The 576,716-nt window shown below is 40.6% G+C and overlaps 5 protein-coding genes, 1 non-coding gene and 1 pseudogene across 13 annotated transcripts; 4 read left to right on the forward strand and 3 right to left on the reverse strand.

Moving 5' to 3' along the window:
- The first annotated feature begins 38,979 nt into the window (after window positions 1-38,979).
- Window positions 38,980-94,463, forward strand: LARP1 (La ribonucleoprotein 1, translational regulator). 4 transcript variants are annotated; one of them, XM_036748469.1, is made up of 19 exons: window positions 38,980-39,894; window positions 70,610-70,671; window positions 71,039-71,104; window positions 72,297-72,471; window positions 72,622-72,753; window positions 72,896-73,078; window positions 73,437-73,599; window positions 74,645-74,789; window positions 74,999-75,173; window positions 75,363-75,532; window positions 82,467-82,844; window positions 83,310-83,433; window positions 83,652-83,857; window positions 84,590-84,696; window positions 85,857-86,008; window positions 86,615-86,759; window positions 88,246-88,355; window positions 88,543-88,670; window positions 90,085-94,463. In XM_036748469.1, the coding sequence occupies exons 1-19, from the start codon at window positions 39,483-39,485 to the stop codon at window positions 90,277-90,279; spliced, it is 3,228 nt and encodes a 1,075-aa protein (XP_036604364.1). In that variant the 5' UTR covers window positions 38,980-39,482; the 3' UTR covers window positions 90,280-94,463. The 4 variants fall into 4 exon arrangements, with proteins under 4 accessions (XP_036604364.1, XP_036604365.1, XP_036604366.1 ...); XM_036748470.1 differs by having other exon boundaries at window positions 72,622-72,741; XM_036748471.1 differs by having other exon boundaries at window positions 72,655-72,753.
- Window positions 94,464-98,005: 3,542 nt separating this feature from the next.
- FAXDC2 (fatty acid hydroxylase domain containing 2) lies at window positions 98,006-156,639 on the reverse strand. Of its 3 annotated transcripts, none has more exons than XM_036750310.1 (10): window positions 156,447-156,639; window positions 111,212-111,259; window positions 107,466-107,557; window positions 107,138-107,241; window positions 105,252-105,373; window positions 102,807-103,012; window positions 102,136-102,241; window positions 101,511-101,677; window positions 100,138-100,295; window positions 98,006-98,387 (listed from the first exon to the last, which is right to left on the reverse strand). In XM_036750310.1, exons 2-9 carry the CDS (start codon window positions 111,257-111,259, stop codon window positions 100,139-100,141), a joined length of 1,002 nt encoding a protein of 333 aa, XP_036606205.1. In that variant the 5' UTR covers window positions 156,447-156,639; the 3' UTR covers window positions 98,006-98,387; window position 100,138. The 3 variants fall into 3 exon arrangements, with proteins under 3 accessions (XP_036606205.1, XP_036606206.1, XP_036606207.1); XM_036750311.1 differs by having other exon boundaries at window positions 98,348-98,387; window positions 100,143-100,295; window positions 156,447-156,624; XM_036750312.1 differs by lacking the exon at window positions 156,447-156,639 and adding an exon at window positions 121,488-121,622 and having other exon boundaries at window positions 98,348-98,387.
- A 13,754-nt stretch (window positions 156,640-170,393) lies between these two features.
- CNOT8 (CCR4-NOT transcription complex subunit 8) lies at window positions 170,394-189,534 on the forward strand. Of its 3 annotated transcripts, XM_036752436.1 has the most exons (7): window positions 170,394-171,049; window positions 175,663-175,780; window positions 177,991-178,184; window positions 180,212-180,373; window positions 180,935-181,079; window positions 185,740-185,850; window positions 188,087-189,534. In XM_036752436.1, the coding sequence occupies exons 2-7, from the start codon at window positions 175,664-175,666 to the stop codon at window positions 188,234-188,236; spliced, it is 879 nt and encodes a 292-aa protein (XP_036608331.1). In that variant the 5' UTR covers window positions 170,394-171,049; window position 175,663; the 3' UTR covers window positions 188,237-189,534. The 3 variants fall into 3 exon arrangements, with proteins under 3 accessions (XP_036608331.1, XP_036608332.1, XP_036608333.1); XM_036752437.1 differs by lacking the exon at window positions 180,212-180,373 and having other exon boundaries at window positions 170,445-171,049; XM_036752438.1 differs by lacking the exon at window positions 175,663-175,780 and having other exon boundaries at window positions 170,855-171,049; window positions 188,087-188,602.
- A 3,081-nt stretch (window positions 189,535-192,615) lies between these two features.
- On the reverse strand, window positions 192,616-237,324 carry GEMIN5 (gem nuclear organelle associated protein 5). Its single transcript, XM_036750626.1, is given in 29 exon segments — window positions 192,616-193,196; window positions 193,925-194,021; window positions 195,612-196,143; window positions 196,976-197,138; window positions 197,891-198,148; window positions 198,942-199,152; window positions 199,849-199,968; window positions 202,196-202,343; window positions 203,238-203,375; window positions 203,514-203,609; window positions 206,406-206,528; window positions 206,923-207,036; window positions 211,370-211,600; window positions 213,629-213,800; window positions 214,610-214,749; window positions 217,004-217,185; window positions 218,168-218,241; window positions 222,102-222,238; window positions 225,402-225,484; window positions 226,211-226,296; window positions 226,609-226,821; window positions 227,696-227,858; window positions 228,172-228,304; window positions 232,037-232,156; window positions 232,322-232,473; window positions 234,222-234,403; window positions 235,389-235,549; window positions 237,085-237,160; window positions 237,162-237,324. Coding segments are annotated over 29 exon segments (4,566 nt in total). The 5' UTR covers window positions 237,234-237,324; the 3' UTR covers window positions 192,616-193,007.
- A 2,317-nt stretch (window positions 237,325-239,641) lies between these two features.
- MRPL22 (mitochondrial ribosomal protein L22) lies at window positions 239,642-285,013 on the forward strand. Its single transcript, XM_036751404.1, has 7 exons — window positions 239,642-239,686; window positions 239,773-239,821; window positions 252,033-252,168; window positions 265,564-265,629; window positions 267,847-267,924; window positions 275,058-275,127; window positions 284,728-285,013. Exons 1-7 carry the CDS (start codon window positions 239,659-239,661, stop codon window positions 284,937-284,939), a joined length of 639 nt encoding a protein of 212 aa, XP_036607299.1. The 5' UTR covers window positions 239,642-239,658; the 3' UTR covers window positions 284,940-285,013.
- Window positions 285,014-294,605: 9,592 nt separating this feature from the next.
- On the forward strand, window positions 294,606-317,543 carry LOC118842078 (annotated as a pseudogene).
- Window positions 317,544-575,583: 258,040 nt separating this feature from the next.
- Window positions 575,584-575,686, reverse strand: LOC118845111. The gene has a single exon (XR_005009995.1). It is a non-coding gene; the product is annotated as a U6 spliceosomal RNA (small nuclear RNA).
- Between the last annotated feature and the right edge of the window lie 1,030 nt (window positions 575,687-576,716).

Raw genomic sequence — 576,716 nt, forward strand, 5'->3', positions numbered from 1 at the left:
TCTGCTCCTGTAGTCTACCACCTCTATCAGGAAGCTTTGCCTCATCTTTGACATCTACAGTCAAGACAGGTCAAGGCTTCGATACGAGTTCTGATGTCTTTCAGTGTTGTTTTTCCTTTACATTACTGTGGTCATTCTAAATATTAATCTCTTAGTTCAACAATTCTTTCTTCAACAGTCCCTAAGTTTCTCCAGATTCCCCTTATTTGTCATTTCTTAGGCATATTATTTTCATATGCCACAATCTATTCAATCATTTTCCCAATTAATGTCGACCTACCTTGTTTCCAATTTCTTTCTACCACAAAAGGACTGCTTTAAATATTTTATATTTATCTATAAGACCTTTCCTTATTCCCTGATCTCCTTGTCTAAAATGCCCAGCAATTTTATTGCTGGGGATAGCATCAACTTCAAAGGAAAAAGTCTTGGTGAAAGGAGAAAAAGAATGAATGGTCTTCCTGGTAGTAAGGATCTGCAGGATCCCCTTGGCCAATTCACTCAGGCTCATAAGAGCATAAGAAAATATTTTAATGCTTATAACTGAATAAATATTTTTTTAATGTTCATGAAAAAGAAAAGACATCCATTCTGGGGACACAATGTACTCTTGCAAAGCAGAGACCTCAAAGGCATTCAACTGACTATTGGCTCCCCATTGGTCTTGGCAGATTTGGTTCCCTCGCTGTGCTCCTATCTGATTTGCATTCCTTTCTGGAAAACCTAGGAGGGAGCTCTAAAAATCTTTTATATTAATACAGAGCTTTTCAGTTACAAAGTACTTCCCCAAAGACTTACATGAACTGATGATAAGTGAAGCCAGCAGAACCAGGAGAACACTGTACACAGTAACAGCAACATTGTACGATGACCAACTTTGATAGACTTAGCTCTTCTCAGCAATACAATGATCTAAGACAATTCCAAAAGACTCATGATGGGAAATGCTCTCCGCATCCAGAGAAAGAACTATGGATGCAGATTGAAGCATGCTATTTTCACCCTTTTTTTCCTCACTCTCTCTCTCGTGGTTTTCCCCTTTCGTTCTAATTCTTTTTTCACAACATGACTAATATGGAAATATGTTTAATATGATTGTTCATGTATAGCCTATATTAGATTGCTTGACACCTTGGGAAAGGTGGGGGGGGAGGGAGGGAGAGAGGGAGAAAAAAATTCAGAACTCAAAATCTTATAAAAGTGAATGTTGAAAACTATCTTTACATGTAATTGGAAAAAAATAAAATATTATTAAGTGGAAAAAAAAAACCACAAGGTACTTTCCCAAACTGTTTTATTTGAATCTCCTAAGATCCTCCTACACAGTGTGAAAGGCAGAATAGCCCTGAGAATTAGGAAGACCTGAGGTCAGATCCAGCTTCAGACACATACTGGCCATGTCACCCTGAGTAAATCTTTTTAACCTCTCAGTGAATCCAGCTGACCTATGATCCTATGACCTGTATGAGTTGGGGGAGTTCCTTCACTGGGAGTTCCTTATGCCAATGAAATCATAAGTATGTTCCCTATCCCCTCAAAATGCTGCTATAAATATTCAAGGATATATAGAATTTTTCTCTCTATCTTTGACCTCCACAGGGGTACATGGCATGGTGTGCTGGAAAAAGTTTAACAACTGGCCTCTCCAGGAAAAAAAAATGTAAGTGTCCCCCTCCCCCCAAAAAACCCCTATTTATCCAGATAGCTGCTGTGCATGAAATCCCCACCCCAACCTGGTAAGACAGTTTGGCATAGTATATAGAGACTTTATCTCAAAATCTGGATTCATGTCCTACCAGCAACACATACTAGCTTTGTGACCTTTCAGTGACCAAGGTAATATTCTGTAAGATGACTGTAAAATGTAGAACACTTGCTAATCTGTGTTAGTGGGGGAGTTTCCTACAATAATGAAATCACAAGGCAAAAGCCAAGGCAAAAAGAAAACCCTTTAAGATAGATGTAATTATTATTGTCCCCATTTTACAGAGGAGGAAACAGAGATCACCTGATCCAACCCTTTCATGGCCAGTTAAGGAAACCAAGGCCAGGGAGGAGAAGCAACCCTGGCCAAGGCCCCACACTGAGGCCAGTGCAGAGGTAGGACTAATGAGTATTGGGGACAAGATTGTTATGGCTCCAGCATTCCTATGTTGTGATTGCAACAACATTGGAATAATGACAATGTGCCTGGCATTTTAATATGGTTTTCTTCTCCCCTCCTACTCATCACAGATCTGGATATGATTCTGAGCTCCCTATGGGAAAACCTCCAGATGGTTGTATATTATGATGCTTTGAGGCCAGGAGCTGAAAACTGGAGATTTTCACTGATCATGAAAAAGCATGGGACAGGGGGAAGGTGTTCTCTGGGGCTTATTTATGTATATAAAGGAAGAAGAGTTCAAGACTGTATTCATGTAGCCCCATGATTCTATCCCCACAATCATATCACTTACTTAGAGATTATCCTAAGGTACCTAGAATCTGCCTGCGCTCTGGGTGAATTAAATGAGGGAGTTTGGCTAGATGGTTTCTAAGGTCCATTCTATCTCAGACTTCCTTTTTATGTTCTAAGCTCCCTCCTACGTTTAATGATTTATTTATTATTTTTTATTAATTATTTTTATTTATTTATTTATTTATTAATTAATTATTTAACGAAGTTTGTTGATTGATTGATTCTAAGGTCTTTTCCAACTCTAACATGCTCTATTCTATCTTCAACAGTCTTCCAGCTTTGACACTCTATTTCCTTTGTTCTGGGGTCCCTCCTAACTCTCACATTTTAAGTCCTTTGTTCCAAGGAAGCTTCCAGCTCTAACATCAGGTATTCTTGGTACTAAGGGGTCTATTCCAATTCAATTTCAATTCCATTCCATTCAATAAGCACTTTATATAACATCTAATATGTTCAAGGTACTGAGCTAGGCACAGAAATACAAGACAAAAATAAGGCAGATTCTGCTTTCAGGAAACTTACATTCTACTATAGGATACAGCAAGTACACAGATAACAACTGGAGGAAATGAGGAAAGGAGTCACTGAGGAGGTGACACCTGAACTGAGACTTAAAGAAAGTAAGATGGGGCAGGAGGGGTAGTAGTACTCCAGTCATTGGAATGATTGGCTGCCTAGTTTAGGAAACGGCTATTTAGGCTATGTTCCAAGACTAAAATGTAGAGTGTGCAGCAGAGTCATATGAAATGAGACTAGAAAGGCAGGCTGGAAGCCAAATCACTGAGGGCCTTAAATGCCAGGCTCTAACATCCTAGATTATATGTTCCAGCACTGACAGTCTGTGCTTGGCAATCCCTTCCAGCTCTGACATCCTGTGACTGATTTTCAGCTCCATGGTTGTGAGTCTCACCAGTTTCTTGTTTCTTAGAGGGACTCAGACTGACGAAGCTCAAGCTCTCAGCCTCCTCATTTGTGGGTTGCAGCAAAAAACACTCAGACCTGCTTCTGTTCTTATTGCTGGCCTTTGGTTTGCCAGACAGGGTGGCTCTCCAGCCTGCTGAAGAATTCTGAAAGTGGAAGTGGCCTGTGAAGAGGAATTTTTATAACATGAATTCATAGCAATGTTCAGAGACATTGGAGTTATTAATATTGGATAATAGTTTGAGCCCTCATAAGCATTAAATACTTACTTAGAGGCACAGGCCTAAGGAACCTGCATCTGACAAGGCTGCTTACAATGGTTTCCCTTCAGAGATAGACAGAAGGCTAGCAGACTTAAATTCCTTGATAGGATAATAGCATGTCAAATTAGAAGGGATTTTAGGACATAGAATATTAGAGATGGAAAAGAGTAACTCAGAGAAAGTCCCTATTTGAAATGTTTTTGGGAATGTTCAATCAAAAATGATCTCTCCCACATCTGAATACCTAGAAACAGGTATTATGAACCCTCTACTAGGAATTGCAAGACCTGGGTTCTAGTTTCAGCTCTTGCACTAACTAGGTGTGTGACCATGGACAAGCTTACTATTGAGCCTCAGTTTCCTCATATGTAAAATGGGGATAGTATTTGTACTAACCAACTCATGGGAATATTGTGAGGATAAGATGGGAAAAATGGGTGTGCAACAAATTTTTTGGTTCAGGGAGTTGGGGCACCCTTTCCAAAGAGAGACTTTAGGGTAACTTTCAGTTCAGAGGAACCTGTCCTCCAAGAACAGAGGAATGAGGCTTTTTTCATACTCTCTGATTTTTTTATATGTCCCAAAACCCCAGGGAAAATCACTTAATATTTAAGCATTGCTTATGTCTAGGATCTCCTCAAAAAGAACTTACAAGATGCTTTCTAAAAAGGTATTAATGTACAAAGTAGATTAGGTATAGGACAGCTATTTATTTCTTCCACCACAAAAGAAAGCTTAAACACAAAAGACTCATAAACACATACTGACAAAGCCAAAACATGAAACAGTAACCCTTGTTTCCTATTGAGCTCTTCCTGGAGTTTAATAATTAAAACATAAAACATTCTGTGGGATTTCTGGACATCACTCCTGAAAGCAAGGCAGAACTGTGTGAAAGAAAAGAACTCAGTGCTTGACCTTGTGTAAAAATGATTCCATTCCTTCTTGTCCTGGGCTTTAGTTGCTTGATCTGTATATACGCAATAACAATTTAGATTTGAAGATTTTTCCCACCCATTAACAGGTCATGTGACCTGCTTACATCATAGGGAGCCTAAGTCACATGTGGTAGGAGGAGCTTGCTGAGAGGAAAAGGAAAGTGTGTCACAGGAAATTGTATTGGCAACCAAAAATGGGCTCCTTAGCACTTAGTCAACAAGTGCCCTTGACTAGTTTGGCTTTTTCCCCTGAACTGAATGCTGTTTGTATCTTGGACTGGAGTAAGCTTGTCGGCCCCTTCACCTTGCTTCCCTTGCTTAAGCTGATGGAAAGAGCCTGTGCTTTTCTGGTTGACCCCTTCGCCTTGCTTGGGCAGATTGGGGGGGGGGGGGGGCCTGTGCTTTCCCCGGCGTGCCTTGCACCCCCGCAGAAGCTGGATGGTTAAAAGCAGCTCCCGTTGGAGCCAGAGGCAGTTACAGCTACAGTTACAGCTACAGTTACAGCTACAGTTACAGCTACAGTTACGGCTACAGTTACAGTTACAGTTACAGTTACAGCTACAGTTGCAGTCACAGCCACAGCCACAGCCACAGCTGAAGCAGGAGCTGCCAGTAGCAGAGCTGACCTACGGGAGGAAGCTGAACAAAGACTTCAGGCCAGTGGGTAATCTTATTACCATAGAGGGGGAAGCATGATTTTGCTTTACGCAATCATGCTTCTCTGTAGCCTCCTGGTTACTCTTTCAAGGCGTACTTATTGGGCCTGGAAGCCTTTGATCAATATATCAAAATGGGGTTGCTGGTTCATGGGTTGGTTACTGTGGAGCCTAAATATATGTTTTGATTCTTTTGCCTTCTACTTTGAGAGTTTCTTATATCCGGCGGTTCCGAACGTTTCAGACATGTTTATGATCCTCTTTGAGATTATAAACTCTGCCCTCCTAATACAGAAATACTCAGAGAGAGAGCAGTTAGAGCTGATGGAAAGAGCAAATACATGGTGTGCTGTGAGTCATTGTTGGTGGGAAGGCCCCAGAAGGGGGCAGAAGGCTAATAAGATGGCAAGGTTCCATGCCCTGATATTGTGTTTTAAGTTCCTTGATGTTATGATAAAGTGGGCTTACTGGTTTTGGGAGTTGGTTGCTGCTTGGATGGGCTGGACTTATTAGTTATGGGATTTGGTCCTCTGGTATCTGAATAAATGTTTTACTTCTTCTACCTTCTATGTGGACAGTCTCTCATATTTTGTGATACAGAATTACATGGGCATATTCATAATTATCATCAATGTTGTGTTTATTCCCTTGCTAATACAATATAGTGTTGGACTAGAACAGTAATGTTAAACATATTGACTTAGAAAACCACAAATTAACATTATCTAGCTTGTACTGTATTTTTATTTTGTTAAAAATTTCCCAATTACATTATAATCTAGGTGCCCTGAATGCAAGTTTGGATCTCTGGTCTAGAATAGTGCTTCTTAAACTTTTTCCACTCATGACCCCTTTTCACCTGAGAAATTTTATGTGACCCTGGGTACAAAGGTCTATAAAATGAGTATACAAATAAAATATTTACTGATAATAAATCATAAAGAAATTTATCTTAAAACAATTCTTTGGTATACATATAATTTTACCATTTACTAAAGATGAAAGAAAATTTATATACTAACGAGATGGATGTGCTTGTTTTATTTTTACATAAAGAATTAAATCTTGGCCAGAATATTTGATCCTGTAGGACACAGAGCATCTTTAAAATTTTTCAGAGTTGATTGATATTTTTATTTTGCAATCATCAATGCTGAGAACACCTTTTCACATATATATGTAGTATAAAATGGTAGAAGTATGTTTAGAGCTATTTCAGAAATTGTTGGAAATTCTGTCATAATCCCAAGCCAAAATTCATTCAACGATTTTTTAGGAAACTCAAGTTTTAAACCTCTGTCGCTTGATAACTCAGCAAATTTTTCTTTAATTTTTAATAGTAGATCACTGTTTGATTTCAGTTGAGTATGATTTATGAACCCACCTTAGTTTTTTAGAATCAAAATTTGAAGGGAAGTATTTCTGAAACTGTGTCTTCAAGGCACTTCAGATGATCCATTATAACTCTTATAATTAAATCTTTGGGAAGGTTATTTTCAATTATTAAATCATCTGTAGCTGTAAACATTTCTAAAAAACAATTTTCCACTCCGTTCTTCCACATGCCAATTTTTTTAGTAAAACTTCCAATTTTATCTTTTAACATAAATGTTACAATTTTTTTCCCTTGAAGTGACATATTTAAATCATTGAGTTTTTTGAAAATATCCAAAAAATAACAGTTTTGAAAGTCATAAGTCATTATGAAAAAAATTAACAAAATATGACTTCTGCTTTGTCAAAAACATGACAACTTCACCTTTCAATTTCAATAACCTGTTTAAACTTCACCCTCTTAAGAGCCACATGATTCAACATATTTTATTTTTTCTTGTCAATTTAGGTGTACTACAACCTGGTAGCAAAGACTCTGCCAATTGTCATCAGTATTTTTACCTATTCTGTCTAAGTGTAGCCACTTATCCATAACTGAAAAATATTTTATCATAAAATATAAATAAATATTGCTAACAATTTCTCAAATAAATACTAGTTTTAATTTATGAAATTACATTTGTTTGTGCTTAATTTTTAAAAAAAATCAATGTTCACATTAGCATACACATACAGCAGTGATGACAGAGAAATATTATTGAAGTGCTTTTGTCTTTACTTGCCACAATTAAACACATTTCTGTAAAAGAAGGAATTAACAATTTTGAAAATAAAACGTTCTAACACAATCCAATCCAAAGATATAATAATTTGATACTTACATGCTAAGGAATGATGATAGGAAAATATTAAAAGTCTTTCTTTTCTGCAATTGAACTATTATGCTTCTGTGAGAGCAGAAAACCTTGCATTACAGTAAAAACACTGCAATTCATAACATATGATAGTCTCAAATCTGAACTGAGGTGTTTCTGGCAGTGTTTGTTGGCATTGCATGGCATGAGGGCATGTGCAATGCAAAGTATGCATGTTGTTGTGTGTTCAGAACCAAGCCACGGGATGCAAGATGGGCAAGTGCTGCCAGAAACACCTCGAATTCATTATGAGTTTGATTTTGAGTTAATTTTTGGTTTTTGCATGTTCGAATGACCCTTCCAGCTCAAACAAAATTAAACACTGGACTCAGAAGGTATGAGTTCATTCTTAATTCTGCTGTTGAGTAGCTGTGTAACCTTGAACAAGTGACTGAACTGTTCTGAGATTTCATCAATATAGTAAGTGTATTCAGCATTACTCTGGGCCCCTGTTGTTCCGCTGATGAGACTGAGCCCACTGCTGAATATTAATGTGTCCCTATATCATAGCAGAGATAGAGTGCTCATCATCCCCATTGATGAGACCTTTGATTTTCACTTAACAAGGTATCAGCTTCCTTTGATACTTTAAACTCTTTCAACAATTTTGTCTTGTCCTAGATACTTATAGCTTCTTTGATACTACATTGATAACTGATGATTCGCTCATGTCCAGTTCACACACCTGAATGACACTCTTAGGACGAGACTAGTCAAAAGTTGAGAGACTAGAGAAGGGAGAGGTCAGAGAGAAGCCAGGTGGACGTATAAGAACTTGTCTTCTTGGAGGGATGTCTGTGCAGACCATTAGACTGTGAATTCCTTAAGAGCAGAAACGTTTTTTTACCTTTCTTTGTATCCTCAGACCTTTGCAGAGAGTAGGTATTTAATAAATGCTAGTTGATTGACTGACTGACCCAACACCCCTTCTGGGAACCATATCCTCTTGGGAACTATGCTGCCCAGACATGGCAATAGATGAAGGCAGTCGTTAAGGGAGGAGGAATTCCTTGGCAAAGTCAAGAGCTAAAGAAATATAAGCTGGCTGTGGTAGAATAAAAATGGGGAAACAATGGGGGATTTCGTAAACCAACAGAGACATTCCTAGACAAAGTCTCCTGGACCCAGTAGAGAGGTCCTTGATCAACCAGAAGTTGGAGCTCAGTCTGGCAAGGAGAAGAGTCACAACGTGGAGGAGCTCAGACCTTCATTGACCCTGAGAGTTATGTGGGCCATGGAGGCTTAGGGAAGGAGCCTGGCTCAAACTATTAGAACTTTCCTTATCTTATAATATCACTTTGGCCCCGAGAAAGTGCCTGCTACTTGACCTCAGAAGAAAGAAAACACTCTGTGGGAGAAATACCACCTGGACTGGACTAAACTCAAGCCAAGTCTTTGTCTAGAGACTCTATTTAACCCACTGTATAGGTCAGGGCAGGTCACCTGTGGCCTCGAGGCCACGTGTGGTTTTCTAGGTTCTTGGGTACAACCTTTTGACTGAGTCCAAGTTTTACAGAACAAATCCTTTTATTAAGGGGATTTGTTCTGTGAAGTTTAGATTCGGTCAAAGGGCTGCACTTGAGGACCTAGAGGGCCACGTGTAGCCTCGAGGCCGAAGGTTCCCCACCCCTGGTATAGGCTGTATGGGCCCCTGTAGGGTAGGGTTCATGGGAAGGATGAGTTACTTACAGCAGTCTCAAGTGCTTTCTTCTTGGAGAGATGGAGGGCCTACTCAAGCTAGTCCTATAGGTCTAGAGGCCTGTATTTATCCCTGGAAAGTGGGGCTCACCCAAGTGACAGCTGGCTTGACTTTTCTCTAGCAACCCTAAGTTTTTCGTCCATGGTAAAGTTGAGGAGGGAGTTCCCAAGGCGAGTCTAGAGAGGATAGAACAGTTCCCTCTGGAGATGGGACACCGGAGAGGGGACTTTAGGTGTTTTGACAACTTATGAATTCAAATATGAGTCCTTTGCATTTTTGTCAGGTGAACTAAAGCTTGCCTTATATTCGATACTTCATTAGCCTAAGTGCTTGCCTGAGAGCAGAGGGCTCTCATTCTTTTGCTGCAGACACTTAGACATGAGCCAAATTCAGCTATTCCCAGGGGAAATCCTGGATGAAAGCAAAAAAAGCCAAATTCTAATGCTCCCAGGGAAAACTCTGGATGAGAATGTGAGTCAAAGAGAATTGTTACTAAAAAGTCCCCAAGATTGAACCTGGTACCTGTAATCCCAGAGCTTCATTCAGTTCTGTACTATAGGTTATAGTTATAAAATGCAGAAAATAATTCTTATGTTACCTGCCTCACAGTGTTGTGAAAATCAAATAAGATAATGTACATAAGTAATAATCATAAGGCACCATAAAAATGTGAATAATTATTATCATTCCTGCTCTGATATTTTATGTCTTTGGGAGGCACTATGATATAGTAAATAGAATGCTGGACCCAGAATCAGAAGGATCTGAATTCAAATACCAGTTCAGATACAAACTAGTTGTGTCAGTCAAGAAGCATTTGTTAAGAGCCTACTATGTACTAAGCACTGGGGAATTAAAAGTAAGGCTAAAGAAAATCTCTATTTTCAAACTCAGTCTAATAGAGAGACAACATGCACACAATTACATACAAACAAGATATACACAGATAACCTGGAGATGAGCAATGGGCAGTGGGGAGAGATGAGGTAGGGAGACTAACCAGCACACTATAGCAATAGTCCAGGTATAAGGTGACAAAGGCCTGTACCAGTGTGAACAGTGTCAGAAGAGACAGAAGAAGGCAAATATAAGAGGTGCTTCAAAGGTAGAGTCTACAGGACATGGCATCAGATTGGATATGGTCACAAGTGCAGAGTCAAAGATGACACTCAGATTTGAGCCTGGGTGACAGGGAGGATAGCCACTCCCTCAACAGTAATAGGGAAATTAGGAAGAAGGGAGGGTTTTCAGGGAACCATGGGTTCAGTTTTGTGTGACTCTGAGCACTTAATCTTACCCTCTCTAGACCTTAGTTTCTTCATCTGGAAAATGAGGGGGTTGGACCAGATTGTCTCTTAAGATTTTTTTGAGATCAAAATCCATAATCCTATGATTCTACAGCTTTTATCAACTCTACCACTCACCTTTCCAAGTTTTAGGGCTTTGTAGGTGGTGCAGTGGATAGAGCACCGGGCCTGAAGTCAGGAAGACTCATCTTCCTGAGTTCAAATCTGACCTCAGACACTTCCTACCTGTGTAACCCTGGGCAAGTCACTTAACCCTGTTTGCCTCAGTTTCCTCATCTGTAAAATGAGATGGAAAAGGAAATGGCAAACCCACTCCAGTATCTTTGCCAAGAAGATCCCAAATGGGGTCACAAAGAGTCAGACACGACTGGAAAGAAAGAGCAATAAATTCCATGTGAAGATGTCTCTCTACGCTTCTGCTAGGTAGGGTCCTCCCAAAGTCCCTACTCTGGGACGTTACACAGATGTCAAAAAACTGTTGAATAAATGAAAGAATGAATGCAGTAAGTAAAGAAAAGTCCATTGGCCTAATTACTCTCAATGTTGCCCAGACCCTGGCCAGAGAATTATTCTGACTACTCTCAGGAATCTCCTGGAGAGAGGATTTAGGAAAGAGAACCTAAACCTAAACGTTCCAAGTTTCCAGAGGTCTTTTAGAGAAGGGGGCCTCAGCCCACAAAATTATACAGCAAGTGAGGTAGGACTTTTTTTTATATTTTTGAATAAAATTTTCTTGTATTCAAAAATGTAAAAACCTTCTTAGATCTCAAGCCAAACAAAAACAGGTAGTGGGCTGGATTTGACCCTCTGACTATAGTTTGCTGAATCCTTCCCTGAGAGTGAGTTTTTCAGTTTCACTAAGCCCCACTTTGTGTAAGGGAAGGCAAGAACCCAGGGTCACAGGCAGCCTGAGAGAAGAACAAGGATGTGTTGGCAGTAGCAGGTTGCTAGGTGCTCTGTTTACTAACTTGAGTCTCTGGCTTGCTCAGATCTCTACCTGAGCCATCTGTAGCCAATAGGATCCTACCACTGTCTTAAAGGCACACAGAAGGTAGAGGAGAGACCAACTTAGCAACCCAAGATGCTTCAGAGATGCAGGGGATAAATGTAAGTGAACCTACCCCAATCATAACCCTGGGCCCTGTTCACTCATTGTTTCATCTGATTTCCACCAGGGACGACCAATTTGGAGTCCAGAGAGACCTTCTGGCTTCCTCTACCGTGGCTGGTTCCCAGTGAGGAAACCACCTGGTATCTGGGAAGAGTCCATGTCCACCATGTAGCTGGAACTACTTTTTTCCAGATGTGACCCTCTTCAGCAGCTCTGGGAAATGGAAGCCTGCCTGGGTCTTTCCAAAAGGTCATGGACACTCTGCCAACCCTAGCCTTGGCTTTTAGGAATTGATGTGGTGCTGGTATGCTCTGGACACATTAGCTAAAGTCCTTACTCAAAAAGCCAATAAGTATGAACACTTTTTCAGATTTCTCTGGACTGTTCCTTCCTCACCAGATTTTGATGGAGTAGGCCAATTCCACTGCTGAAAAATCCCCATTTCTCAGACTTGTCCCCAGTGTATTCTTAGGGAAGCTGAGTTTGAAGGCTAAGTGTCAGCCTTGAGGTTTGGTGCATGTATTTCTGGATTAGAATACAGTCTAATGTAGCATAAACATCATTCTAAGGGTCCAAAGTCCTGGGTTCCTCAAGTTTCCCACTCTGCCATTTGCTGGTTTCATGGCCTAGGACAAATCACTTGACCTTACAAAGTATCAGTTTCCAAACTGGTAAAATAATCTCTGTTTCAACATTTTCTGAGGATAGAATGAGGTAGTGAATGTGAAAAATTTGGAAACAAGGATTATAAATGACTCGGCCCATTAGATTGTGAGCTCCTTGAGGGCAGAGACCATCTGGTGCCTTTCTCAGTATTCCCAGGGCTCAGAACAGTGCCTGGCATATCATGGGTGCTTAACAAATGCTTACTGACTGATTAACTTGACACGTCGAGGCTGTTATGATAGATGGGGTAGACTAGAATTGGAGCTGAAGTCAGAAAGACCTGAGTTTGACTTTAGCATCAGATAGCTTACTAGCTGTGTGACCCTGTGCCACAATGAACTTCTCCAAGCCTCAGTTTCCTCATTTGTAAAATGGGTATTACAGGGTGGTTGGAGGATTGAAAGAGATGGTGTATATAAAGTACTTTGCAAAACTTGGAGTGCTATGTAAATGTGAGCTATTATTATTATTTCAAAGGTTCCATTGGGGAAATTTCCTAGGGTTGGCAGAAACTAGAAGCCAAGGTGATAAGCACTGGAAGTGGGAATCCAAGTGCTGGCCTGAGGAAGAGGGTACAAGAAGGCTCAGGGAATGCTTAGGTCTAAGCAGAGACTCTGCCAGACACTGTATCATCTTACAACCCGAGGAGTCTAGTGGAATGTCATAGAAATAGGAGGCCTAGGTTTGAAGTACTGGTTCTGCCACTAGCTTGCTGTGTGACCTTGGGCAAATCACTTGCCCTCTCTGGGTCTCAATTTCCTCAGTAAAATGAAGGAGTTTGAGCTAGATAACCTCTCAGGTCTTTTCTAGCTCTAAAACCTATGACCCTATGGTTCGTTTGAGCTCTCTTCTCCTATGATTGCAACAGGCACAGGGGAAAGGTCCAAGGCAGTAGAAGAGACAGCAAAGAGAATCTGCCCAGGAAGACTTGCCCAGGGAAAGAAATCTGACTCCTTCCAACCTGTGTCTAGGACCTGTCGGCCCCTTGGAGCGTTTTTCCCCAGAACTTGTTTCTCCCACCTTTCTCTTCTTTCCCTGCAGTCCCATGATTAACTTATAGTTGCTAAGGGAGAAACCAGCTGAGTCAGAAATCTTCCAGAATCCTGGCTTCTAATGGATATGAAAACAGACTCTTTTGTGGAGCCTGGGGCTGCCATTTGTTTCACTATAGACTTTAAAGAGAATAAGAAGCTGAGTCTGGAGCATGGGAGCAGAAGCACCATCAGTGAAAGACACGCAGGAATGATCCCTCTCACTCTCTGGGCCATAGCTCAGTGGAACAAGCTTGGACTTGGAGTGAGAAGACCTGGGTTTGAGAGACCTCTGTGCAGCACTGATTACCCATATGTCTGTTTGCCTCTTGGAACATTTGTTTCCACAGCTATAAAATAGGGATAGTAATATTGACTGACCTCCCTCCCTCCTGGGGTTGTTGTGAGGACCACAGAATGAGGTAATGGGTCTGTAATCATACTCTGTGGCATGTAAGGAGCCTTTACCATTGTATGGGGCCCCTGGAATCCCTACCTCTGTTCAAGGCTCAAGACACGTGCCAGCCCCTACATGAGGAGGCAATCCTCAGAGTCCTGATCCCCTCAGTTGTCAGGGCTGCCCCACCCCTGCAATTATTTTGTATTTCAGTAAGGCTGGCAACTAGGACTTATTAAGCACCAAATACAGTTATTTGCCAGGCATTGTGTTAAATGCTGCTGTTACAAAGAAAGGCAAATAACAGTTCTCATTCTCAAGGAGCTTATGACCCAGGGCACCTATGTGTTGTGCTGTTTCCCTACAGCAGAGTACAAACTCCCTAAGGGTGGAGACTGTTTTAATTTTTGTCTTTGTATGCCTTGCACCTAGCACAGTGCCTAGAACATAGTAGGTACTTAATAAATGTTTGTGGAATTAAAAACTGAATCAGAATCTTAAAAAAAAAAACACAGCAATGGACGGAAAGGGAGAAGATGGAGGGAAACGGAATCTTGAATCCCCTTCCTCCAGACTGGCCTGTCCTATAACCCTAAATGTCCAAAGATTTCTTAGCTGGCCCTGTGAAGAAACTTCCACAATATGCCTTGATTGGCATCTTGAGAGCCTTCTGGGTGAACCTCCCTTCCTGTATTGTGTATCCAGGGTGTGGCTAGGTATTCATATCTTTGGTTCAGTATTGAGCTAAAAGATACCTGGTGAACAATAAGCACTCAGTTATTCCAAGAATGGGTTCAAGCTAGCTAGGTGAGTGGATGGGTATACACCTGCTGTCCAGAGGAAGTGGTGACATCCTTCAATTTAACCAGGTTCTGTGTGATCTCAACGAGAGGTTAAAAGGCATATGAGAGAGAAACGGAGATAGAGACAGAGACAGAGACAAGCAGAGACAGAGACAGACACAGAGAAAGAGAGCATTTCAAGATGGAGATGGAGAGAGAGGGAGAGAGGGAGGATGACAGAAAGAGACAGAGAGTGGTTCTGCGCATTGTACTCCCTAGGTCACTGGACTCTTAAGTCTTCCTGTGCCTTTTCAGTGTCTCAGTAACAAGGCAAGGGGCATGGACACCAGGTGTCTATCTACTTAAATTCCGAATGCTAGAGTGGGTATTGACTTTAGAACACAGACTGCTTGAGCTGGAACATAGAATTTAGACTGTCCAAGTTGGATGCTAATATAGTTCCAGAGATGTTGAGCTAGAAAAAACATTGGAAGTCATCTAATTCAACTCCTTCATTCTTGGAACTCATAAGAGTCCCCAAAAACTTCCATATTGTATAGATAGAAAGCCTGCTTCTGAGTTGGAAGGAAGGTTTTGGAACCAAGCCCCACCCTTAATCCATAACATACACTGCCTTCCCCCCCCACCCCAACACACACACATCACCTCCATATAGTCTTCAGTCCAGTGACACTGTTCTTGCAGTCCTCCAAAACACCACTCCATCTCTTAGCTCCCAGTGTTTCCATTGGCTATCTCCTCTGCCTAGAATGTTCTCTCTTCTCATCTCTGCTTCCTAGCTTCCCTGGCATCTTCCTTCAAGTCGTAGCTGAAATCTCCCCTTCTCTAGGAAGTCTTTCCCAATCCCCCTGAATTCTAGTGCCTTCCCTCTGTTGCTTACGTCCTATTTATCCTGTATACAACTTGCTTGTACATAGCTGTTTGCGTGTTGTCTTCCCCACGAGATTGTGAGCTCCTTGAGGGTAGGGGCTGTCTTTTGCCTTTCTTTGTATTCCCAATGCTTAGTACAGTGCCTGGCACAGAGAAGATTCTGCTTACTCTGAGCCAAGTACTGTGCTAAACATCTAGCATACGAATATTCAAGAAAAGATTTATTGTTGTTCAGTCACACTCCTCATAACCTTGTGGACCACAGCATGCCAACACTGTCTATGGGGTTTTCTTGGCAAAGATACTAGAGTGGTTTGCCATTTCCTTCTCTAGTGGATTAACACAAACAGAGAATCACACAGCTAGTAAGCGTCTGAGGTCACATTTGAACTCGGGTCTTCCTGACTCCAGGTCCAGTGCTCTCTGCATTGAACCATCTAGTTGCCTCTTCTGCCTTTAAAGAACTTATAATAGGAAGAGACAATAGACATTATAGCAGTAGTTAGGGGATAGTATTTTAGTCCAAAAAGTTATTGCGTTGGTGAGTGGGGAAATAGAAAGCAGACTGATCAAGCCCTTCCAGGAACAAGGGTGGAGTTGATCTGACCATGACGTCTGGACTGGAGGAGGCGTGTGAAAGAAAACAACTGAGAAGTAGCAGTAAGGTGGCTGGTGGTTGGAGGTGTCCAGGGAATAAAGAGCAAAGTAAAGAATGTCTGAGCCAAGTGAGGCAGTCACTGCTGGGACAGTAGAGACCAGGGACAGAAGTTATAGAGATGAAATGGTTAAATGATGAAACGGCCCAGGCAATCAGGGGGCTTGAAAGTCCTTTGTGAAGATGACTGGAATCGAGGTCCTTCCTATGCTATAAAGGACACATATGCACCCTTCAAAGGTCCAAAGGTTCAGGTCACCAAAGGTGTTAGAAGGGATTTCTGGGGATTTCTGGGGATGTTTCTAGGGATTGGAATTCTGGATTTTTGCACCACTTATATCCACTCATAGATAGACTTCATTCCCCACCATCTTGGGATGAAGCTATAGGGCTGTCACTGAATGTGAGTTTTGTCCCACCTGGAAATGCTAAGCACTACTTCTTTACTGACCAATACCTGGACAGAGCTTCTTGCCATCTCTACCTACTGCTTATATCCCCAATAGCCCTGAATTCAAGATGACCAACTATGAACACTGAACCCGCTCCCCTTCCCCAACCTATGCCATAATTAGTCATCACAAGGCCCAGGAGGGTGGGGACCCCATTCAACTGGTTATTTCCCCATCCTCTGGTGGGCAAACTTGTAGCTCTTGTTCCTCTTATCCCTATGAGTCAGCATCCACAGAGGTGAAAAATCCCTTCCTCGTGCTATCTCTTCGCATAATATCCTCCCTGTCTACCTCAGCTTTCACAGACCATTTCCTTCTCTGTTATCCTGCTCCATTATACCCTCTGGTACTCATCTTCTATCGTTAATAAATTCCCCTTCATCTTTAATCTTTCCAACTAACACTCTTTTCATCTTTTGATCAGTAGGTCAGTAAACATTCAGTAAGCTCCTACTATGTGCCAGGCACAGTGCTAAGCATCGTGGATACAAATACAAAAAAAGAAAGACAATTTCTGCTCTCAAGAAGCTTATAGTGTAATAGGGGAAGAAAAGGTTGGTACCTGGTACACAGGAATTATGGAGAAATCCAAAGGGGTGCAACCAGGTGGGGAATGAAGCAGTGTTAATGGATCAGCCACAACTGTGCCACTTCCAAGACTTTGAACTCAGTAATTCCTCTCTCTGGTCAAAACCTCCTGTCTTTCTCTCTCTCCTGTTATAATCTCCTTCCTAAACCTTTTCTTCATCCTAACTGAGACTACTAAGTTCCATTGTTAGAATGTACATTTTTTGTAAGTAAGGATTGTTTCATCTGTGGCATTTGTATACCCAGTATCCAGTAGGTGCTTAATAAATGCTTGTTGATTGATGGCCAATTCCTATAACTCTACCTGTTTCTTCATCCATCACCCCAACTCTGGCCCCTCTTTTTTTCACAGTCTTGATCCTACAGTTTGACCAGTTTAACTGCATACTACATACTATCCTTCACCCTTGAATTCCTTGCCTCCCTCTTCTGTCACCACTTACATCTTGCCAAATCCTAACCCTGGGCTACTGCCACCATATCCCTACTCTGGTCTGCTCACATGCTGCTGAACTGCTCAACAATTTACCTACATACACTAGACTGTCACCGCAATATTATGTGGGTCCTCACTGCTACATGGCAACTCTCGCATTCTCCTTGATTAAGCCTCTGACACCCCTCCTCCTAAAACGGCCATTCCAAACCTTTTCTTCTCACCTCAAGTCCCTTACCTCACTCATCCTGTGGTCCTTTACTCTCAATAGAATGCATTACTTCCTATGTTATTGAGAAAAATAAAAGCCATGTACTCCAAGATCCTTCTTTTCTCCACTCCACACTTCAAAACAACTTTCTATCAATCTCTCTTTCTTTGCTTCAGTCTCTAAGGGATAGGTAACTTTTCTCCCTTCCCAGGCTAATCTCTTTACTTATAATCTTAATCAAGATTATGCCCTTGATCACTCCCTTTTTTTATCTTTAATATGTATTTTTCCCCTAGTTCCTTCCCAGCTAGCTGCAAACATTTCCAGTTCTTCCCCATCTTTAAAAAACCTTCACTTGACTCTGTCATCCCCTTAAACTATGGCCCTATATCTTTTCTCCTTTTCCCAGAGAAATATTTAGATTTGTCTAACCTCATTGCCTATATTTCCTCAAACCTCCTCCCCCTCATTCTTAACTTCTTGCAGTACGGCTTTTTTTAATTAATTTTTTTATTTTTAGTTTACAACACTCAGTTCCACAAGTTTTTGAGTTCCAAATTTTCTCCCCCTCCTTCTCCTCCTCCCTTCCCCACAAGACAGCATGTAATCCGATATAGGTTCTACATATACCTTCCCATTAAACTTACTTTCACAGTAGTCAAGTTGTAAAGGGTTATAACCAACGGAATGAACCATGAGAAAGAAGAAACAAAACCAAAAAACAGAAGAATAAAAAAGAGATCAAATAGTTTGCCTCGATCTGCATTCAGACTCTGTAATTCTTTCTTTGGATGTGGATAGCCTTTTCCATTATGAGGCTTTTGGAGCTGTCTTAGAACCTTGCATTGCTGAGAAGAGCCAAGTCTATCAAAGTTAGTCATCACAGATACCGTGTGTCTGTAATTGTGTACAGTGTTCTCCTGGTCCTGCTCCCCTCACTCAGCATCAGATCACATAAGTCTTTCCAGGTTATTATGAAGTCCTTATGTTCCCCATTTCTTATAGCACAATAGTATTCCATTACATTCATATACCATAATTCATTTAGCCATTCCCCAATTGATGGGCATCCCCTTGATTTCCAGTTCTTTGCCACCACAAAAAGAGCTGCTATAAATATTTTTGTAGATACAGGTCCATTTCCCACTTGTATGATGTCTTTGGGATACAGCCCTAGAAGTGGTATTGCTGGGTCAAAGGGTATGTACATTTTTATAGCCCTTTGGGCATAGTTCCAAATTGCTCTCCAGAATGGCTGGATCAGTTCACAACTCCACCAACAATGTAACAGTGTTCCTGTTTTCCCATATCTTCTCCATCATTTATCATTTTCCTCTTTTGTTGTATTGGCCAATCTGACAGGAGAGATGTGGTACAGTACAGCTTTTGATCTCACCACCTGAGTGAAATTGCTCTCTCTGAGGTTATGATCAATCTTCTAATCTCTGAACCATTAAATCCCCTTGGATTTAACCTTTCCTCAGTTCTCATTCTCCTTGATGGCTCTGCAACTTTGGTCACTACTGGTCATTCTTTCTTTCTAGACACTTTCTCCTCCCTTCCCTTCAGTGATACTGTTCTGTATTGGTTCTCCTACTGTTCCCTTTCATCACTGGCCATCTCCTTCTGAGGAACCCCTCCCCCCACCAAGGCTCTTGTTGTAGTCCCATTTCTCTGTCGGCACCCTCTTTTGATGATCTTAGCTCCTCAGAGCTAAATCATTGTCGCTATGTAGGTGACTCCAAAATCCACAGACTAGCTATAATCTCTTTAACTCCAGGCCCATGTTCAAAACCACCTGTTGGATGTCACCATCAACATGGCCCTTCAGCAACTACAATTCAATAAATCCAAGATGAAAAGCACTGTCATTCCCCCAAAATCTATCCCTCCTCCAAACATCTTTATTTTGGGTAAGGGTGCCATCCTCTTTCCAATCACTCGGGTCTGCAACCTCAGAGTAGTCCTAGACTCTTAGCTCTCCCTCGCCCTCCATATTTGATTGGTTGCCAAGTTTTATCATCTCTATCTCCATCTGTCTATCTCATTTTGAATCTCAGACTCTACTTCTTAGTACCTGTTTGAACCTGGGTAAGATATTTAACCTCGGGGCAGCTAGGTGGCACACTGAATAGAGCACAGGCCCTGAAGTCAGGAGGACCTGAGTTCAAATCCGACCCCAGACGCTTGACACACTTACTAGCTGTGTGACCTGGGGCAAGTCACTTAACCCTAATTGCCCTGCCTTCCCCCCTCCAAAAAAAAATAAAAATTAAGATATTTAACCTCTCTGGGTCTTAGTTTCCTCACCTGTAGAGTTTAGGGGTAGAATTACATGACCTCTCTTTCCCTTTCAGCTTTAAATTATGATCCTATTATTTCTTCTGTCCACTTACCCAACCTCTGGACTAGTTCAAGGCCTCATTATCTCTTGCCTAGTAATGGCCTCTCTCTACATTCTAACTAATCCTGCACATAGTTACCAAATTCATATGTCTAAAGTACAGATATAATCTTATCCCTCCACTGCTGTAAAATCTTCAGTAGTATCATATTGATTCTAGGATAAAAAACAAATTGTTCAACCTGACATTTAAAGCCCTCCGCAGGCTAATTAGGGCAGCTAGGTGGCACAGCGTATAGAGTACCAGGCTTGGAGCCAAGAAAACTCATCTTCATGAGTGCAAATCTGGCTTCAGACACTTACTAGCTGTGTGACCCTGGGAAAGTCATTTACCCCTGTTTGTCTCAGTCTCACCATCTGTAAAATAACGTAGAGAAGGAAATGGTAAACTACTCCAGTATCTCTGTCAAGAAAATCCCAAATGGGGTCACAAAGAAACTGGAATAACATCAACAAACAGTCTAGCTATGACCCACTTTTTCAGATTTATTTCATATTACTCCCCTTCATGCAGTCTGTGTCCCAGCCAAACTAACAGCTGTTCTCTCAAGTTGGCATTCCATCTCCCACCTCCAGACTTTTGCATAGGTTGTTTCCCATGCCTGGAATGCCTTCTCTCCTTACCTCTTCCTCTTATGCTCTGGAGCTTCCTTTAAGGCTCAGCTCATGTTGCTTCCTATTTTAAGCCTTTCTTGATCCCCTCAGTTGTTAGTATTCTCTACCTCCTGAAATTACTTGTATTTACTTATCATATTATATCTTAATATAATATGTTAATCTGTTATAATATATACCTATCCTATCATACTACTTATTGTAATTTATTATTATTGGTATTTACTTACATATTGTTTCACCCACAAGAACTATTTCATTTTTGTATGTGTATCCCTAGCAATCTTACATAGCGCTTAATAAGTGTTTGTTGAATTGATTTTAACATTTAGATGAAGAAACTGAGGCCCAGAGATTCAGTAGTTTGCCCATGGACACACAGCTAGTATGTGGCAGAAAGAGTATTTGACCAAGATCCTTCAACTTCAAATCAATTGATTATGCCTAGGCCTTATACCATCAGAACACATTATAGTTTAGAAGGGACCTTAAAACACAGAACATTACAACACAGAGCCCCAACATAAAACCTAGCCCACCTCCTACCTTTATAGTATTCTTATACCTTATTGTTCCTTCTCCATTCTTGAAGAGGAGCAGTGACATCATGAGGGTGACGTGTTGACTTGCTCACGAATTGGATTTAAGTGAGGCAGTTGAGCAAAGTTGTCAGCCTCACTCACTCCTCCAGAATTACCAAAATCCAGTGGCAAGACAAGGGTCAAGACAACTGGTGATAGCTCAGGACGCAGTGGCTGACCTTGGCTTTTCTAGACGAAGGTCTTTCCCAGGCAGGTCTCAGTTTGTTGGACTTTACCATTCGATGGCTGATTCTTCCTCTATCCTCCACCCTAGGGCCAACAAGCCCCGTTTCTTGGGTATTTTTAATTGTGCATCCCCAGCACCCAACACAGTGCTATGTGCCTTGCCCACAGTAAGCACTTAACAAATATCTGTCACTCGGGAAAGGGTGTGGGAACATTAAGGGGAATGAACTTTAGTGACTAAACCCCCTATAGGCAACAAAGAAAGAGATCCATTGGCACCTACCCCTACGGCTGTGCAGGGCTCAAGGGACCTATCCATTCCATATCTTCCCCTACAGATCTACATGAATGTGCTGGGGAGGAAAAATGTGTACCCCATGGCAAGTGTCTCAACACTCAGGAGACCTTCTTCTGCCTCTGTGCCCCTAGCCTCTCTAGTGAGTCTGGGGACATCAGCTGCCAGGTTAAGTGACTGTGAGGACAGATGATCAGTCTTTCAGCTGAGACTATGGCCCTGCTGAAGGTGTGACTAGTTCTGGATGTTAGGAGTTGGGCATTAGGAGCCATGCCCAGGTGCTTTTGGCACATATCGATGACTACTGGCGGGTTGCTAGGACTGAAATAGAGGAGTCCCTTATCAGGCCTCAGTTGAGATGGGTTCTCTGCTTTCATGGGAAACCTACCCCCAAATTACAGAAGACACAAGGCTCTTGACTTTCTGCCTTCTTTGCCTTTATCCATCCCATCACATGTCCAGGTACTGGCTACTGCTGTTCTCTCCTTCTTCCACTTCTGCTTACACCTTTCACCTCCTCCCAACTCCCATGTACTCTTTGATTCCATGACATTGACCTCCTTGCTGCTCCTACAAGACAGTCCAACTCTCAACTCTGTACATTTTCTTTGGCCATCCCCCATGCCAGGAATGCTCTCCCTCCTCATCTCTACCTCCTGACTTCTCTGGCTTCCTTTAAGTGCCAATTAAAATCCTACCTTCTACAGGAAATCTTTCCTAATGCCTCTTAATTTTAGTGCCTTCCCTCTGTTAAGTATTGTCGATTTATTTTCTTGTTGACTCCCTCCCATTAGATTGTGAGCTCCTTGAGGGCAAGGATTATCTTTTTTGCCTTTCTTTGGATCCCCAGTGCTTACCACAGTGCCTGATAAATGCTTGTTGACTGACTCACAGAATAATGCAACTGGGAGGGATTTGATTCAGAATATAAAATGTTAGTTTAAAGAGACCTTAGAGACCTAGTTGACTCTCTTCAGTTTACTGATAAAGAGACTGCAACCTAGAGACTGCATATGACTTGCCCAAGGTCACTCCAGTACATAGTATATATTTAGTTTTTTGTTTGTTTGTTTTTGGAGGGGCGAAGGCAGGGCAATTGGGGTTAAGTGACTTGCCCAAGATCACACAGCTCATAAGTGTGTCAAGTGTCGAGGTCACGCAGGTCCTCCTGACTCAAGGGCTGGTGCTCTACTCACTGCACCACCTAGCTGCCCCCCATAGTACATATTTGCTGATGGAAAAATAATACCTGAGGACCAATTCTGACCTGCTTCCTGTTTTTTTAGAGCCAGCAGCTAAGAATGATTTTTACATTTTAAAATAAAGTTTTATTATATTTAAAAATGTGGAGGGAAAGCATTCTTAACTCACAAGGCACAAAAATGGAGGGTAGGGGTCATACAGGATGCAGATTTGGCTCTTGGGCTGAAGTTTGCCAAACCCTGAAGAATATGGGAAGCAACCGGTTGGGGTCAGTGTCTTGAATCCCTTGCTTGGTTACTGACTCTATACAACTTTCACCAAGCTTTATGGCCTTTGTTAATTCACCTACACAAATTCTGAACTTTAAGTGTGACTTTGGCCATTAGCATTCCCTCATAGCACAAAAGAATCAGACTCTAGGGTCTCTGAGCTCCCTTCTAGCTCTAACATTCTAGGCTTCCATCTTCTTGTTCAACAGCAGGGGACTCTCTTGGGACCTCAGAGTATAGGTGGTACAACTTCTTCAATTGCCAGGGAACCAGAAGGAAACTCCACAGCCCATCTGTGAACTTACACACACACACACACACACACACACACACACACTCTCTCTCTCTCTCTCTCTCTCTCTCTCTCTCTCTCTCACACACACACACACACTGAAGCCTGTGGGCCTGAAACAGCAATACTTTCTGCCCTCATCATAAATTCAGAAGTTTTCCTTTTTCTTCCCTTAAGCTTCTGATATCAGCAAAGCAAAGCACTTTCAACCAAAGAGGGAAGCACCTGGGTTTAGGATTGTTAACTCTCTCAGAAACTCAGACAAGGTTGTTCTCATACCCAGAGAAACAACCCATCTTTTGCCCTCCCACACTGAGAATCCAGTACCTCCCTAGCTGGCATGCATCAATTCCAAGGTGACAAGTAACTAAGAAAGGGGGAACAAGGACTAGGGAGCCTGACTTCCATCCGGTGTCTAGTAGAGGATGGCATTATGATGTCGTGGAAAAGACACTGGACTGAGAACCAGAAGGCCTAGGTTCAAGTGCTGTTTTCTGCCATTTTGGAGGTACACGATTGCAAGCCAAGTCCCCTCTGAGTTTCGGTTTCCCCTTGTTTCAAGTGGGGCCAATAATAACCAACCACATTGAGCTGTTGTGAGGATCAAAAGACATAATGAACATAAGGGGCTTTTTAACAATGAGAATCACAGTTCTGTTTTACAATGATCCTTGCAATAAATCTATGTGGGTGTGGCCGCAAAGATATAACAATCGTTCATTAGGCTTATTTAAAATCATTGAACTGTAAATGAATTATCAATAAAGGAAGATAAATTTATAAAATTTATTATCAGTAATCAATAAAGCGGGCATAAAACAAGACAGCACAGAGATTGATAAAGAGAAGGCATCAAGATATATGAGGTACAGGGGGTCTTTAATTAACTTTTTTTGATGTCATAGACTCCTGTGGCAGTCTAGTGAAATCTGTGTACCCCTTCTCAGAATAATGGTTTAAAATAATTGAAGGAAATGCTAAAGTTAGTGAAAATAAAGACATATTTTTTTTTCCCCATCCAAATCCACATAGCCTCTGAAAGCTATTCATAGACCACTTGGCAACAGACCCAGGTTAAGCAGCCTTAGCTGTCTTTCTCTGGGGCTCAGAGGGAAAAGGTAGAGTCATAGCTTTCTGATAATTTCATTCACTGCTCTAAGAGGGGTAGGCCTTTGTGACACCATGGTTTGAGGATCTGGACTGTGAAGGTGTGATCAAAATAGCATCCACCATAGTTTGGTTGCTTGGGGTTCTAAACCAAGACTCGGTTCTGCCTAGGTCCTAGTGCCCTCAGGCCTAGTTCTAGCATGACAGTTTCTGCTCCATTTCCTGGGCTCCTTTTCATGCTGATCCATTTTTATCAGCCTAAGAGAGCAAGCTTTGGAGCTAAGGAGCTCTCTCCAGGGATCAAAGACCTACATCCTCTCTTCCCTACTACCCAGGCCTGTGTGACTTCCCCAGCCCCTTTCAAGTTCTTTTGAATGGTCACAGAATATCAGAGCTGGAAGGAACCTTAGAATCCAGCTCTTCTCATTGAGGCCTAGAGACTCTAGAGGACTTACCCAAGGACACACACTGAGTACATGGCAGAGCCAGTAGTCACATTTAGATCATCCAATTCCAAGTCCAGGGCTCTTTGCACTATGCCACAATTCTCCAAGGAAGGAATGTTTGCCAATGGAAAGACTTAGTTTCCATTTGTTGGTATCCTAGTGATTATTCCTAGGAGAGAGACTGGCGAGATAGTGGAACAGGTACTGGTCCTTGAGCCAGGACAATTGGGTTTTAATTCCAGCTCTGCTACTAATTAGTTGTATGTGTCACTTCATCTCTCTGGGCCTCAGTTTACCTATTTCTAAACTAGAAATAATAAACCCTTTCTCTACTACCAATTTCCTATATAATCTTATACCACTGAAGGTCTCTCTCTGGGTCTGTTTCCTCACCTGTCAAATGGAGAGCATAGGATCATATATTTAGAGATTAAAAAAAACCTTAGAGGCCATTGATCCCAACCCCTTAATGTTACCAATCAGGTACCTGAGGCACAAATCCATTAAATAACTTTTCCAGGGTCATTACAGAATTAATAAATGTCTGAAGTAGGACTTGAACCAGGTGTTCCTGACTCTTAAGTCTAGCACCCATCCTGCCCTTGCCTCTCTCAGGGGATTGTGGGTCAAAGAAAGACTCTACTACAGTAGTTCAAGGACTTAATTGCACAATAGTCTCCCTCCAGTGACTCATGGTGCTGTGAAGGTGATCCTGGGATTCTGAGGGCTATGCTAGCAGGGTTCAAGATCTCTGGCGTAAAACAGAAAAAAGCTTTGATATCAAGACTAGTGAGGGACTTCTGAGGACCCAGTGAGCTAATCTGGGAGAAAATTCTTATCAGAAATGATATTTCAGGCAAAGGAAAGAAGAGAAGAAAAGTTATTGGCTCTTCCTCCAATTCTTCCATTAGCTAGCTTCAGTCAGCAAATTTCTTACTAAAGTTCAAAGTCTGAATACCCCATCAACCAGGTCTTCTCTAGTTCATTTCCTCAGACTTTTTTCAAAGAGGTAAAATCAGAGAAGTGACGATTGTATGATTAAAAAAAAAGATAAACCAAGATTATAGAAATTATCCAAACCATCTCTCTTCCTTCTGTCCCTCCATTCCCCCTCACCTCCACCCTACCATTATTCCTATTTGTCTAGAATTGTAATCAAACACTTTAAAATTTTTTGCTTAGATGTTTAAAGAAGAACAACAAACATCTGAAAGGCATGATTTGGCAAATAGACTGAGTTCATTGTTCAAGTCCAGACAATCACAATCCCTTTACGAGTCTCAGTTTCTTCTCCTATAATACAGGGACAGCAAAGCAAACAGTAGCTAGGAATTCCTGAGCCTGGAGCAAATTCATTTCAAATGGAGGAGGGGGAGAAGAGGAAGGGAAGTGTCAATGGTACAGATAACAGCCATGAACAGTCATGTTGGGAGGGACGGTGGCCTGTCCCCCAGAAAGTCAGGCCTATGCCTTAGGGGTTGGGCAGGTGGGCCCTAGGGCGGTTGTGCTTCACGTATGCAGAGGCCTGGAACAGTGGTCACTGTAGAGAAGTATGGTGCCCTGGGTGTCAGCATCCTGGGGTAAAGTCCCATTTGTCTCAGGCAGGTTATATCCCTGGGAGATAATTATATTTTCACTACCTACCTTACAGGTTGTGATGATTACAGGATTTGGAGTAGGAAAGGGTCTTAACAGATCATTTAGTTTAACTCCCTCACTTTATAAATGAGGAAACCGAGACCCAGAGAAGTGACTTGCCTTACAGATAGTAGGTGGCAGATCTAGGATTTCTAAACTCCAAATCCACTACTCTTTTCCAACCAGCCACTCATACATTATCTCAAAAAACATGGGAAAGTATTTTGTAAATTGTAAAGTATTATACAAATGATCCTAAGATCTAAAATACGAGAGGTTAATGTTATTTGACTAGGATTCTTCTAACATGGTAACAGAACTCTCTTACATTTAGATAACCATTTATGTAAATCAAAGTGGTTTAGTATTTGTTATCTTAAATCTATTCCACCCTTAATATTCTATAATTCTATGATTTAATTGGATCTTCACCATATACATGTTCAGGGATTGGTATCTTCCCAATTTTGCAGTGGAAGAGGAAACAGGCCCAGAAAGGTGAACTGATTTGTTTATAGTCACATTCAATTAAATTGAACAAATATTTATTGTAATTTTAAAAAATATTTTAAAATTATAACTTTGACAGTCATAAAAAAAAACTGAACATTGCTATGATCATGGTCACAATAAGCAAATAAGGCCACCTTCCCTTCCGGCATGACAATGAGCATTTATTAAGTGCTTACTGTGTGCTGGACGTTGTGCTAAGCCTCAGCGATACAAAGAAAGGTAAAAACACATTCCCTGTCCTCAAGGAGCTCCCATTCTAATAGAGAAGATACTATAAAACCAACTATGTAAATACAAGATATTATAGAGTGTAAACAGGCAATAATCTCAGAGGGAATGTACTAGCAGTAGGAGGGATTGGGAAAGATCTCCTGCAGAAGGTGGAATTTGAGCCGAGTCTTGAAGGAAAGCCAAAGTGAAGGTGAAGAGAGGGCATTCTGGGCATGGGAAACAGAGAAGTGAAGGTCCAGAGTCAGGAGAGTGAGGGATTTTTTTTTCAAGGAAGAGCAAGAAGGCAGGTGTTGTTGGATTGTAAAGTACACAGAGAGGAGTAAAATTTAAGAAGGCTAGAAAGGTAGGAAGGGCCTTCAAAGCCAAATAGAGGATTTTAAAATATTTGATCCTGGGAGTAACAAAGAGACCCTGGAGTTTATTGAATGGGGGATGGGGGCAGGTTGGGGTGTGTGACACGGGCAGACTTATGCTTTAGGAAAATCAATGGTGAATGAACTGGATTGGAGAAAGAGGTTTGAGACAGGGAGACCAACTGGCTGGTTACGAAATAGTCCATGTGTGAAGGGATGAGAGTCTGCCCCAGAGTGGTGGCTGTATGAGTGGAAAGAAGGGGCAGTAAAGGAGAGATCAAGGTAGAAACCACAAGATTTGGCAACAGATTGGATATGTAGGGTGAATGCAAATGAGGAATTAAGGATAACCTTGAGGTTGGGAGCCAGTGGCTGGGAGGATGGCAGTGCCTTCGACACCAATGGGGCATGTGTGAAAGGCAAAGAAAGAGGCTTGCATGTGCAAATATGAATTTACCATGTACAGCTTCACGGATTTAACATGGAAGCACCGACACTGACCTTCTTTCATATTATGCCCTATAAACTTCCTTCCACTCTCTTTTGTGTATTTTTAAGCGTTTCATTGATACTTTTTCCTTTCTTGCATCTTTATCTCTGCCCTACTACCCTTCCCTACTGCTCCCCTCTCTTCCAATAAAATCCAGTGACAAACATTAAGCATCTACTATATGCAGGACAATATGTTAGGAGCTAAGGACCCAAAATTAAAAAATAAACCAGTCTCTGTCCTTAAGGAGCTTACAACTTACTGAAGGAGAACAGTAGGAAAATACAGAAGTAATAAGTTATTTTAAGAGGGGGAATAAACTAAAAATGGAAGGTTGGGGGTGGGGAGGGTAAAGAAAAACCATCTGCAGGAGGTGACCCCCTAAGCTGCTCTAGTTAAGGTAGTTTGTTGTAGAAATAAACTCATATTTCCAAAGGGCTTTGAGACAGATGGATAAAAGAGTGAAATCAGAAGATTTCTTCATCTGTAAAGGGTTTAATTAATTAAGATTAGACAAGATGACCTCAGTGATTCTCTCCAGATGTGATAGTCTATCTCTCTTCTTTCTTCTAACTAAAATATGTTCTGGGATTGGCTTCATTGGTCTCTTCAATTTTGACTTTCTGTGTTACAAGGCCTCCTCCAGCTCTGACCCCATAGAGTATCAGAGCATTTAAAGCTGGTCCTTTGTTATGGAGTCCTTTTTCAATTGTGTCCAACTCTTTGTGACCCCATTTGGGGTTTTCTGGGCAAAGTTACTAGATTGGTCTGCTATTTCTTTCTCCAGCTATTTTTACAGATGAGAAAACTGAGGTGGTGTTGTAAAGACATGCACTGGCTAACAGAAAAGACATGGTCATTTATTGAAGGTATAGGGATCTCTTCACTTTCCAACACAAGACTCATAAAATCAAAAATATCAGAATTGGAAGGAACCTTAGAATATAGCACATAGTGACCTTTGAGAGAGTCAGTTAACCTCTGTAAGCCTAGTTTTCTTATCTCTACAATGAGGAGATTGGAATACTGGCTGCCAAGTCTTCCAGCTTCAAATCTATAATTCTATGATTCCATGCTAAAACTGACAGGGGCCATAAAACCCCAGTTTTCCCAAACCATTCTTTTTCAGAGAAGATTAAGGCCCAGGGAGAAGGGGCTTTCCCAACATGATGTCTTCTGATCCCTAGTCTAGGGTTCTTTCCACTGCACCAAACTTCTTGGATACTGTCCCTTCCTTCCTTGAAGTCTGTTCTCCAGTGGTTTTTTTTTTTTTGGAAGATATGCCAATGTTCCATTGGATCTGTGATCTCACCGACATGGGCACTTTCACAAACAATGAAAAGCAGTTCATCCATACCTACCCATCCTATGTAATCCTTATCCATGTCCTCCCATAAATCTGCCACTGGAGGGGTCTGTAAATGGGCCAAGGGCTTTACTCTAGATCTCTTGATATTGTACAGATAACAATGTGACAACTGGGCTAGCTTTCAGTTGTCCCTTTCTCTTGCTATATGACTGGTTCATTTTTTCTTTCTATACCCGTCTCTTTTCTTCTTTAAATTATATTTGATTTTTTTCAATCAGCAAAAGTCCACCTTCTCTTTCTCCTCTTCGCCAACCCCACCCTGGTTAAGAACAAAAGAAAAACAAAATCCCTGTTACTGATGTATAGAGTTGGGCAAAAAAAAAAAATTCCCACGTTGGCCATGTTCAAAAAGATTTGTTCCACTCTTCACTCTGAGTCTTCCATCTCTCTATTAGGAGGCAGATGACATGTTTTATCGTGAGTCTTCTGGAATTGTGGTTCGTCATTACGCTCATCAATTGTTGAATCATATCTGACTCTTCATGACCTCATGGACCAAAGCATGCTAATACTATCCATGAGGTTTCCTTGGCAAAGATACCAGAGTAGTTTGCCCTTTCCTTCTCCAACATTGATCAGAATTCCTAATTATTTCAAAGCTGTTTGTCTTTATCATATTACTGTCTACAAATTATTCTCCCCATTCTGTTCATCTCACTCTGTCAGTTCATATATGATATCCTTTACTAATTATTCCTCATTCTTAATGTGTTGGAACCCTGCTTACCCCTTTGGGCGATCCTTGACTTCAGCACTTTGGAGACTTTGGTCTTTGGTATTCTACAACTTATAGCCATACTACTTCATCAGAAGAATAAGGATATTTTTAAAATGGCCTTAGTTTCAGGGAAAACTGGGGTCTCTAAAAGCAGTAGATAATTTTCCAGTGATGGTCTATCCCATTCTCCTCCTCTTGTTCAATTCTGGGCCCAGCTCATTGTCCATTTGCCATTTCTGTCCAAGATATATATGTATAGATGGCAAGTTTTAGAGATTGTCTATCCAAATTTATATTATAATCTAGACAACAGTCAGTCTTTATAGAAGGTAGTAATGATTTTCATCTTTGTGTGTCCAGTGCCTAGTATAGAGCCTGGCGTGTAATAAGTACTTAATAAATGCTCATTGCTTGATTCAATCAATTCAATTAGTATCTTCATTATGTGGTTTTATTAAAATACTTTTATTGAGGTTTCATTTTTCTATCACCTAAATTTTCCCCTGAATCCCTCCTCTTCAATTTCCTAGAGAGCAATCACTTTTTTTTTGTTAATTCAATAAAAAAGCATGTATTAAGTACCAGATATTATGCTAAGCCTAGGGATAAAAAGACAGAGAAAAACATGGTCCCCTCTTTAAGGAGCTGCCATTTTAATAGAGAAGATAATATAAAAACAACTATGTACATACAAGATATTATAGAGTGTAAATGGGAAGTAATCTCAGAGGGAATGTACCAGTAGTATGGAAGGGGATCAGGAAAAGCCTCATACAGAAGGTGAGCCTTCAACAAAGCCAAGGAAACTAGAAGGAAGAAGTGAGGAAAGGGCATTCCAAGCATGGGGGCCAGAGAGTAAAAATGTAGAGTCAGGAGAGGAGGGTTTTGTGTAAGAAGACCAAGGTTGCCAGATTATAGAGTACACTGAGGAGAGAAAAGTGTAAGAAGACTGGAAAGGCAGGAAGGAGCCAGGCTGTAAAGGGGTTTAAAAAAGCCAAACAGATTTTATCTTTGTGCTGGAGGAAGTAGGGAGTCACTGGAGTTTATTGACTGGGTGCTTGTGTGTGGTTGTGTGTGTGTGTGACAAAGTTGGACCTCTACTTTAGAGAGATCACTGGTAGCTGAGTGGAGAATGGACTGGAGTGGACAGGGACTTGAGACAGGAAAACCAACCAGCAGGTTATTGCAATAGTCCATGCTCAGGGTGGTGAGGGCTAGTACCAGGGTGGTGGGTGTGTGCGAAAAGAGAGAGAGAGGAGAGATATTGTAAAGGTAGATACCACAAGATCTGGCAACAGATTACATATTTGGAATGAGTGGGAGTGAAGAGTGACTGGGAAGATAGGATGGTGGTGCCCTGGACAGGTGAGTTTGGAAGAAAGAAGACTTAAGAGGGGAAAGATAATGAGTTTTGTTTTAGACACGTTGAATTTGAGATAATTCATGGCTGACTGGTTGATTTCCTTACTATGGGGTTTATGTTCTTCAACTCAGCTGATCATAAAAAGTCCAAGTCTTTTGGCAGAAGGGATCAGCCCTTTAAAAACAGGATATGCAACAGAATGTCAAAACTGGAAGGGACTTTAGAACCCAGACTATACAGCTAGAAATGACCTTAGAACAGGGCTGTCTAACCTTAGGTTATCTTAGGGCTGCACTAAAATAAGATAATTATTCAAGGGCCACACCCAGAATAAAAAATACAATACACTAATAGAAAGCAGGAGAACGTGTGTCATCAATACGACAGGCAAAGGCGCAAAGCGCAAAAGCAAACACCAAACAACAAAGCGACAACACAACAGTATAAAAGTAGGTGCATACTGACTAGTCTGCATCACATAGACCTAACGCATCCCACAGATTGCTTGAAAATTCCCTGAGATATGTTCCGTCTATAATACTGCTTAAAAACATCAAAGAAAACTAACATCAACGAGATTATTAATTAGTGATGGAATTAAAAAATCTAACATGCATTCCCTGAAAATTTTATTTTATTTTTTCCCTCGTCAAAATTAAAACCACATTGCGGGCGGCATGCAGCACCACGGGCCGTATTTTGGACAGCTCTGCCTTAAAATATAGATTATTGAATAAGTGAAGTACTTGTTAAGTATAGAGAATGAAACCAAAAAAGGGGTGATAAGACAGGTCCCAGCCCTCAGAGAACTTGTTTGTCTAGTTGTCTTGCTTCATCTACTAGGTTTTTCCTAGTGTGGCTAGTGAAGTTGAAGTGATTATATTTATTAATTAATATAATTACAACTTGATTAATATAAATTATTAAATTGATTATTAAATTCATTTGAAGGGCAGCTAGGTGGGGCAGTAGATACAGCACTGTGCTTGGAGTCAGGAAGACTCATCTTCATGAGTTCAAGTCTGTCCTCAGACACTTACTAGCTGTGTGACCCTGGGCAAGTTATTTAACCGTGTTTGTCTCAGTTCCTCACCTGTAAAATGAGCTGGAGAAGGAAATGGCAAACTACCCCAGTATCTTTGCCCAGAAAACCCCAAATGGGGTCATGAACAGTTTGGCACAAGTAAAAAATGACACAACAACAATCTCATTTAGGAAGCTTTGCAAAATTCCAAAGTTTTATTTAATTAGCACAATGAAGAACTTAATTTAATTAGCACCTGGGGAACTTCATCATCTATAGGGTCTCCCTCTTCAATGTGGACTCTGCAATGGAAGTCTTCTGTGATAATGGCAAATGCCTCTGCTGGGAAGATCTCACCTTGTTTCGTTTCACTTGATACTAATAGTCAGAGGATCCCTGGACAAAGTTATTTCTGTTTGAACATACAGTATCCATAAAACCAAACATTATTCTGGTAGTATTTGTGTTTGCTGACCAATTGCTAGATTCCCAAAGGTGTTCTAATTAGGCATTTGCCCTCCTTTGTACCATCGTAGACCATTACAGCTATAAGGGATCCTGGAGATTATCCAGCCCAACCCATTGTCTTGTTTGCCCAACTAAATGTTGAGCTTCTGGTAGATAAGGCCTTCACTGTATTTTGGGTTAGTGCCTAGCCCACACAGTACTGCATATGGTAGGCAAACAGCCAATAGCATTGGTATGAGAGAAAGAGCAATGGCCTAGGACTCAAGAGACCCAGGTTCTAGTTTTAATTTGGTGTGATCCTGACCAAATCACTTAGCCTCTCTAAGACACAGTTTATCTAGTCACATAGTACACACATCAGTCCTTCATTCAACAAAAATTTGTGGAATGTCCACACAATAAGCCCTTAATAAAGATTTGTTCAACAAATCTAAGGTACTGTGACATATATTTTGGGAGCTACAAAGTTGTATTGGAGATAATTCTTATTTTTAGAGGGATTTAGAATCTAGTTGGAAGAAACAAGCACACAGATACACATAATTATGATACAAGGCATACATTTATTATGATACTAATAAATGCTATATATTTTTACAAAGTGCTATACATTTCAGAGGAAGAAAAGATGACTTACATCTGGATTAGGGAAATCTTCACCGAGAATTTGGCATCTGATCTGGGATTCTTTGAATGATGGGTAAAATTTTATAGGTTTTATTATACACAAATGGAGGGGAAGACATTTATTGGCTACAGCTGGGCATCATTGTTGTAAGGATCCAACGAGGACCCGATGAGATAATAGATATTAAAACTGTTAGAAAGGTATATAACGTGCTATGGAAATTGATTATTCGTCTATAGATAATACGAAGTGGTAGGAATTGTGCGTTCCATTGTTTTTAGTCATGTCCAACTCTCTGTGGCCCCATTTGGGGTTTTCTTGGCAAAGATACTGGAGTGGTTTTCCATTTTCTTCTCCAGTTCATTTTATAGATGAGGAAACTGAAGTAACCAGAATTAAGTGACTTGCCCAGGATCACAGTTAGTAAGTGTCTGAGGATGGATTTGAACACAGGTCCTCTGGACTCCAGGCCCAGCACTCTATCCACTGTGCCACCTAGCTGCCCTTGAATTGGTAGAAAAGCTATAGCTTAAAAGTCTATTATTATAAGTACAGGAAACTTGCCCAGGATCCCTGAATTTCTTCATTAGTAGAATAACAAGGCTGGTCTACATGAGCTCTAAGGCCCTGACCAACTCTAACATTCTGTGTTCTCTTTCACCCTCATTCCAGACATCCTATGTTTTAATGCCTCCCCCAGGCCCAAGTCTCTGACCTGGAGAACAAAAGGTTTCTATGATGAGCTAATGAGGATGCTACACATAGGAAGCATACATAGGTTCTGAGTACTCCTGCAGACCAGGGCCTGCACATACACATGCAGTCGTTCCCCCAATTCAGTTTTCAGGGAACCTGTCTGTCCGCCTTTGGCCCCGGGCTAGCACCAAGGAAAGGTAATATTGGGTCTGTTTTTGACTTTCTTTTTATCCTGCTATGTGACCTTGAACTAACTAACCACTTTACATCTCTCTTGTCCCTAAGTACCCTCTTCTGCAAAATAGGACATTTTTCTTCTTTTGAAGAGCAGAAAGAATAACCATCAATTAGGACTAAAAATCTCTGGGTCAATGGTTCCATGCAATTTTGCCAGGGGTTTGTGGCTTTGAGAGAGAGCATTTCAGTTTAATTCAATTCAAAAGGCATTTATTGAGCACCTCTAAGACATGGTGGCTTCCCTCAGAAGGCGTTTATAATCTAGTAGGGGAAATAAGATACATACACAGTATGTATAGTACAAATTAGAATAGAATTGTTTAAGAGGAGTACGAACTGCTATGAGATCATAAAGTTTTAGTATTGGACACTAGGACACAGAACATGGATGACAGAATACCAGAGCTAGAAGGGAGCTTAGAACGTTAAAAAAAAAAAACCAACAAGCAAAAACCCAAAAACAAAAGCCAGAACATTATAGGAGAAAGAGATCTTTGATATTTATTATCTAGCCAACTCAATGAACATAAAATTAATAAGTGGCAGATCCTGAACTCAAACTCATATCTACCAACTCCAACTCTTTCTGCTATACAAGAGGGCCTCTAAGACCGTATGGCCTCTTTGAGGTCACTCTTTCTGGTACTGTTGTTCAGTCACGTCCAACTCTTCTCCACTCTACTTCGGGTTTTCTGGGCAAAGAGACTGGAGTGGTTTGCCATTTCTTTTTCCTGGCTCATTTTACAGAGGAGGAAACTGAGGCAAACAGGGTGAAGTGACTTGACCAGGGTCACTGGATTTGAACTCACAAAGATGAGTCTTCCTAACTCCAGGCCCAGTGCTCTATCCATTGCAGCGCCACCTAGTTGCCTGTTTCTGGGGCTCCTGAAACATTTTACAGATCTGGCAGTATGTATATATATATATCACATGAGATCGGTAGAGCCAACATATATACATCTCTATATCTACTTAGATATATATTTATATATACACATATACATACACAAACACAACCATGTATACGTGCACCTTACCTAATACAGCAGAAATACCACTCGACATGGATTCATGAGACCTGCAATCTCTAATCTGGCCTTGGTGTCTCTCTAGTTTTGTGACCTTGGACAAAATCCCTCCTCTCTGAGCTTGTTTCTTCATCTGTAAAATGGGGGTGGCAGTACTCACATTACATACCCTGGACGGTTGTAAAAAACAAATGAGATAACATACGCAGTGTTTTGGAAATGTAGGCTTTTATTATTAATGAAATCAAAGCCGTGTGGTGCCTTATTACACAGAAAGATGACACTACAGAAATGTTGCTGAGTGATTCTGAGCAAATAATTTAGGTCCTTCCTATTATGGAATGGGGTATCAAGAAGGACAGAGTGCTGGGCCCGAAGTCAGGAAGACTCATCTTTGTGGGTTCAAATCTGATCTAGGACTAGTGGTGTGACCCTGGGTAAGTCACTTAACCCTCTTTGCCTTGAAAAGAAGGAAATAGCAAAGTACTCCAGTAGCTTTGCCAAGAAAATCCTAAAAGGGTCACAGAGAGTAGGGCATGACTGAAACGACTCAACAACAGCAAATAAATTAGACGGCATCATGGGTTTCTCTTACAAACTGAACACCATTAATTTCATATCAAGATCCCTGGATTTGGAGTCAAAACACCTGCATTCAAGTGCCAGTTTTGCTATTTAGTAGCTGTGTGGGCAATATAGACACAGACACACACATAAACACAAATATAAGTATGATACAATATAATATAATATGATATAATATAATATATAAGATAATAATACGATATAATAAAAGATACAATATATAATACATGCAAATATAGTGCAAAAACATATATTCACTAGAATTCATAAATGTTCACTAATGCTATGTGACATCTGTGGGGGGAAAGTTGTTACAGACTAGAGGAGTCCTTAAAGGCTCTGAGGAAGGAACCAATGTTTGCTTTCAACTATCTCAGAAGGGTGGGTAGAAATGCAGCTGGAGAAAGAGGTGATAGAATGGACTTCCAGACATATGGAACATCAGTAGGAAAACTCAGGCTGTTTGGAAAAGACAAAGAGAAGTCCATTTTGGTTGAAGCAAAGTGTTAAGGTAAATATCCTGAAAAATGAGGTGAGCCCAGAACATAGAATAATAATAGCAAGCATTTAAAGTGATCACTTTAAGGTTTGCAAAGCATTTTACCAATCATATGTCATTTGATCCTCACAATAACCCTGGGAGGAAGGTGCTATTATTAGCCCCATTCTGCAGACGAGGAAGCTAAAGCATAGGTAAGTGACTAGTCCAGAGTCACACAATGAATAAGTGCATGAGGTCTAATTTGAGCTAGGGTCTTCCTGCCTTCAGGTCCTTTACATCACCAAATGCCTCAAAGAAGGTTTTTAATGCCAGGCAAAGGTATATGAACTGTACTTAGAGGGCAATAGTAGCCACTGGACATTTTATACTGGCGACAGAATTATTTTGCTTGTGGGTAGGTGTGGCTGAATCATTCTGCTGACCAAAATTTTTCCAAAGGCCCCTGACTGCTCCCCGCGTACACTTTTGCCTGGCATTCAAGGCTCTCAGCAACCTGGCACCACAAACCTTTTCCTGACCGTGTAACTTCCACTGCTTACCCTGTATTTTTCCACTTGCTTGTCTGCTCATTCTGGTTTCCCCATGCCTAGCGTATCCTTCCTCCCTTCCCCGACAAAATTCCTAGCTGTCCTTTAGAGCACAGCTCAGTTATTCTCTGCATGAAGCCTTCCTTGATCCCAGCAACTATCTCCCCCAGATCTCCAAAGCGCACGGCTTTGCCCGTTTCTCTTGTATCTATCTTATTGTTATCTGTGCTTTTATCTCTCGATTTCCTATTCAACAGCAAATTGCACAGAGGGCTATACTCTTGGCGCCCTCAGTGCCTAGCTCAGTGCTCCACAAGTAAGAAGATGCTTGGCTTATTCAACATTCTATATTGAAAGGCTGCTTTCTAGCTGTGCAGTCTGCGTTCTAAGGTCTCTCTTTCAGTTATGACCCTCTGCTGCATGCTCTGCTTTTAAAGTGCATGTCCCTTCCTCCCCCCCACCCCCCCCCCGCCCAAGATTAGGATTTCCTGTAGTCAGCTGAACTGATGATCAAGAATTAGTCTATAGAAAATGAAAATCTTGTCATTCACTTAGCTTAGATGATTAGAACCAGAGTGCTTTCGTGTTAGCCAGCGTTTGTTAGCATTCAAATCTGCTTGCCAAAGGGCACAGGAAGGGACTTCCCTCTCCATTGCCTGTTCCCCGCCCCCGCAGGGTAAGGTCCGTGACACCAGCAGCTAAGTGGCTGACCTCCGTCGGATCCCCAAGCGCTTTAACTTAATTCCCCCTCCTCCCTTCTCCGGGTCTACTGCGCATAAAGTTGCCTAGGGGTTAAGGCACGTGGGGGTGAAAGTGGCTCGCCAAGGTCACCCAGGCTGGGTGGGGAAGGCCGGGAGCACTGGGTTTGGGAACGGAGAGAACCCTGCCAGGCCCAAGCAAATTAACCCACCCGAGTTTTTGTGAGCCCGAGTGTGCGTTAATCAGCACTTTTCCTTCCCTGTTCCAAATGCAATTTCATCTTCCACCAACTAGTCTACCGTCCTCAGCCTAAGAAGCGAAAGCAAGCCGGCACTGCCGCCGCATGGCCCTAAGTCCATGTGCTCCACCTGCGGCCTTGCTTCCCCAGGCGGGTCCTTTAAGAGATCCCCGCCCCTCCCCGGCTTCCCCCGCACCCTCCTCCCTTCTGCGCTCCCCCTCTCTATCCACCTTTCCGAATTGCATCAGGCACGTGCTCGCCCCCGTCCCGTCGGAGCCCTCCCCTTCCCCCCCACCCCCCCACTGGGGAACAGGAGCAGAAAGACAGGGGGGAGGGAGGAGAGAAAAGGGGGTGGGGACCGAGTCGGGAGTGAGGGGAAGGGAAGCCGTGCGCGCGCGCGCTCCTCTCCCCCCGGTCCCAGGGGCCGGGCCACGGCGCGCGCGCCCCCGCCACCCCGTCCCCGTCCCCGACCGCATCCCCTCCCCTCCCGTCCCAGAGACGCCGCGTTGCGAAGCGCGCCCCCGCCGATCGCGTGGTCTGCTCCGCTCGGCTCTCCCCTTCCATATTGCTGCAGCCTAGAGCAGGGAGCCCGGGCTGCCCCCGGGGGGGAAGAGGAGAGGGAGAGGAGTGGGAGAGGCAGAGAGAAGAGCCGCCAGGCCCCAGGGCTTCAGGGGTGGGGGGTGGCGGGGGGAGCCTACGGCCCCAGGCGAGGAGGCAACAGAGGGGTCTCCCCCCCCCCGCCCCGGCACCGCCGCCGCCGCCGCCACTCAGGGCCTGGGCTTCTCCGCGGCTCCCTCCGACGGGGAGAGAGGGAGGGAGGAAAGGGAGGGGGCCGCGCCCGGCTGCTCGGCTCGAGTCCCCCCCCCGGCACTCCCCTCCTGCTCCGGCCCCCGGGGACGGTGAGGGGGGCAGCCCCTTGAGACAGCCTTCCCGGAGGGGAGAGCGGTAAGGCCGGGCAGCTTCAGGAAAGTTTGAGGCGGCAGCGGCGGCGGCGAGCGAGAGGGGTGGGGGCGAGGCTGCCGCGGCGCCGGCGGGGGCTTCGGTTCGGGGGGCGGGTGCTCCCATGGCCACCGAGGTGGAGTCGCTCCCGCCCGGCAACCCCCTCCTTCAGGCCGAGGAGCACGGCGGGCTGGTGATGAAGCAGCTGCCGCCGGCGCCGCCGCAGCAGCAGACGCCGCAGCCCGAGGGGAAGGGAGAGCCTCTGGACGGCGGCGACGAAGGCGCCCGGCTCCCGCGGCCGCCCGGCTCGGCCAGGCTGCCCCGGGACGACGGCCCCCCTCCCGAGAGGGAGAGCCTGCAGCTGCCGCCGCCGCCGCCGCCGCCCCGGGGCGAGAGTGACGGCGGCAGCGGCAGCGAGGAGGGCGGCGAGCCGGGCCGCCGCGAGTTCGTCGAGGCCCCCCCGCCCAAGGTGAATCCGTGGACGAAAAACGCGGGACCGACGGCCTTGGTCACCGTGAACGGACAGTCCCCGCCAGGTGGGTGCTAGCTGCCTTCCTTCCTTTCTCGGGTAGTGCTTCCTCGCCGCGCGGGGCCGCAGCGTGAGGGTGGGGGGGGGGGAGGGCGGCGGGAGCCGGGACTCCATCATGATTTTCTCCCTTCCCCACCTCCTTCCCGGAGTGCCTTTGCAGCCGCCAGCCCCTGGGGTCCTCTCGGGTAGGTGACGCAGGCTCCGGGCGGCTGCCTGGGCTTTGTAGTGGTCGGGGTCCGGGCGGGGGCAGGACAGAGCGGCCTTGCCCGGGCCGTAGCAGCTGGCGCGGGCAGCGGCGAGGAGGAGAAGGCCTCGAGCCCCCGAGAAAACTACTTTTTGGGTGCAAATGGCTCTTTTCCTCTCCTCGTTCACCGTCGCCCTCCAGAACACTCCCAGCCTGCGGGGTGAGGGGAAAGAAGAGATTCTCCTAAACCCCGCACCCCGCTTTTGGAGCGTTGCAGCATTTCTCGTATTGTAAGCGCTCTACCAGAGTGTCCTGCTGAACGAGATGAGTTCATAGCGACAAATATGGATTCTGGATTTCAAAGTTCTATAGTGTTTGGTCTCTGGGTTGGTGGATTAGACGACCCCCTCCCTCCCCGCACCCCGTTGGGGAGGGGGTGGAAAAAGGAAGCTAAAGGTGTCATTGAGATTATGTTGAGGCACTTGTGTTTTGTGTGTGTGTGTGTGCGTTTTTCCTTCGGAGACCCAGATACGTAATTTTTATAGGTTCGTCTTGGGGTTGGGTCGTGTCCTACAGAAATACCCAGCCGGGGAGCCGCACAGGAGGGGCGTGGAAATATGGAGGGGTGGGGTGTATGTTCGGTGGGGGGGAGGGGGAGGTGGCGTTGGGCAGTGAAAGTGGGGGCCCTGCCGGGCGTTGCCGGCTTGAGTGACAGGTCTGCGACTGCGGGGCGGCCACGCGGGGGGTCGGAGGGATTCGAGGCCCAGTTGCAGGGTTCGATTTTAGAGCGCCGGGCCCGGGCGAGGGTGTGTGCGTGTGCGCGTGTGCTTGTGTGTGCGTGTATGTGTGTGTGTGTGTGTGTCTCACCGAGCTTCCTCCCCTTCCCAGCATTCCACTGCAGTAAAGACAACGTGGTTTCTCTCCCCTCGCTGCCTGCCTGCCGAAAGCGGCATGTGATCCGGGCCAACGTCCCCTCCGCTCAGCCCGAACCCCGTACCCTCCCCTCCCCCCCAGCCTTTGGGTTGGCGTCTCTTCTCCCCTCAAGACAGTGGTCAGGAGCTGAATTCCATGAGCCGGGCTGCTGTGCCCCAGGAGGCAAGGAAGAGGGAGGATTAGGCCTGTGCTGGACGGGGAGCCTCGTGGCCTTGATTTTCACCCTTCCCCCGGGGGCCTGAGCCAGCCCATTTCGTTTTGGGGTTTTTTTCCCTCCTGGCTTCCAAACTATTTAAACAGAGCAGGTTCGCCCGGTCTTGATCCTGAAATGGTGACTGGAAGTGCAGGACCTTCCCCTTGGCTTAGTCTTTCTGGTCCTCTCCCATCCAAGATGATGATGATTCTCCTCTGTTCATAAGTCTAGAATAAAAAGTTGAGGGGGAGACCTTAGGGCCTCAGGGAAGTCAAATGGGAGACGCAAAAGCATGCCCTCCTTCAGCTGGCATGAGGCCTTGGCCTGGAGGAAAGTGAAAAGCTAGCCCTTAGATCAGAATGTTGCAATGGCATTTCTCTTAAGGTTGCTTCATTGGAGGAGGGTTCATTTGGGATTTACTAACAGTACCTCAAACTGTGTTTAACCCCCTCCCTTTCCAGAGCTTGCTCTTTTGCAAAAGATTATTTGGAAATCTCCATTTTCTTTAAGATCATCTCTGCCCAGGGGATAAGGGAGAGGGAACTTGAAAGAGATTTGGACACATTAAGCTGAAAAGAGATCTAAACGGACTCTCAGAAAGATCACTGAAGGAAAGGGGAATGGTTGGTAGCCATGTGCATCAGACTCCAGGCTGTTTAATGGTGAGCCTGCTTTCTGGATTTTGAATCCCACTGTGTAACGTCAGATGGCCTACAGGTGCATGTGCTGGCATTTTGTGAAAGCTGATGCCCGATGAAATGGTGCGTCATCACCATTGTTGACATATGGGAAATGTTGGGCCTGGCTCTGGCTTCTCCCCTTTTTTCTTCTAACAAGAGGGGAAGTAGACATTCCTTTCAGGTGCTTCAAACCAAATCTTGGCCAGATAGGTTTCTGTGCTGTTACCTGTGTCATTGGAATCCCAGTTGTTGTACTGTAGCACTAGTGGAAGCAGTGGCACCACTGCAAAATCCTGTCTTTTACACAGAGACAGTTGACTCAGCTTAAAACGTTTTAGTTGGATGCAAAGCCCCTCCTGGAACCTGGGATTTAGTGGTTTTAAAAAATTCTATATTTTGTAGGAGATTGAAAATAATAAGATTTGGTAGGTAGTAGGTACCTTTTTTTTGGCATACATGATGTGGTAGACACAGAATAAGAAGATCTGAGTTCAAGCCCTGGCTTTTCTGTGATGGCTGCGGTACTAGAATCAAATAAAACCCTCTAACCTGAGTTTTATCTGTAAATGTGGATAATAATATTTGCCCTTCTTGGGGCATGGAGTAGTTGTGAAGAAAGTAAACTGCACATATAGGTTGCTCTCAGCATATACTGCGTTGCCTCTCTTTGGGCACATGGGCAATAAGCAGCATATTTTAAAGGAAAAGACAGAAGGAGTTCTGGGGTTCTAACTCTGTTGTGTTTCTGACCCACTTTGTCCTTGGGCAAGTCACTGGATGCCTCTAGGCTCCAGTTTTCTTAGGATTGGATTAGATTAATTTCTGAGGTCTCCTTCAGACCTAACACTGATAGAATTTAAATGCAGATTCATAGATTTTTGGGTAAGTTACTGCATTAATATCATTTTCATGTTCTAGCTTTTTGGAAGTTACAGAACAGAATGTAAACTTCCAAGCTGCAATATTTCCAAAGCTTTCTGTAGAAGCCTATTTTTATTCACTGGTTTGGCTCTGGTAGTATTTTTGAGGGGACATGCACAGTAAGGAGTAATGAAAGATGCTTTAAGGTCAAACACTTTCCTATGTAGCTGTATGCAGGCTCATTTAAATGTGGAAACTTACCATTATTCACTTTATCTTCTAAGGAGTTATATTTCTACATCATTTCTTTTACTTGAAAAGAAGAAAACCTAAGTTTGAGTTTCTGATCTCTTACTGCCATATGACCTTGGGTCAGTCACTTCTCTTCTGGAATCTTTCCTCATCTGTGAAATGAAAATGGACTATCTAGATAAACCTTAAAAATCTTTTCTAACACTTAGTTCTGTGAATATTCATTTAAATATGCAGTGAATTTAAAAGATTATACCCTTGAAAATACAGTCTGGTCTTGGTTTAGCCATTCAAATGGAGGACATGCTTCATATAACCCAGAGAATTAATTATTTGGCCTTTGAATCTGTAAAAATAAAGGAATTGCAGTAAATTATTTCTAACATCCTCAACTCTTAGATCTTCTGTTCTGTTTTCATTAGTTCTGACATTTTAAGGACCTTTCCAGTTTTAATGATCTATTAATATATTGTGTTCTTAAAGCTGATTTATCTCATGCTTAGTAGCCTAGTATCAAAATTAGGTTTTGTTCCCCGTCCAAGTGCCAGGTTGGAGAGTCAGAGGGTACTTTTGGGGAGTAGGAGAAAGCCAGGCTGTGCATATGTCACAATGACTCCCTATTTAGTTAATTTTTGAGAATCCAGTACAAATGCATCTAGAGACCTTACCTCCATTCCTCATAATCTTTTACAATGTGTATGATAACACGTTTTCCTAAGGCGGAGTGATGTAGTAAAATTGACTAGTACTATTCTTTTTCTGTGGTTTACCATACTATATCCTAAATGGAACATGAATCTAGACTGGATTATAGCCTCAATTAAAACTTTTACTCCAGCCTAACTTCCCCCCCAAACCTGGACAGCTCCTCTTTTCCCATTTTCCAGAGGTAGGAAATACAATTTTTAATCTAACCTCCAATTGTGGTTTAGAAGACATCAACTGAACTGATCTGCTATGGGTTTTAATGGTAGTCCTTAGTCCAAGGATCCATTTAATAATACCTAGAAACGTTTTGTGTGCTTTAGGTGGGTTTTGGTGACTTGACAACATTGTGGGGTGTGTTTGTAATTTTTTCTTTTTTTGGTCAGGAATCTTGTCAGTGCTCTGTTCTGGGTTGTCTTTTCATCTTTTTTCTTGCCCTTTCCTCCCCTACCCCCAATAAAGCAAGAAGCAGTTGGGCCATAAGATGGTTCAGAAGGCTTCAGCCCCATGACAGTGTTCTCTCTCTGAAGCTCATTTCACATCACCTTGCTAAGGTAGTACAGTATTGGAAAATATTAGAACTGGGAGTTTGAAGATCTGGGTTCTAGTTCTGACTCTCCTGTAACTCATTGGTGTGACCCTGGACAAGTCACTTATCAGATCTTTGGCCCTGCCTGCCTACCTTTTCAAGTCAAGCTGGACTACTCAAAATCCCCTGAAGATACCTTGTGTTTTCCTGCCTCCCAACCTTACAATATTTTCTACCTGTTTGAAATCCTAACCATTCTTTACCTAGCTCACATGCACCTTCGATGACTAGAGAAAGCTCTAGTCACAGGCTTATAGATTTATAACTAGAAGGATTTATGATAGGCTTTACCCTGAGGCCATCTAGTCCATCCCTCTGATTTTACGCATAATGGAACTGAGGCCTGGATATTCTAAGTGACTAGCCCAAGGTTACCCAGGTAAAATAAGTTGTAGAGTCAGGATTTAAGCTCAAGTCTTCTGAATTCAAACCTAGTTTTTTCTATACAGCACCATCTGGCTCTGATATGAACTGATGCAGAGCGAAGTAAGCCAAAACAGAAGGACAATGTGAATGAATCCCACAATAATATAAGGGAAGACAACATTGAAAGACTTTAGAATTATGATCATTGTAGAAAGCAGTCATAAGTTCAGAGGACTGAAAGTGAGGCAGGCTTCCTGCCTTTTGGTAGAGAGGTGGTGACTTCATGTATGGAGTGAAGCATACATTTTCAGGCATGTCTATTTTACTTGTTTTGATTTATACTTATTGGTTGCAAAGGAAGCATTAGGAACTGATAGGTGTAAAAAATAAAAGCAAAAATTAAACATTTAAAAAGGAGGTAGAAAGCCTTCCCTCATCCCTCCCCTGCCCACCCCAGGTAGCACTTTGTACCTCTCATAATTTTGTGTTTAATATATTTTATCTGATCTTTGACTCTCCCCCAAAATACAGTACTTCCTCTGCACATAGTAGGTACTTAATATAATGTTTGAATTGAAGAGGTTGGGTTCATCTTACAACATCTCTTTATTCTAAAAATTTGTGATTTACAACTTTCTAACCCATGAAGAGATTGTGTAGTTAGAATTACTTTGAAGTTGGGTATTAGGAAAGTAATGTCAGAATCAGGGCTGTAACACCGCTAAATGTGAGCTTAGTTCAGTTGTAGGAAGCCTTTGGCCGATATTAACATGTGTGAGTTCTGACCAGTCAGTAAATCTGCGTACCAACGAGTTCTTAGTTATGTTGGGGTTGGGGGGCGGAGATTGGGAGAGGCACTTGTTAGGAATACGTCACTTCATCTCTGAGGATGGGCTGTAGTCGCTGGAGTTTTTTCTTCTTTATCCCTATCCCCGATAGGACATATTTGTGGTATTTTAGGTAGGAGTAAACATTTTATTGTCACTGTCCTTTAATGTTATATTTTTTATCTCTGGGAAATGGGTGAAAAATGGCTGACCAGAAACTGTGAAGAACAGATTGATAAGAAGAGTGCCTGCAGTGTTTAAGATATTAGGCTCTGGGAAGAAGCTGACAGCCCCCCGGGTCCCTCCTCTGGGCAGCGCCTGGAATGAGCCAGAGAGGAAGCCGGTGCATGGTGCAGTTAAGCTAAATGTAAATGGTGAATCTGAACAGCAGTGGGGTGTAATGAAAGAACTATGGATTGGATTAGGGACTGGTTCTACTTCTCAGCTCTGTCACCTATTGCTTCTGATACCTTGGACAAGTCAAGTCCTATTTTGGTGTCTTCTTAACCTGTAAAATGGAGTTGGATTCTGACCTGCTAAAGTCTCTGCCAGTTTGGAGAGTGAGTGTGATTTTGTGCTCTTTAAAAAGCCAAGTAAGTAATTTTGGGGATTTTCTACTATTTAAAGAATCATTTTATTAAAACCTCAAAACCAGTGTGTATGGGGGGGGGGGCCAGGGTTAACAGTTAACACTGTGGCAGATTGAACACACAAGCATGGCACATAGAACTTGGTTTGGAAAGCAAGTCCAAATCTCTCATTTTACAGAGCAGGAAATCAAAGCCCAGAGATTACTTCTAAGTGATCCACTCCCCTTTTCAGAGGAGATGCCCCATCCAGACCCTTACAAGTTTGTGGCTAAACCAGGGGTGGGGAACCTGCCCCCTCAAGGCCGTGTGGGTGCGGCCTTTTGAGGGAGTCCAAGTTTTACAAAACAAATCCTTTTATTAAGGAGATTTGTTCTGTGTAGTTTGGATTCAGTCAGACCATATTTGAGGGCCACATGTGGCCTCAAGGCTGCAGATTCCCTACCCCTGAGACTCTAAACCTTTCATTTTACAGATGAGGAAACTGAGACCTGGAGGAGAAAAGTATTTTCTCACACTCAGCCATTACGTGGTAGATTTTCTTCGATCCCTTTTCTTATTAGGACACTGTCCCATTACCAGAATTGTTCTCTATTTTTAGCGCCTTGCTGAGCTGAGGGTGTCTTGTCCTTAAATTTGTGCTAGGGATTCTTTTGAGATCAGCTTTGAAAAACCCAATTTTTAGTTCATTACTATGACCTTAGGGCTCCAGTGTGGAAATTTGGATCTGATCTCTCAAAAGTTCTCACTTAATGACCTGGGTGTTGAGGTTGTACTTTTTGGTCCCAGAGAGCAAATTTTAGTCTTCCGTTTCCTCCCTAGGTCTTGGTCCCATGTTCCCCACTGTGAAATTTGAAGAGCTCAAGAAACATAGGGAGTTTTGCTATTCGTGCCAGATGTTCACTATCTTTTTCTGAGCCAGGAGAGTAACTCTGATCACTTTGGAAAAAGGAAAACTTAAGAGATCTCAAAAGTCTTTTCTATAAAGAAACATCCACCATGTATGTATGTCCTAGGGGGTCCCTAAGGCATGAAGTTCGGGTAAGCAGGACTGAAAACCTTGCTCTTTAAGAAGTAGTATTTTATGTGGATAGAGCACGTACCATGGATCAAAAAGATCTGGGTTCATGCACTATCTCTGGTACTTGCTGTGCATCCATGGACAAGTAACTTTTCCTCCCTGAGCCTTGGTTCGTTCTGTAAAAATAAGGACAGTAATAGCTTTAGTACTTACCTGAAAAGATTGTTGTTAGACTTAAATGAAAGAATATAGAGGGGTGGAATTTTTGGTTGTTGATAATTTTCAAAGATGGTGCATCTTGCACGCCTTGTGGTAGGAAGTCCAGTGGAGATTCCCTCACTTTCCTGAGGCTCTGGGAAGTGGCTTGGAAAGTACGGGGGAGTTAGGGATTACCAAATCCAGGAGGGAAGGCTGGATCATGGTATTAGAAAGAAGAAAGAGTATGAATGTGCCTTTGGTACGTGGTGCTGGTTTATCTGGTGCTAGGAACAGTTATTATGATTAGAAAGGCAGTCTTTACAGGGCTAAAAAAGCAAGACTTCGTACCCATCCAGAGGATATGCTGGTGTGAAGTCTGTGCTCAGGTGTCAGAAATGGGGACTACCAAACATATATTAAGATCCCTGTGGGCCTCATATTGTAGTTTTAAAAAGTAACATTCTTACTGTATATTTATTTTGTTAATTATTTTCCCACAACGCTTTAATCTGGTTCAAGAAGCACTTGGGATTGTGGGCCTCTATGCATTTAATACCTCTGATTTAGAGGATTTCTAGTCCAAATCCATTTTACAAATGAGGAAACTGAAGCCCAGGTTAAATGACTTGGCCAGTCACAGCAATTTTTCCATAACACAAATTGCCTTCCTCTTGGACCATGTGGTTTGAGAGTATGGCCTTAGGGCTGGGAATGGTCAGCTGTTTTGGGTTTCTTCTAGCTCTGGTTAACTGAAATGATTGTCAGAGTTGTAAGGGGGCCATAGAACACAGAATGTTAGAATTAGAAGGGACCTTATAAATAATTTTGGCCAGCTCTCTCATTTTATGAAAAGGGAAACTGAGGCCTAGAGAGGGGGAAATGGCTTAGCCAAAGTTATATAGGAAGTTGATGCCAGGGCTAAAACCAAAACCAAACTCTTAACCCCCAGTCTAGTGTTTTGGCATTGTATTCCACTTAATGTAGTGGTTAATTGCTTTTATTAAGGCCCATTGCCACTCTTTAGCTCCCTGTCTCTTTCTTTTCCTCCCCCATGGTTAAAGGGTCTAAAAGGATGAAGGTGACTTCCCTTTTGAAGTAGGGAGTTCTGGGTTTTAAAATTGTCCCCATTCAGGCCATGATTACCCATTGGATAGAGCTGAGAACCAGGAAGAACCAGCCATTTGGGTGCATGGTATTGACCCTATGATGTAATCCTGTAGGTGAGAGAAGACTGGACTGGAGCTCACCTTTGGGGCTATCTTCCCATTTTAAAGTGGTACAGGCTTAGGAGTAGATGCTTGTTCACTGATTAATACAGCTTGGGGGTGGAGGTATTTCTTTTTCCATCCTTCTCCCCAACCTTTGGGGGGAAGGAGTATCTGAAAGCTGACCTTATTGTGGAATGTGGGTCACTGGTGTAGGAACATGTGTTATTCTTAAAGCAAGGATGTGCCAGTGGAGGAAACCTTTCTCCTAAGCCGATTCCCCCATTCAATGGCAAAACCTTAAATTTGTGTACAAGGCTGGGAACCAGGAACCCCTGGGTCATTTTTAAGCCAAATCGTTTCTTCTCTCCTTTCTACCTCCTTTGTAGGAACATAAATTTAGAGCCAGTAGGAACTTGAGAGGTAATCAAGTCTATATGGTCATGTTTGGGGTGCCATGATATGATCCCTGTTTCCAAATCCAGCACTCTTCCCACTGTGCTGTGTACTGCTTTCCCTTACTATTTCATGGTTAATTTTTTCTTTCTGTAAAATGGTATTACCTTTTATCAGGGCTGTCTACAAGTGTAGAAATTTACATTGAAGCGGAGCTACCGCAGAGCTCTCACTAACATGGCAAATTGAAATATATTGTTTGTTGTTTAAGTAAAAACCTACAGTTGGACAGCCCTGCCTTATATCATTTACTGTTCCACCATGTAGGGCTTCTGTGAGTTGTGATGAGTGAACCTTCTGAGTCCCCTCAAATGAAAGAGGTTCTATTAATTCAAACAATAATTAGGGTTTTGAAGGCCAGGTGGGACCTAGAGAAGATGCTGTTTTGTCCCAGTCACCCTGGTATTCATTCCTACTTCCACCCCTTAAGCTTGAAACATGTTTGGGGAACAGTATCCCTGTGCAAGTCCTGGCAAGTTATTGGGCCTCAAGGTTATGGGATACTGCTATATGACAAGGTGGCTTGGTGATCACTCCCTGGGAGTTGAGTTTAAGTCCACAGTTCTTGGTTGACAAGGAAATCCAAGATGGTGCCTGCCAAAAGAAGGAGAATTCTGAATTACCCTAGCATCAGCTGTACAATGGGAACCACCCCATGAATCTTAGGGACTTAGACGGGGTCAGGATCCATAGAGTATAGATGCCTTGGTGTTCAGTGTAGGTTGAAGATGTATGTAAATGATACTTCCTTTCCATGGCTGTAGTTATAGCCAGCTCCTGGGGGTTCTTTGGAGGATTTGGCGCTTCTGCCTAATTCAGTTTTTGTTCCCACCCCCTTCTCATTTCATTCCAGCTCCTTGCTTCACCTGCTTTTCAGACTCAACTGATTTTAAAAATAACAAGAAGAGGGATGGGTCAGTAGCTGCTTTTGGCAGCTTCTCAGTTGCACCCTGGATGCCTTCTCCAGCCTGGGGTGGTGGTCTGGCAACTTGAGGACCCTTAGAGAGCTAAGGAGAAAGTAGAGATCAGGGAACATGCTGAAGGGATATGAGGAATGTCTTCTGGGAAGGGGGGGCGTGCTGCAATTTGGAAAAGGGACAGAACTAGCAACTAAAGGAAACTTTGATTGGAAACAGACTCCTGGCTCAGTGGCTGCCTTTAAGATGGGCCACAGCAGGTCTCCCTCGGCTCAGGCTCATCATGTTCTGGATCCCAGAGATGGGAGTTACCAGACCCAAATATTATGTCCTTGGACATAAGCAGTGTGTTTCCAGAGGGAAAAGTTCCTCCTTTGCCCATATTCATTCACATCTGAGCGTGGTAGAAGTAGGTGTGTACTTTTAGAAGTCTTGCAGGTCAACAGCCACTCATCTTGGTGCACATACACAATAGCTAACATTTCTATTGTATTTTAAGGCTGGTAAACAACTTTACACACCCCTTTTCTTATTTGATTCCTAATTGTACCTACTTCCTATGCTCTGAGGTAGGAGGTACAAGTATTTCTGGCCCTTTTTGCAAATGAGGAAAAAGAGACTGACAAGGGAAATGGTTTTCTTAAGGTCACACAGTTTTACATAGTAGAGCCAGAGGGCAGACCTAGTCCTCCTGACTCAGGAGAAAACCTCATGGAGCATTCTGTCCATATCTCTCTACCTCCTGGAATTTGTAGCCTCTTTCAAAGGTGAGCATAGGTTACTACTTTCTTCCAGGATACTAGTCACCCCCAAGGTGTCATGCTCTCTCTCTTCTTAAATTTTACTGTATTTATTTAATCTATTTATATGTATCCGCGTGGTGAAATATAAGTTCCCTAAGAGCTGGTTAGGAATCTCTGCTTTTGGCCTAGTTGTAGATCAGACTTTCACTTTCCTTACACTTAGTACAGTGCCAAGAACAGAAAATGCACTTGATAGATGCTGGTGGAATTGAATTTCTGCTGTGCCAAATCTGGCCTTGGAGGAGAGATGACCTAGGAGAGTATATTGCCTGGGTTTGGTTCTTCTGGGAACTTTTTCTCTGCTAAGTCATTTGGGGCTTTGCACCCAGGAAGGAGAAACACTGCCCAGAAATTCTCACATTCTTACTGGCTGCATTCCTTTCCTCTCCCTCTCTACTCTCCTGGTGTCTTGAGGAAGGATCAAATGTCTTTGGGTTTAAAAGCAAATCACATCACGTCTCTGGGGTCTCAGTTTCCTCATTCTGTAAAATGAGGGGGTTGGTGAAGTTAACCTTTAAAAAGGATTCTGTAATAACCCATTTTTGTAGTACTTTAAGGTTTACAAACAGCCCTTTTGTTGGTACTTTAAGATTCACAAGTAGCCAGTGCAAATATTATCACCATTTTCCAGTTGAGGAAATCAAGGCTCAAACAGATAAAGTGATTTGCCTGGGTTCATTCAGCTGGTTAAGTGTCAGAAGTCAGCCAGAGACCATCTATCTAATGCTTCATTTTATAGAATAGGAACCCTGCCATTATTTCCAAGCATAATAAGTCTGACTTTTGGGGTGGTTAGCTTGCTTATAGGCTTGGGTTTTCCGTCCAACACCTGTACCTTTAACTTCCCCTTTTATATCTAGTCTGTTGGTTCTTACTCAGAATTGTTAGTAGCCTTTAGGGCTAAAGGTTACCCATCCCCTACCCTAGGTCTTAATTCTTCTGTTAGCATCCTTGGGCCAGTAGGAACCATCATCATTGCAGTGCTACAAAAAATCGGGCAGCTCCTATACCATTTTCCTTGACCAAGTCTGGTACCCTGAGCAGGATAGGGAGAGTGCACACTTGTCAGATCCTCTACTCAGCTTGTAATATCTGGTCTTCAACTGGTCTTAGAGTAGGGTTCTTAACTTGTTTATGTCCTGGACCCCTTTGGCAATCTGGTGAAGCCTTCTCAGAATGACACATTTTTGTATAAGATAAAATACATAGAATTACATTATAGTGAAATATAACTCCAGCTTAAGACCATCCCATCCCGTCCCGTCCGTCCCCCCCCCCTCCGGCCTAGAGGAAAGGGGCCACTCTTTAGGCATTAGGTATTTCCCTGGCATTTTAGGACTCGGGGAAATTGCTGTTGCTTGAGTTGATAAATTGGGCTTTGAGAGAGTGAGGGTGAACCCTCCCCCCCCCACTACCAGTCCCCTTCTTCCTTCAAAGGGAACCTTAGACACCTAGGATTTAGGCCTGCAAGATATTGTTGCTGAAGGTGAGCTAGGTGATACTTTTTTACAAAAGGGAGAAACTGAAATCTAGAGCACAGTGCATTGCATATAGTTGTTGAGTTGAATTAAGTGACTTCACTAGTTAGTAAATAGCTGTTAGTAAATAACTGGGATTCTAACCCATTGCCTCTGACTCCAAAGATAGTAAACAGCTTAATGAGCCTTCTGAGCACCATATCTGGAATCAGAATCCCAGAACTGTGGCTATTATTTACCTGTGAGGCTGGGACTGGATCTGCGATTGCATTGGTATAGGGAATTTTCCCACTTTACGAGTGGGCATAGGGACTTTCTGAAACTTCCATTCCTGGGGTCATATACCAAGTGTGGCAGAGGTGAAATTTGAATTCAGGTCTTCCTGATGGAGACCAACTTTCTATTCACTACTGCTATTCTGCTTCTGTTACCTGTGTGACCATTGGTATATAATTTCACTACTCTTCTACAAAATGAGGGGGTTAGATTAGAAGACCTACCTATTAGATTAGAAGGGTATTTCTAGCCCTCTATCTGTGATCTATAATTGCTTCTGCCCTAGAGGGGCCTACCTTTTCTAATTAGACCAGCTTAGAGTGTTTCTGGCCTTTGGAAAGTATTTGACCTTCCTAGTCCTACCCGTAGGGCAGGAGAGCATTGGAGAAGGTGACCTTAAAGGAAGGTGGAGGATTGTAGTTAGACCTTGTGGGCTTGGTTCAGGAGCTCTGACCCCCTGGTGGCATAGACTGATTCTACAACTTCCTGAGGCCTAATTGGGCTGTGTGAGGATAAATGCTTCCCTTAGTACCTGAGGATGTTGCTAAGAAGTTGGAATGATTGCCAAAGGAGATTGTTTCCCTTTTAGAGAGTCCAGGGGCATCTGATGCCTCCATTCTGATGGATGTAGACTTTATTAGGTAGACACAAGATTCCCTAGCCAATAAAGAGCTCTTAGTCTGGTTCTTCTGGCCATCATCTTCAGGGGCCAGGAGTTCAACGCTTCTGATCTAGAATCATGACTATTGTGGGGATCTTGAAGAATTATGTCATTAGACTCCTAGGGTTTGGTGTCATAACAGTTTTTGAATTCTGCCTCTAATCCTTGTTAGCTATATGACCATAGATAAATCACTTAATCTCTCTGAGTCTTATTTAACCTCTCCGAGCCTTGATTTCATCGTCTGTAAAATGGGGATAACGGATAATACTTGTAGTAGTGATCAAGTGAGGTTCAAGTTTGTGAATTTTAATTTATGCTGTATGTTTTTAAGGGTGATCCAGACCTGTGATTTCACTGATACAAAGAACTCCTGGATGAAGAAACTGTCTCTACTGGTGCCTTCTCTGTGACTTAAAGTCTTAGAGAATTGTCTAAAACACTGAGATGTTAAAGTGATTTGCCTAGGGTTTCCTAGTAAGTATGTATTAGAAGGGTAGGATTTGAAACTAAGTCTTCTTGACTCTAAAGTAGGATATATAACATACCTATTATATTTACCATGTGAAGGGAGGAGGGCCATGATGACCTCAGGGCAGTTGCTATTCTGCTTAGTCGAGGTTGCCCATCCCCATCATGAATTGGAGCTCCTTCACCTGTCACTGCTTTTGAACTAAAAGACCTTGAAAGGGACTAGCTTTTAGTCAAGAAAGATCTAGTCTTACATCTCACTAACACGTGAGACTGAAGGACTTGCTGAAGTCCATGCTCCTGGTTAACAGCATATCTGGGAGTGGTGCTTATGTGAGCCCAAGGCCTGTGTGCAGGAAGGAGCCTAGCTTAGCTTGTGCTTTCTTGGAGTAATCCATACTTGTATTTGGGGGGTGTGAGCAGGGGGGGAATAGAGGGAGTAGCCCAGAGCTCTGGGGCTTCTACCATATTGTCTTTGTATGCAATGACATTCTACCACTACAACCCATTTTTATACCCAGCAACAATCATCCCTTTGGTATTTTCTCCATATGATCAGACTTCCCGGAGGGGTCACCTACCTGTTGAGGCCTGGCTCTCACTTCCCACAAAGTGGTCTGCTACCGTGGTCTTATACATGAGGCATTCTTGTCTTTTTTTTTTTCTTTTTTCTTGCTTTCATCTTTATTTATTCTGAGATTAAACACCAACTGTACTGGAAATTTCCTTATACATGGTAAAACAGAAAATTAGGATTGGACATAAAACTGCAGCTGTTAGGTACAGCTTGCTTTTTAAGTATAGAACGAGTTCATTCTATAGCTTTCAAAAGTGTCCTGCTTGTCAGTGCTCCTTTCTGGTGGCCTTTCTGTTCTCTCCTCTCAGATAGTGTGGTGTGGTAGGCTAGGCCTCAGGGGATAGGCCTGGGGTCAGATCCCAGCTCTGCCATTACCTAATTCTGACCTGGGGAGAAGTCACTTCTTTCATTTTCCTTGCCTGTAAAGGAAAAGGTTTTTATTGGGTGATTTCTAAGGTTCCTTCTAGGTTGTTGCTGTTCAGTTGTGTCTGACTCTTTATGACCCCATTTGGGGTTTGCTTGGCAAAGATACTGGAGTGGTTTGCCATTTCCTACTGAAGCTCATTTTACAGATGAGGAAGCTAAGGCAAATGGTTAAGTGACTTGGCTAAGTCACACACCACTAAGTGTCTGAGGCCAGATTGGAACTCTGGAAGATGAATCTTCCTGACTCCGGGCCTGGCCCTCTATCACTATTCCAGTGCTTCTTAAACTGGGTTTCAAGTGGAAACAATTTAAGAAGCCCTGCACTATTCTGCCTAGGCCCAGTACTTCTGGGTATTGTTTGTTACGGGATCCCTTCCTGCTCCTCATGTTCTTTGATACTTGGAACCAGATGCGGATGCTCACCTGCCTACTAACTCTGGTATGATCTGTGTGTTTGCTGTGGGGTCATTCCTTCTTACCCAATCACCACCTACTCCTTGGTCCTGAGCAGAATAGAGGCTTCACCCAACACTGAGAGCTATAGAGAGGGGGTAGAGTTGGGGGAGGAGGGAGTAGGAATGAAATACCATAACAATCTCTGCCTTTGTGGGATAGACCCCAGAATAATCACCAAAAAATAGATGAGCACAGAATGAGTAGTGACAGTGTAGGCAGAACACTCAGGGTCTGGTGTCATGAGGTTATTTTCAAGTATTAACTCACTAACTCATTATGTGACTGAGCAGGACACTGACCCTTTCCAGGCCTCAGTTTCTTCCCTTGCAAAATGAGAAGTGTTCCTCAGGCAGTAAGCAAGCATTTGTTGACTATTTAAAAGTCCAAAAACCAGTTCTTGTCTTGACTTGTATATAGGTCCTTACTCTTGTGTAGCAAGTGAGTTTGGCATGGCCATTTTCAGTTAACTTGATTTAACTGATGGCTGTTTGAGTAAATGAAAGGGGGGAATGTTGGACAAAATGATCTGTTCCACTTGCATTTACTTCTTGGTTCATGAGGTTAATTTACCCCTCTGGTGTGCCAATTAGGCCCCAGTGAAGTAAATTATCAGGTCACAAATGAGTAATATCTAAGATATAGAATTGGAACGGACCTTAGAAATAATCTAGTTCAACAACTTCATTTTACAGAGGAGGAAACAAAGACCGGGGAGGTGAAATAGCTTTGCTAGGTCAACCAGGTAAGGAGTAGCAGAGCTGCGATTGGAGTCCCATCCTTCGGATTCCATGGTGGCTCTTTTTACTATTGAATCTATGTAGGGGTTTACAGATTAGCACTTATATGAATCTGTTGGGGAGGGGACCGCTAGATTGGAAACAAGACTAGTTTTGAGTCCTAGATTTGAGCCATGACTCTGCTTCTACTTTGCTTCATGACTTTGGGCACACTTCTCGCTGGCCTCAGTTTCCCCATCTGTAAAATAGTTGTGGGGAGTAGTTAGAACAGACAAGTTCTCAGGGTCCCTTCTGGCTTTAACTTTATATAGTTCTGTGATATTCAGGCATTGGTAGGTCTTGACACCTATTTGCTTGAGGGAAGGGGGACAGCCTAACAGCTACTTGTTAGTCTGTAGGAGGCCCTCCTATCCCCACCCACTTCTGTGTTGTTAGCCTTTGCATCCCTCTTCATTTATTGGGGGTTGAGGGAAACAGAAGCTCTGAGAGCGGAGGGGCCTGTCCGTTTCTCAGGCTGCTGAGTCATGCACTGCCATCTTCCTGCCCCAGAAAGCAAGGATACCACAGTGAACTTGGTTAGTTAAAGAGACAGGATTCCTAACCTTTTTGGGGGCACAAGTCCCTCTGGAAATCTGGTGGAGCCAATGGCCTCCTTCTCAAAATTAGTGTTTAAAATACATAGGATTACAATACAAGCTAATTATAAAGTTCAGGGACCCCAGGTAAAGAACCCATGGTGTTGGGGAAACGGACTTTTCTGCTGTAAGCAGATACAGGTAAAAGTGTACCTGCAACCAGATGCTCACCTGCCTAGTAACCCTGGTATGATCTGTGTGTTTGACTGTGGGGTCATTCCCTTCTTACCCCAATGACAGCATACTCTGGTCCTGAGCAGAATAGAGGCTTCCGATGTAGGACAGCGTCAGACCCTGAGAGCTATAGAATGGGGATAGAGAGTGGATAAAAGACCAAAAGGAAACTGCTCAAGAAGCTCCTGTACTGACGACCCAGGGGACACAATTATGTGCATAGCAGTCTACACGCAGCTAGGTGGCGCCATAGTATACAGAGGACTGGGCCTGGACCCTAGGCAAATCGCTTAACCTCCCTATCTCAGCGTCCTCATCTGTAAAATAGGGATAAGAATGCACCCGCCTCTCAGAAATGAGATAATATTTATAGAGAGCTTTGTAAACCTTAAGGAATTATATAAATACCAGCTACTATTATTGTTGTTATTATTAATTATTAAAAGGTAATTTGTGACGGGAAGCACTGAATTGGGGAAATAAGAAAGGCTTCATGCAGGACGCAGCGCTTGATCTGAGCTTGAGAAGGAAGGCGGGTGTTTGCATAGGCTGGGGTCAGGAAGGGAGGGGGAGGGTAGAGAGTGGGGAGCTATTAAGCTAGTTTAGCTGGCTCCATAGATTGAGGCCGAGTGATGATGGATTTTTAAATGCAAACAGGGACAATAATTGGGGCTACTTAGTAACACCTTCTTTCCTCAATATTAGAGGGAAGCACGTTGAGAATCATAAGGTTCATCTTACACCTGTCAAATTGGCTAATATATGACAAGTGTTGGAGGAGATGTAGAAAGATTGAAACACACTTGCATTGTTGAAGTTGTGAACTGATCCAACCGTTCTGGAGAACAACTGTGTCTATACTCTTTGACCCAGCAATACCACTACTAGTTCTGTTTCCCAAAGATATTAAAGAAAAGGGAAAGGACTCATTTGTGCAAAATACTTATAGCAGCTCTTTTCGTGGTGGCAAAGAGCTGGAAATTGAAGGGATGCCCATCGGTTGGGGAATGTCTGAACAAGTTGTGGCGTATGATTATGATGGAATGCTATTGTGCTACAAGAAATAATGAGTAGGCAGACTAAACCTGGACTTACATGAACTGATGCAAAGTGAAGTGAGCAGAACCAAGAGAACGTTGTACACAGTAACAGCAATATTGTATTGTGAATGACTCAGCTATTCTCGGTAATACAGTGATCTAAGACAATCTCAAAGGAATTTTGATGATGAAAATCACGATGAAAAATGCCATTCGCCTCCAGAGAATGAACTAATAAGAGTTTCAATATAGATTGAAGTAGACTTTTTAAATTTTGTTTTCCTTGAGTTTTTTGTTTATTAGTCTATGTTTTCTTTTGCAACATGACTAATATGGAAATATATTTTGCATAGCTACACATATATAATCTGTGTCTAATTGCTTGCTGTCTCAGGGAGAGAAGGTTAGGGGAGAAAGGGAGAGAATTTGGAACTCTAAATTTTTCTAAAACCAAAAGTGAAAAATTGTTTTTACATGTAATTCAAAAAAAATATAAATTTTGATCCCCCCAAAAGAAAATCATATGGTTCTATAGCTATCTTTTCTTTGATCTTCACAAATACTGTGAAGTACAGAGGGTCAGTGGTGTGAAGCCAGGTGCCCCAGGCCACAATGGAATTTTGCATACAGTTTAGTTCAGATTAATGCTAACCTTCTGATTAGGTACTTTTTCTACTGTATTGTGGGCTACAAAGTCTTTGTCCTGTGCCCAGCCACTAATTTACCAAGTGTGACCAACCATGGGCAAGCTATCTGTCCTCTCTAGGCCGTAGTGTCTTGTCTTTGAAGTGTACTCAGTTGATCTTGAAGGTCTCTTCCAGTTCTAACATTGTATTCCCAATTAGACCCCAAATTCTTAGGGCAGAGTATAGGCCATGTGGTGGATTTTTTTTAAGTCCAAGGCTCGGAATCAGAAGCTCTAGTTTAAGTCCTAAGTTCTGCTGCTGCCTGTATGACCTTGTGCAAAAAACTTGTTTTTGCTTCAGTTTTCTTTCCTGTGAAGTGATTTCCATGGTCTTTTCTAGGGCTAGCATTCTATTTTCTGAGGGTCTTCTATCTCCAAAATTCTGTTTCCTACATGGGAGGATCATATCCTACTCCATTGATGCATAAAGTTACCTTCGTGTATATGGTTTTTAAGACCCCAACAAATATTGACATTGTTTTTTTACAGCCTGATAAAGGGAGTGGAATGAGGAATGAAGCTCTGGGTTAAATTGCAGATCATCTTACTAGCAGTGCAAGTGACCTTGAACAAGTCCTCTCTCTGAACCTCAAAGAGTCTCTTGCTGTGGCTTCCTCATAGAGTTTATTTTTATTGTGAGGAATATATGAGATAACAGATGAAAAAAACACTGGAAATGTGAGATGTTGTTTTCACCATAGTCTCTAAAGAGAAAATGAGATAATAGCTGTGAACAGTTAAGAATTAGAAAGGGGCACCTACAATTAAATGGAATTAGGTGCTAGAGACCATGGTATTCAAAATTCTCATCTTAATCAGCTAGCTAGTGCAACTTTGTCAGTGGCCATCATAGGCTTTTCAATTTTGACACATGTAAATCATAGAATGGGGGGGGGGTCAAAGGAGACATTAGAATATAAAATAGTAAAGCCAGAAAGGACCTTAGTTTGGGATTAGGAAATATAAGACTCAAGGTTTATAAATCACTCAGGATGGCATTTAACCTTAATTTTTTAAATGAAAAGGATGAAAACAGAGAGCCAACTTCCCTCAGGGAAATGAGGGATAGGCTCGGACTATAAAATAGATTTGACTCCTTCCTTACCCTGGCTTAGAAGCATATTATAATCAGATCAGACCTTTAGACAAGACTATAGTCCAGTATCCTTATGAACAGAGGAAGAAATTGATGCTCAGAAAGGGAAAATGTCTTGTCTAGGTCACATAGCAAATTAGTAGCAGAGCTGGAACTTGAACATGTATCTCCCAACTTCTAAGATATCTCACAAGACTATATGTTATTCTACCTCTTTCTTTTTTAATAGTATTTTATTTCTTCCAATTACATGTGAAGACAATTTTTAACATTCATATTTTATAAAATTTTGAGTTCCAAATTTTCTCCCTCCCTTTCCCTCTTCCCTAAGACAGTAAACAATTTGATATAGGTTATATTTGTACAATCATGGAAAACATATTTCCATATTAGTCATGTTATGAAAGAAGAAACAGTATGCAAAAAAAGTGAAAATCCTACATGTTGATCAGCATTCAGACTTCCATAGCCCTTTCTCTGGGTGTGAATAGCATTTTTCATCATGAGTTTTTTGGAATTGTCTTAGATTATTGTACTACTGAGAAGAGCTAAGTCAGGCATAGTTAATCACTGTACAATGTGGCTGTCACTGTACAGTGTTCTCTTGGTTCTGCTCACGTCACTTTGTATCAGTTCATGTCTTCCAGGTTTTTTTGAAATTGGCCTGCTCATCATTTCTCACAGCACAGTAGTATTTCATTACACTCTTACACCATAACTTGTTCAGCCATTCCCCAGTTGATGGGCATCCCTTCAATTTCCAATTCTTTGCCACCACAAAAAGAGCTGCTACAAATATTTTTCTAGGTCCTTTTCCTTTTTAGACCTAGTAGTGTCTACCTCTTTAAAAAAAAAGTTTTTGTAGATGACCTTTTTCACACATATTGCAGTTATTTTTGGATATAACCACTACCTAGTGAACTTTATCTCTTTCTTATGTTATGGACGATAACTTGAGTCACAAAGAGGTAAGTGACTTGCCCAGGGTCATATGGCTAGTAAGTGTCAAAGTAGGATTTCTGTAGTTTGTGAACACTTGTATGATTTATAGAGTGTTTCACATTTCATGGCACCCCTTCGAGGAGGTAGAGGCTGTTACATATGTTTTATAAATGGGAACATCGGAGCTAAGAGAGGTTGGTAGACTTGATGAAGGTCACACAGCTAGTATTGATTGAGGCAGGATTTGAACCCTTGTCCCCTGACTCCGGACTATTATGCTATGCTATCTCCTTCACTTAAAACAAAAGAGAACTGACAAGCACTCAGTCTCACCACTTTTTCAGTGGAAGGAGGGAAATACATTTCCTCCTCTCTTCTTTAGAGCCAACACTGGACCTTACAGTCTACATGCCCTTTTCTTTACAATCAGACCTTTCCTGTGCAGTAACAGTAGCTGTGATCTAGAATATGGAGAAACCTGATTTGCCCAGCTTTCTACTTGTATCCCTTCTTATGTCACTGAAAGGTGCACCCTAGGTTCAGTGAAACCTTGGAAAGGTGGGGGAATCTGGACAACAGGAATAATACTGCCTGGACACCCCTCTCTGTCTCTGTCTCTCTCTCTCTCTCTCTCTCTCTCTCTCACACACACACACACACACCCACACACACCCTACCTTTTTCAGAGCTGTCCAGACAGAGAGGTGGAGCAGGAGATCCTTAGAAGGAAGCATTGGCTGGTTTCCTTCCCAGGCAGGCCACAGAAACAGTGGTGGGTGGTCTGTGGTAGTTCACCATTATATGGCTAAATTTAGCTGGATGTGCTTTTGGGGAGGCTGGGGTTGGGAGTCATGTGACTCCTACCACATTCCTTTTTTTCCTCTGCCCACCCCATCACTGAAGGAGGATCAGGAGGGCATCAGGATTGGCATGACCACTGTGGTAGTGATTAAAGCTAACATTCGTTAGTTTTACTCAGGCTAGGCTCGGGGTAGGTGGGTGAATCTGAGAGGCTTTAGGATTGGGGATTGGAATACATTCATCTCTGAGACGGGGGTCTGAGCCATCCAGGTCACTGTGAACTAAATATAGTTGGCTGGGGTTCTCAAATGGCTGGCCTAGGGTCACATGATTGTTTGTCAGGGGCTCCTCCACCCAGAGGCTGCCTTGATGAGGGAGGGACACACACAGCCCAGCCGTCCACCCTGGTTTCCAGTGGACTTGAAGAAAATGGTTTGACATTCCTAGGTGTGTTCTCTTTCTCTCATTCCTTTTCTCCCCCCCTTTCATTTTTCACTCTTTTTTATTGGTTCTTTGGGGAAGGGGAGGAAGGGGGAGGTTCTGAAGGCCAAGCAGAGAAAGGGGTCCCAGAGAGTAGCCAGCATTTGGAATACAAAGTGAGAGGAGGTTATGAGATCAATCCATTGCTTGTCCCTTTGCTTTGCATCTGGGGGTGGGGGGTGTGTGAGAAGGGGGAGTCTGTCCTTCTTATCCTATGCTCTACTCTCACAGCTGAAAAAACACTTAGCTTTTCACAAGTTCTGCCACCACTCAATCCCCAGGCCATGATAGATGATCACAGGTGGGGTCATGGAATATGCATCCCCATGTTTTCTCTCCCTCCTTCTTTGCCTTACTCCTTTAGGCAGTTCTTTGCTTTTTGAAACTTCTGAAGAGCTAGTGGACCCTGGCCAAGGGTCACTGGAGAAAAGTTCACCTGGAGAGGCTTTTGCATCTCCTGAGCCTGGAAGGGTCAAATACCTGGTAATCCCAGGGTGCCTCTTCCAATTTACACCTGACCTCATGGAGAGGACAGACAGCTAGAATCTTCTGGGTTAGCACACGGGTAGTGTGCATCTCTTCAGATGCTGCTAGAGTTTAGTCAGCTCAAGAGAAGTGAGCTCCCTGACAAGCTTGGGGTTTCTGTGAAGAGAATTAATCTTTTTGGCGGTCCATATGAAGTCTATGAAGTCTTTCTCAGAATGTTTTTAAATGCATAAAATGAAAATACAGTATTGAAGAGGATACCAGTTATATTGACCTCTTCCATTTCACCCACCTCCAGGTTTTCTTACAGACTGGTTTGTGAACCCTAGGTCCACTATGCTAATACATGTTGACATAATGGGAGGAGAGCTCAGTGCAGTCTGAAGTTGCACAGGGAGCTTTGCTGTAGTCTTGGACTTCTTAACCTGTTGTGAGATGGATAGAGTAGTTTGGTGCTTTGGGAGCATAAAGCGTACTCTCTTAAGTGATCTAGAAGTCCAGCCCCGGCAGTGGCTTGAAAGCCATGCTCACTATACTCACTGTGCAGATAAGCATAGGATGGTGCGTTTTTTTCATATTATACCAGGCTGTTTGGTTCTGACTGCTCTGGCTTTTACGGGGGCTTGTCAGTGTTTGCTGGGGTTCCTTTTTGGGATAGTGTTACCTTTTGGGGAAAGTGATGGTACTATGGTTCTACCTTATAATCTAGTCTGGGCCACCCTGAGCTCTGCTATCCTGTTCCCTCTTGTTCTTTGGCAGGGGGTGGGTGGATGGAGTCCTCTCCTTGTGCTAGTCTTGCCTGTCTACTTCCCCTACTCACTTGATCCAGGCCAAGGTGCTTTGTACCCATGAGTAGGGGATAGGAGTTGTTGGATGCGGTTTTATCATATAACCTTAGCTCCTTTCCCTAAGTTCTGTGTTGATTCCCTATTGCTTGTCTTCTAGGGGAAGGCACCTCTGTCTGGGGTTATGCCTGCTTAATTGGTAAGACCCAAGGTGGTGGTTAGCTAGAAAGGGCACTGGAGATCTATTCCCGTATTCTTAAGCTGGGATCCATAACATTTTGATCACTATTTCAATTCAATTGATTTTTTTCATTTGAATTCTATATGTTAGTCATTTCATGTACTTCAAACCATTCTGAGAAGGGGTCCGTATAATTCACCAGACCGCCTGTGGGCCTTTGCGGTCTGTGACACAAGTAAAGTTAAGAAGCGCTGATCTAATCCAGTCTCATTTTACAATAAGGAACCCTGAAGTGTAGAGGTTGTGTGACTCATCCAAGGTCATTAGGTAATAAATTGCAAAACCACAGTTCAGACCCTGGATCCTCTCAGTACTATGTCCAGTGTTCTTTTCAGTGAAACATGCTCTGCTCTCTCTTTTGTGTTGCCTTGAGTGGGGTGAGGGTCTGTGATTTCTCTCTGGAGGTCTATGTTCTCTAGTGAGAGAGACCCTACTAGGGAGGAGAGGCCTGGAATTACCAGGCCCTTCACCAATATGACCCAAGGCACCCAAAGCTATTGTGAGGTAGGGCTGAGCCCCAGGAAAAAGGGAGGTGGCTTCCCTGTCCTAAAAAATCAAGCCTTTTGAGACTCAAATCCAGAGCTGAGTAGGAAATACTGTTCACCTAAGGGCCCTAGGAGCAAAAGCTAATTAATTAATGTGGGTAATGGGGCCAGTGACTGGGTTTTTGTCAAGCTGGGAATACTTTGTGGCCAAAATGGATCATTGAATTGTAGATTGAGAATTGGGAGGGGTCCTCTGAGGTTATTTATTTAGCCCGACCCTTTAATTTTACTGATGAGGAAACTACAGCTCAGACCTGGATGGCTAAATGACTTGCCTGAGTTCACCAGGGGTTCTCTAACTTCAGAGCCAAGGGCTCTTTTCACCCTAACAGGGAACAACTGAGAAGTAGAAAGGGGCTTTGATTCCATTCTTGGTATAAGTAATAGAGACTTTATTTGGGAAACAGGAACTTGAGTGCACATGGAAGGGGGTTATAGAATCTTTAACTTTTTTAAGCTGGAAAGGAGAAGTGGTCGGTGGTTCGGCCCTCTCCTTTTACACACGTGCAAAATGAATCTCACAGAAGGGAAGGGTTTTCTTTAAGCTGGATTTGGGGAGATCATAACTTGTTCCCTACCCTACAAAAGCTGATTTGGTTGTGGAGACGTTTTCCCCTCCCAGATCTCTTGGATGAGGGAAGAACATTAGTGATGGAATGCTCCTGACAGTCTCTCTAACTGTCCCCCATACCTGGAATGCTCTCCCTCCTCCACTCCCAACTGCCCATCTCCCTGGCTTCCTTTAAATTGCAACCTAAATCCACCTTCTACAGGAAGCCTTTCTGCAGCCTCTTTTAGTTCTAGTGCCTTCCCTCTGTTAATTATTTTCTATTTGTCCTGTGTGTGGCTTGCTTTGTATAAATCTGTTTGCATGTTTTCTCTCCCATTAGATTGTTTTGTGTACCCTGTGCTTAGCAATAGTGCCTGGCACGTGGTAGGTGCTTTATAAATGTTGATTGATTGATTGAACTGAGGTAATCGGAAAACTCAGCCCTCTGGCTTCTTTTAGAACCCTGCTACGAGTTTCTTCCTTCTCCCCTAACCCCAAGCCCCTGAAGCTGCTCTGGAAGACCCACTGGTGTAATGGACTGGGCGGGGTTCCCTCCTTCACTTTCACTGCTCTAAATCCATTCTCTATGGATTTCCCCCTTTCTCTCCCCTAGAGATTAATAACACCATTACTTAGCTCTGTATAGCAACCTGTTAAGGGTTGTGGAATTGCTTGTTATCTTAGAGGCTCTTTGCTGCAGTTTGACTGGGTGGGGCTTCCCTAAAAGGTGGGAGGAAGAGGGTGGTTGCTACTCTGGGCACTCCCTCTCTTTTTCCCTCTCTCTGACACTTGTATTGGAGTAAGCTAGGGAGTGTGGTTTATGCTCAGGCATTTCCTTATAGTTCATAATTTTTCATTCATTAAGCAGTCCTTTATTTTGAGCTATTCAGAGCTCTGTTCATAGAATATACACTGTTTAACATACACTGCTATCAAAATCCCTTACCTTATGCCTGGTCCAGGAACAGGGCAAGTCTCCTCCCCTTTGGGGGCCTAGATTGCTGAGTCAGCTCAGAGGGGGCCCTGAGAGGGCCCTGGGTTTGGCTTGGCCTAGCTTGGCCTCATTCAGCCTCTTCTTTTGCATCAAATGCAAATGAAACCAAGTCAGACACCAAGCCCCTTCCCTCCTGGCTAATTCATGAAACTCTGAAATCTCTTCTTGAGATTTTCAAGTTTCCCTTGTTTCTCTCCATCCCACCCTCACCCCTGTGAACCCTGGAGGTTTTAATAGATGAATGGTTTCTGTTGAAAGACAGAAATGATCCTGAATACATTCACCATTTCTTATCGCCCATATTTTCTTTTTATTGGTAGTAGGAAATCAGGCTCTGGGTATAGAACTCAATTTGCAGGCCCTGACTCTGAAAGCTACCTTGATGTATCACCTTGGCTGAGTCATTGCCTTTTCTCTAGGTTTTAGTTCTTCCTTTGTGGGCTTGAGTTGGATGATTGCTTCTAGCTCTGCAATTTTGTATGTCTATTCTCTTAAATATAAAGTAGATTTGAAAGGCATTTATGCTGTTATCATTGAAGTCAACTTTTCATTTATCCATACAAATTGAGGGTTTGGATAACCCAGGGAGTTAGTTTTACTGTCTTTGAAATCTATAAAATGAGAGGTTTGGAGTCTAATGAAATATTCTACAAAGCAAAACCTACCTTCTTTGGGAGCCTAACCAGTCTGTCTTCCCTCCTCCCCCTTCCCTCAGATTGTCTTCCCTATACCTCATATACTTGTTAGTATGTAACTGTTTACTTGTTGTCTCTTCCATTTAAATTTAAGCTCCTTGAGGGCAAGGACTTTGTTTTTATCATCTGTCCCAGCCCCCACTCCTTATGTTTTCCCAGCACTCATCACAGTTCCTGCACATAATAAGCATTTGTTTATTGACAGATTTTGCACCAGAGGCTACCTTTAATTTTAAAAAGTCCACTCCTCACATGTGCTGTTATTACAGTTTTAGGGAAGGGAGGGTTATGACAGAAAGATTAGGAAAGCGAAGGGATAAATGGGAAATCTTGGCCACGTGGAGATCCCCCGGTACTGACACAACATGATGTTTTAAACTGGCCCCTTGGTATTCCCGTTGACTGGCACTCTGAGCTGTATGGACCATGAGTCTGGCCCAGTCTATTCACTGCTAGAAAAGGAAGGTTTGTAAAAATCTTCACCGAAAAAAGAGTAGGTCTAGGCAAAGAATTTAAGTGTGGTAGGAGTGACCTGAATTTGGAAGAGTAGTTTTATTGATCTCTTTTATTATTACATCATAATAATTTCCTGTTCTATCCCCCAATGAACCCTTCCTTATAATAAAAAATAGTAAGTAAAACCAGCACACTGCTTATGCAATATTCCCCATCCCTGGCCCCCTACCTCTGTATGAAGGATAAAAGAAGTGTTTCATCATCTATTCCCAGGGCCAACATTGATTGGTCATTATAATTAGCTACCTTTTCAGTATTTTTTATTTATATTGTTGTAGTCATCATGTATATTTTTTCTGGCTCTGTTTACTTGACTGTGTCATCTTATGCAGTTCTTTCAATGTTTCTCTGAATCCTTTGTTATTTTTATTGCACAGTAATTCATTTAAAATCTGTATTTCCACCATTTCTTGGTCAGTAAGCATCCAATTTATTTCCACTTGTTGTCCCCACAGAAAGTGCATTTATGAGTAATAATTATTATATATGTCTTTCATCTTGTGGTGGCATATGCCCAGTACTAAGATATCTAGATAAAAAGAAATTAGTAATTTAGTGACTTTTCTAGTATAAACCCAAATAGTTTTTCAGAATGGTTGGACCATTTCACACCTTCACTAGTAGAGTATTGTGCCAGTTTTTCCATAGTTTCTCTAACACTGTTTCTTACCAGTCTGATGGGTAGAAAGGTAGAAGCTCAGAGTTGTTTTCATTTATATTTATATAGTAGTGATTTGAATCATTTTTGACATGGCTGCTCTCTTTGTATAGTTTCTGTGATAATTTGTTCTTAACCTTTGACCACTTATCTATTACAGAATGGTTCTTGGTGTTCTCTCAATTCCTTGTACATCTTGGATATCAGACTTATCAGAGAAGTTTATTTATTCGTCTGAAAATTAAGGATAGTAACAATTCCGCTACTTTTTCCTCACAGGATCATTCTAAAGAAGCTTATAAGCTGTTGTGGCACTATGGAAATGTGAATTACTGATATTTAATTTTTTTAAATAGCACGTTCTAACCTAGGAGGAAGGCCCTCAGTCTGCTCTACCTCCCAGACTTGTTCCCCAGCCGGTTATAAAACACTCCCAGTGCTTTGACCCTCTCACTCCATTGAGTGTAAAGGGATACCGAAAGTGGGAAGAATGGGAGACCACAGGGCGTGGTGAGGAGGGTAAATTTTGTTTCAGAAGTTTGTATAGATTAGAATCATAGGATTTAAGTGCTAGAACAAGCCTTAATTATATTCCAGCATACCTTCACCCTGGCTTTATAAGTGAAGAAAATGAGGCTCAGAGAAGAAGGGAAGTGACTTTGGCCTAAAGTCATACAGGTATACTGTAAGTATCAGAGCCAGGATTTGAACCCAGGTTCACTCCATATCTAATGCTCTTGATGCTCTGCCATATAACCAGCCAAGCACACTCCTTACTTTGGCATCTTGTACCTAAAGGTACTATGACATCAGGGGCAGGGTGGAGTTCACTTGGAAAACTGTGGGGTCGGGAGAGGTGTAACAGCTGTGTTTCGGGCTACAGCAGCTACCCTGGCCTAGTTATTGTAACAGGTCACAGCTGTATAGCCACGCAAAAAGGCTTCTCCCACAGACCTAATTCTGACGTGCAGTTGTTAATTTGAGAGTAAGCTAGGCGGTAAAATGGGTAAAGTAAGGGGCTTGGAATCAGGAAGATCTGGGTTCAAATTCTGTCTCTGATTCTTAGAATAACTGTGACTTTGGGAAGGGTTAATTCACTTAACCTCTGCACCCCAGTTTCCTCATCCGAAAAATGAAGGTGGCCTTATCTGATCCTATATTAAGGTTTACAAAGTGCTTTCCTTGTAACAACGTTGTGAGGTAGCCCATGTAAGTAATTCATTTCTGGATCGGTGGTTGGTTTGGGGGGGGGGTGTTTCATTTTTTGTTTTTGCCAATGAGGAAACTAAATTAGAGCAGTCCAGTTGCTCAGAATCACAGATACTTGAATATTCAACAATTAAGACTCAAACCTAGACCTTTGACCCCAATCTAAGTGCTCTTTCCACTACACTGCAGTAGCTACTAGGGGTTGGAGCAGTGCCAGCCTGGTTGGAAATACCGGGCGAGTGGGTGAAAATTACTGTGTGCCCAGAAGGAGAGCTTGGGAGGCGGGGGTGAGGAACGTGACTAGTATGGCAGTTCCAGGCTTGATTTGTAGACTACCTTTGTGGGGTGTCTCTAAAGGCAACAGTGTCTTCTCTGGGGGCTGGTGTCAGGAATGTGGTGGTATAGAGCTGGGTGGGGACACTTTCTGCCCATTAAGGGAACATTGGTCAGACCAAAGGGTAGGACATTCCCTTCGTAATCGGCTCAGTGAGTTCCCCCCTCTTAGGGTCTGGGAGATGTCATCTTCCCCAGCTGGTAGGTAGTTGATAAGCCAGCTAGGCAGGGTTGGGGGTAAGTGGGAGGAAAAACCTCAGGGTATTGAGTCTTAAAGGGCCTGCTGGCTTCAAGGTCATTGATCTCTCTCTGGCTATGTTGGGAACTTAGTGGCTAGAGGCCTGGTAAGAGGGTGTGGCTTGGTGGTGGAAGTCACTTCCTCTTTAAAATCTCTGAAGATTCCCTGTCTATGACCTAGAATAGTCTTAGAATGTTAGCACCTGAGCCACCTCAGATACCATATAGTGCCAACCCTCCTGATTTTGTAAGAGGAGGAAGCTGAGGTTCAGCCAGGTAGTGACAGCAGTGGGACTCCCACCCAGCCTTGATTCTCATTATGCCATATTACTACCTACATATTTACGTATCTTGGCTCCTTCATTCCTCACTACCTCTTTCCATGTTTATCCTTAGGCAAGGGTCTCCTATATGGTTGGGAGAATTGTCCCTCAGTAATAATCTCTAAACCTCAAGGATAGTGATGTGGGCCCTATATTACCAGGCTTGGAAAGACACCCAGACTGGCTTCACGCTTGATTGAATTCTTGGAAGCCCATTCCACTTTTCCTGGGCAACACAGTATATCATTTTCCCATCCCTACCTTCAATGCTCTTGCTTGATACCCTGTTCTCACAATCTCTTACCTATGGCATCATTGGATTTAAAGTGAGAAGGAACCCTAAGTTGAGAGACTTGGCCTACATTCATAGTAGATAGAGGTAGTAAAACAGAAGAGCTAAAAATTAGGAAAATTCCTAGTAGAGGTGATGTTGGGTCTCTTAGTCCCAAATTGGTCCTTTCTCTAGGTTGACTGTCCCTTTGGTATCCTTGTGAATTTTTCTGTTCTCCAAGCTAGCATCCCTTTCCACAGTGGTGTAGGCAAGCTTAGACTTGGCCTGATGATCCTCAGATTTCAAGACCTTCATGCCCAATGCAGGAGCTAGTGGCCTGGATTTAACTTTTTAATTCAGCATCACCCTAGCACTCTTGTACATGGTTGAGTTAATAAATGTTTCAGTGATGGATGTGTGTTCATCATCTTGTGTCATGAGAAAACTCACAAAAAAGTGGAATTTGGCTTAGCCTCATCCCCAACCTCGGACCCAGAAACTGTGAGAAAGTTGCGGCAGAAAGTTAAAGGGCCAGATTCTAAGCCCCTGAGCTTGAGTTTTCCCACCTGCCTTATGTTAGAGGGAATTGGTTCAGGGATTATAGGATCATAGGCTTTAGAAAGCTACAAGGAGTCCTTAGTGATCATCTGAGGCTTATTTCTTTTGGGTGGGGAGTTGAGGCCACTGAGAGAATCTTGGTTGTCTACCGCTTTTGAGAATTCATTCTCTGAGACAGAGTTGTCCTTCCTCTCTCTGGCAGACCTCTCTATGGGGGTCATTTACCCTGTACCTGAAATACCCCAGAGCTTCTGAGATGAAGACACTCATGTACACACAGACATTGAACCTCATTCCACTTTGTGCTCTTTTAGTTGGTTCTCTTCTCCATATCTGTTTCCAACCCCTGCTTTTAAAGTCTGAGCAGAGCCATAGGATTGAGAAGAAGCTGTTTTCTTTTGAGTGTGGGTCACCTGAGCCTTTGTCTGTCCCCTACTCTCCCCCAGCATTGGCTTTACTGATCTTGGGGAGGTTCATATTTGAGGCCTATTTGTGCAGTGGAGGGAGAAGGGGGACAGGAAGTAGCGACTCATTTGGGAGAGGGCAGGATTGTGCTTTCTCTTGCCTGCCTCTCATTCAGCCAATGTCTTTTTCATATTATCCCTACAGAGCACTCGGCTCCGGCCAAAGTGGTGAGGGCAGCCAACCCCAAACCTCGGAAAGGTAGCAAGGTATGTTGATGGTATCGACTGCAGGTTCTTCCCAGGGAAGTCTTCCTTTCACCCAGGGGGCCTAGGCGATTGGGTTTTTCAGCCAGGAGCCCTCTCCATCTGTGGTACCAGTTGTCATCTCCCCCTCAGGCTCTGCCTGAACAGCAGCTGTTCAGTGTTAGGGATGAGGGTAGCTATTGGAAGAGGGGGGGAGATGATCCTGAGTCTGTCCATCCTCACCTCACTCCTCAGTCCCCACCACTTTGATGGCCAATATTGGGTTGGGGAGAGTGTTTAAGACTATCCTTAATAAGGTATTGAGAAATGAGGGGAGGAAAGGTGATAAGGGCATATCACTGTTGAGAGAATGACTAATTTTGTGTTGCAGGTTAGTGATTTTGGAGATGCTACCAACTGGCCCACACCTGGGGAGATAGCCCACAAGAGTGTTCAGGTAAGAGGCTAGGTTGGCACTGTTGAACTCAGCTTATATGTATACCCTCCCCCATCAAATCAGTTTCTTAGCCTTTCACTTCAAGAAGTTCAGGACCAGAAGAAAGGTAGGGGTGGGGTGAGAAATGGATGGTATAAAAGTGAAGTTGTGCTGGAGTGCTACCCTAGCTACTTCCATGATCTGGACTAAGCACATTCCCCAGTCTCTGGCCAGAATGTTTTTGGGGACCTGAATTCCAGGTCAGGAGGGACCAAGAATAGCTTCCCCATAGACTGTGGACCTTAGATTGCCTTGTTAGGCCTTCGCCGTTCACCAGTTTCTTTATTCCATCCTGCTATTCTGGGACTGCAGGCTGGATAATCTCCCTGGCCGGGCCTCTAGGCTTTGACTGCCAGTGTGCTCAAGTCTCCCTCAAAAGCTCTTGGCGGGTGGGTAATGTGACCCTGGGTCTGGCTTCTCTCCAGCTTTCCCACAGAGGGGAGATCTCAGGCCCTGACTTGCCCAGGGCTCCACCTCTCAGATTAAGTAGCCAGCATGCCTGTGTATAGACTGCTAGTAATAATAAGGTGATAGTAATAGCTCATTTCTGCAATGCTTCAAGATTTACAGAGTATTTCAGGAAGTCTGGGAGGTAGACAAGGGATTTATCCCTATTTTTACAAATGAGGAAGCTGAGGAGACCAGGAGACTTGCCATAGATCACACAGTAAATGTCAGGGCTTGGATTCAAATACTGGTCTTCTGACTAATTTAACGAGGAATTATTATCTCCCATTTAAAGAAATCATAATAATAATAGCTAGAAATTTTTTAGCGTTTTAGGGTTTGTGAAGCATTTGCATGTATGATGTCATTTGATCCACACAGCATCCCTTTAAGGTAGGCACTGTTCCCTTTTACAGATAAACTGAGACGTGAGAGATGTTAAGTGACTTGGCTAGGGTCACGCAGCCAGTCAATGTCTGAGGAAGGATTGGAGCCCCAGGTCTAGCACCATATACCCTACCTAGCTATAGAAGAAGCTCCCTGAGGTTAAGGTCTCTTAAACTACTCCATTTTTCCCCTTCAGCATACTCTACTCTGGGGTGCTGTTTAGGGAAACGTGGTGGGTCAGGGAGGTTGCCTCTACCCGTGACTGACGGACACTCTCATCTCCTGGATCATTGTGAAGAGCCTTTTATTTCTCCTCCAGCCCCAGCCCCATAAGCCAGCTCCACTTCGAAAACCACCCCTGAAAAAGGACATGAAGGAACAGGAAAAAGGAGACGGCAGCGACAATAAGGAAAGCCCAAAGGCCAAGTCAGATGAATCTGGAGAAGAAAAGAATGGGGATGATGATAGCCAGAAAGCTGGACAGAAGAAGAAAGGTAAGTGGCCTCACTCCTGGGAAGGACCTGACCTATGAGTGGGGCACTGTGTCTGTGGGAGGCATTGGTCTTGAAGGGGCTGGGAAGGGGTGTCACTGAAGAGCCCCCCTCTCCCCTAACGGTGTTTCACATACTCACGATGTCCCCCAGGGAGCAAACACAAGTGGGTTCCATTGCAAATAGACATGAAGTCAGATGTGGCCCGGGACAAAACTGCTTTACGTACCAACCGCCAGAACGAGCAGCTTCGCCACCCATCTGCCAGCCGCGGTGAGGTCAAAGGTACCTGAGAGCGGTGCTGGGTGGGGAGGACTTCTTGGTGGTGGGCTAGGGAGTGGGAAGCTATCAGGGATAGATAGGAAACTGGGAAAGAAAGCAGCTATCCCTCAGGTGGATGAACCCCACCCCTCCCCCTTCTCTCCAGGACTGAGCCAAGGCCCTCCCTCTTCCCCGGGGTGGCATCTGGACAACAAACAGGAAAGGGCCTGGCCCGACCATGATGAGACGTCAAGCGTGAAGAGTGAGGGGGGAGCCATTCGGGGCGCGTTCCGGGGCCGAGGCCGGGGGCGAGGCAGAGGCCGGGGCCGAGGCCGGGGCAACACTCGATGTACGTGAGAGCTGAGAATGGGGTGAGGGGAGCAGGACTGAGTGCGTAGGCTTTGGGTAGAGAGTGTTGAACCACTCCCCTTCTTTCCCCAGCCAAGCAACTACAAAGAGGTTGTCACTTGGCCTAAGGTAGCAGGGCCAAGTCTGGAATCTAAATCTTGGGGCTCCCCAAATGGTGGTCTTTTTACTCTTCTGTGTTTTCACGTTTGTCATCCATCTTGGCAGAACACTGACACCAGCTTGATTTTGTTCCCTCAGCAGCATCTGTCTATCCTTGCCAGGAACATTCCCTAACAGGGAAAGTGCCTGTCCTCCAGTTGCTCGATAACATCCTTCTCTTCCTTTCTCCCAATCCACAGCCCACTTTGATTACCAGTATGGCTATCGAAAGTATGACTGCTCCGATGGCTCTCGCACCCCCAAGTACCAAAGTAACATCACCTATTACTTTGACAACGTGAGCAGCAATGATCTGTATAATGTGGACCAGGAGCTGCTGAAAGACTACATTAAGCGACAGATGTGAGTTGGGGTTGATCTGGGGATGGTGGCAGGGAGTTCAGAGGTCTCAGGAGGTCAGGTTTCTGGTGGGACAATGAGATGGTCTGTGGTAGTGGAGAGGACATTCTGTATTTGGAGTCCTAAGACCTGAGTTCAAATATGGGTTCTTATGCTGATTTTCTGTGTGACCCAGGACAAGTCACCTTCTCTGAGTGTCAGTCTTCCTGTCCACAGATGAGGAGGTTGGAACAGATCTCAGAAATTTCTTCTAAACCTGTGATTCTGTATTTTAACCTGCCCCCTTTTACCTTGTCAGGCTGTGTCTATTCAAGTCAACAATGTGGAGCATCTACTTTGTGCCTAGCTCTGTGCTAGGCACTGAGAGGGGAGGGTGGGTACCAGTTAAGAAGATACTCTTTGCTTTCAGAGCATAAAGGGTAGTATGTCCAAAGGTTATGTAACAAACAGTATGAAAGCGTGTGATTAATCATAACTAGCATTTAAGGTTCATAAAACAGTTTACATGGATTATCATTTATTTGATCCTTACACCAATCTTCTGCAGTAGGTGATATTGTTCATTGAGACTGAGCGAGGTTAAATAGCTAGCTCAGTCACCTGGTTAGTAAATGTTCTAGGCAGGATTAGCACTCTTATCCATGACACCACCTAGCTCCTTCATTGCACATGTGTAGGTTAGTCTAGGATCATAGAGAGCTAGGGAAACAGGCACAGGGGTTCAGTGACTTGGTAAGGCCACTCAACTAATACCTGAGATGATAGTTGAACTCAGAGTTCCCTTACTCCAAGAGTACTATACGTACTGGTACAGTCTGTTATATCTCCACTACGCGCACACACTGCTGCTCATTGTATTAGGTGGTCACTCTCTCTTTTCTGGGAAGTGAAAGATTTAAGTGCAGAAAAGGGCTGCTAAAGTGCTATGAGAAGGAATGTTTCAGTACATGTTAGTGATCTGTGGAGAATTGTGTGCAGAAAAGGCACTGTGGGGTCCTTTGCCCACTCTCCCCTCTTACCTACTTCTTCTTCCTTCCTGGGTGAGTAGTGAATACTACTTCAGTGTGGACAATTTGGAGCGAGACTTCTTCCTGCGGCGTAAAATGGACAATGATGGTTTCCTTCCTATCACCCTCATTGCCTCCTTCCACAGAGTGAAGGCCCTCACCACTGAAGTGGGCCTCATCATCCAGGTGCCAGGGAGGAGGGGGACTGCAGGGAATGGATAAAACAGGGTTGAGGACCTGGAGGGAGGAGGGCTCCTGGCCTTGGGAGTAGGGGAGAGCCTGCCTCAGTCTGTATCGGTGATTGCCTCAGAAACGTGCCCATTTTCTAGAATTCTGGTGGGGTCTGACCAAGTCTAGTGGGAGTCTTGTCACCATTACCCACATTCCTCCCTTAGGCCCTGAAGGATAGCAAGGTGGTTGAGATTGTAGAGCAGAAAATCCGGAGGAAGGAGCAGCCTGAGAAGTGGCCACTGCCAGGACCCACAATGACAGATTATTCCCAGACTGACTTCTCTCAGCTCATCAATTGCCCTGAGTTTGTGCCCCGGCAGAGTTTCCAGAAGGAGACAGGTTGGTGGGGGGAGGTTGGAGGAGAGCTGGGGAGTCCGCCTACGGGCAGCTGTTACATACTACCTGAGAGGGAGGGCTGCAGGGCTTAGGCAGCAGTTCATAAATGTTCTTTGTGGTGTCCATGGAAGAGGAATGGGAGCAGTTCAAGACTTATGCCCAAGTGTGTTCTAATCCCAGCATTCCCTCCAGAATCAGCACCAGGTTCTCCCCGCTCGGCCACTCCGGTGCCAACTAAGACAGAGGAGGTCAGCAACCTAAAGACCCTACCCAAGGGCCTCTCAGCCAGTCTCCCTGACCTAGATTCAGAGAATTGGATAGAGGTGAAAAAGAGACCTCGGCCTTCTCCAGCAAGACCCAAGGTTGGTATTGACTCCATTACCAGCAGTGTGGGCGGGGAATTGGACAGGTTGTAAAGACCTTTGTTCTTTTTGCTTTGCCATATCCATTCATCAGGGAAGTTTCTGTAATCAGATTTATATTCTACAAAAGGTTGGAGGGCCTTGAGGGCAGTGTGTTCTAACCCTGGCTTGCCCTGCTCATCCTCATTCACTCCCTGCTCCCTTTGCTCCTAGTGTCTTAGTCCTAACCTGTCTCACTCCAGCATGGAATGACCCTGATGTACCAGCACGTACACACGTATATCCAGGTGTGACAGAGAACAATGAGGCTCCGAAGTCCCCGTATTAGAGGCGGAACCACGTTCCAGAAATCCTACACCCTCAAGGGTTCCTTGAGGACCTGGGCCTTCTTAGATGGTTGCAGACCCTCCTTTCGTCTCTTGCCATAGTCCTCAGTCACTCTTCTCAAATTTAAACCCCCACAGGGCTGGAGTTGAAACCACTCTCTTCTTGCTTTGTCATCAGAAAAAAACACCATTACCCATTAAACGCCTTTCTAATATACCTGAAGGGAAGTTGTTTCATCACCTTTGAAAAGGTGTCAAGAAGATTTGTTTCACTCTCCATTTTGCCCTTCCCTAAACCACTTTGTGGCTTTGGGCAAATGACTTCTTAGTTCCCTCTTCTATAAAATGAGAGGGTTGGACTTATTTTTAATTTTTTTGTTGTTTGTTTTTCTGAACTTAACAAATATTTACAAACAGGATCATTTCTATATACAAAGAAGAACAGAAAAAGAGGATTGCCTATGAAACCACCAGTCTCGCCTTACAGCTTACATTTCTTTTCAGAGTTATTTAATAAATTGAATAATTCGTTTCAAAGCTGTCTTGCTTGTCTGTGCCTTCCACTAAACCCCCTTCTGTTCATTTTTCTGCATTAAAAAAAAAAGGCAGTGACCTGCCTACACCCCCCCCCCCCTTTGGCATCACTATTGTTAGTCCTCTCTTCTTGTTCCGTATCTTACCATCCCTTCTTTTCTCGCTCCCACCCCCAGAGCACCTTGTAACAAATAAGCAGAATTAAGCAAAACATTCATACGTTGCCCATGTCTGAAAAGATCTCAGCCTGTACCTCCAGTCTCCTATGTCTCTGTATCTGCACCCACCCACTGTTAGTAAAGGGGAAGGTACCAGTTGCATTTTCTTATCTTATTCTCTTGGTCATTATAAGTACACAGCCATCAGTTTTGATTTTTTTTTTCCTCTTTTTATTTCATTTGTTTTAGTCTTACCATTTTCCTGGTTGTGCTTGTTTTACTCTCTCAGGTCTTCTAAGTCTTCTCATGCTTCTCTGAAATCTTCACATTTCTTTTTTCTTATGGCAAAGTAATATTCCACTACATTTGTGGACCACAGTTGTTTAGCCCTTCTCCAGTCATTGGACTTCAACTTTGTTTCTGGTTCCTTGTAAGCATGTGTGCACATGTGTGCTTGGGCACGTGCACACACACACAGGATTTTGTGAGTATTTTGGTATGTGTGCAACCTTTCCATTTTTGACATTCTTGGGGTTACTTAGCAGTGGGACATCTGGATCAGAGAGTATAAGCATAGTTACATTTTGTAATAGAATTCTAGATTGCTTTCCACATTGGTTAGACCAACCCACAGTTCACCAGTGCTGCATTTAGTGTTTTGTCTTTCTGTGGTCCCGCCAGCATTGCCTGTTTTCCTTTCATTTTCTTGGATTTAATGGTTTTTAAATCAGAAATTTTGAATTAATTCTGAAATGGATTTGGCTACCTCTTTTGTAGACTTTTCTTGTGGCCTGTTTGCCCTCCGCTCTCATATCTCTCTCTGAACTTGCATGTCTGGAATCCAGAAAGAAATTTTAGGAACCCCAATGAGGTGTCTTTAAAATGAACTTTGACCCCATGACTGACAATTTGGATCAGACTGGCTCATTTACCCTTTTACCACAGTGTTTCTTAGCACATCCATAGCTACAGTGGTTGGCAGTTACTATTGCCCATTCAATAGCATAAAGAAATTGGGGTCAGATATCCCAAATGATCCCACAAATTTGGTGCAGTGCTGAGTTCAGACTCAAGACACAAGCAGAAGAGTGAAGAAGGAAATGGAATTAGAGCTTGTGCTGTCATGAAGGGGATGGAGGAAGCAGACATGTTTGATAATCTGCTTGTGCTACATGAGCATTTATTAAGGGGCCTGTTGCGGACGCTAATCTAGGCACTGGAGATACAAAAACGGAAGTGATATATTACGTGCCCTTAAGGTGGTTTCCATTCTAATGGAAGACAGATAACATGTACATATATTTGTGTGTGTGTATGTATCTACAGACTCACAAAGTGAGTATTAGGTAGTAAACAGGGAAGGTGAGGGTACTAACAGCTGGGAGGATAAACGAAGGCCTGATAGAGAAGGGTGGTGCTTGTGCTCAGTCTTGAAGTGAGAAAGGAAGTGCATTCTAGGCATGAGGGACACCAATGCAGAAGCTGTCATTGGAGAACAACAGAAATGCCAATTTTACTGGACTGGGGGTCCGTGAAGAGAAATAATGTATAGTAAGGGTAGTTTCAGTGCCAAACAAAGGAGTGTGTATTTTTATCCTAGTTACAGTAGAGAACTGCTTTTTAAATAGAGAAGTGACATAGACCTATTCTTTAGAAAAATCACTGACAGAATAATTAGCGGATGGACTGGACTGTTGGGAGACTTGAGGGAAGGAGATCAGAAGATTGTTGCTATAGCCTAGTTGAGAGGTGATAAGGGCTTAGAACTAGGGTGATTGCTATGTGAGAGGATGCTCTTTAACTCTAGAAAGAGCTGAGTTTAGTATAAAGGAGGAGCATTAGTACCAAAAGAGCCTCTGATACGTACTGACTGTGTAGCCCTGGACATGTCACTGAACTTTGGCATCACTCCCAAAGAGAATGAGTCATCTGAGAGTGGTTAGATGGATTACATCCTACTCTCCCTGTGGTAGCCATTTGTGAGGCTTCTCCAACACAAGCACACCTACCTTTATTCCCAAGCTCACCTCTTCCCCTTTAGGGAAGTTATAACCTAACCTCTTAACTGAACACCGTCAGCAACAACTGAGCTGGTGCCACTGGGGAAATTGACCCCTTTCCCCTCATGTCACCTCATCACTGCAGCAGAAATCTCTCAGAGGGCAGGCTTTGCACTCTGAAACATTGACAGGTAAGAGCCTCACTCTTCTACCCCCTTTTTCATTTTGGGTGGAAATATCAGATGAATAGCGGTCTCAGAAACCCAGACCTCTCAACCCTTTCTTCCTCCAAATTATATCTTCTAATTCTCTTTTTGTTTTCAAGGGCACCACTGTCTTTCCAACCAACCAGGTCTTGATCATCTTCAGTTCTTCATTCTCCCTCACTCAACATACCAGTTGTCATATCTTGTCATTTTCCCTTCTACCACATTTCCTCCACTTCTCTCCTTCTCTTACAATGACTACACCTTAATTCGGAATTGCATTTTCTTTTGGACTGTTGCAATAGCTTCCTACTTGGACTCCTATAGATCTCTCATATCTATCTTCCATCCAGTGACCCTAGAAAAGTCAAATGGCTTGTTGACTCTGAGATCAAATGTTATTTCATACTTTTTAAATGTTTTTTTTTCTGTATGTTTTTAACATCAATATAATAGCGTGTGTCTATAGTTTAAAATATTACAGATACATGCTCAAAATGTTTTGTTTACGATGCATGGTCAAAAAAGTTTGGATGACGCTGCTGTAAGTAATTCTGAGATTGTATATTTCAGATAAGGTACTGATTCTGCATTAGTAGAGGGAGTTTCCTCACCAAGGAGTTCCTTATACCAATTAAATCAGTTATTCACCCTATAATGGAATTTTTTATCTCAAGGTATGGAACAGCCTAAGCATACAGATGGAATTTTAATCCTTTCTGTAGTGATCAGTTGGTGAATACTTATTAAGTGCCTACTATATGCTAGTCATTATAAAAATGGTATATCATGGGGGAAAGAATATTGTATCAGACACCATGCAAGAGCCAAGCTCTTTCCCACATCCACTCAACAGTAATCTAGAAACGCCAGCTTCATGTGTTTGGAAAATCCAAGAAAAAAGCCATAGTCATTTTTCCAGCCCGTATTGGCATAATAGAGATCTGCTAACGCACTAAAATGCATAGCATTCTAGCACAGAGTCTGTATAAGAGCTTTTCTTGCCTGTGCATCCAGGCAGGAAGAGGTCCCAAAGCTGGCATAGGGGCCTGACCCTATGCAGGCACCAGAAAGGATGCTGACAGCTCTGCCTCTCACTATCCAGTGTGCTGAGTCACAGATCCAGTGTAGACTGAGGAGAGGAGACTTAGAGTGGTGGTGCAGAGTAAGGGAGTATTATAGATCCCTGGGCTGTACACAGCACGTTTCAAGTCTAGAAAGTAAGTAGCTGTGTGGCGTAAAACTGGGAGCAGAAGAAGGTCTCAGTTCAACTTGGCCTAGTCTGAAGCCTGCACCAGAATAACCAGGGCAGGAATCCCAGAGTAAAGGGGAACCTGCAGTTCTGTCACTGAACCTAGAGGGCTTCTCACCTAGCTAATAAGTGACTGAGTCCAGCAACATCTACTGTAACTCCAACTAGGGACAAGCCCACATGTCTGTTCAGCAGCTCAGACCCAAATTAGCGTAAGCCATTTTTACAGAGATTAGACCAGGAGAGCAGCACCCTGACTTCCCTCTGATCGGACTACTTTGGGAACCCTGAAAGCTTGCAGGTCTCCGGCTCATTCCTGAGTTCTAGAATAAAGAAAGCAGCAGAGGACCAACCCACACATTCCTTCCAGAAGCATACAGAACCTATCCCCAACAGAAAGTCTGATATCAAGAAGTAGGCTACTAGAAGAAACAAACAAAAAAATTCCACCGTAAAATTTTTTGTGAGGGAAGCCCCGGACACAAACCTAGAAGAAAGTGACTCCAAATGATCTACAAACAAGCCCCACCTCCCACCCCACCCCCCACCCCACCCCCCCAAAAAATATAGGTTGGGTACAAGTAAGTAGAACTGGGAAGAAACTATCAAGTTTTTTTAAAAAGGTAGAAGATACTTTTAGAAATGAATGAAATTATTAAAGGGAAAAATTGGAAGAGAAGTGAGAACTGCAGAAGAAAGAATAACATGGCACAAGAGAGAAAAAACCATGCCCAAGTGACAGACTCCCTAAAAATTAGAATGGATACAAGCTAATGACTCCACGAGATAACAAGAAATGGTAAAAATAATTAAAAGAATGAAAAAGAAGAAAATGTAAACTATTTTGGGGGGGAGAAACTGATCTGGAAAATAGATCAGGGAGAGATAATTTAAGAATCATTGGATTGGATTACCTGAAAACGATGACCAAAAAAGAATTAGACGTATTTTAATGAGTCATAAAACTGCCCAGATCTCATAACCAGAGGGCAAAGTAGAAATAGATCTAGTCACCTCCTGAAAGAAACCCCCAAATGAAAACTCCCAGGAAGATTATAGTCAAAATCTAGAGCTTCAAGGTCAAAGAAAAAAGGATATGAAAGAATTCAAGTTCTGACAAGCCACAGTCAGGATCACACATGACTGATATAAAGGAATAGGGAGCTTGGAATACTCTATTCCAGAAGCAAGATACACAAGCTTATGCATCAAGATTGAGTACAGTCCTACAGGGGAGTATTGAATCTGGGAGCCACGCAAGTAGCATTTACTAGTTGTATGACTAGGAGTGAATCATTTTTACCTTACTGAGCTTCAGTTGCCAGATGGGGATATAGTATAGTACCTATTTAAATCTACCTCCTAGGACTCTCATGAAGAATAGGGGGCAACTTTTTATGAAAGGGTTTTATGACGTGTTAAATGCCATGTTTAATAGAAGGTGATGTTAGTATTATCATTAAAGATATGGTCCCTGCCTTCAACAAACTGAGAGTATGTCCCTGGATTCATAATTCTATATAGGTGAACCAGAGTAGCAGGGGATATCCTTTATCATTTAGGTTGATAACAGCTAATAAACCTACTCTTCCATGTAGTATCCTAATTGGTCTCTCAACCTCTAGTCCCTTTTCCAGTCAAATCTGTATGACTCCCCAAATACTCTTCTTAAAGCACAGCTCTAACCATGTCACTGCCTTAATCAAAAACCAGCTGTGGCTGCCTATGGCTTCTTGAGATACAATCAAAACTCCTCACTCTGGCATTCATAGCCTTTCAGCCCGTCTTCCTAGACATATTTTACATTTCATTCATGTTCACTTTATTCCAACCAAACTGGCAGATCTGCTCCCCGAATTTAACATTCCCTTTGCTACCTTGACCCCTGCCTTGGAATCTTTATTCGCAGCTTGCGTAAAATGCCATCCCCTCTGTACACCTTTTCCTAATTCTCCTGATTTTTCTCATTCCTCATATTATGTGTAGTTGTCTGTTTACATGTTATATCTAATAATACAGCAATTCTTAACCTTTTTTGGTGTCATGGACCTCTTCAGCACTGTGCTGTGCAGTCAGAATTAAGTTAATAGACCCTAGGTAAGGAATCGCTGAGCTTTGTAGACTATGATCTCTTTGAGAGATTTCCTTTTTGTCTTTTACCAGCAACCAGACCAACGTTTTACATGTTAAATACAGTTATTGTTTATTAAATAAGTGAATGAAATGTCCCCTAGGTTAGAGACAAAATTTGAGGATGATAGATGGATTTATAGATCTTTGAAGTCAATGAAAGTTTGGGTTGTGCCTCTAAGGTGAGGTCCTTCAAAGGTTAAAAATAAATAGGGAAGGTTGGTTTATGCTGGTAGATGTCATCTGGTTGGTCAGTTTAGGAAGCTGTTTCCAAGAGCCCCGTATAACCACATATGCTTTTGCCTTCCTACTCTGCTATGTCTTTTAGAAAGCAGAGGAGCCCAAATTCCTGCAGCAAACGGCTCCACTTCAGCAACTGAAATCCAAGGACCAAGATGAGCCGGAAGAATTGGACTTCCTGTTTGATGAGGAGATGGAACAGATGGATGGTAGGAAGAACACCTTCACTGACTGGTCTGATGAGGACTCAGACTATGAGATTGATGACCGGGACGTCAACAAGATCCTCATTGTCACACAGACTCCACCTTACTTACGGCGCCACCCTGGGGGTGACCGTACTGGTAACCATACTTCCCGGGCCAAGATGAGTTCGGAACTGGCCAAAGTTATAAATGATGGGCTCTTCTATTATGAGCAGGATCTGTGGACAGAGAAATTTGAGCCCGAGTACTCCCAGATCAAGGTAAGGGCCTGGGGCCACCTAGGGGGCAGGGAAGAAAGTGAGGTTTAGCCAGGGATTGAGTCTCATGTCAGTGGGGCTGTACAGAAACATTTATCAGAGGGATTATATATTATGTGGCAAGACCAAGGGATGATATATGGGTCACTCCAAGGTTCATGAAGAAGGAGTTAAGAATTATCTGAGGTATAGAGAGATGGCCTGAATTTGGAAAGGCTTCCCAGGAAGAACAGCTTTCATCCTACTTTGGACCACACTATATTGAGGAGTAGGTACTAACTAGTCTAGTTGGATGGCTACTCCTTCTAGTATAGCCCTGGGGCAAAAAGATCTTATTCTCAGATGGAGAATTAACCCCATACTAATAGTTTCTAGAAGATCCTTAATCGGGGGTCATGCTAGTGTTGCCAGACTGGCTCTTGACGCTTGTTTCTCTTTTCTTTGCACTTTCTGCTGTTCTGTTTACAGCAAGAAGTTGAGAACTTCAAGAAAGTCAACATGATTAGCCGGGAACAGTTTGATACATTGACCCCTGAGCCCCCTGTTGACCCCAATCAAGAAGTCCCACCTGGGCCTCCACGATTCCAGCAAGGTAAGTCAAAAAGAGGGTGAGAAGTAGGGCTTATTCCAGTTCTAACAAAATGAATTTAGAAGTTTACTTTGTGACTTCAGGAAAATTATTTAACCTATCTGGGTCTCAGTTCCCTGGTCTGTAGTGAGAGTGTACTAAATGACCTCCAAGGCCCCTTCTTTGAATCTTACTCCTGTTCATAACCTCCTTTGATGAGTCCTTACTACCGTATCCCACAGTTCCCACAGACGCCTTAGCCAACAAGCTGTTTGGTGCCCCTGAGCCCTCAACCATTGCCCGATCTCTGCCAACCACCGTCCCCGAATCGCCGAATTACCGCAACACCAGGACTCCTCGGACCCCCCGGACCCCCCAGCTCAAAGATGCAAGCCAGACATCGCGATTTTACCCAGTGGTGAAAGAAGGACGAACGATAGATGCCAAGGTGAGAGGCTTCGATCCGATTGAACTTCAGTTTTAAGTGAAATTGGTTTAAAAACATTCATTAATCATTTATCTTGTGCTAAATGTTGAGGATACAAATACAGAAGCAAAGCCAGTCCCTTAAAGAGCTTACATTCTAACAGGGAGAGGCTCAGTACAAGGGAGTGGGGGTGGAGCAAGGGAGTTACAAGGATAGCGAATGGAGCTATAAGAGATAAGATGGGTCTGCACTTTACAAGAGCAGTGGCAATATTAATTGGACTTAACTTGAAAGAGTGGGGCGAGCACAGACAGAGGGGAAAAACTGGGTTCAAATCCTGCCTCTGGCACTTAGTAGCTATGTGGCCTTGGGCAGGTCACTTAATTTCTTTGGAAACTTTCCTCAGTTTTCCTCTGTAAAATGAATACAGTAGTAGGTAATAGTACTTGTCTCAGGGTAGCTGTGAGACTTAAGTAGCGTGTGTATGGTATTTTGTAAACTTCGTAACGTTCTATAAAATGTTTAGTTATTTCCCCCTCCCCCCACCCCAATTCAGCCTGTGGCTACTCATTTCTGAAGTGTAACAGAAAGTGGTTTGGATTATAATCTTTGGGCTCCAGTTTCTCCATTTAAAATGGAGGTGTTATGAGGACCAAAATTATCTTTATAGCATATAGTTTAAGGTCCTCAGAAGACTCATAACCTTTAGTAGCCAAATTAATTAATAACAAATCCTGGAATAACCTCTTACAGATGCCCCGAAAAAGGAAGACACGGCATAGTTCGAACCCACCCATGGAGTGTCACGTGGGATGGGTCATGGATTCCCGTGAGCACAGGCCCCGGACAGCTTCCATCAGGTATTTTGAAGTTAGAGGCAGGGCTGTGGGAGACATATTCTCTGACATAGATGCAGAGGCATCTGGGATGTTAGAATAGCCATGTAGATGAAGAGAGATTGCAGTGAGGTGGCCTCTTTTATATGGAAGGAAGGATAAATACTGGTAAGGGAGTTGATAAAAGTCTGAAATCAGGAAGGGACTAAAAGGATGGGCAAGAAACTGTTGATCAGATCTTAGATACTAGGAATAGGGAACTGCCCTTTGAATTCTGAAAGAAGTGGCTTTATTTCAGATGAGAAAAAGCAGTGCTGTGGAGAGAGAGGTTGGGGGGCTCTTGTATTCTATGTGATGGTACGGGTTAGAAATATAAATAGCTTCATGAAGAGTTTTAAATTTATTTATCAGATATACTCTGTTACTAAGGGTGTTGTATGTTTGACAGAGCTCCTATCTCTCTGAAAGCATGCCAGGGAGGATAAGGTAGTCCTTCCTTCCATGCCTCCATCATCCAGGCTAGATCAGAATGTTGACCCAGAAGGACCATGCCATGCCTCTGAGCTAAGAAGGGGCCACATCAAGTTCTGGTGATTTACAGTGCTCTTTGCTTGGTACTGAGGTGCATAAGGCATTGTCTTTGTACTTAGCTCATATTCTAGTAGGGAAGAGAAGACATGAAGAATATGAAGTTGTTTGGGGTGAGTTTAGGAGGGGGAGATAACTTACATCTGGGGACTGACTGGTGGGGATCCATGAGAACGTCATAGTTGAGGTCGTGTTGGTGTTGGGGCCACAGTGCATGTAGTAGGCATTTCAGAAATACTGTGTTGTATTGTAACTTTGACTTTGTGTAATGGAAAGAGCCTTGGACTTAACTCTCTCAATAGTTAACTTGACTTTTCTGAACCTGTGTCTAAAATTTGGAAGTTGGAATAGATAGGAATAGTCCTGAGTCTGGATATGAAGGTTAAGTGTGTTTGGGCCTGGAGAGAGAGGCATGCCTTCCAGGTGCATAGAACAGCATGAACAAAGGTGAAAAAATGGGGAAACGTAATTTGCTATTGGTAATTTCTGGAGCAAGCACAGCCTCAGGTTCTCCCCTAGGAGGAGAGAGAACATTTTAAGAGGCTAAAGAGAAAATGAGATAATAAGGCAAGTCATGTGTGTGTTGGTTCCCACAGCTCCAGCCCCTCTGAGGGCACGCCAGCTGTTGGCAGCTATGGCTGCACCCCACAGTCACTACCCAAGTTCCAGCATCCTTCCCATGAGCTGCTCAAAGAGAATGGCTTCACACAACATGTCTACCACAAGTATCGTCGGCGCTGCCTTAACGGTAGGAGACTAGAACTGTACTTGAGGAAGAGAGCAGCGTCAGTGAGTCCACCGGGTGCTGGGCCCCGTGCTAAGTGCCAAAAATATAAAGGAAGGCAAAGGACAGGCCTTGAGCTAACCTTGAGGAGGGAGAGTGACAACATGCAAAACTGTACAGACAAGATTAATTGGAGATAATCAACAGAGGAAGGCACTAGTATTAAGGGGAATTGGGAAAGGCTTCTTATAGAAGGTAGGATTTTAACTGGGCCGTGAAGGAAAACGGGTGGTAGAGGTGAGGGTTGTGCTTTAGCTGATAGGGAATAGAAAGATGATGCTGGCCATCTTCATGTGGCAGAGAACCAGGACAATTGCATTGCAACAAGAGAGGTGCAGGTCAACCTGGGTCCAGAAGGAGAGTGAACCTTGGTGTGCTGGGGACATTCCTCTTTTCCTTGATTGTTCAAGGCTAGGTGGGGTGTGGTTAAAAGGACCTTAGAGATCTCTTCCAACTTAGGCTAGGGTGGGAGGCATGGGCTTTCAAGATGGTAGTTGGATATAGGCTCTCTCCTCATGCTGTACTCCAGCAAAACCCTTATCCTAATCTCTTGTGCTCTTCTGCTCACAGAGCGGAAACGGCTAGGCATTGGCCAATCCCAGGAGATGAATACCCTTTTCCGCTTCTGGTCCTTCTTCCTCCGGGATCACTTCAACAAGAAAATGTATGAAGAGTTTAAGCAGCTGGCCGTGGAAGATGGCAAGGAGGGTTACCGGTGAGAAGACAAGCAGAAATTTAGCTGGGGATCAGGCAAAAAGGAAGGAAGTTGGGACAGGAGGATTTGGGAGTTGCTCAAGCCCTTCGCATTTATATAGTGATTTAATTCAGCAACTCTTGATGAAATATGTGCTTGCTCTACTGTATAAAAAGCCCCTTGGTTGTAGAAACAATCCCTGCCCTCATGGTGCTTACAGCCCTGGACAATGCACAAATAACTATAATACAGCGTTAATTTTCATAAAAAAATTCTGCTTCACCACAACATTTTGTTCCATGCCTGTTGAATAATTGAATTTTAGATTTGGAAGGGACCAACCTAATCCAGACCTTTCCCACCAAAAAGGTCCTTCTGCAACATACCTAACAATGGGTCACCATCCAACTTTTAAATTTCTTCCAAAAATTGAACCTAAATTTGCCTCTTTGCAACTTTTGCCCCTTATTTCTGCCTTCTGAAACTAAATAGAGTAAGTCTTAATTCTTCCACCCAGTATCCCTATTATGACTTGAAGATAACTCTCATGACTTGAAGGTTTAATTACAGTTCTTTCAAGTTATACTCATGCCACATTAACTTGAGGCCCTTTCATTTGTTGGTTGCCCTTCCTGTATCAGAGACTTATAACTTTAGAGCTGAAAGTTTAACTCTACACTACCAACTCTAGCTTTAGACCTCCTTAGAGGTCATCAAATTTAACCGCCTCGTTTACACATGAGGATACAGTGAAATGCCTAAAGTTACATGGAGCCAGTCATGGGTTCATCCAAAGTATCTGTCTATATACATAAGGGATTTTCTTGTATCCCATCAGAAAGACCGAAGTGTACTATTGTGGGAAGAGCCTTGGGACTTTTAAAGTTAGGGGACGTGTTCAAGTTATGTCTCTGCTACTTAATTACTTGTATATTAGTTGACTTAACCTGGGCCTGGATTCCTTTTAATAAAGTGGAAGTTTTGAATTAGATGACCTTCAAAGTCCTTTCCTGCTTTTTATCTGTGCTATTCTGACTGGGTTCAGACTCTGTCTCTGACATTCACTTTATCATCAGGTCAGCCTCTCTGAGCCTCACTTTTCTTAATCTTGTCAAAATTGAAGTAATATCTGTATCAGGTTTATTCCCTCTCCCATTTCCACCTTTTGAAGTAGCACTTGTCTTTCAGAGTCCTAGGTCCAATATTTTTTGCCTTGAGCTCTCCTTCCCTCTCCCTCCACCAACAAGAAGTGATTCTGCCCTTTAGGAGCTCATCATATAGCTTTGTAATTCTCATGTTCTTGCATACTTTTACTCTAATGTATTTTATTTCTTCCCTGAAAACTCTGTTAAGTTATAGGCCTTATTAGCTTTCTTTGTCTTCCACTATACGTAACACAAGGCTTTGCTCATATTTGCTGATTTGAGTCTCATATGGGAAAATGATACTGTCCCATTTCACAGCTGAAAAAACTGAGGCCTAATTTTTGTCTTCTGTTCTTTTACAGGTATGGTTTGGAGTGCCTTTTTCGATATTACAGTTATGGTCTGGAAAAGAAGTTCCGACCAGATATATTCAAGGATTTCCAGGATGAGACTGTGAAGGACTATGAAGCAGGTAGAGAACTCAGAATAGACCCTCAGGTTGGTGGGTTGGGGGGAAAAAGATGGATTAAGAACCCAGGTCTTTAGAGTTCCTGAGGCCTTGATCAAAGGTCTAGGCTAGCATACGGCTGGATTCCCCTGGAGTCAAGCCTGCAAGCTCTCTAGGCCTGGCTGGTTCTGAACCTTGTGTCTTCCCATAGGGCAGCTGTACGGACTGGAAAAGTTCTGGGCCTTCTTAAAATATTCCAAAGCCAAAAACTTGGATATTGACCCCAAACTTCAAGAATACCTCGGCAAATTCCGACGTCTAGAAGACTTCCGAGTGGATGTGAGTCAATCTGGCCACTTATGCCCCCCCGTGGGGTTACTGTGTGTGTGGCTGCCCTCTTGGTTACTGGATTGTAACTTGGAACATGAAAGGATTCTTAGAGGCCTTGTAGACCAACCTCTCATTTTTAACTTGAGGGTAGAGAGCCCCAAAAAGTTAAATGATATACATGCCCAAGGTTGCCAGGTGGCAGGGCCAGGATTCAAGCCCATGTCCTGTGACTGAAAATTTAGTGCCCTTTTTACTGTACAGCTTATCATCAATATCCTCTCTAAAATATGGTGCTTAGAACTAAGCTCTGTGCTCCAGAGGTTGTCAGTTTGAGAGCAGTCTCTTGGCCTTCGGCCTTAGTTTCCTTGCCTAGAGGTTGGATGGAATGATTTCTAAGTCTCCTTCAACACAGAACATTCTATATTCTCCTAAGGTCCATCCTTTCTGAGTCATCTCCTTGGTGAAAATGTCCCAAGAGTGACACCCAGTGGTTGGTCTTGGTTATTGTAATTCAGTCTGTCTAGGGAACCCAGATTCTCAGTCCCTTTGAGGGCTGTTAGCAAAGTTGAGTGATAGCGCCACCTGTGGCATTGCAATGAGAGTTCATAGTATCAGGAAGGGGGAGAGTGCTTTCAGGAATTGTATAGTCTATGGGGCATCTAGGTGGCGCAGTGAGTAGAGCACCAGCCCTGGAGTCAGGAGGACCTGAGTTCAAATCCGGCCTCAGACACTTGACACACTTACTAGCTGTGTGACCTTGGGCAAGTCACTTAACCCTAATTGTCCTGCCTTCCCCCCTGCAAAAAAAAAAAAAAAATCCAAGGAATTGTATAGTCTAGTTAAGAGAAGAGAACATTCAGATGTTGAAAAGTACAAATAAATTACCTTTCAAAGATGTCGGCTGAGAGAGATGCACTTGGAGGCAACCCTTGGGGTTTCATGGGAAAATGAAAGTGTGGGCTGGATTTAGAGCTCAGAGAAACGTAAATATAGAGCTGAGAGGGACTTCGATACCATCTTCTGGTCCAACCCTGTACACATAAGAAACAGACCCAGAGAGGTTAAGGAACTTAGCCAACATCAGATACTTGAATGATAGTGCTTGGATTTGACCCCAGGTCCTATGACGCCAAATTCGGGGCTCTCTGTACTATATATGTATAGCTTCTCATTGGATCTGGAGCTAGAAGGGACCTCAGAAGTCATCTAATCCAAACTCTTTCACAATTTGCCCAAGGTCTCACAGGTAAGAGGTGTCCAGTCTGCGATTTGAACGTATGTTCTCTGATTATAGAACCAGTGCTTTCTCTTGTACTGTACGTGTCTCCATTGTGGGTAACGTGCCCTGGATGAGGAAAGAATGGAAAAGGAGGTATTAGCTCTACCCCAATCTCATGTTGGGCTTGTGTCCTTTCTGTTTCAGCCCCCCATGGGTGAGGAAGGCAGCCACAAGAGGTACGCAGCGCCGGCAGAAGTCAGGAAACGGTATCCGTCCCAGTCTTCCAGCAAACCGGCCACAGCGCCCAGCCAAGCCCACGTCCCACCTGCCAGCCAGTCTGCAAGGGAAGATGCCAAAATATCAAGCCAGCCCTCAGACACACAGACTTTGGGAAAGTGAAGGGCTGTTTCCCACTTGGACTTGGGGAAGGAAGGGGACAGAGAAGGTCATGAGAATGGAGAGGTTGGAATGAAGGTGGACAATCCAAGAACAGGCCACTGCAGTGCACACAACTTGACAACAAGAGACTGGCTTCTGGCCACTGTGATGACCCATCAAAAGGAGACTCCCATCCGCACCCCTCTCTTTCCCTCCCTTTCCCTCACAAGTCTTCTTGTCTTAGCTTATTCGGCCCGGGGTGGGAAGGGGAGAGTTTGAGAGAGAGATATAGATATATATATATAGATATATATATGTGTGTGTGTGTGTATATGAGTCTGTGTGTATATCTATATGAGAGATACAGATATACACACACACGCATATATGTTGTTTTAAATTATTGACAGAATTTCGTCCATATTACCAAAATCACTCTTCAACCCTACAGCTGGCAGCCCACAGCCCCTGCTGCCTGGTCCCAGAGACTTTTTCCTCTCTTCTACCCCATCAGTTCTACTATGCAGCCTGCACAGAGCCCTAGAGTGCCATCCCACCAACCCATCCCCAGGCTGGCATTATCCTGTGGAAACTGCCAATCTCACAGTCAAGTGGAGACTTCTCCCATTCAGGAGCCATGGACCTGCCTGACTCCTAGGAGAATGATCTACACCTTCATCTGGTGGCCTTCACCACCATTCTTAGTCCTCCCTATTCCCCACCCTCTTCCCTTATCTCCCATCCCTGCTTTGCCCTTTGAACTTGCAGACCTTGGAGGAGGAAACCAAAGGATCCGGCCTGGGGCTGGCCCAGTGAGTGGCTGCTTGGGGAGGGAAGGCAGGGCCCTCCCCCTCTCTCACATACACTTTCCAGTCCCTACCCCCTCCCCAAGCCCGGAGAGACGCTGCTCACTGAAGAAGAGACCCTGTTAAAAGATGATTTATTTTATTTTACTTTTCTGTCCCTTGACAAATGACAAAAAAAAGGACAAAACTTACCACAAAAGACCAAAAAAAAACCCCGCCCCAACCCCAAGCCACAAAAAGCGACTTCTTGCCCTTTGTTTTTTGTCCTTAAAAATAATATTTAAAAAAGTTGCCTTATTGTGGAGTGGGGATTTGACACACACATGCCTGTTTTCCTCTATGGAGTCAGAAACCTGGCCTGGGATCACAGACTAAAACTGACTTGACATCAGGAGTTGTTGCTCTGGTCCTTGGCTGGCTGGATGTAACTGAGTTTCAACAGGCTGGAGGTCATCCTTGGGACTGAGATACCACCTGCACAGCATCCTTCTCCCCCCACCTCCCACCCCCTGTGGCTGGAAAGGAAAGCCGCAGCTGTGGAGGGGGTGGTCCCCCTGGATACCTGCCATTGCATAGTTTGAAGCTGACATTCTGTGTATGTACTGTGCTGTTGTCGTGCCGCCGCCCCCCCACCCCCCTACACCCTGCCTTTTTTTCATATGCCTCCCCCCAGGGTCCTGAACATCAGTTGAGAGGAGATGTGGGCCCCAGAGTGATACCTCCATTCCACCCCACACACACCCCCACCCCCCATCCTCTTGATTTCCATCAAGGAAAGTGGCATCATGGGTGTTGGAGAATCAGTAAGCTCTGGTCTTAGGTCAGCTTCTGCCTTTTGAACTCCATGTGCTTCCTATGGCAGTAGGGGGAAGCAGAGCATATTCTCCCAGGTTGCTGGGTTGGCTAGAGGGGTGGGTTGAGCTGTCCATAGGGGCCATTGAAGACAAAGTTTTCTTTGTCCTTGTCCCCAGTTCCCATCTCCTGGAATTAGTCCAGTCTGTTGAAGTCTGGAGCCATGGAGTCGGCTTTGGCCTCCACTAGAGGCCAAGAGATTTCTTCTCTACTGTGTTTCTCATGGTACATATGTATTTTGGCCTCTGCTTTTCATCCTCTACCTAGTTCCTAACTCCACATGTCCTTGGCCCTTGGCTACCCCATGCCTCAAGGGAAAAATGTGGCTACATTTGTGGGGAGTGGGAGGGGTGGTGTTATAAAGGTCAGAAATGGGAGGGAATCTCCCAGGACAGACCACCCCAGCCATGTGGTAAAGGCTACACGTGGACCTGATGCTCTGGCAGCCACTTAGCTGCTAACCACTGGTCAGGTCTCTGGGTGGTAATGGAACTAAAGGAATGAGTGAAGCAGCCCTCTACCATCATGAGCAAAGGTGGGTGATGGGTAGCAGTTAGGTCCCTCCATAATCAGAGAAGGAAGGCACAAAGGGAAGTGAATGTCTTCAGCACTTTCAGTCTTACTGTTAAGTTGCCATCCCCCACTCTCACTTCTTTTCCCAAGCTCTAGAGTTTGGTCTTCTTTTCTAGGTCCAAATCAATATTTGGAGGGTAGGAGACCACTTAGCAGTAAGAGCCGTTGATAGAATTAGTCTCTATAGCCCATTGTTGGACTGGAGCTAGCTTCTCTGCTAAAGGGGCCTAAAATAGCACCCCACCTTTTATTTTGTTCTTAGCTGCTCCCCCATCCTAAAAGCATCTTAGGTTTTGTCCTTTCTGTTATGTGTGGCCCAGGAGCTGGTCAATAAGCTCCTCCAGCCCTCTGGGGACCCAATCACATCTGAGGCAACAGAGTTGGCAATGGAGGGGAGTTTGCCTAGCCTTCACCAGGGCAAGGGTTTCTGAGGCCCCGTTGCCCTGGTCTGGTGCTTGCCTTGGCAATGGACTCCACTGGGCATTTCCCCCCACCTCCATTCTTCTCTCCCTTCAGACTGACCAGCTCTGGTACTGTATCTCTGACACCACAGTAACCTCAAAGCTCAGTCCTCTGCCATACTTGGGGTTGGAAAGCAGGGAGGGCCAGGATGAGCTAGAGGCAGGGCAGCTTCCCACCTCAGCCATCCTACAGTGGCTGGATACCCGGATTGCCTGCTGGGATTTCTCTGTGACTCCCCCACAATCTGTACTTGGCTCAAGCCTCAGTTCTCTGGATTCTGCTCTTGGGCCCATGGCAGGAGTCTTGTGAGACTGCCCTCTTTGGTCTCCCTGACTCCTGACAAGGAAACTCCCTAAAAGAATGTTCTCTGGATGGGTATGTCAGCACTACATCTCAGCTCACAGGTGGGAGGGTAGGGGGAAATTTTTTTTTTTAACGTTTCAAAGAGTAGTTTACATCTAAACTTTCTGAAGACACTTGAATCTAGGACCGACTTATCTGTGACAAGCATGCCGGGGGGGCTAGGACCTCCAGGCCTGCCCTTCCATCTCCCCCCAAGGACCCCAAGACCTGAGTCACAAAGCAGCTCTACGTTTCCTCCACAGCCCCCACCTACCCATCCTCTACTCCCATAAAACAAAAAGTCGTTCCATGTCCTGGATGGTTTCACTTACTTTCCCTAGGTTGGCTTGTTCCAGTAAGACCTTTGGCATTAGCCTCTGAGTAGTGCCTCTTGTCCACTCCCACCCTCTGCTCTAGTTTGGCGACTGCTAACCTTCCCTCCTGGTTTGCCTTTGCAAGAAGATGCACTACCAATTCAGATACTCCCCCATCCCTAGCCTGGGCAACTGTGACTCAGACATGGATTGGTGCTGAGCCCTCTTGGGAAAATTTTCTTTCATTACATTATAACTTTTTCCCTTTCTTGAAATTTTGCTTTTGCAACAGGACAAACAAAAACGAAACCCTGGCTGCTCAGAGGAGGGGAAGCCAGCCCACCTGGGGCCAGGGATGTAGGGGTAGAGGGGACAAGCAGGGGCCAATGACTGAGCTACACATGTATGACTTCACCAAAACTCGGGCCAAGAGCTTCGGTAGTCTGGCTCCTCCCAAATTGGAACCCATTGTTGTCCCAGGTCAGAAGGGGATTTCCCCCTAAAAAAAAAAAACTGCACCCCTCTTCAGCCATGTTGATGGTAAAGGCAAAACTTAGCCTGTTTCCCCACCAGAGAGGAAAACGTCGTCCAGCTTTGCTGTAAAGGACCCACCTTTCCCTGATAGGACATAATCTTACCATGTGCTAGAACATCACATTTAAAAGGACAAAAAAAAATGTAAGATACTTGAATGAGCTTGTATTATAACATTAATATTATTCAGAGTATCTGCTTTCCAGGCTGATGTGATTCATTCATTATTCTAGTAACGCTTTAGTCCTTTGTAATTTGTGGTAATTATGCTTTTTCCTTTTTAATACAAAAAAAATGTATAAAAATAAAAATTTCAAAAGACCATCATGGTGGCTGCTTTCTCCCACCCCAGAACGGGAGCAGGGATTGGATTGGGGGCGACAGAAGGATGGAGAGCTGTTCCTGAGTTGGAGGAAGCCAACCACAGAGCAAGAGCTAGGAAAACTTAAAGAAGACATTTAATACAAAAGGTGATTTTTGCAGGCAGGAGTCGCCCATTGACAGCAAGCGTCAGGGAATTGTCTCGATGTTTTTAATGGTTACATAAGATGTTCTATAATGTGCAGTGGCTGAGTTGGGGGAGTGAAACATGGTGGGGAAAAGGGCATTTGTCTCCTCATCCACTTTTCCTCTGTACCCTTCAGTTCTGAACTTTTATCTTGTGGGAAGTATGAAGTGGAGAACTTACAAATAACATCCAAGAATCTTAAGCCTGCCTGTGCTTTTATTCCTGTGCCATGAGTGTTGAGGTGGCTAATGTGTACCTGTTAGAGTAACAGGAGCCCCAGAAGGGATGTTCATGATGATTCGTTCTATAGTCAGTTTCAATTCAGAGTTAGCATAGTTGGAACGGATATACTTTTTTAATAACAACATGGACCTGTTGACTTCTCAAAGGCCCCAGTGATAGTCTTATGGCAGAAATCCAGGAGCTAGAAGGACATTAAGACATTCCATCCAGCCTCCCTACCTTCCGACTGATTAGTGCCGAAACCACAGGTAAGCAATTTCACTAGTGTTACTGCCAGCCTTGGGTGAGGGCAGAGAAGGATCAAGCCTGGCACTGTTTCATCCTTGTTTAGAAGGTGGGAAAAGGTGAGCAAGATGGCAGTACAGTTATGAGTTAGTGACTGGGTAATTGACAAAGTGTCAAATTAATAGGTTTTATTTCAACTCGTAGGATATCTTAGAAGAGTGCCCCGGGGCTCTTTCCTTTGGTGCTTGTCTGTTTAATATTATTGACCAATGACACGAATGAAATATAGTTGTATATCAAATGAGGATGATGGAAGGATGGCTACAGTGTTGGATAACAGAATCAAGATCCAAAGTAGTCTTGACAGGTTAGACAGGTAGGCAAAATCTGATACAGGGACAGGTAAATGTAAAGTTAGGTTAAAGTTCATGTGACCCCTGGTAGCATGTAAGCTCCTTGAGGGCAAGGATGGTTTTATTTTTGTCCAAGCCCCCACCCCGCTATATACTATGGTGCCTTCCTTAATACTTTTTTGTTGAATGTGGGGGGTGGGGGGGAAAGACCACCGAGTCTCAGTGGACTGGAGTATTGTATTCAGTTCAGAGTGCCATGTTTTAGGAAAGGCATTGATTGATACGAGGGATCCAGAACAGTGAAGGCTTAAAATCGAGCTATTCAAATATTAGTTGAATGAACTGGGGTGGTTTAGCTTGGAGAAATAAAAGACTTAGGCTTATAGCTATCTTCACATATTGAAGAGACTGGGGATGAAACTTACTTTACTTGGGCTCGTAGAGTAACACTAAGAACAACAGTTGAAAATTACTTGAAGTGCCTAACCACTATGGTTGTTCAAAAGGGTCCTTCCAACAGGCAAGGCTGCCTGTTAAGTTGAAATTCTCAAAAAGAGGCTAGGTGACCATTCTGGGAGAGGATATGATAGAGGGGAAGCAACCAGGTGGCTCACTGAGCTTGGAATCAGGAAGACATCCTCATGAGTTCAAATCCAGCCTCAGACACTGATTAGCTATATAACCTTGTTTGCCTCAGTTTCCTCATCTGTAAAATGAGCCAGAGAAGGAAATGGCAAATCGCTCCTGTATCTTTGCCTGGAAAACCCCAATTAGGGTCACCAAGAGTTGGATACAACTGAACAATAACAGAGAGAAGATTCCTGTAATTCAGTTTTGGAATGGATTTAGGAGGGGCAAGAAGAGATACAAGGTCCAAAAAAGAATCTGCTAAGGTCATAGTTTGCTTGCTCCTTGATGGTCTACGTCACTGGTGTCAAATAGAAATGGGGGCCTCTAAGCTACATGAAGATCCCTGCCAATGTGTGTTGACTTAGAAAATCACGTATTAATATTATCTGTTCTTTTGTTAAAACATTTCCCAATTAAATTTTAATCTGGTTCTAGCAACATTCAGTGTTGTCCACAATATATTTAACAAACTGATCCACATCAGTCTTTTTCCTAGCATGGTTCACAAGGGAATTAAAAAGTGGGGTGAATAACATATGACACCTGAACTTTGGTTTCTAGCATGAACAATGGCTACCCCTAACTATGGGCCTCACTCCTTATGCCAGATAAGTATTGCAAAAAAATATTTTAAGACATTACTTTGAAAGTATTTTTAGTTGAAAGAAGATTTATATCCTGATCACTTTTTGATATGAATGAAGCATGATTGCAGGTACCTCTCAAGTTTTACTAAAAGCAGATTTTAGGAATGGGGAGCATAGCTTATGGTAGGATTAATGTAGCAGTTAAAATTTAACAGTTCAGATTTAAGTGTATTTTCTTGGAAAGTTAGGCATGGCATACTGGAAAACAGAACAGTTGGGGTCAGAAGACCTGGATCTTAGTTCCATCTCTCCACTTCTTAAATGTATGACTTTGAGCAAGTTCCTTCCACCACTTACCTGGGGGCTAGGGCCTGTTGTGGGGAAAACTTATCTGCCATCTAAAATTAGGTCAGTCTTGCTGTTCATCCTAGAATTAGAAGCTGAGTGCTCTATTCAGAGTAATCAATGGGGGAAAAAAAGTTTGCCAACTGTTAGTTGAAACCACTGCAAGCTAAATTGAACTTTGGGGATGCTTTGGTATGGTGTATTGTGAAGACCCCTGAAGCACATCTGGGTGGCCTGGATTTCCTTTCTCCCCATGCCAGTTTGTAGCCTTGATAATGGAGGATAATTTCAGGGGCCTGTAGTGGAGAGGACAGAAGGGATGGAAGATGTGGGCTAGGGCTAGGAGATTTTCTTGTTTTTCTCCCCCATCTAACTCAGTGGTCTCCTGAGCTTATTGGTCTGTTATGTGGAGTGAGGACAGCACTTTATAAACCAAAACCTATATAGGCAGTAGTTGCTGGCATAACTCCTTCTTCTGCAGGTCATTAACACCACACTGAGATCTTCTGGGGAAGGGTCAGCAGGGGAAGTAAAAAGAAGCCTCCATAGTACCTCCTCCCCATTTTTCATAAGGTATTGAGGTTTACCTTAGAACTTCAAGAAACTGGGTTGGGCTAGGGGGTGGGGGTAGGGGTGGAAATCCTCTGTACCAACCCCCATACATTCCCTTTCCTTCCCACTTCAACCATCACCTCTATTATGTGTTTGAAGACCAGGGTTGGTGTAATTAAAAAAAAAATACTGGTCTCAAGAATCAGAAGACATAGCTTTCAGTCATAGCTTTTATATTTTGTGACCCTGGGCAAGTTGCTTTTTACCCCTGAGCCTCAGTTTCTCCAGTTGTAAAAAGGGCAAAATTCTTGTACTGCAACTCAAAGGTTTGTTGTGAGGAAGGAAGGCACTTTGTAAACATTAATGCACTATTTAAATGTGAACTTTTTTGCACATAGGTGCTGAATAAATGTTGGTTGAATTCTTGAACTGAAGCTTTTTTTAATTGTTTTTATTTGCAGGCATAGATGACAGGGGATAGAAAGGCCGCAGCCCCAAACTCAGAGTGGTACCCTGGGACTAAATGCAGGCAGCCCAGCTTTTATCTGGGGGTACTTTGAGATATTCTTGAAAGGATCCTTGGGAGACAGCTGAAGAGAACCTCTCTGGCCACGATAAGGAAAGAACTTATCATGTCCTGGGGAGTGGGAGGGTAGAAAAGGCGATGAAATTTGAGACAGCATGGTACAGTGGAAAGAGCCCTTAATGTGAAGTAGAGGACCTGGATTCAAATCCCAGCTCTGCCAATTGCCACTCTTATGACGTTGGGCAAGTCATTTTTTTCTGGGTCTCAGCTTCTTTATCTGTAAAATGAGAGAATTGGGCTCAATAATCTCGAAGGGCCCTTCCAACTCAATCTTAACATTCCATAGGCTCACCCTACTAAGGACCCACCTATAGGGTGAGAGGCAAGTGGGGGGGGGCAGGGTCAAGCTGGTTCCTATCTTAAGTTCACTTCAGCAGCTGCAGGGTGTTCTAGAGCTGATGCAGGGCCCCTTTTTGGATTCTTTCGGACCTCTAGGGAAGGTGATAGGGGTTTCTGCCTAGGATTTCAGCTGCTTCCTTTTTGTCCTAGGTGTTCAGTGAAATGCCTCCAGGAACTGAGGGGAAACTGAGAACATACCATTTAGGGCCCTGGCTGACTGTGCACCAAGGACTAAAATCTTTGGATACTATCTCCTTGACCTTGAAAGTATCATGTTAGGGGCACTATGACCAGGGCATCTTTGGGGATGTCTTCTGTTACTCAGCTGGGCAGCCAGGGCTTCTTGGGTCATGAACCCAGGGGGCGCTCTTTGGGTCAGAGTTTTGAGGATTGCTCAGGACCTGAACTAGAGGCCTTGTTCTCCTAAATGGGAGAATATCTTAGCCATCAGGTTGGGGGAAAATTGGAACATCTTTGGCAGGAACCTTGATGTAGTGGCTCTCCTGTTTACTTAACCTGTGGGACCTTGACCAAGTACCTCTCTCTGGGCTTTAGTTTCTTTATCTATACAATGTAGTGGTTGGACTAATATCCTTTCTCTAAATCCCATGTTCCTGTGATTGAGTCTGTTCAGGGCTGAGAGAGAAGTGCTAAAATCAGCCACTTCCCTGACTTAGAACCTAGAGAACAAGAAGGCATGATGGCCATCTCTTTTTCCACTTTTCTTTCCTTCCAACTTTCCTGTCTTCCACCATACCACTGGAAAGGCTTCCCATGGCAGCTTCTGGCAGCTGAGTAACTGTTAGGTTAACAAGATTTCCCCATAAATTGGAGTTTAGGGGCATACCTTCCTTTCTCCCTCCCCAGCTCTGCTCTTAGAATCTGAAGGGAACTCAAGAGGACATCTAGGCCATATGTAAGCAAGAGCTGTTCCCCAAGTAGTTATCCAACCTACACTTGAAGACTTTAGGGCTTAGGGCAGTTCATTCCACTTTTGGATAGCTCTAATTGTTAGGAAGCATTTGCTTCTGTTAAGCCTGAATCGCCTCTTTGCATATTCCATGGCTCCTGAGTCTAGCATGACAAACCTAATCTAATCACTCTTCCACATGATAGCCCTTAAAATATAATTAGGACATCTTTCCTCATCTTCTCTCCTCTGGACTCAACATCCCTTGTTCCTTCAACCAGTTCTCATCTAACATGGCCTATAGTCCTCTTAATAATCCACTCCAGTCAATCCATAAGTGAACCCCATCAATGGGGTTGGAAGCCCAACCCATTGCCTTTTTGCTCTCCAGATTTTAGTGTTTCTCTTAAGTGACAGTACTTCATGAACCCCACCCCACCATATTATGGCTGATATAAGGATGTTCATTATGGCATAGCTCTAGGAAGAGAATTGGGGTTGGTACTGTCTCTGGCTCCTTTCTCCTGCTTCTCTAGGATGCCATGTTCCTTTGCCCCACTCTGTCACAATCAGGCAGTCATCAGGGAATCTACCTGTCTCATTAGAAAGTCATTTGGCAGAATTATCAGCTCGGGTTTATCAAGGGAGACATCCTAGGTCTAATGGGGATAGCCCACTGCCAGGAGCAGTGGGGATGGGGGCCAGTAGCCCATGCCACCTCACTCTATCTTCTTGGGTGGGTCGGGGATGCTCTCAGAGAGAGGAGTAAGGTTCAGCAGCAGCACATGTCTTTCATAGGCCTTCGTTTGCTTGAATGTGGTATCAGTCCCATGAAGATGGTCAAGTACCCCCAGCACTCCATAGCACTGGTTGAATCTGGCAAGGGAACAGAAACAGGGCTGCAGTTTGTATACCGAAACAGTAACAGCTCTCATTCTATAGCATTTTATGGCTTACAAAGTACTTTCCTCAAACTAACTCAAGATGATAGGGAACACAAATATTTTTGTCCTCATTTTACAGAAGAGGCTCAAAGAATGAAGTGACCTCCCCGAAGTCACCAAGCTGGTAAGTCACAGAATTCAAGAACTGAAAGGGTTTCCAGCAGGCATCTCATACAGTCTCGTGCAATCTTCATAGGAGTTCCTTCTGCATAGAATATTTGTGTTGGAAGAGACCTCAGAGAGTATCTAGTCCAGTGCGTGCCCAAAGCATGACTCTCTTCTGCTAAAAACCTCCAGGAAATTAGGGGACTCATTCATTCACTCCCAAAGCAGTGCCATTTTTGGACAGGCTTGCATCGTGAGAATTGCATGAGATAACAGGTGTAAGTTATCACTCATTATTTGCCTTAATGCTTCTCTGAAGAATCAAAATTATGGGTGACCCATGATGGGAGAGGGAGATGCATGGTAAATAGGGAGATAACTACGAATAGGATATTGTATAGCATCAATAATGACTTGCACCAAAGGAGTGTCCTCTAAGATGTTAGCTCATAGAGACATGACTGGGATAGAAGTGAGCCCATTATGTAGCCAGAGTAAGGCTGGACAGTTCAGGTTTTGCATTGACATCTATGAAATGTTTGAAAGACCTTGAAGAAGGACTCTGGCCTGTTGGTGGATCTTGCTATGAGTGAAGTACTTAAGGAAACACAAATGTGAGTGGTTGATATCCAATTCAACCATTGGTAACCAGAGAACCTTGTGATCCATATGGCTTTCCCAGCTCTGATTGTTTGCCACTTGGATGGTAAACAGCATGATTTAGTGGAATCAGTAATAGGGTGCTAGTCCTGGCTCTGACACATGATAATTTTCTGTCTTTGGGCAAATTAATTGATCTCTCTAGGTTTCAATTTCCACAAGTTGTGGGTTAGATTAGATGGCATCTAAGGTCTCTCTCTCCTCTAAATAAATCACATAATCTCTACTTCTTTTCCTGTTTCAAATCAAGGACAAAAGCCCCATTTTGTGATCCCATGTTCAACCATTCGGGCTGGCTGCAGAAGGCAAGGGAGTAGAAATTTCATATAGTTCAGATCTGGGCTAATCCATAGAGTCAGGGAGCTCTTGAGGAGGGCCTTACCTGAGGTGATGGTAGTCATGGAATTCCGGTGAAGGCAGAAAAGGCAGGTGGTAACCACAGTGAGAAATGGTGGTGATGATGAGAGCCAAGGAAAACCACATGGTGATGGAAGACAGGTGAGAGCCCATTACCATGGGACCCACCATGGCTGGCAGCATGTTGGAGACCTGCAGTCAGGAAACAGCTTTATTTTGAGGAGCAAGAAAGGAGATGTGGAGGGCTGCTATTATGAGAAGGGGCAATGGAGGCTAAAAGAAGGGATTTAAAGAGATCTGTGTGAGAAATATTTGAAGGAAATGGTGTGGAGGGTGTACGCTGGGGAAACTAGGCATTGACTCTTTCCTCTCTTCAATCAGCCCCTTAAGACTAATTCCACCTGGTGGGGCCATGTTTTTCCTAAGAGGATCCTAGGACACCAGTGGGTCTTCAGAGACTTAGAGTCTGCTTGGATGATAATCTTGAGAATGGAGGAGGAGGGAGGGTAGCTTAGAAATGAAGTGGCTTTTTGATGCATCCTAGACTAAAGAACTAGAGAAGAATAAATCCAGTCTGCCTGAGAAGTAAGTAAAGGTCTCTGTTTCTGTCCCTAGGTAGGTGGGGAGTAACAGCCTGAGTCTCTGCTTACCACATGCTCTACAGGGTGAGCATAGAGAGAGACCACACCGATGGGGGCCGTCCACTCATGATGTTTCTTATGGAATCGCTTATAGAACATGGGGTGATGAAGAAGCCTGTATTGAAAAGGAAATAATCATCATTCCCCTGCTTGATAAATAGCATGGAAGGACAGTAACAAGCCAAAGGACAGGAACTGCTTCTGGAGGTGCGTCCCATACTTTACAACTGAGGGACTCAAGAATGTTCCTGAAGCCATCCCAGGTCTGTGAGTTGGAGGTGAGGGCCTCATCTTATTTAGCATATAAGAATCACCTGTACCTCTTGATTCTTTTAAGGTTTACAAAGTACTTTCCTAAACAATACTCCTGGTTTAGTAACCCCATTTTTATAGATAGGAAAACAGACTCAGATAGGTGAAGTCACTTTGCCAGGGTCAATAATAAGTGTTAGGGATGAGATTCAAATCTAGATCCTTCTTGGTTCAAATTCCAAAACTCCTTCTAGTCACAGTGGTCCCATGATGCTTAGATCAGAGAGAGGCTGTTCCTAGACCAAGGACTTGGGCTTTGGTCTCCTGAGTTTTGGCCTCGAGCTCTGAATTTTAGTTTCTTAATGTGTGAAATGTGACCCAGACCATGATGAAGAAGTCTGCTCTTGTCCCTTCCCAACCCAGCTCACCGGTGTGAATAGTAGAACATGACTTCTTCTATCAGTATGAAGACAGACAGCTCCAAGAGGAACCAGTGAAAGGTGGGCAGCTCAGGGCGGCAGGGATCTTCTCGCCACTTGAGGAAGGTATAGAAGAGCCCCAGCATGGGGAAGGAGATGATGTACTGGTTGCAGAGGACGATAACAAGGGTCTGGCGGAGTTTTATGGGGTCTACCTGCACCAGGAAAGGAACGCTAGTGAACCAAAGGAGGTTGTGACCTTTGGGTTGGGCCAGTCCAATCTGGCATAGGGCAGTGGGACCGGGGTAGGGACCTTCCCTTGTTTCCTTGGTAGGAGTCCCATCCAGCTGACATAGCACAATACCCTACAGATACTAAACATCTGTTGATACTAATAATAATAGTAGTTCATGTATGTATATATATATGTATATATATATATGTATCTTTATAGTCTGAGGATTACAAAATGCTTTCTTCATAACAACTCTGTGACATAAAGAGTAAGCATTCCTATCCCTTTCTGAGGGCAGAGAAGCAGATAGGCAGAGTGACTTGCCCAGATCAATCACAAGGTTCATCTGTAAGTGCTAGAGCCGGGACTCAAAACCTTATCTTCTTTGCAATGAAAATCATGAATACCCAAAAAATGTCACTTCTAGTTCCATAGTTTTATGATGGTTCCACCTAGGAATGTGCTGGTAAATATTTAACAACTGGCTCTCCAGGGGGAAAAAAGGTAGGTGTGAAACAGTTTTAAGTTTAATCTGTATTACTGATCTTCTTTCCATTACTTTCTTAAGTCTAGACCGGCGGTGTCAAACTCAAATAGAAAGGGATTCTTAGAGGCCACTTATTGAATTAGAAAATCACAAATTAACATCATCTATTGCTGTACTGCATTTTTATTTTGCTAAACATTTCTCAATTACATTTTAGGCAGGGAATTTTGCTGGGTCCTTGCTGTCTGTAGGGCACAAGTTTGAAACCTTTGGGACTCTAGACCATCAACAAAGCAATAAACTGAGCCCTGTTTTGTAGCAGTGTAAATGCTCACACTGAAAATTTAACAGTTTGCCTACACATATACAAAACCTATATCAAATTGCTTGCCTTCTCAATGGGGGTGAGGGTGGGGAGGGTGAAAGGGAGAGAATTTGGAACTCACAGTTTTAAAAATAAATGTTAAAATTGTTTTTACATGTAACTGGAGAAAAATAAAATACTAAATTAATATAAAAATTAACAGTTGCTTTCAAAAGCAGTTCCAACTGTCTCCAGCACACCCTTGATTTCACCCATGGACATACGTAATTGATAGGCTCCTCACAGCCTCAGCCTGCTTTCCCCTACCAATGCCACCAAGACTGAAGTAGTTGGCAGTGTACTGCCGGGATGGTTTACTGGTAAGACCCCTTTCCCTGACTGGAAGCCTGTATACTCAGAAGTCTTCTAATACCTCTAGTTCCTGTGCAAACCTAGTTTTCCCCAAGGCAGATCTTTTTTGGTCTGAGAACTCTCTGGATTTCAGACTATATCTTTGTCAAAGAGGAGCAGAAACCTAGCACCACACCTAGTAGGGAAGATAGATCTGGGGAGGTCCCCAGCTATATCCCTCCTGCCAGCAATTCTCATAACATGCTACTGGAAAAGGTCCAAGGTCCCAGAGTAATGTTTCTTGTTTAATTCTGTGAGCCTCACTCTGCTCTTGAGCTATAGAAAGTAAAAGTTGCCTTTGGTAGCCCAGTAGGGCGTCTGGCCTCTATACATGGGGGCCGTGTTCTTGGCTGAATCCAAAATGGGTTAAAAAGAAAGCCATGGCATGTCTTGTCCAAATGGGGATGAATCACTCTATAAACTGGATTCTTATCACAGCTGTAGTATCAGGCAAAAGGCACTGGACTTTTCTGTTTCTTAGAGCCTCATATCTGTTTTATTTGTCTGATATCACCCCTCCACCTCTGTGCTCTTGCTCTTCCCCTGGTACCAGGGCATTGAGTAACAATGGAATTCGCTCAGAGTCCAGAGGGCATGATCTCTTCAACCCCCAACCAGTAAATATTGTTTGTTCTGATACCTATGTCCTACCGGGGGATGAGAGTCAGGAGGGCTGAAGCATCGTGGAGTCAGTGGACCTAAAGCCTCAAATCCTACCTCTCCTGTTTTCTGCCTGTGTGACCTTGGGCAAGTCCCTTCTTTCTCATCCTCAGTTTCCTCATCTATAAAGTGAGGAGGTGAGAGTTGTATTAAATGACCTTTGACGTCTCTTCTAACTCTAAATCTTATGATCCAATCCTATTTTGAAACCAAAGGCCTAGTCACTAACAATTTATGGTAGTTGTCTATGTGTGGGGCTTACCTTTTTTTTGCAGTTCCACCAGTCTTCTACCCTGTCCTGCCTCTCCCCACCCCCAAAATGCCATGAAGACTTCAAAAAATCAAAGAAAGACTTACAGGATCATTCTTGCCATCTTGAATTCGGTAGCGGGAGATAAAATGTGGCTTCCCAGTTGTGTCCACCACCAGAAAAAGGGCATTAAAACTCCAAAATAATATGGTAGGAATAAGAACTATACCTATGGTGAGGGAGACAAAGTAAATGCTAGTCAAAGCCAGCCCTACCTTATCTATTTCTCCACCCCCCAACTTTGGCCCTTATAGGGTTGGAATATCTTTGAAGAAACGGGCCTGATTTTCTGATTTAACCAAGAGGGCAAGAGGCCCTTTAAGCCTGCAGGGTCTGCAATGATTGAAGTGGCTGTACTTTAGTTCCTTTGGGAAATATACCATTAAAGAGCTCTCCAGAGAGATTCTGAAATGAAGGAATGAAATGCCCCCTTTCTTGGAAAATGTTTTCATCTGTAAACTAGACTGCTGAACTCAATGCTTCCTTTTTCAGTCCACATCAAGGGATGTCGCATAGAGAAAAAGAATACTTGGTGAGGAAAATTTGGACGAGTCATTCTACATCTGGGCCTTTTTTTCTATCTGTTAAATGAGGACCAACTAAACTCCATAAGGTTTTTGCGGATCATACTGGATAATATATCACATGTGAAAGTTATTTAATTCAACTCAACAATCATTTATTGAGTCATATGTACAAGGATTGAAAGTGTAAAGCATCATGTGACTATAATGGGTTATCAAATGGCTTTTTAAAGATGCAGTCTGCAAATCCTATGTCCATTGTCCAAGAGTACCTCCAAGGTCATACCAATAATTAGTAGCAGAGCTGGATTTGAAATAATTTGCCTCTCTAACGATCACCTGTTACCTCTTCTAGAAAGCCATCCTATTCTACCCAAAGACACAATGATTTCTCCTTTCTCTGAATCTGGGCCTGCAGGGTATGAGAGAGGCACAGGAGAAGTATTGTCTTCCTCCCGCCCAATTGGCAGTGATCCTAGTGCTATGCAGTATGGTCCAGCAGAAAAACTCTTAGGAAACTTGGGTTCTAATCCACTCTGCTCCATTTCCTTTGTATTACCATGGAAAAGTCACTTGAATCTCTGGAAGTATGGCTTCCTCATCTGTAAAATGCATTTGTAAAATGAGGAAAGTAATCTGTTACATGACCTACTCCAACCAAACCTTTGTATGAAAAATGTTTTCTAAACAAAAGCACTTAGAAATGTGAGCTGTAAACCTCAGTTTCCCCTTTTGTCAAATGGGGATAATCCCTCACTGTGCCCTTAAGTTTCACTGACATAATAAGTGTGAGTACGCTTTAGCACTATATTTTTGAGTGGCTATGAAGTACAGTTCGTATCGTCATGCAATTTCCATTCGAAATTTCCTAATTTGTTGAGGCCTTTACATGTATCTACCTGATAATTATAAGAGTTCACAAGGCTTTTATCTCACGACAGTCCCAGAAAGTAGGTAGTGAATATCTTGTTATCATCCTTTTTCAGATAAGGAAATTGAGACTCAATACTTGCCCCAAAGTCACATAGCTGATAAGTGAAGGAGTCTGAAGCTCAAACCTAGGCATCTTGGGTTTGATACCAGTAGTTTTTCCACTCCAACAAATGATCCCTCACTCTAGTGATCTCTGTATTCCTCTAAGCTCAGGGCCTTGAACATAAGAGATGTTCGATAAACATTTGTTAGGCAGACAGTTGAAACCTAATGGGATTTTATTTCCCTCCTTTGAGCCATTCATTTCTCCACATTCCTTATCTTTCCCTGTTCAATATATCAGCTTCCTCCTGAGTATCAATATATTTTTTAAGTTGCTGAGCATTTAAGACACAAAGTGGAAGGAAAAACCAAGGTCCTATCCCCACACCCAGGAGACTGCCCTGTGGAATGGGACCATTGGGTAGGGACTATACCTAGAAAGAAGAGGATCCACTCCTTTCCTGCAAAAGTAGAAAGTATCTTCTCCCACTGGGCTTGCCAGAAGTAGCCTGAGGCACCCCAAAATTTCTGCAGATGCCTTCAAAGAGAGAACCCCCCAAGAAAGAGAACTTGAGCTATGGAGGAAGGTTTCATTTTACCTCTCCACTCCCCCATACACACACACACACACACACACACACACACACACACACACACACGCACACACAATCACATTCTGTCTCTCTCCCCTCTCTCCCCACCCCATCCCCCCCCTCTCTCTCTCACACACACACACCCCTGGTTAAATTCAAGCTGACTTACCAGGTGACAGAGTTCCAAAAAGCCACAGACAAAAGCAGACCAGAGCCTAGAATGAAGGCAGTCCTCTTCATAGAGCCCCAGATATGCCCCTCCTGCAGACAGGATAGGAAAATCAGGCAGAGAAAGGATGGGGTCCCACTTAGCTCAGTTTCTTAGTCATTACTGAGGGTGTATGATGGTAGGGGTAGGTAGTGATTAGCCTGACACCACACACTCCCTGTCCTCTTGTTCTTTCCCCAGGCACCAGGGCACTGAGTTCCAGTAGAATTTGCTCAGGAATCCAGAGGCCACCAGCTTTTCAACCCAGCTGGCTCTGCGGCCTGAACGTTAGACAACTACGAAATAATGTGTGTTCTGACACTTTTGATGATCTTTTCTAAACTTGATGGGAACCTCCTCATTGGGGTTTCTCTGAAAAGTCTTGATGTTAGAAGGAATCCCAAGGCCATGTAGAGTTTTTAGAGAGCATGGATTCTGGGGTGAGGGGTGGGAAAGACCTTAATCCCAGAAAAGAGGGCAGGTAGGTTTACCTAGGGATTTCAGAGTATCCTAGCTTTGTGTTGTTAGGGGAATGAGCACATGGAAGTGGATTGTACCACCAGCCATTCAGGGCTTGGGGTCCATGTGGTAAAAGAAAAATTACTGGTGATTGCAGTTTATTTCCAGAGTAAAGGAAATATTTGTGAAATGCCCCCCCCCTTTCTCCAGCCTAGGAGATCCAGTGAAAGATGCTGCGGCATCCCCCACTTCGCCCCTCCTGGTTTCCTGTCAATTCAACCTTGCTCTTCAGCCTATCTTTCTCAACATCAAAAAAAGCTGAAGGAATAAATATAGTATACATGTTTTATTATCTATCTATCCTTTCTCTGGAGCAGTAAGCCTGAGTAAAAAGAACAAGATGATTCAAGAGATTCAAGTACAGAGTACAGAGTGTTAGAGGAGGAAAGTCCCAGGATATTCAAAGTTGTAAGTTGAAGTAATTTCCAAACAAAGTCTATCAGGGTGGAAAGAGTTCTATTGAGTTCAGAGTTGTGTTATTTTCCTGAGGTGTAAACTAAGGCCCAAAGATGTGAAATGAGTTGTCACTGTGGCAGATGAGGGACTCATACCCAGGTTTCCCAGGCTGATGCTATTCTCACTATACTTCACTGCCTTTTACTGGGTATGGTTTTAGTTTTTGTACAGGAAAGATGGGGTGGGGAATTAAAGATCCCATCCAGGAAACAGCCTGATTAAGGGGGAGCTGACCAAAAGCTGGCAGTCATGTCACTGAAGCCCAGCAAGTAAGAGATTTTAAATATTCTCTCATCCAGTTGGCACAAGTTCAAATAAGTCTGTGTTGTTTTATATGCTTTGATTCTTTGAGATCTAAAGCCAGTGTCCACTGTAGTTTTATGATTCCAAAGCTATGTTTGTCATCGCCATTAAGCTAAAGAGGTATGTGACTGATTACTAACTGTCTTATAGAGCCACTGGTTGCCTAAGAAAAAGCTCTGTGCCATGGCCCAAGTATTGATCACAGATCTCCACATCATTTCAGTCTTAAGCTGCCCTTGCACTCAACTCTGTGGCATCCTCCACTCCACAATCACTCCGTTATTGATAGAGATGGGTTTTGTTGTATGTGGGTCTCTTTGTCTTTTTCTGTATCTGCCTGCCTGCCTGCTTGTCCATCTCTGTGTCTCTCAATGGACTACAATATGAGTTGACAAGGGGATGTTGTAACCAAAAGGCCTAATATCATCTGAGGCTACATTAACAAGAGTCGAGTGTCTAGAGCAAGGGGTGTGATGTTTCCACTGTGCTCTTCCCTAGTCATCCCCACACCTAGAGGTATAGAATACACTAGCATACATATGGAAAAGATGGTCAGGATGGCTAAGGGACAATATAAGATTACATTGGAAGTTTTCACCTTGAGAGGAAAAAACTTAAGGGACACATGATCACTGCCTGCAAAATATGTGGGAAAAGTTGTGATGTAGAAGGGAGAATATACTTGTTCTGCTTGTCCCTAGAGGGCAGAACCAGAAGAAATGGGAGAAAGTTTAAGAAAGTTTTGTTTTGATGTAAGGAAAAACTTCCAAATAGGCCATACCAAGTGAAATGGGCTGGCTCATGAGGTAAAATGCCCCCAAAGGTAACTTATATGTCATTTAGGCTTTGGCTCCTGACATGACAGACTTGGCTCCAATTTTGGAGTTCTCTTACAAAATCTCATTCATGCCAACACCTAGGTAATTGGGAGCTGGTGCAAAATCTTGCTGGTGGCTGCCTTAGCCAACAGGAGGCTAGGAAGGGGGTGAGAACTTCCATCGACGGTCTGCTTGTCTCTCGAGCAGTAGGCTCTCAGCTCTCTTGGGAGCACATGGGTTAAAAGAAACCAGTCAAGAGTTTATTTTCACTACAAAAATATAGAAAGTGTCCGTCACAGGAAGGGTTCGTGCATGTGCTGATTGCCTGCTGGGAACACTGCAGCACTACTTCAGGTGTGGAATGCCCTAGGTGAATCCTCAAGTCCTTTCTGAGTCTAAGATTGTATCCTCAGCTTTGGGAGCACATGTTGCTTCTTGTTTTCATTAACAGGGTGGTACAATGGTTGGAGCTTATGTTTTAAATGGGCCAGTTAAAAGGCAGCCCTAAGCTTGCTGAACTGGTTGGTTTGGGCTTTAATAATTATGCATTTTTCAGGGATTATGAAACAGAGGCAGGCCGCTCTTTTCAAATTGTTTCTTCTTGACTACTGACCTCACCTTGAATTCATAACCTTCTAGCTTTCAATCCGGGGGCGGTTAATGAAATAGTCATGGGCTGATGTTTCTCAATGTGCTTTAGGGACTCGGTAAAGAGGATATTTGAATTGGCAGGGGAGGGTGTTTTGTGGAGGTGGCATCATTTGAAGCTGAGGTAAAATCTTGCTGGTGGCTGCCTTAGCCAAGTGGAAGCTAAGGAGAAGGTGAGAACTTCCATCCCCAGTCTATTTGTCCCAAGAGGCCTATGAAAGTAGGAGAAGAGTATAGGGGATGGAGTTTGACACTTGGTTACTGAAAAGACAGAGCAGCTGCTTTATCACATAAAAGTCACATGGCCTATTGTCAGCCAGCCAATAAACATTTATTAAGCACCTACTATGTTCTAGGCACTGTGCTAAGCATTGGTGATTCAAAGGAAGGCAAAAGACAGTCCCTGTCCTCAAAGAGCTCACGATTGAATGTTGGGTTGGGGATGCTCAATTGCTATGAACAGTTGAAAAGGGTGGTAACATAGCTGTCCCGCTTTCCAAGTACAAATTTGGTTTTGCAAACTCACGTTATTAAGTGTACTGGTGGATGACGTGTTATTTCATCTTTATGCTGGGTGTCCTGAGTGAATGAAGCTATTATAACAGGTTACATCAACATGTGTTGTCCATATCCCTAAACTAAATGCCCCGTCTTGAAGGAGAAGTTACTGTTGTCTGAATTCTTACTAGGTGTACCTCTTTTTATATCTTCAGTCAGACTGGAGATACAGGGTAGTGTAGGAGAGAAAAAACAACAGGTTGAGAGTCAAGGAGATCTAAGTTCCAGGCCCAGTTCTGCCACTTCCTAGCTGGGCAACTATGGCTCTGAGTCTATTCCTTTAAAATTAAAATGATTTTAAAACTACCTACCTAACAAGGTTATCATCAAAAAAAGCAATTTGTAATCTGTAAAGTGCTATGAAAATATGAGCAGCTACTACATCTGCCGAGATCTTGTTCTTACCTGCTTTGGCCTCTCACTTGGTAGCGGGTCCCTGACTTTTCCCTTCATCTAGAAGAAGAAAACACAAATGAATGTCTCTTGTAATTATTCTCTCAGGTAATACATAGAATGGAAGAAGGCAAGAGCAGAGCTAAATGATAATCACAGAACACAGAAATTTGGAGCTGGCAAGGGAGCTTCAAATATAAAATGTTAGAAGGAGGAGGTGCTTTAAAATACAACATAGACTGTCAGAGCTAGAAGAGATCAGAGAAGCAAAGTGACCTACTTGCTCAAGGTCACATGACTAGTCTAGTCTGTGGCAGAACTGGAACTCTAACTCAAGTTTACCGGCCCAGTCTTCTTTTGACAATATAGATCCTACAATAAATTGGACTTTTTGTCCCCAAAGGAACTGATTACCTAAGAAGGCCTGTGGTCCTGTGATCACGGTGGACTAACTGAATAAGCAGCCAAAAGGACTTTTTTTTAAAAGTTTTTTTGATAAGATTATTTAGTATTTTATTTTTCCCCAGTTACATGTAAAAAGAATTAACATTCGTTTTTAAAACTTTGAGTTCCAAATTCTCTCTCTTCCTCCCTTCTTCTCCCCTCTCTTGACTCATTTCCTCTCACTTTCCCCCTCTTCCCCTCCCCCCCACTGAGAAGGCAAACAATTCGATATAGGTTATACATGTGTAGTCACCCATAGTAGTCATGTTGTGAAAGAAAACATAGACAAAAAAACCTCAGGAAAGATAAAGTAAAAAAGTATGCTTCAATCTGTATTCAGAAACCATCGGTACTTTCTCTGGGGATGGATAGCATTTTTTTCAGAGTTGTCTTGGATCATTGTATTGCTGAGGATAGCTAAGGCATTCACAGCTGATCATCTTACAATATCGCTGTTATTTTGTACATTTTACTTTACGCTGGCCCGTGCAAATCTTTCCAGGTTTTTCTGAGAGCATCCTGCTCATCATTTCTTATAGTACAATAGTATTCCATTATAATCACACACCACAACTTGTTCAGCCATTCCCCAACTAATGGGCATCCTTTCAATTTCTAATTCTTTACCCTCAGAAAAGTGCTGCTATAAATATTTTTGCATATACAGGTCCTTCTCCTTTTTGTGGTTTATGTCTTTTAGGATACAGACCTAGCAGTGGTATTGCTAGGTCAAGTGCAAGGCACATGGGGCAGCTAGGTGGCACAGTGAGTAGAGCACTGGCCTTGGAGTCAGGAGGACCTGAGTTCAAATCGGGCCTCAGAAATGTGACATACTTACTAGCTGTGTGACCTTGGGCAAGTCACTTAACCCCGATTGCCCTGCCTTCCCCCCCTCCAAAAACAAACAAACAAAAAACCAAATGCAAGTGCAAGGCACAGTTCCAAACTGCTTTACAGAATGGTTGAATCAGTTCACAACTCCACCAACAGTGCATTAAATTCTCATTTTTCCCATATCCCATCCAACTTTTGTCATTTACCTTTTCTGTCCTATTAGCCAATCTAATAGGCATGAGGTAGTACCTCAGAATTGTTTTAATTTGCATTTCTCCACTCAATAGTGAGTTAGAGTGTTTTTTCATATAGCTATAGATAGTTTTGATTACTTTATCTGCGGAGTGATCATATCTTTTCATCATTTATCAACTGGGAAATGGCTCTTAGTTTTCTAAATTTGACTCAATTCTCTGTTTTTGAGAAATAAGGCCTTTATCAGAGAAACTTGCTTCAAAATTTTTTTTCACAGTTACTATTGCTAGCTGTATCCCCCCCCCCATCCTATCCCCTCCACTTGTTTATTCTCTCTCTCCTTTCACTCTATACCTCCTCAAGCGTTTTGCTTCTGACTACCCCCTCCCCCATCTGTCCTCTCTTTTACCACTCCCCTTCTCTTATCCCCTCCCCCTCCTACTTTCCTATAGGATAAGACAGATTTCTATACCCAATTGAGTGTGTATGTTATTCCCTCTTTGAGCCAATTCTGATGAAAGTAAAGTTGACTCATTCCCCCTCACCTTCCCCCTCTTCCCCTCCACTATAAAAGCTTTTTCTTGCCTCTTTTATGTGAGAAAACTTACCCCATTCTACCTCTCCTTTTCTCTTTCTCCCAGTACATTTCTCTCTCCCTTAATTTCATTTTTTTAAGATATCCCTTCATATTCAACTCACACCTGTGCGCTCTGTCCATGTATATTCCTTCCAACTACCCTAATAATGAGAAAAGTTGAGTTCCAAATATCATCTTCCCATGTAGGGATGAATATAAACAGTTTAACCTTGTTAACTCCCTTATGATTTCCCTTTCCTATTTACCTTTTTATGCCTCCCTTGAGTACTGTATTTGAAAGTCACATTTTCTATTCAGCTCTTTTCATCAAGAATGCTTGAAAGTCGTCTATCTCACTAAATATCTATTTTTTCCCCACTGAAGGACTATACTCAGTTTTTCTGGTTAGGTAATTCTTGGTTGTAATCCTAGCTCCTCTGCCCTCTGGAATATCTCATATTCCAACCCCCTCCTCTGATCCTTTAATATAGAAGTTGTTACATCTTGTGTTATTCTGACTATGGCTCCACCATACTTGAATTGTTTCTTTCTGGCTGCTTGCAATATTTTCTCCTTGACCTAGGAACTCTGCAGTTTGGCTATCGTATTCCTTGCAGTTTTCATTTTGAGATCTCTTTCAGGCGGTGACTGGTGAATTCTTTCAATTTCTATTTTACTGTCTGATTCTAGAATATTGGGACAGTTTTCCTTGATAATTTCTTGAAAGATGATGTCTAGGCTCTTTTTTTGATTGTGGCTTTCAGGTGGTCCAATAATTTTAAAATTATTTCTCCTGGATCTATTTTCCAGATCAATTGTTTTTCCAATGAGATATTTTACATTGTCTTCTATTTTTTTGTTCTTTTGGTTTTATTTTGTTGTTTCTTGATTTCTCATAAAGTCATTAGGTTCCATTTGCTCCATTCTAATTTTTAAGGAATTATTTTATTCAGTGAGCTTATGGACCTCCTTTTACATTTGGCCAATTCTGCTTTTTAAGGCATTCTACTCCTCATTGGCTTTTTGGGCCTCTTTTGCCATTTGACCTAGTCTGTTTTTTAAGGTGTTATATTCTTCAGTATTTTTTGTGTGTCTCCTTTAACAAGCTGTGAACTTGTTTTTCATGATTTTCTTGTGTCACTCTCATCTCTTACCGATTTTTCCTCTACCTCTCTTATTTGATTTTCAAAATACTTTTTGAGCTCTTCCATGGCCTAAGACCAATTCATATTTTTTTTGGAGACTTTGGATGTAGGAGCTTTGACTTTGTTGTTTTCTTCTGAGTGTGTTTTGATCTTCCCTGTCACCATAGTAATTTTCAATAGTCAGAATTTTTTCTGTTGTTTGCTCATTTTCCCAACCTATTAGTTGATCTTCCCTGTCACCATAGTAATTTTCAATAGTCAGAATTTTTTCTGTTGTTTGCTCATTTTCCCAAGCTATTAGTTGACTTTTAACTCTTTGCTAAAGTAGGGCTCTGCATCCAGGATGGAGGGTGCACTGTCCCAAGCTTCAGGGGTTTTATGCAGCTGTTTTCAGAGATACTTCTAATGACCTGTAAGTTTTTAGTTCTTCCAGGTTGTTAGGATTTAAGGAGAGGTGTTTATTACTCTCCTGACCTGTACTCTTGTCTGTGAGTGACCACAAACACTCTTTTCTGCCCCGGAACAGTAAGGAAGGTTCCCCCTCCATTGCTGCCACAAGCTCTGCTATGCTAGTGCTCCTCTTTGCCCCAGGACCGCAACCCAAATCCGAGCATGGGCAAAGCAACAGTCTTGCCTCAGTGCTAGCAAAAAGGCTCCTGTAATCTCCTTCTGACCAGTTGTTTGACTCCCTTACCATCTGTGGGCTGGAAGCTCCAGAAACAGCCACTGCCGCTGCCCTGCCATTATCCATTCAGTCACTCCAAAGCCTGCTCCTGGTTTGCTGGAGTTGGGGCTGTAATGGTGTAGCCTGCGCTGGATTGTGCTCCACTCTCACCCAGGTATGACAGACCTTTCAAGTTGTCTTTGGTGTCTGTGGGCTGAGAGATCTGGAAACCACCTCTGATGCCAGTGATTTATTTGCCCTAAGGCCTGCTCCGGGTATCCTGGGGCCAGTCTGGCCTGGCTTGGCCTGCACTGAGATGAGCTGCACTCCTCCCTCATCCTGGTGCAAAAGACCTTTCCTGCCGACCTTCTAAGTTGTCTTGGGCTAGAGATCTGTTTCACTCAGTCTTTTTGTGGGTTCTGCTACTCTGGAATTTGTTTAGAGTCATTTTTAAAAGGTTTCTAGAGGGGTTTGGGGGAGAGCTCAGGGGAATCCCTGCCTTTACTCAGCCATCTTGGCTCCACCTCTCCCCAAAAGGATTATATACATCTGAAGCAAAAGTTTTAGTTTGTAGTCTTCTGATTACAAACAACAGAGAGGTTTTGGTAGGAAAGAAACAGCACTGGGTAAGTAGGACTGTGACAAGCCTAGGCTGATTTGTGAGGTGGTGGGAGATAGAGGAATAAAAATATAGATTGGCCAAAGTGAACACAGGAGAAGAGAGTATCATCTAAAATATAAAATGCTTGTATTTTCATCCTCTATTCTCCCCGTGCCAAACCTCAATGAGAACGTTGAATTTAAGAGATCAGTTCATAGGAAGGCAGGGTCTTTCCATGGTTTCCAAGTCTGGCAAGGACAACATGGAACCTTCACCAGGATGGAATCTAACTTAGACAACTCAACTTAATCTTCATTATTTGTTGAATGCCAACTATGTACTAGATGCTATACAGAGATATAAGAGCCATATAACATATGGCACCTCCTTTCAAGAAGCTTTGCTTTTAATTAGGAAATGATACAACAATAGAAGGCATTTATTAAGCACCTACTATGTACCATGTATTGGGAATACAAAGAGAAGCAAAAGACAGCCCCTGCCCTCAAGGAACTTAGTCTAGTGGGGGAGACAACATGCAAACAAATATAAATGAAGTGAAGAAAGGAATGATGATAAATGCCAAACCTGTGAGAGAGAAAGCGAGTGCCAGAGAAGAGAGAGGCCACTGGAGGTAAGGGTGGTTAGGGGAGACTTCACAGAGGAGGTGGTCTGGGCTTACTTTTGAAGTATGTAAGGGTGAGAATACCATTCCCTTCTCTAAGCTGCATTTGCATCACTCAGTTATGATTGAAAATTACATCATTTCAGAGCCCTAGATAACTCAGTTGCTAAGGCTAGTAAAGGGAATAAGAAGAGTTATCACTACAGATAATAATCAATAAATTTTTATTAAGAACCTACTATGTGCCAGCCATCAGGGATACAAAAAGAGGCAAAAGACAGCCTCTTCCTCCAAGGAGCTTACAATCTAATGGGACATGATGCTTTTAGAGTTGCAACCAGGCAGAGCAGCCAATGGAAGATGAGCAGTTTAGCAGGAAAGATTTGAGCCTTCTACAAAGGAAGGCTTTGGGAAAAGTTTATGGCTCTGCCTTCCAACGTACTAATATAGAATAGAGGCAACCAAAGGCTCTGAAAAAGTTTAGGGGGGTATCAAAGCTGTATTGATCTCCATGATTATGAGATTTCTAGTGATTGAGTTTATCCTGTGAGAGGCCTATGTCTGTAGAGTCAAAACCAAGGGGAGCAACTGATGGAAAATGAAGAGTTCTCGATTTACTCAGATACTCTGTATTCTCATTTCCAATGAGCAACAGCATTTCTCGTGAGGGATAGCATTCTAATGGGAGGGAAGGGAGAGTCATAGCTCTAGAGTTGGACAGAATGTCAAAGGCCATTTGCACAGACCCCTGATTTTAGAGTTTAGAAATGAGGAACCTGAGGCCCAGATAGGTTGTGAGTTCTCCAAGGTCAAACAGGTAGTAAGTGGCAAAGCCAGTATTTGAACCCATGTCTTCTAACTCTAAATCCAGATCTCTTTCCACTTTACCCTATTACATCTTCTTAAATGATTGTAAGGTCCTTTAGAGCAGAGACCATGCCATTTTTCATCTGTGTGTATGTATGTGCATGTATATATATATATGTGTGTGTGTGTATGTGTGCATGTATATACGTATGTGTGTATATATACATATACATACACGTATACACACATGTATGTTTGTGTGTGTGTGTGTGTGTATGCATATATCAACTATACTACTTCCTAGCTATATGACTTTGGGCAAGTCACTTCCCTGATCTGGGTCCGACTTTCTTCAACCTGGAAAACTGGGATGATACTACTTGTTTTATCCCCTTCCTACAGTTATTGTGAAGATCAGAGGCACTTTTAAGACCCTTGGGAATATCTAAGTCTCTTAGAAAAATACATTTCTCTGAGTAAGTGGATTTTTTTTCTATTTTGTTTTTCCACTTCAAAAAAAATTTAAACTTAACAAATACCAAATAAAACAGTCAATTTCATATATATGTTGTTGCTGTTGAGTCGTTTTCAGTTGTGTCTCTTTGTGACCTCATTTGGGGTTTTCTTGACAAAGATACTGGAGTAGTTTGTCATTTTCTTCTCTAGCTCATTTTACAGATGAAGAAACTGAAGCAAACAGGGTTAAATGACTTGCCCAGAGTCATACTGCTAGTATCTGAGGCCAGATTTGGAGTCAGGGAGATGAGTCTTCCTGACTTCAAGACTGGCCTTCTCTCCACTGTGCCACCTAGCTGCCTATTTTATATATGTATGAATATGTATGTATATGTGTATATATAAATATATACTATAAAGTTTTATAAATGTGTATTTGAATATATATACACATAGATAGGCATACACATATACACATATGTACACACATATAACAGCATTATACATGAAACCAGAAATCTCTATTATGCAGAGTTTACTTTTTTTTTTAAAGGATATCATTAATTTAGCATGGAAGTTTCAAAGTTTTCCTGCTTCCCTGTCATTCCTTATGACCTTCCTATTCTCATTTTGGGGGAGAGAGAAGGTGGGACCATTATCCCTAGCCCACTTTTCTCTCCTTCTCACTTCTTCCATCAGTTGAAAAAATAACAGAAAACCAAAACTTTTGAAATATCCAAGTCTTCAAAACAAAGTCGTACATTGGCCATGTCCAAGTGTGTATCTCATGTTGTGTTTCAAGTCTATTGCCTTTGTCAAGAGATGGGTGACACACTTTATCTCTGGTACTAAGGAATTATGGCCAGTCATTGCTTTGGTCAGCGTTTTTAAGACTCTTGCAGCTGTTGTTTTTCTTTAGAATATTGTCCATGTATAAATTATCCCCCTGGATCACACTTTACTCCGTATTAAGCTCGTACGAGTCTTCCCAACGTTCTCCAAAACCATCCCATCATTTCTTACGGTTCAATAACACTTTACTACATCCACGTGCCATAATTTGTTCACCTGTTTTCCAGTTGATGGGCACCCCTTTCATTTCCATTTCTTCACCACTACAAAAAATCACTAAAAATGTTTTTGTAATTATTGGCCCCTTTTCTCTCTGGCCTCTCAAGTACAGGTCTAGTAGCGGCATTTCTGGGTCAAAGCATAGGATTTCTGGGTCAAAGTGTATGAGCTGTATAATGACCTCTATGGGAAAGCTCCAAATTGCTTTCTAAAAAGGCTGGAGCAATTTCACAACTCCATCAACAGCATATTGATGGGCCGGTTTTCCTGCAACCCATCGAGCACTTGCCATTTTCTCTTTTGGTCATCTTCAACAATTTTACTGGTGTACAGTAGAACCTCAGAGGTTGCTTCAATTTCTCTTTCTCTAAGGAGTCAAGATTTTGAGGCTTCTTGCATATAGTTATTGAAAACTTGGATTTCTTCCTTTGAAAACTGCTCATTTATGCCCTTTCATGGATCTTACAAATCTGAATCCCTATATATTCAAAATGAGACTTTTGGCAGAGAAATTTGCTACAAAAATTTTTTTTCAATGAATGCATTTTACCTGGTACAATCAGGTGTGGAAAACCTACACTTCCCTACGCAAGCTCTAGTGATGAAGGGGGACTTCAAAGTTGCCTTGAGAGCTAAAAAGTGCAGGCAGAGAAATACAGAAGTTAGAGCTGGAGGTGATAGAGGCCTTGATTTGGGGTGCCCTTCTGTTCTGTGGGGTCACTGGGCTGGTGTGCACTTCTTGGCTGGCTTTGTAGCTCTAGGATGAGGGCACTGCCTGGTTGGACAAAAGTCCAAGTACTTTCCAAGTACCTTTGGAAAAGAGGATTAGTTGGAGGCTTTATATGAGGAGCAGTTTTAACCCAACCTCTTTAGTCCAGAAGAGAACAGCATTTGGTGCAGCACTGCCCCCTTTCCTTTCTCCCACTCCCAACTAGCTGCAGGGTACATTGTTGTTCAGTCATTTTGCAGTCATGTCTGACTCTCTGTGACCCCATTTGGGTTTTCTTGGCAGAGATACTGGAGTGTTTGCCATTTCCTTCCCCAGCTCATTTTACAGATGAGGAAACTGAGGCAAACAGAGTTAAGTGATTTTTCCAGGGTCACACAGCTAGTGTCTGAGGCCACATTTGAACTCAGATCTTCCCCAGACCCAGCACTCTATCCATTGCCCTTAAAGAACAGCTTTCCCTATATGGAAATAAAATTGTAAAACAGACCTGATTGGTCTTAGTTTCAGGGCATAATAAATCCCAGGAGACTTTTTGCCCTGAACTTGAATTTCTGAAGACCACACAAATCGCCATGGCCTTGAGTGAAATGCTGAAATAGTGAAACCCCCTCAGTATGGTATTGAATAGAATACTGAAATAGTGAAGCCCCACCTCAGCATGGGAAAAGACTTTACCTCTCTTACCATCCACCCCACCCCCTCCAACCCTGCACCCCTCCTATATTTTTAGAAACTGCTTTGCTGAGAAAGTAGAGATAAGAAATTACATCAGTAGACAGACACCTGCAAGGTCCTTTCTATCTAGCTTTTACTCCCTTTTCCCTGGTCTCACGCCTGTCTTTTTATTCTTTGTTCTCTGTTGCTGGGAAAAGATTCTGAGTTTAGAATGTGAGCTCCAAATCCAGTCAATGGGAAGAGGAGCCAGTAGGGGGTGGGGGAACTCTGTGTTAGTGTTTATATAAGTTGCTTTGAGCTGTATGTAAGACACACACACACACACACACACACACACACACACGTACTGGCATCATCTTGGGCCATGCTGGGGTATGTCCTTTCTCACGAGAAAGTAATAAACTCCTTTTTGCCTTTTCTCAAGAATTTTAACGTGAATAGTGGTCTCTGACCCACACAGTTTTAGTGCATTGGCCGAGAAGTCCCTTTCTGGGAGGGGTCTTTGCATGCTGAATCCCAGGGCAGGTGCCTGCTGGCCATTGCTGGTGGCTCAGAGACTTTGGTTTGTGAAAACCTCCCTCCTGATTAGATAAGCACCCGAAGACAGACAATCTCAGGAGGCAAAAACAAAAGTGGAAAGGAGCTCCTGATAGTGTTAGCGAAGCCTACTCGGAGGAATTGATTGTTGCAACAATTTGGCTAGCAGCTGGTGTGGGGGTGAAAGACCAACACAAGCCCAACAACAAGAACACTGCAAGCCCAAGTTCTTTTGATCTGCTTTACTAAGGAAAGCAACATTTAGGGGTTAACAATCTTACTTTAATCCAACATACAAATATCATTCACTCAGCTCAGGGATAAAGCCAGCACCCTGAGCTTCAGAGCAAATACAAACAGAGCAAATAAACACGAATCAACAGACAGATTTCTGTCTGACAAAATCACAATATACAGTTACAAGAGAAGCATCAACATCAAAGTCCGGGAGCTCATAACAACAGCTGGCCTAGAGTTGTACTCCTGCTGAGGCTCAGCGCTCCAAAAGAGAAAGCCAACCTCTGGGAATTATATATCTCGTTCAGGGTCAAAGGTGAGTCCACACATGCGATTCACCCACATGACCTAAAATTCACAAAAAATGCAACTTAAACCCACGTGGTCTAAAAGCCTCTGATGTCACAAACATGTCACTCAAACCCATGTAAACTAGGCTTTCCCTTGAGGCAAAGAGGTCATCATGGACTCCTAATTTAACCAAGGAAACAAAGGCCAAACTCTTCAAGGGCACTTGGTTGAATAAGTGCTAAGAGCCCATCCTGATTCCCAATATAGTCCACCCCTTCCAGGTTCCATGGCCTAACAAAAATCTAAATTAAATGGCCATGGGTCCTGGAACAAAGAGAAGCATTATACATTGTGATCCACCTCACCAAAGTCGGCTGGAAGGCAGCTCACCACTCTCACCTTTCCAAAGTTCTCATGCAGGCAGTCTTCTGCTCTGTCTCGGTCAATATGTCTGCAGCCACTGTCTGCTTCTGCTGCTTCTGCTGCTGCTGCTGCTTCCACCTCTTCTGCCACTTCTTCTTTCTCCTCACCAGCCGCTCCTGCCAAATATGCACGAAGGCCATTCTCTAATGTTTCTTTCAAGTCTGTATGCAGGCAGTTCTCTGCTCCTGTTCCAAAACTCCGTATACAATAATGATCTCAAAACATTCACCCTTTCAGCACAGTCCTCCGGAGCCAGCATTATCAGCTCAAGTCCTTGCTCTGGCCATCCAACCCTCCCCCATGCCTGGGCTTTTTCTCCCACAGCCTTTGTTCCGGCCTGTCTCTTCCAGAGTGCTAGTACCATGGGGAGAGGGAAGGAGGGATTATCTCCCAGGGCCCCTGCTCTGGACCCCCAGGAAACCACTCCCATGACTTCCACCAGGGGTGGATCATGTTTGTATTGTAAACAAGTATTTGGGAATGACACTGAATATGTTTTGTTTAGTTGTGAATGATATGTTTTAGTTTCTTGTTTGATTGGATCACAGTGTATAATGCTTCTATTTGTTCCAGGACCCATGGCCATTTAATTTGGATTTTTGTTAGGCCATGGAGCCTGGAAGAGGTGGAGTGTATTGGGAATCAGGATGGGCTCTTAGCACTTATTCAACCAAGTGCCCTTGAAGAGTTTGGCCTTTGTTTCCTTGGTTAAATTAGGAGTCCATGATGACCTCTTTGCCTCAAGGGAAAGCCTAGTTTACATGGGTTTGAGTGACATGTTTGTGACATCAGAGGCTTTTAGACCACGTGGGTTTAAGTTGCATTTTTGTGACAATTTTAGGTCATGTGGGTGAGTCACATGTGTGGACTCACCTTTGACCCTGAACAAGATATATAATTCCCAGAGGTTGGCTTTCTCTTTTGGAACTCTGAGCTACAGCAGGAGTGGTGCGTGACTCTGGGCCAGCCATTGTCAAGCTCCCGGCTGAACTTAGATGTTGATGGTTCCTAGGTAACTATGAATTGTATTTGGTCTGTTTATAAATATATGTTTGTAATTTGTTTGTATTTGCTCTGAAGTTCAGGGTGCTGGCTTTTTCCCCTGAACTAAGTGAATGATATTTGTATATTGGATTAAAGTAAGATTGTTACCCCTAAATGTTGCTTTCCTTAGTAAAGCAGATCAAAAGAACCTGGGCTTGCAGTGTTCTTGTTGTTGGGCTTGTGTTGGTTTTTCACCCCCACGGCAGCTGCTAGCAGATTGTTGCAACATTTATCTAGTCATGTAAGTTGTGCTCACCATCCCAGGTGAGTAAGATCCGTGAGTCCTCTAGAGGGCAAGACTAGTGAGAAATTCCTGGGTGACTTGGGGTTGGGGCAATATCAGTGAGCTTTTATCTAGGCTCTGTTTTTTTGACCATGACTTCAGGTAGTCCATTAATTTTTAAATTCTCTCTCCTGGATCTATTTTCCAGGTCAGTGGTTTTTCCAATGAGATATTTCACATAGTCTTCCATTTTTTGATTCCTTTGGTTCTGTTTTATAATATCTTGATTTCTCATAAAGTCACTAGCTTCCACTTGCTCCAGTCTAATTTTTAAGGTAGTATTTTCTTCAATGGTCTTTCGGACCTCCTTTTCCATTTGGCTAATTCTGCCTTTCAAGGCATTTTTCTCCTCACTGGCTTTTTGGAGCTCTTTTGCCATTTGAGTTAGTCTATTTTTTAAGGTGTTATTTTCTTCAGTATTTTTGGGGGGTCTCCTTTAGCAAGTCATTGACATGTTTTTCATGGTTTTCTCGCATCACTCTCATTTCTCTTCCCAATTTTTCCTCTACTTCTCTAACTTGCTTTTCCAAATCCTTTTTGAGCTCTCCATGGCCTGAGGTTAGTTCATGTTTTTCTTGGAGGCTTTTGATGTAGGCTCTTTGACTTTGTTGACTTCTTCTGGCTGTATGTTTTGGTCTTCTTCGTCACCAAAGAAAGATTCCAAAGTCTGAGTCTGAATCTGAGTCCATTTTAGCTGCCTGGCCATGTTCCCAGCCAACTACTTGACCCTTGAATTTTTCATCGGGGTATGACTGCTTGTAGAGAGTACTTTGTCCCAAGCTTGAGGGGTTGCACTGTTGTTTTCAGAGCTATTTCTACATAGCAAGCTCTGCCACACCAGCACTTTTCCTCTCCCAAGAACCACCAACCCAGACCTGACTCAGATGTTAAGTAGGCTCTGCACTCCTGTTCTGATCCGCCACTTAATTCCTCCCACCAGGTGGGCCTGGGGCCAGAAGCAATTGCAGCTGTAGTTCTGTCCTCAGAGCTGCACCGCCTCTTGCTTCCCCCGGGGCGGTGGCCAAACCCTAAAACTCCTTCCGTTCTGTCCCCTGCAGCTTTTCCCACTAACCTTCTCTGTTGTCTTTAGTGTTTGTGGGTTGAGAAGTCTGGTAACTGCCACAGCTCACTGATTCAGGGTGCTAGGGCCTGTTCCCCCCAAGTCCTGGTCTGGTTGGTCTTCGAGACCCATGCTGGGCTCTGCTCCCCTCCCTTCTACTCCCAGCTCCATGCAAGATAGACCTCACCTAGCGACCATCCAGGCTGTCCTGGGCTGGAGCCCTGCTTCCCTCTGCTATTTTGTGGGTTCTGCAGTTCTAGAATTTGTTCAGAGTCATTTTTTATAGGTTTTTGGAGGGACCTGGTCATGCAAGTCCCTGCTTTCCAGCCGCCATCTTGGCTCTGCCCCCCATCAGTGTGCTTTTAGAAAGCAAGAACTCATAAGCCTCAGCCCACTCCCCTTGATGAGATTGGTGAGCCTCCACTTTTAGAAAAGGGAGGGGGTGAAAACCTGGGGAACAACTCAGTCTAAGATGGATAGGGCATGATCAGCGAACGTTCCCTTTTTTTAGAAAGGGAGAGCAAGAACTCATGAGCCTCAGCCGACGGGTGGAAATAACCCACTAGGGGGCAGACTGCCTAATTGGGAGTTAGCAAACTAGAAAGGGAAAGACAAGAGAAAAGAAAAATGCTGACGATGTCTAATTTGTGCAGTGGATTTCTAAGAATTCTTTCTGAGGTCTCTGTCATTTTCTGTCCATATCTGTTCTGTGTCTCCGTGCGGAGCAAGTGTGTAATCTGACACCCTATAAGGTCCACTATCTCTGTCCTTCTCTCCCTGACTCCAGGTGGGTGGGAGAGAGAAGGAGAAAGAAAAGCATTTTATTGTTTAGATTATATGATGGGAAAAGGCAAATTGAAGAGGGAAATAAGGTATGTGCCATTTTAAAGGGGCTTTAATCAAAGTCCACCAGAAGGGATGAATAAAAGCAAGAAAGTTTAAGCATGTAGGAGAAGAGCATGTGTAAAAAAGTGTAAGGAAGTTATAATCTATTTTAGTAGAGGTTTTAAAAGTAAAAAAGGTTTGAAAACTCTTGAAGAGTTGTTGGAAAATATTCTCTTCCTCTCTCCCACATTCCAACTTTGGCCAAGTTGTTGAATGTAGAAGAGAGAAAGATAAGGAGAAAAGGAGGGTGAATCTTTTCCCCTCAGATCAAAGGGATGCAAGCTAAATAAGCCTTTAACCATTCCCTGCCTCACCTAAAAGAGAAAATTGCTTGTATAATAGGACCCAACTGGAAAGAACTTGAATCCGTTCTGGTCGTGTTTAAAAATATGAAAAGTGTAATGTGTCACTCCTAATTTAATGCTTAAGATAGGTTAGAATTTGTTTTACTATTTGGCACTAAACTAAGATTAGTAAACAAAAATCTTAAGCAGGCAGCTTAGAGTGAAAGGCTGATAGCCTAATTTAAAAACCAGTAGATAAAGATCTGGAGAGATAAAAGGAATTATGTCCACCCACCTTTCAGGGTAGATCCCTAGGTGGGTTCTATTAAATCTAATATGAATATTGGCTATGGTAAAGATATTGGTTATTGTGAGTTATTATTATTATTACTGTTCAATTAATTATCACACTCCTCTGCCTGGAGGGGAAACTGGCTATACCTTGTCAGCAATGATTCAAATTCCTTAGGTTTTCTTTTTACCTGGGCCAAAAGAAGTAGTTAGAATACTGGCCCAGCACATTTTAAACTGACCTGATTATAACAGGTGATTCCAAACTGTTTGTAAAACTTTCCCAAGAAAAATGTGAATGTGAATGGGGAACTGAAATGTTGAAGAAATATGTGAATTTGTGGATGATATTCCTTTATAAAGGGCCAAGGGTATTGAACTTAGAAATGTATATTTGTATAATTTTAAAAATACATATTATTATTTGGCATTAAGAAATTTATTAACTATATAGCCCCAAGAAAGTTCTGTTTACTTTAGTTTACTGTTCGGTAAGGGGATGATGTTGGAATTCATTCCCAGGGATATTACAAAGATCACATGATTGTAAAGGTGCTTGGCATAAAACAAATGCTATTTGAATGTCAACTGTTTTAAGTTGAATATAACTGCCTCATATTCATTATCTTTATGTGGATTTTCTTAGATGTGAAATTTATGTCAATGGTGATGAGATGAATCTGGAAATACATCCAATCCAAATTGGTAATTAAATGGTTTTAGTTTTAAAGTTTAAATAGATGATAACTGTTTATGGTATTATCGTATTTAAAATTTTTCCTTTATTGCATAATTTGGTAAACGTATCATCTGTGCTGTCAGAAAAGCAATTTCTCTTATAATCTAAATGTTGTTAGGTTAGGAATTTTACTGTAAAAAAATGGTAAATGAGTTAGGAAACTTTTAAGTCATTCTATTTGACCATGTACTATAATATTTTGAAGTACTGTAATTTAAGAAATCATAAATTACCAAATTTTGTCTTTGTTAAAGGGGATTTTCAGTTAAAATTGTTTTGCTATCATTTAGGAATTTGTGAGATTGTTAATTAAGCTATTGGGGTTATTGCTTAAATCAAGTATTTACAAAAGTATGTTTAGTTTCCTTTTTTTCTCTTCAATTAAGTGAAAAATGTTTGATGATAGAATTGTTTAGTACTTAGGAATTAATAATAATAATATCAGGATACATTGTAAGCTGTTTCCGAGAAAGGGAAATATTTTTATGAAGAAATGTTTTGTAAAATCCTTTGCATGATTTTTAGAAGGCCTACTATATTTCTATTTGTAAGCTAATCTGTTGCAGCCATTTGCTATTGATGACAATTATGTCCAAACCTGCTGTGAATTTTTTTGAGTTTCATTCCTAGGTTTGTTGTGTCTTTGGATCGACCTTGAATAAGAGTGCTCAGAGAAACAGCAAAGGATAGCAAACAGGCCCAAGGTTTTTCTTTTAACCCTTCCCATTCCAGATCAGATTAGAGCAAGAGAGTTATTTTCCTTCCCCTGGCAGAAGGATGAAATTTTTAAAAAAAGGAATAAAGGGGATGGTGGTGATGTAAACCAGTGGTGTTCCTTCCCAAAGTATTAGACTCAATGTCACATGGGGCTGGCCAGAATGTGTACAGGCAGTAGCAGCTAGTGCCATTCTGGTAGAAGAAAGTAGGAAGTAGAGGAAGAGTCCAAAGGTAGAAAAGCCTGCCAGTCAGTGTCTATACTTAGGGTAAGACAGCCCATCCTTTTATAAATAATAATTATTATTTTTTAATGATCTAGAAATGTATTTGATGTCATTGAAATTTATTGTTTTTATTACAGTTAAGAGCATTTGGTTATTTTGTTGATTATTGTTTTAATGCTAAAACCAAAAATGGTTAATTGATTACTGTATGTGGAAAGAAGGGGATTATGTAAAGCCTTATCGATTTGGTTCTGCCCATTCAGAACAGTCTTCCTGTATGCATGGGAGTCAGCAGACAAAGGGCACCTGCATTAACCCCTTCCTGGGGTCCATGTTAATTCTCCTTATTTTGTGAAATTGCCAAGGCCCCTGGAAACTATCTGCATGGGCAAGGTCATCAGCCCCAGGAAAAGAAGTTGTTTGATTTATGTAGGTCCTAAACAATGAACTTAGCTTGCTGAGAAGTTGCAAGTTTATGTATGACAGAAGGGATTCTAACAATTGGCTTTCACACCATGACGAGTTTAAATTTAAGAAGAGTAAGATGTTTAATGGAATCTCTTATATATGTGAGTCCTAGTAAATCGTTATTGCTTATTGCAACTCCATGAAAGTAAAAGGAACTATTTCTGGCTCTAAGCTGTGACTAGTGAGACTTGCTGTTTAAGGTGAAAGGTGCTTGGGAGCATAACTAATTGGTTTTGAGTTTGAATTTGGGTATAGTTGTCTGCATTAAATCAGTATCTGAAAAAAAAATGCCACAAGATAAGCTACTCAGAGGGAATGTGATCTTGTACCGTTAACAGGCAGCGGTCTGCATTTGGAAAAAAGCCAAGGGGACAATCTTAACCTCAATCTAGGTTGGGATTCTCCTGGCTCAGTTTCCCCATTGTGTTCCTTTGGAAAGGAATGTTTCTCACCTGACTATTCCTGAGTCTGGCTATGAGGAGAAACAGATACTGCATGATTGGAAAACTGGGACTCTATCTGAATTTAAACAAAGCTAAGGATGTTTTATCCTGTCATATTTGGTATGTCACATGTCCCTGATCTTTTTCCTTCTACAGTAAGTTTCTATAATCAAAGCAAGTAGTCAGTATAAGATATGAGCTCTTTTGTGTTATCTTACTGGGAAATCTAATAATATTTTTATCTAGAACTAGAACATGTGCAGAAATTTATGCAAACTACTTAAGATTCACCTTAAGATGTTCCCTTTGTTTGAAAGGATTCTATGAGATATTTAGGGATTCTGTGATAACTGGGAATTTAATTTCTTGATAATACTCTGGAATTTGTGTTACTTATGGACTTTTGCACCAACTTAGTAAGGCCTTGTGAACAAGGGTGGAAATGCATGTGAGCTAGTCAGGGCTTGCTTTGGAGATGTTCCTTAAGCAATGTGAGACTATAGTTATATCTTAAACTGATTATTGGAATTTGCTATTCAAAGACCTAATGGGACTGATAACTGATAAGTCTCTAATGCCTTGGGTGGCAAATTTCTATAATCGGAAGGTTTTATAGGTACAGTAACAAATTTACTCAAATAATTGATTATGGAATATCTTAGGTTACTATAGGACTGGGACTAGTGTTCCTGTATGTGTTCTTGCATGAGTTAGGGTCCTTTAATTCTTGGTAATGGTATGGAGACAATTAGGTCAAGGGCTTGTGAGAATGTTATTTTGTTATTTGATTAATATCATGCTTGTCTAAAGTTTTGTTACAATTAATAATGCTAAAAAAGAACAATGACTTCTGGTTTATTTTGTAAATGCCATCAAAAGAAACATAGCATGACTAAAAGTTTAAGATTTTATGTGTATTGTGTTAAAAATTGGTTATTTAATATATTTATGTATGTTTTGGAGCCTGTTATTAATTCCTCAAGTGAAATCTCATCCTCCTGGTGAGGAAATTAATAATGGATTAATATAAAGTGTAAGACACTGGGTTCTGATGTGAATTTCTTAAACATGACAATTGGCCATGGTTCCAATTTTGAGTTTGTAAAAATGATCAGGGTTATGAGGATTAGAAATGGTAGTTTAAAATTGTGCTAAGGTCACTTTTGTAGGAGAATGGACAGAAAGCTGGTTCCCACAAGAAGACAAGAAGAAGATGCTGAGATGCTGTGCTGGAGAGGGCTGGAACAAATACCAAGGACCACAGGACTTCATTGACAGTGTTCCCTGCCAGACAGCTGTATAGGAAAAGACTTTTTGAATTTAAAGGGACACTTGCATTATTGTTTTCTTTTGGTTTGTCAGTGCGTAGATCAATCCTTCCCATATTTACTTAAAGAGGTGATGGTTAAGGGGAAGAATTCAGATGTATCAATAATGGTGAGGGGTCTTCAGAAAGTTGAAGAGAAGAGGAAGGATTGAGTGGAGTGCTGAAATAGTGAATAGGGGGCCTCGGTATGCTATTGAATAGAATACTGAAATAGTGAAGCCCCCCTCCCCTCCTCAGCACAGGAAAAGACCTTACTCTCCTAACATCCACCCCCCCACACCCTGTACCCCTCCTATATTTTTAGAAATTGCTTTGCTGAGAAAGTAGAGATAAGAAATTACATCAGTAGACAGACACCTGCAAAGTCCTGTTTATCTAGCTTTTACTCCCTTTTCCCTGGTCTCACACCTAAATTGAGCCTTTTCTTATAAGAAAGAATAAGTTAAGTGGCACCTTTCCCCAGTGAATGCTCAAAGGATATGAACAAATAGTTATCAAAAGAACAGTTAGCAACTATTATCAACCAAATGAAAAAATGATCCAAATCACAAATATTAGAAGATGCAGTATGGCATATGGTCAGAAAGCCTCAAAGTTATGAAGAACTGGGTTAGAGTTCCGCCTCTAACACATCCCAGATTTGTAATTTTGGGTAAATCACAAGGCAAGGAAATGCCTGCACAACTCTAAGATTCTAATTTGCAGAGTAGGTACAGATCCAATAGATAATTCTTCTGTTTTTTAATCACAGGTCCCATCCAAAATAAAAAGAGAAATAAAAATCAAAAGATATAATATTTAGCAAATTGGCAAAGATAACAGAAAATAGACCCTGGAGGAGCTCTAGGAAGAAAGCCATGCTAATACAACTTTGGTGGAGCTGTGAGTTATGGAACCAGTCATTTCTGGACCACAATTTGGAGTTATGTTTTTAAAAAGAAAAGACAACTAAAATGTCCCAAATGTTCAGAACAGCATTTTGTGTGTGTATATATGTGTATATAGCAAAGAACTGGAAACAAAATTAGTGCCTATTGATTGGAGGATGACTAAAAAATTGTGGTATAGGAACGGAATATTACTGTTTCATAAGAAGCCAAAATCTGAAGAATTCAGAGAAGCATGGAAAGAAAGTCTTTCATGAAATAATACTGAATTAAGTGGAAGCAGGGAAACAATTTACACAGTGATGCCAATAATGTAAACAGAACAATAAGCCAAAACCAAAACTACAATTAGTGTTTTAATTATTAATTAAATTAATTAATTCTAATTAGGCCCAGAAAAGAGATGAGAAAATGTACCACCTTCCCTTTCTTTGCAGAGTGTGTGATTATGGGAGTGGAATTTTACATATACTGTTAGATGTGGTCCATACGTTGGTTGGTTTTGCTGAACTGTTTTGTTTTTCCTCTTTTAAAATTTTTGTTATAAAAGACAGTTGGCTGGGTAGGTAAGGGGAAAGGATTTATTTGGAAATAATATGACATAACAAAAGGTATCTTAAAGGCAAAAGATGAACAATATAGTTGGTAAATGTATGATAATGTTACAACATTCTACACTCAAAATCCCCTGATGAGAAGAAAGAGGTAAGTTTCATTATTCATTCTTTGAGACTGTTATTGACTTTTCAATTATTAATTTCTTTATGACAATGTAGGTAAGAAGATCACTAAAAGGAAGTCATTGTGGATATTACTCTTATAGTTCTGCTTATTTTACTCTGGATTAGTTCATATAAATCTTTCTATGTTTCTTTGAATTCCTCATATTTATCATTTCTTTTTTGTATCTGTACTTGTGATTTCATTGGTGTGGGGATCTCCCAGCAAGGAGACTCCCTCTTGAAACTGGGAAAATTTTTTTTAAAAGTTTCTCTGATAAAGGCCTCATTTCTCAAATATATATGGAGCTGAAATTTATAAAAATATGAGCATTCCCTAATTGATAAATGGTCAAAGGATACTAACCACAGGAGGTATACAGAAGAAAAAATCAATGCTATCAGTAGTTACATGGAAAAAAGCTCTAAATCACTACTCATTAAAGAAATGCAAACTAAAACAACTATGAGATACCACCTCACACCTATCAGATTAGCTAACATAACAGAAAAGGAACATAGCGAATGCTGTAGAGGATGTGGAAAAATTGGAACACCAATGCACTGAAGATAGAGTTGTAAATTAGTCCAGCCACTTTGAAGAACAATTTGGAACTATGCCCAAAGAGCTATAAAATCATGCATACCCTTTGACCTAGCACTACCACTACTAGGTCTGTATCCCAAAGAGATCAAAGAAAAGAGAAAAGGACATTTGTACAAAATATTTATAGCAGCTCTTTTTGTGGTGGTGAAAAATTGGAAATTGAGGAGATGCCCATCAACTGCGGAATGGCTGAACAAGTTGTAGCATATGACTGTGATGGAATACTATTATTCTATAAGAAATGATAAGCAGAACTGTTTCAGAAAAGCTTGGGAAATACTGTATGAACTGATGCAAAGTGAAGTGAGAAGAACCAGGAGAACACTGTACACAGTAACATCAGTATTGTAATAATGATCAACTGCGAATGACTTGGATAGTTTAGTCAAAACAACGATCCAAGACAATTCCAAAGGACCCAAGATGAAATGCTACACACTTGTAGAGAGAGAGAGAACTAATGAACACTGAAGCATACTTTTTTCACTTTATTTATTTATTTTTTGCTTTTTTGGGGAGAATGTTTTCTTTTGCAACATGGAAATACATTTCACATGACTTCATATGTATAACCAGTATCCTATTGTTTGCCTTCTCTATGGGTAGGAGAGGGGAGGAAAGGAGGGAAAGAATTTTTTTTTAATTCATTAATTTAATTTATTTAATATATTTAGTTTTCAGCATTGATTTTCACAAGAGTTTGAATTATGAATTTTCTCCCCATTTCTACCCTCCCGCCCACTCCAAGATGGCATAGATTCTGGTTGCCCTGTTCCCCAGTCAGCCCTCCCTTCTGTCACCCCACTCCCCTCCCATTCCCTTTTCCCTTCCTTTCCTGTAGGGCAAGATAAATTTCTATGCCCCATTGCCTGTGTATCTTATTTCCTAGTTGCATGCAAAAACTTTTTTTTTTTTTTGAACATCTGTTTTTAAAACTTTGAGTTCCAAATTCTCTCCCCTCTTTCCTTCCCACCCACCCTCCCTAAGAAGGCAAGCAATTCAGCATAGGCCACATGCGTATCATTATGTAAAACCCTTCCACAATACTCATGTTGTGAAAGACTAACTATATTTTGCTCCTTCCTAACCTATCCCCCTTTACTGAATTTTCTCCCTTGACCCTGTCCCTTTTTGAAAGTGTTTCTTTTTGATTACCTCCTCCCCCTATCTGTCCTCCCTTCTATCATCCCCCTTTTTTATCTTCTTCCTCCTTCTTTCCTGTGGGATAATATACCCAATTGAGTGTTTATGGTATTCCCTCCTCAGGTCAAATCTGATGACAGCAAGATTCACTCATTCCCCCTCACCTGCCCCCTCTTCCCTTCCTACAGAACTGCTTTTTCTTGCCACTTTTATGCGAGATAATTTACCCCATTCTATCTCTTCCTTTCTTCCTCTCTCAATATATTCCTCTCTCATCCCTTAATTTGATTTTATTTTTTAAGATATCATCCCTTCATATTCAACTCACCCTGTGCCCTCTGTCTATACATATATATGTATATATATACATATATATATACACACACACACATACACACACACACACACACACACATATATATATATGTGTGTGTGTGTGTGTATACATATATATATATATATATATATATATATATATATATATATATATATATATATATATATATATATATATATATATATATATATATATATATATACACATTCCAAGAGGGAAAGAATTTTTAAAATATGAATGCTAAAATTTTTTAAAAATGTAACTGGGAAATATTTAACAAAATTTTTTAAAAAGGGGAGGGTGGAACTCCCTATACTAATGCAGCTTGGCAACAATTCTTCAGTTTAGTCTTAAAAAGTTGCTTAAAGGTAACAACAAATTAAGTGACTTGCCTAGGGTCAAACTGCCAGTATGCATCAGAACTTGAAACCAGGTCTTCCTTACTTTGAGCCTGGCTCATTTTTTTACTGTACAATAATATTTCATTACATTTATGTGTCACAATCTGTTTATCTTTTTCTCAATCCATGGGCACTTACTTTGTTTCCAGTTCTTCACTACCACAGGAAGTACTGCTATGAAAATTTTTATATTTATTATATCTTTTTAAAACAAACAAACCTCCTGAGGGTTATATGCTTGGTAGCGGAATCATTGGATCATCAAGTGTAAGCAGTTTAGTCATTTTTCTCACATAATTCCGAACTGTTTTCCATGCATTTGACCAATTCACAGTTCCACCAACAATCTTATTAGCGGACTAGTTTTCCCATAGTCCCTCCAACATTATGTCTACATTTTTTCAGTCATCTTTATTGATTTTCTGGGTATAAGGTAAAACTTCAAAGTTGTTTTGATTTGCATTTTTGTTCTTGTTAGTGATTTGGAGCATGTTTTCATATGCCACTCATTACGTTTCTGTATCAGAAATCTAAGTAAAAATTAATGAACTAAGGCAAATTTGACCTTGGAGTAGGATTTCTGAAATTGAAAAGAGCCAAGGATATGATATAAGATTAGGGGTGTGGCATAAGGGTTAGATAGGCAGAAATAAAGTTTACAGCCTCTCAGGTTCAGATCAGTGGGACCAACTCCCATGTTGTCAATTGACTTGGCATCTTGTCCATCACTCCTCTATAGTCCTATGGGATCACAACAGATGTTCCCATAGATGAGAAGGAACATGGCAGATGTTGGCCATGGCATTTGAATACTATGTAATTGAAATACTAGGAATATAAGCACGCATTCCTAGTATAAATCCAACCTGGTTATAGTATATAATCTTTGTAATATATTATATTTGCCTCTTTGCTAATGTTTTATTTAAAATTTTGCATCTATGTTCATTAGGGAGGCTGGTCTACAGTTTTTTTTTCTGCTTTGACTCCCTCTGGTGTGTATATCCAGACTATATGTCACAGAAGGAATTTGGTAGGCACCTTTCTTTTGTTATTTTTGCAAATAATTTACATAATATTGGAATTAACTTTTCTTTGAATGTTTGATAGAATTCACTTGTGAATCCATCAGGTCCTGGAAATTTTTTCTTTTACTTTCTCTGAAATTGAGTTACTTAAATTTTCTATTTCTTATTCTGTTAATTTGTATTTTTATAAATACTTATTTGTTACAAGAAACCTCACACGGAATGGGGGGGATTTATAAATATTTGTGATGTAAAAATAACACGTCACTAAAACTTTTTTATAAAGGAATACTAAGATGGAGTAAAAAGAGTCCAAGAATTGTGGGATAGTGTGGTTATTGTTCATCACTCTCAGAAAACTGCAGAAAGCACAGGACCATATGGGAAGAAACAGAGGAACATAACTTTGCAAGAATCTTTGGGAGGATTCCAAAAACAGCAGATAACAAAACACACAAAAATGAATCAGGCTCATCTCTTAACTTATAAGTATAGATATGCCACAAAAGAAATCAAAGCCATATTAGCTCTCTATTTTCAAGGTAGAGACCCTAATTGGAATACACCATGATCCTGAATTAGGAATAGAGACATACAGGACTTTTAAAGGGCCAGGCAAGTTGGGGATGCCTGACTTCCCAAACTGCTTCAACTTAATCCCTGCTGACCTACCACTAACTAGCTACCTGCTTGTAGCCATAATGGCTTTTGTTTTCTTTGAATGGCTCAGCTTGCCTCATTGAGCCTCTGGACACTGTGGCTTGCTCTTCCGGGGCAGGAGGCCCGGGGAGCATGCCGGGAAGCAGACAGCTTCCTGTGTGAGGAGTCATGGGGCTGGCTGAGGGGAGGTGTTGATGTCTATGCTAGGGGGAGGGGCCAACTCAAGAACCAATCGGCCCTGGTCATTTGGGCGGAGCTTGATGATGTCAGAAACCCTATAAGAGGGGAGAGGACAGCTTGAAGATTCTTCCTCTCTTTCCTTTTCCGGTTGGAGCCAGAGGCAGTTACAACGACCGTTACAGAGGCAGTTACGACCGTTACATCGTCAGTTTCAGTTGCAGCTTCAGTTTCAGAAACAGACACAGCTGAGGCAGGAGCTGCCAGCAGCAGAGCTGATCTACGGGAGGAAGCTGAACAAAGACTTCAGTCCAGTGGGTAATCTTATTACCATCAAGGGGGAAACATGATTTTGCTTTACGCAATCATGTTTCTCTGTAGCCTCCTGGTTACTCTTTCAAGGCGTACCTATTGGGCCTGGAAGATTATGACCAACATATCAAAATGGGGCTTCTGGTTCATGGGTTGGTTACTGTGGAGCCTAAATAAATGTTTTGATTCTTCTGCCTTCTACTTTGAGAGTTTCTTCTATCCGGCGATTCCGAACCTTTCAGACATGTTTATGATCTTCTTTGAGATTATAAACTCTGCCCTCCTGATACATTTGGCGTCACGAACAGGATCGCTAGGTATAAGATCTCTATTTAGAAGCAGAACAATTCCAGAGGAAGAGATAATATCCCAGGATGGGAGGATCCATTTTATTCCTCCCTAGCAAAAGAATTGGCTAAAAAAGCTGGACCCTGTGAAAACTGGGAACCAAGGCTACGGAGAGGAGATCCTAGGGATTTAGAAAAGTGTTTACGAGAAGTTGGGATTCAGTCAGGGGCATCACTATCTAGGCAAAGCTGGATAGTGTTATCAGCCTACCGGCTAGTATACGAAAGATTGAGATTAAGTGAAAGACATGGGGGCACTCCTACCCCACAGGAAGAAGGGAAATCTCAGATAGCAGAAGACCAAACTGACTCAAATGAGAACTTTTCTATTAATGTGGCTAAGAGCAACAGGAGACCAAAAAAGCCCAGAGTGCATTTCAACCCAGCCCAGAAAGAGCCGGCTGAGGCACAAAACACTACTGGGGTTCAGGATGTGCCTCACACAGAGAATAGGAGATGGTTAAATGATCAGACAAGGGCTCGACCCATACAAAGGAGGAAGACAGAAACCCGAGGTGAAGATTCAGTTACAAGGGAAATTCAGGAAGATTTCTCACCGCAAGAGGTCACAGATATTTTGAGTAGATTCAGCCAAAGAATAGGAGAACCATTGATATCTTGGATGGTAAGACTCAGTGATCAAGGGGCCGGTGGAATATCAGTAGATGGGACAGACTGCATGAGATTCATAGGTATCAGCCATGATCCTCTAGTTCAACAAGCTTTTAGGGAACATCATCAGCAAGGAGATGGTGATAGCAAGACTACTCTGTTGGCATTAGCCGCTGTGGGATGCAATAAGAGATATGATACTGATTCTATGTGGCCCACTGAGCACAGACCCTGGTATTCACTTAGAGATTGTATCATGAGACTAAAGGAGGAGGTAATGAAGACTGCCATTATGATAGGAACTGCAGACAAATATTACAATGATCCAATGGGACTGTCTCATAGGAATTTAATAATTAGGACAGCTCCCCCTGCTTATAAACAACTAATTTTGAATTTATTGCTTGGAGAAGTAGGGAGCCGTCTTACAACAGTGATAAATAAGATTTTACAGTTATATGACTTAGGTGACTGGGGAAGGGATAGATCTCCTCGAGAGAGAAGAGTGTATAACCAGCAAACTTGGCGCCAAAGGAGAGTAACAAGGAAAGAAATGTTTACTACTTTATTGAGAGCAGGGGTAGGTTTTGAAATGATAGATGGAATTCCAACCAATGAATTATACAGAATGTATAGAGGACTTGATAACACGAGAGATAGGGAAATCAGAACTGCTCCTGCAAATGCTACAGATGTTGAACCTTCAAACCCAAGTGAATCATATGAAAGGGAATACTAGGGAATAGGCCGAGCCCCAGTCCAAATTAAGGAAATACACAGGCTGGATTGTAGACCTCACATTAACTTGACCATATATTGGAAAAATGGGTCAAGTACGGTAACTGAGGCATTAATAGATACTGGGGCCGAGGCCACCCTTATTTATGGAAATCCAGACAAGTTCAGCCATGGAACTCCTATTACCATCACAGGACTAGGAGGGACTGAAATATCAGCCAGACAAGTTAAATTGATGATGAAAATTGGACAGTTGCCCAAGAAAGAATATAGTGTGGTTATTGTGCCTATTCCTGAATACATCATTGGAATAGACATTTTGAAGGGTATGACCTTAAATTTACCTGAAGGGAAATACCAATTTGCTGTGAGGAAAATAGGCATTAATGCAGTCTTAGTGGGGAAAATCAAGATGGATCCAATCACTTTGCCCGAACCTTCTGAAGTAATTACTTTGAGGCAATATCGTGTGCCAGGTGGGCAAGATGAAATTGCCAACACTATAAGAGAATGTGTTGAGGCAGGAGTGTTAGTCCCTACAACTACTCAATGGAACAACCCTGTCTGGCCAGTCCGAAAGTCAGATGGAACATGGAGGATGACAGTAGATTATAGACAGCTGAACAAAGTGACTCCTCCCTTGTATGCTGCTGTCCCAGACACAGTTACTTTAATAGAGAGAATACAAAAACGTGAAGGGACTTGGTATGCAGTTATTGATTTGGCCAATGCCTTCTTTACAATCCCAATAGACCCCAAGCAATGGAATCAGTTTGCTTTTACTTGGCAAGGCCGACAGTATACATTTACACGCCTGCCGCAAGGATATATTCATAGCCCAACTATTTGCCACAGGATTGTAGCTGAACATTTGGATGAATTAAAGTTACCTGGTGTACAGCTTACACATTACATAGATGACATCATGATACAAGGAAAGAATATAAAGGAGGTGGAGGAGAGTTTAGTATTATTAATTGACCATATGAAAAGCAAAGGATGGGAAATCAACCCCGCAAAGGTTCAAGGGCCAGCTCAAACTGTAAAATTCTTGGGGATACAGTGGAATAGAGGACTGCGAGAAATTCTCCCACAAGCTCGACAAAAAATCCAGGATTTTCCCACCCCTACCAATAAGAAAGAGGCCCAAAAGTTCATAGGGCTGTTTGGTTATTGGAGACACCACATCCCACATTTGGGACAGATTTTAAAACCCTTGTATAAAGTCACCAGAAAGAAATATGAATTTGACTGGGGACTTGAACAAAGTAGAGCTTTTGAGGAAGCAAAGGCTGCTATTCAATTAGCTCTAGACTTATGGCCTATGCAAAATGGGCCAGTGGAGTTACAAGTGACTGTACAAGATGACTATGCAAATTGGAGTCTGTGGCAAAAACAACAAAGCCGAAGTGTACCTTTAGGCTTTTGGTCAAGGAAACTACCCTCATCTGGAGTGCAATATACACCTTTTGAGAAGCAGCTGTTAGCTGCATATTGGGCTTTAGTAGAAACTGAGCAACTAACTCTGGGTCATGAAGTGGTATTAAGGCCTGGAATTCCAATTATGACTTGGGTAATGAGTACCCCAGCTTCTCACAGAATTGGACATGCACAAGAGGCAAGCATAATCAAATGGAAGTGGTATATTCAGAATAGGTCCAGAGCAGGCAAAAATGGAGTTTCTGCTCTACATGAATCTGTGGCGAACATTGATACTGAGAGCAATGAAAAGCCCCTTGAATCTAAGCAACAGATGGTACCATCCTTAGTGAAATGGAATAATGGATATGACGGACTAAATGAAGAACAGAAGAAACATGCTTGGTTTACTGATGGGACAGCAAAATATTTAGGACAGAAGAGACATTGGAAAGCAGTAGCCTATAACCCCTGTACAAGGAGAACTCTGGAAAGTTCTGGGATAGGTGGAAGTAGCCAATATGCTGAACTGATGGCAGTGCATCAGGCCATCAGAGCAGAGAAAGGAGGACAGTGTCATATATTTACTGACTCGTGGGCGGTAGCTAATGGATTAGCTACGTGGATGCCTATATGGAAGAATCAGAATTGGGAGATTCATGGCAAACAAGTTTGGGGTAAAGAGTTATGGGAAAATATATGGGACATGTCTTTGGTTACAGATCTGTCAGTTTTTCATGTTGATGCTCATGCAACCCTGACCACACCAGAACGTGAGTACAATGCACATGTGGATCGACTAGCAAAGATTGCTACTGAATGTATTGTCCCTACTCCGACTCCAACTGATGACCCAGCCTTAGCAAGATGGGTCCACCAGACTGCTGGCCATTTAGGGGTCCAGGCCACCCATCGATGGGCACAGGATCGAGGTATCAGTATTTCTCATGCGTTGTTAAAACAAATAACAGAGGAGTGTTGTATATGCCAATTAGAAAAAGAACGAACTCTTCCTAGGATAGTTACTGGAGAAATAGCAAGGGGAAAAGTTCCAGCCCAAATTTGGCAGATAGATTATATTGGCCCACTACCCCAGGATAAAGGATGTAAATATGTATGTACGTGTGTTGACACCTATTCAGGTGTACTAGTGGCTTGTCCTTATAAAGACGCAACTCAGAAAAACACCTGTAAAACTTTAGATATTGTAAGTTTATATTATGGAACCCCAATGCAGATTCAAAGTGACAATGGGTCACATTTCAAGGGCAAAGAAGTGAAAAGATATTGTGTGTTGAATAATATAGAATGGATATATCATATTCCATATTACCCACAAGCATCTGGGCTAATTGAAAGAATGAATGGATTGTTGAAAGAACAGCTGAGAAAATTAAGCTCAAATAATTCATATCGACATTGGAAGGATAATTTGTCTATTGCCTTACGTAATTTGAATAATAGACCCTTAGGGGGGAGTACACCTCTAGCCAGAATGATGACCCCAAATCTGCAGATCAGAGAACAGCAAACATGTGAGATTCAAAACATTGAATTTTGGACTGTGAGGGAAGATGTCCCACTACCAAGTCCAGGAACACCTGGTTCAGCAGGATATGATTTACATTGTATAGAGAATTTTAGGTTAAATAGGAAAGAGATAAGAAAAACCCCTACTGGAGTATGTATGAGAATCCCCAAGAATCATCTTGGATGGATATTACCTAAACCAGGATTAGCGGCTCAAGGAATACATGTATTGGCTGGAGTGATAGATTCTAATTATCAAAAAGAAATTGTTGTGACACTCCAGAATATGGGTAAAAAACCTGTACAATTTTGTAGAAATGATAGGATGGTTCAAGTCATTATTATCCCCTGTGAAAAAATACCCTTTGTGAAAACTGACCCTCCTCCCAAAATAACTACTAGAGGGGCAAAAGGGTCTTGCTCCATTGATAGAATAAAGTCAGGAGCTAAGGTATGGGTAAAACGGAAGCCAGATGATATTCCAAAGGCTGCAGAAGTTATAGCCCATGGGAAGGACAACACTGTAACAGTTGTCTATTCAGGGGAAAATAATTACCAAATCGTACCCCTGAACCATATATTTTACCGTGAATAGGTTATAATAATAGATTCACAGACTATTCTTTTTGTCCTTTGTTTTGGCTAACCTTGTTGCTAGTTTTGTTTCCTTCAGGCTTAAGCACCCTGCACTTTCCGGTGACTGCCTAAGCATGTAGCATTCTTGGAATTCCTGCCAGCTTGTTAAAGAAATGACTTCTGGAATGGGACTTTTTGGGGGCAGGGCCATCTCTACATCCAATTTCAGCATGAAGAAGCTATGGAAAATGAGACCTTCACCCCTCACCCCAAGATTTTGAGCCCCAATCGTTCAAGGGGGGTGGAAATGATGATAGTGTTCTGTTTACTTATTTTGTGTTATCCTTGCTGTGTTGTTTTATTGTTATGATATTATTGATCCTATGTAATGGATACAAGGATTTAGGGGTGGACATTTGAATTATTAATAATTATTTTGGGGATGATTGATTGAAGAGATTATCTTGCTGGGACCTAGGGGTGGATCGCATTTGAATCGTTAAACCAATGTTTAGGAATGTCACCAAATGATATGTTTTGCTTTATAATGAATGATATGTTTTAGTTTCCTTTGTAATTGAATCACAATGTATGTTCTAGGATACATGGCTGATTAGATTATGTATCCTATAACAAGGGGTGGAATGTAGCCATAATGGCTTTTGTTTTCTTTGAATGGCTCAGCTTGCCTCATTGAGCCTCTGGACACTGTGGCTTGCTCTTCCGGGGCAGGAGGCCCGGGGAGCATGCCGGGAAGCAGACAGCTTCCTGTGTGAGGAGTCATGGGGCTGGCTGAGGGGAGGTGTTGATGTCTATGCTAGGGGGAGGGGCCAACTCAAGAACCAATCGGCCCTGGTCATTTGGGCGGAGCTTGATGATGTCAGAAACCCTATAAGAGGGGAGAGGACAGCTTGAAGATTCTTCCTCTCTTTCCTTTTCCGGTTGGAGCCAGAGGCAGTTACAACGACCGTTACAGAGGCAGTTACGACCGTTACATCGTCAGTTTCAGTTGCAGCTTCAGTTTCAGAAACAGACACAGCTGAGGCAGGAGCTGCCAGCAGCAGAGCTGATCTACGGGAGGAAGCTGAACAAAGACTTCAGTCCAGTGGGTAATCTTATTACCATCAAGGGGGAAACATGATTTTGCTTTACGCAATCATGTTTCTCTGTAGCCTCCTGGTTACTCTTTCAAGGCGTACCTATTGGGCCTGGAAGATTATGACCAACATATCAAAATGGGGCTTCTGGTTCATGGGTTGGTTACTGTGGAGCCTAAATAAATGTTTTGATTCTTCTGCCTTCTACTTTGAGAGTTTCTTCTATCCGGCGATTCCGAACCTTTCAGACATGTTTATGATCTTCTTTGAGATTATAAACTCTGCCCTCCTGATACACTGCTCTGTCACCCAAGTGCAAACACAAACAGGACAGGGTGTCTGCCAGTCAGTGCAAATTCAATTTGACTGGACAAACATTTATTAAGTGCCTATTCTATTTAAAGGAATTTTGTCCAGCATTGCAGCTAAAAATAAATAAATAAACAAATTTCCTGCCCTCAAGTAGCTTATATTCTACTGGGAATACAAACATGTGATGAGAGAAATTATACCTGGAACGAAATCTCTAAAGACAACAATTCACAAGAGTACTTCTCCTAGATCTGGAAGGACAGAAAGTCATATAGAAGTATTAAGGTCCCCACCAATAGGACAAAAAAGCTAGACTCGCTGGCTGCATGGTCTCTACAACTTGCCGCTAGTCTAATAGTCAATTGAAGAATGTAGAACTACTTGGCCAAAAGTGGCCAGGACCTGTACCCACATCACTGGGACTTTTAAGGAAAATAATCAGATGTTTTAAGAGGCACTGAATCACTGATTCAGAAGTGATACCAAAAGACCCAAATTGTCATTATGGTTCCTTTGTCAGACCTTTGGGAGACAAGTTAGCTAAGGGAGTAATGGTGAAGTTCCTACCTTACCATCTGACCACTGGGCCCCAGGTAGTAGTACTTTGTAGCGCTCTCATTCATTTCTGAATATATGATAGAAACTAATACATTGGATAGTTAGCACAACTCTTGTATTAGTGTATTAGTTTTCTAATCCAGAGTATTAGAGCTAACGAGATTGACTAGGCAGAATGGTGCTTCCATTGTCCTCTACTACCATAAACCAAAAACATCACCGCTTACTCAGGGAAACAAAAGCAAGACCAGCAGTCACTGAGAAATAGAGAGCAAAGGCTTTTTATTCAATGACCAGTTTGGTAATATGAAATGAAAAGGAAGCTAATCAATCCAAGGGGCTAAACTTGGAGTATTTTGCCATATGGTAATAAAGTACATGACCTTGGAGATGGCACACATTTATCCTAATTCATGTAGTTAACAGCATCGCCAAATGGTGAGTACGGAAGTAGGAGATCGGAAATAAAGAGATGTGGGGCAGGAACCTTTAGAGGAGTCTTGCTGAATGGTGGTAGTCATACAAGTATTTATTTGTTCCGTGTTAATGCCCACCATCGAAGAGCAGCACAACAACAAGGTCAATTGACCTATATAACGTATAACAGAAGCTTCTGAAATAGGCTGTCCAGACTTGCAGTTCCATGAGCAGAGTAGACACAGAGGATGTGCTTGGGCACATCATGGGACGCCATTAACCACATCTGATCTCTCCATTGTGGCAGCTAACTGTATCACCTAATAGCACATACAATCTGCCTATAATCTGCCTTGAACTTTAGGAATGACAAAATACCTCAAAAATGGCACCCTGCTGCATGGTGGCAGACTGACGACATGGAATCTCTTCCACTGGGAGGCAGGGTGGAGGTTTGCTCTAAGTTGTATTGACACTCAGAAATTTGCCTTTGCATTCCCAAGCTGCTGAGTAACAGCAAATGAACAACCATCATGTGCCTAAACAGACTACCTCCTCCAAGACTGCTGTGGAATTCATACTCTACAGCTTGTAGTCAAAGACCCCATATTTGACCACTAAGAAAATCTAACAATGGGCCCAAGAACATGGACTTTTCCCCATTTTATATCATTTTGAAGTAGCTGACATTGCAGAATGCTAGAACAGGCTAACTAAATAAAATAGCTTTTAGGGGGCCAAGACCTGCGGGTCTGAGAAGGCACGATAGCCTCTGCAGATAATAATGTGTCCTTAATCAGCAACCATTATTTGGCTTAGTCACTCCTTTCAGTAGGACAAAAAGAATCAACAAATGGATAATAGAATAATTTTCACTATCATAAGTATTAAAGTGAGAAGTCATGGATTCCTCAGTTCACACCCATGATTTTCAGAGCCCTTGGCCCATCTATTCTTGAACCTTTACAGGTGGTTCCTGAGCTAAGACCTCTTTCCACACCATCCATCTGGGGTGACTGATACAGTCCAGTGGCTCTATAGCACTCAATATTTCTCACCCTAAAGAAGCAGAAAAAAAGCTGGGAGTATGGGATGCCGGCCCTCAGCCATAATGGTACTTACACTATATGGTAGTTATTATTGGGAGTGATGGTCAGGAGGAAATTATTTCCTCATGAACTATGTCTGCCAACATAGTTTTATTTTAAATTAAACCAGGATTTTGATGCACCTACTCATCTACTCAGGATTAACTACCATATGCCACTATATCATTATAAAATGTATCTGTTCCTTCCCAATGAATTATCTTTCAAGGTACAATACCTGAAATAAATCTGTTGTTCTTATTCAGTCATTTCTGACTCTTCATGACCCCATTTGGGGTTTTCTTGGCAAAGATACTGGAGTGGTTTGTCATTTCCTTCTCCAGTTCATTTTACATATGAGGAAGCTGAGGCAATCAGAGTTAAGTGAATTGCCCAGGGTTTCACAGCTACTAAGTGTCCGAGGCCATATTGAAACCCAGGTCTTCCTAACTCCAGGCCCAATGGATGGAGTAGCAGGCCACACAATATGTAGATAGAATGTAATCTCCTTGAAAGCAGCACCTACTACAGTCCCTGGAAGATAGTAGGATAAATGTTTGTTGACTGATTAATATGATACCTAATTAGGGGGAGGCAGCTGGGTGGCACAGTGGACAGAGGGCCAGGACTGAAGTCAAGAAGACCTGAATTCAAATCCAGCCTCAGACACTTACTATTTGTGTAACCCTGGGCAAGTCACTTAACCCTGTCTGCCTCCATTTCCTCATCTGTAAAATGAGCCAGAGAAGGAAATGGCAAAACATTTCAGTATCCTTGCCAAGAAAACTCCAAACAAGGTCACGAAGAATTGGACACAACTGAAACAACTAAAACAAGTTAGGGGGAGAAAAGGAGAATATCTTTGTCAACAGCAGGAGTTCTTAATCTGGGGTACACGAATTTATTTTTTAAAAATATTCTGATAACTATATTTCACTGTAATTGGTTCCAGTTGCACTTTATTCTCTGTATTTAAAAACATTATTTTGAGAAGGGGCCCACCAGAGGGGTCCATTACAGCAAACAACTTAAGAACTTCTAGTCTTACAATAATTAGGTATTATTGATGGGGTGCTTGGGTGCTTGTGCTTGGACCCCAATTCCAAGATCACATTTTTCCCTAGCTTCAAAACACTATCCCTGATAGTATTCTCCTCAGCCCAAGGACACTGCCTAGCAATAGCTCATGAGTGGGCCCCAGTAAGTCAAACTACCTTTCCCCATAATTACTCATGAGTGGGCCTCAGTAAAACAAACTATTTTTTCCCATCATAAGAGCAAGCTGACCTCTGAAAAAATTCTCTTGTAAAAACAGGATTATCTTGTAACTACAGAATTATCATGTATTGATTCCCAAAGTTATCATATGTGGCCAGAGTGGCCTTTGTTTTCTTTGAGTGACTCAGTTTATCTCATTGAGCCTTGCTGGGTGCTGGCTGTGGGGGGATCTTACACCCCCACAGAAGCTGCTAGCCGGATTGTTAAAACATATGGCGTAGTCGGTAGGATTCCGCCTTTAACAAGAAAGCATGGCGTTTTGGGGTGCTGGGTTGGTTGAATGTTTCCCTGTTTTTGGACTGCTCTTTGTACTTGAGGTGGCTATGGTTCTTTGGAGCCTCAGAAGCAAGGAAGGCCCAAAGGAAAACAGGCGGGTGGAAGTGCTGGGCGAGGTTTCCCAGGGGCCCAGAAGCAGAAGATAATCCCTTCCTCCCAGGGCTTAAGCTGATAAGCCTGGCCCTGGAGGACTGTGCTGAAAGGGCCAATGTCTTGAGATTATATTGTACATGGAGTTTTGAAACAGGAGCAAAAGGGTCTTGCTCCATTGATAGAATAAAGTTGGGAGCTAAGGTATGGGTAAAACAGAAGCCAGATGAAGTCATACTCGGAGGGAAAGTGACCTCGTGTGATTAACAGAGGAAAGATTGTACATCTGGGGAAAGGCTGGGAGGACCATCCTAGTCTCCATCTCGGGTGGGATCCTCTTGGCTTCCTCATCATGTTCCTTTTGAAAAGAAACATTTCCCATCTGAGTTTGGCTCTGATATTGGATCTTTGCATAACTGAAATCTCAACCAAACTGGAGATGATTTTATTTAAAGGATAATAGCCCATACTTGCCTACTCTTTTTGTTCTTTGTTTTGGTTAACCTTGTTGCTAGTTCTGTCTCCTTTGGGTTTAAGCACCCTGCACTTTCCGATGACTGCCTAAGCATGTGGCATTCTTGGAATTCCTGCCAGCTTGCTAAAGAACTGACCTCTGGAATGGGACTCTTTGGGGCAGGCACAGCTCTACGTCCAATTTCAGCAAGAAGAAGCTATGAAAAATGAGACCTTCACCCCTTACCCCAAGATTTTGAGCCCCAATTGTTCGAGGAGCGGGGGGAATGATGATAGTGTTCTGTGTACTTATTTTGTATTATCCTTGCTATATTGTTTTATTGTTATGATATTATTGATCCTATGTAATGGATACAAAGATCTAGGGGTGGACATTTGAATTATTAATAATTATTTTGGGGATGATTGATTGAAGAGATTATCTTGCTGGGACCTAGGGGTGGATCACATTTGAATCGTAAACCAATATTTGGGAATGTCACTGAATGATATGTTTTGCTTTATTGTGAATGACATGTTTTAGTTTCCTGCGTAATTGGATCACAATGTTCTAGGATATATAATTTAATTTAAACTATGATTGGATTGTGCATCTTAGAACATTGTGAGGGGTGTAGTGTGACCAGAATGGCCTTTGTTTTCTTTGGGTGGCTCAGTTTATTTCATTGGGCCTTGCTGGGTGCTTGGCCTGCCGCACCTCTTCCGGGGCAGGAAGCCCAGAGACCCATGCCTGGGTGCAGAGAACTTCCTGTGTGATGATTCATGGGGCTGGCTGAGGGGAGGTGTTGACTCCAGAGCCACGCCCTATTGGGTATTAACCTAGGTGAACCTCCCAGGGTCCTGGGGTGGACGTTTGAATTATTAATAATTATTTTGAGGATGACTGATTGAAGAGATTATCTTGCTGGGACCTAGGGGTAGATCACATTTGAATCGTAAACCAATATTTGGCAATGTCACTGAATGATATGTTTTGCTTTATTGTGAATGATATGTTTTAGTTTCCTATGGAATTGGATCACAATGTTCTAGGATATATAATTTAATTTAAATTATGATTGGATTGTGCATCCTAGAACATTGTGAGGGGTGGAGTATGGCCAGAGTGGCCTTTGTTTTCTTTAAGTGACTCAGTTTATCTCATTGAGCCTTGCTGGGTGCTGGCTGTGGGGGGATCTTACGCCCCCACAGAAGCTGCTAGCTGGATTGTTAAAACATAATATTCAATCCAGAGGCGAAGCTGTAGACATCAACTCTCAAAGCTATGTTATAGATATAATGACCAAAAATAAACCCCTGAGAGACTCCTTCCCCTGGTTTCCAGTAGGAAATGACACCTGTGACCAAGTTTGTAAGTTATCACCTAATTAGTAAATCTGCCAGATAATCCACCACTTTTCCTATATAAGTTTTAGCATCATTCCTGTTAAGTGGCAAGTTCCTTAAGGAGCTCTGGCCACCATACTTGCATTACAATAAACCTTTGCCACCCTGACTTAAAGAATGCTTGAGTCCTCGAATTCATTCCAGACGACCCTGTCCAGTACTTCAGTCCCTGAGGGGTCTCTAAGCCTGTCAAACCGCATCATTATCACGATATTTTGTTACATGAGTAATCTCTAGATAGAACTGACAATGCTGAATTTATGAAGTAATGTTTTGATAATGTTCTTTATCACGTGTAAGGTCTGATGTATGTGACAAGTGAAGAGAGGAATGTATTAGGTAAACTAAATGGGTTCACACTACACTCAATACTTATCACATGCATTCTGCTGTATTTTGAGCTAGAGTCTTGTGACATTGATATATTCATTTTTATGATTGCAGAATATCATCTGGGCATTCCTCAACCTCCACCCCCGAACACATACAACCATTTGACCCTCTGGGGTCTACACTAGTTCACTCAGCTGACTCATTAGCATTGCCCTGGTAAGGGCATAATGTGAACTGTGGTAACAGATGGGTAAAATTCAAGGTTTAAAAGTACAAATTGTATGTTGCAATGGCCTCCAGGAGGATTTTAAGAATTAGGTCTTCCACAGTCCAGTGAAGTACTCATTGGGCCATAATGTGTGACACCTGGCTTTGAATTCCAATTTACCCAAGGTTGACTGGGCCTCCAGAAGCGAGCAGACTGGTGTCCAGTGACACACACAGACATATATCTTTTTGAGTCCCTGGTATGCACTTTTGGTACTCAAAGACAATGTAAAAAGGCTAAATAAGAGTTAATAAATCAAGATCCAGGAATTTACACTTCTCAGGAGGAGGTAACTTATATACAGCTAAGCATATATACGATAATTTAAGAAGAGTGAACTAGTAACTTGGAGTAAAGCAGGAAGGGCTTCATGGAGTAAGTGGCACTTGATCTTTGCCTTGAAGAAGGATGAAAATTTTGAGAGGTGGAGATGAGGTGGTAGCACATTAATCAATAAACATTTATTAAGCACCTAGTATGTGCCAGATGCTAAGTGGTGGGGATAAAAAAAGAGGCAAAAGATAATCCCTGCCCTCAAGGGGCTCACAATTTAATGGTGAAGACAAAATACAAACAGATATGTACAAACAAGCTATGTATAGGATAAGGTGGAGAAAGTTAGCAGAATAAAGGCACTGGAATTAAAAGGGATTAGGGAAGGCTTTCTGCAGAAGGTGGAATTTTAGTTGGGATTTCAAGGAAGCCAGAGAGGTCACTAGTCTGAGCAGAGAGGGAGAGTATCCCCAGGCAAGGGTAATAGCCAGAGAAAATGCCTGGCATGAAAGATGAAGTGTCTTGTTTGTGGAACAGCCAGGAAGCCAGTGCCACTGAACTGAAGAGAACACATGGGGGAGTAAAGTATAAGAATACTGGAAAGGTAGGCTAGGTTATGAAGGGCTCTGAATGCCAAACAGGCTTTTGTATTTGTTCCTAGAAGCAAAAGGAAATCACTGGAGTTTATAGTGAGTGCAAGTGTGTGCGTGTGACTGAATGGAGGACGGATTAGAGCGGGGAGAGGCTTGAGGGAGGTAGACCCATCAGCAGCCTATCGTAAGAGTCCAGGAATTAGGTAATGAGGGTCTGAACCAGAGTAGTGGCAGTGTCAGAGGAAAGAAGGGGGAGTGTTTTAGAGATGTTGTAAAGGTGAAATCAAGAGGCCTTGGGACCAGTTTGGGTCTGGGGGGTAAGAGATGGTAAGGAATCCAGGATGACTCCTAAACTGTGAGCCTGAGGAACTGGGGAAATGATGTTGCCCTCTACAGTAATAGAGAAGGTCAGGGTAGGATTTAGTAGGGAAGATAATGAATTCTATTTTGGACATATTGAGTTTAAGATGGCTACTGGACATCTAGTTCAAGATGTCTGAAAGGCAGTTGGAGATGTGAGGAATTGGAGCAGGATAGGTAGATTTGAAAATCAGCATAGAGATGGTACTTTAAATCTGCAGAAGCTGATGAGATCACTAATTAAAGTAGTATATATAGAGAAGACAAGAGGGCCCAGGATAGAATGTTGAGGGACACTTACAATTAGAGGGTGTGATCTAGAAGATGATGCATCAAAGGAGACTGAGATGGAGCAGTCAGATAAGTAGGAGGAAAACCAGGAGAGAATGGGGTCCTGAAAACCTGGAGAGAAGATAGTATCAAGGAGGAAAGAGTGCTCAACAGTGTCAAAGGCTACAGAGAGATCAAGGAGATCAAGGTCTGAGGAAAGGCCGTTGAATTCGGCAACTAAGAGATCATTGACAACTTTGGAGAGCAGTTTTAGTGGAATGATGAGGTCAGAATCCAGACTGTAAGCGATTAAGAAGAGAGTGAGAGGAGGAGAAAGTAGATCCACTGAGTTCAGCTACAAAGGGTAAAAGAGATATAGATGAGAGTGAGGATGGAAAGATCAAGTGAAGAGTTTGTGAAATCCTCAAATACATCCTTCACCACTGTGCCAAGTGCTGAGTTTGTCTCCATGGTGGAACTTTTCCCCTCCCCCAAGAGGACAGAATCCTAGGCTAAGGCAGGCTCTTTTTTCCAACTGGCAGGTAAGCTACCAGCTGAGGGCTGAAAAACATAAATCATTAAGGGCTGAGGTGTGGGTTACTTTGTAGGAGTTAATAGTACTGTCTTTGGCCTCACAGACAAGTAACCAAGTGTCAAAAGAGATACTGGCCCACTGGGAAATACTTCAAGGTTTAGAAGAGCTGTAAGACTTTAGCAAATAGGCATAGTCTCCACGTCAGTGTTTAATGGGGAGTCTATCTCTTTAGGGATGATAGAGATGGACCTTAGAAATCTTCTGATTGTAGTCTAATTTCTCATTTTTTAATTAAGAAAACCAAAGCCCAGAGAAGGAATATGATTGTTTAGGGGTGGCACACAGAGAGATACTGACAAAAGCTGGAATTAGAATGCAGGCCTGCTGGCCTCCAAGAGTTCATCACACTATATTGAGTGGTAACTTTTCCTATCAGGAAAGCTAAGACTAGATTTATTTTTTGCTTATTTGTTAAATCTTCTGTGACTCTTCTGTCCTATCAGGCCCAAGGGGCTGAGAGTTCAGTCTTGTCCCTTTCTCCTGCCATTACTCTCTTCATTAAATAATTCCATATTTGTTCAAATATATATGTCCAACCTTAGCCAAGTCACTTAATCTCTCAGTGTTCTAGGCATCTCTTTAAAACTATTTAAATTGCACAGAAAGTGCTGAATTGCATTGGTCAAGGGAATTTCCTCACTATCACAGGTCCATTCCTATCCCTATCCTATTCTAATTCATTAAGTATTCATCTATGTTCAAACTATTCTGGGTTACACAGGGCACTAACTGCCATAATTAAATTCAAAATACATATACCCAATCCATGAAGGAACATTTAGGTAACAGATTTCTGTTGACGGCCAAGAGATTGTCAAGATTTCTTTAAAGAGAAAGAGTTGGACGGTCATTTTGGGCCCAGATGCATCTGCAGAGCTAAATCTTTCCTTCTGAATTGTTTTGGTACACTAAGGCCTCAGGTTTTTCTTCAGAATTAAAAAAAATAAGATGAACTTGATAGATGATCAACTTTATAACTCTTTGTCCATGAGAGGCAATGCTAAGAAAAATCCCTGGACTTGGACTCAAAAGACATGGGTTCTAGAACCGGCTCTAACATGTCCTAGTGATGTGGGCAGGCCATTTTACATCTCTAAGTCTTTTTTTATTGTCTGCAAAATGGGGTTAGTAATGTTATTACTACTTATCTCAGAGGGTTGTTGTGAAAAAAATGCTCTGTAGATTGTAAAGCACTATATCCTCTTTGTTATTATTATTAATCTCTAGTTATTATTATTATTAATCTCCTGGCTGTTTCCTTATTTGTAAAATGGGAATCATAGTGCTACTCGCCCTACTTGCCCCCCAGAGATAAGGAAAACTTGGATTTGTAGATTACAAAGTGCATTCTCCTTCCATATCTGTCACTATATATACACACAATCTTTCCATCCATGTATTTAAAATGTGTTTCCATATTCAGTGGTAAAGCCTCTTCCTTTGGGCTCCTCAAGGTCAGAGCCAGCCACTTAGGCTATGAGGCCAATCTGAAGTCCACCACAATTGTTTTCATAAAGGTAATGGGCAAGCATAGGAGATTAGACATTAAATCTACAATCCAGTCGACTTTAGATAGACAGGGCCAATTCTGTTCCACTTAATCTTTCTGACCATAGGGAAAATATTTATCTTTAATTCCTTTGGAAAGTGGCCATTTGACTTCTGCACCAGCAACATCTGTCTTCACTGAAAGAAACAAAGCCTTTCATAAGGTGCTGTTTAGGCTCCTGTAATACCAATACCTCCATATGCCAATTACTGAGATATTTATCTCATCAGCTGCCTTCTATGAGCTAAGAAACCTGTCTACTGAATACACTATGCCCAAACATGTTTATTTTGGCACTTTCCCTCCCCGAATACAGATGCAGCTGAACCAAAGCTCTGTTTAGTGGTAGCTGGGATCAGAGAGAATTTAGGCCTTGAGTCCTGGCTCTGCCCCTAACTAGCTGGTGTAACTTGGCCAAGTTACTATTTCCTCTCCCTGGGACTCAGTATCCTCATGTGAAAAATGAGATGTTTGAATTAAACGATGTTCAGAGACTTTCTAGTTTTAACATTCTGTAATTCTGTGACCTCAAATTAGGGAGGGACCAGATATATCTTCACCCAAAGAGGATCTTTGAGGCTCAATCTACAGTGCAGATCAGGCTAAGGATCTTGACAAATCAAATTAGCAAATATTTATTGAGCCCAATGTACAAGACAGTAACTTATTTGTATAAAAGTGTTTATGTACATAACATGAATCATTATATTATAAAGTGTGTATGTTTTGTTCTTTCCAACTAGATAACCATTAAAGAAAGAAAATGTTTTTCATATCTTTTGAAATTCTCCCATGTCACAGAACCATAGAATGTTACAGAATGAAGGGAGCTCAGAACATCAAATATTCTACCTCTTGTAGTCATAAGTTCTTTGAGGGCAGGGACTGTCTTGTCTTTATCTTTATAAACATAGCACCTCGAATATACATGTCTAATAGTTTGTTGAATCTTGACTTTTAAATAGAATGTTAGAGTTGTAAGGAACTTTAGAAGAAAAAAATATGTTAATGCCTAGAAAATAGCATATTAAATGTGGGAGAAACTTGAGAGAGATCACCTAGTACAGTGTCATTTTACAAAGAAGACGACCCAGGCCTAGATTGAGAATGTGCCTATTTAAGGACACCATGCTGGCAGTCCCAAGACTACTACCAAGATTTCAGGTCTCCTTTAACTGTACCAGGGTATCTTTCTGTTAAATCCACAAGTACCACATTCTCAAATTCTCTGTCCAACCTTACCATCTCCAACCCCTCAGGCCTGATTCATCTCCTCCTGTTCAGATAAAGCCCTGAAGTCTATTCTTTGATACTACCACCACTGAATTTCTTTGTGACCTGAAGAAAATGGATTTTTTAAAATTTCTTTAATTTATTTTGATATCAGATTTCTTCCCTCATATTTCTAACCCCTGAATCCCTAGCAAGTTATTAACATTAATGTTAGGATTTGGACTCTTAGCTCTTCCGTATCTTGTTCCTGGAGATTAGCCCCTGACTCATGCTGTTTGAATTTTAGAGGTCTTTAATTTTGCCAAATTCATCTTGAAACTGATCCATTCAATTGATGTATCACCAGGAAGACCAGCAAAATCCAAAAGACATAGTTGACCCACTGACTTAGGAATTCAAGTGACCTACTTGGGATGATTGAGATCCAAATTGGCAACAAAGAGAAAACAGGGGTAGTAAAGTAATAAAGGCTTGCAAGAACTTGGAGCATAAAAACAGGAAGGATGGAAAAGTTATTAACCCTGTCTCAAGTCAATTATATTACAAAAAGTGACAAAAAAAACTCAGCACCTTTTCTTTACCCTGAAATGTTTTTGTGATCCCACCCCTAAAGACAGAATAATATAGCACTTTCTTGTACCTTGACTTATTTGTACTTCACAAAACTCCTATGACATAAGTAATACAGGTATGACCCCTATTTTATGGATGAGGTAACTGAGGCCCAAAGAAGGAAAGAGCCATAGAAGTCATAAATTATTATTCCTGGAAGAAAATAATTAAATTCCTGGAAGAAAAGTTAGAGAGATCACTACATTACAGAATAGAGAAATGTTACAAGTAGAAGGGACCTAACAACACATTAAATTCAGAGCCGGAAATAGTCTTAAGTCCTCAAGTCCAACACCCTTATTTTATGGTGGGGCCAACTGAAGCTCAGAAAGAGGCAGTGACTTGGTCAAGGTCACACAGATAAGTAAAATTCTCAGACTCTGAGTCTGGGTTTTTTTCTACTGTGCCATGTTGCCTTATGTAAAAAATGAGACTGGGTTTTGGACAGCTTCCTTTCCCTTCTCTTTTACTGGTAATTTTCACCTTAAAATCTCCTATCAAGAAATTCCCTAAAACATGGATTCTTTCTGAACCTTCAATGTTACCACATTCAATTGCCACAGTATCCCCAGTAAATGTGCAAGCTCCTTCATAGCAGGAATTAGTTCTAGTATCAATGTTTTCCAAGGTGTAGCACATGCTTTTTTGAATTGAATTATTCAGTATTTTTCCTGTAATTCTCTTTTGCAAATAGTAGCAGCTCATATTGATATAGTCCACTAAGAGTTACAAAGTACTTTTCTCACTATAACTCTACGTAGTCATTTGGTTTTCCAGATGTGGAAACAGGCTCAGAAAATTAGAAGTAATTTGCCTCAACTGACCCAGCTGGTCAGTGGAAGAGCCAGTGGCTTTTGATCTACTTCTTCCACTACGTTCTGCTTCCCCATAGGGCATTCTGTCCCTGGAGAGGGAATCTTCAGCCCCCTTCTCTTAGATCAAAATGGAACACCAGGTACTTGGAAACAAATTGGAATGATAGGAGAAGTCACTTAATTGCTCATATATCCTCTGACTGAGAGGACGCACCATGGGGCATATACATGCTACATGAAAGTCAACAACAGAGAGAAACAACCCATATACACTTAAATATTCACAGAAGCCTGTTTACGACAGCAAAACAGAATTAGGAACAAAGTGGGTACCTATTGATTAGAGGAATGGCTGAACAAATTGTGGTATATAATCTTAATGGAACTGTACTGCATTATAAGAAATGACAACTATGAGGAATTTAGAGAAACTTGGGAATACTTAATATGAATCGATGCCATAAAATGTGCAGAACTAAGAGAACAATAATTAGTAAAGGAAATTTGCATTAAAGGCAACCCAACTCTGATTAATTTTAATAACCTATCTTGGGTGTCACATATATAAAGAACAGATAATAAAATATACCTTTCCTATCTAGGTAGAGAGATGGGGATTACCAGTGGAGAACTATATATGCCGTCATGGTGGTTATGTCATTTGGTTTTGTTTAACTATTATTTGTTACTAGGTAGAGTTAAATTGTGTGTGTGTGTGTGTGTGTGTGTGTGTGTGTGTGTGTTTGTGCGCGCGCGCGCATGTATCTGGGAGCAGATATATATAAAACAAAGGGCATTGATACGACTTGTAAAAAAAGAAAAGGAGAGAGTTGTAGTCTCCATTTTCCCAACAGGGAAGCTGAGGCCACAGAACTGAGGCCACTTTCATTCCCTCGGCAGTCTCCCCTTATCCATAGGCTCTCTGAAAAAGTGACTCACCACTATTTCGGTCTCAACAGCACCCTCCAACACCAATAATACCTGATAGACTAACAGCTTCCAGATATGATCAGTCCAGTTAAGATTCCGATATTTCTCCAAAACAGGCTTTACTATCAAGCTTATACCCAAAGCTGACTACCTCATTCCTCAAATCTTATGGTTAAAAACATTGTTATTGTAATTTTAATTAGTGCGAAGAACTTTGGATTCAGAGGACCTGGCTTCAGGTTCTTACTCGTGGCCCTAAGTGAATCACTTCTCTGAGTTTCAGTTTTCTCATCTGCAAATGGGGCAAATCATACTTTTACTGCCTACCTCTCTCAGGATTGTTGGGAGGAAGGTGCTTTGTAAATCATTAGGCACAATAGATAAGGGAGCGTCTCTAAGTTCCTCCCCAACACTGAATCCCTAAAAACTTGGGTTTTCTCTTCCTTGTTTTGTCTGATTCCGGTCCTGGAGTTGCTGGCTAACGTCCTAACTTCAGAAGCAATCAGCAACAACGGGTCAGTTAGGAAAACAAAATGAAGGAGACTCTCAAGCTGCTAAAGGACACAGGATGCAGACAATAATGAAAGGAGATGGGGATGTACTGAAAGAATATGCCGTAGGGGGTGTCTCAGAAGTGCACTCCATTTGTGTTGTACCTGGAGAATACGTGTGAATATGTATTTTCCTTTTATATCTATATGTTTTAATACAATATATAATATAGTAATATATTTTTGTTGTTGCTGGCGGGGGAGTGCACTTAGATAATTAAACAAAGTCTGAGCTGAAACTTTCTAGCCAGGATTCCTAACTAAATCCCCCTCCCTCGCCCTCTCTTCTCCCTTTGCCTCCCGTCCCCCATCTGCTCACCTCTGCTCCCTGCTGAAATGTCAGGCTTCCAAAAAATCCCCTGGGCTACCCCCAGCCACAGTTCGATCTTCCCTTTCCTAGCCCCGACCTGTTGCTGCTGCTGTTGCTGCTTCTGCCGCTGCTTAACGCTGCTGCTAACGCTAACCTCAGGTCTGGAGGCTGGCTGGTATATTGCTCATGTTTCTGAGAAGTCATCTGGCTCTCAGCAGGCACGTGACACAAGTGAGTTGGGTCATTCACTCATGACTGCAGACAAAAATTCTCTTCTTCTAGTAGGGCAAAGGGGCTGTAGGGTTGATATTCTCAGAGCCCAGGAGAAAGTGGGTCATTCTGGTGGGTGCTTACAAACCTTTGGACTGAGTTGTGGAGTTTTGTTTCCCTCCTTGAAAGGATACTAAAGTAAGGTAGCAACTGAAGCCATTAATTTCTAGTTAGATCATTGATGAGATTTTAAAGTATTTTCTTGAAAATAGCCCTGGAAGAGGGAGGTAGTACAAAGATTATCATCCCCATTTTACAGATAAGAAAACTGAGCTCAAAAAGAGGTAGTGTCTGGCTTACCCAATGTCACACATCTAAGAAGTAGCAAAGCCAGAATTTGGTTCTCCTAAGTCAGGTTTTCTCACTCCTAGAGTCCAATGTTCTTTCTGCTACACTGGATTGTCCTCAGCTGTGTTAAAGAAAGAGTGACAGGCAGTCCAGGAGAGATTAAATGAACTGGGACCAGATACGCTCTACGATTTTAAACTACCTGCTGCTGTTTGAAAAGCACTGAAATGAAGGTTATTTAGGTAAAAGCTTAGAGAGTCAGGATAGCTACCGGGCAATCAATAATGCAGTAAGTTCCTAGGGTAAATGAGTTAACAATCAACTGTGCCTTTTAAGTATTGGCTTTTTTTTTTCACCCAAGAAGGCTTTCTCTGTTTTCATAGCGTCTAACACCAATTACAAGTCTGACGGTCTATAGACAAGTATTTCTTTTTGGAGGAGAAATGGGAAAATAGTAGAAAGAACACTGGCCTTGGGATCAAGACATGTGGATTTGAAACTCAATAATCCGTGGGAATTCAAGCAAGTCCTCTAACTTTTGTGGCCCTCCAATTTCCTCATCGGTAAAATGGGCACCAGGATACACTTTGCACTTCCTTCCCCATGAGGTTGTGAAATGGAATGGCAAAGTAGTGATTGCTCACTATGTGCTTATGGCACTGAGTACTATAGCACTTACAAGGCCAAGCACTGTGCTGAGTGCACATTCTAATGGGGGCAGGTGGGTGGGCGAAGAAACAATACATGGAGGAGAGTTCTGCTCAGGGTGAATAGCTAGGCCTCAGGGATCCTTAGGGCATTTTCTTATGTGGAAATCACTTTGTAAACTGCTAAGGGCCATAGAAATGGTTATTTTTTGAGGCAGGGTGGGTAGGAAATAGAAGTTACTACTCCATTCTCCCGAAAATTAATGATATATGCTCACACATATGTTATGTGAATAATTATTTTTTATAAGTTAAAAACTGAACTTCTTCCCCTCGCCACCCAAGCTGGTTCCCTCCTAGACTATTCCTTCTCCCCCGCCAATGGTGCCCTTCCCTCTCCTCCATCTCCCCCGTGCACTAGAGATGGCCTTTGAAATGTGCCAGATTCACCTCTTCTTCATTCCCACAGCCACCTATTAAATAAGCTTAATACTAACATGGATCTATGATCTTACTGATACGGGTATTCTCTCCATTCGTGATAATTATGGCCCATCTACATCTTCTTATAAGTGTGACTCTTGTCCCCAAGTTGCATAAATCCTCCATGGGAAGACTATTCCATGTGCCAGCGACATCTCTTACTCTTGGTACATTTCTGGCCAGATGTCATACTTTTGACATACTTCTGGTAATTGTTATTATACTCTTGGTTAGTAATATGTTTTTTAAAAGTTAAAAACACTACTGCAACAAAGGTGGGCCTTTTTTTCAAATCAGTCCTCTTCACAGTGTGGCGGCGACCCTGGGTCCTCAAGGCTAGGCTGGAAGAATGAAAGCTCCAGCAGTTCTCACCAAAATAAAAGGTATTTTTTAACTTTTAAAAAATTAAGATTGAAACCAATCCAAGGACAACGGGGAAAACACGGTAGATATGAATAGGCTACAACATATTGCTAACAAAGAGTATAATAACAATTACCTCAGACTCACATCTCAAGCTACTAACAGGATATCTCTGTCCCATAACAAACTCATCATATCAAAAACTGAGCTTACTACTTCCCTCAAAATCACATCTTTCTTCTGACTAGTTTTGCCAGTGGTACTATATTAACTCAATAGGCCAAGTTGAAAACCTTGGTATTATCTACTCCCTCTCATTCATCTTTGGTCCTGTAAGTTCTACCTCTGCAAAATTCCTGGCTGGGGCCTGTCCACCCCACCTCACCACCTCCCTCCACCCTTTTCCACAACCATTTTGATATAGGGCTTCATTATGAATAGTCCAGACATTTGCAATAACCTCCTAACAGGCTTTCGTGCTTCCATGCTCTCCCTACTTCATAATCCTTCTTTTGCCAGACTAATATTACTAATACATAGATTTGGTCATGTGATCCCCTTATTCAAAAAATTTACGAGTAGTTCCTACCTCTCATAGTTAAACTCCTTTGCTTTGGCATTGAACTTTCCCTCCTTGGACCTGATATAGTACTTTGGACCTCTCTGATGCATTTTTTCATGTATTATTTTGTATTGTAATTACCTGTCAGTTCCTATCTCAAAAATCTTCAGTGGTTTCTTATTGCCTCAAGTATAAAATACAAACTTCTCAGTTTGTCATTTAAAATCTTCCATAATCCGACCCTCATTTAACTTCCAGATTTATTTTATATTACTCCCTACTGCGTTCTAACCAAGTTGTTTTGTGAACTCACTGTTCTATCTCTCACCTTCACACCTTTGCACGGATTGTTGCCCAGCTCTATCTCTCACAATCTTTATCTTCATTTAAGGCTCAGCCCAGGTCCTACCTCCTATGAGGTCTTCTTTGATCTACTTCCCTGTATCGCCCCACCCCCATTGCCCCAAGGCTTTCTCTCTCCTCAGATTTCCTTCCTTTTACTTATCTAGGTACCTGTTATGTCTCCTTGATGGAAGCATTGTCTCATTTTTGGCTTTGGGTCTTCAGTGACTAGAATAGTACTTTGTACATAGTAAATGCTTAATGACTGCTGAATTGAAATGAATTGTGTATTTGTCATATTCCTCCAATTAATCTGTAAGCTACCTGAGAAAAGGGTATCTTATATAAACTTCATATCTACCCTCCCCTATTCCTTAAAAGCACAGTGTTGTCAGCACACAGTTGACACAAAATCAATCTTTAATTAGATGATATTCAAAATTCATCAAAACAATCATACTATTCATAGCTTTTAATGATAGCTGACATTTATATAGCACTTAAAGATGTACAGAACACTTTCCTTACAACAACCCTATGGGCAAAGGAATGCAAAGCATTATTTATCCCCACTTTATGGATGAGGAAGTTGATTCCTGTCCTAGTCTACACAGTATGGACTAAGATCTTAAGTAACTTTTCCATAGGGTCACACAGTTTAGCATGTGTCTGAGGGAGGATTCAAACCCAGGGCTCTGTAACCAGAATGGACTTTGTTTTCTTTGAATGACTCAGCTTACCTCATTGAGCTTCCCTGGACACTGGGGCTTGCTTTTCCAGGGCAGGAAGCCCAGCGACCATGCCAGGAATCAGAGAACTTCCTTTGTGATGAGTCATGGGGCTGGCTGAGGGGAGGTGTGTTAACCTGGTCTACGCTAGGGGGAGGGGCCGAGTCAAGAACCAATCGGCCCTGGTCATTCAGGCAGCGCTTGATGATGTCAAAAACTCTATAAGAGGGGAGAGGACAGCTTGAAGATCCTCTCTTCCTTTTCCAGTTGGAGCCAGAGACGCCTACAGCCAAAGCTGAGCTGCAGGTAGCAGAGCTGACTGGAGGCTAGTGGGTAATCTTACCGTAGAGGGGAAGCATGTATACGATTTTGCCTTATACCGTCTCGCTTCTTTGTGGCCTCCTGGTTACCCTTGTGAGGCGGACTTTTTGGGCCTGGAAGCTTTTGATGAAAATATCAAAATGGGGATGCTGGTTTGTGGGCTTGTTACTGTGGAGCGTAAATACATGCTTTAGTTCTCCTGCCTTCTGCCTAGAGAATTCCTTATATCCTGCGGTTCCGGACCTTTTAGGCACATATGAGATTCTCTTTGAAATCATAAATTCTGCCTTCCTAATATATTTGGCGACGAGGTGGATGGGATCGCTAGATAGAAGATCTCTATTCAGAAGCAGAAGAACTTCAGAGGAAGAGATGAATATCCCAGGGTGGGAGGATCCATTTTATTCCTCCTTAGCAAAGGAATTGGCTAAAAAAGCTGGACCCTGTGAAAACTGGGAACCAAGGCTACAGAGAGGAGATCCTAAGGATTTGGAAAGGTGTTTACAAGAGGTTGGGATTCAGTCAGAGACATCACTATCCAGGCAAAGCTGGATAGTGTTATCAGCCTACCGGCTAGTATATGAAAGATTGAGATTAAGTGAAAGAGATGGGGGCACTGCTACCCCACAACAAGAAGGGGAATCTCAGATAGCAGGAGAACAAATTGCTGCTCAAGAATCCACTGACTCAGATGAGAACTTTTCTATTAATGTGGCTAGGAGCAACAGGAGGCCAAATAAGCCAAGAGTGCATCCCAACTCAGCCCAGACCAAGCCTGACTGCCTGCTTTGTCCTTGCCATGGTGGCAGGGGAAGCGAGTGGGGGGAAAATGAGACAATGTTAGGAGCTGAGACAGAAAACGCTACTAGGGTTCAGGACATCCCTCGCACAGAGAATGGGAGATGGTTAAATACTCAGACAAGCGTTCGTCCCATAGAGAGGAGGAGGACAGAAACCCGAGGTGGCAATTTAGTTACGAGGGAATTTCAGGAAGATTTCTCACCACAAGAGGTCACAGATATTTTGAGTAGATTCAGCCAAAGAGTAGGAGAACCATTAATATCTTAGATGGTAAGGCTCAGTGATCAAGGAGCCGGTGGAATATTAGTAGATAAGAGGGAATGTATGAGATTCATAGGTATCAGCCACGATCCTCTAGTTCAGCAAGCTTTTAGGGAACATCATCAGTGAGGAGATGATGCTAGCAGGACTACTCTGTTGGCATTAGCTGCTGCAGGATGCAATAAGAGATATACTAATGATTCTATGCGGCCCACTGAGCACAGACCCTGGTATTCACTTAAAGATTGTATCATGAGACTAAAGGAGGAGGTAATGAAGACTGCTATTATGACAGGAACTGCAGATAAATATTACAATGATCCCATAGGAATCCCTCATAGGAATTTAATAATTAGGACAGCTCCCCCTGCTTATAAACAACTAATTTTGAATCTGTTACTTGGGGAAGTAGGGAGCCATCTTACAGAGGTGATAAATAAGATTTTACAGTTACATGACTTAGGAGACTGGGGAAGGGATAGATCTCCTCGAGAGAGAAGGGTGAATATCCAGCAAACTTGGCGCCAAAATGGAGTGACAAGAAAAGAAATGTTCACTGCTCTATTGAGAGCACGGGTAGGTTTTGAAATGATAGATGGCATTCCAACCAATGAATTGTACAGGATGTACCAAGATAAAGGACTCGATAACAGGAGAGACAGGGAAATAAGAACTGCTCCTGCAAATGCTACAGATGTTGAACCTTCATACTCAAGTGAATCACATGCTAGGGAATACTAGGAAACAGGCCAGGCCCCAGCCCAAATTAAGGAAATACGTAAGCTGGATTGCAGACCTCACATTAACTTGACCATATATTGGAAAAATGGGTCAAGTACAGTAACTAGGGCATTAATAGACACTGGGGCCGAGGCCACCATTATCTATGGGAATCCAGACAAATTCAGCCATGGAACTCCTATTACCATCACAGGACTAGGAGGGACTGAAATATCAGCCAGACAAGTTAAATTGATGATGAAAATTGGACAGTTGCCCAAGAAAGAATATAGTGTGGTTATTGTGCCTATTTCTGAATACATTATTGGAATAGACATTTTGAAGGGTATGACCTTAAATTTACCTGAAGGGAAATACCAATTTGCTGTGAGGAAAATAGGCATTAATGCAGTCTTAGTGGGGAAAATCAAGATGGATCCAATCACTTTGCCCGAACCTTCTGAAGTAATTACTTTGAGGCAATATCATGTGCCAGGTGGGCAAGATGAAATTGCCAACACTATAAGAGAATGTGTTGAGGCAGGAGTGTTAGTCCCTACAACTACTCAATGGAACAACCCTGTCTGGCCAGTCCAAAAGTCAGATGGGACATGGAGGATGACAGTAGATTATAGACAGCTGAACAAAGTGACTCCTCCCTTGTATGCTGCTGTTCCAGACACGGTTACTTTAATAGAGAGAATACAAAAACATGAAGGGACTTGGTATGCAGTTATTGATTTGGCCAATGCCTTCTTGACAATCCCAATAGACCCCAAGCAATGGAACCAGTTAGCTTTTACTTGGCAAGGCTGACAGTATACATTTACATGCCTGCCACAAGGATATATTCATAGCCCAACTATTTGCCACAGGATTGTAGCTGAGCATTTGGATGAATTAAAGCTACCTGGTGTACAGCTTACACATTACATAGATGACATCATAATACAGGGAAAGAATATAAAAGAAGTGGAGGAGACTTTAGCATTATTAATTGACCATATGAAAAGCAAAGGATGGGAAATCAACCCCACAAAGGTTCAAGGGCCAGCTCAAACTGTAAAATTCTTGGGGATACAGTGGAATAGAGGACTGCGAGAAATTCTCCCACAAGCTCAACAAAAAATTCAGGATTTTCCCACCCCTACTAATAAGAAAGAGGCCCAAAAGGTCATAGGGCTATTTGGTTATTGGAGACACCACATCCCACATTTGGGACAAATTTTAAAACCCTTGTATAAAGCCACCAGAAAGAAATATGAATTCGATTGGGGCCTTGAACAAAGTAGAGCTTTTGAGGAAGCAAAGGCTGCTATACAATTAGCTCTGGACTTATGGCCTATGCAAAATGGGCCAGTGGAGTTACAAGTGACTGTACAAGATGACTATGCAAATTGGAGTCTGTGGCAAAAACAACAGAGCCGAAGTGTACCTTTAGGCTTTTGGTCAAGGAAACTGCCCTCATCTGGAGTGCAGTATACACCTTTTGAGAAGCAGCTGTTAGCTGCATATTGGGCTTTAGTAGAAATTGAGCAACTAACCCTGGGTCACGAAGTGATATTAAGGCCTGGAATTCCAATTATGACTTGGGTAATGAGTACCCCAGCTTCTCACAGAATTGGACATGCACAAGAGGCAAGCATAATCAAATGGAAGTGGTATATTCAGAATAGGTCCAGAGCAGGCAAAAGTGGAGTTTCTGCTTTACATGAATCGGTGGCGAACATTGGCACTGAGAGAAATGAAAAACCCCTTGAATCTAAGCAACAGATGGTACCATCCTTAGTGAAATGGAATAATGGGTATGATGGACTAAATGTAGAACAGAAGAAACACGCTTGGTTTACTGACGGGACAGTAAAATATTTAGGACAGAAGAGACATTGGAAAGCAGTAGCCTATAACCCCTGTACTAGACGAACTCTGGAAAGTTCTGGGATAGGGGGAAGTAGCCAATACGCTGAACTGATGGCAGTACATCAGGCCATCAGAATGGAGAAGGGAGGACAGTGTCATATATTTACTGATTCATGGGTGGTAGCTAATGGATTAGCTACTTGGATGCCTATATGGAGGAATCAGAATTGGGAGATTCATGGCAAACAAGTTTGGGGTAAAGAGTTATGGGAAAATATATGGGACATGTCTTTGGTTACGGATTTGTCAGTTTTTCATGTTGATGCTCACGCGACCCTGACCACACCAGAGCGTGAGTACAATGCACACGCGGATCGACTAGCAAAGATTGCCACTGAATGTATTGTCCCTACTCCAACTCCAACTGATGACTCAGCCTTAGCAAGATGGGTCCACCAGACCACCAGCCATTTAGGGGTCCAGGCCACCCACCGATGGGCACAGGATCGAGGTGTCAGTATCTCTCATGCGTTGTTGAAACAAATAACAGAGGGATGTTGTATGTGTCAATTAGAAAAAGAACGAACTCTTCCTAGGATAGTAACTGGAGAAATAGCTAGGGGAAAAGTTCCAGCCCAAATTTGGCAGATAGATTATATTGGCCCACTACCCCAGGATAAAGGATGTAAATATGTATGTACGTGTGTTGACACCTATTCAGGTGTACTAGTGGCTTGTCCTTATAAGGACGCAACTCAAAAAAACACCTGTAAAACCCTAGATATTGTAAGTTTATACTATGGAACCCCAATGCAGATTCAAAGTGACAATGGGTCACATTTCAAGGGCAAAGAAGTGAAAAGATATTGTGTGTTGAATAATATAGAATGGATATATCATATTCCATATTACCCACAAGCATCTGGGCTGATTGAAAGAATGAATGGATTGTTGAAAGAACAGCTGAGAAAATTAAGCTCTAATAATTCATATTGACATTGGAAGGATAATTTGTCTATTGCCTTATGTAATTTGAATTACCAAATCGTGCCCCTGAACCATATATTTTACCATGAATAGGGCTATAATATTAGATTCACGGACCCCACAGGTATGGCTGATGCTGGTAATTGACACAAGCCACTCAGAGGGAAGGTGACTTTGTGTGATTAACGGATGAAAACTTGTACATCTGGGGAAAGGCTGGGAGGACAATCCTAGTCTATCTAGGATGGGATCCTCCTGGTTTCCCTTGTACATCTGGGGAAAGGCTGGGAGGACAATCCTGGTCTCCATCTAGGGTGGGCTCCTCTTGGCTTAGTTTCCTCATTGTGTTCCGTTTAAAAAGAAACATTTCCCATCTGAGTTTGGCTCTGATATTGGATCTCTGCATAACTGAAATTTCAACTAAACTGGAGATGATTTTATTTGAAGGATAATAGCCCAAGTTGAACTGTAGCTCTCTCTTGGTTAGAATAGAATAAGGGCATGATGGCAATATTTTATGGTCAAATTGCTTTGACATTACAGTCGTATGGTGTAAGTAAGGTGGATTTTCATGTAAGTATGGTAGATTTTGGTGTGTGTAAAGTGGATTTTTGTTATTATTTCTTAGAGTTCAGTTTCCCAGCATCTATGGCCATAACAACCTCAGTTTCCCAGTGTAAGAAATGGGAGGAGGAGTTTTGTTTCCACAGAACTAAAGGTGTGCTTCCCTGCCCTCCCCCACCCCAGCTTTAGCAGAGACCAGGCCTCAAGGTTGGTCAGGTGAGAGGTCAGAGGCTTGTACGAATGTGCATACTTTTTGAGAAGGCAGTCTGTGGAATTAGAGAGGCCAAACCCACTTGAACCTGTTCAAGCTTGTCTAGGGTCTGGTCTTGGTCAAGAAACCAGGCCTACTGATTTGCATCATTTGCATATGTTAAAGAGGGAAAGTAGGGGAAGTAAAAGAATATAGTTTAATCCTAAACTAAGACAAGGAAAATCTAATTAACTTCACTTTTGCTTCTGTATCCTTATTATCCTATTTATATAAACTGTATAACCTAGGAAAACTATGTAAAAAACAAAGACTGTAAACTAACCATGACTCTAGCAGGAGTGGAGGGAGTGTTTACCCCTGCTCCTGCAGCTGTATCAGTGTGTGAGTGTTCCCGTGAGCACTACACCGGCTCTTTTGGGGAGTGTAATAAAATGCCTTCCTCTGCCCACTCTGGTCCTGAGTTCTTTGGGCGTGAATGGGCAAATCACATGGATTTTCCCAAGGTCAAGTGAAGGGAAGCAACAGGCAGCGGAAGCTTGCCAGGCTTACTCCTGGATCTTGTCTTGGGGTGTCCTGTGATTCCCCACTGCGGTGTTAAGAGGGCTACCACTCTGGATTCCCTTGGGGAACCCTGTGGTCTGCACAGCCTTCTTAAGGGGACATCACATGGGACTTCCGGCCCTGTCTCGGGAGCCTTGTGATCTTACTGCCATCCTAAGGGGCCATCACTTGGGTCTTCCTTAGGGTCTGACCCCTAGGAGGCCCTGTGATCCCCACAGATTAAGGGAGGGCTACCACTTGGTCTTCCTCTGGGAGTCCTGTGGTCTGTACAGCCTTCCCTAGGGATTATCACAGGGTTCTTCTCCAGGACTTTGGCCCTGCCTAGGAAGTCCAGTGATCCCCCAAACCATGTTTCTCACACCAGGATCCATGGCCATAACAATCTCTGTTTCCCAGGTATTAGATATGAGTTCCCAGGCTCATGGTTCAAAACATCTCCACCATGCTTGTGCAGCATTATATAAAGATAAATAATATAAACATGTGTGCTGAAATTGTAAACATCCACTGCGCAGAGAGATATAGGGATAAGGTGATGTAAACTTGCGAGGCTATTGCTGGCAATATGTCTTCTTTGTCTGTTGCCCTATAGAACAGGTGGTCAGTGGTCAGTGAGTTGGGGAACCTTTATGGTTGAATGCACAAGCTGGAATGCTGTGTGCTTTGATCGGCTCCCATCAAGGTTTGGGAGAGAGGAATCTGTGTTTGCCTCAACCAGCCTGCAGTGAGGCTTGAGGGGATTTAGGGGAACCCTTTAGGGTTGAATGCCTAAGTTATGCCCCTCTCGACTGGCCCCATCGAGATGTAGGGGTAGTTGCCCCCCCCCCTTCTCACCAGCCCCTTCGACAAGGGTGATTAGGGAATGCTAAAGGAGTTTGTAGTGCTTCCGTTATCAGTGTTAGAGAAGACTAGACTAGAATAAAGGTTATCATTAACCCCTTTGAAGCTGTATTTCCTGTGTGACCAGATCAAGAGTGAACCTGTTAGAGGCTGGAGTCCAAAACTCCAGTGCCTCCAGTGTATTATCTGTCTAACATATGGGCTTTTATATTAGCAAACCTATATGGCACTTATGTTCCTGGGCTTTAAGATCAGAAATGCTGCCATTTGCAGTCTACCTTCCACCACCTGCATACTGTGTACATATGTTCATATGTGTGCAAAAAAGTCCATACATATTACATATATGTAGACTGCTTTCTTGTGATTTTATATATTTTGCAACTGACTTTTTTTCATTATAATGTTTACTTGATTTATTCAGTTACTAATTGCTGAAATATTGAGATTTTTCAGCAATGGTTGATGGGGGAAGAATACTTGAAATCAAGACTAACCTGGAAGATCTGAGGTGGATGATCACTTTTGGCAGGAGGAAAAGATGTGCGAGGAATTGATGTGCATTTTGATGGCCCACAGCTCTAATTAAAATACGGATGATCCAGGTCTAGTGGATTGTTCCAACTGTTGTGGAGGCTGTTGGGGATCTGCTGCATGTGCTGTGGTCTGAGACCTGTTTAGGAAGTTTGATTTGGAGACCTTCAGCGGCTTTTTGGGGTGGTCCAAGCTGGAATTTTTATAGAGAACATGTCTAAGAGATCAAAACCAGCCAGGAAAGGCACTTTGGCTCAATGATTGATTGGTTCAGAATTTCTTTGCTCTTCACTGCATAAGGGCCTGGGGTGGGATGGAGAACAGAGAAAGTGGACAAATAGCTGGCAACATGACTCTTGGACTGATTCCAGATTTTCAGTGGTAGGGGATGACCCTTTTGCCATTGTTTTTCAATGGCCCAGTCTTCAAGTGACTCAATCTTATAAGCATTGCTAGTGTTGCCAGCTGTTCACCAAGCTGAAATTTGAAAACCCTAGCTAAGGGCTGCTAGAGGGCTAAGGGTCTAGAACAGGACTGCACAATATATGGCTGAGGGCCACTTGCAGCCCCACGAAGGATTTCAGGTGGCTCAGAAAAATGTAGAGGATGTAAAAGAAAGTTAAGATGTAGTAAGTACTTTTTCATTGCCCCACTTAACCCGCCTTCCACTAGCCACTATTATGCCCCTTATGTAACTTGGAGGGTAGGTTGCCACTGCACATGTTTTCCTATTTGTCATGTGACCCAGGGCAACCAACCATCATCAGTCTGTCTCTAGTCTGAGAGGAACGAGAGTCAGAGTTGTATCTTCTGTGTTTTCAGTCATTACTGGTGATGAGCAGGGACAAAAGTGCAGCCACCGGCAAATGCAGCTAACACCCGCTATGTGGTGAGCGGCCCCAATACCTTCTTCCCCTCCCTCACTGTACAACCACCCTGCAAGTCACATGAGTGCCTGGAGCTCTCTCCAAGGTCAGACACTCAGTTTGGTATTTCTTTATATGTGAGCAGTTGCTGTGATTTTTTGGCTCTAACATTAAAATTATTGGGGTAACTTTATAAGATGGGTGATAAGAAGAAATGGAAGGTCCAATCAGAACATAGTGTGTTAATCCAGAATGGACAAATAGATACTTGTTTACTTACACGAGATAAAATATTGTGCCTTGTTTGCCAAGAAGTAATAGCTGTTCCAAAGGGATACAATCTTCATCACCATTTCGAATCAAAACATCCTGACTCAAGCAAATTGGACACCAATAAAAAACAAATCAAAGCATCCAAATTGTTGAAAAATCTCAGTGGGGAACATTGGTTTTTCAAGGAAGTAAACTCAGAAAGTGAGGTGGCTACTAAGGGTAGTTTCCAGATTTCTAAAGAAATTGCTGCTGCTAGGAAGTCTTTTACCGAAGCTGACTTCATAAAGAAGTGTTTGCTGACTACGGTTTCTTGATTATGTCCCGATTAAAAAAAAGTTTTTGAGAAATAATCATTAATTATGCCTTTACTTGGAAAGTGAGCCGCTGAAAACCTATTTGTGGCCTGAAGAAGTTTAGCCTATTTTAATTTTAGCCCCTACCCACTGCCAAGTTGTGCAGGTCTGGTCTAGTACTCTAGTGCCTAGAAGGAGGGAGAATGAGAGTCTTATTACCCTAATTTACTTCCAGCTTTGTTTTCAGTTTGAGGGCCCACAGTAAGCTGACAAGCTGGAGTCACTCCAGAGAAGGATGCCCAGGCTGATGGACCTGGACCTCAAAATCATGCCCTAGCAGGGTTGAGTGAAGGAGTTGAGGACATTTGGCTAAGATAGAAGAAGCCTTAAGAGGGGACACGACGACTGTCTTCAGGTCTCTGAAGGGGCTATCAGGGGTAAGGGAAATGAAATTTATTCAGCTACAATCTGCCCTGGGGGACATAACTAAGTCCAAGTGGTGGAAGCCACAGAGAAGCAAATGTTGGCTCACTAGGACAACAAACGTCCTAGAAACTGGCGCTTTCCACCAGACAGGGCTGCCTCAGGACAGGAGTGAATTGTCCCTGCTCTCCAAGTCTGCACGTAGAGCCAGAATCCCCCCCATGAACGAGGTTGTTGAGATCTGTGCTTTGGGTTGGGCTGGATGAGGTGACGTCAGGTCTGACCCAAGCCTGTGGTTTTGAGAGCTCTCATCACAAGGCCCTCTATTCACTTGTCTGAGCCTGTAATTTTCTTTGATCCAAAAGGGGACAATGGCGGGGTGGGGGAATGTTCCCATTTCTGTTGCCAAGGTAACGCTGCTTCTGGGTCGCGGTTGGAAAGGTGCGCCCCATGGCGGGCCCGGACCCTTCTCTCCGGAAGTGTTAACTGAGGGCCACAGGAACGGCAGGAGGGTAATGGGTTTTCTGTTGTCCATTTTTTGCCTTTTTTTTTCTGGGGCGGGGCACGGGGCTGAGCCCTGGAATCTGTCTTCCAGGATAACTAGGGCGTTAGTGGACGGAGGTGTCCATTCCTTAGCATTTCAACGGCAACAGCAGTCATTGAAGACCAGTAAGGCCGGGTGGTGAAAACGGTAAAGTGACACTCCCGCCGCCTGACTAGAGGTTCGAGGCCACGCCCCATCCCAGCGTGATTGGCTCAGAGCCACGCCCCTTTCTGTCCTCGAGCCGGACGCCAACGCCGGCAGGGAAGAGCTCCGTTGGGGTGTGGAGGGGATTATGACGTATCTCCGGCCCTCGCCGCGCTTCTTCCCTGAAGAGGCGTAGGGCCGCGTCGTCCGCCGGCGTGCTCAAATGCTTACCCCTCCCACTCCACGCCCCCTCTCCTTACTCGCCATAAGTCCCGCGCGCCGGCTTCGTGGCCCTGCGCCTGCGCACGCCTCCCTCGGAAAGCAGGGGCTCTGCGACCCCGCTAGAGGTCGCTGGGGCGCGCAAGGGGGCGGAGCTGGCATGACTGATCAGGCGCTCTGGCGTCCAGGTGACGCAGAAGGGAGCTGGGAGTAGGCGAGGTCGGACGACTGGGCTGGCTAGAGTTGCCCGGTCGAGGAAGGGTGTGTGGGTGGTGCATAAGGTCCCGGGCCTCTCTGGGCCGAGGGCCCTCTCTCGCTGTTGCGCTCGGCGCTAGGAGCAGATCCGGGGCAACGGCTGTGGGCGGGAGGAAGGAGCCGGTTCCGGGGCAGCCTCCTCCTCCTCCTCCGCCTCCGCCTCCGCCTCCTCCTTCGCCGCCGCCCCCCGGAGAATCTGTCCGCCTGCCTGGCCACCCGTACGCCCGCCCGCTGCGGGCCCAGCAGGCCCAGGTGAGCGGGGACTGACGGAGGAATCTGGAAGGGAGAGCGTAAACTTAAAGCCGGAGAGTTGGGGGAGAATTGACCATTGTCCGGAGGAGGGCCCAGGGGCAGGACCTGGAAGGAGGAGGAATGAGGGATGACAGTTTGAGGTGTAGACCCCTCGGGAAGGGACGTGGGGAGGGAGAGCCGCTGTGCTTACGCTCCTCTCCCCTTTCATTCTTGCTCTCAATACCCCCGTCTCCCCGCGGCGCACCAAGGTTGGCCAAACGTGGACTTGGCCATGGAGAAGCAGCAGGTGTGAAGCAGGTTAGGTGCCCATTGATGCTCAGAAAGGGACAGAATTGGGGCTGCAGGACAAGCGAGTGTCTCTAGAAACTTTGAGCGGCGGAGAGGATACAGTTGGGGCTATTCTCCTCTCGCTTCCTTTTCTGCCTCAAACAGATGCGGCATTGCTTATCCATCCCGCTCAAATTCGATTCCTTGTTTTTTTAAAAAAAATATTTAACTGGCAGACCTTGTTTCTTTATTTCTTTCCCCCTTCCCCATTTCTTATTTAATGTCTGTGTCTTGGCTATATAGCCTTATCTGTCAGTGGACGATTTCGGAGGTTATGGAAACTTGTTTGCGGTGTTCCACAAGTACCCATAGGTAGGTTGATAGGTGTGAATATTCATTCCTTTCCTTCTAGAGAAGATGTGGATGGGTTACAATTTGCCCTGATAAAAGTACACAAGTTGATCTTGCATCCATTTAAGTACCTACTTACATATTTAAGTAATCTGTTTGATTTGTGTTTTCTGTTTGTTTATTTTTAGGTACTGGAAGCCTTTTGAAGAATGAATTCAGTTTTTAGTAGACTTAGGGTAGAATCTCCGAATAGCTTAATCCTTGATGTCTTTGTTTTAAGGAGCCTTTTAAAACTCACATAACACTGCATTTCATAGATGTTGGTATAGTAATTTATTTTCTTGGGTAAGATGCAGGAAACATTAAATGTAGTTAATGACTAGATATAACATTGAAAACCTCAGAACTTTTTTCCTTAGCTGGAGTAGCCATCCACTATTCCTCAATGAGCCGACTTTTCATTTGACCTTTTACAGCAAGTAGGTTTGTAAGGCAGAAAGAGAGCCTGGTGATTTAGGTTCAGACTGAATGCTTTCTAATCATCCATTCTTAAGCTTCCTCCTAGATTTGAGTGTGATATCAAGGCATTTTTAGTTTGGCTCTCTTGTGTTGCCTTTGTCATTGAGTGAACTAGTCGTTCCAGGCTGCTTCAGCTTGCCCAGAAGATAGTTTAATTGTGATCTTTGAAGTGGAGTGGTTGTATACTGTTTCAGTTACTCTTGAGACATAAGGCAGTGGAGTAGTTTCTGGAAAGGTGAAACTTTAACGTTAACATAGCCCTAATATAGAGTTGGATGATTATGATGGTGAACTCCATAAACTTCAGCTATTATCAGCTTTTATCCTCAAACAGTTCCGTAAAATCAGGGAAGGTATTGCTACTTTATTTTTATAGTTTGGGAAACTTAAGTCTGAGAGATTGTTGATTTGCCCAAGATACAGCTGGTATGTAGCAAAGCTAGAATTCTAACCCAGGTCTCATCTCCAAATCCAGTGTTCTTTCCATTATGCCATAAATTATTTGTTTCATCACAAGCACTAGTTAGAATCTGAACCTCTATGTTAACTGACCTTTTTGATTCTGGCAATTTGGTGCATCTCTTAGCAAATCAGGCTGACTCTCTTTATCTCACTCCATTTGTTCATTCAAGCTGTGTTTATTGAGTGCGTGCTTTGGTGGGTACTGTGTGGTACTAGTGATACTATTGTGCTGAAGGAAGGAGAAATGTCACCACCTTTAAGGAAGAATACAGCTAAATGGAAGTCGACAGATTTGCTGACCAGGGAATGATTTAAGAGTTCCTTAAGAACATACAAGTATATGGTGTTGGATAGTTTGTGTATGTAAGTGTTAGAGGGTTTTGTGTGGTAAAGGGAAGGAGCTAATTAGAGTCCACTGGGGTTAATCCTTGTGTTGTTGAAGATGAGTCTTGAATATCCATCTGTGGTGCTTCACAATGTAAACTTTTATTCTGTTTCAGATCTCTACTGGAACACTTATCTAATTTGAATTTATAGAGTGGCCTTATTTTGGGTTAGCACTAATGTAAATTTGGATGTTACTAGGCTACGGACTTTGCCTATACACTGAAAGTTCATAATAATGTTGCACTTGGAACTGTGCAAATCAGCTTTACCATAAAATATTTTTAATACTTATAATAATTTCTTGAATTCTATTGTGGACCTACTTTCAAATGAATATTGCAATATAACGAATAGTGTGTTAAGTGAGTTTTTTTAAAGGTTTATTTGTGTGCTTTTACATTATAAATATTTACAGATTATCCCACTCTATTATGGTCTCTTGTAAGAAAATAAAACAAGTAAATTAAATAAATTGTGACCTCATCTTGAAATAAATGTAACATTCTGAAATTTTGTTATCTCCACCCCCCCCCACCATTTTTATGTTATTTTTCAATGAACAGAAATCTATTTTCCCTTCCTTCTATCCCCTACCCCATTGGAAAAAATAGAGTAAAGAAAAATCCCTTTTAACAAATACCCACAAACAAAAATAAATTCCCTCATCTCTATACTCTGTGTATGTGTGTGTGTAAATAGATATATGTATAGAGACAAAATCAATTTTTTTGCACTCTAAACCTGTGTCAGGAGGTAAATAGTATGTTTTATCGTTGATGCTCTGGTATCATGGATGGGCATTGTGTTGATCATAGTTTTTAAAGCTTTCAAAGTTTTGTTACAATGTATAAGTTCTCATTTTGCTCATTTCATTCTTCATCAGTGTATAATATTTATAATATAAATTGTTATTCTGGTTCTTTACTCTGTAACAGTTTACAGAAGTCTTTCCATCTGATTGAAGTTATCTATTTTCCCATTTCTTTTAGCATAGTGGTATTCTATCACATTCATGACCATGACTTCTTAAGCCATTCTGTAATTTATAAGGCATCTCTTTAGTTTCCAATTCTTTTTCTGCAATAAGTGGAGCTGCTGTAAGTAGTTTTATATATGTGGGTCTTTTCTTTCTTTCTTTGATATCTCTGGGGTAGAGGCCTAAGAGTAGTATTGTTGAGTCAAAAGGTATGAACAGATTAGTGAGTTTTGGGGCATAATTCCAAATTGCTTTCCATAAATGCTGGGCCAATCACAGTTCCACTAAACAACAGTGCATTAGTGTGCCTGTTTTCCCAACTTATACGTTGAATTCTATAGTTTAAAATTCTTTTTCCCCCCACTAAGAAATCTGGTTCCACAAACCCTTCTAGTTTTGGTTTTATTATTTTTGCCTTTAAACTTTTGTATTTTTATTTTTGGGTCACTTTTTTATGCTTTGTAGTGATATATGTGTGTATACATGCATATATATGTAAATGATAATATCTCAAATAGATGATATTTGTAAAGTGCTTAGCACAGTGCCTGGTACATAGTAGGTGCTATGTAAAATGTTTATTCCCTCTCTTGATGTGTTTAGAAATGAAATGTTAGTTATATATTACTAGGCTTCAGTTTGGTTGAAGGAAGGTTCAAATGAGCAGTGGAAAATTTTGGTGCTAAATATTTCATCCTTTGCTGCTAGCTCTCCTTATAAGAGAGGGTGTTTTAAGTTGTCAGGTAGTTCTAATATTAGTTCACATTTGGAAAGCGGAGGGATATCTTTTCTTGGCTTGTCTTCATATTCCTATTATTTGACACATGGTTATAAAAACCATTAATTTTTTGCTCCTTTGGTGCAGCCTCTTCTGGGTTTGAATTCCTGTGCCTCAATCATTTCTGGATCTATGCTAAAGTGTATGAAACAATCTCTTTGTAAAAGATTTTTATGTTTGGTTCCCATGGTTTAATCATATAGAATGATGTGAGAATTGTATACAGGTTTGCTGTCGTGAGGTGAGTTTTAGCCATTGGTTTATGGCAAGTCAGAGAGGACTAGAGAACTGGTTTAAGGACATGGCGTGTCTTTTCTGAAAGCAGGGGGCCCATAAAGTTGGTTTAAGGAACCAGTTCAGTTTAGAAAACTTTATGTGGTATTTTTCTTGACAACAGTGATCAACATCCTTGTTTTTATCAGATTGAGGACCAGTGTAATCTTATGTTTTGGCTTAAATCAGTTAAAGCACAGAGAAAACATGTCTTATTTTAACATTTTCTGTATGCTATAAATGATAACTGATAAATGAACTAATATTTTGGACTGTCTGATGCTGGACCATATATCTGTTTTCTTGGGACTAGCTTAGCTAAATTTGGCAAGGCTTATAACTAAGTTGATAATAGGGGTGATGAGTATTTTAGTCATAGCAGCTCTTGAAGACCATCTACTAAAAACGTAAGGGGGCTGTGATTTGACATTGTTAGAGGAGTTGTAGCCACAAAATGAAATCATAGGTCCTTGAAGCAGTGAAGTATATATAAACTTGCCATTTCAAAGCATATGTTTTTGTATTTAGATTAGAACTACAGCTCTCTGGCTTGTCCTGTCATTCAGTCTTAACTGAAGGTGTCTTCTCGGGTTTCTTCAGGATGCCTGCAGCACTTGCGGAGAACAGCCAGGTTATCTGTGAAGTCTGGGCCAGCAACCTAGAAGAAGAGATGAGGAAGATCCGAGAAATTGTGCTCAGTTACAGTTACATTGCTATGGTAAATGTGATGCACTGTACTTGAATTACCTTTAGTTATGGAAATAAGGAAAATCAGTAAATTTGACTGACCAGGGATTGATAAACTACAGCCTTGGTAGTTCATTGCCTGTTTTTATACAGTCCGCTGAGAATGGTTTTTGTGTTTTTAAATACAGTAAACTTTATTTTAAAATGTAAAAACCATTCTTAGCTGGCTATACAAAAACAGGCAGTGAGCCCATTTGGCCGGAGAGCTATAGTTTGCTGACCCCTGCACAATATAATCAACGTATATGAAACTGGATGGAAAATTGTGCTGCTTTTTGAAACACCATCAGTGTGGCAGCCAAGACATAGAGTGCAGCAGGTTATGGCAAGCATAGCCTCATGTATTGCCTCCTGCTTGCACTGCTTGTAATAACTCCCTGACTGACATTACTTTCTCTAGGGTCCCCTCCTCATTGTGTCCTACACAGGCTGTCAGATTAAATTTTCTAAACACTGCTTTCATTCCCCAGTTTACAACCCTCAGTAACAATAGCTCCCATTTCTATAGTTATTTCTTTACAGTTTACAAAGTGCTTTCCTTACGACTCTGTGACACAAGTATTGCCAGTATTATTATCCCCATTTTACTGAGGAGGAAACAGGCTTTTGATCAAATCATGACTTGCCCAGGATCACAAAACTAATTAAGAGGCAGAGGTAAGACTTGAAATTCAGGTCTTATATATCCATTGTTGTTTCCGCTGCACAATGCTGCTTCTCCTTTAGGGACTACCAATAGGAATTAAAGTCAGACTCCTTTGGTTGCTATCAAAAACCACTTCATAGGTTGGCACCAATTTACTTCTGGTCTTATTCCCCATGACTCTGTGTAAATTTTCACCTGGCTAAATTGATTCTATTTACTGCCCCCATGAAAACACCTTGTTATTTTCCTGTTTCCATTCCTTTTCTCATGCAGCTCTCCTGACCTGCTTTGTTGTTCACTGGTGGTATTGATCTATATCCATTCCTGAGTGATAGCCTTATATTTCCCCTTGCCCTTTCAGCTAAATGTAAATTCAGCATGTTCAAAACTGAATTCATCATCTTTTCTACAAAGTCTATTTCTCCTTTGCCACTTGGTACCACCATCCACCTAGTCCTTCAAGCTCTGACATTTTCTTCCTTTGGTCATTCCCCCACATCCACTCAGATGTCAAGTTAAAAAAAAAGTTTTCTGTAATATTTCTTGCATCTATCACTTCCTTTCAACTTTTCCTGCCAGCACCCTAGTTCTGATCCTTTATACTTCTCATCTGAATTATAGTTGTGGCTTCTTGCCTTCTGCCTCTTCTTTCTCCATCCATCCTTCATATAGCTACATGAAATAATCTCTCACAATAGTCTTCCTAAAGCAGAAATTTGACCAAGTCACTCCTGTGCTCCAAAGCATTCAGGGGTTTTATATTACCTATAGGTAAGGTACAAACACCTCTTCTTGTCATTTTGTCCTGTACTGTTCTGCCTCTTTGTGTTCAAGCTGACCAACAATCTCTTCTTCCCCTTTTTAATCTGAAATTTCCTCCCCAATATATTTTAAAAAATAGTATCTTTGATTTTTCCCTCCCCTTCCTGTCCTTGCATCTTCCCTCCCACCCTCCTCCCAGGGTTCCTTTATCACATTTTATCCTTGATGAACCTAAGCAATCTCATTTTTCATCTTTGTATCCCCAATGCCATGTAACAACATGCCTTAGCAGGCACTTAGTAAGTATTTGTGTTTGAATTTGTTGTTAAATGGCATAGATTTAGAACTTGCAGGGGCCTTTATAAGTTTCTAGTCCAGTTCCGTTATTTTTCAGATGAATATGAGGCACAGAGAACTTAAGTAACTTGCCCAGGGTTATAACTAGATTGAACACAGGTTCTGAGTCCATGTCCAGCACTGTTCTCCTTCTGACCAGACACCGAAATTCTGTGCATGTATAGTGAGTGTGTCTAGTCATTTCTGCCCACTTCCTTTTAGTGTCAGAACTATTTCACAGTTTCTTGGGATCCCATAATAGACAAATACTTCTAGATTTGTTGCTGCTGCTGCTTTATTTTAAGTGGTATTAGGTTGTCTAGTTGAAAGATTTCTTTATAAACTGAGGTCAGTTGGGGAGATGGATGAGTTATCAGTTTAGTAGCCATTCGTTCACAGAACTTTTCGCTAAGAAATGCATTTCCAATCTTCTCTAGGACACAGAATTTCCAGGTGTTGTAGTGAGACCAATTGGGGAATTTCGAAGCTCCATAGACTACCAGTATCAGCTTCTTCGGTGTAATGTTGACCTCCTTAAAATTATACAGCTGGGCCTTACATTCACAAATGAGAAAGGAGAATATCCTTCCGGAATCAACACCTGGCAGTTCAACTTCAAATTCAACCTTACGTAAGTTGTCTGTGCTTTTTTTTTCCTCACCTGCTAAATTGGTATATTTTTGATTACTAGTGATTTTATTAGGTTCTTTTCTTGTTTTTTAACCATTTTTTCATTTTAAACTTTATATAATTTACTGAACGTGACATTCGAACTTAAGATATACTTGGCCCTACAGGGATCAGTATTAAAATCTCAGTACTTCAGAAACCATGAATTTGTTGGTGTTCTCTCCACAAGTACCAGATTATAATCCTTGTATACTTTAGTGTAAATGATCTTCACGAGTTGCTTGGTCACAAAATTCATTACCTTGCAACCAACCTGATGATGTATTTCTCTGGATTTAGGATAATACTTGAATGTCACATATACTGTATGTTGTTGGGCTGATACTTGAAACCTCTCCAGAGAGGTAGAACATGCTAGAACTTGTGCTCTGCTAACATATCCTTGGAAGTCCCACATTTACCTATATGCCAGGATAGAGCACTAGAGTAGGCCTTCATAGAGGAACTTTTTTTCCATCATATTTTCTATTCTTGATGGTTCTTAGCATTTAATTACAATATATTCCATAGTTTGAACCATTCCTGAACCATGAGAGATAAAGGTGTATAGACCCTCAGAAAATAAAGATCTCAGCAGAAAAGGCTGAAATTATGACTTCTTTGCTGGAAAATTTATGATGCAGCTTTTAAAAGTAGACAGCCTGACAGATTATTGTAATAGTCTGGCTTATTTTAGAGGGACATTAAGACCATAGTCTTATTCAAATTTGTATTATTTAAATGGGGAAAAGGACTTCAGGAATAAGTTCTTAAAAACACTTGGGGTTCCTTGAAGATAAAGAGGGCTTTGAATAACTTAGGGGTAAAAAGCTTATTTTATTTTCTGACAAGATGAAAATAATACAGAGAAAAGGAGAGTAGAGTTTTGTGTTTTAACAATTTCTTACATAAGATTGTAGGGTTCAGAGCTGGAAGGGAGCTTAGAGGTGTGGAAATGGAAGAAACTTCAGAGGTTATCTCGTCCACAGTTGTCAAACTCTTGCAAAATCCCCTAGCATAGCCAGAACCAGATTTGAAATGTAATTGGGAAATGTCAAACAAAATGAATGAAAATACAATACAACATAGATAATCTAATTTGTGGTTGTCTAAGTCAATATGCAGCTGCAGGGATCTGTTTCTATTTAGGTTTGATACCTCTCATCTAGTCTAGTGCCCTCATTTTACAGATGTAGGCACTAAAATCCACTTGGGGTAAATGACTTTTGTCCAATGTTGTATAGGTACTGATAGAGCTAGGATATGAACCCAATCCAATGCTTTTTCCATTACATCACAGCTACACAGGTGGAACAATAGATTGCAGTGCAGTACTAATTTTAGGTAGGCGAGGGGAAAACTGCAAATCATTTTTGTAGTATCCACAGTTAATCTAGTGACTTTATTTTGTTAGTCTAATCTGAGTTTTAAAGGCAGTTTGACATAATAGATAGAGAGCCTACCAAACCCTGGGAAGATCTTGATTCTGGTCTCCTTTCTAACCCATATACTGTGACCTTGGGCCAATTAACCTCTGCTATGCCATAGCTATTCTCCAAGAATATAAATTGAAGAACAGGTGCTGATTCATATAGAGGGAATTTTCTGCTAGGAGTCCCCTGTAACCAATGTATTCTAAGGTCCAATCCAAATCTGAGTATAAGTATACAAACCTACTAAAAGGAAGAGGGCAGTGTGTCTTGGAATGAGAGTCAGAAACTTGATTCTATTGCTTATTTCATGACTGCTCTGATATCTAGATTAACAAATTATTTGTGAATGTATCTTTTGTCCCAGAGAATTATTGTTATGTACTTCAGGACTGTTGGGGAAGTTGATTTCACCTTTAAAAAAAACATAGGTACCTCAAAGTAGCCTTCCAAAAATCATTTTAGAAAAAAATTTCTTCTGTCTCTATGATACTGTTGATGTTTTAAAATGACAGCTGTAATTTGACATCACTTATAAGTGAATGCCTTACTTTTTTAGAGAGGACATGTATTCCCAGGACTCCATAGATCTCCTTGCTAACTCAGGGTTACAGTTCCAGAAGCATGAAGAGGAAGGTATTGACACTTTGCACTTTGCGGAACTGCTCATGACCTCAGGAGTAGTTCTCTGCGACAACGTCAAATGGCTTTCATTTCATAGGTCAGTCCTAGAAAGAGCCTAAATAAGTAACAAGCTCACTAGGTCTTAGCATAATAATGAATTCGACTTGTGTTGTTCTCTATTTCAGTCATCAGTAACAATGATTAGAATTTGATATTTACTTGTTGTATATCCTTAGCTTTTGTCAGTTTAAGGAAAAAACCGGGCCTGTGATAGTTGATTTCCTGAGACATTTGATAATCATCAGTTTGTGTAATTCTAGGGGAGTGAGAAAGTCAGGGCATTGCCTTTCTAAGGCAGCACATTATGTCTTGTTTGCCCTTATTCTAATTGAACTGTGAAGTCATTTGTCCATTAGAGAGAGGGTATTTTCTGTTATATAAAGTCTAGACTTATGACATGTTTTAGTATTTTTTTCTATAACTTTATCTAATGATCTATTATGTGATTATTCACTTCTGAGTTCAGTTAAACTGAAAAAATTGGAAAATTTTGGAAAAGTAGGCCTTAGTCTTTTATATTATATATTGTGAGAGGCAGAGTAGTAGGTTCTAATCTCTGCCATTTGTTTAACTGCAGTGATTGATTCCTTCCATACAGTGGTTATGATTTTGGCTACATGGTAAAGCTGCTAACTGACTCCCGATTACCAGAAGAAGAGCATGAATTCTTCCATATTTTGAACCTCTTCTTCCCATCTATCTATGATGTGAAATACTTGATGAAGAGTTGCAAAAACCTTAAGGTAAAAATGATTTTTCATAGTATCACTGGTAGCTGAGTAAGACCAGCTACTGTTTAGTCACTAAAGTATATCATGACCCTGAAGGTAGCTAATAGCTATAATAGGGAAGGACAGTTAACAAATTTGTAAACTAGCGTTTACTTGGCACTTAAATCAGAAAACTAATTAATAATAACTCATTTTTGTAGTAGTTTATAAAGCATCTTTCCTTAGAACACTCTTTGAGGTACATAGTACAAGTTACTATCTTCATTTGGCAAATAAAAAAAGTGATTCTCAGAGGAGAACACAGAATTGTTCTCATGGTCAGAAGTCTAGAAAGCATCAAGAGCTGGAATAAGAACCCAAGTCTTTCAGACCATTGCTTCTCTAATTATTAGTTTAAGTCTTTAAAATGCTCAGAAAACATAACATTGTCATTAGGTAAATTAACATTATAGGGGATGGTTCCATAGGAATAATGTTATAAACGAGCTGTGGCCAAATGATTACCCCCCAGTGGAGTTTCCTGGATTGCTGTAGGGTATGGTTATAACTTGTGGCCCTCATAACTGTTTTGCAGTCCTACTCTAATTTATTGCTTTCATTTTATATAGTAGCTGTTCCAAACTTTTTCTTTCTTCAGATCCCCATTTCCCCATTCCCTGCACACATAAAGCACATGCTTGCTTTATCCTTCTATTTTTCCAGTAGGATTGAAGTCATCCCACTTGAGCTCCTTCAGCCCTTATAACACTTCCTAGCATAATTTCCCATTCTTTTCTTTCTTCTGTCTCAAAGGAGGTATCCTTACTCCTTATTAGGTCAATTACTTTATGTATATGCTTGAACTTGTCCCCTTCCTCCTTCTCCAAGTATCTGCTCAAGCAATAATGTCTCTTTTGCATCTTTAATTTTTCCCTCATCACTGACTTCTGTTTGTTTGTAAAAATGCTCTTCTCAATCCTTAAAAAAAATTATCTTAGTTTTCCTGCATAACTCATATTCAGTAGCTATCTTCTTCACTTTGACAGCTAAACTTACAACAAACAAACCAACCCAAGTTTTCTATTCCTGATCACCAAATATTCATCAGCTCCTTGTAGTCTCACTCCTCCCATCACTTTACTGAAATTATTTGGCAGCCACTGTTGACCTTTAATGATCAAATCTAGTGACTTTTCAGTCTTATAGAAGAAAACAATTCATACTTTTAGCCACAATCTTTCAGAGACAATTTTTTAAAATGCAATCATGTCTGCTTGGAGAGAGGTTAGATGAATTTCCTTGCTAATCAGAGTGCCCTCTCTTCCCCAAGCAACTTCCAACTTACAAATTGCATTTTTACATTACATGATACATTTTATAGTTACAAATTACATATTACAGATTGTGAAACAAGAGATGAAACTCCACAGCAAAGTAAAACAAAGATACATATTTTACACTTAGGAGTTTTGATTGACTAAATGGAACAATATTGGCACACAACCTTGGAAGAAATATCTTCCTGAAATAATTACTCTCCCTTCAACCATTCCTACTAAAGTTTCCCCTTTCATTCTGCTCAAAGGAAAACAAAAAGATTAACGCTCTTAGTTGGATTAAGCAAAAAAGACATTAAACACCAGAATAAAATTTAGTTTGGTTATCATAAACAAGACTGATTTTTCTGATGATCTTAGTTTCAGGGAATTAAGATCTTTCCCCCAAAATTGATTCAGTGTTGTAGTCACATGACACCAAGAGCTTCAGATTAAGACATTGTCAAAATATTATTTAATATTTCTCTTAAATTTTAAAAATCTTGAATTTAAGTACTAAAGAAGATAATTTCTGTACATACAGCAATGCACAGAGAGAAGATTCTACATGAAATTTAATCTTCATTTCATACTGCTTGCTCTAAAAAAAGTATACAATCACATTACCTTAAAAACTGTCCTGTTTGTATGCGCTTCCTTCTGAACTTTCTTCTGTTTTGTTTTGTGCATTTTTAAAAAAAAGTCACAATGACTCTCTTCTTTTTGGCATCTCTGTTCCCACATCTTCTTCCCCCATTAGTCTAGAGGAAGAAAGAGGGAAAACTCTCTACTCCCTTTTTTAAACAAATAAGCATTTTTAAGCAAAATGAACCCACACAGAGGCTATGTCCGAAAATCTGTCTCTGCACCTTGTGTCTGTCACTTCTCTGTTTGAAGGTGGGTAACATGCTTCAGTATAGGTTCTTTGGAAACATGGTTGGTGGACACATGGAATTTTTTCAGATTGATTTTTTTTTTCAGTCTTGTTCTTGTATAAATTGTTCTCCTGGTTTTGCTCACTTCTCTCTGTGTCAGTTTATTAAACTACTCAGTATTCTTCGAAATAATTTCTTTTGTTTGTACATTTATTTTGTTCATGTGCCTCCAGGATGAGGAAGTCTTGTTTTGCTTGCTCTCCTCTCCAATATTATCTTTCCTCTTCTCCCCCTTCCTGTTCACCTGTTGAGTTTGAAGTATTACTACCCCAAACTCTTTGTGTGTTCAGCCCTTCTTTGTTCGTTTTAGATAAGAGTGAGATTCATCCAATGTTGACTTCCTCACCCCTTTTTAAAGTTTGTATACTCTTCTCCTATACCCCAGTTATGAATATTAGTAGTTTCACTCCCTTCTTCCTCCTTTCTATACCAATATACTCCTTTTATTTTCCCTTCTCTTTCCTCTCTTAAAATTCTCAAAACAGAACCATTCTAGGGGCAGCTAGTCCCTGGAGTCAGGAGGACCTGAGTTCAAATCCGGCCTCAGACACTTGACACATTTACTAGCTGTGTGACCTTGGCAAGTCACTTAACCCCAATTGCCCTGCCTTCCCCCCTCCAAAAAAAAAAAACCAGAACCATTCTTTCCCTAAGACTTCTGTTTTTCTTATTCAACTCAGTATCATTTGAAGACAAAAGCTGCTAAAGGATGATTGTTTCTTCTATTAGAATATTAGCATTTGATTATTGTACAGCCTTTTCCAATTGCTCAGATAAATTTACTTTTCTAAGTTTATCTTGACTCTATGTTTGTTTGTATTTCAAGCTTTCTATTCCATTGTGGTCCTTTCATCAGAAATACTATCCTGTTTATTTTCCTGTAGGATTAGGCCCAGCCTTACAGGATAATTTTTTTTTGACACTTGCTAGCTACTTTCACTTTTTCATTTGCCTATATTTATTTATTTAATATGTTTTTATCGGTTTTCTTACATCAGAAGTGTCAATCTTGAGGCCCCCAGCTCAGAACTTCACAGTGTGTCCCAACCAGATTAAAATTGGGAAATGTTTACAAAATAAATAAAAATACAACATAACCTAGTCTATGATCTTCTGAGTCAGTAGGTGGCCTGCAGAGATCCCCTTCTATTTGATATCACTGTCTTACATTGGTCATAGTTGCCTAAGTATTCCTCCACCCTCCCTGGGAGGTATTCCATATAACAAATAGTAATATTTAAAGAGGAAAAAAACCTAGCACAACTACTTGATAACATTGAAAAAAGTATAAAACCATGTGCAATGTGTAGAACATCTGGGCCTCCCCCCTCTGCAAAGGGGTGGGCTGAGAGTGTCTTCTCAGGCTCTTTATTTGAGTCCTCTTTGATCTTGATGATTTTGTTACATTCACTTTTGATCTTTTAGTGTGTAAGTGTTTTTTCCATTTACATTGTTGCACAGGATAATTTCTGTTCTTGGTTGCAAGTCTCTTGCCACAGTCCAGGGGGTCTCCTCTTATGTATAGTGAAAGCTGTCAGGTCTCCTGTTATCCTGACTGGTTTCTTGCTACTTGAATTGCTTCTTTCTAGGTGCTTGCACTATCTTTCTTTGATGGGAGAACTCTGGATTTTGGATACGATATTCCTGGGATTTTTCCTTTTTTTTTCCCAGGAGGGCATCAGTATGTTCTCTCCATCTTTACTTTGCTCTCTGATGCTAACTAGATCTGGACAGGTCTTTATGTATGATTTCTTAAAATATGGTGTCCTGACTTTTATTGTCATCTGTGCCAGTTTGATGGGTGTTAGGTGAACCTCAGAGTTGAGTTGTTTTTGCATTTCTCTAATTAGTGATTGGGAACATTTATTTTTCATATTGCTGTGATTTGACTATTTCTTTATTGGAGTGTTTTTTGCTTTATACCTTGGTGTCATCATTTGTACAGGTAGTAGACATCTGTCCATTTAAATTTTTGTTAGAGCATTCTTTCTTTTTATATGATGCATTAAAGCCTGGAGCAGTAAAATTAAGGGTAGGGGGAGTGGTGAGATGTATTGACATTACCTTCAACCTGGCAGTCTTTGGAACCACTTGCTTCTTTCATCCCAATCTCTACATTCCATAAGTTTTGATGTTCAGATACTGATTAGTTGTCATTCTTTTTATGCTAGTATTTTATAGCAGTCTGAATCTTAGGGTAAGACAGGGCTCCACCAGACAAGCAAAGAGAGGAGACATGGAACAAGAGAGGAGACATGGAACATAAGACTATTTTGGGAGAAAAGAGCTTTAATAACTATAGGAAGGAGAGGCCCATTGGGGTGAAGCCAAGGGCAGATCAAGGGTTAGGCAAGTTCCAAATCTGCATTTTTCAAAGAATAGAATTAGTTTATTCGATAAAAGATTTGATTCTGTAATTTTTTTTTCTCCTTCCAACCACAGGGAGGTCTTCAGGAAGTTGCTGATCAGCTGGATTTGCAACGAATTGGCAGGCAACATCAGGCAGGCTCAGACTCACTGCTCACTGGAATGGCATTCTTCAGGATGAAAGAGGTGACAAATGCTGCCTTCAGAAACAGGGGCCAACATGATGATGAGTATTTTGTTGAGTTGTTTCAGTTGTGTCCAACTCCTTGTGACCCCATTTGGGGTTTTCTTGGCAAGGGTACTGGAGTAGTTTGCCATTTCCTTCTCTGGTTCATTTTTACAGATGAAGAAATGGGTCTCACAGCTAGTATGTCTGAGGCCAGATTTGAACTTGAAAAGAAGAGTCTTCTTGACTCTAGGCCTGGCAGTCTTATCTACTCCATCTATATTTGTCTAGCTGCCCTGATGATGATTATAAAAGTCAACAAAAACAGTCAGATGCAAAAAAATAAGACAGAACCATAAGAATTAACAGACAACAAGCAAATGATACCCTTTTGTATTTCCTTCTAGGCCTATTTGAAGCTTAAAGGGGTCATGATTATTGACATTCATGGTTTCCATTAGAACTTGAAGGCAGTTTGGGAATAATAGTAATAGTAATAACATTTCACACATCACCTAATTTTCCACATTTCACATTGCTATAGTCTTTTATAGCTTTATAAAGCGCTTTTCCCAACAGTCATGTGAGGTTGATGGTTCGAATATATATTCCCATTTTACAGGGGTAGAAACTAAATTTCAGAGAAGGGTATCAACCTCAGTTTTAGGAATGGGAAGTGAGAGTGATGTGATTTTTTTGATTTCCAAGTCTTTTTCTCCTTCCATAACAACATATTCTGGAGCTCGAATGGTTTAATTCAGTCTGAGGGACAAATGAAACATAAAAAACTGTGATAGCAGCCCAGTGTCTTTTAATGTGAAAATATTGTAGATAGTTAGACAAGTTGTAATCCATTCAGTGTTTTGCTTCCCTTCCTAAGACTGCCAAAAGAAACTAATTGCTGTGATTTAAAAAAAAATTGTTAAATCACTAGCTTATTTTATTTATGCAGAAGCCTTTTAATTGCAAAATGTATTGAGAGTCCTCTGCAACCACCTAATTAAGAATCTGAAAAAAGCTTGGAACCCCCAGTTTAGGCTCCTTATTTACTTACCCTCTTCAATTATTTTTTGAAGTAGGATCTAAGAATGTTAGAGCTGGAGAAGACTAGACATAATCTAGTCCAACCTCATTTTACAAATGGAGAGACTGTGGTAAAATGCTTTTTCCAATATCACACAATCTGAGTTGGTCTAGAGCAGGGCTATGCAACCTTTGGTTTTTATTGAAATAATTGATGATATATTTTGATTTGCCATTTTAGTGAGAGCTCTGCCGTAGCTGGGCTTCATTTACTAAAGCATTTATGTAAATTTCTATGCTTGTAGGTGGGCCGCATAAATCATACTGCGGGCCGCATTTTGGACAGCCTGGTCTAGAATATACAAGTCTTGATTCCCCGGCAAAATATTCTTTCCTCTACACCACATTGCTTTCTGCAGTGTTGGTATTTACCTTGAAAATTGAAATGTTAATGATGTTGATGTTTTTAAGGCACTGACTTTATGACCTGTTAGCAGGCAGTGCATCATGTGTCACATTAAGTCAGGAGAATACTGAGCTATACTATCTGAGCTACAAGTATGACAAAGGGAGGTGGAAAAAGTCTGGTGGGAATAAGTAACATTTATTTGCAAAGTTTGCAGAAGTTTTTTACATTATTATCTTGTTTGAGCTTTACAACAATGCTGTGAGTAGTATACTCACTTTACTACATATCATTTTTAGATAGAAAGGTACCACCCCCTTTCTTCAGATGAAGCACTTGCAGCTCAGAGATTGTGACTTGCTAGCATTTGGAAGCAGCATTTGAAGTCATGTCTTTCTGAGCTTCTCCCAGTGCTGAGACATTCTAGTTATGAAGGTGTACTGGAAAGAGCACTGGAGATAAGATGTGAAGCTCTGGTATCAAGCTTACCACATCATTTCTCTAAAATGGTGATTATATGTCCACCCCCTTCTTTAGAGTTATTTTGTGCAGATGTTTTGAAAACAAAATATTTTCAAATTATGCAAAGTCCTTTTCTAGTTAGGAAGCAGTTGTTACTCAGTGAAGTGAATATTAAAGGAATGGACATTTGAAGCCAGTAGGGACTGAAATTATTCAGTGTTGTGGGCCCTTGTGCTTTAGCCTTCTGCTGACATCAAGTTTGCAATTTGCGGGATATGAGAATGGTGGGTGGTAGAGTGCTTTATTCTTTTAAAAGGCTTCATCTTACTGTTATTCTCACAGTGGTCTTTTTGTCCTTTCTCCAGTTATTTTTTGAGGACAGTATTGATGATGCGAAGTACTGTGGACGGCTCTACGGCCTTGGCACAGGAGTGGCACAGAAACAGAATGAGGACGTGGACTCCGCTCAGGAAAAAATGAGCATACTGGCTATCGTTAATAACATGCAACAGTGATAAGAGGGACAGGGTACGGCTCTGCAGGATGGGCCTAATTCAGTACTGGTGCTTGCTGTCCTGACTGGTCTCTGTATGTGTATATCTCTCTCCTTTCCCAACAGAAAGACCTTCTATTGAGTGAACTGTTCCTACAGTCTGAATTGAGCAGAAAGACTTTTGTTTTACTGAAGACAAGTGATGTCTTCATTTTAGATCAGATGAAAGAAGTTCACTCTGAATTTGTAAACAAGTCTTCCCCCAATCCTCATCCCCAATCCTTTCCTTTCCAGTTGCCATCTACCATCGGCACATATGGCTCACTGGACACCTTTTTAATATCAGGGACAAGTCAGAAACAAACAAGTAAAATGTGTATAACTCTTACCTGTTGTCACTCTTTTCATTTTAAAATTTGTTGCTAATCTCTGAGAATGAAGACCTGTAGATACTCTGACGCTCAGCTGAGTTGGGAGCTGCCAATGAAAACAGGACAAAACGGTGTACTTGTGGACTGGCTTGTAAATGTGTAGTTTTTAAAATTCCGCTTTCTCACTGCTAGAATGGAAAGTTTCTCTTCTTAAAAGTAAAAAATTCAACTACTGGTCTACCCTTCAGTTATAGCACTCTCCAGAGCTCAGGATCTGGCCATTCAGATGTCTTAAGTGCATTGTTCCATCATGATACAGATTTGCTGTATCTGATGTGCTGCTTCTGAATTCTTTTTCGGTATTAACTTTGATAAAACATCTGGGACTTAGATGGAGAGAAAAGCCTCCCAATTTCTATTTCCTAAACAGTAACTTTGTACCAGCAGTTTTCCAATTCAGGAAAATAATGTCAGATGGGCATTTGGGATTCTACCACTTCTCTTCCTCTTCGTTCTCCCTTATTTTTCCTTTCAGCGAGTCTGAGGATAAGGTGAGGAAGTAGATTAATGTGAGTAGTAAGAAGGGCAGCAAAGGATTCAGTTTTTGTTGATAGAATTCTCTTGAAAGTAGTATTCCCACATCTGGGATATAAAGCTCAGGACAATTATTTTTCTTTTTGTTTTAAAATCTAGTCATTCAAGAATTGTTTTCTCTTTCTTGAATGACTACAGTGTGGACTCTTTTTTGAAGATCAAAATTCCTGTTGTACTGGAAAGAAGGAAACTGGTTACTCACTGAAGTAGATAGATAAGCCTTGAATTTTAACAAGCTTATGTTAGATTCAATTTGTGGTCCTTTAAGCATGTCTCAGGTATTATAAGCTGGTATTTAAAATGATTGTAAATATTTGTTTTTAATTTTGTAAAATAAAGCCTTTTTTAACCACTAGTATGAAGGTTTTGTCTTTTTCAGCTGTAAGTTTCTGGCTGTGGAACATTACACCCCAGCCTCTGTTGATGTGGGAACAATCCCAATGCCCTTTGCCAGTGCCCACATATCCGCTTTCATAAACTGTGATTGTATACACATCTGCTTGTTTACATTTGGACCTTCTGCCAATTGTGAGGCCTTTGTTTCCTTGGCGAATTGTTGATATACTTGGTACAAGGAATTATGGTGATACTCTTTAAGACTGGCTGTGAATTCTTGTTTATTGCATTCTGGCCTTGATTCTGAGGCAGGCCTGCACAACCTGTGGCCTGCCAAAGGATTTCAGGCAGCCTGTGAAAAATGTAGAGGAAAATATCCTCTGTATGTAGAGGAAATCCTTTGGCATGCTGTAAGTGGCCCATGGGCCGCAGATTGTGCAGGCCTGTTCTAGTGTTATAGTTTTCCTCACTTTTAGCCTGTTTCGGGGCAGACCTTCAGAGACAGAAGGGACCCTCTTATCCTCATTTTGTAAATAGAGAAACTGAGTAAGTACTCTGAGATAGGGAGTATTGACAGAGGATAGGAGGAAAAACATTCTGAAATCTTCTCTAAAGTGCTGTGGTCAAAGTCACATAGTTGTTACAACTGGCTGAATGGGGACTGGGATACAGATTTTCCTATTTAATCCCCTTAAGTAGCTCCTAAAAAACAAAGCAAGTGTAATTAAGGGGCATTTAGTTCCATAGGAATAATGGCAGAAAAGGGCAGGATTTTACTTTAAAGATTAGTTTTGGTTATGTTTTTGTCAGTATTGATAAGGAGGATTTTATTATGCAGGGCATACTTATGTTGGCAAAGTAGAGGGCCATGAGATCAGATAATTATTTCTAGGACTCAGTCTCTTGGTGACTAGAGAAAGGAAGATGGGTAATCCCAAAAACCTGCGTTCCCACAGGTATGCTAGTGGTCAAGCCTCTGGTACCTGTATGTAATTACATTAGTTAAGCTTAGAGCTCTTCACTCTTGTGTCTGTGCAAACGTACCCCTGTGTGTGCGTGTGTGTGTTTGTAGCGTTTTCTTAAAATTCAATTTGCTATTTTCTGTAATTATGCTGAACTGTGCTTTGATATAGTACCACACTGCAGTTACATGAAAGGATCCATTTATACATAGAACTGAATTAGTCAAAATTTAAAGCAACAAAAGCAACTGATTATTCTTAAGAATTGTGCTACTGGCAACCTGAGTAACCTTAGTTAAGTCACTTCTCACTGAACCAAAATGAGGACTAGACTAGATAACTGAAGAATTCTCCAACTCTAAATCTTTGATGTTTTGTGAATTATTCTCATTCACTGGTCTGGCATGAAAACCCCTGACTGACCAAACTGGTTTTTGATAACTAGCCAACCAGCTAAGGGGCTAAAGAAGCACATGACAACTGATCTTTTAGATTAGAATACCAATTGTTCACCAAGTATGCAGCAAGGAACTGGAGTTGCTCTCCTATTACGGTATCCCGAATCTTGTTAGAATTTGGCTTACTGTAGTTTCACTACAGTACATGATTCCTTTATCCCCAGGCAAAATACTAAGACATTAGGACAATCACTGAAGACTTATTAGAAATGTAATTTTAAAATGTTTAAGTAAGAGTAGCCTTCACTGGAATCTTAGAATATAACTGGCTTAAGTTGTGGGTCAGGACTCAATTCCCTTGTAGCTCAGCAACAGTCCTTTTGAACCCACAGCTGTGAAAGGGGCTTGCTTTCTATATGAGCATTCTTAATTTTAACAAGGTTTGCTAACCTTGCTGTGTAATTTATTGCAAGTCCTCGGACCTTCGAGTCTTTTTAACAGCTATTGTAAAGATGTCTCCTTAGGTTCCACCACAAAACTTTCCAATTTGGAAACAATTCCAGTAGCAATATTCCAGCTGTGGATATCTTGCTGCAACTTAAGATCGTCCTTTCTTTTCGCAGGAGTATGGTGTCACTTAAGTTCATGGTAAAACTCATGAAATAGTTTTAAGACACCCTCTGTACCCAATTGGCCATTTATTTTAACACAGAAAACTAAGTCCTACTCTTAACCTTAAGAATACACCTGGTCAAAATAGTTATCTTTGTTCTCTTTCCTCCTATATCCTGTCATTGATAGAAAGTGTTACCTGATTGTATCCCTCTGTGCCTAGGTGATTTTTATTTTTGAAAAGGACTAATGACAAAAAAGAAAATCTCAGCAGGAAGACACCTCACCTCAGCAAGGATTCATGTGCAGCTTAAACTATCTACAAAGCCTGCAGTGATGGAAAACTCCCTCCCTTCTAAGGTGGTCCATTTCTTTGTTGGACAATTCTCATTTGGGGGATTTTTTTTCTTTTTGTTGAGCTGAAATCTGCCTCTATAACTCCAATTCATTAAGGGCTTCTAGTTCTTCCCTCAAGTATCAAAGGAATGGAATTCGAATGGCTGAATGACAAACTTTAGCACTGGCATCCTTATACATTGGGTTCTTCTAATAACCAATTTAGATGGCTGACCTTGTTTAACCTAAATTTTAAAACCATTTTTAGACTGCAACCAAAACAAATATTTTGTAGAATGACTATAGTTTATAAAAAGCATGAGCAAAAACAGAAATGCTATTACAAATGTAAACTATATAGACATTGAGGTGCCTTTCCTCGGGTTGGTTGCCATCATGGTCATGAGGCATTTGGTACCTTTAACAACTAAATTGTTCAAACTAACTTGGGCTATATTGGTCTGAATAGAGGCCATTTCTAAAATTATCTTTGAAAGGGGAAAAAAAAAAACCTATCTACGATCATATGAGTTGCTTTTCGATGTCATGAGACTTTAGCCTTCCATAATGAGATGCCAAATGCCAGTTCTTTGCAATCAGAAATGTGATTTTACACTTTTTTTGGGGGGAGGGATGGAGGGGAGGTTATGTGAGAAGCACTTATATTGAGAGCATTTAGGAGTAGTCAGTATTTTGACTTTCCTTGTCAAACCCTGATGCTGAGAAAGAGAAGAGAACAGATAACACTATGGATGATGCAGGATGGCAATAACTCCCATTTTCACAGAAGCATATGGTTTAAAATTTTACTTAAAGGCAGCCTGTGTATTTAAGAATGTAACACATTTATCACAATAGAAAAAAATACAAGTGTCTCCTATTTGGGTAAAATCTACAAGGTCAAAGGTTACTGAGATGGCTATGCTGGGTAATTTCTGAGCAACAACTGCTGGCTTGCCATCATTCTTTCCTCAACAGAAAATGATAGTTGAGGTGGAAGTCCTTTTTAATTTCACAAGCAGAGTTGGGGTCCATTATGGACCAGTTAGTCTGAGCACATCTGGCCCCTTATTTTAAGGACCATCTTTCGGAAGTGTCCACAGCTCAGGGACAGAAAGGCCAGGGAATAGCAATCTGCAGAAGTGAAAAGATGTCCTGTGTCTCAGCCTAGGTGTGATCAGTCTTCAGTTGAAGGGCTTCAAATTCACGTGCAGAAAATCTGAGAACTTTTTTTGTAAACTCTGCTTTTTGCCATATTTCTGAAGGAGTTCTAAGGCTTGTTGCTGCATGTCCACACTCAAATACCCGGAACACTGGGATCCAATATGAAGCATTACAAGACAACATTCTAAAACATCAGGAAAGGGAAAGGTCTGAAAGAAAAGAGGTCAATATAAATCAGGATGACCACTGGATATGGAATACTTCTTTCTCAAAGGATAAAACTCAAAACATGGATAAAAAAAATAGTTAAGACTACTGCTCTTAAAGGGGTAATTTAAAATTTAGAATACTGTTCAGATTCAAGTTTTATAATTTACAGGAACTGAGCTTTATATTAGTAATTTATAGTTACAAAATACTTTACATAAAGTCTCTCATTTGATATTTATAATAACCTTGTGAGTCTGGTAATGCAAGAACCTTTGTTGTCATTCAGAGTTGGGGAAATAAAGTTTTAGTGAGAATGACTTGTTCAAGGTCTTATGGGAAATAAATTGTTGATAGACCTGAGCCTCTTAATACAAATCCAGGGTTTTTCCCTAATAAATAATCTTACTTGTATCTGGCCTTTCCCATCTTGATTTGTGACCATTATGTCTATCCACAATTGTCAAATTACCCTGGCCATTCACCAATATGTAGGTTCAGAATGACGCAATTTTTACACGTAGTTAAATGTTCATAGAGTAAAATTTTATCCAGAATAATGACATTTGAGACTATGTAATAATGAATTATTAATGATAATAATAATGACACTATAGAATATTGAAAAAGCTCAGAAAATGAATGGGGCTATACAATACATGAGTCTTAACCTGGTAGAGTGGACTGAAAAGATGTAGTTTTTAGCAAAGAAAACAGTTATAGATTTTACCTTAATATTCTCAGGAAATCCAGCCATTTTCTTATTTGCTTCTGAAAGTCGTTTTGTCAATTCAGCCAGAGAAACTGGTTCATTTAGTTGTTCTTTACTGTTAACAGAATACAGAACCCCTCTCATATTTTGCTCAAGTAACTGCATACTTTTGCCATTATCCTAAAAGTAAGATTTCTCTGAAATTCCACTGCTTATCTCTTGTGCATATAAAGATCAAGGAGAAATATTTAATATAAAACAATTTACAAAACCAAATAGTGAACACAATTCTTTAAGATAAAAAAAATTGACTAGATCAATAATTTTCAACACTTTGGACATTTAACTATGATTTCAGACTCCTATGCCACTTCTAATGTCTATTTTTAAAATAAGAATTTTATTTCCCCTTCTGGACAAATTCTAGTTCCCATTCCATTTTCCTTAGCCTTGATGTATATAATGATCCCTTACATGACATAAAAACTATAATCAATTTCCAGATATCTCTTAAAATGGGACTGCTTACTCCCTTGTGACTATTCAAGAGAGGCAGCTTAAATTTTTTTTAAAATAAAGGACATACGCAAAGAGTCGAACACAATCGATGTTCAAGAAAATATTTCATTAAATGTTTTTGAACTTAAACATTAATAAATCAAACACACTTTACAACTATTTGTATAATGACTACAGATTTAGAGTTGTAAGGAACCTAGTCATTTAGTAAAACCTCATTTTACAGATGAGGAAAGTGAAGCCCCAGAGAGGAAAAAAGCCAAGTGTCAAGCAGCAGGAGTAGAGCTAAAAGTTTCAAGACACAAAACATTCCTGAAAAATTATCAGTCACTCTGTGTTCCTTTAAAAAGCTTTCCAATTCATCTCTCCATGCAGATGTTCTAAAAAATAAAAAAAGCCATGGTCTATGCAGACTTGTTTTTTATTCTGCTGCTGCTTTTTCCTCTATTTCACATAAGCTGTTCTGGATTTCCTCAAGTTCCCCATACACACACACACACACACATCAACCCAAAGCATAACATTCTGTGTTATACACATACAAAACATATAAAATTAAATATTAAACACAAAAGTACATGAGTAATGTATATGATACAAAATATAAATATGATAATTTATCTGAAATGTTTATAATATTTCTCTCTTGGATTTGGTTTCATCGATGTAAGGGAACAGGGAAGAAATTCTGTCCTTTACTATTCTGCAGGTCATCATCTTTAAGGAGTTGCCCACAACACAGATGAAGTGACCTGCCTAGGGTCACATGACCAGTTTGTCTCAGAGGTGGCATTTGAATACAGGGTTTATTTTGACTCAAGGCTGGTCCTCTACATCTACCATGCCATGCTGTGCTTTTTTATATTGACTCACAATTTAGCCATTCCCTGTCTGTGGAAAATTTCAGGTATTTGCACTTCTGTGTATGTGTGACAATGTATCCTGTTATAAGTTATCTCTGACCATTTGGTGGCCAAATCCCCCCTCTCCTACCCTTAGGGATTGACTGGCTTCAGGGAGGAGTCTACAGCTAGCAGGGTAAGTTAGTTATAAATGGCTTCCTGTAGGAATTTTAAACTTCAAAATTTAAAAATGTCAGTATGTAAGAATTAAATTTTAAAATTAATGAAGAAAGCCCTTGGCCTCTATCTACCACTCTTCCACCTTGTTTTAGATGATTTCATACCTTTGGATGTCAGGATTTTCAGAATGCAACTGAGACTTCATGGAAGGATCTTCTTCTTCAGCACTGTTCGTTGTAGCTTTGCAGAGCTGATTTCTCTGATGCTGGCGGATCATTTCTGCTAACGTTTCCTGGACCTCTGTGATAGCTTTCTGGGTACTCTGGAGATCTGCATGCATTTGAGAAATGAGAACCTCACATGCACTTAGTGTAGGTTGTTTTTCTTCTGTGCTCCTTTGGTCCTGGTCTTGTTCCAAAGCTGTATTTAGTATGGCTACTTGGGGAAGAACATCGCTCAGCTGGGTAGGGGCTTCAGGGTCAGTTACTTCTGGACTGGAGGTATCAGATAGACCATTCTGCTCATCACTAGAGGTAGTGCCAATAAAAGGCACTGGATCTGCCACACACTGTATCTGAATGAGGGGAGTCCTGGGCAGGTTCCACCAGAGGTCATAGAGCTGTCCATATGAGAAAAAGGCCTCTAAACTTTTAAAAGCTGGCTCTTCACCCAGTTTTTCTCTTAAATGATCACAGCCTAAGGGAGAGAAAGTAGATGTAACTTTTCCCAACTGCTTATTTGTCTGAAATGTCCCATTGCCCCTGAGGGCTTGTTTCCCATGTATAATTTTTATTATTTTGATCTCTCGTTTTGACCCTTGAGATCCTACAAAGGAGACAACACAGTTTCTGATGGGACCGTAAGGAAATTATTCCAAGTAAAGACAGACTGTTAATTCTGGAGGCTTAAGATTAAGCCTGAAGGGAATAGCAGGATGTTATCTACCAAAATGAACACCGAAAGCATGTGGCCATAGAAAGCCAAGCATTTCCTAGTCCTAGGAAAGAGCTGGTCTACTTTAGATGGGGGCATGCATGTTAAAAAGAGGAGAAAAGAAGCATTCTACAACTCTGTAGGGATTTCCATCTTTCCTCTGAAGTGATGGCACTAGGCCACACTCAAGCAAGCAATTTCTACACAGTGTATCTGCAGAACCATGGCACTATGGTCAGATCTCCATTCTTCAGTAGCTAATTATGAAGCCTGGAGACTATCCAAAACATTTCTTTTTTGAGTGGATTTTCTTCTGGTTCTGTGGAATTGTTCCCTTTATGGAACATATAAGAAGAAAAACACTCAAGTCAGTCCTTTTTGGTATCTTTCAATCCTGGTGGAGAATCTGACATTATTGATGAAAATGAAATATTTAGATTATTTATGGTTCTCAATGACTTAGGTCCCTCCCTGGCTCCCGTCATCAATTATTAACTACTAAGAAGGCTCTTCTGGATTGTGAAGAAAAAGCAAGGAAAGTGAAACTGTGAAACTAATTGCTCATAATTTGGCCCTGAATAGAGGAGTTACTTGCCTTTGGGAAGAAAGACAGTACAGATTTCTTGCATTAGAGTGAAGTTCCCTGAGTCATAGCTCCGTGTCACAGCTGCAAGGAGAGCTCTGACAGCTTCAGGCCAGGAGGCGGTCTGCTGGCTCAGCACTGCTAAGGTCAGATCATGGGAGATGTGGAACAGGAGCTAGAGCAAGAAGCCAAAGTCTCAGTTAATTATCTTTCTACTTCAGGGACAAAGAATGGCATCGACAACATTTAGCTGGAACATCCTGCCAACAGGGCCTGTGGACAGTTTGGGACCAGGAATTTCCCAACACATAATGCTTATCGACAAGGGCCCATCTTGGTTTCAAGAGAAACTTTCATGGTTGCATGGCAGTTCACTCACATAGAGACTGGAAGCAAAGGGGTCTAAGGAGAACACTTTGATATTTTAACTGACTAGAATTTCTGAAACAAAAAGTCAGAGCTTCTAAGTCTTGCTCCACCTACTTAACAGATCACTTCTGATCCCCCCAAATTTATTACCTCTTTACAAATGAATGGGAGCACAAACTGATTTGAAAGTGACTTGGCCTTAACGATCTACTGGTACTGGCTGGTCTGTCTGTTTTAAATCCCACTCTGAAAATTCCAAGTGAACCACTGATTTTTTGGTCAAGAACTGCAGAACATTAGCACATTAGAACTGGAAAGGACAATAGAGACTGTTTAATTCAACCTACTCAGAGGACACATAACTAAGTGGCAGAACTGGAATCCAGGTCGTCTGATACCAACCTCAGAGTTCTTTAAAGAAAATACATGTTTCCACTTAAGAGAAATGAATTGTGGAACTCAGAAGAAGATAAACCGCTATTCTACTAGTTTACATGTAGAATAGAGAGATTCTTATTCCTGAGTGGGAACAGTAGCTATGAATTAAACATTTGTTACCTGTTTGGAAAGGGTATGGCCTGTGGCAGATGGGTACTCGATACCACATAGCTGCTGAAATGCTGCCTGGTACTGTTCAGGTGTCTCCAAGCCAAACGTGCTCTTCCATACTGTAATCACCCTTTCCATGAAGGAATTCTCAGTCCCAATGGCCCAGCTATGGTAGGAAGGGAAGGAGGAACTTTTCCATTCTGATGGCTGTTTTTCCTCCAGGTGTTTGGACAGCAATTCATGAAGGCAAAACACCAAACGCTGACCCTAGAACACAACCAACCAGAAAGGAACTTTTGTTCAAGAGCCAAGGGGAAAAGAAGCCAATAAAAGAACCTGCCTCAATGGCTGGAGATCATCCCCTAGAAACTGTATCCCCATGTCTTCCCACTTTCACTTGTAGCAGATTAATCTAGGGTCTGTACTGGGAATTCCCTCCTGATGTCTCTAGAGGTATCACTGGCCATGTGATGAAGGAGAGGAGAAGGCGGCTTTTAACGATTATAGCCTATAGGTGATGGTGTTGGGGGCTTCTTGCTCACTAAGAATGAATGAACTTCTAAAAGATACTTCAGAAGGTTGAAACTAGCTGTGACCCTGTTTCCAAAAAGGGGGAAAGAGGAACAGATAAGGTTCCAAGTAAATCACAATTCATCATCAGTGGAATAAAATGGACCAGAAATGGTAACAATTATAAAATAGAATGGGTAGAATTCTAACATAGGTGTTCCTTTAGCAGCAAAAGGCCTGGGCTAGAGGGGTGGGTCCTGGACTCCACGGTATGGACAAACCGTGAGGCACTTTCATAAATTAAAATTTTAATTATAAAAATTCACAAAACAGCTCATTCTACTTCATAAACTTGTCTACACTAGGAATAATGGGGAAGAACATGGTGTAGTTCATCAAGAACTAGGATGAGCTTAGTGAAACTTGGATATTTGTTTGCATTAGGCACAAGCACCTTATTTTCGATTTCAGTGAGATTTCACTAGGAAAGAATTCCAGGTCTAGGGTTTGGTCTTCTCTACATTTTGCTAAGAGTGAAGTGTAGACTCACTAGCAAGCATTCTTGTTGCTGGAGGACTTCCTGAGCTCCCACCCAGTTCCTGACTGACAGCAGCTCTTGGGCACATCTGAAAGAGAACGATGAAGACAGCTCCTTCTCTTCGGCGATAAGTGCCAATTCTGCAGCTGTTCTAAGAGAAGCCACATCCCCCTTTTTGGCGAGTACTTTAGCTGCATCGTAGGCAGAGGTAGCCCCTAAGTAGCTACAACATATGAACAGAAAAAGAGTATTGACATAGAAATGATAAAACCAGTGAACTCTCAGGTTGGATATATTCTAGAACAGATCTCTATATTCCTAACTCTGCCTCCCAATAACTTATTTTTCCTTCATGGTATTCTCAAGTACACTGATTTTTTCTTCAATTGTTTCCTTCGTGGCCAGATTCAGTACAGCTTAGTAAATTGAAAATAAGAGCATAGAAGAAAAGCTCAATAAATATCATCAATATAGACCTGTACTCAAAACAGACTTATCCCTTTCTTCCCAAATCTACCTTGTATAAAACCTTAGTGTCAGAATAGGTGTCTTTCCCTCCATTCTATGCTTATGTTGGGTTTCCTCCCCCTTTCCAAGGAGATCTCATTTTAGGGGTTCTAAACAGCCTATTTTTTAGCCAATATGATTGTTCAGCTGAATTTTAAACAGGGAATTCCCTCCCATTTTGCCCACTTGCTGGCACAATGTCACAAGCATGTCCTTGGCTGCACTTGCTAACTGGCTCCAACAGTATAAATGCCATAAGGAGAGAGGCCAGTTTTGTCATCAAGCCTGAATGGACAATTCTAGGAAGACATCTCCTTATGGCTGCTCTTCTTTCCTTATGAAATGCTCCCCTTCATTGGTGCTTAGAGAAGACTTTGGACTCTGAATTCTCTCTAGTGTCCCCGGTGCCTACCATTTGGCTGCCATGGCGTAATGGCCATCTCTTTCTAGGATTGCTCCCCAACTGCTGTACAGGTCTTTCAGTACTGGGTCCTCCGGTCGTAGCCGGGCTTTGGCAATTGCGATGGCTTCCCTAAGGCAGGAAGAGAAAAACAAAAATATCTACTATGTTTAACAGACCGTAGGAAGAAAAAAACAGTCCCCTCAAGTTAAACCTAGCTAAAGACAATACAGATACACATAATGAAATATCACACACTGCCTTATACTTATGAAGAGAAGGCAATGTGGCATATTCTTTCAAATGATGTTCATTCATGGTATTGATGAGTAACAAAAAGGCCTCTGGATGTGGTGTCAGAAAACCTGGATCTGAGTGTCCTACTCTGTTTAGGAGTCATCTCGGTTCCTCCTCCCTCCACCCTCTCAGCTAAGGACCTTGCTTTATATTCCACTGAAAAAATTGAGGCCATTTGCACCCTCATACAACTTCTGTCAATTTCTCCTCCTTCACCCTTGTCTTAAATGAAGAGGCAGTCCTTCTTGTCAAGGCAAACTCCTCTACGTGTACAAGCGATCCCTGCCATCCTTCTTCTCCAGCTGAATGCTCTCTCCATCATTCCTACCCTTTCACTTAACTTCATTCTCTGTCTACTGGCTGCTTCCCAACTGCCTACAAACATCCATGTCTCTTCACCCTCAAAAAGGCTCACTCAATCCAACTATCCCTGCTAGTTATGATCCCATAACTCCTCCCTTTCGTGGCTGAACTCCTTGAGAAGGCTGTCAATAGCTGGTAAATCTTTGTTCTGTGCACTTCTGGAGGGAATGTTTGGGCAAGTCCTGCTGCTGTTTTCTTGGGGTATTGAAAGTTGTGCTATTCCAGGATCTCAGAGACACCTCGGGCTGGGGACCTGCAAGTTTTCATTGATCCCAAAGTATTCCAATTCAGGGCAAGATCTGATTATTGCCCACCCTCCCTGGCTGGAGCCCTGCAAGTTCCTGATCTGGGTTTGGTTGGGTCTGAGCAGTAGACCTGTGAGCTTGCCTCTTGTGTGGTTTAAGTCAATTGTTGCCAGTCTCAGTCTTTGACAGCCAGCTGGGAGGCTCTGCTGGTTTGGAGCGCTACACTGCAGGTTTCCCTTTGGCTTGGGATTTCTGCTCTGGTTATACTTCTACAGGCCTCAGACTGGGTTAGAAGCTGGAACTGAGCTCCTGTTCTCCTCCTGGGGATATCACATTCACAATACTGTTGTTTGATTCTGAACTTGTTTCACTCTCAGTACACAGCTTTGGGTCTGTGGCCACTCTTCACCCTGGAATGCCACCTCTGGGTACAGGTCATCTCCTTCATCTACCTGGGATCTCTCTCAACTAGACAGTGATAGCTGCCAGGTGGCACATATTCCTTCCTGTATTCTACCAAGTTTAGAATCTTCTTTGCTGGATCTGGGCCCTCTTCTGGCCCTGGTACATACCCTTTCCCTATGCTAGAATGCTCTGTTCACATACTCCTCTAACTAGGTGCAGTCCTCAGGGTCTGAAGACCACTTTGCCCCTCATAATCTGTAACCCCCCCCACTTAACTCAATAATTTCAGTGGTGCTGGCCACCTTGCTCTTCCTTACACAAGACGCTCCACCTCCTAAATCTGAGCATTTCATTGGCTGTCCTCCAGGACTGGCATTCTTTCCTTCCCTCATTTCTACCTCCTGGCTTCCTTCAAGTTCCAGCTACAATCTCACCTTCTTAAGAAGCCTTTCCCAATCCCCCTTAATGCTAGTGCCTTTCACCTTCATACAAGTTGACCCCTTGTGCCTGGAATGCATTCCCTCCTCATCCCTGCCTCTTAGAACCCTGGATGAACTTCCATCAAAATAACTCTGGCACCAATTTCTGTGTGTATCCCCCGCTTTTCCTGATCCACTTGGTTGTTATGCTTCCTCCCCTTCTCCTCAAATAACCTTATGTAAATGCCATCTGCTCCCTCCTGCCCCATATGAACTCATTGAGGGCAGGGGGCTCTTGTTTTGCCTTTGCATCCCCCATGGCTAATACAGCTGACATCAGAGAAATAATAGATACTTATACTGATTTGATTTGGATGTATGTGAGTAGATCTGTGCCCAGAAACAGTGTTCTGGAGCACTGGACCTGGAATTGTGCCACCAGATTCCAAATTCTGGTGCTGTCATTTATTAGCTGTTTGACCTTGAACAAGGGATTTACTTCACTTTCCTCATCTGCATCATGAAAATGCTGGAACAGGTGACCCATAAGGTTCCTTCCAGCTCTGAATCTTATGACACTATGGCCAGGAGCTCTACCATGAGAAAGTTAACAAAAGTCTCTTTGCTAACCTATAGAAGTGGTTTGACTTGAGCAGCTCCACAGCTTCATACACCTTATGGATAGAGAGGAGATGAGAGGCAGCTTTAACATATTGGTCCTGGAAACACAGCTGTTTGGCAAAGGCTTCTACTGTCCACAGCCACATCTGGTAGCCAGCTAGAAAGCAAAAATGGTAAGGTTAGCAAGCATGTAAGTACGCATTTAGGAATCTGCTCAGATTTTCCTTTTTACTGTATTATGAAGATCCACTATACCATTAACCTAAGGATTCCCAGAAAAGAAAAATACTATAGTGAGACCTTGAGGAATCATTTTTGACTCTCCCATATCTGTCAAATCCAATTGACTAAGTCAGGTCTGTTGCTTCTACTCCTACATCTCTCCTACCTAGTTCCTTTCCACCCACACTAAAATTCAGTTCAATAAACATTTATTAAGTGACTTATGTGCAAGGTATTATGTTTGACTCTGGTGATACAAAGACAGATGGACACCATTCCTTGTTCTCAAGGAATTTATCAAATAAGGGAGAAAATAATAAGCATGATGGGCAAGGCAAATTGTTATGAGAAAGCTGAAGAGGGAAAGACACATAAATCTCCTTAATTTATAGAAGAGAAAGGTATAGAGGACAAGTAATTTGTCCAAGTCACACAGATGTACCCAAGCTGAGATTTGAAACCAGGCCCACTGATCATAAATTTACAATTTTTACTACGTCATGTTGCTGTTTCAGCAAAGGGAGGAAGAAGAGAGGGACTCAAGGAAGGCTTTAAGGAGAAGACAACTAATTATAGGCTGCACTCAGATTTTATACAGACCTATTTGGGGGAAGGCCCGGATTGGGAACAATAAGTTAGGTGTGGGCCTTTGATGCCTCCTTTTCAGCTGTCTTATTTCTTTTATGTTCTATTTATGAGAAAGTCTAACACTAAAGAATGATATTAAACTTTGCTTTTTAAACTGATTTTGAGATCAGCTGGTATTACAAATAGCTGATGTTTACAGATGGTATCCCAGACAGGATAAGCATTTTCTTAATGTACATACCTACTGGTGCCATAGCTACCAGCTGATCAGTCAGTTCTCCCCTTTCTGCAGCAGCCTGGAGAACTCCCTTTAGATCTCCTTTCCACAGCATCAACTGGTGGAATAAATCAGGGTGTCCATTTTCCAAATGACTTTTTCCTATTTGAAAGAGTATAAGAGAGTGGGAAATTGAATATTATTGAGAGAAATGGAGAGGAACCACCTCTCAGATATACTTAGCTATTTCTACCAGAGCAATCACAATGGAAGCTGAAATCAGGGTTTGTGAAATCTCACCTTCTACCTCAATCATCCTGTATAGGGCTGTCCTGTCTGTGAAGAGTCCCAAGTGAATCCGCTCATTTAGACTAGCAGCTAAGTCCTCATTTAATTCTGTGAGTAGGAGGGAAAAAAAAGATCACATGATGATTTGCTATGTAGGTCATACTGATTTATACACTTGGTAGTGTATAAGGATGCTAGAACAGACTATTATCAGCTTCTCATTCTAGTGTCCCAGCTGCTTCTAAACAGGCACTCTCAAGTCTTGCTTCAAAATTCTCAGAGAGCTCTGTACTGACTGAAACAGTCATTACCAGCTGTTTGTGTTAATAGAGGTAAGATTTGAAAATCTGATATTAGGAGTGAGGCTTAGTTCTTGTAAAAATTTGCTCCCCTCCCCCACCCCATCCCTTGCCATTTTTGGTTTTGGCAACCTTGAATGTGATAATTACGGTACTTATGAGTTCAAAGTTGTATTTGGGAAAAAATGAAATTTATTTTACATGTGATAAGGACTTAAAAAAGGTTTGTTGAGTCGAAAATTAAATTTTTAAAAGCTCAATAACTATTTGCTAATGAAATACCTAAAATTTAATTTTCAGCTAACCCATGCCATATAATGATTTGAATGTAGGTTGTGCTTTCCCTTAAATTAAGAGATTTATAAAAACTGAAAACAGCCTATAACTGGTGTTAGTTTTCTGAGCATGTGTGTGTGTACACAGAAAATGCTCCTGTCGAGAACATTTCATTTTAGGGGCATGTCATATGTTTAGGGGTCACTTATATTTTGACCAATACTCTGTTAAAAGACAAGAATCTAACATTAATTCAGATCCATTCATCCCGACTCATTTGAAAGGGTTCCATATAGTCATTTCAAAGTAAAGAAAAAGCAAATATGTTCTACAGTTTCCCTATCCCCCAACCAAATACATATGACTCAAAACCATAGGTGCTAGCTACCACAGATAGGCACATATCAAAATTTAGCTTCTACTGCTGGTATGTTTGGTGGTGTCTTGGCATACGTCAAAAAACTGTCAAGGGTTTGACAAAAGAAACCTTGATTCATATATTGTACACATATATAATGACTGATTTAAAAGTGCTATATAGCAGTATGAAAAACAATAGCCAGGTACTTCTTAAAGAGAAACTTGTGAATGGAGAACCAAATTATTTAAAGCCAATCCAACTCAACAGGTTTTGGGTCAATACATCAGCAGGAGTAAAAAAACAAAAAACAAAACAGCAGTTATTGAGTCAGAAGAACTGAGTCTGAATCCTATACCTGCTACTATTATACACGTGATATGGGGCAGTGGACAGAACACACTGGGTCTGGAGTCATGAAAAGCCGAGTTCAAATCCAGCCTCAGATACTTACTACCTGTGTTTGTCACTTAACTCAGTTTCTCCAACTGTAAAATGGGGATAATAATGGCACCTACCTCACAGGATTGTTGTGAAGAACGTAAGATAACAACTGTAACGCACTTAGCACAGTGGCTGGCTCATAAATGTTAGTTATTCTATCACTCTGCTTCTGTGGGCCTTTGTTTTCTCATCTATAAAATGAGAACGTTGGAAGAGACAACCCCCGAGATTCCTCCCAGCTCTAATATGTCTCTAAGAACTCAAACCTGGGCAACCCCATCCTCCCAGTCCCTCAGGCTCAAAATCTAAGAGTCATCCTTGATTCCCACGCTGTTAATTTCATCCTTGCAGCATCTCTGAAGTATGCCCTCTTCTCTCCTGACACCACCACCACTCTAGTGCAGGCCCTAATCACCTCATGCCTGGGCTACTTCAATACCCTGCTGGTGGGTGTGCCTGACTCAAGTCTCTCCCCATTCCAATCCATCCTCCATTCAGCCACTAAAATACAGGTCTGACTACATCACCCTCCTACTCAATTAACCTCCGTGGTTTCCTATGGCCTCAAGGATCAAATACAAAAGCCTGTTTAGCTTTCAGAGACCTTTATAACCTAGTTCCTTGCTACCTTTCCAGTCTTCTTATACCTTAGTCCCTGACATGTACTCTTTGATCCAGCGACACTGGCCTCCTGGGTGTTGCATAAACAAGATTCTTCATCTCTCAGAGCATTTTCTCTATCACTTATGCCTGGGATGCTCTTCCTCCTCTGCTCAGAATACTGACTTCCCTTGCTTCCTTTATATCCCGACTAAAATAATGCCGGGGTTTTTAAGGCAATGACCGGATCATGAGAATGAGAACTGGCCCACAAATCAAACAAGAACTGTATAATTAAAATCCCTTTGGAAAAATGAAAACAAATAAAACTTTTACTGAAAGTCTTCTCCAACTCTTAATTCTAGTGCCTGCCCTGTATATACAGCTTGCTTTGTATGTATTTGTTTGCATGTTGTCTTCCCCATTAGACTGAGGGCAGGGACTATCTTTTACCTCTTTTTGTATCCCCAATGCTTAGCACAGTGCCTGGCACATAGTAGGTGCTTAATAAATGTTTTCTGATTGACTGAACCATGGCTAGTGGTTAGCTGGTTATCTACTCACCATACTTTTATCTCTCCTCTAGCAGGAATGATGAAGCCTAGCACTTTCATCATGGATTCCTTGCTCAAAAATTTTCAAAACTGTGCATAGTCTATACTAGAGTCCAAAACCTAATATGGTACTAAAGACCCTTTATACCACACACTATCTTTTCTCCATGGAATGCCTTCCTATTCCTCTCTGTCCATTTAATTCCTACCTATCTCACAGGCCTCAGTTGAGTTCCATCATTTGGATATTCCAAGACAGAAGTGGGAACTTAGAGGCATGGAGAAGGACAGACAAGCTCTAGATGAGAGTAAATAGTTCCCTGATGACTGTGAGTAGAGAAGATCTAAGAGGTTAGGAGGTCCTTTCTTATACCTTTGGAATGTTTCACAGTTGCTAGCACCAAACAGTCCTGGTGGAGCTCCTCTTTGGACCTGTGGTCCAAGGCTGTGCTGACAGGTAGAATAGAACGTGCCTTTTTCTTCTTTGCAAGGGCTTCTGAAATAGAATGAAAACAGTTTTGCCTTGGCAGTGCTGCTGAGTTATTTAGCAAGCAGTTACTGTGTGCTCTGGCACATCCTCCACTCTGCTGGGGAGGCTCCTTGTGTGGCCTACTGACCCACCCCATGTGTACTGGTTGACAATTAGTCCAGGAGTTCCGAGAAGTTCACTGTCAAAAGGATGGCTGAAGGATGATTAATTTCTTTTGGCCATGGCAACTCAAGAAAAGGATATATTCTATACTGTTCCTTGGTCACATACTCATAAAGACCAAAATGCTACTAAGGCTGTTTTTTAAAAGCATAGCCACTCGACCCTAATTTGCAAGAAAATACACAATTTGGTCCTTTTAGAAACAAAATACATTTTGCTTTGTTTTTTTGACACAAACCTGACTTCTCTTTAGGTAGATCCTTTTTGGGTACAATCACTTTGGGATTAATTGGAATTTTTGGTTTTTCAAATCCAGAGGAAATGGGTGAGTATGAAGGTAGGTCTTTGGAAACTGCAACATGAAAAAAGAAGCACATAATAATGGACCAATCTGGGATGGAAAATAATGCCAGCTTTTTTAAGTCAATGACCAGATCATGAGAAATGAGAACCGGCCCACAAATCAAACAAGAACTGTATAATTAAAATCTCTTTGGAAAAATGAAAACAAATAAAACAAGCAGTCTATATCTGTTAATATTTGGATGTTTAGAATGTAGAATACATTTCCCCATAGCAACAGTATTATAAATGGTAGGCTAATTTACAATAGCTATAATAATTCATATTTAAGCACCTTTTTAAGGTTTACAAAGCATTTTCTTTAAGATAACCCTAAGTATTATGTGTGTGTGTACTAACATGCATGCGCGCGCGTGCGCCCCCGCGCGCACACACACGCGCGCGCACACACACACACTATAAAAATGATATAATATTGAACCCATCTAGCCCCCGTTTAATATAATTTTTTCTAAGGGAAGATGAAATGCCAAGAACACTTTTTCTTCTTCACATTCCTGGACATGAGACTTTCTCTGGTTTTCACAACAGTAGCTCCAGTGGCAGGGGAAAGGCCTGAAGTCTGGGGCTCTGACAATTGGGTAATGGAGTCTGCTATGCTGATATGGAGGAATTAGGTCAGTCAGTAACTAGAATTTTAATAATTTTCCCCTCCATTTTCTAATACCCACCTCCATTACCCTGGGGTATCGTTATCCATTATTTTATTGAGAAAAATGAAAGCTTTCAGCCTGAAATTCTTTCATTTTTCCTATTCCACACTTTGAAACCTTTCTATGCTTTTTAAATATCCTCCCTTTCTTTACTTTGGTTTTTGAGGAAGTAGGCCTTTTCCATACCTAAATCAAGCTCTCTTTCTGTGTCCTTGATTCCCTCCCCTTCTATCTCCCTCAAAAGCTTTAATCCCACTGATCATTCCCTCTCTCATCTTCGATTTCTTTCTAACCACTGGTTCTTTCTCTACCACCTACAAATGGAATCAGGTCAATCCTTATCCTTTAAAATTCTTCTCTTGCCCCTGCCACCCCTTCAAGCTACCCCTCTCCTTTTACTGCCCAATTCCTTGGAAAGAAATCCTTATACTCACTGCCTCTATTGCCTTACCACTCATTCCCAAATCCTTGCAAGCTTGCTTCCCACCCTACTACTTGAACAGAAACTATACTTTCCAATGCTAAATGGGATGGCCTTTTTTAGGCCTTAAGCAGCTCGACTGCTAAGAAGCATGGGATCCTTTTGAGTAGCCTTTCATCCTAAATAAACTTTTCTCCCTCAGCTTCAGAGACATGCATCTCTCCTACTTCTTCTCTTAACTGACACCTGGATCACCATCCAGCTTCTGCCTTCTTCTCTGACTCCTCTCCCAGAGCTTTGTTCTGGGCCCTATTTTCTCTTTACCTTTTCTCCCTTGGATACTGGTCCTGCAATGACAACTGCTGGCTAGATACATCCCCCTAGATGTCCTTAGACATCTCAACCTCATGTGTCATGCCTGATACATAACTCATTATCTTCTCCCTTCTCACCCTCCAAAATCTAACCCTTTCCCTTCTGTTAAAGGTGCCACCACCTTTAGGATTACACAAGTTTGAAGCCACAGAGTCATCCTAGACTCTTTCCTTTTACCCTCATATTCAATTAGTTCTCAAATCTCAACATCTTATATCTGTCTTTATCTCTCAATGTATATAATCACCATTCTACCTGTGCCACCTAATTGGTCTTCCTGCATCTAGTCTCTCCTCTCTCCAATCCAAAGGATCACAGATTTAGAGCTAGAATGGGCCTTAGAATTCATCAAGTTAAGACCCCTCATTTTCAGATGAGGAAACTGAAGCAAAGAGAAGTTAAGCTACTTGCTCAGGGTCATATCACTGGCAAATGTTTGAGGTGAGATTTGAACCCAGGTATTCCTAACTCCAAGCCCAGCACTCTACCAACTACTACATGCTGCGATCCTTCATGAAGCTGTCAAAATAATCTAAGACACAGGTGTGGCTCCCCAGTGTCTATAGGATAAAATAAAAAAATGTCTCAGTTTGGTACATAAGGCCCTTTCTACACGTATTTGCCTTTCTAGTCATACTACTTTCTCCTTCATAAACTTTATACTTTAGAAATAAATACTCTATTAACTGCCTATATGTATTTATACATGCCAACTTATCTCCCCCCACCTTCCAAAATGCACTCCTTTCTCATTCTTCCTTCTAATCTTAATCTCCCTTCAGCCCTCAGTTCAGGCAGCATCACTTCCTTAATGCCTTCCCTACTACTTCTCCCAATTATTTGTGTGGTCTTGTCTTCCACAATTTTTGTCATTCTATGCTTATTTGTGTGCATGTAGACCTCTTTCTCACAGATATAAGTGTAAGGTCTTTGAGGGCAAGCACTGTTTCTTTGTATCCCCAGTGTCTTGAATATAGTAGATACTTAACAAATGTTTGTTGAATTGAATTTATGTAGACTGGTTATTTGTAAACTTTCAAGTGCTTTAGAAATGTATATGCATTAAAATAAAATCAAAATGGATAGATGACCGAAACATGAAAAGAGCATACCATCAACAAATGAGAGAGAATGCCATGATCTGCCTTTCATAGCTATGCTGGGCTAGGCTGGGCTGAACTGCCAGGTAGGGTGTGGGGTGCTCAGGAATTTCTCAACCAAACAAGGGAGTAGAGACAATTCACAAAGACAAAAATGAGAAGCTTCAGCACGAACAAAATCAATGCAAATATGCTAAGAAGTGGAGCCTTTTACTGGGAAAAAAATATTCACATTATCTATCTCTTATAGGGTCTGACATCAATTAATGAATAAATACTTATTAAAAGCCTTCTACATGTCTGCACTGTACTAGGTGCTGGAGAAACAAGGACAAAGATTAAAACCCTCTACTTCCAAGGAGCTTATGCGCAGAGTTAGCACAAAGATTCAAGAGCCATTCTCCAAAGGAAAGGGTTCATTCTCAAAGAACGATATACTAAAAGTGACTGTATGAAAGACTGTTTCAAATTACTAATAAGAGGAATACAAATTAAAATACATCACACCCAGCAAATTGGTAAAGATGAGCACAATCAATGTTGGAAGCGTTTGTGGAAAGACACAAATCATTACTGGGGGAGCTGGGAATTGATTCAAACTTTCCAGAGAGCAGTTTGGAATTCTTCTGAAAAGAAAGGAACTGTCTTTGACACTGAGATCTCACCACTAGGCAGGTATATATATAATGAAAGGAGGTTGATGACAGACAGGTCCCATTTATACCAAAATAATCATAGCAGTGCTTTCTCGCAATAGCAAAGAATTGAAAAAAAAAAAGCAGGTGCGCATCATATTATGAAACAAATTGTGGCACATGAGAGTAATGGAATATTACTATGCTCTAAGAAACAATGACTACAAAAAATCCAGAGGCTGAATATATACATGTGGGAGTCATCTCTGCAGAGAGGATAATTTAACCCACTGCACTGATTAGTAAAGTAAGAACCCTTTATTTTAAGGCCTAGGAAAATGCACCAGTACCCTTGTCTTCTTGGCTTTTGGATGCAGTGGAGAAGACAGCTGGGTTGGGGAGGGAATATCCATATCAATGAAATAACTGATTCATTTACATATCAAGGTATAAAACTTAAACACTATCATGTTCTTATAAAACTCCCCAAAAGGGCTAAGTATTTCTGCACCCAGTGCTGTTCCTTCTTACCAATCTGATTATAGTATATACCCTGCTACACATCTATACTAATACAGTATCAAATGTTTAAATAGATACTTCCCAAATCAAGATATCAACTAATGAAGATTAGAATTATTGCTTTAGAGGAGTAAATGGTCCCCTGAAAGAGATGATGTTATCTTCCAAAAGTACCTAAGGTACAGCTAAGACTGAGGCACTGGGGAAATCAAGGTCAGGTTGTGGGAGTTAAAACAACTTCTAGAACATGGGTTTTTTACCTTTTTTGTATCATGGACTCTCCTTTGGCAAGCTGGTCGAGCCTATAGGTCTCTTTTCAGAACAATGTTTTCAAAAACATAAAATAAAACATGTAGGATCACAAAGAAAAACAATTATATTGAAATATAGTTTTCAAAGTACTGAAAAAACAAGCTTTGGAGCCCCTCAACTCCATATTCAGAAGAACTCTTATTCTAGAAGGCACATGGAAAATTAAGCCTCTTGTATATTAATTTTTATGACTGCCTGCTGTTTGAGAGATATGAATTAAAATTTATCATAGTTTATGTTTATGTTCCCTTTCACCATAACCTCATCTGTCATGTCCAAGGAATCGAAGATGAATGTTATTTACCATTTGAAGAGATGCCATTGGGAATCTCTGGCTCTTGTACTTCTTCTTCACCTTCCTGGTCTGACACCCCATTTTCAATGGGTAGAGAACTCTCCTTAGTGCAGTCCTCTCCATCAACCACATCAATCATCGCCTGTTTCGTTGCCACTTTCCCTGCCAGTTTTTTCTTCTTCTTGATCTTGGGTTTAGGCTGAGAGAGCCTTTTCTTCTCTAACTCAATACTTTTTTTGCCTGAAGGAAATCATAAATCAGAAAAAAAAATGAACTAAAAAGTTGTTTGCACGTAGGACTGAGGTAGGCAGTCTCTCAACATGGGACACTGATTTTGTAGGCAAAATCAAAGATGTTTCTCCCTGGTGTAGCTTGAATTACAATAGTATCCTCAGAAACTGAGTTAAGATTCCCATGTGAAAAAAAAATGGAAAAAAAAAAGATGCCCATGTGAGAGGATCCTCACACATTCCACAGAAAACAAAGAGAAATATCAAACAAAAGGAAAACAGCCAAACATGTATGCACATAAGAAAAAAAAAGCAACAATTAAAAAACCCAGAACTAAAGAAGCTGAAAACCTGAGAATAATAAAAGTGAAAAAAAGAAGCCATAAAAAATAGACTAAAATCCTTAGAGTGGGGGGCGGAGCCAAGATGGCAGCTGGAAAGCAGGGACTAGCATGAGCTCTGTACCGAGTCCCTCCAAAAACCTATAAAAAATGGCTCTGAACCAATTCTAGAACTGCAGAACCCACAAAACAGCAGAGGGAAGCAGGGCTCCAGCCCAGGACAGCCTGGATGGTCTCTGGGCGAGGTCTATCCCACATGGAGCTGGGAACGGAGTGGAGCAGAACCCAGCCTGAGCGGCGTGGACCATCTAGACCAGAAGCTGGGCGGAGGGGGTCCTAGTGCCCTGAATCAGTGAGCTGTGGCAGTTACCAGACTCCTCAACCCACAAACACCAAAGACTGAGGAGAAGGTTAGTGGGAAAAGCTGCGGGAGTGGAAGGAGTTCGCTTCCAGCCCCGGGGGCAGCAGAGGTGGGGCACCTACAGCTGCTGCTGCTTCTGGCCCCAGGCCCACCTGGTGGGAGGAATTAAGTGGCGGATCAGAGCAGGAGTGCACAGCCTGCTGAAGATCTAAGCCCAGTCCCGGTTGGGGGTTCTTGGGGAAGGAGGAGTGCTGGTGTGACAGAGCTGGCACCCCCCTCCCCCAAACGTGGAACATAGAACTCGTTAGTCTACAAGCAGTCATACCCCACTGAAAAACTCAAGGGTCAAGTTAGTTGATTGGGAATATGGCCAGGCAGCGAAAACACACCCAGATTCAGATTCAGTCTCAGACTTTGGATTCTTTCTTTGGTGACAAAGAACACCAAAACATACAGCCTAAAGAAGACAACAAAGTCATAGAGCCTACAACAAAAGCCTCCAAGAAAAACATGAACTGGTCCCAGGCCATGGAAGAGCTCAAAAAGGATTTGGAAAAGCAAGTGAGAGAAGTAGAGGAAAAATTGGGAAGAGAAATGAGAAGGATGCGAGAAAACCATGAAAAACAAGTCAATGACTTGCTAAAGGAGACCCAAAAAAATACTGAAAAATACACTGAAGAAAACAACACCTTAAAAAATAGATTAACTCAAATGGCAAAAGAGCTCCAAAAAGCCAATGAGAAGAAGAATGCCTTGAAAGGCAGAATTAGCCAAATGGAAAAGGAGGTCCGAAAGACCACTGAAGAAAATACTACTTTAAAATCCTTAGGGTGAAGAATGACAGTCAAATACATTAAACAAGAATTGGCAAAGCTAAGAAAATCATAAGATCAGATAAGTAAGAGATGTAAAAAGAAGATGAGAGGAACTAAGGAAGAAAATTACTAATATGGAAAGTGTAATCCAAAGTATTTCCTACAATCCATAAGAGCAACAAACAGCAGACTCAGTACAGTGCAAAGTGGAACAGCATCTGGTATGGAACAGCTGGAAATACAGGCTCAACAAAAACCCACTGAATTATCCCAACAATTGGAAAACAGTGGTAATCTTATCCACCAGTAAGCAAAGGTTCAAGCTCAAAAAAAGACATTGGAAATGGGAGAAAACACCCGGGAATGTTAGGCTTGTTATATATGTCCACAGAGTGAAAGGTTAAAGGAATATTTTAAAGTACACATACACACGTGCGCCCACACACACACATCTATAACAATTTTCTAACAGACATTTGCTTTGCATCACCCATACACACCCCAGGTTTTTTACTACTCACCTTGAGGTGGCCGGGTGTGATCCTGCATTGATATCAGCCATTTGTGTACACAGAAATCATCTGCCCCTGAAAAGACTGAATCTGGATCCAACGGAGACCACTGAACACAAAGTAATCTTCCCCGGTGTCCTCGGTAATTGCAGAGAGGCTCTTCCCTGAGAACATCCCATACCTGAATGAAACCAATAGTAACTCACAAGCAGAATCTTAGATGAGATATTTTTTTTTACTTCCTTCATCATATTCATTGTTCCTTCAACACTTTCTTCCCTTCACTTGAAAGGTGAGTCAGGGGAATCAAACTGAAGTGTCACCAAGACTCTCATACAATATATAAACATTTTGCCTTCCAGGGCCTATACGAGCCATCTACTGACACAGGGAAGAATATTTTCTCCTAACAATTAGTGACATTTATAAAGTGCTTTGTTGTTGTTCACTTGTTTCAGTCACGTCTTCATGACCCCATGTGGGATTTTCTTGGTAAAGACCCTGGAGTGTTTTGCCATCTTCCTCTCCAGCTCATTTTATAGATGAGGAAACTGAAGCAAGCAGGATTAGAGTCACACAGCTAGTTAAGTGTTTGAGGCTGGACCTGAACTCAGGTATTCCCAACTCCAGGCCTGGTGCTCTAACCACTGTGCCACCTAGAAGCCCTGTATAGTGCTTCAGGATTCGAGAAGCACTTCTACATTACCTCACAATTGATTCTTACAACACCCTGTAAAGTAGGCACTACAGGTATTATTATTTCCATAGTAGAGATGAGGAAACCAAGACACAAAGTGGTTAAGTGACTTACCTACACACACAAACCAATACATTTCTAAGAGCTAATTCTAGGTCCTACGTGACTCCAAACTCAGGGCTTTCTTTTAAACCATGATGCTCAAGGGCAATACTGTGAAGAACAGAGCAAGGCCAAGGACTATTATTATAGGACTTCATTAAGCAGGCATAGAAATAAGACATTTTAAATACCTGGGCTGTGCCATCGTAGCAAGCGGATACTAATTTTCCATCATGATGAGGGCTCCAAGCCAGACTAGTGATTTTAGCTGTGTGTCCAGAGAGGGTTCGAAAGGGTTCTGTAATTGTCACTGGCGATTCTGGGGCGCTCTCTGTAAGACAAACCACAGATGACACCATTATCATAAAAAGTAACGCAATGCACATAGTACGATCAAAACGCAATATTCTGAAAGCTACTGCAAACCTTTAATAAACACTTTTGGAATTCCAAAATAATAAACACTGTACTTTGTCATTTATAGTGTTATGAAAGATATGATCTCAAATGACTCTATGTTCACAACAAGCTACAGCAGGAAACAGGCTCAGAATGGTTTAGACAGTTATTCAATGTCATAAAGTTAGTAAACTGGCATATCTGGGACTCAAACTTAGGTTTTCTGACTACAAATCAAGTTCTAGTTAGTTTTGCACAAACAAATCTAACACAGATAAAATTATAAGGTAAACACAAAGTGAAAAACATCTTTGCATCAAGTTTCTTTGATAAAAATCTCATTTTAAAGATACACAAATAAATGATTCAAATTCCTAAGAGCTATTTCCCAAATGATAAGTGGTTTAAGGGTATGAACACAGTTCTCAATATATGAAAAAAAAGTTCAAAATCACTAACAATTAAAGAAATGCAAATTAAAGCTATTCTGAGGTTCTATTTCACATTCATTGGATTGGCACAGATGATAAAAAGAGAAAATGACAAATGTTGGAAGGGCTATGGGAAAACAGGCACATTGGTACACTGTTGGTGAAGCTGTGAATGAATCGAACCATTCTGGAAAGCAATTTGAAAATTGCACAAAAAGTTACTAAACATGGATATCTTTTGATCCAGATGTGCCAATGCTGGGTCTATACCCCCAAAGAGACAGAGGAAAGAAGAACAGGTCTTTTACATATAAAAATAATCATGTCAGCTCTTTTTGTGGTGGCAAAAACTTGGAAACTAAGGAGATACTCCCAAATTGGGGAATAGTTGAACCAACTGTGGTATATGATGGAATACTACTGTAGTGTAAGAAATGTGTTAAAAGGTAATTTTGGAGACATGGAAAGTCTTGTATGAATTGAACAGTGAAATGAACAGAGCCAGAATTATTATAAAAATAAAAAATTCTGAAAGGCTTAAGAACTCTGACCAATTTACAGAGTACCAATAAAGCCTGTACTTCCCACCACATACCAGTGAGATAGACAATGAATATGAAGAATAAGAAATTCATTTTTGCATGTGATCAATATGAAAATGTTTTGTTGGGCTGTACTCATGTAATACAGGGGTCCTGGTGTTTCTTTGTGTCTTCCTTCAGTGGGAAGATGGGAGGGAAAAATCCGAATGCTTCATAACTAAAAAGTTCTAGTTCTACTCCATTTCTTAAGTGATATAGTTGGAGAACAGTGTATTAAACACAAAGATATAATCTACAAGCAAAATAAATTCACTTCACTTACCAATTTATTCATGGGTCAATTTAAATGCTTTTAAAAAATCATCCCCAAGATCAGAAATTAGAATTGTTGGGACACAGACGTAACCTTTCAAAATATTGTTTCTTATATGCCAAATCCAAAGCTTATCTACAGGTTGCTTTAGTGAGAAAGTTTCAGATCTACTTTTGGTTCTTCTTCTTTAAATACTGATAGATCTGGCTAGGAACACCACTTGGAAACATGTGGGAAGGACTGTTCTGTGCAACAAAATACATAACACCTGTTTCTACCACAGCTATGGACAAAGCCAATCAGTCAGGTATTTACTGCATATTCACTAGGTATGCTTAGCACTGGGCCATTTGGAGAGTGGAATACAAATATAAGAAACATAATTTCAATGGGAAAATATTTAATGATACCATTCAGTAAATAAGTGCCAAATATAAGTGGTACGAACTCTAAGTACTGTAGGAATTCAGAGGAACGATGGATTATTTCCTGAAGGGGTGATAAAGGAACTTCACAGTAAAGGTGGAACACGAGTTGGACTTTGAAGGTAGGCAGTGAAAGTGAAGATGGCATGTCTTGGGAACAGTAAATAGATCAGTTTAGTTGTGGTCAATCTTCGATGTAGGTGAGAAATGGAAAATCAAGCTACAGGTAGGGTGCCTGATCTTATAATGCAACTGGTAAGCACAGAGAGTTTCTGAGCACAGGAGAGACATGACCAATGTGAGGTTTCAGGGAAATGCATATGATATCTGATTTACCTCTCAAGGGGTAAACTGATGCAGTTTGTTTTATAAAACCAAAAAGAAGTTAAAATGGTACAAAGCCTGGTGTGGAAAATTACTTAACTATCAATGGCTCATCCCTGTTAGGCTGGTAACAGAAGCTGAAATCCATTACCTATCACACTCTTCAAGTTATGCACATAAATGACAGCATTGTTGGATCCGGAGGCTATCAGATAGCTTAATTCTGGGTTGGTCCCATGTTCATGGTGCCATCGAATGGCATTCACTAGCTTGTGGTGCTGCTGAATTGTACAGATCAATTTTAAGTTAGGAGCCTGAAATACTTCTATGGATCTGAAATGAGAAACACACCAAGACCAGAAAAATGAGTGACATTCAGATCCTACTCAAACAGTATTTCTCCTGTTTTACCAAATTGAGAAAAGAAGAGATAAGTAGTCTCACAATTGATTCTACAGGTTGCCCCCCCCCCACCCCCCCACAAAAGTTGAGACTAACAACTAAGATTCTCAAACAAGTAATTGAAACGTTCTTAAATAACACCTAACATTTAGAGAGTTTTAAGGTTTACAAAAACCTTTATATACATTATCTTTACAATTTTTTTGTTTAAGCCACAAAATCTGGAAAGCTTTGCTAACTTTCATAATAAAAAAGGGAGGGCCAAGTGATTGTTACGTAGCTTATACTACATTCTTAATAACTAATGTATCAAGTGCTTTATAACTGTCAGGACTTGCCTAACAAATCTCACATGCTCCTCAAAACAACTGTGAGGTAGGTCAACCAAGTAGAGCCCTATGACAGAGGAGGCTTAGCCTTGTTCTCTGCAACTAGGGCTTGTAACTATGGCCAGATCCTCTTTGTATCATAACATGCTGCATCTGTTGCTTTTAGCTGAAGACTAACCTTTTTTTTTTTAAATAAAAAGACATCAAATACTATTTTCCTGAAAGATAACATAGAAAGAAAGCTTATTGAACTACAGAACAATTCTGTTTAACTTCTCTTTCTTTAAAGGTGTAGAGAGATTTGTTCTTAATATCAGGTTCAAAGCAGGAAACATAATTACTATTGTGGTACAACATGTCATGTGCTATGGAAGGGCGGGCAATACAGCAGCACACTTTTCTTTTATTACCATGGAAGATGCCCAAATTATTCCTTGTAGTTTCCCCCACATCAGATGCCTCTCGCAGCAACAGCAGATCCAAAGTAACACTGGGTTTCCCCAAACAACATTACAGATGGCATTCTCCAACTGGTAATGAAATATATATGAAAATGACAATTAACGAAAAACAAACACACATACCCATCTTCATTGCCAAGAGCCATGATTGTGCCATCTGCTTTCCAGCTGATCTCTGTGCGTGCTGGCAGTTTGTGCTAGAAAACAAAACAAAACAAAACCGTCTTTACCCTGAAACTCTTAAAAAAAACTCTTTTAAAAATTCTGATTATGTGATGGCTGTATTTGTAATTAATTGAGAGTGAAAGGCTAAATGATTAATACCAAGTTTTCTGGGATATGCTTTCTCCTAGTACAAACAAGGAGAAACATGACCTTATAAGAAAATTATGAGATTTCAGGCATCTTCCCTCTCTAAACCCAACGTAATAGTTAGCCCCCTTGTCCTATTTGTTTCTTGCAAAACCTCAGCCCCACATTACTGCCACTATCCTCTGATTCTACATATGAGCTGTGAAAAACAACTGGATGAGATCTCACAACCACGTAGTGTGGGTATAGTACAAATTCACGTTACTGGACCTCAACTAGGCCCTTAGGACAAACAAGGCAGTCCTTTTATTCCTCTACTGATTCCCCAGTTCACCCCAACAGAAGTTATTCTAAAACTCCTACTCCACCCTCAAGTCTCCCACACTTCCTGCCTCTTCTCACTCTCTCAACTCTTGCCTCTTATTTTACTGAGAAAACTGAGCCAACTTCTCCCTGTCTTTTATTTTCAAAACCTCCTGATATCACTTTGCATTCATCCTCCACTTTTTCTCTAGTCTTTGCCAAGGCTAACCCCGCCCTTCATATGTCCTCAATCCCACCCTGTTCCATCTTCTCCAGCAGATTGTGCACCCCCCATCCCCAATCTTCATTCACTTACTGGCTGCTGGTTTCTTCACTATTGTCAACTTTTTGCAATCTAGTTTTTGACTCTATCACTGGAATGAAACTGTTTGTTACCAATGATCTCTTCTTAAGTACCAAAATCAATCTTTTCTCAGGCTTCATTCTTCTTGGCCTATAAATTACATCTGACACTGGTGACCACTCTCTCCTCCAGGGTAACTCTTCTCTTTGACCTTTCATGACACCATTTACTACTTTTCTCCTGGTTCTCCTTCAACTTCTCTGAACCCTCTCCAGTCTCCTTTGCTGGGTTATCATTCATATCCCAACCCCAACTTAGGATAGACCCTAAGGTTTTATCCTAGGATCCTCTTCTCTTTTCCCTCTATTTTTTCTCCCTTGGTAATCTCATCAATTCCCATGGGTTTAACTATTTCCTCTCCAGAGATATCTATATTTCTGGTCCAATGATAGGAATCTACAGAGATCAGCCATCTTCCTGTCATGGCCTCTTTCTCTTATCTTCAATTGCTCCTTAACCACTGGCTTCTTATCTGATGCTCAGTTTTGTCCCATCTTTAAAAAACAAACAAAAAAAAATAGACAGCTTCTGTCCTTACCCAACAAAAGGACCCCAACCTTCATTTTTTTGTTTTACTCTGTCATGCTCTGAAGCTACCAAATTGCTCTTCTCCTTTTAACAGCTAAACCTGCAGACAAAAACAACCTACCCTTGTCTCCATTTTCTCACCTCTTACTCATTTCTCAACCCCTTGCAATCTGGTTTCTGAAGCAATCACTCCAATTGCTCCTTCCAAGGTTACCAACAATCTCTAAACTACTAAATCTGGCTACCTTTTCTCAGTCCTCATCCTCCCTTGGCTTCCATCATGACACTCTCAGTTTTTCTCCTACATCTGGATGTTCCCTTTTGGCTTCCTTTTTATTTTTCACTCCTCCCTTATCCCCCACATTGTATCAGATGCCAAGTTTCATCAGCTCCCCTACAATTCTCGTATTTACTGCTTTCACTGCACACACACTCCTATCAGCCTCCACAAAGGCCTTCTTTACCTCTCACCCCGACCACTGCAGTAGCCTCTCAATTTGCTTCTTTGTTTCCAATCTCTCCCCTCTTTAATCCCTCCACACTGCTAGCCTTCCTAAGGCACAGGCTTCAATATATCATTCTTGGGCTTCAAATGGGTCCCTTCAGCTTTTAGGATAACATACCAACTAGTCACCAAAGTATTTAATGCTTCCCACGATCTTGCTTCCACTTACTTTTAGATTTTTCACATGCTATATTTTTGCCAAACTGTATTGCTAGCTGATCCAAACTCCTTATTCCATCTACTGTCTGTGTCTTCACACAGACTACACTGTGACTGCAACATTTCATTTCTATCAGAATCCTTGTCTTCAGGGTTTAGTTGAGGGTCTACTTCCCATAATAAAGCCTTTGCTTATCTTCCCTTCCTTCGAACTGTTAGTTTCTCTTTTACATAAAATATCTTTTATTCACTTAACCTGTTATCTTTGCTGGTAGAATGTAAGCAGAGGCAGCTAGGTGGCACAGTAGATACAGTGTAAGGCCTGGAATCAGGAAGTTCTGAGTTCAAATCTGGTCTCAAATACTTACTAGCTATACGACCTTGGACAAGTCACTTAACCCTGTTTGCCTTGGTTTCCTCCTCGGTAAAAAGAGTTGGAGAAGGAAATGGCAAACCACTCCAGCATCTTTGCCAAGAAAACCCCAAATGGGGTCACCAAGAGTAGGACATGACTGAACAACCTGCAGATAATGGGAACCTAATAAATGTGTGTATCAGTAAGGCAATGAACACAACATCAATGATAATCGTGAATATGCCTATGTAGTTCTGTATTGCAAAGTATGAGAGACTTTCCATATAGAAGGTAGAAGTGAAACATTTGTTCAGATACCAGATACCCAGATCCCATAACCAGGTAATCTGTTCCCACAACCAGTCAGCCCACTTTATCAAAACAGCAAGGAACTTTAAACACAATATCACAACATGGAGCCTTGCCATCCCAAAACCTCTCTGACCCTCTGCTGGGGCCTTCCCTGAAACTCACTGTACAGCTATCACAGATGGACTTTCTTTACTTCAGCTCTAACTATCATGGTGGCCATTAACAGCCATAACTGCTCTCTCTCAGCATTCCTGTGACACAACTTCCTTTTCCTCTCAGTAAGTTCCTCCCACCACATGTCTCTTAGGCTTCCTATGATGTAAGCAGGTCACACGGCCTATTAATGGGTGGGAAAGATCTTCAAATCTAAATTGCTATTACAATGTGTTGAATGAAAAGGTATTACCATTTAACAAATCACATGTTCTAACATTTATGTTGACCACATAAAAGTTACATTTAAGCAAAGCTGAAAGAAATTCTTTTGGAAGAATAAAGAATTTAAAGCTTAACTTTCAGAGGGAGAGAACTCCTTGTCTAACACAGCACATAGCAAACAGTAAGTGTTTAATAAATGTTTACTGACTGTCTAGTAAACTGCTTTCAGGTGACATAAAAGCAATGATTGTTGCATTCTTTTCCCTTTGTGTTTCCAGTGCCCAGGACAGTATCTAGTAAAGAGTAGGTGCCTGTTGATTGACTGAATTGGCTGTGACCTTGGGTGAAAAATATTTTGACCTTTCTTGGCCTCATTTGTAAAATGGAGTGACCTTGAATTCTTACCTAGCTCTAAGAACTGTGATTTATGAAATGTTTCTAGAAATGAGTCAATAAAGCTACTTTAAAAACAGCATAATGTAAGATGGACTTGCAAAAGAAACAAATTTTAAAAAATTGTCCTAATAATATGAGTAGCATTTACCTCAAAGGGCTTTTGTAAAGCTCAAATTGGATAATGCTTGTAAGCACTTTGCAAACTTTAAAGCATTATAAAATATCAATTGTTATTAAAATTCTAGTTAAACAGAACTGAGACCAACCGACTTTGGAACAATTTAGTGCCCATTAGAAAATAAAGAATTATTTTAAATGTGATTTCCCTTAGGACATCTGAATAAATGAATATAACTTTCAATAGTCTCAGCCATGGTCCAGGGTCAGAAACCCAAGAAAAATCTGTATTATTAGTAATAAGGAAGTTTTGGCTTACAAGACTCACTTTTATTGCATTGGTGTCTCTGATAACTTTATTGATGTCGTAGGCGTCCCCGCTGAGTTTCCAAGGATTGTGTTGCAAGATGATCCCTTCTCCTGCACAACTATATAATGTTACAGCAGGCTTGTCACCATCTCTGCCTAGGTAAGAAAGATGAAAGGGGTCTCACTGAACATAATTCTACTGCACAAAAACAATCACAACAGAACTATATGTTTCAAAAGGCCTAAGTACTGCGTATTAAAAAAACCCCATAAAAACAACTTTCTTCTTGGGGGCGATATTGTTTTTATAAGATTGTTGCAACTGTGAATCTCTATTACATATAGCTTCCTTTTAAAAAGTCTATAATAAATTCAAGAGATGATTTTCAGAAGTGCCTGTTTGTTTCCTTCTGAACTTGGCACTATGCCTGGCACACAGTAGGTGCTTAATACATTTTTATTGATTGCTTTACTTAATCAATTTCCTGCAATGACCCTCTTTCCATTTGTTTTTTTTAGCAACACTATCATAGTTTCCTTCTTTGTCCCTCAGCTGAAAAAAAGTAAAAGTAAAACTCTTATAACCAGAAAGAATAGTAAAGTAAAAGAAGTCCGTAAATTGACCATCACTGAAAATGTACTTCTCATTCTGTACTATCAGTAGAGGCTTCCAGTGCACTTTCAAAGTCAATCTAAGGACAATAAGCTATTAAAAGTAAGACATCAAAATTTAGACCCTAAAATGGATCTTAATATCCTTCTCTAAAATCTCTCCCTGGGTCCCACGCAAGACACTGTGGTAAAGAATCTGAACAAAATACAATACTTGTCCTTCTGGAGTTTAAAGGCAATTGACTACATACAAACAACTATGGGGAGAGTGTAAAAAAACAGAGTATTTGAACAACGGGCAGGAATTGGACAGGTAAAATATGACTGGAAGAGAAGTGCATTCCAAGTAGGAAAAATGGGGGAGAGAAGAATGTAATTAGGAAAGTCAGGGTATTTGTGGAGAATTTTATTTAAGTAGTCCAATTTGACTGGAAAATGAGTAACTGGCAATTAACAGTAGTAGATAAAACTAGAAAGCTTGGAGGAGGCTGCTGAATGTTTGACTGTGGAATATGGACTTAAACTGTAATGTAAACTTCAGGCCACTGAAGGTTTCTAGACAAGGACGAGAGGGACAACACGACCGAAAAATTTACTGCAGTAAGACTAATCTGGTAGCATTCTGAACTGCTAATGCCATCCCTACCAAACCACTTTGTATTTAATTATTTTGTGGGTATGTATGGACATGCATTTATTAACTTTCTATTATCTATGTTGTTATATATACTTGTCTTTCCTATTAGACGTAAGTTCACTGTGACTACAGGGACTGTTTCACTCTTAATATTTGTATCTCCAGTGCCTAGAATGCTGTCTGGCACATAGTAGGTACTTTAAAAATACTTGGGAGATTGACTTAAGAGAGTGGTTTGCCATTTCCTTCTCCAGCTCATTTTACAGATGAGGAAACTGAGGCAAGTAGGGTTAAGTGACATGCCCAGGGTCACACAGCTAGTAAGTGACCGAGGCCACATTTGAACTTGGGAACAGTAAGTTTTCCTGACTCCAGGTCCTGAACTCAATCCACTTCGCCCCCTAGCTGCAATAGCTTCTTTGCTAACTCTCTCCTTTTTCTAATTAGTTCATTTACCTCTCACTCTCCCAAACTGAAACAGAACTTAATTGAAATGCTCTAGTCTTAAGTACCCTGGGCAAAAGAAGTTATTGTGACAGAGAAGTAATGAAAGAGGTAGCAAGAGAAATGAAATAAGAGATTTGGGGAATATGATTTTTAAAAATTTATTTATATCTTAATTAACAAACACTTATGTTCTTTCCCTTCCATTCTCCTCTCCCTGAGGGGAGGAAGTAGAACAAAACAAAACTCTTGCAATCAACATGCAGTCAAACAGAATAAATCTCTGCACTGGCTATGTCCAGAATATATGTATTATTCTGTATCTTGAGCTGGGAGATAAGACTGACAAGATTTGGCACTAACTGGATGTAGATTTAAAGATGACTGAAATTTTGAGTCTGAGTAGCAATTAAGATAATGGCACCATTAACAGAAACAGGGAAATGTAAGGAGTAGGTTCAATAGGGAAAATGACACTTTCCGTTTTAGACAAGTAATAGGGAGATATTAGAGATGTCTAGTAAACAGTTGGAAATATGAGCCGGAACAAAGGAAAGCAGTGAGGAGGAATGCATGAATCGTTTGCACAGAGACAGTAGGTGAAATATTCAAAGTGCATTATGACAGATGGAGGGCACATAGTGAGTATTAGTTATCAAAGACATGATTTCCTCAGTAGTTTGTAGTAGTAGTTTTTTGTTGTTAATTTAAACATTAAAAAAAGGGTTTTGCTGAATTTTTTTTACACGTACAGCTTTATGTTGTTTGAATACTGTTACATTGCATTATTCATTCTTCCCAGATACAGTAACTGAATTCCTGACCAAGGTAGTGCTAATGGAATATACTGATGCAAGCCAATACTTTGTCGAACATTACTATTCAACACATTACTTTCTCAGCATATGAATATAAATACAAGCAGCCACTACTAGGTAGTTAAAAAAATATCAACACACAACTCCTGTCTCTTAGCTACTTCCCCAACCCCAAAGAAATCACATCTGCATTGTTTAGCATTTAATTTAGCCTCTCTAATTGAAGGTTATATCTGCGTATATTTTGACAAGAGAAAAAAAAAACAAGTTTTCAATGAATCCCATAATTTCAAGAAATTATGACTACTGGGGATGAAGTGTTTAGCTACAGGTACTTTAGAGTCAAACACCAGTGGAAATTCCTTAGGTTCAATTTATTAAAGGTAAAACAGATTTGGGATTATTAGGAGCAAACCAAAACTGGACAGATGTTTTTCAAGTAGCATAGTGAAATAGTTTTAAATATCTAAACGTCCAGTATATTGTTACAGAGAAGACAGGCAGCATGGAAGAGCTAGAATCAGATGACCTACCTCCAACCCTGCCACTAGCCAGCTACTTGAGCAGCTTATAAACCACTAAGACAGTACAAAACTAAGACTAGCAGTCTCAGTTTAGCTTTGCCTTCAAAGTGTTGAGTTACTAAATCAGTTTGATATACAGTTCCATACCTTAACACATTTATATTTGAGTAAATCACCTCCTTTTTGTACTTCTCTCTCAAACGACAGGGTTAAACTAGATGATGTACAACATTCTAGGTTTCCTGAAAATGAGCCACTTTTTGTAGAATGCCTCCCAAACTTACCAAGTGAAATTGGGAGCACAGGAGGTCCCCAGGCCAAAGAGTACACTGTCTTCTTATGATAAGTACTAGAAATCTGTGGTGGTCTAGAAAATAAGAATCAAAAGGGTTACAATACAAACAGCTTCCCTTAAATGCTCTTCCTGTCTGAAACAGAGGAGCTCATAATCATTATGACTATAATTATTACCAAAATCACTAAGTGCCAAAAATACAACATGCAGATATAAACAATCATTCTTATGAAATTCATGAAAAACAATTTATAGAATCACTTCTCTCAAATTTTTCTTTATTTTATTCCTTCTCAATTGGTTGCTAGAGCCAAATAAGTGTTAGTAGTCATGAGGCAAACACAGTGACACTACTGTAGCTATCCAGGAGAATGACTGAAAAAGACAAATCTGTTCTGTCTGTTAAGAAAAAATAATTCCAACTGCTGAGCTCAGGAGTCATAGGAAAGAAACATCTGGTTTTTTTTTGCTAAATATTGACCATTAGTACACTGATAAGTTTTTTCCTTGAAAATAAGACAGACATTCTATTCTATAAAAGCAGGATTTTTAAGCATCATTAATAAGGGTAACTCAAAATAAATGGATTGGTTAAGTTTGGGATCTAGTGGTCACAAAAATGATCCACTGGTCAAAGTGAGGAGAGATGGGTTAGATAATCTTCAAGTTCTTTCTGGATCTAACAAAACAGCAGTCTCTAGGAAGTGACCAAGTTGTTCTACATCTGACACTTGGTCCCAAATCACTTCCTCTGATAGCAGCTAATCAAAAATTGCTCAAATGACACTCATGTCTTACTTGTTGGAGTAGGTGTCATACATTCCCACTTTTCCATCATCAGTTCCAAAGGCCAAACAACCCTCCTTAGTTGGATGCCAAGATAGCTGCAAAAGAGCCCCCAAATGAGGACAAGTGAGATGCAATTATACAAATCCTAAAACATTCTCATCTGATCTTTCCATCTTAAGTATAATGCTGGATTATCAAACTTTTGAATTTAACAGATGACAGGTCTCACATAGGGTACTTTGATCTATTCTACTTACAATTTTTCTACAGGAAAAAATTCTTAGAATGATACCTAGACCAGTTCACCTTAGGGTGTTCAGAGGAAAAATGCCTTTTTGTTTTTTAAAGTTTGATCAAACAATACGGCCAGGATAAAATGGTAAAAAGTAAGCTACAAGCCCGCTTACCGATGTAACCTTGGATTTGATGCCCTGCCAAAAGGTTTTCACATCATGGCTGTTTTTTATGGACAGTGTGTTCCACACCCGTATCATGCCATCTCCAACACCTATGGCTAAACAGCCCATGTCCACAGGGGAGAAAGCCAGACTATAGACAAACCCCCCAAGGGAAGGCAGTGTCCAACAGCATTCCAAGGTTGTCATGTCCCAACATTTCACCTGCAAAGGTTGAAGGAAAGGGGCACAGGTACCAATTAAGGAAGTAAAATAGATAAGCAAAATTAAGAAACTGAAAGTTCAAGGTTGAGGGGAAGGGAGAGGAAATGGTAGGAAAAAAACATATCTGAGGGAACTGAGTAAAGTTAATACATCAAAAATTGGTTAAACTCTTCTATTAAGACTGTGGGAAGGGAGGGGAGAAATCCTTAAAATAATATAACTCCAAATTAAATAACCTTTTGGTTATAGGGGACCTTAGAGCCCGCCAAGTCCAACCCTTTTGTGTTTTGGATAAGTAAACGGGAGGCCCAAAGATATCAAATAATAAGTAAAATTTACATCTCCTTGACTCCCCAAATATAGTATTCTTTTCACTTTACAGAACTGTAGCATTTTCTATATTCTACATTTTCTATTAAATAACAAGAAATCCCTCAAGGAAAAATGCATTTCATCTAGTAAATATAGCATAAAAGCAAGCCAAGAGGAAGGCCACAAAGACAGGGTCTTCTAATACAGCCAGTTTGCTCCTAGAGCAATTTCATATTAAGCAGATTGCTCCATTAAAACTTGGAAACAAAGAACACTTTGAAGTTAAGTGATGAGAGGTTCCTGTGAAGAGATGTGCCAAGAAAACTGAAACAAGCTTTTTAATCACTAAAAAACTCAAAAGCCTTTCCCCCCAAAGTTCCTCTACAACTGCTGGTAGCAATAGTACAGGGAAGGTAGAAACCCTTTAAAGAAGCTTTTGGAGTTCAGTTGTAAAAGCTATTCCTAGCTTCAAGATCCTTACAAACATCTTCCTCTTAGGATGAATGCTATGTTCACCACCTGTTTTTCTTTACTATATATTTATTCAACAAATGCAACTTACATCCCTATCCATAGAAATGGAAAGCAGAAGTTCTTTATCTTCAGTCTGGACTGAACATAAATTAAACACAATCCTTGAGTGATTCTGCCCCTCTGATGAGGTGCTAAAGAGGGTGCATTTTCGTTTCCCAGAGTGGGTGAGATCCCAGAGCAGCAATTCACCTCTGTAAAGGGAAAGATTGATTTAGTTCATTATTCATGAGGCAAACAGTGCTTCGGTTACATAGTCAGGGTTATAGAGTCCAAAAGGCAATAGTTCCTCTTTCCCCTTTATGTCAAAGTAATTAAAATATTTGTACACAAATAACTTGCTAGAAGATTTGCTACATTCTATCACTCCTAAAGTGACCAGAGACTCTTGAAGTTTAGTTCAATCCTTTCTCTTCTTAACCTCCCCTAGAAACAGAACCCCAGGAAGTGACTCAGAAGACAAATAAGAAAGTGAAAGAATAGTAAAGTCTGATAAAGCCTACTCACCCAAAACAACTGGATACCAGCTGGGTGGGTTGGCCAGTGGGCCAGAAGACTGTCAACCAGAGCCGCTCTTTAACTGTGGGATCCACACCCCCTCCTCGTCTCTTCAGAAAGGGTAATTTCAAAGTCATCACTCCTACAGATAAGAGGTCATTCACGGTTGAGCACTAAAATGTGATTATTGAATACTTAACTGAATCAGGTCAGTAAACACTTACTAAGTGCTATATGACAGACATTATACTAAGCGCTGGTAAAGACAAGTCACCACTCTCAAGAAGCTCATGTTCCAAATAACGAAATAAAAAACAAGACACAGGGTAAATGGAAATCTACCTCAGAGGAAAGGCAATAGAAGTGGGGGTGGGGGGTGTGGAGAAAGGACTTCTATGACAAGTGGAATTTTAGCTGAATCTTAAAGGGAGCCAGGGGAACTAAGAGTCAGAGGTGAGAATAGAGAGCCAGAGCAAAAGGCACGGAGTAGAGAGATGGAATGTATGGATTAGGAACAGAGCAGGCAGGCCAGTGCTGCTGAATCTCAGAGTATGTAGACGAGATTAATAAGGGGCCAGGTTTGAAGAGTTTTAAATGCCAAAGGACTTTTTATTTGATTCTGGAGTAACAAGAAGGTAACAGTGGGGGAAAACTTGAGTTTTAGAAAAATTGCTTTGGCAGTTGAGTGAAGTAGATTGGAAGAGAGAAAGGGAGAGACTTGTAGCAGGGAGACTAATTACAGGGTATTCCTAAATTCCGGACACATGGGCAAAAATGCGTATTTTCAAGAAATGAAATGACTGAAATTTTCAACATTTTATTCAACTGGAATATTAACAAATAACATCTTCAATATGATTTCCATCATTTGTGATGCAAAGGTTGATGCGCTTTGCAAGATTCATGTGAATTCGATGCAATAATTCAATAATCCACATTGCGTCAATTTTTAGCACATTCAGGTTTGGAATATAAATGTGAAACCATATGATGTTATTTGAAGTTGAAGATTTTATTTGTTAGCACTCCAATTAAATCAAATGTTGAAAATTTCAATCATTTCATTTCTTGAAAACATGCATTTTGTCTATGTGTCCAGACTTTAGGAACAGCCTATAGAAGGTGAAAGCACTAGTCCAAGAGGAGGAGGTCCGGTATGACATCAAGGTTACAAGCCTGGGTGACTGGGAGGATAGTAAATACATTTACTATTAACGAACACTGTGATATAGAGTTCAACAAGTAAAATCAGTCATTTAGAACTTGAAACTTCTCCCCATAGAAATGAATGTCATAAAATATAGATAGTATCATTTTAACTACATTATAGGCTAATTAGGATTTTTGTGGCTTAGTCTGGGAATTTCTAACACTGCTTCTGGGGGGAAGAGGGAAAGGCAGGAATGCATTTGGAGCAACATTGGAAGCAGATCTCCCACTGGAGGACAGTTAAGCCTGAAGAAGGAAGGGTGGGAACTCTCTCTTTCAGTAGACTTTTAGCCAATATTGAAGAAAACATTCACACTTAAGGGAGGAGTACATTTCTTCTGGTTCTAGGATTCCACAGGAGATCAGAAAGCGACAGCCCAGAAGAGGCAGCATTATAGTTAGGAAATAAAAGTATCTCTAACCAGAGAATAAGATACACTCATTTGCTTCTGTTTTCTCTGCCAAAAGGCATCCTGGGACTGGAAAGGAAAAGACAAAATTGCACCACTCTAAGACACAGATTGAGAACAATGTGCTGCCCTTCAACAGCCTCTGCTGAGCTATACTCCAGGTTATGGAAATACCTGGCAGCTGTTATATCCAAATCCTGTCATGACAGATTGTGGTAAATGGGTGAGCTACACCCACTATACTTGTTGGAAGCCAAATATTGCCCTGATTTTTAAAAATGGAAGACTGGAGTTTGTAAATACAGGCCAGTGAAATTTACTTGAATTCACTGAAAAAAACCTAGTATATGTTATTAAAGGGATTACTTATTAGTGAACATTTAGAAATAGAAGCATCAACTGTAAAGAACTGGTGTGACTTCATCAATAGGTCACTACAGAACAGTTTCCTCTCCTTTCTTTGGGGAGAGCTTCTAGATGTGTAGATAAGGGAGTGATGTACCCAAATTTTATTTTTCTGTTATTTACAACAATACTTTCTTGATGCCTTTTCTACACCAGTCCTATCTTGACTTACTCACTACTCCTCTGCAATTGACCCCAAAACAACCAATCCTGAGGACCTACCTAGGCAAAACACTGTATCTGACATTTTATATACATAGTCCCTTCACCTGCCATTGGGATGAGGAAAGTGTGTTTCTATAATCTGTTCTCTTAGACTAAGTTTAATTTAACCTAGATATTAATTTAAGACAAAATCACTCTATAATTCTAACAGACAAGATGGTATGGACTAGAAAAGAGTAGTTGTGAATTTGGTAGAGAGAATTCACTAATGGTTCAATTGTCAATTTCAAAGGTTTCCAGTGGAGTGCCCTAGAGATCCGTACTTGGCCTTGTGCTACTTTAAATGCTTTCAATGTCTTGGATAAAGGCATAGATGAAATACTTATCAAATCTGCAGGTAAAAAGAAAAGCTAAGGAAGAAAGCTAAAGGTTGAATAACAGGGTCTAGATCCAAAAAAGATCCTGACAGGCAAAATGTACTAATATGCTAAAATTTAATAGTATCAATGTAGTCTTAAACTTGAGTTTAAAAAAATCAACACCATAAATATCAGATGGGAAAGGTATGGTTAAAGAACAGTTTGTCTGTAGCAACACTTTGGCTAGCAGCTGTTGTAGGGGTGTAAGATCCAAAAAACTGACCCCACCCCCAAGAGAACTTTGTTGGCACTTTTTTTGGTTTGCTTTGGGAATTTACTAATTAAAGCATGCTGATACCTGAGGGTACCAGAAGGAAGCCTGCAATGGCAGTGTGGGGAGAAGGACACATCCTCAAGAGAACTTTCTTTGGACTTTTTTGTTTGGGACTTTGCTAATTAAAACATACAAGTACTTGAGGGTACCAGGAGGAAGCCTGCAATGGCCTTGTGGGAAGAAGGACACACCCTCAAGAAGGACTTTACTTGGACATTCTGTATTGACTAAAGAGATTGACTTGCTTTGACCTTGGGTGGATGGTGTTTGTAATTTATACTTGCTCTGAAGTTCAGGTTGCTGGCTTTTCCTCCTGAACTAAGTGAGTTATATTTGTATGTGTGATTAAAGTGAGATTGTTAACCCCTTAAAGTTATTTTCTTTAGAAAAGTAGATCAAAAGAACCTGTGTTAGCAGTCTTCTGTGTGCTGGTTGTTGTTGGTTTTACATAGCCACAGTAGCGGGTACCAAGATAATTGCTACATTGTCTCAAAAAGTTCTAGAAGTTTCAGTGGACTACAAGGTCAATATTCATGCACTGCATGACATGAAATCCAAAGCTCAAGTGATTATTAGAGAGGCAGATTAGTGAGATGATAGTCCTGCACAACTCTGCTGTTCAGAAGACATCTGATGTAGTTAAAGACTAAGAATTTGAAGGCACCTCAAGGAACATTTAGTTCTAGGTTTAAAAAAGGGCACTGATACAGGAAGAGTATATAGAAGAGTGTGCCCAGGAGGCCAATGGGCATTGAGATTATATTGCATAAAAATCAGGTGAAGCTACTGGATGCTTATCATGGAGAAGGGATGAACTGGGGTAAAAGTGGGGTTGTCTAAAAGTCTTTGAAGGTCTATAATTTGGGAGGGTGATTAGCTTTATTTTTTCTAGGTCACAGAGGGCAGAATGAGGAGAAAAAGAAGGTAGTAAGAGGCAGATGTTAGCTTAATTGATAAAAACAGACTATTTCACAAACACACTGCTGTGTTACCTCGGCCTTTAGAGCAGCTCCAGATTCGTATTGTCTGATCTTTGCTTCCAGTAGCCAGGTAGCAGCCTTTTGTTACCGGGGTCTGCTGAACAACTTTTCCATTAGGAATCTCATGTTCATCTGGGGGGACATAACACCCCATTTTAAACTTTCATTTCAAGCAAAAGTCCAAATTTTTTTTTGGAAAATACTTTCCCCACAATATATTTTAATAGTACATAAAAGCCTAGAGGTTTGCCATCTAGGTAACATGCAACTATGCCCTGCCCCCATGCCTTGGTCTACCTGAGTTCTCTTCTGGACGAATGGTCAAGCATTCTTCGCCAAGTAATGGACACCATGCTATGGAATGAATTTCATCATCATGACCTCTCAGCCTGTGAAGAATATCTCCTTTCTTACTGATGTCAATTATGACCACCATGCCATCCTTATAACTGGGAAATAAAGGATTTCACACAATGATCAAATGGAAGAAGAAAACCTAATGGCAATCTTCAGACCTGAAAAAATCCTTTTCTAACAATCTGAAAAGCAGGGTTATTTTTTTCCTTTATGTTTAATGAAGAGAAAGAAGTTAAAATGTTAATTTTCTTGTCCCCCTCCCCATATTAATTTCCTGATTTCTCAGTAAAAACTATCCCATATAATCATAGTCAGCATTAAATAACAAAGAAATTAGGTATCACAAAGGCCTAGTGAAATTTCTTTTTAAAAACATTATAGATGAACAATGTTTGGCTGAGAATTGGAGAAAGAATGTGGGTTAGGCTGCACTTGAAAAACTATGTAAAGTTTTCAATGATCCCAACCTGCTCCTTCATACACAAATCCATTTAACACCAAAATTATCCTAGGGTTGCTATGTGGATGTTAATTATAGAATACTATGGTCATGGAAAAATCAAAAACTACAGAGGACCCAAAGAGAGGCACACACGGTGATGGGTCTAGGTAGACACAGCATATCATTAACAATGACTTACAGGCAAGAGGTGGTATAAAATCTTTGTTATGATTAGAAAAGGAGAGGGACTGGTAATGTGTTAAAAGTGGGGTATAAGTGTCTTCCACCCTTGAGCTAAGCACATGAAATCAAGGAAAAGCAGGGCTTCACCTGGTAGTGTTCGTAAACTAGTCCCCTCTACATTCTGGGAGAAAATGGCTACATATATTGAAGAAAGAAGTAGATGGTGTTTAGGTCCCATAAGGTCCCTAGGTGTCTGCTCTCCATGTAGTAGTACTCTGTGGGAGGGCTGGTTCAAGTAAGGAAGCAATCAGAAGATCAAGAAACTGTTTCCCCTCAATGTCTGTCTCCCAGTGGTTAGGTTAAAATATTGCCTTCGGATAAGCATAATAGTTCCTTTTATAATTTAGTTGTGATGGCTAACACACTGAGGTTCACCACACAGTGTACCTGTTAATCCCTGTCTGAAAATACTCCCACTGCAGGGAGATAGACAGTAGGAACCCAGTGTATGATATGAACTTCTGACTGGCTAAATCACAAGAGCCCCAGAATAGAATTGGAAGAGACCTTCAAAATCATGTAGTCCAAGTGCCATGTTTTATGGAGGTAACTGAAACCCAGAGAGGTGTGTGATCTGAAGCAAGTTACTTCATCTACTAAGTGTTCTTTCTCCAAGGCCAATGTTCTTTCCCAATACCATGCTTAAATCTTCTAGTTTAAAAATTTTCCAAACTCTGACATGGGTGAGAGGAATATGAACACTAAAGAATTTACTAATAGCTAAAGCTCTTCAATACTGCAACCAAAAGCTCCTTATCCATAGAGCACAGGTTCCTAACCTGGGGTCCACAAATTTGTTTAAAAAAATTATTTTATTTCAACATGATTGGCTTCCACTGGAATCTTATATATTTTACTTTATGTGTTCAAAAAATTCTGAGGATGGATCCATAGGCTTCACCAGACTACCAGAATGGTCCATGACACAAAAGGGGTTAAGCTAAGGATAGATAACCATGTTTCCAGCATGCTATAGAAAGGTTGGACCAGAGGATTGCCTCTAAGGTCTCTGAGATTCTCTGAAAAAAGAACACTCTTAACAAAAAATCAAAGCAACTAGGCTTTCAAATATTCCAAATAAAAACAAGTTACCACTCTTCTCCCTGCGCCCTGCCCCCCACCCCCCACTTTCCCCAAAAAAGAAATAGCACGTACCCAATGGCCACTAAATCTTCATGATGAGGTGAGCAAGTAATGCAAAAGATCGTCCTGGGCTCTGGGAAGAAGTGCTGGCTGTCATTTCTATTATTCCAATAACAAATGACTATTCCCTTTTCATCCCCTGATACAACCAGATCCTTTACTTTAGGTGACCAGTGCAATGCTGATATGGTATTCTTTAAAGGAAAAAAAATTGTGAAGCTTATTAGCTAAATAACTTGGTGAAAGAAATTGAATCTGTTACAGTGAGCAAGTGAAGGGATAAATACAGAAGCTGGCCAGAAAAATCCAAGGATCAATTCTAGCTACTAGGGTTGTTATTTTCTATATTGTTGAATGGAAAAATGAATTTGTCCCACACAGAGTCAGCAAGGCAGAGCAGAAAGGGTCGATGGACTCAAGTCAGACAGAAGACTTGGGTGAAAACTTGCCTCAGATTCATACATGACCTGGCCAAATCACCATAAGCACCCACCTTAACCATCATGGTGGCTTTCAGTAAGACATATAAAACATTTTGTCCATATAACTTTACAAACAAAGGCCCTGCTAAGCAAGATTTATTGGTCCCATCTTCCCCGTTTTGCTCTCTAAAAGAAGAAAAATCCTCTGGCAACATTTTTTTTTTAAATATTTATGTATCAGTGCATTAAAACCAGATAGGAACTACATTTGAATCTGGTTTGGGTGCACTCAGAAGTGGGCTATGGGCCATGTGTTTGACACCTCTGATTTAGGCAACCCTTTTCTTGTAGTTGAAGAGGTATACATGGCATTTCTAAAAACAAGTTCCTAAAAACAAATCCCAGAGCAAGGAAAATGAGATCCTACTACAATTAATGGTTAACAGTAATGTGCTAAGAAAGTCAGCTGGAACAGACAAATGAGATAGTAAAAGGATATATAATAAGTTTCATTTATATAGTGCTTTACACATGTTCTCTCATTTGAGACTCACAATAAACCTGTGATAGTTACTACTACTATTCTTATTCCCCATTTTACCGATGAGGAAATAAGCTTAAGAGCCAGTGACTTGCCTATGGTCTTACACAGCTAGCTAGTTAAGTGTCAGAAGCAGATCTGAACCATGGTCTCAAAGGAACTGTAAACCATCATTATGAAAAAGTCACACTGAGAAACAGTGTCGGATTACATTACCTGATGGAGTGTGTGTTCCGTCACAACTGTTCTGGTATCCACATCCCAGATTTTCACTGTTCCATCATCAGAGCTACTGGCACAGAAGTTGGTTGGACCCACGTGGTGAGAAAAGGTGAAGCCAGAAACCCTTTCTGTATGTCCTACTAACTCTCCTAGGACTATAAGAAAAAAAAAAAACTCCAGTTTAAAATGCCATATAAGAATTACTGCTATTCACCAAAATGAACATCTGGGGCAACTTTGATTAAATACCCTATTTTGCAACCTCATTGGAGAGAAGCTTTATCTTGGGAAAAGGTATATGTCTTATATGAGACATATCAAGCAGATTATACGCATGTGGGACTCAGACTTATTTTTTTAAGTTTCTAATCATTGTCTGGTAGTCACTTTTTCTTGTTCAGGCTGTCTTAAGATATTAGACTGAAAGTTCAAAAAGTCCTCGAAGGTGATCTAGTCCAGCCTCCTTATTTTTCAGATAAGGAAACTCAAGCTCAGATGGGTTAAGTGATTTGCCTAAGGTCAGAGGTGAGGTAACAGTGGGGCTTATTCCACTACACCACCGACCTTCAGCAAGCACAAGCAGAGGGCAGTTGCCCAAAGCAGGGTGATCTCTTCACTGGGTTGGATATTGATGATGATATAAATAATAATATGAGATGATGTATGCATAGCCTCAGAGCCCTCTATATTTTCTTTCTTGGTAAAGAGTGCCTTCCTGTCTTTCTGATTTGGCTCCATTGTCAATATAACCAGCAACAAACCAATTAATAATCATAGCTTGTCATTATGCACCACTTTAGGGTTTGCAAAGTGTTTTATATGTCTTACTGAAAACCACCATGATGGCTAAGGTGGGTGCTTATGGTGACTTGGTATGAATCTGAGGCAAGTTTTCACCCAAGTCTTCTGTGTGAGCTACGTCTTGCTGACTCTGTGTGGGGCAGATTCACTTTTTCATTCAACAATATAGGGTGTTCCAAAGTCTTAAAAATGCACTAAGGCTTTTGGAATGCCTTTATAAGGGATGGCTCTTGGTGGGCAGGGATTGGCACTTTGCAGAGAGTTTGACACACATCAGCTGCTCACCAAATGCCTCTTCATTCATTCACTCAACTTAAAATGACCAAGGCATAATAATAAAAAGAGCTAACGAGGTATCTCACTTGAGCCTCACAACAACCCTGAGAGGTGGGTGCTATGGTTACCACCGTTTTACAGATGAAGAAACTGAACCTGGGAGAGGTGAGGCGGCCTGTCCAGGTATGTACGATGTACGAGCAAGTGTCTGAGGCAGGATCTGAACTCGGGTCTTTCTTCCTGACTCCCGGTCGGTCCTGCGTTCTATCCACTTGCCCTTAGGATTACTTCCATCAGGGGGTTCTTAAACTTTTTGGGTGTCAGGGCCGTGGCAACCTGATGCAGCCTAAGAACCGCTTCTCAGAGTGTTTTTCAATGCATTATAAAACAGCGCGCGCAGGATTACATGGGATTACACAGGAAGCCAGGAGAGTTGAAATAATTGTATAATTAAACTACGGCACACGTTCCAGGTCTCGGGTTAAGGAGCCCAGTCACACGGCAGCCCCCGGGGCAGGGCCTGGCCAGGTGGCCGGTAGATCTCGCCCCGGGGGCGGGCGGTCCCTGGGGCCGGAGGAGACGGGCAGGGTCGGGCTGGGGCCGGGGCGGTTACCGTGGAAGGGATTCTGGCCCAGGCCGATGTGAAGCAGGTAGACCGAATTCCTCGCGGCGAACCCGAACAGCCCCCCCCGGGCCAGCGTCGCTGGAGCGGGAGCAGTACCAGTTGGGGGAGGGCGTAAGCATCCGCGGCTCGGGGCTCATGGCTGCGAGGCCAGGGAGGCGGCGGCGGCGGCAGAAGAGGCAGCGGCGTGGACACCACGCTCTCCCAGGCCGTTAGCTTCGGCCGGCGGCGGAGGCGGTGTCGCTCTGCGGCTCCTGTCGCAAAGGAAAAAGAGCAAACTCCTCCAGCCCCGCCCCCTTCATGCTTCCCTCCCGGGCCGGCTTACCCCTTCTCCTACGGCTCGCACAGAGGGTCAGGCCGCAGAGAACGCGTTCTCTGTACCCTAGGAAACCCTTGGGAAGGAGAGAAGGGTTCTTACCTGTTGTCCGGTTCTGCTTGGTTTCAAAGGGGAATTTTTCCTTCAAAAGCTATTCCCATAAGGCGACTGTAATTTACTCTAATTCTCTAGGAGTTAGTCCTTTGTGCTCATTAAGTGGTGGCCTGAGTTAATCTTTCTTACCTCCCGCAGCAAGGATAATTAAAAGGTTGCCCTGCAGTACTTTGCTGCTGTCTCAGCTTTTCTCTAGCACAAATATCTGCCTATAATTAGCTTGCATTTAATGAGCACAAAATGCATGCGTACAGAAGTCTTAGGCGTTGGGGTTTAGAGATTGTTAAGAACACAAAAAAATAGAGAAACCAAAAAACTGCAGCTTAGTGTATGTTGCTAGCAAACATTTATACAGTGTTTACCATGTACCATTTGTCATTATTATCTAAGTTGATCTCACAAAACCTAGGGAAATAGGGTAGGTAGGAGGTAGACAATTTTTATGCTAATTTTACAGATGGAGAAACTGGCAAAAGGGGTTCTGTGACTTTCCCAGGGTCACACAACCAGTAAGTGATTTGAGGCTGGATTTGAATTCGTCATCCTGACTCCTAAACCCAGTGCACCATCCACTTCACCCCCTAATTAAGTCAGGTTAGAGAAGAGCTTGCCTCAGTGATAGGATTTGCCACATTAGAAGTTCTCCACACAAATGGAATCACAAAACCAATTCCCTTGAGGGAAAAACAAACACACATGTATCATATACTAATATACATATATAAGCATATAGATATAGATGGTATGAACAAAGGCCCCTGGCCCCAAAAGGGACCCAAAATGAAACAGGGAGATGGCAAATTAAAAAGTGTTTATTGTGTGAGGAGAGCCTGTACAATCAGCAGAGAGGAGGAGTTCTCAGCTGCTCAAAGGGGAGTGGAAAAGAGTGAGATAGTTATGGTTTCTAGAGATGGTGGTGGTGGGCTAAGGGGTGGAGGAAAGTCTGTAGACAAAATAAGCCTGGGAGAAGGGTGTTTGGAAAGTCTCAAGTCTGAAGCTGTTGCTCAAGGTTGTTTTTGAGTGGTTCAAGGCTGGTCAGGCTACTTCAGACAACTCCAAGTTGGTCTACAACTCACTTGCAAACGATCATTGATATGTCAAACTGTCCAGGGCTTCAGAAGTCCTTTTGATTGGCTGGTTGTTGTGCTGCTCCATCGTCCTGCTCCGGGGTAAAGAAGGAAGCTCCAACATCTCTATTGTCATTACTAAGCGCATGTCCAAAAAAAAGGAAAAGGGAAACTAAAACTTTGCAGTTCTGTATACCAGACTAGCTAACGTTTATATAGCTCTTACTATGTTCCATTTACCATTATTATCTCAGGTAATCCTCACAACAACCCTGGGAGGTAGGTGCTATTATTATCCCCATTTTACAGATGGGGAAACTGAGACAAACAGGGGCTAAATGCCTTGCCCAGGGTCACACAGCTATTAAGTGTCTGCATTTGAATTCTGTACTTCCCGACTCCAGGCCTGGTACTCTATTCACTTTGACATCTAGCTGCCTAAGAGGCAGGAAAATGTGGGTTTAAAATTTACCTCTGACCTATACTTCCTAGATGACTGAAAAAGTCACTTAACTTCTCAGTGCTCCCAGTGATTCTCAAAGACTAACTTACTAATGGTTGCTAACTTGAATGGGTGGAGGGAAGTCCCTTACTGTTTAAATCACAGGTCCAGACCAGAACCGAATCTTAAAAGGGATTAGAGCCTGGAAATGATCTCTGATGTGGAAGAGGATAGTGAGAATGGGGATGACTCTTTCATTGATAACTTATGTTTGTCACATGCGCAAGGATTAATAAAGGCACAAATTTTACGTCAAGCGAGGGCCATGATTTCTAAATTTCTAGGTGCAACCCTCTATCCGTCTCCACAATCTATTGGAGGCAGTGGGGGAGGAGGAGACAATTCTATTTTAAAGTTCAAATACAGGTATCTTTGAGGAACTTTATCTTTTAACCAGACCGGCTCCTGGAAGCACGTGAGGTATTTCCTTCAGAGACAGAGCTTGTGTTTTCTGCAGAGCACGTGGGAGACCCACCCCCACCCCACCGGAAGCACCAACCTTGGCGCATGCGCTCTGAGGTAGCGGAGCTTGAACCCTTGCGACTACCGTAGAGCGAAGGGGGAAGATGGCGGCTGTCATGCTGAGAGATTTAGGTTAGTTATCGGGCTTGAAGTTGCGAGTACGACCAGCACTGGGACCCAGAGCCGGCCCGAAGTGACGGGTTCTGTTTCTTTTACAGGTTCGTCTTGGCTGAGGAGTCTGAGCAGCCGCGGGGCGTGTTGTTCGGGGTGAGTCGGCCTGAGGGGAAGAAAGCTGGAAGAAACCTGGAATGTCAGAGCCTAAAGTGGCTTTAGAGCAGAGAACGTGGAATGGCTGGGCTCCAAGGAGCGCTAGAACCCAGAATGCCAGTTCGGCTCATTGCAGCCAACACTGATCGATCAATCAGTAAACCTTACTTGAGCGGCTGGGGGCGGGGTTATAAAGCACGCAAACGAAATAGCCTCTTCCAATCAGGACTTGACGTTCTCCCCAGAAGAACATAGAACATAGGATGTAAGAATGGAAAAGAGCCTTAGAACAGAGTATCAGACCCAGAGGGGACCTTAGGGGCCATATAGGCCAACTCCCCGAATTATACAGGTGGGGAAATTGAGGCCAGTCTGGTGGCTTTCCGCTCTAGTACAGCCCCCTCAAGAGATCACAAGTAGTGGAAGTGAATGGAATTCTAGGTGAATAGAGTGATTGGAACTGGGAGGGGCTTTGTCTGTTATCAGTGATTTTAAGAAAAGTTCTTAAAAGAGGGAAAAGGATATTTTTTTTTCTTTAGTAGAAGAGACCTTTATAACAACTAGGTCTCATTAGGGAAAAAGTTGTGTTCAGATTTACTTCGTGGGCAAGGATTGTAGAAGTCCCCCATAATATCTGGAATGCATTCCTTCTTCATTTGCCTGTCAGAATCCTTAAAGTCCTTCAAGAATGGTCTTTCTTGATTATTTCTTTCTTTGGTGTTTCCTCCTCAAATGGCTTTGTTGCGTTTGTCCTTCCTTCTGGAAGAGTTCCATGACATCAGGGAAATGATGACGTGACTTGCAGTTGACTTTGATTTGAGCGAGGGAAGGCTGTGCAAGGTCACCAGCCTCACTTTCTCTTCCAGAGCCATTTGAGTCCAGTGACCTGATATTCACCAGACTGACTGGAAATGGCTCAGGATGCATTGGGAGAACAGATGGCTTTGTACTTATACATATGAGATTCCTGCTCAGTAAATGCGGCTCCTTGAGAGCCAAAACTATTGTTTTTGCTTCCTGTTCTCTGTACTAGCACAGTGCTGTCAATTTTAAAAGCACTGATCATAAACAGTGGATGCAGTGCTTAATGAATGTTCATTTAGTTATGTTGGGATCCAATGTGAATTAGTGTGAGAAGGGACAAATGGAAGCAAGGCCTGAAGCACGACTTAAGAAGTTAGATTTGAAGTGATAATAACATTTATATATCACTTTTAAAGTTTTTTTAAAGCATTTACGTATCTTGTCTCATTTGGTCTTCTTAGCAAACCTGGTGACTTAGCTGCTGTTATTATCCCTAGTTTTTAGATGGGGAAACTAAAGCAATGAATGACTTTACTTAGTCATTAAATGTGTGAAGCAGGATTTGAACTTAGGTCTTCCTGAGTCCAAATACTCTTATATACTGTACTATCTGCCTGGGTAGTAATTATTCAGTACTCCATGGCTGAGGAATGATACAATCAGAACCTTTAGGAAGAATGCTTTTTTTTAGCCATCATTCTGCTGGGCATAAAGGAGTTGGCTAAGTCAATCAGTCAAGCTTTTCTTGTTAATATGATCCTGACACTGTTAGGATGGAAATACAAAGAACCTGTTTTGTCACAGTTACAAGCATCAGAGCTTTTAAGGGAGATCATAGAATCATAGCTTGAGAGCTAGAAGGAGGCCTTAGAAGTAATCTAGGGTTCCTCTACCTCTCATTTACAGATGATTTAACCAAAAGTCAGAGAAGCTAAGTGATTTGTCAGTTGTCACAAATCTATTAAGTAGCAAAGCCAGGATTCATTTCTAAGTTATTTAACTTCCAAGTCTGGTGCTCTTTTTACTGTGATTGCACTGTCTCTCATTGTTTGTAATGTGTAGATTATAACTTTTTGAAGAGTTGCATTTTACATATACACTTATGATGTATGCTTAAAACTCTGGTAAAATGGTTTTCTAAAATTAAATGGGATTATATATGGATTTCAGTCATCCATGCTGCATTTGTACCAGATTAATGTGGCTATAAATTAGAATTGACCAGTATATTTACTTTTATACTAGGTACTTGATGTTGTCTAATTTGAAGTGAGACTACTATTCAGGACCTCACTATACAAACTTAGGCATGTGTCTCACACAGCTTGGTACATAGTAGGTAATAAACATTACTGCTTGTGTTTAGTATACCAATTATTGTGTAAGGCTGTGTTCTTTGCTTTCATCTTTAAGGAGAATTAATTACTGTGTGAAAATCAGGATGGTGTAGTGGATAAAGAGAGCTGTACTGATTTAGAAAGACCTAGGTTCAAGACCTACCTCCGACAAGCTAGTGGTTTGTCCCTGGGCAAGAATCTTTCTGTACTCCAAGCAGCTCTCTAAGACGATAAGCTATTGATCTACATTGTTTTAAGTTCTTCACTAGGCAATTCCTACTCAGGTCAATAATTATTTATTAAGTGCTTGCTGTGTGCCAGACCCAGTGCAGACTGCTGACTCTACAATGAGAGGCAAAAAGAGTCCCTACCTTTAAGAATCTCACTAGTCTGGTAAAAAAGAGAAATTGCTACATATTTTATTTGTAGGAAAACTGGTACATGATCATTGTTTTCAAATATTTGAAAGGTTATTTTGTAGGGAACCTAAGTTTTTTTTTTTTGTCTAGGGCCAATCTACTGGCAAATGCCGATTCTCATTCTCATTTTCTTTGCAGCCTTTCAAACTGCTTATAATTCTTTCCTCAAAACTTTCTTCTCTCTAGATTTTCATTATACTACTTTTCCCTGGTTCTTCTCCTACCTATCTGACTGCTCCTTTTCTATCAGTTTTGCTGGATCCTCTTCAATTCACACCCTCTACCTCTAGAAACCTTCAGGTTTCTGTCCTGGGCACTCTTCTCTATACGGAGCTTCTTCCCTTGGTGATCTCATTAATTCCCATGTATTTAATTACCGTTTCTGTGTTGATTCTCAGATCTACCTGTCCTGCTCCAAACTTGGCTGACTTTCAGTCTTGTATCTCCAACTAACTTTTCAGACATCTTGAACCGGTTGTCCAGTAGACATCTTAAAGTCAGCATGTCCAGAACTGAACTTATTATCCTTTTCTCTACCCCACCCCACCCCATCCCACTCCAGTCTTCCTTATTATTGTAGAGGGCAACAGCATCCTTGAAGTCCCTTTAGGCTTGATGCTTAGGAGTCATCTTGGACTCTGCACTCTCACCCCCACACTCCCCCCTTCCCTCCATATCTGAGCTGTTGCTGAGGCCTGTCAATTTCACCTTTACAAACATCTCTTGAAATAGACTGTCTTCTATCTCACACTGCCACCACTGCTGGCCCTTATCACTTCACGCTTGAACTATTTCAGTAGCCTCCTGGTGAGTCTGCCTGTCTCAAGTCTCCCTCCACTTTAATCCATCCTCTATTCAATCACTAAAGTGATTTTCCTAAAGAGCAGGTCCAATCATGTCAAATCCCATCCCCACCCCACCCCTAACTCAGTAGACTCCAGCGGCTTTCTATGTCCTCCAGGATCAAAAACAAAATGTTCTGTTTGGCATTCAAAGCCCTTTATAACCTAGTTTTCTCCTACCTTTCTAATCCTCTTAGACCTTACTCCTTGGCACATACTCTTTGATCCAGTGACCCTGGCCTCCTGGCTATTCCATGAGCTAGACATTATCTCTTGGCTCTAGGCATTTTCTCTGGCCCTATTTGTAGAACATTCTCCCTCCATTCCAACTACTGGAATGGACTTTTAACGCCTATCCAAAATCCCACCTTCTACAGGAAGCCTTCCCCAACCCCATTTGCATCTAGTGCTTTCCCTTTGTTAATTATATCTTAGTTGTCCTGTATATAACTTGTTTCTACATATTTGTTTTCTTATTGTTTTCCCCTTTAGATTATGAGCTCCTTGAGGGCAGGGCCTATCTTTTATCTCTTTTTGTAGCCTCAGTGTAGCACAATGCCTGGTACGTAGGAGGAGGCCAATAAATGTTTTATTGATTGATTGACCAAAAGGTAGAAATTACAGGGAGGCTGACTTTGGTTTGATCATGGAATCAAGTCTAAAGCTAGGAAGGATCTCAGGCCATCTAATCCAGCTTATGCATTTTATAGTTGAAGAATCTGTTGGACCACTTCTTAACTGAGCTGTCAAAAAGTAGAATGATATATACCGTAGGTAGCAAATTTCCTGTGACTGGAAGTGTTCAAGTGGTAACCGCTTGTCAGAAATAATGTAGAAAGGATTTATTGCTCAGGTAGAGGTTGGGCTAGATGACTTCTGAAGTCTCTCTCAGCTCCAAGACTATGGTCTAATGACTTTTGATGGTAACATAGAGTTAAAAGGACTTAAATTAAAACAAAGCATAGGCTAAAATTTAAAGAAAGGAAACAAGTATTTATTATATGCCAGGCATATGTATCCCAACCCACTCTACTCCTTTACCTCAAATGAAAAATTATGATGGATTTTGATTTGGCAATAAAAACTGAATACAACTAAGAACAAACAAAGGAAAGTTTACAAATAAGCATTTTTTTTTTATCAAAGGAAAGTTTATATTTCTAAATAATGGTCAGGTAAGGTTTAACTAAGATTCCTCTTGTCAAAATTATATGCAGTTCAGTAAGCATTTGTTAAGCACCTATATTCAAAACAACTCTTTGAAATTTAAGCTGTAGAACAGTTGGGGATTGACATTTGTAGTGGGAGTTTTCTCACTGGGAGCCTCCTACCCTGATGAAATCACAGTTTGGGGGATTTGCAAGGTACTGAGGATACAAAGATAAAAATAAATGACAGATATAAAGTGCTTTGCAAACCTTAAAGCACTGCATAAATGCTATGATTATGATTAGTGTGATAATCTTGAAAGAGAACTCTTCTAGCTATTGCCATGTTTTCAGTCAGGCTTGCCCTTATAGTATACTAAATGTCACCCTTCTCCATTTTGATAGTTTTAAGTCCTACCATTGTTTTAAGGCCTAGCTCAAGTCACACCTCCTCCTTGAAGCCCTTCCAGAAGATTCAAGTGATGACTTACTCTTCAGAACTTCTGGACTATGTTTTATTTGGTGTTTAATATATATCTTACTTTATATTGCTTTTATCTTTATAAGTCCCTTGATAGCTGAAACTTTTTAATATCTTTGTCCCTACGTTTAATAGGCAGTCAGTACTTTCATTAATATTTTGAAAGTATCTTCTTTGTGGGATATACTGTACTTGTTCTTAGGGGAGATACAAATATAAACAAGACATAGACCCTGGCCTCAAAGAGCTTATGATGTATTAAGGGAAATTAGATATATGCAGAAATGAATATAATGCAAGTTAAGTTAGGACAAATGCATAAGAAGAGGACAGAATGCCATGAGATTAGATAAACATTTCTGATAAGCCATCATAGACAGATCAATGTTCTGTTTTGAAAGATTTCCAAGAATGATTGTCCCTGGTTTTTCAGTTTTAAGTATTTAGTTTTAGGTTATCTTAAAGTCAAATTCTTAACTACAGGTTTCCACCTTTATCTGTATAGCACTGTATATAGTCTGTATAGCCTGTGCTGGTTGTCTAAGTACGGCAGGTATTCATTCAGCCAGATCTTCAGGCTGTGTAAGTTACTCTTTCAGTGTAATGAAGCAGCCCTGAAGCTGCCTAAGCTCTTTGAGGGCACTGGTGGTACCACTTAGGAAACTTCTTGCTGCATTGGTTCTCATTACCTGTGCACTGGAATGGCCTGGAAGGGTTCATTTGGCATTCAGAATTGCTTCATTTATGTTAAGGGGATAATTAACTTACTTGAATATTTCTGAGGACCACCTTTAGATCTTTGAAATAGGCAAGGTAGTCAAAGGTGTATATTTTTAGTAGTTTATAAATAAACTTAAATTCTACAGTATACTCTCCAGTCATTTTCAGGGTACAATTTTAATATTTTCTTTAGGGTTGTAAATATATATTTGTTCCCTTTTTCTTCTCATCCTCTCACTTCAATTCCCTTTGTGCGAAGTATATAATAGGAAGAGGCACACAGAGCCAAGGGAAAGCTTTGAGCCCCTTGAAAATTTATGTTTGGGGTTACTTTATTTCACGCGAGACTTTGCCTCATTGAACATCTACTTAGGTAATGCATAATAACAGGTACCTTGTAGAATGCGGCATTTAACTGAAGTGTTCAAGCAGTTTGGATAAATCATCCATCAATGAATCCTACAGGGGTTTGGGAGTTTGACTAGATGTCATCTGAAACCCCTTCCTATTCTTTAATCTTTATCTTTAGGAAACTAGTTTTGTTACAGCCTAAGCTTTTGCAGTGTTTGTTTGACTTAAAAGTTTTGGAATATCTCTTTTAAAAACTAAGTGTATTGGCTGGGAGCCTCAAGTGTTTTATTTCCTACACTTTCTTTTTTCCTTATTTGCTTGCCCTTGACTTTCAAAAAATAAAGTTATATTGAGTCATGAGAATACGCCTGGCACTTCAACCCTTTCATTTAGCTTCTAGTTGCAGTAAGGAGATTGTTCTTTTATTTGGTCTCAAGTGCAAATTTAGATATAGCATTCTTTTAAGTATTATCAGAAGTAAATTGGAGGAAAATTTTTCCACCTTGATGTGGGTAATAGCTTGATAGTATTCTGAATATTGAGCCTGAGGCCAGTATTAACTTCACTGGGGATTTAGGCAAATTTTTACCTTAATTTCAAAGAAAATAAGTATTACCTTCTGTGGTTGGGATAGCAACTTTAGAAAGTTTCAATGATTGGCTGTGCTCATCTCTACAAACTATTACTTCAGTAATTCTAAGACCAGTGATTTCATTGGCACACTTTACTCTTTTTACCAAGATTGCCTCCCTTCCTGCTATAACTTAGTAGGCATAATATATTCCTTACTTCTTTGTTTGTCTTCTTATCAATGTAGGTACTTTCTTCAAAGTGAAAACCTTCCATTTCTTTCTCATTCTATTCTGTCCATTTGTTTATGCCTCTCTCATAGAGGATACATTTAACATCTGGTGTAACCCACTCTTGCCATATGATTTCCTCAACTCTTTTTCCTTATCTGATCTTTCATGCCATTTTGGCGTATAATTTGCTGTTGATTTATGCACCACAGCTTACTTATCTCTTCCTGGCACTCTGAGTGATCTGCAATTTTGCTTCCACATATGTTTAAAAGATTTTTTTTTTTTGGTTTTAGGAAGAAGTTTGGGGCCATTGAAAATGTTCGGTTTTCCAAATGTAATCCAAGCTGTTTATTTCTTATTTTATTTATAAGCATTCTGCATCCAGTTGGTTTTTCTTGAGTGAATAGTTAGACCAAATTTTTTTAAGTGGTTATAGACCTTATTTAGGAGTCTTTGCATATCTTAGTGCTTAATGCAGGCAGCACAATGTCATCCACAGTTGATAGCACCTGAGAGACCTTACTATTTGCAGGGAATTCCTCTTCAATTTAGTCTCCACTAGAAGTCTTCATGATAATGGAAACACAATTACTTTGGTTAGCACACTTCTTCCTCTTTTGTGCTTCCCTTAGTAATCAGAGTACAGAATACCGTGATAACTTGTTATATCTTTCTAGGACTCTCATAAGGTCTTAACATATGCATCTTTCGCCTTGTTGGTTGCAGTTCACTTTATACTGAATTGAATACTTTTTTTATAGTCAATAAATAATAGTCACAGTGCATTCTTTACATAATGTTATATGCAAAAACATTCATCACTTGGTAACTTACTTTCTGGTGATGAGTCCCTTGAAACTTAGCTAGGTTGGTCCTTAGACTACAGACACAAATTTCATCACCAAGTCCATACTTAAAGTCTTTCTAACTTGTTTGGACCATTCAGAGCTTGAATTCTTCTATCAAACTATTCTAAAACCAAGGAGAAGATGATCAACAGTGCTGAAGTTTGTAGAAGTTAAGAAAGATGTGGGTTGAGAAAAGACGATTATATTTGTCAATTAAGAGATTATTGGTAAGATAGAATAGTTTTATTTGAGTGGTGAAGTCAAAAGCCAGATTAAAGAGGATTTGGGATAGAGTGAGAGGAAAGGAAGTGAAAGCACTTCATATAGATGATTTTCTCAAGGATTTTAGCTGTGAAGAGGAAGACTACCCCAAATGGTGGGATCAAAATAGGATTTTTTTAAAAGGATTTTAAGGATTTGTAGATAGGAATGGAGAAATCAGTAGAAAAAAATAACAGTAGGGGCAGTCTGCTGGAGAAGACGAGGGTGTGAGATCAGTTGTCTCATTTAATTTCACTCTCAGTTCAGAACCACTGGTTTTGCCTGAGGCATGCCTGGCCCCAAACTAGGAGTGATGCTGTAAAGTTGGAAAGATTAATTGGAGCTAGATTATGGAGGACCTTCAATGCTACCCCGAGGAAATTTAGTTTATCCCTGGCAATAGGTTGTCAATGAATTTTGAGCAAGAGGGTGATACTGTCATTGTTTTGTCTTAGGAAGATTATTTTAGTATTTAAGTATATTAAGTGTTAAAATTATTCAAGTGGAAGATGGATTGTGGAAGGGAGAGAATAGAATCAGAGGGACCATTTAGGAAGCTTTTATAATAGTTAGGTAAGAGGTAATGAGGGCCTCCATGAGGGTATTGGATATACTAGTGCAGAAAGCTATATGATGCAAGAGATATTATAGAGATAGAATTGATAAGACTTGGCATCTGGATGGATGTAAGGGTGATGGAGAAAAAAAGAATGAAGGTCAGTTGAGGTTTTAACATGTGTGACCATTAGTGCTCTTGACAGAAACAGGGAAGGTTTCAACAGATGAAGCTCTCCAATAGACACTGGCCATAAAGCACCGGTGTTCAGTAGAAATATTAGGGCTAGATAGAATATAGATTTGGGAGTCATTTATAGTGATAGTAATTGAACCCTTGGAGGAGGATCTGATCACCCAGAGAACACATATAGAGAAGAGAAGTGACATAGAGTAATGGAGAGTCAGGAAGATCTGGATTCATAGCCTACTTCTGTGCCTCAGTTTCCTCATCCATAAAATTATGGGGGATTAGGCTTGGTGTGCTAGCTTTTGAGGCTACAAAGATGAAACAGTTCTTGCTCTCATTCTATCAATGGAAACAACATGTACACATGTTGAAAGTTTATAGAAAGTATAGAAAGTCTAGATTTGGTAGAAGAGACACTAACAGCTCTGGGGTTGGTGAGAGAATCCAGAAAGGCCTCTTATAGGAGGTGCTGTTTGCTCTACATTTTTTTTTTTTTGTTATTTTTGGGCAGGGCAGTTGGGGTTAAGTGACTTGCCCAAGGTCAAACAGCTAGTACGTGTCAGGTGTCTGAGGTCGGATTTGAACTCAGGTCATCCTGACTCCAGGGCCGGTGCTCTACTCACTGTGCCACCTAGCCGCCCCTTGTTTGCTCTACATTTGAAGGAAACTAGGGATTCTAAGAGCCAAAGGCAACTCCCAAAGCATTGCATCTAGACACGGAAGACAGTCTTGCGAAAGCATAAACAGGAAAAGGACTATCCTGAAGAAGAGCAAGAAGGCCAGTTTGGCTAGATTGTGTAGTATGCTGAAGGAGATTAATGTATGATAAGCCTGGAAAGGTAGATTGGAGCCAAGTTGTGAAGAGTTTTAAAAGGCAGAAGAATTTGCATTTGATCTTAGAGATGATAGGAATTCACTGGAGTTTATTGAGCCAGGGAGTGATTTGGCCATATCTGCCCTTTAGAAATAGTGACAGCTTTGTGGAGACTGGATTGGATAGGTGTGAGGCTTTAGGCAGGGAAAGCAATTAGAATGCTATTGTAGTAATCCAGATAAGAAGTGACAAGAGTGGCCATGTGAATGGAGCAGTGGGAAAAGATAATAGGAGATGTTGTACAGGTAGAATTTAGGAGACATGGCGGCTATTTGTTTTTTTTGGGGTCAGGGGAGAATAAGGCATTGAAAATGACACAAAGATTATGATTCTAGGTGGTGATGGATACCCATGAGAGAAATATGGAAAATGGGAAGGGAGGTGAGTTTTTTGGGGGAAGATAATGAATTTTGTTTTGGACACTGAGTTTGAGATGCCTGTGGCATCAAGTTCAGTAGTCCTAATAGATAGTAATATTGGACTGGAGCTTAGAGAGAAGGTGATGTAGGGGGGATATATAGAGATGATGCATGGAGATGATCATTGAACTCCTGGGAACTGATGAGGTCTCCAGGAGAGTGAATAGAGAAAAGAGTAGAAGGCCCAGGTCACAGCCTTGGAGTATACTTCCAATGCTTTACATATCTCACTTTATCCTCAAAACAACCTTGTAACGTAGGTCTTATTATGATCTCCATTTAACGGATGAGGAAACTGAGGCTGAGAGAGGTTAAGTGACTTGCCTAGGGTCAGAAAACCAGTGTCTCCGAGGCAGAATTTGAACTCATCTTTGTGACTTTAAGTTTAGCACTTTATCCAAGTGCAATATCTCTCTATACCAATTGTTTTTTATCATTAAAAAAAAAAGGAATCTTGTGTTCTCTACACCTTTTAGTCAGTTGTGTGACTATGAAGATGTACTTTGATCTAGAATATTATTTGTGAAAGCCTGTCCACTCTGTTCTCAAACCTGAGGGTGCATTGTATGTGTGTAGATTATTTTCATATAAAACAATAAACATTCATTAAGCTTTATCATATGCAAGGCATTGTGCTAAGTGCTAGGAAATAACTTCTTTTGTTTATTCTTCTAATTTGGTATTGATTTGTTTTTGTTCTAAAAAATCAACAATCTGACTTTACACAGACTGCCTAATCAAAAATGAACCCCTATATTAATAACTAGTTGTTTCCTGTCTATTAATAGGTAATAATTTTTTTTTGTAGGTGATGCTTTTTGGCACTTGACATGTCTAGCACTTCCCAACTCTTCTCAAAAAGAATCCAGCTTCTATCCATATAGTCTAGAAACCTTTCTTTGACTTTTATTTCTTACTCCTGAACCATGTATTCCAATATATTTTTTTACTGACCTCTTCTTTGTCTACTTTTGTACTGAAATTTATTAAAATATATGTTGACTGATTTAAAGGGTTGTACTGTATCCTTGGACTTTCTCTACTTTCTCTTCCTCTGCTGCAAATATTGATATATAACTGTCATTATCTTTGTGGTAATCTTTTTGCAAACTTTTGTCATGAACACTATAATGCAAAATACTTATGGGATACTTAGTCGTATTCCATAAAGTTATATTTCTTGTTTTCTGTGGGTACATGAGAAAACCCGTTTCACCATCTCCTTTGTTTGCTTCTTCAAAGAGAACCTGTGAGCTGTCTTTCTATATAGTTGTAACTTCCTTTTTTCCTTAAAGTTTCATTTTTAATGAGAGTGTCAAGATTTATAATTAGAGTGCCTCTAGTAGCATAGCTACTCATTGGTCACTGGATAAGGATCTTATATTTGAATGATCAACAGGTAAGTTAATATTTATAGAGCTAAAAATAGTGTGCTATTTAGTATTCTCTGGCTGATTTTCCTACTATAGTGCCACCATCACTACAGTACAGAGGCTGTACAGGACTAATGCCCATTGCATTTTTAAACTTATTTCATGAGTTTTTCATAGGTCCTCAGTGGACAAAGAATTTATCACCAACTTATCAGTCTGTGGTGATGAACAGGCCTCAGAAAGCAGGCAGATTCTATTTTGAGACAATTTATAGACTTCTAAGATACTGCTACTTAAAATGTATTAAATGGAGAGTTAACTTTTTGTTTTAAACAACTACAGGGATAAATAGCGTTTATTAAGCATATACTATGTATCAGGTACTGAGCTAAGTTCTTGTGATACATATACATGATTGAAACAACCCACGCTCTCAAGGAGCTTGCATTCTATCAATGGGAATACAAAGGAAAGCAAAGTTACAGAAATAAAATGGACAAAACTTGGTAACTAGCTGTGGGAAGTGAGAAAGAATGAAGAGTCAAAGATAACACCAAGATCACAAATATGGTAGTACCACTGACAGAAGTAGTGAAGTCAGAGGGTCGAAAGGGATTTGTTTAAAATATATTAAGCTCATTTTAGCCATTTAAAAAGTTTTGCTGTTCTCTAATTGTTGTGTTTATATGTGTCCTTAAATTTTTTTTCTTAAAATAGAACTGTGTAGTACAACAGAGTGTTTCTAACAGCTAAAGAACTTAAAAGGCTTTCCTGTTTGTTTTATAGGTTGCTCTCATCGCAAAATGTTTTGCCCTTGTCATCTCTCCACACAAGTGCTTCCCTTGACATCTCAAGGAAGTGGGAGAAGAAGAATAAAATAGTTTATCCTCCTCAGCTGCCAGGAGAACCTCGGAGACCTGCAGTAAGTTTGTGGATAAAGCTATCTTTTAAATTTGATAATACTTCTTGACTCTTAGATGATTTGCAGTGAAGTAACTAGCTGTGTTAAAAATTGTACTGATTTGCCTGATCTTATAATCGGCAAGATCCTATAATTGGTAAAAAGATGTATTTTTTTTCTCTTTGGCATTTTCTGCAGTCTGCATTGTTTGATTTTTAAAAACTGTATTTAAAAGAATATTGAGTTTTAACCCTAGAATGAATGCCTATAATGCCCCAATCAGAAGTCATTAATACATTGTAAGTCAGTCCCAGCTTTATCCTGCTAACTTGAGAAACTTTGTGAGAAATCCCGATGCAACTATTTTTTAAAATTTAATTTTATTTTGAAATTTACTCCTTGCCTCTCCTCAAAAGAACATTTCTATACATACAGTAGAACACAAAAAAGATTGTGTATAAAAAACCACGAATCTCCTTTTCATACTGCTTGCTTTTACACATACGCATGTACACATATACGCTTATATGTATACACACATATGTATACGAGATTCCAAATTACTTTTAAAAGCTTATCTGTGCTTCCTTCTGAACTTCTGTATATTGTAAAAAGTCTTTCAGCAGCCCTCTTTTTCTTTTTAGCATTGCTATTGCTAGCTTTCCTCTTCTTTCTAACATTCTCTCCTATTAAAAAATGAGAAGAAAAATCCCTTAAAATAAATGTACCTTCTCAAGCAAAACAGATGCACACAGTAACCATGTAAAAAAAAAAGTATATGTCATTTTGCACCATGAGTTCACCTCTTTGTCAGGAAGTGACATGCCTCATGACAGGTCCTTTGGATATATGGTTGATCATTGCTTTGATCAGAGTAGTTAAATCTTTCAAAATTGTCTTTCTTTACAATGGTGTTTTTCTTTACAGTGATACTTATATGCTCTCAATTTTGCTTAGTTCTCTTATTTTAGTTCATACTCCCCAGGATGCTCTGAAATGGTCGCTTTCATCACATTTTATACCTTAGTTCTGTGTTTGTATTTCACAGTTCTATTCAGCTCTGGTCTTTTCATTAGAAATGCTTAAGAGTCCTCTAGTTCATTAAAATTTTCTATTCCATTTTCCCCTTATAGGATTTTACTCAGCTTTTTCAGCTGCATTACTCTTGGTTGTGAACTTTTTTGCCTTTTGGAATATTTTATTCCAAGATCTCTTCTGATTTTTAGCAGAAGCTGCAAGTTCTTGTGCAATCCTGGCTCTGGATTCTGGTAGCTGAAATGCTTTTTCCTGGATACTTGCATTTTTCTCTTTGACATTTGGAAGCTCTGGATTTTGACCATGATTTCTCAATTTCTGTGACTTTTTCTTTTGCAGTTTTTTTGGGAGATGATGAGTGGATTCTTTCTAGCTTAACTTTACTCTCTCATACTAATCGATCTGGGCAGTTTTTACTTATGATTTCTTGAAACATAGTATCTAGATTTAAAAAAAAATTATGCTGCTGAATAGAGCTGGAAGAAATCATGAAATCATTCTAAATGGGTCCACTACAGATTTATGTTATCTAATCTCAACTGGATCTCAGTCACTGCAGAAATGCAAACATACTCTTCTTAACTGTTTCACTGTCCCACACTTTCCATAGTATCTACTCTAAATCTTTTTATCTCTCCTCTAGCCTCTCACAGCACCCCCTCCCCCAACCTTCCCAAGCAAGGACCTTGTCTTATACTTCACTGAAAGGCTCTTCTCCTTGTTAAAGGAAACTCCTTTGACATGCACCTTTGAGTCCCTTTTAACTCTGATTCTGTGAGTGTTGCTTTAAAAAACCTCTTGCTATCTACTTCTTTTTATGGAAAGTAAAAAATAAATGAGACAATATTCATGTCAATAAGTACCTTTATAACTTCTTTTATTTAGGTTTGTCCATTTTCTCGAAAGCAAGATTTCTTCCATAGTCTCTGGTTGAAAGCTTCTTTGGTATCATAGGGCAATACCGTACTTCAGTAGATTCATGATTTCTTCTATGAAGATAGCTTCTAACTAGGCACCACCCAAAGATTTAGAGTTGGAAGAGACACAGAGGACATTGAATCTAATGCCCTCATCCTACAGATGAGGAAACTGAGGCCCAGAGAGGTTAAGTGACTTGACCAAAATCACAAAGGTAATGTCTTGCTCTGGATTTGAATGCAGGTGTTCTGGCTCCAAATCTAGTGTCTCTCTTCCTCTGTGACTCTTGTCCATGATTTACCCTACATTTATGGAAGATCTACCCATTCTGCTAATGGCTTTCCTTTTAACATCTTATAGGTATGGATGGGCCACCCTTCTTGTTATGTGACCTGCCCACTTCGCTTTTGTGTTTAAATGCACTCAATATCTTTTCACGACTTGTGCCATTGGAAGTTTACCACAGCTTGTTAGACCAATAACCAAGCTAAAAAAAGAGAAATAATTACTGAAATGGCTTAACCTGAACATTGTTCTCTAAATCACCAATTTTATTTTTTTATTTCTCATTTTAAATTTTCACAATCGAGACTTTAACTAGGAATAGTTAAGCTATTAAATATTGAAACTAATAGCGATGAAATAGCACAGTACTTGTCAAGACTAAGATTTGTTAATAGGGTGTATTTTATAATTGTTGTCTCTAGATTTTATTTTAGTCAAACATCCTAAATGGTAAAATTAAGAAAATTCATGACAGGTCCTCTGTTTAACACTTACAAATGAGAATAATACCAATCATTATAGACAGAGTGAGTCGATTGAAGTGATTTCAATCGACTTTTGGCATTGTCCATGCTCCTTATATTACTATCTGAGAAAAGAAATTTGATTTTGTTTTGTATTGTAACTTTGGAGCAATTTGATTTTGGTGAATGGGTCAGATTTTGCTGAGTGAATGAGATATACTGTGATTTGAAGTTCTGATGCCTTACACTGGGAAATTCTTTAATCTTTTCTTACTTTAAATGCCGTGGAGTAAATTATTGCTTGTAATGGACCTACTTAGACCTTATTTGACTGAAGAAGATTGATACCACTTTCCAACTGCCCAATTTATTTTTGGGCATAATTTTCTCACTGGATTGTACAATTCTCAGCACTTTTACATACCCTTGGACAAACAGCCACTCCGAAGTTTGAAAGTATTTTCACTAACGTTGGCTTTCAATTTTGTAACTAGGCCTTATGATACTTACTAAGCACCTCCCAAGTTTTTATACAAGCAACAGTAAACAATTTAAAGTCACATATTTCAGTAAAATGAGGAGGAAAAAAAAGACCAGTAATAATCCACTAAATATAATCTTTTGTGTGGAAATTTTTCCATTCCCAGTTTCCTTTGGTCTCCAATGTTTGCTGTACTTTAATATTCTTAGCTGGGGTCTGCCTGTGTAATTTACGTAGCACCAGTATCCAAGGAATGTAGATTCACCTAGACCATTTGGAGGGAGGCCATTTACCATGGGGGGTACTCTTCTCCATTATCTAGCCACCTCCTCCCCAGCCCCAGTGGTCCCAGGCTGCTCAGATCCCACTAGGGTTAACAGAGGAGAAGAGACATCGTTGCTCATAGCCCTTGGAGGAAGTGAAAGTCAACAACTCTAATCCTGCTAATCAGATGGAAGACCACCAGACCTTACCATTTGCCCTGTCACTGCATCCTAAGATTCTCTGTCCCTTAACATCTTTTCTGCCTCTATACCCTCCAGACCCTGGGGCACTATTATCTGATTCACACATACACTTTAAAGAGCCCTGGGCCTTGCCATCTGTCCTTAAGGATGTCCAGCCCTTTCCATCCAACCTGCACGTATCTTCTTCAGTTACAGTGTGAGTTCTTTGAGAGCAGTCTGGTTTTTTATATTTGTATCCTCAGTGCTTAACACACTTAATGACTACTTAAATCATTTTTCATTTGTTCTTTCATACCTTTGTAGACCTTTTTCTAATGGCTTTTTTTTTTAGCTATGAAGACACAATAATATGTCATTAATTTTGTTTCCACTAATTGGAAATTTGTGATCATTTGCATTGAGACTGGGTTGCAGGTTATTAATATATTTTCTATTTAAAAAAATAACCACTTTGCAAAGTACTTGCATGAACAAGATTATTGGGAGAATATCTATTCTGTAGCTTTTTCAAGTAGTCTTAGTGTCTTTAAAAGCACCCCATGTACTTACAGATAATCAACAAACTAGTTTTAAATCATTCTTAATCAATTTGAGAGACTCATGGCTTAGTACAGGGCTATCCAAAATACAGCCGCAGTGCGATTTATGTGTCCTGCCTACAAGCATAGAAATTTACATAAATGTTTTAGTGAACGAAGCCGAGCTACCGCAGAGCTCTCACTAAAATTGCAAATCAAAATACATTGTCTATTGTTTCAGTAAAAACCTAAGGTTGGACAGCCTGGCCTAGTAAATAGAGAGTGGTGCCTTGAAGCCAGAAAAAACCTGAATTTAAGTCTTGCCTCTGACACTGGCTATGTGACCCTTAGAAAGTTGCTTAATTTCTCAGTGCTCTATAAAACTCTTTAAGACAAGAGAGGGTGCTACCTGCGTTGGTAGGGTTCTTCATACAAATGAAATCAGAAATCCAGTTGTATTTTATCAATTCAGTTTAAAAAAAAACTTTTAATGCCTTTTCATTAAAGCAGATCTCCTAAGTCCTAAACTGAGGACTCATACTTGTGTAACACTTTTCCCTACTACTATTAGTCTCTCTAATATATGTATATATTATATGCATGTAATAGATGCATATATTATATACATATAATATACACATATATGTAAAATTATGTATATAAATATATATGTAAAATTAATCAGATGCATTTCTTTTAAAAGTATTCTCAACTTAACAAATTATTAAACATTTCTCTTCAGATTTCTCATTCAGACTAATTTCCTCCAATCCAGGTATTCCTACAGTTCACTACACTATATCTTAATCTGTCCAGGTCTCCCTCAATTGAAGCCTTAAAAAGATCTCCCATCATCCTTTAAAAAGTTATCGCTTTTTCTCTTTTAAGTAAATGTTGACCCTTCCCTTTTGACTTTTGAAGAGGATGAGTAAGTAGCTGTTCCCCTATCTTTTTGGTACTTGATCTCTTCTCCAGGCTCCTTCTAGGATTATGGTATTTAAATAATACTAAGTTAATCATATATCCTGCAGGTTCAAAGACAGCACACCAAAGGAAATAAGGAATGGAAACATTTCCATATAAAGAATTGCATTTAGTGGATTAATTTTTGTGGATTAATATTAGCAGTCATGACAGTTCTCTTTTCCCTCTACCCTGCTCCCCAGGACACTTTATTTCTGAAAATATAATTAGGCTGTTGCTACAGTTTTCAGCCTGTCAGCTTCTATTGTAACTGAAAGGAGATACAGTCGGTATTAAAAGATCGTCCTCTTGAGAGAAGACCACTGCTACTTCTAAAGCATTTGAAATTTCCAGCAGAGGCAAAGATGTTTAGGAAAGTTCTTTGGAGTCATCAGCTTTATCTTCATTGGCAAGCATTTTCTAAAAGAAAAAAGAAAATTAAACCCTCAAAAAGCATTTTTTCCAGCACTGACAATGTGCCTAGTGCTATGAATAGATGTTCTCCCCATTGCCTTTGTCCAGGCCATTCCTGTCCTCATTTCTGCCTCATAGAACCCCAGTTTTCCTTCAGGCACCTCCTTCTACATTCAGCCTTCCCTGATTGCTGCCAGCCTCTTCAGTCCTCTCAAACTACCCTGTATTTAACTACTTTGTGTTTTTTTTTGTATTATTCTCTTTACATTTATTCTATATATACTTATAGTTATCCTCCTGTCCTCTCTGTTAGAATATAAGCTCCTTGGGAGTGGATTGCTTTATTTATTGTATTTGTATCCCTACCACCTAACACATTTCCTGGTACCTGGTAGGTACTTAATTAATGCTTGTTGAGTAACATTATGTAAACTACTGGATATTGCTTTTCAGAGTAAAATATTTGTTTTCTTATGAAGCATTATGAAGCAAAAAGGCAAGATTACTGTTGGTTTTTTTTAATTGATGTACTTTTTATTCTGGTATATTTAGATAGTCAAATAGAAAAATATCCCTGCTCAGTTCCTCCAGGTAGAGAAACATTAACTAATGCAGCTACTGATTGGCCCCTTAAGAACAGCAAAAACTAAAGTTTACAGTTTTAAGATTAGATGCTCTAGGTCTCCCTTAACCTTTAGCTGAAAATACTGGGTTTTTTTTTAAATATATTTCCTTTAATAGATTTTTTTTAAGAAAGTAAACTCAAATTATGTTTCTATTGTATTTTATTGTTCTAGTTCACATTTAAATAATTCACAAGTCACTTTCTTTACAACAATTCTTTGAGGTAGTTAATGAAAGTATTCTAGTCACCACCTTACGAGTAAGGGCACTCTTGTTCAGTAAGGCTAAGGATCTTGTACATAGCCACACAGACCAGCAAGTGGCACAGTCAGGATTTGAAGCCAGGCCTTCTGATTCCGAGCCTAGTACTCTCTCCACTAATCTCTAAGGATGTTGAGACACTTCATAACTGTACTGAGGTGCTTCTAGACAAATCTGCAACTCATTTTCTCCTTTTAGTGGGGGACGGTGGAAACTAATCTTTAAAAACAAAAACAAAAAACTATTGTTATCTTGTTCTTACATCACCTACTTTTCCCACTATATCCTTCTCCCTCTCCCAGAGAGTCATTGCTGATAATAAAGAATAAAAAAGAGAAAAAACTTTAGTTCAGCTAATCACCACACCACCCACGTGTGACGCCGCACTTCATGTTCCACGTCTGTAGGCCCGTGAGGCTTATTTTTATGTGCGGCTGGGAAGCTAGCTCTGAAGGCAGGTTCAAAAATTCCTTGAGTAATGGCAGCACCCTTGGAATGGAGCTTCCCTGAGTGACTTCCTTAAAGGAGAGCGCCATTTGGAGCTGTGAGCTCTGCACGGGTTCTGTGTGTTGCTGTGTCGTTTTATAATTATTTTTTAACACGTGGATATTGCCTTAGAGCCATTTGAAGCTACACAGAAAAGTGAGTTTCATTAAAAATGGTATTATACGACTTAATCATTCCAATTTATTCACTAGACTTGTCTCTAAATACTTTTTGGCAGGTACAAAAAATCAAGTTCACCTACAAAGGATGAAAATTGGCCAAGCTCAAAGGTATTTGAAAGAATGTATTTATGGTTCTAAAGATACCTCACAAAGAGGAGATCCAGGCGTGTTTTGAGAAGTAGTAATGTGGAGTAATGGAAAGAGTAATAGACCCAGAGTCAGGATATCTAATTCTCAGTCCCTCACCTGCTAGTAATTCTTCTTGAATTCATAGGCAAGGGTCTTCATCTCTCTGGGTCTCAATTCCCTTACTTACAAATTGAAAGAGTTGAAGTGGGTGATCCCTAAGGATCCTTCCATTTTGAATCATTTATGTTAGAAGACCCCTTTATATTTATAACATAACCAAGGTCTGACACTTTCTAGTATTTGTACCAAGATCCCATCTATCTCTTTGTTCCTTAAACAAAAATCTTTCCTGATTCTTCCTCAGCCTGGTTAGCAGCCACTGTGGGGGGTGTAAAATCAACAACCACCAGCTCACAGAACGCTGCAAGCTCAGGTTCTTTTGATCTGCTTTGCTAAGGAAAGCAACATTAAGGGGTTAACAAATTTACTTTAATTCAGCATACAAATACCATTCACTTAGTTCAGGGGAAAAAGCCAGCACCCTGAACCTCAGAGCAAATACGAACAAATTACAAACATCGACAGACAGGCCAAATACAATTCATAGTTACCAACATCTAAGTTCAGCCCGGGAGCTCATAGCAAGGGATGGCCTAGAGTCACACGCACTACCACTGCTGTGGATCAGAGGTCCAGAAAAGAGAAAGTCAACCCCTGGTTTTATATCTTTTTCAGAATCAAGAGTGAGTTGCACATGCGACTCACCCACGTGACCTAAAATTGTCACAAAGAGGTGACTTAAACCCATGTGGTCTAAAAGCCTCTGGTGTTACAAATATGGCACTCAAACCCATGTAAAATAGGCTTTCCCTTGAGGCAAGGAGGTTGTCAAGGACTCCTAATTTAATCAAGGAAATAAAGGCCAAACTCTTCAAGGGTACTGGGTTGAACTAAGTGCTGATTGCCAACACAAACCCCTGCTGCTAGTGCTCTTCCTATCAAAGCTACCTTGTATTTATTTTGTATTTATTCTGTGTAAACTTGGATATGTACATTGGATCCTATATTTAGAGCTGGAAGGAACTTTAGAGATCATTCAGTTCAGCCTTCATATTTTGCAGTTGAGGAACTGAGATCCAGAGAGCAAAAGTGTCCTGCAGGATTCAAACCCAGGTCCTGTAACTCCAAATTTACCTTTTCACTGTACCATGATATCTGCTCCCCCAAGCCCCTAGAATAATAAGTTCTTTAAGTCTGGGTCAGTTCCTTTTTTGTCTACTCGTCTTCCGTTTCTAGCACAGTGAAGACGTTTAATAAATGCTTTTTGGTTGATCAGTTGATTCTGAGGGCTCACCAGCTCCCAGATCTCACATTCTGTGGTTCTATGATTTTAAGGGTCAAGGTGGCTACTTGGAAGGATAAGACAATTAGAATATGTAAATTCTAGTCTGCATTTAGAACAGCACACCAGTCACAGTAAGGTTTAGCTTTCTTATTTAAATACTTCAGGGATGTCTAAGGTCACCAATATGGCTATTCCCTTCCCTAATACACATTGCAGAGATTCTTTTCAAGAGTTGCAGTGGCTAAAAATTTTCTTCAACCTCATCATGTCATGAGCTTCTCTAAACTTAGGCAGATGTTAACAGACATACAGTAAGTCTGGCATCAGACCCATCCTCAATATCTTGGGAGGAGCTGCCAAAATTTCTGTCTCACTGGCCAGCATCACCTTTGTGAGCCCACAGTCATCTCTGGGTCACCTTAGGGTATCAGAGTGGGACTGTAGGGGCACTTGATTGTCCCACCTCATTGAGAGATCTTCCTTTTTGGAAGGGTGGCAGTTGCCCTCCAACTTGGGGATGAGGAATTTGGGACCTAGATAGGTGTGGTACTTGTGGTCTTCAGGCTTTTTTTGGAGGGGAGGGCTATTATTCACTCCTGTGCCACCCTCTTCCGTAGCAAATTGATGTGTTGGTTTCTGAAAATTGTCAGTTAAATTTTTTAGAGAGGAAAAGTGACTTGCTTAAGGTAACTTGGATGGTAAATAGCAGTGGCAGGATTGAAACCCAGGTACTTTAACTCCAAAATTCACCATTCTTTCTCCTGTAGGTGGTGGGATGGGTAGAAACCTAGTCTTGGAGTTGGGAAGACCTGAGTTCAAATCCTTCCTCAGCCACTCGCTAGCTACGTGACCCTGGCCAAGTCACTTAACCTCTCTTAATCTCAGTTTCCTTTTGTGTAAAAGGGGATCACAATAGCACCTATCTCTCAGAGCTGCTATGAGGATCAAATAAGATGACATATGTAAAGTATTTTTTAAACCCTAAAGAGCTATATAAATGCTAACTATATTGTTATTTACATTATATGATCTTCATCCAGATCGCGTCCTTTAACCATAGGTGCTCCTCAGGGTTCTCTCCCCGGGCTTTTTCCTCCCCTCCCCTCTCCTCTTTCCTTGGTGATCTCATAATCTCCCATGGATTTAATTATAGAATCTATGCTGATGAATCTCAAATCTACCTATCCTGTCCCAATTTCTCTACTGGATCTTCACTCTTGCATCTCCAACTGCCTTTTAGACATCTTGAACTGGATATCTAGTAGACATCTTAAACTAAGAATGTCCAACACTGAACTTGTTATCTTCCCCCTAAACTGCACCTCTCCTGGCTCCCAACTTCTCTGTTACTGTTGAGGGCAATACCATCTTTCCAGTCTGTTAGGCTCACAAACTTGCAGTCACCTTGGACTTCTCACTATCTCTCAGCTCACATCTAAGCTGGCATCAAGGCCTGTTCATTCCACTTTTTTGCAACATCTCTCAAATATGCCCCTTCTCTCTTCTGAATCAGCCACTGATCTAGGGCAGGTTCCCATCTCCTCACACTTGGATTATTTCAGTAGCCAGCCTCAAGTCTCTCCCCATTCCAGTTCATCCTCCATTCAGGCACAAAAGCGATTTTCCTAAAGCGTAGGTCCAACCGTGTTACCCCGTTGTATTCAATAAACTCCAGTGGCTCTTTATTGCCTCCAGGATCAAATATAAAATCCAGTGTTTTACATTCAAAGCCCTTCATAATTGAGAACCTACCCCCTCCCAATCTTTGCAGTCTACTTACACCTTACTCTCCTCAATGTACTCTAAAGTCCAGTGATACTGTCCTTCATGTTGTCCTTGAAATAGACACACCATCTTTCATCTTTTCATCTCTCTGGCTGCCCACCATGCCTGGAATGCTCTCCCTCCTCATCTCTACCTACTGGCTTCCCTGGCTTCTTTTTAAGTCCCAACTAAAATCCCATCTTATAATTTTATAGGAAGTTTTTCTCAACCCTTCTTAATTCTAGTGCCTTCTTTTAATTATTTCCTATATATAGCTTGTTTTTATATATTTGTTTGCTTGTTGTCTCCATCATATTGTGAGCTCCTTGAGGGCAGGGACTGTGTTTTGCCTCTTTTTGTATCCCAGGCACATAAGTGCTATATAAATGTTTAATTAATAAATGCTAATTGACACTGATACATACATATATATGTATATATGCGTATGTACATAAGTGCATATATACACATATACAGGCATATGTATACTAATGTGTGATATATGCATATTTTTTCCCCCTGGGGGGTTGGATTTGTGATTTCATTTGTGTGGGGAACTTCCGATGTGGAAACTCCCTCCACTGATTGAGACAGGCAACTCTTCTCTAACTAGAGGCAACTAGGGGGTGCAGTTGATGGTACATTGCACTTGGAATCAGGAAGACTTCAATTCAAATCTGGCCTCAGACATTTACCAGCTGTGTGACTCTGGGCCAGTCATTTAACCTCTGTTTGCCTCTGGGGGTAATAATATACCTACTTCCCAGGGTTGTTGTGAGGATCAAATGAGATAATAATTCTAAAGGACTTAGCACAGTGCCTGGCACATTAAGTGCCATATAAATGTGAGCTATCACCATTATTATTATTATTATTATAACTGGAAATCTCAATGGCCTGATGGATATTGAATCAGTGGTCACATTGCTAGAAACTGTCAGGGGCAAGATTTAACCCCTCTTCCACACTCCGTTCTTCATCCTCTGTTCACTCTGCCACACTACCTGCCTTGATTATATGTATTTACACACGCACAAACACACACATACACACAGAGAATACATATGTATACATACACATACACACACACAGAGAATACATATGTATACACACACACAAACAGATCTATGTATGATCTCTCTGTGGGTACTCCCTCTGTCAGTGCAGATCCCATTCTGTCCATATGTTTCCTCTTATCCACTGTGATTCTTGTCCATGTTCTTTAGATGTACTATAGGGAATTTTCTCAATGTGCCTGATTCTTTCCTGTGGCTCTTTTTACATTTTGTGAGTACCATTTCATCATTCACGCTGTCTATCTGGTATCCCATGATCTTGCTACGTAACCAGTTCAACTACTTTTCCCATCATATATTTCTTGTGCTCCAAACCGTAGTGATATCCCAAGATTCAAAATCATACAGTATCACCAGCAAACTGTATAAAAAATGTTTTTTTTAGTTTTTTTTGGTGGATGGAGGGTAGCAGCAGCAGCAACAGCTTAGTCTTGTTGAAGGATCTCCACAATTTCCCAAAAGAAATCCAGCCTGTTCTCTTCATCATATTCAGAATAGTACCCAACTCACTGTCCGTCTGCTCTGTCTATCCGTGGTATATATACTCATGTAGTAATTGCATTGGGTTGCTATCCAATCTTATGTCAGTCTGGACAATAGGCTGTTTTGTTTTTTAACATTTAGTTTTCACACACTTTTGTTTGTGTATACATGGCAATATGTATATTTTACATTTGTTCAGACCCATGAATTTATAGGTGTAGGGAACTTCTGGTAAAGAAAACCCTCCACTAGTGTATATCAGTAGCTTTCTCCACTGTATTGTTTTAGTGTCTGGAGTACTGAGAGGTCAGGTGAATTGTCAAGGGTCTCACAACTACGATGTGTCAGAGGGGGAACTTGAACCCTGATTTTGCTGACTCTGAGGCCTTCCTCTATTCACTATGCCACTTGTTCTCTCTTGTGTATTTTTTTCTTATGTTAAGAGTAAATTTTATTTTTTTGAAAAGTTGATTCATTATTTTAGGGTAATACTTTCAAAGACAGCAAGAGAAGCATTTTCACTGTGCATATTCTTGTTCTTAAACCTTATGTGACTTTTTTCATACAACTGAATATTTATTACATCATAATTTATTCTAATTACAGGAAATTTTTAAATGTAAAAAGGATAAAGGGAAAAAAGAGATTAAGAATTGTTAAAATGATTGTACTATTGTGGAAGCATATTAAAAAAATCACTTCCTTTTTAGTTCACCTGAAATATTAAGGAATAATATCTGTGGGGTCTAAAAGCCCTTTCCAGACTCTCTCCTTCCACCACCAACCCTCACCCTCAGAAAGGTGGGTAATAGGACAAAAGGCCTTAATTAAGGAAATGAATTGAGTAGTAACCAAAGGTAGAATAAAGATAGTTAAACCAACCAACCAACAAATACATAAATAAACAGAAAAAAATGAAAATAAATCAAAATGAATAAAGTAAATATTTCATAAGCAAATTTGTATTTGCTTTTTGTATAAGAGCATTTCCTTCCTTTCCCCTGAAGTGATTGTGCTATTGACTCATCTAAGGGTCATCTCTTCTTTCCCCTTTCTTAAAGAGGGATATTTCCCTGAGAGAAGGTATCTTCTCTATTCAGAAAGGATTAAATCGATCACAAGGTGAGGTCCAAAAGGGAATGGCATAGGGCCTGCTGTTAGGAGACCTCTAAAACATTAACCACAAACTTCATTCTAACATACTATGATCTTTCCTTGTTCCTATAAAATGTTCCCTCACTTTATCTTGAGAGAGGGATATATATCTGAGGGCATGGGGGGACTATACTGGTTTGGACATCTCTCTCTGAGGTAGAAATGACTTGGATATTAGATTAATATTAAATTAAATGAAATGTTTCTGACAGACTTGTGTCTAAGTCACGAAGTACAGAATTAATATTCTTTTCATTTACATCATTTCTTGTGGTGTCTCTTTCGCTATGTAATTAGAGCAGCAATGGCTATGTATGTTATTATTGTTTGGAAAAATTTACCAAAATTTTCAAAATCTTTTTCCAGGAAATATACCATTGTCGAAGACAAATCAAATACAGCAAAGACAAGATGTGGTACTTAGCAAAATTGGTAAGATAAAAGTGACTGACTAGAATGTGAAGTATTTAAGAAAGGAAGCAGTGGGTTTTAATGCCTATGTTTTGAAAAGTTGTATATCTTAGAATAGAGAAGATTGATTTTTAACAAAATCTAACCTAAGAAAATAGCTGGGTTTTTTGATGATGCTTAAAGGAACGAAGGTTTAATTCTATTCAGACAAATTTAATGTAGCTAACTAAAAAATAATTTTTGTCTATTAAGTTAATGACTTACCTTAATATTTAGAATTACATAGAATTTTTCTTCTGAGAAACTTAGTCACAGTGACTTTAGATATTACATGAGCAATGACCTAATGTTTAAACTAAATATCTGCAGAAACTATTTGGGGATCCTGGTTAGGTAACAGAGAGTCTTGAAGGCAGTTTTAGGACAGCAAGTTAATCTTCACAGAGTTGATACTTCATGATTTGTTATCTGGAAAATGAGGATTATGTATAAGGGAGTCTAAAGGAAAAAAATATAGGCAATTTCCCTTCTCTGCGAGAAGAGGAACTGGCCTGTTTCTTAATCCGTAACATTTTTTGCAGTTCCTTGACAGCTGTGTGCACTATCTGCCATACAGTCTATGAATTTTGTTTTTGTTGTTGTTGAGTTGTGTCTGACTCTTTGTGACCTCATTTGGTGTTGGTTGGGTTTTTTTTTTTTTTTTGCAAAAACAGTGGTTTGCCATTTTTCTCCAGCTCATTTTATAGTTGAGGAAACTGAGGCAAACAGGGTTAAATAACTTGCCCAGGGTCACATAGCTAGTAAGTGTCTGAGGCCAGATTTAAACCCAGGAAGATGAATCTTTTTGACTCCAGGCTTTATCCACTGACCTTATCTACTGTACCAACTGGCTGCCCCAAATTTTGTTTTAGTATTTACTAAGATCTTACAGTACTAGCAAAGTTTATCCTTAAACTATATAAATAAGAAGAATGATTTTGAACTAAAGGTCTTACGTTCCTTTGTTTACTTGTTTTTCTTCTATTGTGGGAGGATTAAATTGCTGCCTTTTTAGATGTCGTTAGCATTAAATAAGACTTCCACTTTTCATTCATTGATTCAATACATCGGACATTTATTACACACATATTGTGTGCAAAACACTATGGTAAGAATTAATGATACAAAGATAGATATAAACACAAACTCTGTTCTCAAGGAGCTTCCATTTTCCTTTAGTTGGTGAGTTTCTGCTTGTGACTACCATTTAAGGAAGAATCAGGGGTCATCTCTCCATGCTTACTTCTCTTCTGGCTCTGCTCCTGACTCTGACTCTGGATTTTTCAGCTTTGCCATACCTCCCTCCTCCTTACTCCCATCTTCTTCTAGCTCATTTTATGTGTTGTCTTCCCAGAGTATAGAGGCTCTTAAAAGATCAGTTTATCTTTGATTCAGTAGGAAATGAGGACTCTTTGAAGGGCTTTAAATAAATTCTATGTTCATGGTATTGTGTTAAAAGGATTATTTAGATAGTTTGCTGAAGGATTAGAAAGGGGAGAAACTCGAGGTAGGCAGCCTGGGTAGGAGGCCCTTATAGTGATCTAGGTAAGAAGAGAAATTTTAAATTAAGATAGCATATTAAGTACTTATGTGCCAGAAACTGTATCAGTGCTGAGGGTATAATTAAAAGGAAAAAGAAAAACAATTCCTACCCTCAAGGAGCTTACATTCTCTTGGAGTAAGATGGTATATAAAAGGAAACTGAAAAGTTGGGATTAGGAGAGAAGGTGGAAAAGGAGTGAACCTAGCTACCTTGGACACTTACCTTAAAATGGAGGTTCTGGGAGGAATTAGCCAATCACAGAAGGGACTACAGGGGTGAGGTGATCTTCCAGGGTGAGAAGGCTTTTGAGTCATGGTGGAGAAAGAAATTCAGAGAGGTAGAAACACAGGAAAAGCATGGCCAGCCTGGGCCTATCCAAAATGGAGGCCCCCAACCCCTTTTCAGCTTCCTTTTATGGGTTCAATTTTGCTGAAAGAATGAAGTGGGAGTGTCTTCTCATATCTCTTCTTTGGGGCCATACTGGTTTTTTCTGGAGATCATAGGCACAGAGGAGGCACTTAATAAACAGTTGTTGAATGATTGACTAGACTGCTGGTCAGGGATAGTTATTAGAATTTGGAAATCAGTGATGGTGGAAGGGATGATTACCTTTTCTAACTATGCTTTTTGTTTTCTTTGCCACTTCATAATTCCAGATAAGAGGAATGTCCATTGACCAGGCCCTGGCGCAAATGGAATTCAGTGACAAGAAGGGGGCAAAAATAATCAAAGAGGTAAATTTGGTGGAGTTTTTTCATTTTCATTTCTATAACTCTAAATATCAATGTTACTGAGTCCTAAGGTCCCTAAGTTTCTTGCCATTGGTGCTTTAAGGAACACTGAATTGGTATTGAGTTTGGTAGCTGTGGGAATTAAGAATATTTTTTATGCTGTGTGTATTGTACATTTTTCTGTATATACCTTCTTTATATTTCTTATTGACTTTTCTTTATGCCAATAATCATCAGAGGGAGCTAGAATCCTTGTTTTCAACTGACACATTCTCTACAGGTACAGGTTTTATAAATTCCTCAGTGAAGAGCTAGCTGCTTTGATGGAAGCTTTAATTCTGTTGAGTTATCTTTGGCATACTATTTCCTGTGAAGTGTCAACCAGACTGAATGGGCATCTAACCTGTGAATGGCCGGAGCCAAACCGTGCAGGCTAGAGACAGGAAAGTAAGGAATCTAACAGGTTTAATGTCAAAGTGAGGAAAATGGCTTGCAAGCAAAGACACATGTGATGGGGCCCAGCCCTGTTGAACAGTGTGGGGAGATCTTAATATTTATACCAATGGTTGTGCAGTGAGCTATAGCCCTGACAGTGAGGGCTAATAGCAACAATGTGACAAATTTGATTCATAGCAGAGCTGTGTGACCAGAACTTGTCCGAACTGTCTGAGCTCAGAGAACACTTGGTGCTGGTCAAAGCAATACAATAGTTATGTAATTTTGCGGTGGGTGAGTACCAAGGATTGTTGTTCTGCCAAGCCCTTGCTTTGGAAAAAAGGGTGTCTCCTAATATCTTGACGTTTCCCCCTTTTGGCCAAAAGGAGGGGGTCTGAAAGAATCCCTACCCTTCTGGCCAATTAAGGAGAGGCATGTATAAGCCATGATGCCACAAAAGACCGGTTGGCTCAGTACTGGCATTTTTATCCATAGAGGTCAGTTCCTTGAGGGGACCTATTGGGGAAGTGTTTCCCAGGTATCATTACAAGCCATTGTTTGCATGAAAGCAGAGAAGGGGGCAGGGCAAGAATGTAGAAGAAGAAAATGCCAACCAACCCTCAAGCTGGGGCCTTGGTGGTTTGGCACATGACAAAAATGAAGAAGAGAAAGAACTAGGACAGTATACTCAGCCCTTACCCGAAATCTTGGGACAGCTATCTCATCTGAACGTCAGCTGCTTCTGAGTCCGTACCAGACAAACCTTGAGGTCCCTGGAAGGTTCTGCCATCTGCTCAGGAGCAGGGGCTTTCTTCAGATGATCCAGGAGTCCACTCGCACAACTTTGGCAACTGTGGGAGTAGTCAGAGGGACCTGGTAGGGGCCCTTAGAAACAATAATTGATTGATCAGTATGGGGCCAGTTTTCAGATAAGAAAACTCTTTGCATCAGTCTTTGTATCTGAGTTTCTGGTCCTTAGTTAAAAGTGTCTGAATAACTGTATTGGTAAGTAGGGTGGGACTTTTTTTTTTTAACTGTTTTCCCTTTTGGAGTACTGAAGTAATTAAAAGCCTTTGATTAAGTCTTGCTAGGTGTGAAGCCCCAGGCCCACACCTTTTGCTAACTAGGTGTGAGGCCCTAAGCCCCCATACCTTTTTGCTAAGTAGGTTCTGAGCCCTCAGGGCCCTGAACAGGGTATATAAACTCAGAGGTTAGCCTTTTGTTTGGGGCTTCACTCACTAGAAGAGTAATGTGATTTGACCAAAGGAGATTCTGGGAACCCATTGTTAAGAGCCCCTTGGCTTGAAAACCCAGATGTTGGTGCTTCCCTGGTAACTCTGTACCGAGATGTTGGACAGAAAGCTGGAAGCCTGTCTACTGGTGTTATTTGATCGGTTGATATTTTCTGTTTGTATTTGCTCTGAAGTTCAGGGTGCTGGCTTTTCCCCCTGAACTAAGTGAATGATATATGTATGTTTGATTAAAATGAGATTGTTAACCCCTTGAAGTTACTTTCCTTAAAAAAGCAGATCAAAGAACCTGTGCTGGCAACCCTCCTGTGTGCTGGTGTTGTTGGTCTCTCACAGCCACAGTAGCAGCAAGCCATGTTGTTACAACAACACATAGAGATGATCCAGTTGCTGAGCGCCACAGGGCTAGGTTCAAGCAATGCAATAAAGTTTTTCATAAATTCATAATCATAATTAATTGTCAGGTCACATTAATGTCAAGGGCTCATAATGGACTAGTTTTGAGAAGGGAGATTTACATGTCACCGAGGTAACCAAGAAAACTTAAAACATAAATATCTTGAAACAAAAGATCAAAGCAGTACAATAGTTATCACCAATATTAACTAAACTCAAGTCCCCCTGTATTCTAGTGACCATTCTCAATATCCATTTAACCAGCACATTTTGAGTTCTAGATGTCTCATGTAGTCATCTGGTCCCTAAATAGTTTTTCTTGGACAATAGGTTTTATTCTCAGGATACCTCTAAAAGGGGCTCTGGTTCCAAATCTAGAGGTTCCTAGATAATTCTTAGTATAACTTAGTACAGTCACTTAAGTGTGGTTCTCCAATTTTGAAACTTCAGAGAATTTCAGTTTATGTACCATTTGCTGTTACTATCCCTATCTAAATCCTGTACCTGATACAAGAATCTTTTAAAAATTCATGAGGATCCAACTGTAAACTGAATTCTTCTGCCTTTTAAAATTATCAGACACTTTAAAAATGGGAAAATAATTTCATTTTCCTTATCGTTATCAACACAATTTATGTGTAAAATCTTTAATCCAATTTTGAGAACTTATTATGAAAACATACTCAAAGCCTGAATTTCCATGATAGATAAATTTGGAAGCCAATCATATACATATGTATATAGTTCTTAGAGAAAATGGTCTGATCCTGTTGCTTTTTCAAAATTTACTGTTCCATTTAATTAGAAAACTTTTGCATTACATCTTTGTCTTATTACTTTGTCTAATCATTTCCCCCTTCGAGGGACATCATCTCTATATTATAATTTGACTACAAGTTGAAATTGTAAGATGTTCATGTTTGCATCCTATTATAGTAACTCAGAGATATTCCAGTATGTTATTTAATAGAGTTAGTGTCATACTTACAAAACTTCTTGATTATAGAAATTTGCTATAAAAGGAAAAAGAGGGACATAGTTATAACAACATCATATATCATAATGGGAGGAAAAGCTCCCTTAGCTGTTTGATTCCAGCAATGAGTCACATCTGACAGCCAATCATGTAGTCACAGGCTGTTAAAAACAAAGCTTAGGATTAACCAGGCGGGGAAATGTCCTTTTCAGAAAGGAAGTAGCACAATGGGGAAATAGAGTCAGGAGGATTCTTCCTTGGGCTATGCGAAAGTCATCCCCAAAACTTTTCCTGGGCGCAGATATCTGCCTTTAGGAGTTCCCAGACTGCAGCACATGCCATTTTCTCCTGTTGGCTTCATGACAATTCAGACAATAGTCCCTGTAATCAAAGCTCAAAACAATAGTAAATTACTGTCCCAGGAATTTTTACCTTAAATAGCAAAATTTCACTAACCACGACTTAGGGCTTGAATATCTTTCCTGATGCTTCCCTAACAGTTAACATTTCATTTATCCTTTACTTATAAATTAAAACTAGCCATATTCTGGGGCTTCAGACATATAGCAAATATGTCATAGTTGACTCATCATTAATATGTTGAAACTACATCTTTAAATCATCCTATATGCTTTCATAATAGCCAAGATTTTCAAACAAAAATTTGCTATTATAGTAAACTTCTTCTTATTATTTGTTTTATCATTTTTATAACAAAATATACCTCATTAAATATTTAACAGTTTTCAAATATCTATTTTCTGTTGTGTCCTTTTAAAAACCCAATTCATGTGTAACAACATCCACATTAAAAAGTTGCTTTGTGTAACAGCATTTTTGTTACAATGGTCTCTCAAATTTCACAATATAAGAGAATTTAGAAATACAATAATAACATAAACAGTACCATGTATTTAAAACATGAAACAAAACTTCAGATGACATTAATTCAATTGATTGCATTTCCAAATCCTTCTGTATAAAAATCATTAATCTTATTAAATTGGCATTTTAAACTCACTTTAGAGTTAACAGGTATGGAACAATTACATTCAGTTGAACAAGTAATAATATAGTGCTTAGCATGTGCCAGTCACTGTGTTAAGCACTTTACAATCATCATATTACTTTGATCTCACAACAACCCTGGGAGGTGGGTACCATTACTATTTTTCTCTTTACAGATTAGGAAACTGGAGTAAACAGAAATAAGATAACTTGCTTAAGATTACACAGCTAATAAATTTCTGCAACTGAAACATAATTCACCTTTCCCTATTTTTTTCAACACCTTTATTTGGGGACCTGATCTGAGATGATCAAGGACAGATTAACAAAAGGTAGCTATAAGATGCAAACCTTTTACCTATTTTATTTATTTTACCTATTTTATTTATTTACCTATTTTATTTATTTAAACTATTTTATTTTTCTTTTTTCACTCTGGGATTACTTCCAAACTAGCTGCTTTTATAAAAACTAACTTTTATAAAATTTAATCTTTATTTTTCCTTAAAATAAATTCTACAGAGTGGTACCCCAAAACTTACTAAGATATTTCAGAAAGTAGTGAGTTCCTGGAATCACCCCAGATTCTCAGGAGTTCATTCCTACAATCTTAAAATGATTACTCTTCAAACTTCTTAATTTGCTAAGATTTTTTTTAGCAGTTCTACAAACTTTGATTATCTGATTTTTTTTTTCTTATTACCAAATTTCCCCCAGAAAGCCTAAAGTGGGAGTTAGTCCTACTTATTGGGACAGTTGTTTCAAGTATGAAAGTTCATTAATCTTTTCTAGTGTTCTTCCCTGGGACATGTACACAGACATTTTACATTTTATAAGGACACAAACACAGACAAAATAACAACAGATAAAACAAACCGTTCTAACAAAGCATGCAATTACAATTCTGTTTTTACTGGTTCAGCAGAGGAACATAGTTACCAAGACATTCAGTTTAAAAACAACAGAGGCCAATTAATAAAGGTGTGCAGTTTAAGAAAGGATATCCTTACCAAAATGATCTGAGATGGACTGGGTCACCAGAGGGGCCCTGGAGTTTTTCTCACAGAGAACGGTGAGCTCAACCAAGGCAGAAATTTGTGATTGGAGTAGGGAGAAGGGCAATGGACTCACCAGAAAGACAGGGTTGGACTATGAAGAAGTCTCTGGTGGTACTTAGTCTGCTGCTACTGGTATGGGAGACTCTACTTGCCCTGGTTCCATCCAATCCCACTTCTGACACCAATTAATGTCACCCAGACTGAACTGGCCTCCAACTTGTGAATGGCCAGAGCTCAGCTGAGCAGAACAGAGAAAGGAGAGTCAGAAATTAAACAGAAGCTTAATTTCAAAGTGAGGGAAATGACTTGCAAGTAAGGACACATGTGCTGGGGACTTGCCGTGAATGAGGGCACCTGAGGCAGTGGGGGGAAGTCTTAACACTTATTCCAATGGCTGTGCAGTGAACTGTAGCCCTGACAATGAGGGGCAACAGAAACTGTGACAAGTTTGATTCATAGTAGGGCTTCTTGACCAGAACTTGTCCGAGCCTGTCTGAGCTAAGAGAACACTTGGTGCTGGTCAAAGCAATACAATAATTATGTGATCTTGCAGAGGGTGAGTGCAGAGGATTGTTGTTATGCCAAGCTCAGGACACAGCTTGCTTGCTGGGCCTTAGCTTAGGGTGTCTCCTAACATCTTGACAGAAGCAAAGTACTCTTCTGAGTATTACTCCTTGCCTTCTGGAGACATCAGGTTGCAGCATTAAGTTCTACTTGCTTAATTTTAATTTAATGACCTAGAATTAGTTCTCATTCTTTTGATTTTGCATCTGCTTTGCCCTGCACAATCTCTTAAAAAGTCACTTAAAAATCATTTGTCTTCTATACTCATTTATTTATTCAGTAAAAATTTATTAAGTGTTTACTAGATGCAGTATATTGTGTTAGATCTTGAGGGAAATATTAAGATAAAAAAAATAATTTCTGCCCTCATAGAACATACATCTAGTATTAATTAAATATTTATTGAATACCTACTATCTACACCAAGGAGTAACAAGATATTGTAGCATTAAAAAGGTTTTTTATTGATGGCTTTTGTTTTCACATTACCAGAATTTCTCCCATTATCCATCTCACCCCTCCTTCCAAAGAGCCATCCCACATAGTATTTTTCTCAATTAAAAAAAAAGGAAAAAGAGGATGAGAAAAAAAATCAGCAAAACTGATCAATACATCAAAAAAGTGCAAATGTATGCTTTGCGCCTCATCCATGGGCCTCCTGTCTCTGCAAAGGGGTGAGGCAGGTATATCTTCTCAGATCTTCTTTGGGGCCATGCTGGTTCTTTGCAGTTTCGCAACATTCACTTTGAATTGTTTTGTGGTAGTTGTCTCCATTTCCTTTGTCCTTGTTGTATATGTTGTTTTCTTGACTTTACTTACTTCACTGCATCACATTGTGAGACAGACGTGTGTTTAAAAGGAGCAAAGGATCGATCGTGCCATGTCATGTAAAACATGACCACATTTGACCTACTTTGAAATTTTTGTTCTTCAGAAAGTTCTCAGTTCAAAATCTCCATGGAGTTCTTATTTGGTTTTTGGCTTTTAAGAAAATTCTTAAATATAATTTTTGAAAACTATTGCTAATGGCTGCTTTGGATCTAGAGTTTAAAGGGAGAATGTCAAATAATTTAAAGCCATTATTTAGCTTTTTGGCTTCTTAAGTTGTGGAGCTAAACTTTCTGATAAGTCCCTAACTTACAGACATAATGGTCAGTACTCTAGGGTCCTGCTTACAATTGCTGCTATCTTTTGCTTTATAGATTGCCTTTTCCTATGAAAACTTAAGCAGTATAGCTGATATTCCTTGCATTTGCAAATCTTGTCTAAAGAAGGAAAATTCCTTCCCCCCTACCCTGTTATTATTTCAGATACTTTTTCTAAAACTGACTGTTCTGTGGATGTACCTAATTAGTGGTCTTATTATAGAGATAACAGGAAGCAAGAAACTACATTCTGTTTTAACTAAGGGTCACCAGTATTAACTCTTTTTTTTTTTCTTTGTTACAGGTTCTCTTAGAAGCACAAGACATGGCAGTGAGAGACCACAATGTAGAGTACAGATCCAATTTGTACATAGGTAAAGGATTTGATATTTTTAGTACTGAAAAATGGCTTACATTAGTGATTCCAAGTGCCTTTTCTAATCAGATTCTTTCATGTCTGGCAGCTTAAGACTGAGTGTAGCCTCTGAAAATTGTAGCTAATGGTTAATCTTAGAAGGATGCCAATGTTAGCCAGACACAAACGTTAATAATTAGAGTATATAATTCTATGTTCTTTTAATGACTGAGGTAATGTAGGCCATGAAACCTGTAGCCAATAATTATGATAAATAATCAGCACTGGTCTGGTACTTAAGTTAATTAGATTAGCTGGTTGTAGTTTTAAAATTTTTCCTTTTTATTATTATGTACTTGATGTATATCAAGAAACATGAATATTTTGCCATATAAAGAACAGAAAAAAGAGGACTGCATATGAAACCATACTATATTATTACTTTATATACTACTTTGATATTACTATATTATACTATATGTATTATACTATTTTATATTAATATACCACTATATACACTGGAGGTTTTTGGGGGGCATTTTTCCTATTTAATATACTATTCTTTAAAAAATTAATTAATTTTTAGTTTTCAGCATTCACTTCTGTAACATTTTGAATTCTAAATCTTCTCCCCCTCCCTTTAGCCATCCCTCCCCAAGATGGCATGCAATCTATTATAAGCTGTACATATACATTCATATTAAACATAATATACTATTTTCAAACCCTGCCCTTCTTGTCGTGTTAGGTGACTTGCCCTTCTGAACTTTCTTCTGCTCTCTTGTATTTATTAAATGATTGATTGATTGATGCTTTTTTCTTCATCTTTTCTTTTTGCTATCACTATCACTCCCCAGTCACTTTCCCCTATTAACTCTTCTGTTCGCCCCAATAAAAGCCTTTTTTATAACAAGCATAATAAGAAAAAATCCATATGTTGTCCATGTCCAAAAATACACATTTCTTTCTTTACCTCTAGTCTGTCACCTCTCTGTGAAGAGGCAGTAGGCATGAGTAATTGAGTTCTCCTGGAATCATCGTTGGTCATTACATTGATCATACTCCTTGTATCTTTCCAGTTGTTTCCATTGTATAAATTTTCTCCTGGTTTTGCTCATTTCATTCTCTGTCAGTCCCAGGTGTCTATGAATTCATCTCTTGTCAGTTATTACAGCACAACAGTACTGCTTTACATTTACATACTATAATTTGTTTCGTTATATGGGCACCCACTGTTTTTCTAGTTCTTTGCTACAACAAAAATTGCTGCTGTATTTTTGTGCTCAGGTGTTCTTTTCCTCTGTCTGATCTTTTGGAATACATGATGATAAAATAATAGCTAGCATGTGTACAGTGCGTTAAGGTTGGCAGAGTACTCTGCATGTTATCTTGTTTTGTCTTCACAACAACCTAGGGAGGTAGGTGCTGTTGTTTTCTTCACTTTACAGATGAGAAAACTGAGGCTGAGAGCAGTTAGGAGACTTGCCCAGGATCATACAGCCTGAGTCTCTGAGGCAGGATTTGAACTCAGATCTTCCTGACCCCAGGTTCAGCACTCTATCTGCAGCACGGCCTAGATTCATTTGGTCAAAGGACATGCCCAGTTTAGTTAGTCTGCTTCTTTTTTAAAGCAGGGCTTCTTAACCGTTTTTATGTCATGGAACTCTTAAGGCAGTCTGTTGGAGCTTACAGATTTTCCAAAATAATGTTTTTCAATGCATAAAATGTATAGGATTGCAAAGAAAACCAATTCTGTTGAAATACAGTTTATTAAAATGTTTTAGAAAGTGGTTATTGCAAGTTAAAGAAAAAAGAACAAGTGTTGGTGATCAGTCCCATCAGCATTGAGTTTAGTTAGTTGCAGTGTATCATCCTGGACCTTAGACATAGATAATAGTACGGTAGACCTTAATGATAAAAAAAAACCCAACAAAAACCAAATGAAATAAAACAGGAATATATTTATAGCATTAAGGACCAGCGTTCTAAACATTAAGTGACTCAGAAGCCACCTCTACTCCTCAGAGGAAATGTTTTATACTCTTTGGGGACTAGGTGGAAAAGTAGTGACCCTGCTAATTTTTTTTTCATTGTAGCTAATTCCTAGAGGATACAGGAATGTTGCTGAGCCAGTAACCCAGAGTTTAGGGTTTTGTCAGTATTTTGTGATAAAATCCTCCCTAGCCAGTCTTGCATAGGGCATTTGAAGAAAGCAGGGAAGCATGAACTTAGGACAAGTAGTACATGTCTTCTGTATCTCATGGGAAAGCCGGAGCCTGGGGGGAAACTGATTCCTGAGAAACCAGAACATCAACAAAAAAGCCAAACTCAAGACCTTAAGTACTTGTGTATTACAACGAAGATAAATGGAGACCATACAGGATTTAGGCCTCCAAACTGATTCAAAGGTCATTAATATAACTAGTGTCCACCGTAATGTAATTTAAAGGATACTTAAAGCATCAGGGATGATTTTAAAATGATTTGTTTTCAGGCCAATAGTGAGAATAAAGTATCAGTAGTAAAGGTTCTTTTTATCTTTAATCCTTTCAGTTAGAAGTATCAACCTTAATAATACCCTTAACTATTTGAATAGTAAAATCTGTTCTATTTTAAGTATTAATATGGTTTGGAATGAGCAAATGACAGTACATGTTTATATTTCTCCTCTCAAATCATGACATTTTGTTCAGTTGAGAAACGTATATCGATCACTTGATATATGAAAGACATAGAGATAAAAATAAGGCCGCAAAGAAAGTATGTGCTCATGGCATTTACTTAATGTCTAGTAGAGGAGATAAACTATGTGCATAAGTAAATATAATACAGGTTATAATGTGAAGATATGTAATAAGAAACCTAGATGTTTTCACTGGTACCTGAAATTCAAAATATCCAAAACTGAAGTCATCTTCTCCCTTAGATCTGACCTTTTGCTTGACTCCCCTGTTTCTGTTAACGGAACTCACTATCCTACCAGTTATCTGAGCTGAAAGATCAGTTGCCATGTACTCTTGATTCTACCTTTATAATATCTCATATGTCCCCTCCCTTCCTTTCCTCACTGCAGTAACTCTAGTGGCAGCTTTTACTACACCTTCTTAGACTATCATAATAGCCTCCTAACTGTCCTCCTTGACTTCAGTCTCTGTAATCCATCTCTGACAGAATTATCAAAATAATCCTCCTCAATGCACAGGCTTCAACATGATAGATGGTGATTGATTAGTCTGACCTCAAAGACCTTCCACAGTCTGGCTCTTTATGTGTTCTTCTTCTTCGTCTATTTCTCTATGTTTTAGTCAAATTAGACCACCAGTTATTTCTCCTGATCTTGTCTTTCTTCCTTTTGCTTACATGGTTTAAAATGATCTTTACTTCCTCAAATTTTCCTGAGGCAAAAGGTAGGGACTGTCATTTTTCATTGTGTCTCTAGAGCCTTTTATATACTAGTTATTTGATAAATGTTTCTTGAATTAAAGACAAAGTGCTAAATTTAGAGGAAGAACTTAGGAACAGGGAAGTTTTTATGGAGAAGATGGCATTCAAAAAGTATCTCAGAAGATGAGTAGGAATTGGACAGATGTAACTGGGGGATGGGAAATGGTGAGGAATGATATTCCAGGTGGAGGAAATAGCATGTGCAAAAGCATAGAGGGAGGAAACCCCGCTGGGTATGTTTAGTGGGTAAGTTGTTTAGTTTACATAGAATTTATGGTATAAAGAAGCAGCATGTTATAGTGAATAGAGCACTGGACATGAAGTCAGGAAGATTTGGGTTCATATCTTGCCTGAGACACTTGCTAGCTGTGTGACACTGGCCAACCAGTTAATCTCTCTGGTCCTCAGTTTCTTCATCTGTAAAATGAGGGGGTTACATTCAGTGACCTGTAAGGTCCCTTCCAGCTCTAAAAATATGATCCTGTGATCTTTGTATGGTAAGAGAAATATGAGAGATAAAATTGGAAAAGTAAATTGACCTCAAATTGTGAAGGGTCTTAAATATAAGGCTTAATACTGCAGACTTTTATTTGGCAGATCAAGCAGATCAGTGGAAGGATTTTGAGCTAGGGTGTGTTATCTGATAAGAGCTATATTTTAATAATAGTACTTTGGTAGCAGCATGTAGGGTAGATTGATGGGGGGATAAACTGAAGGTAGGAGGCTGTGATGAGAGGTCAGATATTCAGGCATCATCTTGATTTTGTTTTCTTGATGGATATCAAATGAAATAATGTAAGTGAAAGTGCTTTGAAAGCCATAAAGTGCTTATATAATTGTAAGGGATATTTTGCAGCAAGCTCTTTCCCTCTAAGGAGTCCAACATTTATTACAAAGCTTCCCTGGGCCTCTCCCTACCATTCTTAGGTAAAGTAGTTGAAGCTGTTGTTTTCCCCTAACTTCAGCAGCAATTACCACTGACCTCAGCAGTTTTGTAATCAAACAGAGATGTTGATACCTAAGCAAAAACTTCTCAATCTGCCAAGGCTATATTATACTGTAAGAAGACTTTTTATTAAAAAATAGTGGAGCTTCAAAAAAAATTCAAAAGTATGCCCCCCTCTACATGAAAATAGACTGAACCACCGTGAGGAAATTAGTTAGAAGCTTTTTTAGAACTTTTCTGAAATAGAGTGAGAAAATAATCTAAAATTCTATTTATTTGTCTCAGTACCTCTTTCCTAAAGGAGCTGTTTATTTTGGGTGAAATGAAATCTGATTCCTCCTAACCTGGAATTGATAGAGGTAACTACACCTACTTCTGGAATTCAATTAAATTGTGACTTTCCATCGAAACATCTTATTTTAAATCAGGTTCCCGTATTACTAATTATATTCTGGCACATGCACAGGGAAATCAAAATGGCAACTCAGATGACTTCAGGGCCATGGTAGTTAATCATAAGCAGTTTCCTATAGGAGCAGCATGAATAAATAATGTTAGGGAATGCCCAGAAACTCAGCAGGAGATGAGGTGGATGAGGAGTGAGAGAATTTTCTTAAACCCCCTCAGTGACCTTTCCTGCTTTATGACTCTGAATGCAAAACCAGATTGAAATAATTTTATTCAGTTCCATAGGAAGATGTGTTTCTTAGCTGGTGGTAACTGAATCCTAATGAAAATCAAGGTGATCGTAAATTCCTGTAAATAGTGAGCTTATTATAAACAGAACGATCCAACCTAATTTTTGTATCTCAGGTGAGGGAAGAAGGTCAATTATGCTTATAAAGCAATAGTGTATTTACCTAGAACTCTGAAAGGACCATTTGGCAATTCCATAGCTTTCTTGGCCATATTTAACCCTCAAGTCACTTGGGAGAAGTACTTCATTCTCAGTTATCAAGGTAGATTGAAAGAGCCCAGGATTTAGATTCTGGAGATCTGGGTAGCACTCGGTACTAGCCATTGAGTGAGATAAGCGAAGACCTCTCATAAGAAAAAGGGACAAACTAAATAAGTAGGCAATAAGTAAGACAGTAAGGCCTCTCATGAAATTAAACCTCAGCTTTCTACTTAAGTTTTTCTGTAAGACAAGTTAGTGACTGTGGGAAGACAAGTTAGTAACCATAGGATCCCCCGAGAATAAAAATAGACACAGGATGCTCACATCCTGTGTATTTACCTAAGGGCAAGGGGCTCCCGGAAGAGAAACGGATGAAAAGCCGGAAAGCCGGGTGCAATGTAGCTGTGTAAGACCTGGTCAGAAAGACCAGTTAGGTGTAAGACTGATGGGAGACAAATGTAAGGGTGCTTGGGGAAATCCATCACAGATGTAAGGGTGATGGAAGGCATCCATTGCAGAAGCAAGGGTAGTGAGAAAGGCTAGTTTGCCACAGATGTGAAAGTGAGGTAACAAACAACTGGCTTCTGCTTGTCACAGATAACCAAACCATTTGTTCATTGTCATTGTCACTGAGGTAGATTTGTCACTTTAGATGTAAGAATGGTGCATCACCTGCTTGTCAAAAATAACCATACCATTTGTTCTTTGCCATTGTCACCAGGGTAGATTTATCTCATGCAGATTATACCCACAAAGCTTGCATCTTCAAGCCAAGAGGAAGGAGGTTGGGAGGGGGAATTGTGGTTAGGGACCTATAAAAACACCTGAATTTTCTGTGTCCAGCGTGCTCTGACACTGAGAGGACCCTTGGTGCCTGAGTTGCCCTTTCCGGTGGGATCGCAATAAAATTTCCTTTCTACTTTCTACCTGAGATGCCTCTGATTTTAATTTGTCAACTGTACTACACACCATGGAACTGCAAGAAAAGTCTTAACTGTATTGGGGACTCCACCTCTTCATCTGCCAAACTGAAATAAACATACTTGTACTACCTGCTTCACAGAATTATCTTGAGAATCAAATGAGATAATGAATATAAAGTACTTTGAAATCCTCAAAGTGCTATCCAAATTAAACTGTTACTATGTAGCTTCAGTTTTTGAGGCCTTTCATTTACTGAGCGATTGGCTGTCTGATTCCACAAAGAATGGAGCTGAGACTAACCCAAGGCAGATTGTATTATTTACCAAGACACTTACTTACCTTGTAGGACTGTTCTATCCCTTACTCTTTTAAAGGCGCAGATATTCTTATATAATGACCATGGGCAAACTATTTAGCCTTTCTGGTCTCCAGTTTCATCAAAATGAGGTGATTGGACTGGATGGCTTCTAAGGTCCCTTCCAATTCTAGATTTGTGATACTATGAAATAGAATCTTTTATGACTATATTGTAGGAGACTGGTAATTTAAAAAATTTTTTTGCTGCCATTTTGTTTCAGTAGCAACCATTTCAGGCTCTTCTTACAAGCAAGAGTAAAGAGATTTTCTAGTGCAATAGTTTTTGGTAGCATATGTTCTCATTATAACCTAATTTCTTCAGATGGCTGTCATCAGTCTGAAACTGCTATTTGGTGTTGCATGACCACAGACTTAGAAAGTTCATTTCTCTTCCAAACTTATAATGATCACCAAAGGCATTGGGAATAGCTCATAACAAGTGGACAAGGACAAATCAAATGTCATGTCTTAATGATTCATGGCATCAGAAATGGTGAATTTTGTAGTGATTAACTTTGTGGCAGAAAGTGATGAAGAAAGTGAACTATTAAGGTAAAATGTTAAGAGAAGTTTGTATTTGAAATTCTGTTTATTGTGATTTTTAAGATCCATGTTAATGATCTAAAACATGTAAGTTCCTCACCTTTTTGAGGGATCTTAACTGCTAGGCTCTGGCAAAATGTGACATATATTTGACAAAAGATATCATATATATGACATATTGCCTACCTTCAGGGAATTTATAATTTACTTGGACAGATAAGGCATCACAATACAAGATCACATATGATTGTTTGCCAGATTGAATAATGCAGAGCAAGATTGTAGGAGTTCATCCCTGTGGGTTGAAGTGGTTAGAGTAGGCTTGAGTGCAGGAACTGGACCTTGTGGGACAAGTAAGATTTGGACAGGCTGTCAGGAAGAAGGGGGATATTCTGATTAGGGGGACAACATAAGCAAAGGTGGAAGTGAGTATTTTTTTCAGTGCTAGAACAATGAAGCAACTAGTTTGCCTGGAGTATAGAATTCATGTTGTATTTGGTATTGGAAAAGATTGGGAACTAGATTATAGAGGGCTTTGAATATCAGACGTGGTAGTTTGACCTTAATCCTTGAGACCCTGAGAAGCATTGAAAGGTTTTTGAGCATGGTCACTATGTTAGGAAGATTAATCTGGCCCTAACATCAGGATTGACGGGTGTGACACTGGAGGTGGGAAGAACAGTTATGAGAATATTGTAAAAGTTCATGACTTTTTTAGATCTCTAGTGTATAATGTTATTGTTTTAATGTGCCAAATAACATGTTTAGTATTTTGAAGCAACTTCCTTTTGAAAGTATTAGGCCTATTTTGTTATAAGAAAATGATTGTTAAAGTGTCACGTGGTTACAGGTGATGTTTCATGACTTTAGGGTAAAATGTGAGTCATTAGATTACTGCTTCTGAGCTTTCACTACTTGGGGGCACCTGTGGGCATGCACATGCACACGCCCCTACACCCACCGATATTCCCCAGTAACAACTCCCCCTTCTCCCCCCCAAAAAACCACCAAAAAACCAAAACCAGACCAAACCAAAAGCAAAACCAAACCAAAACCTCCCATCCTGTTTTAACAAGTAGTTCAGCCATTTAGTTTGAAGCTAGACAAGGATTTAAACTGCTTTTATGGCAGTAGGGTACTTATCCATCTGTTTTCAGGTGAATGCAGAAGTTTGTTAGAATATGACTTCTGGGTAGAAAAAAGCCACCATTTTTGTAAGTATTGTGCAGATTCTGACACTGGATTCCCAGGCTGCACTTGAGTCCAGTGTTCCCATTGGTGCTCTGTTTTATAAAAATCAGTGTAGTGCAGCTTTCTTTCCAAAACCTTTAAACGAGTTTTCAAAGAGCCAGTAGGAAATTTGAGGTCAGGAGGAGATTGAACAGATTTGCAGGGCAGAACTCCTTCATTAGTATACTCAGACCCTTCCTTAGCCTTCTCTTTTGCAAAGTGGAGATACTACTGCCAAAATCTTTCTCACAAGGTAGTTGTGGTTAGGGAGCTTCTAAAGAATACTTTGAGAGAATCTCCTCTCCCTCCTACTTTTGAAAAAGAAATGATAGAGTATGTTAGCTTGGAAAAGGAACTAGGAGGAGGGCAGTATTTTGGGTGACTGGACTTCTTCAGAAAATTGAACTAATGGAATTAAATTATACACTGTTTAAAAGATTCATGCATTTTACAATTCTGAACTGTATGCAGTATTGTGTGTGGGAGGCATTGTGGTATAGTGGGGCATAGTAGGTACATAATAAATATTTATTGAACAAAAAGAGTACCATACTGGGCATGAGTCAGGAGACCTGGCTTATAATAATCTCAGTTTGTCCCCTTGCCAAGTCATTATGGCCCTCAGTTTTCCCATCTATTAATATTAAATGAGTTGGTTCAACTAGATGTTTCTTAAGATATCTCCTTCAGCTCTAACATCTTGTTTTCTAATTTAGGGCATTGTGTAAATATATGTTAATACAATTGAGTGTTCATTCACAGTAGCATTCATGAACATACCCTGCAGTGAATCACCAGTCAGCATTCAATTCTTTTAGATCTGGTTGTTGTTAGGTCAACAAGCATTTGTTAAGTTGCTGTGTGCTAGGCACTGTGCTAAGTTCTAAGGATGCAAACACAGGCCAAAACAGTCAAGGTTTTGGAGAAGGTTGTGTAGAATACAGCAAGGGGCAGGAAAGGGTGACTCAGAAATATTTGAATGATTTCTTGTTACAAGCGCATACATCTTTAATACCAAAAAATTAAGATCTTCGTGGCATGTTGGTATTTGCTTTGTGCTAAGTTAACTCAGTTTATGAGTGAAGGTTCTTATAATCTGGAGGAGAGTAACCCATCATGGGGCAGATTTTCTAACCTTGCCACAGGTACACAGATGCCTTGTCTCAATTCTGATTTCCTGTACCTATTCCTTTTCTAGTGAAGCTGAGATAAAGACTGCCATGCTGCTTCTGGGTAGCATCTTCTAAAGTTAACTCTTTTTCTCTTTCCCTTTTTAGCTGAATCCACCTCTGGACGAGGCCAGTGCTTGAAACGCATCCGCTACCATGGCCGAGGTTTCCATGGCATTATGGAGAAGGTTTATTGTCATTACTTTGTGAAGCTGGTGGAAGGACCCCCTCCTCCTCCTGAGCAGCCAAAGACGAGCTATGTCCATGCCAAGGAATATGTTCAGGAGCTTCGGAATAGGACCATCATTCATTCACTGTGATGAATTCAAACCCCACTGTGTATATTTTCCTCCTTTTTCTCAAAAACATAAATAAAAAAACAGAGACAAATGTTTTTTGTGGTTTGTCATTGGCTTCTGCAGTACTGTGTATCCAGCCCGAGGGAAGCTGCTTGTTTTATATTAATATTTATAAGGCTGTGCCCATCATACAAGCCTCTGGGCATATTTGTATGTGTCTGCAAATTAGAAGGGAAGATCACCTTTCAACTCTACAGAGAGGAGATTATTGGAAAAGCTTTCTCAGGTACTCTTCAGAGGGAGTGTTAACTTTCTAGCTACTGTCCTGCAGGTGGCAGTTTTGAGACTGAGAAGTGCAGACCAGTCTTAGAGTCTGAGAAAGTAAGTCTGCCCTTGTTTGACTCAGTTCTCCCATCTCTGGTTTGAAGGTGAGTGCATCTGCATTTTGATCTATTGCACCATTTTAAGGAGTGCTGTGAAGTGATGCTGGTTCTGGCACTATAGCTGCAGAGCAATGGGTAAAGCCCCAATGTATTTTAATTTCTCAGCTTAATAATCCAATATGAAGGAATATCTTAGATTTTTATATTGGCCTTAAAGCACAGAAAAAGCTGGAATCCATGAGAATAGCTTTTATTCTGACAACCTTTTTTTTTGAAAGAAAAGAAGACAGTTAACCATGTCTCCCTGACGATGTTTTTGGTTGTAAACACCTTGTTCAAGGTTGAATTGTTGTGCTGTGTCACCTCAGACAAGTCATTTAACTTCTCTGGGCATCAGTTTCCTCATCTCTAAAATGAGAGAGGGCTGACCAAGATGATCTCTAAGGTTTTGTCCAGCTCTGATGTCCTAGTTACACGACTTAGAGTATGATTAACTACTGAGTAAAGAATCAAACCCAAATCTCCCTCTCTGTATTCCAGAAATAGAACAGTAGGTGGCACTCTGCTACCTCTAATAGCCAGTAGAGAGCCAGCAATGAATTGGCAAAATGTTCAGCATCTCCTTGGGCTGTAGTTAGGCATACGTGCATACATTGTCTTATAACACTCCTGTTGACAGCTCCCGCTAGAATGAAGGGTGTGTTCAATGCCATGTTTTAGGATGACATCTTAGATGTGAGTTGTATGAACAGATTCTTACGCCTTGGACTTTCCAGCTCATGACTGGGTGAGTCAGAAATCACCATTGCTCAAGGAAGTAAGCAAAGGATTGAGCCAAAAGTATTCTGGGCTCTAAATAATAATGGCTAGCATTTATATAATTCTTTAAGGTTTTACAAAGCCCTTTTAGGACATTATCATTTGATAATGCATATAGAAAGAGGCTTGGACTAGGATTCAGGAAACTTGAGCTATAATCCCATCTATGAAAAATAAGTAGTTATGTGACCTTGAACGAGTTTTCATCTGTAAAATGAGTGGGTTGGAATAAATGATCTCTTACCTCCAAAATTCAGTGATTCCCTGGTGCCCTTTGGACTCTTGTCTTGCTCCCTGTGTGTGACTGAAATAAACAGGGAGATTAAGAGCCCATGATAATAAATTAAGTAAGTGCTTTGTAAATTAAGCAATATAGAAATAATCAGTTCAGGTCACTGAAGCTGCATTTAAATAGCTCTGAAAGTTGAATACTTGTAGCAGAAACAAGATGAATACCCTTAGGTTCTAATGGGAAAAGTTTGCCTGTGACAGATCTTTCTGCATAAAAGCTTTGTTCAGAAATGCTCCTGGTGTGCTAATGAGTGTGTCCCATTGCTTCCATGGTGCAGAGCTCAGCTGGTGGTTTTCTTAGCTGAGGGAAAGGTTTCTAGCATATGTAGTTAGTGGCAGTTTCAGGCTTCACTTGAAATTTACATGTTCACAAACCAATAGCTGTCAAATAGACATTTTTTTTTCTTCACTGGCAACTTCTGGATATGAAAAGCAGTTTAAGTCATAGAATCACAGAATTTTAGAATTATTTATTATTTTAGAATTTTGGAAATGACCTGATAGGTCATCTCATCCAACCTCATCTCATAGCTTGTCCTTTGAAGAGAAGTGATGGAATAGAAGAGAATTTTCTCAAAAAAGAGGGATATTTAAAAGTTCCCTGCCTCAATTCAAAAGTAACACAATAGGAGAGAAGAGAGGAAAGAAAAAGTTATGCCTTTTGGGCTTATAGGAAACTTAGATGCTGGAATATCCAGAGAGGGAAAAAGCCATTCCTGAATGTCTGAATGTTTTTTTGTTTTTTTTTTTAAATTTAAATTTATTTATTTGACATGTTTAGTTTTCAGCATTGATTTACACAATAGTTTGAATTACAAATTTTCTCCCCATTTCTACCCTCCCCCCCCACTCCAAGATGGCTTATATTCTGGTTGCCCTGTTCCCCAGTCAGCCCTCCCCTCTATCACCCCCCTCCCCTCTCATCTCCTTTTCCCTTCCTTTCTTGTAGGGCAAGATAAATTTCTACGCCCCATTGCCTGTGTATCTTATTTTTTAATTGCATGCAAAAACTTTTTTTTGTTTGTTTTTGAACATCTGATTTTAAAACTTTGAGTTCCAAATTCTCTCCCCTCTTCCCTTCCCACCCACCCTCCCTAAGAAGTCGAGCAATTCAACCTAGACCACATGTGTATCATTATGTATAACCCTTCCATAATACTCATGTTGTGAAAGACTAACTACATTTTGCTCCTTCCCAACCCATCCCGCTTTATTGAATTTTCTCCCTTGACCCTGTCCCCTTTCCAAAGTGTTTGTTTTTGATTACCTTCACCCCCATCTGCCCTCCCCTCCATCATCCCCCCCCTTTTATTTTTTTTTTCTTCCTCCCTCTTCTTTCGTGTGGGGTAAGATACACAACTGAGTATGTATGGTATTCCCTCCTCAGGCCAAATCTGATGAGTGCAAGGTTCACTCATTCCCCCCTCACCTGCCCTCTCCCCTCCTCCCACAGAACTGCTTCCTCTTGCCACCTTTATGTGAGATAATCCACCCCATTCTATCTCTCCCTATCTCCCTCTCTCAGTATGATGCTCTCTCATCCCTTAATTTCATTTTATTTCTTTTAGATATCTTCCCTTCATCTTCAACTCACCCTGTGTCACACATATATATACACATAGATATATACATACATACACATTCACTTATATATATACATAAACATATATGTATATATATATATACATATATATATATATGCATATTCCCTTCAGCTACCCTAATACTGAGGTCTCATGAATCATCCATGTCCTCTTTCCATGTAGGAATGGAAACAAAACAGTTCAACTTTAGTAAGTCCCTTGCAATTTCTGTTTCTTGATTACCTTTTCATGCTTCTCTTGATTCTTATGTTTGAAAGTCAAATTTTCTATTCAGTTCTGGTCTTTTCACTGAGAAAGCTTGAAAGTCCTCTATTTTATTGAAAATCCATATTTTGCCTTGGAGCATGATACTCAATTTTGCTGGGTAGGTGATTCTAGGTTTTAATCCTAGCTCCATTGACCTCCGGAATATCGCATTCCAAGCCCTTCGATCTCTTAATGTAGAAGCTGCCAGATCCTGGGTTATTCTGATTGGGTTTCCACAATACTCAAATTGTTTCTTTCTGGCTGCTTGCAGTATTTTCTCCTTGATCTGGGAGCTCTGGAATTTGGCGACAATATTCCTAGGAGATTTCTTTTTTGAATCTATTTGAGGAGGTGATCGATGGATTCTTTCAATTTCTATTTTGCCCCGTGGCTCTAGAATATCAGAGCAGTTCTCCTTCATAATTTCTTGAAAGATGATATCTAGGCTCTTTTTTTGATCATGGCTTTCAGGTAGTCCAATTATTTTTAAATTATCTCTCCTGGATCTATTTTACAGGTCAGTGGTTTTTCCAAGGAGATATTTCACATTGTCTTCCATTTTTTCATTCCTTTGGTTCTGTTTTATAATATCCTGGTTTCTCATAAAGTCACTAGCTTCCACTTGCTCCAATCTAATTTTTAAAGTAGTATTTTCTTCAGTGGTCTTTTGGACCTCCTTTTCCATTTGGCTAATTCTGCCTTTCAAGGCATTCTTCTCCTCATTGGCTTTTTGGAGCTCTTTTGCCATTTGAGTTAATCTGTTTTTTAAGGTGTTGTTTTCTTCAGTGTATTTTTCAGTATTTTTTTGGGTCTCCTTTAGCAAGTCATTGACTTGTTTTTCATGGTTTTCTCGCATCCTTCTCATTTCTCTTCCCAATTTTTCCTCTACTTCTCTAACTTGCTTTTCCAAATCCTTTTTGAGCTCTTCCATGGCCTGGGACCAGTTCATGTTTTTCTTGGAGGTTTCTGTTGTAGGCTCTTTGACTTTATTAATTTCTTCTGTCTGTATGTTTTGGTCTTCTTTGTCAGCAAAGAAAGAATGCAGAGTCTGAGACTGAATCTCGGTGCGTTTTCGCTGCCTGGCCATAATCCCAGCCAACTAACTAAGTTTTTCAGTGGGGTATGACTGCTTGTAGACTACAGAGTTCTATGTTCCACGTTTGGGGGGGAGGTGCCAGCTCTGCTGCACCAGCACTGCTCCTTCCCCAAGGACCCCCAACCCGAACTGGGCTCAGATCTTCGGCAGGCTGTACACCCCTGCTCTGATCCGCCACTTAATTCCTCCCACCAGGTGGGCCTGGAGCCGGAAGCAGCAGCAGCAGTAGCTGCCCCACCTCCGCTGCCCCCGGGGCTGGAAGCCGAACCTCGAACTCCTTCCACTCCCGCAGCTTTTCCCACTAACCTTCTGTATCAGGAGGGCAGAGTTTATAATCTCAAAGAGGATCATAAACATGTCTGAAAGGTTCGGAACCGCCGGATATAAGAAACTCTCAAAGTAGAAGGCAGAAGAATCAAAACATTTATTTAGGCTCCACAGTAACCAACCCATGAACCAGAAGCCCCATTTTGATATGTTGATCAAAATCTTCCAGGCCCAATAAGTACGCCTTGCAAGAGTAACCAGGAGGCTACAGAGAAGCATGATTGCGTAAAGCAAAATCATGCTTCCCCCTCGATGGTAATAAGATTACCCACTGGCCTGAAGTCTTTGTTCAGCTTCCTCCCGTAGATCAGCTCTGCTACTGGCAGCTCCTGCCTCAGCTGTGTCTGTGGCTGAAACTGACGTAACTGTCGTAACTGCCTCTGTAACTGCCTCTGGCTCCAACTGTCGCTGTAACTGTCGCTGTAATGGCCTGAAGTCTTTGTTCAGCTTTCTCCCGTAGGTTAGCTCTGCTACTGGCAGCTCCTGCTTCAGCTGTGTCTGTCGCTGTGGCTGTAACTGACGTAACTGTCGTAACTGCCTCTGTAACTGTCGTTGTAACTGTCGCTGGCTCCAACCGGAAAAGGAAGAGAGGATCTTCAAGCTGTCCTCTCCCCTCTTATAGGGTCTCTGACATCATCAAGCTCCGCCTGAATGACCAGGGCTGATTGGTTCTTGAGTTGGCCCCTCCCCCTAGCATAGACATTAACACCTCCCCTCAGCCAGCCCCATGACTCATCACACAGGAAGTTCTGGTCCTGCCCCGGAAGAGCAAGCCCCAGCGTCCAGGGAAGCTCAATGAGGTAAGCTGAGTCATTCAAAGAAAACAAAGGCCATTCTGGTTACACTCCACCCCTTGTTATAGGATACATAATCTAATCAGCCATGTATCCTAGAACATACATTGTGATCCAATTACAAAGGAAACTAAAACATATCATTCATTATAAAGCAAAACATATCATTCAGTGACATTCCCAAACATTGGTTAACGATTCAAATGCGATCCACCCCTAGATCCCAGCAAAATAATCTCTTCAATCAATCATCCCCAAAATAATTATTAATAATTCAAATGTCCACCCCTAAATCCTTGTATCCATTACATAGGATCAATAATATCATAACAATAAAACAACACAGCAAGGATAACACAAAATAAGTAAACAGAACACTATCATCATTTCCACCCCCCTTGAACGATTGGGGCTCAAAATCTTGGGGTGAGGGGTGAAGGTCTCATTTTCCATAGCTTCTTCATGCTGAAATTGGATGTAGAGATGGCCCTGCCCCCAAAAAGTCCCATTCCAGAGGTCATTTCTTTAACAAGCTGGCAGGAATTCCAAGAATGCTACATGCTTAGGCAGTCACCGGAAAGTGCAGGGTGCTTAAGCCTGAAGGAAACAAAACTAGCAACAAGGTTAGCCAAAACAAAGGACAAAAAGAATAGACAAGTATGGACTATAATTCTTCAAATAAAATCATCTCAAGTTTGGTTGAGATTTCAGTTATGCAAAGATCCAACATCAGAGCCAAACTCAGGTGGGAAATGTTTCTTTTCAAAAGGAACATAATGAGGAAGCCAAGAGGATCCCACCCTAGATATAGACTAAGATTGTCCTCCCAGCCTTTCCCCAGATGTACAAGTTTTCATCCGTTGATCACACAAGGTCACCTTCACTCTGAGTGGCTTGTAGGCTTGCAGGAGCAGTTCTTATTTCCCTATTTCTCGTGTTATCAAGTCCTCTATACATTCTGTATAATTCATTGGTTGGAATTCCATCTATCATTTCAAAACCTACCCCTGCTCTCAATAAAGCAGTAAACATTTCTTTCCTTGTTACTCTCCTTTGGCGCCAAGTTTGCTGGTTATTCACTCTTCTCTCTCGAGGAGATCTATCCCTTCCCCAGTCACCTAAGTCATATAACTGTAAAATCTTATTTATCACTGTTGTAAGACGGCTCCCTACTTCTCCAAGCAATAAATTCAAAATTAGTTGTTTATAAGCAGGGGGAGCTGTCCTAATTATTAAATTCCTATGAGGCAGTCCCATTGGATCATTGTAATATTTGTCTGCAGTTCCTATCATAATGGCAGTCTTCATTACCTCCTCCTTTAGTCTCATGATACAATCTCTAAGTGAATACCAGGGTCTGTGCTCAGTGGGCCACATAGAATCAGTAGCATATCTCTTATTGCATCCCACAGCGGCTAATGCCAACAGAGTAGTCCTGCTATCACCATCTTCTTGCTGATGATGTTCCCTAAAAGCTTGTTGAACTAGAGGATCATGGCTGATACCTATGAATCTCATGCAGTCTGTCCCATCTACTGATATTCCACCGGCCCCTTGATCACTGAGTCTTACCATCCAAGATATCAATGGTTCTCCTATTCTTTGGCTGAATCTACTCAAAATATCTGTGACCTCTTGCGGTGAGAAATCTTCCTGAATTTCCCTTGTAACTGAATCTTCACCTCGGGTTTCTGTCTTCCTCCTTTGTATGGGTCGAGCCCTTGTCTGATCATTTAACCATCTCCTATTCTCTGTGTGAGGCACATCCTGAACCCCAGTAGTGTTTTGTGCCTCAGCCGGCTCTTTCTGGGCTGGGTTGAAATGCACTCTGGGCTTTTTTGGTCTCCTGTTGCTCTTAGCCACATTAATAGAAAAGTTCTCATTTGAGTCAGTTTGATCTCCTGCTATCTGAGATTCCCCTTCTTCCTGTGGGGTAGGAGTGCCCCCATGTCTTTCACTTAATCTCAATCTTTCGTATACTAGCCGGTAGGCTGATAACACTATCCAGCTTTGCCTAGATAGTGATGCCCCTGACTGAATCCCAACTTCTCGTAAACACTTTTCCAAATCCCTAGGATCTCCTCTCCGTAGCCTTGGTTCCCAGTTTTCACAGGGTCCAGCTTTTTTAGCCAATTCTTTTGCTAGGGAGGAATAAAATGGATCCTCCCATCCTGGGATATTCATCTCTTCCTCTGAAATTGTTCTGCTTCTAAATAGAGATCTTATACCTAGCGATCCTGTTCGTGACGCCAAATGTATCAGGAGGGCAGAGTTTATAATCTCAAAGAGGATCATAAACATGTCTGAAAGGTTCGGAACCGCCGGATATAAGAAACTCTCAAAGTAGAAGGCAGAAGAATCAAAACATTTATTTAGGCTCCACAGTAACCAACCCATGAACCAGAAGCCCCATTTTGATATGTTGATCAAAATCTTCCAGGCCCAATAAGTACGCCTTGCAAGAGTAACCAGGAGGCTACAGAGAAGCATGATTGCGTAAAGCAAAATCATGCTTCCCCCTCGATGGTAATAAGATTACCCACTGGCCTGAAGTCTTTGTTCAGCTTCCTCCCGTAGATCAGCTCTGCTACTGGCAGCTCCTGCCTCAGCTGTGTCTGTGGCTGAAACTGACGTAACTGTCGTAACTGCCTCTGTAACTGCCTCTGGCTCCAACTGTCGCTGTAACTGTCGCTGTAATGGCCTGAAGTCTTTGTTCAGCTTTCTCCCGTAGGTTAGCTCTGCTACTGGCAGCTCCTGCTTCAGCTGTGTCTGTCGCTGTGGCTGTAACTGACGTAACTGTCGTAACTGCCTCTGTAACTGTCGTTGTAACTGTCGCTGGCTCCAACCGGAAAAGGAAGAGAGGATCTTCAAGCTGTCCTCTCCCCTCTTATAGGGTCTCTGACATCATCAAGCTCCGCCTGAATGACCAGGGCTGATTGGTTCTTGAGTTGGCCCCTCCCCCTAGCATAGACATTAACACCTCCCCTCAGCCAGCCCCATGACTCATCACACAGGAAGTTCTGGTCCTGCCCCGGAAGAGCAAGCCCCAGCGTCCAGGGAAGCTCAATGAGGTAAGCTGAGTCATTCAAAGAAAACAAAGGCCATTCTGGTTACACCTTCTCCACAGTCTTTGGTGTTTGTGGGTTGAGAAGTCTCGTAACTGCCGCAGCTCACTGAACCAGGGCGCTAGGGCCCCCTCCGCCCGGCTTCTGTCTGGATGGTCCAAGTCGCTCAGGCTGGGCTCTGCTCCACTCCGTTCCCAGCTCCCAGCTCCGTGCGGGATAGACCTCACCCAGAGACCATCCAGGCTGTCCTGGGCTGGAGCCCTGCTTCCCTCTGCTGTTCTGTGGGTTCTGCCGTTCTAGAATTGGTTCAGAACCATTTTTTATAAGTTTTTGGAGGGGCTCGGCAGGGAGCTCAGGCTTGTCCCTGCTTTCCAGCCGCCATCTTCCTGAATGTCTGAATGTTAAGATATCTTCAACCCTCTGCAGGCTAAGATCTTTGAATAGGAGGCATGATGCTATATGGATTATGTATTACCTGTACAGCTGACTGAAATGTGTTCATTTTTATAGGCTGTAGCTAAGCAGTGGGGAAGAGGAGGGAGAATGATACAAAAATGAATAAAGGCTCAATCTTATTAGGTGAAATATATCTTAGATTTCTTAAAAACATCCACTGTATCTTTCTAAAAGCGACTAAAGCCTATTAGCTTCTTGTATTTTCAAACCTCTGCCTCAGTTTCCTTCTCTGTAAAATGGAGATAACAGTACTTAACCTCCCAGGCTAGTGAAATTCAAATGAGATTCATAGAGCACTTTGCAAACCTTAATGCACTATATAAATGTAGCTGCTACAATTATCATTATATGAAGACATTGGCTATCCTTTCAGAGTTTTAACACTAATTCTATTAATGATATTGTTGTATAATGCCGTAATCCCTTACAATTTATTAAATGCTTTCCCTTACAACTCTGGGTGTAGTAGATGGTAGAAGTATGATTACTATTTCAAAGATGAGGAAACAGGCCTAGAAAGCTAAAGTAACTTCTCCATGGTCTGGTCACACAGCTAGTAAAGAGTGAAGTCAGGATTGGAACCCAAATCCTATTACTGCAAGTCCGATGTTCTTTCCACGGGAGACACAAGCAATTCAATGTAATGAGACATTTATTACTTTTGTACTCTTTGAAAGGAGCCGGGAATACAAAGATAAGGTGAATGCTAAGTCCCGGCCTTTATCTATGGTGAGAGATGGCTATCTCTGCAATCTAGTCACCTGTCTCTAACTGTCTACTTGACATCTCCACCTGGATGTCCTAAAGACATCTTAAACTCTGTGTCCAAAACAGAATTCATTATCTTTCCTCCTAAACCCACCTCTCACTTCCCTATTTCTGTTGAGGTTGTTACCATCCCACCCAGGTTTGCAATCAGGAATCATCCTCAACTCTTTGTTCTCACCACCAATATCCAATATCCAATCAAGACATGAGCCTTCTGGGTTTGTATTGGTATGATCAGCCACAACTGGACACACTGTACATTGACCCCAACATTGTGCTTTCATTTTGATACTCTCTGAGCATGAAGGATAAACACCAACAATCCAATCAAGTGTTACAGATTCTACCTCTCCAAAACTCTCACATTTGCCTCCTTATTTCAATTTGTGCTATAATTTGTGCTAACCTTAGCCTAGGGCCTCATCTCCTCTTGCCTGGACTACTGCAATAGTCTTTCTAGTTGGTCTCCGTTCAGTCTCTTCCCTCTCTAATCCATCCTTCACACAGAAATGCTTAAAGCACAGATCTGGTAATGTCACTTCTCTATTCAGGAAGTTTAAATAGCTCCCCATTGCCTTTAGGTTAAAATACAAATGTCTATTTGACATTTAAAACCATTTACAATCTGCTTGCAACCTAGAATGCTCTGATTCATTATCTCTTCTTATGACCCTTCAAAGCTCAAGTGCTGCCACCTTTAAGGGGCCTTTCTTCATTCTCGCATTTGTTAGTGCTTGCTTTTCTCCACTCCCAATCATCACTGGATTTTTGGCATATCCTTTATTTACTTGTCTGTGGATATCTCTCCCATTAGATTGTAAACTCCTTATAGGCAGTTACTGTCTTACTTTTGTGTTTGTGTCCTCAGAACCTAGAACAGTACTTGCCATGTAGTAAGCACTTAATAATGCTTGTTGATTGATTGGTTCATAAGTAGAGTTAAGTCAGAAGGCTTTCCTGCAGGAGGTGAGTTTTTGGAACAGGTTTTAAAGGATTAGAAGGGCACATAGTTTACATTGATGGTTACTTTTTCTAAAATGACTGTTGTAACCAACATAAAATTTGTCCTCCATTGGTGAGTGGCTTTAGAGCTTATTCTCTCATCACAAAATATAAAAGCAAGGATTGTATATTTAGAGCTAGAAGCGACCTTAGAGGCCATCGAGTCCAACCCTTTCATTTTAAAGCTTTTAACTGAGGCCAAAGATATTAAATGATTTGCCCAGGTTCACATAGTGACTGCAGTGAGATTTGAATCCTGGTCTTCCTGACTTTAATTATCCTTCCTGAATTTATGTATCCACTACAACACTTTGACTTCTTTTAGTTCACTTTATTGTGCTATGATCAGTTGGAGTGGAACTAAGAAAACATCTCAAGAAATATGACAATATGACTTAACCAGCAGACTTTTTTTTTAACCTAGGTTAACATGAGAAATGTTTTTTCATGTCTGTCCAATGGGAATTTTGTAGATCTGTAATCACTTTTCACTCGTGACCTAAGGAGGCTGATGGAGATTGTACTTTGTATATGAAAGGCAGCAAAAGCAAAAACAGATCAAGAAAGCAGAACAATCAGAAGAAATTAGCTTTTTAGTCTCATTAATAGCAATAATAATGATCGCTTGTATAATGAGACTACATTACAATTTACAAAGTGCTGTCCGCACATCTCTGCGAGAGGCAAGGAGTACAAATGTCATCCCCATTTCACGGATGAAGAAAAAGACTCAGAAAAGTGACGACATAGCCAGCATTCTTCAGTGGCAACATCCCAGACTTTAATGGAGGCCTCAATCCTAGACTTATTACCTCCCAGGACAATGCTTCTCTCACTACAATATGTTGCTTCAGAATGCCTTTAATGATGAGTTTTTATATAAAACATTAGGTTTTATAGCTAGGGAGAAAATGAGAAAGGAGCAACTACTTAGAAAAACATTAAGTGGAGGGTGGTAATATTATAAACCATAGCAGATGTTGAAATGTGGTAGTGATGTGAAGTGTTTCTTGGGTGGGCAAGTTGTAACATGAGCAAAGATTGTCCTCTGACCGGGACTAGCTGATCACAGATGTTAAGGGTCCGGGGAGGCTTGGCAAGGGGACAGTGACCAGATGGAGCTACTTGAAAACACCATGGGAAGTCTTGTTTAAATCACAGAAGCAGTTACAAAAGCTATATCTCCTGTTTAGCACATTTAGGACTTGGAGAGAAAGACTAGGTTAGAGAAGTCTTTCTGAGTTCAGTGTCTACCTCTGGCTCATCATATAGCCATAAGCAAATGATTCCTTTGGGCCTTAGTTTTCTATCCATATTATGGACAGAGTCTAAAACATTAAGAAAATGCAGTATTGAAATGATTAGAAAATGAATATGTTTGGTGAAAGAGCATTGGATTAAGAGCCTGAGACTTATGTTTGAGCTGATGGTTTCTTACAAATAGTGTGATTATGATGGGGCGATTTATCTTCTCTGATCCTCAAGTTCTTTCTCTGTAAAATGGGAATAAAGATACATTCTGCACCCACTTAGCAAGTTTATGAATGTGAAATATAATGTGTATATAATGTTTTGTAACCATTATAAATGCCGTATATAGAACATGTAAGTTATGATCACTAGACATTGTTTTTCAGTGCAGAAAATTCTTGATTATGTTAATGTGGATGAGAGATTGCATATGAATAAGTGAATTCCAGTGGATAATCCAGCAATTTCAGATTAGCCACTGTTTCATCACTTCCCCCCTCCAAAGTTTTTATGAGAATTCTTAATAGGTATTAATAAAGGATTACTTCTCCTCCCCCGACCCCCAACTTTTGGGAGATAGAAACAGCATTGACCAATCAAATAGTCTAAAAGTCAAATCTCAAGAGGAGAGTGAATAAAGGAGCCAGAGTAGATTCATGGACCAATGTTGTTAAAATGTAGTCTATCAGCTCTAGAAGAGACCTTAAGTTATAGAATGTTAAAAGCTAGAAATAACTTTAAGTTGTAGGACAGTAGAGCTAGCCTAGACATAACCCTCTCAATTTACTTATCAGAAAACTGACAGAGACTGTGAAGTGATTTTCTTGGGGTTCTACCACCAGCTCGTGATTGATTGGATGAGTCAGTTTCCTGATTCTGTCCATCAGTTCTTTCGTAGTGGTCCACATTAATGAAAAAAGCAACCCTTTAAAGTCAGGGGCAGGCAGAATCTGTGAATCCAGTGGATAAACTCTAGAACAGGGATTCTTTTATGTCATGGACACCTTTGTTAGTTTAGCGAGGACCATGGACCCCCTTTTAGAATAATGTTTTGTTGCCTTCCTTCATAACTGAAGGAAATGATAAATTTCAGTTAGAGGTTAGTAAAAATGAAAAAGAGATTTTTTTCCCCTATCTTAGTTCATGGACCCCCAGAAATCTATCCATAGACCTCTTTGGGACCTCTGGCCCCCAAGGTTAAAACCTTGCTCTAAAAAGATGCTCCATTTTGTCAACTCCATTCATTTTATAGCCAATTGGATATTATAAATTAAAAAGTCTGAGGACTAGGTATTAGTTGGCATTACAAAATTATCTTTTTCTTTTCCCTTTCAGATTACCATGTGTCATATCAGTGTGTGAACTCTGTTTTGGGGAGGAGAAACATCTTTTTTACATATTTCCTTTTAATGGTAAAGAAAGTAAAACTATTGCTCAGCAAAGACACCAGGAATAGACTGTACCATATGGCACTGAGAGGTATCCATCACTGTAGCTTCTAAAGACTGAGCTGAAAATAGCCCCATATTTCTGCACTGAGCGAGAATTAGCCACTGGCTGCCAAGAAACACCCATTGTAGCAGCTCTTCAGCCATGTAATTTAAAATAATTACTAATTAAATGAAAATAAAATAGGGTCCATAATAACAATAATAATCACTGTAGCATTGGTCATTACCCAAGTTACTGTTTGTTGGAGCGTTACCTAGGGGGAAGATCACTTTTCAAGAGGGAAGAAGAACTGCAGTTGGAATTGACGTCTCGATCATTACTGCTGAAGTAAGGAATCGGATTATCTCTAGGGTGCTTGGCAACCACAGGCCTAATTTTATATTCCATCCATAGTGTCAATCTTCTGTTTGTTTCAAGAAATTTGTACACTAATATAGAGAGCAGGATGCCATTGAAAACAAAGGAATAAGGACAGTTGTGTGGCTTTAGTCGATGGATTTCGGTCATTGCAGGAAGCAATGAAAGCAATCGAGTCCTTTGTGACAAGCATTCTTAACCCATCTCAAGACAAAGTGGGGACCCTTTTGGCAACAACAGTGTGTGTGTCTGTGTGTGTGCATGCTTGTGTGCTTGAAATAGCAAGTGGGCATTAGAGTGCAGGAGGTGATTTATCTGGAACATGTTTTTGATACTTGTATAGTCACAGAAAAAACCTGTGGGATTTGTTAGCGTTAGAATCTATAACTGGCTATGTTTGACGTGTAGGATGTGGTGTCTTAGAAGTACTACCTGTCTTTGGCAAGTATGAAAACTGAGCTACGGTGACTTGTCAGATACCCATAAAAATGAAGCTGAAGTAAAAATATTTCTGGGTTTGAACCACATTACCTTGCTCTTGAATCCAGGTATTTGGTCTCGTGAACATTGTCACTTTCTGCTAATAGGTGGTGGCAGGTAAGAGGTCAAGGGCTAGAGGACGGTGTCAAAAGATTCAGGAGATGTGAGAGACAATCTAGCCAAAACCCCTCCTTTTACATTTGAGGACACTGAGGCTCAGAGTGGTTATATCCCTTAATATATCACTGACATGTTATTTGATAATCAGACTCTTCCATGGCCACATAGATAATAACTTAGATTCAAACTCAAGTTTCCAAATTCCAAGTCCAACACCTTCCACTACCCTGCAAAAGAGAATAGTGAGGTAGATTGACTCAGTAGATAGAAATAGCTGTTCCCATTCAATCTAAAAGTAACCAGGTGTCAGGACCAGGGGAGTAGTGCAATGAAAACAGGGCTGAACTCAGTGTCACTGGGCCTGAATTCAAATTCTGACTTTGTCATTACCCATGTGACCTTAGGTAAGCCATTTAACTTCTCTGGGTCTCAACTTCCTAATCTGTAAAATCAGAGGGTTGGACTACTTGACCTCTGACTTCCCTCTAGCTTCTAGATCTATGATCCTATGTAGGGAAGCTCTGAGGCACGGTCAAAACCAGGAAGGCTATCAAAAAGTTATCAAGCCAATCCATTAAATATTAGAAACTAAACAAAAGCCAAGTCACAGTCCCTTGCACAAGTTTTAGGGATGGGTGTCTAATCCTATGATTTCATTGATATAAGGAGCAAAACCAATATATATGAGGAAACCCCCTCCACCCATGCAGATCTGAACATTTTTTGCAATTTCTATTCTTAGTCACCTGGGGGAACTGAAAGATTAAGTGAATTACCTGGGGTCACACAGACAGGATGTGTCAGAAGTAGGGCTTAAGCCAAGGTCTTTCTGACTGAGGCTAGTATTCTCACTTAATCACATGGCTTTGTACACAGTAGGCCTCAAGTAAATGTTTGATAGGTTGAATAGGAATGGTACTGGTAAGGTACTGCTTGTCAAGGGCAAACTAATATCCCCAAATATCAGAGAAATACTTGGGATATCAGAGCTCAGGCTCGTTGGAGGAAATGATACTTTGCTGGGCAGGTTGACTTACACAGTCCTCTTCATACTGGGTGGACTGGCTGGCTTCATCTCCTTGTACTCATTTGAGGAGCAGGCTTCATAGAAACTAGCATCTGGACAGTTAGTGTATCTTTACTGTTGAATTCCTTCATAGGTTAGCTCAGATCCCACTTACCTAAATGCAGAAGACTCCGTGAAATTGCCTTTTCTTTATTGCTTTTCCATATTTATTCTTCAGGATACACAACTCTTTCTCCTAGAGGGTGTGTTTGGCTCAATTGAAAATGTGAACGTTTTGTCATTTGTATATATTTCCAGTGAACAAATTGTATTTCTCCTCTCTTGCTTTTCTTCCAAATCAAGGTTTGCAGATCCAGTGGAAATTAACCAAGGGAAACTAAATGGGCGCTGTAGATAAACAGAAAGGAAGGGTTTGTTATAATTTTCTTGGAATACAAAACCAGATGAACTTAATGAGGATGATATTCTTTGAATGAATGAGAGGCTATTTTCTTTAAAACATGGAAAATGAAATTTTAAAATGTTTTTCAATTTCTCCCTATGTTCCCTTTCATTCTATGATTTCTTTACTTCTAATGGGATAATGTAAACCTGTTTTCTCTCTTGTTATTAATCAAAACTGTCGATTTAACCCAAACTGAAAGAAAGCATGGAGGTTATTAAAAGAAAACAACTTCCAATTGAGCAGCTAATAAATGCTGAAACACATCCACATTTCTCCTATTGATTATCTCTTGCCTACGGAGGGAAACACAAGCTCATACAGTACGCTGCCTGTGGAAATGAAAGATTTAATTAGATGAAAATAGAATGAGCTGGAAAGATCTACAGCACTCGGCCATCAAATGATTGTGATTCATAATTGGCTATTTGAAATGCCCCTACTTCTTGGGCCTTTTTCACTTAAAAAAGTCCCTATAGTGCATTAAGATGAACACAGTAGTTAGTAAATTTTCCCTTGGGCATTTTACAAGCTCAAGGTTATGGGCTAGAATGAGCACTGTCATGCCATAAATCAGATGTAATGGAACAGCCTGAAATTGAGAATTAGAGAACAGGAGCAGAGAGACCACAGTTCCCTCTCAACCCAGGCATATCACTGAACCCTTAAGGAGGAACCCATTTCGGGAAGCAGTGGCAGGGGAAGTGATAGTAGATGTTCACTCCCCTTCTCCCCCACCCCTCACCCCCGAAAAAAAAAGGAGACAGGAGATTTAGAGAGGGAAAATACTTCCAAATCCACTGTTTCAGTGTCACCTTATAAAGTTTAACACCTGGTAAATATATCTGATGCTTTAAAAAATGGAATCATGTTGATAAGTCTGCATGCAATTTGTCACAAATTTCTCGATACGCTTGATTGTATCTCAACCTTATGTAATGGAAAGAACACTGGATTTGTAATCAGAAGACCTGTTCTCCAGTCCTGCCACTTATTGGCCATGTGACCATAAATCACCTAACCTTTCAAGCTTCAGTTTTCTCAACTGCAAAATGGGGATGATAAACCTTATGTGGGCTAGCCACATAAGCAAAGCACTTTTTTTTTTTAAAAAACAAGCATTTATTAAGTACCTACTAGGTGCCAGGAGCTGTGCTAAGGGCTTTACAAATATGTTATTTGATCCTCACAACAACCCTGGGAGGTAGGTATGATTATAATCCTCATTTTACAGTTGAGGAAACTCAGGCAGATAGGTGAAGGACAGCCAATGTCACATAGCTAGGAAGTGTCTGAGACCGCATTTGAACTCAGGTCTTTATGACTCTAAGATCAGGGCTCTATCTACTGCAACACCTTGTGCCAACTAGCTGCTATAGTAGTAAGGCAAAATTCATGACATCTGAGAGGGCCATGGACATGCCTGAGTGGTTTGGAATTGTGGAGTATAAGAAATTCTCTAGGTAGAAGGCAGAGGAAGTATAACATTTATTTAGACTCCAGAGCATCAAATCTAAGGACCAATGCCCCCAATTTGATACAGTAGCAATAATATTCCAAAACCAGTAGGCCCACTTTGCTGTAGTAACAAAGAAATTATAACAAAATATTATAGCAAGGAACCAAGCAATATTTGTAACTTCCTTTTGCTGTTAGGGCCTTCCTATAGAAGATCACTCACGAATCCCAATTCTCCGCTCTCCTGCAATTCTGCTGACTCCGAGTTCCTTGATCTCTGAAACTCTCTCTTGTTCAGCACTCTCTGCTCTGTAGTCTCTCTTAATGCTGGCTCTCTGCTTCTGAATCCTGTGGCTCTCTACTCTGCTGCTCTGAGTTCTGCCACTCCCAGTTCTGGGCTCTCTTTTTATACAGTCCTAGCCATCATCTGATTGACTAGAACTCAGTGCACATACTATTGGTTCTGGTCTTAGCAACTCCCCTTAGGAACCTGAGGGCTTCCTGCCTCTGGCAAACTAGCAAACTAGTTTGCTAACTAGCCTAGGGCCTCACATCTAGTTAGTGAAAGGGTGTGGGCCTGTCTCTAATCAGGCTTCCCTTTGTTGGCCCCAGATCTTTCACTTATTGATTGGCTTTACAGCTGCCTCTATGTGCCTTTTTCAAGCTGTAGAGTCTGATAAAAATGTAAATAGCTATTATATGTCTAGTGCTTTTCAGAATTCTATCACTCTTTATTGCCTGGGTACTATTCCTAAAGCTCTTATTATATGTTACCTTGTAGTCATTTGTATAGATCACTTATTACCTTTATAGATTGTAAGTTCTTGCAAGGGAGGGACTACCATATACATTTGTAACCCAATGGTGCCTACCTTGGGGTCTTACAATTTGTAGGTGATTAGTAAAGATTTGTTGAAAGAATGAATGAAATTAAATAAAAGAAGACAGAATCCAATCTTTCTATTCTAGTTGAGGAGCTAACATTCATTCATTTACTCAGCCATTCCAAAAATCCATATTGATGGCCTAATATGTATGATAGTGGGAGGTAAGGGAGAGACATACAAAGAATCGGATACATGGTCTGTGCCCTAAAGGAGCTTATAGCCTAGTTGAAGAGTTTGCAAAAAATACATGAAATGAGTTAGAGAACAACCTAGGTACTATATAGATGGTACTGTGTGATGTGGGCTACATAGGGAAGAAAAGAGTTAGTTAAATTTAGATCAAAGCATTTATCACATGCCAATCACTATGCTAGGGATATAGAGCCTCTGCCCTCAAAAAGCTCACATCCTATTGGAGGAGACTACACATATGTTTATATACATATACATATATGTACACATAAATCCATATATATATACACACAAATATATACATATTATACATTATATATACATATATATATGTGTATGTATATATATATATTATATATACATATGTGTATATATTTGTAATGTATCTATAAATATATATGTGTGTGTATATATATGTATATATGTACAAATTAACAAAATAAATCATATACCTTAAAGGGGGAGACCCTAGCAGATGGGAAGATTAGGAAAAGTCTCATTTAAAAGGTAGCATTTGAGCTGCGCTTTGAAGGAAACGGTATGCTAAGAGGTAGAGGTGAGGAAGGAGGGCATTTATAGACATGGAGGATGGCCTGGAGGTGCATGAAGGGGAACCATATATAATAAGGCCGTAAAGACACAATGCATTCAGTTTGTGAAGGGTTTTAAATGTCAAACAGAAGACTTTGTATTTGATCCTAGAGGTGATAGGGAGCCACTGGAGTTCAATAAAGAGGAGAGAGACCTGGTCAGATCCATGCTTTAGGAAAATCACTTAAGCAGCCTTGTGTAGGATGGATTGGAAAGGGGGAGAGGTTTGGGGCAGAGGCACCAATTAAGAAGCTAATGTTGTAGTCCAGGTAAGAGATGATCAGGGACTTGAACTAGGGTGGAGCTAAGGGGATGGATTTGGGAGATGCAGTGGAAGATAGAATGGACAATGTTTGGCAGTAAGCTCCCATATTAGAATGCAAGTTCCTTTCAAGCAGGAATTATTTTATTCTTTGTATCTGTAGTCTTTTGCACTTAGGACAATGCCTGGCATATAGTGGCATTAAAGTAAGTCTTATTGATTGATTGAGAAGGTGAGGAGTTGAAGGTGACATCGAGTTTGTGAACCAGGTGACTGCAATGATGGTGGTGCCCTCAGAATAAATATGGAGGTTCTAAAGAGAAGTGAGTTTAAAGAGAAGGATGATGAGTTCTGTTTGCAATGCACTGAGTTGGAGACATCTATGGGAATCCACTTCCAAATGTCCAATGGGCACATGGGTGTGGGTTTGGAGCTCAGGGGAGAGAGACTAGGAGCTAGTTATAGATAAATCTGGGAGTCATCTATATAGAGGTGGTAATAGAACTCATCAGAATTAATGAGATCACCAAGAGAGTATAGAGAAGAACAGAGGACCTAGGACAAAGAACTGGCATACACACACAGTTAAAGGATGGAATATGTGGGTGATGATCCAACAAAAGAAACTGAGAAGGTACATCCAGACAGGTAGAAGAAGATGTAGTGCCAAGAAAACAAGAAAGGATCAAATATCCAGAAAGAGAAGGAAGTCAATCAACAGTGTTAAATGGGTACAGAGAAGTCAAGAAGCGTGAGTATTGAGAAAGGGCCAAATTTGGCACTTAAGATGACGTGGTAACTTTGGAGAAAGGAGTTGCCATTGGATGATGAAATTAGAAGTGGAGACAATGAGTTATAGACAAAGGGTTTGGCTGTGAAAGGGTAGAAAGATAGAGGATAATAAGTCCAAGGAAATGGGAGGGATAATATTAATGGCAGATCATCAGTCCCAGGTGGTTTGAAGTTAAGGATACCCTGATGGGATCTTTTTCTTAATTCCCCACTGTTGCAGTGCCTTCTAGCAAATAGAGCAGAGACCTTTCCTTCTTGGTTTGGCAGATTTGGATTTTACAGTTAGAACTAACAGTTCTTTAGGCTTAGCCTAAGATTTGAGAGGCCACTTCAATTTCTCCAGTGAGATGATCTCTTGTTGGCAGCTGGTTACTTCAGTCTTCACTGTAGGTAGAATCTTGGGAGTGTTAAAATGAGCAATGAAGGAGAAGATAGCATCTGTCTCATATAGGGAAAACAGAGATAATATCCCAAATAGATGGGGTAGCATGGCAGAGTGGAATGATTGCTGACTCTGGAATAAAAGGACCTATATTAAAATCCTGCCTCTGATACTTGTTACCTGTGTGATCTTGGGTAAGTCAGATAAACTTCCTTTGGCCTCAGTTACCTCATTTGTAAAATTGGGGGCGTATTGAACCTTATGGCCTCTGAAGTCTCTTATAGCTCAACATTAATGATTCTATGATGTATCAAGACCCTTCCATTTCTGACATCTCATGACATATATATGCTCAAATTCATTTTACATTTGTCTAAATAATATCTGCTTCGTGTACTCAAAAACATGTCTGTTATTAGTTCTAGAAATGCGTCTTTGTTGTCTATATTGTGTGCCCCCAAAAACCTCTATTCTAAAACTAATTGTTAGTTTCCATTAAAGTTCTTCATCCTGGTGAGGAGACCATGATGGCTTCTTAAAGGCCCTGTTAGGGGAGATGAAGCTCTGGCAGACTCTCCCAGGCTAAAGATCTGGTACAGGTTCGTTGACTGACTTTACATCTGTTGTCTGAGCAGCAGTCAGTCAACAAGCATTTATTAAATCCTTACTCTAGGCAAAAACAGTCCCTGCTCTTAAGGAATTCATATCCTAATGGAGGAGACAACATGAAGTGTAAATGGAAGGTAATTTCAGAACACATGGGCTAGGGTGAAGGGGCAGGGAGGATTGGGAAAGGCCTCTTGCAGAAGATGAGATTTGAGTAGAGTCTTGAAGGAAGCTGTGGAAATCACGAGTCAGAGGTGAGGAGGGAGGGAATATGTTCCAGATATGGGGACAGCCAGTACAAGTACATGGGGCAGGGAAAAGGAGCATGCAAGAATGGTGACTATACGAGTGGAGAGGAGATACACAAGAGAGATGTTGTGAAGGTAGAAGCAATAAGATTTGACCAAAGATTATCGATGTGGAATAAATGTGAGCAAGGAGTCTAGGATGATGCCAATGTTGCTGACACCAAGATTGTGAGTCTGTTGTGGGAGAGAGGAGAAGAGGGGAGGAGGATTTTAGCACCCTTGACAATTATAGGAAAGTTGGGAACAGGGGAGAGTTTTGGAGGAAAGATGAAGAATTTTTTTGCACATGTTGATTTTGAGATGCCTATGGGATATCCATTCTGAAGTGTTAAAAGGCATTCAGTGATGTGAAAGGAGCTTGCTGCATCAGCTAAATTCATAATTGCTCACCACTATAAGGTTAGTCACTCGAGGAGGTAGTTGAAATTTTTTAGCTTTTGGCCATAGCAGTTCATGAGATTGTCTACATGTGGAGGTTTCAGTCTACAAAGATGAAGATATACCCTCATTATTACTGGGATAGCTGACTCAGGAAGGGGACTCTGTGGAATGGCTGACACTTTGGGGAAGGTGGGTTTAATCTAAAAAAAATTGGAAAGTTCCTCTAAATGGATTGTATTTTGCTTCTAGATCTCATATTGACCTCCCACCTTGAATCTTAGTCCTATATTCTGCAAGAAAGGCTTTCCTGATCCCCCTTAATGCTATTTCTTTCCTCTATTTTTTATCTCCAATTTTTCTTGTCTATATCTTGTTTATACAGAAGGGGTTCAGATTCACCAGGATGAGAGAGTATGTTTTATGCATTTAGAAATGTTATTCTGGGAAGGAGTCCATAGGCTTCACCAGACTCCCAAAGGGGCCTAGGACACAAAACAGGTTAAGAACTCCTTCTAGGTGGGAGCTGGGGGTGAGGGATGTATAAGCTCTGAATGTATAAGCATCCAAATACGGGAGATAGAATGTTAAAGGCCCCTGAGGATGAAAACTGCTGCAAGAAGGTTTGTGCCACAGAACCCTGACCCAATTTTGAAGGGATCCTTGGACATACAATATCCTCCCCCATCCTCCCTTCTCCTACTTCCCTTGCTGAAACTCAAATCAGGTTGGAGCATGTAGTGCTGCCTTCAGAAACCAGCTCCTGTGTGGAAGAAGACAAGTTTCTTAAGACATATAAAAATCTAAATGCTCAAGCAGTAAAAAAAAAAAGCAAAAATCCTTTGGAAACTCAGTAGCAATTGTCAGAATATCAGTTCCTGTGGTCCTGATTGTTTTTTCTTCACACTTTGACTTAAAAAATACATTTTTAAAATGTTTACTGTGTTCAGAGTACTGGCTTCTTTTCTTCTGAATAATATTTTATTTTTTCCCAATTACACATAAAAACAATTTTTAACATTCATTTTTTAAAACTTTGAGTTCCAAATTCTCTCCCTCTCTCCCCTACCCATCCCTGAGATGGTAAGCAATTTGGTATATGTTATACATATGCAATCATATAAAATGTATTTCCATATTGATTATGTCGTGAAAGAAGACACAAGACCAGAAAAAATAAAGTGAAAATAGTAGAATTTGATCTGCATTCAGACTCCATAAGTTCTTTCTCTGGAGGTGGATAGCATTTTTCATTATGAGTTCTTTGGAATCATCTTGGATCATTGTATTTCTGAGAATAGCTAAGTTATTCACAGTTGATCATTGTATAATATTGCTGTTACTGTGTATAATGCTCTCCTGGTTCTGTGCATGTCACTTTGTATTGGTTTGTAAATCTTTCCAGATTTTTTTGAAATCTGCCTGCTCATCATTTCTTATAACACAATAGCTTTCTATTATCACATATACCACAACTTGATCAACCATCCTCCAACTGATGAGCATACCCTCAATTTCTAATTCTTTGCCACACAAAGAGAGCTGCTATCAATATTTTTGTACAAATAAGTTCTTTTCCATTTAAAAAAAATCTCTTTTGAGATATAGACCTACTAGTGGTATGGCTGGGTCAAAGGGCATATGTACAGTTTGACAGCCCTTTGGGTGTAGTTCCAAATTGTTCTCTGGAATGGTTGGATCCTTTCACAACTCCACCAACAGCAGAGCAGTTTTCAGCACTGGGGATCGATTGAGGTGGGTTGAGATACAAAGTCAGTGGTTGAAGACAGTGTCTTTAGCTTGATTTGTGACTCATCTAGGGGACTTGTTAAGTTTGGAACTCAACGCATATTCTCTAGGGAGTTTGTCCAGGTTGATTTTGCAGCACCAACCTCCTGTGTTCATAATTATCCTTGGGTGTCTTGCCCTTCCTCAAACTATAGTCTGAGGCTTTGATATTCTTAAGGGAAATACAAGGACAAAAAAACCCCATCCTTAAGGCTCCAAGAAAAGACAAAAAAACCTTAACAATTAGAAGTACACAAAAGTGGAATGGGCTGCCATGAGAGATAATAATATTCCCTTAATAGAAGCTTTCTCAGTGATATTGAAGTGAGGATTTTCATTCAGGTACCACAACCAGACTAGGTGGCTTCTGACCTTTCCGACTCTAAAATTCTCTGTGGAAAATAAATTAAACTTTATTCCTGCCCTCATTCAGCTCACCATCTAGTAAGGGGAGACTGATGCACATAAAAATAACTACAATGTAAAATGATACATACTGAATGTCCAACAAACTAGGTCAGATGACTGAAGCCATCCAAGATGGGGTATTCTAGAAGAGGGGTTCTTAACCTGCGGTCCATAAACTTGGATGGAAAAAAATTGCAGGAATTATTTTAATATAATTATTTCTTTTGCAATCCCATGTATTATATTTCATGCATTTAAAAACATTGTTCTGAGAAGCGGGTCCAGAAACCTTACTAGATAGCCCAAGGCATCCATGACACAAAATAGGTTAAAAACCCATGTTCTAAATGGATAATGGCCTAGGGTAGGCAAATGGGAGGGTAGGGTTCGAGTCAAACAGCTCATTGGGGAGTTTGGGGAGCTAGGAAGGAGAAAAGATCATTTTGGAAGGGAGGGATGAGAAAGGCTCTATGAAGGAGGTGGTAGCTGAGGTGGATTATAAATGATAGAATGGGATTTCCCCAATCAGAAAGACAGAGAACTTATGGTAGAGAATGGCGAGTAGCCCAGTATGAGTGTAGTGAACAGACCATTATTTTTGTTTTTCTGTCCTATTCTCTACTTATTTCCCATCCTGAACCTCATCTAGTTGGCCCTAGATTTGTGGGTGCTTGTTACCCTACCCCTTACTTAACTGTACCATGGCATCCTCAGTTTCTTGTTATCTCATCCAGGTTATAGAATTCAACCATTTTAGAGACAGAGAAAGAAAAAGATCTCAGAATACAGAAGGCTCTTCCATTAACCTTGAATTGAAACATAAAACACTAATTTAAACCAAGCAGAAGGCATTACAAACGTGATCTCTCTTGGCTCCATAAGCACTGGATTGATAAGAAACAAATTAAAAATGCAGGTTTCTCAAAGAACTGCAGAGAGGTGTATTGCCAACAGAATTGGTCTTCCGCTATGGGCCGCTTTAGACTCTCCCAGTGTGAAGCATAGATGGGAGTGATTACTGCCCATGGTGAGAACATCAAAGCCGGGCATCAGAGTTCACTGAAGACATTTTGAAGCTCTGTTTATTTGATCCATGCATAAATAAGCTTTTTAGTCTGCAGGGGCCTCCTTCAGCTGTTGATGATGGGGAATGAGTTCTTCAGTGGTGAACTCTCAAACTAGGTCAGGTGGCTGAAGCAGGTTTCTTAGCTTTCTCTCCAGATTTCTTCCAACTAAATGAATTACAAAGGAAAAAAAATTGTCATCGCGCAGTATAAATCCGTCTCAATTCTTTCTATCATGACGATAGGCACTGCTAGGAGGAATTTGGAAAGTAGAGATAATGTCTAATGAGGTTATATGTATCTTTTACAGCTTGCAGAATGGAGACTGCCAAAGCTGTAGGCTTCTGGAGGTGAAGACTTGGTTTGTTAATTAGCAGAGTGATTAACTTTTTAGGCATAGACTGGAGCTTTTCAACTGAATGAATGTATTCAACCAATGTCAATTCTATTGATGGCCTGACCCTATTGACTGAAGAAAGAAAGAATTTCAATCTTAACGATTTGTTGGCATTGATACACCTAGCAAATGCCATAACCTGACCCATCCCTCTGAGGCCCTCTTGCTCTTCCCCTTTTGGCCCCTTCCCTCCAATTCTGTCCCTACATAGATAGGAGCATAGGACAGGTATCTACAGAGGTCATATGGGAGCAAATCCATAATACCTCTTCTATCTATATCCTTTCCACTCATACATCCATCATTCCAATTCAGATTGGTATCGCTGGTCATTTGAATTATTCTTCCGCCTTCTCTTATCCCAAATCTTTCTGCCTGGGTTCTACAAGATTGCTGCTCATAAAAGGGACCCACAGGATTATAGAATTTGAGAGCTAGAGACCATCTTATGCTCTTCTCCCTTAACCTCCATTTAACAGATAAGGGGAATTGAAACCCTGAAAGAAATGAAGGGATTTGTCTAGGATAGCTTGCTGTGTTTATTCTTGCTTTTTCTAGAAATTTCCTATGCTCCCCTCCTATGAGTCCAAAAAGATGCACTCTGTCCTAGCATGTCTTCTTGGGACATTGAATCAGATTTATTTCCTAGGCCTAGATTGTTCAGCTATATGGTGCTATTATAATTCAGCAATCTCTGGATCACTGCCATCTATTATTATTTTTAAAAACAGAAACAAAGCACTCTAGGGACATTTTATAATGCTGGAAAACAGTCCTATACCTCTTGTTGACTTTTATTTTTAAATTTATGGATGCATTTTATTTTGACACAACAGATTGTTCTCCCCAAACACTCTGATAAAACCCTGCTTACAAAGTACATTCTCAGGGAAAAAAAAAGTTTATCCATTAGTAACAGGAAGGAAGGAGAGTGACCTTTAACTGACAGTTACATGACACATTGACTTGTATTTGGCTCTACTTTTGTTGCCTTTCTGAACTGACTTTATTCACATGGTTGTAGGCATATATATATATGTATATATATATATATGTACTGTTCTTTCGATTCTACTTTTTTCACTTTGTATCACTTCATACAAGTCTTCCCATACTTCTGCAAATTCTTCATATTCTACCTTTCTTATGAGGCAGTAACTGCTATTCATTTAAAAATAGACTTCATTGTTATTTATTGATATTTAGACATTTTTTTTACATCACCTCTTTCTTTCCCTCCTTCTAGAGAATCATCTCTTATAGAAGGAAAAAAAAATTCAGCAAAACTAATTAACATATTGAAAAAAATCTGACATATGCAGTGTTCTACACTAGTGGACTCCAACCTCTGTAAAGAAAGGAATTTGGGAATGTTTCTTCTCTTATCCTTTCTTTTTGGTAATTTTGTAGCATTCATTTTTGATTGTTCTGTGGCGGTGTTTTCCCCATTTACACTGTTACAGTCATTATTATATTGTTTTCCCGGTTCTGCTTACTTCACTTTGCATTAGTTCACGTAAATCTTTCTGTGCTCCTCTGTAATCATCATGTTCATTATTATAGCATTCCATTATTATATTCATTATTATAGTACATATATAATATATATAATATATATATATATTATATTCATTATTATAGTATTCCATTGCATTCATTTACCATGATTTGTTTAGCTATTCCCCAAACACTGGGTTTTGTTTCTCGTTTTTTGCTACCCTGGAAAGTGGCTATAAATATTTTAGCATATATGGAGCCTTTCTTTTTTGTCAGTGACTGCCTTGGGTGTATTTGTCTAGCAGCGGGATCTCTGGATCAAAAGGGATGGATATTTTAACCACTTTATTTGCATAATTCCATACTGCTTAACAGAATGGCTATACCAGTTTATATATCCACTATCAAAGCATTAGCCTGCCTGTCTTTTTACAACTCCTACAATATTGCTCATTCCTGTCTTTTGTCATATTTGCCATTTTGCTGGTTATGACCTGAAATATTAGGGTTATTTTGAATTGCATTTCTCATATTACTAGTGATTTGGAGCTTTCTTTAATATAGTTGTTAAGAGTTTGCAAGTCGTCTTGTGAGAATGGTTTGTTCATATCCATTGACTGCTTCTCTATTGGCAAATGGCTTTTAGGCTTCTATTTCTTTTATATACATGTATACCTACACATATGTGTGTATGCATATACATGTGTGTGTGTATACACACACACACACACCTAATTAGAGATATTCTCATTGACCATTTCCCTTCTTATCCTAGATGCATTAATTTTATTTGTGCAAAAGCTTTTCAATCTAATGTAATAAAAATTCTCTACTTTCTTTTTTCTTTAATTCTATTTTCTTTAATTGCCCCTATTCATTGTTTGCTTAATAACTCATTCTCTACCCACATCTGTGAAAGTTATATGATCGATTTCTCTTCTACTCTTTAGAATAAGTTTTTGTTAATATTTTCTGTTTCTTATATCACTAAAGCTATCTCAAGTATTCCTCTCACTCCCCCTTACAGAGAGCATCCCACATGACAAATAGTATTTTTTACAGAGTAGGAAAAAAATCAGTTATCTCATTTTATAGATGAGGAAACTGAGGTAAACAGAGTTAAGTGACTTGCCCAGTGTCACACAGCTAATAAATGTCTGAGATTGGATTTGAATTCAGCTCTTCCTGACTCCAGACTCAGTGGTTTACCTAGCTGCTCTTATTCTCTACCCCATGCCTTTGCACAGGCAGTTGCCTCTATATCTGTAATGCATTCCTTTCTCACCTCCATCATTTTTTAATACTCAAGTCAGATACTACTCCCGCAGGAAGTCTTTCCCGATCAGTCCCCCAATTGTTACTACTCTCTCCATCCTCAATTATATTATATTTACTTATCTGTGTACTTGTTATATCCCTTGGGAGAATGTAAGTGCCTTGAGGGCAGGGATTTTTTTTAGTCTTTATTTCCTTGGTATCTTGCACACTTGGCATATTCTTATTCAATTGAATTGTCCAATATCATAAAACTGCCAAATGGTAGAACAGGAACATCAGGAGAATCTGGCAAAACTCTGATCCCCTGACTCCTAATTCAGGGCTTTTCCCCTTATGTAACTTGATGAGTCTATGACAAATCTTTTGTAAGAATGTGCCCTTTACCCTGGTAGCCCCAGGCAACATGTCCTTTTGCCAAGCAGGTTAAAGTTTAAAATACAGATTCTGTCCCTGGGCTTAGGCCCCTCTAAACAGCATGTGCAGACAACTTGGCTTCAAGAGAGACAGCAGCTTCAGGGCATTCTCAGACTCTAGGGAGTCTCCATTTAAAAGCTGTGCCTGCCTACTTTGGGCATATGGGAGCTCCCCCTGACCACCCACCCGTGGGCAGAATTAATAGACCTCCCTGGTTCATGCTACCCAGGAACATTAATTTGTGGCCAAGTTATTGAGAAAGTGCCAACCCCTCCTCTAGCAGCATTGTACGTGGTGCTTTATCCCATCTGGCTTCTCATCAGGGCCCAAGTTAGGGAGGGGGGATAGTCTTCTCCTGATATATTGGACTTCTATTCCTGTACCTGGTTCTATAGATTAGGTGGGAATCCTCAGCCCATTTGCCTCCTTCCTTAAATCCCAGCCTGGCTAACTCCACATGCTAGGCCATTAATAGGTATATTGACCTGCTGACTCCCTGCCCTAGTAGGCTGCCAATGCCCGCAGCTGGGTCCGCTAAACCATAACTTGTCAGCTTAACCTCCTACAAAACTTCTTCACCCATTTATCGATCGTGTCCTTGGGCAGAGATCTATAGTTTAAAAACTTGTCATCAAGCCATATTTGCTGCTCTGAATTTGTACCTCTATCCCAGCTATCATACTCTTTATTTTATTCCTCAAATGAGATCGTGTATTATAGTAGACTGAATGCTGGTGCTAGAGTCAGGGTTCGAAACCTTCCTCTGACACTAGCTTTGGAAGGATAAGAAAGTCATCACATGACCACATTACATCTCATCTCTCTGATCCTTAATATTTTCACATCTATAAGGTGCCAATAATAAAACCCATAATGCCTACCTGTCAGGGTTGTTTTGAGAGTCAGATGGGATATTGTGTATTAAGTACTTTGCAAACTTGAAAATCCTGTAGAAACAGTTATTAGTATTTGTTGTGGCCAACTCCATGCTTGGTTGTTTTTCATTCCAGAGAGCGTTGCTTTCCGACGTATAAATCTCTTATTGCTATAACCCAAATTTCCTTGAGATTGGGGTCCTGTCTTGATTCTCCTTACAGCCATGCTTGTGACTAGAGTGTTGTCCCTGAACCTCATTGCTTGGGCCTGGCCCCTATCTCATTGTTTTGGGATCCCTTCGGTGGCAAAAACTTACTTACCTGGACTTTTGCTTGCTGTGAAATTTCCCCTCATGGCAATCCCTTGCTGGCTTGAATTTCCCCTACTTATTGCTGGGATCTGGCCTACCATACCAATGATAGAGCCTTCATTCTGAAAGGCCCTCTGGGCCTTGCCATCCACCCTATGTCTATACCTTTAAGATTTCCTACCATCTGAACTTTCTTTTGTGTTGTCTCTTCAATAATAGTGTGAGCTCTCTGAGAGAAGGTATTTTTTTTTATCCCCAGCACTTGGCATAGTGCTTGGCACATAGTAAATGGCTGATAAATGCTTTTTTCTCTCCTTAATTGTACTTTCATTCAACCAGCCCCTCTCAGGCTTGGGGGCAAAGCTCCCCACACCTTGTAGCTGTAACAACAGGCCTCAAGGTTATCCCAGCCCTGTTGACCTTGTCTCCACATCTTTGAAATGAGAGGAAAGCCACTCCTATCTTTAAGACAGGTGTGTTGAAAATTTTGGGGGAAAGTTGGGGAAGAGAATCAGGGAAGAAAAAAGAGAAAATCTATAAGGTTAGAGCTAAAAAGCACCTTAGTTTCAAGAGAGACAGCAGCTTCAGGGCATTCTCAGACTCTAGGGAGTCTCCATTTAAAAGCTGTGCCTGCCTACTTTGGGCATATGGGCATTTAGTCCAACCCCTTTATAGATGAGGAAACTGAGATATGGAAAACTGAAGTGATTCGCTGATTCCTATCTTAAGTTCCAAAGGTAGGACCTGAACCCAGGTCCACTTATACCACACTGCCCTACCCAAGAAGGGAAGCCAATCAGGGAGTGTGGCACCGGGAAACTCTGCTTAACTAGGTGGCAACAAGAGGGGACACAGATTCTGACCAAGTCTTACAAAGTCTATGTCTAAGATATAGCCTCTTCTGTTTAGGAGCTAAGCATGGCAGGGAAATGGATAAACACAAGGGAGGCATTGTTTTATTCATGACTATGGTTGAGAGATAATCATTATTATTTGACTCCTAAAAATATAGCCTGCTCAGAAGAAAACATTCTAGTCTAATAATCACTTGTTCATTAAACTCATAGCAATGGAAGAGATAGCAAGGAGTTTCCGATAGGGAGCTGATCCTGGAATCAGGAAGACGTGGTTCAGATCTTACCTCTGATCATACTGATTATGACCTTGAGCTCCTCCTCTAGCAAGCAACTTTCCCAGACAAATCTCTAAGATCATAAATTTCCAAGCAGTTGCAGGTTTGTAAAGGGCACTTCCTTACTGGGAGTTCTCTATACCAGTGAAGCCACAAATCCTGACTACAAGAATAGTTAGACTGCAATGTAAATGATTAAAATGTATTTGGATGGGGGAGGGAGGGAGTAGCACATTGCCTACAATCCTTGCTTCTAGGGAGGCTGAGGCTGGTGGATTGTTTGCACTCTGGAGTTCTGAGCTCAGTAGGGCTAACGCTGATTGAGTGGCCACACTGAGTTTGGCACCAATATGATGGGATCCTAGGAAGGGTTGGGGAAAAGGAGTTGAGAATCAGGTTGTCTAAGACCGATGCAAGTCAGAAACAGAACAAATCAAAGCTGACCAGTATGGAAATCGGGCCTGTAAGTGGTCTTTGTCTTTGGGAGCAACCTGGGAGAGATAGGGAAGACCCAGTCTCCAAAAAAAGTATTTGTATTTCTATTTTTTTTCCAACATGGCTAATGATGGAGTTAAAAATAAGGCCAACCCCTATGATGAAATGTCCTGGGAAAGGAAGTATTTCTGATGTGGGCCAGAGCTGAGGGATTTGGAGGGTAGGGTGGAGGATGGCAATTTTAGAACTGGAAGTAACTTTGGTCAGCATCCCACCTAGCTTCCTCATGTTGTATATTAGGATATTGAGGCCTACAGAAGGGAAGAGACTTTCCCAAGGTCACAGAGATAACTAATGGAGAGCTGGGAGTAGAATACAGGTCTCTCGACTCTTAGTTCTTTCTTTACCACATTGTTTTTGTTTTCTTTTTGGGAAAGGGAGGACATGACACCCTGAAATAGTGTAAGTAGCATAGGTGAGTCGTAGTGGCCTATGTATAGCCTTAGTGGCCTCAGGATGTGTTGGTTTGTGAATGAGAGAACCTCGGAGTCAGAGGAGGCTCATTCCAGTCTTAGCCCTGGCACTGAGTTGCCATATAAATTAGGGTGAGTCATCTCCCCTCTGGAGCTCTGTTTCTTCATTTGTAAAATGAGGAGGAAAAGAGCTGTTGTGTTAGCTGTTACAGTGGCTGAAGAGAGACACACTCTGTGGAGGCTGAAGCTGGTGGGGTTCATTAGCTGTTGGCAAGCTATCACTGCAGAAATGGCACCTGGCCATGTCAGACAAGGAGTGGCGAAAGATGGTTTGAGAACTTATGCAGGTTGTCCTGGCCAGAAAGCCCAAGATGTACAGCTTCCTGGGGCACGCAGACCTTCAAGTTGTCTATAAGAGACACGCCAGCCTCTACTTCTGCTGTACTATTGAGAGCCAAGACAATGAGCTCATCACATTGGAAATGGTCCACTAATATGTGGAGCTCCTAGACAAATATTTTGGCAGTGTGTGCCAGTGTGTGCGAACTAGACATCATCTACAACTTTGAGAAGGCTTGCTTCATGTTGAATGAGTGATGTGTGGTGATATCCGGGACACCTGTAAGAAAAGTGTTTAAAAAGCCATAGGGCAAGCAAATGAACTTCAGGAGGAAGAGGTGTCACCTCAGGGTCCTGGAAGAGATGGGTTTGGCATAGCTCCCCACCCTGATGGATAATACAAGGCAGAGTTGGAACTATGGCTTTGAAATCCACACATTCAGATGAATAATAACAATAAAATTAATAGCTAACATTTATATCTCATTTGCTCCTCCCAAGAACCCTAAGATGCTATTATTACCCCCATTTCACAGGTGAGGAAACTGAGGCAAACAGAGGTTAAAAGACTCACCTAGGGTCATACAGCTCATAAGTGACAGGGACCAGGTTTAACTTTCCTCTGGGTTGTTTCCTCTTAGAGTGAGCTGTGAGTTGCGAACCTCCTCCAAACATTCCTTCCTTCCCTGGATCCATCATTCCCTGTTCCCTCATTTTTAACCAGTTGATGATTGAGAATTTGGAGAGTGAATAAAGACTATTTCCAAGGACTCTGTGTGTGTGTGTGTGTGTGTGTGTGTGTGTGTGTGTGTGTGAGAGAGAGAGAGAGAGAGAGAGAGAGAGAGAGAGAGAGAGAGAGACAGAGCTCTTTTCCCATTCTATGAGAATAGGAATAACTATGAGTTCACCTGAACCTTGATTCCTTTTCACATAAACTATACATATATAAATATGTCAGGTTAAAGTGAAATTATTTTCAGTCACTCACCTACCCAAAGAAAAATAACATGCCTCCATTTCCTTCCCCTCCTTGCTCCAATATGACTGCCCTTCTTCCTTTCCTGGGGAAAAGGATCTCAAATATATTAAAGAGGACCATTTCCTTCTTTACATTTCCTTCTCATCCTCATGGGTGGTTTGGGAATGTAGGGAAGAACATAGCTAATTTTTAAAGTCTTATGACTTTAAGGGAAGGGATACAGAAAAGATTAGGCCTGCTGGGAATTCAATGGAATCCCCAATCCTCTAAATTTGAGAGGATGTTTTTTTTGTCTCTATTTCCTTTTCCACCTGAAATAAAAGGAAAAGAATTTAAAAATAAAATGAGGTAATTACACGAGATGGTCTTAAGGTCCTTCTAGCTGTAATGTTCTATGAATCCATTCTTTGGGGTTCTGGGGTGGCAGAATAGAAATAATCACAACTTTTTTCAAACCGTTATCATAAAAAGCCTAGAATAGTGAAAAGAGTTCTGGAGTTGGAGTTAAAACACCTGGGTTCGTGACCATACTCCTTCTGAATCTTAATTATTAAATATATAAAATGAGGACTCTGGAGTCAGAGACTGTGAGTGTAAATCCCACTTCTGACACTACTAACTACATGATCTACTTAACCTCCCTGAGCATCAGTGTCTTTATCAGGAAAATTAGAGGGTTGAATGAGATGACCTCTTGAGGATCTTTCCAGCTCTAAATCTGTATTCTAATGGTGGTAATTCCTGTCTCATCGGGCTATTGTGAGGCAAGCACACATCCCAGGTATGGGAAATGGTCAATGCAAAGGCAAGGGAGATGGAATATCTTGTATGGAGATTACAGAGAAGTTGACTGAATAACAGAGTATAGAAGGGAGGATAAAGTCCAAAGAGGCTGAAAAAGATAGGTTGGGGCCAGATCGTGAAGGGCTTTAAAAATAAAACAGAGGTTATATTTTATTCTAGAGGCAATAGGGAATCACTGGAGTTTATTGAGTAGGGGAATGATACAGTCAGTTCTGTGCTCAAGGAAAGAAATTGGCAGCTGTGTGGGGGACAGACTGCGGTGAGGAGAGACTTGAGGCAGGGAGGCCAGTTTGGAGGCTATTAAATTCATCCTGACATGGTCCCAGGGCATTGTAAGGGAAGCACAGGATGATAATAAACATTTACATAATGCTTTAAGATTTGCCAAGTATTTTACAAGTATTATCTGATTGTATACTCACAAGAACCCTGGGAGGTATGTGCTATTATTACTAATAATAAAAAATAATATATTATCATCAAGGTGACTTGATCAAGGTCACATAGCTATTGAATGTTTGAGGTAGGATTTACACTCTAATCTTACCAACTTTAAGTCCTACATCCTATCTTTTGTACAATCTAGTTATTCTTTATAAGATTACAGATTTAGACCTGGAAGGGACCTTGGATCTCATTTAGTCCAGTGGTTCTCAAACTTTTTAGTCTCAAGGTATCTTAGACTCTTAAAAAATATTAAGGATCCCAAAGGGCTTTTGTTTATATGGGTCAAATCTATTGATCTTTGTGATATTAAAAATTAAAATAGATACAAGTTAAATATTTATTAAATTAAAATATTTATGAGTCCATTAAAAACAATAAACTCACTACATATATAGATAACATATTTTGACAAAATAGCTATTTTTTTTAAATGAAAAGAAATTAGTGAGAAGAATGGCACTCTTAAATATTTTGTTAAATGTCTGACTTAATAGGAAACAGCTGGGTTCTCATATTTGCTTCTGCTTTCAGTCTGTTGTGATATGTTTTGTTTGAAATATAAAAGAAAACTGGCCTCACACAGATATGTAGTTGGAGAAGGGAGCATTATCTTAATCAGTAAATAACATCTTAGTATTATTATGAAAATAGTCCTCAGAGGTCCACAGACTACTCTTTGAAAGCCACTTGTCCAACCCCTTTATTTTATGGATGAGAAAAATTAGGCCCCCAAAGCTTATTGAAGGTCATATTATAAGGTGGTAGAACAAGAATTTGAATCCATGTCATCTTACTCTAAACCTACCACTCTTTCTTAGAACAGACTGTAAGTTCCTTGAGGACAGGGATTGTCTTTTGCCTTTCTTTGTAACTCTACCACTTAGTACAGCACCTAGAATGTAGTAGGTTCCTAATAAGTGTTTATTAATCAGGGAAAGTACATGTTACTAAAAGGTACCATAGACACTGAAGTAATATAAAAAATTTTACAGCAGATTTCTCTGATAAAGGCCTCATTTCTCAAATATTTAGTGGGCATAGAATTGAGTCAAATTTAAAAAATAAGAACCATTTCCCCAAATGATGTGTGGTTAAAGGATATAAACAGGCAGTATTCAGAAGAAATCAAAGCTATCTACTGACATATGAAAAATGCTCTAAATCACTATTGATTAGAGAAATTCAAATAAAAACAACTCTGAGGTACCATGTCACATCTATCAGAAGTGATAAATGCTAGAGGGGATAAAGGAAAAATAGGTACATTAATGCATTGCTGGTGGAGTAGTGAACCATTCTGGAGAACTATTTGGAATTGTACCCAAAGGGCTATAAAACTGTGCATATCCTTTGACCCAGAAAAACCATTACTAAGTCTGTATTCCAAAGAGATCAAAGAAAAAAGGAAAAACACCTATCTGTACAAAAATATTTATAGCAGCTCTTTTTGTGGTGGCAAAGAATTGGAAATCAAGGGGATGCCCATCAATTGGGGAATGGCTGAATAAGTTGCGGCATATGATTGTGATGGAATACTGTTGTGCTATAAGAAATGATGAGGGGGCGGGGTGGTTTCCAAAATAAAACAAAACATGGCAAGCTCTGTTTGAACTGATGCAAAGTGAAGTGAGAAGAACTAGGACATCGTTGTTCACTTTAACAGCAATGTTGTAATGATGATCACCTGTGAAAGACTTGGTTGTTCTGATCAACACAATGATCCTAGACAATTCCAAAGGGATCATGATGAAAAAAATGCTATCTACTTCCAGAGAAATAATGGATGAACTCTAGGTGCAAATTGAAGCATGTTTTTCTCTATTTTTCTTGCTTTTTTTTGAAATATAGCTAGTATGGAAATATGTTTTGCATGATTTCACGTATGTAACTGATATCACATTGCTTGCCTTCTCAGTGTGTGGGGAAGGGAAAGGAGGAGGGAAAGATTTTGGAACTCAAAATTTAAAAAGAAAAGAATGTTAAAATAAATAATAAATTGAAAAATAAATGTTTATTAACTGATTGTATTAGAAATTTAAGTGTCTTAATTTTATTATCAAAATAGTTTTGACCTTGTAGACCCTTGAAAAGGGGCTTAGGGTCCCCCAGGGAGTCCCTGGCCAACTCCTTGAGAATTGTTGATCTAGTTTAATTCCCCTTTATTCATTCATTCATTCATTCATTTATTTATTCATATAGATAAGGAAACTATAACCTAAGATGTTAAATGCTCATCACATAGTAAATCATATGGAAATAGAACTCAGGTTCTCTGATTCCAAATCCATCATACTATCCCTTTGGAATCTCCAAAAGCAGATAGTATTACACGTAGTGAAGTTTTTTAGGACTGGGCGTTATTTTGTATCTTTTCCTCATCCCTACCCTACCCTACCCCATATCCAGTCAATTGCCAATCAACAGGCAGCTAGGTGGATACCACACTGGACTTCAAATCAGAAAGATCTAAATTCAAACCCAGCTTCAAATACTTACACGGTGTGTGACCCTAGGGAAGTCACTTAACATTTGTCTGCCTAAGTTTCCTGATCTTTAAAATAATAATGATAACGATAGTGCCTATTTCAAAGGGTTGTCCTGAGAATCCCATAAGATAAAACACTTTGCAAAACTTAAAGTGCCCTATAAATGCTAATTATTATTGTTATTATTTATTAGGAGGGAAGGCAGGGCAATTGGAGTTAAGTGACTTGCCCAAGGTCACACAGCTAGTAAGTGTGTCATATGTCCGAGGCCAGATTTGGACTCAGGTCCTCCTCACTCCAGGGCCGGTGTTCTGCTCACTATTATTTTTGTTATTAAATTGTATCAGTTCCACTTCTACCTTTAAAACTGTGTTTCTCAAAGTGTAGTGTGGGGAGACCTGAGGCCCTTTTAGTGGGTCCATGAAATCAAGAGTACATTCATAATAATATTATGATGTTTTAATGTGTAATACTGTCAATATCGATAGATCTAGCCTGCGTAAACAAAAGCTCTTGGAGGAGGGTACTCAACTTTTGAGTGTAAAGAAGTCCTGAGACCAAAAGTTTTGAGAACCACTGCTCTAAAACATCTCTTTCCACTCACATGGCTTCTACCCTAGTGAAATGTTAGTGGAATAGGAAGATCTTCCCCGTCCGTGACCACATGTGTTCAATCACGGATGTCCTGATGCTTTGAACTCCAGCCCAGCTGTGATATATCCTGAGTCACCTAGAGTCCCTTGGTGGAGGAACTTGCCTACGGAGGAGCTTCCTCATGGCGGGGCTTGCTTGTAGGAAAGCTTTCGCACCTTTTGGTACTAAGCTCATTAGGCACTGAGTCATGAGGGTTGTGATGCCTTCTGGCTGTGAGCCTATTAGCTGAAAGTGTATATATATTCTGAGGTTGGTATTTTGCTTTGGGGCCTTGCTCATGAGAAGGACCTTTTGATTTCCTGGATGGGACTCTGAGTAGCCATTTATAGATGGTTGTATTATTTTGTTCAGATAGGTGGAGCCCTGTCTGTTGAACCTCTGTGCTAATTTCTCTGCTTGTATTTTCTCCATGTTCAGGGTGCTGACCTTTCCCCTGAACTAGTGAATGATTTATATATGTTTCATTAAAGAAAGATTGTTGATTCCCTTAAAATCGTCTTTCCTTTAGGAAAGCAGATCAAAGAATCTGTGCTAGCAGGCCATCCTGGGTGTGCTAGGGTACTTGCTGTTACATTTAGTCTAGGCAGTCATCACCTCTATCTGGACCATTGTAGTAGCTGCCTAGTTGGTTTCCTTCTTCAGGCCTCTCCCTCTCCAGTCCATCCTCCACAATGCAGCCAAGTTGATATATCTAAAACACAGGTCTGAGTATGTCCCTCTGCTGGCCAAGGATCTCTAGTCATTCCTTGTTTCCACTAGGAACAAATATAAACTCCCTTCTTTGACATTTAAAGTAGTTCATGTCTGGTCCTAGCCTACCTATCCATCATTGTCATACATAGTCCCCTCTCCCCTCCAGGAAGCCCACAGTCAAGCCAAGTTTGATGTTCCTGTACAAGACATACTTTCTTCTTGCCTGTGCCTGGAATTGAGTCCCTCTCTACCTCTGCCTCTTAGAAACCTGCTTTTCCTTCAAAGTTCAACTCAGGAGCACCTCCTGCAAGAGGCCTAGCCCCACACCCTGATTTGCTAGTGTCTTCCACAATATATCAATTTGTATTTACTTTCTATATTTGTTATATTCACTTATCTGTGTGCATGTGGTTTCTCTTCCATAGAATGTATCTCTTCGCGTATTTACTTTCTATATTTGTTATATTCACTTATCTGTGTGCATGTGGTTTCTCTTCCATAGAATGTATCTCTTCGCGAGCAGGAGCCATTTCATTTTTGTCTTTGTATCTTTAGGGTTTAGCACATTATCTGGTGTCCTTAATAAATGCTTGGTGAAGAATGAATGAATGTATTTATACTTTAATTCTTTGAGAATTTGTAATCCATGTGTCATAAAGAATATAATTCATTTTTTAAGAATTCCATATTACCCTATCATTATTACTATTAGCTCACGTTGTCTCTTTAAGTTTTACACAGCTGGGTAAGGGAGTATGTATGTTTTTATCCCCATTTCACAGATAAGGAAGCTGAGGCTAAGACAGGTATTATTGGTGCAATTCTAACCTCAGTGCCCTCTTATCTCTCTTAGTTCATATTCGATGTTGGGACAAAATGAGGCACTGAAAGGCACATTTAATAAAGGAGGAGGTTTACTTTGCTTTAACCCAGCAAAGATGTACAGCAAAGGTATCATGGCCCTTAGCTTCTCTGGACCTGGCCTCCTCCTGGTCAGCATATCATTAAGGTTTGGGGAGTTGGGTGATCTCAGGCACCTACCAAGTCTGAGAGGTCCTGACTACATGCAGCCAGAACCTTTCATGCCCTCAAGGCAGGAAACTGCATCTGGGGAGGTGGGGCCAATCAGGTTGCCTGGGAGGAGAAAGGTGCATCAGGAACACAGCTGACCTTTTCACAACAGGTGCGTGACTTCTCTGAGTTCATCAATATCAAATCCTTCTGATAAGTGTCAGAGCCAGAATGTGGACCTGTGACTTCTAGTTCTAAGTCCCATCCTTCCTTCCTTCCTTCCTTCCTTCCTTCCTTCCTTCCTTCCTTCCTTCCTTCCTTCCTTCCTTCCTTCCTTCCTTCCTTTCTTTCTTTCTTTCTTTCCTTCTCTCTCTCTCTTTCTCTCTCTCTCTCTCTTTCTTTCTTGTTCCATTTAAAACTTTCTTTTTTATAACAATCGCAAAAACACATTTTGATAAACAAAGGACAGAAAAGAGGATTGTCTATGAAACGGTTTGCTTTATTTAGAACTATAAAACTGTGCATACCCTTTGATCTAGCAATGCCACTATTAGGTTTGTATCCCAAAGAGATCATAAAAAACGGGAGAAGGACCCACATGTACAAAAATATTTATAGCAGCTTTTTTTGTGGTGGCCAAGAATAGGAAATTGAGAGGATGTCCATCAATTGGGGAATGGCTGTGCTATATGAATGTAATGGAATACTACTGTGCTATAAGAAATGATGAGCAGGCAGATTTCAGAAAAATCTGGAAAGACTTATATGAACTGATGCTGTGTGAAATGATCAGAACTAGGAGAACATTGTATGTAGTAACTGCAACATTGTGCAATGACCGACTTTGATAAACTTAGTTCTTCTCAGAAATACAATGATCTAAGACAATTCCAAAAGACTCATGATGGAAAAAGCTATCCACATTCAGAGAAAGAACTATGGAGTCTGAATGCAGATGAAAGCATACTATTTTCTCTCTCTCTTTTTCTTTCTGGTAGTTTTTCCCTTTTATTTTCATTCTTCTTTCACAACATGACTAATGTGGAAATATGTTTAATGTGATTGTACATGTATATCAGATTGCATGATGAGTTGGGCAGGGGGAAAGGAGGGAAGGAGAGAAAAAAATTGGAACTGAAAATCTTATCAAAATGAATGTGGAATACTATCTTGGCGTATAACTGGAAAAAATAAAATGCTAAAAAAACCAAACAAAAAACCCACTTTGCTTTTTGAAATATCTGTTACGTTTAACACTGTAGAGCCAACACTGCCCTGATTGTCTAATTCCCCTTTGAAGCTTCCTTCTGCTCTCTTCTCTTTCACTGCTCACCTTTTCTTCCTTTCTTTTTTTTTTTGGCCTCATTACCACCATCTCTTTCTTGCACTTTCCATTATACTCCTCCCCCTCCTCATTCTGGATAAATGGGAATTTACTGTGTTTTGAAGGAGAATTTTGAGGTGCAGTTAAAATGGGGGTAATGAGGCAATGAAGGTGATGAAAAGAACTCTGGAACCCAAATACCTGGATTTTAGGTTTTTTAGCCCCCTGCCACTGCCTTAGTCATACAACTTTGGGGATTATGCTTTAACCACAGTGCTTGTTGTCTTATCTGTCAAATGGAGATGATGATGCCCAACATGCCTCACAGCAGTGCTTGTTGTGAGGATGAGCTGAGATAATGGATAGGAAAGAACTCCAGCAAGTAGAGAGTGTTGTACAAAAGCAAGGGGGGTGTTATCTAGAAAATGTGAGCCATGATTAAAGGATTTGGACTTGGGACTGCATGACTAGCGTGTTGATCAAATTTCTGAGGATAGATAGCTTCCTGACTTGGAACTCAAGATCTGCTTTATGAAAGGTTTTTCAAAACAAGTCGTTAAGAATTCACCAGATTCCACAGTAGTGACCTGTAGGCTTCTCTTGAAGTAGTTGTGTTCTATTTTGTATACCTATGAGTGAGTGTGTATATTTTTATCTCCATTTTACAGATAAGGAAACTGAGGCTAAGATAGGTACTGTAGATACAACTCTAACCCCAGTGCTCTCTTACCTCTCTTAGTTTAGATTTGATTTTAGGGCAAAATAAGGCACTGTTAAGTCACTGAACATTTAACAAAAGAGGAGGGTTTTTTAAAAAATTTTTTAATTTTGCCTGTGGGCCCACAATGAAACCAACTTGGACAACCTGTGTTTTGTTTTTCCAAGGATATTGTTGTTGTTCAGTTGTGTCTGACTCTTCATGACCCCATTTGGAGTTTTCTCAGCAAAGATGGTTAGTGATTTGCCCTTTCCTACTCCAGCTCATTTTACAGATGAGGAACCTGAGGCAAACAGGGTTGAATGACTTATCCAGGGTCATACAGCTAGTAAGTATCTGAGGCCAGATTTGAACTGAAGTCTTCCTGATGCCAGACTTAGCTCTCTAAAGGTATACCTTTAGCTATGCATACTTGAGTGTGGGAAATTTCATTGCTCAGGCAATGGTACCACATGATTTTTGCAAAGCAATTGAACATGGGTCAAGAAATGCCCCTTTTCAGGTTATGTTATCACCTTATCCTATCTGCTGAATGGATCAGATGTCCTATGCCTGGTTCATGAGAAATGAAAGTCTCTCCAAGGCCTCATAAATCTCTGGGTTTTATGCTGAGAATATATAAATGACATAAGAACTGAATGGTCTATTGAATAGTGGTGACCTCACAAGCCACAGGACAGGTGGTCGGGATTGGGAATGATCTCAAAGCACTTTGAGTCCAGTTTCTGCATAAGAGGAAACTTAGGCTGAGAGAAGAGAAAGAGATTTGCTAGGGATATGATCGTGGGCTAATGACAGAGCCATGACTAGAAGCAGCTGCTGACTCCCAAGGCTGTGTACTTTCTGCTACCACTTGGTAAGTTCTATTTTCTTAGAAATTACGTTTTTCTCTTACACACATTTCCCACCCCTTCCCCCCAAGCTAGTCATATCCCCTCCACCGCAGCATCGTATGGATTATACTTTTAACATCTATAGTTTTCACATCTTCAGGGAGACCTCAATTTATCTTCAGAAAAACTAAGTACGGAATAACTTCCTATTAATTTTTCCTTAATCACTGACACTGTAGGCATGAGGCTTTTCACTATAATGGACCCATATGCTCAAAAGGTCACTGATGTCAAGAGGCTGATGGAACTGTCAGAGAAAGGGAATGTGGTTTCCTATTTTTATCTGAGGTGAAAACAGAAAGAGATACGGAGGGAATTTTAAAAAGGAGAAAGCTTAGAAAGCAAGCAGAATAGGGTCCCGAAGCATCCTGGGAAATAACTTGGCTCTTGGAGATTTGCAGAAAAATCCAGTTGCTCTCTCTCGCTCTCTCTCTCTCTCTCTCTCTCTACCTCTCCTTTACTCCCTCCCTCCCCCTTCTCTCTCTCTCTGTCTCTCTCTGTATCTGTCTGTCTCTGTCTTTCTGTTTCTCTCTGTCTCTTTCTATGTCTGTCGGTCTGTCTCTCCCTCATCTCTTTCCATCTCTCTCTTTCCTTCCCCCCCTCTCTTTTTCTATTTCTCTCTCTTGTTCCCCTATTGATTTGTATCTTTGGAATTTAAGTTGGGACTTCCTATTCTTGAAGCTCTGGAGCATATTAAATGTAAAGGCTAATGGTTATTTTATTTTATTTTTTTAGGCTGCATAATCAATTGTAAATGACCAAACCATCAAATATCAAAGGAATCCTTTTTTCTTCAATGAATTGTGAGGATTTTGGAATGAGATGAGATTAAATGAAACTAATAGAAGTTTAAGAAAAGGTGGAGGAGGATTTAGAACTCTTGGAATGAAACCCCGAGATATTTGGGCTCTCCTTATTCCTAGACAGGCAATACGGTACACAGGTCAATGAGACTTGGATTTGGTGCAAGATAATTTGGATTCAAGTTAGGCTCTGCTACTTAACTGGTGGTGTGGTCTTAGGTAAATCACTTTTCTTCTCTGGTTCTCAGTTTCCTTATCTGTAAAACGGGGATAGTAATCTTTGCATTCCCTTTTGTGTAAGACTGTTGGAAACAAGTGCTTTATAAGCCATAAATTGCTACACAAATGTGAGCTATTCTTGCTTTAATTTTTCTCTCAAAATCTCTAACATACACCTCACCAACTCCGCTACAGCATGGGGGTGGGCATGGCTAGGAGACACCTGATATTTTGCAAAGGTTTGCAGACTGACATCAGTGTAAACCAGAGTCCTCTGCCTAATGGGCCAAATAAAATCAATGAATCAGCAGCTGTGATTAGCCACTTTTCTCTGCCTCAATGCCTAAAAGAAATCACCAAGCTATCTAAATAACTGGGGGAGGCATGATTTCCAGAGAGGAGACTGCTGGCAAGGTTACTCTGAAACCTCCCAGAAAGGAGCTTCTTTCTTTCCCCTGCATCCCCCAGCACAAGCATCTCAGAACCCTCCATAGAAGGTTCTACCACTTTTGAACTTACCCCATTCCATCCATCAGACTTGTATTTATTCAGAGACCACTAAGCTGATGCTGGAGGGAGATAAGAATTACATCAGATGTGACTCCTATGTTCATAAAACCTACTGTTTAGTGGGAGTCTATGAATAAATGAGGGGCAGCTAGGTGGCACAGTGGATAGAGTGCTGGGTCTGGAGTCAGGAAGACCTGAGTTCATATCTCACCTCAGTCACTTATTAGCTGTGTGACTGTGGGCAAGTCACTTAATCCTGTTTGCCTTAGTTTTCTCATTTGTAAAATGAGCTGGAGAAGTAAATGGCAAACCACTCCAGCATTTTTGCCAAGAAAATCCCAAATAATATGAGCCCCGAAATGACTAAACAACAATGAATAAATGAATGAAAAAGTGTTTATTAAGTTTTTGTTATGTGTCAAGCACTTCACTAAGTACTAGATATACAGGTAGAAAAAGCAAAGATAGTTCCCACATCTAATGGGGGAGTCTGAACTCAAAGGGAGTGGTAGACAGGGAGGGCACTTTGATCCTACCAGTATGGTGAGTGGGCCAAAGGGGTATAGCTTTGGAGCACACACCCCATTCAGGTGCAATGCAGAGTTGATTTCATCATGGTTCATGGTTCCAAACCTGCAGGGGTTGTGGGAAAGGGTGCTTGCAGGGGGATGGCAACTGGCAAGATCATGGAGGTGTAATCTAGAGTGGAGCATGGCTGGTGCTTCATGGGCAGAAGCAGTCACCAACCAAGAGAAGAGCACACCAGAGAAGAGGTTTCACTAGGGCAGACCTATACTACTTGGTAGTAGGTAGGGGCCAAAATTAAAATAGGCTAAACTTCTTCAGGTTGCAGATAGATTTTTAGCAGCTCACTTTCCAAGTAAAAGTATAACTAATGACTAAATGATTTTGCAAATAAACCATATAAAAATGGAAATTTCAATTAATATCAATTGATTACAATTATTACTTAAGATTTTTAGTTATCATGAAATTACTCCTCTCAGACTAGAGATAGATTGACGATGGTTGGTTGCTGCAGGTCACATGACAAACAGGAGAGAATGTGCAGTGGCAACCCACCCAGCAAGTTACATGATAGGCACAAGAGTGACTAGTGGAAGGAGGGTTAAGCGAGGCACGGGCAAAACACTCATTACATCTTTACTTTCTTTTACATCTTCTACATTTTTTGCAAGCTGCCCAAAATCCTTTGGTGGACTGCAAATGGCCCACAGGCTGTATGTTGTGCAGGCCTGCGCTAGGGTGAGTTGGTGAGGCTATGGAAGAGAAGGCTGAATGCACAAGAATATATGCTCAGTGCAGAAGAGAGTAGCTTGTCGAAGCCTTATATCAGAGGATCCTTATATGAAAGCCTGAGTACACTTCGGGGGTCTCAAACAAAAATCTGGCTCATGTGTTCCACTCAGTTGAAACCTGGGAATATCATTTTAATAATGCACATTCTAGTCCAGTTGGTCTTTTAGTGCTGGGTACTACGTTTTACTTGGGATGGAGTCTCAATGAGATGCGAGTTCTTTCTCATTTTTTCCCCTTTTCCATCCTCCCATCACCTCCCTATCTGGTTCTTTTTACCTGCTGATTGTTCACAAATGCGGCTCGTCACTGCTCCTTGCTTCAGACACTTACTGGCTCTGTGACCTTGGGCAGGTCACTTAACCTCTGTTCCTCAGTTTCCCTATGTGTAAAATAGGGATGTTAATAGCACTTATCTCCCAGGGATGTTATGAGAATCAAACGAGATAATATGTGGAAAGAGATTTCCAAACCTTAAAGTACGATGTACATGCTAGCTCTGCCTCATTTCTCAGTCACTGGCTTCTCTCCCATCATTGCTGTCATTGCTATTCCTAGCTCCCTGGTGCTCTGACCTTCCTTTCCCAAACAAATGTTCCGTTGCTCCATTGCCAACCTGGCCCCACATGCTGGTCTCTCATCGCCATGGTTCCACATCACAGGCCTTCTCTTTATTGTCTCAGTCTCCTTCTACTGATGCTCCTTGGTCATTGCTCCTTCTTTCTCATATACGGTACCAGTTCGCAAGTGTCACAGTTCTTTAATAGTTAACATTTATATAGCACTTAACTATGTGCTAAGTGTCTTGAAATTAAATCTCATTTGATTCTTACAATAAGTCTGGGAAATAGTCATGACTATCCCCATTTTACAGACCAGGAAGCTAAAGCAGACAGAGTTCAGCAATTTGCTGAGGGTCACACAGCTAGTAAGCATCCAAGGCTGGGTTTGAACTCAGGTCTTCCTGACTCCAGACCTGGTGTTACCTAGCTGCCTCAACTCTTTCAGAGTGAAGAAATCAGAAAATGCCTGGGCTATTTCAAATGTCCAGATCTTTCAGGGCCATGGTTAGGGGGGCCTCTAGACTACTTACCACCAACTGTTATTTTACCTGGGTCCCTGCTGCCTTCTATGAAAAGGTTCTTCACAGGATTTTGGGGTAACTTTTCCTTTACTCAATCTACTAGACTGGATTTCCTTTCCCAACTCCTGCTTAAGGCAAAGCAAGCCTGTGTACTCCCAGATGGAAGATGAGGTTAGCACCTTCTATTGAGTCTTGTGGTTTTCTGGCACTCCCTCCACCTCTTCTCTCCCTTTGTTGTCCCATTCTGGGTTTTTCTCGGGGCCTGCTGGGCCAGGCCATTTAAATTAAATGAGGGCTGCCTTGATAAAAGCACTGGAAATACCTGATGGTAGGGGTTGGGAGGAAGAAGCAGAGCTGAAGGTTGTTGCAGTTATGGCACTGGTAGCAAGTGGTGGGGGTGGGGGAGCAGTGAGGAGCTGGAGACCAACCACTCACCACATTTGCCAGGGAGAGGGAATCATGTAAGTTAACAGAATGCCAGGCTTGGATTCAGAAGTCCTGGCTTTTTGGCTTGCCAGCCCTGTCATTACTAGTTGTGTGACTACGCAAGTCACAAGTAAATCTCTCTGCCACGGTTCTTCATCTAAAAACAAAAATTAAAAAGGAAATTTTGATACTTATCCTTATCAACTCTCAAAGATTTTAAGTTGTAGAGAAGGTGCCAACCTGCATTACTAGGAGGAATTTCCTTATTCAAGAGTTCCCTATAGCAAGGAAACTATGGGTCTAGGTCCTAGGCTTGGCCTTAGCCCTGGTCCTATAATACTTTTATTACATACCTCACAGGGTTGGGGTTGAGGATCAAGAGAAATCATGCTTGGAAAGCACTTTGCAAACTCTAAAATGCTATAAAATTCTTATTATTTTAGGAGACTGTGGGAAGGATCATTCCTGGCTATGAGATTCAGGGAAGGTGGATGAGGAAGGTGTCATTTGAATGGGTAGGATTTCAACAGGCAGAAATGGAGGGAATTCCATGAATAGGAAATGATGTGAGCAAAAGCACATAGTGAGACCACATGAACAGTGTATGGGGAGGAGAATAAATGTGTGGTTAGAGCACAGTAGATTCTGAGTGGGAACTAAAGGTGTAAAGTAGGATGACACGAGATTGTGAAGAGCCTCGAATGCCAAGCCAAAGAATCTTAACTTTATTTAGCAGGCATTGGGGAATTACTGAGGAGTAACAGAAGAGAACTGTATATAAACAAGATGAATTTGGCAGTGGTGTGAAAGATAGATTAGATGGAGGTAGGGCAGAGAGTGGATACAAGAGTCCGATTGGGAGGCTATCATAAGAGCTTAGGTGGCTTGCGGTAAGGGTTAGTGTGTCAACAGCAGAAACTGGAGGGAACTGATTCAAGAGACAATGTTTGGCTCCTGTCTTTACAGGCCTCCATAGTTGCTCACCATAACCCAATAGCAGCACAGCCCCATATAACTCAAGAACTGAGAGGCATCCAAGCTGAGAAACAAGACAAAGAAAACCTGCAGAATGTGACAGAGTTTATTAATGGGGGCAGAGAGTGGGGAATGAAGGAGTTAATATTAAGGGTAACTTACTCAGTTTTTATGAGGAAAGACCTGAGGTCTGTATTCCACAGAATCATGAAAGGTACATACTGACAAAAGGCAGATGGCAGCTACATGAAGCAGTGGGTAGAGCCCTGGGCTTGGAGTCAGGAAGACCTGAGTTCAAATCTAGCCTTGGGAACTTACTAGCTGTGTAACCTCTGTTTGCCTCATTTTTCTCATCTGTAAAATTGGGATAAATAATAACACCTTACTAAGCCGTGTGACCCTGGGCAAGTCACTTAACCTTTGCTTCAATTTCCTCATCTTAAAATGGGGTTAATAATAGCACCTTACTAGTTGTGTGAGCCTTTATTTTCTTACCTATAAAATGAGGGGGTTTGATTAGAAGTCATCCAAGGTCCCTTCCATGATCTTGTGAAGAAGATTGCTGGCTGAATTGGGTGTCACCTGAGTTAGACTGCTCACTCCAGAACTTGTTAGCTATTGGACATTAAGCGAGTCATTTTCCTTTTCTGAACCTCAGTTTTCTCATCTTCAGGATGGGGTTAGTAATCCTTAAACTATCTAACTCACAGATTCGCTGTGATATTAGTGCTTTGGAACCATTAAACCATATAAGCATGAGCAGTCACCGATAAAAATTAATTCAATGCCTTCTATGTGTAAAATACTGTACTGTGGTCTGTGGAAACTGAAATAGACTCCTCGCTCTCACAGAGCTCACAATCCAGTGACCACTGGTGAGGTGATATGGAGCCCCAAGGGTAAGGCTGGAGAGAGTGAGCCCACTCACGTCCAGGGGCCTGTCATATGGGGCTTGAAGGGAGGCAGGATGGACATCTCTAGCCTCTTTCTCTTCCAGCCTTCTCCAAGGGAGACGTTCATTCCTGCTAAGAAGGGAAGCAGGATGTTGGGGCTGAAAGCCACCACTCTGTTCTCTTCAGAGAGAGAGAGAGAGGTTACCAGACTAGAAGTATATCTATCTCTTCCCTTAAATGTTGTTCCTCTAGGGGATATTATTGGGTTCCACCTAACTTCTGATAACATGGTCATTTCTAGGGGGAAAGGAGACTCCAGGTTCTATATCTAAGGTCTGATTCTTTTTCTAATGCCAGTTCCACAATGAACACACATAGTGAACAGCAAAGAAACCCGTTTATCCAGATAACAGCAGAACAGAAGTTAGAGAAGGTATACATAGGAGAATATAAAATGGACCACACAAAGTGAGGGAGGTCTCTTACTGGGATGGAGATAATTCGACTCAACCAAGAGAGAGTGTCCTTGATCTTGCCCAAGGGGAATCTTCCCAAAGTCTCTAGTGTAGCAAGTGTAGGGACAGGATGGAGGCTGCCCATTCCTCTTACATCTTCCCAGAGTCTTTTCCTTCAGTAACGTGAAGTGGGGTTGGCTTCTTCCATCTTCTCTCTCAAAGCTGGAAGCTAAACTTTTCTCTTGGAGAGTCCCCAAAGAGGGACTCGAAGGAGACTGTCATAAGGTGAAGCTCTCTCACCTCTTGCCCGCTCTGTGCAAGGTGGGGTCTTCATCTCCACCAATAAGGAGAGAAAAGCAGAGCCTGTATCAATGGGCTTTGAGACAAGGCTTACACTGGTATAACAATGACAAAGAAAGTGAAGATCAAATTTAGAATGTTAGAGCAGGAAGGGACCTTACAAGTGATTTAGAGCCAGAAATGATCTTTGAATTCTAGTCCAATGCCCTCATTTTAGAGACTAGGAAACAAATACAGAGAGGGGAAAGGGACTTGTTAAAGTCTTGTTAAAGGTTACACAGGCAGCAAGTAATAGATCTAGGAATAGCCAGCCTTGTTTTTGAATCTAATTTCTATGTTCTCAACCCTTATACCATGCTGCTTCTATGGTGTTAAGGCTCAGAAAACACACACACACACACACACACACACACACACACACACACACACACACACAGAAAAGTTCAAAGGAAGACATTTCCCCCCATTTTCCTCCTCCACTGTATCCTTGTTCTCTCTTATAAATTGCATGGAGGAAGAAGAAGGCTAGAAGGAAACAAAAAAAGTCAATTTAAAAAATCTTTAGTTGTAACCACAGTGTGTAAGATCAAATAAGAATTGTTTGAAGGAATTGGGAGAGTTTAATGTGGAGAAGAGGACATGGGAGATGGGGAGTGAAGGAAGGACATGATAACAACTGTCTTTTAAAATTTGAATGTCTATCTCTGGAAGGAGGCCTTCAATTATCTTTTTCTGTTTGGCATTAAAAGGCAGGCCTGGGAGCAATGAAAGTTGCAGAGTGGCAGATTTTGACTTAATGTAAAAAAAGATTTCCTAAAATTAGAGTTATCGGCTCTTTTTGTGGCAGCAAGAATTGGAAATTATGGAATGCCCATCAATTGGGGAATGGCTGAACAAATTGTGGCATATGATTGTGATGGAATATTATTGTTCTATAAGAAGTGATAAGCAGGCAGATTTCAGAAAAACCTGGAAAGACTTACACGAACTGATGATGAGTGAAATAATCAGAACTAGGAGAACATAGTAAGTAGTAACAGCAACGTTGTGCAATAATCAACTATGATAGACTTAGCTCTTCTCAGCAATACAATGATCTAAGACAATTCCAAACGACTCATGACAGAAAATGTTATCCACATCCAGAGAAAAAACTGTGGAGTCTGAATGCAGATCAAAGCATACTATTTTCACTTTTTTGTTTGTTTTTTCTTTCTTGTGGGTTTTCCCTTTTGTTCTGATTCATCTTTCACAACATGGATAATGTGTAAATGTGTTTAAAATGACTGTACATGTATGACCTATATCAGATTGCTTGCTTAGGAAGGGGAGAGGGAAGGGAGGGAGGGAGAAAATTTGGAACTCAAAATCTTACAAAAATGAATGTTGAATACTATCTTTACACCTAATTGGGAAAAATAAAATACTATTAAGTGCAAAAAAATTAGAGCTATCTAAAAGTGGAATGGCTTGCCCAATAGGCTATAGGTTTCTTCTCTTCACTCACAGTCTTCCAGCAGACACTCAGTAACTATTTGTTGGGGATGTTTCAGAGGGATTTTTTGGGGTCGGATTCAGGTTGGACTAGGTGGCCTTTGAGTTTCTGTACAGCTTTTAGATTTTGTGATTCTATGATCATGAATGGGATGGATAGGGTAAAAATGGGATTGTTCACCTAAGCCTAGAATTCTAGAGGTCTCCTATGGTTTTACAGGGAACACTATTCTTGGACAAACTGAAGTAGAAAAATGTTTCAGTTCTCTAGAATTTCCAGGAAATAAGGGAGGATCTGCAGGAATGATTTTCTGAATAACTGGAATTTACCCCTTTAAGCACCATCACTTTCACAATTTTAGCCATTTTTTTTGACTGAGAAGAAAGGTTGTGTAATGGAAAAGGCACTGGATTTTGAGTCAGGAGACAAATTGGAATCTTGACTCCAGCAATTACTTGCCAAATGGCCTTCATCAACTCAAATCTTCCGAGATTTTCTTGTCTGTAAAAACACTATGACAGCATTTATTGGAGCACTTACCTCATAGGGTTGTTGTAAATTGAAATGTTGCAGAGATGTGAACTACTATTATTTGATGGAAATCTTCCCAAATTCTATTACATATTTCCCTTCCTCATTAAGCAGAGGAATACTAATATAGTGGGGGCAGCCAGGTGGTGCAATAGATAGAATGCTAGGCCAGGAATCAGGAAGGCTCATTCTCATGAGTTAAAATTAGGCCTCAGACTACCTGTGTGGCCCTGGACAAGTCCCCGTTTTCCTCAGTTTCCTCATCTGTAAAATGAATTGGAGAAGGAAATGGCAAACCACTCCAATATCTTTGTGCCAAGAAACCCCAAACGGGATCACAAAGAGTTGGATACAACTTAAATGACTGAAAAACAACATTAATATAGTTGCATCTATAAGAATCTTGCCCTTAGTGAAGTCTCTTCTATTTTGAATGCAAGTGTTTAAATTGGGAGGAACTAGTGCCATTTCTCATCTTTCCGAAGAGATCTCTGGTGAATTGCAAGAAACCCTGGGGTCTTTTGCATAACATGGTCCAAATGCCTAAGAGGAAGGTAGAAGTTGGAGAAAGGAAAGGTGAATGAAGACTTCCCAAGTCTCCAAGAGCATCTCTCACTGAGGTGGAGGCACACTACTGAGGCATTGGTAGAGGGAAGAAACCAGGATGGACTCACTATGAGCTCACTCAGAATAGAAAACATAGATGTCTTGCTGTGAGCAAGAGCAAGATTTCCATTGATGCTTGAGAAATTTTTCTCCCCCCTATGGAGTTTGGAGTCTGTGGAATTGTAGTTAAAGAGCATAAAGTTCTGAGTAGCCTGGAGACATTCTAGCCCAGACTTGTGAAAGAGCTGGGTCATTTAAAATAACCCTGAGGAATGTTTTCTTTCCTGGCTATTTCAATTTGAAAAAAGGGTGACCCTGTTAGTCCCTCAGCCTCAGAACTGCTCCCTAAGAGATGGCATCATTTCCTGGCTAGATGGCACAACATCTGAAAAGCAAGTTGGAAGAAGAGCAAACTACAGGGAGAAAAGCCAGGGACAGTCAATAGGAGAGAGATGGTGTTATGTACAAATCCAAATGGAGGATAGTGGTCATGGTCTGACAAAGTACCAATGAGAGGGAGGCCAGTGTAATAGGAAACTGGAGTAACCTGGTTGAGTTGAGATCAGCAGTAGTAGAGGAACAGAGCACCTGGGGAGAGGAGTTGGCTGCAGAACTATAAGCAACCAATCATTAGAATTTATTAAATGGTATTGGTCGGCCTTTGTTTTTGAAGAAGACCAATGACATCGTAAAGGAGTGATGTCTTGAGTTGCTAGCGAATTGGATTTAAGTGAGGCAGAGCTACACAAAGTCATCAGCCTCACTCTGTTTTCCAGAGCCACCCAAGTCCAGTGGCAGGACAAAAGTCAAAACAATTGGCAATGGTATGGGATGCAGTGAAGATATTGAGGGTGGGACAAAGTCCAGGAACCCCAAAACTGGAGTTCCCAGACAGGGTTGTTGGGGGTGGGTTCGCCTCAAGGATTGGGGTACTGGAGAGGGTTGGGGCATCTGGAATGAATTCATGATCTCAAGCATTCTTTAAGTCAAGGTGGCAAAGATTTATTACGCTTTGCAGCAGGCAAGAGTTCTTAGGGAACCTGCAACATTACAGGGGTACAAGTAAAGTTTATATAGGTTAAACTTCAGGAAAATATCTGTCAAATACATTAATTAGATGATTCAGGGTGGGATTAGGAAGTGGTTTAGGAGTAGTCAGTTCTTAAAGGAATATGCGCTTTTTGTATCTACTGTACAGGTATCTTACCCAGAGTTCACTGGGAAATAGCCCAAGGTGGGTGCTACATGGAGGTGTAGTTTTAGGCCTGAACTGTTACTATGTCAACTAACGGTCAGGGCTGACTGGGAAATTCCCAGGCTTGCTTCCATCAATGTCTTCTTACACAAGATAAATGTAAGGGAGTATATATATGTCTAGGTCTAGCACGCATATGATAAGTCAGTGAGTAGTAAATATCTCTATGACCCAGTACACAGCCAGTTCAGCCAGTACACAACTAGTTGAAACTAATAAATTCTATAGGTACAGCTGGCTGCTGTACCAGGAAGAGAGATGAGTGTTTTGCTAGGGCATGCTGTCCTGTTTTGATAGAGAGAAACTGCTAGGGACAGTCTTTTGAGACTAGGGAGAGACATGATTTTGGAACTGGATGTGATTTTGGAACTGGGGTCCAGGCACAGGCACCCAAGCAGAGGCTAAGGAGAAATGTGATGTTAGAATTAGCGTCCAAGCAGAGGCACCCAAGCACCACATCAGAGACGTTGGTATCTTTGATGTCTGACCAAGCTCTAAGCCTGTCAGCTACCCTCAAGCTGGTTTAGCCCATCTGCTGAGATGGTTTACTAAGGGGTGGCTACTGCTTGTGTTACAGCTTCTTGGAGTAAGTAGTGGGAATACAAAGATAGAAGCAAAATACAACCTGTCTTCAAGGAGCTTGCAGTCTAAAAGGAGACACAATACCACATATAGAAAGGATACAAAAAGAATGCAAGGTAGTTTTGGGAGAGAGGGCAGTAATGTCTGTGGTAACCAGGTAAGGTTTTATGTAGAATAAGGTAGAGTGGTGAGCACAGCTATAGTAATGAGCTATGGGACTGTTTTTTTCTCAGTGTTCCTAGAACTTATTGCCAGGTTTTGCACATGGTAGGTACTTAATAAGTGCTAGTTGGAGTATTGTATTGAGTGCCTGGGAAAAATCAAACTCTGACCTTGTCCTTTTCTGGGTTCTCATCCAGGGTAGTACTGTGAGTCAAATGACATTTGAAGATACCTGGTACCAGACGGAGGGCAGAATCTCTTAACTTCAGAAAATTCCCATTTCTTTTTCTTCCTGGGAACTCCACCAAGGGTTATACTGTAAGTTGAGAGTACTGTATAAGCTTCTGGGGATGAGTATGACAAAGGGGAGAAGGACTCTTGACTGGATCCGAGCTCATACATGAGTATTTTCTGTCTTATTATTGTGTAAATAAGACCTCAGGGCAGTTAAGTGGCACAGTGCATAGAATACTGGGCCTGAGATCAGGAATATTCATCTTCCTGAGCTCAAATCTGGCCTCAGACACTTATTAGCTGTGTGACCCTGGGCAAGTCACTTAACCCTGTTTGCCTTAGTTCCTCATCTGTAAAATTAGCTGGAGAAGGAAATGACAAACCTTTGCCAAGAAAGCCCCAAATGGGGTCATGAAGAGTTGGACATGACTAAAATGACTGAACAAAAACAAATAAAACCTCTTCTATGCCCAAATTCTTGTAAATCCGAATGCTTGTAAGGGGAACTGATTGTCTTCCTTTGGTGAATGCTATGTACTTAGTATTCTCAGGTTTCACCTGAATGGGGTGAGATGAGCTAGAGAGAATCTGTGTGAGATTTCCAGTGTATCTGGGCCCATGACAGGAAGTCTCTGACCCAAAGGTTATGCAGAATATAATTTAGATCATCATGACTACAAATTACTGCGCTGCAATAAGTTAATGCCATCAGAGGTTAATGAGGTGTAACTGTTTACCTTTATGCTAAATGGCCACAGACTTTTGACTTGAAGTGCAGTGATCTGAGGCATTGTGGTTTTTCAGGTGTCGTGTCTGCTTTTTTATAGTTCTTTTGTTTTTACCCACTATTATCTGCTGTCACTTCTTGTTCCTGTCAATATGCCCTCACTGCTTTTAATACTTTTTCTTTATTTTTAATAAGTAAGTTTTGGGTGAAGCTTTGAGGGTAGCTCCAGACATTTAGCTATGGACTAAAATGCATTGGTTTTATAATAGCCATCTCCCATGATTCTGAGTGGGATTTCCTTCTGCTTTTGATGGCTTTCTTTCTAATGGTGGAAGTTGCTGGAAATTTGCCTGTTGGTTAAGTAGGGTATTCCCATATCACTATATAGCGAACTTATAAACAGATTTGAGCAGTACATAGTGGATATAATTCTGGACTTAGGAAGATTTGGAATATAATTCTGCCTCAGGCACTAACTAGTTATGTGATCCTTAACCTTAATTTTCAGAACCTCAGTTTCTTGTCAGTAAAACGAGTATAATGATAGCAGTTACCTCACAGGACTCTTAAGAAGACCAAAGGAGATAATCTTTGCAAAGTGTTTTACGAATCTTAAAATGCTTTATACATTTAAGCTTCCCTTCTACCCTTCCCCCCTCCCTGCTCAAAAAAACAAACAAACTGAAAAACAGTCCTTTCCCTCAAAGATGATGAGGTTTCCATAATTTCATGCATGGCCAATCTCTTTGCCTTTCATTCTTTCCTGACCACTGTAGTAATAACGTTGCCTGTGGTATTGTGGATTTAAGGGACAGCCTGCAGGTGCCCCAAATATTGACTCAGCATTACAAGCTATGTTTTAGTTATAGCAAATTGATCTAGGCTAATGGAGGAGTACATAACATTTTTCAAAAAATGACAATAACCATTTAACCAACAAGGAGGATATTAATAAATGACATGAAAGTTTCTTTAAAAAAGATTATAACCCACATTTCTATAACACTTTACAGTTTACAAAATTCTTTCTTCACCGCTATCCTGTGCCAGTATTATCAGCTCTGTTTTACAGATGGACTTGTTGTTCAGTCATGTCCAACTCCTTGTGACCCCATTTGTGGTTTCCTTGACAAAGATACTGGAGTGTTTTGCCGTTTCCTTTTCCAACGTGCCCCCCCATTTTACAAATGAGGAACTGAGATAAATAGGGGTTAAGTTACTTGTCCACGATCACATAGATAAGTATCTGAGGCCAGATTTGAACTTAACTCTTCCTGACTCCAAGTCTGATTCTCTATCTACTGCACTGCCTGGCTGCCGCTATATGTAGTGTTTAATAAATGTTGACTGATTGACTGACTCTCTTGTCTTTCTTTCTTACAACATAATGAGTAATTTGCCCAGGGTCACATGGCTAGTGGGGGAAGCTAAGTGGCGTAGTGGATAGAGTGCTGGGCCTGGAGATAGGAAGACTCATTTTTCTGAGTTCAAATCTGGCCTCAGACACTTATTAGCCATGTGACCCTGGGCAAATCACTTAACCTTGTTTGCCTCAGTTTCCTCATCTGTAAAATGATCTGGAGAAGAAAATGACAAATCACTCCAGTATCTTTACTAAGAAAATCCCAAATGGGGTCATGAGGGCACAACTGAGTAACAACAACACATGGTTAGTAAAATGTGGCAGCAGGGACTTGGACCTGTGTCTTTTGAATCCACTGCAATTTGTGCGAATATCATTTCATTAAGACAGTAGATCTAGAACTAGAAGGAATCTCAGAGTCCATCTACTCCAACCTCCTCATTAACAGATGAGAAACTGTCACCTGGGCAAAGCCCACCCCTCCAGATTCAGGGGATCCAAGCAGAGTTGAAAGCAGAAAAGTTTTACAGCAGGAAAATCAGATGCTAGTGGCAAGGCACCCTGGCACAAAGTACAAAGGAGCCCACAGAGCCTAGAAGAGACAGGGGCAATTTATGCTTGAAAACCACAAAGGGGAGGTTTGGGGAGATGTTAGGGTAAAGAATGGAACAGGTGGGACACAAAAGCAGGATATTTTGCAAGAAGAGTTGACTACAAGGCTGGTTTAAGCTGGTTTGGTGGGGCGCAGCTCAGCAAGGTCAGCCGGTGAACACTAGCAAAGGCTTCTGGGAGTGAGCAAGACTTTGGCTCACTTCAGGCTCCTGATTGTCTCCTTCTGGCAAACAGACTTACTTTGTGTCCAGTGCGCCTGCCTGGTAAGGTAACTTATAGAAAACAGATACTTCCACAAAACGAAGGCCCACAGAGCTTCAATGATTTGCATGTGGTCTCACAGCCTGCGAGTATTAGAGGTGCAGTATGAGCCCAGGTTCCCCGACTCTAGAGTCAGTGCCCTTTCCACTCTTCTCTGCCGCTTCGCATCTTTGTGGGAATCAAATGAGATAATGCTTATGAAAGAGCTTTGTAACTAGTAACGTGCTTTTGGAACAGCACAGAGCTGGAAACTAAGCGGAGACTCATCATTTGAGGAATGGCTGAACAATTGTGAGGCACAACGGTAATGGACATAATACTGCACTGTGAGGAAAGATGAACAGTGGAGGAAACATGGAAAGACTCAGATGAAGAGTGCAAAGTGAAGTAAGGACCAGGAAAACAATGTACATAATAGTGAGAGCAATTTAAATGTAAACAACCCCCAAAACATTAAAAAACTGAATGCAGCATAAGTCTAATGACCAATTTTGATATTAAAAAAGAGATAAGAAAATGCACTTCCCTCTCTTATTTGCAGAGATGGGGGACTCGGAATATGGCTTCACACTTGATTGATATATTGCTTAATTTGGCCAAACTGGTTTCTTTTCTTTTTCTTTTTGTTCTTGTAAGGGAGAAGTCTTTGGGTTGATTGAGAAGGAAAACAAAAGATACCAATAAAAAATTTTAAATGATAAAGTGCTACTAAATAATAACAATGTGTTGTTCAGTCACCTCAGTTATATGACTCTTCATGACCCCATTTGGGGTTTTCTTGGCAAAGATACTGGAGTGGTCTGCCATTTTCTTGTCCAGTTCATTTTACAGAGGAGGAAACTGAGGCAAAGAAGGCTGACTTGCCCAGGGTCACACAGTTAGTGTCTGAGGTGGGATCTGAACTTGGGTCTTCCTGACTCCAGGCCCAGCGCTCTCTCCACGGAGCCACCCAGTCTGCCCTGAAGAGAATACAACTGAAATTTCCTAAGTGTTTTAAGGTTTGTAAAATTCTTCATATACATTATTTCGTTAGATACTTTCACAAATTCTTGGAGGTATAATGCTATAGGGATCAGCCTCATTTTATGGATAAGGACGCAGGAACAAGGGAGAGTAAGTAATTTGCCCATGGTGACCTACTTAGTAAGTGCCAAAGTAGAATGAGAACAGGGACTATCTTTTACTTTTCTTTATATCCCCACAGCTTAGTACAGTTCTTGGCACACAGTAGGCAATTAATGTTTGTTGACTGATTGTTAACTAGCTCTTGACTCCATGTCTGCCATTTTTTCCGTTAGACCATAAGAAGGTGCTAAAGATGATGGCGATGACAACGATGAAAGAAAAAGCTTTTATTTCATACTGGGATTAAAATAAAGATAATTCTTATCTTCAAAGAGCTTATATCCTAATAGAGAGAGACAACACATTTATGGGCGTGGTGCCCAGAGAAAGGAGTGGCTGGTGAGTCACAGGGATGGTAAGTTGATCTATAGGGAAAGTCAATGGACACACCTTTCCCAGAACAATGCTAATATTGATTTCATACTTGATTTGATGATGATGATGGTGGTGGTGGTGATAGTGAGGATGGTGAAGAAGAAGAATGACTTTTTCCAGAGAACTAGAACTAGAACTTGTCTTTCCGAGTGTGTCATATCAGGTCTCTGACTATCATGATTCCCAGCAGCCTCAAAATCTTTCTGTATAGTTACTAAGCTACTTATCAGGCTGGCCTTGCAGAATCAATCACTTCTTGCTCCGGTAGCACAAGAGGAGGGCTTGGTGAGAAAGACGTTAACATTCACACTGTAGAGGGAGAGAAATTCCAGTTGCAGATTCACCTTTTTCTAGATCATCTTTACTGGCATTGTCCAATTTATTTTTCTCTGTGGCTTATTGACAGTCTCAGGAAGGAATAGTTCATTATTTCTGAAGACCCTGTAGTCTGGCAGGCAAAGATCTAGAAGTTGTTCCAGAACTCATATTTCCAGGCATCACCTACCTTGAAGTTTATATAATTTTCTCTGACTTCCTGGGCCTGGACTCAAGGGTGAGAAAATTATCCTTTTAATTCACTTCACCAGTTTAAAATCACAGTTTCTACCTTGTCACCTGGCAAGCATATTCTTTGAGATTCAAATTTCTGAACAACTCTGCTGTGTCATTTTTAACCTAGAAGCAGCGTGGTGTTGTAAAAGGCATATTGGCCTGGGGAGCAAGGGGAGGTTCTGGAGTTATAAGGACAGATGGGTTCTACTCCTCGTTCTGTGGCTCTTTTTGTGACCTTGGGCAGGTCAGTGCCCTTGGCTGAACTACAGTATCCAAAATTCTAGTATTTGGTGGTCTTTTGTGGGCTAGCCTGGGAAGCTAATGAACCATTATGATACTTGTGAGGGAAAATGGCAAGAAGAGAATGAGACAGCCCTGGGAACCCTACTCTCTCTTTTTGCTCCTCTAATTCATACCTCACTGTCACAATTCTTGCTGTTTGGGTCAAGACAAGGCAGGAACATCGTAGTTCAGGGATGGGGAAGAGGAGGAGGGCGGGGTATGGAGAGGACCTCTGCTAACTATATCAACTGCAAGTCTTCTCAATAAATGGACAATTTGTAAGTCAGGTTCTTACAAACTGGAGAAGGCTTGTATATAAGATAAAACTTATTTCATGTTTCTGATTTACCGTTTGACTGGATAGATACGAAGTGATTTGTGATAAGTTTATGAGACAGTATGCTATATACAGAATAGTGTTTCCTAAACTGTGCTTTATTGAGAAGCAAATAGGAGTTCCATGAAAGAAGTTTGATGCTAGTGATAATTTTTGCTTCCAAACTATTAAATATAAAACTGTTTATGTATCTAATATTCATGCAGCAATTTTCTTTTCTTTTTGTAGACTATGTCTTCTTATCTCACCCAGGCTGGAAGGGCAGTAACCACTCAAGGGCCAGATCACAGTACTGATCAGCACGGAAGCTTTGACCTGTTCTATTTCTGATCTGGTCTGATTTGCCCCTCCTTTAGCAGCTTGTGGGTTTAGTTTTCTCATGTACAACAGGAGGGAGTTCTGTGGGATGCTAACCCAAGTCATTTCTAGTTCTAACATTGCTATCTTCTACTCCACCCTTGAAATCCCTCAGCTCTGGCCCACCGTAGAATTTCTCCTTTCCCAGGACATCTAATCAGATGAGTTGGTCTCATTTTTTAATACTTTAAGGTTTGCAAAACATTTTATTTTATTTTTAAAATTGCATTTATCTTATCCAGAACTTAAGAAATAAAACAAGCATTTCTATAATATAGTAGAATAGAAAAAAAGATGTTTGCATGTGAAACTGCAAATCTATTATGTACGGCTTGCTATTCCTTTTAAGTATATAATAAAAGTATCATGCAAGTTTCTTTTTTTTCTTTTTTTCCTTCTTTCCTCTCCTCCCCCCAGAGATGGCTACTAGCTACCATTAGACACAAATATGTATATATATATGTAAAATATATATGTACATATCTATGTAAAATCATATACTTTTATTTATCAGTTATGTCTCTGGATGCAGATAGTGTCTTCCTTCCTAGGTCCTTTGTAGTTAATTTGGGTATTTGTAGCAGCCAAAATAACTTAGTTGCTCAAAGTTGTTCTTAAAACGATATTGCTGTTATTGCATACAACCTTCTCTTGCTTCTGCTCATTTTGCTCTTCATTATTTCATGCAAGTCTTTCTATATTTTTCTAAAATCATTGAGCTCACCATTTCTTATAGTGCACACACATACATAAATATATATGTATAATATAGTTCATCACAATTGTATACAACTTGCTCATCCATTTAACCCTATCATTAGTAACCTTAAAAATTACATTTTTTTTTCTTTTTGAGACTGGCCTGATCCCACTCACAGGCCCAATCTCATAGTTGATTGGTGAGAGTTTTGACTTGCTCTGTTTCTGACCTAGGCCAGTTTGACTCTCCTCAGGAAGCCTGGTGCCTCATCCTCCTTTCCACTCCCCCAGGCACTCACCATATTGGTGCCAAACTATTGTGGGTGCCTGATTGGCTCCAGCCCTGCCAAGCTCAGCACTCTGGAGCTCAAGGGATCCACCAATCTCAGCACCCCTAGCAGCAAGGACTATAGGCGTGTACCACAGGCCTGGCCACATTTTCTTCAGCATCCTTTTATCCCAGGAATCTTTTATGTCTCTCTGACACATCAAAGCAGCAATTATGGACTCTATCACTATATTTCAAGCCTCAACATTCTTTAGGGAATGCTGATATAATGGAAAGAACACTGCAGTAGGAGTCAGAAGATGTGAGTTCAAGTTATACTTTACCATAAGCCAGACATGTGACCTTCAGTAAATCACTTCTTTTCTGAGTCTTAGCTTCCTCAGGGATAAAGTGTGGGCAAGAGTACCTGTCTTGTCCACCATACAAAGCTGTGATGAGGATAAGTTAGAATAACATTTACAAGTTTAGTTGTTTTTCAGTCATGTCCAACTTTTCATGACTCGTTTTGGGGTTTTCTTGGCAGAGATACTGGAGTGTTGTCATTTCTTTCTCTAGTTCATTTTATAGATGACGAACTGCGGCAAACAGGGTTAAGTGACTTGCCCAGGGTCACACAGCTTGTAAATGTCTGAGGCTGAATTTCAACTCAGGAAGAGTCTTTCTGACTTCGGGCTCAACAATCTATCTACTACGCCACCTAGTTGCCAATATTTGTGAGAGTGCTTTGAAAAAGCTTTGTGAAATCTAAACTAATGCAAGAGAAACTACTTTCTATCTCTAAATAACAGTAAGAATCCATGCCTGACAAGTCTTTTCCATGGAAGAATCCGAAGCATGATATACTCATAGGAATGACAACATTTACACCAAATTCCAGCTCTCCTCTTTCCTCTTTTTGTCACTTGGAGTGGCCGTTGACTGGAACAAAGAACATGCCAACATGGCCAAAATCTCTTCACAAGTTTGATGTGACAAATGTCCCTCATGTTTTGTAGAGAGAAAAGCTTGATGGCTAATGGAGTTAAATACTAGCGAGTGTTAATGATTTGTATTCAGGGCTTTCTGGTCTGTGAGTTATGCCATTGTACTTGTGGCTCTGGGCTTTTTATGTTTGTCGGCATGTGGGAGAGTGATTGTTTCTCCTCTTGTACTCAGAGTTTATTAGTGAAGTTTGACTGTTGATTGTTTTCTTGATTTTATTTTTCTATACCCTTATGTGATTTGTTAACTTAAATTCTTTTGGTTTGGATGAAGTAGGGACTCCTCTGACAACTTGGTTTGAGGACTAATAATATCTAAACTTTTTTTCTACAGAGAATTCACCTGAGAAATAAGGAAAAGTACACACAGTTTGGAGAAAGATGTTGAGTTTATCATTGAATCCCAGTGTTGGAAGAGACCTTAGAGAACATCTAGTCCAACCATACCTACATGGAAAATCATTCTACAAAATCCCTGCTGTATCTGTCTGCTTATCTAGTTTGTGCTCATTGCCTACAAACCCTTCACCATTTTGGGTCAGCTCCAATTGTAAGGAAGCTTTTTCCTAAAAACAAACCAGGAGATGCCTTCTTGTAACAACTTCTATGCATTGCTCTCTACTCTCTGTTATGAAGTGAAACCAGTGGAATCCTTCTTTCTCAAGACAACTTTTTGCAAACTCAAAAATGGCTAACTTTCCTCTCCCATCTAATTTTTTTTGAAATGTAAAGACAAATTTTCTAACAATTATAGCTATCTAAAGAAAGTCTTGGAAAAGAGGTGGCAAGGTGGTATTTGCGGAGCCATGACTAGAGGTAGCCATTTAAAACCCTTCATAATACGGCTATAACCTGTCTTTTCAGGATGATCACACATTACTTCTCTGGAGTACAGAATCCAGAGTACTACAATCCAGCCACTCTGGCTTACTTGATGTTTCCTAGATACAACATTCCACCTTTTGCATTGATTATTCTTTATGTCTGTATTTTCTTACTCTTCACGCTGACCTCTTAGAAGCCTAAATTTCCTTCAAAGCTCAAGAGCCACCTCCTAGAAAAGACTTTTCCCGATACTCTTAGTTGTTAGTACTCCCACAATCAAAAAATTACTTTGTATTTGTTTTTATATGTTTTGCATTGACTTATCTATGAACATGTTGTTTGCCCCCAGTAGAATGTAGGCTTCCTGAAGGTAGGAGCTATTTCATTTTTTTTTCATATCCTCAGAACCTGACCTCGTGCATGGAATGTAGTTAGACATTTAATAATTGCTTGTTGTTGAGTTGAATCAGAAAAAATGGAAGAAAGTGGAATTTTCAAGCTATAGGCCAGGGAGTTTAACTTTGATTCCTGGCAAAATTCTAGAAGGTATTTATTCAAGGGATGGTTAGTGAACATTTAGAAAAGGAAGCAGTGATCATAATGAACCAACATGACTCCATCAAAAAGAGTTCATGCCAGACTACACTAATTTCTTTTTTTGACAAGGTTGCTAGACTGGTAGATGAAAGGAATTCTGTGGATATTATTTACTAAATTTAAAGAAAGCACTTCATGAAGACTCATGCAATTCTTGTGGAAAAGGAGAGATGTATGTTAGATGAGAACACAATTAGTTGGATTTGGAATTGTAACATTTTAGGAACATATGATAAGTTGGAGAGAGTACAAATGGGGGAGAGGCACATGGTGAAGGGTCTCAATTTATGTCATATGGGGATCAGGTGAAAGAATTGGGAATGTTTGAAAAATGAAGACTTAGAGGGAACCTAATAGCTATCTTCAAGTATTTGAAGGATTGCCACATGGAAGAAGGATTAGATTTGTTCTACTTGACTCTGTAGGGTACAATAAGGAACAATGGATGAGAGTTGTAAAGAAGTAAATTTAGATTTGATATAAGGACAAAGTCTCTTACAATAAGAGCTGTCCAAAAATCCATGGGCTGCCTCAGAAGACAGTGAGTTTCCCTAACTGAAACTTTTTAAGCAAAGGCTGGATGAACAATCATTAGGTAGTTTATATATGGTCTTTTTTTTTTCAGAAATGGGTTGGGCTATAAGGTTTCTAAGAGTCCTTCAACCCATGGGATTCTTTGGAACTAGATAACAATTTTGTAGTGGACCCAGTCAGAATGATTTCGAGCAATATCCAGTGGCACATGGGTAGGAACAGAGAAGGTAGATGCTATTAGAAACCCAGAGTTGAGTGTTGGCTATACAGAGAATTGTGTAGTTGAACTGGCTAACCACAGGGTCAGCTTTTTAAAGGGAAGAAAATGAAATCAGATTAAGGATAAAGGACTTGGAGAATAGTGAGGGCTGAAATAACTGGAGATTATTCATAAGATAAGATTAAAGGAATTCACAGGATCATAGATTTAAGGATATGTGTGTGTGTGTGTGTGTGTGTATGTGTGTGTGTGTGAGTGTAGATATTTGCCGTCATTCATATCGTTTTCAGTCATATTTGACTCTTCATGACCCTATTTGGGGTTTTCTCAGCAAAGATACCGGAATGGTTTGCTATTTCCTTCTCCAGCTCATTTTACAGATGAGGAAAATAAGGGAAACAGAATTAAGTGAGTTGCCCAGGGTCCCATAGCCAGTAAGTGTCTGAATCTGGATTTGAACTCAGGAAGATGAATCTTTCTGACTCTTGGCCCAGCCCTCTATCCACCACACTACCTGCCTGCCCCAAGTCTTATTCTTACAAATTTGAATTAGTTGCTTACGTAGCTTGGGAAATGAGACCTTTATCAGAAAAACTTGCTACAAAGATTTCCCCCCTCCAGTTAACTGTTTCCCTTCTAATCTTGGTAGTATTGGATTTGTTTGTGCAAAAATGTTTAAATTTTATATAATCTAAATTGTTGATTTCACCTGCTGTGATTTTCTCTGTCTTTATTTGGTCATGAACTCTTCATCTATCTGTATATCGAAAGATAATTTCTTTCTTGTTCCTCTGATTTATTTATGATGTCATCCTTCATATCTAAGTTATAGATGCCTCTGGAACTTATCTTGGTATGTGGCATGAGATGTTGGTCTATATCTAGTTTCTGCTAGTCTGTTTTCCAGTTTTCCCAGCAGTTTTTGTCAAATAGTGCTTACCTGAATAGCTAAGATTTTTGAGTTTGTCAATCACTAGGCTCCTGTGCTCATTTTCTTCTGTACATTATGTACCTACTCTATTTTACCTATCAACCTCCCTCTCTCTCTCTTAACCAGTTCTGAGTGATTACTACCATGTAGCATAATCTGAGATCTGGCAGTATTGCTAGGCCCTCTTCCTTCCCAGTTTTTATCATTATTTCCTTTGTGATTTTTGACCTTTTGTTCTTTCAGATGCATTTTGTTATTAGTTCTAGAAAGTAATCCTTTAGTAATTTGATTGGCATGGCACTGAATAACTAAATTAATTTAGCTAGCAATATAATTTTTCTTCTTTTGGCTTAACATTACATGATTCTATAAAAAGTTTCTACTAAAAGTACAAGTTTGTATTTGATCCCTCTATTCAAATAAAGATACTTATATTTTTCTTTTAAAAAGTTTTGCCTTTCTCATTTTTATATTTCATAATGGACTTACCCAAACTTGTGAGAAATCATCATGAAATTATAATTGGATGCATGTGGGAAATACTGAATTTATTACCATTGATGATATTAGTATGAGCCACTCAGATAGTTTTAATGAAGTGACATTTGAAAATAGGAGTACTTAGCAAGAGTGGTGAAGAAAAACATTCTCAAGTATATTTATATTTTTTTGCACAGTAGGAGACTTTCTTTTAAGTAAGGATTCTAAACAAGCCCAAAACAAGGGTCAAAATGTCTTAAAATTATGTGGGTGGTTCAGTATAAAAGATGTTACCTTATGTTGTATTGTCTCCTATAAGCTGGCATACAGACCGTTCCCTCTTCAATAGATCGGTTGGTTTCTGAAAGGGCTTAACTTTCCTGCTCCAGGATTGTAGAGACTGTGAGCTTCTTGATCAAAAGGACTGTTTTTTGCCTTTTTTAAAAAAATCTCTAGTGCTCAGCATGGTAGATGTAGAGATAGATGCTTAATACTATTTGTTGACTTGCCTTGATTTGAAAGTCAGTGCAGAAGTCTCCCCTTCCAAGAAGGCTTCCCAGGTCCTCTAGCCTTAGTACTGTCTTCCTCAACTTTCCTTGCATTATATTTATTTGCATACATAGCCTTCTGATAGAATGTAAGCTCCCTGAGGGCAGGGATCATTTTATCTTTCTTTATTTCAATAATAAATAATAAAATAAAATTGAAATAAATGAGGATTATTTATCTCAAGTTACTAGCACAGTGCCTTGAACATTAAAAAAATATTAAACATTAAACAAAAACAAACAACAAACTGGACCTGTGATCTTCACCTGTTCTGAAACATCTTGTCTTAAAGAATTTTCTGAGGGCACTGAGAAATGTAGTGACTTGAGCAGGGTCATGCAGTCAGTCAGGGCACATTGTGGACAAGAATGAAACCCAGATCTTCCTGGCTCTAAGTCTGGCTTTCTATCCATTACTCCATGCTATGTTGTGAATAGTAGATGTTGGATGAATATTTATTGAGTTGTATCGAATCAGAAAGCATAGAATATCTGAGTTGGGAGCTTCCTTAGAACATATTACATATACGCCTGGAAAGAAACTTAGAGATCATCTGTCACCTCCCACATTCTAAGTATGGGGAAAATGAGGCCCTTATTCTTATTCCAGAGAAAGGAGGGCAGATACATGTCCTAGAAGGACTTGCCTCAGAATAATTATTCATTTTACTAAAGAATTCTCTTTACAAAAGAATTTTGCTATGGGGTTCCTTCTAATAGGTCATTTCCTATGGCTTTGAAAGTAGTTCTCAATGAATGAAATGTGGATTTACATCCAGCTTTTAAAGAATATATTTAATTAATAAAGGCGCAGTGATGGCTGAAGAGGTGACAGGAGAGGGGTCAGTAAAACAATTACAACCAGTTATATCCCAGCATTTGGGTCTCCAAGGCAGCATAGTATTGGCTTTAGTTCTGTGCAGCTTGGCCTAAATCCTCTCTGAGGGCTCAGTGTTCTGATCAGCAAAATGTGATTCTGTGGGAAGCACAATCCCTTTCTTTATCCATCAGCAGGCCTTTGTCTGAGCTTCACAGTTCTCATTTCAGTTCCAGAGGCAGTGTGGTGTAACAGAAAGAACAATTAACTTGGGAGTTAGGAGAAACCCGGGTTCAAATGCTGCTTTTGACAATTGGTTATGTGACCATGGCTTAGATACTATCTCTCTGACCTTCTGTTTCCTCCTTTGTAATATGGGATTATATGGTACCTATCTCCTGGTCAAAATTATTGTGAGGATTAGATAATATAATGTCCATAGCCCACTCAATTTTGGAATCATATCTTACTGAGTTCAGGGTGGGTTATTCTGGATAATCATAATTATGTCTTAATGGCTTGAGCTTCTGTCCCAAAATAGACAGTGAAAGATGGATCTATTTATCTTTCTTTTTTTTGAAGGGGGAAGGCAGGGCAATTGGGGTTAAGTGACTTGCCCAAGGTCACACAGCTAGTAAGTGTCAAGTGTCTGAGGTCACATTTGAACTCAGGTCCTCCTGACTCCAGGGCCAGTGCTCTACTCACTGTGCCACCTAGCTGCCCTGATGGATCTATTTATCTATTAGTAATATCTATTCTACAATAGAATAATCAACAAGCATTTATTGTGTTACTATACACCTGTGCTAAGTGCAGGTGATACAAAGCAAAGCAAAACAAAAACACTATCCCTACCGTCAAGTAACTCATATCCTAATGGTGGAGACAACATGTAAATAACAACGTACATACAACGTATGTATATGTGGAGATATATATATATATATATATAAAATTTGCTATATATAATATGCACACATACATATATATACACAACATACATCCAGGCATATGTGTTGTTGTTTGTCCTTTGTTTTTGAAGAGGACCAATGACATCACAGGTGATGTCTTGACTTATGCATGAATTGGATTTAAGTGAAGCAGAATTGCACAAAGTTGTCAGCCTCACTCTCTCTGCCTGAGTCTTCAAAGTCCAGGATGCAGTGGATGTCTTTGGTGTCTTCTGTGTCTGACTAAGCTCTAAGACTAAGGTGGTACCTGCTTCACCACATTCGTGGCCATTGGAACCAATTGTTCTCATCTGCCCATTCTGCTGGGGGAAGCTTCACATGAGTGGAGTAGACATCTCCCTAACCCACCAGTGGGTTTGAGGTCTGTAGGTTACCTTCAACTTGGTTTAGCCATTTGCCAAGATGGTTTTATCAAGGTATGGCCACTGTGGCTGCTATAGCTTCTTAGAGCCACAGATGAGAATTGGGTGACAGGTGGTCACCAAACGTGGATGGACAGCCCTGAAAAGGGCTCAGCAGCCCTCACGGCAGAGGTGCTAGTTCTCCTTGAACACCCACATATCACACACACACACACACAGACGCACAGAATAAATGGGAGGTGATCTGAAAGGCACTCATAGCTGAGGGGACCAGAACAGGTCTCATGCTGAAGGTGAGAACTGAGCTGAGTCTTGAAGGAAGCCAGGGAAGCTAAGAGGCAGAGGTGAAGGAACAGAACATTCAGGCAAAGGGGATGACAGACAATTTAGTCACAGAGATGTGATATGGAATATTGTGTGGGAGGAGGAGCAAGTAAACTTGAATAGATATTTTGTAGAGGGGAGCAAAGTGTAAGAAAAATGGAAAGTAGCCATGAAGAGATTTTATTACTATATATAGAACTTAATGTTTGATTCTGGAAGTAATAGGGAACCAATGGAGTTTATTAAGCGAAGGGATGACATAGTAGGACCTGAACTTTAGAACAATCATTTTGGTAGCTGAATGGAGGATGCAATGGAATGGGGAGACTCTTTTTTTTGGAAGGGGGAGGTAAGGCAATTGGGGTTAAATGACTCATCCAAGGTCACACAGCTAGTAAGTATCAAAGGCCAGATTTGAGCTCAGGTCCTCCTGACTTCAGGGCTGGTGCTCTATTCACTGTGCCACCTAGATGCTCCTGGAATGGGGAGAGTCTTGAGACAGGGAGGCCAATCAGAAAACTATTGAAATAGCCTAGGTGAGAGATGATGAATGTATGTACTAGGCTTCAGTGTCCTCATCTGTAAAATGAGCTAGAGAAAGAAATGGCAAACCATTCTAGCATCTTTGCCAAGAAAACCCCAAATGGGTTACGAACAACAATAAGCTGATTAGGTGTCTAAGTCTAGCACAATACTGTTAGCTTCTAGGACCAGGAGGGTCACCAGGCTGCCTAAGGAGGAGCAGGTGGGTCCAGGTCAGAAACAGAGTAGGTCAAAGTTTCCCTGCCCATCAGCAGTGATATCTAGCAGATGATTGGCCCCCATACTTCCAGTTTCAACATATCCAGCCTTGACGTGACCTATCTCCAAAGCAAACAAGTAAACAAACAAAAAACCATCACCACCACCAGCAGAACAAATCTATCTAAAATTCAGGCCATGAACCCAAGCTTGAAAACAAACAAAAACCCAGAGGTATTTACTGGTGGAAGTACTCTCACTGGGGGGAAAATAGCAACAAAGCCAAATTAGAGTGATGGGGACCTATCACTGAATCCTGTCTGTTAGAAGGTAACCTTCTTGAGGGCAGGGATTCTTCATTTTTGTCGTTGTATCCTCAGTCACAAGCACAGTCATTGGCATATTTTAAAAAGGCTATATCAGAGAGGTGGAGCCAAGATGGCAGAGTAATAAAAGCAGGGACTTGCTTGAGCTCTCCCCCAAACCCCTTCAAATACCTGTAAAAATGACTCTAAATAAATTCTACAGCAGCAGAACCCACAAAATGACAGAATGAAACAAATTTCTAGCCCAAGACAACCTGGAAGGTCGATAGAAAAGGTCTGCACCCATCTGAAAGAAAAGCGCAGCCCAGTGTGGGCTGTTCTGGCACAGATGGGGCCCCAGCAAACTAGGAGCAGGCCTCAGGGCACTGAATCATTGGCAGCTGTGGCGATTTCCAGACTTCTCAACCCACGAATGCCAAAGACAACTTGGAAGGTCAGTAGGAAAGGTCTGTCGGACCTGGGTGAGAGAGAAGTGAGATTTGGCCCCAGCCCCAGGGTGGCAGCTGTTGGAGAGGCTGTGGTTGCAGTGACAATGGCTGCTTCTGGAGCTCACAGCTTTCAACCCAGACGGTAAGACGAATTACAGGGGCCTCTTTGCTAGCACTGAGGCAAGACTCTGTTGCTTTGCCCATGTTTGGATTTGGGTTGTGGTCCTGGGTGGCAGTCCTGGGGTGAGGAGGAGTGCTGGTGTGGGGGAACCCGTGGTGGCGGTGGAGAGGGAATCCTCCTTACAGCTCCAAGGTAGAAAAGAGTACTTGTGGTTACTCACAGACCAGAGCGCAGACCAGTAGAGGAGTAAACACCTCTCCTTTGATCATAAACCTGGAAGAACTGAAAATTTGTAGGTCCCTAGAAGTATCTCTGAAAACAGCTGCACAATACCCCAGAAGCTTGGGACAGTATACCCTCCACACTGGAAGCAGAGTCCTACCTTAACAAAGAGCTAAAAATTCAAGTCATTGGCTGAGAAAATGAGCAAACAGCGGGGGGAAAAATCAGGCTATAGAATCTTACTTTGGTGATAAGGAAGATCAAAACATACAACCAGAAGAAGACAACAAAGTCAAAGCTCCTATATCCACAGCTTCTTAGAAAAATATGAATTGGTCTCAGGCCATGGAAGAGCTCAAAAAGGATTTTGAAAAGCAAGAAAGAGAAGTAGAGGAAAAATTGGGAAGAGAAATAAGAGTGATGCAAGAAAATCATAAAAAGGCTATACCAATGCAGCATAAACTCTAGGTAGACATGGATAATTTTTAATTAGCTTTGCCATTCTGGCATCTTGACCGGGATCAATACTCTAGATAAGAAGAGAGGAATAACTACTTCACTTAGAAGGGAATTTAGAAATCAACCCTTACCCTGGCCATTTTATAGATGAGGAAAGCGAATCCCAAAGAAGCAGCATTCCAATCCCTGTATCCTGCTTCCCAGATCAGTACTTTTTTTTTTTTGGTTAATATATATGTATATACTAGGTTGCCTTAGAAGCCAGAAGGCTTGTGCAGAATATGTTGTATTGATTTTCTGAAAATTGAAAAATGCTGTTTTACACACCATAATTACCTCCAACAAGCTCACAATGAATCCTCCCTCCAAATACAATTCCTGAAAAAAGTTAAACAAAATAGCGTAAGAATGATTGCTATTGATAGCACAGACAACCTTACACTTTATTATTTTACAAATTGTTAAAAGAAAGGAAACATGTGCATTAACTTTAATATATATGTATGGTCATTGTTTTTGACCCGAGTTTTGTTGCTGTGTAAAGTTATCTTCAAAGCAGTAATGACCACTGTTATTTTATATGATGCTTTCAGGTTTGCAAAACATTTTACATATATTGTGTCATCTGATCCTTGAAACAACGCTGAGATAAGTGATATCATTTTCATTTTATAGATGAGGAAGCTGGGGCTGAGAGGTTAAGGGACTTTCTCAGGGTCACACAGCTGGTCTTGGGGGCAGAATTAATTTGTATATGCTCTTTATTGTTCTCTCGAAGTTTCCCCACATTTCTTTGAATTCTTCATAGTTATTATGCCTTATAGTTGAATATGAGGTTTAACCCCCAAATCTTTGGGAATCATCGTTATCCCTAGATTGCAAGTTCTAATGGCAGCACTCTAACCGTAACTATGATAACGCTCAAGGCCACACATTCATCAATGAGTTATAAGACTGCAGGTGGGGGGTGGGATGCCATGTGGTCTCTATGGAAATGAAATCCAGCGTACCCCAGAGAGCATTAGAAGTAAAGAATTAAAAAGTAAGTCTTCAAACATCTGGTCATGATCCTCATTTGCAAATAAATAACTCTTCTGGTTTTTTCTTCTTCTCTGATTTCACATACAAAGCCCAGGCTGTGGTTCCTCTTACAATGTTTCCTTCCTGAATTCACAGACGTTGTAATAAAGAGATAATGTAAGAGGCAATGTAATTAGTGAACAACAAAAGAAGTCCTAGGTAGAAACAAACAGAAGTGTGCACGGTGCAAGGTAGATTAAAAGCGAATTCTAACCAGGGGAGGTGATATGATCCTCAGTTTATGGAGGAATAGACTGAGGCCCAGGGCCGTTCAGTGACTGAAGGATGGATAGCTGACACATGGATGAGAGAGGCAGGATCCAGAAAGATCTCTGGAAGCTGGAATATTGGGTAAATCTAAGAAGGTGGAATGGAGTATGGATAAATGTACATTCTTACACAGGTTGAAAAACAACTTTACAAATGGGTGAGATGAGGCTCAATTGCAATTTGTCTGCAAAAAGATCTGGGTTGTTGTTTTTTTTTTGAGGGGGGAGGGCTCAGTATGGATCGATGGCTACATGGCAGTCAGAAAAAAAACTTGATGTGATTTTAGGCTGCATTAAGAGAGAATGAGTGGTACCAGAATGAGTGGCTCTAGTCTAGAACCTAGGTTCAAATTTTGCCTCTGGTGCTGACAACCCCGATGACATTGGACAAGTCACAACCTGGACCTAAGTCAGTTTCCTAGTGTATAGTTTGTATAAGAAGGTAGTCCCTTCATGCTCAAAATCTAAGATCCTGGGTACTCTGCCCTGGTCATACCACACATACCTGAAAACTTGCGTTGAATCCTAGGTGTCATATTTTCCTAAGGACATTGATAAGTTGAAGGATCCAGAGCAGGGTGACCTGAATAATAATATAAACAATAAAAGCTAGCATTTATATTCTGCTTTAATCTTACAAAGGGTTTTACATGTGTTATTTCATTTGATTCTCACAACAACCCTGGAAAGTAGATGTTATCATTATTTCAGTTTTACAGATGAAGAAACTGAGGCAGACAGCAGTTAAGTGACTTGCCCAGCAAATGTCTGAGGAACCATTCAAATTCAGTTCTTCTGTCTCCAAATACAGCACTCTATCCATCGTACCACGTCTGCCTCTGATAAGAACTCATTTCGATAGCAATTTATTTTCCAAGGGCTTTTCCATAAGAGTCATAGAGTTCTTTGAGGTACGTTTGCTATCTCTGCTTTATAGACGAAGAAACTAAGGCTCCAAGGAGTTAACTGACTTGCTTTTGAGAACTCACCATTTGAGTATCAGGTTGAAGGAACTGCATATGTTTAGCCTGGAGAAGACAATATATAGGTGGGACATCACAGGTGTCTTCAATGATGAGGGAGCTAGGTGGTACAGTTGGATAAAGGGATGGTCCTGGAGTCAGGAATAACTGAGTTCAAATCTAGCCTCAGATAGTTACTAGCTGTTATGACCCTGGGCAAGTCACTTAACCACTGTCTACCTCAGTTTTTAAATTTGTAAAATGAGGATAATATTAGCACCTACCTCCCAAGGTTGTTGTGAAGACCAAATGAGAGAGACTAGGGGTGGGGGACGTGGGGCCTGAAGACCATATGTGACCCTCTAGGTCCTCAAGTGCAGCCCTTTGACTGAATTCAAACTTCACAGAACAAAAAAGGATTTATTCTGTAAAACTTGGACTCAGTCAAAAGGCCTCACCTGAGGACCTAGAAGGCCACATGTTGCCTCAAGGACGTAGGTTCCCCACCCTTGACATAGGGTCTTGAAAACCTCAAAGTGCTTTGTAAGTACCGGCTATTATTATTCAAGTATTTAAAGGGTTATCACACAGAAGAAGGACTATAGCTTGCTCTGCTTGGCATCATCTGGGAGGACCAAGACCAAGAAGTAGAAAGCATGTTAGGCTTGATGTCAGGGAAAAATTCCTAACAGAACTGTCTGAAAGCAGAATGGGCTGCCTTAGAAGGTAGTGACTTCTCTACTACTTTATGAGGGTGGGGGTGAGGAGGTGGAGGAGGGGAGGAAGAAGAAAAAAAGGAAATGTACATGATAACTTTGTTATATATTTAAAAAGAATAACAAGTTATACATGATAGATTTGCAGTTTCATGGGCACCCTTTTCAAAAATTATGTGATGGAAATGCTTGTTTTATCCCATAAATTAAAAATAAAATGAATAAAAATAGAAAAAGAATCTTCAAGTAAAGGCTGGGTGTTTGGTTGTCAAGTATGTTACACAGGGAGATTCTCATTCAGGTTATCTGTTGGTGTGAGGTTCCTTCCAGCTCTGAGAATCTCTGTGACCTGAATAAGGTCACACAGAGAGTTAGTCTCTGAGCTAGGACTAGGACAAGGTCACTATATTTCAGAGCTAGAAAGGGCCTTAGGCATCATATTATCCGATTTCTTTATTTAACAGATCAGGCCACTGAGTTCCCCAGAGGCCTAGTGACTCAGACTCAAGGCACCTCATATAACTAGTGGCAGAGCTGGGACTTCAACCTGGGCTCTTCTGCCTCCAATCCAGTGTTCTCTACACCATGTCATACTCTCCTGACTCTCCTGACCTCAATTCTATTTTCTAAGGTCCTTTTTCACAATATCTTGCTGCCTCCAGGAGGAGAGTAGCTGCCACCTGATTAGACCCTGTGGTTCTATGAAGATAGAACTTCCATTTAGTGAGAGTAGAGGGCAGAAGGGGTGAAGCATCTCAGTGGGGAGGAGAGGGAAGCAGAACTGATTCTAAAGAGAAAGATTTTCAAAACTTCTTGCAAACTTCTGGTGGCTTTTAAAAACAGGCATCTTGTATTGCTCTTTGGGAAAGCAGTTCCAACTTGCACCTTCATCTATTTCAAATTTCCTAAATAAATTTTAGATTTTTTAGTGTAATGGGGCTCAAATCTATTTGCATGGGACTGTCTTCATTGGTGGAGACTGATTGCTCAATGTTTCTCACCTTCATGGGAGGTGCAGGTGAGAAACATTGTCAAGGATTTGGGAGATGAGACTGAACCTGGTACATTTATGCCAGAGTCTAACATGGAGAAGAGCCAGTATCTTTCATGGTGCATCGCATGTAGAAGACTCTTAATAAATATTTGTGTTAAAAGGATGGGAAAATCTGGGCTTATTCAAGGCTCTTTATAACAAGGGGTTCTTAAACTAGAGTCTGGGAACTGTTTAAAAATATTTTGGTTTCTTTTTAATCCTACAGATTTCGTTTTAAGCATTCAAAGGACTTTGGGCTTCACCAGACTGCCAAAAGGATATAAAAAAGATAAGCTACACATCTAGCAATGAGGAGTTGGTCTGTTTTGATTTGGGAGATGAGGAATGGGGAACCTTCTGTGACAGAATCAGTCATCAGAAAAAAATTGTGATCATAGATTCATCAAGTGTCAGAATTGGAAGGGGTCTTAGAACACAAAATGTCGGAGCCTTGCAACAGAATGGACCAGCCAGAAGAGACTCTAGAACCATAACAAAAAGGGCTTGGTCCTGGGGTTCTGAATTTTGAGGATGCTGATGGCACTTGTATATGCTTGCAGCAGCAAAGGAATGTCACCCTCTAGTTTAGTCATTAAGACTAATTACTAACTAAGAAAAGTGGGGTAGGGAATAAACTTTTCTATAGCACTCCTATGTGCCAGGCATTGTGCTAAGTAAGCATCTTACAAATATTATTTTATTTGATTCTTACAACAGATAAGAACCCGAGAAAGACAGAGGTTAAGGAACTTGCTGAGGGGGGTTACATAGCTAGGAAGTATATGAAGCTAGATTTGAACTCAGGTCTTCCTGACACCAGTGTGCCACCCAGCTGCCAGTTATGAAAAAATTAAGTTCTAATTAGTTAAGAGAGCAAACTATCAGGTTGAGGAGGGGGTGAATTGGGTTGGAGAGAATTTGAGCTCATTCCCTTTCCTGCCCTGTTCCCTGCACAACAGCTTCCCCAGTAGCTACCTCACAGAGGTTTCCCAGAGCCTCTCCTTCCCCATCATGGGGTGGCATACCTCTTCCACAGAAGGAATTAGGGCTGCTTATCTCAGGTGTGGATAGCAGTGTTTATCCCAGGCACAAACATTTCTAGTCTTGGCTTTGCCTAGACTGTCGAGATTGTCCAGACTGCCTAGATTGTAAAGGCTGAAACAGACTTTGGAGATCATCGCACCCATCCTTATAATTCCAGAGATGAAGAAACTGATACTTGGTTTTGTCGTCCTTTCATTTCCCCTTTTAAGGCCTCCTTGGGCTTCTTGTATCCTATGCCTGGTAGGGTGATTATCTGAGCCAGCTTTCACATTTGGAAAGGGAAAGGGCTATGCAGTGGAAGAAAGTCTAGGCTTATGGCTCTCAAATAGTTTTTTTCTCCTTTTAAAATGTCTTATTTGAAATTATTTTCTTTTTAAAAAATTATATTCTAAATTCCTGATCATTTACCTTCTTTATGGCCCCAGAGTTTAGCATAGTGTGCAGCACACAGTAGGCACTTAATAAGTGCTCACTGACTGACTCCACAGTAGTACTCCCCCTCTCCCAGTTTTTTTTAAACAATTAAGTGCAATCAAGCAAAACAAATCAACCCATTGGCCATGTCTGAAACCCTTTGCCACATCCTGCATTTCTAGTCCACTTCCCCTCTGCCAAGGGGTGAGGCATTCTTCACCATCAGACTTCTGAAATCGGTTGGTCAGTGAACAAGCATTTATAGATACTTACTATGTGTCAGGAATTATGCAAAGCACTGAGAATACCAGCAGAAAGATAGTCCCTGTCCTCAAGAAGTTTACATTCTAATAAGAGAAGATAACACATGTTGATTAGAGTTCTGAAGTGTTTCAATGCTTTCTTTTACATCAGTGTGGTTATTATATACATTGTTCTCCCAGTTCTCTCTATTTTGCTCTCTATCAGTATGCACAAGCCTTCCCAATTTTTTTTGGTAATTTTTGTAATTTCTTATGACACAGTGTAGGCAACTGGGTGGTGCAGTGGATAGAGTGCTAGGCCTGGAGTCAGGAAAACCTGAGTTCAAATCTGACCTCAGACACTTATTAGCTGTATGACCCTGGGCAAGTCACTTAACCCTGTTGGCCTCATTTTCCTCATCTACAAAATGAGCTGGAGAAGGAAATGGCAAACCACTCCAGTATCCTCGTCAAGAAAACCCCAAATGGGGTCACAAAGAGTTGGACGTGACTGAAACAAACTGAGCAACAAACAACCCAATAATATTCCATTACATACTGCATTTTCCAATGTTCAACCACTTCCCAGGCAACAGACACCAACTTCCCATCTAGTTCTTTGCTACTATAGAAAGCATTTCTATAAATATTTTTGTATTTGTGGGATCTTTTTCTTTGTCTTTGATGTCCTTGGGGTATATTCCTAATAACGGCATCACTGAGTAAAGTGTATTTTACCATTTAGTGACTTTTTTTTAGTATAATTCCAAATTGTCTCCCAGAATCCATTTTAAGCTTCTCCATCAGTACATTAGTGTGCCTGTTTTCCTATAGCCCCTCCAACATTGAACATTTCAATCTTTTGTTATGCCAATCTGAAGGGTGTCAAGTGAAATCTCAGAGTCACTTTAATTTGTATTTCTATTATCATAAGTAATTTGGAACATTCTTTCATGTAGCTGTTGACCATTTGTTTCTCCTGGAAAACTGATATTCATATCTGAAAAGACTTTCAAAAAGACTTGTAGTCAGGGGGTGATATATATTATCTCTTTCGGTATTTCTTTCTCAGAGTCTTTTTTCCTCTGAGGTCATTTAAAATGACCTCAGCACCATTGAGTTCACTAATGTATGTGATGTGGGTGCCCCTGTTGAGAAAGCTGGGTGCCATAGTGAATAGTATTGGAATTGGGTTCAGGAAGATCCCTGAAGCCTATCTCACTTACAGTGGACAAATAACTCACTTAATCTTGGCCAGCCTCAGTTTCCTTATTTATAAAATGGGGACAGTAATAGCACATACCTTACAGGGTGTTACAAGGATTGATTGATATCATATTTGTGTAACAAAAATAAGATGCTTTCTTTCCATGTGTAACATGTATAAGGGGGAGGTTTAGGGTGGGTTAGACTTGTCTCTGGTCTCCCATATATATTTTTCACAGAGTGGTCATCTTGGGAGACACATAATAATTCCTTGGGACTCCCTGTAATATATAATACCTCCACTTGTAATATAAAATATCTGTGATAGGTTTATATACTGAATGAGGGGGCTGAGGGGAATCCCTCACTCTGTAGATATCTTCACCAACTGGTAAGCCACTACTGCAAGGTGAGGTAGACATTAGAAGGAAAACCCAGTTGTGCAGAGGTAGATTCCAAACAATACTCTATTCTCCCTCTTCATGATTTTCTTGCCTCACTCTCATTTCTCTTCCCAATTTTTCCTATACTTCTCTTACTTGATTTTCCAAATCCTTTTTGAGCTCTTCCATGACCTGAGACCAATTCATATTTTTCTTGGAGGCTTTAGATGTAGGATCTTTGACTTTGTTGACTTCTTCTGGTTGTGTGTTTTGATCTTCTTTGTCCTCAAAGTAAGATTCTATAGTCTGAATCCTTTTATGCTGTCTGCTCATTTCCCCAGCCAATTATTTGACTTTTGAGCTCTTTGTCAGGGTATGATTGCTTCCAGAGTGGAGAGCGCTCTGTCCCAAGCTTCAAGTGTTTTGCTCTACTGTTTTCAGAGCTACTTCTATTCTGAGGTGGTATGATACTCCTCTCCTCACCTGTGCACTGATCTGTGAGCGCAAGCACCCCTTTCTGCAGTGTAACTTCCAGGAGTACTCCCTCTCCACAGCCACCACAAGCTCTGCCACACCAGCACTCCTCCTCCCACCAAGGACCACCAGCTAGGACTGAGACCCAGATCCAAGCAGGGCAAAGCAAGAGAACCCTGCCTCAGTGCCAGCAATGAGATCCCTGCACTCCCGCTCTGATCAGCCACTTGATTCCCCCCACCGTCTGTGGGCCTGAAGCTCTGGAAGCAGCCACTGCTGCTGCTGTTGCTGCTGCCTGCTGCTGCAGCCACCTCTGCCACCCCCAGGGCTGGGGCTGGACTTCACCCTTCTATCACCCAGGTCCAACAGTTTTCCCACTGACTTGCTACATTGTCTTTGGTGTTTGTGGGTTGAGAAGTCTGGAAACCACCACAGCTGCCAGTGATTTAGCGCCCTGAGGCCTGCTCCACCAGGTCCATTCTGGCCTGGTCTCTTCTGGAAGAGCTCACACTGGGCTTTGGTCTGCTCTCAGCACAGTGTGATAGACCCTTCCCAGTGACCATCCAGGACATCTTGGGCTAGAGACTTGTTTCACTCTGTCATTTCATAGGTTCTGTAGCTTTAGAATTTGTTTAGAGTTATTTTTTACAGGTGTTTAGAGGAATTTGGGGGAGAGCTCAAGTCAGTCCCTGTTTTCATGCTGCCATCTTGGCTCCCTCCCCCCAATTCTCCCTCTTACATAACCTTTCCAGCATAGATTCACTTCACATTTCTTTTTGCTTATTTCTGTATATCACCTTGAACTAGCTAAGGAATACTATAGTATAGTAACCAAAAAGATTTGGAATCTCCTCAGGGAAGAAATCATTAATCTGCCACCTCCCGTTCCCTGCCTCATACCCTGTGCTGGAAGTGTCCTCACTTTGTTTTTCCAGGTTGTCCCTCTCTCCATTTTGTCATCACCATGGACCATACTAATTATGCAACAAGGGACAGCAATGGTTAATTTCTTTATATAATAATGGGAGTAAACAGTAGAGAGGAAAGGAATAGAGGGGAGGGGAACAGTCTCTCAGTATACACAGGCAGGACAGGATACTGCTAATTGCAGCAAGGAGTTGGCTGTCATAGCTCCTTCCTCTTCTGGAGAGAAGTTGGAGCAGTTGCATTCTTCTCTGGCTCGGAGTCCCAGGAGAGGGATATTGTCTATAAGAGCCAATGGGGGCATCTCACCAAAACTGGCTCCACAGCATTGCACCAAACTGGGTACAGTCTTTCTCAGCCCCAGTATCAACTGTACTGTTAAGAGCTGCCACTGCCTCTCAGCATCTTTGTAGTGAAGCCCAGAGGAGCACAGGCTAGTGGCCAGCTAAGTGTTAAACTCTGGAAAAAGGCTATATGGTGCCAAGATGGAGGAAGAAACTACAAACTGTCTCTCTTCCCACTTTTTTTTTCCTTACAGTTAACACACACACACACAAAGTGTTCTCTTGGCAAGGCTGAAGATTTCAATCTTTAGCAGTTGGAATTTAAGCTGCAGTCTTTGTTATTTGGATGGATCACTAGGTAGATAGCATCATTCATTCTCTAATCAGACTTGAACAGAAAAATGACATTTTGGCCCAGGTAGCAGTAGCTGACATGCTTGGTCTCATGTGTCATGGAACTTTGGGACCTCTTCCCCACAATGCAGTGCCAGGGGGCTGTACTTCTTGTCACATTCCTCCTTAATATGGGCTATGTCCTTCTCTATGTTATATTTTTCCAGGGCCTGAGTAACACACTGATCGGAATCCTGCTGTATCTCATACAACATGTCCATGAATACTGTGTTGCAATATAATATGTGATAACTATGGGTTAACAGATACTAGTGTCTATAAGGGGTCCTATGGAATTGCCAGGGAAGGGGAGACACTGACCAGGAGAGCACTCTTACTGCCTACTCAAAGTGTTTGGTCATCTTACTCTCTCCTCTTCTCAACATGTCTTCTTCTTTTTTCTCAGGATTCTCCAAGACCAGTCCAAGATATTCTATAATATTGGGGGTTGGTGGATTTGGGGAAGTGTCTCTTTATTGCGGATTACATATGTAAAGCAAATCTTAAAGTGTTATATGTATATGTTAGCTGACATATACATTGGGGTAGTTTGGTGGCACAGTGGATCTTCCTGAGTTCAAATCTGACCTCAGACACTTACGAGCTGTGTGACCCTGGCCAAGTCACTTAATCCTGTTTGCCTCAGTTTTCTCATCTGTAAAATGAGCTGCAGAAGTGGCAAACCCCTCTGGTATCTTTGCTAAGAAAACTTCCAAATGGGGTCACAAAGAGTCAGACATGATTGTAAAGAACTAAACAACAGCAAACCTATACATAATAACCTTAGCTAATGTTATTATTGTTGTCATTATCGGAACCCCCTACATGTCTCTTATCCTGTTTGATTCCTGTTCCTGTTCTTCCATCCATCCTCCATAGAGAACCTACACAATTTGCTTCCTTCTCAAAAGCCCAATTTCCGTGATGCTCCATCACAGCAGTGAGATGACCTTAGTAAATTCTGAAGGCAATGTTAGCTTTGGAAGTTCTCACTTAACTGGAAGGGCTTCGAAGTCTGTGACTACAGTTTCAGCAAGAGATTGTGTCCGCCGTCTGAGGTGCAGCCTGGATAAGCACATGGAGGGAGGTTACCAACGGGTTAACCACTAGTGGATAAATTCTTAGACTGTGGAGACCCAGTAAATGTTAGAGCCACTCGAATACTTCTGCTACATTAGACTCCATGCTGTAATTTCCCTCCAGTTATCCATCTTTTCCAGCTGGTTATGGTTGCTGTACATCCAGCATAGGGTGTCATTCAAATCAGTCAATCAATTAAACGGCTGCTATTTCTTTCAGTATTTATCTCACTGTGTGCTGGGTAGTATAGTGGAAAGAACACTGGAGAAGGAAATAGAAGACCTATCATCTCCATTAGCTGTGTGACCTTGGACAAGTCCCTTAGGTACTCTGAGGCTCAGTTTTCTTACCTATAAAATGGGAATAAGAAAATACTCCCTCCTCTCCCGAGATGATTTGGAGGAATAGATGAGATCAAGGATTTGAAAATGCTTTAAACTCTTAAGCAAGGCAGTGTTATTGTAGAGGGAAATGAAACAGTGTAACATGTGCTAAATTCATGATGATTCAAGCCATAACTACTGCCATAGTTAAGGGAAGAAAAAAAAGTGTCTGCATTATGATATGATGGAAAGACCACTGGCCTGGGAGTCAAGAGAACATTCTGGCCTGGCCGTTAACTCACTGGGTGCCCTTGGGCTGGTCACTTTCCTTTCTCTGAGGATTTTTCCTCATTTGTCAATGGAGGACCAAAGTCGATGAGGTGATAGAGTTCATATTTATATGATACAGCTTACAAAGCACTTTCCCTGACCACTCTGAGTTTTACTTCATTTGTTGGTGAAATAGGCTTAATTCTTATACTCCACATATCTGTTGAAGAAAGTGCTTGGTAAAATTTAAGTATTTATTAGAGTTTTTTTGCATAATATTTCTTATTTGAGGGGTAATTTCGGCCCTTTGATTTTATTAGTGTTGGAAGGAAACTCCTTCTCCTGACTCTGAGCAACAGTTTGGATAGATATAAGCATTAGATTGTAAACTCCTTGAGGGCAGGCACTGTCTTTTTTTTAAAAATTATTTTAATTTTACTTTATTTAATTCAGGGAATAAAAGAATCTTGCCTCTTTTTGTATCCCTAGCACTTAGCACAGTGCCTGACACCTGGTAGGCACTTAATAAATGTTTGATTGATTTATTGAAACTTGTAGTCTTAGAGCATACTTTGGGGCCTGAAAAGGTTAAGTCACTTGCTCGGGTCACACAGGCATTGTACATTTCAGAGGCAAGACTTGAACATGGTTCTTTCTTACTCCCTCTCTATCAATCTGCCACACCAGGCTGCCTCTTGTAATGGTAATGTAAATGGGACAATCTTTCCCATCCATGAATAGGCCCATGTGACCTGCTTAAGTCACATGGAAGCCTAAGTCAGAGGAGTTTAAGTCCCGTGAAACCTGTGGTGGGAGGAGCTTGCTGAATGGGTGGAACAGGAAGGGATGGAGCAGGATGAGAGAGAGAGAGGAAGAGAGAGAGAGAGAGAGAGAGAGAGAGGGAGGGAGCAAGCAAGCAGCCAGCTGTGAATGAGAGCAGGGTATTTTGCTTGAGGGTGTTCGTTTGTGGGAAGGCCCTAATAGGAGGAAGGCTTGGGGATGGCGGTGCCCCCTGCATTGCTAATGTGTATAGATTTCTTTGTTGCTATGACGGATTTGGATTTCTGGTGTTTGAATAAATGTTTTGGTTCTGTCTTCCATGTGGAGTCTGTTATATTTTGTGATTCAGAACTATGCTGGCGTATTTATAGCCGCCATAGGTGCTGTGAATGTCACGTTGATGCTACAACTCTCAATGTTTGATATTTAATAACTATGACAAATGATAATGTTAAAATCATTTCATAGGTAAAGAAATTTAGGCACACAGAGAGAAAATGAGTTGCATAGGTTTCTACAGCTAGCAAATTACAGAGCAGGGACTGGCACCAAGGTCTCTTGTTATAGTGGAAAGACCACTGAATTTGGAATCAGAAGACCTGGGTCTAAATCAGAAGACAGATTACATAGTGCTGAACCTGGAGTCAGGAAGACCCAAGCTGTGCGATCGTGGATAAGTCACTCAACCTCTGTCTGCTTCAGTTTCCAATCTGGAAAATGGGGATAATAATATCATGTACCTTCCAGGGTTGTTGTGAGGATCAAATGTGGCTAAATGATATTAAATCCTATTTATTACCTAAATCACTTGTACCTTCATTAGACCTTGTTTTGCTTATCTGTAAAATGAGAAAGTTGGACCAGATGATTTCTGAGGTGCCTTCTATTTCTTTGGTATATGAGCCTAAGACACCCAAGTTCTTTCCTCTACATGAGGCTACTTCCTGAAGGTCTCTTTCAGCTGGGACTGGAGCCCTTGTGCAGACACACCCAAAAGCTGTGATGCTTCAGAGAGCCTGACAGTGGCAGTGACAAGGGAGAGTAGAATTTAGGATAGGGCCCAGAAACAAGGCAAGGCAGGGCCCAAAACAAGGCCCTTGGAAGGTTGTCCGGCTGAACTGTGTCAGGGTCTGAGCCAGGCCCATAATCATTCGCTCCTCAACTAAACTTGAAAGTTTCTTTAGATCTGCCCTCCATTCACTGGTGCTAGAGATGAAGCAGGTAGGACATGGCTGAGCAGGGATCTGTATGGGGGCCCAGCAGAGATTCTTCAGCTCAGTGGGCTTAATGATGACTCGTGGGAGAAGGATCATTTCCATCGATTCTCTGGCATTAGCCTAAGAGCGTTCGCTTGCAATTCAGGGAAGGTGATTTTGCTAAGAGGGGAGGGAGATGGCAAATGCGTGGGCCCCTGCTGTTCTTAAGAAACCTCTTCTCCAATTAAAGTATTACCAAACCCATTTGCTCCTCAAGGGTTTGGGCTCTTTTTGTAATTTCTTTCCTCTGTCCTCCCATTTCAGAGGAATGATTCTTCACTGGTAATATACTGCAGCCTACTAATATCTATACTGAACTTTTTTTTGTCCTTTCAGTGACTCAGAGAGAGATGAAAAAGGAGGAAAAGGGATGAGTCAGTTATGTAGCCAGAGCAAGGTGGAACTGGATGGACAGATGGATTGCACACCCCATTGCATGGTTTTCACACGGTGTCATGAGATCTAGAGGAAGGCCTCAAGCCCTTTGGCTGGACCCCTTGCAGGATCCCAGTACGGGTCAGCTAGAATGAAAAGGCATAATTGGGGTTTGATCCCATATTGTTGGAGGGAGCATCCACCTTGATGAGACTGCAGATCCATCCAAGTAAGGAGGGATGATGTAGGGGGATGACTAATGAGAAGGTATAGAGGGTGACTGTGTCAGAGGGAGGCTGGGTCAAAGATGTCCTGGGGAATATGGGGCCTTGACCCTATGGGTGTGTACAGTCTTTCTACATCACTTATGATCAGTTCTAGAGCTGGAAGGGACCTCAGAGAACACCTAGCCCAACCTTCTCGTTTTACAAATGGGGTCACTAAAGGTCACACAGGTAGTAAACATCAGACAGAGGGTTGGAACCTAGAAACCTGTGACTACATGCTTTTTATGTTGTGCTTGAAGGTAGTGGAGGGAGCATGATCAATGTCTTTGATGAGTATGGTACAGTGGAAGGAACACTGGAATTGTTAGTCCTGGGTTCAAGTGACTTCACCTCTCTGGGTCCTCTGTTTCTTCATCTGTACAGTGAGGATGGGAGTGTTGGATTAGAAAATATCTAAGGTCACTTTCAGCTCTAAATTCTAGCTGTGGTCATTATTACATAACAATCTTTCCTTTTTCCTTCCTTCCTTCCTTCCTTCCTTCCTTCCTTCCTTCCTTCCTTCCTTCCTTCCTTCCTTCTTTCCTTCTTTCCTTTCTTTCCTCTCTCTTTTTTATTTCTTTCTCTCTTCTTCTCTTTCCTTATTTCTTTTTTCCCTTTTTTTCTTGTCTCTTTTCCCTTCTTTCCTTCTTTCCTTTCTCTCCTCTCTTCCTTCCTTTCTTTCCCTGACCTATTATTTCATTACTCTTAGGAGCTCTCTGTTGTGGAACCCACTTCACTGATGCAGATTAGCCATTCGTTCCTAACATATTTCATGATCTTATTGATATCTGAAGGGCTAGCAAACACTGAAGGGATTATTAAACTTGTTGCACTTGCCTGTCAGAGGGCAGAACTGGGACCAATGTCTGGAAGCTGCAAGCTTCCCAGTGAGAATGATTAAGCCTAACTAATCTGCAGTCAGAGTCCTTGGGTACCAGGTCCTCTGCAGAGATGCTGGTCTGTGCAGATGTTCTTCTGAGAGAACATGCCAGTCGTGGAGTTTCAAGGCACTGGCAGCTGCCCAGGCTCTTGTTTCTTGGAAAGTTTATGAGGGAAGTTTGTAGTTGGCAGGTAGGCGTGGACTGAGCCTGCATAAGGTTGTGATTTAATCCCATTTTTGCTTTCCAATCTAATGCTTGTCCACCATACCGCCTTACCTCTGAATGGGAAGACAAGAAATAGTCATATTAAAAGTTAAATAGCACAACGATGAAATAATAATGCAATACAACAAGCAATACAAGAGATGTGGCTATATATAATTAGGTACCTAGTGAATGGTGCAGAGAATCAGATCCTTATGAGTCAACAGGCTGAAGGGATCACTGTAGATGGGAATAATCAGAGAAGAATTCAGGCAAAAGGAAGACCTCAAGTTGGATCTCAGAGAATGTTAATGATTTGGACAATTAGAAAGGAGTGGGGGTGGCACTCTAAGCAGGTGGAATGACATGAACAAACATGTAGAGGCAAGAAAGCATAAAGGATTATAAAATATTATTTTTGTCTGTCTTCTAACATGGGGCCTTGGTGTAGTATCCTGAACAAAGGAAGCTAACGATGGCGTTTTGTGAAGGTGGTTGAGCCAGAGGTTTTTGTAGGGAGTAGAAGAAGGGAAGTCTGGAAAGTCAGTTTGGACCTGATGGCTCACATTTCTGTGTGGCTCTTGATGGTTTACAAAGTGCTTTCATCCCAATAACCCTAGGAGGGAGGGAAGGCAAGTATCACTATTTTTATTTTAAAGGTAAGGAAACAGAGGTTCAGAGAGGCGCCACAGCCTGCTCAAAGTCACATGGTAGAGTTAGTAATGGGAAAAGCCAGAACTTGAACCCAGGTCTTCTGACTTCAGTCCAGTAGCAAGAGATCTTAGAGACCTGTCTCCTCAGTGCTTACTTGGGTTTTATTGGGCAAGCTGTTAGCCTATGCTCCAGGTCAGGACTATAACGAACCTGGGGGTTTGGGGCAGAAAAGAAGGTCACAACAAATTTAGTAGGAGGTATTTTATACACTCAGACTAATAAATCCTTTTGTACCTTTCTCCTGCCTGGGCTTCCCCAGACCCACGGAATCCAATTTTGTGCTGCTCAGACAGTTTGCCAACACACCGAAGTGCCAAGGGGAATAACTTGATGTATTGCTTTAGGGGGAAAATAGCTATGTCCATTTCTTTGCTCAAATTAACACCTTTTCACACAGGCCTGTCAGTGACTGATGATTTCAGAATATGACTTAGTCCTGAGTCTTTTATATTGCACCCCTTCCTTTATGTTCTCCTGTCTGCTGATCTTCCTGGCTTAAAAACAAAACAAAAAAACCAAAAAGAGAACGCAACAACAATGATGACACGATCTTAGGCTCGTAGATTAAGAGCTGGAAGAGAGTTAGTGGCCATTTTATCCAACCCTCTCATTTTAGAGATGAAGAAACTGAGGTCTAGAGATGTGAAGTTGATTTGTCCAAGGTCACACAGGTATTTTGCCATGGACTTGTTGTGTGACTCAGAACATCTCTCTCTCTCTCTTTCTCTCTCTCTCTTTCATATATAACTGTAATATCATAGAATGTTAGGGCTGGAAGGAATTCTATAGATAGATTATCTGGTACAACCTTTCCTTCTCTCCTTCATTTTTTATACATGAAAATATCTGTAAAATGAAAGAGTAGGATTAGATAGTTTCTAAGATCTCTTCCAACTTTAATGCTCTTTTATTCTATGTATTATTAGTATCCAAGAGATTTTTCCTTCCCTTCCCATACCTCCCAGGAGGCTAGAAAAAGGCAGGTGAGCAGGCAACAAGCATTTATTAAGCCCTTATTATGAGCTAGGCACTGCACTAAGCTGTGAGAGATATAAATACAAACAAAAAGAAAGACAATTCCTGCCCTGGAGGAGCTTACATTCTAATGTGGAAAGACAACACGCAAAAGCAGCTGAAAGGGTAAGTAGAGTAGGGGGCAAAAAGGAGACATTGGACTGAGGAACTGAGAGTCAAAAGCACAGCCAGGAGGGGAACGAAGTTTGGTTAGCCTGAGCCTGTTCCCACAATGGAAGCCCCCTCAGAAGGAGCTCACCGATGGGAGAAGGGTATTGGCAGGGTGGAAGGATGCTCTGGGATGAGAAGGCAGAGACAGAAACACAGCAGGAAAGCAGTTGAAACTTGATTCCATTCTGAAACTTTTCAACATCAGCAAGAGTCCCATATTCTGAGATCTCCTAGCTAGTAAGTTTTAAAATAAAAATCTACTTAGAAAATAGGAGATCTAAATACCTGCCCTGATTTGACCATTTCTTAGATACGGGAAATTGGGCATCTAACTTAAACTGTGCCTCAGTTTCATTATTAATAAAATGAGGATAATTATACCTGTCCCACCTATTTTATAGGGTTGTTATGAAGGTTCACTGAGATAATGCATTTGAAATTACTTTGAAAGCATTAAACGTGAGGGGTTATTATAATATCATTCAAGAATGCCAGGGAGCAGAGACCCCAGACTTCAGGGAATTGGAAATTACTTAGAGTTTTGCCAGCAGCCAGATAAGAAGGCCTTTTTCCACAGGGATTTCCCCACCCCATGTTTTATGGTCTCATCCATCAAAGACAGAAGTCATTAGCTGTGTGGAGATGCAGTCTGCAGGGGAAGTGGATGGCAACTATTTGTGCATTTGAGTCCTTTCTATCAAAATTTAATTAAATTAACCAAGATTATATAAACAACATAGCTCTGCTTCTCTCTCGAGTTCCTCCTATACCTCCACCACCTCCTCCTTGTCTCCCCATGAGAGAAGATAGGTCTGTCTGTTGCATCAAGAGACAGTTTGTGAAAATTAGGCAATTATTAGTTTAATTCAGTCATCAAATTAATTTACAGGAACAGAAAATGCTGAGCATTAGAAGTGGCAGCAACATGTATATTCAACTATTCAGTGCGGTGTAGTAGAAATAGCCTTGGATTTGGAACGAAGAGATTTGTCCCGAGGAGACCTGGCCCTGCCATTAACTTGTATGTTTTTTGGACAAGCCACTTTGCCTCTTCTTTTGAAACTGACCTCTCTCAGGTACTTTGGCTTATATCATTCCCCTACACCCTCCCAGGAAATTTTCCTAGTCTCTCTGCCTAAACAAATTCAGTCTATTCTTCAAAGCCTACCTCCTCCATGAAGGCTAGCCCAGTCCATAAGGATCTTTAGTCAGTCCGTGGCCACGTCCTCACTAGCAGTCATGCTGCCCAGGTCAGAAACCAAGCTCTGGTAGACAAAAACCTTTCATGTCTGGAACTCTCACCTTGGGGGCCCACTATGATTAATTGACTCAGTCACACACTACATCTAACACTGACTCTATCAACAATTCATTTCACTATGAGGCTATCTCTTTACTAGCCACTATGCTGCCTCACTGGTACCTTTTAGATCCTGCTTTTCCATAATCAAATCAATGCTGTCAGTTGCTTGTGGAAAGAGTTTGTCAATCTACCCCACTGGGGTTCAACTTACCATCTCTGTCATCTTCCAAAGCAAGATTTCCCTCCCTTGCGATCACTATCCTATATACATTGTCTATCTCATTAGAATGTAAGCTCTATGAAGGTAAGAGAATACATTCACTTTGCATCAAATGAGATAATATTTGTAAAGCACTTGGCTTAGTATAGTGCCTTGCACATAGCTTAATACATACTTATTCCCTTCCCTTTTCACCTTGTATTTGTATTCTTCAGTGCTTGGCAGATAGTAAGCACATAGTAAATATTCATTCATTCACTGTTTCCTGTCCGAATTCATGTGACAATAAGATCTTATTATTCCTCTATGATACCTCTTCTATTGTTGATTTAGCTTGACTAAAAGATGTAGTGGAAAGGGGGCTTGGAATCGGAAGACTTGGAACTACTTCTTTGCCTTATAACTGTGGGCAAGTCGGTGACTCTCTGTGTCTCAATTTCCTCATCTGTACAATGAGGATAATACTTCTGTTACATACCTCACAGATTTATCCTTAGGATCAAAAGTGATAGTCTGAACACTTAAATGCTATCCAAATATAAGTTAGTATTATCAATACTTTTACATGCAGGCAGACCTCTGGCAGGAAATCCCCAGCATTTGGGGTCATTTCTTGAAGGATCAAGGTACTTTTACCTGAGAGAGAGAACACATTAGCAGGACTTAGTTTATCAAATTCAATTACCATTCTTTGTTACCCATATGCTGAGGGAAAGAGATAGAGGAAAAGAGATTGTATGATATAATGAAGAGTACTCCAGACTGAAAGTCACCAAAGGTAATTTGTTTGACCTTGGGTAACTCATATGTTTTTCACTGGGTCTCGGTCTCTCCATTTTCAAAAGAGGGACACTGGACCAGATGATTTTTTTTCATATCCCTTTCAGCTTGGACATTCTATGCTCTAAGATCTCTTGAGTTCTGTGATTCTGTGTTCTGTGGTCTCTTCCAGCTCTAATATTCCATATTCTATAGTTTAAGTTTCCTTTCAGCTCTAAATCTATAGTCCCAACATTCCATGTTCTATAGTCTAAGATACCTTCTAATCCTCCTGTCCATATTCTCTGCTCAGAGACACCTTCCAACTCTTACCTTCTATTTTACAATGTCCCTTCCAATCCTAGTGTTCTATTTTTTCCCCACAAAAGATGGTCAGGCTCTAACACATGCACCACTTCTTCAAACTCCAGAGCTGGTTTAACAGACACCTCACTGGAGTCTGTGGGGCTGCCTCTTTCCTTCTAGCTATTGAAGGTGGAAAACAGTTCTTGTCTACTGGTGTAGAAATGTCATGTGAAGGAGGGAAGTTTTCAAATCCAGCCCAGACGGCAAAAACAAACACCATTCCTACAAGGGATCAGAGCAGGAGTGAGAGCCAATCTTGTCAGGCCTGGGTTGGCTTCTGTGTGGGAGGGTGCTAAGCTATGAACAGCATGTGCTCTCTTAGATGTGTGGGTGAGCAGGAACTAGAGAGAAAGAGAGGGAGGCCGAGAGACCTTGGCAGTGGGAGCTTCAAGTGTGATCTGGCTCAAAATGTGGCCGGGCATTTTCCTTCATTTGCAAAGATTGGCTTTTGGTGGCCTGCCAGGTTTGAGAATACAGCTCCTGCTGCTATCTTGATAGTGGGACCTTGAAGCCCAGCATTTTCTTGGTACTTCCAAAGTCAATTCACTTTTCCACTGTATTTCTGGTGGATGTAATTCTCAAAAGAGTGCATGGATATTGGTCACGGGCAAAGTGGATTGCACTGACCACTTGGTATAGGTGAATAAGCATGGACAGCTCTCAAATGGCTGAAGAGGGCAAATGGTGTTGTATGGTGCCAAGGGCACACAAGATGTGACTAGTTGTAGTGAATGTACTTTATGGATATAGGATCTTTTCACAGAACCATGGAATATTTTAGATGAAAAGGATCTTAAAGAGTCAGTATAATTGAGTGGAAATAATAGACTAGGCGATCTACTTCTACCATCAGTTCCCTGTGTGACCTTGGTCAACTGACTTCACCTCTCTGGGCCTCAGTTTCCTCATCTGAAATGAGGGAGATGGACTGGTTGATCTCTAGGTGGTGCAGTAGATAGAATGTTGGACCTGGAGTGAGGAAGGTCTGAGTTCAAATCCAGGCTCAGGCAATTACACAGCTGTTTGACCCTAGGCAAGTCACTTAGCCACTGGCCACCTCAGTTTCTTCTCCTGTAAAGTGGAGATTACCCGTGGTGCTAATGTGATCAAAGATCTTCCCACCCATTTAATAGGCCTCAGGTGGAGCTAGTTAAGGGAAGCTTGGTTAGGGGAGGCCTGTTTGTAGGAAGGCCCATTAGCTAAGTAGGTGCTAAGCCCCGGACCCTAAACAAAGTATATATACCCTGTGGGTAGCCATTAAGCTCAGACTAGAGAACTGCAGAGACTAGAGAGCTGCAAAGAAGACAGAACTGCAAGAAGAAGAGAGAACTGCTAGAGAGAGAGAACTGCAAGAGGAGAGGACACAGGCAAGCAGACAGCTAAGATTCATGAGCGAGTGTTTACGGGAAGGCCCTAGCAGAAGGGAAGGTTACAAGATGGCTTGGCTCTTTGCTGGGATACTATGTTTTAATCTCCTTGCTGTTACATTGAGGTAGACTTACTGGTTTGGGAATACAATTACTGCTTTGTTGAATTGGGGTTATTGGTTTTGGGATTTGATCCTCTGATGTCTGAATAAATGTTTTACTTCTTCTGCCTTCTATACAGAGAGTCTCCTATACTTTGCGATTCCGAACTATACAGGCATATTCATGGTCACCATCGATATCATGAATCTTGCCTTACTGATACTCCCAGGGTTATTGTGAGGATTAAAAGAGATGACATTTGCAAAATACTTTGCAAATCTTAAATCTCTATACAAATGCTACCTATAATTATAATTATTATTATTACTTATTATTATTATTATCCCTTCCAGCTCTAACACTCTGTGATTTTGGATGCTGGAGTTGTGAAATCATGCTCTGGCATTGGGCAGGAAAGAGTTCATAGCCCAGAGCTCTGCCCAGCTTTCAGGAGCAGCCAGCTTTGCTCCTGGGCAGAAAGAGGGAGCTGTGTGGGAGAAGGTGTGGTAAAGACAGCAAAGCAGTGATCATAGTCCAAATGATGAAGCTGAAGGCACACCAAACAGTTGAAGAATTGAGGAAGCCCAGGCAGAAGGTCCATTCTTAGGAATATACATAGTAACAAGGTCTGGGATGAAGGTTGGGGAGAGATAGAATGGGAAGCTTGGCTCAACATGAGAACTCATTGTTATCAACCCAAAGGGAATCCCCACTCCCAGTACTAGTCCTTTTTTGCCTGCCCCATTGTATCCATTCCTCTTTTTAAAAGAAAGATATCTGGGTAGAATAGTGAATAGAGTGATAGATCTGTAGTCCAGAAGACCTGAGTTTGAATCTTCCCTTGTCACGTACTGATTATGTGACCCTGGGCAAAGCCTTTAACCTCAGCCCAGGCTTCCTTATTTGTAAAACGGGAATAATAATACCATCTATCTCACAGGGTTGTTGTGAGTATCAAATGAAATAATACATGTGAAGTGCTTTGGAAACCTTAAAAGTGTCATATGAATATCATCATCATCATCATCATCATCATCATCATCATCATCATCATCATCATCATCATCATCCCACACTTGTCTGGGCTCCGAACAATGCTATGGGCCCAGACAATCATTCAACGGATTCATGGATCTCCATAGGTCATGGTTGACCCTCTGACAGCCAAGGGAGAATTGATACCAAGTCTGTGTATCAGGTCAGTCAGTCAGGTCAGGCCAGTGGGAGGAAAGTGGTCTTTTCTGTGATTTAAGGGAGCAAATCACTAGAGCTGGGTGATATGAAAGGGGGATTCTATCTTTAGATAAGAGTCAGATCTTTAGGATAGAGTTGGCCTCTGAGACCCCTTCCTAACCTGTTTCTATTTTTTAGTTCTCTACTATAAAAAGTCATTTAGTATCATCATCATCATCACATTATGGTACTCCTACAATGCCTTGTTGTGGTATGGTTGTTTTTTTGGGGTGGGGTGGGGAGTTATGTTTTATTTATATCTTTTTAAAAAAATCATAGTATTTTCCAAATATACCCTTCTCCCCCTTCCTCCCCTGCCAGCGAGATCTTCTTTGTAACAAAGGGGAAAAAGTTAATGAAAGCCAAAGGACAAATCAATCACATCTGACAACATAACATTACGCATCTATGCTCTCTGTTGCTCCCCAAAATATCCCCCATTCCCCAATATCTCCAGAAAAGGCAAGGAAGTTTATTTCCTAATACTCCTTCCCCAACCCCACTCCCATATTCTACAATCCAGTGACAATCCCTGGTATTCTTCAAACAGGAAGATCCATCTGCCAGCTCTGGGGCATTTTCACCAACTGTCTCCCATGCCTGGGATTCTCTTCCTCTCCATCTCTGCCTTCTGCCTTCCCTGGCTTCCTTCAAGTCCCAGCTAAAATTCTTCCTTTTACAGGAAGCCTTTTCCTATGCCTTTTAGTGCTAGTGCCTTCCCTTTCTTGAGATATTTCTGATTTTCTCGCATGTAACTTGTGTGTACGTAGTTGTCTACGTGTCTCCCCTATTGGACAGTGCTTCTTGAGAGCAGGGACCATTTTTTTCTCTTTCCTTAGTATTCCCTGAACTTGGTACAGGGCCTTGCACATAACAGTTGCTAATAGATGTTCATTGACTGACTAATACACGTGGCCAAACTTTGACTCTTTAGTTTTCAAAAGCTATGCCAGGGGACTGCAAGCTCTGGCAGGTCTTAACAAGCTGAAAAGCCTTTGAATAATGGACCTGGCAATGGTTTGAGGAATAGGTTAACTAAGTCTGGAGATTTGTATTGCCAGAGGATTGGTCACTTTGCGATGAATATTTTTTGTCTATAGTAGCACCTAAAGGCTTTATACTAAGTCAGAGAGGAGTTGCAGTTCACATTGGTGGAAGCTGAATCTATATTGATGAAATCACTGATCTCTGCAATATTGAAACTGAAGTTATTATGCAGTGTGGGACAGGGGAAAAAGAATGCTGGACTTGGCTGAGACCTGGGTTCAAATCCACTTCTGATAAGTATTAGTTCTGTGACTTTGGGCCAATCACTTAAACTCTTTAAAATTAAATTAATGATACCTCCAGTGCCTACCTCATAGGGTTGTTGTGAAGGTCAAAAATTGTGAGTCAAAAATGGTAGGTCAAGTGTTTTGTTAACTTTTAAGCACTACACACATTTCAGATATCATTATCATTAATATCGTTAATAATAATAAGCAACAGAAGACTTGCTTTAATGAACTAGTTCCATGATTTGTCTTGGCCATTGCTTCTCAAAGTGTGGTCCAGAGACACCTGGGGATCTCTGAGACTCTTTTAGAGGTCCTCAAGGTCAAAACTATTTTCACAATAATACTTAAATATTATTTGCTTATTAAAGTATGCCTCCCTTTCCCAGTTACATAGTTGTGTAAAGCTGGATTTTCTTCACATCTTTCAACCCAGAATAATATATTGCAATGGAGTGAATGCAGAAGCAGATATGAGAATCCAGCTATCTTCTATTAAGCCAGACATTAAAGATATTTGCAAAAATATGTAAAAAAATGTCATTCTCATTAAATTCTTTTGTCTTGGAAAATATCATGTTATAAATATGTTATTTGTGTTATGTAATAGGTTTATTGGTATTTTTGAATGAATTAATATATATACATATTTAAAATGTTTTAGTTTTAATTTCTAATACAGCAAATATTGCTAGATGTGATACACATAAACAAAAGCTTTTTGGAGTCCCTAATAATTTTCATATATATATATATATATATAAAAGCATACATATACTTTTATATATATTATATATTTTATATATATTTATAATATATACTTTTGTAGATATTATATATAATATATATTTTATATATTTGTAATATATATAATATATGTAAGAGTGTAAAGGGGTCTTGAAACCAAAAAGTTTGAGAACCACTGGTCTAGGCCCATGATCTATTGCCAAGAACCTCAAGGCTTATGATGAGTGAAGGCCTGATTATCCTCTCCTGACACCATCTTGAAAGGTGAGGCCCATCTCTTAAAGGATCTGTTATTGATAAATTCTATCAACCCCTTTTTGAAATAGTTTCTGTTTTCTGCCCATAGCATTTTTGTAGAAATAGATTCTATAAATTTATTAGCTTAGTATGAAGTAGGACTTCCTTCTATTTTCCCTAAACTGACTTCTTTTTGTGGAGAAGGACTCAAATTTCATCGGATATTCCCTTGACCGAGGATGGATTTGGGTGCCTAGTTCCTACCTTGATTTTTTTCCACACCAATCAGGATTTGTATAGAATCCAGTCATATCCTTGAAGCCACCTGTATTCATAGGTCAGCCCCTAATCTGCCTCTCTGCCTCTCAGTTTCTCCTACCATTGTAGCTGCTCTCCTTTGGACCTTGTCCAGGCCTGTTATATCCTTCTTAAGGTACAGTGGCCAGAGTGACACAGGTGTGAGCACAGGCTGGTGTCATGGAGAGGGTGTTGATTGATTCTTAGCTTTTTTTCATTTTCCAAAGACAGGTCAGAGATGAGAAGAGGTAGCAGCTGACCTGAGGCCTAGGTAGGGGGTTTCCCTCCTCCTCCCCACAGCTGCCAAGCAACATAGGCACATGGTTGTTGCACGTGTTATTGCCCGTGTGTGTAGGCAGTGGTTATTGATCCCCAGCTTTTGAGAGATATGTCATGTATTACCGAACCGCAGTAACCTGGAGAGGGGAGAGGGCAGGACCAAGGAAGTAATCTCCAAATTCTGCCTTCCAGCAAGAGAAAGGTGACTTCTTGGGAAGCGTCAGCTAGTAACGCCAAATCTGAGAGTCCTGGGACCCAGTCCTTTAGAGAGAGAAGGGGGATTTCTGAGTGGCTTTAGTGTCTTGGAGAGAGATGAGGATGCTGCAATCCAGTCTACTAGAGGGAAAGGGGGAGTTCTAAAGCACAGGTCTAACCATGTCGCTACCCAGCTCACAAAACTTCAGGTGTTCACTATTGGCTCTAGGATAAAACACAGACTCCTCTGTTTGGCATTTAAAGCCCTTCACGCTCTTACTCCAACCTGTCTTTCCAGACTGATTTAACATGATTCCCCTGTAACTCACTATCAGATTAATTTTCTTAAAGCACAACTCTTATGTCCACCCTCCCCCCACCACCATTTAATAAACTTCAGTGGGTCCCTGTCACCTCCAGGATCAAACATGAAATCCTCTGTGTGGCTTTTAAAGCTCTTCATAACCCGACCCCTTCCTTCTTTCCAGTCTTCCCTTCTCCTTGCTCCTGACTCTGCCTTTTGGCTTCCCTGGCTTCCTTCTGGTCTCAGCTAAAGTCTCATCTTGGACAAGAAGCCCCCTTAATCTTAGTGTCTTCCCTCTGAGATTACCTCCAACTTCCCCTGTATATATCTTATTTGTATGTAGTTGTTTGCATATTGACTCCCCTCATTAGACTCTGAGCTCCTTGTGAGCAGGCCCTGTTTTTTGCCTTTTTTTTTTTTTTTTTTTTGCATTTCCAGCACTTAGCAGAGTGGCTGGCACTTAGTAGGCGCTTAATAAATGCTCATTGACTGCTGAAAAGTTGCAGTCAAACTTACTTGATGTCCCTCATTTACTTCCAGACCTTTTCAGATTGTCCCTAATGCCTGAAAGGGTCCCTACTTTTTTTTTTGGAGGGGGGAAGTCAGGACAAGTGGGGTTAAGTGACTTGCCCAAGGTCACACAGCTAGTAAATGTGTCAACTATCTGAGTCTGGATTTGAACTCAGGTCCTTCTGACTCCAGGACCCAAGCTCTACTCACTGCGCCACCTAGCTGCCCAAGATCCCTACTTCTTATAACACCTATATTGAGTCAGAGCTCAGTTCATGTGGCACTAGTTACTTATGCTCACTTTCCTTTCCCCCAATTACTTTGTACTGACATATAGTATCACATAGCATCACATTGCTTATTGTGCACAGGTTATTCTCCTTCAGCCATCTCTGCTGGTTTTCTCACGTATTCCATGTTCCGGTCACACTAACAAGCTACGTGCATTTCTCTAACTCATCATTCCATTTCCCACTCCTTCTTCACATCCATCTCTAATCTTCAGCTTCCTTCTAGGTGTTTAATAAGTATTTGTTGGGCCTCTTCTATTTGACCTTAAACTTTTTTTTAATCTTATTTTTATTGGTAAGGGCTGGGAGTTTTTTGATTAAATATTGGTTTTAATGTTATCTTTGTATCCCCAGAATCTAGTACAATGAGCTGCATATAGTAAGGGCGATTGATTTTTCTTTCTGATGTTCACCTGAAAGGTTAAGTATATATATTTTTTAAAAAAGTAATTTTTTATTTAGACATCACCTACATGTTCCCCATCCTGTTCTCATAGAGCTATCCCTTGTTAACAAAGAATAAAAAAGAGGAAATAACTCAGCAAGACCAGCAAAAAGACAAAGTCTGACATCAAAAACAGATAAATACATCCATATATAGTGCATATGTGTATATTTGTCCTTAAAAGCCCTTTTCACACACTATTTCATTTGATTCTTATCAGTACTTTTCAAGATAAGAAAGGCAGGAATTATCCCCATTTTGAAGTTTAGGGAGTAAAAATGACTAGGCTTCCATTTCCTCCCTTGTCAAATAAGGGGGCTGGACTAGTGATATCTAAGGACCTGTCCAGCTCCGTTATTCCTTTACTGACTCCAAGTCACGCCACCAGTTAATGACATAGCCAATAGTAGGTCCTGTAGCACCTGAGTGCTAATCTGGTACTTTTCCTACCATACCAGGATGCTGGCCCACCTGAATAAGACTGTGTCTCCTGGATTCCTCAAAACAGAAACTGAGCACCACAGTGGAAGGAAAAGAAAACTGGATTTAAAATCAGAGGACCTGGGTTTGAATCTTTCCTCTGTTACTTCCTACCCGTGTGACCTTGGGCAGGTTAATACTAATAACAAAAGTACTGATAATTATGGATCATTTGAAAATTAATAATGTTAATAATAGCTAGCATTTATGCTATGTTTTAAGGTTTGCAAAGTATATGACAAATCTTATCTCATTTTATCCTCACAATGGCACTTATCTTCATTTTACCAATGGGGAAACTGAGGCAACAGAGGTTAAATTACTTGCCCAGGGCCACACAGCTACTAAGCGTCTGAGTTCACATTTGAATTCAGGTCTTCCTGACTTCAGATCCACTGTCCCATGTAGCTGACTATAATAATTTACTTTTGATCCTTACAAGAGGTTGGTAATGCACTTAACCTTTCTAGGCCTCAGTTTCTTCATTTGTACTTTACAAATGGGTTGAATGAGTAAGCAGGCTATCTATATACTAAGTCAAGTCAAAAAACATGTATTAAGCCACAACTGTGTGCCAGGCACTGTGCTTCATACTGAACATACAAATACAAATAAGAACAAAGACAGTTCCTGCCCTCAAGAAGTTTACAATCTAGTTGAGGAAGACAATACACAAAAAGAAATTGAAAAGGGGGGTAGGGGCTAGAGAAGGTACCTGGCACAGGGGCATGATGGAGAAGTCCAGAGAATGCCCAAAGCAGTGTAGCTGGTGGGAAATGGGGAGAGATCCAGAGAGGTAATGGACTCGGGGTGCAGGATGAGACTTTTTTTTTGACATGGCCAGTGAGGGATTTTGTTTTGAATGTGTATATATAGCTGGGATTTTTTATGTGGCACTATATGGTTTGCAAAGTACTTTACAAGTGTAATCTCATTTTACCCTCAACCCAAACAACCTATTATTCCTATGTTATAGACAAGGAAATTGAGGGACAGGGTCACACAACTAGCAAAGGTGGGAGGTAAGATCGGAATTCAAGTCTTCTTGATTTTAAGTTTAGTGTAATACCTAGATATATTTATTACAAGAGTTTTTTTTTCAAATGGAGGCAGGGCAGATGGGAGAAAGAAAATAGATTTTTGTTAATTGAAAAAAAAAACAAAATGAAAGGGTTGTTTTAGATGATCTTGTAGGTTGCTTCTGGCTCTAAACCTTATGATCCAAAGTTCTGCAGTCATATGGTAGAAAGGGTGCTAGATTAGGATTCTGAGGTCCCGGGTTTGAATTCTGACTGCTTTTTTCTGCCTCTGACTTTGGGCAAGCCATTCAGCTTCTCTGGATGTATTTGTAAAAATAAGGGATCTAGACTGGATGTTCTTTATGGTCCCTTCATTCTTCTGTCCACTGAGGGCTGCCTTTACTTATCTCCCCCTCCAAGAGGGCCAGTGAAAATTGCTTTTCTCCCTGGACAGGGAAGTTTGCAATAAAAGTTGACTCCTTGGGTGGACTAATTCCATTTTACGAACATATTGTTTTAATTAATCATACAAAAGCAAAATTAGCATGATTATGTGAAAGGTGCTGTAAATCAACCTGATTCGCATCACTGAACAAAGAGCATTTAGTTATTCCAGAGTTGTTAAAAGATTTTATCTACCCAAGTGAAAATTCAATTAGCACTGGCCTCAGCGCTTAGAAAAAACTAAGGATTTTCGAGTGTGGGGAAACACTCTTTGTGTGTGTGAATACTACCTTATGCCAGTTTGATAAATTACTGTAATTAACTGTATCCTACGCAAGCTAAACAAAATTTACTGAAGTGTTGTTGGATAAAAGGAATATCTTCTCCTTTCGTGTACTGGAGATTAGTCTAATCTATAGAAGATATTACCTCAAATATCCTGTTTTTATGCTGAGGTTTCAGAAACATCCGCCGGGTTCCTAAAGGCACCAGTTTGACATAGCTGATTTCCAGCCCCTCCCCCTTCCAATCCTACCCTTCCCCCAGCCCCCAACCAGAGATGTAAAGAAATTCAGCTCTGGACCTCACCAGGATTCAATCATAAATGTGTTACGTTTAATTAGCTAACTGGGGAAACACTGCTAGCAAAAGGAACTCAAAATTCACTGATACACATTAGCCAAAAAGATGAGCTATTCTGGGAAACCTGGAGAGTGTGAAGGAGGCCCAGGGTTGAAAGACTCTCATTGTTCCCCCACTGGAACCCTCTGCTTGGGCAAAGGAGGCTGGGGATCCTGAGTGTTCTGACAGGGTCTTAGCATCTGGATTCAAATTATAGCTCTGCTACTTACTACCTGTGTGACCTTGGGCCTCTCTGGGTCTCAGTTTCCTCCAAGGCTCGTTCTAGTTCTAAGCCTATGATCCCCTAGGATTCTGTACATGTAATATAATAGTGTCAGCATTAACCTACTCTTTTTCCTCCTCAGCTACCTATCTTGATTAAAATATAAGCTCCCTTAATTAATTAACAACTAACATGTACTTATTAAGCACCTACTATGTGCCAGGCACTATGCTGGGTGATAGGGATATAAATTCAATGAATGAAACAATCTCTATTCACAAAGAGCTTACATTCCTTGAGAGCAGGAATTATTTCATTTTTTGTCTTTGTATTCTTAGCATCTAACACAGTACCTGGCACAGAGTAGGTGTTTAATAAATGCTTGTTTATTGACATTTCATTGTGTTCTCCCTCCTCCCTTACCTATTTCTCCTACCCCCAACGTATAACATAATATGTATGTTTTTGCTTTCATGACTGGGTATAGTTTCCCTTCCTTTCTAACATATTCTACTTCAGTTTCTAAAGAACAAAATTTATTGTTTTGGCCTGATTTTTAATTTTTGCTCATTTCTGAGGTGTAAATTTTCACACAGAAAATTTTATTATCAGTAGATTTGAGCTGGCTAGCCCTGGAAGGTTATTTCCCAGTATGAAAAATTCTTGGACATGAAAAAAAGAATACTTTCCCTCAACCTCCTCCTTACTTGTGTTCTAAAATACCAAAGAATCTTTGGCCTACTAGAAGAGTCTTACTTATGGTGTACTTCTTATGGTATAATTCTTCCAACAGATGATTGTTCCACAAAGCCATAACTAAGAGACTTTTCCCAGTCTCACCCATCGTTCAAGCTCCAGCTCAAGGTTCACCTCTTCCAGGAAGTCTTCCCTAATCATCTTAAGTGATGGAGATCCAACTTTCTTCTCAAATTACTTACTATCTGTACTACTCTTTTGGTACTTAGTATATATTGCTTTTTTATTGCTAATTAATTTTCCTTGTCTGTATACCTTGCTTCTCCAATTAGACTATCAGCTTCTTTCTAAAAATAATTCAATTTTTTGTTACCTTTTAAGTTCTGAACTGTCTTTCTTTCCTCCTCCTCCTCCTCCTCCTCCTCCTCCTTCTTCTTCTTCTTCTCCTCTCTCTCTCTCTCTCTCTCTCTCTCTCTCTCTCTCTCTCTCTCTCTGTCTCTGTAAAACTATGCTGTGCATATGTCTAATTGCCTATTCTTTCTCTGGAGGTAGATAGCATCTTCCTTCATAAGTCCTTTGTAGTTAGATATCCTTCCTGAGCATAGGGATTACACTATTTCCTATTTGCGTGCTCTTGGAGTGCTTAGTGATATTCTCAGTATTCAGTAGGACTTCCAGTAAAGACACGATGATGGATCCATCTATTCATCAAGAGAAGAGACAGTGGCATCTGAGAGGGAGAAAATCAAGAGATACAAATATTGATTATGACAAGCTCATTAAATACTTGAAGACTTGAAGGAGATTTTGTTGTTTTTCCAGGAACTTAGCTTTCTAATTAATTAATCAAGTGCTACCAAGAGATATTATAGAGAGGCAGAGCCATAACTAGCAGTTTTTGTGCCCTGGGCAGAGCAAGCACATGAAATATGCCATCAGGTGGAGAGGAAGAGGCAATGCCAAGGCTGAGCTTACCTGGGCATGGTTTTCATGAGGAGAAAGAGCATCATCTGGTGGCTTCTTCTTCTTCTTCTTCTTCTTCTTCTTCTTCTTCTTCTTCTTCTTCTTCTTCTTCTTCTTCTTCTTCTTCTTCTCCTCCTCCTCCTCCTCCGCCTCCTCCTCCTCCTCCTCTTCCTCCTCTTCCTCCTTCTTCTTTTTCTCCTTCTTCTTTTCCTCCTCCTCTTGCTCCTCCTCCTTCTTCTTTTTCTTGTTCTTGTTCTTCTCTTCCTCCTTCTCCTCCTCCTTTTTCTTCTTTTTTTTGCTAACTAGATGTTATGCTTCATTATTTAAATGCTGCTAGTGTCCCCTTAATTTTAGTGCCCTAGAATTTTACAAGGAGCAAAGCCCCTTTTCTTCCCTTCCTCCCCTTTCTCCCTTAGCTAATGGCTCCATGGAATGATCATATGTTGGAAGACTCTTTCTTCTAGTAGGCCAAAGTTTCTTTGGTATTTTAGAACACAGGCAAGGAGGAGCTGGGGAAAAGTGTTCCTTTTTCATGTCCAAGAATTTTTCATACTGGGAAATAACATCCCAGGGCTATACTGGAGCTAACTCAAACCTACTGATAGTAAAATTTTCTGTGTGAAAATTCACACCTCGGAAATGAGCAAAAACTAAAAATCAGGCCAAAACAGTAAGTTTTGTTCTTCAGACTTAAGAAAGTGAAGGAGAAAATGTTAACAATACAGATTAAACTTAAAAGTTCATTTTTTTCCTTCAGAGAGCTGGTTGTTAAACATTTACCATCACACCTCACATAACTTCTTTATCCCATGCAAAGGGGTGATTTCCCCCACTTTGATAGGAAAGGGGGAAATATGTTTGATAGTGACTTGGCAGATGAAGAAGTCCTGTGGTTTTCAGGACAAATGACGAATCCTCGGTAACTATTTTTGAGGTCAAATGAATGGATCACTGGGTGAAATGTGTGTGTGTGTGTGTGTGTGTGTGTGTGTGTGTGCATGCTGTTCAAGATTACTGGATCCAGCAGCTTTCTCAGAGGAGGAGGAGGCAATGGTGAGAGAGCTGGCTTTGGTGTTAGAGGATCTTAGTTCAAGTTAAAATTCTATCACTGTACTTGCTACTTGAGTGATTTTGCTCAAATCACATCACTTCTTTGTGGCTTAGTTTATTATTTTTAAAATGAAAGGTTGGACCAAATGAATTCAACAAGCATTTAACTAGAGCCTACTGTGTGCCAAGCACTGTGCTGGGGGTTGAGGATATAAAGACAAAAATGAAACGGTCTCTGCCCTCCAGGAGCTTACTTTCAAGTCTTTCCCCACTCCAATCCAGCCTCAACTGTCGTCTATCTTTCTAAAACACAGGCTTGAACATTATCACCTCACTATTCAATAAACTTCAGTGGCTCCATATTACCTTCTGGCTCAAATATAAAATCCTCTGTTTGGCTCTCAAAGTTCTTCATAATCTGACTTCTTCCTACATTTCTGGTCTTCCTATACCTTACTCCCTTCCACACATTCTGAGATTCAGTGACACCAGCCTTCTTGCTAGTCCTCAAACAGGACTCTCTCTCAACTCCAAGCATTTTCACTGGCTTCCCACATGCCTGGAACTCTCTCCTTCCTTGCATCTGCTTCTTTGATTCCCTGGCTTCCTCTGGGTCCCAGCTAAAATTCTGCCTTCCAAAGGATGCCTTTCTTGATTCCCCTTAATTCCAGGATCTTCCCTGTGCTGACTGTCTCGAATTTACTCTGTATTTATCTTGTTTGTATGTCATTGTTTGCAGGTTGTCTTCCTCATTAGACTGAGTTCCTTGAGAGCAGGGTCTGTCTTTTGCCATTCTTTGTATCCCTAGCACTTAGTACAGTGCCTGACACATAAAAGAGGCTTAATAAATACAGGATGATTGCCCGCTTGATGTTCTATTAAGGGAAAAACAAGGTTCAACTTTGTTAACCCCTTTCTCAATAAAATTCAGTGGTTCTCTATTGTCTCCAGAATAAAGTACATAATATTTTGTTTGGCTTTCAAAGCCCTTTATAACCTATCCTCCTCCTACCTTTCCAGTCTTCTTACACCTTACTCCCCGCTATGTAATATTGATCCAGTGACAGTGGCCTCCTGGCTGTTCTGTGAACAAGACACTCCATCTTTCAGCTCTGGGTATTTTCTCTGGCTATCACCCATGGCTGCAATGTTCTCCCTCTTTATCTCCATCTTTTGGCTTTCCTGGCTTCCATTAAGCCCAACTAAAATTCTACCTTCTACAAGAAGCCTTTCCCAACGCCTCTTAATCCCAGGGCCTTCCTTGTTATTCATTTCCTATTTATCCTGCTTATGTGCATAGTAATTTGTACACATTTATCTACCTGTCTCCCCTATTAGATTGTGAGATCCTTGAAGGAAAGGACTGTCTTTTGACTCTCTTTGTATTCATAGCACTTAGCACAGTGCCTGACACATAGTAGGTGCTTAATAAATATTTTGACTAACCAAATATACATATATATATACATACATACGTACATACATACATACATATATATATGTATATATATATATATGTATATATAGTAATTCCTGAGAGGAGGAAGAGGACACAGGACTAATTAGAAGTGGATCTCTAAATAGAGACAACACCTAATAGGTTACTAGATGATGTCTATGATCCATCTAGTTTTAGATCTGGGGCAGCTAGGTGGAGCAGTGGTTAGTGTCAGGCCTGGAGTCAGGAAGACAAGAGTTCAAATCCGAACTCAGACACTTACTAGCTGTGGGATCCTGGGCAAGTCATTTAATACTGTTTGTCTTAATTTCCTCCTCTGTAAACTAAGCTGGAGATGCAAATAGCAGACCACTCCAGTGTCTCTCCTAAGAAAACCCCAAATGGGGTCACAAAGAACTGGACAGGACTAAAAAATAGCTCTACAACAACAAAAAGTTTTCGATCTAAAAATGATATGACATTTAGGGCTAGAAGTGAAGACACTGAAGTTAATAGGGCCCCATGTAGTCAATGTTGCTACCAGTAGACTATAAAGTGAAATCCACATTATTGGTTCCTGTAGAAGCATGAGTTTTTGTGAACCTTGCTCTGCCTGTCAAACCGAAGCTTATGCTCGTGTGTCCAGGCTGAGGCACTAGACAAGATTCAGGGTCAGGAGCTTATACTCACTTTGCATAAAATCCGAATTCCTGACTGTCAACAAGCATTTATTAAACATCTATTGTGTGTCCTAAGTGCTGGGGTTACAAAAAGAGGCAAAAACAAAAACAAAAAAACCCAGTTCCCGTTGTCCAGGAGCTCACAATGTAATGGGGGAGACAATGTGTGCAATGTGTACAAATGGGGGAGACTGTGTACAAACAAACCATATACAGGATAAACTGGAGAGGGAAGGCACTAAAATTAGTTGATTAGTTTGACAGTTGATTAGGAAAGGCTTCCTGAAGATGGTAGGAATTTAGGTGGGACTTGAAGGAAGACAGGGAGGGCTATGAGGAGGAAGACAGTTCTAGGCATGGGGGATTGCAAGTGAAAATTCCTGGAGTCTTGGAAGGATCCTGGTTATAAAGTTATTTAAGGACCAAGCACAAGATTTAATGTTTGATTTTGGAGGCAATAGGGAGCCACTGGAGTTTATTATGTAGAGATGTGATATGGTTAGACTTGGACTTTAGGGAGATCAATTTGAAAGCTGAGTGGCTGGTGGCCTGGAGTGGGGAGAGACTTGAGGCAGTGACACCAACCACTAGGCTATCAGAATAATACAGGTGTGAGCTGAGGGATTGCGTCAGTGTGGTGGTAGTGTCTGATGAGAGAAGGAGGCATATGCCTATGGGAATGGTGATGGAAGAATGAGGATTCAAGGTGTAGGTTTTGAGTCTGGTTGACCGGGAGGATGGTGGTGCCCTCCACAGTAACAGGGAAGTTAGGAAGAGGGGAGAGTTTGGGGGAATAATGAGTCTAGTTTTAGACCTATTGAGTTTGAGATGTCTATGGGACATTTGGTTTGAAATGTCTAGTAGGCAATTGAAGATGTAAAACTGGAGGTCAGGAAGGAGGTTAGGGCTAGAAAAATAAAACTGAGAATTATCTGCATAGAAAAGAGAGCTGAATTTATGGGAGCTGATGAGATCACCAAGTGAAATAGCCCAAAAGGAGAGAGGGCCTAGAATAGAATCCTGTGGGAAACCCACTGTAAGCAGCAAGAGGATTGTTCAGCTGAAGCTGAACAGGGTAAGATCTTTAATAGGATAAGGGGACAATGGACTTTGTCTCTCCCTCTCCTTCCTCCCTCCCTTCCTCCTTTCCTCTCCCTCCCTCCCTCCTTTCCTCTCTCTTCCTTCCTTTCTTCCTTCCTTCCTCCCTCCCTTCCTTCCTTCCTTTCTCCCTCCTTTCCTCTCCCTCCCTCTCTTCCTTCCTCCCTTCCTCCTTTCCTCTCTCTTCCTCCCTCCCTCCTTTCCTCTCTCTTCCTCCCTCCCTCCCTTCCTCCCTCCCTCCTTCCTTCCTTCCTTCCTTCCTTCCTTCCTTCCTTCCTTCCTTCCTTCCTTCTTTCCTCTCTTCCTTCTTCCCTTCCTCCCTCCCTTCCTCCTTTCCTCTTCCTCCCTCCCTCCTTTCCTCTCTCTTCCTCCCTCCCTCCTTCCTTCCTTCCTTCCTTCCTTCCTTCCTTCCTTCCTTCCTTCCTTCCTTCCTTCCTTCCTTCTTTCCTTTCTTCCTTCTTCCCTTCCTCCCTCCCTTCCTCCTTTCCTCTCCCTCCCTCCCTCCTTTACTCTCTTTTCCTCCCTCCCTCCCTCCCTTAATTCTAAAGCCAAATGCAGCCTTACCCATAAACTTTCAAGGATTGAAAACCATTTCCTTGGAAATTTGCAGGAGGGGCTACACTTCTATTAAAATGAGACTATCTCTGAAAGCTCACCACTTAAAACCCTCTGAGCCATGTGTACCTTAGTGTGAATGAAGCCGTCATGACAATCCTTAAGCAGAGAGCTTTGATAAGGAAGAAGAGGCAGAAGTAGAGGGATATGATATTTGGTTGCTAAAAATGTGGTCACAGAAAGTTGTATGCCACTGAAATGACTCAACAAAGACAACAACAAAATGTGGCAAGGGGCCACCATTAGGAAGATATTTTTTAAGGGAGTAGAATAGGGAGGTTATGAGGCTGGAGAGGGACAAAGACATACTTCACACTATTGTATAGGACTGGTCCTGGCCACAGTGCCTTGTAGTCAGAAGAGGTTTAATAAATGTTTGTTGAATGAATTAACAAATCATCATAACTCACCTGTACATAGGCTTTAAGGACTTTTATGTACCGTAGTTCAAGGGAGTTCAGATGAAAAGCATCATTCCACACAAAGACAGCTTGAACAAAATTTATTGCTATTCACAAGGGGGAAACTGAGAACAGTTGCTATCAGGGACAACCTCAATGTGTGGCCTCCATGCACCTGAAGAGGGGAGCATACAGTGGGGGAAAGATAATTCAGTCAGTAAACATTTATTAAGCACCGACTTGGTGCCAGATCCTCTGCTAAGGGTGGGAAAGGAACTAATCCATGTTCAAAACCTTGAGGGCTCAAACTTCTCTGTAGTTTGAGACAAAGAACCATTAGGGTGACTGCTCTGTTATCTGGTCCCAGTAAGGTGAAGGTGTTTTCTAAATTGCCTGATCAGGAGTGAGGAATGAGGGGCATGGAAACAGTACCATCCTAGTGGGAGGCTGCAAAGGGTTAAAGCCCAGTGTTTGGGTATCTCCACCTTGGCATGCTTGCATCTTAGGGAGGTGAGCTAGTCACATGATTTTTCACAAAAGTGTCTTATCATTTGGTCCTCACAGCAGCTCTGCAAGGCAGGAGGATGATTATTCCTACTGTAGAGATGAAGAAGCTGAGATTTAGAGAGGGAAACAACTTGTGGAAGGTCAGGAAAGAAGGAATGGTAAAATTGAGACTGCAATCTATTTATTCTGACTCCCAGTCTTTCTACTACATTATGCAAATAAATGAAATTCATTTATTTGGAGGGCAGGTCACTGCATAAAATAAAAAGCGCCATGTTTTTCTGTTTTTGGTGTTTACCTTCATCTTTGCCCTCCATATCCCGGGGACAGAGTGCTGAAATTCAAGTTGAAGGACCTGGGTCCAAAGTGGCCCTCTGCTACTTAATTGTATGACTTTGGACAAGTTGCTTAATTTCTCCACACTTATTTCCTCCTTTGAGGGGTGGTGGTTGGACTAGACGGCTCTTCTAAGATACCTGGCAGTTCTTTTTCTATGATCTTATGATTCTATGAGCCTTTGATTTCTTTCCTCAGGGCTCCTGAAGCCATCCTGAGCTAGAAGTCTAGACACCAAAGCTCCTGAAATGTACTAGCAGCATCTTGAGGATGGGGTTATGCGCGCTTCCTGTTTCTTTGGTAACCCACCTCCTTCTTCTTCAGCAGTCCTCAAGCACAAGGTCCTGCACAGCCTGTGTGTTAATAACTATTTTCAGACTGACTGACTGCAATGTGAGAATCCAGATGAGCCCAGGGACAGAGCTGGTCACCTCATGGAGTACGATGTGTGGAGGATCACGCTATGACACTGAGGATGGCAAAAGTTTCAGGCAGCTAGCCGACACGGTCATTTGGGTGATTAAAAGAGTCCTATTTATGCTTTAGAAGGAACAATGCATACATGCCAGGTGGATGATGGATTGAGCTCAAGACTGGGAGTCAAGAAGACCAGAGTTCAAATCTAGACACTAGCTATATGACCCTGGGTGAGTCACTTAACCCTTGTCAGCCTCAGTTTCCTCATCTGTAAAATGGGATAGTAATGGCACCTACCTCACAAGATTCTTGTGAGGATCAAATGAATTAACATATATAAAGCATTTTGCAAACCTTATAGTGCTATATAAATGCTGGCTGTTATGTCGCATGTCATCTGGAAGCAGCCTCAGCTGGCTGAGAAGGACTCGATATTTAGCCTCTTCTAAGCAGTTGGCTGGAGCACAGTTTATTGTCTAGCTGTTTCCAGAGGTCATGCAGCGACAACTCCAGAAGAAGTCTTCCTTGTCTTCCCCCGCTCCTTGGACTTCATTTGGCCTAATTCCCAAACTTCAGGAGGTCGACTCAGAACCAGGCAGCAACACGGGCAGAACTCAGAACTGACGAACTCTGAGTGCAAACTTAAGTATAACTTTCTAGTTTTATTTTTTTGTTGCTTTTTTGTGATATGTCTGATATGGAAATATGTTTTTCATGATTTTACATGCATAATTGATATAATTTTCAGAGCATGTGAGTTTCATATTAACGGAAAGATAGATGCACCAGCTCACTAGTGACGTTACGACCAGCTCTAGAGGTATCAGAGACATGTTATGCCTGCCCCAAAGGGTCATTTTGGGGAAAGTATTTTGCAAATCTCAAACAACTCCATAAATGTGAATGATGCTTTCTACCTAGACAGGAGAGGCAGCATGGTATACTGGTTAGAGGGCTATCATAGGGATCAGGATGATATGGGTAAAGTCCACTCTCTGGAGGCAAATCACCTAACCCTATGGTACCCCTAGGCAACTTCCTAAGACTGTAAATAACAGGGCAGGAGCCAATCTGCATCTGTGGGCTAAGCAGGAGTTCTCCAAATCAATGACAATCTAGGTCCATCTTCTTTCCCCCTTCCTGCCCTCTCCATCTAGAGGAATTTTCACCAATTACTGTGACTGAAAAAACTTCACTATGGGCCAATCTTCTGGAGGTGAGTCTGTCTTTTTACACTAAGGTAAGTCAGTCCTTCCAGGACCAACAAATGTTCCATCACTGGACCTTTACTTGAATTCTTTCCAGGTTGATAGCACCCATTAGAACTTAATCTTCATTGGCATAGCCCCTGAACCCAAGGTCACCTTCATTGGAGGAAGATTATGGTTTGGGGATGTGTGTGTGTGTGTGTGTGTGTGTGTGTGTACATGTATTTGCTGATAAACAAAATTCTAGCTACTCTTCCATGTGCCACTACCCTGAATAAGAAAAATAGAAACTAAAATAGACCCAGAGTCACTTATCCGCTACTGAAAATTTCCCTCCTGCCTGGAATGCTCTCCCTTCTGATCTTCTCCCACACTTCTCTGGCCTCCTTCAAGTCCTAACCAAAATCTTACCCACTACAAAAAATTTTTGTCTATCCCTCTGAATACTAGTGCCTTCCCTGTGCTCAAATATCTCCAGTTTATTCTGTCTACATCTTGTTTGTACATAGCCATTTGTAGGTTGTTTCCCCCATTAGAAAATGAGCTTGAGAGAAGGGACTACTTTTTTTTTTTTGCTTTTCTTTGTAGCCCCAGCACTTAGCACAGTGCCTGTTATGTAGTAGGTGCTTAATAAATGATTGTTTTCTTCCTCCCTCCCTTCCTTCCTTCTTTCCTTCCTTCCTTCCTTCCTTCCTTCCTTCCTTCCTTCCTTCCTTCCTTCCTTCCTTCCTTCCTTCCTTCCTTCCTTCTTTCCTTTCTTCCTTCCTCCCTTCCTTCCATCCTTCTGTCATTCTTCCCTTCCTTTTCTTCCTTCCTTCCTTCCTTCCTTCCTTCCTTCCTTCCTTCCTTCCTTCCTTCCTTCTTTCCTTCCTTCTTTCTTTAACAGTTATTGAATGATTAGTATAAAGGACTATAGTTTGCCATCTGGTTGTTTCCAAATCTTACTGTGGTTTAATCTCCCCCACCCCTTTCCTATTTCCCACCTCTCCTGATATCCCCCTCCCAGTTCCCTTTTACATGTTATCTCCCCCCATTAGAATGTAAGCTCCTTGTGGGCAGGGACTGTTTTGCTTATTTGTATGTGTATTTTCAGTACTTAACACAGTGCCTAGCACATAGTAATTGCTTAATAAAGGTTTTTTTATTCATTAATAATATTTCTTTTTTATTATAATAGCTCATATCTGAATAATACTTTTAACTCTTCCAAGTGTTTTTATTATCTTCATAATCATTGTGTTCTGCATTAGAATCACTGAATGTTAGAATTTAAAGAAGCCTTAGCGTAAAACAATGCATTAAAATGCATTTATTAATTGCCAAGCACTATGCTGAGTACCGGGGATATAAACAGGAACTCAAAGGCAGTCTCTACCTTCAAGAAGTCTATTTCTGTTAGTGTGAGGTAACACAAGGGGAACTGAGCATGGCATGGGATGGTGAGTGGGGTCACAGAGGAGCAGACTGTCACCCCTCTAAAAAGAATGGCAGAGTGGATGTGATCACAGTTCCACAGTGGAGGGGAAAGGGTGACCCAGCTGGTAAAACTATCAAGGGGATGGGCTGGAGAAAAGGTAGTGGAGGAAAGTATGACTGGAAACTGACTCAAATAATAAGCTACTGTTAGGCAGTTAGGAAGGATTCGGAGGCTCTAGAGCAAAAGTGCTGGAGACGAAAGGGTTAAAACCTCCAGGATCTCTGGTCCAGTTGGGCAAGGCTACTATCCAGGCTGTTGAGGAAACTAGACCTGGAGAGGGACCTTACAACATAGTACATAAAGCATCAGGCATCATTTAGATTAATTTCTTCATTTTGTTGATGAGAACACAGATTGTTAGACCTGGAAAGGTCTTTAGGATACAAGGCCTAGAATATGAGAATCTTAGAACATTAAGATCAGAGACTGGTTATTCCAACCTCTTCGTAGTACAGATGAGGGAACCACAGGCCAGAGAATGAAAGGGACTTGTCCAGGATCACATAGCCAGTAAGCGGCAGAGCAGGGACACCCGGGTCTGATTCCAGTTATTCGTTCACTGCTGCCCCCAACTGAGGCTTCAAGATGGTAAATGATCTATTGAAGAAAACTTAGTGAGTTGGTACCAAGGCATGCCAGAACTCAGGCCTCATTATTTTTAATCGAGTGCTATTATGCTGATACTTTCTTATAGCCCCTTCCCCTAAATCAAACTTTTATCACTTCGTATTGGTCTCTATTTACCCAAGGCACTGCTTTAGCTGACTGGACCTGTGAGGAAGGTGCAGAAATTAGAAAAGATTCAAAGAAAACAAGGGACCTCAAGTAAACCTCACTTCATTAAAATTATAAGAACATAACAGGATTGCTTTTTCAAATGTCAAGGGGCAAATTCTGTCAGGGAGCCAGATATGACTAAATAGACTAAAATACCATGCTGATTGAAGGAGAGGCTGAGGGTAAGGAGATTTTAAATGTAAGGAAAGACTAAAAAGACTGCTAAGTCTGTGAACCCAGAAGAACTGAGGGACCCAGATAAGGTTATTCTTCCTACTTTGAGAGGAGCCAGGGATATTTGTAGCCCTAATTGTAGGAATAAGTTGGCAGAAAGAGTTCTTTGCATTTAGTTACTCTTTGACCCAGTTATCAAAGAGTCAGAGTAGTATGATGGGGAAAAGGCAGGGCTTGGAGATAGAAGACCTGAGTTTGGCACTAATTAGCCATCTTACCTAGGGCAAATTGCTTCACCCCACTTTGAGCCTCAGTTCCTCTGTCTACAAATGGGAGTAACAAACATGCACTATCATCTTCCATAGAACTTCGCAAGAGGAAATGAGGTGAAGCAGAGAAATGGAGATGCTTCAGAAGTCAGTAGATTGTATTTCCATCCTGCTTCTGCTATTTACTGTTCTGGACTTCAGTTTCTTCACCTGATGGGGCTGGATTTCACTGGACCATCTCTAAGGTTCCTTCCAGCTCTAAATTCGTGAAGTTTTTTTGAGATAATCAGGGTTAAGTGACTTGCTCAGGGTCACACAGCTAGTAAGCATCTGAGGCAGGATTTGAACTCAAGTCCTCCTGACTCCAGGGTGGGTGCTCTATCTACCACACCATCTAGCTGCCCCGTATGTGTGAGTTCTTCAGTGTCTCATAACTGTGAGCTGTGTGACCTCTGGTGGGCCACTTTGACTCTGAACTCAGTTTCCTACTCTCTTAAATGGGCACAATAATTCTTGTAAATAAATACCTAGCTGCTTAGCTCCCTACCTACCCACCTCAAAGGGCTGTGTAAGGAATGCCTGTCCCTCTCCAAGGGCTCTGAAAATATAACTGGACTATATGGGAAGTTTTTCAGATACATCTCCCCACTCCAGGGAGAGGGGGAGTCTGGCTCCCTAGTTTTAGCGGCCACTAATAAGAGCTAACATTTATTTAGAACTTTATGGTTTGCAAAGTGTTTTATATATGTTATCTCTTTTGAGCTCTGAACCTCACAAAAACCCCAAATAGTGTTATTATCCTCTTTTATGGATAAGGAAACTGTTCACAGTAAATGTCAGAGGCAGGGTTTGAACCTGGTCGTATCTAGTACTCCATCCACCATGTCACACTTCCTGTCCTTTGGGGAGACAGGAGGTTACCCTTTGCTCATGGTCCCCAGGATACATCTCTGTGCTTTCTGACCTCTAAACACTCATTCCTTCCCGTCTGTCTTCCTGGCATTCCCCTTACCCAACTCATAGCCATCCTTCTGACCAGGGTCCCCACTTTCCACTCCTCTTATCCTGGTGCTGCTCAAAATTCTCTTTTTGTGGAACTGACCTGGGGCTCCCCTTCCCCTCTTCACTCCCAACCCCAGCCTCCCTCCATTTCCCCAGATATTGTCAGCACAGATAATTTTACGGTCTGACAGGCTGTTGCAGAGTCTGTTTGGCGAGTCACTTTCTGTTTTCCGAAACTAATTAGAGATGGATGAATTTAAATGGTTGTAGAAGCCAACAATAAAACATTATGTTCTCATTAGCTGAAATAATACTGTGGCTTCCCGTCTCATCCCAAGGATCTTGAATATGGAAATTAGGCTTCAGCTGTTGTAAAAAGGGGCTGCTTCATGGTGGAGGGAGTGCTTAGGCCTGCCCTGCCTCCCTCTTTCCTAGGGCTGTCGGGAGAATCAAATGAGGTCACCCATGTAAAAGTGCTTTAAAAGCATAAAGTGCTAAGGCAAAATTCAAGCATTATTATTATTAATATGGTGCTGTCACGGGGCCTTGGAGATAGGTTTTTTCCCCTGCTTTGGCTCAGGCCTCCTGTGAGTGCCCTTAGCAGAACACCTGGGGAGAAGAGCGGTGGACACCTGAGGAGAAGAAGGAACATGGTTTCCATAGAAACCTCAGGGCTCAGCCATTTGCATTGGCTTTGGAAACCTGAACCTCTGGAACTTTGAGAAACTCTTCCAATGAGCCAGATTTAAGCAGGCCAGGGGAGCAGATAGAATGCCCCCTCTCCCACTTTAGCTTGACTGCTTTAAAGGGTCCTGTTTTGGAGAAATTCCCCATGCATGCATCCAAACCACAGAATAAAGTTAAGACAAGCTTTGTAGGACAAGCTGGATAGAACTCGGAGAGCAAGATGTCCCTGCTGGGCTCTGGGCAGCTCAGAGGAGGCTCCTTGAGATCAGGGAATGTCTTCTGCTTTGCTTTGTATCCCTAGCATTTAGTACAGTGCTTTGCACATAGTAGGCACTTAATAAATGCGTTTTGACTTTTGACTGAGGGAATGAAACATTCGGGAGAGAGGCTGTTTGAATGTGCTTCTCTTGTTTTCCTCAGACATTTAGGTCTCAGAGGATCCCAGATGGCCCAGGATATGCTACCCAAAGTGTAACATAGCAGTTGAATTGGGTGGGGGCGGGGAGGGGAGGGGCTTCAATGGAGTCTGAGAAGGATAGTAGTATATCAGAGCTGGAAGAGGCAGACAGGGTAGTCCAGTGCAGTGGGAGGAACAGTAACTTCGAAGTCAGAGAATCTGACTAGTAGTAAGTATCTGATTGTGTCTGATTTTCCTCCTAATAAAACTTTTCTGCTTTCAACCCAGCTTGGACTCCTCTGCATTTTGAGGGGTGGGCTTCCCCAGTTGACATTTCTGGTGTCAGAAGTAGGATATTTTGCAGGAACATTTGACTGTAAGTCTGTTTTGGGCCAGTTTGCCAGGGGTGGAGGTGGGGCACGCTCAGCAAGGTCAGCCAGCAAAAACAAGCAAAGGCATTTGGGAGCTATCAAGACTTTGGCTCACTGCAGGTTCCTGATTGGCTCCTTTCAGCAAACAGGCTTACTCTGTGTCCAGTGCACCTGCCTGGTAAGGTAACTCATAGAAAACAGATATATTAATATTAGGTGTACTTCCATAATTATTATTATAATAATTAGCATTTGTATAGTGCTTTAAGGTTTGCAAAGGGCTTTACTTGTGTTATCTTACTTGATCCCATCTAATACTGTCATTTGGTGTGACTACCTATTTCTGTTGAGGATGCCACCATGCTCTCAGTCACCCTGGCTTTCAACCTAGGTGTCATCTTCATCTGGCTCTCTAGTATCTAATCTGTAGCCAGGTTCTGTTGATTCTACCTTCATAACATCTCCCTACCTTCCCAAAGTCTCTCATGTAGATGGCTTTTTCTCTCCTCTAACATTGCCACTTCTCTGGTTCAGGCCCTCATCACAATAGTCTTCTGGTCAGTCTCTCCTGGCTCTAGTCCATCTACCTCTCAGCTGTCAAACTGATCTTGCTAAGTTCAAGTCTGACCATGTCACTCCCTATTAAATACACTCAAGTGTGTCCCTGTTGCCTCCAGAATCAAATATGAACTCTTGTGGTGCAGTGAGCAGAGCACCGGCCCTGGAGTCAGGAGGACCTGAGTTCAAATTTGACCTCAGACACTTGACACACTTACTAGCTGTGTGACCTTGGGCAAATTACTTAACCCCAATTGCCCTGCCTTCCCCCTTCCAAAAAACAACATGAACTCTTGTTTGGTTTTTGAATCTCTTCATACCCTGGCCCCTTCCTAATTTTCCAGTATTTTATACCTTACATACTCTGCCATTCAGTGACACTGGCCTTCTTGCACAAGACATTCCACCTCCTGACAGGGCATTTTCACTGTCTGTCTTCCATTTCTGGGACTCTTTCCCTCCTTGTCCCTTCCTCTTGGCTCTCTTGGCTTCCTTTAATTTCAGCTAAAGTCTTACTTTCTGCAAGAAGCCTTCCACATCCTCCTTAATCTTAGTATCTTCCTCTCCAATTTGTCCCATCTGTGTCTCATCTGTACGTAGTTTTGTATCCTGGCTGCTTCATTAGACCATGGATTCCTAGAGAATAGGGACCATTTTTTACCTTTCTTTGTATCCACATCACTTAACACAGTACCTGGCACATAGTAGGTGGCACCTATTAAATGTTGACTTGACTTCTGTGACCTCAGACAATGTAAACTCCTGGAGGGCAGGAACTGTTTAGTGTTTTGTATCCCCAGCACCTAGCACATAGTAGGCATTTAATAAATGCTTGTTTGAGTCAATCTCTCATGGTTGCAATATCCTTATCTGTGAAAAAAGGAGGCTGAAGCACATAACCTTGAAAGTCTCTTCTAGCTCCAAGTCTATGATTCTGTGACCTTGGAGATGCTCTAGTGTTTCAACAATTCGGCTACCAGCTGCTGTGGCTGTGTAAAACCAACAACAACCAGCACACAGAATGCTGCAAGCCCAGGTTCTTTTGATCTGCTTTACTAAGGAAAGCAATGTTAAGGGGTTAACAATCTTATTTTAATCCAGCATACAAATATCATCCACTTAGTTCAGTTGAAAAAGCCAGCACCCTGAACTTCAGAGCAAATACAAATTACAAACATCAACAGACAGACCTTGTCTGATTCAAATCTCAATGCATAGTTACCAGGGTTTAACAAAGTCCGAACATTCAGGTTTTCTCCAAAGCCGGGGAGCTCATAACAATGGCTGGCCCAGAGTCACATGCCACTCCTGCTGTGGCTCAGAGCTCCGAAAGAGAAAGCCAACCTCTGCGTTTATATGTATTGTCCAGGGTAAAGGTGAGTCACATATGCAACTCACCCACGTGACCTAAAATCATCACAAAAATGCAACTTAAAGCCATGTGGTCTAAAAGCCTCTGATGTCACAAACATGTCACTCAAACCTGTGTAAACTAGGCTTTCCCTTGGGGCATGGAGGTCACCAAGAACTCCTAATTTAATCAAGGAAATAAAGGCCAAACTCTTCAAGGGCACTTGGTTGAATAAGTGCTAAGAGCACATCTTGATTGCCAACACATCTAGTCCCATTCTCTAGCTTTCCAAATGAGGAAGCTGCGGCCATATAGCTAGTAAATAGACTAACTAGGATTTGAACTCAAGTTCCACAACCCCATACTCAGTGTTCTTTCCTCTGTAGACAGTGTAACTTTTACAGAGAGGCAAATGCAATTGATTTAGTGCTGAAAGGAACCTTGGAGCTCTTCTACTAGTCTGCTCTCTGTATTTTACAGATGAGGAAAAGGAGACCCGGAGAGGTAAAACTTATCCAAGGTCATAAGCCAGTCAGTTGAAGAGCTAGGATTCAAACCCAGATTTTCCAACTCCAAACCCAATGTTCCTTCCATGAGATCATGATGGAAAATAGTTGTAACTTCCATCGAGAGGGAAATGTAATATAATGGTATCAAGGACAAAGACATGACCAAGGGACATCGAAGGAGTCTTGTAATGAGAAATGCAGATCAAGAAAGAAGCCTGGAGCACAGAGAGGATAATGAGAATGATATTAAATTTCTCTCACATCTTTGGCTCAGGAGGGATCCCAGACACTAGCTGGGAATTGCCTTGCCCAGCACTGCAGTGCCAGGCACACTGCTCTAGCGGCACGGATGTTTTTAGGTGGGTGTAAACACACCAGGCTCAAGCAGGAGACCTGAGGAAGAAGGTCAGGAGTTTGGGGAAGCTTCCCAGGGCTTTGGAATTCTCCCAAGGGTCTGATGATTGCCCTTCTTCCTGGAACCCTGCTGCAGCAGAACAACAGGATTTTAGCATTTACCTCCCATTTACACTGTATATTTTGTATACATATAGTTGTCCACATGTTGTCTTCTCTAGGAGAAAGTGAGCTCCTTGAAGGCAGGGACAATGTTTTGGCCTTAGCGCAGTGCCTAGCACATAGTAAACACTTAATAAATATTTGTCGAGGACTTTGGGAGAGTGGAGGGACCCCTAGGACTAGAGAGACAAGAAAAAGCTAATCTCTTCTATAATACTCTTAGTTTTGGGGGTCTTCTAGAAATTGAGGGAGCTATTCCATCTGCCTCTAACTGTGATGGCTCCCACCAAATTTGGTTTAAGTGAGCTGTTTTTCAGTCGTGCCCGACTCCTAATGATCCCATTTAGGATTTTCTTGGCAAAGATACTGGAGTGGTTTGCCATTTCCTTCTCTGGCTCATTTTACAGATGAGGAACTGATGAAGCTTAAATGGTTCTTGGTTAAATGGTTAAATGATTTGCCCAGGGTCACACAGGTAGTAAGCTCCCAATCCACTCTCCCATACTAGCATGATCTCTCTTAGGTTCTCATGGCTCTTTCTACTATTATGTCTTCTTGCTAACAAACCTCTTCCAACTGGGATACTGCCAGCCCACTGGAGCATCTCTATTTTTTCCTTACCATTCTTCCTTCCCAGGGAGCTTAGAAGAAATCATGAGTAGGCTGAGTAAGATAATATTAGTTGACTCTCACTTAAGCTGGGCAGCTAAGTGGCTCAATAGATGGAATCAGGATGACTCATCTTCCTGAGTTTAAATCCAGCCTCAGATACTTACTAGCTGTGTGGTCCTGGGCAAGTCATTCAACCCTATTTACTTCAGTTCCTTATCTATCAAATGAGCTACAGAAGGAAGTGGCAAACTACTCCAGTATCTCTGCCAAGAAAATCCCAAGGGGGGTCATAAAGAGTCAGACACAACTCAAATGACTGAGCAACAACAAAAATTCAAGCATGGTTGTTTGTTGTTTGCCCTTTGTTTTCAAAGAGGACCATGACATCAGGAGGTGATGCCATGACATGTGAGTGAATTGGATTTAAGTGAGGGAGGAGTGCTGTGCAAAGTTGCCAGCCTCCTTTTCTCCTCTGGAGCCATCTGGGTCCAGTGGCCAGCCATAGATCAGGATGACTGGAGATGGCCCTGGATGCAGTGGGAGACCTTGGCCTTTTTAAGCTAAGGTTCTTAACAGATCTCAGTTTGCCTGAGGCAACACCTGTTCATTGATTAAGGCTAGGTAAGAAATGAGGAAGAGAATGGCACCCAGTCAAAAGAAAAAATCAATCTGGGAGGGGAAGATCCTCAGGGTTACTGGTCAAAATAGAAACAATAACTATTTATATTCACTCTGAGCCAATCAGGGCCCAAACAATGACCAAGTGGGGCTTGCTTCAATGGGTTTATGGTTTCATTGAAGTAGCTATTCCACCCTATGGTAGACATTACATACCATCCATGTGTTCTCATTTTGCATCTTGTCCACTTGCTTCCATAAATCCTCCATAGAGGATTTATTCAAATGCTCGAGCCCTTTCTTTAAATCTTTTAACATTTCATGGGTGCTGGTGCAGTTCTTAGGCTATTTAGGCAGTGAGGGGCAATGGAAGGAGCAATAAATTTGGATTCAGATGACCTGGGTTCAAATCCTAGCTTGGCTACTTTACCTGTATGACCTTGAAAACATTACTTAACCTCAGTGGACCTAAGTTTCCTCATCTATAAAATCAGAGAGTTGTATTAGATGATGTCTAAATTCCCTTTAAACTCTAAATCTATGGCTCCATAATCTTATCAGTTATTCTTCATTCTTACTATGTGACCAGCACATCCTCCTTTTACAATTACACCTTTCCTGGATGATATCTTTTAGTCACCTTTGGTGTGCAAGTCATTGTGGGTAACATGCTACAAGCCTACCTATGCCTACCATGCATCTTTCCATTGTCCTTTAGGTTACCTGAAGTTTTTATTCTTCAGAGATTGTGGGGTTCTATCACTCACAGTCATAAAGCATCACCAGGAGAATATTGGTATTGAAAAGATGGTGTGTTAAAATTGTATCTTCTTTTGTTGTTCCTCACCCCCCACCCTAGCCCCCTTCTCGTCAGTATAGTGAGTTTATAAGTAGGCAGTATAAAACAGCAATGGCAGGAAGTAAGATTATAGAGGAAAAACTAGAAGTCACGTACAATCTGTCCCCAAGGTCAAAGGAGTAAAAATTCAAATTGTGTCATATATTAACCAAAAATCACATCCTGGTGATATGTGTTGAATCAAAGGGAAGTCATCTAGGCCTTGCTGTCAGGGATTTTTGGTCCTATGATAGGTAAATCTCAGATAAGTTCCAGACATCCTCAATAAGACCAAAATATGCTGATAACTATGAGATGATGTAGATATGTGGAGTTTAAAGTCTTTTCCAGAGAGTACCCAAAGATCTGGGTGTGCTGCCTCACTTCATAATTTCATAAGTTAATTATCAATTCAGATTAGTTTTTGTGTCAGGGAGCAGTTTTGCATCCTTGAAAGTAGTATACAATTCTCAATGCAATCCAACTCATCTACTTTTTCATATTCAATTCCAGACCCAGTTTGCTGACTTTCTGCAATGATTGACAGATATTTGTGTTGATGGACTAACTCAATGGGTTGCCCATCCAACTATATGTCATTATATGAGTAATAAAATTTTTTATCCATTTGACTTTTCCTATGTAGATTGTTAGGCTGACCTCTTTTGAGTGGCTATACATCTCATTTAGGATATACTGTGGTATTCTGGAGCTTGATGCAATATCACCTAAAAACAGGAACAGCTGAAGGACCTCAGGATTTTTAGGGAATCCTTCTTATATAAGGACCCTGCACATCCTCCATGACAATGGCAAACACTTTTGGTAAGCATACATTTCACTATTTATATTCATTTGATATTGATAACGGATGGTAATAATAGTGAAAATTTATATAGTGCTTTAGGGTTCACAAAATGCTCTGCATTCATTATCTCATTTAAATCTCACATTTGACTTTCTTTCAAATATCAAGGACTGATAAACAAAGTTATTTCTGTGGTAATACCTTTTAGGGGATAATATACATGTGATATTAACATATGCATGGGAGATCCCTTCCTGGAGGAGAGACTTTAAATCTGAATGGATGTAATAAACATACTGTGATCTTAAATTGTTTATACCTTTCAGTCACTTATATGACTGTGAACATGTAATGTGGTATACAATATCATCTTTAAAGGCTTGCCTAATATGTACTTTCATCATTGATATGCATTTGATAAAGAATTTGTAAAGATGAGAAAATAGGCATAGGGGTCAGTACTGCTAATGTCTTTCAGTTGCCTTTGGCCTATTTTTTCTACCTGTTTTGTATCTTTCTTTGGAAAATTAATTCCTTAACATTTTCCAAATTGTGCCATTTCCAGCATTATTTTCTTCTTTGTATATCTGTTCTGGGCCAGCCATTGTTTCTTACCTATCTTTTTTTTTTAGGTGCCATTTCCACTTCTTTATATGGCACATTGGATACTGAGCTGTTTCAATCTAAATATAGTGTCATTGATAATGATGAGAATAGATTGCCATAGAAATGTTGGCAAATCTGTTCTACTTTGCATCTATTTGTTGTCCTTCCAATTTCAGCTTATAAATGCTTTTTAGGATAATCTGGCTTAGTTGTGTCTTACACCAAAATATCTGCAAATTTGCTTTATCCTTGGCTATTCTTTTACTGTTTTGTGAGGCAATTGCTTCTAATCTTCTGCCATCTTCTTCTGTAATATTTTGCAAATAAGTATATAACATAAAATGGTGTTACCCTTTGTGGCCGTATCTTTCTACTTTTGCTTGGCAAGAGGATCAAATATTTGTTTTGTATTTTTTTTTCATTATGGTGATTTCTTTATATCAGTTAAACTATTGTAAGAAACAGAGTTGATAGATTTGCCTTTATCCATTTCCAATTTCTGAGTCAACTTTTTGTTTTAAAAGGTCAGGTTGGAGCTCCTGCAATTGTATACAGTTGTCTTCTCCTCTCTACCCTTTCTTCTAATTTTTTTTAAATTGCTTCATCTAATTAAAGACAGCTCCCTTAGAAATGACTTTCATATCAGTAAGCAGTCATTTTCTATTCATTATGGTAAGCCAACTATTTTATTTCTAAATGTTCTCTTTGATATATAGGTATGGAACTTGCCATGTACAGGACATTCTGACTTTCTTCTTGAAGAAAACATCCATAATATTGAGGCATAAGAGTTCTAAATAGTCTATAAGTGTCTGGTCTTTTTGCTTCCTAATCCTGGATCATCTTTTCTATAATATTTTGCACTGCCTTCTTCTTTGTCCACTTTTGCATTGAAGATACTGATTATCAAGGTGTGAGTTGAATTCATTTAGGATGTTTGTCATACTTTGGAGTTTTCATAGAATTTCTTTACTTTTTCATCCTTGGCAATAAATATTTGTGAGTAACTGGCATTTATGGTGGTTAGACCCATTCTCCCCTACCCAATGGTGGTGGATAGTTCCTGTGAGAATATATCCTAGGGATTTCTGGGCCTTGTCATTAATCCTGTAGTTGCATCCTTAGAACACTGAGGCTTTTCAATCTGTCCTGAAGCTGAATTCTTCTATATTTGTTGTCTTCTCTAATTAGAGTATGAGCTCCTTGAGAGTAGGAATATATATTTTCCCCATTGTTTCTACAGCACTTAACACAGTGCATGATTTGTATGTTTTTTCATTTAATTTATTTGTGTTCCTCAAGGAACCCTAGAAAGTGAATTGAACAAATGTTCATGAAATGATATTTCTTATTGCCTTTGGGCATACAATGAAATTAGCTATGGTAGTAAAAACCCCCCTCAAAACCCTCTCTTGTTTTGTGACCTCCTTTTGTGACATGATGTCCGCTCTATACTTGCTCTCTCTCCTTCCTAATCCTCATGTTCGTTCCTTTCCTCTTTTCTTCCACAGATGGAATCTTCTATGCTGGAAACTTTAAGCTCCATGCTGTACTCAGCTGGGCCTACTAACCAATTTTTGGCATCTTCCTGCCAATGACATCAGAGGTAAAAACCAATCAGACACACCTACACAAAACCTCACTCTGTTGTAAAGCAGCTGGTGATTGCTTGCCTTGCAGAGGTTTGGAGGATGGAACCTAGTCATCCTTATGCTAGGAAAAATGATGAGAGCTTAGTATAACTTGAATGCTTCTGGTCCAGCGAACAGCCTCTCAAAGGATCACTGACCCTTCTTACTGTGCCCTGAAGATTGTCTTACCCCAGGCTCAGTGATCTCTCCTCTGACAACTAAGCCCCAGATACATCTTTGTTTCTGTGGTGACTGAGATCTGGATATAGTCTTTGCCCTGAGTTCCTCTTAGCTTGTCCCAAAATCTTTCTCCTTCTCCTGGGTAATTCATTTTGGGCTTCATGCCTTCTTTTGCACAAGTTCAAATGCATCTTTGATAAACGCTTTTTCCTTCTATCATTAGTGACTCTCCCATGAAAACCTCTTAGTCTAAAAACTGGCTGCAATGGACTGGGACACCATCTCTGCCAATTCTTTCCTTTGGTTCTCCATTTAGCTGTGACTTCCTTATGCTTTCTGGTTTAATTTTCAGCTAGAATGTAAACATTGACATGCTTCAATGGCATATAAGCTCATTGGCTACCAGATAAAGACCTCACTTTTGGGGAACCAACAGTCAAAATAACGTTCACAGATGGTCTAAAAATCTGTGTGATTGTTAGCATATTCTTCCCCCACCTCCCTTACCTTGTTTCTGCCATCTGCCCTTTTCGCTATGGAAAAGGAAAGGATTTCACAGGATTGAGGCCTATTTTCCATTATTCTTTCTTTCATGGGTTGCCATGGCCAAAGAATTCATTGCCTAGCGAGCAACCCACTGGTGCTGAGCCTTTCTATTCTTTATCAGGCTGGTTGTCTTGTAGCAGACACAGTCAGTTGCTGGGACCCTACTTGAAGCCTTTCCAATTTAGAACTTGCCAGTGCTTGCATCCCACTGGCATCAACTTTAAGAGCCTGAGAAGGTGAGAGAAGGACATTTTTTGTTTAAAGAAAAAAGATATTACAACAGATGTTGGAGGAGTAGTGATGGCAATATTGAATACTTTGTTCTTCCATGCCATGGTGAGACATTAGAGTAGATTTTTTTTTGTGGACAACAAGCTGTAGGAATTCAGAGAAAGGTAAAGATGACTGTCATTTGAAATGAGGCTAGAATAATAGAATGGGAGGGTCGGAAGGAGCCATGGAACTTAGATCATCAGTCCTGGAAGGGACCTTAGAATAAAGAATGTCAGAATTGAAAGAAGTGCGATCCTCTTATTTGACAGAGAAGGAAACCAAGGCCCAGAGAGGTGAAGTCTCTCGTGCAAAGACCACAGTTGGTTATGAGCTGAATTTTAAGTCTCCTGACTCCCAGTCTAATAATTTCCATAATGCTATTCTGCCTTTCTCCTCACTATCTTTCACATTTGCACTGCACACAGCCTGTGCCAAATTTACTTCTTGCCAGTTTGGAAGGAATATAGACCCATTTCTGTTTCTCTTCAGATAGCAACTAGGACGATCATCCCGCCTTGATTTACAGAGCCCTTTATAGATCTGAAGCACTTTTGCATCCAATGTGAAAATGGGCGAGAGGTGCACTGGGGGTGTAGCAGGAAGAGGACTAAACTAGCATTCAGGAGAGATGAGTTCTAGTCCTAGTACTGCCACTTTTGGACTTTGGGTACACCACCTTGTCTCTCTAGGCCTCAGTTTCCTCCTCTGTCAAATGAAAAGGGTTAGATAGATGATCTCTAAGGTCCCTTCCAGGTCTAACCTAGAATCTGAGTATTATTTGGTTTTCACTATGCCCTCTATAAAGCAGGTACTATATTATCATCTTCATTTTACAGATGTGGAAACTGAGGCCCAGTGGGTAAATGACTTGCTGATGATTGCCTAGCTAATCAGTGTTCAGTCCACTTTTCTGACTCTAAGATTTTCCAATGTACCATTGTGCTTCTCTATTCAAAAAAATGCTGTATTGGTTGACAGTAATTTTCCATTCCTGCCACTTTGCTGACCTGCTCTGTTGTCAGACACTGGCAAGATGCCCAAATTGTCCACCAGACTATTTTTTAAGTATTTGTAGTCTTTTCCTACATGAAGTTCAAACCTTTATCATAGCAAGCTTGTGAGGAGCAGAGGGAAAAGGTATTATTGTCCTCACCTTGGCTCATTTTTCATAGATGAGGAAGTCATTGCTCAAGGAGTAAAAAACTGGCTAAGAATCACAGAGCTTGCCAGAGATAGAATCAGGATCATAGAATCACAAGTTTAGAGCTGGAAGGAGGAACTGAAGCCCAAAGAGGGTAAGTTAGATGCCCAGGGTCATACAGGTAGTAGGTTAGCTGGGCGACACAGTAGATAGAGTGCTGGCCCTGGAGTCAGGAGGACTCATCTTCCTGAGTTCAAATCTGGCCTCGGACACTTACTAGCCATGTGACCCTGGCCAAACCACTTAACCCTGTTTGCCTCAGTTTCCTCATCTGTAAAATGAGCTGAAGAAGGAAATGGCAAACCACTCCAGGCTCTTTGCAAAGAAAACCCCAAATGGGGTCACAAAGAATCATGAAAAGAAATGACTGAACAACAACGTACAGGTAGTATCAGAGCCAGGATTTGAACCTAGGTTCTCTGACTCCAAAGCCAGTGCTCTTCAACCATAATGCTGAGAAGTCATAATTATGCTTTTCAATAAGACTATTGTTATCTTCATTGCCAACTTTTCTATAGTGGTTTATCCTTCACTAAGAGCTTTCCTATCAGGGCCTTGCTGCCAATGTTTCCATTTCCATTTTACAAATGAGGAAATTGAGTCTCAGAGAAGCCAATTGACATGCTCAAGGTCATAATAGCTACTCAGAAACAGAGCATTGACGTGTTTCAAAAAATGGCTACTGTTGGTTGGTTTGGTTCATGTATTAACTACTCCCTGGATTAAAAAAATCCTGCCATGACTCCTTGGGGCTCAGTCCTTCCTGAGGTTAGTTCATGCCCTCTGGTTATTGCATTTGATATGAGCTGAAAGAGCCTGGGAACTTCTTTCATTTTGATTCCCGTCAGAAATTTGTATAGCTCAGTAGGGTCACCTCTGAGTCCCTGCTTTTGCAAGGAATACAGATCTGATTTCTATATTCTCTCTATCACTAAAGATCCCTGCATTATACTGCATGTTCTCAGCTTCTCTTGCCTCTTTCTAATATCATTTCTTTTTTTCTGAATTCAGTAACTAGATTCCAGGTGCAGCCTTGGCTTCATTCTCTTTTGTCCCCAGGTATGGTTTTCTCTTAGATGCAGAAACCTCATTAATCCAGACTTCACTACTTCAGCATTTGTGATAATTCCCTGTGAGAGGGGCCGAGTTTATCTCCGCATCATCTTTGAAGATAGGGTTTGTTAAGCAACAGAGTAGTCTGGAAGGCAGAAGACTTTCACAGACTTCACAGAATGTCAGAGTTGGAAGGGTCTTCAGAGGTCATCTAGTCCAACTGAGAATTGAGAATGAGAATGAGAATTTCTGTACAACATTTCTGACAAATGGTCACACTGCTCCTGCTTATGGACTTCTGGTGAGAGGGAACCCCTTCACATCTGGACACAGCTTCTACTTTTGGTAACTTTTAGTGGCTAGGATGCTTTTTCTTACATTGAGCTCAAATCTGCCTCTCTGAGGCTTCCATGCATTGCTCCTGGTTCTGCCTTCTGAGGCCAAATAGAACATAATTAATTTTTTCTCTCATGTGACTTTCCTTTAGGTACTTGAAAACATACTTCTAACCCACAGGTCTGAGCACACAGCCCCTCTTCTCTAGGAGTGCCAGTGACTTCATAAAGACCTCTACAATAAAGCATTTAAAGCCTTTCGAACATATTACCAACCTACCTTTCTAGGTTTATTGTATGTTACGTCTCATTCCCTTCTCAGGACTTTCTCTACCAAGGCACAGAAATGTCTTCACCCTGGAAGTTCACTCTACTCCTGGCCTTTTCACATCAGAAGTGTCTGTCCTGCTCTGTAGCCTCGCCCTCTGGTCGGCTGTGTCTTCTCAGAACTTTCATTTTTAAGGAGGAAACTCCCACCAGCCACATCCTAATTGTTCTCCAGGTTGCTCTACTGACTCTCTGGACTTTCTCTCCCACGCCACAATATGGGTATTCTTTCCACTTGTGTGTTGTCTTTCCCCATTAGAATGGAAGTTCCTTGAGGGCAGGGACTTTCTTTCTGCTTGTTTTTGTATTCTCAACTTTTAGCATAGTGTGTGGCACATAGTTAACGCTTAAATGCTTGTTGACTTGACTGACTTCACCGACGCGACATTCCAGCCAAACTGGGCTGCTTGCCGTTTCTTGTACATGCCATCCCATCTCCTGTCTCTGTGCCTCTGCTCAGGCTATACCTTATGCCTGTGATCACTCCCGTCCTTGCCTCTACCTTTTAGAATCCCTGGTTTCCTTCAAAGCTAACCTAAATGGCCACCTCCTATAGGAAGTCTATTCTGATCTTCCTAATTTCTGGTGTGCTCTCTCCTCTCATTACTTTGGCTTTATTTCATATACATATACACACAAATATACATATAAGTATGCATCTATACTCTTACAGCATTTATTTATTTGTATTTATATGTATACGGATACATATATGCATATATATATATATATATATATATACATATACATATACATACTTTCCATTTGCTTATTCTATGAACACATAGGATGTGAGTTCCTTGAGGGCAGGTAAGTTTGGCTTTTTTTCTTTGTTTCTTCAATGCCTAGCACAGAACATGGCACCTAGAAGATATTTAATGAATGCTATTGAATAAATTAAATAAACACCCCCCGATTCTTTCAACAAATACTTATATGGAATGATCTCAAAGCCCTTTGCTATTCCCAGAATGGAAAAGAATTCTCTGATGTGTTCTTGACCAGGGCAATGGGATTATCAACTTCCTGTGGTTATAGTATGGACCTTACATCTCTTGTACCTAAAACAATGCCACCTTTTTTGGTTTCCATATTACACTGTTCACATATTGATCTTGTAATCCATTAAAACAGCAAGATCTTTTTTGAACAAACTGCTCTCTGGTCATATCTACCCCTTCCTGTACTTATGGAGATTATTTTTTTTTAAAATCTTATTAGACCTGGTTTTAAGCCCTAGCACTACCACTTGGATAATTCACTTCACCTCTGAGTTCCAATACCATTCTCAGTAAAATAATCCTCCACCAGAGTCCTTCTCTCACGATACTTCATTGCGGCATGGAGGTGACCCTGCAAGTCTGTGATCAGTAGAGTGAATACTCTGGTAGGTTCTTTTGAGCTGGAAAGGCTTTGAGTGCAGCCCTGGTCTGTGGTCCAAGGACCAGCTTAGCATAGTATAAAGAAGCATTATCATCAGTAGGTTGGCCACAAGGTCATGAATTCTTTGGCCATGGTGACCCATGAAAATAAGGTTAATAATGCTGATCCCATCATATAGCTGCTTCAAGGAGTAAATTATGTGAAAGTACCTTGTAAAGCTCCATGTAATAATTTATATTTAAAAATTACTATTGTAACAACTTTATGGTTCCTCAGTGCTTCATGCCTGAATTATTCTAACAGCCTCCTGACTGCTTTTCTATTTCTGGATCCTCTATCCTCCCTCCAATGGATTGTGCTCAGTCTATTCTGTATACCTGTGCCAATTGAATTGTCTAAAACTTCACTTTCATTAAGTCATTCTCCTGTCTCTTTCAGAATCTATTTTATGAAATAAGATGAAACTCCATCAGGTATTCAAGGCCCTCTGTAATTTGTCTCCATACTGCTATATGTAAGTTGAGTCTGCCCTGGGTCCATTGAATGCTGGCGTCTTTGAAAGGCTTGGAGGTGTTTTTGTGGTGGGGCTCAATGGATGCAGCTGGCAGGGAGGGTTCTGGCTGAGTGGGACAGAAGCCAGGGAAATGAGGAAGGCAACAAATATGGAAACTAAGATCTGTGATCTTTGATTGATTAGAGGGACGAAGACTTCCCTCCCTTGTCCCCTCCATTCCTCAGACCCCTCCCAACTATTAACTTAACCATAGCTGCTGCCTGCTCCCCACTGCCCTGCTCTACCTTTTCATTCTGACGCTAATTCTAAAGACTCTTCTAGCACTAACATTCCATCATCTGTAATATAGATCATGGATTATATGTTTATAGTGATGGAAGGAGGAGACAAGTGAAAAACCAAACATTAATTGTCCTGGAGACCTTACAAGATTGAGATGCTTCTTGGATTTTGGCCATCCTATGGTTTCCGTCCCATTGGAAATAGGTTGAGGATAAAGTAGGTTATCTCATAGCCTTCCAGCCTTCAAGGGAAGGAAGCAGAAAAAGTTTTAAACTTTCTCCCCCATTTGTATGAAAAAAGGTGAAATGAACCCTTTCAATGTAGAACATAAGCCTGGTTTAGATTCTTGCTTTGGGTAAAGGTTGAGATCCCTTCTTACTTGTATTTCAACCCTTTCACCCAATCCTAATTATTTCCACGCATCTCACAGGGGCCTATCTCCTCGTCTGGCTGTTTTATCGGCCCAGCCAAGAATTCCGGCAAGGCCTGTCATTCCCAGTGACTGACAAAAGAAAGGGCATTTGTCCTTTTGCCTAGCAAGTATGATAAGCAAATGGTAAAGCCGGTACCAGTCATTTGCATGCAGAGTGGACCATTTCATTAAGAATTTCATTAAGATGGTAATGTTTAATGTTTCCTGGGAAAAATGAGTTTTTGGCTTGTTCAATTATATAATTAAAGTCAGAGAATTAGGGAAGATTGCAAACTGCTTGCATAATGTGGGCAAGTATAATGGTAAAACTTGTAAATAAGTTCAAGGGATAGAGCTCTCCTCTGATAAGTGCGCTAAATCAGATAAGGAAGACTGAGGCATCCCAGAGTTCCCTGGGATTTGATGACGATGGTTCAGCTCATTTTCCCTCTGAGTATTGCCCCAGGATGAAGGCAAGTGGTATAATAAGAGTAGAATGGGCTTTGGACAAGGTCACCGTGATCAAGTGTTAAAGAAAGAGCTTGCTAGGTGTATTGCCCCATGGAGAGCCGACTTTTTCCATCCCCAGTTTAATTCAATCAACTTTTATTAAGCACCTATTTATTATGTGTAAGGCACCATGAGAAGCCACCGGGGATTTAATGGTGATAAATGACCCAGTCCCTGCCTTCAAGGAACTTTTCATCTACTAAGGGGGTCTGGTGGGTAGGAGGTAGATACCACATGTACACAAGTAAATATTATACAAAATAGAAGGTAATAGGTACAAAGACAGGGCAAGAAAAAGTGTTCTAGGAGAAAAAATGAAAGGAGAAATGACTTTCATCTGTGGGTGTTCAAAAAGCATGGAGGACAATGTAAGACCTGAGTTGGGCCTTGAAAAGAAAATGATTTCAGCAGGAGGAGGCAGTTGATTCCAGTCCTAGAGGATGGCCTGTGGAGTTCACAGAAGTAGGGGAGGGCAGAATGAATGAATGAAACATTTCTTAACAGCTTACTACACGCAAAACGCAGTGCTAGGCACTTGAGTTGAGTAGTTTTTTTTAGTCTTATCCAATCTTTGTGACCCCTTTTGGGGCTTTCTTGGCAAAGATAGTAGAGCAGTTTGCCATTTCCTTCTCCAACTCATTTTACAGAGGGGGAAACTGAGCCAAATAGTGTGAAGTGACTTGCCCAGGGTCACACAACTAGTAAGTATCTGAGCCTGGATTTGAACTCAGGTCCTCCTGATTCAAGGGCTGGTACTTTATCCACTGCATCACCTAATTGCGCATGGTCACACAGCTAGTAAGTGTCTGAGTACAGAGTTGAATTCAGAAAGATGAATCTTCCCATTCCAGGCCTGGCGCTCTGTGCACTATGGCGCCACCTAGTGGCCTGTGCTGGCAATAGGGATATAAATACAAAAGGGAGACAATCCCTGCTCTCAAGGAGCTCACATTCTAATGGAGGAGACAATAATAATCAAACAATAAACAATGATTAAGCACCTACTATGTGCCAGGCATAGGGCAGTGATGCTGTGCAGTGTTGGGACTGGAGTCAGGAAGACTCATTTTCCTGAGTTCCTGGCAAACTGCTCCAGTATTTTTGCCAGGAAAACTCCAAATGGGGTAAGACATGACTGAAAACAACTCAACAACAATAAAAACAACAAATGTGCCAGACATTATTAAAGATACGAAGAAGCAAAAGACAGTTCCTGCCCTCAAGGAGCTCACAATCTAATGGTAACAACATATATGGAAGGTTTTAGCTGCAAGTCAGACAGAAAAGTCCAACCATAGTGGCAAAACAGATGTTAATGCTTCCTCCTTAATGTCATTCCCACCAATAACATCCCAACAGTTTCTGAAATTTAACTATTTTTCACCAAGAACTTTGTACTAGAGCTTTCCTTTCTGGGTCTTAAGTAGCTGTGACTATAGCACCATAAGGAGCAGTTGCCAGGCTGCATTTCCACAAGCGCTGCTTCCCACAGGGATGGCTGAGGGCACTGGGGTTGGGAGCCGTGCTACTCTCAAGGCTCTTGGATTTAGGGTCCCAGGCTGTTTCCATCATGGGAGGAGGTGGTGGTTTGACTTGTCTGGAACATATTGCGGCTTGTCTCTCCCTCAGGATGTCTTACCACTTTAGCTAGGCCATGCTGCCTGCCCTGTTTGTGGTAGTTGGTTGACAGTTGATGGTGATACCCTTCTGAGTTGCTTCCCCACATGATGAATGAGATCTGGAAATAGTTAGTAGTCTAGATTGTCTGGAACATATAGTATGTGAAGGGAATTTATGTGTTATCTGTCTGCAAAGGTAGATTAGAACAAAATTGTGGAAGACCATGGATGACGGACTAAGATGTTTATACATTTTTTTTCCGATAGGCAATTCGCAGAAAGTTGTGAGCAGAGAAGGGATGTAGACTTATGCTGAAGTGGAAGATAATGTAGGCAGTTGTGAAGGGACTAAATAGGGGAAAGGGTAGAGGTGGGGAGACCAATTGAAGGTGTACTGAGACAGTATAGGCAAGAAATGTTAAAGGCTTGAACTAAGATGGTTTTCTGTGTGAGTGAAAAGAAGCTGTGCATGTGTTGTAACTTCCTTATGTTACAGGCTCATGTGATTCCTTGATGGTTTTAGGGTTCTATACATAAAGACTAGAATCATAGGGTAGAGAAGGGAATTTAGAACACAAAATGTTAAAATTAGAAAGGATCTTCGAACATGAAATACAGAATGTTAAAAGTTAAAAGGGACCTTAGAGACCATCTGTTTCAACCCATTCATTTTATAGAGGAGAAAACCATTTATGAGATTATGACACCATAAATCTGTTGACAGCCAGTGTTCCTAAAACTTTCACTCCCTACTCTCTGGCCATCTCTTCTTTGGGAGCCACCCCGTTGTTTTGGAGAAACTTTTGTCTGGGGACCATACCATACCTGATTGGTGACACCCTATCCTGGACCACTATTTTTGAAAAACCCTAGTTGCAGTGCTTCGCTTTACTTCCTCCTCTCTGACCATCTCCTCACCAAATGCTGTATCTATCCTTTCCTTCCACCGCCTGCACCCTCCTCTCTCTCCCTCTCCTTCCCGATTCTGAAACCATGAACTATGATCAAATCAACTCTGCTATTGTTTCTGGCGGGGAGGGATCTATGATTCGACTCCCTTTTAGCCCCCCACTCCCCGGTCCTGTAACTTTTGGACCAAAGTGCCCCTTCCTGGTTACCATTCCCCTTTGTGTGTTATTTCCCTTGCTAGAAAGTAAGCTCTTTGAGGGTAAGGACTATCTCTGTTTTTCGTATATTTGTCCCCAGTGTTTGACACACAGTAAGCGCTTAATGAATATTTTGTCATTCTTCTTTGGCCAATAGGAAACTTGTCAGGAAGATGTGATGAGAGAAAGAGAGAGAGAGAGAGAGAGAGAGAGAGAGAGAGAGAGAGAGAGAGAGAGAGAGAGAGAGGGCTGAGGTGTGTGTGGGGGGGAGGATAAGGGAGAGGGAAAGAGAGAAGAAGAAAAGGAGGGATAAGAAAAGGAGGAGGAGGGCAGTGGATTACTTCTTATGGGACCAGCTGGGCCTACCTTGCTGACACAAGGACATGTGGATTTTTCATGTCCTAACTCCTATAACTCCTAGCACAAGACAGCTAGGTGGTGCAGTGGATAAAGTGTTAGGCCTGGAGTCAGAAGGACCCGAGTTAAAATCCAGCCTCAGGCGCTAACTTTGTGACCTTGGGCAAGTGCCTTAACCCTGTTTGCCTCAGTTTCTTCATCTGTAAAATGAGCTAGAGAAGGAAATGGCAAACTACTTTAGTATCTTTGCCAAAAAATCCCAAGTGGAGTCATAAAAAGTTGGACCCTGCTGAAAATAACTAATAAGCAGAGAGACATACTGCATAGAAGGAAGCAAAAAAGAAAAGAAAAGAAGCCTTCTGTTCCATTGTCCTCTAGGAAGAAGGAAGAAGAGGAAGAAAGCAGATCCAAGAATCCTCTGTTCTTCTGTCAACCAGGATGCTAAAGAGGTCAGTAGAACAGAGCTGATTCTTTTCTTCTCTCTTCTAGGTGGAGGAAGAAAGAGGGAAAAAGGAAGAACCTTCAGAAGACATGTTTCTTAAAGAGCTACCTCCTACTTCTGTTCTAGTCGGGCTATGTGGTAGGATATAGGCCTGTTTGGTTTTGTACGCCTTAAGAATTAGAGGCCACGTTATACATTATACATTCTAGCCAGAGCCAGATTTGAAGGTCAATAGTGGTGAAATACTTTTTCCAATAAAGTAGTTGATTTTAAATCAATGAAATCAGAAGTCAGTAGTCCATAAACAATGACTAAGGGCCTGTTATGTGCCAGGCACTATGCTAAGTGCTGGGGATTCAAAGGAAGTCAAAAGACAATCACTGCTCTCAAGGAGAGTCAAATTCTAACGAAGGAGACAACTTGCAAACAAAAATCAACAGAGGGATGCATTAGATTTAAGGGGGATTGGGAAAGACTTCTTGCAGAAGGTGGGATTTTAGCTGGGACTTGAAGGAAGCCAGGGAAAGCAGGAGGCAGAGGTGAGGAGAGAACATTACAGGAATGGGAGACAGTAAAAATGCTCAGTCTGGAGATGGACTATTTTGTTCAAGAAACAATTAAAAGGACAGTGTCATTGGATTGAAGAGTATGTGGTTTAAAGTGGAAGAAAACTGGAAAGGTGTGTGTGTGTGTGTGTGTGTGTGTGTCTGTGTGACATGGCCAGATCTGTGCTTTAGTGAGATTTACTTTGAGTGGAGGATAGGCGGGAGTAGGGAAAGACTTGTGGCAGAGACCAGTGGCTTATTGTAATAGTACAGAGGTATGAGGTGATAAGGGCCTATACCAAACATTTCCCATCTTTTTTAGCATGGAAAATTACCTCCTCAATCCTATTATCCTGACTTTGGGTTTTTCTAGATGGAGTGGTCAGTGGGTATGATATATCTTTTTCTGTGTGGCAGGTCAGTTTTGAATCGAGTAGATCTTGTCAGAGAGAGGTTTGAGATATTATAACATCCCCACCCCCCTGCCCCCATTTCCAAATGGCTAGAAAGGAACTTGGTATTAGCTGCATTCACAATATTGGCAAGGATGGCTAAGCAGGCAAGTTCCTAAGGAAACTCAGGTCCAGAGGGGAAATGACATGTCCAAGGTGATACTGCTAAGCTACGAAAGCAGGAATTATCTGCCGAGACCCCCAGGGATGGTCTGTGCTGGAGTGTGGAGACATTGTACAGTGATCATGCAGGCCCGCTTCACAGCAGACTTATAAATACTACTTAGAGAGACTTAATTAGCTGAGGATACTGGAGATCCAGCTCCTAGCTCATGCTGTCTTGTGTCAGCTTTGCCTTCATACTTCAGAGGTAGCGTCTTCTTTGGTCCGTTGTTTGCAAGTCCTTTGAGAATGACCGTTTGTTTCCAAATTGACTAACGCTGGACCAAACATACCCGATGTGCAAACCACTGATGTGTTGTGTTCACAAGCTGTGATCGTGCCTGGCTCTTGTCTGTTTCCACACTGTGAATGAGTGGTTCAAAGAAACTGCTCACAGAGACAGCTCCATTTACATATCTTATAAGTTTGACTGGAAACTAAACATACAGTGGTGGCATCAACTGTGCTTTGGGATGAACGTCATCAATCTGCTCCATTTAGTCAGAGCTTCCTGGAAGAGATGGGTGTTGAGAAAAATGTGAAATCAGGTAATGGAGGAAGCCTATTGAAGGGGGCAGAGAGAAATTCTGGTGATCATATTTTATTTGAGAGGATTCGTTTTCTTTCTTAGATACAAAAACTTAGGGCCCAAGGATTATCATCTAGGAGAGCCTTGGTTTTGTAGTCAGAATGATCTAGGCTTAAGTCTTGGTTCTAGTGAGTCAGACAGTAAACACACATTCTTTTTTTTTGTATTTTTTTAGGAGGGGGGAAGCAGGACAATTGGGGTTAAGTGACTTGCCCAAGATCACACAGCTAGTAAGAGTGTCAAGTGTCTGAGCTCAGATTCGAACTCAGGTCCTCCTGACTCCAGAGCCGGTGCTCTACTCACTGTGCCACCTAGCTGCCCCCAAACACATATTCTTTAAATGCTTACTTATGTGCCAGGCACAGTGCTAAGAGCTGGGGATACAAAGAAAGGAGAAAATAATTTCTGCCCTCGAGAAGCTCATATTCTGCTGAAGGAGAGAACAAGTAAATAATGGGACACATGCAAAATATGCATCTAGTTATGGTATAAAGTCCCATATGATGGAATGGTACAGAATTTTGTTGTTCAGTTGTGTCCAATTCTTCATGACTCCATTTGGGGTTTTCTTGGCAAAGATGCTGGAATGATTTGCCATTTCCTTCTCCAGCTCATTCTACAGATAAGAAAACTGAGGCAAACAGGGTGAAGTGACTTGCCCAGGGTCACATAGCTAGTAAGTGTCTGAGGCCAGATTTGAACTTAGGAAGACAAATCTTCCTGACTCCAGGTCCAGCACTCTATGCACTGTGCATCTAGCTGAATCGAAGGAAGGTATTTTCAAAAGGGAAAGGAGGAGGAGAGGTAGGGAGAAGGAACTAAGAAAGGCCATTTGTAGAAATCGGGGCCTGAGTAGAATCTTAAAGGAAGTCAGGGAAATGAGGGGGCAGAGGTGAGGAGAGAGATCATTCTAAGCAAGTGCCAAGGCCTGGAGTGGGAGTGTTGTGTTGGAGGAAGTGATCGCAGGCCAGTGTGGCTCTATTCAAGAGTGTGTAGAGGGAAGAAAAATTTAAGAAGACTGCAATAGTTGTAAACAACTGTAAATGCCAAATATTGGAATTTATATTCGATCTTAGAGGTAAGAAGGAGCCACCGGATTTCATTGAGCGGAGAGGCAATATTATCAGACCCGTGCATTAGAAAAATCACCATAGCAGCTAAGTGGAAGATGTTTTGGAGAGGGGAAAGACTTGATGCAGAAAAGCTGACTGTATCTTGTGACATCTCTGGGCCTTGGTTTCCTCATCTGTAAAATGAAGATAATAAAACTTGTAGTACCTACCTCAAGGGCCATGGTGAGGAAAGGACTTTGGCAAAGTACTGTATAATTACTTACTGTACATTTTAACTGTAAAGTATGTTTAATTAAAGCATATAATGGTTAATTCACATTAAGACAGTGCTTTAAGGTTTACAAAGCACTTTCCTTACCGAAATTCTGTGAGGCAGATAGTACAGAAGTATTATCTCTATTTTACAGAGGAGGAGGCTGACGTTCAGAGGGGTTAATGACTTGTCCAAGGTGTCTCAGGTAACGTGTCAGAGTCTGGATTCGACTCCAAGCCTTTTGGTGTCAAGTCCAACAGCAACAGTAGTAGTTACAACGGTGATGTTAATGTTAAAAAAGTAACAGTTAATGTTAATGTTGGGGAAGTAGAAGTGTTCTAAGCTTAATGCAACAGTTATTTCAACTATGTACCAGTTCATCTTTTCACTTACGTTCAAAATCTGAGTCACCTTTGCCTTTTCTCTTTCTCTTAATCACCATATTGAATCAGTTACCAAGTCTTGTGGATTGTCCCTCTACGATATTTCCTTCATGCTACCTCTCTCTACTCACATAGTCACCGCCCTGCTTCTAGTTCCTACTGTCTCTTGCTTGAATTATTATAATATAATTATGATAATATAATATAATTATTATAATAGTCTCCTAACTGGTTTCTGTGCTTTTAGTCTCTTCCCTCCGTAATCCATCCTCGATACACCTACTGAAATAATCTTCCTAATTCACAGATTTATCATGCCACTCCCCTCCTCTAAAGTCTTCAATGACTACCTATTGTCTCTAGGATAAAATAGAAACTATTCAGTCTGGCATATAATGTCCTTTGTAATATGGCTCAATCTTACCTTTCCAGCCTTTCATAATACTCCGTAGAATCTATGGTCTGTGTCTGAATTAGACAGACTGTTGAGTTCAGAGACCTGGATAACTTGTTGTTCTTTGAATGTAACAGGTAGTCACCAAGTACTTATTAAGCACTGACTATGTGCCAGGTGCCATGGCAAGCCCAAAGGTACAAGAAATGCAAAAACTTGAAACCAAAAACAAAAGCACCCCCCTGAAAACTGAAACCCCACCCCTGAATCAAAACAAAGTCAAACAAAACCAAACCCCCAAAACTAGTATCTGCCTTCAAGGAGTTTACATTTTAATGAGGCAGATAAAGACAACTAGGTACATAAAAGATTATATATATATATATATATATATATATATATAATATATGTATATATATATAATATACACATATGTATAATATATAATGTATATACACACACACATACATATATGTACATATGTATGTATGTATATATATGTGTGTGATATATATATATATATATATATATATATGTATCACAGATGGAAGGCATTAGTTGCTGGAGATAGGGTAGGGAGCAATAAAGGCCTCCTGTAGTGGGAAATTAAGGAGGTAATCAGGGAAATTGAGAGGTAAAGGTGAGCCGGTAGAGCATTCCAGACATGGGGGATAGCTAGTGCAAAAGCATAAATATGGGAAAGGAATATCAGGGTCAAGGAACCGAAACTAGGACAGCATTGAGAATCGCAGTGTACTCCTAAATGACTGGCCCAGCTTCCAGCCCATGCCCCATAGCTATGATCTGAGGAAACAACTCTTGTGGAAAAGGCACCAGACACTGCTACCAACCGTCACCTTAGGGGCAATCCAGCCAGCCTGGCTGAAGCAGAAAAACACCCTGAGTCCACAGCTGGTGTGTGCCAAACCAACAGCGTTCTGCACCCCTGCTTCCAGATCCAGTGGAGATAAGATAGCCAAGGAAACCGAGCCTAAGAGTTCTGGGCAAAGAATTCCCATCCTTCCTCTACCCCATCACAGATCGCTAGACCTGCTTCCAGTTCTGCCTCCTCAACTGTCAACTTTGTGGAGATATGACTTGGTGACTACTTCTTCATGTGCTGCTATAACCCTTACCTCCTAAGCACCACATTTACTGAAAAACCTAGAAAACAAAGTTCTTTTGACCAAAGTTTTTGGTACTGCTGAATGCTTTAACATTAGAAATGTATATGGTTTCATCGATGGGAATGACTTTAAGGAAAATATATATTACCATGTACTCCGCTGCTGAGCCCTAAGATGGTGGGGCCTGTTCATTAGACTTGTACTTGAGATCTCCTGTGTGTATTGTGTCCACTTTTTAGAATGTGAGTTCCTTAAGGGCATGGACTGTCTTGATTTGCACATAGAAATGGCTTAATAAATGTGTTTTCATTTGATTCAGTGCTGGAGTGTAGAGTGCCTGGAGGAGAGTAAAGTTTAAGAGACTGGAAAGGTAGCAAGGGGCCAAGTTATGAAGAGCTTTAAATGCTAACACAAAGGATGTTCGATCCTTTAGGTAATAGGGAGCCCCTGGAGGTCATCGAGCAGGCCAGACTTGCACTTTAGAAAAATCACCTGGATATCTGAGTGGAGGATGGATTGCAGTGGGGAGACACTTGAGACAGGGAGAGCAGTTAGAAGGCTATTGAAATAGTCCAGGTGAGAGGTAATCAACATTCCACATCCTGTCTTTGTACATTTGTACAAGCTGTCATTCATTCCTGAAATACACTTTTCCCTCTACTCTTCTCAGAATCTTTATCTTCCTTCACAGCTCAGCTCAGGTGACACTTCTGTTCTTTGCTGCTACCCCCACCTTCCCACTGATCTGCCAGCTCCCTTCTTCCCCAAATAACCTCTCATTACCCTTATTTATGTATATATTGTATTTCCCAATAGAATGTAAGCTCCTTGAGGGCAGGAACTAATTTATTTTTGGTCTTTGTGGCCTAGTGCCTTGTACTTGTTGTTTAGTCGTTCAGCTGTGTCCGCTTCTTTGTGACCCCCTGGACCACACATGGCACTTCAACACTGTCCATGGGGTTGTCTTGGCAAAGATACTGGAGCAGTTTGCCATTTCCTTCTCCAGTACCTTGCACTTAGTAGATGCTTAATAAATGTTAATTGAAATGAATTGAGTTCTTTATTCACTTATGCATACTGGCATGATATATTGCTACAGTTTGGTCCATTTAGATAGGATTTGCCTCATACAAATTAAAGGGACCTAGCATTAATATTCATTGCTTTTCAGATGACCTGAGACAGTTTGGAGACAGTTTTGTCTCTCCCATTCAACTACAGTCAGAGAAGTTAACTGTAGGACTTGGGCTTGGAGTAGGTTAAAGCTTTACTTTATGACAGCTCTTCAAATATTAGATAATTAGATGGGAGTCAGGACAAGAATAGAGAGAGGTTGAGTGTTCTTCAGATTCAATATGTTCTTCAGATTTCTGCCATTCTGGACCTCATTCTACACTTTATTTTTCAGTTCTTTGATATACTCTTAAAACTTTTAAAATATATTTTTACAAGCATTTATTATTCATTCTTTTCAATGCTTCCCCTTCAATGGAACAACAAAAAAATATTAAAATCCATATAAAAAAGATTCATGGTCCAGCAACACAAATTCTAATGCTATTTATGCCTAAAAATGTATATCTCATTCTGCATTTTAAGTTCAACACCTCTCTGGCAGGAGGTAAGTGGTGTATCTCATCCTTAGTTCTCCAGACTTTTCTGATGTACTCATAAAATGTGTGTTACCATAAAACTGTATTTGTGTCCGCCCCCCCCCCCATATTGGACTGTAAGTTCCATGAAGGAAGGGTTCACATTGTTCTAAATTTTGCATCACTCTTCATCATCAAGGAGCAGCACTTCTTAAAGTGTGGGTCAGGATCACAAAAAAATTTGGCAACAGTAAAAGATTTCTGAATATGCAACAACCAAAAATTAATTAAAAATCAAACATGTAATGAATGCAAGGTGTTCCTGGCAGCACTTGCCGATGTTGCATTGTGCAACTTCACTGCAGCCTTGGCTCTGAACACAAAGCATCTACACTTTGCACTGTGTATGCCCTTAGGCCACTCAATACCAATGAACTCTGTCAAAGTGTAAAAAGGGGCTACCAGTGGAAAAAAGTTTGAGAAGCCCTGACTAGGATGGGACTTTGCACACTGTTTTCACCTGTGCTGCTGCTGAATGTAAGAGATGCAGAAGAAAAAGGCAGACTTGCGAAGGCAAGAGCTGGCTAAGAAGCTGATGTCTGAGGATGGGTTTGGTTTTTCTGACCCACAGCTTAAAATATAAGTAGAGGTTACTTAACATGGGGAGGTAAAAATTTATTTTCCTGGAGACTTGAAAATTTAAAGCTAAAGGGATTTGAACTAAAAATTAAGAGGGAGAGAGGAAACTGCTTATTTGTATCTATCAATCTAGCAACTGTGTAGTATTGTTGGAATGTCAGGTAGTAAGTATTTATTAAGTGCCTGCTATGTGTCAGGCACTGTGCTAAATACTGAGATTACAAAGAAAGACAAAGTCAAAAACATTGGTCTCTACCTTCTGGGAGTTCACATTTTAATGGGGGAAAATATGTAGATAAGTGGGTACATACAGGATGTATACTGAGTAGATGTAAGATAACCTCATGGGGAAGATTTTAACAGCTTGGGGCAGGGAGGGAGGGTGAGAGGACCACCACAGGCCTCCTATAAAAGGTGGGATTAGAGTTGAGTCTTGAAGGAAGCTAGGGAAGCTATGAGGCAGAGGTGGGGTAGCAGAGCGTTACAGGCATGGGGACAGACAGCAAAAAGTCATGAAGATGGGAGACTGAGTTTTATGTACAAGGAATAGCAAGCAAGTCAGTATCACCGAGTCTTAGATGAAATGGAAAGGAGCAAAATGAAATAAGACTGGAAAGGTAGGATGAGGCCAGATAGATTTTGAAGGTAATAGGGAACCACTAGAGTTTATTGGGTCAGAGGGATGACGTGGTGAGACCCACCTTTTAGGAAAACCATTTTGGCATGGATCAGAGAGAGAAGAGCTTGAAGCAGGGGGAGTGATCAGAAGGCTATTACAAAAAAAGAAGTCCAGGAAGGATGTGATCATCACGTGGACTAGGGTGGTGGTTGTGTGAGAATAGAGAAGGAGACAGATGCAAGAGATGGTGTGAATGTGACACAGTTTGGCAACGGATCAGATATTTGGGGATGGGAATAATGAGGAGGTAGGGATGAAACTAAGATTTTGAGTCTGGATCAAAGAATGGTGGTGCCCTTGATGGTAATAGAGAAGTTCAGAAAAGGGGGAATGATTGAGGGAAAAAGAGAATGAGCTCTGTTTTGTACATATTGAGTTTGAGATGCCTATGGGATATCCAGTTTGTGATTTTCAAAGTCAGTTGGTAATGTCCTTAAAAGACAAGATCTGAGACTGTAGCTCAGGAGAAAGAATGGGTGTGGATGGAAAAAGGATTGCAATAGAGGTGTGGAGAAGTTATCAGGAGATAAAATCCACCCACCATAGCTTTAGATGTCTACACACAAATGCACAAAGTATGGGTAATTAGATGTGAACTAGATGGCAAATTTGACCTCACAAGTGTCATTGGAATATGTTTCTGAATGGGCATACCTTGTTCAAAAAGTACAAAGTAGTTAAAATTAGGGTGGCAAAGCATTGATTTTAAGGAAATTATTTGTGTGAGAAAATTCATGAACCAGACATAGGAAGTATGGTAGACAGAATTTGGGTGAGGATCAACAGATGCAGAAACAGAAGTGATATTGGCATTGGAGTACACTACAAACCACCTGGACAGAAACAAGTTATAGATGAGGAGCTTGGAAACTGATCACAAACTTAGCATGAAGAAATGATATAGTCCTAATGTGGAGCATCAATTGTCCAGATATTTGCTGGAGCATCCCTCCCCCCCCCCAAAAAAGTAAAGTTCCTAAGTCATTCCTGGCTTTGTTTTATGACGCTATCCTTTAAAAGGCAAAGGAAACCATGAAGGACTTATCTGGACTTTGATTTTCACCAGTAAGGAGGAACTTGGTAGTGAAGTAAAAGTGATAGAAACATTGTGAAGAAATTCTATCCTAGAATTTGTAATAGAAAGAAGGAGAAGAAAGGCAGGATGAACCTCTCATTTCGGGGGAGGAGATTAGGTTTCAGAGAAAAGATAGGATCTCACGGACTAAAATTCTATGCGGGATGTCAATCTAAGAGAGATGGGAAATTCTGAAAACACAAAGGAAACAATTCTTGAGGAGAAATCAGAAGAGTTCTCTAAAGAGGCTGGTGTGTCTGCACAGGAAACTCCTTGACTGACCTAGATTAAAAAAAAAAAAGATAAGTTCAGAAGGCGGTGGAGGATGAATACAAAAGAATGACATGGTTCCATAAGAAGAGTGTCAAGGAGGCTAAAACTCAGGATGAACTAAAGTTGCGGTTATACGACAAAGGCAAATAAAAGGAGTTAAAAAATGTATATTGGGGAAAAAGAAGGATCAAAAAGAAGGGATAGGACTGCTTCTTGGAGTTCATGGGATGTAGTTAACAGATGATGGGGCGAAGGAAAAGACGGTCAACTTTCATTTTGCTTCTATTTTTCTCTTCAAAGAATGATCTTTGGACTTGAAACAATGGAACAAAAATGACTAATAGGGAATTGAAATCTAAAATATATAGGAAGACAGTAAGCTGACATCAAGGTCTTATATTGGTAGTGATGAGCTCATGCAAGCATGGGAAACAGAATTATGTTTCTCAGGGTGCTGAAGGAACTGGTAGATATGAATGTTGAGTCACTGTCTTTGATCTTTTGAAAGATCATAAGAAGAGGAGGGGTAGTGCTGCAGCTCTGGAGAAGGACAAATGTCCTGATTTTTTTTTAAAGTAAAACTGTTGTCTGTAAACTGTAGGCCAATGAGCTTGACTTAAATCCGGGCAAAATTCAAGAAATTATAATTAAAGGAACGGTTAATAAACATCTAGAAGGGGAAGCAATGATAGTAGGGAGCAAACTTAGTTTCATTAAAAATAGGTCATATTAAACTGACTTTATTTTCTTTTGTGAAAGGATTATTAGACTGGTCAATTGGGAGATGTGGTACACAGACATAGTTTCCTGGATTTTAGTCAGTTGCAGCTTCTGATGGCCTTGATATCAGCTTAGCATGTCTTAGAAAACATTCTGGTTGGCACCATACCTCTGTCATCTAACATTAACTATGTCACTGGCTCAAGTACAAATTGTACTTTCTCCTCATATCTGGCTTTTATGACACACAAATAAAATCCATAACTGATTTTATTTTTAAGTGCATAGATTTCCCCCACTTCTTTTATTAATTCTAGACAAAGAGTACAAGGTGGTATATAACATCCAAGCATTTTGTCTGTTCCTGTAGGGAGCTGATTATATTTTTACAATATTACTTTTCCAAAGGTCAGTGAAATATAGTTGATTTTGGATCTCTTATTTAGATACAGCCTCTATTCAAGGGTGACCTATATTCTGATCAATCCAGGCAAATGAATATATTGGCCCTAAAATTCAGCTGAAGCAAAATTGGTGGATCCTTTCCCTGTGATTCACACATTGCCCAGAAGCCTCTGGCTTCCTGGAATTTCTGTTGAGAATTCTAAGTCTCTCAGCAATAATTTCCAAACACCACAACTTCCACTAAGAACACTCAGCATTCTAGCCAGGAAGATCATCTTAAGAGACCAGAGAATTACAAGTGCACAGCTAGAGCCTGGGCACCATGGCCAATGTTCTTTGCCATAAATACCCCACCCTCAGTAGCTGCCGAGAGAATCCTCATATTTATAGTTCCATCATTTTCTTTTTGACCAGACTCATGATTTCATAGGTAAAGGGAGCTTCAGGTGAGGCACTTTTTCTGCCAATGAAGATGGATGCTTTCTCTTCAACTTATAGTCTAAAGAATTTAATCATAAAATCTGCCATATTTTCCTATACACAAAAAATCTCCAACAACATTCCTCTAACTGCCTGAGTTGAACAATTCTGAAGAAGAAGGAATTCAGAATTTTTAGGGCAAGAGCATCTGGGCATTGTAGTGCTCACTGGAGTGCTTTCAGGGCATTTCCCCAAACCAGGCCTCTCTCCTCTACCCTGCTCTCTTGTCCTTTTGCCATCCTTCAGAGTGAAGATACTTCTCCAGTATCTCCAAATTCTATGCTCAGCACCCAGGACTTGGCTCCCTTCCTTTGCTGTATTTGGATCATCTACTTAGCTTGGAAAAGACTCGCAGAGGCACAGAATAGCCGTCTTCTAATATTTGAAGGGTTGTCCCTGTGCAAAAGAGATTAGACTTTTTCTGATTGGCCACAGGGGGCAGAACTAAGAGCAAGGATAGAAATTTCAAAGAGGCAGATTTAGGTTTGATGTAAGAAAAAGCTTTCTAATAATTAGAAATATTTGAAAGTGAAATGGGCTGGATGATCACTTGTTAGGGATATTTGTGTGTGTGTGTGTGTGTGTGTGTGTGCGCGCGCGTGTGTGTGTGCAGCTAGGTGACGCAGTGAATAGAATGGTGGGCTTGGAGTCAGGAAGCCTCCAGGGAAGACTCCAACTCCTGAGTTCAAATGTGGCTTCAGGCCCTTACTAGCTGTAAGACCCTGGCCAAGTCACTTACCCCTGTTTGCCTCCGTTTCCTCATCTGTAAAACAAGCTGGAGAAGGAAATGGTAAACCACTTCGGTATCTCTGTCAAGAAAACCCCACATGATGAGGTCATGAAGAGGCAGACAGGACTGAAAGTGACTGAACAACAAGAAGGGGAGTGTGTGTGTGTCTGTGTGTGTGTGTGTGTGTGTTCAGATGTGGGCCAGAATAGATGGCTCTAGAATAGATGGTCTCTTTTAACTAAAATTCTGTAAAACCTTGAGCCACTGTATGTTGACCTCATTATAGTTATTACCTCTGCTGCTAAAGAAAGACTGCCAATTAATTCTTTCTTCTGTCAATGATTCCTTTCTACGTTGTACTTTCCTTAAGTGGGTGTGACTGTGTAAGTACTTGGGGATTAGTCATTGTTTTGGGAATAATCTTCTCTCTAGTTAATTTGGATAACCAATAATTAATTATTTTCGTTCTAAGGGTGGAGATAGAAACTGGGCCTATGATTTCAGTGGCATAGGGAAAACTTGGATGAGGAAACTCCATCTATTAGTGTAGATAAATACTTTCTCTTTAATTTATACCCCTAGAGAGTTTCTGGGGGCACTGAGGTCACAGCCAGCTTGTATCAAAGGCTGGATTTGAACTCAGTTCTTCCTGGCCCCAAACAAACTCTATCCACTATGCCTGTAAAATGCCCTTGTATTTTGATAAAAGAGGCAACTGGGGGAATGTAGACAGCCAGCCTTAGAATCAGGAAAAGCACAGTTGACGTCCTTTCTCTGACACATACTGACTGCGTGACTATGGGAACTTCACTAAACCTTTCAGGTTCTCCAGGCAACACCCTTTAGACTAAAACTTCAGAACTTCTATTGATCGGCAATAGTGGAGGGAGTTTCTGCACTGGGAGTAGCCCATACTGACAAAATCATCGGTCTGTACCAAAACACATTTGTTCTGATATGCCATGATTTTGTTTAGGCCTTAAAACAGTAGCAACAGCAGTGATAACAACACATCGAGGGATGGGTCTGTGGCTCTGAAAAAAAAGATATCTGATAATGGGGTGTTTTTTTTAAGTGTTTTTTCTTTTGAGGCACCCAGGTATACAGTGGATAGAACTCTAGGCCTGGAGTCAGGAAGACCTGAGTTCAAATTTGGCCTTATGTCATCTTGGGCAAGTAAGTTTCCTCGTCTATAAAATGAGGTTAATAATGGCGCCTATTTCCCAGTCTTATTATAAGGATCAAACGGGATAAAATTTATAAAGAGTTTAGCACAGTCCTTGGCACATAGAAGGCACTATAGAAATGCTACCTGTTAGCATCAACTATTACTCTCCAATTTTGGGTAAACTTGACTCAGGGCTCTAAGCCCTGACTTTGCCCTGTTTCATTTCCCATACGTGGGTATTAAAAAGAGACCATAAAGGGTGAGATCAGCGGATGACAGATTTAGAGATGAAAGGGGCCTTAGAAGTTATTAAGGCTAATGTATTCATTTACAGATAAGGAAACTGAGGCCCAGAATGACTTGCTCAGGGTCACAAGTATCTGAGGCAAGATCCAAAGATTTTCCTGATTGAAGTCTAATGTTATACTCGCTATATCATGCTGCCTCTAAACATATTTAGTAAATAAATTTATTAGGAAGAATTCTCAGCATAAGGTTTTGTGATGTAATACCTGAAAGGCAGGGGCCTGACAGGATTAGGGCAATCAATCAGGTGTTTTCCATTTCCCATTTTTAGTGCCTCCTACGTGTTGCTCTCAGGGGACGTGATCATTTTAGATGCACTGCTATTCTTTGTCCTCAGGGACATATAAATTCCATCCCTTTGTACCCAACATACTCAGAGACAGTGTGGCGTAGCAACAGGGCCTGGGGTTTAGCATGTTATTTTTACATGATTGAAGGAAGCCAGGTAAGCCTGTTTATAAGCACTAGCTTTTGCTCCTTGCCGGTTCAATTTTTCCCCCCTTCTCCTGGATTTATGAAACCTCAGAGCATCTCTTCACTGCCTTAAATAATGACTCAGTTGAAAGTCTCATTTAGATGCCTGGCCTATTTTGGTTTCGAAGATTTCACAAAGCCCATCTAGATTTTCTAGGCTAAGACAAGATTTGCTTGGAGGCGGGGGAATGAGGGCAGATCCAAACGCCACCACCTTCCTTTCTACAGCATTTTAAACTTTTTCAAAGCCCTGTTACAGGCACTGTCTAATTTGATCCTCATGACAAACTTGGGAGGGTGTCAGGTTTGGTTTTACACCCTGAATTTTAGTCAAAAGGGTACCTTACAGGTCCTCTGGTCCAACTTCTTCTCTACATGAATCTCACAAACAACATGTCCTTGCTTTTTGGGTGTTACATAACAAAACCTTATGCTAGGAATTCTTCCTAATAAGCTTACCTACTAACTAAACTTCTAGCTGATAACTTTCCCTACAAAAGAGCTATTGGACAGCCAGCAAAACCCCCAGTTGCAGTCCAAACCAGATCAAAATGTAATTGGGAAGTATTTAATAAGAAAACAATAAAAATACAATACAACACAGATAATGTTAATTTGTCATTTTCTAACCCAATGTGGGACCTGCAAGGATCTGTTTCTACTTGAGTTTGACACCGCTTCACCACACCATGGGGCCTTTAAACATATTTAGTAAATAAATTTATTTAGTAAGCAAGCTTATTAGAATTCCCAGCTTAAGGTTTTATGATTTAATACTTGAAAAGCAGGGACCTGACAGGATTGAGGCAATACATCTGGTATACCATAATTCCCTTTTTTATATTTTAAATACATTTAGAGGCAGCAAGCTGTTGTAGATGGAGTGGTGATCATCTAGTCCAGTTTTCTTTCTGCCTATGAGAGTACCCTCTAAAGCACTCTTCATTGACATCCAGCCTCCGCTCAGATACTTCCAGTGATAAGGAACTCATTAACTTGTGAGGCAACTTATTTCATTATCAGGAAACTTTAGTTCTTAAGGAACAATGCTGTACATGGAGGGTGGGCCTGGTGTATAGGCACACCCTGGGGTGTGTACTGTCACTGGCCCTTTCCCCTGCTTCCCCACACTACCATAAGTGCCTATTTTAGGGAATTGTTTCTTATATAGAACCCAAATCCAAAACTCTGAGGGTCTTCTCTTCCCAAACTGTTTCTTTATGAAGGCAAACTAGGCCATTTTTTGGCCCCATTTCTTACCTAGCCTTTAATTACTAAGTAGGGGTTGCCTCAGACAAACAGATTTGAGAATGACCTTAGCTTAAAAAGGCCAAAGTCTCCCACTACATCTGGGGTCATCGCCAGTCGTCTTGACCTATGTCTTGCCACTGGACTCTGATGACTCTGGAGTGGAGAGTGAAGCTGATGGCTTTGCACAGCTCTGCCTCACTTAAATCCAATTACTGGCAAGTCAAGACATCACCCTCCTGATGTCATGGGTCCTGTTCGAGAGCGAAGAGGTAGCTTTTACTCCTGCTAGCTTTTACTCATTGGTCCTTACTTTCCTCATTAGAGTCAAGAAGAGTAAGTCTAGTAATCCCTTTTCCATGTGACAACCTTTTAAGTCTTTGAAGAAAGTGACCAGTGCTTCCCTAAGTCTTTTCTTTGTCAGACTAAACAATCCCAGTTTTTTCAATGGATTCCCTTGGTTTCGAGGCCCTTTCCCATCCTAGTCCATGTCCTTTGGTTTCCTTACCTATGCTCTCTAAGAATTAGAGCTGTCTGATTAAAAGCCTAAATGACCAGTGCTCATCCTACTGTACCACACTGCTATGGTTTAGCTTTCTAATTTATCTAGGGCTCTCTTAAATAAACCTTCTGTGCGGATGAGGAAACAAGGGCAGAAAGAGGTTGTGACTTGACGAATGTCTCTGAGTGGCCAAGCCAGGATTAGAACCTGAGTCTCTTAGTACTCAGCATATTTTTTATTCCATCACACTAGGTCATTTCCCCCCTTTTTACACTAGGGAGGATTTAGAAGGATCAGAAAGTACTAGAAATGGAAAAATGTCAGTTTGAAGGTAAGCCAAACTTGTTCCCTGAAGGCTAAGCTACTCCGTTATTCAGGGGGAAGAGATTTAGCTTATAATTCAAAGTCCAGCTCAGGGGCCAATTCCTTCCCTGATGCCTCCAACCAGAAAGGACTCCTCTCTCTGGATCTCTGCTGCCACTCTGGGAGATCTATGAATGTCTCCTCTTCTATTCTACGTTGTTAGTTCTACAAATCTTCTCTCACCTACTACATTATAAGCCCCCTGAGAGTAGGGACTGTACGATTTTTCTTCTTGGTCTCTCTTTTCTAGTGCCAAGCACAGTATCCTAAATAAAGCATGCAAAGTAGGCACTTAAATGCTTGTTGGATTCAATTTTGATAATAAATATTGATTTGATAATTTGATAATAAATAATAAATAAATTTGATAAATTCAAATTTGATAAATGAATATGGATAATCAGCTAATACAGATGATCTCATCTGCATGTGGCTCTAGCTCTTCCTGTCTCTAAGGGAGACTGAGATTTCCATCTTTGTGGAGAGTAGGAATAGAGCTGTGACTAGATCACCAGTGGGCCATCCGGGGAAGATCAGGCAGGCTCCGGGACAGCTGGGGCTGAGTGACTTCTTTTTCACTCTCCTCTCTTCAAGAGGGGTATTGGAGCAAGAATTATATGCATTGACTAGATGTTAAATATTGGTGGTATAGGGGTATAATGCTGTCTTTGAAGTTTAGAATAGAAACCACACTCTCTGGTCACTCTAGAGGAGAGGGAAAGAGTTATATTACTCCATCCAAGCTTAGCTCCCTCTTGCCAAATGCTAGTTATGTGAAATAGCAAGTGAATACATTTGTCCAATTCTAGGTTATCTCTGGGTTGACCCTGGTCAATATTCAGTATCTTTCATGTGAAGCAGCCAAAAGAAGCTATTAGCTAATTGTATAGACAAGTGAGTGATTCAGCCAATTAAAGCAATGATTAGTATCTTGGACAGGAGACATGGAGAAAAAAAATCCTCATGAACAAATCTCAAATCCAACAACTTGTCTCGCTGAGACTATAAATACTTTGAAAATACGGTCTATAAATACTGATGTCTACCTCATTGCATTCTGTGATGTTGTCTGCCCCTGTGCCTTTCACACAGCTACTCTTAGATTTTCTTGAGTGATTCTTCTTTTGAAGAACCTTGGCTGATAGAGAAAACTTGCTCCCATGTGGATCTTTTTGCATTATAGGCCTCCCCTAAATAACAGAAAGACCACTAATTCTTAGTTCTCACACCTGTTCCCTTTTTTTTTTCCAACGGCTTCTATCCTAATTCATATCTTCATTGACCTCCTGATTGGACTATTGTAACAGCCTCCAAATTACTCTTCCTGCCTTTAGTGTCCCCCTCTCTCTAATCCATCCTCTGACAGGGCTATTAAATGGGTATTCTTAAAACACAGATCTGGCCTCATCATTCACTACTCAAAAACTTCAATGGCTCCCTGTCGTGCTAGGATAAAATACAGAATCCTCTGCCTGGCGTTAAAAGTTGTCCACAATCTGTTTCCCACCTACCTTTCTGGCCTTATCTCAAATTGCTCCCCTTTACACATTCTCTCTTCTACTCACACTGGCCTGCTGGCAATTTTCTGTATACGACTTTCTATCTCTTACTTCTGCGTCTTTGGGCAAGTGATCCCTCTTGTCTCAAATGCACTCCCTTCACACTTCCACCTCTTAAAATCGTTAGCTTGCTTCAAAGCAAAGGTCAGGAGCTACCTCTCAACCTGAGGCCTTTCCTGAATCCCACAATTATTAGCATTCTCTCTCCTGAAATTACTTTGTGTCTGGTGCAGGCACCGGAAAGCAGTTTTGCTGTTGGGACAAAAATGAATTCTAACCTAGAAAGGATATACTGTACAGTAGCATTTAGCTCAGGTACACTGTGTCCTTGAAATGTGAAATGCATCTGGTCAGCAGTGGGGCATCCACCAAGTCTGGAGGTCCCTGAACCCGACATGGATGTGGCCTTTTATGCCCCTTGGCGATCAGGAAGTCATATCAACATAGTCAGAGGCCTTTAGGAAGCTTCATCTTGAACCTTGCCTTGCTTCTGGACCAATTTTGTTGCATTTTAGGGAAATTCTATCTAGCCTAACCCCCATTTTGGGTTTTTTGGGGGGCAGGGAGTGAGAAGGCACAGATAGACATGGATCCTGTTATACCGGTGTACATGTTGTATCCCTTCCTCCCTCCACAGAGTGTAAGCTCCTTGACGATAAGGACAGCTTCCCCCCCCCCCCAGTATGGCGTCCAACTTAATAAGTACATAATGAATTGAATTTACATGAATTCCAGAATCCCTGAATCTCAGAATCTCAGAATATAAAGGTTATCCAGTCTAACTCCAAACATCTGCTTTCTTTGCTTCTGTTCTCAAGTTACTGAACACCATGGGAGGAAATCCTTTAACCATTCCAGTGGGGTACACTACAAATTCATGTTACCCAGTCTCAACAGGGTTTTCACTTCTTCATGGCCATGCCTTCATTCTTCCCTAACTGCCTGTGTATCACCCTGCCCTTAGCATTTGTTGGGATCCTTCCTTTTTTTTAGGCCCTTACTCCAGGGGGTATTCAAAAACAGATATTATTTTCAACACTCCCACATGCACCTGAAACAGATTGGGAAATGTTTTCCAAAATCAATAAAAATACCATAGAACATAGATAATATTAGTAAATGATTTTCTAGGTCAATATGTGGCCTACAGGGATCCGAGTGTGCAATTTGGTGGCCACAGTTTCTGTATGAGTTTGACACCACTGCCTTACACCCTCTCCATACAATCTCTGAGCAGATGACCTAATCTCTACTTTATTGTGAAAATTTAAGCTTCTTCTTTCCTAGCCATGCCTTTACATCTTCACCCATCCTCTCTTCCTTTGTTCCAGTTTCAAAGAAAGAAGCAACTTTCTCTTTGTTATGCCTTATCCACCTCCTTGCGTAGGCAATTCCATTCCTTCCCATTTCTTCTAGGAGCTTTCCCCAGAGATCATTCCCTCCTTTCTCTTATCTGCAAATAACCAGTTCTATTGACTCCTTCCCAGCAGGCTACAAATGCGCTTAGTTCTCCCCATCTTTGATAACCTTCACTCGACCCTGGCAGCATCCTATTTTTCTTTTCTTTAGCAGTCTGATTCTTCTACTTCACTTCCCATTTGCTTCTCAACCCCTTATAATCTGATTTCTATTCCCACTTCCAGTTTGACTGAAACTGGTCCCTTCGAGGTTACCAACAATCTCTCAACTGTTAAATCTAATGTCCTCTTCTCTATCTACATCTGACTTGATCTCTCTACAGCTTTCCATGCTGTTGATCACTGCTTTTTAATTTAGAGTCTTGTAAAAAGAAAAATAAATGGGATTTGGAATTACATGGAGCACTCGGGGCCAAGTAATATGAAATACAAATGGAAAGGTAGGTGGGAACCAGACTGCAGAGGGCTTTTAATGCCAGGTTGAGGATTTCGCAGCTCTGTTACTTGCTACCTGTGTGTTCTTAGGTAAGTCTTTCTTTGGGTCTCAGCTTTTTCATCTATAAAAGGAGGGGACTGGTGTGGATGACGTAATGGCAGTGGGCAGAGTGCTAGACCTAGCATCAGAAAGACCTGAATTCTAATAAAACCTTGAACACTTAGCTGTGTTTTGTGTGACCTTGGCCAAGTGGCTTAAACCACCTCAGTTTCCTTACCTGTAAAAAGAGATGTAATAATGGCACCTACCTCTCAGAGTTGCGGGTGATAAAATTATAAAGTGATTTGCAAACTTAAAAACACTCTAAAAATGCCACCCATTATTATCTCTAAGGGTCCTTTCATGATGTATGAATCCTATGATAGTGTCTTTTCCTTTGATAGCTGTCCCATTTTACACAGTTATCACCTTCTGTTGGTATTAAAAACCATTATACTCGTGTGGTGACACGGCTGCAAGATGTGGAACAGTCTCTTGAGAAATGAACATGAATACCCCTTAGAGAACAATGGAGAAGTGCATGGTGGACATGAGCAGACTGTGACATATAACCTATGAGAAGCTTCAGACAAGAATAAAAGATGCCACTAGAGAAATGTGTGATAGGAAGAGAAAGTGAGCTGGTTAACTGGATTCCAATCTACATCTTAAATTTTTAGTATGAGCATATATGCTGTGGAAATCAACAAATGCTACAAATCACGGTCTGATTTTTTATTTTGTTGATTGTCTAGACTTAAGCGATAAAGGAAATTTAATAATGCAGATTAAATTTAAAAACATGTCATGAGTACATTTTTCCCCTCCAGAGAACCAGTTGTTATGCATTTATCCACCTACCTGTGTTCTTAATATCCCTCTTTTACAGATGAAGAAACACAGGCATAAAGAAGTTGTGAGTTGCCTAGGGTTCGGTGGTACTGTGGATAGAGTGTTGGCCCTTGAAGTCAGGAGGACCTGAGTTCAAACCTGGCCTCAGATGCTTATTAGCTGTGTGACCTTGGGCAAGTCACTTAACCCTGTTTGCTTCAGTTTCCTTATCTGTAAAATAAGTTGGAGAAGGATATGACAAATCACTCCAGTATCTTTGCCAAAAAAAAACCCAAATGAGGCCACGAGGACTCAGACATGACGAACTGACTAACAACAGCAACAATACAGTAAGTTACTGGTGGCTTGCTTTCTTTGGAAAGGCAGGATGGTATAGTGGTTAGCTTCTTGGCTTTGGAGTCAGGAAGAGTGGTATCCAAGTTCTGCGCTCAGACAACTTGCTAAGATGTTTACTTCACTCTGCATCAGTTTGTATAAGTCTCTGCCTATTTCTTTGAAATCATCTATTTCTTTGTTCTTATAACACAATAACATTCCATCACATTCATATAACCTAAAGAAGAAAAAGTCCTATACGTACAAAATATTTACAGCAGCTCTTTTTGTGGAGGTTAAAAAAACTGGAAACTAAAAGAAATAAAATATTTTCAGTATCTCTCTCTCTCTCTCTCTCTCTCTCTCTCTGTCTCTCTCTCTCTCTCTCTCTCTCTCTCTGTCTCTCTCTCCCTCTCTCTCTCTTTCTCTCTCTCTCTCCCTCTCTCTTTGTCTATCTTTACTTTTTTTCAGGCTGTGAATATATGAGTTCCCTTAATTTTGCTGCTTTAGCAGAAATCCAGGTGTGAGGTGATGAGGTCCTGAAGGCAATGAGAGATAGGGGTGAGTCTGAGAGAGACTGCGAAGGAAGACTAGACAGAACCTGGTATTCCAGTGAATAATACTGTCATTTGTCTAATAATAACTGCTGCAGATGATGCACATAGGCATAACATTTTGCCATGATTATACAACAGAAAGTTAGCTTTCAAGTGTGGGTTGATAAATACAAACCTCAGGATAGAGTTGAAAATAGTCATCACTTCCGATGGAGAGGCAGTGTGGTATATGTAATGAATGGAAAGCTAGTCTTTGAGTTAGGAAGACCTAGTTTTAGATCTCACCTCTGAAGCTTGCAGTCAGTGGTACCCTGGGTCTGTCACTTAGTGTCTCTGTGCCTCAGTTTCCTCATCTGTAAAATAAGGGGGTTTTACTCTGTGACTTTAAATCTATGATGCTGTGGCACTACGTAATTAGAGATAAATGGTGATGTGCATGGGTGGAGGGAGCTCAGTGTAATGTAATGGAAAGAATGGATTTGGAATTGTATGACCTGAGTTAAAAACCTAGCTCAGCTCTTCTGCTGAATACCTGGATTACCTTGGGCAAGTCACTTAACTTATTCAGGCCTCAGTTTTCTCCTCTGTCAAATGGGGGGTGAGGAGGGTTTGAACTAGGTGATCTCTAAGTTCTCTTTCAGCTCTAGATCTATGAGTTAGGAGTCTCTAATTTTAAGTCTTTTCACCTCTTTCCATTTTCTGTTGCTTCAAAAGAGGCAGTTGGACTAGACGACGTCTAAGTTTCCTTCAAGATCTAAATCTAGGTATGATCCAATGAAGTCATAGACAGGTTGCAGCCTAAGTGGGTGGAGGGAGTTCTCATACTGAGAGTACTGACAAAATCACAGACCCTTCACATGTTCATATAATTAATCCTTATACTGAAATAGTACTGGGTTAGAATCCTAGCAACAGGCCAAAAAATCTAGGTCAGACATCCAAATTAATAATGAAACAGAACTTAATTGATAGATTCCTCATTGCAAGACTTAAGTAGAACATGTCAATAAAAACACGTCCCTGGCGGAGGAATTAAAACAAATATCAGAAATTAGGAACTTTGAACCAGAGCCTTTTCCTTGGGGGATGGGAATGGGGTTCAAAACTCCATGAGAACTTTGAACTATTTCCTCCCCTTTTTTCTATCTCCTATAAGCCAGGTTAAATGTAGGTGCAGCCTATATCATCTTGAGACACACTGAATGTCACAGAAGTGACTACAAAATTATAGGCCCTCTCTGACTCTGTTTTAGCTTTTACCGTGGCGAAATTGTACAGTTAATGTTTGTAAAGAGCTTGGGAGCTGAAAAGCAATATATAAGTCCTAAGTGTTATTGCTAAGAGAGGGGAAGGCAGAATAACTCTTTTATATGTATCCTTAGCTACTCCATCCTAAGCATTCCATGAGCACTGAATTTCATAACTTTAACGGCTCTTTTAATAATGCTCAATCAAATATGAAATTAGGAAAATGAGCCTCGCTGCTTGCTCCCACCCCCCACACTTGGCGGGCTTTTTAGGCAGAGGGTGAATAATATCTCCTAGTTCCCACAAAAAAGACTGAGTAAATGGTGTGAGAGAATTTGCTCTGTTCCAGCCAAGCAGTGAGGAGCACGGCACTGTCAGGGAAGACGGATGGGCATTAAGTAAAATATTTAAAGGTGTGCATATGGCCAGGGTTTGGTGGGATTCACTCTTCATTCCAAGCACATCCTCAGTTGGACACAGGGCTGGGAGCCTTAGAGGGGAAAAATAGAACCTCCCTTCTGTTGGCCTCTTTGGGTTTTTAGAAAAATAGACAAGGTGTCTCCTGACTAGGGAATAATGCTGGCATCTTTACTGAGTGGTTAATGGAGGTGTAGTGGCCGACCCTGAGAACTTGTCCCGGATGAAAGCAGGGAGTAGGGCAAACACAATCTTCCTTCCCCCTGAAGGACAACTACTTTGGTGTGGAAATAGCAAAGTTATTTCAAGGTCAAGTTATCAGCTGGGGACAAGAGGCTGCCTCTGTCTCACTTTTCTGCTTGTACTGAAAGAGATGATTCTTCTCCAGCTGATATTTATAGAGAGGTCCTACAGTCATTTTAATTATGCACAACACACCGAGGCCTGCTTCATTGATCATAATTGCAACTCTGACCTGTTTTATTTTGGGATTTAAGTGCCTCCTCTTAAGGCCTTTTCTGAGTCTGAAAAGTAGAATGCAGGCATGGATGAGGTGCCTGAAGTCAGGGGAGGAAAGGAATAAATGGGGATCACGGATCCCCATTGAACATGCTAGGCAGAGGACGATAATAACAAGATTTCCCATTTCTGTACTGTTCTACGTGACAAACGCTCTCTCAGCCATCATTTCACAGGGTCCTCATGTACCTCTGTAAAGCAGGTTGGCCCCATATTACTTTATCCATTTTGAAGTTGAAGAAACTGAGGGTCAGAGAAATGAAGCGAATTGGCCAAGTTGGCATAATTACTAAGCAGGACCAGGGAAATTTTTGGACTAGTAGTTTGGGACTTTGTTATAGTAATGCAATAGGAGATGAGGTCTTTTACTGAGAGAGAGTAGTTAGGGAGTGGTATTACGGGATGGAGGAGGGAAGAGAAGGTTTGGAATGGCTGGAGTCGGGCCTGTAATACAGTTGATCTGGGAAGAAGTAATGGGTTGCCGTTCCACAATGAGGAACCAACTGAAATAAATGACATTGTCACGGGAGTATATGACCAGAGGAAAAAAATATATATTAGGAGTTTGGGAATCTGACAAAAAGTTTGTCATGGAGGCACGATGGAACAGTGATGGGGGACTTGAGGCAGTGTGATGTAGTGGAAGGAGCCCCAGTTTTGGAGATAGAGGACCCGGGTTTAAACATCAGGTCTTCTGCTTATTACCTAAAAGTCACTTGATGTCTCTAGCTTTAGTTTCTCATTTGTAAAAGGAGGAATTAGATTAAGACTTCTCTAGCTCTATACTTGTGGTCCCAGGAAGTGGAATTTGATCCTGTTTTTTGACTCCCAGACCAATATTTAGGGTTGTCATGGCATGGTGGGAAAGGTCACTGGACCAGAGAGCAGGAGGTTTGGGTTCAAATCTAGCTTTACCACCTGCTAGCTGCCTGACCTCAGTTCCCTTGTTTGGGCCTCTGCTTCCTCAAAGGAGCATTTCGGAGATGGAAGGGACTTCAGTGGCCATCCAGTCCAGCACATACACAAACAGGAATCCCTACCAATACATGCCTGATGACTGGTTTTCCAGACTGATTTAAGACCTCCAGTGAGGAAGGACCCATCACCTCCCAGGACTGATCTTTGTACTTTTGGAAGGCTGTAATAGTTTGGAGGGTGTTAGTGCACAGAATATTGGACCCGTAGTCAGGAAGACTCATCTTCCTGAGTTCAAATTCAGCCTCAGACGGTTACTAGTAGTGGGGCCCTGGCAAGTCACTTAACATTATTTGCTTCAATTTGCTCATCTATAAAATGAGCCGGAGAAGGAAATGGCAAACCACTCGAGTATCTTTGCCAAAAAAAAAAACCCAAATGGGGTCATGAAAAATCAAAAATGACTAATCAACAACAAATTGTTGGGAAGGTTTTCTTGTCATCAAGGTTTAATTTTCTTTTTTTGTAACTTCTACCTAAACTCAGCTAGGTGGTTCAATGGATAGAGTGCCAGGCTTGGAGTCAGGAACACTCATTTTCCTGAGTTTAAATCTGATCTCAGACACTTACTAGCTGTGTAACCCTGGGCAAGTCATTTAACTCTGTGTGCCTCAGTTTCCTCATCTGTAAAATTGTCTGGAGAAGGAAATAACCAACCACTCAAGTATCTTTGCCAAGAAAACCCAAATGAGGTCATGAAGAGTCAGAAATAACTGAACAATAACAAACTTCTGCCTACTGCTCCTGGGGCCAAACAGAGCCACATAATGTCCTTCAGATATTTTGACATAACTGCCGTGTCACCTCTGACGTCTTCTCTGCTCTAGGCTAAATATCCCTATTTCTTTGAATTGATCCTTCCATGGCACGGCCTCAAGGCCTTTAAGTATCCTCATTTCTCTCCATTGGATGCTCTCTAGCTTATCAATGTCCTGTCTCGACTGTGGCACCCAGAATAATACATAGCGGTCAGCTTGGGATCTCCGAGGTCCCTTCCGGCTTTAAATGTCTACGATCTCGGCAGCCTTGGTGGATCTCTGACAGCTTTGCAAGGATAGACAATATCAGAGGTCTGACCTGTACATCAGTATAGCTACCATACTTATGTTATATCCACTCTGTCCAACTACATCCTTTTCTTAAAACCCCAATGTACAAAAAGCCAAAGTTGTGAAATCACTAAGTAAAGGGGAAACGATTCACATTTTCCAAGGATTTTGACTTGCTTTACCACAAATTTCTTTGGCTCCTTGGCTCCATGGCCCAATGCCAGTTTCCTTACGTGCACCTCCCCTAGCATTTATCCCATTTTCTGTCTTGTCAAAGCAAAGTCTGTTTAGTGATTGTTCCCTTACTGAGCACATCATCTCTCCCTTCTGGAGTGTGTGCTTCATGGGAGCAGGGACTGTGCCTTGTCTTTTTATTATCCTATCCCTTCCTTCCTCTCCTTCCATAGCATTAAATACAGTCCTTTATGCATAGTAAGTGTTTCATCAATGTTTTATTGAGTGTAGAACTGTAACTAGCATGGGAAAAATGGGCCTTTGGCCCAGGGTAATGACGTAAGGAGTGTACTTCCTCTCTGAAGGAACTCACTTTCTCACCCTGTGGTCCTCTGCTGGCATGGTGTAGGCTCCCCGATCTACCATCCTTAGGGTTCCCCTTACCATGATACCCCACTTTAGTGACCCATCCTCCCCTCAACTTCTATGGGGGAGGGGAAATAGGAGATGGGATTCCTTATTTCCAGGCATGCTTGCACTTGCCGTTAGTATTCTTCTGGAGCATGACTGCATGTCCCCTACCAGTGAACCTCTGGTCAAATTGCCCTCTGTTCCCCTTGCTGAATGTGTCCCAATTATTCCCATAGTTCCTAGTTATGGCTATTATTGAATGAATGAATGCTCACCTGAAATTTTGCAGGAGAGGATATTGGTTTGCCTGGTGGGCAAAGTAACAATTATTGAATTCACAAAGTCAAAGAAAGCCCCCAGAAATCTGTCTGCAAGGGCATTAGGCTCTTCTATTATCTCCAGCCCTATTCCTCTGAATATTTGATCCTTTCATCCTTCTGCTCTTTAAAAAGTCCTATCTCATGCATTACAGTGGTAATCTTGTGCTCGGCCAGCCTTCCCTGGCCCTTATGAGACCAGCCAACTGTGTGATAAGGGAAGGTTTTCTCTTAGTTTCAAATAAAGACACTGAAAGTTGGGCATGGTGGGCCATCACGGAATGGCATAGGCAATAGCAGCTCAGTTTTTTTTCTTAACTCTTTCAGGTTTACAAAATGCCTTTCTCACAACAGCCCCATAGGGTAGGAAGGGGATGGGAATTATTCTGTTTCCCATTTCACAGATGAGACAACTGAGGCTCAGAGAGATTAAGTGAGTCACTCACGGCCACAGATTTAACAAACGGCAGAACTGGACCTCGAACTTAGCTCTTCTGTCTTTCAATCTGGTGCTTTTCTCACTCTCTACTTTCCCTCTTAGGAGATGGTTTTGAAGCAGGCAATTTGTGAAGAGTCTTAGGTGGCATGATTGGTGGAAAAGAAATCAAATGAAGCAGAATAGGAAGAGAAGGTTGTCCTGCTTTTAGGATGAGTCAAACTTCTCTATTTGGTTTTCTGACGTCCCTAATTCAACTTACCTCATATTAGGAATATGTACTGTGTGACCCATTCTCCTCCATTTTGCAGAATTTTGTGATTTACCTCATCTAAAGGTAAGTTGTGGTCTGAAGTAGTCACTTGTACTCCTCGTGTTGGAGACTCATGGCACAATCAATAAATCAACAAACGTTTATTAAGCACCTACTATGTGCCAGGCACTTTACTAAGTGCTGGGGATACAAAAAGAGGCAAGACAATCTCTGCCCTCAAGGAGCTTACAGTCTAATGGGGGAGACTCATATGGAAAATATACATATATGTACATATATATATATACACACACAAGATAAATAGGAAATAATTAACACTAGAAAAGCACTAGAATTAAGATGGGTTGCAAAAGGTTTCCTATAGAAGATGAGATTCTAGCTGGGAGGAAGCGAGGGAGGTCAACAGTTAGAGCAGAGAAGGGAGAACATTTTTAGCCACAGGGGGAAAGTCAGAGAAAATGATGAAAAAGAGTGTCTTGTTTGTTGAACAGTCAAGAGGCCAGTGTCACTGGGTCAAAGAGTATATGTTAGGGAGTAAGGCGTAAGAAGATTGGAAAGGTAGGAGGGGGTGAGATTATGAAGGGCTTGGAATGTCATTTTGTATTTGACCCTGGAGGTGATAGGGAGCTACATGGTCAGACTTTAGAAAAATCACTTTTAGTGAATGAATAGAAGATGGATTTGGGCAGGAAGAGACTTAAGGTGGGCAGACCCACCAGCAGGCTATTGTAATAATCTAGGCTTGAGGTGATGAGGGCCTGTACTAAGCCTGGGTGCTCTTTATTTGGAGGAGAGGAGTAGAGATCCTTTTAGCTCAGAGCCCCCACCCAGAAAACCTTGAGAAATATGTGTGTGGTATTCCCAGTGTGCTAAGACTGATCCTCTGCTTGCAAGTAGCTGGTTGACAATATTACAGAAGAAAGTTTTATCTAAAAGGAAGGGGCAGTTAGGTGGTGCAGTGGATAGAGTGCTGAGACTGGAGTCTAGAAGACCTGAGTTCAAATGTGACCTCAGACACTTATTAGCTATATGACCTGGGCAAGTCCCTTAACCTTGTTTGCCTCAGTTTCCTCATCTGAATAATGAACTGGAGGGAGAGAAATGGCAAACCACTACAGTATCTTTGCCAAGAAAACCTCACAGGCAGTATGGTCTATGGGATTGTGAAGAGTTGAACATGACTTCAGAACAAGAGTCTTTGCTACCACAGAGACGCTCTTCAGAGTTTTCCTTATCTCTGCCTTACAGGAAACACGGTTCTTTCTCCACAGTAGCTCTTGAACTGCACTGCCAGAGGAGTTATGTCCTTATCCTGAGGTTGTTTCCATTTGTTTCAACTTCTGCCTACGTCTGGCCTCATGAAAGCATTCCTAGGGACCCAATAAATTTGTTACTCTCCTTCCGCAAGAGAACCCTTGGCACTCAACTCCAGGTTCAACTGTGGTGACTGCAAAAAAAAAATTTAAAGCTAATCAATCAAGTGTTTATTTAAGCACTTTAGCATACACCAGACACTGTCCTAGGCTTTGGGTTTACAAAGATTACACTATGAGTAAATCAAAAAGCATTTTAAAAGTTCAGTTATGTGGAAAGTATTGTGCTAAGCATTTGCGGTGCTGTGGGTAGAGCACAGGAGTAAAAAAGACCCAAATTCAAATCCAGCTTCACACACTAATGGTGCGTGACCTAGGGCAAATCACTTAATTTCTATTCGCCTCAGTTTCCACAACTGTAAAATGGGAATCATAGTTGCACCTACCTCACAGGTTGATTGTAAGACTCAAGATATAGCATATGTAATGTGGGGGCAGCTAGGTGGTGTGGTGCATAGAGCCCTGGGCCTGGAGTCAGAAAGACTCATCTTCCTGAGTTCAAATCTGGCCTCAGACACTTACTAGACGTATGACCCTGGACAGGTCACTTCACCCTCTTTGCTTCAGTTTTCTCATCTGTAAAATGAGCTGAAGAAGGAAATGATAAGCCACTGCAATATCTTTGCCAAGATGTGTTGGTAAGCAAAATGGGCTCTTAGCACTCAGTTCAACCAAGTGCCCTTGAAGAGTTTGGCTTTTGTTTCCTTTGATTAATTCAGTGTATTTCATCAGTCTTACTAGGTGCTAAGCCCCAGGCCCAAACCCCTATTAGGTGCTAAGCCTATGTGGGTGTGAAGCTCCCAGGGTACTAAAGGGAGGTGCTACCTCAAGAGCCAATCATAGGAGCTTAAGTTCTGGTCATTCAGATGACGTTTGATGATGTCTGAAACGGTATAAGAAGAGAAGACAGAGCTATTTGTGCAGGGCTCTCACTTGTGCTGGTGCGCTGATTCAGAGATTCCGGGCAGCTGTAGCTAAGAGCCCTCCAGCTCATAACCCGGATGTTGGGACTCTGTTAAACTCTGGTAACTATGTATTGGGATTTGAATCAGACAAGGTCTGTCTGTCCATGTTTGTACTTTGTTTGTATTTGCTCTGAAGTTCAGGGTGCTGGCTTTTTCCCCTGAATTAAGTGAGTGATATTTGTATGCTGAATCAAAGTAAGCTCATCAACCCCTTAATGTTGCTTTCCTTAGTAAAGCAGATCAAAAGAACCTGAGCTTTTGCAGCATGCTGGTAGCATGCTTGTTGTTGGGCTTGTGTTGGTCTTTTCAACCCCGCAACAGCAGCAGCTAGCCAGATTGTTGAAACACAAGAAAAGCCCAAATGGGGTCACGAAGAGTGAGACACGACTGAACAGCAATGACAAAGAAATGACAAGAGGGTTGACACCACCAGAGGTAGCACTGTCAACTTCTTCAGAAGCTGCTAATGCACTCCAGTTTCTCATTGATCATCTTTTTTTCTTATTTTTTTTAATTTAATATATTTAGTTTTCAGCATTGATTTTCACAAGAGTTTGAATTACAAATTTTCTCCCCATTTCTACCCTCCCACCCACTCCAAGATGGCGTATATTCTGGTTGCCCTGTTCCCCAGTCAGCCCTCCCTTCTGTCACCCCACTCCCCTCCCATCCCCTTTTTCCTTTCTTTCTTGTAGGGCAAGATAAATTTCTACGCTCCATTGCCTGTGTATCTTATATTCTAGTTGCATGCAAAAACTTTTTTTTTGTTTTTGAACATCTGTTTTTAAAACTTTGAGTTCCAAATTCTCTCCCCTCTTCCCTTCCCACCCACCCTCCCTAAGAAGTCAAGAAATTCAACATAGGCGTATCATTATGTATAACCCTTCCACAATACTCATGTTGTGAAAGACTAACTATATTTTGCTCCTTCCTAACCTATCCCCCTTTATTGAATTTTCTCCCTTGACCCTGTCCCCTTTCGAAAGTGTTTGTTTTTGATTACCTCCACCCCCATCTTCCCTCCCTTCTATCATCCCCCCTTTTTTATCTTCTTCTTCCTCCTTTTTTCCTGTGGGGCAAGTTACCTAATTGAGTATGTGTGGTATTCCCTCCTCAGGTCAAATCTGATGAGAGCAAGATTCACTCATTCACCCTCACCTGACTTCTCTTCCCTTCCTACAGAACTGCTTTTTCTTGCCACTTTTATGCGAGATAGTTTACCCCATTCTATCTCTCCCTGTCTCCCTCTCTCAATATATTCCTCTCTCATCCCTTAATTTGCTTTTATTTCTTTTAGATATCTTCCCTTCATCTTCACCTCACCCTGTGCCCTCTCCCTCTCTCTCTCTCTATATATACACATACATATATACATACATACACACTCACATATACATATATATACATAAACATATAAATATATATATGAATATTCCCTTCAGCTACCCTAATACTGAGGTCTCATGAATCATACACATCATCTTTCCATGTAGGAATGTAAACAAAACAGTTCAGCTTTAATAAGTACCTTGCAATTTCTTTTTCTTGATTACCTTTTCATGCTTCTCTTGATTCTTGTGTTTGAAAGTCAAATTTTCTATTCAGCTCTAGTCTTTTCACTGAGAAAGCTTGAAAGTCCTCTATTTTATTGAAAGTCTATATTTTACCTTGGAGCATGATACTCAGTTTTGCTGGGTAGGTGATTCTAGGTTTTAATCCTAGCTCCATTGACCTCCGGAATATCGTATTCCAAGCCCTTCGATCTCTTAATGTAGAAGCTGCTAGATCTTGGGTTATTCTTTGTATTTCCACAATACTCAAATTGTTTCTTTCTGGCTGCTTGCAGTATTTTCTCCTTGATCTGGGAGTTCTGGAATTTGGCGACAATATTCCTAGGAGATTTCTTTCTGGGATCTATTTGAGGAGGCGATCGGTGGATTCTTTCAATTTCTATTTTGCCCTGAGGCTCTAGAATATCAGGGCAGTTCTCCTTGATAATTTCTTGAAAGAGGATATCTAGGCTATTTTTTTGATCATGGCTTTCAGGTAGTCCAATAATTTTTAAATTATCTCTCTTGGATCTATTTTCCAGGTCAGTGATTTTTCCAATGAGATATTTGACATTGTCTTCCATTTTTTCATTCCTTTGGTTCTGTTTTATAATATCTTAATTTCTCATCAAGTCACTAGCTTCCACTTGCTCCAATCTAATTTTTAAGGTAGTATTTTCTTCAGTGGTCTTTTGGACCTCCTTTTCCATTTGGCTAATTCTGCCTTTCAAGGCATTCTTCTCCTCATTGGCTTTTTGGAGCTCTTTTGCCATTTGAGTTAGTCTATTTTTTAAGGTGTTGTTTTCTTCAGTGTATTTTTCAGCATTTTTTTTGGGTCTCCTTTAGCAAGTCATTGACTTGTTTTTCATGGTTTTCTTGCATCACTCTCATTTCTCTTCCCAATTTTTCCTCTACTTCTCTAACTTGCTTTTCCAAATCCTTTTTGAGCTCTTCCATGGCCTGGGACCAGTTCATGTTTTTCTTGGAGGCTTTTGTAGGCTCTATGACCTTTTTGACTTCTTCTAGCTGTATGTTTTGGTCTTCTTTGTCACCAAAGAAGGATTGCAGAGTCTGAGACTGAATGTGGGTGTGTTTTCGCTGCCTGGCCATATTCCCAACCAACTAACTTGACCCTTGAATTTTTCAGTGGGGTATGACTGCTTGTAGACTAAAGAGTTCTATATTCCACGCTTGGGGGGATGCACCACCTCTGCCACCCCAGTACTCCTCCTTCCCTAAGAACCCCCCAACCCGGACTGGGCTTAGATCTTCAGCTGGCTGTGCACTCCTGCTCTGATCCGCCACTTAATTCCTCTCACCAGGTGGGCCTGGGGCCAGAAGCAACTGCAGCTGTACCTCTGTAGCTGCCCCACCTCTGCTGGGGCGGTAGCCGAACTGAGAACTCCTTCCACTCCCGCAGCTTTTCCCACTAACCTTCTCTGTTGTCTTTGGTGTTTGTGGGTTGTTTGTGGGTGCAGCTCACTGATTCAGGGTGCGAGGGCATTCTCCTTCTGGCTCCTGGTCTGGTGGTCGTCCCCCCCACCCACTCACGCTGGGCTCTGCTCTGCTCCCAGCTCCGTGCAGTACAGACCTCACCCAGAGACCGTCCAGGCTGTCCTGGGCTGGAGCCCTGCTTCCCTCTGCTGTTTTGTGGATTCTGCAGTTCTAGAATTGGTTCAGAGCCATTTTTTATAGGTTTTTGGGGGAACTCGGCAGGGAACTCATGCTAGTCCTTGCTTTTCAGCCGCCATCTTGGCTCCAACCCCTCATTGATCATCTCTTAAGTGTTGAAGAATATTTCTTAAGCAACTGAGTGTGATTCTTCCAATCAATGAACAAGTATTTATCAAGTGCTTCCTATGTGCCAGGCATCATGCTGGGCTGGGTGCAGTTCCCTTTCTCATGATGCCTCGTCACTCATTCTATCACATCATACTTGCCCGTTACCAGCTGGACCAACGTGGAGTGAGCGGAGTTGACTTGGAATTGGGGGAGGGAGAATCAGCGCACTCTCGGAATCTTACAGCTTGCTTTGCCTCAGAAAACACCCTCTATTTACTTGTTTTTGGTGGTGTATGTGAGGGGGTGTGTGGAGGGAAGCTACCTTAAAAGTAAGACATGAAATTCAAGGGCAGACAAGAACATATCTCTTTAGAGGTAGAAGATACAAGAGCTCGATGAGTACAATGCTGGACTTATAGTGGGGAGAGTGTCCTGGAGTACTTCAAAAATGTTTGTTGAGTTAATTGAACTGGAGATGCTCACTCAGGGAGGCTGGGTGACTACTTGTTGAGGACCTTGCACACAGGATTTGTTATTTGGCTCAGGACTGGAGTAGGTTAGATTTTGGCTCTGACAGAAGTTCTTATGTTCTAGGATTGATCAGTAATGATAACAACTAACATAAATATAGTTATCTTATTGAGTCTTCACAATAACACTGTCCCCATTTTATGGATGAGAAAACAGGCACAGAGTGATTAAATGACTTTTTCAGGGTCACACAACCAGCAATAAGTGGTTGAGGATGTGTTCAAACTCTGGTCTTCCTGACTCCCATGTCCAGTGTTCTGTCCATCATCTCACCTTGCTAACCTTGCTTCCTAGGTTTATGGGGGGTTTGGTCGTGTTCTTGGGGTCTTTGCGCTTTTCTTCTGTTGAGGGCCAATCATTTAAAAAATTTAGTTTGTGGGCTCCCCATTCCCATTCCCTGCTTCTCAAGAAGGCATTGACTATTGAGAACAACATCTCTCTGATCTGTCTTCTCTCTATTCACAAAGCTTCTCTCTAGTAGGCCCTCATGGCCGCTAGACTGGACCATCTAATGACATCCTACTTCCTGGCACTCCCCTCTCCAGCCCATCTACACACGGGTGCCAAATTAATATTCCTAAGGCACAGAGTGACTGCCACTCCTCTGCTTAAAGATCTTTAGTAGCTGCCCATTGCCCCTAGAGGCAGAACACAAATTCCCTAGCACAGCAAGCAGCTAACAGCTCCCGGCAACCTGGCTCCCACTATCTTTTCATACCTATTTTGTAATGCCTGCTTTACAAACTATGCTCTACCCAAACTGGTTTCTTAGCTGTTTTCTGAACTGAGTATGCCATCTCCTCTCTCTAAGTCTTTGGGCATGCTGTCTCCTGTGCTTGGAATGGACCCTCTCCTTTCCTCAACTGCTCAGTATCCTTATCTTCCTTCAAGGCTCTCCTCAGGTGATGTTGTTGGTCCTTTGAGCTCAAAGAGGGCCAAAATGTCAACACTGTGTTTGGGTTAATGTACAGTGTGTCCAGCTGTGGCTTATCATGACAACATGAGGAAGGTTCTACCACAGGTCAGGCAAAAATAGTCTACACGACCATTCGGGAGAAAGATATCTTTTGCATCTCAGGTTCCTTTTGAGCTACCACAATTCTGCTTGGACCTTTTTCGATGCAGGCATGCTATGTTGGATAATCCTGTGCCAGTATCTCCCACATCTCACAATCAATACCAAAGTTCTTCAGAGAAACCTTGAGAATATCCTTGTATCATTTCTTCTGACCACCATGTGAATGTTGGCCTTGTGTGAGTTCTCCATAAAGTAGTGTTTTGGGCAAATGCATGTTTGGCATTTGAACAGTGCGTCCAGCCCATTGGAGTTGCACCTTCTGTAGTAGTGTTTGAATGATTGGCAGTTTAGCTTAAGAAAGGTGTACCATACCTTATCCTGCCAGGTGATATTCAGAACCTTCCTTAGACAGTTCAAACAGAAGTGGTTCAATTTTCTAGCATGGAGCTGGTAGACTGTCTAGGTTTCACAGGCACGCAACAATGAGGTCAGCACAATGGCTCTGTAGACCTTCATTTTGGTAGGCAGCCTAATACCTCTTCTCTCCCATACATTCTTTCAGAGCCTCCCAAATGCTGAGCTAGATCTGGCCATTCATCTGTCAACTTCATCATGTCCCTCAGGTAGCACCCTACATGAAGTCACTCTTGATCCCCTTAGTAACTTAGTTCTCTCCGTCTCTCTTTCTCTCTCTCTCATTCTCTGTCTCTCTTTTTCCCTCTTTCTCCTGAAATTATTTTGTGTTTTTTATCTACATATATATATATATGTATGTATGTACGTATGTATGTATATGTATAACCCTCAGCAGATTATAAACTTCCCTGAGGCTGGTTACTGGTTTTTGTTTGTTTATTTTTGGCCTTAGCTCAGTGCCTCGAAAGTAATAGGGGCTTAACAAATGTTTATTGACTGAGTTTTCTGAATTGAATTTGCTCTCCTTCCAATCACTAGAAATCATTATCATTTGTCCTGATATCCTGTCTCCTGCTTTTCCTCCTTCTTCTTCCATTTCCCACCAAAAAAATCAACTTTCTCTTCATTCTCCTTATGTCCCAGCAATAGATTTTAAAGTTTGGCAAGGAAGGCATATGGAGGAAGGCATATGGTGGTGAAAAGATCTGACGCACGTCATTTATATAGCTTAACAGTTAATGATGCCATCATGACATGGATGCTGTGCTCATGTGAATGAAACTTGAGGTTTTTTTAAAAAATAGTATTTTAAAGTTTACAAAACATTCCCCATAACAGCCCTGTGAGGTAGAACATATATAACACTCCTGACATTGATGATCACAACCTTGTGAGGTAGGTATTGTATTATCTCCATTTTACTGATCAATAAACTGAGGCCCAGTGAGGTCATAGCATCGTAGGTTCTGGAATATATAACTGGAAGGGTCCTCAGAGGCCATCCAGTCCAACTCTTTCATTTTACAGATGCAGAAACTGAGGCCTGGGGAGTTTAACCGACATGTACGAGGTCATACAAGTAGTGAGCATCAGAGATGAAACTTGTCCAGAGGCAAAGACCCCACAAATGTCACAGCCAGGATCAATTCAGGTTCTCTGACTCTAGCAACAATTTTTGAGTAGTGCTGCCTCATACTGAGTTTGTTGTCAACTAAAACTCCTAGGTCTTTTTCACATGAACTGCTGTTAGGTCAAATCTTCTCTATTTTATCTCTGTTCTCTCCTTAGACCTTCCCTATGGTCCCCTTAGGGGCCTGCATGCCCCAGTTTGAGAAAGATGACAGTAATTAATGGCAAAGGTTGAAGATGGAGGACACAGATGGCCTACACTAGGCTCAACCCAGAATAAGAGCTTAGGAAGTCAAGCTCTCTCCCCCTCCCCTTTCTTCTTCCTTCTTTCCTTGTAACTTCTGCAGTTCTTACTTCTCCTTGTATAGCCCTGCAGTGATAAGTTATAATTTTTTATCACCAACAGCAAATGCCTCTGTTCTTCTGAAATCAGATGATGGCACAAAGAGCAGGTTCTTAAGTACATGTGACAGCTACATAGGAGACGGCCCCCAGATGAGGCCATCAGAACCCAATGTGACAGCGACAGCAGAGTCCCAATTTCTCATAATAAGCATAACAGCCCCTGAGAATATCTCAACACAAACTGGGTTATGAATGATTGATTAATAAGTGGATGAGTGCTGTACGGATCACCGCATGCCAGATTTACTAAGAGCAGTAATCTCCCATCCAACATGCTCTTATCACTAAGCTCACAGAGGGAGATCTGCTCTTTAAAGAACAAATACAGAGGCTTGGGGAATGTTCTCTCTGCTTAACATTGAAGGGTCCTGCAGAAGATGAAAGGTTTCCACATGGGTTCTATGGACAGAAAAGATAATAGAAAGTGTGTTTGTGTGTGCGTGTGTGTGCGTGTGTGTGTGTGTGCATGCGCGCGTGCATGTATCCATGTGTGCAGGGTATAGGCCACCCAAGTAAGGGACCAGAGAAAAAGAAAGTACAAGCTCCCTAGAAGAAGCAGTGTGGTTCAATGGATGGAGCAGAGGTGGAGGCCTCTCTTTTAGTCCTTGTGTAGTGCAATGAAAAAATGTTGGCTTTGCAATCAGAGGACCCTAGTTCAAACAGTCACTTAACTTATCTGAGCCTTGGTTTCCTGCCCGGTATGATAAAGCATAGGACTAGATGACCTAAAAGGGCCTTTTCACCTCTAAGTCTCCATTTTACTGATCAATAAACTGAAGCCCGGAAGGTCATAACATTATAGGTTCTGGAATATAGAACTGGAAGGATCCTCAGAGGCCGTCCAGTCCAACTCCTTCCCACTTCTCTACACCTCAGTGAAACAGAGACAATACTTATTATACCCAAATAAAGAAGAATGGCATTTTAGCATGGCAAAGGACCTTAGAAACCATTTAACTAATGAAAGAATCATAAACCATCAGAGCTGGAAGGGACCTCATTCATTCATTAATTCAACAAGCATTGATTGTTTTCTCTGTATCAGAAATTGTGTAAGGCATTGAAGTTAAAAAGATAAAAATGAAATGACCTATACCCTCAGCAAGGTTACATTTTATTGGAGGGAAACATGTACGCAGAAAATTAAATTTGAAAAAGTTACAGAGTAATTTCTAGGAGGATCAGGATATATTTCTGTAGGAAGTGACATGAATTCAAAAGAGATTCTTCTGGTGGAGGTGAGGAAGTAACACATTGTAGACAAAGGAGGACATTTTATGAAAAGCATGGACATTAGAAGCAAAATGTCCTGTGTGGGGAGCAGCAAACAGGACAATTTGGCCAAAAGGTAGAGTGAGTGAAGGAGAGTAATCTGCAAGAAGTTTGGAGAGATAAGTGATAGATTAGGAGGGGTTTTAAAAGCTGGCCAGGGGAGTTTTATCTTAGAGGTAAGAGGGAGCCATTGAAGTTTCTTGAGGCAGGGAGTGACATGGTCAGATCTGTGTTTTAGGAATATTAGTTTGGTTAACTTCGTGGAGAATGGTTTGGAGGCAGGAAGATGATAAAGACAGGGAAAACAATTAGGAGACAGTTACCTGTATTAGTTCAGTTAAGAGGCAATGAAGATCTAAATTAGAGCCATTGTGATATAGGTTGGGGGAAGGGGATGGATGCAAAACATATTGTGGAAATAAAATAGAAAAGATTTTGGCAATTGCTTAGATGTGAGGGGTAAGGGAGAGAGATGTAGAGACTGATGGATGACTCTGAGTTTGCTTACTTGGGTCATTGGAAGGATATTGGTGCCCTCAACAGAAAAATGGAAGTTTGGATGAGGGGAGGGATTTAAACATATTGTGTCTGAAATGCCTATAGAATGTCCAGTTAGAAACGTCCAATAGACAGTTAGTGACACATTTGGTGTCAAGAAGAGAGACTGGAGGACTGGAAATATAGAGCTAGGAGTCATCTATATATCGTTTAGTCACATAATCATGGAATTATGGAAAGCCTGGGCTAAAAATGGCTTAAGAGAGCATCTAGTTCAGTCTATTTATTTATGAGCTTAAAAATGATCAACAGATATAAAAATTCCAATATTCAAAAAAGATACAAAAAGAGGGCTGTGCAGAAAACTTAGAACTTTTCTCATTTTTTAAAAAAGTGTATTATTAAATTTAACAAGGTAGCAACTAGCTCCTTCATTTACTTAGGAGGAAACTGAGGCTTCCAAAGTAGGGCTACTTCAAAGACATGTTTGAGAATAATATGATATCTCTCATGTGAAGTATTTTGCCCCCTAAATTTAGCTACTATAAAACCTGAATGCAGTCTATAACCAATGCTGTTTTCTCCTCCCATCCCCTCCCCTCCTGTCCTCTCCTTTCCCCTTCACTTCCCTCCCCTCCTTTTCTCTTCTCTCTTTTTTCTCTTCTCCTCCCCTCCCCTCCTCTTCTCTCCTCTTCTCTCCTTTCTTCTTTTCTCCTTCCTTCCCCTTCCCTCTTCTTCCCTTCCCTTACTTCTTCAAGATTTCTCTTGCTGTTCATGTTTTTGAAGGGGGAAGGCAGGGCAATTGGGGTTAAGTGACTTGCCCAAGGTCACACAGCTAGTAAGTGTGTCAAGTGTCTGAGGCAGGATTTGAACTCAGGTCCTCCTGACTCCAGGACCAGTGCTCTACTCACTGCACCACCTCGCTGCCCCTTACTCTTCATTTTAACTTGATTTCACAAGGATTTTACTTTTATATTATCTCTTATATATGTTCCCTTCTCTCTTCTGAAAATGCCACAAACCTGGTGCAGGCCCTTATTCCCTCCCCCTTGGACTACAGCAACAGCCTACTGGTTGGGGTGTTTGTCACAACTGTCTCCCCACTTTGGTCCATTCCCCATTGAGCTCTCAAGTTGATGATACACCACCTTATTCCTCCATATTGGCTTTGGGCCCTTGAATTGTAACTAATGTTGTTGTTGTTGAGTCATTTTTAGTTGTGTCCAATTCTTGGTGACCCTATTTAGGCTTTCTTGGCTGGAGCAGTTAGCTATTTCTTTCTCCAGCTCATTTTACAGATGAGAACTGAGGCAAACAGGGTTAAGTGACTTGGCCAAGGTTACAAAGCTAATAAGTGTCTGAGGCCAGATTTGACCTCAGGAAGATGAATCTTCCTGATTCCAAGCCTAGGTCTCTATCCACTGCACCATATAACTGCCCCAACTAACGTACAACTTTATGCCAACTCATAGACAATAGAATGTTAGGACTTGAAGAGGCATTTAAATACAGAATGTCAGAAGTGGAAGGGGACCCTGCAAAGGGGACTACTATACTATAGAACATAGAAAAAAATGGATCCAGAGGAGCCTTTTGTATCATCTACTCCCTCACTTAACAGATGATCAAATTCAGTCCCAGAGCAGGTAAGGAAATCATAGATGTGTAGAATTTTGGAAGTAGGAGATATGTCACAGTCCTCTAGTCCAACTGTGTGGTCCAGGGACACCTGGGGGTTCCCTGACCCCTGTCAGAGGGGGTCTATGAAGTCTAAACTATTTTAAAAATAATCCTAAGATGTTTTAATTTCTCATATGGTAAACATAGATATAACTGTAGCAAAGCAATAAACACAACATTGACAGTAATTGTGAATATGCCTATGTAGTTCTGTATCGCAAAATATGAGAAACTCTCCATATAGAAGGTAGAAAAAGTAAAAAATTTATTCAGACACCAGAGGACCACATCCCACAACCAAGCAACCAACTTCCCACAACCAGTAAGCCTACTTTATCATAACAGCAAGGAACTTAAAACACAATATCACAGCATGGAGCCTCGCCATCCCAAAACCATCCATCAACAATCACTCACAGCCACCACAGTCTGTTCTTTCCCTCAGCTCTAACTGCTTTCTCTCAGCATTTCCTGTGACCCACTTTCCTTTCCCTCTCAGCAAGCTCCTCCTACCACGTGACTGAGGCTTCCTGTGATGTAAGCAGGTCACATGGCCTACTAATGGATGTGAAAGATCTTCAAATCTAAATTGTCATTACAATAACCTACAGAAACAAGAGTCCAGCTCATATCTGAAAACATGAATCTCTTCTGTGTTTTTGCCCAGTGGTAGTCCAGACTGTTAAAAGACCTCCAGTGGCAGGGAGCTCCCTACCTACTGTGACAGCTTTTTTTTTTAGTGTTGGATAGTTATTTTAGGTAGAATATTCTTCCTTCTACTTAGCTTAGAGCTCTTTCCCCATATCTTTCCTCCATCAGTCCCAGGTGCTCCCTTGAGGTCTGAGTAGAACAAGTCCATTTGCTCTTCCTCATGAAATTTCCCCAGGATACACAGGTTTTAGGGAGAGAATATCTTGTTTAGGACCTATACTAAGGCGCAATACCCTGTTGGCTCTATTATGTGCATTTTACAATTTTTGAAGAAAAATATATAATTTTTTATTGATCCCATGAAGCCCAACTGAGCAGTTTAGAAAATTATAGATAGATGGCACCAGATACACTCTATGATTGTCATTTGGGCACAGGGAGAGGTGAACCCCATTTATTGAAGATTCTCTTGTTTTTCCAGGTTTGACTTCCTGAAATTCCCTAGACTTCTCTAAAATGAACAGATCTATATTTCAAGGAAGTCACTATACACACAACTCCTTCCACATTTCTTTGGAACCACAAATCCTTTTGGCATTTCTCTTAAGGATACATAGATGACATTGCCAGAGAATATATATTTATATGGATGGTGAGAGAGCACTAAACTAGGAGTGAGGAGTCCTGAGTTCTAGTCTTTAATCTGACACTAACTAATCATGTGATCTTGGGTAAACACCTTCCTGTCTCTGGGCTTTCATTTCCTTCGCTTTGAATAGGGGAATTTGATTAGATGATCAAGGTTAGAAGAAGCTGGGACATATTGGGGATAGAGTGCTGGTCTTGGAGTCAGAAAGACTTGAGTTCAAATCCAACTTCAAATGGTTGCTGCTTGCTATGTGGCCCTGGGCAATTCATTTAACCTCTGCTTGTCTCAGTTTCTTCAGCTATTAAATGAGAATAATAGCACCTACCTCCTAGGATTGTTGTGAAGATCAAATGAAGTAATATTTCTAAAGTGCTTAGCATAGTGTCTAGCATACAGTAGTCACTTAATATATGCTTTCCCCCTCCTCTCCCCTTCTAAGGTCCCTTCAAGCTCTGATAGTCAATGTCTTGTGTTCTAAAGTCCTTTCCAGCTTTAAAATTCTATTTTTAAAGTCCTTTCTGGCTCTGAAATTCTGTATTCTAAGGTCCATTATAGCCATAGCATTTTATACTCTTTATACAATCCCTGGCTCAGGGTCTCCCCAAGGTTCTGTGCCCACATATATTAGGTCTGGTCTCAAACATAAGGGTTATTTTCTCTTTGATTCTTTGCTCTCACCTAGACTTTATCTTGGGAAAATCTTTAAATATACTCACGTCTGGGTTTCTAAAATGTAGAGAGCAAAAGTCCATGGCTCCTAAATAAGCCCGAAAGGTAACAGATGCATATTGCTTATAGGACAACCTTCATTTCACCCCTCATATAAAATACAGTCTGCACAGGACTTAAAGGAGCCCATGAATGTATATTAAAATATGTAAACACTCAAAGTAATTTCCCTCAGAAAAACTTAAATTCAGCTTTTCTAGTAGTGTAACATTCAAGCATTCTGCTAAATTACTAGCACCCTCAGAAGATTCTCCACAGTTCCTTCCAGATTTGTTAGTATGCCCTGTGGTTTAGACTCTTCTAGGAAGTCAAATATACTTTGGAGTGGCTTAATAGGAGACCCCTTTCCCATTGTACTTACATGGTCCAAAGAGCTCACTGTAACAGCAATAGGAATAAAGTACTCATCTCTTGGCCCCTCCACCCCATTTTGTGGCTTTAATAATTATTACTTCTCAAGCTGCCACATTATATTGATAATTTTCTTTCTTCAAGAGGAATGCTCTTCAAGAGTATTCCTTTTTTTAAAGGCTAGGTCCCAAACTCTTGAATTTGACTCTAACCTCAAAAAAAAAACAACAACAATACCTCTTTACAATGGACTTGACAATCAACAAACATTTCAATAGTCAAAAAGCAAAAGGAAGATTACATATAAAAACAGGGACTTCTCTTGCATTTAGCTTGTTTTTTAAAAGTATCTATTAAATTTAACAAAGTAATAACAAAATTGTCCTTTTCTGAGTTTTTTTCCTTTTGTATATTTTAGATATTTTATTGATGTTTTCTCTCCTTTTTTCTTTTTTTGGAGGGGGGAGGTGAGGCAATCAGGGTTAAGTGACTTGCCCAAGGTCACACAGCTAGTAAGTAACAAGTGTCTGAGGTCAGACTTGAACTCAGGTTCTCCTGACTCCCGGTCCGGTACTCTATTTGATGTGCCACCTAGCTGCCCCACCTTTTCGCACTATTTGGGTTATTCATGAGATACCTCATGAGATTGCCACTGCTACTCCAAGATTTCCCTTCCCTGATTAGAAGATTAGATGCTGAGATCACACTGCCTAGAAAATGAAAATCCACCCTTCTCTACCAAAAAAAGGGTTGGGATCCAGAAACATTGTGCATGAGCTTCCCTCATCATATGCAGTCAAGCACACATTTGTGTCTGCCATATGCTTCTGCAGGAACTCTATAATTTTCTTATCCATGGCAATCTCTGGTACCAGGAAGGCTCACTTTCAGGTCTCTGGCTTCTAAACAGGGAAAAGGTAAAAAAGGACCAAAAAAGAAACAGAGCTGAGAACAGTTTGCCATTCTTTTTTACACACCAGCACAGCAGGCCTCCTCTTCTTACAAGAGTTTGTCCTCCCCAGAGTCCTAGCCCATGAGATCATCTTGGAGGCAGCCCTGCTCCCTAAAGCCCACTCTAGAGCCATCCATTATCCTCTCAATTGTCATGCTGGTTTTCTCCAAGGAACATTGCTTATTATTTACCCTAATGGCTAATCACCAATAAATATATCTGATTCATTGGGGAGTTTGTCAAATTGATGCAGGAACTCTCCTTGCACGTATTATAAGATCTCTTCAAACAATAATATTCGATAATTCTGTAAAAATAAATCATATAGCACAGACAATCATTGTCAAAGGAGTCTAGTGAAGGAAGACATTCATGTGTAGTCAGCGAAGGCTTCAAGGCAGAAAGAAGACTTAATCTGAGGACTGGAGTTAAGGTCCTTTCCCTTCTCCAGATTTCACTTTACTCATCTGTAAAATGAAGGAGTTAGACTAGATGCTCTCTATGGTCCTTTGCAGCTTTGACAATTTGTATTCTAAGGTTCCTTCTGGCTCTGGCATTCAAAGGCTCTATTGAATCATTATGTCATTGGTGGGGTTTAGTTAAAGAAGCTGGTCATCTTGGAAGCCCAGAATGCTCCTTCCTACATTACGTTTCCCCTCATAGTTTGAAACTTTTATTTTGCATGCAGGCTCTTCTTCCTGCAGCCCCCTTTGAAATGAGTATTCTTTTAATTCTCTTAGTTGAGAGCTGTCCACCCACCTTGTGCAGTGAGGCTCTGAGGGAGGAAGGCCAATCAGTCTTCCCAATAAGCCCCGAGCACCTCCCTGGACAATAGGTGGATAGGGACACTCTCTTCTATCCATCGATTTAATAGATTTCTCAAGCCCTGGCAGCACATCCAGCTTAATTACCCATAAAGCTGAAGCAAAGATACTTGAGGTCCAACATCATTTTCCAGCTCAGTAATCTATATGTGGCCAACCTTGCACCATTACATTTAATGTTTTCCAAAGGCTAGGGAGGGTGCATGCATGACTCATCATTAGCCAGTGCCTAGACTTGACCAAATAGCTTGACTCAAAAATAACTTCTTTCATATTTTTGGGCTATAATCTTTCAAACCAGGAACCGAGTTGTTGAGAACTTAAAAAGAAAAAGGTCAGATCAATAGGTTTTAATCAGTGTAGATGCCTACAGGTTGGAGCTGGAAAAGGCCTTGGAAATCCTTTAGTTCAAACCTTTCATTTTGGGCCCAGAAAGGGGAAGAGACCTGACTAAGGTCACACAATGAAGTAATGATAGAGTCAGAACCAGAACTGTGTCTCTAATTCTAGGTCCAGTGTGTTTTCCTCTATACTACAACATATTATGGAGGTGTCCTTTACTTTGGTATAGCCCCACAGGGGGAAAAAGTGATCACTGCTGATTAGGATAAGTATCTTTGGCTGAAAGCTGCAATTAATAGGAACAAAGTACAGTGTGTAGAATGACCTAGTGTGGTGGGTGAAAGATGAAATGACTGAGGAAAACAAAAGTTCGATATCCTGAGCAATGCATTATTAAGCAACGCATGCCATTTGCCTAAAAGTCAGGAACAGACCCCTTCCTCAGCTTACGGCTGGACCCAGAATACTGAGGGAGACAGATTTTATATATTAAAAACAATTATCAAAGAAGGGCAATCAATTGAAAGGAAACAATACGACATTAGGTAATCTTATTTCTAATTGGATGAAAGATTGGGGACTTTCCAAGTTGGGAGAGGGAGAGTGAAGAGATGAAATTCCCTGAATTCAGAAAAAGAGATGTCCCACTCTCAAGTATCTGTAAAGAATCAAAGGAACATAGAAACAATAACTGATTGACCAGTATGGGGCCACTTTTCAGATAAGACATATGGATTGCTTGAGACGTACAATTGTGAGAAAACACCTTGCATCAATTTTTGGATCTGACTGGGTTTCTGGTCAGCATAACCTAGGTCCTTAACGGGTCTCTAAACAGCAGGTAGAGGTGGTCCAGTTTCCTAGCCATGTAGGGCTAGGTTCAAGCAATTCAACAAGGTTTTTCCCCAATTCCCATAGCTGAATAAATTTTTCTTACAAGTCAGAAGTTGGACTAGACCCATAGTTGAATAGAAAGAAAATTGAGCCAGCTCCAAAATTAAGTCACAAGATGAAGTTAGTGTGGTTCACTTGATTCTTACAATTAACCACTTGATGTTCTAATCCCCTCAATTCCTTCATTAGTGTCATAGAAAGTTTGATCTGGAATGGACCTTCAAAGGATGGGCCTATCTAGGAGAGCCTTTAGAATATAAAATGTTAGAGCTGGAAGAGAACTTAGAACATAGAACTTAGCATGGGGAGTTAGAACTGACCTTAGGGCATAGATCAGAGAACATCAAATTTAGAAGGGAATTTGAACCATAAAATGATGAAGCTGGAAGGGATTTGGGAACATAGAAATAGAATGTTAGAGATGAAAGGAACTTTACATGGTAGATTATTTAGTTTCAGAGCTTGAGGGGACATTAAAACAGAACATAAGACACCAGAGGCAGAAAGGATCTTAGAACATAGACTATTAGAATTGAAAAGGAATTTAGAAACTGGACCACAAAATATTGGAGCTGCACCCTTCTAGTATATATAGCATCTTAGTGTTGCAGATAACCCAGTCCAAATGCTGAGATCACACTGCCTCTCCTTTTACAGATGGAGAAACTGAGACCTAGAGAGGTAATTAATTTGCTTGAGATCACAAAGCTCATTAGTTGAAACTGGGTCTACTGACTCACAGTCCTATTGTCTTCACAATCAGGGACATTTATTTAACGAAGGTGGTTATTTACAAGTGTTCTGGAAAGTTTTCGAGATGGAGAAAAATTTGATCATTATTCCTATAACATGTATCCACTGAAACACAGTTCTATGAGGGGGTATATTATTGAAAATACAAAGACCTAAAAGAAAGCAAAATAGGGTTACTTTTCTCTTAGGCATCCAGCATGTTTCATCTCTTACTCATTTGATTTCCGAGGAATGTTTGTTTTCTCTTGCACAAAATCAATCTCTACCCAGGACAACCTCAGAAGCCATCCAATATTTCCCCTTTAATCTCAACTATTCTCTTGCACAAAGGCCTGCTTTGTGTTTCTGCAAATGCCCATAGCTACTAGCTAAAGGTAATGGACTGCCCTGCAGGCATGCTCCTTGTTCCCAGAGAAGAGTTTTAGCTGTCCAGGGAAGTAGCCAGCTTGGCCAATTTATTTACTTCTTGAGAATAAATTCTTTCAGGGTTGACTTCTATCCCATCTACAAGACACCAAATCCCAGACTTTTAGGGAGTAGTCGTTGACTTTGGTGTGTACTTTTTATCATTGTTGCCTTCAGAACATTTTTGATGGACAAATCCTTATAGAAAATAGAAACCTGTAATTCCAGTCTTTAGTATGTCTTTTCCTGCCCTCTTCCCCCATTGTGATTTTGCATTCCCCCATAGTGGGGGCATTTTTCCCCCAAATTTTTCTTAATCTCCAACAGTGCTTTGTACTTTAGTGGGCTCTGGGCAAATGTTTATTGAATTAGAATTTGGCAGCCCTGCTGTGCTTCAGGGATCATACTGTGACCATAGATGTTTTAAGAGCATGAAGTGTTGGAACTCTACTTCCCATGGGGCATAGGTTTGGGGTTTCTGAAAGTTGGTGGTGTGCCCATGGTCATATAGTTAGTTATTTTTTTTGCAGACAGCACTATAGTTCTTTTTTTAAAAAAAAATTATTTAGTGTTTTATTTTCCTCCAGTTACATGTAAAGACAGTTTTAAACATTCATTTTTAAAACTTTGAGTTCCAAATTCTCTCCATTCTTTCCTCCTCAACCCTCTCACTGAGAAGGCAAGCAATTTGATATAGATTGTATATGTACATATTAGTCATGTTGTGAAAGAAAACATAGACCAAAAAACCCCCCAAAACAAAAAACAAACCCCAAACCCCAACAAAACTCAAGAAATAAAAGTAAAAAAAAAGTATGATTCAATCTGCATTCAGATACCACAAGTCCTTCAGAGTTGTTGTGGTTCATCATATTGCTAAGAATAGCCTAAGTCATTCACAGCTGATCGTCTTACAACATTGTTGTTGCTTTGTATACAACACATTTCACTTTGAATCAGCTCATGTAAGTCTTTCTAGGTTTTTCCGAGAGCATCCTACTCATCATTTCTCATAGCACAATAAAATTCCATCACAATCACATGGCACAATTTGTTTAGCCATTCCCTAATTGATCGCCATCCTCCCAATTTCCAACTCCTACCCACCAGAAAAGAGCTGCTATAAATATTTTTGTACATAAAGGTTTTTCTTTTCTTTTCTAAAAAAATCTCGTTTGGGATATGGACCCAGTAGTGGTATTGCTAGGTCAAAGGGTATGCATGGTTTTGTACCCTTTGGGCATAGTTTCAAATTGTTCTATAGAATGGTTGAATCAGTTCACAACTCCAGAAATGGTGCACTAATATCTCATTTTTCCCACAACCCTTTCAACATTTGTCATTTACCTTTTCTGTCCTGTTTGCCAATCTAATAGATATGCAGTAGTACCTCAAAATTGTTTTGCTTGGCATTCAGTCAATAGCAATTTAGAGCACCTTCTCATTTGGCTATAGATAACTTTGATTACTTCATATGAAAACTGTTCATCTCGTTTGATCATTTATCAATTGGGGAATGGATCCTGTTTTTAATAAATTTGACTCATTTCTCCATATATTTGAGAAATGAGGTTTTTATTAGAGAAACTTGCTTAAATTTTTTTTTACAGTTATGATTACAAAATGTATTTCCCTCCATCCTATTCCCTCACTCCCATTTATTCTATTCTCTCTCTCCTTTCATCCTGTCCCTTCTCAAAAATGTTTTTCTTCTGACTATTGCCTCCCCCAATCTGCCCTCCCTTCTATCACTGCCCCCCCTTATCCCCTTCCTCTTCTACTTTCCTGTAGGGTAAGATAGATTTCTATACCCAATTGAATGTGTTTGTTATTTCCTCTTTGAGCCAATTCTGATGAAGTAAGGTTCACTCACTCCCCCTATCCTCGATCTTCCCTTCCACTGTAAAAACTAAAGGATGCTGGGGGCATTAAGCATCTATTACTTCTTCCCCTACTGTTCCCAAAGTGCCCAATCAGCAAGTACTTCATAAATGCTCATACGTCAGATACTGTGCTAGGTGTTAAGGATACAGGTCCTAAAAAGACAGTCCTTGCTTTCAAGGAGTTTACTTTCTTTTGAGGCCTAACTTCCTCTACAGACCAATGACAAATGCCTAATGGTCCTTTAGAGTCCTTTAGGTAACAAGGGTGTTATGTTCGAGAAGTATGGGAAAGGCTGGACAAAACCTTGCTTCCTGGTAAAAACATTCACAGCCTTTGAGTTGTTTAGAACCTTTCTGCACAGCTCTGAAAAGAGCAGCCTGGATTGTGATACAATTCAGCCTTCTTCAGTTTGGAGTCCCAGAAAAGTCATCAATCTTTTGACACCTTTATTCTCTTCTTTCTAGTGTAGTTTTTCAGGAAATAAATCAATTTTATATTTCTGTTAAACATTAATAAGCAATATAAAAACCTGAGCCCCTTCTCTTTCCTCCTCTTAATCCCCACTCCCCTTTACATTTTTAGCCATTTTTTTTCGGGAAAGACACAAATAGACTGTCTACCAGAAAAAAAATCTATTAGCTTTGGCTGACTCACCAGTGCAGGTATATTATCAGTTTTATTATTATTTAGGGTTTTTGTTATATTAGGAAACTTAATGAATCACCCTGGGAAGAAAAAAAAAAGTTAGAGCTGCTTCTGTCTTTCTCTTCCCATTACTTGAGGATCCTCTGAGTTTTTGTAAGTCATTTTATCTTGAAAGCTGTTGTTTTAAATTGAATTTGATTATCATAAGAGCCATTTAGCATAGTTTAATTCAATTGAGTTCAGCAAACCTTAATAATAGTTTCATTCAATTGAGTTGAGCAAACTTTAATAAGCACCTCCTGGGTTTGAGGTTTTGGGCTGGGCAGCAGGGACACAAAAGGGAAACAAGACATGGGGTTACTGTGAATGAGAAGAGGATCTGGGATTTTATCCGTGACCCATTCAGGTCACAACCCAGCTATGACTTAGCAAATAAGTCCTGGGGATTTGTTCGAGGCACACAGAATTTGTGACTTGGGAGGTGGGGGTAGAGGATGCTATTGGGAGGAAGGCTTCATACAGCTACTGAGTGTTGGGTTTGAACCCTTGTTTCCCTGAATTCAAGTCCAGTAATCTATCTACTATTCTAAAAGACAAGGAACCTAAGATATAGTAAGGAGAATGAGACGTCTAAGTAACAATAGGATCATAGGTGCACAGAGAGCAGAAGGAACCACAGAGGGCGTTTACTCCAACCCTTTTATTTTACAGATGAAGAAACCGAGGCCTATGTGGGTTAAGTGACTTGTCTAAGATCACATAGGTAGCTAATTACAAAGGTGAAATCTGAACTCAGGTCTTCAGACCCCAGAGCCAGAGTGTTTTCCAGTTAGAATGTGATCAGTGCAGAGCAAGATTCAGAGAGACACAAGAGATTCAAGGACAGAGAGATAATATATAGCTGTGTGAATCAAGGGAAGCTTTTTAGAGGAGGTGGTGCCTCAGCTGGTCCTTGAAGAAGGAGAGATAGAATGGGGTTGTAGAAAGAGTATATTCCAAGAAAAATCTGTAAGCTAAAGGAAACAGGAATCAGAAGAGTTTAGGGAAGAGCGAGGGTAGAGACAATATATCCCGGTCACCCAAGAACAGGCTGACATAATCTTTTATCTTTTTAATGGAGACAGAAGATAGAACCTTTTCAGTTCATTTCAAATCACTAAACTAATACTTACTAAGTACAAGGCCTTGTGCTAGGCTTGGAATGTGAAGATGAATGGGACATAATTCCCAGCAGCAAGGAACTCACAGTCTGGGAAGATTGTATGTACAGAATGATGCTTAGTGCTAACAATGGTGCTTCCAAGTTAAACCTGGGGCTTGTGCTGAGTCAGCATCCTCGGGCTGTCAAAATCAAAGCCAAATGCCCCCATGGTATTTCCCTGCCCTTTCTCATGCTTCCCCCAAGAGAAGGAGCATTTATGTTTGATTAGAGGCTTTCCAGGTTGGAGAGGGAGCATCATTTCGCTTTATTCTCCATCCCTGACTTCACATTCCAGCCGAACTGGACTCCTTTCTGTTTCCTAAACTCAGTGTTCCCTTTCCCCCCTCTTTGCCTTTCTTTGCCCTCTTTCCCACTCCCTCCCCTTGCCTGGAAGGCTCTCTCTCCTCAGTGCCACCTCTCAGAATCCGGGGCTCTCTTTAAGGCTCAGCCCTTGGGTCAGCTCCTGTGGGAAGCCTTGTCTGAGACACCCAGACATTAGCACGCCCTCTCTTCTCAAGGAATCACAAATAATTCCATTGGTATACACATGTTTTGCCCGTGTAGAATATAAACTCTTGGAGAGCAAGGACTCTTTTTCATTTTGTCTATATATCCTCAGCACCTACTTCGTGGGGTTGTTAGGAGGGTGAAATGAGATGATATTTATTAAAAGCACTTTGCATAGTGCCTGGCACATAGTAGGTGCAACATAAAAGCTTATTCCTTTTCTTCCCTATCTACTATACCATCTAGCTACCCTTAATATCTCAGACTAGTATCAGAACAATAGTTTTTTTTTTTTTGCCAGACAACTGGGGTTAAGTGACTTGCCCAGGATTACACAGCTAATAAATGTCAGTATCTGGATTTGAGCTCAGGTCCTTCTGTCTCCAGGGCTGTCTCCGCTGCACCATCTAGCTGCCCCCAGAACAGTAGTTCTTAAAGTTCACCAGATCACAGACCCACATGAAGAGGTTAATGTACTCACAGACCACCTATCTAATCTTGTCCAACTTAGCACTGAAAAATTATTCTACCAAATGAAAGGGAAGAGGGGCTGCTACTTCAAATGATTCCCCTAATGGGAACAGTGTCAGATTTTTATTTGGTCAAAGGGTAGGTAGGTGGCACAGTGAATAGAGTGCCACAGGCCTGGAGTCAAAAAAACCTGAGCTCAAATCCAGCCTCAGATACTTGCTAGCTATTTGTCCTTGGCCTCTTAACCTCGGTTAGCCTCAGTTTTCTCAACTGTGAAATGGGAATGATAATAGTGCCTACCTCTCAGGCTCATTGCAAGGCTTCATTGATTCATCTGAAAAGAGACGGTCACAATGCCTGGCACATAGTAGGTACTATGTAAATACTATCATCATCATCATTATGATTATTATTATATCGTATGTAAATTGTTCATGTCTGTACATCTATGTTATAAATCAGCATGAAAACTGTGCCTTGGGTGTGACCCACTTTTCAGAATTTCTGCTAGCCCTATGAAGGTACCATATGGCAGTTTACCAGCTATCCTGCCTGGCAGCCCCTTAATTTGCTATTGCTCATCCCTTTCCTTACAACATGGGTCGAATTATTAGTAATAATTCCCAGGTTATTATTAATAATCAGGTAAGACTAGAAGAAGAAAAAAAATGACTGAGTATAGATGTCCCAGGGTCCTAGTGAGTGTAAGGCCCAAAGGATATATCAAGTGTTTTAACCTAGTGTTCATACTACAAACTATGTCTCAGGTTCATTTCCTTGTCTGAGTCGGATACCAGCTCAAGCATACCCATGGCACCTTCATAGGTCTAGCGGAGATTCTGAAAAGTGAGTCAGTTGGGCTCTGGCAATTCCACTGATTGGCAAATACCCTATCCAGTGTGTTAAAATTTCTCCTCTGAAACTAAGAAATAGATGGGCAGCATGAGGTTTGGGGTTGGTATAACACAGAGGACTGTGACTGAAGTGGAGCATCTTAGTGTACTGGTCCCCCAGGAGGGCAAGATTCATTTCTCTCCCAGAACATCACCCTTGATCAAGCTACATTTTCCTTTCTGCCCCAAACTTATTCCTTGGTAAACCAGTTCAACTCTGTCCTGCGTTTTTCTCCTTAGTCCCTTGCCCTCTTGTTGCTGCCTTCACTTGCACATGTGTTGATATATGAAGCTGGAGAGTCACAAAGCTATGCTGACTAGGTCTGCTATAGATTTATTTTACATAATCTCATTTGGGCCCTTACTGCTGCTACGAGGCAATTCTTTTACATCTTTTTGATTAACTTACTACTCCATTCACCACAGTGGCCTTCCCAATCTTTTTCAACCCTCCCCAAACTTTGCATGGCTTGCCTCCCCGCCCACCTCCACCCCTCCCCCACTCTCTCAGTTGAGAACCTTACCTCATGTATTACTGAAAAAATTAAGCCCATTCACCAAAAGCTCCCTCTTGTCCTTTCCTTCTCATTTCACATCATCCAGATGCCTTCTGCCGCTACCTCCTCATTCATCCGCGTCTCCTTGACCCTTCTTACCAAGGCGATCTCCTCTTCATGCACAAGTAATCCCATTCCATCCTTCTTTTCTAGCAGATTGCCCCCTCTACTCTCTCACTCAGACTCAATTTTCCCTTCTCTACTTGCTTATTCCTTTCTGCCTGAAAAAAATGCCCATGTCCTATTCTTAAAAAATTCCCATTTGATCCACCTATTCCTAGTAGCTGTTGTCCAGTATCTCACCTCCCTTTTGTGGCTAAAATCCCTGAAAAGGCCATTTACAGAAGTGAGTCCACTCTCTTTCCTATCACTCTCTTCTTGACTCTCTCTACAGGGTGGCTTCTGAACTCATCACTCAACTGACACTGCTTTCTCCAGAATTACTGATGATCTCTTAATTGTGAAATTCAATGACCTTTTCTCAATCCACATTATCTTTGAATTCTATGCAACCTTTAACATTATTGATCTCCCTCTCTTCCTTGACACTCTTTTCTCTCTAAGCCTTTGGGACACTTCTTTTGCTTCTCCTCCTGCTTATATGACTGCTCCTTCTCATCTCCTTTGATCATCATTCAAGGTATTCCCACTAACTAGGGCTGTTCCAAAGGGCTGTGTCCTGGCCCCGTTTCTCTTTTCCCTTTATCCTATTTCACTTGGTGATGTCAGCTTCCATGGTTTCAGCTATCATATCTATGTTGATAATTCTCAGATGTACTTATCTGGCCCTAAACTCTCTGTTTCCTCTCCAAGTGCCAATTGGAAATCTAGAACTGGATATACCAAACCAAACTCATTAGCTTTCTCTTTAAATTTCCTTGTTATTGTGGAGGATACCAGCATTCTCCTAAGCTTGCAATCTAGGTACTGTCCACTGCTCCTCACTCTCTCAGCCATATCCAACCCAAGGCTTGTCAATTTTACCTTCATAACATTTAATGGATGCACCTCCTCCTCTTCTCTGATACTGCTACCACCATGGTGCAGGCTTTCATCATATCATGCCTAGACCACTGCACTAACCCATTGCTTGGTCTCCCTGCCACAAGTCTCTCCTCATTCCAGCCCATTTCCTTCTCAGTTGTCAAAATGATCTTCTTAAAGCACAGGTCTGACCATGTCACCCTCTCTACTCAGTAAATTCCAGAGGCTCCTTATCATTTCCAAGACTGAATATAAAACCCTTCATTTGCCTTTCAAAGCCCTTCATTATTTGCCCCCTCTAGTCTTCTTACACCTTAAGCCCTTCCTCTGCCAGCCACAATCTCTGTGATTCAGTGACACTGGCTTCCTTACTGTTCCTTAAACAAGACATTCTAGTTCCTGAATCCAAGCTTTTTCGCTGGTTGTATCCCAAGCATGGAACACTCTACCTCCTTATCTCTCCCTACTGGCCTCCCTGGCTTTGTTTCAGTACCAGCTAAAATCTTATCTTCTGTAGGTAGCCTTTCCATAGCCTCCTTAATTCTAGTGCCTTCCCTCTGTTGATTACTTCCAATTACACTTCCTATTTATATCCTGGATACAGATAGTTGTTTGTGTGTTGTCTCCTTATTAGGCTGGGAGTCCCTTGAGAGCAGGGACTGTCTTTTACCTTTCTTCATATCTTCAGCACAGTGCCTAGCATATAGCAGACACTTAATAAATGTTTATTGACTAAGTGATGGACACTATAGTTTTGCATTATATTTATATACCATACTTTGTTAAGCTATTCTTCTATTGATTGCTACTCCTTTTATTTTTGTTGTCCCACTCTCTCTGAATCTTCATTGTTCAACTGCCTGGATGACACATATAATATATGTATATATTATATGATATAAAATATATATAATATATAATAATGGCTAGCATTCATATGATACTTTAAGGCTTGCAAACGGCTTTGCAAATATCTCATTTTATCTCCATAGCAACCCTTGAGATAGGTGCTATTATTATCCATGTTTTATAGATGAGGAAACTGAGGTAAACACATGTTAAGTGACTTGCCCAAGGTCATCCAGCTAGTGTTGGAAGTTAGATTTGAACCCAGGCCCACTACCTACAGATATTGCATTAGGAGGGTGGAACTGAAGACCAGAAGGAAGAGGCTAGAGGAAATGGGAAATCCCTAAAATAGAGAAGTCTAGTAGTGAATGTCAGATAGGGAGGCAAGAAGCCAGATAGGCAGAAGATAAACAAAAATCTGATTGCATTTGTAAAGAGATTTTTTGGGGGGTACTGTTGCAAGGAAAAGTGTTGGGGAATAAAATAAACCACATAAAGATCTATTTAAAAACACACTGATAAAAAAACCCTCAAAACAATGATCAATCTAACTGACATCTGAAAAGGGTGACTTAAATTATAGTGGTATCTCATTTGGGTGCTTAGAAGCATCAGTTCCTGGGGATAAATGGATAGATGTAAACAGACACTGCGTTGCTCTTCTGAGTTCTTTCTGTTACCCTCTTCCCTTTTTATGCCGATCATTTTGTCTTCCTGACCTAGATGTAGTACTTCAGGCTTGAATGGGGACTGGGAGATGGCTGAATGCTATTCTCTCCTTCACATCTGTCTGCTATATAGTCGACTTCACTACATCCTGAGAAAGAACAGCCAGGAGATTTCTATCTTTCAGCCATGTCTGTCCCCATGGGACCCATTGTATCTTTTCTTCAAGAAGGTGATATGCAGGAGGTAGAGAGTAGCACAGAGGCTAGAGGTGAGAGACCTGGGTCTTGGCACCAAATGTGAGATTATTTGATTTCTTGTGGATTCCTGGATGAATCACTTTTCTGTGTGAAAATTGGGGAGCTGCTCCAGGGCCCATCTCTCCATCTGCCTGTTTGCTTCTTTGTTTAGAGTAGCAGCTAAAAGCACCTATGGGTGTTCTCCAAGCTAGGTGTTCTGGCTTTTAAAAGAAGTCAGAACACCTCAACTCAAATTCCACCTTCTGCATAAGGCCTTTCCTGTTTCTCTTCACCCACCAATCACCAACTGTTGGTGCCTTCCCTTTGAGATCACCTTCCATCCACTCTTTATATATCTTTTATGTGCCTAATTGTTTACATGTTGTCTCCTTATTATACTGTGAGCTACTCGAGGACAAGTGGAGCTTCTGTTTTTGCCTTTCCTTGTATCTTTAGAGTTTAGTGTGGTGCCTGGTACACAGTAAGTGCTTGACAAATGCTTGCTGATTGAGTGACTGACTCTGGGAGTACATACCTGCTCTCATCTGTGTAAGGATAGTTTCAAGAAGGCACCTTAAAACAGGGAAGAGGACAAAAAACTTGGTCCTACAACCAATTGTAATAATCCATTTTTTGCTGCTCTATCGTGTCTTATTGTCCTGTCCAACAACAACAAACATTTCTTCAATACCTATAATAATTTCAACTGGGCCCTCACCACAGCAAGGCAATTATTCTACTCCTTCTTAATTCATTCACTATTCTACTTAAAATAGAAGCTATTCCAAACCTTGTTTCTCCTCAAGCCTCCCACATCACTTCCTCACCTCACTCTCTTTACTAAAGATTTCACCTCATGCTTCCCTGAAAGAATTGAAGCTGTCTTTTGAGAGGTCCCTCTTCTCCATTTCCCTCTTGCAACCATCAGATTTCTTCTCCCACTATCTCTTCCTTCACTCCAGTCTCTGATGAAGAGGTGACCCCTCTGTTCACTAAGAGAAATCTCTTGACATTTGCCCTTGATCTTATCCATGTCTATCTTTTCCACTGGATTCTCCTCTCTATCATCCCTACTTGCTTATTTTCAATCTGTCCCTATCTATCAGCTCCTTTGTAGCTGCCTAAAAACATGCCTATGTTGCCCCCATCCTTAAAAAAAAACAAAACAAAAGAAGACCCAACCTTGTGCTTGATCCTACCATCTATGCTAGCTCTTACTTCACATCTCTCCTCTCCTTCTTGGCTAAATTCCTTAAGAAAACCACCTGCATTAACTGCCTACTCTTTTCCTTTCATTCTCTTTTAAACCCTCTGCAGTCTGACTTCTGACCTCATCATTTGACTGAAACTGCCCGCTCCAAAGTTATCAATGATATTTTAAATTCCAAAATTTAGCCACCTTCTCTCAGTGCTCATTCTTCTTGATCTCTCTGCAGTAATACTCTCTTATGTCTAGCTTCTCTTGACACTGCTCTCTCCTGGGTCACATCCTTCTTATCTGACTGTTCCTTCTCAGTCTTCTTTGCTAGTTCCTCCTTCGTGTCACACCCACTAACTCTAGGTATTCCCCAAGACTCTCCCCCGGGCCCTCTTCTCTTTCTGCTTTATCTTAAAAATCTCATCATGAGATTATTAATAATAATTTATAATCTTAATAATCCCATCATGATCAATTACCATCGCTATCTAGCTGGTCCCCGGATCTCTATATTCAGTCTGCCTCTCTCCTGAACATCAGTCCCACATCACCAAGTACCTTTTAGGCACCTTGATCTGGATATCCCATAGATGCCATAAACTCACTATCTCCAAAACTGAACTCATCTTCCTCCCCATCCCTAGTACTCCTCTATCCCAAACTTCCCTATTTCTGCCAAGGGCAGTATAATTCTCCCAGTCACCAAGGCTCAGACATAACCTTGGATTCATCCTTGGTTCTTTACTCATGCTTACCCCACATATCCAATCTGTTGCCAGATTTTGTCAGTTCTACTTTCACAATTTCTCTTTTATTCTACCTTCTTTCCACTCATATGGGCAGCTAGAGGGTGCAGTGGATAGAATGCCAGGCCTGAAGTCAGGAAAACTCATCTTCTTGAGTTAAAATTTGGCCTCAGATACTTATTAGCTGTGTGAGCCTGAGCAGGTCACTTGATTCCTCAGTTTCCTATGCAAACCACTCCAGCATCTTTGCCAAGAAAACCCCAAATGGAGTCATGAAGAAGCAGACAGGACTAAAACGACTCAACAGGGACAACAACAACTTCCACTCACATGGCTACAACACTAGTTAAGGTCTTTGTCACCTCTTACCTGGAATCATTGTAATAACCTTCTACTTGGTCTCCTGGCCTCAAGTCTTTACCTGCTCTAATCCATCCTGAACTCAGTTCTCAAGATGATTTTCCTAAAATGTAGGCTTGACCATGTCACCCTTCTGCTCATTGATCTTCAGTGGCTCCCTATTACTTTCATGATCAAATACAAAGTTCTCTGTTTGCCCTTCAAAGTTCCTCATAACCTGATTTCTTCCTACCTTCCTTACATTCTACTCCTCTCCACTCACTATACTATCCATCTTCTACTTGCATGCTTTGAATACAATATGCCATTCCCCATCTGTATCTATTTGCACCGGCTGTCCCCCATGCCTAGAATACTCTTCCTCCTCCCCTCCGTCTCTTAGTTCTCCTGGATTCCTTCAAGTCTCAGCTCAAATGCCAACTCCTATTGGAGGTACTTCCCTGTCCCCTTCCCTGCCAGTGCTTTCCCCTCTAAGTTAATGTCCTATTTACTTTGCATGTACTTTGTATGTACCTAGTTATTTTGCTGTTTGTTTCCCCCATTAGAAAGTAAGCTTTCCAAGGGCAAGAATTGTTTTTGTCCTTCTTTATACCCCCAGTGTCTATGCTGAGCCTGGCACATAGTAAGGGCTTAATAAATGCTTTGTTGATTAGTTGATTGATTCTAGAGTGCCAGGCCTAGGTTTTAGGGAAGGAATGACTGTTAGATGAGATCCTGCTCTCTGGTGCTCACAGTCTAATAAGGGCATATAAGCACGTAAGACTCTCATACATAATATTACATGACAAGCAAATTAGAGAGTTACAAGGCTGAGTGCTTTGTCAGAGACAGGGCTAGAGTCAGGCCGTCTGTTTCCAAGGCCGTTATTATCTGCTCTAGATTATTTAATGCAGATTTCTTTCTTCATGCCTTGCTTAGACCCTCCTGCCTGGTCTGTAGAAGCCATCCCCTGACTGTGGGCTCATGCCCATTTGCCTAGGTCTTCTCATTGACTATCTTCGTGGCCCTGGACAAGTAAACAAACCTTCTGGGCCTTAGTTTCCTTATTTGTAAAATGTAGGCAAAGAGGTAGGAACCCAGAATCTATTCCATGATGTATAACTGTGCAATGAGGTGGCGACCTAGAGTGTTAATTCTCAGAATAAGAAGACTATTGAGATACCTAATGAGACACTTGGCTAGATGGTATTTTTTGCTCCCATTCAGCTTCAAATCTATGATCCTATGATCCTATTCCTGCTTAACTTACATCTCTGAGCACGGATTTTGGCCTTCTTCCTCACATTCAGCATCTTGCCAACGCTGTTCTGTTTTGCTGCTGACCTCGGCACATTTTGGATTCCTGCTGTCCCTCCCATTAGCCAGCCCCTTCGTGAAGACATCTTGTCTGAACAAGCATCTGTCAGTCACACCTCCCTGACACACCCACCATCCTGGGCCTTTCCTGTTCTGGCCTCTACTTGTAACCTTTCAAGGATGTTTTGTGACTCAGTTCCTTCACTTAGAAATTGGTGTTGATAAAAGCTACCCTGCCTATGTCATAAGATTCCTGTGTATAACAAAAGAGGTTTGTCCTTCGAGGAGTGTGCAATGGGAAGGATTGTGATGTCTGCATGTGAAACGGTGAAGGGCAAGTGTATATTTGTTTTTTTTTCTTTTTTTTTCTGCATTTGAGTTCAGGAAGCTGCTCATCTCTGACGGTCTTTTGTCAGGGGAGGAGGTTCCAAGTGAACACCTCATCTTAATGTATCTAATTGAGGACATTTACCTGCTGCAAATGAGACTATTGATTTATTCTGTAGATTTGCTATGATTAAAGTGCCCTCTTTGTTATGAAGGTGAAGATTGAACCTTTTTCTTTTGAGGTGAATGGCTGATGAAAGACAAGGCCTTCCTCACCAGTGAACTGATTGGGTCATAGAACTAGAGCTGGAAGAGATATTTAGGTCATATACAAGCTTCTCATTTTATAGGTGAAGAAACTGAGATCTTGGCCAAGGTCATACAGGTCATAAGTAATGGAGTCAGAACTTGAGCTTGGGTCCTCTGACTCCAAGTTTAGCACTTTTCCAATTGCATCATAGATTGTTTATTTCTGGGTCCACCCTCTAGTGCTTTGGCAAGACCCTGCATTACTGAGGCCCCTGAGTTCCATTTGTAGGCAAAGAGGTAGGAACCCAGAACCTATTCCATGATTTATAAACTGTGCAATGAGGCAGTGACCTAGAGTGTTAATTCTCGGAATAAGAAGACTGTTGAGACACTTAAGGTACAGTGGCTAATGATCACTTAAGTTACATGGTTAATGACCATGACAGAGGGGGTTCTTTAATCTTACTTATTGATTTCAAGAGACTCTTGGCTTCTTAGTCTAAGGGCCTGATTCTGTCCAAAATTGTTCAACTATCAGGTCAGTGACCCAGGTTAAATGAAAATTAAAGTATTGAACTGATCTCTTTGTGGCTTTCCCTCCAGGGTGGGTAACCTCACAGTACCTGGAGAGAATCATAGAATCTCAGAGTGGTAAGGACCCTCATCAGGGGCCCTCTAGTCTAACTCATACAGAATAAACAGCACCTCTGAAATATCCCCAACAAAGGGTCATCTAGCCTTTTCTTGAAGACATACAGCAAGAATTACTAGAAAGTGATCAGAAGAAATTCAAGGGGCATAAGGAAATGGGTTGTTTTTGCCCACTCTTCTCTACTATTTTCCTTCTAGGTCTGGCTCTCTTGTGCATTGTAGAATCTCCATTTCTTCATATTAATTAATACTTTCCCCTTGAGCCCTTTATAATCCATTGTTTCTCTTCTCCTAGTGAGAGAGCCTGGGAAACAGGGCAGGGGAAGAAGAAGGAGCTGCTGCTCTGGGTTCCACTACCTCCAAAGGCAGCCAGCCCATTCCACTATTGAAGGATGATATCTGTGCTTCTGCTATCCCTATCCACTGCTTCTCTTTCTGCCCCCTGGGGCCAAATAAGACAATTGTAAACTTTCTTTGACTTGACAGCTTTCCAAATGTCCAATTCCTCATGTTCCCCATAAGTCTTCCCTTCTTTAATCAAAACACCCCCAGTTCCTACAACTGATTGATCTTTATATAGCACAGTATCAAGTCCCTTCACTATTTTCTGGGTGCTTAATAATTTGTCACTGTCCTTTCTATTTCTGGTACCCAGAATTGAAAACAATACCTTTGATGTGTTCTGATCAGGACAGAGTCTGATCAACATAGAATAGGACTATCACTTGCTTTGTAGTGGAACATGAAACTCTTCTAGGATAGCCTCTTTTTTAGTTGCTGTATCACACTCTTGACTGACACTTACTCTGCAATCCACTAAGGTCTTCAGGTCTTTGTTAGATATATTTCTGTCTAGCTCAAAATCAAATCAGATGATAACTGCAAAGCACTTAGCACAGCAAATGCTGTATTTACTGTATACACAATAAGTAATATGCTGCTTACTGGCACATAGTAAGCACAATACAAATGTTAGTTGTTATCATTATTATCACTATACTGGCCTCCTTGCTGCTCTTTGCACTCCCTCTCTCTATCTCTCAGCTCTGGGCATTTTCACTGGCTGTCCCCCATGCCTACTGCTCTTTCCCTCTTCATCTCCTCCAGGTTTCCTGAGCTTCCTTTAAGTCTCAGCCAAAGTTCCATCCTTTGTTAAAAGCCTTTCCCACTCCTTCATTTTATGCATTCCATCTAAGACTACCTCCAATATAACTGCTAGATATCTTGTTTGTACAGTTATTTGTATGTTGTCTCACCCGTTAGACCATGATTCACTAATGATTACTTTTGGGTTCACACATTCAACCAATTTAAAATCCACCTAACTGTACTACCGTATATCCTTCCTAAGTCATCTTTTCTCCAGGCTAAACATCCCATTTCTTTCAGCCGGTCCCTATATGGTATAATCTCAAGAATCCATTATCTCTGTGGTAGCCAGGACTAATACAGTATTCCAGATGTTGTTTGATGAGGTTGAATATAGTGGAACTATCACTTCCTTAGTTGGGACAATGATAATAAGGTGGCTTCTTCTTTCCCAAGGCCAACTCCTCTACATGTTCCCTTAATCCCATCTCCTTCTATCTTCTTCAACAGATTGTACCCTCAATCATTCCCCCTTCCCTAATCTTCAATTTCTCCCTTTTCACTGGTTCTTTCCCTACTGTCTTCAAATTTTTCCAGTCTCCTCCATCCTTGAAAAAAGACTTTATTAGACCCTATAATTCTATATCTCTGCTGTCTTTCTCAGCAGAAATGTTATGCTATTCATTTCTTCCACTTCATATTTTTTCACTCATCAACCCTTGCACTATAGTTTCTGACCTCTTTACTCAAAACAAACCTCTTTCTCCCTGAGTTACCAATGATCTCTTGAATGTCAAATCCAATCAACTTTTCTCAGTCTTTACACTTCTGGACCTCTCTATGCAGCCTTTGGATACACTCTTTCCAGGATACTCTTTCCTCCCCCTTTTTTTCTCTGTGATAATACTCTTTTCTGGTTATCTTCTTACCTGTCTGATCAATCTTTCTCAGTCTTTTTTCCTTTTTTCTCTTTCAGTCAATCCACAAGCATTTATTAAGTGACTATTACCACATGTGCCAGACACTGTGCTTAGTCACTGGGGATTCAAAGAAGAAGCAAAAAGATTTGTATGGAGTAGATACAAGATAACTTTAGAGGGGATAGTACTAAAATCTTGGGTAGGAGGTGGGTTAGGAAAGACCTCCTGCAGATTCACATTCCTCTCCTTACTGTATCTATTCCTTGAAGCTTGTCCTGAGATGTCTTCTTTTCTCTCCCTGAAATTTTGGTGATTTTATCAGCTCTTATGGGTTTATTTATCATCTATGTGCAGATACTTCAAAGATATAGATATCTAACCCTAGTCTCTTTCATGAGCTTCAGTAATATCTAAGCCTCTGCCTTTTGGACATTTCAAATGGAGATCTCAAAGACATCCTTGACTCAACATGCTCAGAACAAACTCATCCTGAATTCATCCCTTTTTTGAACTTCTACAAACAACAGCATTATTCTTTCAGTCTCTTAGGTTTATAACTTCTATGTTATCCTTGTATTCTCTCTCTATCTCATCCTACATTTCTAATCAGTTGTCAAAACTTTCTATTACTCCCTCTGTGACATCTCTCGTATCACACAGCCACCACTTTATACCAGCCACTCATCACATCTCACCTAAATTATTGCAATGCCTTCCTATTAGGTCTCCGTCTTCCAATCTATTCTCCATATAATTGCCAAGGGGATTTTCCCTAAGTGTGGATCTGACCATGTCAAACCCCTACTCAATAAGCTCCATTGGCTCCCCAATAACTAATATAAAATGTCAAATTCTTGATTTGGTTTTTAAAAGTTCTTTGCAAGCTGGCTCTCCCCTTTCCAGACTCATTGTACATTTCTCCCTTCCCATTTGAGCCAAACTAGCCTTCTCTGTGTTCCATATGCATGACATCTACTCTCTCCTCTCTTTGCCTTTACATTGGCTATCCCCCATTAAGCAAATGTGCTCTTTTCAGAACTCCACCTCATAGAATAGCTCAAGACTCAGTTTAAGCACCACCTTTTATGTGAAATCTTTCCTGATTACCCCCTACTCTTAGTGCCTTCTCTTCCTAGCTGCCTTGCATTTAACTAACTTGTATTTATTTTGTATTTTCTGTATATACTTATTCTGTATACCTCTATACATGTGTATGTTGTCTCTTCTGATACATAGTAAGCTTCCTGAGAGAAGGGAATTGCATATTTTTTTTTGTATCTGTATCCCTAGAGATTAGTACAGTGCTTGCCACAAAACAGATGTTTAATAGATGCTTGTTTATTGATTACTTATTGATAACCTTTCTTAATGCAAACTGAGATCACATTAGCTGATTGTCAAAGCACACTGCTGATTCATATTAAATAACATGGAGTTATTTTTAGCTGAGCTGCTGTCTAGCTATACCTTTCTCTAGCTACACCTTTCCCATTTTGTATTCCTGAAGTTGATTTTTTGAACCCAAGTTGTTAAGACTTCACATGTTTCACTACTGTGTCAGAAAATTAGGTTAGTTTTGGCATGACTTGTTCTTGATGAAGCCACACTGATTCTTTACGCTCACCGCTCCCCCCACCCCCGTACCGTATCCACTAACCACCTCTTTACTTATATACAATGTCCCAAAGTCTTTGTGAAGTTTTAAGCCAGAGGTGGGGAACCTGCAGCCTAAAGGCCACATGTGGCCCTCAAGTGCGACCCTTTGACTGAATCCAAACTTCACAGAACAAATCCCCTCAATAAAAGTATTTGTTCTGTAAAACTTGGACTCAGTCAAAGGGCCTAGGATTAGAGGGCCACATGTGGCCCCGAGGCCACAGGTTCCCCACCCCTATTTTATGCTATTGAAGTTATTTAAGATAGTTAATCTATTAAAGTGTGAAATGTCACTAAAACTTTTGGGACACCTAATGTTCTAGAAATGGGGATTCTTGGGGTCCATGAATTTGTTTTGGAAAATATTTTGATAACTGTGTTTAAATATAATTGTTTTCCTTTATGACCCTACATATTTTATGTTATGTATTTAAATGCATTCTGAGACAGTCTGTAGACTTTGTCAGATTTCCAGAGGCCTATGACACAAAGAAAGATTAAAAATCCATGCTCTAGAAATTTACCAGGAATTGAAGTGAAACTTCCTAGTCTTTTATTTTCTATCCCTTTTCTCTCTTTTTAAAAAAAATCTGGATATTTGCCCTTCTTCAATCCTGCAGCACTTTTCTTTTTCTCCATAATCTTTAAAAAAATCACTGATGCTGGCTCAGAAATCATATCTGCCACTTCTTTTAATACCCTGGGGTGTTCATTTGGGTCTATCGATTTGAATTCATTAAAGGGCAAACAGATTCTTTTTATCTTCTTACTAATCTTGGGTATCAGCTTCCTACTAAATATCGTTCTATACATTGCAGTCCAAAGATCGTTATCATTGGCAGAGAAAACAGGCACTAAATAAGAGGTGAGCAGCAATCTGTTCTCATGGTTGTCTATTATTATTGCCCTTCCCTCCCGCAGCAATGGTCTTATCCCTTCTTTGAACATCTGCTTTCCCCCATCCTCAGCTCATTCTGAACCTCAGCACTGAACCTCCTGATACTGTTCTTGCACAATTGTGCCACACTTTTGTATTCATCCTCTGTTGCTGGTCTCTGCTTCCATATTCTGTATGTTGTCGTTCAGTCATTTCGGTCATGTCTCATTCTTTGTGACCCCATAAAGATACTGGAGTAGTTTGCCATTTCCTTCTCCAGCTCATTTTACACATGAGAAAACTAAGGCAAACAATGTTCAGTGACTTACCCAGGGTCACACAGCTAGGAAGGGTCTGAGGATGGTCTTCCTGACTCCAGGCTCAGTGCTCTATCTACTATTCTCTCTCTCTCTCTCTCTCTCTCTCTCTCTCTCTCTCTCTCTCTCTCTCTCTCTCCCTCTCTCTCTCTCTCCCTCTCTTGCAATTGGGGTTAAATGATTTGCCCAGAGTTACACAGCTAATAAGTGTCAAGTGTCTGAGGTTATATTTGAACTCAGGTCTTCCTGCTCAGTGTTCTATCTATTACACGTTCTCTCTCTCCTCTCTCTCTCTCTCTCTCTCTCTCTCTCAGTCTCTCTCTCTCTCTCTCTCTCTCTGTCTCTCTCTCTCTCTCTCTCTCTCTCTCTCTCTCTTTCATTTTCTCTCTGGCAATGGGGGTTAAATGACTTGCCCAGGGTCATACAGCTAGTAAGTATCAAGTGTCTGAGGTCAGATTTGAACTCAGGTCTTACTGACTCTAGGCTCAATGCTCTATCCACTGCGCTACCTACTGTCCTACATCCTCTATATTTTAAATTATTGATACATTTCGTTTTGACACAATAGATCTTTCCCCTAAAAACAGCATATTTTTAAACAAAGCAGAGAGAAATGCTGTGCTCTTTTACTTTGGCAAAATGATGTCAACATTATTTGGTTAGAGTTTTTTGCCTTTCAATATTGACTTTATTTACATTATGCTAGTCATTGCATATGTCGTTCTTTTGGATCTGCTCTTCTTCTCATTCTGCTTCATGTCATTGGAGCCCTCCTATATTTCTCTAAATTCTTCATACCTGTTATTCCTTATGGCGTACTAGTATTCCATCACCCTGAAATACCATAATTTTTTACACCATTCCTCAAACATTAGACATGTATTTTGTTTCTAGCTTTTTGTCAGAAATAATGCTGTTATAAATATTTTCTTACATATGTGTTTTTCCCCCTGGTATTAACAGCCTTCTTGGGGGTATAGTCCCAGTAGTAGAATCTCTGAATCAATGAGTATGAACAATTTAGTAACTGCTCTTGCATAACTCTAAATTATTTTACAGGAAGACTGACCTAACAGTGGTCACCGTGCCTATTTGCCAACAACCCCTCCAACAATGTTTTCCCATTTTTGCTGATTGAGTGAATGTGGAGTGATACATTATTGCTCTTTTCAAGATTTAAGTTGTCCAGTGAGTTCTGTGTACATTTATATCAGTCTCTTCAGGCGTCCCACCTTCTCCTTCTTGAAATTGTTTTTCTTTGTGTCAGCATTATTTCACTTTTAAGAGCTTCCCATCCATTTTGGGGTGACTTCACCTGTAGATTTTTTTTTAGTGCATGGAATGCTACCAATTCCTTGACCTCTTTGAAATGTTTTATTTCTGAATAGAGATCATATATCAAACTATTTCTGGCTTTCCCCACGTATATCATGAATTCTAATATAGCACGGTTGCTCCTTCCTATGGTTCCTATCGTTTTCAGTCAAGCATTCAGGTACTACTCCTCATTTGTGAGAATAAGACTCAGAAGAGACGATCCTTTTGGTTCTTCCATCCTTTGAAGGCTGAAAGTGTCGAGAAATTATTTGTAGCTCTGCTCTTGGCCATGAGAAAACTCTAACAGATATGTGCATAACTGATGTTCTCCGTCATGATTAGATTCTGCCTCTGTAACAGGCTTGTGATCTGTTTCCTGAACTTCTTACCTATTTCCTCTTTCTGTCTGGTTTCTGTAGTATACTGTTATGGCAATATAACTTCTGTTTCTGCCTCTATTGATCTTCATTTGAAAACAGATCAAACCCTCTTCTGGTTCTTGGATTTCCTCACATAAATATCTCTTCATAATATCCAATGATGTTCTTTCTTCCTTTCTGTTCCCCTCTGACCTATCCTTTCCTTTAGAATTTCATGCCCTTACAGAGTTATGTTCAAGGGATGACTATCATTTCACCAAATCTCAAGGATATTGATGAGATAAAATTTACCTCCTTATTTGTTACCGATAGTTTACTTATTTGTGTATAAATGTCTGAGACCACGTGTCTTATTTCTGGCTGCTATGTTGGATTTTGTTTTCTGTTAATTTCTTTATGTGATTACTGCTATACTTCCTGCGTTGTTTTTTCCTTCTTTCTTTCCATTTTCATTTTAAATCTCTTTTAATTAGATTTACAATGGACCTAGGAAAATGCACTCACATACCAGACCTTGTTAGTTGTACTTTATCCCTAGGTGAAGCCTGTATTTTCAGCTGAGAGAAATGATTATTTTTGATATATATGATATATTTCATATATATATTTCATATGTTAATAACTAATCATTGAATTAGGACTAAGGTTTTCCCCCTTTTACCTCCTCAACCAGAAATCAAACAGTGTGGGAAACCTTGGGCAAAGACTTACCCAAGCCAGGAAAGCTAAGATCTAATCAAAGACAACAAAGAAATTCTAAGTTTAGGTGAATAGGTGGATTCTTGCTCATTGTGTTTATTCAGATAGGTCTGGGAAAATATGGATTCTCCCTTTTTTCAGACAGGTGATAATGGAAATTGATAAATCTCTTTGACCAGGATTTGGGTGCTCAGTGTCATGTACACCAAGACTTTCAGTGAAATAAGCCCACCTCATTATAATATTCATTCTCTCATTAATTGTCAGCCAATCAGAGTTGATTGTTCCCCCCCAGGAATACCCCCTCTTCCAAGTACACATAAACTTTGAGCCCACCACCACGAGTCATCTTTCGTCCAAGGGAGACAGCTAAATGGCCATTCCTTTTATTAATAAAATGCTGGCATTATTGATAAAATTATTTATCACCTAGAAACTGTCTCTTTCGGTCTTCGAAATTCTGCTCTCTTTTTGTTGAGGGGGGAGGGTAGGGCAGTTGGGGTTAAGTGGCTTTCCCAAGGTCACACAGCTAGTAACTGTATCAAGTGTCTGAGACCACATTTGAATTCAGGTCCTCCTGATTCCAAGGGCCAGTGCTCTACTCACTGTGCCACCTAGCTGCCCTTCTGTTCTCTTTTTAACGAGCTCTTGACTTCCTACATTTGACTTTCTCTACTATAGTCTTGGCCTTTGAAAAGTGATGAAAACACCACCTATTCTCCCAAGGTCTGTAGTCTCTTGCCCAAGACTTCATAATCTGTATCAACATTTTCTAGATTCCTTTAGACCCTATTATTTGTGCTCATATGAATAACCAGAAATAGATAGTAGTCATTTAGTTTGAAAATTCCTGGGAGGTTCTCTGTCTCATTTTGAATACATAGTCTGGGAAGATGGTAGACTTCTATTGTTATCAGGTCTACAAATACCTACCTAAATGCCTTTCAGTGGGGAGATACTAACCATTGGTTTTCTTAGCTTCTTCTTCTAACTGTGTGATCTCTCATCTGACAGCCCTATAACATCATTCCTGGGAGAGCAAGTAGTTATTTCTTTCTCAGAGGGTTCAGGCCCCTCCTCTTTGAGAAGAAGCTCATATCTTTCATATTCATTCACCCTCCAACCTCCTCACATAAGCAAGGTTTCTTTTCTACCTCTTCATAACTTTTTTTCCTTTATTTTCACATGGAAATTCTTCCTTTCTTTTTAAAAGAAAACTTACAATTTTTGCTACTAGATGGTAATTGAAGACTACCATGGTGCAGGGGAGTAGAAGGAGCACTGGATTTGAGGCGGAAGACCTGGGTTTGAGTCTCAGCTCTGCTACTTACTAGCTACGTGACCTCAGAGAGATCACTCTAACTTTCTGTAGTTCAGTTTCCTCACATACAAAATTTCCTTATATGTAAAAAAATCACTAGCATCATCAACCTTGCAGTTTTCCAAACAAAGAGAGACATTTTATTCAGGAATTAAACAATAAAATTAGGTAATAAATTTTTAAGGACCCATTCAGTTTAAAACAAGCTAATAACATAGCCTCATTTGAACTAAATGAAATTTAAATTTCATTTAAAAAACTCTGCCACTAAAGTCTTTCTTCAATGACTCATTGTGGTATGGTGGTGACCTTAGACTTTTTAACAACAACAAAAATTTTTATTAATTTATTTTTCTTTTTTTATAGTCATTTATTAATATGCCCTCCCCTGCCCCATGGAACCTTCTCTTGTAAAAACAACAAAAGAGAACATTTGAACAAAAGCAGTGATCTCATCTGACAATGTACTTGACATTTTGCCCCCATAGTACCCCACCTCTCTTCCAAGGGGAGGAAGGCATGTTTTATTTTATCTGTTCCCTGGGACCAAAATTGGTTATTACAATTACTCATAGTTTGGATTCCTTTTAGTATTCCTTTCATTTACATTATTGTAGACATGTCCCTATCTTTTGACCTTGAGTCTTGAAGGCTATCCAGAAGAACGAAAGCTCTGGATGTTTCCATAGAGCTAGTTAAGTTTTGAGTGTGGGCCTGGAGATGGATTGCATAGCTGTTACCCAAGTATCATCCTAGCCAAGTGTAGAAAGGGTCATAACCAGGTGAGGTGATTGGATACCAGGTGAAGACTTTTTTTCAGTCACAGTACCTTAAGAGGATGAAACCTTGGGTTAGAAGTATTATACTTGAAAGCACAAGTATTTTAAAATTTTGAAGGAATTTTATAAAGTTGAACAAAAGTTACATTAATTAAAAATAAGCTTCCTTAGAAATGTTTAATAAAGTTTTTTTTAAAGCAGTAACTTACTACACAAATACTAGGACATATGTCTAAGATGGGCTGCTTTTATGGAGAAAAAATCCTATGAAAATTTAAAATGATGAGTGAAGGGAGTAGAATGGTTTTAGATGAGAATATTTTGCTTTTTTCACTTGTACTTTCAAAATAGGCTCTATGTGAATTAGAGGCTCATTTTAGCAAATGTCTTAATTAGTTATGTGGAATTATAACAATAGGTGCAACAACATGACAGGGTACGGTGAGTTCAGTAGGAACAATATTATAAATGGGATAGTAAGCAGATAGATGTTGAGTGGAGTGAATGCTTCTGTGGTTAAAATATTAGAGCAGTTCATTGTTATCTCTTCCAGCTCTAAAATTCTATGACACAGAAATTGATGATATACATCTATATGTCGTCTTCACCATTAGATTGTAATCTTCTTAAAGGCAGGGACTGTCTTTTGCTTCTTTTTGTAGCCACAGCACTTAGCAAAGTATCTTGCACATAGTAGGTACCAGATAAATTTTTATTGATTGATGTATTGACTTCTCTTAATGTGGCCTAAGACAGTGTTAGCTTTCTTGGCTGACATGTTATTCTGTGGACTCAAACAGAAAGCATTCAAATCCCAGATCTTTTCCCATACTAAATGTTGTCCAGGTATACTTCTCACTTTCTTTACACATGCAGTGGATTTTTTTGAACTCAAGTATAAAACTAAAGTCATTTATTGTTCCCTGAGCAATTTAATCTTATATTACTTGGACTGGTCAGAATCTGTTAATCTGGGCAATTTATATTTTTGCAAATATTCATCCATTTTGCTCAGATTATTAAATTTGTTGGAATATAATTGGTTAAAATAGCTGCTAATAATTGCTTTAATTTCCTCTTCACTTTTGGTGATTCACCCCTTTCATTTTTGATACTGCCAATTTGGTTTCCTTCTTTTTAAAAAACCAAGTTAACCATTGGTTTTTTCATAAACCAGCTCCTAGTTTTATTTGTTAGTTTAATGGTTTTCTTACTTTCACTTTTATTACTCTCTGCTTTAATTTTCAAGATTTCCAACTTGGTGCAGAACATTTTTGGATCCAAACTCTGTCATTCAACATGCTTTCTCTCCCTCCTAGCTTTGTGCCATCAGTAAATCTGATGACTAGGTCATCCATATCTTTTAAAAATAAAGTCATTTATTCATTAGAGCATGCCATGATGTCACAAAATTCAGCTTTGACATCATTTGGCACATGACCCAAAGACCAGGGTCTTAAAAGGCTCTTAATCTTAAAAGTGTGTCGTGCACTTCACGAGAGTCAGTTGTTAAGCATTTATTAGCATACTCCTGGCCCCAATGTACTTTGCCTTGCAAACCACTTCTGGATATTATATTCAGTTTTGTGCAGCCCAGTTTAGGCAATATGAGGTAGTAAATAGAGAACTGGCCTCAGATTCATAAAGACTTTCATTTAAGTCCTGCCTCAGACACTTGCTGGCTGTTTGACTCTAGGCAAGTCACTTAACTCCTTAGTTCTCTAGACAATTTTTTGAGACTATAAGCTGCAGAGAAAATGCTGACCTTCACTAGCAGAGGGAAATTTCTCAGTTCTCTGACACTAATAAAAACTCTAGCTTTAGTCTCTATCCCCATTCCTACTGATAAATTGGCATGTGCCCAGAGCAGAATAATTAGAACGATGAGGGGATAGGAGAGCAGAGCATACCATGATTGGCAAAAGTGACTGAGGATGTTTATCCTGGAGAGGACCGGACTCAAGCAAGCACATATTGATTGTCTCTCAGTTACTGAAGGGCTGTGATGTGGAAGAGGGATTAGACTTGTTCTACTTCCTGAGAGAAGAACAAGGAACAATGGGGAGCAGCTGAAGAGAAGCAGGTTTTGACTCCTTGAAAGGAAAAACTCATCATACTAAAAATGAAAGCTTTTGGAAAGAGTAATGCACCGCTTGGGAAATAGTGGATTCCTCTTCAGTAGAAGTCTTCAAGCAGAGTCTGTATAATCAATTATCTAGTAGGTTAAAGAAGGGATTCTTCTGTATATTCATTGGACTACATGGACATTGAGATCTCTTCCAACTCTAAAATTCTGTGATTCTGTGGCTGGTAGGATTGATGACCTGTGAGGTCCCATCTGGGAGCTAAGATCTTGTGACATTAGTTGGGGTTGCATGATATGAGACCTTCCTGTAATGTTATTTGGCTCACAGGACTTAGAGCTGGGAGGGACCTGGAAGATCACTGATCAGTCAACCAATCAACAGCATTTGCTGGGGCCTACTATGTGCCAGGTAGCGTGTTAGGCCTGGAGGAATACAAGGATGAAAATAAAGTGGTCCCTGCCTTTGAGGTGCTTATATTCTATGGTGAAAATATACACACTCATATGCATATACAAAATATATGCCCTGTCCAAGCCCATCATTTGCTAGGAGATGAAACTGAATTCCACAGAAGTGACTTTCCTAAGATCACACTGGTACTCAAGTTGTGTATTCCTTGAAAAGTAAAATGGAGTAGATAGAATACAATGATTTCATGAGATAAAAAGAAATATTAAAGTTTAAAGGTTGAAAAAAATAAAAACAGAAGAAAATGTAAGGAATCTACAGACTGATAATGTTACCATGGTATGGAGGGTTAGGGGTTATCAAGAAGTCCTTTCCCTTGGACCTGCACAGTTCACATTACTGAAGATACCAGGGAAGGGCAGGATCCTTCACATTATGTCTCAATCCCTTTCTGTTTCTTCATTCTGGCTCTAACCTACAGCAAGATCCAGAACATGAGGAAGTTTCTGGACATTGAGATTATCCAGGATGCTTGGCCAAGGAACTCCTCTGCTTACTTTGCTGCTGTTGCTTCACGGTTCCTATCTTGTAGCTAGCTCCCGGCTTGGGGCAGGAACCGCTGGCTGCTTGACAATTGTTTCGGTTTGCTGATTCCTCTGGGGCCATGTAGTTCCCTGGAAAGGCTTCACAGATGGACAGACTTCCTTCCCAGAAAACTTTTGTGTAGTCTATCTCCTCTGAATTTCTCATTTTTTTTTCAGTTTGCCTGCTCTCCCTGTCTCTCTTAAAGGTCAAGTACAAGGATACAGCTCAGATATAGGAAGTCAATCATTCATCCTTACTATAATGTCAGTGGACAAACAAGGAACCAGCGCAGGGAGGATTCATGCCTTATTTTAAAAAAAGAGATCATCAATATCAGAACAGAACAAGAGCTTCTTCATGTTAATTTTGTTAACAGGGAACTAATCTTGTCTAAAGGGGTCAAGGACCTTTATGGGATGTCAGGAGTCATCTGCCTTTGGCTTCTGTATCCTTTCCTTAGGTTCTTAGTGGTGAAGTCCAAGTTTCTTAGTCCCTTGTGAACCAGAGGTAGAGAAAAGTGGTGACTGCAACTGTTAAGAAGCTATATGGGATTCCTAAATTAGGGGTTGGGCCTTGGCATTGGAGGAGTGGCTAAAACCATGTGTTGTTAATGTATTTTTATGTATTGTTAATGTAATTTGAAGATCTTTCCCATCCATTGATCTGCTTAAGTCACATGGAAGCCTAAGTCACATGAGTTTGAGTCATGTGAAGCCTGTGGTGGGAGGAGCTTGCTGAATGGGTGGAACAGGAAGGGGTGGAGCAGGAAGGGTGGAGCAGAGTTGAGAGGAAGTTGGTCACAGCAGACAGAGCTGGGAGAGAGGGGGCAAGCAGCTAGCTGTGACTTCGTTTGCGGGAAGGCCCTAATAAAGGGAAGGCTTGGGGATGGAGGTGCCCCCTGCATTGTTGATGTGTAGAGAGTTCTTTGTTGCTGTGATGGATTTGACTTTCCGGTGTTTGAATAAGTGTTTTGGTTCTGTCTTCCACGTGGAGGCTCTTATATTTTGTGATTCAGAACTATGCCAGCATATTCATAGCTGCTGTAGGCCCTATAAGCATCATGTTGGTGCTACAAACCAGTCTAATGAAGAAGAAAATATGGACTTTTCGGATTGTCAGGAAGAGATGGAGCTAATTGTAACCAGGAAACCAAATGAATGGACATCAAGAAACACAAATCTGTAGTCAGAAATGTCTTCCATAACTTTTTCTTAACTCTCTGTCAAATTCTCATTGCTCGTACCCTTATACATCCTTCTGACTATAGCAAAGTAGTTCATTTCTTTTCAAGACAACCGGTTGTAGCTGATGCTTTGGTGATGATGGGAAGGAGACCGTTGGTTGAGTGGGAAGAGAGCTGGGTTTGGAGTTAGAAGATTTGGCGATTTGAATTCTAGCTCTGTCTCTTACTATGTGACCTTGAATAAGTTACTTAACCTCTACGGGCCTCAGTTTCCTTTTCTGTGAAATGAGGGGTTTGGACCTGATGGGTTTTCTTTCAAGCTCTGAATCTATAAGACTGTGATTTTACAAGGGTTCAAAAGACCATGTGCCGAGGCTTTGTCGAGGAAGGGAATAAGCATTTATAGAGCACCTACTACTACGTGGCAGACAGTGGGCTGAGTGCTTTACAAAGATTATCTCCCTTATTCTTCATAATGACCCTGAGAAGAAGATGCTGTTATCACCCCATTTTACAGTTGAGGAAGCCCAGGGTCATACAGCTAGTTAGCCTCTAAGGTCAAATTTGAGCTCAGGTCTCCCTAATGCCAAGCCTAAAACTCTATCCACCGTGCCACCTGGCTGCCTCTGTCCACAAGGAACGGCCCTCTGCTGGTAGCAGTAGGAACAACAGGGAATTCAGAGAGCTTGGTGCTTCATAGTGGGTTCCTCCGAAGGTGGGAGATGGAAGATATTAGAAGAAAAAATTCACCAATGTCATATCACAGAAGAACCTTGAACTAGAGAGTAAGGAGACCTGGACCCTATTTCTGGCTCTGATATTCAGTAGCTATAGGACTTTGGACAAATTATTTTTCTTCTCTGAGCCTCAGTTTCCTCATCTGAGAAGTAGGGACAATAAAACTTATACTATTATAACTCATAGAATTGTGATAAAATACTTGTAAACCCTCAAAACACTATAGAAATGTGAATTCTTGAGCCTCTATATTTTCCTCTGTAAAATGGGTATAGTTATATTAGAGAGAGACTAATGTGGCAGTTAGGGAACTGGTCTCAAAACCAGGAAGACTCAGGTTCAACTCCTGCCTCTGACACATACTGACTGTGTGACCCTGGACAAATCAATCTCTCAAGGCTTTAGGTAATTCTCTAAGACTGTGAAAGACCATAAGTTGCAGCTCTTTGTAATTTATATGAGCTATATTGGTAGAGGGAGTTCCCTCACATCGGAGTGCCCTATACTGATGAAAACATGGGTCCAGTTTCTCTCTCTCTCTCTCTCTCTCTCTCTCTTTCTCTCTCTCTCTCTCTCTCTCTCGCATTCTCTTGAATTTTCTTTCTTTTTCAAATTCTCTCTCTCTCTTGCATTCTCCCACATTTTCTGTCTTTCTTGCATACTCTCTCGCATTCTCTCTCTGTCATACACACACATTCTCACACATTCTCTCTCTTACATTCTCTCACATTCTCTCTCTCTCTCTCTCTCTCTCTCTCTCTCTCTCTCTCTCCCCCTCCCTCCCTCCCTCTCTCTTTCTCTCTCTTATCAGCACTACCTGAGTGAATCTACTTTTGACACATACTGATTGTATTGATCTATTTGCTCCACCTGCCTCATAGGGCTGTTGTGAAAAAAAGCAGTTTGTAAACAGCAAAGTGATGTGATGAACTGCTTTTGTTGGCAACTTTGCTGAGAGTTGGTTCTGATTACATTTACTAGATACTCAGACTTGCAGATTCAGGACATCCCAAAACGCTGGCTTTTTTTAAAAAAAAAACCTGCTTAGCTTTTTCCAGCCTCTCCTCCCAGTGCTTTATAACAGCAGCTGAGTCCTCCTTCTGGGTTTTCTCACATTCTCCAACTACCCTCCACATCCCTGTGCCCAGAGTACACTCGTATCTACCTGCTGTCAAACATGAATTCCCATGAAAACCCAACCACAAGGAGAGGCCAAGTTAAAAAGCCCGACTTTTCTTTCTTCCTTTCTAAAAGCCCCTAGACATGTGGCGTGAGCTAATCTGCCTGGTTGAACAAGCCCTTCTTCAGCTTTCACCTAATTCCTGGGGTGCTTCACTGAGAGACAGAAAGAGATCAACCCAAAGTAATATCCATGATGAAGGCAGAAGTTTATTTGTTTTTTTTTGGAACTCAAGTCTCTTCTGGTTGTAACCTCTCCACTGCCTAAGAAAGGTGAGACAATGGTTCTCAGTAAGAGATCCAGGCCTGTCATTCCTTAAGTGGTCCCTGGAGGTTGGGGAAGCTTTCAGCCATGGAGCGAGTTGTCTCTGAAAGGCAAACATTTTGGTTTTAAGTTCTACCCCATTTGGAATTCATTTCCCAAACCTCAGTGGAGAAGATGCTTTGCCTTCCTCTTGATTCTTAGGACTGTTTATTTCCTGGCACAAAGCCAATGTAGTTTCATCTCTGACATGAATGTTTGAGATATTTTCCAATGAGACTATATGAGGAAAAGAATAACACAGAGGGAGTCTGTCTGGAAACTGGACAATGAGCAGTAAAGGCAAAGATGGCTTATCCTTTCCAGTTTCTTTGGAAATCAGAAGAAATTAATCTAGAAAGAATATTTTACTATTCTTTTTTATTCTTTATTTTATTATTCTTGATCAGCAGATATGAATGGTATTATGAGAGAGTGCTGAGTCAAGAGTCAGAAGACCTGAGTTAAATCCAGGTTTTGCCACTTAACTGTGTGACCTTGGACAAGTTGGTTAACTTCTCTTGGCCTAAATTTCCTCATTTGTAAAATGAGTAAGTTGGGCTAGATGTCCTTTAAGGTCTGTTCTAACTCCATTTCTGATCCTAGGTGTGTGAATGACTACTTTTGGCTTTTTCTATGAGCATTCGATATATTACATTTATCTAATAATAATGATATTATTATTATTATCAACACACAATGAATATTATAGTACCCAAACTACTATGTAAATATAACATAGTACTTATGGCTTAAAAAGTACTTGACATCTGTTATTTCATTTGATATCTGGAAAATTCCTATGAGTCTCTAATGTTATCATCCCTCTATAATAACCAGAGAGGTTAAAAGGTTTGTGAAAAGTCACATAGCAGAACTGGGAGTCAAACATAGCTTTCTGATTCCAAAACCATTGCTCATTCAATTATCCTCTAGCTCACTCAGCTATGTCCCGGTTTTATCTCCCCTACTAGTCTACATAAGTTGGCCGAGAGCAGGGACTGTGTTCATCTAGGTATATCTGGCACATGGTCAGTACTGTCAGAATGAGTGCCTGGGTTGGAGCACTGGGCATTTGCCATGGGTTCAGCTGTCAGGCGGTGGGTGGAGGGGAGGAATTGCCCTGGCTTTCCCTTGTTTCGTGTCCCTAGAGATTTTCTTTCTGAGCAATGTGATTGCTTCTCTATTAGCATCCCCACGTTCCTGCTATACCTCTATCTCTACTCTCCATTCACGCATGAAAACTGCAGACTCATAAGACACAGGTAAATTGGTACAAACCGCCTAGTAAGCACTGTGGTGTTTGTCCTCCAACTGCAATGTGCCATGGCGGAAAGAAGACTAAACTTAAGAGTTAGATGGTCAGGATTTTGGTCTCAGCTCTGCCACTGACTGGCTGTATGAGGACTTTGGACATACCAGCCCATTTCTCGAGCCTCCTCGTCTACAAAATGGGGATGTTCACCCTTATGCTATCCTCCTCCTGGAGTTATTGTATGGAACGTGCTTTGTGAACTGTAAGATGCTTTAGGAATGGGAGTTACTGTTGTTATAATGCCATTGTTTATAATATATATAAATAATTTACTAACTCCTATTTCTAAACAACATGGATGAAACATAGCTATGTCTATGTAACGAAGTGATTCCACACGCCATAATGAGTTTCCAAGTTCCCTACATGTCACCATGGAATTTATTAATGAATTAATAAATTAAGATGCAATTATTAAGTACTTACTGTGTGCCAAGCACCGGAGATACCAATACATATAAGTGAAGACAGCCCCCATCTTTTAGGAAACCTACTTTCTAATAAGGAGAGACAAGGCATATGGAGAAATGCTGGTCAGGGAGTGTTACTTTGGTTTGGAAAGTTATATGGATGGTGAGTGGAACCAAAGAGGAGTAGACTATAATGATTTGATTATCATTCCAGACCTAGAAACTGGGGGATGAGGAGCCGGGGGAGGGGACAACAGGAGTCTACAATTTCCATGGCCAGGAAGCTGGTAAGAAAGTGATCAAGGAGTAAAGTGCGTCTTTCTCTCTTTATTATAATAATAATAGCTTATATATACATTTATATGCATATACACATATACACACATTATATATATATGCTAGCACCTACTATATGCCAGGCACTGCGCTAAGCACTTCACAAACGTTATCTCATTTGATACAATAACCCCAGGGGCTAGGTTCTATTACTATCTTCACTTTACATTTGAGGAAACTGAGGTAAGCCCTGACTAAGTGACCTGCCCGGAATTACATGGCCAGTAAGTATCTGGAGGTCAAATTTGAACTCAAGTCTTCCTGACTCCAGGGCTAGTACTCTATCCATTGCACCTCCTAGTTGGGTCTTCTGCATGTCTTTGTCTATCTCTGTCTCTGTCTCTATCTCTTTATCTCTGTGTGTGTGTGTTTCTCTCTCTCTGTTTCTTTCTCTGTCTCCGTCTCATCTGTCTCATCTATGTGTCTCTTTGTCTCTCAGCCTCAGGGACCCCTAGGCTCCATCTCTCCCACGCTTTGACTAAATGAAAGATAGGTTCAAAGTCCAACGGACAAGACAAGATGACAGACAGAGAGGTATATCAAAACTCTGCCTTGGGAGTTGAGTTAGGAAACATATAGGATAAATGGTACCTAATATGATCTTCTTGACCACCAAACTAGGAGTGGGGTTTTAGTTCATATATATATATATTTAATATTTTATTTTTACCCAACTTCATGTAAAAACGTTTTTAAACATTCATTTTTAAAAATTTTGGGTTTCAAATTCTTTCCCTCCTTCCTCCCAACCCCTCCTCCCCCGCTTGAGAAGGCAAACAATTTGATGTAGGTTATATGTGTGCAGTCACACAAACATATTGCCATGTATATATATATATTATATATATATAAGTTCTTTAAATATACAACATCCTCAGAACTGCTTTCCACTTTCTCGTCCCCCCCCACCCATGGCATTCACAGTCATAATCAGTAAAACAATGGAGAAGGTACTCTGAGCCTCCCAACAAAAAGGCATTACTGCAAATTGGAACAGAACGCTCCTGGGGCGGGGGGATGGGGGTGAGGGAGAGACTTCCATCTCAGCAGATGGAGATAAGAAAAGAGGGCAGGAGAGAAGATACTCTCAGTTGTTTGACTTTTGTTGCTGCCTGTTCTTGCTATTGGTGCTGCTCTCTGGTTGCTGGTGCCTTGTCTGCCCTTAATGGATGTCTAATCTCACTTGAACTGTCTCTGTTGTCTCTCTTTGCCTTTTCCCTCTGGGTTGGAACTAGAGACCAAATTGCCAACATTTGCTAGATTATGGAGAAAGCAAAGGAGTTCTAGAAAAACATCTACTTCTGCTTCATTGATTACATTAAGGCCTTTGACTGTGTGGCTCACAACAAAATGTGGAAAGACCTCAGGGATGGGAACATCAGATCATCTTACTTGTTTCCTGAGGAACATGTATGTGGGCCAAGAAGCAATAGCTAAAACCAAGCATGGAACAACTGACAGGTTTAAAATTGGGAAAGGAGTACAATAAGGCAGTATGTTATCACCCTATTTATTGAACTTGTATGCAGAGTATAACATGCAAAATGCCAGGTTGAATGAATGGAGAGCTGGAATTAAGGTTGCCTAGAGAAATACCAATAATCTCATACATACAGATAATTCCACTCTGATGGTAGAACGTGAAGAAGAATTAAGAAGCCTCTTGATGAGGGTGAAAGAGGAGAGCATAAAAGCTGGATCAAAGCTTAACATTAAAAAAAATCATAGTAACTGGTCCCATCACTTCCTGGCAAATAAAGGGAGAAGAAATGGAAGCGGTGTCAGATTTTATATTCTTGAGCTCAAACATCACTGCAGATGTCAACTGCAGCCATGAAATTAAAAGACGCTTGCTCCTTGGAAGGAAAGCTATGGCAAATCTGGGCAGCATACTAAAAAGCAGAGACATCATCTTTCTGACACAGGTTCATATAGCCAAAGCTATAGCTTTTCCAATAGCAATGTATAGCTGTGAGAACTGGGCTATAAGGAAAGCAGAGCCCTGCAGAATCTATGCTTTTTGAGTTTTGGTGCTGCAGAAGACTTTTGATAGTCCCTTGGAAAGCAAGGAGATCAAATCAGGCAATATTTAAATAAATTTATTCAGACTATTCATTGGAAGGACAAATACTGAAGCTGAAGCTTAAATACTTTGGCCACATGAGAAGGCAGGATTCAATGGAAAAGACCCTGATATTGGGAAAGATTGAAGGCAAAAGGAGAAGGGGATGGCAGAAGATGAGAAGGATAGATATGACATGGAAGTCATGAACATGAACTTGGACAGACTTTGGGAGCTAGTGGAAGATAGAAGGGCCTGGCATGCTATGGTCCATGGGGTCAGGAAGAGTCAGATATGACTGATCGACTGAACAACAACAGTCACCCCAACAACAAGGTCCCCAAACTTCATGTGGATTCAAGATCTCATGCTCTTTTCTCCCCATACTTCACATAGCTGTTATCACCAACTCAGTCCATCTGTCTGTCTCATTATTCCCATGAAGCTTGAGGGAAGGGCCACAGAAGAATATAGAACAATGTATTTTCACATTGTTATGAGACATGTCTAGTGTCTCTCTCCCGCCTCTCCGCCTTCTCCTGCCCCACAAACTTCTCCAAGGCAGACTTGATTTCCTGACAGGAGGTTGGGGCTAAGAGCTTGGCCACTCTGCCTTCCTTAGAGAAAGGGGGCACTGGGCTAGAATTACATCTATTTGCTCCCTTAAATATTGTTAATATAGGGGATATGGTTTTTAGTTTAGAGCTGAACTTCTGACCATTGTTCATTAATGGGGAAAGGAGGACCCCAAGATTTATATCCAAGGATTGACTCCCTTCCCAAGAAATGTTGATTCTAGCTTTTCTTTTGGAGGGTAGAAGAGAAGGCAATTGGGATTAAGTGCCTTGTCCAAGTTCACACAGCTAGTAAGTGTGTCAAGTGTTTGAGTCCAGATTTGAGCTCAGGTCCTCCTGACTCCAGGGCTGGTGCTGTTCTCACTGCGCCACCTAGTTGCCCCCAAATGTCAACTCTGAAATGACCACACTTAGCAAGGAGCAAAGAAACCCGTTTATCCAAGTAGACAGATAAATGGAAATCAAAGAAAGTATATATAGGAGAATATATACCAGACAATAAGAGTAAAGGAACTCTCTTAATGGGAGTAAAGTAACTTAGTTTAAACAAGAAGGAGTTTCAGATCTCATCCAAGGGGAAATTCTCCAAAGTCTCTACTGTATCAAGCTGGGAATAGGGACGTGAGGAAGACTGCTAGCTCCTCTAACATTGGCTGCTTTCCTGTTGTCTTATTCTCCCTTCAGCAACCTGAAGTGAAGTTGGCATTGTTCATTGTCTCTCCTGAAGCTGGATAAGCCTCTCATTTAGCCTCTCTGCAGCTGGCATTGATAGCCACCATGGAGGACAGAGTCCCAAACCAATGGGCTTTGGGACTCAAGTTACATATAATTTTAAGTAGGATTTAAATAAATATTAACAGCTTACATTTAGATTTTTGTGGTTGTTCAGTCATTTCAGTCATGTCTGCCTTTTTGTGACCCCAATGGGATTTTCTTGGCAAAGATACTGGAGTGGTTTATCATTTCCTTCTCCAGCTTATTTTACAGATGAACAACTGAGGCAAACAGTGTTAAGTGACTTGCTCATGATCATAGAGCTACTAAATGTCTGAGGCTGGATTTGAACTCAGGTCTTCTTGACTCAAGGTCCAGAGCTCTAGTCACTTTGCCATCTAGCTTCCTTACACATTTAAATATTTTTCTCATTAACTTTTACTCAGTCATGTCTTTCTCTATTTTGATTTTCACCAGGTTTGATGAGATCTTACTTGCTCTAGAACTATCTTGGAATCAAATAGCCCTTCTCAGAATTTATACATGGTTTTGGTTCTGTTTCCAAAGTTCAAGGCAAAAAGACTGAATGTTAGTGCAAAAAACCTGTTGACTTTTCTCCAGGCTTTCATGATTTTTATTTAGTAAGAGAAAGCCTTTGCTTTCTAATTATGACTGATCCAAAGAAAGAATGTATTTTCCCCTTCCAATTTCCCAGCTTTTAGTCCTTGATCCCCCCAACCCTTGTCTCTCTCTGTCTCTCTTTCTCTCTGTCTCTCTCTGTATCTCTCTCTGCCTCTGTCTCTCTCTCTCTGTCTCTCTCATAAAAAATAAGAAAAAGGATAAAGGAAATCTACAACCCTGTTAGCTGTCTATGTATCTGTAGCACTAGTTTTCATCATGGCCTTTTTTCAATTGGTGCTTTCTGAGGCAGTTGGCTTTTAAGTTATTCTAACTTCCCCTTCTAGATGTTTACTGATTGATTATCTAGCAATTTTCTAAAAGATGAGATTATATAGCTATGTTCTTTCTAAAAGACAGAATTCTGTTAAAGCACTTTAGTGTCAGAGAAGCTGTGTGACATAATGGAAAGAATTTCAGAGAAATCAGATTCAGATTTCAGAAAAGCCAGAATCTAGTCCTGGTTCTGTTATTTGCTTTTTGTCTACCCTTAACTTTATCCCAGGCTCTCAAGCCCTCTGAGCCTCAGTTTCTTCATTTTACAAAATGGGGGTAATATCTGCCCACTCCACCATATAGGGATAGTGTAAAGATGAAATAAAACCACAAATATGAAAGTGCTATGCAAACACAAAATGACTAATTTTATTAAAAAGCCCAGCCTATACAAGACAATTTTTAAAGTTTTAATTTTAAAGAAAATTTTATGTCAAACTGCATAAACTAATGTATCCTTCCCCCTCCCTCTGTGTCCCTTACAACAAAGAATGAAAAAGAGGAAAAAATAATTTAGTAAAACTAATTGACATGTGAAGAAAGTCTGGCATTATGTGTAATGTTTCATACACATAGTTCTATGGCTTTGCTACAAAGAAGCAAGAGGAGGATAAACCATTATTTTCATAAAGTATATTTAAGTAAAATTCAACCCAATGAAACAATTAGTTCATATAAAACGGTTTGGTCACAAATACATTACATACCCAGACTTTTAGGGACATGCATGTAAATGTAATTCACCATCCAGTCATGTAGTGATTTAAGAGGGCAGAAACATTTTCCAATTTCAGGCTACACTATCCTCTTTACACATCTGGATGCTGACATCTTAGTTTGGGTAGAGTCGTTATTGGTATAAACAATTGCATTGGTATGACTACAGACCCACAGTGAAATTTTTTAAAGGAAAAACCATATAGGAATTTGTTGAAAAATGATGCTGATTGTAGATTTTATACAAACCAGATTTGAGGGGAAAATGGACTCTGTATTTAGATCAATATGTAGATTTTTAAAATGTTAGGTTTATTTTAGTTTCCTCTTTGCTAAGCGGTTATAGTGCGGGAACTTAGAACAAGCTTATGGTTCTCTCATGGAAGGCAGAACGCACAGTTTTTCATCCTGGAAGAAGTCCACTCTTGGTTGTGAATCATCGCACTCATTTCTAGCCAAGATGTCAATGAGGTAAACCCGGCAGGCCGAGAATTAGACGACTCTGAGCAAGGAAGGAAGAACATGTGCTAACCTTGGAGAAATGGAGCCATTGGTGCTCTTGAGCGTGACCTTGTGCTTAGCTTGACTTCTCTATGCATCCGTCTTCTCTGTGGTAGATGGCAAATTCTTCACTGAAAAGCAGATGTTGCCTCCACACCCAGGTTTAAACCAGGCAGGATCAAATCAACAAATACTTATGCAGCTCTTGCTGTATGTAGGGCACTCAACTAGGTGCTGCAGAGAATACAAAAAGTCTTAAACTTGAAAAAAGTCTGTCCTTCAGAAATTTATCAAAGGTGTTGGTTTAGTGGAGAGAGCTATGGGCTTAGGTTCAGAAGACTTCAGTCAGTTGAGATCTCTGCTCTTACATTTGCGACCATTTTTCAAATAGGGAAAACAATATTTGCATTGTTTGTATTCTTGTGAGAAAAGTGAATCCTTTAAAATACTGTAAAAATGTTTAATATTCATTAGATTGTAAGATCTTTTAGAGGTAGGACAGTGTTGTTTTTTATCTTAGAATGTCCAATACCTACAGATATTTTTTTTGTCTGAACCTGTGGCTTTATTGGCCTAGGGAATTTCAGGTGAGGGAATGCCTTCTTCCAGTGCAGATGGGCAACTGTTCATGTTAAAATTATAGACAATATATTGGATTGCTTGCCATCTCAGTGAAGGGGTAGGGGAGGGAGGGAAGGAGAGATAAAATTTGGAACTCATAAGTTTAAAAAACTGTAAAAAAAGTTTTAGCATGAAATTGGGGAAAATATATATTTTTTAAAAGGTTAAAAAATCATACACATTTTTCCCAGGGACAAGTGAGAGACTGTGACCCATGATTACACAGCTAGTTTGTATCAGAGGTAGGTTCACTCAGGTTGTCCTGATCTCAAGGCTGGCCCTCTATCCATTATGTTATAGTCTCTCAGACTATATAATAAATATTTATTGAATTGAGGAAATAAATACATGTTAAATTGAAATCTGCTTCCCTGAGACTTCTACCCATTGGTCCCAGTTCTGCTTTTTAGAGTGGCTGAGAATGAACATAATCCCTCCTCCACAATATGGCCCTTCCAGCCCTTTGAAGACAACTGTCAAGTCTCCACTAAATATTTACTTTTCTAGGCTAAGTTCACCTGGTTTCTTCCTTTTCTCATGTGATGTCTTTCTACATCCTTTATTTGTGTACCCCTCTCTGGATATCTTCAAGTTTGTTACCTGGTTTTTACAAGTCCATGTCTAACTGAAAAAAATAATTGCTAGGTGAGCTATAATTTTGATTTGATAACAGCTTCAATATTATTATCCTTGAATCAATAGCTAGCCCTGATTATGCCCAATCCCCAATGGTCAGTTGCTGTCTCTTGGTATACCCTCTATTAGTCAGAAGGGTCAAAACAGAGTTTACCATGTAGTCTATTACAGAGACAGCCTGGAAGGTGTAAGCTACCTCTCCTGTCCCATCTCATTTTACTTTTGGATTCTGATTATTTCATTTTTTTTTCAAAATACAGGCTATTTTCTTCTTCCACTATCACTTTGCCCCCTAATCTACTTTGTATCAGGCCTGAGTATTGTCCCAAACCAATGTTCTTTTTCAGTGCATATGTATGCAAGTTTTTTTCTCCTTTCAAAGAGCTCTCATTTTAGGGATGAACTGTATATTTGGAGGAAAGAAAAAATCATATGAATAAATGAAGCATTCCTCTTTTAGTTTTAATAAATGTAGAATTTCACCAATTTTCTTTTCTTTCTGAGGGATTTACAGCTCTTTTATTGGTACATGGTTGTGAATGTATGTAATTAGCTCCGTGATAGCTTTGAAGTCTAGACCTCCAAGAAATACGGATGCTGGGCAGGTGGTTGCCCAGTGTACCTGAGATTGGTATTCCTGGAGTTGCTTAGGGATGGAGCTTTGCGAGGAAGGGAAAAAGGAAGAAAACAAAGGAGGTGGCTTCGACTACCTGAGTTTTTGCAAATGGAAAGGGTGCTGACTTCCCATACTTCACTTTTTAAGCATGAAATATGTCAGCCTCTCCAACAGCTTCATGCTTCAATTTACACCTCTCTTTCCACCCTGCTGTGAAGGCATACTGTGATTTCTCAAGATGCCTTTATTTTTCACATTGAGATGTGAGGAAAGAGAAAGACCGTCTTTGTTCTTGAACATTCCTTTCACACTCCTCCCTGGGTGGTCCCTCCTCATGCCTCCCAAGTGGCTTCCAACCCATTACATGCTGCATGCTCACAGCCAGGCCACATCTAAGCACCTTGTCTCCACATCCTCGCCAGCCTGTGGATTGCTGGCTTCCAAGTCCATACTGTCCAAGAAGCCACTGGGTAAAGCCCTGATGTTGCACCCTATGGATATGCTGCACTCCAACCAGCCCTAAGAATTATGCTAGACAAAAGCCGTAGAGATGAGATGACTTGGGCTAGGCTGGCTTTGGCTTCAGTTACAAGCTTGAATTTCCTGGCAGGGTTATGTGACTGGAAGACCCAGGTGATCTCTACTTACCACAGAGAGTCATGCAAGAAGGAATGGCCTTCTATTGCAGCCGGGGAGAATTTAATTAGACATGAAGAAGCATTTCTTCATTACTTAGGATGATTAACCAGGCAGCCACATGCCTCAGGTACTTTAGAGATTCACCTGGCTAGAGCCAAGACTGGACTAGGCTTCTTGAAGTGTCGAGTATAAGAGTCTATGAATCTTAGTGTTGCAAAGGGGTTGAAAGATGATGTAGTCCAATTTCACTCCATTAACAGATAATGAAATTGAAGCCCAGAGAGGTTAGACAACTTTCTCAGGCCACATAGATAGACAGGGGGCAGAAGCAGGGTTAGGATTGGATCTTTTATCAAAAATAGTTTCAGTCTGGAAAAAATGTCAGTGTATCAAAAATGGAGAATCCCTGGGAAGGGAATCTAGATAACAGGTTTGTGACTTGTGTAAAACTAGCATATCTACATACAGGTCTATTCATATCTATAGACAGGTACTATTTACATGTATATTTGTATATATATATATATGTATATCTATGCTATACTATATATACTATCTAAATGTATATATATATATGTGTGTGTGTATGTATATATATGTGTGTGTGTGTGTGTGTGTGTGTGTGTGTGTGCTTGTGTGTGTATGTGTGTAGTATACCAGAGTGGAAAGAGAGCTAGCCTTGTGGCCTTGACGTTAAGAAGACCTGTGTTCCAGTAACTTCCTCTGACACATAGTAGCTGTGTAACCCCTGGAAAGTCACTTTACTCCTCAGGGGCCCAGATGATTTTCTGAGTTATAGATAAGTTTCTAGGATTTATAGATAAGTCACTGATCTCCATTAGTGGAAGGAATTTCCTCACCAAGAGTTCTTTACAGTGATGACAGAGATACACACAGAGACAGAGAAAGAGATATTCAGAGAGGTGGAAGGAGACAGAGAGAGAGACAGAAGGAGAGGAAGAGAGAAAAGGAAAGGGAAAAAGAGAGGGGGGAGAGGGAAAGAGAATGGAGATAGTAGAGGGGGAGGGGAGAGGAAAGAGGGGATTGAAGAAAGGAGAGCGATATGGAGAAAGATCAGGGAGAGAAATGGAGAGAGATAAAGAGAAAAAGAAAGGAAGAAACTATATATATACACACACACATATGTGTGTATGTGTGTGTGTACATATATACATATATAATGACAATAATGATGGTGCTTTAAGGTTTGCAGAAGGTTTTACACATATGATCCTGACAGGTAAGTAGAAACCACGCAGGTCCTGGTTTCCTCAGTCTTACTGTTCTCCCTATCTTGTATGTCTGAGTTTACTAGGGATGGAGAAAGTAAGCATCCAGCAGGTGGTGCTAGAGACAGTAGGTGACTACAGAAAGTATTAGTAACTCATCCTCATCTTTCAGGTTATATCAAATCCTGGTTGTTTGCTTGAATTTTAGACTCTATTAGGGAATGTACCAAACAGACCATGAGAAATCATGGTATCTTTTCCTTTCAGAATGATGGGAAACCAGAACTCAGATTGGCAGGAAAACAAACCCCATTAAAATAGCCACAGAGGATCAATGAATGATAGAGTTGGGCATGTTTTTATAATGTAAAACGTAGAATGTTAGAACAGGAAACATAGAGTAGCAGAAAAATAGGACACAGAATCTTAGAAAAAAGAATGCAATGTTAGAACATGGGATATAGGTTGTTTGAGCTAGAAGGGACCTTTGGAAATCATTTGATCTAACTTGCTTATTTAAGAGGAGAAGAAACCGAAGCCGAAAGAGGTTACATTTTCCTTAAGGTGAAGGCATTTTGGGTCCTACAAATGCAATTACATAAACAATTTTCCCTGGCTTCAAAGAATCGATCGTCTTGTGCCATGAAACTGAAACAAGAGCTTCATAGACAATAAGTGTTATAGAGTGCCAGATGGTATGCTGGATGTAGTGTTAGAATTGTAGGCTGGAGGAACTGAGTTCAAATCCAACCTCAGACACTTGCTAGTTGTGTTTCCCTGAGCAACCGTAAAATAGGGATAATAATAGCGCCTGCCTTACAGAGTTGTTGTGAGGACAAAATGAAATAATATTTATAAAGATCTTTACAGACCTTAAAGTGCTATATACAGGCTAGTTGCTGCTGCTGCTATACAAGTTTGATTTGGAGAAGGGAGAAATCAGGGAAGGCTTCATGGAGAAGCCTTGAGCTGAGCCTTGAACAACAGGTAGCATTTCAATTAAGTAGAAGGGATGGAAGAGAGCATACTCTGTTGTCTGGGTAGGAGAGATGGGTAAACAGCAACAGGTAAAGGATCTTAGGAAGGAATGAACATAGTGCTTGTGAGAGATGGTCTTGGACCATCTTAGCTGGAGAGACAGGTCTGCATGGGGGAGCAAGGTCCTTCTAGATGAACTTGGGACTTTGAGGGGTACGCTCATCCTGAGATTCCATAGGAAAAATCTATTTTATCAGGGTTTGCCTAACTTCATAGTTATCCTAAGCTTTCCATCTGGGACCATTGGGTTTATAAAGACCAAGTCTCTGCACCGTCTAGAGACTTCTGTGTGAATGGACCTCTGTTGTCATCTGCTGCTGACCAAGAACCCCTTCTGGTAGGGCAGGTGACCTCTATAACGTAAAGACTGCTGCAAAACCATTTGTTCACAACATATTCATAAAACTTTCAATTCTTCTAAAAGTCTGTGATTTCATTTCTGTGAATGTCTCTGGCACCAGTGTAGAGTGCAGCTTTTCTGCTCTTTGGCAGAGGGGTTTGTGACTTTCTGTGACCAAATATTCATCACCCAGGTGCCAACCTTTGGGATTATGAGCTTCTCTGCACTTGGTAACCAGACTGGTTCTTGGAGAATGGACATACAGCGTGTCTCTGGATCCACACTTAAAAACCTTTGTAGCCTGGTAGGATCTGCCAAGGCCTGTGCTGGCAAAGCCTTCAAGAGCCTAGGGTCCCCTTTATGTCACAATGACAAATCAGAGGAAGAAATTAGTGGAGCATAATTTTTAATAAGATGAACTAATACAACCCACCAGGAACCCTGGAGACATGTCTCATTATAAAGCTTCTGGTCCAAGACCTTCTTGGCATTCAAAGAATCACCTACAGGCATCAATCGAAAATCCAAAGGAATCTGTCCCAAGGGACTCTTGTGAGGACTGCTGGCTTCAGATCTGACAGGCTTCCCTTTCTATTGAGTGCCTGCACAGCTGCCTGAGAGCCTTATCACTGGCTCCAAGACCAGTGACACAATTTTCAAGGTGTCCCAAAAAAATCTTGGATGTAAACAAATGAGAAGAAAGGGAAATGAACTAACAAATAGACAGGAAATTTGGATTCTTCTCTCATTCTTTCATCTCTTCTTTTTCCTCCTTACTCTTTTCTTACCTCTTTCCTTTCTTTTCCCCTATTTTCTTTCTGTTCCTGTTTGTTACCTTCCTTCCTTCTTTGCTCCGTTATAAGCAGTCGTAGGTGGTGAAATCTTCTTAGTATTTCACCCTTGTTTGGATAGACTACATAGACTACAAATTTCACCATTATGACTTCAGCAGCAACTTACTTTGATGATCTAATATGATTTTATGACCTTAGAGCTGGCAAGTACCACCTCTCTTCCTCTTCCATTTTACTGATGAGGAAACTGAGGCCCAGAGAGGTTAAGTGGTCTGTTTAAGGTCACGCAGGTAAATAAATGAGCTAGAATTCAAACCAAGGTCCCCTAACAACAAACCCACTGCCTTTTCCACTATACCTGAGCTACCCTGTGTGTTTTCAAGTTATGGACATGATCTGACTCAGTTTACTGAAATGGTCTAAAAATTGGCTTCCCTGAATATAGACCATTTATAGAGTGAGATTTCTTATAAAGGAAATGAATCTATACTTATATCTATTTTATGTGTTTCTAATAATTATAATAACCATTCTTAACTAAAGAAGCAAATATATTTGTTTTAATCATTATAACAATTAATTATTATTGCTAACTAGGTACCAAATTTTGGTATTTCTATGCTGCTGAAGGACTACAACTATTGTAAAGAATTCTTTAAATTTGGCACCCTGAGGAAAAGTCCCAGTCACTCTCACCCTAATTAAGGTCTGCTTGAACCTAAGTTCTCTGACTCAAAATCCAGGGTTCTTTTTACTATACTTTCTTTAGTACTTGTGGCATCCTGATTTCTTCAGCATGGATATGTCTCTACTAAAACAGATTGTGACCCCTCTATGACTTAATAGACTGTTTTAGTGAGCTCTTGTGGATTGTAAAATTTATTGCCCTGTGGCCAACCTCCGTGCTCTGATGAGATGTCCAAGAAGACCTTGAGCCACAAATATACACTAAAAATAAAATTACTTTGAAAAGGACAATAGGTCTTACTCAGGTTCTGTGTGAGCTAGATTTCTGGGGAAAGGGCGGCCCTTATTCTGTATATCTGCTTCTTGTCTTTCCCATTAGAATGTACAATTATGGTTATTTATAATCATAAAGCCTAGCTCAGTGCTCAGCACATAGCAGGTGCTTAAAACACTTAGTGATTAATCAACAGAGTAGTTCTGTTATTCAATTGATGATGCCAGGCAGTAGTGGAAAGAATATTGGACTGAGAGTCAGGAGGAAAGATCTAGAGAACTGTAGAATTTCAGAGTTAGAAAGGCCCCCATTTTTCAGATGATTAAATTGAGTCTCAGAGATGGAAAATAACTTACCCATGTTTTTTCTGGTATGTGGCCTATCTGGGGCTGAAATCTAGAACTGTAACTCAATATTTTTCTGTATCTGGGGATAAGTATCACAAACTGATTTTTAGCCAAACAGGCTCAATCTAGTTAAATCAAAGACTTGGGTTCAAGAATTTGTAGAAAATTGGTACTTAGGGAAATGATAGAGTGATGAGCAGTTAGTGAGTGGGAAAGCGAGCAAACAAAGCATGCATACTAAATGGCAATAGGAAAGGACAGAGTTTCATTCTCAGGAATCCAAGAAAACTCACCACTAAGGGGGAGGGAGATGTGTCAGGGAAGAAACATGCTCCAAGCTGGGGTTCAGGTGGCAAGATTATATACCCTAAAATGGGCTTGGTTGAGAACAGGTAATTGGTGCCAGATGAAGGAGGGGGGATTCCTAATCTGATCCAGACAGAGTGGAAAAGTTCTCTGGGTCCTTATGTATACCAGGCTTGGGTGAAGCTTGGGCAGGGGAGTTTCTTTATTGAGACCACAAACCAGTGGGAGGATACAACCATAACTATCTCAGGTGAATGCAGGAGAATGACATTCTCTAAAGGAGAATGACTCAAGGCCCCATGTAGTAGGTCGAGTTTATCTCATCAAAATGCTTAAGCCTTATCCATATGACACAAGGTTAATAATGGAAAAATACAGATTGTCTGTTTTGTCTCTATGCTACTGTGGGTGTTAGGACCACTTAACTATGTGATGCCATATTGGAATCCAATCACTATAATATAGCTCTAACCAAAGTAACATTAAATAATGTGGTTTGTAATTATTGTACAAATTGTGCCTGGGGCAAGTGGTATTAAGAACTCCTAAGCTGGGAGGGGGTGGTAGTGAGGAATAGGCTGAGAATCTCCATGGGAGGGAGCAGAGACTTGGGAATAGTGGCACAAGCCCAAGATTGGGGAGGCTATAGAGTGGGGGAATGGGGAGCAGGGCTGGTGGGGATTGAGGTCTTCCCAGTCCAGTCAACCATTTGGGTGCCTCCTATTTTAGGTAGCAATTCTTACTAATAGCTGCTAAATCCTGTTATTTCTATGATGCTGAAAAACTGCAAATGCTGTTAGAACAATTTAAATTTGGCCTTCCCTGGCAAAGTCCTAGTCACCCCACCCTAGTTCAGGTTCTATTTGTGGGACTTAAAACCTGTGGGACTTAATTTTGTTCAGGGAAGTTCCAGAACTCCAGAGATGATACTGGCTGCAGGGAGAACAGCATGAGGTTCCCAAGTCTCATATTCTCAGCTGCTCTCCCTGTCCATTTGAAGAGACGAAGAACATGGCTGTGCAAACAACAAACCAGGACAGTGATGATTCTGGGTTCAGCAATGATTTTAGCACCTGCCATGCAGGATCCAACTTCAATATACTCTGAGTATTCTGCAAATAATATTCCTGTGAGTAATTGCATTTTTAATAAAATACAGTTTGCAGATTGGTAGGCAAATAGATTTCCTCTTCTTACAGCTCAGCCTTTCTCTCTAAGACTGCCCACTTTGCCTAGTCCATATTGTGCCTGCATTACAAATCCCTCTTAATTAGAAAAAAGCTCTCCATTGACTTATACCATTAGATAATTTTAACTCCTGTTAATTCATGCAAAAAAGCTGTGTTATTAAGCAAGTCATTTATAGCATCACACTCATAAAGTAGCTATGAATAAAATAAACTCTATGAGCAGGAGTGGTACAATGGAAGGAGCATTGGACTGAGCCTTGGCAGCTAGGTGGCGCAGTGGATAGAGAAGTGGGCCTAGAGTGAAGAAGACTGACTTCAACTCTGACCTCAGACACTTACGAGTTGTGTGGCCCTGAGCAAGTCACTTAACCTTTGTCTACCTCAGTTTCTTCAACTTTAAAATGGTGATAAAAATAGCACCTCCTTCCTAGGGCTATTGTGGGGCTCCAATGAGACAAGATTTGTAAAGTCCTCGTCATAGTAAATACATGCTTATTTATATTTCTCTCCCCCACACTCCCCTCCACCAATTAACTGTGTGACTTTGGGGAAGTCATTTCATCTCCTCATCTATAAAATGGAAGTAGCAATACTTGCATCAGGGAAGGGTCTCTCAAAACCTTATTTCCTGGACCTTCTTCGGCAGTCTGGCGAAATTTATGGACCCTCTCTCAGAAAAAATTTTTAAATACAAAAAATACAAAAATATAAAAAATATGAAATGATACAAAATACTTTAAATATTAACTATAAAAATAATACAAAAATAAAATACATAGGGTTACAATGAAACATCGAAAACAGAGTTCTTGAAATGCTGACAGTGAATACATAGAAAGTTCAGGTTAAGAACCCCTGCGCTAGGAATAGATTAATCGAAATGGTTGGAAAATTGTCAATTGTTAGAAAAATGTCAGGTGATAGTATTAATAATACTAAGTGAATTATTGGTGTAGATTTGTAAATACAATCTACACATGATGGATCTGTAATTTCACCATCATGGGGGGAACTTCCAAAAAGACAACTCTTTCTGCTGAAGCAAATCACATCCTATTTGTTACTTAGTAGCTAAATCTTGTAAGTGAGATGTGAGATTTGAATGTAGGTTTTTTTTGACTCAAAGTCCAACACTCTAACCACTACACAATGTCACCCATAACTTGACACAATGCAAAATAATAAATCATAATAAATATGGTAACTTTACTCCCCTTAACTAAAGTCTTCTTCCAGTGCCTTATCTTGATGTAACCTGAGTTCTCAAAGGTTGCCTGCAGACAAGGTCTGTTACATCTTGCCAACTTGGAGAGGTTTCCAGTACAGGCCTAGTAAAGAACTTAATGACTATTTTTTGAGGACTAGCCTAAATGTGGAGAAGCTCTTCACCAAAGGCTTAACCAGCAGGGGAGGAATATTTTTTTCAGTGGTAGCATCATAGTATTAAGGGAGGGTAGAGTGTAGCTTTGTTATCTGATTGATGGGGAGAGTTGTATTCTGATGGCATCATCATGGAGCTTGGCAGTATAAAAGCTTCAAAGGGAACTCTAATACAAAACCCAAAAGCAGCTAGGTGATGAAGCGGACAGTGTGCCAGGCCTGGAGTAAGGAAGACTCATCTTGGTGAGTTCAAATCTGGCTTCAGACGCTTACTAGTTGTGTGACCCTGGGCAAGTCACTTAACCCTCTTTGTCTCTGTTTCCTCATCTGTAAAATGAGATGGAGAAGGAAATGGCAAACCACTCCAGTATCTTGGCCAAGAAAATCCCAAATGGGATCATGAAGAATCAGACACAACTGAACAACAAAAAATGGTATTTTGGCATATGGAACAAACTTAATTATTGGAAATCCAGATTGACAAAGTATTTGATTCAACAACAATTAAATGAGTATTTACTAAGTGCCTACTGTGTACAAGGCACTGGGCTTGCACTGATTTAGAGATAATTTCTCACTTTGCAAAAATCTTTGCCATAAGATCCCCTTAAATGCCAGATAGTTCCTCTGGTGCATTTACAATATGATTCTTTTTCCAAAATACAACATTTCTAGAATGTCCTTCATACACAAGAGAAGGCACATCTTCAGTGGCCTAGAGAAAAAGAATGGTGTGAATAGTGTGTATTTTGGTGCTAGATGCCATATATGGTTTTATTGAGCCATAATTAGGAATTTCTGTGGTCAGGGAAAACAGCAAGAAATGAGCCCCCAGTAGAGGGATGATGGGAATATAGCAAGGAAGGGGAGAAGCTCACTCCTGCCTGACATAGTACAGATGTTTATTTTAATTAGTCATTATTGCTAAGTATTAAGCACGATTATTTCTATGCTGATGAAGGACCCTCTATATTTGATGCTCTATATTGTATCATCATTATCATCATAAAGAACATTTTATTCATATGGCATTTTGCATCAATAATCTTACTTAATTTTCACAGTATCCTTGTGAGGAAAGTATTAAAAGTACCATCGTCTTTATTTTATAGATGTAGAAACTGAGACTCTAATAAGTTAAACAGCTTTCAACTAGTAAGGACAAAAGATGGATTTTGAATCCAGATCTCTTTGACACATTGGGGTGAAGCTCCAGTCACCCTACCCTAGTTACAGCTCTGCCATTCTAAAAGATTTCCTTTCATGTACTTGGTTTTGAATTGCTTCTAATCTGAAGAAAAATGAGGCATTAATCTCAACTTAATATTACTGATGAAACATCTGTTATAAATATAATTTCTATGTCAGAAGCCTGTCACCTGGAGGAAAATGAACCACCTTTTTTATAATTTCCTTTACCAGGTAGTGGATGCCTGGGGTCGACTATTCTTAAACCAAGGCTGAGGGAGCAGCACTGCTTTTAGGGAAGTCATTAGAAATGTTTCTGGTACCTCCTTCAGGAAAAAAAAGCATGAGCATTCATGGAGAAAATCTATTCTGATTTGCAAATCATGAGAGTTAAAACTAACTTTAAAGACATTGTGGGTTATTGAAAAGGGCGCTAGACTGGAGACACAGAAGATCTGGATTCAAGTCCCATCTCTTGCCTTTATTAGCTGGAAGCAATTTAACCTCTGAGCCTCAGTTTCCACATCAATAAGGTAGGAATAATGATACTTGTAGTACCTCACACAGGGCTTCTGTGAGAATTAAATAAGATTATGGGTGTAGAGTGCCTTGTAACTGTAAGTGCCATGTAAATGTCAGCTATTAATAATAATGATGGTGATGCAATACTTATCATCAGCTATGATCTTCTGGAGCAATATGCTTTATTACCTTGGATAACAGGAGCCCTCAATTTAGTAGATAGAATGCTGGACCTTGAGTCAGGAAGACCAGAGTTCAAATCCAGCCTCAGATACTCACCAGCTTTGAGACTTTGGGCAAGTCACTTAATTTCTGTTCGCCTCAGTTTTCTGAACTGCAAAATAGGGATAAAATAGTCCAGGGATTGTGCTGGATGTTGAATAGGGGATTTCTGCTCCAGGTGGGAGGATGTATTAAGTGACTCCAGAGATAACATACAAGTTTGGGATTCTGAGTCTATGAAGCTGCTTAACAGTTTAATTTTGTATATCAACTGAGACAAGGGAAGAGGGGAACCCTCAGGCTTATATTTATTATTATTTTAATTAATAAATATTATATTTGTTATGACTCTCATATAGCCCTTCTCTCCTCAAAGTGCTGTAGGGCTTTAGAGATCCAGGCATGGTTTGTCTGTGTGTATTGTTGGGCATCAAACCACAGGGGGATCCCAGGTCAACTACATATCTCAGAACCTCAATTTAAAAGCAGTCAACTGTCTAATAATGAACCTCTTTGTTGGGGGATTTACAAAGCCGTATTTGTTGGAGTGTCTGAGCAGATAGACAGGGTGTCACAAGCCAATGGGGTTGACCTAGCACAGTTTTAGTCCCAGTAACAAGAACGATGGTACTACCATACTCTGTGATGCTCACATTGTATGGGAAAAGAGTACTCCACTTAGAGTCGGAGGAACTGAGTTCAAATCATATCTCTGCTGCTTGCTACCTGTGTTCCTTGTCACTTCGTCTCTCTAGATCCCATTTTTTTCTTATTGATAAAATGAAGGGGCTGGCTTAGAGAGTTTGAAGGTCCTTTTGAGCTCTAACGCTTTATGATTCGGTGCTCCCATATTCGGCCAGGCCCCAATTAGTGTGAATGACGAACTACCCGAAGTGATCACATTCTTCGAATCCATACTGTGTATTTCCATTGAGCTGGAACCAATGACCCTAGTTTACAAAATTATAACTTTTATTAGTGTGAATCCACATACATGTGATCACCTCAGAGGGTACATTATTTGCACTAACCAGGCCGTAGCTATCCCATGTCTGGTTCTGGTTGCCTCCTCTCAGGAGTAATAGCTAGCATTTATATAGTGCTTTAAGATTTGCAAAGTGCTTTATACATTTGTCATTTGTTCCTCACAAGTGCCCTGCAAGGTAGGTGCTATTATTAATCACATGATACAGATGAGGAAACTGAGGTAGAAAGGTTAAGTGACTTCCCCAAGGTCACACAGATAGTAAATATCTGGGGCCAGACAAGAATTCAGGTATTCCTGACTTCCAGCCCAGAGTTCTATCCACCGTATGACTTAGCTGCAGAAAGAACGCTGATAACTAATTGGAACACATCCAGAGAAGGATTATCAGGGTAGAAAGGTACTAGGAAGATTGGGTGAAAGAACCAGCAATATTTATCTTGAAGAAAAGAGGATTTAAGGAGGATAGGACTGCTGTTGCAGATACACAAGGTAGGGGTACAGCTCATGATGCCGTGGATAGAGCACTGGCCCTGGAGTCAGGAGGACCTGAGTCCAAATCTGAATCAGACTCTGGGCAAGACACTTATTCTCTTATTACTTGTCCTTAAAGAAATACCCAAAGGGAAGTTCATAACCTGGTCCCCTTTTCCATTCTTTTTACATCTTATGCCCCTCCATATATTCTTGAACCCAGTGACACTGGCTTCCTTGCTGCTCCTCTCCTATTATACCATATCTCCTAGCTCCAGGCTTTTTAAATGGCTATTACCTATGTCTAGAATCCTTCCCTACTCATCTCCTCTGCCTGGCTTTCTTCAAGACACAGCTAAAAGCCCACCTTCAACAAGAAGCCTAAGAAAGGCTTCCCCCTTAATGCTAGTACTTTTCTTGTGTTGATTATTTCCAACTTATCTTGCATATGGATTGTTTGTACATAGTTGTTTGCATTTTGTTCCCTTCCCCAACCCCCATTGCCTTTCTTTGTATCTCCGGTACTCAGCATAAGGTCTGGCACAAAATAGGCACTTGATTAATGCTTGTTGACTTTACTTGACTTGAAGAAAGTTTAGACTTGTTCTTGTTGGCCCCAGAGAGCAGTAGGGTCAATGAGGGTTTCAGGAAGGTACATTTGATTTCAACATATGAAAGGCAAAAGCCATCTAACAGCACCATCCAACTATAAAATGGATTGCCTCCTGAGGTGGTAAATTCTATATCCCTGGGTATGTTCAGTAAGAGGTGGAATAATCTTTGCCATGGGTATTTAAAGAAAGGATTTTTCTATGAAGCTGGGAGGTTTGACTAGATAATATCTGTCTAAGGTCCCTTAGAAACAGATTAGGTCAGAGGGAAGTTGTTTTAATTTAACTCAACAAATGTTTCTTGACTGTCTACTAATATACAGTCATCTCTTCTGCATTGTAGTTTCAACATATCATGGGTCGGCATAAGAAATGAAATGGGAATTTTTTGGGAAGTTTTGTGGAAGCTGCCGATCATACCTGAAGGCTAGCAGATGACACAGAAAAAGTTTAGAAAATCAGAAATGCATAAAATATATGTATGGTATTTTATAATGTCAACCCAAATTTTATAATGTATTGTAAATGCCCCATAAAAGAAAAAGAAAAAAATTAAGACTTCTTCTCTAGTATGAAGGGAGGGCCAAAATGTTTTACATGAATTTTCAAAATTGTAGAGACACCATGCCTACAACCCCCTGTGACATGGAAGGGATAACTATACAAGGCACTGAAGTAGGTGTGTGTTGGGGGAAGGGAGAATGTAAATACAAAAATGAATGGTCCTTGTCTTTAAGGAACATACATACTTTCTATTGCAGTTATATGATTTGTATGTAGATAAGTAAATGCAAAGTACGTAGAAATCAATCCAATATAAAGAGGGCGAGAATGTGAACAACTTGGGTGGGGGGAGAAGGAATCCCAAAAGGTCTTCTGTATGAGACAGCACCTGAAGCATGTTTTGAAGGAAACTAGGAATTCTGTGAGGCAGATGTGAGGAAGGAGAATATTGGTTTTGGGGAGAAGATAACTTTATGAACTTAGATCCAAAAGAAGATGGAAATGAGGCAAGGGGCTTAAGTTATTAGCATAATGGTGATTTATTAGCCGAATAGACTCCCCAATACTATGATGCTTCATATATGAGAGAGCTTTCTTAAGAAATGTCCATCTTTAAGCTGCTGCTTTTCTTTTTATATTCAGTTTAGTCCATAAAGATTGGTAGTTTTGTGTAAATGTTGGGAGAGTAGGGAGTAGTTATAGACCCAAGGTTTTTTCTTTGGTTTTTATTTCTTTCAAAATGTGGACATTGAAACTCCTAAAAATCAAATTATTTCTAGCTGCACATAAAAAGGTCAGCAAACTGCCCAATATTTCACAGCTCTGGCTGCCCAAGTTGCAGAGACCTCTTTGACCTTTACATGTTGAAAGATATACTATGATAAGACCTTTTTTTCCTACTGCTCTCTTCTGCATTTCTTCTTTTATGAATTTAAGTCCAGGGAACAAAACTGAGACAAGAGGCATCCTTTGGAGTATTAGGTTGGAAGAAGGCTGATACTAATTTGGAATTTGATGGGAAATTGTTTTCTCTAGTATAACAAACTCATAGAGATGGAGGGATAGGATATAAGCCAATTTCTAACAAGCTTCATATTTTTCATATGTTTTATGTAATGATATGTGTTTTTTGTATACTAAGTTTTGAATACTAAATATAATATCAGGATGTCTGAGGAGGGAGGGGGTTATTTTTCATCTATGTTATCTCCAGGGCTCAACAGCGCTTTGCATATAGTAGATACTTAATAAGTGGCTGTTCAATTAAATTGAACTTTAGAGTTGTTATTTGTCCTTTGGTTTCCAATAGGACCAATAACATCACAGGGTGATGTCTTGACTTGTGCATGAATTAGATTTAAATGAGGCAGAGTTGCACAAAGTTGTCAGCCTCTTTCTCTCTTCCTGAGTCATCGAAGTTCAGTAGCAAGACAAAAGTCAGGATGACTGCAAATGGCTCAGGATGCAGTGGATGACCTTGACATCTTTGATGTCTGGTTAAGCTCTAAGTGCTTCTCAGCATCTGCTTCAGTTACCTTTGTGGCCACTGGAACAAATTGTTCTCATTCATCCATTCTTCTGGGGAAGTCTTCACATGCTTGGGGTAGACATCCCCCTAACTTACCTATGGATTTGAGGCCTGCCATTGGTTTAGCTGTTAGCCAAGATGATTTTACTGGAGTGTGACCATTGTACATGTTACAGCTTCTTGGAGCTACAAGTGAGAGTCAGGTGGAAGATAGACCCCAAAGGTGGATAAGCAGCCCTGAAAAGGGCTTGGCAAGCCTTCACCCAGAGTTGCTATTTCTCCATGAATACCCCATGCACCCCAACTTCAGAGTATTGGATTGCTAAAGCTGGAAAGGGTCTTAGAAATCATTAAGATCGTACATAGAGAGTTGAGAGGGACCTCGGACACCAGTGAAGCCAGATCCCTCATTTTAGAGATGAGAAAATCTAGGCTGGTGGGATTTGTCTGAGGTCAAGTATTACATTAATATGGGTCCAATTCTCACTTATGCACTGAGGGGGCATATGGTCTCTGAAAACCAGAAGGTAAAGGGGTAGTTCCTCCCTTTACCTTGTTGCATTCATTCGTTCAAAAATGAATTTATGATAACAATAGCTCATATTATGATGATATCATATATCATATATATGATATCACATATCATATATATATATCATATATCATGATAACAATAGCTTATATGTAGTGCTTTAGGGTTTGCAATACACTTTCCTTAGAATAACTTCGTGATGTAGGTAGTCAAAGTACTCTATATCCATTTTACAGATGTTAAAACTGAGCCTCAGAAGAGGCAAGAGTTGCCTAGGGTTATATATCTAGAAAGCTGTGAAATGAGACTTGAATTTTGGTTTCCTGGCTCCAAGTCTATTTCTCTTTCTACTTCATCAGGCTGTTAGTTCATCTACAAGCTTTTATTAAGTACGTACTATATACCAGGTGCTATACTATTAAGCATGTGCTATATGCACAGTATTGTGATTGACTCTATTGGAAATGCAAAGATATAAGTTCAGGAACTTAAAGTCTAGTTTGAGAGAGAAGACACAGATATATTAAAAATTTAAGTAGTAATACAATGTGAGAATCCCAAGAGATACTGTGGAGATAGCACATGACAAAATACCATATGTGGAGCACAGACAAGCATTACAGACATTCAGAAGAATGAGAGCTCATCATGGGCTGGGAGGAAGACTTCATGGAAAAAGCAAGACTTGATCTGGGCCTTGAAATCTACATAGGAGCAGCCATTTCCTCCTCTCCTATCCTAGGCTGCCCAGACCCCATCCTTGGCACCTCAGGGAACAGGTATCAGCATGGAATCCTTCATTCCCCTCTATCACTGGCCATCCACCCCCTATCTAGTGGAGCAAATGCCATGGGGTGTCCCAATTTGAACCTTCCCATAAAGGCCTCCTCCTTCCTCCTAGCTGGACACTGTGCCCTCGTTCCTGCAGGAAAGAACCTCAAAGTCCTGTTGCCTTTGGACCTTCAAGCCCATCCTCTCTTTCTTAGTTGTGGTGGGCCAGGATCTCTCCAGGTCTTTTGCCCGAAGGGCAGATTTGGCTGCTCACAAAGCTTGGATGAGTAAAGGAGTTACTGACTACAATCCTTCCAGGTATGATGGATAGCCACCAGGATTTAACATTTGTCTTGTTACTTCATCCCATTGTCTTCTATATAGTTTTATTATCTGTCTTGCTGATACGCCCTCCAAACCTCTAGGCTCTAACTTCTAGTAAAGGGAATAATGGCCTGCGAATAAACTTTAAGGACTTCTGAGGGTTGTGGTCTATCTAACCACTGTACCCATAGATACTTCCAGGCCTTTCTGTATCCTCTTTAGCTGAACTCTACTATATGTATTGTCTCTTGTAATTAGAAAGTGAGCTCCTTAAGACCAAGGGCTGTCCCATTTTTCTGTTCCTACTCTGAACACTTAGTGTGCTTGGGAAGTGTTTTATATCTTCATTCCTTCCTCCTTCCCTCTCTCCCTTCCTTCCTTCCTTCCTTCCTTCTTTCTTTCCCTCTCTCCCTTCCTTCCTTCCTTCTTTCTTTCCCTCTCTCCCTTCCTTCCTTCCTTCCTTCCTTCCTTCCTTCCTTCCTTCCTTCCTTCCTTCCTTCCTTCTTCTCTCCCTCCCTTCCTTCTTTCTTTCCTTCTTTCTATTCCTTCTTTCCTTCCTTTCTTCATAAAAATTGAATTTAACTTGGCATGGGGCAGAACTGCTGACCACATGAGTTAACGGTTCTATACTGGGCTAATCTTTTAAGTATTTGGGAATTAAAGCTATGACTCTGAAACAATTTATCAAGGAGTCCAGGACCCCAAAGAGAAAAAAAGCAGGAGCAAAACATAACCTCATAGACTTTAGAACTGCCTTGGGGCCTTAGAGATCAACATACCTTAAGTCAGCTGTGTGGAGACCTCTTTACTGGAAAGAAGGTGAATTCCCCAAGCATTCTGTAAACATGTAGAAGGCTGACTACATTGGGTTTGAAATAGTCTGGCTCTGAACTTGTGGTCTAGAGAATTGAGCTGTCTAATGATGATAACAGGAAAAAATGATGATAATCTTTAAGATACTATGGCTGTAAAGGAAAACAAGAAAGGTGGGGACCCAAGAATGGCAGCAATGGGTAGAATTTCTATTGTGACAGGTTTTTTAATGGAAATAATTTACTTTCTAACTCTTTGCCCATTTATTGAATGGTTTGGAATGATCCATGCATGCAGTTTATGGCAGTCAGTAAGTATACACAAAGCTCCTACTCTTTGTTTAATATTGTGCTAAATGCAACCCTGCCATATGAGGACAGGTGGAAGGAATGGGGAGGTGTTTAACCTGGACAAAAGCCAAGGGGGTGTTATTATTGTCTTCTGATACTTCAACGATTGGCATGTAGAAATGGGATTAGAGTTAGTCTGTTTGGTCCCAAAGGACAAAAATAAGATCACTGAAGGAATAGGGTGGCAGGAGGGAGGAATTGCAAGAAAGCATATTTCAGCTGGATAGAAGTAAGAACTTCCCAAGAACAAAAATCATGTCCAAATGGAATGGGCTGCCTGGCTGGGTAGAGATTTCCTTGTCCCTTCAAGTGACGGCTGTGTGACCACTTGATGGGGATGTCGTAGAGGAGATTAAGGTATAGTGCACTAAGGTGGGTGATAATGATCTCAGAGGTATCTTCCCCTATGACCACGAGATCCTGCAATACTATGATGAGTAGTTGTGATTAGTTTTATTTTGGTAGAAGTAGTCACCTCCAGGAACAGCTGACTTCGTTATTGAAGGAACAATGCTCTTGGATTCCCTTGATGTTTCCAAATGATCTAATATTTTGGGTTCAACTTCCCTGAAGTGGTCCTCTGGCTGTTGATGAAGAGAGTGATGGTTGGAGAATTCAGGCACAATTAATCAGCTGATAAACAAGTGACCATTAACTACCACCCAATAATAATAGTAGGTAACATTTACATAGCACTGTGACAGGTTTTGTGCTGAGCATTTACGATTATTATCTCATTTGGTCCTCACAGCAACCCTGGGAGGCAGGTCTTATTATTATCCTTATTTTACAATTGAGGAAACTGAGGCAGATTTTCCCAGTGCCCTGTAGCTAGTAAGAGTGGGAGGCCACATTTGAACTCAGGTCTTCTTGACTTCAGGCTCAGTGCTCTACCCATTACTACGTATGTGTCTGGTGCTGTACTAGACTCAGAGAATACAAAGATAAAAATGGAACATTCCCTGTCCTTAAGGAACTTACACTCTATTGGGGAAAGCAATGTATACACATATAGGTATGTACAAAATAAAGTAATTTTGGTAAGGAATACATAGCAGTGTGTGCCCGGGAGCGGAACAGGAAAAGTTTCATATAGAAGATGGCACGTGGGCTGAGAACAAGAAATATTCTCATATCCTACTATGTATTGGATACGAGTGGGGAAAAGGGGGCAGAATTTGTGCATGTACTATTCCTTCCAGATACGCCATTTTTAGGCATATTTCCCAACCTCTTCTCCTTGGCCCCACCAGAGAAGATCTTGCCTGATTGACTCTCAGCTATTCTGAACATTCTGTGGCTCCACTTTTGGATTTGGTATTTTCATAACCTGGATTTACTTGGTATGCAAGGTTTTAATGACCTTGCATAGTAGACAACATACAAAGACGTATATAAGAAGGCCGGAAGACAGAAGAAAATCTCTAAAGTCCATAGAATTGTGTCCCAGCTATGCAATCAGCTACATTTGTAATTAGGCAGGACCTTGGTAGAACTCTTGGCTCTACCACTAACTCATTGTGTGGCTTTGGGCAAGTTCTTGGTTGACTATGTGTTGGAGAAGTTATGTGGGGCTTTGCACATAAGGTAGGGAGCTGGGATAAATCAGTGGGCAGAATTCTTGAATTCTAAGATTCTATGCTTTTTAAGTTTTCAGTTGGCTTCCTTTTCTTCGCTTGTTAAATGGGTGGGAGAGCAAACTCTGTTGATCTCCAATCAGTTACTCAATCAGCCATCAATAAGGGTTTATTAAGTGCCCTCTATGGTCTAGACACTGTACTGGATGCTGGAAGCACAACAATGAGATAGTCTCTCCCTTCAAGGAGCTTATATTCTATCTGCAAGACACAACATCCAACAACCAGTTAAAAAGTGTTCATTAGGCACCTACAGTGTGCCAGGCTAGGTGGTGGAGATACAGAAATAAAAATGAGACAGTTACTGTCCTGAAGGAACTTACATTCTATTGGGGGAAATAACACATTCACATATAAATAAATACAAATGACATGCAAAATAAATTCAAAGTTATTTCTGGGGTAAGGAAGAGGGGTCCTAGCACCTGCAGGGACCAGGAAGGGTCATGTTGGATGTGGTGCTTGAGGTGAGCTTTGAAGGAAGCTAAGGTTTCCAGGTCCACCTTGCTGTGATCAGATGATCCCTCATTAGAATATTCATGTACAAGTACTAGTACAAGGAGGTGGTAAGGCAATGGTTTTGATAGTCAACCATCCCTGGGGCCATTTAGTTTCGTGGCCTTCATTTGGTCATTACTTATTGAGGACTGTGTGTTCAGGTATTGTGGGGAAGAGAAAAAAGAAGTATAACAAGTTGTCCCTGGATTCATTGTGATTGAATTGGAGAGAAAAGGTACCTAGATATGAAAGAATGATTTTCCTCATGTGCCCAGAGAGTTCACATTTTGTTTTCCCATGTTGGTGGTTTTTAAAAATTCAAGGAGACGTGTGCCATACACATGTAGTATATGGGGGCCATGTGGTCTAGTGGGAAAAGGGCTGCGTTTGTTGTCAGAGGACCTGGATTCAAGCATTGGCTCTGATTGTGTGACTGTGGGAGATTCATCCAGTCTCTCTGAGCCTGGTACTCCTCAGCTCATGGGGGTATTGGGAGGAGAACGTTTCATAGTTTGTGAAGTACTATGGAAATGCAAGCTATTATTGTTGTATATTCTATTTCCTCTGAATGAAGCAAGTCTGCCTTTACAGAGAAGCCATTAATCATCACTCTCCTGATGTAGATTGACAGTTTTAGTGCATGAGGCAGACTGCCAGCAGGCCTAGGGATTTCCCCTCATCATGCACTGTGCATTACAGTTCTTGCATGTGAGATTGAAAAATGGCATGAGCTAGATTGGGCCTGTGCAGCTCAGCAACCAGGTTAGTGCAGCCAAACCACACTGATTCTTCTGTGGGCAGGGTGGAGAACAACGAGGCCGGCTGAGATGAGTGACAGTTCTGAATGGAAGATCGTTGGAAAGACTTGCCATTTCATTACTTTCATCTATGGAGGGAGGCAGTGTGGTCAAGAGGGCATAGCTTCGTATCTCCTTTTGCATCAATTCAATTCAATTCTACATACGTTTTTCAAGCACTTCCTCTTACGGCTAGGCACAATCGGCATGTTTGTTAAAAAGACGGGCCTTTGTTTCAGGGAAAAGTTTGGAGCCATAAAGGAACTTAGCCATTTCCATTCCACCCTTATTTTCTTGTTTTCTGTTTAATTCTGGGTCCACTTCATGGTCCATTTGCAGCATCTGTCTAACCCATCTATCTATCTATCTATCTATCTATCTATCTATCTATCTATCTATCTATCTATCTATCTATCTGTCTGTCTGTTGGTATATCTTTCTATCTATCTGTCTGTCGGTCTGGCTATCTGTCTGTCTGTCTGTCTAGCTAGCTGTCTTGTCTGTCTGTTTGTTGATTGATCGATTGATCTATCTACCTATTTATCTATGTCTGTCTGTCTATCTATCCATCTGTTGGTCTATCTGTCTATCCGTTTGTCTGTTTGTCTATCTACAGTACACACAGGTGCACCCATAGATAGAGATTTGCATATACACACATATATAAAGCTAGATTTTCTCTCTTTCTCTCTTCTCTGGCTTCTTTTTTTTTTAACTCACACATCCACCTTAGTTAAGGTCCTTCTCATCTTTTACTAGACTATTGCAATGGCTTCTTAATTGATCTCTTTGCCTCAAGTCACTCTCCACTCCACTCCATTCTCCATACAGCTACCCAAGTGATTTTCCTTAAGTGCAGATGTGACCCTGTCACTCCCTGACTCAAGAAACTCCGGTAGCTTCCAATTGCCTATAAGACAAACTCTAAACTCCTCTGTTTGGCTTTTAAAGAAATTCATAACTGGCCCCATACTATTCTTCCATCATCATCATGCAGCATTCTTTCTGTAGTCTCTACTGCAGCCAAACTGTATCTTTCTCTGTTCCTTAGCGTTAGACACGCAACTCTACCTCTCTATCTCCACACCTTTGCAACAGCTCTCTGCAAAGCCAGCACTGCATTTTCCTAACCTCAGCCTCAATGCATCCCTCTTTTCCTTCAAGAAGCAGCCCAAGCACCAGCCTCTACATGAAGCCTTTCCAGATTTCCCCAAACTGCTAGTGTTCTCCCTCCTTCACTATCTTGTATTTATTTTATTTGTTCCATACACACTTTACATGTTATCTCCCCAATAGAACATGGGCTTCTTGAGACCAGTGTTTGTTTCTATTTTTTTTTTTGGTCTCTGTCCCAGTACCTGGCACTTAGCTTAATGAGTGCATGAAAAGGGAGAATATCAGCTTTTTAGGGCAGATTGTTTTTTGTCTTCTTGTCACCAGAGACTGGCACTTACTAGGTTCTTTCTGCTTGATTGGTTATGATTTGTGTCTCTATGCTGATGAAATCACAGAACTTTGGAAATATGGGGCAAGATTCAAAGGGAGCTGACCGAGTAGAGATTTTAAGCTGACTGTGCTTTAGATCAGGTAAGACTGATATATATTTAGCATATGAGCTGTTGTTTTGCAAAAGCTTCTAAAACGTGTGAAGAGATGTATGTGTGTGTGTGTGTACTTCCTTGTTTTTTAAGCCTTCCCCTGAAACCTAGCACTTTTTCTGAAGAAGAGGTTTGTTAAGCAAAGGTCTAAAGTTGTTTTGCCAAGTCCTCCCCATGGAATTAGGAGGCACAGTTAATGAGCTTTTTCTTTCTTCAGACATGTTTCCTAGCTCTACAGCCTTCCTACCGTCTCCTCCCTCTTCCCATCCTAGGTTTTATTTTTGGCCTCTTGTGTGATAAAAGGTCAGTGGTCACCCCTATTTTCTCACAGGTATCACTTATTCCAATTGACATTTACACTTGAGTAAACCTCAAACTTCTCTGACCTTTTTTTAAAAGCTAGATTTTAAGAGATATTTTCTTTCTCTCCTTAAAACGGTGTATTACTGTTGCTTTTACTTTGAAAGGGCACATCCATCTCTTCTAGAAATGCATTATTTCTTGGGACACTTTATATGGCTATTTTAACCTTCTTTTCCATTTGAAAACTAGTAGCCTATTTCCTTTTGAGCAGTGTGGGGGTGCTGCCTTGTGGACACATAGGGACTCTTTACTAATGTTTTTAAAATATCGAGTCATGTGCATACTTCTTTTCTTATGGATAGAGATTGAACTTGTAATCTCATTGGCATGAAGAACAACCAGAGAAGGAAACTCCCTTTACTCTTTCAGATTGGCCAGTGAAGTTCAATCAATTGATAAACATTTATTGTTGTTCAGTTGTATCATATTCTTTGTGACCTCATTTGGGGTTTTCTTGGCAGAGATATTGGAGTGGTTTGCCATTTCCTTCTCCAGATCATTTTACAGATGAGGAAACTGAGGCAAATAGGGTCGAGTGACTTTCCCAGGATCACACAGCTAGTAAGTGTCTGAGACTAGATCTGAACTCAGGAAGATAAGTCTTCCTGACTTCAGGTCTAGCACTGTCTCCACTGTGCCACCTAGCTGCCCAAACATTTATTGAAAGTGCCTGCTATATGCCAGGCACTGAGTTAAGCTTAGCAACTTCTCCTCTTAGAAATTTGCCTAGAGCGTGAAGAGGTTAAGTGACTTGCTGAGGGTCACACAGCCAAAATGTGCCAGAGACCAGACTTGAACCATAGCTTCCTGACTCTTTATCCACTATGCCATGGGGACTCTTTTTAATTACACTGAAGTAGAGTCAGAAGTCAGCCCTCCAATGGTCTAGTAAGTGCTGAAAACTGAATACAACAGATGTAGATATTTGAGCAGGATCTACAAGCAACTTTCCAAGACAGGAAGTCACAGAGCCATTGTCAATCTGCATTGATAGGGATGGTTTCCTATTCCCGAGGTTCCCTTAAAAACCAAACCAAAACAAAAAACTGTGAAAGACTAGCCTGGAGGCATATCCTAGTTTAACAATCATTTAATCATAGACTTATGTAAAATGAGCTAGAGAAGGAAATGGCAAACTGCTCCACTATCTTTGCCAAGAAAACCCCGAAATGGGGTCACTGAGAGTCAGAAAAGACTAAAATGACTGAACAAAAAAACAATTAGAGCCAGAAGGAAACTCAGAAGTCATCTAGTCCAGACTTTACCTGAAGTAAGACTTTCCTCTACAGTTTAAACTGCATAAGATCTCTAGCCTTTATTTGAAGACCTAGTGATGAGAAACTCACCACATTTCAACCTGGCCCAATTAGCTGTAGGACAGTCCTAATAGTTGGGAAGCATTTCTTTCTATAATCTATTTCCCTGTAACTTCTATCTACCAGTTCTAATTCTGCCCTGTAAGTTTGACAGGACAAGTTGAATACTTTTTTTGAAGGCTACTGAAATCTTTTCTTCTATCGGCTAAACATTTCTAATTCCTTCAGCTGATCATGTATGAAATGGCTCTGAGTCCTATCTCCTTCTTGGTCACTTTCTTCTGACTTCATCTCAGCTTAACGAATTAGCTCCTGGAACATGTCCTTCAGAGCCAACCACTATATGTGAGATGGGGTGTCTGACCAGAGCAGAATGCAGTAGATCTATCCTCTCCCTGTTTTGGGTCACTAGACTTTTATTAGTGCAACCCAAGATCTCGTTAGCTCTTTTGGTTGCTACATCAAGCTATTGACTTATATTAAGCTTGTAGTCCACTGAGACCCCAAGATCTTTTTTTACATGAACTGGCAGTCATATCTCTCCAATCTTGTACTTATGCAGTTGATTTTTAAAATTAAAATCTAGGACTTTTTAAGTCATCCCTAATAGCTTTCATCTTGTTCAGTATGCTGTTCAAATCTATTGAAATCTTTTTCATTCTGGTTTCTTTTGTCTAGTATGTTAACTATCCCACTCAGCTTTGTGGATTCCACACATCTGGTGAGCATTCCATCTATGCATTCATCTCAGTCATTGATAAAAAGGATGAATGGCATTGGGCATGAGACATCTCCGGGTTAATGCACTAGAGACTGTCTTAGCAATGGCTGCTGATTCATCAGTCACCATTGTAAGGGTCTCGTTGTCCAGGTGGTTCTGAATCTGCCTACCTGTACAATCACTTAATGTACCAACCCTATCTTGTTCATATGGATGGATGTAACAATGTAGGATGAAGCCTTTTCCCCAATGGACTTGTTCTCAGGCCAAATTACAAAGAATTATAAATTATAAAGGTATGTCTTCTGCCTTTCAGCATCTTCTCCCCTAGGGGTAGTCATCTCTACCACCTTCTTATCCCCTCATTTTCCAGGAGCCCAGTGTCCCCGCATTTTTCTTCCTCTAGTTTCTCTCAAGGAATACCAGCCCATATCTAGGAAAGCTAGGCAGGAAATATCAAGGCAGCTAGATGGCTCAGTGGTTAGACTTGGAATCATGAAGACCTGAGTTCAAAACCTGTCTCAGATGTGGCACTAGTCAAGCCACTACCTCTCCTCCTCAGTTTTCTCATCTTTTAACTGGGAATGATAATAATAACACCTACCTTGGAGGATTGTTGTGAAGATTAAATGAGACAATATTTGTAAAATGCTTTGCAAAACTTAAAGAGGTGTTTAAATGCTAGCTATTGTTATTATTATATCAGAGTTAAAATTATTTGCAGTAGAGAGGCCACTGGACTAAAAGTTAGGACAGCTAGACTCTATTTCTGGTTACATCACACTAGTGTTATGATCTTGGGCAAGTCTCTGGATTGTCAGGGAAGTTGTACAATGGATAATGTCAGTGGTGAGACCAAACTGCCTCCAAGATCCCTTCAGGTCCCAACATTCTATGAGACTACACTGAGGCTTTCACCTATTTTGTGATTGTCATTCTCTCTAGGAAAGGCACTATGGCATACATGAGAGGCCGCATGGTGAAGTAGGAAGAACACCGAATGAGGAATCAGGCAACGATTCAGCAAATCAGTCAAACAATCCCCAAGCATTAAGTACCTACTGTTTGCCAGGCAGTGTGCTAGGGATCTGGGAATACAAAGATGAAAATGAAACAGTCTCTTCCTCAACAAGCTTACATTCTGTTGGAAGACAATATATAAAATTTATGGTAAGTGAATACAGGGTAATTTTGGTGGTTGGGGAGTGTTTCAACAATTCAGCTAGCAGTTGCTATGGGGGTGAAAAACCAACGCGAGCCCAACAATTTTGATCTGCTTTATTAAGGAAAGCAACATTAGGGGGTTAACAATATTACTTTAATCCAACATATACATATATTGTTCACTTAGTTCAGGGGAAAAAGCCAGCACCCTGAACTTCAGAGCAAATACAAACAAATTACAAACATACCTTTATGAACAGACCAAATACAATTCATAGTTACCAAGGAACCATCTACATCTGAGTTCAGCCAGGAGCTTGACAACAGCTGGTCCAGAGTCACAAGCCACTCCTGCCGTGGCTCAGAGCTCCAAAAGAGAAAACCAGCCTCTGTGTTTATATATCTTGTTCAGGGTCAAAGGTGAGTCACACATACATCTCACCCACGTGACCTAAAATGGTCACAAAAATGCCACTTAAACCCACGTGGTCTAAAAGCCTCTGATGTCACAAACATGTCACTCAAACTCATGTAAACTAGGCTTTCCCTTGAGGCAGGGAGGTCATCAAGGACTCCTAATTTAATCAAGGAAACAAAGGCCAAACTCTTCAAGGGCACTTGGTTGAATAAGTGCTAAGAGCCCATCTTGATTGATCCACTGAAGCCAGGGGAATTAGTAAAGGCTTCCTGTAGGAGGCAGTGATTGAAATGAACTAGAGAACTAACGCTCCTAAGAAGCAGAGATGAGGAAGGAGGTTATTCTAGACATGGGAGAAAGCCTATGCAAATATAGGGATGGAAGATAGAATGCCACGTATGAGGAACAGAAAGAAGCCCAGTTTGTCTAGACCAAAGAGTGAGTGGATGAGAGTGATGTGTGGTAAGCTTAGAAAAGTCAGCTGGAGCAAGATCGTAAAGGGCTTGAAATACCTAACAGTGGAGTTCGTATTTGATCTTCAGTAATAGCAAGTCATAGGAACTCATTGAACAGGGGATGCATGTGGTCACACCTCTGTTTTGGCAGCTGGACTGGAGAATGGAGAGACGAGCTGGGGTGATCAATTAGGAAGGCACTGTAATATTTTAGGTGGGAAGTGAAGAGGGTCTACACAAGTTTGGTGGATGTGTGAGAAGAGGAGAGAAGGCAATGTTGTGTAGCAGAGAAAGTACTGGACTTAGGAAGAGAAAGATCTGGGTGTGAATACCCAAGGCTAGCACTTAATCTTCATGGTCCTCAGTTTCCTAACCACAAAATAAGTAGGTTGGATTCTGATGACTCCTAGGGCAGCTAGATGGCACACTGGGATAGAGTGCCAGGCCTGGAGGAAGGAAGACTCATCTTCCTGAGTTCAAATCCAGCCTCAGACACTTCCTGGCTGTATGACTTTGGGTAAGTCAATTAACCCTGTTTGCCTCAGTTTCTTCATCTGTAAAATGAATGGGAGAAGGAAATAGCAAACTATTCCAGTATCTGCCAAGAAAATCCCAAATGGAGTCACAAAGAATTGGACCCAACTGAAAGACTGAACAACAAGATTCCTTCCAGCTCTAAATCTGTAATCCTATGAGATAAAGGAATAGATGTGAATGATGTCATAGAAATAGAATTAAAAGACTTAGCAACTGAAGGAGTCAGAAGCAAAGTGACTCGGTCGAGGTCTCATAGTTGATTTGTCAGAGCTGGGATCAAGTCTTGCCACTATCATTTTAACTTTGAGGATCTGGGAAAGCCATTTTGTCATTCCTACCCTGAGCCCCATATTGCTCATGTATAAAATAAATATAGTTGTTCCCAACTCCCAGGGTTTTTTTTTAAAACAAGGATTCTTTGCAAAATTTGATGTAAATAAGACTGGCATTATTATTAGAAAGAGCCTTCCAGTGCACACTGTCCATCATGCCTGCTAGAAACTCAGAGTCTGCTTCTTGGCATTTTGCTCCAGGAATATTCCAGGTTCCTTTGGAGTTGTATTTCAGCAGGAAGGCTGAAGTAGGAGAGAACACGACTTCATAATGGCACCTTCATTAAAACAAACTCACAGAAAGGAGGGGTGGGAAATATTGCTGATGTCAATATCAGGACGTGGTACTTGGGGCTTAATGAGCAGACCGCATTTCTAATAGTCTCCATGATTTTGCTCGCCTCCATGGAAGAAAGGTTATCAAGCATTCTCCAACTCTCCCAGGGATCAGTTATAAAGAATGGTATTTACACGTAGGTAAACCATAAATCTTTTTGACCTTCCTGCAGTTAGAAGCATTTAACGGTGCATCATTCCCTTTTTCTTGGGGACGAAGCTTTTGATAAAACTATCTGTCAGTTGCTTTAAGTAACTTCTAGACAACTGGGCTGCTGTCAGGCAGGAGAGAAAAGTGACTCAGCTACTCCTGGTGAAGGGAGACAGATTGTTTACAACAAGAAACAAAAATTTAAAGTGGTTTTCTTCAAAGGCCCTACCAGATGAGTTTAACTTGGCAGATGGTTAAGAAGTCGTGAGGCATTTTTCTTTTTCGTTTTGCCATGTTACTTTCAAGTGTGGGGAATGAAATGCTGAGCTCTTGCCCTAATGAGGCAGTATAGTGTAGTGTAGTGGAGACAGCTCAGAGCCTGGAGTTAGGAGACCCAGCTCCTTCTCCCGGCCTTGCTCTGCACTAGCTGTTACCTTGGCCAAGTCACTTCAGCATTCGAGCTTAGTATCCTTCTCTGTGATTGGACTAATTGATTTCTAAGGGTCCTTCCAGCTCTAACGTTCTGTGGTCACTAAGTTCTCTTCTACCTTGAACATATAATTCAACAAGCATTGACTAAATAACTAAATACAGACAACTTGGTGGTACAGTGGATAAAACATTAGGCCTGGAGTCAGAAAGACCTGAGTTCAAATCCAGCCTCAGACACTTACTAGCTTTGTGACCCTGGGCAAGTAATCTAAACTCTATTTGCCTCAATTTTCTCATCTGTAAATGGACCTAATAGTAGCTGCCCACTTCCCAGAGTTGTTGTAAGTATTAAATGAGATAATGGTTTGTCCCTGGCACATAGTAAGAGCTTTATAAATGCTAGCTATTGTTTACTATGTGTCAGGGATAAAGATGAAAATAGAAAGTTCTTGATCCCCAAAAGTTTATGTTCTATTTGGGGAGACAGCGTGTAACTTACATACAGGAATACACAAAATGTTGTTGTTTGTCCTTTGTTTGAAGAGGACCCCGACATCAGGGAGGCGATATCCTGACATGCAAGCAAATTGGATTTAAGTGATGGAGGCCTGTGCAAAGTCACCAGCCTCACTTTCTTCTCCTGAGCCATCTGGGTCCAGTGGCCAGATATAGATCAGGTTGACTGGAGATGGCCCTGGATGCAGTGGGAGACCTTTTTAAGCTAAGGTATCTCCCGGGTCTCATTTTGATTGAGGCAGTGCCCATTCAGTGATTAAGGCTAGATAAGAAATGAGGCAGAGAATGGCCTCTTCATCTAACAAAAAAAATCAATCTGAGAGAGGAAGACCCTCAAGGTTTTTGGACAAAACAGAAACAATTGCTATTTACACTCACTCTGAGCCAATCAGGGCCCAAACAATGACCAAGTGGGGCTTACTTAGCCTGGGACCTATTGTTGGCCAATCGATGAAAGCCAGAGTGATTTGGGTTTAAGACATGGTCTTTAAGAAAGAAATGTAGCCCATAAACCCCAAGATATCTTGGGAGGTACAAAACAAAGGTAGTGTAGTTTAGGGAGCATTCTCAGTTAGGAGAAATCAGAAAAGACCTCATGCAACATTTGAGAGGTGCTCTGAACAACTCTGTTGTTGTCTAGTCATTTTCAGTTGTGTCCCAATCTTCATGACTCCATTTTAGGTTTTCTTGGCAAAGATACTGATGTGGTTTGCCATTTCCTTCTCCAGATCATTTTACAGATGAGGAAACTGAGGCAAACAGGGTTAAGTGACTTGCCCAGAGTCACGCAGCTAGTGTCTGAGGCCAGATTTGAACTCACAAAGATGAATCTTCCTGTCTCTAGTTCCAGTGTTCCATCCACTGCACCACCTAGCTACCCAATAGCACCCCTAGCAGAAGGAAATAAGGGATCTGATATTTTGCCATTTCATGTTATTTATCTTTTTAGGCAAATGCTCCATCTCAAATAGAATGTAAATGTCCTGAGGGCAGGAACTGTACCATACTTCATTTGAGACATATTTTGGGCATGCAGTTCCCAGTATAGCTCCTCACACAAAGGGATTTGACCTGTGATTTCATTACTATAGAAAACTCTCAGTGAGGAAACTCTCTTTACTAATGCAGGCTGGCACCTTTCCTACAACCTATATGGTCTTAGAGAGTTGTCTACATTGCTGAGAGGTTCAGTGACTGGCTTAGGGCCATGTAGTCAGTAAGTAACAGAAGTGAATCTTGAACCCAGGTTTTCCTGGCTTCGAGGTCATGCTGCCTCTCTATTTCTTTTATAGAGAGGGTTTTTTTGGGAGGTGGGGGGGTGAAGAGGAAGTTGTTTTTAAATGACTGTTCTTTAGTTTCCAAGTCCTTAAAAGCTTCAAAGCCAGTTTTCTTTCTCTACCAGCTTGGTCTTTCTCCATTTGGCAGACTGACTTTTTTCACCTCTGTTTCCAGTGGAGCACCAGCCAAGATGGTTTTTGCTGTATGGGTTTTTTCAGTGCCATCAGCATCCCTGATAATGCCCATCAATAACGTCAGCACAGTTCTGGAAACAGTTGGCTAAGTTAACCAGTTGATTTGCTCTTTCTTTTTACTTTGTAGTTGCCTGGTATAATAAGACAAAATATCTGGAGGGCAGGAGAGTTGTTTTATTGTGTCAGCAAGGTTCTCTCTCTCTCTCTGCATGTGTCAGCAGTTATTTCCTGATCTAGAGAACCTTATATGTATCTGAATATTTCTGAATTTTGTTGTTAGGCCAATCGCATAAACATATCCAGAGAAAGGCAGGTGGTACCAAAAGGCTTTGTCATCTTCCTCAGGCAAGAACTGTTAGGGCTTCCCCTTCTTGGTCTGAGTCTCATGGACATGTTGATATGAGTTACAGAACCACACTGCTAGAAAGGACCTTGAAAATTACTAGTCCAATGAACGTATAGTTATCCACCAGAGTGATGGGGAAATCACTAACTTCAGAGTCAGCTCATTCCATTTTGGGACAGCTCTTACTACAAATGAGATTGTTCTCATATTGAATACAAATCCTGGAATTTTTTCCCTATATGTGCAGTTGTCCTGATGGCTCCAGAGGAGAAAGTGAGACTGATGACTTTACACAGCCTTCCCTCACTTAAATCCAATTCACTTGAGTGTCATGGTATCACCTCCCTGACATCATGGCCCTCTTTGAGAATGAAGGGCAAAATACCATTTCTATGGGTAACTAGTGGCACAGTAGATAGAGCTCCAGACCTGGAGTCAGGAAGACTTGAGTTCGAATGTGGCCTCAGATACTTCCTAGCTGTGTGACCCTGGGCAAGTCAAAGCCTTGCTTGTCTCAGTTTCTTTATCTGTAAAATGATTTGGAGAAGGAAATATCAAACCTCTCCAGTATCTTTGCCAAGAAAATTCCAAATGGGGTCACAAAGAATCAGATAAGACTGGAATAGCTGAACAACAACAAAATGCCTATTTCTATCTTCCTAGAGTCAAGTAGAGAAAGTCCGATTCCTCTTTCAAAGGACAGTTCTTTGGATTTTCGAAGACAGCAATCCTTCTGCTCCCCTCCCCTTTCTCTCTTCCCCTTTTCTTTTTTTGTGGACAAAAAACTTTCATTTTCTTTAGCTTCTCATTTCCTGAGATGACCTTACTGCTGAGCCATGGGATTTGTGGGGCTGGTAAAAATAAGTGTTTATTTCACTGATGTAGAAAGTGCACTTTGACCCAGCAGATATCTTTGTTTCAGAATAGTTCATGTTCTCCTTCCCACAGAACTCTCAAGAATTTATTGTCTATTAAATAAAAGACACAGAAAGTTGTGCCTAAATGCTAAAGCTTATTGCCACATTTAGTATATCCATCCAGTCAGCCATCCATCCATCATCTCTCAACCTCTCCATCCATCTACCTGCTGCATTCATTCATAAAACATTTTTGAGAGCTTGCTGTTTGAACAAACAAAGAGGTAAATGACACAGTGCCTGACAAGTTATAGAAACAAAATATTTACATACCTCAAGATAATAAAGTAATATATGAATAAATGCGAGATGATATATTATAAGTAGTTATAAAGTGCTGAGAGGACTTGGAAAGAAAGAATGAAAAAGCATTAAGCACTTACTGTGTACTAAGCACTGGAAATATAATGACAAAAGGGAGACAGTCCCTACCTTCAAGGAGCTTATATTCTTATAGATGGAGATAGCATATCCAGGGGAATAATTGTCAGGGTGTTTTGGCTTGGGAAGGCGTAAGAATGGTTAGTGGGGCCATAAGGGTGTTGATTGACATCTTCTTTTCACTAGCAATAGTCTTGATTCGATTACTAATTCAAAGCTGGAAAATACATATACATATACAAACACACACATATACATATGCACATACACATATATACACATGCACATACATATGCACATACACGTACATATACAGACATATCCATACATACACATATACACATACACACACACGTATTGCTGGAGGGACAGGAAGAAGGGTATGTGTGATGATGGCAAGAGGATGCCTAGGGAAGGATATGTGGCACAGCTGAGGAAGACTAGGTAGAGTGGGTCGTGTGACACACTCACCAATCAGGACAGCACGGGCTTTAGTGTGGGAATTCCAGAACTGAGCAGTTTAAGTTCTGCCAGGGAAAGAGAGCAGTCTAGGGGATGTTGTGGCAAACTAGATGACAAGGTTCTCTTGCTCCAGAGGGTGTAGTGACATAATGGATGGCTAGATAGTGCAGTAATAGTCAAAGAGGATGGCAAGAAGATATCTGGGGTGGAATGGAATGATCATCATTGGGTATGACTAGTCAAAGAATACTTACAAGAAATGACAGAATGAGAGAACTTTAGAACTAGAAGGATGCAGTGGGAAGAACTAATGTTAGAGGACTTGGTTCAGGCAATAGTGTGCTAGCAAATATTTTAACAGCTGGCTCTTTGGGGCAGGAAATGTATGCATGGCCCACTTTTAAGTTTAAGCTGCCTTACTGACATTTCCCCCATCACTTTCTCAGGTCTAGACTCTAGACCAGGGGTGGAGAGCCTTCGGCCTAGAGGCCGTATGTGGCCCTCTAGGTCCTCAAGTGCAACCCTTAGACTGAATCCAAACTTCAAGGAACAAATCACCTTAATAAAAGGATTTGTTCTGTAAAACTTGGACTCAGTCAAAATGCTGTACCCAAGGACCTAGAGGGCCACATGTGGCCTCAAGGCCGCAGGTTCCCCACCCCTGGGCTAGACAAATCAATAAAATAATAAATCAAGCTCTGATTTATAGCATTTGCTGATGTCAGGGGTATAAACGCTCACACTAAAAATCTAATAATTGCCTCTTGCAAGCCAGTTTGAGCTGACTCCTGCTCACCTCTGGGTTAAGATTTGAATTCTATAACTTTATTGGTATGTCTTTAGGGAAGTCACTACAGAGGCTCTGGGTTTTTAAAATCCAGTTCTGCTACTTATTTCGTATTTCTTGTATTTCTTAAGATAAGCTAACTAACTTCTCTCAGTCTTAGTTTCCTTATCTGTGAAACAAGAAGATTAGACTAGGTAGTCTCCAAGTTTTCTTTCAGCTTTAAATTTATGATATAGGTTCTCTTTGGATCTCAGATTTCTCATACATTAAATGAAGGGAATGGACTAGATGACCTCTAAGGTGCTTTCCGACTCATGATCCTACGATGTTATAAGACCACTTGTTCCAACCCATTTATCTTACAGATGTGAAAACTGAGGCCAAGACATTTTTTTCAAAAGATAAACTTTGAGGTAAGTTTTAAGGAAGTATTGGGCATGGATTGACAAATCAAGGCAATAGATTGGCAAGGAGAAAGCATCAAGGCTGATCTATACATGGGAGAAGGCATGAAAACGTAAATGGGTATAGGGGAATGATAATATGATTTATTGGCTGGAGCTGAGATGACATACTGGGAGCCCAAAAGGAATAGCGTTGGGAATACAGAACACTGAAATGCTTGAGTTTACGTCTGATATACTTAGGTAATGGAGAGTCACAATTAGAGGTGATTCACCTGATACCTGTATAGCACCATCTCTGGGTTTAGTTCCCCCTCTAGACACACCCACTGCCAAATTGTGTCCCAAAGAGTTGGTTGGTTACTATTCTCAGGGCTCTAGGGGTAACCCTGATGGGTTAAGTTTATAGTACAATTATTGACAGTAGCATCTAATGGCATAATTCCCATTAATAATCACTCACTTGACTCAATTAATAAATGCAAAAAACATTTACTGAGGGGACATAATAAGAATTATTGGTACAAAACATTTCCCCCCAAAACTTAGAATACACTTTCCCACAAATACACAGCTGTCTGTGGGAAGAATGGGTTCAAGCTTAGGGTATAATAGTGATGAGTCAAGTGGGTCAAGAGGCTAACTCTTAACTGGAAGTCTTTTGTTGAGATCATAGCAAGCCTTTTGTTTTCTGGTGCAAGGTATTGAGAGGAAGAGAGAGCAAGAGAGACAGACAGACATAGAGAGACACACAGAAACAAACAGAGACACACAGAGAGACAGAGAGGGGGACAAGACAGAGAGAGGAAGAGAGAAAGAAAAGGGAGAGGGAGGAAGGTAGAGACAGAGAGGGACACAGAGAAGGAGAGATACAGAGAGGCAGAGAACAGGGAGGGAGGGAGAGAGGAGATAAGAGGGAGGAAGATAGAGAGAGACAGAAACAGAGACACAGAGATACACAGAGAGAGCCTTACATTGATTAGTGGAGGTGGGCTGGTAGGGAGTTTGAATTTCCTCACCCTTGGAAAACTTCTGTGATGTCATTGGTTTGGGGACTGCTTTCATTCAAGCAAATCAAAACCCATTTGTGTGTTATGAGTTACTGTGACTGAAGAATTTATTGCCTGATGGCCACCCTCAGAGTAATGAGGCTCTTGGAATTTAGATAGGATAGTCATGACACACAGTTAATCACTAGGCCAATATTCAAAGATTTTTCAGCTTGTTAGGATCAGCTAGAGCAGAGCTTCTTAACTTTCTGTGTGTCGGGGACCCCTGGCAATCTGGTGAGGACTATTGTCCCTTTCTCACAATAATATTTTTTAAATATTTGAAAGAAATATTTGATTTTAGTTAGAGGTTAGTGAGAATAAAGATGTAATTCTCTTCCCCTCCAAAGTCATAGACCTCAGGCACTTCTGGAATTTGAAGACCATGGGTTCCAATCCTACCTCTGATCACTAGACCTGTGTGACCATGGGCAAATTGCTTAAACTCCCATGGCCTCAGTCTCCTTATTTGCAAAATGAGAGGATTGGGCCAGGTGGCCTCAGAAGTCCCTCCTTGCTTGAGCTCTATGCTCCCATGGCCTCTACCCCAATGTGAAGCTTCAGAGGGAAACAGTTAGACTTGAGTGAAATACCTTTTCTAGAATCTTTCTAAAATAGAGATTCTTTTGGAGAAGGGCATGAAGATTTGTGGGAGATCTGAAGTCTGTTTTGAAGTGCAGATGTGCCACAGATCTCTCTATGCTAAAAATGTATATTAGCATATGAACGGGGCAACAAAGGTGTAGGCTTTAAGTAGGTGGTCTACTTGGGTCTTTAAAAATACATGGAAAAGTCTTTCATAAATCACTGAAGAGAAGAGGAATAAACATTAGCATGCTGTAAGTGGGCTGAAACACCTGACTAAAGCAGGTGCTCCTAAATGGTTTAGGCTTTTCCTCTCCCCCCATCCCACTCACTATAATTGGGAATATTGACTTTCATGCTTAGCAATGTAGAAAGTTGCTCCCATACTGATGAGACCACACACATTTTTCTTTTGGGTCAAACTTGTGGTGAAGTAATGACTTTTTTATAGTATTTTATTTTTTCCAATTATATGTAAAGACAACTTTTAACATTCATTTTTACAAAACTTTGAGTTCCAAATTTTTCTGCTTCCTTTCCCTCTTCCTGAAATGGTAAGCAATTTGATATAGGTTATATACGTTCAGTTGTGTAAAACATATTTCCGTATTAGTCATGTTGTGAAAGAAGAAAACAGAACAAAAGGAAAAAAAAACCTATGAAAAATAAAGAAAGTGAAAATAGTATGCTTCAATTTGCATTCAGAGACCATCAATTCTTTCTCTGGTTGTGGATAGCATTTTCCATGATGAGTTCTTTGTAATTGTTTTGGATCATTGTATTGCTGAGAAGAGATAAGTTGATCATCACACAATGTTTCTGTTACTGTGCACAATGATCTCCTGGTTCTGCTCATTTCATGTTGCATTAGTTCATATAAATCTCTCCAGGCTTTTCTGAAATCTGCCTGCTCATCATTTCTTATAGCATAATAGTATTCCATTACATTTATATACCACAACTTGTTCAGCCATTCCTTAATTGATGGGCATCCCCTCAATGTCCAATTTTTTTGCCACCACAAAAAGAGCTGCTATAAATATTTTTGTGCATGTAAGTTCTGCCCCTTTGCCCTTTTTACGATCTCATTGGGATATAGACCTAGTAGTGGTCTTGCTGGATCAAAGGGTATGTACAATTTGGTTGCCCTTTGGGCATAGTTATAAAGACATTTCTTAATCTCCAGTTCAGCAACTTGGGCAAAGTTGAAGTGAACTATTTGGGATTTTGCTAACAGACATACGAACTACCTTCCTCTATTTAAGGGATCCCTAAGATGCAAGTGGCCCAAAGAACTTTTTATAGGACATTTGCAAAGTGGTTCATATAAAGTAATATTGAGGTGGAGAAGCTAACAGAGTTCATGAATTGTTAACCTCTCTGAGCCTTTATTTCTCTATTTCTCTATCTGTAAGCTGGACATCACGATAGGTTGTGGTGCTCTCCTCTGGGGGATGTAGGATATTCAAATGAGATAAGGGCTAGAATGTTTTATAAATAGATGTTATAATAATGATTACTAATATTTTGGAGGGTGCCTTGTCCCATGATTTCATTGATATGAGGATTTCCTGGTGTGGAAGCTCCTCTATTGATAAGTATTAGCAACTCATCAGTTAATCAGTGAGCATTTAGGAAGCAACTACTCTATGCCAGGCACTGTACTATGTTAGAGGGGTACAGATACTCAAGCAAAATAATTCCTGTGCTCAAGGTGGGGGTAGAGGTCTTTATGGAGGTTGGGGGAGATATAATATATACATAGATAAATAACTTAGGATATCTACAAAGTACATACAAATTCTTTTTGTTTGGGTACCAACAAGTTGGGGAATCAGGGAAGGACCCTCAGAGGAGGTACAACCTGATTTAGATTATGAAGGGTTTTAAGTGATTACAAGAGGTGGAGGTAAGGACACACTGTATTTCAGGCATATTCAGGGATGTTGTCAGGGTTGTGTTGGGACCTTTTACCAGAGAGAGCCTATTGTTAAAATTTCAAAATGAGCATTAGATACACTTCAGAATTCATCAAATGCTACAAAATGGGGTTTGATTTGTTTTGTGGACTGTCTGAACTTTAGAAAGAAAATTTCAGTAATGCAGATTAAACTTAAAAAGTGTGTCATGTTATTGGAGAGTTGGTTGCTAAACATTTGCCTGAACTTCCCTGCTATCACCTATGAAAAGTCACGGAGATAGGAGATACGATGTTATGTACAGGGACCAAAAAGTAGAACAGTTTGGCTTGCCTGAATCATAGCGTGTATGAGAGAGAGCAATGTGTAATTAGCTTGGAAAGATAGACTGGAACCAAATTAGAAAGGTTTCTAAATGCCAAAATGAGGAGACTTTATTTTATTCTGAAGGCAATTGGGACCCACCAAAGCTTCTTGAGCAGGAGAGTTACATAGTCACTGAACTTTGGAGATATCAATTTGGCTCCTCTGTGGAGGATGGATTTGAGAGGGGAATGCCTGGATGTAGTAAGGTAAAGGAGGAAGCTATTGAAACAATCCAGCTGAGCACTGATGAGGACCTGAACTAGAGTGGTTGTGGTAGAAGTGGACAGAAAGGGAAGGATGAGAGCAGTGTTGATGAATTGCCAATACTCTGCAAGTGATTAGAAATGATAGATGAACAAGAGTGAAGAGTCAAGGATGAATCCTAGGTTGTGAACTTGGATGACTGGAAGAACTGGTGGTGTCTTCAACAGGAATAGGCAAATCAGGAGAGGTTGGTTTGGGGTGGGGGGAATAGTGAGTTCAGTTTTGAACATATTAAGTTTGAATTGCCTATGGGACATTCAGTTGGAAAGGCAGTCCCAGTTGGAGATATCAGACTGGAACCCAGGAAAGAAAAGAGGGCTATCTTCATAGATGTGGGAGTCATCTGAATAGAAGTGAAAATTGAGCCCACTGGAATTGATATCATTGAAAAAGGAGGGGAGAGGGCTCAGGTAAATTCATGTTTAGGGGGCAGGGTATGGATGATGAGTGAGCAGAGGAGACTGAGGAGGATTACTCAGACAGGTAGGAAAAGAATCATGATAAAAGTGTCACAAAAACCAAGGGAAGAAAGAGTATTCAGGAAAGCATGGTCAGCGCTGTTAAACAATGCCACAGAGAGGTCAAGAAGGATGAGGACTGAGAAAAGGCCGTTGGATTTAACAACAGAGATTATTAGTCACCTTGGAAGAAATGGTTTCAATGGAATGGTGAAGCTAGAATGCAAGGGACTGATAAGTGAGTATTAGGTGAGAACAGGTAGGTGGAAAATATAGACAGGTTTTTCAAGGAGCATGGTAGTAAAAGGGGCCAATCAGAAATGTATTTTTAGAGAAATGCGTGGGCCACCAAGAGGTTAAAAGATGCTCCCAGACACAGAAGTGTCAGAGGCTGGGCTTGAATACAGATGTTTCTTCCTCCAAGGTTGGTCTTCTATTTGTTACATCAGGCTGCCTTTCACTCAAAATACCCATCCAACATTAAAATGGCATTTTTAACTTGTTATGGGAGTTCCACTTCATTATCTTACTTTATCTTGTTGTTTTAAAAAATAAGATCCCTGTGAGTTAGCTAGGGTAGATACTATTATAACCATCTTACAGATGAGGAAATAGAGGGAATATGATGTACTGGAAAGAGGAGGTGGCGCAATGGAGAAAACACTGGTCCTGGAGTCAGGAGGACCTGAGTTCAAATCTTGCCTTAGACACTTACTGGCTGTGTGACCCTGGGCAAATCACTTAACCCTGATTGCCTTAAAAAAAAGAGAGAGAGAAAGAAAAAGTACTGGATTTGGAGTCAGAGACCTTAGGATCAAATTCTAGATCTGCCACTCTTTAGCAATGCTACCATGGCTTAATTTCTGGTTCCCAGTTTCCCCATCTATAAAATGAGGGAGTTGGACAAATTGACCTCTATTGTCCCTTCTAGCTCCCTATTTAAGCTCCTATGATGCTAAGAGGGAAGAAGGTCTTTGTTCTAGGCCACATACATGGTTAGTGACAGAGCCAGAACTATGGGCTGGATCTTCTGATCCACGGGCCAGTATGCTTTTTATTAATACTTGTTTAGAAAAAAATTCATTGAGATAATCATATGATTTTTGTTAGTTTTGTTGTTGATATGGTCAGTAATGCTGATAGCTTTCCTAATATTGAAACAGCCCTGCATTCCTGGTATGAATCCTATCTGGTCATGGTGTATTATCCTTGAGATAAATTGCTGTAATCTCTTTGTTAAGATTTTATTTAAAATTTTCGCATCTATATTCATTAGGCAAATTGGTCTGTAATATTCTTTCTGTGTTTTGGCTCTTCCTGGTTTAGGTATTAGCACCATATTTGTATTATAAATAGAATTTTATACGACTCCTCCACTTATTTTCCCAAATAGTTTATATAGCATTGGAATTAATTGTTCTTTGATAGAATTCACTTGAAAATCCATCTGGCTCTGGAGATTTTTTCTTAGGGAGTTCATTGATGGCTTGTTCAATTTCTTTTTCTGAAATGGAGTTATTTAAATATTTTATTTCCTCTTCTGTTAATCTGGACAATTTATATTTTCCTAAATATTCATACATTTCACTAAGATTGTCAAATTTATTGGCATACACTTGGGCAAAATAGCTCCTAATTATTGTTTTACTTTCTTCTTCATTGGTGGTGAATTCACTCTTTTCATTTTTGATACTGGTAATTCAGTTTTCTTCTTTCTTTTGTAAAAATAAAATTAATCAAAGGTTTATATATTTTATTGTTTTTTCATAAAACCAGCTCTTAGTTTAATTTGGTAGTTCAATAGTTTTCTTAATTTCAATTTTGTTAATCTCTGTTAATCTTTGTTTCCAGAATTTCTAATTTGGTATTTAATCAGGGATTTTTAATTTGTTCTTTTTCTAGCTTTTTTAGTTTCATGCCCAATTCATCGATCTCCTCTTTCTCTATTTTATTCATGTAGGCATTTAGAGAGATAAAACTTCCCTTAACAACCACTTTTGCTGCAACCCATAAGTTTTGGGATGTTGTCTCATTATTGTCATTCTCTTGGATGCAGTTATTGTTTCTATGATTTGTTGTTTTACCCATTCATTCTTTAGGATTAGATTATTTCGTTTCAATTAATTTTTAGTCTATCTTTTCATGGCCCTTTATTACATGTAATTTTTATTGCATCATGATCTGAAAAGGATGCATTTAATATTTCTGAGGTTTTTATGCCCTAATACATGGTCAGTTTTTGTTTTACAGAAAAAAAGGTATATTCTTTTCTATCTCCATTCGATTTTCTCCAGAGGTCAACTATATCTAACTTTCCTAAAATTCTATTCACCTCCTTAACTTTTTTCTTGTTTTTTTTTTGGAGAGGGGGAGGTTGAGGTCCCCCACTAGCATTGTTTTGCTGTCTATTACTTCCTGTTACTCACTTAACGTCTCTAAGAATGCGGATGCTATACCGCTCAATGCATATATGTTTAGTAATGATATTACTTCATTGTCTATGGTACCTTTTAGCAGGGTGTAGTTTCCTTCTTTATCTCTTTTAATTAGATCTATTTTTTCTTTTGCTTTATCTGAGATCAGGATTGCTACCTTTGCTTTTTTTTTTTTTACTTCAGCTGAAGCATTATATACTCTGTTCCAACTTTATACTTTTACCCTATGTGTTTCCCTCTGTTTCAAATGTGTTTCTTGTAAGCAACATATTGTAGGAGTATGGTTTTAAATCCATTCTGCCATCCACTTTCATTTTATGGGAGAGTTCATCACATTCACATTCACAGTTATGATAATTATCTATGTCTTTCTCTCCATCCTCTTCCCCCCACCCTGTTTATGCTTTTATTTCTCCCTTTCCTCTTTCCCTCCTCAAAAGTATTTTTGCTTTTGACCACTGCCTCCCTCAATCTTCACTCCCTTCTATCAGCCCTTTCCCTTTTCTTTCTCTTTTCCCTTACTGCTTCTTCCCTCCCTTCTCCCTTCCTATGCCTTCCCTTTTCTTTCCTCTTTTCCCTCCCTACTGTTTATAGGGCAAGTTAGAGTTCTATACTCAACTGAGTATGTTATTCCCTCCTTGAGCTGAATCCAATGAGAGTAAAGTTCAAACAATGCTCATGTCCCTCCCTTCTTTCCCTCTACTGAAATATTATATACATATATATAATATATAACACTGTAATATTGTACCTTTTCATGTGATGTAATTTACTCTTTTCTGCCTCCTCCTTTCCTCTTCTCCCAGTAAAATCCCTTATCACCTCTTAATTAGATTTTTTTATCATCACATCAAAGTCAACTTATACCCTTGCCCTCTGTCTGTGTGTACCCTTTCTAAATGTTGTAATAATGATATAGTTCTTATGAGTTACAAGTATCATTCTTCCCATGTAGGGATGTAAATGGCTTGCTCTTATTTGTTTTTAAAATTCTTTCCTGTTTACCTTTTTATGCTTCTCTTGAGTCTTGTATTTGAAGAACAAATTTTCTGTTGAGCTTTTTTTTTTTTTGGAGCAGGGAAGGCAAGGCAATTGGGGTTAAGTGATTTGCCCAGGGTCACACAGCTAGTAAGTGTCAAATATCTGAGGCAGGATTTGAACTCATTTTCCTGACTCCAAGGCCAGTGCTCTATTCACTGTGCCACCTAGCTGCCCCAAGTGCTGGTCTTTTCATCGGGAAGGTTTGGAAATCCCCTATTTCATTGAATGTCCATCTCCTCCCCTGAAAGATTATGTTCAGTTTTGCTGTGTAGTTGATCCTTGGTTGTAATCTAAGCTCCTTTGCCTTCCAGAATATCATATTCCAAGCCTTCCGATCTTTTAATATAGAAGTTGCAAGGTCCTATGTAATCCTGACTGTGGTTCCATGATGTTTAAGTTGTTTCTTTCTGGCTGCTTACAGTATTTTCTCCTTGATCTGATAATTCTGGAATTTGGCTGCAATATTCCTTGGAGTTTTCATTTTGGGATCTCTTTCAGGAGGTGATTGGTGGATTCTTTTGATGAATATTTTACTTTCTGGTTCTAGGACCTTGGGGTAGTTTTCCTTGATAATTTCTTGAAAGATGCTGCCCAGGCTCTTTTTTTGGAGTTGTGCTGAAGGATGGGGAGGTTCAGCTGTTGAAGGAAGTTTGCTTGCTAACACGTGTGGTGGTTCTCTGAGCTGGAGTCTACTGGTTCCCCTGTGCTAAAGCACTCAATGGTGGTGGTGTGGGGCAGGGAACAGGTATGTGTCCTGGTGTTGGTGTTTGCCTGCTCCACCACCCTGGGGCTCATCTGATCAAATCACAGACACTCCTCCAGTGAGTGAGCCCCAAACAAAATGCTAACCTCAGAGTTTATGTACACTTCTTCAGGGTCAGAACACTTCACACATCTGGAGGGTTTTACACCTCTCATGATCTAATTAGCAAAAGGGTGTGGGCCTTCCTACAAACAAAGGCAAAGCTCAATCAAAGGCATTTGTTTACCTTAGTGCTAAGAAGCACTCCAAAAGAAAAAACAGTAAAAAGTCCCACTTTGCTTATCCTTACAAGCCTGAATAATTTTTATGTATGGAGTAATCAATCAACAAGTATTTATGAAATGCCTGCTGTACACTAAGCCCTGTCCTAGGTGCTGGAGATACAAATACAAAGAATGAAACAATCCCTACTCACACAATTTACTGTTGTAAAAATACCTATAAAGTACCATTTTGTTCTACTGAATCAAATGTTTTGGGTTTTTTTTGGAATTAAAAAGTCACAAGCACAAGGGGATTTTATATTCTGTACATCTTTCAGTTAATTGTGAAATTGCCAAAAAGTGGCCCATTATTGTATATGGATTTTCAAAGCATGCTTATCTCTTCCTAATGTCTCCTCCGAGGATGACCTTAATTTGTGTAGAGTTGACTTTCACAAAAATATTGCATAGATGGGAGAATATGCATCTAGGTTAAGAGTTATTGATTTTCTCTTGGTTGCCTTTTTTGTATTAATAAGGTCCAAGATTTTCCCCTACTTTTATTTTCATCTCCTCCTTTAGATGCCTTATATAATTGTCCCTCATTGTCCTCAGAATGTTTTCAACCATAGATCTCCTTCTAAATATATGTGGTTCAAGTCAACTGACTTTACTTTAATGTCCTCCATTATACTGTGAGCTCTTTGAGAACAGGGGCAACATTTTTGCTTTGTATCCCCTGGGTTTAGCACAGTGCTGGGAAGATTGTAGGTACTTAATAAATAATTGTTGACTTTGTCGTCTTTATTCTTTTTAATGTCATTTTGACTTTGCAAGCAAATCAGGGATTGTGATGTCAAGGTCCAAGTGCAGTGGCTCCATTATCCTTGATGAAGAAAACTGTATTAGTGGATTTTATGTTTTGTAAGTCTTTTCAATTTTTCTTCTGTTTTCATCCTTGAATGTCCTTGGGCTGATTTTCTTTAGTTTAATGTCTTAGCAAGCTTTCTTTAAATTTCTTTTTACCCTTAATTGTTTATCTCTGCTTTATGAGGTGATATTGCTAATGGTGTTCTATCATCTTTCTTCATTAGAATTTTACAAATGAGTTTATATTTTAACCCTGCCTTGCCTTTAGCAATGATAAGCACACCAGGCATCTGATGACTAAAGTGCTCTTATGATCTGTTTTGTCAATCAATTTACACTGATTAACTTTCTGGATAAAATTACTATAGTCATTGTCAATGTTATTTCTGTTGTCCATTTCTCATTTTTTTTGTTTTCAATTACTTGGTTAAATAATTCACAGTTAAGTTGTTTCTATTGTACTATATATTTTTTCTCATTTTTTATTGCTTTTTTAAAAATCTAATTCTAATGAGTTAATGACCTGACTTTAAACAGGGATTTGGAGATAAGTCTCATATCAATAATAAATCTTTTCTGTATTTTAAAATGAAATTGATTTATTCTTAATAGTGTTATTTGGTATTCAATATGTACATCACCTACCAATTCTTTATTTAAAAATGTTCATGATATAAAGCTGTGAAGCTTCTTCATAGTCTGCAGATCTTTCATTCCTTCTTCCTGAATCATTCTTTCCCATATATTTATCTCTATCTTCACCTTTTTCTTCATTTCTATTCAAGTCACCTAGTCATTCTAGGCAACTGATGTTGGTACATAACCTGTACTTATTTTCCTGGTGTTTTTTTTTGCAAATTATTACTGTAAGACATGATGTTGAAGTATCTGGCTGAATATTTTTTTTTGTTGTTGCCTTCAGGAGTTGGATGAAACCCAATCCACTAACTCTTTTCTTTGCCCTTCCAAGGAGTACCTATGGGACATCCTTATTTCTTCTGGTTTCATTTATAACAAGAAAGTTTGGGTAAAAACTTTTAAATTTTATATAATCAAAATGTACAAACAAATCTAATATAGTCAAAATGAGTAAAGAAACAGGCAAAAGGGGAAAAAGTCTTTGCAGCCAGTTTCTTTGATAGAGGTCTCATATTCAAGATACAAAGGATTGATTCAAATTTATAAAACTAAGAGCTAATTCTCAATAAATAGTCAAAGGATATGAATTAGCAATTTTCAAAGGAAGAAATCTAGGCTATCAACAATCATACGAAAAATCCTCTACGTTACTGATGATTAGAGTATGCAAATTAATGTTGAATTTTTACCTCATCCTCATCAGATTGGCAAAAATGACACAAGAGCGAAATGATAAATGTTGGAGGAGTTGTGGGAAAACAGACATGTTCGTGCACTGTTGGGTAATTGTTACTTCATCTAGCCGTTATGGAAAGAAATTTGGAATTATGTCTCCCCTCCAAATTTTTAAATTTGTGCATACCTATGACCCAGGTATACTACTTGTAGGCCTAAAACTAAAAGAAATTTAATAAAGAGCAAAAGGACCTATTTATGCAATAATATTTATAGCTACTCTTTTAATAATAGCTTAAATTAGAAACTAATGGGGTTCCAGGGGTGAGAAACCTGTGGCCTCGAGGCCATGTGTGGCCCTCTAGGTCCTTTGACTAAATCCAAACTTTGCCCTTGTACTCTATTGAGGAATGGCTAAACAAATTTTGATACATGAATTAATGGATTATTAGTACGCCATAAGAAATAATGAAATGGGTAGTTTTAGAGGAACCTGGGAAGATTGCTGTGAACTTATGCAAAGTGCAGTGAGCAGAACTAGGGGAATAATTTATATGATGACAATATGATAAATAGAAACAATGTTGAAAGACTTTAGAATTCTGATCTATGCCAGAATAAATCAGCCACTAGTCCATAAGATGCTATTCACCTCCTCCAGCAATAGTTCCACTTGTTGATCATTGGATAAAAATCTCAACATTAGAGTGCCAGTAGTCAAATTAAAGTTTATTAATTATCTAAAAACTGCATGTTTCCTTTCCCACCACTCTGCCATCATCACTGCAGAAATATAAAGGGGCCACATAGAACTGAGCCGCATTTAAAATTTTCCTCTTTCATGGGTTATTGTGGCTAAAAAAATTATCAGCATGTAGTTGATCTACCAGTGATGAGTCTCTTTCAAATTAATTATGTTGATCCTTGGAAAACAAACTCAATCTATTACCAGGGTGTTACTGGAAGCCTTTCCTGCATGGTGGAACATAATAGAGTTTATACTCCACTTAACAGGGCTTTTGAGAATGCCTGGTCACCTTTGTGCCATATGAGGACCTCAGGGAGGATTTCCCATATGTAAGCCAATTAAGTTTACATTTATCCTGAGGCATATGCTGTTATTTCTCACAAAGAAAGGCATACCTCTAGAGATGGTAAAATTTAATTGAAGACTGTGAAGAATATTGGTGGGAATGATGTTTGACATCCCAAGCATAGGCAGCATAACTACTCAATGAATACTTTCCTACTTATCAGGAATGCTGTTAAGCTCCTAAAACATTCTCAAAGAAGTGTCAGTGTTCCTTTAGGTTGTGGTAGTCCTGCTGGGCACTACCCTGGTCACACCATATTTGGAATATGATGCTTCCTTCTGGGTACCACATCGTAGGAAGGATGCTGACAAGCTATAGCAGAGAAATCAAATTCAGTTAGGTTAGGGAACAGACTTGCCACCATAAAATAGGAGATTTCAGTGAATGAAATGAGGGTGCTTAGCCTGGAGAAGAGAAATATTGGGGAAGTACCATCTTTGTGTTTATGTGTTTGAAGGGTTGGCCTGGAAGAGTAATTAAGCTTGTTCTGCTTGGTCTCAAAGGGCAGAGCTAGAAGCAATGAGGGGAAGTTTCAGAAAGGTATATGTTTTACTTCAGGGAAGCAGTGAGAGCTGTCCCAGAGTGGAATGAGCTGCTCCAGAAATTGGAAGATTACCCTTCATTTGAGGTATTCAAGTGGAGACCAGAAAGCCACTTTCTAGAGGTAGAGAGCAGGAGTTTTTATCCTGGGGTCCATGAGCTTTTCTTTTTTAAAAATTTGATAACTATTTATAATATAATTAGTTTTCTTTGAAATCCTAGATATTTGATTTTCCTTATTTTAAAATATTATTCTGAAAATGAATACATAGGCATCAGCAGAATGTCAAAGGTGTCCATGAAAAAAAGATTAAAAACCCTTGTAATAGAGGATAGGGGTTACATTTGCTGACAAGAGAGTTCCTGTTCATTTCACAGACTCGATGACCCCACAGGGAAGCACTAGGGTTTGCGAGTTCCCAATCACTGGGGCAAGAGAGGGGAGAGGCAGGGAATTCAAGTAGATGTGATATATGTAGTTACTTATTTGTTGCAACTTGTTACTGATGGTAGGAAGTAGGCTAAATTACCTCTGACAACGTTGCTTTCATCACTGGAATTTTATGATTTTAAATAGCCCATGTTCTTTTCAATAGAAATTCTTATTAAAGACTAGTTAAATCTGAAGAAGATGCCAGTTTGGCCAATTACTAAATTACCAAAGATATGTAAGGAATAATCTCTGCTGTGCAGTGTTACATGAAGCAAATAAATAGCCACTGAGATTGATTAATGACCAAAGCGAAGTTGAGACATTTAATCAATCTTAAATGCCATTTATTGCAAAGCATTCAATAGAGCAATAGAATTACCCATCCCTGTTACACAATAAATCAGAATGATGGAGATGAAGAGGAGAGTAAGCAGGGCTTATTTCTTACCTTGGAGAAGACCTCAAAACCTGGACTGGCCTTTCATCAGCTTTTTCTTCCTAGAGGTTTGTTTATGTCCTGGTTGATTCAGGACTATTTAGAGTTGAGAACTCAGTTCAGGGAACACTAATCAAGCCTCTACTGTGAGCAAAGCTCTATTCTAGGTCTCTAATACCTTTCCAGGAAGACATTTGGGGCAGGGGTAGAATTGACCCTTTTTTCTTTTCCCAGTCAGTAACTTTTGGAATTTTTAGGCAATACAGAATAGGAAGCTATAGTAGCCTGGTTGAAACCTTCTGAATAAACATATTTTTGCTTGAGAGAGAGAGGAAGAGAGAAGACAGGGAGAGAATGATTTAATGAATACAAGCAGCACGCAGTCTTCTGAAATTTCTGACACAGTGCAAATATGCAAACTCAGAAAAATGACTTCTATAATTTAAAAATCTTATACTTAACGGTATCCCTAAACATAGAGACACATATGCATTCCTACAAGTTGTTGTTCATCCTTCGTTTTCAAAGAGGACCAGTGACATCATGGGTGATGTCTTGACTTGCTTTTAAATTTGATGTTAAGTGAGGCAGAGTTGCACAAAGTTGTCAGCTTCACTCTCTCTTCCTGACTCATCAAAGTCCAATGACAAGACAAAAGTCAGTATGACTGGCCATAGCCCTGGATGCAGTGGATGACCTTGGCATCTTTGACGTCTGACCAAACTCTGAGTGCTTCACAGCACCTGCTTCAGCCACCTACGTGGCCATTGGAACAAATTGTTCTCACTCACTCATTCTGTTGGAAGACATGCTTGGGGTAGACATCTCCCTAATTCACAGATGGGTTTGAGATCCTTTGGTTCCCATCAACCTGGTTTAGCTTTGTCTGCCAAAATGGTTTCACTGGGCAGTAACCATTGCGTATGCTACAGCTTCTTGGAGACACAGGTGAGAATTGGGTGACAGGTGGACACCAAAGGTGGATGAGCAGCCCTGAAAAGGGCTCAGCAGTCTTCATGCCAGAGGTGTTAGTCCTCTCTGAAGACCCCATATGCCCCATTCCTACAAGTAAGATGTAATTAGATTGCTTCTCTAAGCCCAAGTAGGTTTACCTAGACACAAAGCCATGCAGACCTCTAATTCTACCTCCACCCACAAACACAGACACACACACACACACACACACACACACACACACACACACACACACATACATATACAGAGCAGCCCTTCCCACTGCTTCTCATCTAGTGGGGTCATGGTGTAATTCTTTTCCATCTTAGAATTTCTGTAAGCCTATTCCTTAGAACCCCTTGAGAGTTAGAGGTAGTATCACTCTTCTTGCATTCTAAGTTTAGTATCAGATCCAAGGGCAAATGGAACCTTTTCTCCAGGGACAAGTCAGTTTTAAATCAAAATTTTTAATGTTAATTACAGAAAACTTCTGCCACAACTGAGTTACATGACTCACCATAGTCTCCCTTTTTAAGATCTATTGTTCTTTTTAGAACTGAGCCGTTAATAGGCTTGCTTAAGTCACATGGAAGCCCAAGTCACATGAGCCTGAATCACGAGGGTTATGATGCCCTCTGACTCTGAAGAAGTGTATATATACTCTGAGGTTACCATTTTGCTTTGGGGCTCACTCATGGGAAGAGTGTTTGTGTGATGTAGCTAGATGAGACTCTGGGTAGCCATTAAGGAGCTACCTTGTCTTTGAAAAACCTAGATGTTGATGCTTCTCTATCTGGTAACTATGTATGTATTGCTATGGTCAGAGAGTTAGAAGCCCTATCTGTTGGTCTTTATTTCTCTGTTTGTAATTTCTGCTTGTAATTTCTGTTTGTATTTTCTCTGAAGTTCAGGGTGCTGACTTTTTCTCTGAACTAAGTGAATTATACACACACACACACATATATATATATGATATATGTATATATATATATATATATATATGTTTGATTAAAGTAAAATTGTTGACCCTTTTTAAGTTACTTTCCTTTAGAAAAGCAGATCAAAGAACCTGTTCTAGTAGTCCTCCTGTGTGCTGGTGTTATTGGTCTTATACCTCCACAGCAGCTGCAAGCAACATTGTTGTTACAGCCAGAGATGCATGTTTTGTTTTCTATCCCTGTCTCCAGATTCCAGAAACCATTCTAAATAACTGGAATGTAACCAGAAGTTGGTGAGTACTAGAGCTTGGCTACAGTATAGTTTAGATGTCTTAGTAGCATGGGATAGGACTGGAAAGATATAGAATAATGGAATAGCAAAGTTAGGACATTGAGAAAGTACCTAGTCCAATTCTCTTATCTTACAGGTGAGGAGACTGAGACTCAGAGTGGTAATGTAGTTCACTCATGGGAAAACAGAAAATCAGTAGCAGATCCATGTCTCTAATTTAGGTCCCCTTGTCTTTTTCTCCTGCCCTTACATTTCCACCATTCCAGTGTCCTTTCCTATTAACTCCATGGTAGGCTGGCACCAGATTGTGTAAGGCCTTGAATGCTAGGCTTTGGGGTTTGACCTATATTGAGTAGGCACTGAAAAATTATGAATAAAGTTGTTATGTATATCGTTCCAACCCCAAAGCCCATTGGTATGAAATTCTCTCCTCATTGGTGGAGAAGAAGGCCCTGCCCTGTGTGAGGGGGCCGGAAAGAGTCGGTAAGAGTGGGAGAGCTCTAGACTTTACCAGTCTTCTTTGAGCAGCAAGTCACTTCTGGCTTTTAGCTTCAAGAGGGAAGATGGATGAAGTCAACTACACTCCAGGCTGTAGAAGGAAAAGACTCTGGGAAGACATGAGAGGATCTGGTAGTCTCCATCACACTATTCAAGAAACTTTGGGCAACCTCCCTTTGAATGGGATCTAGTATTCTCTCTCTCCCTCTCTCTCTCTCTCTCTCCCTCTCTCTCTCTCTCTCTCTCCTGAGTGGAGTTGCCTTCTTCAACTCTGCATTGTTTGGTGTATATTCTCCTTTGTACACCTTGTCTGATTTTTGTTTTGCTACCAATTCGGATAATTTTTTTTGGATAAGTGTTATGCATTGTGGAGGTGGTATTATGAGGGAATGGGGTTAAGCATTAGATATAAATCTTGGGATCATGCTTAACCCCCAATAATGATACAGTATTCAGAAGTTGGCTTGAACCTGATCATACCCCCTAGAATAAAAATATTTAGCAGGTAAGTATAATTTTAGCATGGTACCACCTCTCTCTGAGAAGAGCATAGTGGCCTCTAGCCCCCAAATCATGCTTCCCCTCTTAGCAGGAAATAAAGTCTCCCTTGAAGAAGGGTAGGAGGAGAAGAGGCTAGAGATATCTATTCTGTATTCCTTCTAGCCACACAGTGACACTCCCATGCCACATGTTGGGGATAGCCATTGCTACACTTAGGGCCTATCTACATATGGATAGATTTGTGCATAAGGAAGATATCAAAAGAGAAGTGAAAGGGGATGAGAATGGAGGTAGAAGACCTGAAAAAAAGGCTATTGCAATATTCACATTGGTGATCATGAAGACTAGAGTGGGGACAGTGGGAACATGACTTGGGGGAATTTGAGTATTGTAAATTGTTGACCTGAAGGAAAGAAAACTAAATTCTGCATTTTAGTGTTTCATACAATCTTCTCAATTTGTTTTTTGGATTTGTGCTCCAGAATGGTGGTATGCAAACTTTCATGGTTCTTAAGACATTGTTGTAGGGCTGAAGATGATCAAATTCTATCAGCTAAAAAAACTTTGCCACCAAAAAAAAAAGAAATTCCATGGGCTCAATGGAACAATGGTGATTGCTTGCTGTGAATGGTATACTGAGAAGTAATATTATGACAGAAATGACAAAGTATTGATGTGATCATTTAATAAATGCTAATTTAAGTGACTGACTCATGAACTTCTTTTTAAGAAATTAGTTTATTGATTCCTTTTGTTTCTACACCAGTCATTTCTGGATATAGGCTCCCTTTTCCCCTCTACCACTTCCCCTATCATGCTGAACATCCTTTGTAGCAGAAGAGAAACAGGGCAGCTAGGTGGCACAGTAGATAGAATTGCAGGCCTGAAATTGGAAAGACTTATCTTCCTAAGTTCAAATCTGGCCTCAGACACTTATTAGTTGCGTGACCCTGGGCAAGTCCCTTGACCCCATTTTCCTCAGTTTCCTCATTTGTAAAATGAGCTGGAGAAGGAAATGGCAAACTGCTCCAGTATCTTTGCCAAGAAAACCTCAAATTGGGTCACGAAGAAGTGGCCACAAGTGGAACAACTGGAAAACAAAACTTCACAGGGTTGTTTCGGGGTAGGTACTTGATAAACCTCAAAACATGTCAATTATTATTATTACTGTTACTAGTTATGTAATTAAATTATTCAAAAAAAATTTCCCCATGTCATTTTTGCCTATCTGAGGTAAGTAGTATAAAGAATATAATCTTTATTTGACAGATGAGGAAATAAAGACTCAGAAACAGAATGACTTGTTCAGACTTACAGAAACTGAAAATAAAACTTGGATCTTTGACTTTCTCATTAAAAGTTATTTTTACTGCACAAATAACTTTCTGGTAGTTAGAGAATTGGAACTTTGCCATATGATGCCTTGAGCAGTAGTGAGCCTCCAGTCTTTAGAAGTGTTCAAATAGAGAAAGGCAGGTCCTTTGAAAATCTTGTAAGATGGCTTAGCCATCTGAGGGGTTTGTTGAGTTATTTCACGAAAGTAGCTTGACTTCTCAAACTGATGCTTGATAACCCACAGTTTCTAATAAATCTTGGCTTGTTGACTTTCTAGGCTTTACTAAGCACCAGCCAACCCTTTTAGGATTAGTTCTCTTTATTGAATGTTTTCCTTGACTGTTTCTACTTGTCTTGCCCAATGGGATTACCATGCTCCAGGACCTTAACAGACACGAGTTTTTAGATGAGGGAACTTAGCGAATCCTTGGGGTATCCTGACAAGGTTACATATGGGAACGAGAGGATAAGCTGGGACTAGGAAGTTGGCCTGGTCCTCTTGCTGGGCTTTTGGCCAAGTATTTAGGCTGGCTATATGAAAGGCAGAAGAAGGTGTCTCCCAAGCATGAAGGAAGCTCAGCTTCCTAACATTGTCACTGTTTAGTCCCTGGGATCGTTTAGCTATTCAGCTGAGCAAGCTGTTCTCAGGTTCAAGACCAAAAGTCCCTTTTTATCCCTTAGCACAGCTGTACTACCATTTCCCAAAGGACACCTTTGGTACGTGACTACATCTCAAGAATTGCTTCCCTTGTTGTATCTCAAAACTGCATCTGACCTCATGCTGTACCAGCATTTACCTGACATATTCCTGATCCTTCTCTATCTTTTTTCTTTAAATTTTTAAAATTGATTTTTTGTTTTTATTTTCCTTTATTTTTTAAATTATTCTTAAATTACATTTAAAAACAATTTTAACATTCATTTTTTAAAAATTGAATTCCAAATTTTCTCTCTCCCTTTCTCCTTTGATGAGAAGGCAAGCAATTTTATATATAGACTATATGTCATGCAAAACATATTCATATTAGCATTTGTTGCAAAAGAAAACACAGACCAAACCCCTTTCTCCCCTCCCACCAACCCCAAGAAAAACAAAGTAAAAAATATGCTTCAATCTGCATTCAGATTCCATTAGTTCCTTCTCTGGAGGTAGATAGCATTTTTTATCATAAATCCTTCAAAATTGTCTTGGATCATTGTATTGCTGAGAATAGCTAAGTCATTCACAATCGTCACTGCACAATAGTGCTGTTACTGTATAAAGTAGTCTCCTGGTTTTGCTCAGTTTATTTTGTATCAGTTCATATAAGTCTTACCAGTTTTTAATAAACTCTGCTGCTCATCATTTCTTATAGCACAATAGTATTCCATTGCATTCATATACCACTTGTTCAGCCAATCCCCAACTGATGGGCATCCCCTCAATTTCCAATTCTTTGCCACCAAAAAGAGCTGCTATAAATATTTTTGTATATACATATCCTTTTTTGTTTTCTTTGGACTCTTTGGGATACAGACCTAGTAGTGCTATTGCTGGGTCAAAATGTGCGCACATTTTGATAGCTCTTTGGGCATACTTCCAAATTGCTCTCCATAATGGCTAGATCAGTTCACAACTATGCCAATAATGCATTAAGTGTCCCAATTTTTCCACATTCCCTTCAACATTTGTCATTTTCTTTCTCTGTCATATTAGCCAATCTGATAGATATGAGGTGATACCTCTTTAATTTGCATTTCTCTAATCAATAGTGATTTGGAACATTATTTTCATATGACTACAGATAGCTTTGATTTCCTCTGAAAACTGGTTGTTTGTATCCTTTGACCATTTATTAATTGGAGAATGAGTCATATTTATATAAATTTGACTCCGTTCCCTACATATTTGAGAAATGAGGCCTTTATCAGAGAAACTTGCTATAAAATTTTTTCACTCATTTCTGCTTTCCTTCTAATCTTGGCTGCATTGGATTTATTTGTATAAAACCATTTTTATTTTAATGTAATCAAAATTCTCCATTTTATTTCCTGTAATGTTCTCTACATCTTGCTTTTTTCATAAATTCTTCCTTTATCCATAAATCTGACATTTAAGATATTTCATGATCCTTTAATTTGCTTATGAGATCTTTCTTTATGTCTTAATCATGTGCCCATTTTGACCTTATCTTAGTAAACAGTGTGAGATGTTGTTCTATAACTTATTTCTTCCAAACTGCTTTCTAGTTTTCCCAGCAATTTTTGTCAAATAGTGAGTTCTTGTACCAAACACTTGGATCTTCGTATTTATCAAACACTAGATTACCATGACCATTTACTGTGTATTGTATACATAATCTATTCCAGTGGTCTACCACTCTATTTCTTAGGCAGTACCAGATTTGATGATTACCACTTTATAATATGGTTCGAACTCTTGTACTGGTAGGTCATCTTCCTTCAAAACTTTTTTCACTGATTCCTTTGATATTTTTGACCTTTTGTTCTTCCAGATGAATTTCGTTACTGTTTTTTTCTATCAGATAATGCTTGCTGATGATTTTAGATAGAATCTACTTACCATTTTAAGGAAAGTTCCATTTATTCCTATGCTTTTTGGTATTTTTAATATTGTATTTTTTCAAAAGCTTTTTATATATCTATTGAGATAATCATATGATTTTTGTTTTTGTTATTGATGAGTTTTTGTTTTTATAATGCCTTCATTTCTGAATATTTTTCTTCCCTCTCCCACCTAATTAGTCATCCCATGTAACAAAGAATAAAACAGACGAAAAGAAAACAGTTTAGAAAGACTTCTTACAATTAGTATTTGTATAGTACTGTAAGGCTTTCTAAGCACTTTACAAAATTTTCCCATTTTATTCTCATAATAATCCTATGAGGTAGTTGCTATTATCATCCTCATTTTATAGTTGAGGAAATTGATCCAGATGGATTGGGATTCACCCATAGTCTCACAACTAGTTAAGTATCTGAGGACGCATTTGAACTCATATCTTTCTTATTCTAAGTCTAGGGCTCTATTATACTAGCTGCCTCTAACCAATTGACCAACTCACTAACCAAGAAACCAACTTATACATTAACTGAGTCTGACATTTATGAACCCCTGTATTTCTCCCACTTTCCAAAGAAGGGAGGGAGTGCTTTTCCCATCCCTCTTCTTTGACCAAGCTTGGTCATTATAATTATAAATTATTCAGTTTCTTCTTTTGTCCTTTCCATTTACAATTGTTATATTTATTATGTATGTTGTTTTCCTGGTTCTGCTTACATCACTTTGCATCACTTCAAATAAGTCTTCTCATGCTTCTCAGAATTTTTCACATTTGTCATTTTTTTACAATCCAGTAATATTATATTACATTCATTTACCTCAGTTTGTTGAACCATTCTCCAGCTGACGGGAATTCACTTTCCTATTCTTTGCTACCACAAAAAGTACTGCTATGAAGATTTTGTTATGCATGTGAATGTTCTTTCTGTCTTTGGTTCCCTTGAAGTATATGCCTTGTTCTCTGGATTAAAAGGAATAGACAGTTTAGTTACTTTTTAAGCACCATTTCAAATTATTTTCCAGAATGGTTGGACTAATTTATAGTTCTTCTAATTAGTGTGCCTGACTTCTCAAAGTACCTCTGATAGTGACTATTTTCATCTTTTATTATCTTTGTCAGTTTGTAAGGTGTGAGGTGAAACATCAGAGTTGTTCTGACTTGCATTTCTCTTATTATCATTAGTGTCTAGGAGCATTCTTTCATATGGTTGTTAGTAATTTGCAATTATTCCCTTGAGTACTGATTGTTTACATCCTTTAACCACATATCCATTTGAGAATGGCTTCTGATCTTATTTAACATTTGCATTAGTTCCATATGTACTTTGGAGGTTAGATCCCTATCAGAGATATTTGATCCAAAGATTTTTTTCCATAATTTGCAGCTAGTTTATGCAAAAGTTTTTCAATTTTATGTAACTGAAATGATCAATTTTGTCTTTTGTAATTAACTTTATCACTTGTCTGGCAAAGAACATTTGTCTATAGCTGCAAAAACTACCTTATCTGCTTCTCATCTAACTTTATTATTTTGGTGTGTTTATGTTGAGTCTTTTGTGACATATGGTATAATATGTTGGTCTAAACCAGTAGTTTCTGCCAAACTTCTTTCCAGTTGTCCTAGCAAGTTTTGTTAAATAGCACATTCTTTCTCAAATAATTTAGACATTTGGTTTTATTGAACACTGAGTTATTGAGTTTGCTTCAATGTCTGGCACATAATAGGTGATTAATAGATGCTGGTTGATTATAATTTTTGTTTAGTCTCTTCCACTGTTCTTTTCTATTTTTTTAACGATTGTGAAATCATTTGGATAATTACTGTTTCATAATACAATTTGATTTGACTTGCTGGTTCTCCTTTATTCCTGCTTTTCTTTCTTCCATTATTTCTCTTGAGATTCTAGACCTGTTGTTCCTTCAGACAAGTGTTGTTTTTTTAGTCTATTTTTATAAAGAATTCCCTTGATAGTTTGATTGTTTTAGCACTAAGTCTGTAAATTCACTTGGGTAGTATTGTTATTTTTATTATACTGGCATCCATCTCTTTTCTAACTAAATTCCTAATTCTCTTTGACATAGATATGGCCCATTTTCCATTATATTGGTTCCTTCAGTAGCCACACCAACCTCTCAGAAACCCTCAAACTCACTTAAGATGGCTTCCCTTTCAGATATCATAAGTGTTAATTCCCAAACAATAGCACTGATAGGCTTTTGACAGCTTCATTCTTTCCTGCAAGTGAGGATAAATTGGTCTGTGTAATATTCCTGGGTCTGGCACTTACAATTTTTCAATTAAATAAAAGATGCCAAGAGTCTGTTTTTCTTGTTGCTATGTAGCATCTGGGCTTAAGTCTCATTCTTCGCTCACCTTGTTCTGCTTTGGAAGGGAATTGGGGGTGTTGGGGAACCATTGGGGTGAGACCTAGTCAATCTACTCCATTTTCCCATATTTCCCCAAATGGAAATGTCTTTTCTCATGGTAAAGAATTATGTAGGAAGGCAAATTGAGCTCTTAATGGCAAATCCAGCTCAGGTGCTGAATTGCAAACGGAGCTTTTTCTTATCTATTTTATTTATTTTTAGTTTATTGAGATGTTTACAGTAACACCTGGTATCATCATTTGGCAAAAATCCTCTTAGGATACGCAGGAACTTAGACAACAACTGTACAGGATGGGAATTGCTCGTGATGTCCGCACTTAATAATGGCAGTGGTTAGTCAGTGAATTTGGGAATTAGAGTTCAGAAACTCTCCATGTCCTTCACTTGAAAATTACAAAACAGATGGCCAATTGGAACCTTATATATTTTGTTGTCGGAAGTAAATGCTGCCATAAGTGCTTGTTTTATGCTAAAAGCCACCATCTGCTAGATGTCATCTCTTTGTACCTGTAGAAAAATGAATAAAATGAGAGGAGGAACCTTCTCTACTCTGACCTGGACACTCAGGCATAATGCATCAGAGATGATTTCCTATTCTACTTGACAAGCATTAATTCCCAAATGATAGAATTGAGGGGCTTTTTGACAGCTCCAGTCTTTCACCCAAGTGAAGTGAATTGAGCTTTGCAGTATTTCTAGGTGGCATAACATGGGTGCAGTGGAAAGAGTAGAGAGCTGGAGTTAGATGAATTGTTACCATCTTGGCATGGCTACATGCTATCTGTGTAGTTATCTGACCATTCTGGGCCTCCTTTGTAAAATAAGGAGGTTGGATTAGATGAGCTCTGATGGACTGCCAAGTTTGAAAGTATGTTTTGTGGTGTTTCATGCTTTTACTTTACTCAGTTCTGCCTTTGAACATCTGTTCCTCATGTCTGGAACACATTCCTTCTACACCTCATACTACCTCAGAAAACTATTTCTTACCTTTTTTTTAAATAGTCTGTTCATGTGCTTGCTCCTACAGGAAATCTATACCAGTCTTGCTAGTTGCAAGTAACTTCCTCTTCCAAAATTACTGTCTATAAACTATGTAATTACTTTTTTGAAGATACATGTTGCTCACCTGCCTCACTCCATAGCATGTAAGCTTTCTGAGAGGTGGCTCAGTTTTGTGTTTGTCCTTATCCCCCAGCACCTAGCACAGGATGTAGCACATTTTTCTTTTTTCCTGGACTGGACCTTTGATTTTATTGGAGTGCCAGGGAGGACTTTTCCTCCACCAGTTCAGGTCTGAACCTACTTTTCATCTTACAATCTTGGAAGGTTAACTGGGGCACTAAGAAGTTAAATGACTTGACCAGAGTCACCTAGGAAGTATTTTTGAGAGTTAACCCTTGAATTCATGTCTTTCTAGCTTTAAGACCTGTGCTTGATCCAATAGGCCATGCGTGGGATGGTACCTCTTTCCTGGCACATGATGGACACTTCATTAAACAAGCATTTATTAAGTAGTTCCCCCCACCCCCCAACTCCCATTTTTTTACAGGAATGGGGAAAAAGAAAGAAAAAAATTGCAGATTTTTAATATCTAGTAAAAATGAAGTTATTATAGATGGTCTGAAAATAATTTTGTAGATAGCTGATTTATTCATTTGGGGGGTGGTGGTAAATAAGGAAGGAGCCAGAGTTGGGGAATCTGCTAAATTATTTATTGTATCTCCATCTTTGCACATGTAGCCATGAATGGTTCTCTCACTGTCTACCTTGCTTCTCTCTCTAACTTGCTTTGTCTATTGTGACTACACACAACACTATTCTCTGGGAACACTACATTTCTCTCTCCACAATTATTCACAATTGTAGTGCTATTGAAATAAGCCCGATACAATGTCCCCCTACTTTTTGATCTCAGTAATGGAGCTCCTCACTCTAATCAACCCTATGGAATCATAGAATATCAGAATCATAAGGGATGTTAACAAATAGAATGCCTGTAGCTGGGGAGGCGTGTCTTGAGCTATAAGATTAAGGCAGTTAGGTAATGCAGAGGATAGACTGTGAGACTTACAGTTAAGATGTCCTGAGTTTGAATCCTACCTTTGATTACATGTAAAGGCAAATCATTTAGCCTCTACCTGTCTCAGTTTCCTCATCCATAAATGGGGATAATAATAGTCCCTCCCCCATAGGATTGAGGTGAGGATAAACCAAGCTAACATATGTAAAGCGCTTTGTAAACCTTAAAGCACTATATGAATTCTAGGTCTTACTCTTAGAACAGAACAGAGAATGTCACATTTGGAAGTGACCTTAGACATAAATGGACAGAACTGGAAGGAGTGTTATTCTTTAATAGAATGTTAGAGTTGGGAGAATGGCAGAGCTAGAAGGGACCTTCAAGACTGCCTAGTTCAACTCCTTCATCTTACAAACAATGAAATGAATGTCCTGACAAGGGAAGTGACTTGATTAAGGCAATGAAGATGGTTAAGGGCAGAGCTAGGACTAATGCACTCTCCTGCACTGAGCAGGAGAATCTCTCATCAAACTCTGCCGTCAGCCTTTGGTATAAGGATGGACCTGGGAATCTAAGCTTCGATCATGGATACTCCCATCATCTCACCTGTGCCCAGCCTTGGGCAAGTCTGGGGAATTCTAATTCTTTGTGGGTATATTCTAAATATGAGGATGATAAACCATGGTAGATTTAAATATAGTTCTGAAATATTTTTTTCCAAAAGTGTTACTATTATTTTTCAATGTAATCGCCTCCTAACAAGCCAAATTTATTCTAGTGACTAACAACCATCTTGATTGAGTAAAGCATATAGTGTTTCACCTACTGCATTTTGATATTCTGGGTCATGCCATGGGTGCATATTTAAGTGACCCAAACATATACAAACCAAAAGAGGAAATAGAAATGAGAGACAACTATATGCAAAAGCTCCGGTAAATTTCACTTGGTCTAACTCTTTCTGAAGGTCAATAAAAAATTATATTTTTCTCTTCATTCAGAAAAGTTTTCCAAGGAAGAAATGCTTCTATCCCCTTTCTAAATAGTTCTGAAGTTTTTAAAGGAAGAAATGATACAGACCAACATATGGAAAAATGCTTAAAATCTTTATTGATAAAAAATGCAAATTAAAATGACTGTGAAGTATTACTTATATGTGTCAAATTGGCAAAGATGATAAGAGATGAAAATACTCAGTGTGAAAAGGGCTATAGGAAGACACTCAGTACACTGTTGGTGGAGCTGTGAACTTATCTGACTGCTCTGAAAAATCAATTTGGAATTATATGAGAAAAGTTACTAAATTGTTCATACTCTTTTGACTCAGTAATCCTACTACTGGACAACACGCAAGGAACATATGTGAAGTGTTATATGTGTAGAGTATAGTTTGGCTAGACACATGTGTGATCAGGAAAAACACATGGCTGTAGTAACACACACTTGTTATGCTGCAGAGGACATCACGCTGATGTCCTCTGGTGATATTAACATACTACTTTGCTGGATATTTTCACTGAAGTCCTCTCTGCCAGGCATCTCTAATCTCTATTGGGTGTCGACCTGTAACCGAAGCTGTTCTTTGCTGCCAACTGCTATTTTTTTAGGAGTAATGTGATTTTTTTTTTCTCCATAGGGGTACAGGTGGGAGTCTGTCAGAGATGGAAAAGACAGATTATAATCAGAGGAGAATTTCAGACTTCAAGATCATAGATGGCAAACACCGTTTAATAATATTCATCAATCGGTTGATGACCACCAGTTATCAGAAAACCACTAATCAAAAATGCCCTTGCTGATTTATCTAACTGGAACTTCAGTTTCTGTATTTAACTGATGCCTTCTGCCAACATTAAAAATAGTTAACATGACATCATGGAGTTGGTTGATCCTGGCAAAGTGATAAAATTTTTTTTTTTTTGTTATAAAGGTTAATTTTTCTAACCTTGTGGTAGGAAAAAAAGGACGTCTTGTAGTCAGAACATTTGGATACAAGATCCAACTGTGGTGTTTATTAGTTATATTGCCTTGATCTGGTGCCTCAACTTCCGCATCTGTAAAACAATGTTAATATTTACCCTACTACCTCAGAGGAAAATGTAAATGGCAAAGTGCTATACAAATTGAATGCTATTAATGTTATTCTTATTGAGAGCTCTTAAAAAGTACATTAAATAATGTGACTACTGCAGGGCCTTTATTATTCACACTAATTGAGACATAGTTGTACAGCTACATCATCAGGTGACAAATAAAGGTGTTCATGAAGGCATAATCTCTTAATTTACTGATTGTTGCCAGAATTAGCCAGTGAATGGATTTAAGCCCTTCTGCATACAGACACAGTAGTTTGGAGAGACAATGCAAGCCCTTCTGGTGGAAGCTAATAGTAAAATAATGAGGATGGCGGCCCATCTCATAGCAGCGGGTCAAGAGAGAGGTGAAGCTGTGGTACTGAGAGAAAATCTTCTTGGGGAGAAACTTAATGGAGAAAGAAGCCTAATAAATAAAACACAAGTAAAGATGCTTTATTCTGGGAAATAAACAAACTTCCAAAAACCCACAAACCCAAGAATAAAATAAAACTGTTTTTCTAGAGTCTGAGAAAGGAAGATACTTCATTTAAAGACAGAAATGCATTTTGCTCATTCAAACTGAATCCTTGTTATAATATGTCTTGATTCTTTTGAAACTTTTTTTTTGCTTTTTTTTTGGCAGGGCAATTGGGGTTAAGTGACTTGCCCAAGGTCACACAGCTAGTACATGTGTCAAGTGTCTGAGGCCACATTTGAACTCAGGTCCTCCTGACTCCAGGGCCGGTGCTCTACTGACTGCACCACCTAGCTGCCCCGATTCTTTTGAAACTTAAAGTCATCAACTAGTCAACAAATATTTATTAAGCAATATTATGTATTTATTAAGCATCTACCAGGCACTGTGCCAAGTCCTGGCTATACAAATAAGAGAAAGAAAGACAGCCCCGTGCTCTCAAGGAGCTTACGATCTAATAGAGGAAGACAACACAACATGGGGGCATGGTGGAGTCCTGTCCATAGGGTGTGAGTTGGTGGGAAATTTAGAGACAGGTCTTGGAAATCCTCTTTAAATAGGAGCTTTGGGAGGAGTTTTTGCTCCTTCCTCCAGCCAAACAGGGAGGCAGAGAGTATAGACAGTATTAATGAGGTGTAAGTACCAAAGCTCATGCCATCTCTGTGATGATGATTTTCCTGGTGATGAGGTTTCCTGGTGGGGCACGCTCATGATGGTGTTCAGTCCTAGAGAGTACATCTGGTGGGAAATGAAGAAATGGCTGGCAAGGGAGCCCTCTTTAGAAGGAGGCTTTGGGAGGAATTCTTTGCTCTGCTGATCCAGTCTCTTGGGATGTTGAGTTTCTGATAATAAAATTTCCTGGGGGCATGACTATGATGGAGTCCAGTACCTCTGAACTACCTTGTTGTTCCATGATACTTTCTTATCCATTCTTCCACTCTCATTTTATTCGATTATTCAATGAATTCATATTTAATATCATGATTGGTTTGCGGTCTCCTCCATTTATTTCTTTTGTATTGATTTTTAGCCCCTCTTTTAAATCAGCATTTCATTCCTGAAATTAGTTTTGCTTACAAGAATTTCATTCTAGTCAATTTCCACAGGCTCTCCCCTGCTACTTCAGTTTACCTGGCCTGTTCCAAGTCACTTGAATTAAGCTGTTAATTTCTTTTTCTATCTTTGTCTATCCCCCTAACCTTTTTATATTTCTCAGCCCAAATAAGCTTGTTGTTCCAAATCTTTTTCTTCCAACAATCTTAGTTTCAGTAACATTCTTTTGTAGAACTCTTTTCTAAGAAGTTTTGTTACTTTGTCTTTCTCCTAATTCCAAGTTACTTCTACTCTTTTCTGAATTCTATATTTTTATATTTCTTCTTCATTCTGCCAATATTCCGTATGAGAGGGAGAACCTCTGGAGTAACAGTTTTGGCTCCATCGTCTAACCAATTATGTTAATGCATCTGCAAATCTTGCTCTATCCTCCTTTTTGCTTGTGTATTATTTTATTTTATTTCATTTTTTGTTTTGTTTTGTCTTTGATGGAGTCTTTCGCTGCACCTCACTCCTAATAGCATCAGTTCATAAAGGAAACAGTGATGTGTGATAGTCATCTCAGTATCCTGAATCATGATGCTGGGACTACCCTCTGCACTTATAATGATCACTTATGACAAAGGCTAGTATCCTAGGTATTTACCTACCTTATTGACTCATATGTCTGTCTCCTAAGGTGAGATGCAATACTGGGAATTGTAATCCTTTCTTGGAGAAGGTGGTCTCCTGTTATGCTCATTCCCCATAGATCAAACCATTATGTGGTCCCTGTTTTTTAGTTGTTTTGGCTTTGTTTGTACAAAAACTTTTCTATTTAATGTAATCAAAATCATCCATTTTATATTTCATAATGTTCTCTACCTCTGTATGGTCATAAATTCTTCCCTTCTCCATAGATGTGAGAGCTAAACTATTCCTTACTCTCCTACTTTGCTTATGGTATCAGCCTTTATATCTAAATCATGTATCCATTTTGACTTTATCTTGGTATAGGGTGTAAGATTTTGGTCTATGCCTAATTTTTGCCATACTATTTTCCAGTTTCCCCAGCAGTTTTTGTTAAATAGTGAGTTCTTATCCCAGAAGCTGGAGTCTTTGGATTTATTAAATAGTAGATTATTGACTATTGTGTCTTGTGTACCTAATCTATTCCACTGATCCACTACTCTATTTCTTAGCCAGTACCAAGTAGTTTTGATAATTGCTGCTTTATAATACAATTTAAGATTTGGTACAGCTGTGCCACCTCCCTTGAATTTCTTTTCATTAATTCCTTTGAAATTCTGGATGTTTTGTTCTTCCTGATGATTTTTTATTATTTTTTCCAGCTTTATAAAATAATTCTTTGGTAGATCTTATCTTTTGTGTGTTCTAATTTATCAGTTTGATTCATATGGCACTGAATAGGTAAATTAATTTAGGTAGAATTGTCATTTTTATTATATTAGCTCAGCCTACCCATGAGCAACTGATATATTTCCACTTATTTAGATCTGACTTTATCTGTGTGAAAAATGTTTTGCAGTTGTTTTCACATAGTTCCTGATTTTGTTTTGGCAGATAGACTTCCAAATATTTTATAATGTCTATAGTAACTTTAAATGGAATTTCTCTTTTTATCTCTTGCTATTGGGCTTTGTTAGTGATATATAGTAATGCCAATGATTTACATGGGTTTATTTTATGTCCTGCAACTTTGCTAAATTCGTTTACTGTTTCAAGTAATTTTTTACTTGAAACTCTAGGATTCACTAAGTATACCATCTGTAAAGAATGATAGTTTTGTTTCTTCTTTGTGTATTCTAATTTCTTCAATTACTTTTCTTCTCTTATTGCTAGCCCTAATATTTCTAGTACAATATTGAAAAACAGTGGTGATAATATATGATTCCTGTTTTTTTAAAAATTTATTTATTTATTTATTTTTAAATTTAAATTTATTTATTTAACATATTTGGTTTTCAGCATTGATTTTCACAACAGTTTGAATTACAAATTTTCTCCCCATTTCTACCCTACCCCCACTCCAAGATGGCTTATATTCTGGTTGCCCTGTTCCCCAGTCAGCCCTCCCCTCTATCACCCCCCTCCCCTCTCATCCCCTTTTCCCTTCCTTTCTTATAGGGCAAGATAAATTTCTACACCCCATTGCCTGTGTATCTTATTTTTTAGTTGCATGCAAAAACTTTTTTTGTTTTTGAACATCTGATTTTAAAACTTTGAGTTCCAAATTCTCTCCCCTCTTCCCTTCCCACCCACCCTCCCTAAGAAGTCGAGCCCTTCAACCTAGGCCACGCATGTATCATTATGTATAACCCTTCCACAATACTCATGTTGTGAAAGGCTAACTACATTTTGCTCCTTCCCAACCCATCCGCTTTATTGAATTTTCTCCCTTGACCCTGTCCCCTTTCCAAAGTGTTTGTTTTGATTACCTCCACCCCCATCTGCCCTCCCCTCCATCATCCCCCCCCTTTTATTTTTTTTATCTTCCTCCCTCTTCTTTCCTGTGGGGTAAGATACCCAACTGAGTATGTATGGTATTCCCCCTCAGGCCAAATCTGATGAGAGCAAGGTTCACTCATTCCCCCCTTACCTGCCCTCTCCCCTCCTCCCACAGAACTGCTTCCTCTTGCCACCTTTATGCGAGATAATCCACCCCATTCTATCTCTCCCTATCTCCCTCTCTCAGTATGTTGCTCTCTCATCCCTTAATTTGATTTTATTTCTTTTAGATATCTTCCCTTCATCTTCAACTCACCCTGTGTCTGCTCTCTCTCTTTTACATATATACTATATATATATAAACACATATATATATACACATACATACATATATACATAGATATATACATACATACACATTCACTTATATATATATATATATATATATATATGCATATTCCCTTCAACTACCCTAATACTGAGGTCTCATGAGTCATACACATCATCTTTCCATGTAGGAATGTAAACAAAACAGTTCAACTTTAGTAAGTCCCTTGCAATTTCTGTTTCTTGATTACCTTTTCATGCTTCTCTCGATTTTTGTGTTTGAAAGTCAAATTTTCTATTCAGCTCTGGTCTTTTCACTGAGAAGGCTTGAAAGTCCTCTATTTTATTGAAAATCCATATTTTACCTTGGAGCATGATACTCAGTTTTGCTAGGTAGGTGATTCTAGGTTTTAATCCTAGCTCCATTGACCTCTGGAATATCGCATTCCAAGCTCTTCGATCTCTTAATGTAGAAGCTGCCAGATCTTGGGTTATTCTGATTGGGTTTCCACAATACTCAAATTGTTTCTTTCTGGCTGCTTGCAGTATTTTCTCCTTGATCTGGGAGCTCTGCAATTTGGCGACAATATTCCTAGGAGATTCCTTTTTGGGATCTATTTGAGGAGGCGATCGATGGATTCTTTCAATTTCTATTTTGCCCTGTGGCTCTAGAATATCAGGGCAGTTCTCCTTGATAATTTCTTGAAAGATGATATCTAGGCTCTTTTTTTGATCATGGCTTTCAGGTAGTCCAATAATTTTTAAAATTATCTCTCCTGGATCTATTTTCCAGGTCAGTGGTTTTTCCAATGAGATATTTGACATTGTCTTCCATTTTTTCATTCCTTTGGTTCTGTTTTATAATATCTTGATTTCTCATCAAGTCACTAGCTTCCATTTGCTTCAATCTCATTTTTAAGATTTCCACTTGGCTAATTCTGCCTTTCAGGGCATTCTTCTCCTCATTGGCTTTTTGGAGCTCTTTTGCCATTTGAGTTAGCCTATTTTTTAAGGTGTTGTTTTCTTCAGTGTATTTTTCAGTATTTTTTGGTTCTCCTTTAGGAAGTCATTGACTTGTTTTTCATAGTTTTCTCGCATCCTTCTCATTTGCCTTCCCAATTTTTCCTGTACTTCTCTAACTTGCTTTTCCAAATCCTTTTTGAGCTTTTCCATGGCCTGGGACCAGTTCATGTTTTTCTTTGAGGCTTCTGTTGTAGGCTCTTTGACTTTGTTATCTTCTTCTGTCTGTATTTTTTGGTCTTCTTTGTCACCAAAGAAAGAATCCAAAGTCTGAGACTGAATCTGGGTGTGTTTTCACTGCCTGGCCATATTCCCAACCAACTAACTTGACGCTTGAGTTTTTCGGTGGGGTATGACTGTAGACTAGAGAGTTCTATGTTCCACGTTTGGGGGGGAGGTGCCAGCTCTGCCACACCAGCACTACTCCTTCCCCAAGAACCCCTAACCCAGAATGGGCTTAAATCTTCAGCAGGCTGTGCACTCCTGCTCTGATGTGCCACTTAATTCTCCCACCAGGTGGGCTTGGGGCCGGAAGGAACTGCAGCTGTCGCTGCCCCACGTCTGCTGCCCCCGGCGCTGGTAGCCGAACTGCAAACTCCTTCCACTTCCTCAGCTTTTCCTACTAACCTTCTCTGTTGTCTTTGGTGTTTGTGGGTTGAGAGGTCTGGTAACTGCCACAGCTCACTGATTCAGGGTGCTAGGGCATGCTCCGCCCAGCTCCTGGTCTGGTTGGTCTGCCGCTCATGTCCATTCCCAGCTCCCAGCTCCCAGCTCCCATCTCCGTGTGGGATAGACCTCACCCAGAGACCATCCAGGCTGTCCTGGGCTGGAGCCCTGCTCCCCTCTGCTGTTTTTGTGGGTTCTGCAGTTCTAGATTTGGTTCAGAGCCATTTTTTATGGGTTTTTGGAGGGACTCCGTGGAGAGCTCTAGTCTCTGGTTTCCTGCCGCCATCTTGGCTCCGCCCGCCGTTCCTGTTTTTTTAATGTAGACATTCTCCTATCCCTCAACTATGGCAATTTTATTCAATGGCCTCCTTTCTTTTCTTTATCTAGAGTAAGACCCTACTTCCATTTCTACTCCCAACTAAGTCTCTCTTCTGTATTGTTCTTACCCTACTCTTCCTTCTGTTTCTCTGCTCCAGACTTGTTAAGCGACTAAACAAACTTATTTCCTCACTCCCTGGCTGCTAACTCTTGCCTTTCTTCTCTCTGATTAGACAAGTTCCCACTATGTTGTTCCTCCCTCTTTTCCATCTCAAGTCATTGATTCATCTAAAAAGGTCAATGGAATTTTAGACCATAAAAGATTCATTTAGTTCTTCCTTCTTGTCTCCTTTTTCTTTAAGGTCCATTTAAATATTTAGTTCCTTACATATGTTTAATCCCTTAATTATTTCTTTTTGTGATTTATTCTTTGATCCACATTATTATTATTATTATTGAACAATAGCCTAAAACACATATATAAAAAGTTGATTTCATTGCTTAATCTTTTGTTGATAATTGTACTATTTACCTTTCTTGTGTTTCTTCTGTTTGGAGACTTTCTACCTCATTTATTTGGCTGAGTCTTGCAAGATATATTATTCTGGACTGCATCTTAAGCTCTTTTGATTTTGGGACTATCCTATTTCATCTTTTTCTCTGATTTCTTGTGACTAAAATATAATCCTGCGTTATTTGAATTGAGGCTCCTTCGTAGCTGAAAGTCTTTCTCATGGCTGTCTGCAAGTTTTTTTGGCATTGAAAATTTTTAAATTTAACCATTATATTCCTTGCAAATTCAAGTTTGGTTTTTATCTCTGGGGGAAATTTGTCCCAGTAGTCTCCTCAAGTTTCTACTACATCAAGAAAGCCCTCAGGGAGACAGGCAATGTGGTTCAGGGAAAAGCAAACTGAATTTGGAACCCTAAAACCTGAATTTGATCCTAGATATGCCATTTACGTCTTTGGATCATACTTTCCAGACTTTCCCTACCATGCTACAGAACTATCTTACCTGGCAACTTCACTTCACTCTTGGACTTCTAACACTGGAAGTACCCTTACCCTCTGCAGGCTAGTCCTCTGATTGGATGGTTCCTCCCAGAACCTCCATTTTTAGGAGGATGCCCAGGCCACCCAAGTCTTCATTCCTCTCTAGGCTTTACACTTGATTCTCTGAACTTATTCTACAATGTCCCCGTGGGTACTACTCTCCCTCCTTTCAGCTTCCTTTTATGTGTCTTCTCTTGTTAGAATATAAGCTATTTGAAGGCAGGAACTGCCTTTCTTCCTCCTTGTATTAAGCTACATTTGCACATTCTGTTTTCAAGGCAGTTACTTGGGCTTTATAGAATTCCTATGTTTTTTAAAAGTTGCTTTCTTTTGATTTTCTTCTGCTACATTTTCATGCACTTCTTTGTTTTGGAATTCTAATACTTCATTCTCTTTGTTTAGTGCCTCTATTACTTTGGAGATCCTATCCTTTGTGTGTTCTAATTTATCAACTCTTCTGTTTACCTTCATTGTTTTTTTTTCTTTGAGAATTATGTTTTCCAACTTGATTTACATCCTAATATCATCATTAAAAAGTTTTGTTTCTCTTTTGAACCATTCTGGAGTTTCTTTCTAAAGTCCTATGACCTCTGGGTAATTAATAGAATTTGGTTTTCACTGAGGTTTTTTGATTCATTTTCATTCACAAAATAGTACTTAATTCAATGAGTTATGGTCCTTTTTTGAATGGCCTCATTTTCCCCTCTATCTTTATGAACCTTCCTTTTAATTTATCTACTTGAAAGCTAGGCTTATACCCAGACATTCTCTCTTGGTCTTTTTGTTTTTCTGTCCTTTTCTTGTACTTTAGTTCATCTTCCTCATTTTTGCCTCTTCTCTCTTTCTCTACAGTGGTATAAACTTTTTCTTCTACATAGACTTCTGAAAGGCTTTGCCTCCTTAAAATAGAGGTTTGAAGAAGACTGAGAGCCTATCCAGAGTAAACTCTATTGGGAGAAGTTAGTTTCTGAAGTACTTTTCCATGGACCTGAACATCCCTTCTCATCTAACTGGTGTTCTTTTACGATGTATTTATATCCCCCACCCCTACTTTTCAGTTGTGCTCTCTTCCTTCATGTGACTAGGCAGAATCAATTCGTCAATGTGTTCCATTGCCTGTAGGACAGAGGTGGCATTCTTGCTGAATCACTGCCCCCTGGAGGAACCAGGCTGAGAACCTACAGATGGGCCCTGAAGGACAAGACTATTGAGTTTTTTTGCACTGCCTATACCAACAGGGTGGACTAGAAGTGGGGAGGATGAGTGAAAGCTTTAAGTATTTGAGTTCTCTGATGTTATAATTTCTCATAGTACCCTCCTTATTTTTTGGTATTTCTTCCTTTCTCTATTGTGGCATGCACCTTTTTTCCTACACAGATGTCATAAAACTTATTTTTTAAAACCACATTCATTCCTCCAAGTTGTCAGCATATCTCTTAAAATGTTGAATACAGTGTTCCAAATGTTATGTGACCAGGGCTGGTATGACCACTTCCCTTAATCCCCTGGGCACTACTCCTCTCAATGTAGCCCAGGGTAGAATTAGCTACTTCGGTTTCTATATGACATTGTTTACTCATATTGAACCACTACTTGATGTTCAAATGTCACCAGGGAAAGGTAAGTCAAGTTCTTTGTTAAACTGAGTGATGTGGTACAAACTTCCTTTGGGTTCATTGCTATAACCAATGACTCCAGGCTGAAAGACTCAAGGGTCACTCTCAGAGGGAATGCATGAAGGAAGATCAGCTGGAAGATTGTACTCAGTAACCATTGGTTATCCACCCATAGTCCCAAGCAAACTTACTTCTAGGTGAGATTTACATACTCAGGAGCATTCTGGAACAAGGACAGAGTCAGAACAAAGTAAAAACAAGATGGCCATCCTCCATTACACTTCATTTGATTTTCCATTGGCTTTTGAGGGTGGGGTAGGGTAAGGGAATGTGGAAGGGGATAATTAAAGTTAAAGCTAGAGAAGATCAGGAGATACAGTAGCTAGGCTCTGTGGCAACTACTTGCAGAGAGCTTTGGTACATTAGGCTTAGCTGTGGAGCATCAGTAGATACACATACACTAACCTATGCTCCATTAACCAGAGCCCATAAACACACACACACACACACACACACACACACACACACACAGAGGGAGAGAGGGAGAGAGAGAGAGAGAGAGAGAGAGGAGGATAGAGAGAGAGAGAGAGAGAGGAGAACAGACAGAGAGACAGAGACAGATAGGGAGAATGAGAGAGAGAAAGAGAGATAGACAGACAGACAGAGACAGAGACAGAGAGACAGAGACAGAGAGTATGTGTTTAATCGAATAAAATATGTCACTGGAATTTTTTTGCTGCCAGGTTCACTGTTGGTTGTTGACTTTTTCCACTGCCATTTGCTTTTTGAAAACAGGGAAAGTACTCTCCTCTCAGGAAAGATAAATCAGAATGCTGAAAATACTGCCCTCTCCTCCTATGGAGCAAGAGATGATCTCTTATGTGGTCATAGGGAATCAAGTAACGTGTGGCATAGCCTGGAACATTCTTATTCTTTTCAACCTCATGGAAACTTTTATAGACCTGTGCTCCATATTTGTCTTGGTATCTAGAATTTGTCATGACTAATGTATCATCCTAATGTGTAACACTTCATCAAGATGATTGGCTGGTGAAGTCCTCTCCGCTCTCGAGATTCATTTCCAAAGGTGCTGGTTTTCTTCTGACAATTATGGTCAAAAGGTGTCTTGGTCATACGATGACGTTGGTCGGATAAGTCAGTGTGAAATAGGGGAAAGAATAGTCATCCTGGAATCCAAAGACCTAGGCTTTCATGTCCTGATGGTGCCACTTACTGGCTGCATGACTTGAATAAGTCACTTCACCATTTGGGGAATAGTATAAGGGGATAGTGATAAGGGGATGGTAAGTCTTTCACTCTTTTTTTCTTTTAAATTTATTTATTTTTAGTTTACAACATTCAGTTTCACAGGCTTCTGAGTTCCAAATTTTCTCTCCCTCCCTCTTCTTCCCCCTCCCCCCCAAGATTGCATGCCATCTGATACAGGCTCTACATATACATTCACATTAAAAATATTTTCACATTGGTCCTGTTGCAAAGAAGAATTAAAACCAATGGAATGAACCATAAGAAAGAAGAAACAAAACAAAAAAGAGAGCAAATAGTTTGCTTCGATCTGCATTCAGACTCCCTAATTCTTTCTCTGGATGTGGATAGCATTTTCCATCACGAGTCTTTTGGAGTTGTCTTAGAACTTTGCATTGCTGAGCAGAGCCAAGTCTATCAAAGTTAGTCATCGCACAATGTGTCTGTAACTATGTACAATGTTCTCCGGGTTCTGCTCCCCTCACTCAGCATCAGTTCATCTAAGTCTTTCCAGCTTTTTCTGAAGTCTGTCTGCTCATCATTTCTTAGAGCACAATAGTATTCCATTGCAATCATATACCACAACTTGTTCAGCTATTCCCCAATTGATGGGTATCCCCTCAGTTTCCAATTTTTTGCCATCACAAAAAGAGCTGCTATCAACATTTTTTTACATGTGGGTCCTTTTTCCATTTGTATGATCTCTTTGGGGTACAGCCCTAGAAGTGGTACTGCTGGGTCAAAGCGTATGCACATTTTTATAGTCCTTTGGCCATAGTTCCAAATTGCTCTCCAGAATGGTTGGAACAGTTCACAACTTTACCAACAATGCATTAGTGTTCCAATTTTCCACATCTTCTGTAACATTTATAATTTTCCTGTTTTGTCATGTTAGCCAATCTGAAAGGTGTGATGTGGTACTTAGGAGTTGTTTTGATTTGCATTTCTCTCATCAATAGTGATTTAGAGCCTTTTTTCATATGACTATAGATATCTTTAATTTCTTCCTTTGTAAACTGCCCGTTCATATCCTTTGACCATTTATCAATCAGGGAATGACTTGTATTCTTATAAATTTGACTCAGTTCTCTACATATTTTAGAAATGAGACTTTTATCAGAAAGAGTGATTGTAAAAATTCTTTCCCAGTTTTCTGCATCCCCCCTAATCTTGGTTGCATTGGCTTTGTTGGTACAAAACTTTTCAATTTAATGTAATCGGAATTATCCATTTTGCATCTCATAACATTCTCTATCTCTTGTTTGGTCATAAATTCTTCTGTTCTCCATAAATCTGACAGGTAAACTATTCCTTGCTCTCCCAGATTGCTTATAGTATCAGCCTTTATATCTAAATCAAGAAGTAATTTTGACTTTATTTTGGTGTATGGTATAAGATATTGGTCTATGCCCAGTTTCTGCCATACTATTTTCCAGTTTTCCCAGCAGTTTTTGCCAGATAGAGTTCTTATTCCAGAAGTTGGAGCCTTGGGTTTATCAAATAGTAGATTACTAGAGCATTGACTACTGTGTCCTGTGTACCTAACCTATTCCACTGATCCACCACTCTATTTCTTAGCCAGTTCCAAGTAGTTTTTTTTTATATGGAACGCTTCACAAATTTGCATGTCATCCTTGCACAGGGGCCATGCTAATCTTCTCTATATCATTCCAATTTTAGTATTAGCTGCCAAAGCAAGCACCAATACCAAGTATTTTTGATGATTGCTGCTTTATAATACAGTTTAAGATCTGGTATGGCTAGGTCACCTTCCCTAACATTTCTTTTCATTAATTCTCTTAATATTCTGGATCTTTTCTTCTTCCAGAGGAATTTTATTATTATTTTTTCTAGCTGTATAAAATAATTTTTGGTAGTTTGATTGGTATGGTACTAAATAAGTAAATTAATTTAGGTAAAATTGTAATTTTTGTTATATTAGCTTGGTAAAGTCTTTCACTCTTAACATCATAGATTCATTATGAGGAAAGTGCTTTGTAAATCCTAAAGTGTTACAGAAATGTGAACTGAGAGGGGCAGCTAGGAGGCGCAGTGAGTAGAGCACCGGCCCTGGAGTCAGGAGGACCTGAGTTGAAATCTGGCCTCAGACACTTGACACATGTACTAGCTGTATGACCTTGGGCAAGTCACTTAACCCTAATTGCCCTGCCAAAAAGCAAAAAAAAAAAAAAAAAAGAAATGTGAACTGTTTATTATAATTATATTTGAGGTGTTTACCCTAGAAAAGGTAGTGCTCAAAAATCTTTAACTCTGATGATTGCTGGAGAGTTCCTGATGGAGAAATCCAGTTACCAAAGGGAGAGGATGATGGCTAGTCTGCCTCATATTTTCTTTTGTAGTAATCACAGAGTGTTTCATTCTGTTTTATTCTTTCCATTTGCATTGTTGTGTTTGTGTGTGTATTTTATCATTTTGTTTACTTTACTTTGAATCGTCTCATATAAATCTTCCCATTCTTCTCTGAATACATCATATTTGTCCTCTCTATTGGTTTAGAAATGTTCTATAACAGTCATGTTCCACCATTGATCTTCATTCTTACCTGTGGTTTTTGAAAGCAGAAAGAAAACACACTCATGGCTATAAGAAAGACTTCTTAGTGACTTTGGAAAATTGTTGCTTGCAAGCTCATAATTCATCTGGGTCCCTAGAGAAGTGGTGTTATTTTACATCTAGGACACACCCTGAGAAGCATCAGGGTTTCAAATA

Source organism: Trichosurus vulpecula, chromosome 3, assembly GCF_011100635.1.
Source record: "Trichosurus vulpecula isolate mTriVul1 chromosome 3, mTriVul1.pri, whole genome shotgun sequence".
Lineage (NCBI taxonomy): Eukaryota > Metazoa > Chordata > Mammalia > Diprotodontia > Phalangeridae > Trichosurus > Trichosurus vulpecula.

Bases quoted from the DNA above. Each gene is read 5' to 3' on its own strand.
- CNOT8 (XM_036752436.1), top strand. From the start codon at position 175,664: ATGCCTGCAGCACTTGCGGAGAACAGCCAGGTTATCTGTGAAGTCTGG. The intron at 175,781-177,990 runs GTAAATGTGATG...AATCTTCTCTAG, and splicing joins GTTACAGTTACATTGCTATG to GACACAGAATTTCCAGGTGT. The intron at 178,185-180,211 runs GTAAGTTGTCTG...TTACTTTTTTAG, and splicing joins AACTTCAAATTCAACCTTAC to AGAGGACATGTATTCCCAGG.
- MRPL22 (XM_036751404.1), top strand. From the start codon at position 239,659: ATGGCGGCTGTCATGCTGAGAGATTTAG. The intron at 239,822-252,032 runs GTGAGTCGGCCT...TTTGTTTTATAG, and splicing joins CGCGGGGCGTGTTGTTCGGG to GTTGCTCTCATCGCAAAATG. The intron at 252,169-265,563 runs GTAAGTTTGTGG...ATCTTTTTCCAG, and splicing joins GAGAACCTCGGAGACCTGCA to GAAATATACCATTGTCGAAG.
- FAXDC2 (XM_036750310.1), bottom strand. From the start codon at position 111,259: ATGAAGGGAAAAGTCAGGGACCCGCTACCAAGTGAGAGGCCAAAGCAG. The intron at 101,678-102,135 runs GTAAGCAGAGAC...TCCTGACTGCAG, and splicing joins CTCACCCTGTAGAGCATGTG to GTCTCCAACATGCTGCCAGC. The intron at 100,296-101,510 runs GTAAGGCCCTCC...TTCCCTTGCCAG, and splicing joins CATGACTACCATCACCTCAG to ATTCAACCAGTGCTATGGAG.
- LARP1 (XM_036748469.1), top strand. From the start codon at position 39,483: ATGGCCACCGAGGTGGAGTCGCTCCCGCCCGGCAACCCCCTCCTTCAG. The intron at 73,079-73,436 runs GTACGTGAGAGC...CCCAATCCACAG, and splicing joins AGGCCGGGGCAACACTCGAT to CCCACTTTGATTACCAGTAT. The intron at 83,858-84,589 runs GTGAGAGGCTTC...AACCTCTTACAG, and splicing joins GACGAACGATAGATGCCAAG to ATGCCCCGAAAAAGGAAGAC.